Here is a 576,716-nt window from a genome sequence, read left to right as displayed (position 1 = left end):
TTTTAAAAAATAACCTGTTTCTGAAGCTGAATGCAACAGCACGTACCAAGGCAAAAACTTAAGTGTAATCTATTACCTAAATAAATAGAGATATGCTGCCTTTGCTCCTCAGCTGCCACGGTTTCAGGGATGTGGGATTTTAAACAGGTTACAAACCCAGAAAGCAGAATCCTTAACTTTAGAATATAGCTAACACTTTGGTTACTTAAGTGCATTGTGTCCCACACTAAAACATCATGTCAGTCTTGAGACTGGAACAAAGGACAAATTTATATACTTCAGTGTAAATATCTGCACATTTTGTCACACAGAAAGCTCATCTCCTAATGCTGCCCGTTTCCAGTCCAGCTACCAAGTGTAGGGCAAGGTGATCTTCACCCAGCATAGCTCAGAAGGAACTGGGAAACCAGGGAGTCTTCCCGTCCTTCCTTACCCAGCAAATTTAAGTCCACTGTGGAAGGATAAGAGCTACAAATTCTGGAATTTCAGAGGAAAAAAAAGCCACACAAGCCATTTCAAAAAGCTGTAGGTACTGAACCAGTAAATGTAAGCCCTTGGTCTCTCATAAGTGACTTTTGGAAATCCTCTCCATGGCTACAGAGACCCTGGACATCTGATGAAAGGCATCATCGTCCCGTTGTGACCAGAATCCATCACATTCATTACCTGTTACTGAATCACTTAGAAATGCAAAACATGGTTTGACAAGCTTCATTTCTGTATTTAACCAGTTTTCAAAGCATATTGTTTATTTTAATTGCATACCAGTCTTCATCCGAGTGCAGTTCAACAAAATTCAAGTTAAAAAACATCGAAAGGTTACATTCACTTTTTTAAAAGTGAAAAAGCTAAGGTTTTGAATGCAAAAAACGAACTATGTAATTGTTTAAATGAGCATTCCTTTACCATATCATCCTCCCTAGTATGAAGTAGTGCCATATTTAATGCAAGCAACTATATTTGGTTGCAAATCATGTTTTAGCAATTATACTACACAGCAAGAATGAAAAACTCTGTAGTTTTTAATAAAATACACATGAGAAACAGGATCTTCAATTTACATTTATTTTTATCTTGCTCGTTCATGAAAAAGTCATGTTCAAAACCTACTTTGTCTTGTCTTTTCATTAGAGCAAAGCGAGGGGTATGCTCGAGCCCAGCGTGGCTCCAGCATCAGGTGAGACGTGACTGCCCTGCCCAGCTCAGCAGCGAGCTGCATCAGGAGGTCTTAGCTCAGACGTTACACCTCCACGGTTTGCAAAGGGAAGAGAGCATCAATATTGCAAGCTGAGAAGCACTCTTGAAACGTAGGGCTGGAAGGTACTTACGTAAGGGCTGGGAAGTGGCACTACCACCTTCCTCGGAGGGCAGCACCCCGCTCTCAGCCACGCGTCGCATCTGTCGCCTCCAGCGGGTCCGGCACTTCTCAGCCTGACAGGTTCCTGCGCCTTCACACACCCGGGGCCTGGCACCTACCGAGGTGAGAGCTACACCTTACAGAGACCTTGCCGTCTTCCTTCTTGATGTGTCCCATGGACAAACCAAGTACTCCTGGTACTAAGAGGAGCCTGTAAAGCCAGAATTCCTCTCCTCGTTCTAAAGCCTACCAAAGGCTCCTGTTATTTCCCATTGGCAACAGACAGGCATCTTAAATCCACTGCGTTTCAGCCCTTAACAGACTGATCTGATCATTAATGCTAAGAGGAGGAGGAAGGGAGGGAGGAAGGCAGAGAAGGGCAGAAGAATGGAAAATAACAGGGCTACCTGGGAAACAAATGAACAAATTTCCATCAAAACACCCAAGTGATGGGTAGTAGCTCGCTACTGTCCAGAGCACCCTGCTCTCCCGCTGCCTCCACGGCTGGTCAGATGTTGGAAAGGATCCCCACGACAACACACTTAGCTCCCGCTCTAGGACAGGCAAGACTTCACCAACCCTGCTCCAGCTACCCCACACAGCAAGTGTGTTATTTTAACATTTTTTCATAAAGATGATAAACCAGGTCAATAACTTGTGGAGGGCAATGACTTTGATGGATTTGGGACCACGGAGCTGGCTACCAACAGCAAGGTCAGTATGCTCAGTATTTTCCCAATGGGCTCTTCGAAGTTTTCCAAGCCAAAGCCTTTCCTACACCCAGAACTTCAACAACTGGGATGAGGATGCTGCAGGTCTGTCAACCCAAGAAATCCCATCAGCAAAGCAGACGGAATAAAAAGGATACAAGGGCAAAGCTATCGCAGTGCAGTTCACTCTCCATCCACCGCCTGGATTAACATAATTAATGAAGTATTCAGAAGCTTTTAGACTAGGAAGCAATGCCACCTAGTGAACAGGACGGCATGTGACAGACAGGGGACACCTCTGAAGGCTGGTCCCAGGGTGAGGTGTTGATGCAGCAAGCTCCCACTGCTGCCGTGGGGCTCTGCAGCCAAGCCGAGCAGCGCACATACATGGCATCTGTGCAAGGACTAACCGGGTATCCCACCATCTGCCCCCCTAGTCTCACCAGCTACGCAAACACAAGTTCAAAGACATTTTAACCAATGAATAATTTAAAGAAAAATGCATTTTCAGTAGGCCTTGAATTTAAATTTTCCTTCAACAAGACCTTTTAAAGCTGGAAAATATACAGCTCGAAAATGACAGATGGCTTTAAAATTAGAGATCAGATTATATGGGAATTTATAAAGGTATTGCAGAGAAAAAGCAGCACTGAGTGTTACTAAATTTAGGATAAAGCCTGAGCAGGCACCAGCAATTAAATACAAATTCCAAAAAATTCATGGCCCAGAGGCTGTCACAGCGTTCGGCAGTGGCCGACAGCCACAGCACAGCCCCAACTGCCTAGCAGAGGGCAACCAGTTCCTGTTCCTGCTCTGAACTATTTTCCATTAAAAGATCCAAATTGTGAGCAAGTCAGACTCTCCACACAAGATATTTGATGCAGCAGTTTTTTGGAGTTTCGGGGTTTTTTTGCCCCTAAACGAATTCCTGGTTTTGTTTAGTTATTTGCAAAACCATGTCAAGTTATAAGCATGTGACCACAAATCAGACAGGAGTTGCTACTGATGTGGTTTCTCCCCCTCCCCCTGCAGCATTTGCCATGGTAATAGAGTGTTATAAAAATAACAGTCATGATCTATGGTAGGGCAGCAGTTTGATCAGACTAAAGACTTCTGGTATGCAAGACTTCTCTACCAAAAAACGTTTCGGCCAATTTGTAAAATTGATGGGACTCCGGAGTAATCGTGCCGGAGCCAAACACTTACATGTTTGATACAAAGGGATTTTCAGTGGATTTGATGGCGGGTGGAAGCGGGGAGGGGGGGCGTTTGGTTTAACATACACATTCTTTTTGCAAGTGCGGTGCAGACTTTGCTGAGGAACGTGTGAGAAGACAACAACCAACGTGGCAGGCAACACGCAACCAGAAGACATCATGGCTTGGTCAATCCATGAGCAGGGAGCTGGAGCGCGCAGCAGCACACGCTGTTCTGATGGTCCTTGCGTGACATCTGGTGGTCAAATAGTACCCCGGGAAGAACCATCTGACTCACTGCACCCGGGGTACCCCCACGGCCACAGGAAAGGCCACGAGCTACAGCCCTACCAAGAACTTCACCAGGACCTGTACACTCGGTTTCTAATGTATGTTGTGGTAAAACGATCAAACGGTGATTTTGGGAACTGAACCTGTAAGCTCCCTGTTTTCTAAATAGCACCGATCCTCTCGATGTATATCCCAGTCCCTTCCAAAGACTAGGGCATCCTGTCTGGGGACAGTCAAGTGTCTATAAGAATCCTAAGTGGACATAAATTTAAGGCATTGCATTTCATTAGCCTAAAGTTTTTCAGCATCTTTTAGCTATATTTATGTTCTAAAGGAAAAAAACCATTCATCTGAAGTGTGATCCACCAGAGGACAAAACAAAACTCTGCCAAAAATTAAGCCCTGAAGTCTCTTTCTGCCCATTAATAGCAGCATTTAAAGATTGCTGCCTTGTACTAATTGCGTGAGAAACAGAAGCATTTCAGTACGCAAAACTGAAAACAGATCTCCAAAGACAACCTTCCTGAATGAGAAGGGAAAGTACTTATTGAAGACACACCTTAAAACTTCTCTGTACCTCAGACTTCATTAAAAACAAAAAAAACCCTCAACCCTGAAACCCCAAAGAAGCCAGGAACTGACAGGTAAGCTGGAATCGACTTAATCTGTAAGAGCCTTCGGGCAGCCCTGGTGTTTGCAGTGGAGCAGAAGCACGCTTGTCTGCTTTTCAATAGGCTGGAGCTGTCAGAGATGCTGAGGATAAATTGTCAAGCCACAACTGTCCTAAACAAACGTGATGTTCAGCTGAATGCTGCGGAGGGAGTTTCTTCCTTTGCTGCAGTTGCTCCCTGCATTAAGTTGATCTAAAATGCACGGGCTTGAAGCGAGACATAGCATCCCTATGTGCACAGCAGAGCACCCATCCCTGCAGAAGGCATCTCTTCCCCACATTTCTCTCCCACTTGTCCCAAAGGTTTCCATAAACAAGATGGCTCCTTGTCTGTATCAAGCTCATGTACCACAAACATGACCTGACCCATATTGTCCAGTCAAATACATCTTATTTAAAGCTCAGTTTCTGCCCAGCCCTTCCTCCCATGACACATTTATCACAAGGCAGTGCGAACAGATTCCCCAGTGGATCCCCCCTCCTCTCAGCCACTTCCCAAAGTTGCCCCAGGTAACCTAAGCATTAGGTAAGGTCTACAACCTCAAGAAAGTGCCGTGTTAGGGGACATGAGTTACCAGCAAAGCTGAAATCAAACACAAGAATTAAGAATAAGAACTCATCAGAATTTCAGGCAGGAGCTTCTTAGCACATGTTCTGCTTACTTGTGTTGAAAGACAACAAACCAGTTGATTTCTCAAGATATTTGCAGTTTGCAACAGTTTTTAGCTCTATAGTTTGTAATATTACATGCTCTGAAAACAAAATTCAATCCCCAAATCCTTCTAGTTGGTTACTCATAAAATCCATTAAGTTCAGGCACAAGCAAACGAGACTCATCTCTTTCCCTCCCAGTGCCTATTACATATAAATAGTAATTATTGTTCCTGGCAAGGCTCTAGTGTCTCTTATGATTCTGTACTTTAACGATCTGATTTCTTAGTACTTTCCACTGAAGAATATATTTAACAAGCATCCATGTTTCCTCCTCCATGATAGGATTTTTAAATTATGAATGCAATAAAGACAATGATGTTGCCAGTCTCATGATTAATAGCTTAAAGAGACATTCGCTAAGCCTTCATTCCCCCCATTATCACAAATTCACAAGCTGTATAGCTTTGTAAAATTCAGCGAAGACAAGATTTAACTCTATAGTTACATAGCTAAATCAACAAGCAATACAAGAAGGGCATTAATTTAGTTTGATCTAGAAAAGCAATTCAAGTCCTACCTGTTCTGTTGACAGATCTGTGTTTTTTAAATGCCACCTTAGTAGAAGGTGTCTAACGCAAGATTTCCACCCTTATTTATGCAATATGTGACATCTCCAATCTTGTACGTTGTCACAGCTCAAACCACAGTAAGTTATATCACTGCGGTGCTATGGAACAGAGAGCATCATTAGCGTACAGTTCAGAGTTATTGAACTAATCAACTGGAGAGGCTTCTCCTAATAACATAGATCTCAAAACAAGCTGCTACAAACATTCCCTCAACCATCACTTCAGTTGCTTTTAAAATTAAAATTAAACCAAATCGCTGAAAGAAAATAGGGTTTATGGTAAAACTCAATTTTATTACTTCACAGGAACATGGGCTTCATTTGATGCAAGAACACACCCACAAAACACAGTTGTTGCTCGGTGGAGTTAAGTCTACGTCACTTCCCAAGGTTTAAATTTTCACATTGACTTGAATAAATGCTACAGTAGATAATGCCAATCAAAACTCCGAGAAAGTAAAGATAAGTTAAGCATTATGCTAGAGATTCAACACAAGCCAGCAACTCTTTGCAAGCCTGTCTGGCTTGGTAATCAGTGCAAGTGAAACATTCAAAATATCACCTTCACACTCAAGAGAGCCAGGTAAGAATGAAGCAACAGCACATTAGATAGCACAAAGGTCCAGCCTCCATTCTGCAAGTATCTACCAGCTCAGCAATAGGCATCTCTACTTACCTTGCAGAATCAAGGCCACATTTTGCATTTTTTGATTTATATCAGCTGCAGAGTAATTTTAAACTATAGATTAAAGCAAACAAAATGGAAACTAATAATTTATTTCCAATTGTGTTTAAGGTTTATTACAACTCAGGTAGCTTAAATTTGTCACGCATGAGATGGAGGCTTTACCAGTTCTGGGACTATTTGTATAAATCAGCACAGCGAGACAATCTCTTCGGAACAAGTCGTGAAATTTAAGCATCAGCCAAACCAGTTCAGAGTGATTTATGAAATTCTGAAGATCACATTAATGGAATTGCTAACAGCCATAACTACATCCACATAAATGTGCCTCTCATAATAAAAACATTCTACATAGTTCTGAATGTTTTAAGAACTGGTAAAATGACTACAGATTATGGAGTCCGTCTCCTTTAAGGCATCAAAGACATTCTCAAGGAGGAGTTAATTAGTCCAGTTTCACAGGATACACCATTACAGAGTCTGAGATTCTGACTGCCTGCGATTAATTTCAACCCTGCACCAACATAACTTTGCTTACATTAGCTCTGTTTTCAATTTCCCCTCCATTTTTTTCAGAGGCCTCTCACTGGTGTGTTCATAGCTGGAGACTCAAGTGCAACTCCTCTGTACTGCCCCATAACCAACTGGAACACTTGTCAGCAAACCTCTAGATGACAAGAAAGCACATAAGTAGTACTTTCCAACATGCATCTTTCCCCACCCTGTTCCCCAATTCACAAGGCAGCAGATTCAAATGCAAGTCCCCCTCCCCTCAAATGGTCTGGTACACATATGCACTCGCTTCAAAGCATCCATGTTCCTGTTAAACACAAAGTTCACAGAAATACCGTACTTTTACTGATGCCCCTGATAAAGGGATCACGATTGAAGACTCCTCCCAACCTCTCATACAGAGGAAGATGGATTCCACCAACCGGTAGTAGGTACCAAGTTTCAGGAAAGGACTACCTGTGGTCCAGTGCTCCAGCACATGCCCAAGCAATGAAAAATACCCATCAAAGAGGCAACTTCCACAAAAAATAAAGGTCTTCCTTGGAGGCAGTGAGTCTCCCAGGCTGGTACACTGCCACAGCACACCTTTCAAGCTTCCTCACCAAAGAGCTTAAATTCTGAGAAGAAAGGCAACTTGCTTATGCAGTTCCCTTTCTGCATTTCTCTCCCCTTCTGCAGGGAGTCTTGCTTAGGGATATAGCTTCACTCGCACACCTCCAAAGCTGGCACTGCTTTCGTATCTCCTCTTGGGCACCCAATTCTCCCTCTTCGTTCACACTGCTATACACATTCAGTGACAAGTCACACTGAGGTGAGAACTCCTCTGTCCCCTGAGTTAAGAGCAGCCTTTTCACTGAGTTAGTTTTAACCTGGATCAGTTCAGCTGGTCCCACCACATGGCAGCATTTGGACCATTCATGTGATAGCAGTGCAGAGACAAGACAAGAATGGCAGCACTGGCTTACATGTTCTACCCTAGCACATGAGAAACTACATCCCCATTTTCAATTTTCATGGACGTCACCCTCCACTGCTCACAGTCACTTGCCCCAGGAATGTGCTGCTGTTTGTATCAGTAACACATCAGGGAAACACAAAGAAACCATGTGCTGTGGGGTCCTCTGCACCATACAATGAGCAAATGTATGTTTAGCCAGACTGGGTCTTAAGGTTCTTTCTGATTCAGTAAGTTCCTTGTTTAAATTATCTATCCAAGTGCTTAAGGCCTTCCTTATCTTGCTAAATTAAGCCAGCCCTTGCCAGCTGCCAACAAGGGGAAGTGGGAACACACAAGGATACTGCAGGACCTCCTTCTCTAGCGCAGCACAGCGTGCACACACTTCCATCTCCCGGCCTGACTGCGTTTGGCACTCCCTCACTTCTCCCTGCTCCCTCCCATAATCTAGGAGGGATTTGCACCTGGCTTAGCTCAAGCCTGAATTAATTTGCAAGGCAGGGAAGTCGAAGTGGTTTTCCTCCACCAGAAGTCAGGGCTACGGACAGACACAAAGTGAAGCTGTGCAACAGATGATGTTTAGCATTGCAAATAGTTTTCCTCTGGGCTCACTCCTTTATCTGGCAGAAAAACACAGTGAAGACATTTGCTGTTGTAGCAGTCCCATACAACAGTCTCTTTAAACAAAAGTAGCTCTCTTCAGCAAGGAGCACATCATAGTTTACAGATCAAGGCGAAAAACCAAAAGTCTCAAGATCCACTGCTCTCACTTAACCCTGCCCAGTGCAGCAACACAGCAAAGATCAGTGATGGACTCACAGCCTCCCATTCCTCTGGAGAAGAATAACATAATCTTGTTGTGTTTGTACAGCACCCATCACAAGTGCTATTATTCCCAGCCAGACCCATTGGTGCTACTGCATGCAAACAAAACTAGGGATGTTTGAGACAATCAAACAGCAGATGCAGCAGAAATGAATTAATTTATATTTGAACAAAGGCAAAAGCCAATGGGAGGTTAAACATGACAAGCTTGACGGGAGTTCATTTGAAGACAGAGCTGAAGGGAGAGATGCCGAAATGGTACATTTCACTGCATACTGTGGAACTGAAAAATGAGCCAAAGCCATCTGAGATTTAAACAGTTACAGCCAAGGAGTTTATCTTAGTATCTAAGCTGTGACTCTTCAGGGCCAGCTTTATAATTCTCCTTAATACACACATCATGGAGACTTCTGCAGCATATAGGAACATACCATCAATCTGACTGAACACCTTTGTACTTTTTATTATACAGACAAGTGCTGAAGCTTTATTTGTGCAAAGGCTGCTTTTTATCTATAGGGACAGGCTGATAATGGATAAATGTTAACAGAACAAACTTTATTAGCAACTTGAAATATTTAAAAAAGGGGTCTCCACAAATTAAATCTCTAGATGAGTTTAGCCACCCTAAAAAGTGGTAATTCAGTATTATACAGCCACAACAGGGACAATGGAACTACCAAATAGGTTCTAGCTGTTCTTTTTATGGCATTGATTATTTTCTTTTTGATACATTCAAAGCATTATTGCATCAGAAAACATATCATGCATCTTTATGTTTCCAGACAAAGTCACCTGTATTTGTCATTTCTAGCTACATCTCAAAGGTGCACCAAATCTACAGTTTTATAGTTTTAGTTGCATGCTTTGCCTATATGCATGCTGAGATAATAAATATTAAATACAGGAAAGAACATAAGAGAACCAAACTGACATAAGGAATATTTTATGGCAGGTCTGTTATGTTCTGCCAGTTAAAGAGCTTGTCAAAAAATTGAGGTAACAACAGTGGCCACACCACTCAGCTGAGAAGCGCTCAAAATTCACGGAAGTTTTCAGAAATTCAAGTACACAAACACCAGCTGCAACTTGTCAGAAATGCCAGAGAAATTAGGTTGGCTGCATTTTATTAGTCTATTAGCTGGCGTTCACACAGCTCCTTGTAAATCCTTTTTCTCACTCGGGGCATATCTTCCTGGGAGAACTGAAAAGGCTGGTCTAAGGCGAGGCACTTGCAGTACTGAGGAAAAGGAAAAGGCTTGATTGAAAAAAGGGACGTTTACTATATGAACAATACAGGCCACCGATTTTTAAAAAGCAGTACTCTTACCTGGAGCACAAAAACCCCACAGTCACTGTCATTTTTCTGTTGTGGAATGCACTAAAAGGAAAAGAAACAAGAAGAGACACATTAGATCTTTTCTTATCCTTCTATTCTCTAAGTCCCGCTTAAAGTCCAAAAGGAGATTCGGCAAAACGATTGGGTATCTCGTTCTCAGAGCTAGCTCTTCTGCCACACTAGAAACTGGAGTTGTAATTACTTATTCTGATCCCAACTTTTGCAAGGTGACACTCAACACCTTGTTAGAATAACACCTAACATTTAGAAAAATATATAGTGTAGGACAGAAAACAAATTACAAATCTTTTTCAAGTTTATTTTCTTTTAGTGACCTACACAGAACAGCTTCTCAATTAGTTTAAATAAATGTTTGTACAGCATTATCTGCTTTACACAGGACCAAACTATATCAGCAGTCACACAGGCCTAGAGGAAGATTACTCCCAGCACCCATGCTACCAGCAGTGGCTTTCCTCCCCCAGCCACACCAAAGGGTCTCAAAGAACATGAAGAGTGGTACATCGTCAGGCGACAGGACTGAGCAAGGCAGTCTCAAACGATAACTTTCAACTTTCATTATTTCTTCAAACATGCTCAATTTTGATATGTGGAGCTAAGAAGTTCCACTCACTAGTGCTGCTATGTCTCTGGCACTTGAAGAGGAAAAGTAATTATCTTTCCTCAACTCCCAGATCTTCTACCTCACAGAATGCAGAAGGACAAACTCTGATTGCACAGGGTGTGCATGAGTGCAGAGAGGAATCATTTCATCATTGTATCAGCATCTAAAAATAATCCTGTGCAAGGAGGGAGCTGTTGGGAGTATGTCTAGTGTGCAATGACCTGTTTTATATCTTTGGAGCCATTATGGGATGGCTACGGAAATCACATATTCCCTCATTTACACTACACACGAGTTATTCCCTTTTATTGTTGCCAGACTTTGTTTACTTGTGATCAAATGTGATGTGCCACAAATAGCCCTGGGGACCAAAGCCCTCTATCCATAGCAAATATAAAATACAGGCAGTAGCAGCATTAGCCTGTTCCCTCCCTCACCAAATCCCATCCATTTGGCATAGTTCGGAACAGTCCTTTCGGGGGAAGTTGGGAAGCTGACTCTCCAGCTCATTCAGTCCCTGACCTTGTGCCAACATGGGCACCAGCTACAGGTTTTGCTGCAGGCTATTTAATTGTCCAGAGATCAGGCTCAGATCACCAAGTCACTTGCAGAAAGTATTAAAGACCTGGTGGGAGCTGAGCGAGCAACAGAGCTCTAATTCCCATGCGTAACCACTTGTGACGCTCCTAGCACCCTCCACATGGTCAACATAAAAAAATTTACTACTGGTACAAATATATGGGTTTAGAAGTGTCGTGGTATAACCCAGCAGGCAGCTAAACACCACACAGCCGTTCGCTCACTCCCTTCCACAGTGGGGTGGGGGAAAGAATTGGAAAAAAAAAAAAAAGTTAAATTCATGGCTTGAGATAAAGACAGTTCAATAGGACAGAAAAGAAAGGGTAAATAATGATGATGATGATAGTAGTAGTAGTAATAATAATAGTAATAATAATAAATTAGAATATATAAAACAGGTGATGCACAAGGCAATTGCTCACCACTCACCGACCAATGCCCAACCAGTTCCCAAGCAGTGGCCCCCGGCCACCTTTCTCGCTAGTTTATATACTGAGCATGATGTCATATGGTATGGAATATCCCTTTGGCCAGTTTGGGTCAGCCGTCCTGGCTGTGTCCCCTCCCAGCCTCTTGTGCCCCCGGCCTCCCCCCAGACTACTTGCTGGCAGGGCAGTATGAGAAGCTAAAATGTCCTTGACTTAGTGTAAACACTGCTTAGCAACAACTAAAACATCAGTGTGTTATCAACATTATTCTCATCCTAAATCCAAAACACAGCACTATACCAGCTACTAGGAAGAAAATTAACTCTATTTCAGCCGAAACCAGGGCAAGAAGCAGCCTCCTAAAATCTCCCAGAAAGTCAGACTCCAGGGCTCAAAGTGCTGCCATTTACCTTTGTCACAGCAGTCTGCCAACCCTGAAGAAACTCGGGGCGATTCTTCTCTTTTGCTTCAGTCAGCAAATACTTTCGAATGTTCTTTAAAAAGGAAAGGGAAAAAATCAACAATATTATTCACCAGCTAAAGAACAGGAGAGAGACATTGACATCTTTGCTGGTATCCTTTTGACAATGAGGACAAATTTCAGGTGAGCATTAAGCATTAGGAGCTGAGCTCAGATCTAGAGGTAAAGAAATGAACTCTGGTGGGTGCTGCGCCTTCCACCATCAAGGCTCATTTTGGTCTATCAAGGGGAGCTTTAACACCCCTCAGCCCCACTGTACACTGGTACACTTAATACTAGACTGGATGTGGCACTTAGGCACAGTCAGAGTGCTCTCAGCCATGCAGAGACACCCAGTGCAGTCTGGCATGTGTTCTCTCCTGGCTTACTTGGCTGACACCAAGACCCTTACATTCAATATGATAGCATTTTCCTGCTTGAGTTCTGCAGCTAACCAACAAAGCTCTAGGGAGAGTTTTAATGACATACAGGAAAAAATAATCTGACACAAGCGAAGAGAAGAAAGCAAGATAAATGAGCCTATGGTCTTGGGTTAAGCAAATCCTTCTACTTCTCTGTAAACAGGCTGGTGGTTTATAGCACAATTTAAACACACTCCAGCACACTAACATTCACCTTAGCGGGTAGATCACAGTGGAGTTTTGGGTATTGGCCCCCCTTTCTCTACAAAGGGCAGGAATAAAAGTATCTTGTGTTTGTGAAACATTTAAGTGCAAATGCCTTGCCTGGAGCAGGATGGGAGAGGCCACATTGCAAGACTGCAGGAGAGACTGTAGGGCTGCTCAGAGGGACCCCTGGTTTATGCAAGTGCAGAAGCTGGAGAGCATGAGGCCTCTCGCTCCCAGAACAAACATTAGCTTCATCCTCAGCAAATGCCAGTAGGAAACTAGTATCTTCATTCAGAAGTCCTAGCTGGGAACTCTCCTGGGTACAATAATTACTACTCTTCTGTAAGCCAACAACTGCACACAGTTAGAAGTAGAGGGCTGCTGCATCAAGCAAGCAATTAAGTTGACAAAATTAGCTCTTGTAAGAGGGTCATCACAATTTGCTAGTCCCAGCAAAAATTTTCTGGCTGCTTTTTACCAGGAAGACCGATAATTTAACTTCAGTGTTCAGGTTGCAGGTTTGAAAGGTTGCTGGGTTATAATCAGAGGTACACACCCCATACCAATGCAAGCAGAGGAAAAAGGCAACATGCTGTTAGTAACACAGTAACACGTAAACCCCACTGGGCAGCACTAGAGGATCTTCTGTCCTCTTCTCTCACCCAGGCAACCTCCCCCGAAAACGACGACAATTTATCATTTCCTAAACACAAGTCCCTCAGCAGTTGAAAGAACTGCCTTTACTCTCCTTCTGGCTAGCCTGCTTCCCTATGGCACTTGGCTTTGAGCCCCTGCTTTTTGTGGGAGTGACAAGACAGAGCCACAAAAGGTGTGCTGATTACACGGTCAGGCTAATTGGGGAATAGGCAATCCGACCTCAACTCCCAGCTCTGGTGTGACCCTCGAGGTCTGTACTTCAGACTCCTCAGCAGGACAAGCTGATTCTCATTTCATACATGGCAGGACAACAACACTGCATTTAAAGTTTAAGGCTGAACAGAAAAAAGGAGGGTTGTTTGTTTAAGAAAACAGTTCAAACTTTGCAGACACAGCTGTCACTCTTACCTCTACACAAAACTTAAAATGAATGCCTTGGGAATCATAAAATGAAATAATTCGACTGGGGATGTTCACAGTAATGAGGGACCAGTGGACTTCCAGGTGAATAGGAATTAACAAGAGAGTCTTTTTGAACAAGTCCACCTAGCAAGAAGAACAACATGCATTAGAGACAATTCCACAGGCAGAACAGAGCAAAGCAAGAGATTAATCGTGTCTAAGTCTCCTCTCCACCACCCCGTAACTGAAGTCTTTTTTTGCCCCCTCCACTCTTTCACCGCATTCCTCATGTTTATCTCATAGATAACTTACTAGCAGGCACAAAAATACAGTTACAGCCCAGAAAGTGGCTAAGGAGCATTGTACAGCACCAGAGTTAGTCACCACTGTATTTGTGGCAAAATTCCGCTCACATTGCACTTCAGTATCTGCGTCGAAGTGGGATTTCTTAATCAAGCCTCAATTTGGGTTAGCTACATATCTTCAGTAACGACTCTCCTGCAGTGTGAGCACCACTGATTTCTATCGGAGCTGCACCATGGATAGGTGACAGATGAAGCAGCTGTGATTACAAACACCCCACAAAACCAGCAAGCTGATGCAGTTTGACTCCCTCTGCCATAACACAGGCTCTGTGACCTGTCAGAGGAAGGCAGAGGAGTGCACGATGTTTTGGTGAGCAGAGAAAAGGAGGGGGTGAAGGCAGAGCAGATTCATCCCTTCTTGAACTCAACTTTGTAGCAGATGTACTGTGGTCACAGGCAAGAAAACAAGGGAGAAGGTCTTAAAGTACAGAACAAGTAGATCAGATACAACACCCCCGGTGTCTGTGTGGCAGATGAGCCCTTATGCTTTTGGAAGGCAGCCAAGCCAGGGCCTTTCATGATCTTCCTTCTCCCAGCTCCTCTTGAAACGGGTGTCTAATTGCTGGGTTTTTGGTGGTACAGTCCAGAAAATAAGCAAAAATAGAATACTGAACTAAATGAACTCATCCTGTGGGAAGATTTTCTATGCTGCCTTTTTTTTTTTCTAAGCACTGTGCAATTTGAACAGTACATAATTGCTGCACTACTGGTAAAGCCAGGTTGTTTGTAGAAAAGAAAAGTGTATTTTTTGAGTAACAGTGGGAAGCTGAAGACACAAAAAGGTCTGAGCGTTCACAGCAGCTATCAGCCAAGCCTTGCTCACAACAGTACTTTGATTGTCACAAGCATCGATGATCCCTGCTCCCACCTGCAACTCCCAACTGCTTCCTGACCAGATTACAGCACACTCGCTCCACAACGATCCATCATTCTTGGAGAGAAGCTAAGAGATGTTAGCCAGCAGCAAGCCGAGCCCACAAAGGAAAACTGGAATAAGATAAATGAACTACACTTTCTGTGATGTCCAGCAATAGCAGAGCCATGCTAAACTCAAGGGTCCTCATGTGAGCCCTAGTTGTGGGATTGCTGCAGGCGTGCAAACCTGTAGCAGAAGAGTGGAAAGAAGCAGCCAAAAGCTGGAAGGGTCTTTAGTGAAGACCTGATGTACAGAAAGAACACTGGCAACCTAGATTCGCTTCACCGAGAGTGCAGTCGGCTAGCTGACATGGCAGTGGACCAGAACAGGAGTGCCAACCTGATTGGTGGCCAGAAGGGACAGACATAAACAGGAGCTTTGAAACCACTGCGGCTAGAGGCAGAAGAGCATGTCCTTCTAGGCTCTGGCCTCACGCATCCCAGGAGAGCACACTTATAAAACCTGGTACAATACTCTGGTGTGTTTAAAAAGCAGAAACAAGTCCCCCTTAATTGCATGTTGTAGGACAAAGCAGTCTACTGAATCCTTCCAATAGAAACTGCTTAGTTCTCATTCTTGCTTTACAGATTCTTCAGAAATTTAAGTGTAAATGTCTAAACAACTGTCCTGCTCTCATCTGGTCCCTCCTCAGCAGCAACAGGAATACAGGTTCTGCTTTCAGCATCTACCTTCACTTTTGGGGTTTCTGCAAAACTTGGGTTGCTGGAGAAAAGGAACATTTAAAAAAAAAATCTGGGAATATTAAGCACCAATATTCAGTCTCTCTTTAAAGAGATTTTGATAAATTATATGAATAGATTTTATATTTGGATAATGAGTTCATCTCTAGCATTTCACAGATGCGTGCTATTTAAGTGCTTCTGCAGAAAGATCGTACATTCAAACATGGTCCTTGATTAGCCTTGCCTCATCTCCCATATTAGAAAGGACAAATATTCACAGAAAAAAAGAAAGCACTGCTCTTTGTATTAGCTACCTCAGAAAATATCACAACCCATGATCTGGTATGGGTTCTGGAAAGTAAGGTGAATTCTGTTCTTGTCATGTGAACAACAGTTAGGCTTATTAACTATGGGTTTCTAATTTCTGCTTTCTAGGACCTGTATGTGTTACTCAGGAGTAACAATTTGATTTTATCAAACAATCCCAGTTTGAGACTAAAGGAAGAAGCAGAATTAAGTCTGCTCTCCTGTAGATTAGTGTACCTGGCACTGTCAGGAGCAGTAAGAGACATTCCTTGCAGCTAAATTAACAGCTTGCATGAAAATACACAGAGAGATAACCTACCACTGAAGATGAAGCCATTCAAAGTACATTTTCACAACATAACCATACTAACTTGAATAGTGCTACCCTACTATTTTTATTAACCTCTCCCCACTTTGTATAGCTCCTTTGCAAACCCATCCTTTGCAGATAACACATTGTAACCCAGTTTCAAGTTAGTGATTCAACCCAGCCCAAAAGAACCAGAGCACTGACGACACAGAGTTGAAGGGTACCTTTTTAGTCCATCGTTTTACCCCATTATATCCTTTGGTTACGAGCTGTCTATGAAAAAAGCTGTTAAAGAAATGAACCTAAAAAAGAGAGAGAGGAGGAATGAGCACAGAAATCTTCATGCACAGTAATTCCCCTTCCCCCAAGATAATTTATACAAAACAACTTGTAATGAGGCAATATTTAATGCAGGTTTAGAAATAGAACCCCAGCAGGGACAAACAGAGGCTTTGCCAAGCCTAAACTATTGCTGTTCTTCAGCAAGCAAATAAAATAAGCCTTAGTTCCCTATAATATATGATGTGAGCCACTGCAGCATTTATATTTACACTTTTGTATCTTCAGGCATATCATGTTTAATTTTTTGTTGGGGACAGACTTGGGAGAAAAACAGCAGGATAAGGAGTTAGTTTTTATTGTTCTTTACAGGGATTAAGGAAGAGAACACTGGACTGGCAAAGCTGGGGTGGTGGAGAAGGAAGTAACTTCTGGTTTTAGTTGCTGGAAGCTCTGAGACTCAAAAAAAAAATTGATCAAAACAGTTATGAGATTTAATCCAACAACACGGGCATTTGTGCTGAACGACTATGACCAGCTCCAGACAAAAACAATATTCTGCTATTTAAAAGCATTTTTAAGTTATACCACATCCATTTTGTAACTAAAACCCTGCATTTATGGCAAAAAACATAGGCTTTTGTTAAAAAAATTTATTTACCTCCAGGTTAACACTATTACTCCCTGTGTTTAGCTTCTTGCAATTACAGGAACAGATTAATACAAATGGAAATCTGCAACATCTGTTTTTAATAATTCTGCTAGTGTAGAGGTGATAGAAGGCTTGAGTTATTACTTGAAAAAAAAAGTTAGAAAATTCAGCATCTGAAAACACAGTGTCTAACACCCATTAGCTATGCCAGCAGACTTCAAAACCACATTCTGAGGTACCAGCACAAAATCTCCCATGAGGATTTCAATTATGCACTATGAAGAAAAAGCAGACACAAGCAAACAGATACAATCTCCAATACCACAACCCTAGCACACACTCGGGAAGTACAGAGAATACTAATGAAGAATCACCATCACCACCAATCAAAGCAACAACGCTCTTTCTTCTGAGCTTGAAGATTTTAAAAGTTACGTTCTGCAGAGCTCATCTAAAAATGGCTTTGTTTGGGTCTTCCTTTGTGGTCTCACCTGAAAATTGCTCAGTGCTACTAGTAAACAGATGGCTTTTTATAATTGCCATTGCTGCAAATTTAGTCACAGAAGGGGGGGTGTTTTCTTGATTATTTTTTTTTTTTTTTTTTTTTTTTTTTTTCAACTGCCACCAACAGTTAGACACTGCAGTTGGAAAGCAGTAAGTATTCTGTTGAGGATGTACAAACCAAAGAAAGTATTGCACAGTCAATACTGCCAAGGAACCGAGCAGCTCTGCATCAATTCACATTCACCAGGCAGGCAGCTGACACAGTTTGAGCTGTTACAGCCCCCACAGCTGCGAGGTGGGCGGGTGGGTGAGTGCAAGCAGCACATGTGCATGGTTCAGATGCTACCATTCATGGTTTGTCATCTCAGCAGAAATCCATCTTCATCAGAAATTTCAGCTGAAACACCAGACTGGTGAGCAAGGGCACAGATAAAGCACTTCGGAAGCAGATAAGCTGGAGACAGAAACCTCTAGGGGAGAAAGGAGAGTGGGACGGGCAAAAACAGGGCACCTGTCTTCTACAGGTACATCAGTAACATCAGGCTACCATAAAGACCACCTGCAGAGCTAATTCAGTAAGTTCCTGAAACAAAAGCCACAGCACTGAAAACTATTTTAGCACAGGCAAGGAAGAAAATTTGAGCAGTAGGTAGCAACAAATTGTAATGGAAACACTCAGAACATCATTGAGCTAAATCTTGATTCTGTATCTGAAAAACTCAATGTTTCACCCTTCCCTCTCAACCTCTCATTAGGTACATTTGCATAATAACAAAAACCCTCACCTTTTCAGGGACTGCATCCATTACGAGTTCACCATACATGTTAATTATCTGTAAGAGTTAGTAAATATTTGAATATGTAGAGAATACTTTTGAAAAACTTTAATTCACAAGTTCCCATAAAATGTAGGACCCTTGACGCTTAAAACAGCAACAGGGAGGTGAGCAATTATAGTAACATTTTGCTGTAGTCTGAAGGACAAGCACTTGGGAACTAATAGTGGTCAGCCCAGAGAGAGACTGTAACTGGCTGCTTGAAGTCTGCCTCAATCTGAAACGCAGTTTAATTCAATTTAAGTCTATTGGTGCATGCCCTGGGCACTGCAGCCTTCTTGGTTTTTTGGCTGTGGGCCACAGTCTGCTGTTTCATTCTACTCTTCTTGTAATCTGCTCAAGCTTGGGGATGGGGGAAGATGCTAAAACCTGTATGGGTAGCCACTATTTTCTCAAAATACTGCAATATCATTTCTTCCGAAGGAAACAGTTTAGGTTTGACACCTCCCATCTTCCAGACTTGTAACCACTATTATTGCAACTTGTAACCACTATTATTGCACCTGCCATTGTAAGAGCTGCTCAACACTTCTTTTACTTCTGAAAAGTAAGGATAGTCCACCTATCACGTAGCAGAAGGTTAACAACTGATATCCTAATATAAATGCGCTAAAAAGGGGTAAGGAAGCACATAAACACCACGTATCTCTGACCTGGTCATTCAGCCAGTTCTGGCCTTCCAGTGTAGCTAAATCATCCATATCTAGCATGTGCTTATTATAGAAGACCCGGAAATTGCAAGTGGAGGTTTTTGGATGTTTTTCCCGATACTTCATGATTTCCCTGGTGATAAAAGGTTTTCTAAAACAGGATTGAAAAGGTAGAAAAAAAAAAAAGTCAAGGTCATGTCAAACGGACTTCTGTTCTGCTAGGCATTAGATGTGGAGCGTGCAGTAGCAATGCAAAGCAATTTGTCCTTTACAAAGTCTAGAATTTGATACTGCTACACACCTATGGGAGAAATCTTCATTAAAGACTTCTTTTAATCTTCCCATGACATCTTTTTCACAGAGTGGTACTAAACTGCCATATTTCTTCATAACTTCATCTAGGAATCCTTTAAATATATCAGAAAAATGAAAGTGCAAACATATAAAAAAAACCTTCCAAGTTCACTAGTCCAATAAAGCAGTCATTTCTTCCAAGTACAAGCAGCAATGATTCTGCGCCCAACCAACACACAGCACCACACATGGCAAGTATATATTTAAGAAAACTAAGTTCAAATTGGCAACATTAAATAAAAGCGGGGGTAGGGGAAGAAAGACAAAAATAAAAAAGCAGGAATCTGATCACTCAGCTTTACAGGAAGAGATCAGACCCCATTCTTGCCATATACACACATATCTACATCAAACTAATTATACCAGTGCTACGAGGAGAATCCATCCCCCAGCCTATTTCAATTCGCATCTTAAATAATTTTACTGCAATACAAAAAGCCATCAGTTTCTGCAACTGTTTTCATTGAAAACCCCGTATCTTGTCCTTACGGTACGCAGAATTACTCTCCTCAAATGTAAGCAGCCTTGGCTGCCAGAGTGTTTGCAGTCTGTTCAGTTCCTCTGCAGCCACCACAGTGAATGGAAAAGTCACCAGACAGACTCTGAGCAAGTTTAACTCATTTACCCTTGTATCCTAGGGATGGCATTTAAGGTGACACGGACAGCCATGTCAGCCTGCCATTGCCTAGGAAAGCACTGGGCAACCATAATAACAGAAGCAAAGGGTATTGACTAGGAAATAATGAAGATATGAATGCTGGAGGAATTAAAAAACCTACGAAATAATTTTTTTTTTTTTTTTCTCATACACAAGACTGGAACACTGGAGACATAAACCCCATTCAAGCATCCAAAACCACTCTGAGAATGAATGAGAATGGAAAACAGGATTTCAACACTTGCTAGTAAGAGAAAAAAGACCAAGTTGTCTAGCTTTCTGAAAATGAATTTTCAAATGCAGCAACAAACACATGTGCTGCATACAGAAAGCTGGATCTGAGATCAGAGTCCAGGGAAATTACACTAACCCAAACTCCAGGACTCTTCTCAGGCTGGGGTGTGATGGCAGAGAGCATCACTGGACAGTGCAGTGTATGTTCAGCTCTCTGCTTACTAAGGCTTTAACAATATTTCTTGAAAACTTTCAAAGATCAGGATGGGAAGAAGCAAGACAAGAGAAACATCTAACAGAAAAAAGTGTCAGAAGAACAGCAGTTAAGAAAAGCATAAAAAAAGAAAGGAGAGAGACCAAGGACAAAACAAAAGAGCCGAGAAAAGCAGTGAAGATACAGCAAGAAGTACACCTGGATGTGCGACAGAAGGAAGGGAGGATTGAAGAGCAAGATCAGACAACAAGGAAGCACTCTTCATGGGAAAGTAACCTCCCTTGCAATTCCACCACACACTTGCCTAACAACTTTTATCCCTTACATCTTTGTAGACTGTGACAGGGAGGATATTTCTCACTCTGGCTAGAAGTCTAGATAGACAATGCATGTGGCTTATAAGTGTATCTTATTCTCTTTTAATATATAAAATTTTTAAAAGCTTTTTATTCATACACACAGAGGAAGGATTGTTCTTGTAGTTACAACTAAGAGCAGCAGAGCTCCAGGAGACCTCTAGCTAGACTCTGACCTCACTTGGGCTGGTGTAGCTGAATAGCTCAAGGAGGAAAATACAAAGTTCAGACCAGGTGCAAGATCAGACACCCATCACGAACAGGATTTACCATGGAGCTCTGTCTGATACCTAATACCACATCAGAACGCACTAAATATTGCAGCCCATTAACATCTGAGTTCAGCTGCCACAGAGAAATTCAAAACCCAAGAGCATCCCTAACATCTCCTTCATGCATCTACCCTAAGAACTCTTGCCAGATTAGCAGTATCTTTTAGGGTGCAGTTAATGATTAACAACACTCCTAAACAGGCAAGAACTCCTGTACATAGTTATACCAAAATCAGAATTCTTTTTTACAGCTTTTCAACTGAGAAAACTCAGAAGTGCTATACTATCATGTATGAATGTGTATGTAGTGTAGATTTCAATCCTCAGAGAGGAACCCTGAACTCTGAAGGAAATGGAAACTGGTCTCACCTACTTCATGCAGAAGCCAGGAAAGAATTCTCTTAAAATTATCAAGGGTGGGAAAGTTTAGTGCATTTGCTGTCTGACTTTTTAATTTTATCTTTTTAAGTTATTCAGGCCTCCCATGAACAAGAACATGACTGCCTATCAGACCACAAAACTTTGACCTTTGCCACCCTGATACAGTCTTGGTTCTGGACTGTCACAGAAGGACTACATCCCTTTTTCTGCTGGACAAACGTAAAAATCCATTGCAGAAGTGGTCTGTTCACTGCAGTACCACAGTTTCTCTCAATTTCTCACATAGTGCCTGGTCTTTCCTGGATCACATAAAGCCAGCCACAGAGAAACACATTCCACGCTAACTTGTGGATATGGATGTGGAAAGCTAAATCATCTTTTGAGGTTCAATGTCTCCTTCTTCACGTTTTGCTTTAGAGAATCAATTGCAAAATTGAAGGACAAAAAGGCAGGCAAAAAAATCAGAGCATGTCAAACTTCAGACAATCCCTTTAACACTAGTCGACACCAGCTTCAGGTTTATGGGAATCTATGAAGCCAATTTCTCCAAAGGAAGACTTCAGTTACCAGAACACCGTTAAACTTGAACATCATGTTAATGGTACTAGGTGGCATAACGTGTTAGCTTACTGCTCCTTACTATGTGTATAGTACACTGCTATACATAAATAAGACACTGATTACTATTTTTACCATGTTCCTCTTTAGAGAGACTATCAAATACTGCATGCTCAGCATTGAGTAAAAAAATCCCAAAGCCTTTTTGCTGAACCTTTGCTAAGACTAGTCTTGCCTTTTTAAAAAATATTGTCTAATAAGATTCATTAAGCCTACTTTAGGAACAATCGTAGAGAAAACTAAGTGACAATGAACAATATTTGGCTATTAAAACCTGAGATTCATTAAGTGATTTAGTTTTGGTCTAAGACAGAGCAAAGGAAGAGAGGATAAGGCTGGAAGTAAGTATTAGAACACTAAGGATTTTCAAAAACCAAGTTAAGAGTAATAATTGTCAACCATTTAAAAAATTGGAAGCTTTAACCCCATATCATCTTCTGAAACCACATGACAGAAGACATTTAGAATGTCTATCAACAATTTTCCACAAAGATTCCAATTAAATTACATTGTATTCTCTAAACCAAAAGAAGCAGAGACACCATTCAACTATCCTTCAAAATAGCTTGTCAGGTAAGCATTGGTTTGTCCTTCCTTCATGCAGCTCTCCTCTTTGCAGCCTCATTTCATTAAATGTTATGCTAAGCACCCTTTACAATTCACAGTAAGAAACCATTTTAATAAAGGAATTAACAGAACATGTAAACTCCACGATACATCCAGCAGTTTTCAGGAACTCCTGGAAGCCCTAAGATATATAAAAGGTATACCACAAAGCCACGTTGCCAACTGCTCATCAGCCACCCGGGAAGATTTCTGACTGTTCCTTTTGCCTCCTTTCCGAGTTCCTGATTTTAGTCCTGTGCTTTCTGGTGAAGGCTCCTCAAGAGGACTTTTACAGTAAGGGTGATCTAGCAACTTTGCACTAAAAATGTCCAGGTTTAAGGAGCCCTCTACTTCCATCTGGCTAGAGCTGTCCTCATTTTGTGCCAGCTCCATGGATAAAGGTCCATTTGCAAAATTATCATTGACATCAGAATCCTGCAAAGAGGATTGCAACAGCATCATTCCATCTACACCCATAACCTCATTAGATTCTGCGTCATCTTGACCTGAACCAGCAATTTCTTTTCCTGCCATGGAGATGAAAATATCAGAGCAATGATCCTCTGCCAGAGCCCCATTGGTCTCCAGCTGGTGCAAGGTCTCTGCCTCCGGAGAAGCTCTAGCATGCAGTTCTGGCAGGACAGCATCCACACTGCCATCCTGCCCTCCGGATTCTGGCCCCTCAGAACACAGCTCAGCACGCGGTAACACATCCTGCGTACCGCAGATCTCAGGTGCACATATTTCATTCTCCTCACCTAAAGATTTGGTTGTATTATTGTTCATATCTGATAAGCTGTACCAGTTCCAAAGACGGTTACTTTTAGATTTCCAGTAGGAAAGCCAATTACACAATCCACTTTCAAAATCCCGCTGGAGCGTCTCTTGATGGTCCCTTGTAACTTTCTCCACCCACCTTGGTTTGATTTTTCTCAATTTGCAGGTTTTGCTTCTTGCTCGAAGTTCTGGGGATTTTATAATTCTATACCAAAACCTAACCATAGAAAGTTTCTTATGCATCATAAAGAAAGATCTCTTTTTTACAGTATGATGGTTAAATTTGGACCTCTTTATAGCTGTCAAGGGGCCACAAGTTCCATTCCACTCCCTTTGCAACAGCATTTCCTTTTATAGTTGTTTAAAACTATTAGGACTGTGTTGCCCTCACCATTATTGCTCTCCTCCCTGCTATATACAAAACCAGCTTTCTTTACAGGTAAGGCAGCACCATCCAGCGTACCACATGAGACATAATGGATATTGCCAGAGATGCTATTAAAAATAGCGACAGTTTCAAATTCTTCATTCAAGCGATCTTCACTCTGAAAGGATTCATTGTTGAGTTTTCTTACTGCTTCTTCAGATGGGCTTTGGGCTTCATGATAGGGACGGGATCTTTTTGCTCTCAATAGTTTTGTAAGGAAAGCTGTATAGTTCAACAGTAGGTTTTTGATCGGTTTCTGCATTTAGAGGCACATCAGGAGCCCACTTGCTTCGGAGCTCAAGTGCCTGCCTTCCGCACCACAGCCTTCTGTACAGTTTGTTGTGATTTAAGCTCACGACTAGCTGAGCACTCTGTCTTTTCTTCTTAGCTAGGAAAAATTGCTTTTGGAAGCAGTATTTCCCAAGCTTCCCAAATCCAGTGGTCCATCTTCTAGACTGGGCCAGCAACTGACTCCTTTTCCAAAGCAAATGTCTTCTATGGTTTTTCATTTTTCTGCTGCATTATGATCTTGAAAAACAGCTGAAAGAATAAGGGAAATTAATTCAGAGTTATCTGGACTGTAACATAATAGCAAAACACTAAGGCACATTCCTCAGGCAACACGCCTATCTAAAATTCCACCTGTCCTCCAAACACAATCCCACACTCCCTAGGACATTCTCACTTGCACCAAAAGGAAAAAGAAGCAAGAGCTGCAATGGCTTGGTGTGTAAACAGGGTCTTCTCATTTACCTTCCCTTGAGGTAAAGCAATAAACAGGCAATCCCCACCCAGCCCATGCTCCCTATATGTAATTTCTGACTCTCTAGCCTGAGGTTAAATCTCTCTCAATACTTCACGTTGTAGTGCAAGCACAGTTAACTAGCTTGCCTCAAAAGGCTTTTGAAAAACAAAACTTTGAAGTCCAAGTTAGTCAACATGTGTGTGCAGGTACCCAATTCCATCGGCATTGTACAAACTGAATGCTTATTCTTGTGCAATAAACGTTAGCAGGCACTCTGAAGACACTTCACACGCTCACACAGATTTTTCCCTTAAAGGAACAGCAATGTACATACTGCCACAGAAATTCTGATTCTCTGACTAGATAAAGAATGACAGGGCTTACTCTGTGAAGTGGTACCTCTATATTTACAGTAACAGCTCACTCCATAAGACACCACCACCATCAGCTTCTATAATCAGTGTTTATCTTTGCATTAACAAAGCAACATCAGTGCAGGACACAGTTAATCACCTTAAAAATCCCTTTCCCCACTAAAAACCTGCATCTCAAAGTGTGCAATAAAGATATATCTGAGACTACACAAGTGTGTAAAGCCTGCATAGTAACAACTATTCATCTTCACTACATAACTAAAAATACTAATTCAAAGGTAGAAGAATCCAGAAACACAAGGGGAAGGCATCAGCCACACAAACATAATATGTTTCATGCAAATTGTCCCAGCCTCACCAAGTACATCACATCCTGTATTTTACAACAGTTTATATTTTTCTGAAATTCAGAAATAGACTTTGCCCCCCTCCTCTATCCAACTGATTCTGACTTACAAACTATTATAACAAATTTTCCCTTAGCTACATCTGTCCCAAGCATTACATGTAGGCACCACCTAGCTGAAAATAAAGGAGCCTGTAAATGGAAATAAAACATTAACAATTGGGACTTTAAAGGCAAATACGAGTGCTAGACACCTGCAAAAACAGGTACTTAAAGTCTGACTTAAGAAGCTCTTCTGCATTTTTCACTCTACTCATCTTAGACATAAACAGCAGGTGGCTTTTTTTTTTTTTTTTGTGGAGGAGTGGGAGGGGAGCAGAAATGCAGAGTGGGTAAAGAATATCATTTAGCACTCAGGTAAGGTATTCCCACCACACAGAAAAGAGTCCAGAGTTCACTACCTACAACCTAGAAAGGAACCCGGTTACCTCCACTGACAGAGATGTGCAAGACGGTACAGCTTAAGAGTATAAGCACTGCAATAGGGTCTAGCTCTTTTGTAACCCTCTACTAGTCACCATGAAACTTAGTTATCATAAAAATCAGGGCATAACACCTCATCATGCCAATTTTCTCATACTTGCTCTTCTAGCACTTACATATTTCTCTACACTAGATCCAGTTTATGCCTGTTTTTACACTACAAACTCTACATGTCCGTGTATTGTGTATGGTACCTACAATACATTCCTTGAGTGGCCCCAGTAAACATCAGCCAAACCACAGTCTTGCTAGGACAGCTTATTCCAGCCACATTTCCATCCAGGTAAAACAAACCCACCCAGCAAAATCACAGCGTTCTCAACAGAGCCACGTATACAAGGGGCTTCTGCCAACACGGCGAGTCTCGAGTACTCTTGGAAGAGCGCAGCACACGAAGGCAATGGTTTCACTGCTTCTCAGTCTCAGCAATACATGCATTTGCCCAGTAACTGTGCAATATACCTGCTGGTCTTTAAGAACACTCCTGAACAATTTGGAGCCATTGCTTTTCTCCTTGCTCTCTCATAGCAAAGTCCAACAAGAAGCATTCCCTCCATGGGCACTGCCTCAGATGTAGAAGAAGGCTGAGCGACGGCTGGTTTTCTGAACAGCCAGGGATTACACAGGAGCTGAAATGCCCACAGTTGCCATTGTTTCACCCATAGTAGACTGAACTAATGATCACAGTGGGAAAAATACTGAACTAGATTCTAGCAAAGATAAGTCCTGACAACAAAAAGAACCTGAGGCAAACTTGAACTGAGAGCCAAGAGTGGTGCCACAGTTTCAAGGCAATCAACTGCAACAGCAATCAAAACAGCTCACTTGCACATTAGCATCATGAAATTCAGCTTCTTAAACTGCAACAAAGGAAGATCTCAGGACAGCTATTCTACCCACGTGTTCTTCTGCTTCATTTTTAACTTAGATACTTAAAAACGCTTCACATTATAACTTACAGGATTAAAAAATACTTCATGTTTGTCTGTGATGCACACACTGATTTCTTCACATTGAAAGTTTTTTTTATACACAAAAGTTTCTCCTTAAAATGGGAAAAAAGCCTAAGTAATTTAATCCAAGCAAACCTTTCCTGCCCTCCCCTCTCCCTTCTCAAACATAATCAGTTTTGAGTCTGGATCCCTTTAAAGCAAAGGCCTCCAAGGAGCAGTTAATCCCAGTCCTAGGAGCTGAAACAGTTCACTTTTCTAATAGCAGTATTACTTAGAGTGACAAAAGATAATCCATACGCAAATATTTAATTAGAGGTGCTGCCTGAAAAACTTACTTTCCATCAGTGCTACAAGAGTATTACTGGTTTTACTTGGCAACATAAATCAGCAAGGCAAAAGGACAGCTTAAAAGTGCACTGCTAGAAAAGGAACTGAAGTGAGCAACATAAGGCCAAAAACAAAGCAAGCACCACCCAAACTTTAAGAACCTGAAGAGAAAGTCACAGCTTCACCCCATACATTGACACAGATGAAAAACCTCTGAAGTCAAGGAACTTGCACCATTAAGAAACTCATTTGGCTAGTACAAGCCACACCACTGCATAGGGATGCTGCCAAATCTTAACACCAGCAAAATCTTAAACCCAGAAAAGCCCAAAATGTACACCTTCCAAAGACCATAAGTGAAAGAAATTTACTGTCATTAGTCCTCACTCCTTCAGCTGTTTGGCATACCATCTGCAAATGATTAAATATTAAAAAGCACAATCTCTAAAAGCACTGGACAAAGACAACCCTGAACTGTTACAGCTCTGTACTAATGGCAGATTCTGGTTATAAATTTGCTTTGTACTCCTAGCTTTTAAAAACATATTTGGGAGCCACTCAGTCTTCAGAACAGAGACTTATCCCAAGAGCTCTGGCAAGTTACAAGCAAGCATGACTTTGTATCAGCTCAACGTAAAGCTGGCCTAAAATTCACTGAACACCTACACAAGAGGAATGGAAGACTGCGAGGCCCTTGATCCTTACACTGAGTAACAAATTCAGCGCAGGTACATGCTATATTTTAGAGCAATTGCTAACTCCCAGGTTGCTATCTCCCCCCCCCCCCCGCCCCAGACTGCCCAGATTTTGATATTGCTATTATATAAGGGAAGCTTGTTTTGAAGAGCCTCAGTAACGTAAATAAAGCCAACAGCCTTGGGAGCGCGGGCCTTGTGCAGGCACCAGTAATTCCTGCATCACCTGCTCCAACAGGAGGCAGTGGTTTTTGCAACACCCAGCGAGTCCAGCGTTTCCCAATGGAGATCTGGGGCAGGCTCTTAAGGACAGAAGATAAGCAGGAAAGAGAAGGCAGGCCTGAGGTTAGAGAGCCGGGATATGCTATGCAAGAAGATGCCTGCCTTCCCTCCCCCAACTGGAATCCAAAATTGGAAAGAGAGAGAGGAAGCTGGGGAAGGGTGTCTCTCTGCAAACCACAGCCTGACCAGAAACTAAGCTGATAAGGTCAGGAAGTCTGAAATGATTCAATTAGCACATGCAGAAGTAACACAGGTTCACAGCGCTGGCAACTATCTGCTCTTCGCTTTCTTTTCTGACCTGCCCAGCACAGTTCTCTGAACTGTTAACCAAACATTTTGTCCCAGAGGTAAAACAAGCCCTAGGGAAACACACTTTGACAAAACATCATGTATTAACACGAGACCATAGAGAAATGGCCAAAGTTCAAAGCTACCAACTCATGGGAACGCAGCAGGGCACACAGCTGATGACCTCAGTTATCACACTGCAAGGCTTAAACTCTTACAGTTACTTTGGTCTCTTCCCTTCTCTCAACTAGTGCTTTCAAGAACTAACCCACAGCCTAACCCGGCTGGCTACACTTCTGCGAATTTTATTTCTGGCAAGATGATTATAATTTACTTACGGAAACATCCTCCTTTAGGCTAAACTAGATTAGTGGAGATATGTATGTCAGATAAAACAGCATTTAAGAGAAATACTGTCACAAACGAGCGTGATGAAAGAGAAAAATTTCTAGATTAAAGAACCCAAAGTTACTTTTGTACAAGTAAGGCATAAGGACATAAATAATTTTTAATCTTCAGGCTTTAGATTGATTTTAATGAACTATCACTCAAGCTTTGTCCCTTCCTTCCTGAATACCTCTGCAAAGCAGAAGCATGGAATTAGCTGAAACAAAGTCTACCAAACTTTGCTGTCCGAGACCTGTGAAGGGAACAGAAGCTGAAATTTCAGTTGAGGTCCTTGCACGTGTCTGGGATCAAGGGTCTCCCCTTGTTTTCTAAAGGCTATCCTTAAGAAACAGTATATTTTCACAAGTATTAAACACATATTCCTGCAGCTTTGAAAAAAGTTGACTTATCTACTTGCGTTAGCGACGCACATAAAGACAAGTAAAGGGGAGGCTATTACCAAAGGCAATCCCCTTCTCTTCTGAGCTACAAGTCTGGGCTAGAACAAGTTTAGTTTGGAGATGGCTGTGGGGAGAGCACGTTAGTTAAACCCAGTCCTCAGCCGAGGAACACAGCTCTGCCGTTCCTGCCCCTGGTTCAGCACCCTACCTGTGACAGCCACCCCTGCTGAGGTCCCCATCCCTGCCTGACCAGCGCAGCCCAGTTTGGAAGGGCTCAGGGAGAGGAGGGCAAGCGGCACTGGAGCAGATAAGCTCTCTGCTTACACAGCAAAGAGGCGAGCAAAAGACAACTTGGGGGCAGAGAAGTGGGGTCGAGAGCCCAATGATGGGGGGGGGGGGGGGGATATCTCTTTCAACAACTGAAAATCCCTTTCTGCCGCTGCCCAGCTCCATCACCGCCCTGACTCTCCCAGTCTCGTAGTTAGAGAGCCTACCCGTACTCCCCAGGAGAGACCGGCACTGAACGACTCCGCACCGCCCCGGGATTTCCCCCTATTCCCGCTAGCCCGGCCAAACCCCTGCGACAACGCCAGGAACCAACAACCACCGGCACCTGCCCCCGGCGCCCACAGAGCGGGCAGGAGAGGGGGCAGCAACGCAGGCAGGGCCGGGAGGCAGCACGGCGCCAAGCGGGGCCCCGCGGCCTCCGCCCGCCCGCCCGCCCGCGGCGACAGCGTCCGGGCGCCCGCTCTCCCGGCCCCGCCGCTCTCCAGCCACCGGGGACGGGCCGAACCCGGGCGGGAGAAGCCTGAGCGCCGCCGCAGCGAGCTGCGGGCGGGCACTGCCTCCCGCTCCCCCGGCCCGCGCGGCGAGACCAGCCGGAGCCGCCCGCCGAGCCGGGCCCGACCGCGGGGCGGGGCCGGGGCCGCCGCCAACCGCCGTACCGGCCCGCCGCCCCCCGCCTCACCTCCGCCCGCCGGCGCCGCCCGGCTCATCCCGGCCGCCGCCAGGGCCGCGCTCCGCCCCCCACCCCCCCCCCGCCGCCGCACGCCGGGCCGGAGCGCGCTGCGCCGGCGCCGCCGCGTCAGCCCTGCGACGGGGCGGGGGGGGGGGGACGGGCAGCGGCCGGCGGGGCAGCGCGCCTGCGCCCGGCCGGGGAGCCGGGGCCGTGTCGGCTCTGCCCGGCCCTCCCGGTTCTTCCCCCCCCCCCCCCGCTTTCTCTTCCGGGAAGCCCGAGCAAGGCTGGCCAGCCTGGGACGTGTGGGCCAGGGGTGCAGAAAGGCCACGCGGGCCTTTCCTGGTGCCGTTGTCACCCGGCGGCAGCAGCTCCCCCCCCCCGCCCGTCCCGGCTCCCCTTCCCCGGCTGAGGGCGACCGACCCTGCTCGGGATGGGGCCGGCGGGACCCTGCGGGCTGCGTCCGCCCCCTCCCCCGCTGCGCGCCAGCAACGGCCGCAAAATGAGGAGTTTAAAAAACAACCTGACTTCTTAAAATAAACCGTTAGTTAGTATCTCGATGCACGGGTGCGTTTCCAAAAAAAACCTCAAAAAAATACTGTTGTTGCTCCGGCCTCAGCAAACTGCTGCGCCTACAACGGGAGCTGCGGGCAGGGCTTGTTTCTCAGTGCGCTGCCTTTTGCGGGTCGTTTAACACCTCTGTACCACAGCTTCTCTGCCTGAAGCATGGGGAAGAAGATACCGGCCAGTTTAACTGCTGTGCTGTGTTGTACAGAGACATCATGAAGATGGGAAGTGCTCCAAAACCGTTGCATTTCTGTTGCTGGGTGGAGAAAGGTTACACTTCCTCTCCCTGGGTAGCCCCTGTGAGGAGAAGCTAAAGGAATTTCTCCAAATAAAAAAAAGTCAGCGAAGCAGGGAAGATTGGGAAACAGCCATGATGCATCATTTTTGCTACAGCTTTGCACGAGGTGAACTATTTTGTGATCGTGCAGTATCCATTATGCTGTGCATTCCTCCAGGAATGACAGTATCCAGGCCATGGGTTGTGAAATGCTATAACAAAGAAATAATAATAAAAAAAAGGGATAGAGAAGACAATGGGGTGATGCAACAAACAAACAGCAAAGTCTGTGCCAAACTGAGAGTTGCTGGCTTTTATTTGTTTGTTTGAAAAAAGTCCAGCCCAGCTCTCTCATTAAATACAGTGCTTTCCTAAGCAACCGTTTGTTCTTCCTGTACAGTAAATCCAGCCAAAGATGGGCTAAGCAGTTTCAGAGCAACAGGATGAGTCCTCTGGCCTTTATGAAACACACAGTAAACAGGGTGCACAAGGCAATGCTCAGGCTGTGAAGTTAAAACAGGAATATAATAAATGGAAAGAGGATTCCTCCCCCAATCCATCGGAGTGCTGCAGTGTTTTCTGGCGCTCTGTACGTAACAGCACCTCTGCACTCACACCATGGCCTGACCCAGGCGATCATTAGTACAGTCTACGCCAGGCACTTGAGACGCATAAATAGGAGCCCAAGTTCATGAGATCCTCTTAAAAAAAAAAAATCATGATCTGACTTTTTAAATGTGGGGTTTTATGAGCCTTCTGGTTTTGCCTGTGAGGATCAGCTGTATCACACATTCATGCTTCCTCTCTGTCCACGAGGGCTAGTAGCAGATCTTTAAAAACTGGAAGCTGAGATTCTCAGATGAGTAAGATGCCTGTAAACACTGAGGCTTTATGGAATGTGTGAAAGACATGAGACTTATGAAAATTAATAAATAAATAAATAAATAAAGGCCAGACTTGGCAACGCTGACAGAAAGGACTGAATACCGACTGCATTACCGTAACATTTTTGTGGCCAAACTTGCAGCCTCAATGTTTTAATGATGGCAGCCTTTACTGCATTTAACAGAAGCCTGGATTTGATTCTTTCCGAATAAAAGGGCTTTTGAATGCTCTGTAAAGGCAGTTTCCTGACTTCATTGATCGCTGACACAAACACCAGAACTAAATCTCCTACATCTTGAGCTAAAGCAACAATCCCATTAATTTGGACAGCAGTGAGCTTGTACAGGAAGCAGTTGCTGGAAGAGGACATGTAGCATGAGCCGAACCAGTTGGCTGTTCTGCGTCTCATGTCGCCAAGCAAGAACAGGGCCAAGGTAAATCTCCATATAACCATGTTTTATTTGGAGGCTGCTAACAGCCAGTCTGAATTCACAAAAGAATGCGAATAGCCACATCAGGAAACTCAGCAAAAGATTATTCAAACTGGCAGGGTTTAAGAAGGAAAATTAAATTTGTTCTTTGTTGTCCCTGCCTATTTTTCCACTTCTGAATAGGCATATAATTAAGGACTGCTCCAAAGAGCTTGCGCATTCCTTCATATAGCTTCAAGTTTTGATGTAAAGACTACACCGGCAGAAATATCTGTACGTCTCAGCACATACTTGTCAACAAATACATTGAAAGGATTGTTGTTAAATTGCAACGAAGTAAAAAAGGTTTAAAAAAGGTACATTCACAGCAGGTGAACTCTAATCTGAACGCAACTACAGACAATGGAGTGTGGCTACTCTTTGGCCCATGCTTCAGGAAGTTTGAAGTTTCTCCAGGCCGTAGGAAACTTCATGAGGTTAATCCTTCTATAGCACAGCAATACAGGGGGTGGGAAGGAAGCAAAAATGCAACAGAGGTACCCCAGACTCCCCTGTGAGGAACCATCCCCACTACATAATCTTGCCTCTGTACTTTCAGCACCCTGCCCAGTTACTGAAGAGAATCTCAATCAGTCGGAGCAGCTCTGCCCCTGCTGCCGACCTCCCTGTGGCCACCCCACAGGCTCACACTGTGCCCGTGATTCTGGTGCCTCCACCCCTACTTGCTCAGTTTGTCCTCCCAGGCAAGGACAAGTGCACAGGAGCTCCTGAAAAGAAGATCACTTCAGCATATCTCAGAGGTGAATCTTCTAAAATCTAAACGTTGGTTTCATTCTCACAGTTAACAAAAAGTGGCATTTCTTCTTCCCTCAAATTCAATGGACTTGGTAAAGATTAAGCCTTATATCACCACAGCCATGTAGATAGGCACAAACCTCATTTAAGAGGTTGCCAATTTTCCAGCTGCTCATCTCACTGCGTACCGGTTAGCCCAAAGCAAGGGCTGGCAGTATAATATATGCAGCAAACTCCAAATGGGTTCTGCAAAGTGACCTGATTTAAAAAAAAAAAAACAAAAAACAACGGTTTAAAAGCAGACTTCTCATAGCTTGTTTAGAGTGTGCTCCATGGCCTGCACAATTCATCCAAGGCAACTTCTGGCAGAGGTGGGGGTGAGGAGACCTCTGACATTTCCATCACTGCAGGGTGAGGTTTTCAGTTCCTCCTCTATGATTATAACCCAATTACATAAATCCAGGCAGAGCTTTTAAAGTACAAAACCACCACTACTTGAACATTTACTCAACTGCATTTAAAATATCTGTACTTTCATAATTACAACATTGACAAGGATTTCAGTGGGAAGGCTAATTTTCTTGAGGGAGAGAGGATGCTTAGTGATTGAGGATGATGTGTATTAACATCAACATTCTGTTTCGCTACAGACTCCTGGAGTGAACCTCCCGGTATCTGGCATTTCAGGACAGTGCTTCACCCCACAGTGGCCACCAGCACTTGCCGCTTGGAGGCTGTTACCTCTCTAGCCCAGGCTGCAGGGCAGAAAATACTTCCATTCCCTGTCCATTTTGCATGCGAGTCAGAATAACTTGGGCCACCCTCGCTGGTGGTTTAAGTGAAGATACCCAGCGTTGTGCTGAAGGATGAAGAGACACACAGTCCGTCAGCTCTGCTGTGGCACTGATGGCTGCCCTCAAACAGGTAGAAGCAGTAACGTCCCAAGCTATTCTTGCTGCTTGCAAAATAGACAAGTCTCTGAGTGCTTCTCAGAACTCACTCTACAGGACACCAACAGGACTGCTTCCCTGCCCTGCAGGCATGTTTTGAAAACAAACAGATTGAAGTCAACAGGCCCCAGATATAACTGTAAAAGGGACTGTGGAAGTGAAAGAAAGGCACCCCTAACATAGTGTTTAGCTTTGGACTTGGATAGTCCATAATTATATCTCGCTGTATGTCTGCACAGACCAGAGCTCACTGAGACCATGTATAGGCTATATTTAAACTAGCTATTCCAGGTACCACAAGCAGTGTTGTCATGGTACCAATACAGAGCAGGCTGCGGAGCACCACTTGTGAAACTGAGAAAATATGCGGGTGACTACACTCTGCTGCGCCGTGTAGCTCACCAGAGCTGCTACTCAGCTAGGTAATTTAAAGCTAGTTCTAGGTACAATTCCACACGTTTATTTAGTCAGTGAAACTGGCTGGGTAAGTTCCTTGACTCCAGTCACACTTTTTCACTGCCGTATTTCTGTTCCCTTCCACTGTCCCTCCAGGTGTGCCAATACTACTATCTGTGAAGCTCGCTGGAAACTGACTCCTTGAATTTATCCACGTGTTAAAAAAAAAAAAAAAAAAGACACAATACCCAACAGTTTTTCTCTGAAGTTGCACAGGGACCACTGGAGGCAGAGACAGGCTGAAGCAGTCAAGGCTGGAAGGGTAGGCAGAAATCTAGTTAGCCACCTGCAAAAACGTACATGGAACCACGGTCTCAGAATAGGTATGCCCAGTTGTCATGGTTTAACCCCAACTAGCAACTAAGCACCATGCAGCTGCTCACTCACTTCCCCCCCACCCAGTGGGATGGGGGAGAGAATTGGGAAAAAAAAGTAAAACTTGTGCTTTGAGATAAGAACGGTTTAATAGAACAGAAAAGAAGAAACTAATAATGATAATGATAACACTAATAAAATGACAACAGTAATAATAAAAGGGTTGGAATATACAAATGATGCACAGTGCAATTGCTCACCACCCCCCCCCGATCGACAACCAGTTAGTCCCCGAGCAGCGATCCCCCCCGCCCCCACTCCCCCCAGTTCCTATACTAGACGTGACTTCACATGGTATGGAATACCCTGGTGGCCACTTTGGGTCAGCTGCCCTGGCTGTGTCCCCTCCCAACTACTTGTGCCCCTCCAGCCTTCTTGCTGGCTGGGCATCAGAAGCTGAAAAATCCTTGACTTTAGACTAAACATTACTTAGCAACAACTGTAAACATCAGTGTGTTATCAACATTCTTCTCATACCTAACTCAAAAACATAGCACTGTACCAGCTACTAGGAAGACAATTAACTCTATCTCAGCTGAAACCAGGACACCAGTCACTGCTCTTGTAGTGAACAACCACCCCTAAACATGCATAAATGATGCTAGTCCAAATGGTGCTACAGAAAGGATAAATATGGTCTCTTCCAGCTGACTGCCAGTATTCTTCATTAAAACATGCTGGTTGTGTTCTCTCTAACAGTGACACACTGGGGACAAGATCTGGAAGAAGGCTGCCTCCTGGAAGCACTACTGATGCACAGCGTCCTACTGGTACATTTTGTCTTTTGCTTGGCAGCCAGACATGGGACTTTCTTTTGACACTGTGCTGCCTTTCACTCATATCAGATTGTGAGGGGTTGTTTCATCAGAAACAAAGGAGTGAAATGGAATAAGGGATAAATTAGAAGCAGGACCAAGCTGTCATTGCAATTCTTAGAACTTGAAAGAAAAAGAGGTAAAAACCTCCTACAGCAGAGAATTGATTATCAGCTTCCCCAAATGATACCATTATTGTAATTACCAAACTCCTTCTAAAGCAGTATATAGCTACAGTCATTGCAGCACCAGAATTGTACATAGAGAAGGATGTAGAATGTGCACTGTAGGACAGAAATGAGGATGTTACAGTCAGTGAAAATCTTCGTTATCAGGAGAGGCTGGAGAAGCTGAGACCATCTTCAGAGAGAGAGTGCTGAAGGGGCCTTCCTACATATTTTCAGATCAGTGAAAGGGAATTGTGTTTATCCATTTTTCTTAGCCTGGGAGAATCAACTAGGAGAAAGTAAGATCAAATGGGTAGTTCAAAATGAAGTAGGCAAGGATATCAGCCTTTCCCAGTGTCCTATCAAGATATACATGCAATATCATCTGAAGCTGGTCTGCTATAGCTAAGGCTTTTGAAATATAATGAACTTTGCTTTTTGAAACATAATGGACTTTGCTTTTCAAATTAGAACTGACAAATAAAATACCTTATTCATCTCTACTCAAAAATTACTCCCAGGAAAGAAAATCCAGGCAATTTAGTTGGAGACCTGCCATTTACAGAAAACATTTGTGATGACAAGTTTGTTATTCAGATATGTGCCTATTTTCTGAGTTGAAGTTACAAGCGAAAGGGTAATGCCCAAACCCAAACTAGGGGCCACTCCAGCTTGGGAACTATCATCTCATAAAGATGGGCATGGTTTGATTTAGGTATTTCAAGAGATGCAGCAGAAGACCAGTACTCACTCTCAGCCTCCGCTTCAGAAACATCAGTTCATTCCATGTCCTTGAAATTTTTAAAAGCTAAGCAGATAGCATCCTGACCACATGGAGGGATCCAAAAGTGTTCAGAAACAACCTCTGATTCCTTGCAGTCCCTGGAGGAACTACAGAAGAAGCCACATCCCACTGCCAGAAGAGCCAAACCTCTTAAACCTCTTCTGTATGAGTGTCTTTAAAACAAATGTAAACTCTCGCATAAGCAGTCAAATGAGAAATTCCTGTGCAGGGCTGAGCCCCAGGTGAATAACCAACCTTATTAGCTTGAAGCATCAGTTGCTTGCATTTGAAAGGTATCCAGTGTGGCTGGCCCATGACTAGTGACTGTAAGCACTTGAGCTTCAAACTGATAAATGTTGAAGGTTTAAGCACATCGATTACTGCCAATGGCTGAGACTAAAAAGGGAAAACAGGGTTCATTAAAGGATTCCATATTATCTTTCAGGATACAAAAAAAACCCACAAAAACTTAACCAAAGCAAAACCTCTACAATGTTACTGGAATCATGCCAGCACCAAGAAACATCAGGGATCCTACTGTGCTGAAATTTATTGTGGTATTAATCAAAATTGACTATGTAAAAAAAGAGACATTCGGTCTGACCTTGCTGCCAGGACTTCTTCTGAAATGAACAGCAAAGTACATGCTCCTCCAGTGGCAAGTCATCCCATCTAGATTAGAAGAGGAATCTCCAGGTGATGAAGCCATTCCTTCTCCATTCATTATGGACAGACACAGACAGCTCCTACAAGTTAAGGTTGAGGGAGATGAATCCTACCTTTAGTGAAGAACAGTTTCTTCCCTGACTAACTTATCATCAAAGACAATGGAGAGAGATCCCAATCCAAACTTGACAGCTCCCAGAGCAGGGATGTGATAGGACACTGCAGGTGGATGGATCCAGAAGATACCATCTAAGGCAGATGTTTACCCTCATGTACAGCGCAGTCCCTGGAAGAGCCCAGCCAAACCCCGTAGCCAGACAAACCCATTTTTAAAAACAGAAGTTCATCTCTGTCCTGTACAATGAATATTTTCTTGCATTATGAAAAAGTTATGCCTATTGTTTTGAACAAAATCCTGACACATTCTTATTTGACCTAGTTGAGATTTTTAGTAGTTTCTCACATTTCTGCATTGCAGTATTGTCAATGCATACCTTCAATAACGTTATAAAGATCAGGGCCTCAGCTTGCTTCAAGAAGGGTACCTGTAAATATTCCTGGAGACTTTTATGGAGAGTGATCCAAATTCTGCACTCACTACTTTTCTTTGGATAGGAGGGAAAGATGTTCATTTAAAGCATGTTAGATAATTATTTTAACTTACATTTCATGAACACTTCTTTGTGATTCACAAGATAATGCGATCTAGAATCTTATAAAATGTGTTAAATTGGCTTAAGAAGAGCCAAGCACTGAAGACAGCAAGCTAACATGTTAAATTGGAATAAAGTTGGATTAACTCACAAGAAGACAAAACCCAAACTACTCCAGATTCACCCCAGTGACCTGAAGGCTGAATATCTGCTCAATAAAGGTTTTTAAAATTACAAAAGTTCTGGCTGTTGAGCAATTATTCATCGGCGGTTCTAGAGGACATTCTTCACTTTCCCCAGATTCTACTAAAAGTAAGTATAAATAAATGAAAGAAATAAGCAAATGAAAGACTTGAGTTGAGCATCTTAGTGAAATACACTGATGGCTAATCATTGTGCAGTCCAAAAAGGTGCACTGCCACAGTGTATTCAATAATATATTAGAGAAGGCTCCCACTGCAGTCAAACAAAATTTATTGTAAAAGATTTCTAGATAGACTGCAATTAATATAACTTAAAGGAGGTCTTACTTGTCTCTGTGAGGCCAGACCAGCTGGGGCAGCCTGTTGATTGACTGCAGGGATTTTCATCCAGTTCATAGTCAATGAGTAGCTGCTGCTTTCGGTTACTGTCTAAGCCTCACCAGTGAAATTTTCCTTGGATGGAGGCCTTGGCCACCAGAAAGTGGCAGGCAGTTCTTTGGGCTTCTATGCTACTTTCTTGGCCAGGTGATGGCAGTCTGATTTAGAAGAACAGGTCAAATGGTGCAGACAACAGTGGAAACTGTGATATGTTTTTGCACAGGAGAACCACAGAGTAAAATAATGCCACCGCTACAAATTCTAACTCCAATCTTTGGTAATTCAGCTGGTCCTTAAGCATAGGTTGAACTATTTTGTAGCATTTGTAATATGAACAAAACACATTTGAATGCATTTTCACAATACAATGTCAGACTTCCTCTGCGAAAGAGGAAGGAATCTCGGAGTTTTTGGACTGGGACAGCCTCATTTGGCAACATACTGCGATTTAGTTCCCAGTTGGTGAAATTGGAATAATAATTCCCTAGCCAAGGGGGGATCCTGTAAAGACGAGCATGTTCTGTGCACTCAGCTAGCAGAGATATCATGAGTGAATACCCAGCTATCAGAAGAGCTGGAGAGGATCTTGCAATGTTACCTGGCCTGTGCCCTCATCCCAAGGTAGGATCAAGGTAGGTGATTTCTAACCCTATCCTAAAACATATTTACATGTGCCCTCCCCAGCCTGGTGCCATCTCTAGATTTAATATGGATAACCCCCTCCCAGGACTTACCTGCACAAACCAACCTTTGTTGTCACACTTTCCCTGTAGTTGTTTGAGATTCTTAAAGAGCAGGTTCCTCTCCCTTTTATCACAAGTCAGAAGTTCTCAAGCAATTCACTCCCATCAATCTGTCAAGGCAAGCATACTCAGATGAGATAGATACTTCAAGCAATATCTTCTTCCTTTGCCTCCCACCTATCCTCCCTGGTCAGATTGTACATATAGACAAGCTTTACCTAACTGATGCCTTCAAAATGCAAGTCCAAGTCTCTATTAAAACTTGTCCCCTTCACTCTGAAGCTGAATGAGTTGCAGAGCCTCTGGAAGCTTAAGGCCTTGACTGCTGGAGTTTTTCAAACCATGCATCCCTTTGATCCCTTTCCCAATATGCAAAAAATCCTAAAATTCTCTCCTGGATTTCATTACACATAAAAAGACATGAAAGTGTAATTATTCCTTACTCATCAACAACTACCCACCAACCCTAGCTCCAAGCTAGACCATTCTGGCTACTTCAAAAAATGGTTTTGAAATTTCCATTTCCAGATTGCCCTGGCAGGTATAACTGTGACTTTGCAAACAGCTACAGCTGTGTGTGCTAATTGCTTTCCTCTAAATTATTTATGAGACACTTTTGACTGATGAGATTTCTCACAACAGCATGTGCTAACCATTGGCAGTGGGCTCCTGAACTAGTGGGAACTCCATCACCTGCCAAGGTGCAGAAAAGCCAGCTGTTAGCAGGCACTGTGTCCCTGGCAGCATGGGCACTGAACTGCAAGGTCCAGCTCTACCTCCTTTCATCTCCTTTTCCAGTAACTGCTCAATAGGAAATGTATGTGTAAGCATTATATCTGCACATAACACACACCCTTTACTTTTGGGATTAGATCAGAGAGTACTGGGGACTGCCTAATTTAGATAAGGCAGAATATAGGGTGTCAATGACCTGTGGAAGACAATCCATTTCACTAAACAGGGCTTTTCAAGCTCTGGTCCCAGATGCAGTAGAGGGTCTGTAAAACACAATTAGGAAAGCTAGAAATCAAGAGGCTTAAATTCACCACAGAGGGGGGTAGCAGTTTTACCAGAAAATTTTTACAAGATACATAAACTGACAAAGAATAGAAAACATGACTATAGACAGTACAAAATATTTATCATGACCCACCACTTACCACTGCTTTTTCCTGGAGGGCTTATTGTTGCTATCCAGCTAAAATGTACTTAAAAAGCTGTGGCTAAAGGTAACCATAAGCCCTGTCAGTTAAATAAAAAAACCTGGTGTTCCAGGGGCCAGCAAAGTATGTCAGTATTTTTCTTTTCCTTTTCAGATATGAATAACTGATAGGGAGAAGCAGTTGGAACCAGGTTGGCTAGAAGAAAAACTTCATGTCTTGAGTTGCAGGAGCTCAACAAGGAGCAGCCAGAGATACGAAGCAAAGCAGCATGTTAGAATTACTGCTCACTATTGGTGGTTTTTTTACCTTCCCAGGAGGCTATAAAGGTTGCTGGGTGAGCAACCAATGCGATAACTTCATGAGTTTCACAGCTGTGTTTAAGAACGAAATTTAAACAGGATTCCCAGCCAAACTGTAGATGAAATTGTGCATTGGACCTTTTCCTAAGCAGTATTTTTACCCTGCCCATCCCACAAATTTTAAACAATTAGAATTAACCTTGTGCTCATTTATTCTACATATGCCAGAAGATTCACAGTGTTTTCTGTAGAGAAGTCTACTGACTCCAGATACAGGTGCTCAGACAGGAAAGACAGGGTGACAAAGAAAGGCCATGTTGCTCCTCAGAGGTGAGCTGGCATTTCAGAGACAGGTCAGATATTCCTGAGCCACTCTGCTCAGTGCAGCAAAGATATAACCTGAATTGCTGTGAGAGGTATCCAGAGGATGGCACACCATAACCCAGCTGTGCATAAGGTCAGGAGGAGGAAGGCAGGGCAGTTGTCCTAAGAGCACCCAGAAGTTTCATTTCTTGACTCCCTTTCTCCCTTGCAGTGGAGATGGCTCTCTGGCCGTGTCCTGTTCAGTGGGTGGCACTTGGGAGTTGAAACAAATGTCCCTTCTTTCAAGCCTGCCCCCTCAAAGATATGGGCCACACGGACTCCTTGTACTTCCATGAAAAAGCAGCCTGGTGATAAGGAAATGGGTCCCCTACAGAAGAAGAGGAGGAAGGGGGGAGGAAGCTGAAGTTCCCAGCCACCCATCACAGACGCAAAAGGAGACAGGACAGAAGGTATCTGTCTGGATCTGACACAGACTAACAGCATGGCACACGTAAGGCTAGGAAGTCATTCATGCTTCATTTCTCCCACCTGTAAATTATTCCTCCCCCTTCATCCCCACAGGCGCATCATTATGATTGCTCAATTAATTAACAGTTTAAAAGAGCTCTGAGACATTCAGATGGAAGAGAAGGATTTTTTTTTTGTATTTCTGCTTCTCCAAAGTTGCATGCATAAACACTGAACTATGTGAGTCCTTCCCTGATGATGAAGAATTACCTCCAGTTTATGGATGGGAAAGTTAAACCATGGAAAAGTTAAAGCACACATTTTGAGAAACAGCCGTAAGTTCTAAGATCCCACTTTCTGAGTGCCCAGCTACATACAAACACTGATTGACTTTCATTCCTGGTCCTGAATGTGAACAGCCACAAGTGAAGGCATTCACCCACTGAAGATCATGTGCTCAGAATCCCAAATCAAGTATCTCAAAGCCTAACCCACTCTAGAAAACCTAAATGGAAACTTACCCAAGAAAACCTGAATGGAAGCAGCACACTCGAGTGCTCTGTCCACCACATCACACACAGCACACTTGTATTTGGCTAGAGCTTCAGAAAAGCTTCATGCCATTCAGGGACCGGAACAGGTGATCAGACTTTCGGAAGCATCTATCACATGGCTCTCCAGCACAGCGAGTTGTAAATGAATGTATTATGGGAGTGAGAGTTTCCCTGATCAAAACAATTAAAACTGTCACATAAAAATAGAATCCTGAAAGGAAATCTGCCCATTCTGCACTATTATTATTTTTAACAGAATACCCAAGTTCCTGTCAAAAACAAGAGAATAGACAATCTCCAGCCAGCTTTAATGGCAAGATCTTTTGAAATACTCAGCCATCTGTCACAGCAGGAGTGCTTGTTGTTCAGTCCTTCTGAAAAATTTGGCCCTCCTTTGGGAACATAGTGCTTTTGAAACTCCGCTCAGGCTCCTCCTAGGAACCACTTCTTCCATGGAAGGTCCTGCTCTTTTTGTGTCTACCAGTACTGTTGCCAGTGCAGTGGAACCTGCCAGTAAAGCAGGTAGAGATGAGCTTGAAGTGCAAAACTGGAAAATTGCTCTGAGCTAGCCCTAAATCCAAGGACAAATGGGTAGGTTAAATCCAGAACTAACTGTACTTTCATTTAATGTTGCTTATAAAAAGCACTGCAAATATATTTTAGCAAATTTCCAAATGTGTGTATCTCATGAAAATTGCTCACTGAATACTCCATTTCCCTTAGAAAGATTTATTTTGCCCCTTCTCTGATTCTTCCAGTCCTTTTTCTTCTCTCTCTCACTATTGTTGACACCTTGTCCCAGGTAAAGAATAGGTAACAAAGGATTCCAGTCACCCAGCAATGGAATAAACTTCTCCTTGCTCATAAAAGATTGTTAATAGTGCGACCACAATTTGGGATGGAAAAACAGCTTCCAAATAAGCCTCTCTGGGCATTAATAAAATCTGCTATACAGACAGGAAAATTCTGCAGCAGGTGAATCATCTCATGCACTGGGACCAAGCAAACAGAGATGGTATGATGCACAGCACGACATTAAAACAGAAGTATGATCCCACTGTAAACACCTACATCTGGAAGCTGCAACAATTCCCCTTCACAGAACAAACAAACATTTTAAAGCAATGATCTGAAGACAGTCCAGCAAAGTAGAGCACTAACTCAACATTTGCCCTTTCTTCTGCTACTGGTGTGTTAAAAGAACATGTTACTGGTCTCCATTTTAACAAATATAGATTAAGCTCCTTGTGGCACTCTGGAATAGAGACAAAAACCATGTTACTTTCAATGGAGCAAGAACTCCAACAAATCAATGAGATATGTAAGAACACTTTTTATTTCTAAAGTGGGCCAAGGGGCTTTGAAGTTACGTTAATACCTCCAGATGAAGAGCCACACAATCAGTCCTGCTGCAAAGGAAACCTCAGTAAAATTCTGGCTACATGAAAGTCAACAGCAAAATTCCCACCAGTTTCACTGTGAACAAGACTTCAGGCCATAAATCTATTCTGTAGAGTGTTTCCTACCAAATGTTTGAAAATTCTTTTCTCCAAAGGAAAAAAAAAGTCAATTGTTTTATTGTATCTTCTTTAAAAAGCCACAACCAAACATTTCACTTTAGATTGGGGTCAATCCCAGTTAAAAAATTTCCAGTTCCCACACATGTCTTCATGAAGCAGTGGAACTGTATTGGCTGACATGTTCTGATGCTAAACTGAGCTGACACACAATAGCTTGATAATGCCAGGCAATATGTTTTGAACTTTCCATCCCCACAAAACAAAAAATTCAGCATATCAAGGTTCTTCTCCATCCCCCCCTCCCAAGTTTGAATAGAAATACATATAGTAATATTGCAATTTTTCAAAGATTTTTTTAAAACTACAATTTGGGCCAACAGTGGCTACCACCTGGCACAGCCCTACCAAAGTTAAGAAGTCACTCTGGAATAATAAAGCATAATTCGGAACAGAATTTGGCCTGAAGAGCTCCATGTCTCAAAGAGCCCAACAAAACCTTCCCCTTGGCTCTGCTCATTCCTTTTGAGGAAGAACCCAGCGGAAGGGAGGCAGTCAGTGCGACTGCCAGTTTTGCAGAGTCCATGAAACTCTTGGGAGACATGACCCCAGTTCTCTGGCTCTTGCATTTCCAACAGAGGACTCTATTGAAAATTATCATCTCCAGGGCCCCAAGATCTTCACCCTTAACCTTTCTGAGTCATTAAAGAATATTCAGCCCGTAATACAACAAATACAGCAAACTTCCATTTGCTACAACATAGCCATCTCAGAAGCTACTGAAACATTATAAACTAATGGCCAAGACCTTGTTCAGCAAGGCTGAAGCCCAAGGAATTGAAAAGAACTTCAGCACTTGCTTAAATTTAAGCACAAGCTGAAATGCATGGCTGAATAGGAATGGCCTGAGGAATTATGCAAATGCTTAGATGAATCCGGGTCCAAATATGAATTACTTTAGAAGATAGAGAAGCAAGCAGTGCAATTTAATCATTTTTATCTCCTTACCGAGAATGCACAAGTTCTTACAGCTAATATTACAGCATCTTCTGCTGCTGCCAGAAGCCAAATGACCTATTCTTTAACAGTCAAGCTCTCCTCATTTTCAAACTGAAGATTAGTCCATTTATGCTGAACAGTGGCACAGAATGACAATTTCATAATACACGGACTGAGTGCTGCTCCACTCACATGTTACATTACCTTGCCCTTTCTTCTGCTGCACTTCTACTTGCAATTGACTATCATGGTAATAAGGTGGTGCTGCTTCTAATCCCAAATTGTATACTTTCTGGGATGCTGGCAATTCATTAGATACTGCCACAGAGTGACCAACTGGATCTGACCTTGAATCTGAACACACAAAAAAATATGGAGATATAACTTATTCATATTAACAGTCTGCAATAAAGTTACAACGTGAGCTGGGCACTTCCTTTAAACACTGAATAAAATGAACCTTCAGCAATAGCATTGAAAAGGGCAGCCAGCACCTCCCAGCAGACTATCGGCACTGTCCACAAGTGATCCCATAAACATGAAGCCTGATTGTGAAAATGCTTCTACACATGACTAGTCCTTACTTCTGCAAATACTGTCACAGGCGTGAGCATTTTCAGGGTCAGATCCCACAGTTGTATTGCTAACAGACAGTGCAGTAAGTGTCAAACACAGATTCCACTTTGCCCTCCTTGCAGAAATATCAGTGCATCCATAATATAATCTCTGAGAATGTCATCATAGAAAAGTAATGCCTTACAGTAGGATTTCATGACCCCTCCACAAACTAAAGAAAGTCCTTATTTCACTGTGATCTGAGCAGAAATATGTAGGAGAAAGTGGAAAGCAATTAATAAATTCTACTACCAAAAAGAGGATTGTTGGTAATTACAGTACAATTGCCACAGGAAGCTATACAAAAGAGCTCGCTGAGAAAACATCCCAATTTAGACTGCACAACTCCAGGGACGGCTTGCTAACAAAATACAGAGTATTTTACTTCTAGGTCACTGATTTCAATCCGGCCTCAAAGGAGAAGATGACTGAAAGTTAATGCCAGCTGACAGTGGTGTGAAAGCAGTAGGGTGGATCTCAGCCCACTTCCTAGTAGATTGGAGAACACAACCCAAGTATTTGTGATTCGTGAAAGTAATAAAGCTAAAAATGCAGGCAGTGATTCAATGATACAGTAAATCCAGCTGTAGGACTCTTAGGACAAGGAGCTGATGTGACATACACAATTCTGCTGATTCCAGCTTGTCTGAAACCTTTTGACAAGTTAACTGTGTACAAACAGGTGCTAGAGCAGATCAGATATCGTTATGCTTTTGACAGCTGAAAGAAAAATCCAGGTTGCGTGTGCCAACCAGTTCAATAGAAATATAGGCATGTGCCCATAGCTCATTGAGATCCAAACTGCCTGGTATCAAGGGTCACCAAACCACGGCCTCCAAGCTTCATCCTTCAGTGACAGCAGGTGCAGGCTGTATAGGAGCAGGCACATCAGAACTATACTGTTTTATTGCTGCTGGTCACTCTCTGGACCGGAGACAAATGAAGGTGCTGTCTACACCTCCGTCTGTCCTATGAAAGGGTGGAGGGTGCCAGATGGCTAGCAAGTCACCCAGGACACATAAAGCCACACAGGCATTAAATAGCATAAATAGCGAGGCATTAAATGACACCATCCCTGCTGGCACCACATCCCTGCTCATCAGTGCTCCATTCATTTAAACACTTTAAAGAGAGCAGGGAAATAGAAGATTAGAGAGATGTGCTGCTGCCTTTGATAAGCCTGAAAATAGGAGCAATGTTTGTGTTAATCCTGTAGCAGTAATGTAGAAAAGGCGCGATTAACTGCAGTTGCAGGAACAGTCTAGTGCAATCTTTTTTCCCAGTGAATTCCTCCATGGAAAGATGGGTCGCAGGGCACACCTGCAAAATGCATCCAGGCATTTGTATCTGCACTGTGTCCACGGCCTGTGCTCCAACAGATGGTTGGCCAAAGGATTTCTTCTCCTTTTATTTTATTTCAGGTTTTTTTCTGAACACACAGGAGCAGAGCAAGCCCTCCTGCCAACAGCGTAGTGAATGCAGAGCATTGAGCAATGAAGGGGTGACCTTGATTAGTGTCTAATGAGTAGAAACCAGTTGCTTTTCAACACATAATGAAGTAGAAAAGTTCTGCTGTGGTCTGCCAGGGTTCTTGATGCTGCTCTGAGGAATGCTGTCAGAGGTGCCATCCATACAGTCTCTGCTTCAGGCACCCGCTAATCCTTGGTTCCTTCACACAAGTGGTATCTCCCGCTTCACTGCAAGATCACTCTTAGAGAAGACTATGTATCGCGCTTTATATAACATGCTATTCTTTAATCAGCAGCACAAGTGTCAGGGCAGCTCCACCCGATTTGTACCTTCAGATAGAATATGTAGACAGCTTTGGTTTAGATTCCTTATTTTCTTTCTTATTTCCCTTAAAAATCATTATATTCTGTAAGTAGTATCTGTCCCTCATTGCTGATAGCAATGGAGAGGAATAAGCAGCCCTGTCGATAAGAAAAGAAGAAATTCTGGATCCACTGATATCAAGGGAAATTATCCTTGCTGAGTGTTCCCTTTAGAACTCTACACCTTTGGGAAAGAAGCCAAAAGAGGTTGGATAAGCTGGTGTGAAGGCTTGCAAGATCAGCTGTGGCTTGGAAAGGCAATACCAGCATAAAGGTGCTACTGAGAATAAAGAGGGGTTAACATGGTCATTGAATGTATCCATCAAGTCTTGGGACAAGGAAACATGAACAGTATTGGCATCACTTGTTGGTAATAATAATAAAATCAGGCTGATGATAGAGAAGGGAAAAAAGGTGGTACCTCTTCTCTACTACATAACAAGAAACAGAGCTAGTGAGAAGGCTACAGTCCCTGTACACACAGCAAAGTTTCACTGGAACTGCAGAGAAAAACACCCTGTTTGGGCCACACTACGCAGTAGCAGAGGCCACAGAGGAACAGAAATCGTGAACTGGAGGTAGCCGTACAGAAACAGAATAAACCAAGGAGTTTCCACCTTATTTAAAAACCCAGGGCACTTGCAGGGCAAAAACTTTCCTGGGGGCATGGGAGGGGGGTAAAATCTGTGCTTTGAAAGGAAGAAAATTCACAGCTTATAAAAAGGAGGGTGGGAGTCACAGATCTGGAAGCCAAATGCATACAGGATTTGCACTCTGCATGCAAGGGGGAGGGGTGTTGCAAATGGGAGGAAAGATTTTGTGCTCTTTGGAGGTTTCTAAACCCAGAAAGCTACAGCCAGCACTTCTATAAGGTACTCCGTGTTAAGCCTGAGCTCCCTGTCTTCCATTTCAGATTTTACCCGGACAGGAAAATGTTAAGCTGTTAGCATTTAAAAAGAAGAAAAAAAAGTTAAAATGTTTTTAATTTTAAAAAGAAGAAACTTCTTTATAGCTGCATAATCAGTTAAAACTTGCCTGTGGTGTTATGTCCATGTGCTAGGTTTCCTTAGAGATCCATTTGCATCTGCATAATCATCTATTTTAATTATATGATGCCACAGGGTATATGATACTGTATGGACAAGTAAAAAGACAAGGAGATGAAGGTGGGGCAGAAAATAGAGCTACCACATTTCCATCAGCAAAAATGACTATTGCATGCAGTCATGTGCACGGGATGGGGGAAGGACAGTCATGTGAAATAAGTTACTTCAATCCTTCAAGTCCCCAAAATAAATTCTTTCGATCTCTTGTGAGGCAGATTCTCCCTCTTCTGTCCAACATCTCAAACCCAGTATGATTTCCTGCTCCAGACTGTGGCAATACCCTTCCATTTTCTCCAGACTATGATCCCAAGCCTCTGCCATTTCAGAAACCCCCACCTCACAGCAAACCTCTCCTATCCCAACCCAGGATCCCACCATTTCTCCAACCCCCCGTTATCATTTATACATATACAGACATTGACATTATCTATACAAAAGAGATCAGGAACTTTTGGCATCTGAAAAATCCCAGATCACTCTTTTCCCAACCCTGAAATGTTCCTGTTTCTAACCTAATTTGCAATCCAGTAGATCCCAGTTGCACGGAGCTGTTATAAAAAACCAGGCTTGTTCACATCAACCACAGCAGAAGGACCTCCAGGAGCAAGTTGGAGAGAGATCAGGGGAATATGGCCTGTCCACAACCAGATCTCTGAGCAGCATGTGCTGTTTATCATACCAAGCCAGAATCATGACTGCATCTCTTCCTGACAGATGCATCCTTTCTCTTCTCTTGCTTTTCTCCATCAGCAACTGCTGTACTCTCCCAGCACCTCTCCAGAGAGCAACAAAGACAGTGGCAGCATACATACATTAGCCATTTTCCAATGACCTTTCTTAGGTGCTCTGGCCCCCATAAACGTACGCAGATTTTGTAATGATGGATTCTTAGGTCTCCTTCTGGAGGTGAATCCCAGCAAATGACACCACCGATGGAGGCACAGGGTCCCGTGGTGAAGCTGTCCCACCTGAGACTCTTAGGGGCACCAGGAGGTGAAGGATCTACCTGAAAAACAGAGCAATGCACAGGGAGGAGTTTGCAAAAAAGAAAATTACTCTAGCAGAAAGACAGCCAGCCAGTGACATGAGTAGGCTAAAAGAACTGCCAAGAAGCTCATCTTTCCAAGGTTTGCTTCTGTCAGCAGAGCACATCCTACCACTGTAAGTCAGCTCGACAATATCTGGATTTGTAACTTTAGAGGTTCTGTTACAGCTTGAGACAGGCTTGGGTGGAAAGGAGTTTCTAATCCTGGAACAGCAAGGGCTCAAACTTGGGTACAGACTGGGACCATCTAAGCTTTGACTCCTGAGCACACTTGAACTTTGTCAGAACTATAAGACAGAAGATGCACAGGGCAGAACTAAGCAGCTCGAAAAAAAATAGGTTGTGGGTCACTTACAATTTCATAAAGAATGATTTAATACTACCAAGGTGAAAAGATGATCCTGCAAAAGGGTAAAATATATTAAACTGGGAAAACAGTGCTAACAGGCTCCATAAAGAAAATACTCTGCAATTACCAACAGACAGGATATGGTAAGCAGTTTTCAAGAGGAAAGCCCCTCTATCTCATTAAACAGCTGCTTCACTCCTGCTTTTTTTCCCTGTTCAACTCTTCACCTTTAATCTGCAATACTCAGCTATGCTGCACACACCAAGAATGCAAAGCTGACGAGCACAGGAGGGCCTCCCTTATCAGCTTAGGATAAAAGCAAGAGATCGAAAGGATGGATTGTCTGTGGTTTTTCATTGCAGACTGGTAGATACCTTATGCCCATTGCAGACAGGCTAACGATTTTGAGACCTGAAGATTCATTTATCCCTAAAGATTTGGAGGAATATTGGTAGAAAATAACAGGTGAACTTCCATATCGGAAAGAAAGAGGTGCCATGGTGTTCACACCACCAAGGCGTGCGATAGTGCAGGGCTGTTGCTGCTGTGTGGCAGGAGTTGGAGGCAGCCTGGCGATGCCGTTGTTCCTCCTCACAGAGGACAGAGCACTCCCAGTGCTGGCTGACGATAAGGGGAAGATACAAATCAATGAGTCCTCTCTCCCCACCAGCATGCCTAAAAAGGATGTCTGTATGTGTAAAGCCTGCAGTAACACACTACCAAGGGAAGTTTCCTCCTAATCTCAGTGACTGCCTTATGGCCTGTAGGAAGAGGATTTCAATTTTTCCCAAGGACAGCAGGTAACAGCAGAACACTGCTGAGCCGCTGCGGCAGGCTTATGCCTGCAAGAGGAGCACAGAGACTCCCAGGCATTCTCTCTTCCTTGCTGTCTGAATAAAGCTCCTGAGTACAGAAAAGACAGCTTGGTCAGGGCCTTCCTTATCCTCCCCTCCCTGCTGTGATCACAGGGAGCTCCCGCTCCAGCCCTCTGATGTGTTGGCAGCCTCTATAATTTAGAGTAGCTGTGATTCATGGCTTGGACAGAGCCCGTACTTAGCGAGTACAAAGGTAGGGCTGGCCTGACCAGTAGAGCTGTGTCGTTGCTGGCCCTTTGTATTGATCAAATGAGTGATGGAAGTGAAGAATTCAATTGCGTTTGCTGTCCGTAAGGATCAGCTAAGGGACAGAGGGTTGGGGAGGAGACAGGGATTTAACTACCCCTCACACCCAGCATCAGCCTCCAAAAGGGTGAAGATGACACTCTGTATATTGAAGGGGGGAATCCCCCTCGGCCACCTCCCTCTGCACCTCCTCTCTCAGTGAAGAAGGAAACAAAAAAAAGAATGAGGCAATTTTCTGAATGCTTCATCCTGCATTAATCACATACTATATCCTTCTCCTCATCTAGTCTCTAGGGGAATGTCACAGGCACTGGAACAAGAGAAATGAAGGCAAGTTTACAGTTGCCTAAATCTAAGAGAGAGAGGTGTTTGTGGCACGCAGCATGTTGCAGCTCCCACTATAAATTCATGGGCAGATTTCCAAGAAGTAACAGGGAGCTGAATCCAAACATACTACTCAGTGAAAGGCTTGAGCAACCTTTAATCAGACTCCTAATTGGTCTTTCCCTCTGTTTCAACATTTGTCATTTGAGGAAACCAACAGCAGTTCCCAAATGAGCTTTTTTGGACATAATCAGGTCTCTTTGAAAAGGGACAGTTCTAAATTCAGTCATAAATGTTTGATACTATTGTCTGCCAAATTTAGCAAATGGTTTTAGTGGAGACCTGTATTTATCAAATTACCACCTTCAAGACAAATGCTTATGGGGAATGCATTATGCTCAGACCTGCCTAGACCTTATTCTGCTAATGAGGGCATGCCCCATCTTTTCCAAAACACCACTTCTAAAACAATGGTCCAATTTTTACATTACAGCCACGGCTGCCTTGTACTGACTGAGTAGCTGTCATTTAGATTCCTCCTATCAACTCCGAATTCCCTTTCATCTAGGGTCTGTGTTATGTGATGGCAGCCCAGAGCAGTGACCTATGACTATGCTTGACTTCTTATCTCATGACATGTGGACTAACTTACAAATGCAGGTAATTAGTTAAAGATGTTTCATGACAAATTAGACTAATGGAATTGTAATGGTTAAATTAACATCCTGGGGTCAGTTTTAAGGTCCTTTGTTAGGGGTGATAGTTCAAAATGCAAGCTATCAGACTCTGGGAAGTATCTTGTTTCTTTTAATAAAGTGCTGCTTTTGCATGTGAAAAGCCAAGGACATAACTGCTGAGATAGGGCCTGATCCAAGGGAAACAATCTGGTTGGCAGTTTCTGGATAAGGCAGTCTCCCCAGTCCTGCCCCCAAACTTTGTCCTGTAGGCAAGATACACAGTGGAGCAGAGCAGCAAGCGTGAAGAAGGATCAAAGCGCACAGCTTTGCGCTGCTATGAACACTAATCTTTCACTCTCCCCTTGCACCTTTCAACTGAAAATTTCATCTGACATCTTTCTTCAGGGAGGAAGTTAATTTTGCAAAATCAAACAGTCCGACATAAATTAAACAGATAAATCATGTCCTGTTATCCACATCCTTCCTCCAGGAGGAGCCTGCGAGGCCTCTCCCCGTAGGCTCTTCTAACAATAGAGCTGCTTGTTAACTCTCACACGATGCTAAGGACAAATGGGAAAGGAAGAGACAACAAAATGGAAAACATCATTCTGCAATTTTGTCAGTCCCTGGTGTGCCTATGTCTCGAGCACTGCATGCAATTTTGGTCATGCCCTCTCAAAAAGGTATAGTAGAGTGAGAGAAGCAGCGAGAACGTCAGAGGTACCAAATGGCTTCTATAACTGAAGCCACTTCATAGACAAGGACTCATTTACTTATCAGACAGACAGCTGAACTTGGGTGTGATTGAGGTATTTAGCATGGAGTGGGATGGAGAAAGCAAACAGGGAATAATTACTCTTTGCTCCTTATAACAAAAAGGAAACACTTTTTATACAGTGGGTAGTTGAATGTGGAGGTCACTGATGTGGAGTCCAAAGGAATAAATGGGTTCAAAAAGTTAGATAAATTCAGAGGAATCCACCAACAGCCACTGCATACAGCAGTTCAGATACAGCCTGGAGCTCAGGAAGTGCCTCCATACAGAGCACCAGAAGCTGGAAAAGGACTCTTGTCTTGGTGCTCCCTTTTATGCTCTTTTCTTATGCTTCCAGTACTGCACTCTCTGAGACAGGACACCAGGCTGGACAGGGCTTTGCCCTGACTCAACAGAGTCACTATCATCACCTGATCTTGGGTCTCTCCTCATTGCAGACAACTAATTAGTCACAGATAAGGTTAAGTCCACTTCCCTTCAAAGGCAGCCCTGACCTCTGATGGCCATCTAAAGGAACAGCTTAATTTTCAGAGAACTGTCTCCTGTCCCAGGTTCCAGTGGTGATGAGGGGCAGGGTACGTACGTGTAAGTACATGTACCTACACATGTGGCTGGGAATGAGATGAGGTCCCTAATCACACAGCCTCCATTTTTAACTCCAAGCACATGCTTTGATCTTTCCTTTTCCAACATAAACACGGAGCAGAGTACACATTTAGACAGACATTCCCTGCTGAAACAAGCTGCACTACTCCCTGCCCAGGCAGAGAACAAGACAGCGAATGACACAAGACAGCTGTTAGCTGCGTTGCTGAATCCACAGTCTTTGGATGTAATGGCAAAAAGCACAGTGCAAGGACCCCTACAGAACAGAAAGAGTAATGTGGTTTTCTGTGTTCAGACATCATTCCAGAGCCAGTCCAGGTGGGTCCAGCAGGCACGGCACCCTCCACTGCTGTTTACCTCTTGAAACTGGGATCAGTCTATTGAATTCACCTTCCCTCCCCCAAAAAATCCCCAAACCATGGTAAAAGAATGGACCCTACTATGATTTGGTACTATCTGCTTGGTCTTCTGCCTTTTAGGCAAATAGTGTCCTCCCCAGTCCCACAATGACAGGTGGCTGTATGAGATGGAGACCATTGTGTCTCACAGTCCAGCCACGGCGTGCCCTCTTCCTCACTTGTGGCATTACCCACATGTGCCCTTGCACCTGGCTGAATCTCGGGTCAGCCCTGTAACAGACCTTTCTCACGGTTGTGTTTCCCTCCTGGGGAATCTACATATCCAGGAAAACCACTCTCCTTTAGATACTTCACCGGACAGTAGAGCATGCACCTTTCCCTGCATTTTGTATGTTCTAGTAGCTGAGGGAAAAGGAGGTGGCGGGGTCCCAAGGGCAGTGCATTACCAGCCTGAAGGACAGATGAAACGAATCAACTCCAGTTCCACTTGGGAGCCACGGTGCTGGAGCTCCTGCTGTGGCAGCTTACACAGTCAGCTCTGGAGCTCCCAGAATATCAGCCAAAATGGTGCTGTCTTTGCTTCTCTTCTCTCCCACCCTCTGGAGGCCACAACTCAGAGGGAAGACTGAAGGCACCCAGTCAGTACCCAGACGGGGATGGGGAGGTTCCTTCTGCTTTCTCCCAGCATACACACATGCAGAGTAACAAGCCAGACCTTTGTGCTTAAAAGGAACATTTAAATTATCATATAAACATCAAAGGAAAATAATTATTGTTCACTACACTTCTTACCTTTTTTTTTTTTTTTTAGGACAAAAACTGCAGGAATGGAGAATTTAGGTATTTAATATGGATGTAAGATAGCAGTTGTAAGATGACAGGAGGAATAAGCCAAGACAAACGCCCACTCAGTGCCTTGACTTTCTTTATCTTTCACTTCCCTAATTCCTGGCACGTATCATTCATACCTTTTTCATATATGCATCAGGACAAAATGACAGATGCAAATGCAACAATTTTCCTCCACAGACAAACCCAGGATTTAAAAGCCCATTAATAGAACCATGCAGAATTCATTACATTGTGCATCCTTCTAAATATGCATGCACACTCTTTTTATATCAGTTCATATACGTGAAATAGTAACAAGTAGTAAACATAAAAACATAAAATGAGAACCTCATGTTATTACTACAGCACAGTTCTTGTTCTTTATGTGAGAGCTTTCAGCTTTAATAGCTAGAAGAGCGTACACACAGGTTACTCTGTGTTTTGAGAGAACTAATTAAGTTCTGCTGGTTTCTATTACAGAGATAGGACTATTTGGACCTTGAACATAAGACAGAAAGAAGTGAATAATGATTTATCTTTAACATAAGAAAGAGAAAATACTTCCCATTAGTGGAATAGTAACAGCTGTTAACTCTGTAGAGCATATATGTATTAGTTTGAAAAGTCTGTAGGTAGGAAAGATATTTCAGCCTCAAGTATCCTCATAAGACACTGACATACTTAAGCTGTATTCTGCAATATGCTTGCAAAGTTAATGCTTGACAATTTTTTGTTTTAGTATTATTATACAGAAGTGATATAAGTATGGTGTTATCAAATAAATTATGTAATGCACACAACCAATGGATATAATATAAAAATTAATTTGAAAAGTGGATAGTATATCTACTCTAATCTAATATCTATCCTTAATCTTGCTTTGAGAGAGCCAGAAAGAAAGGCTATTCAAGAGTTTGCCTTTGTTAGAATACTTACTTAGTACTAGTAATAACGGATAATAAACGCTTATCTTGTTTGCTTCCACTGCACAAAGATACAGCTATTTCCTGAAATAACTTTGATATTTCCATGTAGGACAAAGCTAATTAGAATAATAGAATCACAGAAGTGCTGGTTGGAGGGGACCTCTGGAGATCCCCAGTTCAACCTCCCATTCAAAGCAGGACTACTGCCAACACCAGAGCGGGTCAACCATGGCTTGGCCTGAGAGTATCTTAAAATTGTACAAATATGGAGATTTCACAGCCACTTCGGGTGACCTTTTCCAGTGCTACACCACCCTCTTGATGAAGAAATCAAGCGTAACAAAGTTTACTGAGAGGTGCAGTATCTTTTAGAAGACTAATGAAGGTCAACTAAAGCTTGGTCTTATGAAAGAGACTGTCCCTCCCTGAAAGTCTTCTCTCACTGTTAACTCTCACAGATAGAGTAAAACCCAATTAAAGAATAGTATTTAACTGGCCTATCTCTATTTTACCTCTAAGCACCCAATAACATGGAATACTTCAGTCTCTCACCAGTGAATATATCCTCAAAATCACCTTCTGATGGTATGGAAATGTTCCTAGTTGTATTTGATGGAAGGAGAACTGAGGTGAACAGACACTGTGTATTCAGTTACACAGGACATCCAAAACAAACCCACGAACTGAATCCAGATTTCCTATGCACTGCTTAACTGAGTTAACCACAAGATCACTTTATTGTTACTTAGTCTTCCTTTCCCACAAGCTACTGCAAAGATAAGTTACAAACGGTTGAAACAACCCTCTGAGAGCAGCATCAGTGATGACAGCATTTGCCAGGACCTGAAATTTAGACTCTCTCTACTTTACTACCTAAGAAGGAGGCACACTTTATAATCACTACAAGTATGGAGCTTACCAGGATCTCAGTCTGCCACTCTGGCTTCATCTTCACTGAGATGAATCCTGCAGTTCCTCCTGGAGATTGTAAAACACAGTCACTGACTGACACACACACTGACTTTAGATTTCTGTAAGATTTCAAAGATGCCACTGGAGCTTTCAGGAAGGGTACAATCTTTAAGGAAACACCTAAAAATGACAAGTGGGTGATGGGAATGAAAATGCAGCGGTAGGGGTGGCAAAAGCAGGGTTCAGTGCATATATTTACACTCCTAATATGAATCAGTTGGAATGTCATTGAGCGTCTTACCTGAAGAGCGAAAGAACAGCCAGGTCTCTGTGACCACTCCTATCATTTAATTTCCTATCATTGCTGTGCCGCAGCGTCAGCTCGTCTAACAGTAGGAACTGACTTCATGGAACCAGGATTTACTCCTGAGAATGGGACCACTAAGCCCCCGCAGAGGTGCTATTCTGTACCTACAAACCTTCTTTGCGTTCATCTTGAGAGTGATAGCTGAAAGATGCTGGATCCCATTACTATCTCTAAACACACAGTCCCCTGTTAGCCAAGATCATGCAGTGCCCCCTTTTACTGCAGCAATGTAAACATTTACCAAGAGAAGACAGGGAAATATGATCTGACACAAGAAGATTAAGCTGTATGGGTTTTTCACAGGAAGCCAAGTTCTTTAGCTGTCAGATAGAAGCCACAGAGTGACGCCTATTGTTTCTTAAAGAGTAATTACTTCTGATTGCTTCCGAGTACACTAATTTGTCTTGATACATAATGACAGCATAACCCAGAGCAGTGGATAACTGCATTACTTTACCTGTGTACAGGTTTTCTGGGGCTGGCAAGTATACCCACACTGGTTTGAGCAGCACTTCTTTTTGCCAGGACATTGTACATCCACTTTGCAGCGCTGTACCCAGGCAGAAGCAAAACCTGCTGCCTCACCTCATGAGAGTAGTGCCCTGGCTTAGTGGTGAGAAGGGGTCTCAGAAACACATGGCTGGTCAGGGATGGGGCTGGCTCCGCAGACAGCAGTAGCATTACTGAAAGACAAGGCAGAGGAGACTAGAAACAGCCAGTTTCTAGAAAGGAACAACTAAACTGAATGAATGGATGAAGAATGATAGGACTGTAATTGCCAATCTTCTAATCTGCTCTTGTTCTCTTATATTCTTATATACATTATATATTCTACTACCTGAATCTATTCATGCACTTATGAAAAGCCTTTTGCTAATTTCATCCAAAGAAATTATTCCCAGCAGTTCAAGAGAGGCAGGAATAGAGAGATAAGGAAAAATTTGCTACTCCACAAAATTGTTGGAAATCTCAGAATACACACTGGACCCCAGTCTAAGTCCTATTCCTCAGGGATGACTTTGCTATGTCACAATTTCACATGCTTGTTGCAGGGCAGGAGGAACCTCTGCACTAATCAAAGAATCCTGCTTTGTCAATGCTTTGCACCTGTGGTGCAGTCAAATAAGGAAAACTTGGAAATTTTGCGAACTGAAAGCTGAACAAAATGTTCAGGTTAGGTCACTCATGGTGTTTTGTTGTCATTATTTTTAAACATTTTGTTTCTATTTTAATTTTTTTCATTTAAATTTTCTGATCTCCATTTACTTAAAACTTCAAAGTAAAAAGTGACTTCAATTGAAATAAAAATATGAAGATTTCAGGTTAAAAATGTCAAAACATCCTGTCATGCACATTCTGAAAAAGCAATTCCATGCTTTGGCTGAGTTAGAAGAAGAGTGGAAAAGGATCCTGGTTTATAAAACATTTAAATTTTGACAAATTAGGATTTTTCTGAGGGGAAAAACAGCAAAAGAGAAAAGCCCATCAGAGAATCCCTGATTGGTCCTAAACAAAAGTTCACCTAGGATATAATCTAGTGATACTGTCTATTTGCAGAAAAGAACATTTTTATAGTTACTGACTGTAGTTTATAGTAACTGACTCTAGTCAGTCGGAAGCTGCCTAGGACTTATAAATCAAAACCACAGAGCTGTAGTGAGGGGTCACAGAGCTGACCATCATGTTCCCAAATTTCAGCTGTCTTCCAGAAATCCAAAAGGCAGAGAGCAAGCATTGCACCAACTGATTTTCCACCCTCCTGGCATCCCTCAGATTCTCCTTATGCCACTTTATAAGCCATAACAGCTCCCTGCTGCTATTCACATTTTCTGACACTTTTCTAATAATTCTGATCTTAAAATCTCTTCTTTGCAGGGGGTACAGTAAAGGACCTTCAACACTTATTGCAGATTCACTGCAACCTAAGAAAAACAACGCTCACCCCACACTACCTCTGTGCTAAAATTATTGTTTGAGAGGTCTGGCTAAGAAGTTTATCCTAACTAAAAGAACATTCCCTTTGACTAAAAGCTAACAGCCTGTGATTGTTCCCAACTCCCCACTTTGGAGCTAAGAGAATACTGGGTGTACCACTCCTATAGGCTCCACCAAGAATCATCTCTCCATATGGGCACATTATTTACTGTTTGGTTCCTTCCTAGAATTGTGGCAGTTAGCAAGCTATTTAAGGAGTCCATCCCTCCCAGGGATGAATACCTGGCTTTGTTTGCATTGAAAAATTGTTTTCTTCACCTTTTTTTTTTTCCTGAAACAGTATATAGGCTGGGTCTCTGCAATCACTTGGCAGAGAATAGGGGAGCAGAGGGGGAGATGCTCTCCAAATGTTCTCTCACTATGATCATAGTTAATAAAGCTTCTGTCTGACCTGTCCTAAATTGTACTTGTGTTATTATGCTCTTGGAGTCCCCAGATTCTCCAACACCTCTTACATGGGAGCACACCCTGCTGTGCTCTACCTGGCCACAGACGCTGCAAAGGGAGACAAAAACTCATCAGAAAATGCAAGGGCCCAGCACCATACAAAGCTCTAGGCATCATCACGGTATACACCAAATCATCTGAGAACTGCATAGTTGGCTGGATGTCAGTATGTGAGGCAGTCAAGACCTTTCACTGGTGGTAAGTTCACTCCAGTAAATAACAAGGACTCAGAAAAACAAGGCCTGCAGAAGATTTACATAGCTGATGCACAAAATGAATGCCACAGAGATCAGGTAGTGGTCACAGCCACTTATTCCTTCCTCAAACATCCAGAGCTCCCACTGCCTGCAGCACAGCCCAACAGCCCGCTCTCTGAAGTCAGAGCAAACTTGGGCACCAGCTGTAACTGGAACAGGATCAGGCCTGATGCTTCAGCCCACACCTGGTCCTCCATCATCCATCAGCATGTCACAGTCATGCACCCCAGTCAGTACAGGCCCCAGCCGAGTAAAATGTCAGCTTCCTGCGCTCCCTTAGTGCCCAAAGTGCAGGAAAGCAGAGAAAAGAGCTGTATGACTTGTGCAGAGAGATTTTTGAGAAGTTATCTCCATGTATATGGACACTTCGAGTGTTATCAAACCTAATTCTAATTACAGTCAATACAAGCACCTGTCCGGTGTACAGCATCCATGGTATAGCACTCCAAAAGCAAATAATATTTCAGAGTGACTTCAGATATTCACTCTGAAAATTTTTCTAGAGTAGCAAAGAAGGTCAGCTCATGAAAGCATAAAAGGAATCTCATGTATAATTTTTAGTAAGAATCTATTGATCTAATTCTGTCTACAACTAGAACATGAGATTTAATTTTCCACTGGACATTAATTTAGAGAGCTTTCTGAATTGAAAAACAATAAAAATAAAGACCCAAATGTGACCAGTTCTTAAAATAACCTATAGAAAATAATGTTAGAGAAAAGTGTTAAAAATAAATGGGTATTTCTTCTGGAAAACAGTATTTCCAGATTTGAATTATGCATTGTGAAATAAAAAGAACATAATAAATGTCTCTTCTTATTTGTGTGGGCTTCATGATAAAAAGAACTGATAAATAGGCCAAGATAAAAAAACAAGTGGATGCTAGGGTTTGGAAGTCTTGTTTTGTGTTATGGAAGTGATAAAGTAATAAATCAGCATTAACATAAACACATTTACTCCTCCTCTCCAAAGGAGTTAATTGTTTCATGTTATCAATAAATATGCAACATTATTGATGGCATTTCCTTTTCTTAAATCAACCCTGAAGTCATTCTATCGATTTCAACTGAGTTCCAAAGAACAGCTTAGACCCACTATGTCCATTTAAATATATAACTCTGGAAAGCACCTCTCCATAAGATCTGTGACACTAGTTGCCATTATTCAGTGTTTCCAAATACAGTTCTACCATAAAAGTTATTTACCGGCTTCCTACACTGCAGTTTATCACAACCTTCATTATTCCCTATAGGAGTTGCACTAAATCACCCAGCTGACAGCTCAAGTGATCCAGTTCCCTGACTACTGGTGCTTCTGAAATAATCAAGGCCCAAACCGCCTTCTATAAAGCTTCCATTTAATCAGTGCTGACATGCACCTTAGATTGCACTTCAGAAGGTGCCAGGAGCGCCTCCAGGGTTTTGTGGCTTATCACCAAGAAGATGGACTGTTATTCTGCTGGCAGGTCACAGCAATGAACCTAGCCGTTCACATGAAAATCACAGACTAGTAGGGGAACTTGCTTTACCTACCAAATCTGCCTGCACCTTTGTAATTTTGGCCCAAGTATCTAGAGGGTGGGAAGTGGTGTTATCTGGTTTTACTACAAGGAGCAACAAGAGCAGAAAACGCTTTGCAGGGCTAGCCAGGTGGCAGTCAGGACCAGATACTGCATCTGAGCCCTTGTCTGCACGTAACGTGTCTGGTCATAGGACTGTCTCGGTTAGAGGCTGGATATTTTTCTTCTTCTGACAAAAGCAGTGTCAGCAGAAACTAGTTTTCTTCCAGACATATTTTATGCAGTATGGGAAACTAGTTTGAAGTATACTGGCAAAAGATTACTATTATTCTGCCAATATAAGCCATGTCTCCACTAGGGAGTTCTGCCCCCAGTGCTCAACCAGTCAAGAAGCCCTGTGGATAAACCGACATATATACAAAGAAACTGCCTTGCTTTCAGTGGCGCTAGCATGGATTTATCCTGATAAAACTGTGAAATAGATACTGGCCCTCTGTTCATTCTTTGGCACTTGAATGGTATTCTGAAGAACCACAAGAGTCAGTGCTATAAGAGTGAGCCATAAAAACAGACAGAAAATATAAACACATCTGTCCCTATCTCCCATAAAAATTAACAACATTGCACTAAAGAAATACTTTCTAAAAGTTTCAGGCAAAAAATATACTCTTCGAATGATTTTTAATAAAAAGAGTGAAATTTTCCCACCAAAGACAAAACTTTACGCAAAGTGATTTTGTCAAGAATCCAGTTTTCCACTGAAAAGCATGATAGACTATCCCTTAATAATAATAATAATGACAGTCACCACTGCCAGTGTGCTACAGATGAAGCAATGAAGCAAGAAAATAGCATGTTCTCTAACAGAACAAAAAGAATAGGCAGCATTGCCCCAGACACCATGCTAATATCAGTTTTTGATCTTGCTACAGCAGTGTTTCCTGCTAGAGAGCTACAGCTGACATGGAGCACTGCAGGCTGCTTTTCAACACCTTCACACTTGCTGCTCTCACTCAGAAAACTGTCGAGAGGGAAACCACCACATACTGCAGCAGGATGAATTTTAATTCCAGTTTTATGAATTTGCATCAGAAAACAGTGAAGGACTGATGGAAGGAGGCTTATCTGTTTCAGGAGTTACTGTCAGAAGAAGATAAGATGGAGCAGGAAAAGTCACTTCTTCCAGCTCTTGCGCAGAGGACTGCTGTTTGCAGCAGAGAAAATTATCAAAACCAAATACATAAATCAAGATATGTCAGACTTTGGGATATAGAAACACATGTGCAGCAAAATACACAAGGTTTGGAGCAGAAGATGGGGCAAAAGAAGGAAATGCTTTTTCAGCATGCATGTTCTGGTTTAGCTGAGGTACCAGCCAAAAGGCAGAGCTGAAAAAGACTGCAAGGCTCAAAAGTCCTAAGGTGAACTGCAAAGAAAAACTGATCAACTTACGGGACTCTGAGTAACACCCATGGTGCGAAAGAAACAGAGGCAGGAAATAGAGATATTTTGTTGGTGGTTTGGGTTTTTTTCTTTTTTGTAGATTTGTATATTTTTATGCTACTAAGTAAAAAGCAATTGTGCTTTAAAATCCTCTGCAAAGCTGGTGCATTCTGTGCAAGTGCGTATTCTTGCATGCATAAACTGCAAAGTTCTGAGTATCCACATTTCTGAGTCTGGGAATATCTGTGCTCAAGTGTGAACAGAGACCTCATACCAGAGCTGAGCACAGACTCTTCAGAGCACACGCTTGACACCCACAGTGGCTAAAAAGTCAAGCCTCTCCCAGAGCAGCCTAGGAGAGGTTTCAGGAAGGGGAGCTCTGCCAGTGCTTTGTGGGTGTGACAGAAGTCTTTGAATATTTTATGTGCATGAACATTTAAGCAGGCTTGACATGTAACAAAGCCTTCCAGATTATGCACTGGAAAGACTGCACAAGGATTCAGCAAGTACCATACAGCTGTGAATGAATGCGGCTGATGCTAGTGCGGTGGCTTAACTCATCATATGGACACGAATGACATGGATCACAAGGTAGCTGATGGGTTTTTCTCTCTGATTTGAAGACTGTAGCGGGAAGTGCTTCACACAACTGTCGGATCATTTTCAGGCTTTGCCCATTTTCTATGACATAACTGCTTGCTTTGTTGCTTCCTACAAAATTTAGATTTACACAGTCTTGTAACCTGTTTCACCTGTTGACAACATCAATAAATAGGTGACTGTCTTTTCAGAGTATCATGGATTTCAATCCAGCTCTATCTGAAAACAGTAGGTACTTCTCCAGTGATGCCGCGAGGAGCTGGGATGAGCTGAAAGGGGAGGAAAGAGGTAGATCACTTCGTGGATCTGCTTTTAAAAATGCCTTCTAATCAAGGGAGGGGCAAAGCTGTTACCTCAGCTTTACAGATGGAAACTACAGTATAATTTGGGAAGAGTCCTGCGGTTTGGTGTCTAAAGGTAGGTCTCTGCAGCAAATAGGCTTCTACAGAAAATCTACATACAATTAAAGACCTAAGCACTCAGAGGCAGATACTCAGAAGTGGCAAGCAGCCATAATTCCTCCTGAAACCAGTGGAGTTTTATGGATGGAACTGAGGAAGCACTCTTTCCACAAAAGAACTTGCTGACAATAAATCAGCAGCAAGTGTTGCAATTACTGCCCCACGCAGTGTGATGCCTTGCTTGATGCTCCCTCCACAGCAAAGAAATTCTATTGATGGTACTTCTCACAGTGGCACTGGAAAAAACCCAAACAAAACCAACTTCACAGCAGTTTTGGCACAAGGAAAGATCCAGACAACTGCCAGTCTGCACTTCAATACAAAATCCTGACCCGGAGGAAAATGACTCATGCAAAGTCTGGAGCAAGACATGGTATAATGCTTTCATATGGCCCCAGACACAATTATAATTCCTCCCATCAGCTCTTCCTGCTGACATCAGCTTTCACATTGGTTTGGCCTAATAATTAGAAAAGTTCTTAGAACTTAACCAGAACATCATTGTTCCCATGGAAAACACCCCACTGCTCCTGTGATGGGAAATAGCTTTTTTCCTCTTTCCTTTTGAAAATTTTATTGCTGATCTGGCTAGGCCAGGCTCCAAGTCTAAGCTAGGTTTCAGTGTGCTTTTACAACGCTGGCTTCACATCGGCATCTCCCACTGCTTCTGAAATCAGCCTGAGAAAATGAGCCTTTGTAGGGAGCAAGGAGGAATGTGTCAGAAAAACAGATGAGCAGCTTGGACTATACACTGGAACAGGAGTAGGAGGGGGAAAGCCTTCTCACACTGTCGTCCCTGCCCCAGGTCCTGTCCCCTGGCTCCATCCTGCTGTGGAAAGAGGAACCCTGGTGCCACAGCAAAGCCATGCAAAGGTGACAGTGGCCACAGAGAGCGCCATGGAGAGAGGAAGAAAGAGCAGTTAACTAATGTCACTTGAGATAGCATGAGATGCTCCTGGGGCTCACTGCGTGGCAAGCAGAGAAGCCATGAGAGGTAGCAGCAGCTAACAGATGTCTGGCAATACTGCTCCAAGGGAGCCCTGGCATGGTGGAGACGAGGAAGCGAGAGACGGCCTCCGAGGACCAGTGTGGATGGTCCCTATAGGCAGGCAGCTGCCAGGAGATATTCCTGCAATCCCAGCCCACCCTTGGGGGGAATGAATTGGGTCAGGCTTCTCTGGGAAATCCCATCTCCCACCCTCCCCCCACTATCTCCATATTTCCTCTTAAAGATTTCGATCATGAGAGGCGCTGTCGCACTGCGACTGCTCAGAGAGACACCAAGAGGGTAAGATGCCCTTTGGATACAGAGAAGGTAAGGGGTGGCCCTTAACTGTGTCTGGTGGTGTGGACGTAGCTCCACCCAAAGCTGCTGTGGTCAAACTGTGTTTGCCTCAGGTGACGACAGGATTTGGTTCTGTGCCTTCACAGGCAGGATTTTAGTGTCAGAAGCTTGCATGAGCTTCCAGCGGGTAAGTTATGACAGTGTCTGTCAGTTAACTGTCCCATTTACTTTTGCATGATGTTATAGGGATTTGGAGACTGGAGCTCCCAGCTTTAAGATGGTAATAACCCTTTTGCAGCTTAAAATAAAAAACAGTAAACCCAGTAGAGGATACAGTTAAGCAGTAAACCAGCTTAAACTCAGTATGTTTAATTTGCTTTTCTCACCATCCATCATATCATCTTGGGAGAGCTGAAAGCATCTTATAATAATTTGAAGAGTGAGAATTTTCTGGAAGGATACTTGCTTGAAAATAGATTTTTGACTCCTGGGCTATAGCAGTATTACAAAACCACTCACTCCGCACACTGACCCTCTGCTGTCACCACGGAATAGTTGTTAATTTTCATTTTAAGGGCTCAATTTTAGATTCTTCCAGCCACATAAGCAGCACCCCCCCACCCCAGCTATTCCACTGGAAGAGTTACTCAGACCATATTTCAGATTATATATATATACACATATATGCAATACTGCTCTACAAAGCCAGGGTGGCATAAGGAGGAACATCAGCCAAACTAGGGAGCAACCCAGCCATGCACCACCTTGGCAGACACTTTCAGGCGTAGTTACATACTCTGCTTTCTTCAAGAGTGAAATAACCCCTGACTGTTTATTACTACCTCTGCACTGTGGTTTGCTGCCAGCAGAGATTACCACTTGAGGGACCGTGCTCTGTCACTGGAGTGAGCCAGGGATGGGAACTCCTCAAGCTGACATTGCTGACAAGTATTTAATACTGCAGAGCTCTGTGACATTACAGGTGACATTACACAACATGGCTTTATGTGCCTGTCTTCATCTTCAGGAGGAGCAAAGGTGTTCCTAACTTGTGTTAACATTGGAAGGGGACTTTTACCTTCTGCTGTTCTCACTGACAGTTAGGATGTTCTATCAACAATTTGTCTTGCCTACACTAGAGTCTTAGCAACCCAGCTAGCATGTAACAACCACTTTTTTTCTGCATTGTAACAACTAAAATCACCCTATAGCCAAAAATAAAGTCAGACTAATTCCAGATAAGGAGCCAGGGCTGCTATTGCTTATTCCAGTGGTACTTGCATTGGTCTCTCTGAGAAGCTGATGTGAGTTTTAATGGAATACACATAAGAATGCACTCATGCTAACCTTACCCAGCAATACGAAGTCAAACTGAATTTCAGGGGTACGTGGACAGCAGATTTGAGCCCTCCGTGTGCATAGCTAAATAGCTTGACGCATTCTTCCTGGGAATTTTGTGCTTGTTCTGATGAGGGCTGAGAAGGAGGATTCCTTGCCGGGCCACTTAACATAACAATCCCGATAGTGAGTCATCAGAATAAACAACATTTTTCAAAATGAAGTATAGTTTCCCGTTGTGAACACAAATCTGGGTTTTCATTTACTCAAGATATCAGAAAGAAGAAAAAAAAAGTTAATTCTTATGAAGTGCAGAAGTAGCACCAGTAGCCTGTAACTCAGCACCGAGGGGATCAAATCACTTTACAATTAACTCTCACAGTCCTCCTGCTCTGAAGATGATTATGCCTTGATGCAGAAACTGAGGCATAGATGGCTCATGTGCTCAAGACTACGTAGTGAGCCAGCAGTTAAATCAGGAACAGAACCCAAGAGCTCCAGCCCACCATCAATGGTGTCAGTGACGCTGAGGAGTTACTCTGGGATGTTGGGCAGATGTGCTCTCTGCAGATTCATGAGTGGTTACTGTCTCCAGCTACCTGCCACTGCCCTGACACCAGATCAGCAGGCAGGCAGGACACATAGTCTCTTAAGGGCTGATCTTTTAAGCATTCCCAATCCCTATCAATCAAAACAAGACAGGTTTACTTAAGACGGCTTAAGTAATAGCTCTTTGCTAACCCAGAGGATTTTGTCAGAAGCAACTTAAGGACCCTCTTCTGAACATCTCTGCAAACAATCTGAGGATGTGATAACATCTGGCAGGGAGACACTGACAAACAACTGGGAGAGAAGGAAAGACTGGGAGACAATAACTCTTTTTTTTAAGCACAATTGGATTCAGAGATGGATATCTGATCCTGGTTTATCACAGTAGCTGACCTGAATCACCTGGCAAGAAAGGTCCCACAGAGGAAAAGAAAGCATTTTTGAGCACTTACCTAAGAACACCTCCTGTGGCCCACACACCAGCTCAAAATTTTGGCACACTAAACAGAGAAAACACAGTTAATTAAGTTAGTATTTTTTTTCAGGGTAGAAAAATACACAGAGATGATGTCTCTTTGAGCTTCATTTTAAGCTAAACTGAGACAAACGTCTCACACACCAGAAGAATGTCCACATAAATTTTCACCCAACCTTAAATTTATGCATCAGTTTAATCCTCTGTATTTTTCCCACATAGACAAAGCTTTAGTTATCCTGTAGATATCATATATTTTGCAACAAATGATACTGTCTTCCACTACAAAACCAACACTGATAAGTAGATGCAGACACAGTTCTAGCTTTGATTCTCACTGTGCCATGGAACAAGTATTGATCGATTAGTATCAATCAAAAAAAAAAAAAAAAAAAACCCAACACAAAAAAACCCCAACCCCAAAACCCCCAAATAATATACCATGTAAACATTTCAGAAATCTTTGCTGTGTTTTCCTAATGCTGGTGTTAGTCAAGAATAACTCAGTGGAAAACCACGTAATGGTGCACAGAATCAGGCCATTTATCAGTATTGAAAAAGGATGTTGTCCTGCTGAGAGAATCAGTGAGGCTTTATCCAAGGTCAGGAGTTTTAGTAAGTGTAACTGACCCCAGTCATGCTGCTAGATAAAGCTGATTAACCAAGATGAGGAATGAATCTGTGAGGTCTCCAGAGGCTGGTCACATTGGCACAAAGCAGAGAGGTTATGAAGCCCAGCTACTAAAGTGCTCCAAGTTTGGTTTGCCCCTTGGATGACCGTGGAGATTAACACATTGTTTTTTCTGGGTTGACAGTGCTCATTTTCAGGGCTACTTCTGAAAGACTAGAAGGTGAAAGTGTCACACAGGCATTGAAAAGATTTGGAAAGCTGCAGCAATTAGAGCTGCCTTTCCTCATGGGCAGGACAGCAAAGGGTTGTAATGGCTCCGCTAGCGCAACCCAGGGTAGCTCTGAGGTCCTGCTGTTCCCGGTCACTCCAAGGAGACTCACTGTGTCAAAGGAGCCAGTAAGCTGCACTATTCTGTACTCAAGGGAGCCAGTGTTTCACCGAATGGAGAACACAACTGTGCAAACAGGAAAGGCAGCACCTCCAGGTCCTTCTTGGGAGTTCAGTCCCAGTGGAACTTTGAGGGCCATGTTTATAGGATGAAAGGATTGATTTAGGTGTGAGTTGTCTATACATCAGAGTTCATATGATGACATCTAAAATCTCTAGTCTGCAGAAAATCTCCTTCTTAGGGGACAGCTCCTAACTCTACTGAAAGCATTTCAGTCACTGACTTCATCTCTCAGCTGTGTTAGCGCAGTCCAGGGCCCAGTCCCTCTGGTTGCTACTCAATCAATGCAGCTATTGATTTCATCAGGAGCACTGTCTGCATCAGATCAAATACTAAGGAGTTCACAAGTTGCCAGGCTGATAAAGAGTTTCTCCATGAATGAGTGGCTCTCTGTTGGAGAAGATGACTCACAGATATTAACTGTTAGTGAGCTAAACAAAGCAAAGATCCAGTTGGTGAATATGACGTAAAAAATTGATTTATTATACCTACAGACCAAAGGGGAAAACTCCAAGTGACATCAGGAGGGGGTAAGTAGGCAGCAACTAGTGTAGTTTTGCTACCCTCTACACACCTGGAGTTTGTCCACTTGTATCGGTTCCGAGCCTAATCTTACATTCTGTTCGGGCCCGAATCCTGCATATCCTGGCACCCAAGAGTACTCTCACTGAGCACTATGAGACATCACAGCATGCATACAGCTAATAAAGCAGAAAATGTTTCCAGCAGCAGACCTTGAACTAGAAAGTATCCATTCCACCATCCTTTCAGTATGATGCATGCATTTAAAATAACCACTATTACACTTATACAAGGAGAACTGAAAAGTCTGCCTCAAATTGTAGCTATCTACTTCTCAGGCTAAAAATGTGGCAGTGGGGAACTGGTTCCTCATCTCAGACTTTGTACGCTCGCAATCTCGTTTGTGTTGCAGTCTTCATTTTTAACAAAATCCTAAAGGATAACAGAGTCATTAGTAGACTGCCATCAACCTCGACCAATTCCAATCTCAGTATCTGAAAAACACTGAGAGGCTATTTTTTGGTTTCAGGGATTTCTCTCTCTCCGTCTTAGGCTTTGAATTCTTTGGGATAGGGACCAGTCCTCTGAAGAGTTTTGAGAGTACGTACTGATTTCAGACAGCAGTTGCAATGAGTATCATTGACTCAGGGATATTTCTGAACCTTGATTAATCTTTCCACTGAAATAATCTTTCCAAATTATTCATAAGACTAAAGTATATTTAATGCCATCAATATTTAACTGATTTGAAATGCATAGTTATGGTTTTTTTCCTTTTAAAAGTATTTTATGCCTAATAAATGGTTCTGCAGGGTTTATAAAAATCAAGGACAACTCACATTTTCACAATATAGAAGCCTTGATCTTGCACCGATTTACACGGGTTTAAGATTGACTGTGAAGTGAAATTCTGGCCCCACACAAGCCAATGGCAAAACTTTCATGAAGCTAAGACTTCACTCATACCACACAGAGCACATCTCTCTGTAATGTGAATGGTCTTTTAGATAGTACTGCATGAAGTAGGAGAATAGTATATTTAGAATAAATATGTATTGTTATTTAATACTAATACTAGCACTAATAATATTTTGTAGCTTAATTACATTCAGCACCCCGGGAGTTCAGAGCACCTTCTGCTCACATTTCTGAATTAAGCTGCACAGCATGCTTACAACATAGATATTCTCCCTCCTTTTCAGGTGAATAAACTGAAGCTACAGAGAGGTTAAGCAACTTGTCCAAGTCTACAAAGGAAATCTGGGATATGATCTTCAGCCATTTAAAAATATTGCCAGTGGCTTAAGGTGTCTAATTCCTGAGAGGGACCTAATTTTGGAGAGGCCCAAAAAACACCAACTGAGATCAGACTGGGGAGAATGTTCAAGAACATATCTCTAAAGCATGACGCAGAGAAGCATGGTGACTATAAATCCCTCAAACTGTGCAGACGACAGAGGTTCAGAGTCAGTGGATACCTTCTGAAAACTCTGGGGTAAGGCATTTAGAAAAATGAATGATTTGATGGAGTAAGAACAGCCTTTTGCATTATTTGTCATTCTAAAAATATCAAGCATATACATCACGTGCACTGTGAAAAAAGTTCCAGTGTGAGACAAAGTTCCTGAGAACACCTTGAAGAGACATAGAGCCTCATGCGTTTTATGCAATTGTCTCTTTCACACCTAAACCTGTTTAACAAAACACAAGTTCCACTTTAGGCACAACTCTACCTACATTCAAAACCTTAATGTAAAAGTGCTCACATACATTCTTTAATTCTTTACTGAACTGGGGCTGACAAGATTTCAGCTCACAACAATAGCCTCCACTGAAATCAGTTTATTTCTTGCATTCTGCAACAGAGAAACTGATGAGGACAAAGAGAGGCTCTTCCACAGGTTTTATAGGATGATTTTTTATGAATTTATTGGGATCCTTAAGCATGAATTCAATATATTAAAAAACCCAATATATTCTTTCTTTGAATTAGTTCCACTTCCTTTTGTAGAAAGGCCTGACTGAAAGATGCTCTCTAACATTAAAATAAACAACAGCTCCACCAGACTACCAAATCAAGTGAGTTTCACAGTGTAAATCTCTGAATACTCAGTTATAGCTGCATGCTGAATTTACACCCCCCATCTGAAGGCTCGCAGTCTGAGCCAGCAGTGTGCTGTATTCCACCCATAAATGGCTTTAAAAGCCAAAGCTCGCATCTTGAACAGCACCTGGCAAGGAGCTGTGAGATAATGTGGTCTACAGAGCTTCAGCACAATATCCCCCATGCAAGAAACTCAGAAAACCAAGTGAACACCTCATTCTGCTTATGCTGACATTTCCACACACAGCATTACATACTTTCTTGAGATGGCAGTTCCCAATGAGCATAACAACATCCACATCCAAAAGGCACAGGTTAAGTGTGTCCAAGAGCACTGTAAGCTGTGAGTCTTCATCAAAACAGCAGAAATCACCTTGTTCTTTTCCTCATTTTGCAGCGATTCTTCTCTGCATTAACAGGATTTTTTTTCTTTCTATTGATTTCCTTAGAGTGTCCTTACGGTTCCTTTAAACTTCAAAATTACTAGGGAAATTTGGGGTTGCTAACGTTACTCTGTAAGTTAGGAATCTGAGGGAGTTCGTTCTTTGTGCTGGCAAGCCTTCAAACTGTCTTGATTTTATCAGCTATAATTCATGTTTTGTTCACAGGACAAGCTTGTTTCTTTTGTATTATTTTGAGTCATCTCTGGAAAAAATCACCTCGCACTAAAATGTAATAAAATATGAGAAGAGATTATGACTTATTAAATTAAGCCAAAGCATACACTGTATTTTGGTATAGTACCATCCCTGGAGGGAAAGCGAATACATTTTCAAATGAGTTCTGCTTCCAATTAGGCAGGAAAACAAGTACCTAAATTTTCAAAGGAGCCCAGCACACAAGGTGCACAATGAGCACAGGATACCAAAAACCTCAGCCCATAAGCAGTACAACAGAAACTGCTGGGTGCTGACAGCTTCAGCCAAGACTGTGTGCTGCACAATATGTTATTTGTAATTTTTTGCTCCAATCCTCCCCCTATAAACTCTGCTTGCTCTGCATGTATTTTGCTACATGGGTGAATCTGGAAGAAATGGTAAAGCATTTTTCATAGGCATCTTAATTCACACCTATAAACAGCTTAAGAAGAAAATGACCTTCTGCCTGTTGGAGGTGTGCCTCGTATCACTATGGGTCACTTATTTCAATTATTTAAGTTTGCAACATTAAATCCTCCACCATTGGAACAAACAAGGACTTTAGTCATTGAATTTAACAGTAGCAGGATCAGACAGGTATTTACTTTCAGGCTCACAGGAAAATGAAGATAAAAAACCCCTATCTGTTAAGCATGCAGTACCCCAGTATTGCTAACCTTTAAAAATTATGTCAAATATACATGGCATGGGAGATGACTCAGCGGCTACTAGATTTTCAGAGCAGATGGAATGTTGATGTCCCCATATGAGAGATTTCTATACAACTGCTTCTTGCTGAAGACACTGGTTCCAGTCATGGAAGCAAAGATTTTTCTCTCCAAAGCTGGCTTTGCTAATAATAAGTGTGAAATAAGGATATTTCTCAAGGGGATTTTCTAAATTTCAAATGCATTCTGCTTCTTAACACCTCCTATCCTACTGAGTGCTTTAGCCTACCACAGTCTAAGTGCAGTAATTAAGTGTAAGCGTAATTGTTACAACTGTCTATGGCAGGACAAAAGTAACTGTCAGGGAACTGTCACGTCTCCATGCTGTCCTGCTTCCAGCCTGTAAGTCACGGTTGTGAGACCAAATTATACCTCCTGATTCCCCCCCAGTTCCACTCCAGCGTATTTAACTTGACTAGTGGTACCATGACAAACGTTAGTTACACTCCATCTGACTCTCAGTTCAAAAAAAGGAGGAATATGCCATATTTCTCATTACACAACCACAACAAAATCTCAACCAGCCCCACTGATATTTACCTTCCTTGATCCTTTTAGTTGTAATATTGATTAAGAGGAGACACAGAGTGATGTCCGAATGTGAAGCTGAACATTTGGTTTCCTTATGGATTTTGCATCCTCTGTCCACTCATATGCAAAGCAATGGCCACTTCTACCCTGAAAATAAAACCCTCATCCAGATTCTTTGACATTATTTATGCTGGTCTGCTTTGGCTCTGTAGCTTTATTTTCTGAATTTTTATATGGAGACAGTGACTGACTATATAGTACATAGCCAGGAGTGATTTTCAAGGAGTAAATAGTAGGGCTGGGAATTAATCACAGGGCATTTGAGATGGGCCAGTAAGCTTCTCTTCTCTGCCAGTGAATGCTAGCTCTGCAGGGCTGCCCCCTTACCACGCTGGCAGTGTCTCTCAGCCCCTTAGCTGCACTGCAGATGGGGCTTTGCCAGCCCAGCAAGGGGCAAGCACCACCTGAGAGCTTGCCGGTATCTGCAGATCACTGGGTTTAAGGAGGGGGATATGGGGCTTGTAACCCCAGCAAGAAGCGTGTGTAGGCTAGTCCCACCTCCACAGGGAGCAGCCAGTGTTTTGGGTAGCAGGCTGGTGGGCAACTGAAAGTTAGAGGTGGCCCAATGCTAGAGGGGCTGCAAGCAGCACTGAAGTCCAGAGCTGAAGAGGCAAGGAGGATGGCATGGCTGAGTGCAATTGGACCCTCCTCACATGTCTTCACCCTTAGCTGGGCAGGGTCCTCACTGCCTTCTCCTTCCCCCGTCTTCTAGACCCCATCTGCTTCCAGCACCTCCTGGATGCTCATACCTTGCAGGGTGCACCGAAAGAGCAGTGCGTAGGGCAGAGCCTGCTGGAGAAAGTGCTAAGCACTGCAAGAGGCAACAAGTCCTGGGAGCTGGGTGCCAAGGGGAGAGCTGGCTTCAATTGCTGCTAGACGCAAGATGCTTTGGTCCCTGCAGGGGACAAAGCCAGGGTCTGAGTTGCTTTCCTGACCCGGTCAAAGTTGGGCCATTAGCTTTCCTGTTCCCTGCCATGTCACAGGGGCTGGCAGAAGGACAGAGCTTTTCCCCTGTTCTGCAAAAACATCCATGCAGAAGGAACAAAGTAGGCTGTCCCATCTCAGTGCTCTCACAAGACCTTCTTTCCCCATGAGCACCTGGGGAAGCAGTGGTACTGGCAATAGTGGCATTTGTGCCCTCCACCTACTTTCAGGAATCCTGAAATGATCCTGCCTAATGAATCTCGTTGGTAGATCTAATAATCCATCCTTATTTCATTAGTTTTGCTGCTCTGAGAATGGCAGGCTAGTTTTTCCTGTAGCCCTTCTGAATTTCATACATTCCTTTAACTCTCAGCATTTATTTTCCCTCTGGAGTCTGAAGTAATCTGAGAGAGCAACAAGCCACTGCACCATTGTAAGTCCCAGTTTCTCTGTCAGCATAGTCCAAACATGCTTCTTACTGTTCTCGCTTCTGTAATAGAGACAGAGGTTTGTACAAGCTGCCTGGCAGAGATTGATGGTACACAAGATAAGTAATTTCTGCCCAGAAAACAAGAAACATTATTAGGCAGTGCACAGTTAAGAGCAAAACTTGCTAGGATTTGACTAAACTTTGTTAGCTTCCCCATTTAAGGTGACCAACAATGGCAAGGGAGACTTCTGTTGCATGTATAATTCACCACCAATGTGAAGGCAACTCTTGGGTGAGATGAGCTAGCACATTAGTGTGGATAAAGAAGTATTGGCCAAGGTTAATTGGGTACAAGTCCTTCTCTTATAAGTGCACTGAAATTTCTAATGTTCACACAGATTAAAGGGACATCACTTTAAGTCACATTTGGAAACTCTCTGCCTACCAAATTGCCTATCACTTTGTCATTAAAAGCAAAGTTCAAAAACATTTTCTGTAAGTCCAGTGAAATATTATTTCAGAGCTTTGGTGCTTTACTCAACAAAAACAATTTTCTCATTTTTAAATGCCATGCCAAGAGTTCTAACAACTGTAACTACAGATCATGTAACTGAAAACCTTCCTAATGTGAGCTTGAGAATTTTTACTAGCTCTAAAAACAGCTGGTCATGAACATACTAGTCAGAAAAGAATGCAAAACAAAACTAGTAAAAAAAAGTGTTGATTGGTAGCTCTCTCACGGGTATATTTAACCATTTCTTAAATATGTTTTGCCTGTCTGGAAGTGAGAATATTTACATTATTTATTTCACAGCTATCTGGGAAAAAAATCCCCTAAATTCCTAATGAAGTGCCTTTGTTTCTGACAGATACTTCTAAACTGAAACCTGGTGTATGTACTTGGACAAAAAGTTTATTAATTTTGACTGTTCTAGGATGAAGCAAAACTCCTTGAAGACGAGTCCTAACCTCAAAAATGTTTTTGAACAGATTTCAGGCATCTGTCTTCTGTAGTTCAATGTGTGCACACACATGCATGTGGGTGTAAAGGTGAGGGTGCATACGTACAGAGAGAAGACAGACCCTGACTCTGTTCATCCACTAAAGTGGATGCATCCTTGCACTATACCAACCTGTTTGCTCATCCAATCTACAGGAACACTTCACTGATTTCCTTGGGATCTGGATTGATTGCTAGCTTTGATTTTAATCACTAAACTTTTTAGCAACAGGTACCTGGATATAAGTAATGATGAGGAATCAATACTATGTGTGCTCAGTAATCTTAACTTCAAGGGCAATACAAAAACATGCTTAAAGCATGAGTCAATAGGCATTGGTAAACTGGCGTTTACCATATCTTTGCCAATTACAGTGCACATAAATCATGCACCTTTTCATCATGCAAAGCTGTATTAGACTACAGTGGCAGACAGATAAACAAAATATGCTTTCTGTTCCTATCTGCCACAATAAAGAAAAGTAGATTTTTAATTTCTGAGACATTTTAATTAATTGTTGAAGGTTACTATAAAACTTATAAAACAGGCTAGAAGTGTGAATCTGATAGAAGCCCATTCCCCAAAGGCTGGGACATTTACAGTCAAACTATTCCTGGTCAAAACAAAACCTGTTCTTTAAGATCTTCATCTCTTTCTATTTATACTGTACATGAACTGCACTAGCTGGTAGCAATGCAGCCTTCAAACCAAAACATAGTTCACCTTATCACTGAAGAAGCAGAGGAGTCTAGTGGTTCACACTGGTTAGCAAGAATTTGATTGACATTTCAGTGGTTGCTGAAAGGAATTGTCATATTGCGAATCTGATTGTCTCCCTTTAATCAGTCCTCACTGCAAATTTCAGAGGCTAGGGCTAAGAAGAATACCTGAATGCTTGAAATCCAATAAGGAAATTGATTAGCACTAGCGACCTCTACTAAAAAAGGTCAAAGGGAAAATTCTTTTCAACTCCTCATCAGCTCTTAGCAAATGAGTGCCAGATCCCACACTCCCAGCTTAACGGCACCATGGAAACCGGGCCAGGTGAACTGCTACCCATTACAAAAAACTGTGTTAATCACATGCATAAGGATGATAGAAATGCTCTCTGGGCTCCCCAGTGCAATGAAACAATGTGACTTAATGACATTTGCAGGATCCTATACGCAAAGGGAGGAAAGAGTAGGATTTCCTTCAGAGATAATTAAGATACGGAACAGAGACATCAGTAGGGTAAAAAAGGTTAAAATAAGGAGTAAAAATCTATGCTGCTGTATCTCAGAAGTTTTCCACCTTGGCCTTTCATATCTTTGCAATAATTTTTCAGAGTGCTTCCCCAGTGCAGGCCAGAGAGAATTTTTTATGAACTCCTGAAAATAGATTTAAAATTCACAAAGTCTCATAACAACCGCTATGCTTCCTGCCACTCTCCTATATGGTCGTTTTTCAGCTGAGAACCCAGCAAAGCTCAACAGACTGACATATGGCCGTGACTGGGCTGCTAAACACCCTCTGATGTTGAGGAGATGATATTCTACAGCCTTTGGCTTGTATGATTTTTAGCGGATTCAGATCTAAGCCTCTTTTGGCCTTTCAAATCCATCAGAAAGATGATGTTACTGGAGATGCATTAGTACCATCTACTGTTAGTAAGTCAGTATTGCACCTTAAGCCATTTGTATATCTCTGTGCTTTTTGTGCTTCTGCTTATTTACCTTTCAGATTATTTATTTATCTTGTAAGGTAAGATTAATAAAAACAGAGGCCACTTAGGCAGGGGTTGTGACATCAACACTCAGGAACCCACAGGTGGACACACATTGCTGCAGCCAAAACACAGTCTGATCTTAGAGAGCAGGCAAGATGGAACAAATACATCCCATGGCTTGGTAACAACTTTCGCACCTCCCCAGCAAGTACTTGCACAATAAATATGTTCCCAACTCATGAAATGAAGAAAGACTTGTATTTTATGACTAATTTAAGCTCACTGAAAAATCCAACTAGCTCTTTTACATAAGGAAATTGAGTGGCTAGGTCAGAACATTTTCTGGTAAAAATCAGCATAGCTCCAGGGACCTCCACTCGGGTGGATCTGAGCCAATTAACTCTGCTTGTGTACAGAGGTCTGATAAGTAAGCCTGTGCTGGGGATTAAGTCACCAAAAAGAGCACAGACAAGGCCAACTTTTATCTGCTGCTGTTTGCGAGCAAAGGTGAAAAGATAGTTGGTCAAGCGAACCAAACTGGGCTGAAAGCCAACTGGTATAACCTCATTGACTCCAGCAGAGTCACTCCAGATTCAGGTCTCCATAAGGGGGACTGCAATCCATCCTCTCCCCTGCTGCAGCTCCAAGCCATTTTACTTAGGTATGTACCCTTGCTGGCACACTCAAGTAAAACTGCCTTGCCATAGGATCTGTATACAGTATACATTCACATGATTTTACGTCTATTTGTTTTATCCATCTGTGATGGTAGATCTTGAACAAGCCTTTGCAGTAGATCTCAAGATTTAGCTATTTTATCAGCATCCTCCAACTCTCCTTTTTAAAGGATACATAGACAAATACCTAATAGTTCTGCAGTCAGTGCACACTGGCCTCCCACACAGGGGAGACGGAATTATCTCCACATTGCCGTTCCTCATCTCTGCAGTTTCTCCCCCCCTTTTTTTTAAGATGGGCCTGATTAGGGCTGTCTTTGCTCTAATGAGGGCCATTGCTGGGCCTGCAGGGACTGGCCCATGCCTAGGGCTTCCAGATCACTGCACAATGCAAATGCAGGCTGTGGAAGCACAGGTGAACTGCTGTTTCAGACAGACAGACTGTTCAATCTGTCCAGGTTTTAGTGACTGATAATGTCTGACAGGCTGTACTGTTTAAAAAAAGGCCTTCTTTGCTGTTTCCCACCCTTAGTCTTCATTTTCCAAGCATAAAAGAGCTGCTCTTCCCTAGTCAGCTCCTGTATAAGGGACTCTGCTCATCTTAGAAGCCTTTTCCTATACCCACCTCCACTGAAGCTCACTCCTGAGCAGGGCGACCAGACCAGGGTATGGCACTGTAGATGTCATACTCGTTCTCTGGACAAAGGCATTCACATTTCCCTGGCCTGCTGCTCCTCAAGACACCATCAGACACTGCATTTCTTTTCCAGATGCTTAATGCTAACAGTCCACTCATCCTAAAATCAGGCTAAATGCTCACATTTTCCTGTCCCCTCATTTATGCTACTGATGAGTTACAGCATTACGTTCCCAACAACATGGCTCTGCTTTTCTCTTCTTTCCTTTGTTAAATTTCATTCCACTTCCGTTACTCCACTTCTCAGGGTCACCTGGCCCTTTGTGTAGCGTATCCTGATCCTCCTTTAGTAATGGCCTTTAAATGCTACCAGCAACTTGCATAAATGTGTCCCTACCTGTGTGTTGAGGACATTAATGAATGTATTAAAGCAGGATCAGTTTTAAGACTAACCTAAGATATCTGGGAAACATCACTATCAGCTTTCCTCCAAGCTGATACTTTTCCTATTTATAGTACATATTTTTGTCTCCCCTTTAGCCAGCAGAATTGTAACATGCAAGTAACATCTTTAGTAATTCCCCATATGGCAGCTATCAGATACTTACTAAAGCCTAGGAGATCTACCACATTTTCCCTGGCTATGAAAATTTATTATCTTAAAAATAGTAGCGTGACATGACCCAACATTGGTAAAAGCTTGTTACATTTTATTCCACTTTCCTCTCTCTCTCCCTGCTATCCTCCCTCTCATATTATTCTTCCTTCCAAAAACTATTCATAAGCCTTACATGCTACTGTTACAAGTCTAGCAACCCTGTTGTTACTACTTGTAAATACAAGAAATTTTTTTATTTGCTGTTCTCCAATCACAGGCCTGATGTCCCATTTGCTCATTTGTTAGATATGCCTGGGATAAACAATTTCACGTGCCCAGTCTGACAGCGGTCTAGGACAAAAAGTGCCTTGTCTCTAGTGCCCACTTCCCTCCATGGAAGTGCACAGAACTCTCCAGATTTTGCTGTGACATTTTCACTCTTCCACCTCTGCCAATGGCTTTTATATTCTCCAGGGAAGGGGAATGCAGGTAGTTTGCTGCTGATTCCTGTTGCAGTCGAAGCAAAGCTACAGATTGTGATATAATGAAAAGATACAGCAAAAGGTTTATATACCATTCCTATGAGGCTTAAATGGACTGGGATGGTCCCTTGTATGGACTACAAACCCCTCATGCATGTCTACAATGATGTAGCTCTTTTCAAGATTCAGTCCTGTAGTTAACTCATACTCAGCCTCAGGTCTGCTCAGCTACTGAGGTGTCCTCACACCAGCCAGCAGTCTCCAGATCTGAGCCCAAATAGTGTGGGCTTGTTTTGGGGAGATCCTCATCCCCAGAAAGGAAACCAAGCTTTGTTTCTTCCCCAGCACAGGACTCTCAGGCAAGACCCCTGCCATGGGCCAAGGTCACTAACCTTGTGGTATTTCTTGCTTCCTCCACACTTTTCTGTTCTTTTGCCAGCCTGGCAGTCCTTTTTTTCAAGAACCCCACAGTTATCTGTCACCAGGCCCGCCCTTCCTCTAGAGAGGATTCTAAGGCTTTCTCCTCTCATTTTTATTTTTTTATAATATTTTAATATAATTCTCCCTCAGACCTCTCTAATAAGATCAGGCTCACCCTAAGGTGTATATATGCATTAATACACCCTGCCTGCAGTTAAGTCTTTCAAGGCCAGTGCAGGATTTTTGCATGAGGTCTCAAAAATATACTAAAGAGTGAGCTGAAAGAGACTGACCATGAACTTCTCCTTATTGCATCATAGCGTGGTGGTCTGGGTATTTACTAGAGAAAGCAAGCGCTTTGATGTTGACTTAAATGTTGTTCATTAACTTCTTTTCCATCTCCCATGTTTCAAATTATGCTGAAACACAGTATTTGTTCCTTTGGAGAACATGTTATGTAAACTTCTGATGAAAAGTAAATATTTTTTTTAAAGGAACTGGTTATAACTGATCCAGTCTGAAACAGCTACTATAAAGGAGCAAAGAAAGTCTCTCTTTTCTGACATCATTGTGTTTAGGTAGACAAATATGACAGCCATTATCGCATCAGGAATAGCTTCCAGGCAATCACTGGTTTTAAACCTACTGAGAAACAGATTAATATTTAGGGCTGTGTACCATCCCCTCTTCAATGGCATATGGTTGCATTTTTTCCATAGGCTGTGCTTAGAAGTCTTAATATTTGAACATATTCAGCCTTGCACCTAAAACATTAGTCCATATCACAACCTTATACAAAGGCCAGGAAAAACACAATTCCTATCCTTGGCACCCAGCAGCATTGCGTGGTCTTGTCAGTCCTTCGTGCTAAGGCAGTACTTGTCACCTACAGATCTCCAGACACATCACCAAACAGTTATTCAGCTTCACCAGTGTGGGGTTGCCCCTATTTTACATGCAAAGACACTGAAGCTGCAAAAGCCGGTTCTTCCAACCACCATTGTAATGCCGGTGATAGTCTTGCTTTGCATCGGTGGTTTGCCCAAATCATCTCTGGAGATCCCTTCCAAACGAATTTTTATGATTCAGTGACTCGACTGGTTAGATTATCCAGGTTCCCTGCTGGATGCTGTTGTTTCCCTTTTGCCAGCGCAGCCACTCATTGGATCTCTGTTAACCCAACTCATGGAGTTAATCTGCCAAAGGGCTAACCTTACCATAATGAATGATTCATTTTCTGCTGGCATAGCTCCCTGCATCACTTCACCGCATGGTCAGATGAACGACGGAGGAATGCCAGAGAAGGGTGAGAGCCTGTGGCTAGGAACAGGGGATGGGACCTCCCCTTTCAACGACAGCTAGCGGCTACATCAGCCGACTGGTAACGCCAACCCATGCCTTAGGGGCGGACATGGGAATTGAGCCTGCTCCATTCTCCATGCCTGCCCCGTTTCCTCGACCTGTCACAGCATCACAGATGTGGTTGAGTACCTCTGATGGACATCTGCCAGATTGTCCTGAGTCTGCTGCAGCTGGGAAGCGCTAGGCATGGATTCTGGCATTCAGTCTGCAGACAAGGAGCAGTGGCTGCAAAACACTTGGCAGTGGCAGTCCCCAAGCCCAGTCCTTAATACCTGTTACTAGCACCATCTCCTTAATTTTCTCCCAGCATGTTCACCATCTCACCGAAGGTACAAACCCCTGCATCCAGAATATGCCTCTCTGGGACATGTCACCAGTGCAGGTTTTCCACAGTTTTCTGAACACTAAAAATTATAAGTGATAAGAGAGTTTGACTGCAGGTAAAATGTACTTAACCCCCTACACAGTGCCTCCTCTAGTTCCTAGCTACTCTGAAGCATTTTTTGTTTGTAGGCTCAGGTTCTTCTGCCCTAATAGCTTCTCTCCAAAACCATGGACACCTTTCTGCTCTTATTTCAGGTCTGATTTCTTTGACCTTTGTTACACAGCAAACTTGAACTCCTGCTCTAGGAAAGCCTGTTCATCTGTCCCTCTCTCCTACCACAAGCTTCCCATAGTATTCTGCAAGTCTGTTTAACACTGTCTTGATATCTCTTTTGCTCTTGGTAATTTTCCATTCTGTAGTCCCTTCAAACTTGGCTAAACTGGTTTCCCAGCTCAAGCTTTCTGTTTAAATATCCATTGCCCAAAAGCCTGAGTACAATCTCTAGCATTAACCATCCCACATTGTCCCTAGTCTGAGGGTACAGGCTATAAACCCAGCCAGTAAGTGAGAAATGTTTTTTAAAATATCTACAAAACTTCCACACTGGCTCTTCCAACCTGATTAGTTTCAGTGGAATTTAATGAGCTTTCCTATTTTTCCCTCCCACAGTTCTTTTCACAGACTTCAGTTGCTGGGAAGTTTCAATTTGCGGCATCTGAGATAAATAAATATCAGAAGATCTCCAGTCCCCCTCTCTGCTCTACGCAAGGTACCAACCAGTCTGGCTCATTACTCCAACAGATTTCCACAGGCACTGTTGCACCGTCTCCAGGGTTTCTGGTAAAGATAAACTGGATGGAGACAGAGTGGGAACTGAATATGGAAATAGCTATTTCAGAAATAACCTAATGTGTGGGCACTCCTGCCCCAAAGTAAGATGTTTTGTGTTCAGCTCCAGCTGCAGAAAGGGCCTTTGGACTGGAATAGGGGAAGTTACTCTTGTATAAAGAATGGGCCTAATGTGTTGGAGCCACACGTATCCTCTCACAGAGACATCCTTCTTAAGGAATTATTACTTTTTCTAGATTTATTTGGGGGCAGCTTTGGGGGCAGTTACAGTTGATTTCAGAATGCAGAAGCAAAAGACCGTATAATCCTTGGAGAGCAAACTGTCTTTTTCTTACAAACACATATTGATCCTAACAATGGGACTCAATTGTGACCGAGATCTGTAGGTCCTAATAGTTTTTATTTAGCGATGGAAGAAAAAAGGGTTTCCCCCCCTCATTACTGTCATAATACAGAGCAGAAATTGTTCATTTCATACTGACTTAAATTTTACTTTCAGCAAAACTGAATAGAAATGATTTAATCATTCACCCTCTATTTACCTTTGATATCAAAGCAAAGTTAACATAGGCAGCTTCATGATGCATGTAAAACAAATCCCATCAGAGACCATTCCAGGATTTGAGGGGAAATTATTTGTATCATTATTATTCTACTGGGCTGCCTGCAATTTTCAGATCAAACTCAATACATTTTTCCCCCAGTATCTGCAATGACTTCCAAAATTATGCAGATGATTATTTTATTAGCATGTACCCAGATGGTAGACTGCCAGGCGCAGTTACTGTCATTGCATCTAGCTCTCTGTAATGCAAGAATTACTAAGAAAACAGTGCATTTGGCCACTGGTTATATAAATTAAGACCAAACCAACAGTTACAAACTCAATTCAAACAAAATCAATAAAAGGTATGTGAATCATCAGACTAGTAACATTAGACATAATGTTAACACTAATCTTTTAATTTAAGATGTCTCGCACAACACTGAGATGTGGGAAACAGCTGACAGGCTACTCCTACCCCATATAGTCATTTCTCATTGACTTTATTTAAAGTCAGTTCTATTTAAAGCAGTTCGTCACTGGTCTTGCAATTTACTCTACGGGCATATCTTAGACCACAGCTGAAAGGCAAGGACCTAACAGCAGAGCAAACTACAGTAGACAGGGAACAATGCATATTCACTTTAAAAGATCATTTTTGTACCATAGCAATCAGGTTCATTTGTGACATTTACCATACTAGAATGGCAGTGGTGTTTATTCCAAGATTGTATTTTGTATAAATGCAATGTTTGTCTCTTCCTACCTCCAAGGGATGATTACCCATGTAGTTTGTAAAACCATTTTGGATATGAAAAGCACTGAGTAGAATATCAGCTGTGAGGATAAAGTACTCAGTGTATTGTAAGATTACTTATTGAATCACAAAGCCACAGAACTACACGGCTGCAAAGAACCTCCAGAGATGATGCTGTACAATGAAGCTGGATCAACCGTCTGGTAGGCACAGGGGCTAATGAGCTGTTTGCAGCAGGCAGCTGTCAGAGTCCCAGTTATTTTAGCACCCATCCTCAACGTGGGATCTTTTCAGTTGCTGAATACTCCCCTCCTCCTCTCCTTGCTTTGATTTCTTCCTTTGGGTGTCCATGTCATCTCTGTCGTTTCTCTCAGCAGCTGTGGACTCCTCTTTTCTGGCATCAGCACCAGCCCTTCTTTGGTAGTCACAGTGGCCAACTAGCCTCAAATATATGTGCCTTTACTTGGGCCCTAGACTACACAGTAGTTTAACCTTGCCAGGCACAAGGACTGAATATGGTCTGGGGATTCCTTCCCCCACTAAACCTTGGGCCTCCCTCTCTTCTCTGCAGCACGTTGCCCAGTGCACTCTGTCTTCCTCCCTAGACAGATCCCTGGGGAGGAAGGTGATGGGAGCAGAAGTCACCTGGCTTTCTCTGTTGGACTGTGACATGTAGGCAGAGAACTGTGGCAGTGTTTGCTGCTTGGAAAACTGCTCTCTATCTTCTTCAGGAAGAGGCAGAAGGCCAGGTCTGGCCCACAGGCTACCAGCTTAACCACATGGGTTAAGGCATGCCCCTTAGCATGAAAAGTGAAAGCATAATCTACAAGAGCAGGAGTTAGCATATCAAGGAGACAGTAATCTAAATATACCTTACACTGTTTCAGAAATCTGTTCCCTATCTTTTCAGGCATGGGAGAGAAGATTGTACTATTGGATCTGGATGAGCTAGAAGCCAAGTGTTATATTAAAATCTGTAAGCCACAGGAGGCTTGTGAACACAGGTCTTTTGTTGAAATGTACTATATATACTATAGCTACAGATTGGGTTTAGCTTTACACCTTGATTCTTCTGGCACAGCTGTTCGCATTAGGAAAGTCAAACATGATGACAGATACGATAGCCGGCACTGTCTGATGCAAACATGGGAAGCAGGAAGCAAGAGAAATCAAAGAAGAAAAATGTGTCTCTCCATTAATGCACAACAGCAAACAGTCCAGCCATATTCTTGCTGAAAGGAATTTGATGTCTCGGTCAGTGCTTTGCCTAATGAGCTACCAACATCAATCTGTCATCATCTGTATTATTTGAAATGGCCTCTGCTGACACAAGGTATATTCATGTACTGGCCCTCCTGGGCACTTGAGAGTTCAAGTCCTGGCCAGTTTATACCACACTGAATGATAATGAAGGGTAACAGAATAATCATTGGCTTCCTTCTCTCAAGGGGAGGCAAGAATGTTGTTGTAGGGATCTCCCCCAGCCAAGAATGGCTTTTGATTACAGAGCAGGGAATATGAATTATTTGGTTCTCTGTGTACAAACAGTCTCTAGCAGTTCTTTGCAACAGTGCTTTAGCTCTCCAAAGCACATGTAGTGCATCTGTCCATCTGTACTGGCATTTCCATGAGCCTGCCCCAAGTATCTGACTCTCAAGAACTTGCAGGGCTACATCAAAAGCCAAGAAAGAGATGAATTCTGACAATAGTTGGGAATTTCAAGCAAAGAAATCCCCTTTTAGTGCTCTGTCTCCATCTGTTCCTACGATACACACATAACATTACACAATAATCTTTAACAGTACTTCAGCTGCACTCAGAAAATTACTTCCTCTGGAAATACCTACTGAGTGAGATTTCAGATTGCAAGATTTCTAAGCAACACCCAGTAGTTCTCTCAAAAACTGAATCCTCAACTTGCATCATTATACAACAGCATAACGGAAACTTCATACAATGAAGCAAATAATTTGTCATTAAACTTAAGGCAAATGGCATCTACTATATTATTATTGGTGCAAGGTTAACAAAAGATCTTGTTTCCTTTCAGAAAGTATCTGGGAGTTGCCACACCATAATCCTAGTCAAGCCTGATGCTCCAGTGTTAATGCATACTTACAACTGCAGCCGAGTTCCAGATGAGTTATATAGCAAGATAAAGAGCGATGTTTGACACCAGTATTAATAACTTTTCTGTTAGGAACTCACAGGTTTCAAAATTTATGAACTAGACCTCACTTCCTCTACTATAGCAAGTAAATATTATGTGTTCCATTTTGTCAGTGAAAGGCTTTCCTCCAGCTACCCCAAGGACACACTCATTTTTGAGACTTGTGTGTGGACTACAGGATGGTTTCCTCCGTCCTCACATATACCAACATGCAGGCAAGAGTTAGGAAGAGGCCAGCTAATACATCCATTTTCAAAGGAACATTTCATACCAAACTGCTCTTGGGAAGCGAAGAAGATAAGGCTATCCCTAGAGTGGCATTGCTATGGGTGCTCTTAAAGGCAGATTAGGCAAATACCTGACAAAACAGAAATGCAGCAGGCAAACTCACCATTTCAGGTGGTTTTCAAACATTTTGCCTTGCGGAGTCCTAAAAACTTTTCAGTGTAAGTAAGTGCAGCCCTCTGTATAGTAAACACAGGTTTAAAAGTCATGTAACACATTACTATAGATAATGTGACAAGGGGCAGCTCTTCAGGCCCTGTGAGAATTCAGAGAGGTGATAGCCTAAAGGACAAGCTCAGAAATGGGATTCTTTCTGAAGAGAGTGAAAGAGACGTATCTGTCACTGACATGGCTGAATGGCTCAAAGAGATCATGATGGCAGAGGGGACGAGGTGAGATCCAGGTGAACAGCTGAATGAGAAGGTCTGGTCTTGGCCAGGGCCTTGCAGATGACAGAAGAAAATTGATCTTGATGTTCTTATGAATGGGGAACCACTTGGAGAAACGATGCCATACTCAGCAGACTAGCATAGGGAGTAGGATTGGTGGCTGTGCTGTAGAGGAGGTCATCATATGGAAATCAGCATATATGAACATTTTGAGCTACAGTGACAGATAAAATAGGGATTTCAGATATATTTGGCAGGAAGAAGATTATGGTGTAGACCCAGACTTATTGTGTTAAGCAAGAGGACTCAAAAAGACCCAAGATCTCCTTCAAGAGACAGACCTGGGTGTCAGGGAAAGGGTGCTGCCACCAGCAATGACAGCGGCAAGTAACGAATGGAAAAATTAGAAACCCATTGAGACCAAAGATGATGGACAGAACAGCAGAGGGGATGTGCCAGAGGCAAAGGCTGAAATGCCTACTACAAAATCTTGTAGCCTCACCAAAGCAGTTCTGTGAGTTATATTTACCTGTTTTATTCATAAATCCCTAAGTACAAAAGCAGTATTCTGCACTAGCCAGTTATACGTACACTTTCTAACTGGCAGAATTTAACATCACTGTTAGGTTCAGAATTTCTGGGCTGAATGCAAACAAAGATACGGCTCTCTTTCCTTTGGCATTACAAAACTTAACAAATTCACAAACATATCAGGAAAAGGTGTTGATGTGCACCTCCTTATATAAATGTGACACCGGATGTTGTTTTTAATCAGCCCATGATGCTTACATCCACATCTCCCTTTCTTTTAGACAGTAAGGAGAAGGTCACCTGGGCACCTGTGTCTGTTCAGAGTGCATCATGTTTATTGCTCTTGACAGCCTGGAGTCCCTGTCTGCTGTGAATCTGATGTTGTGTAAATTAAGCAAGGAAAGCTGTAAGTTTAGCTACTTTGTTGTCATAAAAGTCAGCTGTACTTTATGTCTAACATGCAAAATTTCAACTCCTTAAGCAGGAATGTCTATATAATTTCTTTCAAATTGCCCTAACTTGGAAAGACCCACTTCCCCTATTGCAAATGTGTTATTAATATATTGCCTCCATACTATTAAATTAAAATGTCCCCCTCATGTTTCCTATCCTAGTTCCAGTTTTTTAGCCATGTGGCTGGAAAGCAGCAGAAAGAGTTGAACAAATGGATGATTCAGGGACATGTAGCAGTAAAAAAGCCTTCTTGATCATCTTCGTCACTAAAAATAAATAACTTTAATTTTTTAAAAACCCTCTTGCTTGTCAGAATTATGTAAATCTCACTGGGATATTGATTGAGTTTGTCATGCCCCTGAAGGCGTGCTCCAAGGTGAGAAAGCATATCAGTTTGCCACCCTCCCACCTGCCATTCTCTAGCCCTGCCTGTAACAGCATGGACCCTCCTGTCACTCATGCCAATGAGCCTCCACATGGAAACACACGCACCGTTTTCAAAACAGTAGCCCAGTGTGAGTAGGTAACAATTTAATGTTCTTAGACTGCCACAGCATAAGAATGAATGTGCAGCTTTTTCTACCAAACTCAGTGGAAAAAACACTTACTTACAGTGCCAAGAGTGAACTTTGTTTCTCACATCAAAAATATGTCATTGCAGCTGAGCATGTGGGAATCCAGAGAGCACAGCAGGTTTCCCTAACACTTGCTACTAAATTTCAGGATTTAACTCAGCAAGGGAAGATAACATGTGGAGTTATCATGTGGAGTTCTCCATCAAAGAGACTAACAGCATCATAGGACATGACAGCATCCAGACCAATTGTGCATTTACATCTTCAAACGTTCCTGTAAGTAGAAGGAATTAATGTGGCATGTTTCAATTTGCCTTTTTAAACTGGAGTCGTGTCTGTGAATACCCTGGTAATGCCAGGACAGTCATTGGTTCTCATAGTGAGTGGAGTTTAAACTCACTTCCGTTGACATGCTGTTCACTGAGACAAGGAGAGGTCAGTTTGACTGCAGGCTGTCTGTTTACTCAGTGCGAAATACTGCTGTCTGATCCACTGTTTGCTCCTGCTGTTCAGCTCTGCAGTCTCTTCCCAGGTATCTTGCTTTATTTGTTCTAGGTTCTGATATGAAGCAATGATCATGGGGAACACCCATATAAGCTGGAAGCCCAAACTATAGCGGAAGGACATAAAGCCAAAAGAAAAACTTCAGTAGCTGCTAATCTGTGATTTCACAGTTGCCACCTATCCATCTCCAACACAGCTTTCCCACACCCATCAAATTGCACAGGCACGATACTGAGAGAACCATGACATCCCTGCAGGGCTGAAGCAAAAATATCCCACTGTTAAGAGTTGCATGGCAACATAAATAACTTTGACCTTGATAAAAGGGTGAAAAAGTATAAAAATTTAGGAAAGGGGGGGTCTTACATACCAGGACAGCATAACACAGGGTAAGTCATACAGGGGCTTGAAAACCCTCAACTCAGAAAACTGCTCTTGGTAGTGATTGCAACATCAAAACACATAGCGATGAAAATGTGGAAATGGGGAGGAAAATTCAAATCAATCAAAAACTTCACTAAGACAAAACATCTTATATAATCTTCCTACTGGGAAGAGAAGGAGAATAGACTTTCATGTAACAAATGCTAGTTATGTCACTTGATGTACTTCTGGAAGGCACTCAAGTATTTCAGTGGCATAGACAATAGAAGAGCAAAATAGAACAAGAGAGAAAGAACAGAAATAGACTTGGTTGGCTTTGTCTGGGAGAGCTGGTCAAAAATCAGAATTTCCATTCCAGTAAAAATTTCAGAATTCTTGACAACTTTTCATGCTCTTAAAAAAAAAAAAAAAAAAAAAAAGGCAGTACAGTTTTTGCAAAGAAACTCCAGCAAATAAAATTTCTCCGAAATAATCAATACTAAATCTGGTATCCCAAATTTCAACCCTCTCAACCCTGCTACATCTCCAGTAAGTCCAGGAATCCCTAATTTTTTACTGACTAGCATCTGGTCTGCTTGACTCTTAGATTCCTCTAATGTTTTGAATAGATCCTTTTACCCAGTGATATCAAAACTTTTTACAAAATTCAGTGAGTTATTTCAGATCACAGAAGTAAAATGGAAAATAGTTATTTCCATTTTACAGTTAAAAGGAAATAGAGATTAACAGATGGACATCAGCAAAGTTGAGTGAAAAGGAATCTCTAGCTGGGCACCCAAAACTAGAGGTTCCCAAATTAGATGCCATGTCTGCACATTTTATTTCTCACAGTAAGAAATCTCTCAGCTGCAAATACTGCAGCAAACTATGGCACATGATCAGCCTTCCTTCTCTTAAAGACTCTCATATTTTAAAAAAATATAATAATTAACATATAATGTTGTACTATTACAGTCTGGTAAAACTGTTCAGACCTCACAGGCTTTTCTGCAGCCTGAAATTTCTGGTATAGGGACACTGGGGGACTTGGACTGTAGTGAATCTAAGCCAACTTACATCTGCTGAAGATTTGCCCATGTACTGGAAAGAGGCCAATAAGACTAGGCAAATCAATTAGTCTAATTTGTCTTGAGGTTTTTCTCAGACCTCTACGGGTTTTCGTACACTTTATTTTTAAATGCTGATTATACTGTCATTTAAGGAAGCAATATGCTGCCTTGACAAGACTGGTCACTTTAACTATCTGACATTTTCCCTGCAGACATTTTCTTGCCTTAGTGTGCAGGTTTCTGTGTAGGTGATGGCTATATAGAAGACAGCCCTGATGTTCCAATACCTTGTGAGCTCTATGATCCAAAAGTAATGTACTTAATCAAGTGTAAAGCAAGAGGTGATTAAGTTTTGCGGTGCTGTACAATGCCTGACTGCTCAGAAATGCATCTTTTGATGTGGTGCAGAGAATTGGACCAGTTCTGTCTGCTTTACCAAAAAATGACGTCTTAGTAATCTGAAAAGAGAGCCTCAGAAATCCCCACAAGTGTTTAACTTTGATCTGAAGCTTTAAAAAGATGATATTTATCTGTTTGTTTGTTTAATTTGCGTGAATTCTAAGCTCAGGAAGGTGTCAACTTGACATCTTGCAGAAGCAATTCTTTGCTTTTTTTCCAGATGAGGTTGAGCAGGGGCAGCAAGTTTCCAATCATCACTAGTTGTTCTAAGCATCCAACCAAAAAAAAAAAAAAGAGAAAGCAAAAAAGTAAACCATCAACTCACCTTTCCATTGTGGTTTATATGAATTATTAAGAACTGAGATTCAGTGGAGCCTCAATTCTTGAGCATAGAATCAATACTATATTTTATATAACAAGGTCAGCAAACCCAGCTTGTTCTACTTCCATCACAGTGAAGCCTTGTCAAGTCTCTCAGGCAACCTAATTCACTAGGGACAAAGTCTAACACTACTGACATGAGAGGTGGGTTGAGGTGGATTGAAAACTGGCTGAATGGTTGGGCCTGCGGGATGGTGATCAGTGGCACAAAATCTAGTTGGAGGACAGTAACTAGCAGTGTAACCCAGGGGTCAATACTGGGGTCCAGTCCTGTTTAACATCTTCATTAATTATGTGGATGACGAGGCAGACTGTACCCTCATCAAGTTTGTAGATGGCACAAAACTGGGAGGAGTGGATGATATGCTAGAGGATTGTGCTGCCATCCAGAGGGACAATGACGGGCTGGAGAAATGGACTGACAGGAACCTCATGAAATTCCACAAGAAGTTTGAAATCCTGCACCTAGGGAAGAACAATCCCATGCAGGGATATATGCTGAGGCCCACCTAGCTGGAAAGCAGCTTGGCAGAAAAGGACTTGGGGGTCCCGGCGGGCACCAAGTTGAACATGAGCCATCAATGTGCCCTTGCCGCAAAGGAGGCTAATGGTAACCTGGGCTGCACTAGGCAAAGTATTGCCAGCAGCTTTAGGGAGGCGGTCCTTCCCCTTCATTCAGCACTGGTGAGGCCACACCTGGAGTGCTGTGCCCAGTTCTGGGCTCCTCAGTACAGGAGGACATGGACATACTGGAGACAGTGCAGCAAAGGGCCACAAAGATGATTAAGGTACTGGAGCATCTCTTCTATGAAGAAAGGGTGAGAGAGCTGGGACTACTTATCATAGAGAAGAGAAGGCTTGGGGGGATCTTAATGTATATAAATACCTGAAGGGAGGGCGCAAAGAGGATGGTGCCAGGCTCTTTTCAGTGGTACCCAGTGACAGGACCAGACACAATGAGCACGAACTGAAATAGGACGTTCTGTCTGAACATCAGAAAACACTTCTTTACTGTGAGGGTGATCGAGCATGGGCACAGGTTGCCCAGAGAGGTTGTGGAGTCTCCCTCCCTGGCGATATTCAAAAGCAATCTGGACATGGTTCTGGGCAACTGTCTCTAGGTGACCCTGCTTCTGCAATGGGATTGGACAAGATGACCTCTAGATGTCCCTTCCAATGTCAACCATTCTGCGATGCTGTGATTCTGTGAAAGACTTGTTCACTTCAGTGGGGTTGAGATGTGACCTGTCCAGGAGCCCATGGAATTCAGCTCACTTTCTTGTGCTGTAAGAACTATTTGCAGCCATTACTGAAGGACAACTTTTTTCTATGTCCCAGACATGAAAGGGAGAGAATAGACCTGCACTGAGTTCAATGAGAAGTTATTTCTGCAATTATTGCCTCTTGAGTGAGGGTGCCAAAAAAGGGCCAGTCATGATGGGACACAGGCCTGCGGGGAACTGACATCAGCAATCTCATTTCCAGAAGAGAATAATTAGGCAGATCTGTGTCAGTCAGTATCCAAAAGGTTAAAGGCTCCTTTGTCGTGTCACCTGTAGCAGAACTACCTGATTGCACTTTCAAACTCCATTCCCAAACATAAAAAAGAAACACAAATTTCCTCACATGTATCACAAGTAACCCCAAAAGTGCTAGCTACAAACATTCTACATTTCACTGAGCATTAATAATCATGTGGGCACATTTCTGATCCTCTGTATGCCAGCAAAGAAAGTTTATACAGTCGCCAAGAGGGGAATGTCTTTAGTAAGCCTATAGAGAAACTGAGAAGAGGTACAGCCGACTCCAAAGTATTTCCTTTTCATCCTGCTTGGTAAATGGAATACTGTATGTATAGAGTGACAATGGAGAGGGAAGAAAGAAGATAATAAATCCTGTTTGCCATTTGAGGTTTTAAGTTGTTCTTTGAAAATGGAACCTGAAGTTGACTGAACTGGGTTATATATTATATTTAGGAATACCTACAGCTTGACTGCAGAAATGTTATACATCCTACAGTATTTGGAACTCTGACGTGGAGAAGATGTAACCTAAGAAACTGGGTAATGACCACACTAAACTTATAAATAACGGTCTAAGTCCTTCGCTGGGGTAATTATAGTTCACTTAGGTGAAAACCAATTTCAGTCTGCACCTGTTGGAAGTTTACCTCAATGTTTCATACCAGAAAAGGAAAAAGGGAAATGAAAGATTCACAGGTTAGAAACTGAACTGTGGGTTAAAAGTAAAGAGTAAAATACTATCTTTCTAAATAAATTTGCCATGACTCAAAAGATACCCACAAGGAACACTCAGAGTGTGTTTTGGGGACACCAAACCTTCAGCCTTTAAGTGTTCCAGGCCAAAGTCAAGAAGACAGATGACTATCCACACAACAGAACAAATGCCAAACAACACCTGCTTCAAGTAAGGGGAAGAAATGAATCATGCTCAGAGCAATTTTTTACTGCAAGAGAGAGGAAGAGCCTTTCTTTTCCCCAGGAATCTCTTCAATATGCAAATCCTAGCATCCCAAACTCACCTCATCCCACACAGCTGAAGGAAATCATTCCATCTTTTAAGTCTCTTCCCATTCTCCTTCTTCATCACTTAATCTGTTCAACTGAACTATTTCTATTTACGATGTTTTCTGTATTTCCAGATTCTGGAAGGGAAAGTCATGACTCAAGACTGCTTTTTTTACAAATCTTTTAGCCTCACTCACGTTATTGTGCAAGCTGAGAAATACTTATCTAAAGTGAAAACTTCTAAATATGCTGAAGTCCTCCTATTCATCTCAAATCTGCAGCTAATTTCTGAACTCCTTGAAAATGACAACAGAGATTTCACCACCATAAAATGGATCATAGCAACCTACTCTGAAATCCCTGCAGGAAAAACTTTGGTACTGGTTGAGCTAGAATCTATCTAGCTAAAGTCATCTCAGTTTAAATTAAAGATCTTAAATGCTGGACACATCATAAAAGCTATATTCTGCTCCACAGAACATTTTTGTTATCCAGTTACTGTTTTGTAAACACGTATACTGTGAATGTAAATAGAAGCTGGGGCTGAGCACTCCTGAGCATTTAAGCAGCTAGTTTTCATTTACATTCTGCTTAAAACACTTTTGTGCCCTCTAGGATCTTCTGCCAAATCCTTAAATCTGTACAATATATTCCAGAAAAATTTCTACAAGATGCCTGCTTTGCAAAATAAAATTCCAGGAACTATTGGAAGTATTCAGATTATTCAGAGAAAGAGCTGATGTAAAAGATTTAGAAACTATGTCTCATTTCCTATTCCAAATGAATTCAGTAGCAAAAGTTGCTATACAATTACATTTACTGTTGAATGTGATCCTTAGAACTGTTTCAAATTCCATTTTCTAATTTATCGTGTTACTGATCTCATAATTTAGACTGATGTCTGGTGAGATTTGGGCCCTAACAGAATGTGTCCTGTTTACAAGAAAGCTTAATTAGCACTAGCATCCCTACACATTTAACAGGAGGGATCATATTCCTCTTGCATGTACTGTATTTGGTTGGTAGAAGAGTGTCTAAAAATTATGTTTTATTTTTGCTGACACTTTCTTCTTTAGCCACTTTAGCAGACTTTGTAATATCCTACCTGATAAAATTTACTTTGGCCAATATTAATCAGTCAGCTTGATGTCCTAACATTTACTTTTCTCTTTTGTTGTTTGCAATGCCTCTTGGAATTGGGACAAATATCAGACATGCGCTCATGCGAAGTCTGTGGTATGTACTATATAAGTGAGACCCCAGTTCTAGCTACCACCTGAACAGTATTCTTAGATCTTTATTTCTGAAAGGGATTGGTTTTCCTCAGGTGCCATGAAGGCACTAGTAGCTTTAATATTGCTTGTTCAGCTTCCAATTCACAAAGCTGTACCAGCAGCTCCCCCTGCTCCCTTGGGCTGTGATGACCCAGAATCTGAAGCAGCAGCTGAAGTAGCTGTGAGTTATATTAATGGCCGCAGTCATCACGGATACAAGTTTGCCTTAAACAGAATCGAGAATATCCGCGTGCTACCCCAGGTAAGTGAGGAGCTTGCAGGCAGAGCATTGTGTTAACCTGGAGATGCTTGGAAATGACCAACAAGCCCTGCCAAGGGCTGTATCCTCACATGGGGTAAATCAGCATGGCTCTGTTGATTTAAATGGGGCAATGCCACCTGGTAACAGTTGAGAATCCAGATCACTGGAACGTATCTCTCAAAGAGCAGAACATAGGGGGCGAGAGGAATGTTCAGATATTTTTGTACAATGCTAGAAAGGGGTCAGTTTACAAATGCAGCATGCTTGCTGGGGCAGATCATTCAAAGGGCTGATTCATGAGCCCAGTAGCTAATCTGGAGAAAAACTGTGAGGATAATCTTTGTGATGCAGGTAATTATTTATTGGCTAAATGCATACCTATCGTAACTCCATGCTATTAGTGATTTTGTAGTAGGCATTAATTTTACCTAATATCCCATTGAGCTGACAAGGAAGCTGAATGGAAGTAACTGTGGCTTGTACTCTCATTTTCACTGAGATCTATTGCCATCGTTGCAGGCATCTAGAAAGGCTGTAGAAGTGGTCATGAATACAATGTATACACCCATTCAGAACCTTTGATTCTCTCAAAACATTGAAAACAGTCCCAAATATTAACAAGAATGAAACTTTATGGCTGTTTTCTACTTGTTATGAGACAGAGGATACCAAAGTCATTCACAAGATACTAAAACAGACATTAATGAGATTAGAAGTGTGCCCAGAGTTACCCCCCCAAAAACACTGGTGACACTGCTTTGCTCATATTTAATACTTTTATAGTAAAATATCTTCATTGGTTTAAATGGACTCACTCATGACTCAAACCTCAGAGTCAGTCTTGGATCTAGGGAACTCAATTCTGCCCTTCCACTCACATGTCTTATGTTATAGTTGCAAAGGTTCAGGAACAACCATAAAAGATCCTGCAGTCCATAAACAACATGAGTATTGGGGCTAGAACTTAGCTGGTGCAATTCAGTGTAATTCCAATGGACTAAATGGGACAGGCCAATGTGCACCTGTGTTTATTTGGTATCTGGTTATAGAAACATGAAGGTTTTTCATCAACAAAGATGGCTGTTGGTTTTTTAAAACTACCCAACAAAATAAAATCAAGTTAACTTAAGAGAACTGACCCACTACATACAGGCTGGACTTTCCAAAATTTATGGGCCAGTTCCTTAGCTGGAAAAAATCAGTGTGACTGTTTTGACTTACTCCAGCTAAAAAACTGGGTCCCATTTTTTATGACGTTAAATAGTAAGGACTTATTCAGTTACTCTAGTGTATACCTGAAGCTACCCAATGACACTCAGCAACAGAGACCACAGCGCAGCCCCAGAGAAGAAATCTAGTGATGTTCTGTGAAGTAATTACTACAATTCTTGTTGGTTTTTTTCCTTCCAGGGGCCGAATAATGACATAATGTTTCTTGAACTTGACTTATTAGAGACCACATGCCACATTCTCAGCCCTACGCCTCTTGCAAATTGCACAGTAAGGAGCTTCACACAACATGTGAGTATCTAAAACACTACTAGCTTGGTCCAAAGGTGCATGTTCAGTATGTTGATGTTAGAGGCCAGGCTATCATCAGTCAGACTTCCAAGCAAATGTTATATCACTGTAACAGCCTATAACCACCCAATGACTTGTAACCTCCTTGTTGATTTAGTTGCCTTCATGTCATGAAGGATTTCACTCCTGGATTTCTTTCATGTTATGAGGACAGGTCACTGTCAGCATAACATCCCACATACAGTTCATGAATGCCATGGGGCCTTGTTTAGGGGCTCCAGATTCAGCCCTCAGTGGTCTGCCCAGATGTCACTGCCTTGTTGCAAACTGCAGACAGGGCAGGTTGTTAATCCGTGCAAGCACAACCTTCCCTTGGCTACCTGTGGTGTGTTACCTAGTGAAACTCCATCAAGTCTAGCCACCTAGTCCTAGCCAAGACTGCAGAAGAGCTACTTCCTTCAGATAGGGCTCTTCAAAGTAATGCTCAGCTGGAGTTTACTGGCCTCAAATATTTTGTTCTTATGCAAGTGTGATCCAACTGTGAAAAGCTTTCCCTAACTCAAGCAGTGGAAGTGTTGTCTGAGTACAGGCAGCTCTGGTTTCTAAGCAGAAAGCAGAGTGAGCAATTGACAATTTAAGCCTGCTGTTTCTAGAATGGGGCCCAATTCACAGAGCTCATGACTAAATTTGAATCATGATCCAGCCCTGTATTCACCAGGGCTCAGATCCCATTTTCCATCTGGGAGGAGGTAACTCTAACTGTTCCCTCTTCCCAGTGACTCCAGCTTTGCCTTTGACATCTCCTCCCCTGCTGGATCATGTTGCTTGTGAGCCAGCTCACACAAGGCAGCACACTCTGCTGTTACCATGGCCACTGACCAGCTGAGATTAGCGAGAATGTTATCAAACAGCTCTGCAGAAGGTCTTAATTCATAAGTATTCATATTCTTTGCTCTTTACGAGAGAGGAACCTCAACCAAATGTCCATAATATGGCTACTCTGGCACTTCTGATACTTTTGAGATCCAGATTTGGTTCCAAATTTTGCAGCTCTGGTCTGCCTTTTACAAAATCACAGACTCCAGGACACACCTAGCAGGGCCTTTGCAATCAGACTAATTTTGCCAGGATCACTCAGGCAGGATCTGTTCTTTTGAATTTAGTAATAGTTGCTCTTTTCAGAAATTCCTATTTATCTGACTGATGTAACCCTTTGATTTTTGTCTCTCTCTAGGCAGTTGAGGGTGACTGTGATGTCAAACTGCAGAAGTTGGATGGAAAGTTATCTGTACTTGCTAGTAAATGCCACTCGCATGCAGGTAAAGACTTTGTTCTTTAAAAGGTTTTGAATCTAGAGGCTGGAGTATCATTATGGAAGTGGTTACAGGTCACTAGCTTTTCTGATTCTAAAACACTGTATAAATATGGCATAAAGGGTTTCAAAAGTGATTTTTTTCCCCCTTTCTGATTTCATTCACCTACAAAGCCATCCCTCTCTCTTTTCTCTTCTTTACCATGACAATTAAGATACTATAAGACTATCTCGGGACCAAGTCCCAGGTTTGACCTAGAGATTGCTGGTAGTAAGGCTTTTCACTCAGAAGTTTAGCCTCAAGAATTTGATTCTTTGTTGGTCTAAATTTACTAGAGCTTGTTGATCTTCAGAGCCCCTTTGCCAGATGCAGCTTATTTACTAAACCCAGCATTTTCAATATTGCCATGGGAAAGTGGAATCTCTATTCTGCATATTTTCTAAACCAGCAAGTGAATGAAACAACACACTCACACAAACACAATTCCAATAAATTAAAATATCTTCACTTTTGCACCATTCCTTGTGTGAGCTGAGACATCTTTTCATTGGTGTCATAGATAGTTTGCCAGAAAGAGAGTTGATTAAAACCTGAGTAAGAACATTCAAAATGTGCTATTGAAGTCCACAGTGCTTTTGCTTGCAGAAAGACTTGAATCGCAAAAGTCATGTGAAATACTGCCATCTATGGCCTGTACTGCAAAAATTCCTTTCACTATAATTTGGGACAGACCAAGAAACTGTGTTTTGTGTGACTGAATAGGTCTATTATAATGCCTTTCAAAACAACCTACAATCTGATCGAAACATAATCTGTTTGGTTCCTCCTGCAGACTCAAGTGAAGATGTTCTCCAACTCTGCCCTGACTGTCCACTGCTGGCAAGTTTGAATAACACTGACGTATTAACAACTGTTACTGCTGCACTCAATGACCACAACAGCAAAACTGCTGATGCTTACCTCAAACTCCTTGAGATCGGAAGAGCCAAAATACAGGTAATTGCTACAACTATGTCTAGGCTTCCATGTAAATAGAATATTTCTTCTGTGGTAATTGTGCAGTGGTAACTAGTTATGTTTGCAAACAGATTTAGCTTGCTCTCATTTGCCCTACAGAATTGCCCTTGATTTCCCAAGCATTTTGTGTCATGTTAGCCACAGGATTCCCTTTCACTTCAGTGGGAGATGCCGAGCTAGAAGCCACAACATTTGCCTTTTATCTTTTCTCAGCAGCTCTGCAGTTTCAATGTGCAAAGTCAGTTAAATAATTTTCCTGTTTTATCAGTATCACCCAGTGCATATTGTCTCTGTTGAGTTTGCTGTGGCTGCCACGAACTGCTCAGCAGAAGAAGCTAAAGCTAATGTGGAGGCTTGTCAACTGCTGCCTGACGATCAGTCTGTAAGTATGCCAGCACATCAGTCCTGATCTTACCAGCTCAGAGGTAGAAAAGCAGCATGCTGTGATGTGGTCGCACTTGTGTGGGAATAGACCTTTGTGAGGATGAAAGTGCAAAAGTTGTATACTATCATGATATGCTTTTCAATATATAATTCCTAAAGCTGTATCACACCTTTCTCTTCTCTCTGAGGCATCTGGACTGAATCCTGATGCATTTGAATATATTTCAAAAAGGCTTGAGGTCCAAAGTGTCCTTAGCACAAAATATTTTTCATCCACAGAATATATATTATTGTTTACTCTTCTTAACATGAGCACCTGATAAAATCAGGCTCTTTGTATTGGACAGAACACAAACACATAACAAAAGGGCAGACTGTTTCACCTTCCTACAACTTAAGTACTGACAGTGTGCTTTGTTCTGATATATAGGCTCTTGAGAGAATTATACTGTATACTTTATCATGCTAAAATTCTTCTTTTGTTTCTGATGAAATTGAGTCCTAGGCAGTTTTAGTGGGTGGGAATCTTTTACCTAGATTCCTATATATTCTTTCCCTCCCTCATATCCATCCATACAAAGGATCTTACTCTAGAAGAATACAGGAGTTTCCCTTATTTGCTGCTTATGCATTTAAACAGCTTGGCTTTTGAGTCCAAAAGACTAAAAAGCAAGCACTTTACTGCTCAGATAAAACATGAGACGAGGTAGCTATTTCTAAATGTACTGAAATTAAAAACTGTAATGCAGGTCTCCTCTATTTTATAACTATTTTCTCTTGACTATGTTCTGCTTTGCCAGAATTTTGGTTTCTGCACAGCAACAATGGTAACACAACCCTCACAGGACCTCAGAGTGGACTGCCAGCTCTATGGACATCAGGTACCAACTCCAGATATTCCCTTTCCTTCCAGAGTATTCTAGCCTACTGGTACTGTTAGAAACAATCACTCTGAGTTTACCTCTTTTTGCTGTAGACTACATTAGCTATCTGTGATAACTTGAGTTTAACTTTGTATCCTAAAAAACAAGGTAAGGTAGCTCCTGATTATCCTCTGGATTTCTGTGCCAGGAATTATGTCACCTCTGCCATCCATGCTTGGCAAAGTTTGTCCTCCTAACCATCTGGGAGCTTCTCATGTCTGGTAGGGCAAAGGGAACCAAACTCTGCTCAGCTAGGGGGATGCAGGAGATGATAGGTAGATATAAAACATAAATGAGCCATTGTGGTAGATGAAATCAGCTGGGGCTTTTTGCTAGTAGTCCTTAGACATGACTGAATTCAGGGAGCCTGACCTGCACTGCTATAGCAAGAGGAGGGAAACATGTATGTACTGGACCTGAGTGTTCCAGGTATTTTAGCCTCCATTTGGTCTGAGAAGGGGTAGGTGGTGGTTGAATACTTCCTATGGACCAGAGCTCTTGGTAACACAATAGTAATTAGCTGTCTAGGAGATCTATGAAAGAAAGAATAAGACAGCTGGTCTTGAATGTTTCACCAGCTGCACAGGTGGCCCTGAAAGTTCACATAGCACAGAATTTGGTGTTAATGATCCACCAGATATTAAAAATGTGTTCCTGGGCTCCTGTGTATGAGTTCAAATGTAAATCAAACTTCTGTGATGATCAGAAATGTTTTGTACCTGGGTTGGAGGCCTATATCTTGTTAGGAGCAGGGTACCTAGTAAGGTATCAACAACCTGTATGTTATAAGCCCCAAGTCACTGAACACAAACACAAACTGTTTTTCTTTTCCAGCCTGGAGTTACCTACTCTCAACCAGGTCAAGACACATCAGCAGGACTGGTGCCCAGTGTTGCACAAGGCTTCACAAACCATAATCTCAGGCTTTCCCACAATAACCCTGTTGCATCTGAATCTAGCTCTTCAGAATTTCCTACTTCCATGCTCTCAGCAAAATCTGTAGCAAAGAGAGCAGTTGCAAATGTTGCTCAGCATGACAAAGTACCTCGCCCAGTTGGCTTTGTGCCTCCTCCTCCTCCATGCCCTGGGAAGATTCGCCATTTCAAGATATAGGCTGTGTTACAGACATGGCAATACAGCTAACTGAAGGATCAGTGTGCAGCAGCAGCATCAACACACAGACCACAACATCAAGCGCAAATAGGTGAGAACGCTTGACTCTGAGCCCTAATGAGTTTTACCCTCCAGAGAGCAGAGACATGGCCAAGAACTTGCAAAATATAGGTGATTACAACATATAGCGGTTGTTTTCTCTACATACAGGGATGCTCAGTTAAAATACAGAAAATACTGTTTCAATGAAACTGTTGTAAGAACTATACAACAGTTGTAGCTTTGTGATAGAAACACCACCCAAAAGGTTACTTCACAATAAAACGTTCAACAGAAATGCTTTGGTACCTTCTATGTGTATATATTTTCATTTAGTTGTCAAGTAGCTCCTTCACAGCATTATGAGTCATATTCTGGGCTTGATTTCAAAAACAGTAAGCTCCTGCACTTCTCATCAGCTTCACTGGGATGTGTGGGTGCTGAACACTGCGGAAAATCAGGTCAGTCCTTTCTTTTGATCACACACCAATGACACTGAAGAAGTGGCAGGAAAAAATGTATTTTTCCCTCCACCTGTAGTGTTTCCTAGCCTGTACCTACTTTTAATATCCACTAGAAGTACCTCAATACTTTTGGACGTGGCATAAGAGCATCCAAGTCTATGAAAAGAACAAAGAATCAGGACACATTCATTGCTGCATAGGCTGAAAGCATCAATCCTTCCAGCCAAACACATGTGTATTCTCTGTCTTCCAGCAGATACACAGGTGCAATATGATAATGGGGTACTGTATGGCCTGTGTGCATGTGAGGGAATACCAGTTCAAGGGAATAAAAATATACTACAGACATGTATTTCGTATAATAGGACCCAGACAGTAATGGCAATTTACCATTGTCCTAGCAGTCAAATCTTCCCCGAATTTCTGACATGCTAGAGGCAAAATCTATTCTAGGTAGAGAAGTGGTAAGGGACAGGGGCCAGAAGAATCTTTACTGCCAGCCAGACTGGAATTCTGCAGGCCCGGGGGAGCAGTCTCAAAGACAGTCATGAATCTTTAACCAGGAACAGTACTTGCTACAAGATAATTATCATGCAGGCAGCAAAAGCTGCAGAACACATGTCATTTCTGAACTGTTTCAAATAACCTATCCTGTTCTCCTAGTTACAACCTTCCAGTATTCAGTAAGCAACACAACTAACATTTGTTCTTGGTGAGAGCGCAACAGGTTGCTATACAGAAAAGTTCTGCTCTGCTGTGTCAATGGGGACAGGAAAAGCCGTATGTAGGCACTTGCACCAGTGCTTCAACTGGGTGTGTGGAGGAGAAAGAAAAGGGGAAATCAGCCCAGACTCTATAAGCCTTACTCTAACGTGATGGCAACATACTGCTGGCAAGCTCTCCCCATGAAGGCAGCAGCTCTCACGTTTCAAGGGTATGCTGAGTTCTTGCAGGAAGTGTGTTGCAGACAATTGCACCAGCTACTGCCAGTCAATTGCTCAGTGATTTTTTGCTTCTTTGTAAAGCAGTGACTCCAGTATGTTCTGCATGCAGCCATTCATTCAAAAAGTACTAGTACTAAGCTGTAGAAATTTCTTGAAGAGGTAAGGTAGGACGGTACAGGATTCAACAAAATGGCTACTATTATGATCTGCATTACTATTAAAACAAATACATGAGACCGAGTTTTTAACTCGCCTGGAGCAATTAGTTTTCCTAGCTTTTGTATTTTTAGAACTAGGAATTGCCTTAACTAAACCATACAAATTGTCTTGTGTATCATGAGGTGGGCACTAAGGTATAGAAGAGACAGTGTTTTCCAGGCTTAGAAAATTCTCTATCTGATGGCAGAAACAGTAAGTTTGTAAAAGGTGTCCCTGCCCATGGGGATCTTTGAACTCCAGAAATGCTGCATTTTCTTGTTGCCTTTTCCAACCACACAAAACAAGGATGTGTAGCAGAACATCTGCAGCCTCCACACTTCAGAGATGTTCTCCTACAACTGGTGTAACTACTCCATTGTTTCCTAAAACAGGGAGGAAAAAAAAAAAAAGCAGAATTGCTCTGTGCATTCCAGTTAGTAGCTGTACTTCATCTTCTTCCTCCTTAACACTTGCCCTCTTAAGGACAAAATTTGCCCTCTTAAGGGTACATTTTCCATGACTGCTTTGAAGCAGTCACTTTGTCTCGCCCCAGTACGGCCCCATATTCATGCACTTGGACCTTAGTAACAGATGCAGTATTTAGTAGTAGATTCTCTAGGCAGTAAGTGCAATGAAATGACAATATGTAAAATACAAATGCCTTCTTCCCTGAAATGCATCATGAATAGTTTTGTCAGGTCTGCATCACTGGCTGACAATGTTTTTCAGCTTTTTCAAACCCTGTTTTGCTAAAGCATATGTACTTCATGTGCTACTTTGGCTGGACATGCTCAGATTTCCCAGCTGTGTCCATGTTTTGAGGTCAGCTACTTCAACAGAGAAATTTTTTCCTTTCCAGTGGGAGGAAGAGTACAAAGAACAGAGTCAGGGATATAACAATTCCCCATTATAAGAGGCACCGACACAGCCAGTACTAACTGGCACCCATCTCCATAGAAATGCCATGTACTGTGAGGATAAAGAAAATGAGTTATTATCCTTTAGCCACAGGGGAAGCATTCCCAGGCACGAGGAACAATGTGAGCAAGTCTGCATTGCTGCTTCTGCTGTTCCTGTACTATGGCTACAGCAGCGTTTCTCAACATTCATCCTTGTATCCCTTCCCTACAGGATACAGTCCGTACATTATCCCTCACCCTCAGTTTGCAAAGCAACTGGCAACACATGAGGTGGCTCAGTCTAGCAGCCATGTGCCCCTTCTGTCCTGCTATCTGAGTTTTCCACCTCTGCCACCAATCAAAGTCTTCTTAGAAGAGTTTCAGACCCAGTGCTGTTGCAGGTCTTCCTGGCTGTATGTATAATCCCACCCAGCTTTCTACAATCATTCCCTAGGACGGGTTCTGCTGTCCCCCAGAGGAACATGCCCTGAGCACTGCTGGGCTAAAGAGCTGAGATTCTTTATACCACCAGTAAAAAAAGTGACAATATATAAAATTTTAAACCCCCCAAACTTTACAGTGGTACTAAACAGGGACAATTACATCCTTCACTTGCACTTTTCCTTCCTCAGTCAACACAGAGACAACCCTCAAACCTAAAGGTACTCGGTGTCATCCAGCAGATAGCTGTGATCACAGAGACTCCCATGACAGAAAATGAGGGCCAGGGAAATGGTTACCCAGTTTCTGGTATCCTTCAAGGTGAAATACTGCAGAATTCCCCCTTAGTAGAAAACCAATGACTTTCACTGGGATCCTCTCCAAGTAATGGTAGTTGTCACTTCTCCAGATCTTCAAGATAACAACTATTTGTACAGCTATTCCCCCGTCTCCAGCATGGAGTTCCTGACAGGTTAGCCACAAGGCACACCACTGTCATTTCAAACTAAAGTTTCTCCAGGCAGAATTTTCCATGACTCTTTTTCATCTCTACTCAGCAAATCACTCAAGAATCAATAGTGACCACAGTGCAGTCTCTTAGCTGGCAAATCAACCTCCAAATTCAGCAGTGAGCGGATAAGTCAAAGGTACAAATACACATTCACAACTTCGCATGTGCTCTGTGGTACTATGGGGAGAGCAGCTGAGACAGTGAATGGCTCCCTCCCATAGTCACAGCCTCCAGTCATATCAGGATTGTATTATTTATTGATGCTGAAAAGGAATGAAAGCAGAGCACTGAGTAGTGCTAAAATAATTAAAATAGTGACATTGCTGGACCAATTTCCTTTGTTCCTTGGGCCTATAGTCACAGGCTTATGATTCTCCTGCAGCTTCCTACAATCTAAACTGGGGTAGGCTCTGGCAGTGGTTAGAGAAGCCAAGGGACTAAAGATTAAGCAGGTGAGACTCTTCCTTGAGCCAATTCTGGCCATACAATATCAGGGAGACAATAACACTGAACAAAATAGAAAACTAAGGTCCTAAATCATCTGTCCAAGAGACAGTTACGGGATAAGTAGCTGCAGTTCACAGAGAAGTCTGGACTAAATCTGGGACAGCTATGCAAGGTGATGTGAACTGGCAAAGAAACAACTGGATGTACATTTTCCTCAACCCAAAGTACAAAAAGAATAATTTACAGGCAAAAAAGAGCAAGAGGTGACACAAGAAGGAAGGCACTGGGTACAAGAAATCAAATGAAAGCAGTTCACCCTCCAGTTTATGTTACGTGCTCTCTCTTCTTTAGAAGTTCTTTCTGCTAGATTCTCCCCTTCAGACCTTTGGCACCGAGATGACCGTAATCAGCCCCAGGTCTGTAACTTTCCTACAGGCTGCCTTCCTCTCCCTTTCCCTCTCACTATATAATTTCAGATGGTTCTTACTTCATCACTAAGTTTGGTTCTCAGGCAATAAAAATGCAGCAGCATGTTACAATTAGCAGTGGAGTTCATATGCAACTGTACCTGCCTCTAAACCCACAGGAATATAAAGCTAGGCTTTGCCAGGCAGAGGCTGAAACAAGGTACAGCCAAAAAGTTGAGATGGGAGGAAATAAAAGGAAACAAGACTTGTTCTTTGGCATCAGAAGCAACATATAATGATGGCAAGTTCACAGAGTACTTTGCATAACGTGGCAGTAAGAACAAAGTCAGAAGTTGGGGGAAGATGGGATGAAATAGGAAATGTTCAGGGCTCAGGGAAATCAGAGCGGGGCATCAAATACATGGTAGGTGTCAATAAATAAAGAGTTTTAGGCAACAAAAGACGAGTGGGCTGGAGTCAAGGCATTGAGAAGGAACAAATCCTGAAATGGAGCCTTCAATAGCCTAAGACTGTTTTGATAGCCCCGGTTGACTTATTGTCTATTTCCTCCAATCTCTTACAGCAGCTCATTTTGCACCATCCCACCAACAGAAGTAAAGTCTTTGGGGCAAGAACAAAACTTACCACTTCTATGTCACTATATTCAATTACAGAGAATGTTAAGTCCCAAATAAACACAATGGAAACTTCTGCTTAAAAGCAGACACCATGATGAAATCGTTAATTCTTTACATTGCCTGTTATCATGTTATCTAAGAGTATTTAATGGCTTGAGCAGGCCATTTATCCACAGGCTTCTTGTCTAGACGTGGACTACATTCTCCTGGCTTGGTCTGGGCTAAGGGTTAACATTCATCTGTAGGTATCCAACTGACTAGAAATACTCAAAGAATGAAGCCAAACTGAGCTTTCTATCTCAACCAAACTGACCGCATGTAACACAGAGTCAGTATATTTGTTTGCTGTTTGCATTTAACAAATACAAAGTGTAAAATCAGTCAACCTTGTGGCCCTTATCCAATTCCCATTCAAATTACTGAGACCTTTGTCATTGTCTTATTTTGGAGAAGAACTGGCTCACTGACAGAACAGAGCTGGAGCCAGACCTGTACTGCATGTAGGTTTATTTAAGCAATTCTGGTTTCTTAAGAAAGCAGCTTTCTGTGTATATTCTTGTCCCTTGCAATGAAGTCAAAGTTACACGATCTGCCCAGTGAAATCTGAATTGGAGATGTAAAGCCAGAAGGAGAAAGTGCTCTCTAGTCTCAGAGGGAGTGACAACACTTTCGTAAAACCTTGTAATCATTGACTTAGTGTTTCCTGTTGCAGCTGTAGATTTAAAGGTCATGGTCAGTACATAATAAAAAGGGGACACAAGTTTATAAAGAGACACAGCTCCATTACAAAAGTCTGCTACTTCATGCAGGTCAGCCCCTCCATACGGACTTGCCATTCTGATCTGCTGCACTGGTTTTCTAAGCAGAATGGTTTTACTTGTTTCAATGCTCTTTGGCATACAGGCGCTTTGCTCCTGGGCTGCCTCTCCTCCTGCCAGAGAAGCACCGACTGCATTGCTTTCCCCCACCTGTGATGACACTGCAGTAAAGGAGGCTGCAGATCTGGCTCTTCGCCAGATCAATGCTGACCGAACAGAGGGCTACATACTCAGTCTCTCCCGAATTTTCAGTGTCCGAGAACATCCTCAGGTAAGTTACCTGCTTGTCCTGTATTTGTTTCTCCCATGAAGAGCCCTGTGTCTATCACTATTCCTTAGCAATACCTATTTGAACTAAGAAATATTTCAAAACGCAAATGTAAAGTTATATTCACAGGACTCCAGAGGCCATGTCAACTTTACGCACAGATGACTAGAAACAGTTTCATCACCACTATGGGCAATTAGAGAGCAAATCTCAGTCACAATTCTCTGCTGCCTGCCCCTGGAATAGCTCCAGGCATCAGTTCAAATTTGGTATGAAACACCACTACTCTGATTTAATTTCATTTTACACCTTCCTCCCACTGCCTTGAGCAGTTGGAGTGCAAAGGCTATTAAATCATCATGCATTTTGCACAAAAGATGTAAGCACTAACAGGTGTAAATACGTCCCGCTTGGGACCAGGGAATTCCTTTGCAGACCTCTAAATGATGACTCATTCTCCAGAAGAAATCTGAAACCAGTTCAAGTGCAAAAATTACACTGGAAATACCTATGGAATGTCACTCTCATATCCTCAAGTATCTTATTTCTCTATGTGTGCTTAATTTATTACTATTTTGTGTTACAATAGCTGAATCTACTGGCATTTGCCAGGGACAACCTGAAATGAGTGCACAAGGCCCACAACACATAAGGCACTGTGGAAGCATGCTACTAACATTCACTGCCATGCTTGCTTTCTTCCCATAATCTTACCTGAAAGGCTGATTTCTGAACCCTTAAAGTAAATCAGGCTCATTGCCAGATGTTTAAAGATCGGTACTGGCAAGGATATGACACTACTTCTTGCTGCTCTCACAAGGACATAGTTTCTGCAGACATGCTGTGGCCACCAGCAATCTGAGATCTCCTAACTAAAGATGCACACTTTGCTGTGCTTCGCACTGTGTTCTCTGTATTGCTTTGCTCAAGTGACAGAATGTGCCCACTAAGAAACTGCATCAGGTCTCTTGAGAATTTTTTCCAACATGTCATGCCTCTGAGCTGGCCCAGAACCCACATCACCAGTCATGGAGTTAGGTACTTAGTCCCCCATCCTGGGGCTATTCCCTACTGACAATAATTAGAGCACACCTATGACCACCCTACAGTGCAGCATAGTGGATGCAGACATGCTGTAAACCACTTCATTTATCTCCCTGCCTCTCCCTTCACCTGTGCCAAGTATATCTCAGCACAGGAGAATTTTGGTCCTTGTTAGTGATTTGGTCTGTCACTTAATTCCCTAGAGACTTAACTTATTACCTTAGGGCATACTTTGCTTTTTGTTCATTTGGGAGTTTAATTTATTTTTATTTTTATTTTTTGCATCTAATAAGCTTACCCTGTAAATAAGGTGTTTCAAGACACTGCAATAACAAAATAGACAATCTAAGCCCTTTGTCACATTTTTGCTGCTGCTGGGACTGAGTATATAAGAAACAGCCAGCTATGTTAGGGATGTTCATGGACGGTAACAACCTTATGCAACCTTCTATTCCCCTCAAAAAAATAAAGAAACCTTTTTTTTTATCAGTCAGTGATCCTTCCTTCCATTTTTTAAACCAGTACTCAGGATAAAAACATTTTCAAAGTTACTTCAAATTCAAATCTGCCCTTAAGCAACCTGTGGTTCGGTTTTGCTCTAATTGAAACTAATGAGCCATCTGCTGTTAACTTACATGCAAGTAGGACAGAGCCTTTCTTTCATACAAGACTCTCATGATTAACTTCACTGACAGGCACTTAACCAAAATTAAAAAGCATGCCAAAATATTTCATTTCTTTCCCTTGCACCAGGTCACCCTGGTGATGACCAGGCCAGGTGATGGTACGCTGCTGCCGCATCTCCTGTGGCTCCCAGGCTCCCCAGCAAGCATTGCTGTGGCAATCCTAGCATCAGCAGTGCTGAGGAAGGGATCTTTTTGGCAATGCAGGAAAGACAGAAGTTTTTATTCAATACTAAGCAGATATCAAAAGGCCTTTGCATAACGGTCTTTTAATGAAAATTAAAATAAGGATGATGAAACCTTCAGAGATCTGCTGAGCTCTGAATAAACCCCAAATTATCCTTTCCCCACTGGAGGATGCATAATAACGTACAGAAGCAGGTAGACAAAAAGATGTGTAGATTTTATAATAACCTCATCTGCGTATTAGAGCTGATACTATACAAGAGAGCTACAGGCAACAGGAAATACAATTTGGTCCACCCTGGTTGCATTTAGTATTTCCAAGATCACCAAGCTTTACAATCAGTCTTCATGATTCAGCTGATTACCCATCTGACTATAAGAACATTTCTTTAATGAGGTATGTGTGTTCTTTTGCCTCCAGAATACCTGAACAACCAACTTGAAAGCTCAAGTCACCAGTCCCAACTTCAGAACTCCTTAAAGATACACTTGTCTTTGCTGAAGAGGGAGAAAAACCAAAATTGGATGAGAGCAGTATTCATTCATTCCTAGTTGATTTCATACTTTATGGGGCAAGAGTCTTGTAGAAGTCTGGGGCCAGTATCTGTACAACTTTTGGCTTCAGTTTTGATTTCTGTTTAATAGCGACTAAAGACCAGACCATTTTTCTTGGCTATTACTTCTTCATGCAGGAAAGTGTTAGTGATATTTTTGCTCATAAAGGATATATTTGAAGGTACAAGCTTGTACCAAATGTTGCACTACTCAAAACCCACATTTTCATCAAATGGCAATTACTCCTTGACCAGTCTTAATTTCTGTTTACTGATTTAACCTATATTAGCTACCATATTAAGGAGACATATCATCATGGTATTTAGGTACCATACATTTGTATGTAAACAGAAAATTATGATTAGTTCCTTCCATAGAAGGATCTACGCAGCCAGGTGTGGGGATACTGCCATCCACTGCACGCAGTGCTGCAGCACCTCAGCTTCACTCTTTGTTAAAATAGCTTTTGATCTTTTCACGACCTTCAAAACGACAGTTATAATTAAACCTCAGGATTAGTGTAGGCAAACCCTGAGAGCTCACTGCAAGGCATTACCAGATTACTTCATAGAACACTTAAGGAAAAAGAGAATATGAAAATACAAAAAATGGTATAAAGCATGATAAGTTGCATTTGTAAGAATATAACTTAAAGACAGAGCTAACAAAACAATTTACTCACTTTATATTTATTTTCTATTTATTTTGCTCTTTTATATTTCAAGGGTTTAGTATTACATTTACAAGTATATATGGTAGAGCTCACATAAAATCACCATCCCAGCCTCTTTCCAGAGATCTCTATACTATGTGACCAGAATAGTTTGTATCACTCAGACTCCTCAGAACTCAAGAACAGATACCCCTTAGTGTTTTCTCCCAGCAGTATAAAAACCAAAAAGCCAGCCGTACTCCAGCCTTTAGATGCCGCATTGACTGGTCTTTAGTCGCTATTAAACAGAAATCAAAACTGAAGCCAAAAGTTGTACAGATACTGGCCCCAGACTTCTGCAAGACTCTTGCCCCTTAAAGTGTGAAATCAACTAGGAAGGAATGAATACTGCTCTCATTCAATTTTGGTTTTTCTCACTATTCAGCAAAGACAAAATCTCCGTCTAAACATGCAGCTAACACTCTCAACTAAGTTCTTTAGGATGTATAAATGACAGCTGCTCTCTTTCCAGCTTTCCACTACAGAAAATAAAACACGATCCTACTAACCTGTATCCTTGATAAACATCCTGGAAAGGTGCTTACTTGTATCTGCAGTGGAAGCAAAACCAGGAGCTGCACCATGCAGCATCTCATCTTTCTGTACCACATGATGTAATCACTAGATATATGGAGCTGTACTTTTAGTCTTTCCCTGTTCCTCTTGCATGGAAACATGTTTGCCCAAACGTTGAGCCCTAACTGCTTTGTGCACCGGTGCCACAGTGAACTGAATAAAGGTGTCTGGACTTAAACACAGGCTCAGAGCACTGGACTGAATCTTTAAGTGAGTCAGAGACATCCATGTAGATATGCAAGGTCTCTCATAGCACTTTCTGATATCTGAGAGAATATTTAAGTTGTCTGCATCAACTCAGTCATTGCCTCTTTATGGCAAGTGCAAAGCATCCATACTTGAAGACGACACTACTCTAAGAAATAAGACATTTCTGTTTCTAATGCCTACTGGGAAGGTTCCATGTTAGCAGGTTTTTATTATTTGTGGTATTTATCATCTCATTCTTATTGAAAGCAAAATAACCTACCTTTCAAATCTAACTACAAAATGCAGTTGATGATGAAAACTTTACCGTGTTTAGTCCTTATTCTCGGGTTCTGGTTGGTACCAGAACCAGAAGGATAAAACTGATGCTAAAAGGCTGGGTTTGAATTAAAGCTGACTAGACGCATGACCAAGCCTTTCTAACAGGGCCTGAATCTCACCTGATTTGCCACCATTGAGAATTTGTCCCACAGAATGTTCAGTTTTCAGGATAGCTGTGTGTCCCACCTGTGTGTTTTGTGTTTCTCCATGTCTCCATTTTATGTGGCCTACTTTGTTCTATACAAAACTACGATATGACCCTTTCATTTCTTGTTTTCAGGAGATTACTGGTTCTGTCTTCTATCTCATCTTGGATGTAGTAGATACTGAATGCCATGTACTCAGCAAAAAGTTGTGGAAGAACTGTACTGCCAGACCTGCTCATGCAACTGTAAGGATTTTATTTTCTTATTTAATCTCAGGTATGAGATGAAATCTCAGGTATGAATAGTACTCAGGTATTACTGAAGACAGCAAAATCCCTACACATGCATTTCTAGTAGGCAGCAGAGCTTAGAAGAAATCAAAACTCATTTTTTAAGGTCCACAGCTTTCCTCTGTACTTTCTAGTAAGTTTATAGACTGGTAAGATTTATTTTTAAAAATGAAATTAAAAGAAAGTTTTTGACCAGAGCTAATAAGCAGACATAACTAAATAGCCATGCTAGAACACTATATAGAATAAATGGTTTACTTTTTATAGTAACCCTGTAAGAGTTTATTTTAAAGACAGCCTGTCAAGAAGGGAATAAAAGAAACTCACTTTTATATAACATGCAATTTTTGGTTTAGTTTAATTCCACTTTTACTCTGACAACTTTGCAAAAAATTGCATTGAAAGAGGACAAGAAAGAAAGCTCAGCAAGATAAGCTGCAAAGACAGAAAGCGATCTAAGACTGTTGCTACAGGTGACCAAAATGATTCTGAACAAGTGAAAAAAAAACTTATAAAATGAAGAATGACAAGAAAGAAGCTTCATGTGAAAAAAAGAAAAGTTCTGATTAAACTGTCCTGGGCTGCTGCTTAGGTCAATCAGTTTTCATTTTTAAATAAAAAACTGGAAAAAAATAAAAAGAATTCTGCTCGCTTCTGCTTACAGTGCTTCCAGCAGGAAAAAGGTGCAAAGCATACATGGTCAATATGGCTTCTGCGAAGTCTAGAAATCTATGTCCTAGAGGCCTTGATCATACATGTGGCAATATTTAAGAAGCACTCAGAGAATATACATTCAACTCTTAAACATAAAGGCATGATGGATATTAACAGGCCGGTATTTTTTTCTGCCATAAAGTCACGAGTTCTTTGTGTGCAAGGGTGATCTTACTGTGCCACAAAACTGATTTAGGGTCTTCCCTACCACTCTCCTTCCTTACTATGGACATAGGGAGAAGGGGGAAGGTGGCAGACAGGTGACTGGATACAGATACTCTGAGCTGATATTCAGGTTTAAGCTTTCTGTGTTCTAGACATAGATCCAGCTCCTGGTGCTGGGGCCTGGCCAGGGAAAGCATTCTGTGACACTTGGGCACTTAGCTGCCAGAACTGTGGCCCTGTGCAGGCCATCCTGCCGACAAGCACTGCACATGTATAGCTCAGAATTACACCAGGGGAAGATCTGGCCTTCTATTTCTAAAGGAGATGGATACTTAGAAATGTGCTTCATTGCAATTTGAGTATTAACACAACTTTTTTCTTGAAAAGAATTTCATAACCACAAGGAGAAAATGAACCACCCACTGTCTAGGTACTAGATGATCAGTGCAAAGTTTGCAATATTAATTATTTCTAAATGTTTATATTGTTTTAGGTTTATGGTCAGTGCAAAGCAATTATCTACATTAATCAGGCAAGAAATATTGCTCATCTGAGTACTTATGAGTGCATTTTACAACCAGGTATGTCTTTATTTAACATACTCACTTTAAAAGAGGACTGGAAAAACACTCTTTGCCATACAGCATTACTTTAAATTTTAATTGTAATTATGGCACCACAGCGTCTCCATTAGCTTTCAGCTGCCCTAATTTTCTCAAGTCAGTGATCATAAGGCCAGTATGGTCCTGCAGCTTAAAGCAGTGCAGTAATAACTGTTTTCATCTCTGGGAAACCCAGCAGAGCCTCTATATGGGCTTTTACCCTCTGGTCCAAAAAGCATTTTTATAGGTTTGTGAAAGGCAAGTAAAACCAGCAAGCCCACTGTCAGTAGGCTGAGCTTTTTTCTGCAGTGTCTCTGCCTCCACTGCAACATTTTTATGGGTCTGCAAATTCATAAAGATTCAAAATTGTTAAGTGAATCAAACCACATATTGTTACTCCAGGAGACTGGAGGACAAGTTTGGGGGTTGGGGACATAGATGCATTTACAGTGACTTACACTATCAACATACTCTTATGGTTATGCTTTCTCTAATGACCTTGTTTTGTTTGGATAAAAAGTTCCACCCAGATATATTTGGACAGTATGTCCTGACTGCCCAGTTGATGACAGTCCAACTGAGCCCAGATATTTGGAGGCTGCTGCTCAAAGCCTTGCCAAGTTCAATGAAGAGAGTGAACAAACTCATTATTTCTCTGTCCTCAATGTCACAAGAGCTTCAATGCAGGTAAGCCAAGGCTCATCTGACTTGCTTTAGCCCTCAAGAAGTATGGATCCACCTGTTATACTTTATATGATTTGTTATGTCTTACAGATTGTTTAGAATTTGTACCTGTATAGTACAGAGAATATTTCTATGCAGAATTCTCCTGCGAAATGAGATCTGTAATGATCCAAGACTTTGGCTCCATTTATTGCAAAAAGAAGGGCTTTATGCAAAACTCAACACACAGATTTGCATTCCAAAGTTTAGGAAATCTTCATTGTGAGCTCTTCTACTACCACCACGAACTAGTGACTCCCTAATAGAAAGAATTTAATAAAGCACAGTCATCCCTTCCAACTCATACCTGTAATTCACTGAATGAGTTTAAACATGGTTTAAAACTAATTTTAGACTAACAGAGAGTTAATGATCCCCTGGCTAAATCCTGTTTGTTTACCGCAGTAATATGCAGTCTCTCTAAAATTCATTATTGATAGATAACAAGGCAGTTTTCACTCTTTGTCTCAAATGGTTACATATTACTACAATACAGTATTTAATCGCTCCCATTTTCCAACCCTGAGGTACTTACATTTCAGAAATAGAAAAAGTGATCCTGTTCATTAAAGCAGCCTGAAATGACCAACAAGGCACTGAAGAGGTTCTTTGGATATGTAGTTCTATGTGGATGCTAACTTACTACAAAACCCAAACTAATTTCAACTATAGCTAATCCATGAGTTACTAAGGTTGTGCATATATAAGAAGTAAAAAATAACCAGGCAATTAAGCAGCACTGGCAAAAAATCATTCTCCTGTAATACAACAGTAATGCCCCAAGTATAACCAGCTCCTTCCACACTTAGCAGGAGTTTTACATCTATTTCAAGGTCTGTACAATTCCTCCTTCTTCCTGACACATGCACAAGGTCTAATTGCCACTGGTCTCTCATTAACAGTGGGTCGTTGGTCCTGCATATTTTGTAGAGTTTTTGATTCAGGAGACGTCCTGCTCCAAAAATGACACGATTGCTGACATCTCCCAGTGCAAGCCACTTTCATCGGAACTAGCTGTAAGTACTTTTCCTTGTATAAACACCTGTTTTTCAGATATTATGATTCCTCAGTGAGTACTTAGGCTATCCCTTTGGTTCTTTGCAGACAAGAATCGAAGCCCACAGGTGCCTTTTTATGGGTTGTAGCTCTATACTCTCTTGCAACTGTACAGACTGCTTTAGAATAGAGAAAACATTTCAGTAAAAGTTCGGACTTCTTACCTAAGAGTTCATGAACAAAGAAAACAAAAAAAAATACCATCCAGGAAAACATGGGGTAGCCATTGCCTCACAAAACTGAATCATTCTTAAGGATTTCTTCTAAGTAAACAGACATAGACAATAAATGCCAAGCAATGCATGAAGAGTATATTCACACTACAATGAGGTCAGCTAAGGAAAACGCTTAGGAACTATGGAAAAAGTTATTAGAGAAACAGAAAGACTAAATGAGCATGTTGCCAAGAGATAACATTTCAAGCCCCAAGCCATGTTACCTACAGTCCAGTAAAAACACAACCATTAGAAACAACATTTTTTCATGGTTTCTTTCACTACTATGGTGTGAAATTGTTTTTGCCTGAAAAAGTGATATTATGTTCTATTACACAACTTGCCTGCATGGGGATAATCTGCTGCAGCAGAACTTAAGTGTGCTGTTGTAGTTGGGCCTTAAGTGGCCAGCTTATTTTTCTTATCATGTTACCTAACCCTCCTTTGCAAACATAAAGCCTTTTTCAAAATGCTGCCTCCTTTGTAAGCTTGCCAATCCCAAAATAAAAGTTTGCCCAAGCTGCTTATCCCTACAAATACATGTAGAAGCTATAACTATTCAGCCTTTCATAATCACTTATTTTACAAGATAGGAGCTAGGCATCAGTGCTACAATGTGAAAAAATACTTGCATTTTCCTCTTCCAGCAAATAGGTTTCTGCAAAGGCTCTGTAGTGAACAGTCACTTGGAACACGAACAGTTTGTCACAACATCCTGTGAAATCTACAGTCTGCAGGTATTTCTTAATCTAATCTTAATATTGCAAGAGTAATACTCCTTTACAAAACAAGAATTGAACTCTTGAAAGCCCAGCCATTTTTAAGTTTTCTTATTCACAAAGATATGGGCTTCAAGAAAGTGATAAGGCCAAATCAGGAAGAAATCTCTCGTGTGATAAAACATACTGTTGCTAGGTGGATAAAAAGGCAATAGAGTAAGTATAGAGTCAATCATACAGAATGTGTTCAGAATGCTCTACAAAGAAATTGTAAATAACAAAGGGAATGCAAAGAGCAATAACTGTGTAGTTACCCAAGTTTCATGCACCCATCTCCACTAGCATATGAAGTAGTTCTATCTGTCTATCCTTTGAGCTTCTGTTCTGCAGCTGGTCTTTGCAGACTGGAATTGCAGCAGATCCTTAGTGTGAAGGGTGACCATCTTCGTATCTGAAAGATTTTGGAATAGCTTCAATATAGGTAATGCTTATTGCCTGTTATTTAGGATCCTGCCACTGAAGAGGGGAAACAGCAAGCTACTCAGACACCTGGAAAATCCAGCCAGAATCATCAACAAGCTTTCCCTTCAGAAACCAATCCTTTCTCCCCACACCCAGAAAAAACAGTGGGCTGGGTTAAAATTCTACCCCCTTCAACTGAGGAAATCTCTTTCCAAAACCTACCACAAAGTCCAAATGAACATAAAGATGGAAAGCCAGTTCCACCTGAGGCTGTAGGTTCTACGCCCAGTCTTGATGGAGAAAAGACTCAAGCAGACAAACCAGCCTTGACCAACCCAGTCACTGGACCAGTTATTCTCCCTTTTCCTGAAGAACTTTCTCTATCAGACTCATGCCCAGGGGAAGCAAAGGAGATAAACTCCATCCTCCGGCCTTTGCTGCCTAAAAAGCCTACCAAAGTCTAGCCAGCATCCAATCACCTCAACTACCTGCAACAAAATAATGGCCACAATGGCAACCTGGTTTTTCAATCTGTGTCACATCTTTAAATAAATAAGTTTCTTATCACAGTCTTCATCTCTGGAGATGTCAGTTTTAAGAAAGCACAAGAAGAGATTAGAAAAAGAAATTTAACTGGGCATTTTCCAACAAAAGAATTTGGCTTTTAATTCTCAAATTACTCCCAGCAGTAAGAGCATGAAGGAAAGGTAACTGTGGAGGGTAAAAGAATTTGCAGGGCTGAGACAGCCCAGCAGCATCAGCAAATAACAGCCTCAGTAGCAAAAGTCTGTCAGGGCACAGTGCGGGACGGCTGCTCCCCGAGGGATGGTGAGATGGAGCCGAGCGTGATGATAGCCAGGCTGGCAGGGCAGGGGCCTGTCCCATGGTACCTGAGCGAGGCGAGCAGGGCAGACTCGGGGATGGTAGCCAGGTTACAGGAAAAGGACACATCACCACCCAAGTTCACGGGCGATGAGGCAGGTCTGAGGTCAAGCCAAGAACATGAATTAGCAAGTCAGGGTCAGGATCTGGTCTGGTTACAGTAACCGGAGTCAGACACAGCCCAGCGATCGCCACGCAAGTCCGCAGTGACGAGGCAGGTCCGAGGTCAGGCTGGGAAGCCAGGCGGCAGGTCTGAACCTGGGTCTGGATCAACAGGGCCCGTGGCCAGGCACAGGCACAGCTGTGATGCCGCAGGAGCTGCGTCTCGGGCAGGGGCCAAAATGCTACAGCCTCAGCTTAAAGCAGCTCCGGTAGGAAGCGGGGCTGGGTCGGCCCTGGCCGTGGCCTCCCCGCAGCGCTGGCTGGGAGCCTGTCCGCGGGGTCGCCCAGGGGAAGGGGAACAGCCCCCGCCGTGCCGCCGCTGAGCTGGCCCTGAGCCCTTGCAGCCAAGCCTCCAGGAGGAGCGATGCTCTCAGGGCCCTTACAGAGTCACACCCGCTGCGATGGTGTGTAAACGGGGAAGAGGGCTTCAACACTGTTTATCATTAAAAGCTAGTGGGTTTTTATTATTTTATGGGTTAACTTCTTAATTATAATGTGATGAGCTTAGCCTATTTTTCTATTTCCCGTGGAAGATCTCAAGAAAGATTATTTTTTTCCTAATGCTTTATACCCTCACTTAAAGAAAGTGGAAAAGGCTACCCACACGTGAAACCCTTACACATAATTCTGGCTGGTGGACAATCAAGCTCAGGCTATTCAGATTCTTATGCTTCTCCTGACCCTGCTGTGCAGGAAAAATGATGATTTACAAAATCAGCCTAATTCTTTCTTGAGATAGGTCATATTAACTGCCTTATAATAAAAACCACAGGGAGCCTGTAGCTAAGAAAAATCAATTTCACTAAAGCCAGACATAGCAACTGTACTGACAATAACAAATATAAATAAATGAGAAGACAAGAAGAAGAAAAAGAGTGAACATGGGAAAGAAATGTCATTTGTGGCCAGGAGTACACTGATATTTGCAATAATTATGGGGCTCGTATAAGACCACAGAGACCTTCTCTAGTTGCCACCAGATCTGTAAAATTGTTCAAAACAAAATCAATAAAATATAATTGTTTCTGAAGCCTTTATGCTGCTGAATCATCCCTAGAGATGCTAGATCATTTCTCCATTTAAAGAGGCTTTCAACAAAAAATTATGGTTTTGTTAAAGTATTCTGACATTATGCAATTTGATTAAAATGTATTATTTTATTATTACAAATAAAATATAAATAAAAGTATTATTTTATTCTGAGTGGAGACAAAATAATATTGAAATATCATATGGAGTTATGTTCCCAACAAATATGTTTGTTTTTTCAGTTTGCAAAACTCTTAAAAACATAAATTTTATATAAAGGAGTAATTTAATTGCTTCAAAGATTAAAATAAGCCAAAAAGTGATATGTGAAAGACATCAACTGAGCCAAAAATAATTCCATTTCAATTCCCCATCATGAGAAATTTCAACATATTTTGGTTTCATTCATTTCTGAGTAGAAAACAATTCAAAATTAAGTAGTTCTCTAAAAATCATAAAATTCAAATTCTATTCAATTCTTATCGTAGTATGAGCTGATGAGCTGTAGGCCGTGTCAGCATTCCCCTTTTTATCAGGTCATCAAATCACAGCATCTTGTTTTTCCCTTGAGAAGTTTCACCTTTGCCAGCTCAGGTTTCCCTAACACGACCAGTGTGTTCTACCTCCCTGCACAGGAACTGCTGATCTGCCATATGCCAAAATCAGGGATACTGATGGAGCGTCACTCCATGCCCTCACAGAGAGCACTGTTGGCTTCAGTGAGTCAGAGAGCAAGAGCATTGGGGCAACAGCCTGTCACACTTCAGTGGTTTTCAAAATGCTCTTTTTGCCCCTCTTTTCAGTTAATCCCCATACTTCTCACTTCTGCTATTTTATAACGCGGTCTATTTTATTAACTGCATGTTGATTCTAATCTCACTGTGGCTCCATCAGTTTAATGATACTCCTGACATTTATATCAACATATGTAACCAGATTCTACCCCAAAAGGAGTACTGGGGAAGAAATAATCAACATTAACCGCTAGCCACAGCCAAGAATACCCCATTTCAGTTAGTTCTCTGTCTTGACTACAGTTGCTTACAATAGTAAATTGGACAGCAACAGCACAACAGCAGCAAGTGAAGATAAATAAAGTGGAGTTGGTGTGAACATGAATAAGGGGAGTTAAAGAGAACATCTGGAATTCTGGATCCACAGTTTTGAGCATTCGGTTTGGATATTGTTTAGCCTGTTCTGCAGACAAGGCTCAGAAATGACATTTGAATCAATACTTTCTCTAGTTTGGATCTGATATTTGTGTTCAAAGACTTCTATGATTTAAAAATAAATACCAGAAGGGGTCTTTATCCAAGCAGTAACTGTATCTACAGTGCAGATCAGCAAGCATCAGTGGTCAGTGCAGATTCATGGGCATTTCCTTTATCTGCTGTGGCCACTCCAGCACAGTGATTCCTGTACCCAGCTTTCAGTTGTCACCTAGGCCACCACCAGTGTTTACCATAATTGAAGCCTGGTACTAATATCCAAGACTAATTTCTTGAACTACAAGTAGGAGACTGAAGATGTATAGTTTCTGTGTTTCCTTTGTCCTCAGAACATACCTGGACACTGCTGCATTCCCAGATGGCATTGATACGGTTAACAGCTGATAACGTTTAGTCATCACTACTTCAAATCCTGCTGCTGATTCAGCAGATTTATGTGAATCTGAGTGGGCCAGCGCTGCGGCTTTCTTCCTCCAACATGCCCACATGGACAGATAAGGGCATAAGATGCAAGGCATCTGGTCTCCGCACATTTACTCTATGTGACAGCATGATCAGACAGGACCGCACCAAATCATCTAAAAAACATGTCCAGATAGTGCCGAACTCCTCCATCTTCTGGCCTGGTCTCTCACCTTCTAGCCAAACTGAGCACAACAGCTGGCAGTAACACACCTGATGTACCTTCAGTCACACCCCAAATGCCCTTTTCTTCTCCCAGGACTGGGAACTGTTAAGCGCTGCTTCTCCTTGCCCAGCAGGGAACAGGCCAGTAACACACAGAAGCCCCCCATCTAGTCACTGGAGAAGAGAAATACGTGGGTTTTGGCAGACAATTCCAATTCACTTTTCAATTTCATTTCACAGGTTTTCAACACTTATTGATGTTATGATATCATATCATCCATTATTAACTTGCTATCTGGGCAATGTCCAGCTAAAATCTGGTCTGATGTTTATTTGAGCAAACATTCCAGTTTCACATGGACAATGTCTTTATTCAGGCACAGATAACCAATGGTCAGTGACCTCCAGGACTGTTGACGTTTTTACCAGATATTATCAAGCCTCTATCTCTGCATATAGATGAGTCACCATGAATGCAAAAAAAGGGGCAGTAACATTCAAAGGGTACAGAATAAGATATGCTGCCTTATTTATGCATACATTGGCTATGCATTTGTTTAGATTTTTTAGCTACCCTTCTCCTACACTCATCCTTGGCCAATCAAAAAGATTTAAAAAAGCAAGACCCAGACATCAAAGTTCTCAAGATGGGTTTAAAAATCAAGGTTTTTATAAAATAAGCTAATTATAAATTCTATTTGTCTGACTTCAGAACCTGCCCATTGTACACACTTCATGGTTAAACATTTTCTTCTGCATCTCTGAGACTATACATGTTAAGCAGCTGTATTCAGAATATACATATATATTATTTTGATTTCAAAGGCAGATTTTAAAGACATCCCACTAGATATAATTGTAAATACTATACAACACAGCTACTAATACTTCCCTTATGTTAACCTAGTACAACTTATAAGCATGAGTTAAAGCTTAAATTTTAAGAACAGTATAATGACAAAAGCCCTGAAAAACTCAAATAGCTTGGAACTTCCTCTGACCCCATTCTTAACATCAAATTCTTCACCCCACTTTTGCCCCAGCCTCTCAAGCCCCTCAGCAAACAGGTCAGTCTTGCAACACATCCTTAAGGTCATCAACTTACAATTAGGCTGGTTTTTTTTCTAGAAAGCAATTTGCAGCCAAAGACAATGAGGACAAGAAAGGGAATACTGACACTGGTTTTATTCCCTGTATTAGTTCTTGAGGCCTCCCAAGCAACAAGACAACTACATTGTCAACCTGCTCACTTGACAGTTGGTCTCCTCCAAACAGCTTTTGAACTTAAGGTCTGTTTGAACAAAACTTGATAGACAAGGTGATGAAGCTTCTAAACGTTTGATAAAAAAATGGTGACTGGTAAAGAAAAATGAGCTGCAGGCATGGAGGGGAAGCTATAGCTGCAGCTGCTGCTTTGAAGACCACAACCGAAGAAAAGCTGTATAACATTGTATTTGCATCAGGGACACACTGTTTACACCCAGCAGATAAAAATCAGACATGAAGACATAACACATTTACGTATTTTTCCATAATTTCTGTTAAATGTGGAGCTGCCCCCAAAAACTGCAAAACTTTTTTTTTTTTTGCTAAGGTGTAAAATCAGGCCACCCTGGTCTGAAGCTATGAGGCATCATGGACTAAAAAAAAAGTAAAGAGAAGCTAGCCAAGAGTTCACCTATAAGCAGCTGGAGCCACATGTGTCTCTGTTAGCTGTATTCTTGCTTAGGAGCAGAAACAACAGCAGCTGCAGAGCAGCACAGACTACAAGATGGATAAGGTCTTTCTACCTGCACAATTGACTGAGCTGTGCAATTTGATAACCCCAGCCTGTGAGTGAAGTGCTACTGCAGAAGGCAGAGAACAGTCAGCTAGCATAGCAGTTGTCCTCCCAAGAAATCAGAGATACCTCTAAATAGTTTAGGAAAGGAGTCATTGGTTATTGCATATCATCTCCTTTATTTGTCAGCTCTCTTTTTTCTTTTCCCCCTAGAATAAAGTTCTATTTATTAAGCATTTGATACCCTGTTTTTCAAGTGAGGAAGATATGCCTCTTCTTGGTGTGTTCTCCCCGATTCCTGGAGAGAAGTTTAGGATGGATGTTTACTACCAACTCCTTAAAGTCTGAATGTGGATCACCTCTTACCGTTGCAAGTCAAGCCTTGGGAAAAGTCATAGAGATAAACAAGCTTTTGATAAGCTAGTCAAGAAAAATGCCATGTTTGGATAAATATTCCTATTCCTGCCAGCAATCTGTCTATAGAAATAGCTTCATGAAAATAACACACAAAGCTTAGAAGCAATAAATATAAAAACAACATAAGTATTAAAAAAGATACCAAACTGGATGAGAAATGATAAAAATACATTATACTGACTCAAGTACAACCAATATTTAATTAACTGCTCTGACTGTGCCTGGAGTGCTTGTCCACGCTGTACTATAATAATAGAGTCCAATCTTTCTTTTCCAAAGAAATCAAGGACAAAACTGTCTACAGTGGGAACAGACTCTTACTTTTACTTCTGCAGTCAATTTTGCAGGAATTGTACATTTTCTACTGTTTACTCATAGTGTTTCTATTTCATACATAAAAAATACATAAGCCACTGACAAGAAAATGATCGGTGTCACAATGAACAGCACAGAACAAAAGGAGAAAAAAAGAACAAACTGCAAACAATAGACAACTAAGGGAATTATGTTATAAATTACCTAATCTGATGCCTTTCTTCAATATGACTGCCCATTTGAAAAATTAAACAGTATTGTAAGTAATGAATGGGGGTGCAATTTGGAACACAGCAATGATGTGAATATTATTTTTAACTGATGAAATGTATTTCAAATGTCTTTGATTATTCACACAACGTTTATTTTACCACTTTTTTTCAATCTTCCAGAAGAAATTCTGAATTACTATAATGAAACATTATAAAAACATAAAAGAAATGCCCTACTGCATCAGAACAGTGGTTCATCCAGCCTAATATTAATCTCTCACAATGGCAAAAGACAGTTGTGGTTAGGAGAAACATAGGACCTACCCCACTTTCTGCAAACGATTCCCCTTGTACTTTTACAGTACCCAGAATCATTGTACTAGGGATTTTAAAGAGTACGTATCTGCTTAGTCCTTCCAGCATCCACTCAAGGACCTGCTGTCCATGAACTTTTCTAAGCCATTTCTGACCCTGCTTATACTGTCTGCCTTCACATCTATCTGCAGCAACAAGTTCCAGAAGTTCACTACCCATTGCACAGGGACTATTTTTATCTATTTTAAACTGATTCACACTAGTTTTGAGTGCCCCCAGATCTAACATTGTAAGATTCTCCATTTACCTTATCTACTACCAGAGAACTGTTAAGTGTGTCCTGAACTAACTATAAAAGAAAGCCACTGCTTCAGCTCTTTGCATTTTAAAATACAATTTCTTAGACACCAGAATGTTTAAGAAGGATTAATGAAATGAGGCAAGCGTTAAGGATGATTACCCATTATATTTCCCAATGTTTCTCACAAAAATGAGTCAAAGAAAACCTTCTAGTCAAACATGTAAACCCAAGTCAATTATATACCTAGCACCTTTTTCTATGAGAAGCTAATCCAGCCCTTCACACCAACCAGGACTGGGAAAATTTCTCATCTGAATCTCACCTTGTCATTTTGGACTTACATTGAATTTTTGTATTTTCTTATTCAGAGTTTGAATTTGGTATTCAAACTTCAGCCACTCCCTGACAAGCCATTACTGCTTTTTAAGAATGTCTTAAACTATCCTGAATAAAAGATTTTGAATACAATGAGACAACATCTTCTTTCTGCTTAGCAGAGGATATCAGCATATCCTGTGAAAGGTATGAATCTTAGTATGTACTGAATTATTTTAATAAATACAAAAAATTATCAGCAATTGTCTAAAGAAGTCTATGAAGGCTGCTACTACAGCCAAAGAGCACATAAAAGTGCTCAGACTGAGAATGCAAACACAGCTTTATGTCACTTCATGCCATGCCTAGATTACATCAGTATTAAGCCAAGCAGTCCCATTCTGTGTACCAGTCTGAAATTATGTAAAGCCGATAGAAGTTTGCTCTAAATTTTCTCGAGCTGGAAGAGTAGCAGGTACTCACATAGAAGCTACGAACCACCAGCTTGCAAGTGTACCTTGAGCTACATCCCTTTTCCAAATCTGAGTGATCTCCTTGTTTCCTGTTCACTACTTCTCTGCTAGGTAAGGAGCTGTTAAAACAGGGATATGAATACAGCCATCATTTGACCACAAATATTTCAGCATATTTTCAGTTCAACTGTTTTACAGTAAACAGAAAACCAAGATTGCATAATACCTGCATACATAAACTGGACCTTCTTAATGCCAGGCTCAGCAGCACACTCTTAGAAGCTAAGTATTTTTCATAGTAAAACACTATTGCACAATGCCTGCTTAAAGAATCACAAACATAGTCTGTTTGATGGGTAGTCCAGAGAGTATTACAAGGCCTACTTTCCTCAAAATCTGCTCAATCACTATATAATCATTTACTCGGTGTTTGCAAATGTTAATCAAGGGTCAAGGTAATGGTCTTCTGACACAACACTTAAATTTATATAAAACCATGTCCTTTTAGCATTCATTTATAACTTCATTGGGCTACTCTGATTTAAAAGCAGACTACTGGCTTTATCAAAGCATGGGCAGAAATGACCTAACACCGCAAACAAAATGCTGCTTCTAGCTTCAGCTTTTTTCCTAACACTACTGCAGTGCTCTAATGCCCCCCAAAACCAAGCATTACACCTGCAGACTGTAACACCATTGAAACAGATGCAGGAGTGGCCCTGGATTCAGTCAACAGACATCGCAGAGATGGCTATGGGTTTGGTTTATTCCGTGTTGCTGATGCACACAAACTACATAGAGTAAGTATCAATTTAAAGGCTGATTTACACAAGTCTGTGATATTAAAATAATGAGCCAGATCATTAAAAGGTTATGTTTATTGCTTTTAACAGAGCAATGTTGACATAATTCAATGAATCAGCTCTGATTTACACTATCTCAGTATTCATTTGTGCATGATTTATTGTACCTAAGCTTGATTTTGAATGATGCTGAATGCCCTCTATTCTCTTGGCCGACAGGATGTTGGTGTAAGAGATGTTCTGAACAGCTTTGTACAACACTGGAAATTAATCTGTCCTGTCTGTTGTCAGATCTCAGATGTTGTGTTCAAAATTTATATTCGGAGGGTTTCTTTAATCTGCGATGTTTAACATTAATTAGATCAATGTTTCCTGCAAGACCAATATTTTGTTATTATCTTAATTTTAGAGATAGCTGAATAACTGGAGGGAAGGGAAAAAGGCAGAGGAAGCCAAAGGAGATGAAAATACCACTCTGGAAAACAGAGGAAGGGCTGGATAGAGAATCCATTATCAGTCATTTCCTATTTCTCCTTCCTAGAGAGGATACATAAGCCTTTCTCAATGACTGCCTAAGTGCCAAAGCAAATCAATAGCAGAAAAAACAATAGGATACAAAATTTCTTTAACTAGTAGATAAAAAAGACCAGGATATGCAGATTTAGCACCTGGCTACCTTTTAGCTTCTTGGCTATGAAAGTAGAATCCAGGCACACATGCACTGTTTAAGAAGTATATTACACATCTCAGTATGGCAACTGAAAAAACAGGCTAGTTTTTGATGGAGCTACTGAAGACTGCCTGTTAGGACAAGCAAAAGCTCAGAAAGTGACTCAAAGCCCAGAATCCTGCAGGTCTTCAGCTATACCTTCAAAAAACCTGATGGATTATTTTGCTTTTCAAAGACAAGGATGTGGCAAGTGATACTATTGGGTTTTACACAATAGCCAGGTAGTTAATGAGCTCATCTAGGAAGCAATCAGTCTTCTTCAGCATTAAGAGATTTAAACCCTCAAGTCTCCTGTCCTTGTAGAATGCTTCTGCCATGCAGCTATGTGTGTGCCACCCTTGTGAAGTGGAGCCACTGGGCAGTAAGACATGCAAAATTCATTGCATGAATGGGAAAAACCATAGTTCTTTCTAAAGAGAAAAATCTCAGTGTTTCTGCATCTTAACCAATTATTGACTATATAAACTATAGAACCATAACTTGGAATAGGGACCAGAGCTAAGGATTCACACTTCCAGATGAATGCTATAACCACTAGACTACCATGCTTATGGTTTTTTTGTACCCTTAAGGAGTTTTGCTGTCTTTGCAGTCCAGGGCCACAGCTTCAGCTATCACACAGAGTCTACAACAGCAGAAAAGACCCTTCTATCTATCTTACTGCTAAAGAATTCTCCCTGTAAGGTCTCTGTACCTTCTCAGACCCAAAGCCATCAGGTGTGGTCTCCTGCATACTGATCATGTACACTACTGTGCAAGAAGTTATGTTGGCTCTCCATGCAACAGTGTGCATCAAGTCTATCACATCAGCCCCCTTAGAAACTTAAGCAGAGCAGTTCCTAGCAGCCAGATCTCTACTGGATTTACGTGGGAGTTCTAGAAGCATGAGATACTCAAGTATTCACAGAACAGTTCTGAGCTTGTGCAGTGCAGAACTCTGGTGCCCAAGATGCTTTTAAAACAACCAAGAAGGCACCATATAAGATAATTATTTTTTTTTCCAAGAGCTATCCAGCAGATGAACAGAGGAATTTTCTACTGCATATTTAGATGTAGACACTTAATTTCACCCAAGCTCTGCTTTAGCCATTATTGAATCCAAATGCATCCTGCTGAAGAAAATAAATATTTGCCAGGGATGAATTGGCTTCTTTAGCATTTCATAAGTTTGGATGACAAAGTGAATGTATTCAGTAATTTCAGTTTTAGAGGGCTCCTAGTGAATAGCACATTTTACAAAAGCCTATCTTACCTATCTTACCTTTCCATTCAGTGCAATTCCATAAATACAAATCAGAAAAAAATAGTCTTTCTCACTGTCTCTGTTCTCTTCTCTGTCTGCATTTTACTAATATGTTGACTAGCAGCTTGAAATCATTGGGTTTTATAAAATAAAATAGAAATACTAACTACCCCCAAGCAGAGAATAATCATGTGGCTAGTGGGCAGGACAGGTATCCCCAAGAACTATATTCTTTTCTTGATTCTGCCATTGAATAACATGTGTCTGTGTAAATCACCTAGCCCCTATTTCAAAAATAGAGACAATGCTAAGACACATGCATACTGCAAAACTAGTGTTTAACATGACACTGGTGGACTCTCACTAATAAAAATATCACACTAGACTGCAGTAATTCTTTCTCAAGGTCTTGTCTGTACAGGAACACTCTGAAAAAGGCATCTGAATGGATGAAATTTCATAAAACCTGAGGACACTTATTCACAGTGAAAGGCTTTGTATCATTTTATCTAAATGACAAAATAAAATACATCTGTGTTCATTCTGAGGGTTGCATGAAGTTTAAATAATCCATTCCAAGTGTGAATTGAGATTCATTTTCCTGCAGAAAAATACAAAATTGTTTCTGTGGGCCACAGATAATTCTTAACACCACATCCCATGACACTGGCAGCCAAATTCAAATTCTGATTCTCCATCCTATTTGCTCAGGAGACAGAACATACTAGAAGAATTTCAGAGTTAAGGCTCCTGACTTTGTACGGATTATTACAGCTTTGTGGCATCACCCCCTGAATAAACTGAGCAGGAAGCAAAATTCTGAAAGTGTATCTGGTCACTAAGGTCATTTGAAATGGATGTTGCTATATAATTGGCTGCCCAGACAACTGATTTCCTAATAGACCAATATGTTCTATGTGAAAATCAGAAAGATGGAATGGCAGATTTTTAACACTGGCATTTTCCCTACTTGATGGGTGCCAGGTCAACAACAGACTCTTCTCACAGGTTCTCAGCAAAATGATAAGAGGCAACAGCTGTAAGTTGCAGGAAGGGAGACTCTGACTTCGTGTAAGGCCAAAAAAACCATCACAGAGAAAGTGGTTAAGTACCAGAATGGCCCAGAGAGGTTGTGGAACATCTGTCTTGGTGATATACAGAACTCAGCTGAATCTAACTTTGAAGTTAGCTTTGCCTTGAGCAAGTGGCTTGACAAGATGACCTCCAAAGGTCCCTTCAACCCTTTCTATATTTGTCAGCTCAGAAAAACCTTAACAGGGAACTGGGGAAGCTACATTATAGATTAAACATACCTACTTAAACAAAAATTCTTTCAGATCAAACTTCTTGTATACAAACTCTTTTTGACCTGCACTTCTCTTCCAGGGAAATTCATCAGTTCTCTATTTAACTTTGGATGTGCTGCACACTGAATGCTCTGTATTATCCAGAAGACACTGGGAGTCTCGTGAATACAGTGACACCTATTGCATGGCAAGTAATGCACCCACACAGAGTCCTATGTCAATAATGCAGTAACTTGATCTTCATCTGAACTGCCCAGAAATTTCTGTGTCATAGAATCTCTAAGTGAAGACTAGGCTTTAATATGGCTCACTATACAATAAACTCTATTGAATTCTAGAGTTGTTAAACATAAGCTAAAGGTTTGGAAACTGGTTGACTCCTCAAATAAGTGCAGCTTTATTTAACTAGTTGTCTCAAAGGAGCTATACTCCACATTCCACTGCTGGTAGCAGTACTGATGTTTTAAGAATAATTTGCTGACAACTAAAGGGCCCTCAAAATTATTTTTTAAACCATGTTCCTAGTATATTAGCCAGAAATACCAGTGGTATATTCTGTCAGTTTTCTGTTGTAGTGTTTGTGGTATGACAATGTGAAATATTGGTAGTGTCAGTACACATATGATATGTAGTAATACTTGTCCTTTATTGTTGTAGTCCAGTGATGCAGCCTGGGATGAGAAGTACCAATCCAAAACTTTATGTAAATAGGAGAGTGGTGATACTACCACACAGGACAAAGGAGGAAGGCCATGAGGAGAGGAGAGGAGAGGAGAAGAGAGGAGAAGAGAAGAGAAGAGAAGAGAAGAGAAGAGAAGAGAAGAGAAGAGAAGAGAAGGCATTTACTCTTTGTGTTAAGATGGGAAAAAGGAATGGAAGAAAAGGTCCATCCACTTTTTGATAAAGATTTATGTAACCGTGAGTATCTCTGGCATCCTCACTTCCCCTGCTAGCTAGTAGTATCTTACTGTAAATAAGTTTTAGAATGACTGAGAAGGTTGGTTTAGTTTTCCATTGTCTACTCAGTTGTGCAAACTGAGAATTAAAATAAAGGCTCTTGTAGAGGGAGATCCCATTTTATCTGAACACAAATTCTGAGTGGTACAGGATCAAACATTCCATTGATGACCACATCTGTTACTCTTGGAAGTACTGTACATTAAAAGGAGGTATAATTTCTATGATCACCTACATCCAATTAAATCCCATGAAAATAACATCATAATCATGTATTCTTTTTTCCTCTCAGGACTTTGGGCAATGTAAGATTATCACATATACAAGCCAGCTGCTGAAGAAATCTCAGCTATATGGACTTAATTGTACATTAAGTCCAGGTAAAATAATCACTGTTGTAAACCAATGCATACCTCAAACCAGCCCTAGTACCAAATTACAAGTCTGTGCACTACTAGTGTATGGTAACCGTAACAGATTCATTCATCTGCTTGCAATTCATATTTTAGATAATTCAAATGGAATGTTAAGAAGCAGTAATAGAATTAAGGTTACCCTACTCTTCTAAAGCACACTTTATTAATGTCAGATGATATCACCATTCCAGTCCACCAAAACATGATAATGAATATCAGAAAAAAAGTAAACTTGGAAAGAATGTCCGTTTGGGTGGTAAGATTCTAAGGTGGAGCTAAAAGATTTATAAGAATATTAATTTTCACAGGTTTGGGTTTTTTTCATGTTACAGGACAAACCCATATTTGTGCAGTGAGGGATAGGTATTTCACTTCCAAGGAAACACTTGCATTTCAGTTTCTCATTATGAGTTCACATTAAAGGCACATGCACACTCCCAAGAGTATTAATATCCATTGCAATATTAGTAAATTCTCTGTTTTTCACAGTTCCTCCTGGTTTATTAGAGTGCAAAGATTGTCCTGTGAAAGTTGAAGTCTTAGACATCACCGAGCAACATAAAAATATTGCTGAAAAGGCCCTGGAGAAATTCAATGGTGAGGGTAACACACAAACTACTTCAAAGTGGACAAAGTTGAAAAGATTTTAGAGATGGTAAGTGGCATTTTGTCCTAGAATTACTTATAAACAACAAAATTTTGTGAGCAGCTCCAAAACCATGGGACAAGAACTCAAACCCTTCTAGGATCAGAACTATTGCTTGTCACCTCTCAGCATAAATAATTTGCTTAAAATTGAAGGTTCTACTTCTGCAAAGACTTGTTATCAACTTTAATTTAGGCACGTGAAAGCAAAAGGATTTCTCATCTGCTAAAAACTATGGCAGTGTGATGGCATCCAAAATGTCAGAGCCTTCTTTGTGTGTATATTTTTATTTTGAATGCCTATTTACCTATCATATCATAACATACAAGAGTTTATTTACTACTGACCAGAGTTCTTCAAGATGTAGTCGTGTATTATCACAGTCATACATTCTGTCAGCTGAAGTCAGATAATTTTTTACTCTTAGAATATTTAGCACATGGGTACAACACAAAGTGGAACACACTCAGAATCATTTTGACTTTCTGCTGCAGAGCAAAGCAGGACTCTGAGAGCACTGAAGGACAGGAGGTAAATTTGTATCTGTGCTGTACCTCTTGTAGAACTACTGGCTCTGGTAAATAATTCCTCCACCTTTGAGTGACGTCAACATGAAGACTTATCCTTTAGGTGATTTAAAGTATAACACTCACATCATCACAATTTCTTGTTGGTAGATACTGGAGATCTTCACTTAAACAACACAGGATCATTCTGCCAACACATGTGTCATTTCAGGACACCTCTGTAATGAGGTTCCATGGTCCCTACCATAATACACGTTGATCTTGGAAACTGCTTAAATTATAGTATGCCAACCCCACCTCCCTGCAGCTTTTAATATTGCTCAGAAACTTGACAGTCTTCTACACTGTAGTGCTATGCAGTATGTATCCCTACTCCCATTTAGCAAGAGGCTGTTTTCAGATTGCCTGGATTTGTGGATTTCTTCCTAAATGCTTTGTCTTCACACTTTGCCATCTTTAGCTACATTGACAATTTAGATTGTACCACTGGATTTCAACAGACTGTATAACACTTAGAAACTATGAATTACAATAAAAAATATATATCACAAAGTATGTGCATCCATTTTTAACTAGTTTAGTTAAACTAGTGAAACTTGTGTGCACATACATACTACTACAGTTGGAAATTAAAGTGAAACACCTCTTTATGGATGTTAATAGGATCACAAAGGCCTTCTCCTATGTTGTTATGGAGTAATGCCTTCTCTATGAATAATGCCACTGACAACAGAGAAAGCAACAATCTCACAGTAACTGTCAGAATTTCATTCCAATATTAACATTTGCACTATAGTACTATGCACTCCCATCACTGGAAAAGGGTGGTTGCCATCCAGTAGATCTCTACATTTTCACGGGAGGAGCAGTTCAATTTAGGAAGAAGACTAACGATGCTACTTCCTGAAAACACAGGCTGTGAAAGTAACAGGTTTTATAACATACACAGACTAGACAAAGAAATAAAGTAACCGTTCCTGGAACTCACATAGGTGTGAGGCAAGTAAGATATAAATTATCTAATCTATCTTCCTTACCAAATACATGTATATGTATGAACATTTGAACACCACAGATAATGAAACCATGAGGTAGACAGGATTTTGACAACAATATGAAGTATGATTGCTTTTAAAATTACAGGACTTTAAATACACCTAGTTACCACTTCTTGTTTGACCTCTTGGTTTCAGACTGCCTCCTGTGAAGGTCACATTTTAGGATTCTCTATAAAAGAGACCAACTGTTCCAAATCCACACAACAAGCAAATCAGACATTGGAATATGATTTTCTGGATGACTGGCATGCTGTAAATAAATCTTAGAATAAGAACTGATACAATGGGTGGCACCGGGAAGATCTTCCCACAATATTTCCAAGTGTCTCTTATAAGCATGCACCCCAACTCAAAATTAAAAATCCAGCATGTCCAAGTCCAGATCCTAATTTTACAGCTGCTGCTTTTTATTCTATAAGGAGCCAGTCTGAACTCTCAAATCTAAATGTAATGGGAGACTGGCATATTACAGACCTAGATCTGAGCTTTTCAGTCTGGATCTGGCTTTCATATTCAAATTGTGGCCATTCCTTGGTAAATCATTCATGCTATTTTCATTAAAACTTTTACACTAACATGAGTCATAGGTCTTGAAAATAATACATGTATTATGTCATCCCAGTGAGCCCAGGGTTACCTTTTTTTTCCTCTGCCACAGGGGAATGGAGAGTGGAATAATTCAGGCTTATCTGCAGATTACTATCAAAGTACTCGCTTCACCCCACCTTCCCATTACAATAATATTCTACACCAAAGAAACAACTAGGCAAGATCATTATTTCAGAATAAATTATTCCCCAGAAATGAAATTGAAGGAATGAAATAAAAATATGGAAAAAATAAAACATGTGGAACTTTTGTTTTATCTACATCCATTTTCTTCTCCAGTTCTTTATACTCCAGAAGACTGGAAAAGGTTGTGAATGAACTGGTAGCTGAGCCAAAAGTTCACTAGAATGAAGCACAAGCCAGATAGCTAGAGGTTTTGAATTCTGTTCTCAATGCTGCCACCACTGGTGTGTGTGTGTAAAATGCTGCTAACATTTGTAATCATTGATCATAATAGCCTACTAATGGCCCAAACATATATCAAAGATAAAGCTTCCACTACAGAGATTATACACAGAACCTCTTACCCAAGTTCTGTGCTCTTTCACATGAGCAATTCCACACACAACGACTGGACAGCAGGTGAAAGTCACAGCAAACAGGATGCTAAGGGAAGTAATGCTAAAAGATTACAACAAATTACTTTTCAAAAAAAAAATATGGAAGAAAGCTCTACCTTGAGCTTTGTCTGAAACAGCATAGCTACACAGTGTCTGTTTTTGAGGACTTTGAGCAAAATTTCAGAATAGCCCATTCTGAACAGATGTTTGACAAGCAAAGACAGAAAAAAAGGAGTAAAGATCAGTCACGGACAGAGTACTCAATTTGGAGACATGAGTAGCTGGCCAATTTCTTAGACATCAAAAGAGAAGTAGGGTGGAGAGTAATAGCCCTCTAGATGCACATGACAAAGTGGTCTTCACAGTCAAGAACACTCAAAAATGGCATATATTTTAATCATTATTAATCACTGGCAAGTATCACTGGTCAAAAAGCTCAGGATCTAGCTAAGTTATATAAACATACTTAGATATCAAAGGAACTAGCCTAACTTTTAAAATGTTGAACTTTCAGTAGCTTCTATTAACTCCACCACAAGAACCCAGATGTGCATTGGCTTTTTTTTTTTTTTTCCTTTTCTTTTGCTTAGCATGTGCGATTCTGCAAGGCAAGAATTATCAGTGATCCAGATGAACCTGATGGAACAGATACAAGCTGTGAAATCTACCATCCCCGGGTATGTACTTACTGAAATGTCTCTGGCTATATCCTCATGCAGGCTACAGCAACCTCACTTAGTCCAGACTGACAGATGATTGCAACGGTTGTTTATGTCCCTTTATTAGTGCCTGGGTGTGATGCAGCATGTCAGGACAGACTGGCTTTTGACTGCTAGGTCAATCAGAGGATGAATTGGAATTGAGCTGTCCCTACTACTCCCTCCAAGGGTGTCTTCTCTCAGTCCAATCATACTCCTCGTTAAAGTGAGTAGAGATTGGCAAACAAGTTCAAAGGAATTTTAGAAAGCAAGAGGAGGGGAGATGATCTTTATCATAATTGGTATTCCAGTTTACATTACAACGGCTACTGCAGTGTGGGTTTTATTTTGTTTTGATCCATCATAAATTTTGCTCAGTTGGTTATAGCGTTTCATTTTGTTATGGTGTAGTATTTTCAGATGATTTTCAGTAATTTGGCATTTTATCACTTACTCCTTCTCTTCTATCTTGAAAAAAACACAGGATTTTTTTTCCTTACAGATCACCAGAACTGTAACTGCAAACCTACTAACTCACACCTCTCTCCCTTTCTCACCACTTTCTTCTGCCCTATTAACATCTCACTTAATACTTCCTCCCCTGGTGTTTTTATAAACAGCAGCATGACTATGGGCAAAGATGCAGATATTCAACTCTGGGACAGACACACAGACATCCCCATCCCCATCAACATTTTGGTCATGGACTTCGTCACAGACATCATCACAGGCACAGATGTCCACCCTCTTCTCAATCCAGACATAAAGACCCTGAGCATAACCATAGTTTCAATGAAGAACATCAAGACAGACATGAAGGACCTGCTCCTCCTCCTCCTCACCATGGTGGACCACATCACCACCTTCCTCCTCCTCCCCATGATGGACCACATCGTCTTCCCCAAGCAGAACCACAACATCTCCCTTCTGCTCCTCCTTCCCATGATGCACCACATCATCCTTCTCCTTCCCAAGAGGAATTACATTGTCTTCCTTCTCCTCCCTCCCATGATGAATGATATAATCCTCCTTGTGGTCCCCATCATGGACTACACTGTCCTCCCCCTCCTCATGGACCACATCACCCCCACCCTCTTCCCCATCATAGACCACACTGGCCTTCTCCCCCTCTTCACAGATGACATCGCCACCATCCTCCTCCCCACTGTGGGTGACATCATGCTCCTCCTCCAGGACACCCTCCTCATCTCTATCATCACTATTACAGACATCACTGCAACAAGACAAGCATATCTGGAAAGTACTTTCCATCCCAAATAACAGGAGCTGTCTATCGCATTCCAACTCTAAATCAGCCAGATTCTCTCACACCTCCCACTGCAAATTTTCCTAAGCTATTCCAGAACAACCCTCACTCTTCCTGCCTGAGCTATTCCAGAGCAACCCTCACTCCTCCAGCACTGGTGAAGGTATTCCTTTCACTGGCTCAAGTCTAAAGCAGATGCCAGAAGCTCCTGGTTTTCCAGATCACACTAAATAATCAAAGGCATGCCCAGGAAACCCCATACTTGTTCTTCCAAAAAGTTTGCCTTTATTTCCACATAGCTCCATGGCAGAAAATCCTCCTACATGACCTCAGAGAAAGATGTTCCTGGCTTGAGAGTTGCAGGGCCAATGACAGTTGTACAATGAATGAGAACAGCATGTGGAGAAGGGGAAAAAGCATATTTCTAGGGAGGAGAAGCACTGAAAATAATGATTAAGACAAGTATTCCAACCTGCCTCCTGATCCCAGCTATCTCTAACTCCAGTGTAACTGAAAGGCTGAAAATTCTGAGTCCCTCAGATAATGTGAATGGGTACAAATCTCCCCAGCAAACAATGCTCCTTTAGTTCTGACAAAAAGGAAAATTCCCTAACAGTGAAAACTACCATCTAAAATCTTTCATTTTCTCATCACTCATAATTATAATGTACTTCTCTGAGAAAATCTGACCTAGAGGAAATTTGACCACCTTCCATAAAAAATGATCCATGGCACCACATTCATGCTTTATAAAGATTCAAAGAAAATAAAAATATGTAAGCTTTTTTTTTTTCTTGACACAGTTGCCAAAGTTTTTTCTTTTTTGTTATTACCGATGTTTAGCTGCACAGTAAACATCCATGAGGCATACTCTAGCATAAGTTGACTAATGGTGGTTGGGTTACCACCATTATCTAGAAAAAGTCTGAGAATAGTTAATGACTTGTAGTGTAACACTGCAGGGTGGCCTGCACAGGTACTTCCATTGCTAGAGTTGCTGGTGGTGATATAACAGAAATACTGCATTCAAGGACAGACCTTTTCAAATAGTTCATAATTTCTCTCAGCAGAGGAGAAAAGCAGATGTATGTAATAACTCTTTCATGTAAATATTTTCTTTATCACTGAACCTTCCTCGCTGGAAACTGAGTTGGGAGGAGCAGGAAGAAAGAATACTGGTGTCTCTTTATACTCTAGCCCCCATCAAGGTTAAATCCATTCAGACAGACCTAGGACCCCAATGAGTTAGTTCAGAACAGTTATCTCATAAGCAAGAACATGGGATTAATCTCTAAAAATTAGTAATTTGATCCTCAAAATAACTTTTTAATGGCATAAAATAAAATACAGTGTGAGGGCTACATTGAAGAAAAAGAAACAAAATGGGGACAGCATTTTCTGTAACTGAGTGAAGGTTGTCTAATTTTTAAAAATGCATTATCATGTATGAACAACCTTATTTCTGGCATAGTTTATTGTTTATCCACAAAGTCTCTAAAGTGCATTTTCTTTAACCAGAACTTGTAGCTAGTGTGCTGGGCTGACCCTGTCTGGACACCAGGTTCCCACCAAAGCCACTCTATCAATCATTCTCCCTTCTCAACTGGACAGGGGAGAGAAAACATAATGAAAGGCTCATGGGTCGAGATAAGGACAGGGAGAGATCACTTACCAATTACCATCATGGGCAAAAAAGACTCAACTTTGGGAAATTAGTTTAATTTATTACCAGTCAAATCAGAGTAGTATAATGAGAAATAAAACCAAATCCTAAAAACACCTTCCCCCCACCCCTCACTTCTTCCTGGGCACAACTTCACTCTCGATTTTCTCTATCTCCTCCCCACCAGTGGTGCAGGGGGATGGGGAATGGGGTCTGTGGTCAGTTCATCATATGTTGTCTCTGCTGCTCCTTCCTCCTCAGGGGGAGGACTCCTCACGCTCTTCCCTGGCTCCAGCATGGTGTCCTCCTCACGAGAGACAGTTCTTCATAAACTGGTCCAGAGTGAGTCCCCCACAGGGTCACAAGTCCTGCCAGCAAACCTGCTCCAGCATGGGCTCCTCTCTGCATGGGTCCACAGGTCCTGCCAGGAGCCTGCTCCAGCGTGGGGTTCCCACGGGGTCACAGCCTCCTCCAGGCATCCACCTGCTCCGGCATGGGGTCCTCCACGGGCTGCAGGTGGATATCTGCTCCACCATGGGCCTCCATGGGCTGCAGGGGGACAGCCTGCCTCACCATGGTCTTCCCCACGCGCTGCAGGGGAATCTCTGCTCTAGCGCCTGGAACACCTCCTACACCTCCTTCTTCACTGACCTTGGTGTCTGCAGGATTGTTTCTCTTACATGTTCTCACTCCTCTCTCACAGCTGCAATCGCTGCTGCACAGCTATTTTTTTTTCCCCCTCCTTAAATACGTTATCCCAGAGGTGCTACCACCATCGCCGATGTGCTCGGTCTTGGCTGGCGGCGGGTCCGTCTTGGAGCCGGCTGGCATTGGCTCTGTCGGACATGGGGGAAGCTTCTAGCAGCTTCTCACAGAAGCCACCCCTCTAGCCCCTCTGCTACCAAAACCTTGTCACCCAAACCCAATACAGCAAGACACAGCTGGAACACTTGAGTTGAGGCAATCCCAAGGTGTCCACAGATTCAGAGCAAAGCTATTTGGTGCTCAGCACTGGAGATAAGCACCAGATGTTCCCAGCCAGCTCTAATTCTGGCTTTGCCAGACACAGGCAACATTACTTAATCCCTTGTTCTTAGGCATCACTTTCCCTATCTGTAATGATAACAAAGCATTATGAAGACCGACTAATCCATGGTCCAAAGGCAGTCTCCACATGGCAGCAAAGATGGACATTTCCAATAGTAGCGTGAAGGACAAGTGTTATTTATCAAGTGTTATTGAAGAGTTATGTGACATTCAATGATATGCATCTGTCCAAAGACTTTTTTCAAACATGTTCTGACTTCTCAGAACTATTGCAGTCTGAACACTGAACAGATCTATAAAATTTACAGGGTTGTTGTCCAGAACCAGAACTTCATTGCCACTGTGACCTTCTTGGGTGTTTTATTTAAGCCTTCTAAAATCTATTCTCAGTAGCAGTTTAGATGTTAAGAAAAGAAGCCAGAAAGCTACGAACATTCTGCTCTCCCTTTTGGTCAGGGGCCATCCTTCTTAGTCTAAACCTGTCCCCAGCTGCAGCCATTTAGCCTGTTATCTTGATGACAGGTGGATAACCTTAGTGTCATTCTGGTGACCACACAAAGTTTATTTACATGAACTCAGATGTTTATTTGCAGTATAAACAGGGTATGATGAGAACCAACCAACCCCAGCAACCCACTCATTCTGTTTGCTTAGCTATTGCTCCTGAAAAACAGCTAAAACCCTGTCAGACATTCCTTTTCCATTTGGTTTTTAAAGAGCCTTCTAATTCAGGGGGCCTTTTTTTGTCCAATTATGAAACCTTTCATTGTACTAGCACTCTGCTGTAGTTTTTTCTCTAGCAGAGCCACCCCTCTTCCATTTGAGTTTTTGGACTGTGATGACCCTGATGTCTTTAAAGCTGTCGACACAGCACTGAAGAAATACAATGGAGACAGAGCAACTGGTAATCAATTTGCTCTATACATGGTGATGGAAGCCAAGAGAACTGTAAGTAGACTTTGCAAAAAAAAAAAAAAAAAAAAAAAAAAAAAAAAAAAAGTTGGAATTGCTTATGCACTCTGAATCAGATTATCTTCATCCTGTTCATAAGAAAGCAAGTATGACAGCAAAGTGTCTTCCAAAAATCTTAAAAAATCCAAGAAATGACTTGCACAGTAAGATACTTGTTACCATGACAAGCAGGGATGTATATTATGTTCTTATCAACGGAACTGTGTGTGCTGGTGAATTACTTATTAATGCAAGGACTAAAGAATAGAAAATTTCTATCACTAATACAACTTGTCTTACTAGTCCATTCTGTTTTCTCCTTTCTCTGTTGGGAATTCTACCCTTTTCCATCATCAGTAAGGTTTTCAGATCAATGACAAAACCACACTTACTAAAAAACCTGAATATTATCTTGACTTGGGAAGAGCTGGTATCACACATAAAAAAGAATGACCTGATAAAATTTGGCAATACTCTGAATAAATTGTTTGTGAATATTATTTGATTGACACTAGTCCTGAGTCACAGATCTATCTAAAAGCACTAGGTGGTATTTTAGTCAAATAGGGTGACAGCTAAAATTACAGAAAAAAAGAATGAAACATGATCCTTTGCCTGGAGTCCTTCTGTATAGCATTAATCTAACAAAAGAGTATTTACCTCTGAGAGGCATACAAAGATGATATTACCATAATAATGACAACCATTACTTTACTTGAAAACAACATTAGCATTTTTTTCTACTGGATTGGATTTTCAGATGTAAAACACAAGAAACCCAGTGTCAGAGAGAATATTTTGCACTCCAAAATAACAAGACACTTTTACCCAGATAGAAATTGACCACAGAAAGGAGATACGAGTTGCTAAAAGCCTTACAGTAAACTACGCACATCTCCTGGCACCTACCCTCTGGGCTTCCTGTTTTCAAACTGGGGAGATTTCAGCATGTAGTGACAAAGACTAAAATCTGGCAAACTCTTTATACAATTAATATTAAACAAATGAATAGTCCCACTGTCTTCACTGAACTATACACATCCTTAACAATAGCCAAATGCAAACATCTTTATATCAGAGCTGTAACACCACTTTCCTTTTGCTGATGTTACCAAAGGACAGGTACTAGTTTCAGTATTTTATCTTAAACAATGTTCTATTTTTACAAATACATATTTATTGCAATTTTTATTCATCTTTCCTTCCCTAGATATCCATCTTTCCTTTTCTTAAAAGATGTGAGGTGGGAATCAATTATCACTTTGAATCATTGATCTGACTATAGTGTTAAGTAAAAAACAGAGAAAAGGAATCTGCAATAGAGATTTCCTCATATTCGATATTCTTTTTCTAAAAAGCGTATAGATTTTACTCATCACTAGTCTCACAATGTTGAATGCATTAATTAAATAGCTGGTTATTACATATTCATGTACATTCATTATTGATAAGGTAATAAAACATAAAAGCTGGCTGCTGAAAGACTGAACCTGCCCCAGTTAAAGGCATAGCTGTTCATAATAATAATGAAATAAACCAACAACAAATAATATACAGAAACAATGTCTTTTCTCACTTATTTTGTTTACTCACTGAGCTGATTTATTGCAGATTTAAAACACTGTAACAGAGAACAGAATTTGGCTCCTTTTAAGTCCATATCACAGATAGTATAATCTGATGCAGCTCCATAAATGTCAATTTATACCTGCTGAGGATTAAGTCCATTATATTTTTTGAGACCCTTTCATCCCATTTTATAACCTGCAACCATTATATTGGGTACCTCTACACCTCTTTGTAGTTGTAGCAGTACACAAGAATTGAGACAACACAGAATATAATTCTGTGCCTACACCAGTGTAAACCCAGTATATTCCACCCACATCAGCTCAGCTTCTCTTTCTTGATACCACTAAGGCAAGAATTATCATTTAATTCTCCCAGCAGTATTATTTGAGGATAACCAGTGTTAAAGTACAGCAACTGCCTGTGTTTGTATTTGAAAAGGCACATTGGCTGAGCATTTTTAGTGGCTGTAAAAGCTTAGTAACTTCTGGCTTTATATCTCCTATAAAGGATGAACCACAAACCTTGCAGTGTGCTAATGTTACCTGTAGGCACAGGCTTACTACTCAGTTTATGGCAAGGAGAAAATGACCCCTTCTGATTTACCAGCATCAGAAACACTTTCACTAGCCAGGCCAAACTTTGCTTAATACTTTGTCTGTATTTCATCTTACGGGATTCCTGAAACTACCCTCATGAGCAGTTCTGCCTTTAATGCCTGTAGGAAAACTGCAGGCGCCACCAAAGGCTGTCTCCAGAGCATATGCCTTCCTTGCCCCTTTCTTCCAAGTAGGCAGGGCAGCTTAAGTACCCTGTTACCCCAGAGTAAAGGCAGTTTGGGCGCTGCCAGGCTGCCTGAGGGTTGCTGGCTGCTGTTTCTGGGCTGCCTGTAGAGTTGTACAGAAGGGAAGTAGACAGATCTGGGAGGAGGCCAAGAGTGAGAGTGAGGGAGTCAGACAGGAGCACAGTCCAAGCTGGTAATTATGCTAACCATTGAAGCAGCAACCCAAATTTGCTTATTTGGAGTACATTTGAATATGAGTATAAAACCTAACCACTTCTTTCTGGTTTTAAAACCCTTGGTACTACCAGTTAAAATGAAGGTAGTTGAGCATACCATATCCATTTATCAACTTACTGTAATTGTAGGTAAGGGCTCAGTAATATAATTAGATAATTATTGAACTACCAAGATTTGGGAGACCTTGCATGGAAGCCAGCAGCTAATGTGAAACCATACTATAAAATATAAGGTAACCAACGGAGAGTATTTACCTTTTGAAGCTCTTATCTTTTCATTTGATTTATTACTATGCAAATGTTGACATGCATATTGTTTTTATGCAGGCAGGTCCTGACACACAATTCTATATGAAATATCGAATACATGAAACCACTTGTGCCGCTGAAGAAAATAAACTGTGGCAAGATTGTGATTACAAAGTACCTGCAGAAGCTGTAAGTATCTGTCCTCTTTAAAAGCTCTCTGTACAGAAACATCAGCATAATGACCAGGACTGCATTCGCCTGGGGAAAAATATAGTAGAGAATTTAACTGTTTTAGCTGTGTTGCTTTTGAGAGCTTATAGGCTAAAGTACAGTACAGAAATGTTTACAACTCTAAAGTTAACCATTATAATCATGAGTTTACCATTATAATCCTGAATATGTGCAGAAGGGAACATTTCAGCACTTCAGTATAAAGGTTCTCAATAAAGTCAACATAAGATACATGCACTGTGAGAGTGTGAGGGCTACAAAACTTTGTTAATTATGTATAATGGAAACTTGCACAACCAAATTGACTTCAGATCTGCACCAACAAAAATACTGACATGGAAGCCACTATGGCAGAAAGTTTACTATAGGGCTTTTAGCAGTGCAAACATGTCTGGCTCATGCTACTAGAGAGCACCTAGAGGAGGTACAATCGGGGCATACATAGGATGCAGGAACACTGCACATTTCCAGTGGAAGTCACTGTTATTTCACCCAGTACACAATGCAAAGAAAGGGTTGATGGTGATAATATCATTTGAATTGATGTGAAATGCCATGGTCATTGCTGCATATCTTGTACTAGCAGAGAGGCAATTAGGTAAATACACAATTTATACAGACGATTTATGCAGATGTATTCATTTCCATTTTTCTGACTGTAAATTCTTTAGTTAATTAATATGCATCAATCATGATACAAAGCAATCTTTCAAATTATCTGCTCAGTTCATCCCCTACTCTCCTCACAATCAACAAAACCATTCCTTTTCCAGTAATAAAACAGCAAATTAGACATTACTACAAATGTACGTATGAACTTGTTCCCCAAACTCAACTTGCAACTGTCAACTTTGTTCAATAGCTAGAAGAATATATAGCACTGTATTTTTCTTCAGCAAGTTTAAGACAAATGTTGTCATGTATTTTTGCAGAAAACGGGAGAATGCACAGCTCAAGTTCACATGAATAATGCTGAAAAAACAAGTAATGTTTCGCAAGATTGCAAAATTTTTCCAGGTATGTAACTGTTTGGGGCAGCATTCAACAAGTACATTGACATATAAGAATGGGAAAAATATAATACTGAGACTTTGAGGTAATTTTAAAGGTAGGAGCTCCTCATCATTCTATTCAGACATTTACAGATAATCTTCCATAAGCAACTACATGTTAAAGATAAAATTTCACTTCACTGTTATACACATATAGGCTAAGTCAGTGAAATACTGGCAGTTTCTACCTAGGGTAATAAAAACCAACACATGCGTGTGTAGTAAGTTTCTTCAAACACTGGAATTATACCAAGTTAAAATGAATTTGCTTAAGACCAAAAGCATATCAGTAACTTAGAAACTAGATACAACTTGTCATGCTTTTATTTTCTGTCCTTACTTATTCAAGTATAAAATTGTGCGAGAAGTTATTAGAAAAAACCTTTATATGACAAAATTGTACCTTAATTTTCTCGAAACTAAAAATGACTAAATGATTTCTGTTAAAGTTTACCAAAACAAATATTTATTCCCAACCAAAAAAAGGACCAAAAAAAATTTCATTTACAAAATAAAAATCTAGCAGTGATATAATTATGTAAGAGACACTATGATATCTTTTAGACCTTAACAATAAGCAGTACTACATTTCTTTCCTGTAAGACATTCATGTATGACTATTATGTTCAAATAATAATTTCCTTTATTAGAAAGAGATCACATTGTTTTAAAGCTTTGCAACTGAGATCTCTATGTGGCTATGCCTAGTCTTCATGTAAGACATAGCCAAGCTAGTTTTAAAATACCCATCTAACTGGTAGCAGGGAGCTAAGTGCATATTAACTACAGAAATATTTACCATGATTTCTAAGATGTTTGGGAGCTTAGCTTTGGGTTTTGTTCCTAGTTATCTTGTTTAAAGCTTAAATGGCTATACCTCCAGCCAGTGTCCTTCTAGGAACTGCAGTACATACAAACTCCGTGTTCTGCTACCGAATAAACGCTGCTTGGTTTAGATGCATTTGTAGGGCAATGGTGACATCTAGTTGCCAGTAAAAGGTGTGTGAAACCCACAGAGAATGCATGGGAAATTTGCATTTGAATCTTTGCTTAGAAAGCTAAAAAAAATACATAAATTAAATGAATCATGTATTCAGCCTAAGCAGCTCATCTTCTCCTACCAAGTTATAGCAACTCTGAAAAAAGAATACACATTTGTTCAGCACTTATGAAAATGCTGAGACCATAGTCGGTTTAGAACTGGGTATACTGTTGTTTTATTATCTCCTTTGTGATTACTCCCTGAAAACATGGTCACATTTTTCTGTAACATGTATATATTTGTCATTAGTGAGTCAAAATAAGTGATGCTAGAAATACAAAGGGCCAGACTTTGTTCAAGTACCCCTGGGAGAGCTAAGACTAAACAGTATTGCTTACACTGAGATATTCCAAATGTACAAAGGAGCCAAATCAAATCCAAAGGATTCAAACAGAAAGAGTGAAACAATAGACCTTAACCAGTGAGGGATTTCCCCACCATGTTAGATACCATACTTTTCAGCCTTCTTGGAGGAACAGTTTGATCATACTGACCCTGGACTGGTTTCCTGGCTGGTTCAAGTTGGCATAACTCCATTTAAGCCAGTTTATGCCAGCTGAGGATCAGGCACACAAATTTTACTTCAATTCCATAGAGACCACATACTGTCCCACTTTCATTCTCAAGCTCACTGAATCATGAAATTAATTTATGTACTGAACTATAAAATTAATTTATGAAAATCCAATCCATGATTCCTAGAAAGGAAAGAGAGTTAATAGGATTAGTAGTAGGAAACAGAAGTTTGAGCATCCCCATCAAGCTTGTCTATCCACAGCCAATCCAGTTGGTTAAGCCTGAAGGTACCACCAAGTGGTAACTGGCAGCCACAGTGACTAGCAGAGGGAGTTCAAACAACACAGCGGCAGAATAGTTCAGCTACAGTCCCTGAGGAGCTCAGAGTCAGAGCAGTTCACATGGGTAATCCAAAACACTCCTGTCAAAGTCCCCATCCTGAAACATGGTGAGGACAGCAAGCAGCTGCACACAGTGGGTGAGCTTTGAAAAATTTGAATAACATCTCCTTAGTTGTAGCCTCCACTGGTTCTTCCCTGACTGAATGACAGGTGACCCTTCCTTAGTGGTGTCAAAACTACATGCAAGTTTTTTCAGAGATTGTATGACTCCCGAACTCACTCTGAATGAAGTTTGCTGCTGAAACCATGCCTGGATCCAAATGTCATGGATGGCCCTCACCACCACAAACCAAAGCATGTTTCTAAATACAATTAATGGCTTTGCAGGCCCTGAAACTGAAATTGGGATTTTGCTGATCACTCCAATTAAAAGCTCATTGAACCTTTTCTCTCATTGCCAGACAGGAAAAATTAAAACCTGAGACTGTTTTACATGAAGCCCTATGTTTTTTGGTTTGTTTCTTTTCCAGCTACACCAAAGATAACACTTACTGAGGCTACCTGTCTTGGATGCTTCCATCCTATACCAAGCGACAGTTCAGAAGTGTCAGAAATTCTGAAACAAGCCATTCAAAAGTTTAATAGGCACAGTGCTGAACCCGCCTTTTTTAAGCTGGTGGAAATAAAAGAAGCTAAAAGACAGGTTTGTCTATGATTTTTCTCTAAACTTTACCAACCCCCCCCCCCCCCCCCCAAACCAGGTACCTTAGTTGTTTTATGTACATACTTCTGATTTTAAGGTGGCTTATATTTCATAATAAAAGCATACGAAATGCACACAGAGTATAGACCCTGTAAATAATTCTCTTCATTTATAAGGAATCATAAATGGTTACCTGCTGGATTTTCAGAGCTGTCAACTTCACAAACTGATAGTAAACATATTTTTTTTTCTTTATCTGCAGTTGCATCTAACCAGTGTTTAGCACCAGTTTATTTGCATTCAGTGCTGACACAGGCATCTTATGTCATCTCAGATGCTCTCGGGTATTCCACTTGGCCTCTCCCTGAAGCTCCAGCAGGAGCAGATCTCTCCTAGGTTCTGTGCCAAAACTGCCAGCCTGCACAGATGTCTCATATACTCTACAGCCTCTCAAACAGCAGCCGGCATCTATGTTTTTGCAATGCAATAGGACCCATATGTCAGCAGCTGCTATATGCTATAGAACGGGTAAACCCCATATAGGAAAAATGGGTAAGAAAAACAAAAAGCCAGCATGTCACTTGCTGAAAGATTTCTGCATACAGGAATATCTGCTTTGCAAGAAATGACTGCTCAGGTCACAGAAATTCTGTGTCATCTGGTATTTCATGCAACAACTATTTCCCTGGGAAAGGACTGGTGTGATGTTGCTAGAAAGCAAAGTTTCTTATTTGGTTTTTAACTGGTATATAAGCTGACACCAAATACAGGCCCTTTTCTTTGAATGTGTATGTATTTACTTAGCCAAAAAGCGTCTTCTGATCTCGTGTCAATTTGACCCATGATTTAATTCAGACTGTCCTCTTTTTATTTACTGGTGGCAACGATCCTCTTAGCTGAAAGACAAGCTTACACAACATTTAAGCCACATGACAAAATGTCACAGACAGACTGTAGTCCAGCAGCTAGGAAGAGAACCATCATGTCACTTCTGGCAAACAAAGCCTAGTCAGACCCCTCCACTTTAACTGATCTGACATGGAAGGTTCCTATATTTGATTCTTGTTTCCCCTTTTTAATCCAACACTACCTGACCCAACACTGTGACATGGAGAGATTTCATGGGTGAGAAGCAGTAGCCGCAGTGAGGAAAACTGAACTGCTTCCTGGAGAGAAAATGAAAAAAAGGGTCACAAATCTGGACAAAACAGTGGGTGGGAGAAGGTAAAGCCCAAGGCAGACACAATTATAGGTAGATGATAAATGCAGGACACTCAATAACAAATGATGCCAGCACTATAAAGTTACATTATTCAGGTACTGTTTTACTATGTCCCCTGCTCAGGAACACAGGACTTGCCCAGCTGTATTAGTGTAGTCATCTATCTAGACCAGCTTCCTGTCACTGGGAGTAATAAGTAACAGATACTTTGGAGGAAAGTGCAAGAAACCAAGCATTATGAGGCTGCAGGCTTGCCAGGAGAAGTGGAATCCAAACACAAAGTGCACTTCTAATATATGCATGACTGACTTTGTTTACTTTTTGTATCACAAGGACAAGATTTTTTTTTGCTGTCCATGAACACTCTATGGCTCAATGACTGCAAAGTGATTTAATGGATGGAAGGCACTAGAAGAGTAGTTTTGCTTTCTTTGCTAATCACATTTAACAGTCTAACTTCCAAGTTTGTATTGGTTTACACAATGCATCTCCTAAATATCTGTTCCAGGTGGTAGCTGGATGGAATTACATAATTAAATATGAAATCGAGGAGACTAATTGCTCCAAAGACCAATTTCAAGATTTAACTCCAGAGTGCAAAACTACTTCTAGAGGTGTAAGTAATCTTCAAAATCTGTTTATCAAGAAAATATCACATTAACAAATAATCATTGACATCTGACTCAAGAAAATACTTATAGTCTTGCTTCACTTTGTGAATGAAGTTTAAATCCAGGCTTATAGATAACTGTCTATTCACGCAATTAGAACAACATCCATGTCTTCTCCTGAATCAGCGACTAAGATGACCACTGAAATGTTTACAGATTACTCTATAGAATCTAAACAGTCTCACCCAAACAATAAATCCCTTGAGAAGTTCCTATCCAGATATTTAAGGAGTCACTCAGGTACAACCCAAAAACCAATAATTAAAATTAGCACCATTTTTACAGCTTAAGATATATTTTCCAAGAAAAGTAAGTAGCTGAATTATTACTTAACCTCTACCACAGTCCAAAAAAGAGAGCTTCAAAAGAAATTTATTAACAAACATACATACTCTAGCTAAACTGCTGCAAAACCAGGTACTTCCTTGGCTTCTTTGACCTGGAACAGAATTAACTGCACCAAAAATAGAGGGTTGCTCTCTCAACCAACCTCCCTGAACCAGCTCACCATGGGATCAGACAAATGCTTCTGCAAATACAAGGTAGAGGGCAGGAACGCAGAGTCATAATGAACAGTGGTGGTAAATGGGAGGGAAGGAACCACAGGAGTCCTGACCCGCATCTGTTTCAGCTGTTGTGAAGTGCACTGTTGAGTGTTGCGTTCAAGAGCCTCTCCTGTTCAAAAATTACTCCTTGGATGTCTCAAGACTGTTTCAGAATGTTTCAGAAGCATTGATCAAAAAAGCAAAGAATGACAACACTCTGGTAAATAATAGGAGAGTGAGAATCAGACTAGCTAAAGCAAATCTATTACCTACACTTGCCCTTAAATCTTAAGCCTTAAGCTCATTCATGTACTGCTTTGATCATGCAGGGTTTGTGGGATTGGATCTTTATCACTTATCCCCTGAACTGTTAAGCAGCCTTGTTAATAGATCATCGACAGATATTATTAGAATATGATATTCCAAGAATATTCTATACCTTGGAATGACCAAATTCCATGGAAAATGTTTCATAACTTTATTCAGCTCTGTACTATTAATTTTGAAATGGGAAGACCAGAATTGCACCCTGTATTCAACATGCATGTGAACCACAGAGCTATAGTGGGGCATAATGTCATCCTCTCTAACCTGGATAATAAGCCCTGGTGTTAATTTTTTATTATTTTTCTAAACTACTACTACGCAGATTTTTTATGGATGACATTTTCAAGTATCTGTCATAACCCTAAGATCTTGATCTTGAATTGTAACAGTCTTCCTTCTTATTCTACAGTTGATTAGTTTCCTTTAGAGTCTTTGATAAGGGACAATGAAACCTTTTTGAAAATCTACCTATACTTTATCAACAGGTCTCTTTACCCACTTTTATTGATGGTTTTGAAGAACTTTTACAAGTCTGCAAAATACAACTTCTGTTTACAGCAAAACCCCTGGTCTCTTCTTGGTGTATTCATGCCCCCTAGTTCTTTCCTTATTACCATTTCTAATTACTTGAATGGTAGAGACATCAGTTTTATGGGTCTATAACCTTTTTAAAACAGAACAGGATCAACATCTGCTTTCTTCCAGCCCTAAAATATGAAGGCAATTTTAAGCAAGTCATCTACCACAGTTCCTTTAGAACACCTGAGTAAATACAAGAAACTTGGTAATGTTTGATTTGTTAATTGCATAATCTTCTTTTTGGTCTTTACAGTTTGAGACAGAAATTCTGGTGAGTTCTCCATAAAACAGGATTCTAGATTGTAAACCTCCCCATTTCTTTCTGTAATGAACACATACAAATAGTTCATTTAGCTTCTGTTCTACGGTTTTATTTTCTCTGAGTGGTCCTTTTGAACCCTCATCCTTTATTGGCTCTGCAGACTGTCTGGCAGGCTTCTTGCTCCGAGTATATTGAAGGAAGGAAGGAATTGTTAGTAGTATGCTTGCCTTATTCTGTTAGCAGGAAGGTACTAGGATGTGAGCTTGTTCATTATTTCTAAATAATAAGGAGCTGGTTTGGTTTTTTTACTCCAGCGTGTAGGTAAATGTGATGCCAAAGCATATCAAAATCTTCACGCAGAGATCATAGACATTGCAAGCCAATGCAAGCTTCCAGGTATGTCATAGGCACTATCAATTTTAAAAGTTCTGCAATTTTCAATGTTCTTTACAATTGTAAAAAAAGACAAAATAAAAATGCAAGAGATGAAAACAGATAATAACAAGAGACAGTAATTCTTCTGGGACCAAAAAAGCACTGCCTCTTAATGAAATATTAACACAGATTTTTTTCACTTCCTACAAGTATTTCATATGCAGCTGAAAGTTACATTTTATCATTTGTATACTGCCCTATTTCTATGACATGGAGCTGGTTGCTGACTCTCATTTGGAGATTAACAGATACAAACTTGAAGGGTATAACTGTCCTAAAAAAATTAATTCCTTTTCCACCACAATGACAAGCAAGTTAATATCACATTGTTTAAATAAGTAACTTCTAACTTTTCAAAGAGCTCCCATGTATTCTTTTGAAAAGCAAAGGAGATGAGGACTTTAAGATTTTGTCCAAAATTGATAATTCACGTATTGATACTATCATTGTTTATTTCATATTGCATGGCTAGACTTATATTTGATACTTTAGAGGCTTTTTTTTCCCTAGTAAATAAATTACTTTGACTGTAATGAACTTATAAATTCTAACTCCCAAATCATATTCTTATTATTACTTTTTCCTCCAGCCATCTATTTGGACACAGATTATCACAGCTCCAGAGCTTTAGAACAGGGAGTACAGTACCACTCCATGTAGTAAGTGCTGCATTCTCACCCATTCAGACTTGTTTTTCTTCCAGAAATGATGATATTCTTCAATACACTCATTCATTGCCAATAACATGCACCTCTTGTTTCACCTGATTCAGGTCCTTCCATATTTGTAGATGTTCCCCTTCTTTATTTGCTAGCTATCTGCATTCGGTATACATAATTCTTGTTTCTGTGAGAAAACTGTTGTTAAGTGTCCAGTGTGACACTAGGTGCTGATGCAGTGCTCTTTTAGATAACCAAGATATGATAATGGTGATCATATAAAACTCAAAGATATTTTGGTTTCATTTGATGGACCCAAGTTTGAAGCATTGCAGAAAGCAGGGGTTTATAACTGGTTTTCCCAGTCTTTATCTCCATTGAATCTTTTGTTCCTTAGATCTGAAATCTGTTGGTTTCTTTCAGCTGAGGACACGGTAATTCCTGCCACTCGCAGTGGTTGTCCGAAGACTATCCCAAAAGACAGTCCAGAACTGAAGGAACTACTGAAGGTTTCTATGGAGAAGTATAATTCGGAGAGCAATGATGATTTCTACTATAAAGGTGGAGAAATAGAAGCAGCAACAGTTCAGGTTGGGATATACCACAGAGATAAGGAACAGACATGGCAGTGTTATTGGTCTGAGCTGAATGTTAGCTAAAGTTTGTATTTAGATTTGAAATAATGTTTTTCTTTAAGTGTTGATACATGTGGTAACTGAAATATCCATGCAATTTTTCTTTCAAAACTGTAACCATCTTGGCTTGCATTCAGAAATTATTTAAAAATCTCCCATCTGTTGATTTTTTTATCTTTCTTAAAACATGATTGTAAAAGCATGGGAAAAAGGTTGACTTAGGGTATCTGATTTCTGTATATCTACCCCACTCTTTACCAGCCTTTGTAACATAGCTTAGACTTTTAAAGTAGAAAAGTAGAAAGTACCCACTTGATCCACCACACCAATACTCTGCATGTTGTTTTAGGCACTGTCCACCCTACAGTAGCTGTAAGCTCCAAGAAATGGGGCTTCCCAATTTCACTTAGAAATTTGTTAATTTATATACTGATTCTGCTGCTAATAATAATCCAGCTAGATTCACAAGAGAACATCTGTGCATAACTTAAGATATACAGATAAATAAAACAGAATAAAGAAGAACAAGGAATCAAGAGGATAATATTGGTCAGCATTTGCATTTGCCTTGTTTACTGTTCCAACATATCAAAACAGAGGTTTAGGACAGAATTGAAAATAAGACAGTGGAGGAGTTCAGAAAATACTTTGTCAACAACTTCTCCTGAGCATGAGGGGTACCACTGGAGAAGGCACTAAAAGCATATCAGAGTTTTTCTGAATAACTCACGTTAGCTTGCTAGTAGTATCTGTGCTTTTTCTTCTTTTAAACCTTTTTTCTTCTTTCAGACTTTTTTCTTCTTTCTCACTTTTCATATCATGATTGATATTAGCATGCATACATTTTAAAAATAGACTTAAAAGAGACAGAATTTCATGTTTTGTCTGCTGTCTCTGAAGCAGGATATATTATCTTGGGCTCTGTAAAAAATACCAAGAGAACTCGTACCAGGCACATTCTTGAACCCATGCAGTTTCTCTCCTTAATGCATTTGGCAAATATGTTCATTTTCAACTGAGCCTGTTCATCACACACTTCATTTTACTCACATTCCACTTTTCTTACATCATATTTGGCTCTCTACAGTGGTATCTCTAATGATTTCATTTGTTATTAATGAAATTACTACAGGCATCCAATAAAACAAAGCCAAAACTGTGGGCCTGATATTATTCTGACCTTTCTGTTTCCTTCAGTTTCAATGCTGGAATTTTTGAGAATGGAAACTGGAGTAAATAAGTAAGTTGATTAGAAGCAGATAGGTTTGCTGCCAAATATTTTCATATTGTTCTTAACATATGTTGTCCCAGTGGTCAGGACTTGTAGAATATAAGTAGTATAAGCCTGTAGAAAAACAGCTTTCCTATGAACCCTTTTCAATAAAATGCCTTTACCAAAGAAAGCCTTCTTGCTAATTTTTCAGGTGGTTGCAGGACAAAACTACCATTTAGTATTTGCAATCCGGAAGACAAACTGCTCAAAGACAGAGTTCGAAAAATTTAATGAAGACTGTGAAGCCACATCAGACAGTGTAAGTAATGATGATGTTGCCAACTGTAATGTTCCTAATGGACAAATTCATTTGCACCAGAAGTTATAAACACTTAAGTAAAATCACATCCTGAGTTCTGCTACCTCTTTCAGTGAACTTTTGTTTCAACAAGAAGGACACATTTCACTGTTTGTAACCCAGACCAGTGACAATGTTAGTAAAACATGAAGCTTAAACTGAGTCACTCCAACTGCAGAATCAGTGGTCACTGCAAAGTGAAAGGAACTGATAATAATGAATCAAAGAAAGGAGGGGAGGACGCTGCTGCGAAATGAAATGGCTGCAATACTCTTGTCTCTGTGGACTTGCAGCTAAGGAAAACATGAGATTGGAGTGTTACTGGTGTGCAAAGGAATGATGTTTCTGAAGCACATGCTGATGATACTGGGAAAACATGCTCCAGACACTGGAAAGTAATGCTGATAGGGCCAGGAAGCATTGGCAGGGGAGTTGGTGAGAAAGACAGGCTTTATTTCCCTTCTCTTTTCCCACCACATGAACAGGGCTTACCTGTGAGATTTTAAAATCTGTTAGTGCAGCAGGCACAAAATAAAAAAAAATTAAAAAGCCTTTCTCTCTATCTCAATTTCCCACGTTTTAGTAGGAGAAATACCATCAACAAACAATATTTCTTAGGAATATCATGAAGATTAAACAGTTACGGCTCCAAAAGTGCTAGAGATGAAAAATCCAATTTTTCAAGGTCTGCTCTCCAATCCAAAGTTGAATTAAAGTGTTTACACAGGCATACTATAACCACAAAAAGCTAAGCAGTGATGTTTCCCAATACAGAAGTCTTCATCACTAAGATGGATTTTATAGATATTCAGGTAAAGTTCCAAGTATATTTGTATTTTAAAGTATTACTAAAAATAATTTTTTTCATGCACAACTCTCTTCCTTTGTGTCTGATGTCTTGTTGCCTTAACGTGTTGATTTTTGTTTTGTCAACAGGCACCATTGCCATGTGAAGCACAAATTCACGTGATCCCATGGGAGAATAAAATCTTTCCCCAGGTTAACTGCTCTAAAGAACGCTCAATGGTATGATTCCTTTTCATTATTCATCATCATAAATAGAGCACAGAACAAAGGCTGTCATTAAATTCTTTATCCATTCCAAATTATCTCATATTTTGTACCAAAAATAAAGGAACACATAGTTCTTTTAACAACCTTAATAATGCCACACTCCTCCCTCTCACCCTCTAACCTCAGCAACTTGTTACATCAAGGTCAGTTTCATTACAAGGTGAGACAGTGGACAACACAGTGATTACAGAAATACAAAGGCAATAGGACAGAGAGAACATTCTGCCTGTTGACTGCTCCTTTGCATTATCAGTTAAGCTGTAAAGTATCGAGCCCCATCAGTTCCTTTGAATTACTATTCATACTAGGTTTAAAAATTGAGAAAAAAAAATGTATTTGGCAACACAATAATTATACCCCACAGATTTCAAAAGCATCTGCGAATCTTTTCATATTAGTAGAGTAGCAGATCTCCTGCCACAAGTTGTCAATCTCTGCAGGAAGATCTTTCAGTTTCCTTCCTGCCCAGCTCCACGATTAACTAGCCCTGAACATGGGTCAGTTTGAAAATTTCAGAATGGAATATAAATCTTTTTTTATTATCAGAACTTTTTTAGTTCAGATGGTTGCAGGTTTTTTAATAAATGCAGGGACTCCCATGTTCCCCAGTGAAGAAGAGAAAATACACTGAATAAAGTGAGATTGATTAACTTGCATTCCTAATCAACAACTTCACTGTGCTCAGCACCTTCATAACTACCTATTTATTCATTATGTAACAACTAATAAATGTCTCTCCTCTTTGTTTTCACTACAATATTGTATTCACATCAACTTTCAAATTTAGCTCCATCCCAAGCAACCCTGATTTACAGGTAGATAATGATCAGACACTTTGGTGGACAGAAATTAAACCCATGTTGGATAGTAACTGTACACCATGCATTCAGTCTTTGTCTCCAGTTGAACGGCGATGGGGAAATAGAGATTACTCAGTAAGAACTGAATGTTTCATATTATCAGCTTTAACCTATATTTGTTATTTCTAACCAGTCTTATGAAATGCATGTGACAAATCTAGAAAAAAAATTTAGTAGTTACATTTCATATAACAAAATGACCCAGATCTTTTGTATATTCTGGTATTGAGACTACTCAGAGATGTGTTAGCCTTTAGCATAAATTGGTTTTATACATTAGACTGTTATACTCTAACAGGCACAGGGACATTTAGTCCTAGAAATCAACTAACTGTATTGTTCATAAATTAAAACCAGTACACATATTTTCCTCTCTATAGTATCATTCCCATATTAAACTGACAGAATGTCAGTGATATATCAATTGTTCTTCTAACATATAACTGCTAAAATACTCTGGAATTATTTGGGAGGATGTTTATGCTTCCATATTTATCACAGATAGAAAAGATAAATACTTAGTTTACTTTAAAAATCTGATATTTTTGCTAAATTACTCATACTGCAATGAACCAACTTCTGTATTTCCCAAATCTGGAGCTATTTTTTCTTGTTCATGTAACAAATATGGCTATTATTGCAATGTTTTTTAGACTGTACTTCTAAGAAGGCCTCCTGGATTCACACCTTTCCGAAGCTTTGCTACGCTAGACCAGCCAAATGAAATTTCATGCTCTGATAAAAATGAAGAAGAAAGGCAAAGACCTGGCAAAGAAATGAGAAAAGATGGTGGACAGGAACCAGAAGGTGAAGGTGAACATGAGCATAAACACAGGCATGAACATGAGCATAAACATGAGCATAAACACAGGCATAAACATGGGCATAAACACAGGCATGGATATAAAAAGGATCACGAGTCTGACAAAAGGCATAGGCATGAAATTGGTTGTGGGCACAGAACTGGCCATGGGTGTGGGCATAAAAAACACAGTAAAAATGGTAAACATAAACACCCAACCCCCAAATCTTCTCAGGAGTCCAATGAAAGGGTTTTTAATCAAAACGAAACCCTCCCATCATACAGTGCTGAAACAGCATCAGAGCTAGTTAATCCAGGGGTTGCAAGAAAGGAAACCAGTACACCTGCAGAACCACTAACTCTTCCTGATGCATCTTTATTTAATGGGTTGCCAGATCGCCCAGAACCTCTTCTCCCCAGATGTCCTGGAAAGCCATGGAAACAAATCATGGACCTTCCAGCTCCTTCTGGTTTTCCCAGAGAATTCACAAATGAGGATCTCTTGCCTTCTGCAGTAGAAAACATCGATCCAGCAACAGAAAGCTCAACACCTCCCCAAAACAAAGACTTTGATATCTCAGATGCTTTACTATAATTCAAATATCATAGGATCCTTTTCAGAAATTATACATAGAAAAATAAGAAAAATACTGCCTTTTGAAATGTATAAAATATGAAGAGGCAACAGCTCCTATTCTGTTAGCTAAGATACTCAGGTAGGTCAGCAGCACTTCAGGGGACCTAAGACCATATGGCAATGCTCTGTATTTGCATATATTTGCAAAGATGTAAATCAGGCAATGGCACCAATGATTCAGAACCAGGCTAGTAAAGGGACCAGGCAAGTCAACAGCCTTCTGCTGCAGAAGTTAAAATTGTATCTCATCTGCCTCAAGTTGCTATAAGCACAAAGTGAATCACTGCATCAAATCTCACTGTGTTATGTTTAAAATAATGGCACAAAAAATTTTGCAGATTACATGAAGAATCTCAACCAAATTTGTGTAAGACAAAAGCAGGCCAATATAGAGCAAGGATGCCTTTCTTAGATATCTGAAACAATATTCCTCTAATTTACTGGAGTGAATCTTTTAAAGAACAAAATAAAATAAAGGAACCAGTTTTACCTCCCAATTTCTTTAAACAAGTTAATATTACCACCAGCCTATCACTAGCAGGTTGTTCTGTTGAACGAGATAACAGGGACAGCTGAGAGAATTCTAAATAAAGCAGGTTTATTATTCCCTATGCATATTATGTTAACTACATAGTAGAGGCACTATGACTGAGAGATTTTTCATGTGGCAGAGGTGCACAAATATTACAGATCAGATGACAAAATTGCAAACACTTGAGTTACCTAAAATTTGTCTGCCTTCTTCCATTATTAGCTTGTGCATAATTTAGAGACTGGACTGAATTTTCTATTCTGGGTAACTTCCAAATGTTAAGGTTTTGGTGGGATACATTAGCTAAAAAGCACCAGATATTTCTGGCAAATTAAAATGTTTTCCTTCTGTGTGGATCCAATAATTTATTCAGCTGAAAAAACACCCAGCGATAAATAAATACTTTAATGCCAGATCAGTTCACCAGTTTGAACCACTACTTGGTCCCTTAAAAGGTTACTGAAAGGGTAAGGTGCTACAAATGGGAACACTTCACCAATTTTGTTGTAAGAGACCACACTGCTTGAAACCACAGTATAAGTATCCTCCAACACATCTGTAGAGACAAAAAGGATATTCTCTGAAATTGTTCATCCCAGCTGCTGGGATTGCTGTGGCATCAAGACTATATACTCAACAGATGGGAATGTGTTCTTCTTTTGTGTACTATGCTCCTATTGCCATCAACTCACAGGTGAGGAAGAACTAGATAGATGAAGACTACTTAGAGAACGCAAAACAGATGGATCAACAGGATCAGGAGGTCTTGGCACAAAAGGTCCAGGAGGATTGAAGGAGAAGATAGCTACAAGGAAAGGTCAGAAGACATAGAAGTGGAAAGGACAGAAGCAGGGTGGAACAATATGGACGGGGTGAAAGGAACGAAAGAGAACAGCAACTTAGTGGCAAAAATGGAAAGAGAGTGAATGGGATGGAGAAGTGACATGGTAGAGGTAGCATGGCCAAGAAGCATAAAAGGACAGGAATTGGAGAGGGGGCATAAGAGCAAAAATAAAAAGCAAAAGACCTATGCAGGAGGGTCTCTCCAATCATGACAAGAAAGTCCCCTAGACATCACAGAACTGAACTCATACTTCCCGAATCTAAACGTTGCCTGACAGCATAGGCACGTTTCCCCTCTCCAGTACCTGGTTCCTACAGAGGTAAACAACCTTGTGTTCAGTTACTTCCTCAGCTCATGTGGTAGATAACCACACTGTGAGTGAAAGAACGCAGCCCTGCTGATAATCCATGTTGAGGGAGAATCACTATGATTTTGCACGTGCAATTTCTTTTTCTTCATTTTTTCTAATTGCATTAAAAGCTGCATTAAAAGCTACATTAAAATTATATTTTAAAAGCCATAAAGTCCAAAATTAGAAACTGTCCCTGTGAGTATAAATTCAGCCTGGTTATGTGCATCTAAACATTTTTTTAACACAGTGTAACTGGCTGCCATATAGGCATATATTAGATAGATAGATAGATAGATAATTGTCTCTCATGACTGGTGATATATAATCAGAACCACTGTACTTCCTTTCTTTTTGAAAACAAAGTTACCAATCTTTAAGAAGTCATACAACTTAGCTGGAGCCCCATTTTAAGGAAAGATAAAATAGTAGTAACTCCTGGATCTACCACTAATCAAATCCTTCATTTTTTTCTTTCATTCCTTTCCTTGCAGGATGAAATGCAAAGTCTATCTTTTCTTTTTAGCACATGACAAGTGCTAAAGCAAAGTCTTGAGAGTTATCTTTAGTTGTTTGCTGCTTTTCTTTTTTTCTGAATATTGACTGGTATGATTTTGGCTATTACTGGGAACTCTTTGTGTATGCTCTATTATTAAAAGGAGTATAAGCTCAAAACAGATTTTCTTTAAATTACTGTAGAATTCAAGTAATTCATGGAAAATTACAATAAAAGAAATAAAGATGCAAAGACGAGAAAAACAAAGTTTTCTTCCCATCTCCGATTTCCCTCATCTGAATGAAAAGATAGTCACACTCTAGGCATATTTTCCCCTACACAGCACACGTACATAACCACAAGTAGTGAGACATAGACTGAGTGGTCAGAGCAGGGTAATAAAAGCCAAAACTCCTAGATTCTTGACTGCCTTGAAGTTACCACATGCTATAGCGATGATATGAGGTTTCATTAATGTTTAATACAAAGGCAACAATTTCAATTTTGGCTTCTTGTTTTTATAATGTACAAAAATAATTACTTTAAAAAAAATCATTCTGGAATAAAAATCAAAGTGTTCCAGTCTAAAAGTTTTGAAACAGAATGTTCTGATATTTTTAGAACGGAACATTTCAATTTCTCATTGACATGTTCTCACAGAAAGTTTTAATTATAACAAAACAGCACTTTCTGATGGAAAAAATATGCTGTCAGAAAACTACTGACCAGGCCTGCTTCAAGTCTGCTGCTGAAGAGCTCTGCAAAACTACCAGTTTCTCCTATTGCTGGACTCATGCTGGAGCGCTCTATCCAGTGCAGGGCAGTGCTTAACAAGTACTTTTTTCCTTGGCCAGCAGATGGCAGATTTTTTGCCAAAGGGTTTTTATGATCTCCAAATTAGGGTTTGGTGATTGCCAGGAAAGGTTTAGTAGGCTTAACATTCAGCGTTTTTCTGGGTTAGTAACACTGTAGATAAAAACATCACATCTGTGCAATCTGTTTTAAATATTAAGCTCTATCAATAGAGCATAAAAAATTTGCCAGTTACTTCTTATGAGCAAAGTGTATAAATAATGCTCTAAGTGCAATTTCATGAACATAAAAAATAATAGCTAGTCCTGCACCAGAAAAATTGCATTCTTACTGATACAGATAATCTGAACTAGGAGTCTGCGGTATGAAAATTTGTCTGAATTAAAACTCTGTTCATGATACTGCTGAGATCCAGAGCCACCTGATGGCCATTCTGCAGATGTCTGGGTTTAATGAGCTCTCTCTTGTTCATTCCATCTGTGACAATGAGACAAAATATGTATTTTAACTGACATATGAAAAATTCCTCAGCTTTACTATGGATGGCCTATTGGATTTTTGCTGTAATTCAGACATGACCTTTTAATCACACTCGGCAATTCCAATCATCCTCTAATGCTACATTCACATAGTGTAACTAGCCATCAGAGAGAGATGTGCAGGCACCTGACAACAGAAAATGGGGAGAATTAACGATGAACACTGGCATTTGATAAGACATAAGAACCCATTTCTTTCCTTGTTTTCTCAGGTCTCTCAGCCAGCAAGATAATTGCTCCCAATTTAGGGAGGATTTATCTGAGGATAAGTGGGTCTAAGTGGCTACAGAATTAGAAATTACAACACTGTACGGCCATTGTCATATAGACAGAGCTGTACCAAATCCAATGTACAAATTCCTCCAATATTCTCTGAAAACAATGGGGATAGATATTCTGTGGTCAATTCTGTGACCAGCTACTCACACAACTCCTAATTCTGCTGTGTTTACAAGACTACATCAGTACAATTCAGTTTTAATTAAGCTTTAAGTGAAGTTCATTTGGTAAAATGTAATTAATAACACAATGTTTCTACTGCATTCTAAAATAAGAGAAAGGCTGCTTTAAGGAGGAAAGAGAGAAGGTTTTCCTAATTGGGTAAGGCATCTTGCTACAATGAATACTAGTATTACTGCTGTTCCTGAACTGGTTTCAATCTGCTGCTCAGTGAAAACCAAGCATAAGCTCCAAAGGAGTAACTCCTATCAGTATGGAGTAACAGGGATTATAAACCTAATAGTGATTCTTTTCTCTTCTGCCATGAATACTGACAGTACTGGTCTGTGAGTTGAAGATCAGGCATTAAACTACTGGCTTCACACAGCAAACTATTTACCTTGCTGTTTCAGTTCAAAGTGAGTCACAGAGAATCAGAATTCCCCACAGAATACAGAGTTATGCCAAAGAAGTATATTTGTTTTAAAACTGAAGAGAAGTCACTGTATAAATTCAGTGGATGACACCTCATCTTCCACTGGATGTACGTATTACAGGAGCCCTAACAGACCTCTTGGCTTGGAACAAAAAAATAATTGTGTGAGCAAAAAACAAGGGAGTGAACAAACAAAACTGATTAAGGCAGGGAATGAATGAGGATGTACCTTTTATCCAGGGAGGACATATTTTTAACTGAAACTTAGATTACTATAAAAAACTCAGACAGTTGGCGTAGACAAGAATGGAGGATTATTGATTTCAAGGGGGGAACATAATGATCATTGACAGAACAGGAGGAGCTATAGCGTATTTAAAGAAAGACTTTGAACTACATGCCCAAAACATGATACTTCAGTACCTTGAAAAATCCACCAGATACATACAAGGAAGTTTAAACAATAAAGGAACATTTGTTTATTTCTTATTCTAACCCTTAAGCATGTCAGCAGAAGTTAATTCCTTGCCATTCAATCCAACAAAAAAAAGATTAATGCCATAAAACATCATGGAGAAATAAATCTATTATAGCTGAATTTTATTAATTCATATGTGCCAGCTGTTCTACTAGCTGTATATGCTCACAAAATTAATAAAAATCAAGATATACAATGGGACATACCTCAACTTCCCAGGAATCAATCAAGTATTGGCAATATGCTTTGTAAAAAACAAAAAAACCCAAAAACCCCATGAACAAACAAACAAAAAAACCAAACAAAAAAACCACACCATAAAAAACCAACAGTTCCAGAAGGTATCTAGAATTCAGACTGATCACTTAAGCAGTCTTGTGACTGCTAAACTCAGATCTCTTGTTTCAGCACAGAGGCCTGGTTTTAAATTGTGCTGAGAAGCCTGTGCTCCCATTAACTTTAAATAGCATTGTGGGTACTCAGCTAAAAATCAGGCCTTAGAGCACTCAGCCAAAGCCTATGGTGTAGAAAACCGATATTACTTGGAAGAGGCTAAGATGGACATTGAGCAGTGCAACACCTCCTTGCAAGCAGAAAAATGTAATTATGGGCAGCATTAACCCACAAAATAGCTCTTACATTTTGGGATGTTTTGGGAATTGGTGCAGGTGCTGGCATTAACCACAGTAACACTAGTGGCTTAATAGCTTCTTTCCTGGCCCAATACAGAGATTAGAGTGTTCTGGGCAACAATTTGACATACATCCTTATTTTCTTGACCACTCCCACAATACAAGCCAGATGGAAGAAGCAGGAAAAACAAGTATAAAGTACAAGACTGCCTCTTTCTTCAGAGTTCTGTATAAATGTATGAACAGATTACCAGATTTACAAACACCTCTTCTTCGTTTAGCTTCAGATTAAGCTACTTTTCTACCATAAGACAACCAAAACGCCTCTGAAACCTTCACTAAAGTTGATAGATCTGTTCGTTGTAGCTGACCATCTAGTATAGGAATAGCGTCAATATGAAGGTTATAATGCATCTGCACTCACTCCACACACTGGACACCGTTAATCAGCCAAGACATTTCTCTACTAGTGCTACTGTAGCTCTTCTCTTTTTCACTGTAAAAACATACTAGCCACCACCAATTGGAACCAACGAATATACATACTATCTGCAAACTTGTGAGAATAACCTGTCGGTCAGCAACATTGTGCTTCTGGCTGCCCATTTTTGTCAATGAAGAACTACATTAAATTGATCTAAGACGCAACCCTAACCTTCCACTAAATATTTATCTAAGGCAACTAAATTTTAGTCTGCATAGGGACCATCCATTCCTTTTTGAAGAGTTAATCTGCATAGAGGCGTTTATTATACAGTCATGCTTGTTTGAATAATCACCTCAGATTTCTAAAGAACCCAAACAGGTTTGAGCCACAAGTTGAGTGAAGTCTTCTGAAATGCAGCATCTAATGCTCTGTGGACCTCAGTCCTAACACAATTATTCACTCCAGCAAGATACTAACAATTGTTCAGAGCACAGAATGACTAAACCACTTACTGACATTGAACTAAATCACAATCACTTGTATTGCCAGGGGTTGCCTCAATCATGGATTAAGACTTGATCTTCATGTGTGCTGGTTCAAGGGACCCATGCAAATCTTAACAGAATGTCATCAACCACTAACTGCATTGGGGACTATAGTAAATAAAAAGAACAGTTCTGAAGACTGCAGAAAAACTGTCTGCAGCTAATGAGTCTGACATAATTAGTCTGAATCACAAAGTGAGTCTGACTAGTAAAAATACACTTACGCATCCAATTCCTCATGACATACGTTTGAAATGGCAACTGATGTATTCATGATCAATATATCTCTCCCAGTGCCATTCATGACTGGAAAATGGCATGTATGAGCTAAGCGCTATAATCTCAAAGAATAACAATTTCACAATAAGAGACTGTAATGCCAGAAATATTCTGAACCCCTAGCATACTTTTATTTATTTACGGCCTGAGTTGCTGATTCTCGATCAAGCTAACAGACTGCTATAGGAGAAATTCACTCTGACCCAATCTTCAAACAGACTCCAGGAGAAATAGTCAAACACCATTTGATAAATGGTGATAAAGTGCAAAACAAGAAATTGCGAGGAAGGGCTGTTCTATCCAAGCACAATCACTAATACAGCAATCAGATGGTTAAGCAGTATCAACATACTGGTATCAACATAGCCAAGACAGTGTTACCACTGCCTCTAAAGGTTGTTTCAGTCTCTTCAAGGCCCCACTATGCAAGAAGGGCAGGCGTGCTGGGTTTGCTGTGCAGGGCATGTGGGTTCCGTTGCCTCAGAAAGAGCCAAAAGACTGAGAAAAGGAGCAGGTGAAGGATAGTAAAAAGCTGCAATATGTAACATGCTAGACAGATGTAGAAACAGCAGCAGAAGCTTTTGAATGAGTGTTTTGCAGATTATTCTGCAATGATCATGAAGAGTCTTAATCTACAAAGCTCATCCCATTAGAGATTCCACAGAAAGCATGTGAAGGACCTCTCGACCGCGACAAAAGCATGTCTGATGTCAGTCCTGTAGTCAGTATTAAGTATCTAATGTTTAATTTTCTGTTATTTATTATACATTTTCACTCAAAAGACATCTTAGATAAAAGATGAAAGATCACTGATAAAAAGGTTGATAACAGATCAATTTATCATAACAATCTTACCACAAAAAATATAATTTCACTTGCATTGTGAAAGGTTTCACAGCACTGCATAGCTGAGTGTAACAACTGACACATTTTAATGCATACAGACAGAATTCATCAGCTCAAGATGAGGCTGAATTTTTTTACCACCACTTTTTCTTCTTGCTTATCTACCTACTGAGTTTTTTCACAGCTGTCTTTACCCAGGGGAATAATATTAATGCCAAAGTAGTATCAAAAAGCAGCTATCTTGAAGCAGCAATATTTTCTAAATGATAAAGTCACTCTTCTTCTCCCTCCTTTCTTTGCAGTATTTCCTCCTGAAAGCATGGGAGTGCGCTTGCTTGCTCATCACTCTTGCTACCCTAAACAACTGAGATAGCTTTGTTCTTCTGCACCAGCAGTTCTGCTCATGAACACTGACACTGAATTTCCTTTTTTAGACAGCAAGGACGCAGACTTTCTTCCTCTTCTCCCTCCCTCTGCCTCCCCTCCCCCTCCTACAGTCTTTACTGTGCCCTCATCTTACCTTCAACAGCAGAAGAAATCCATGCTGCAGTTTTTTCCTCGTTAGCAGCTCTATGGCAACAGCAGCTCTGAGGCAGCAGTCCTTTACGGTTCTCACTTTTCTCTCCTTCCTTCTGCATAAATATACACAGTTTGCTTTCCCAATAAATTAGCAAAGAAAATTCTGATGTGATGTAAATTAACAAACACAATTCCAATGTGATTTCAGAAAAAAAGTGTGCTCCTGGGGGTACAAAGTTGTATTCTCAGAAGAGCTGAATGTTAGCAATGCAAATAAATAATAGTAAAGGAAATCAGAGAAGTCCTTTTGGGTAATAAACTGTAAAATCTTTGTTGTGATAAGTCAGCTTTCCTGGACAGAAATGTGAAAAAAACAAAAATTCTGAGCTTAAGATACACAAAATATCACATCCAAATGAAGTCCTGAAACTCTAAGTATTTGTTATTAACACATAAATTAAACCAGTGGTTTGTTTGTTAAATTGCTGGTAAAATAAAAGGAATAATATCATACAAGATCTTGTAGTCTTGTAATCCATGGAAAAGTGTATATCATAATATATTTAGAAATGGTAACAAGCTACAGAGGACAAAAGAGCAAGCAAAGAAAAATACCAGTAACTGGGTGGTTACTGAGTATTACAGTATCTGCCTGCTTAGAAATTAGGATTTTCCTGACTTTGCTACTTTTAAATTGACCAGAAGAATGAGCTACAAATAAATGTTGAATATGATAGCAAATAAACAACTGCTTAAGGTTCAGAAACAATTATTACAAGAAACTCTTAAATTAAATTAAAGTACCTAGCACAAGAAAAAACTACTTTGAATAGAGGGACATATATTTTCTTTATTTATTGCAAAAAAATTGCCAGTAAATTATAATCCAATCACTTTCAATACATGCATGAAATAAATGAATCAATGTGTTTCTGTAATTCCGCGTGAACTCTCATTTCTGTCTCCTGCTGCATAAGAACAAAGGTTTCTGGCCACTGCCAATTGCTGTGACATGACGCATTAAAGTGCATGTCCTGGATTAGAACAAGCAATGCCACAGTTACTCCTGGCTAAGATAATGCGCTCACCTGCATCCTGTCTGTGCTTGCATCAGTGGATGTCCATGCTTGCTTGTGTTAGTGGACCCCAGGAAAACGTGGGCAGCTGTTCCTGGGTGCAACCTGAGAGGAAAAGAACGAATTACCTACTATCCTGCACCTCATATGTTTGTTTTCGTCTCATCTAGCAGTATTCAATTAGTATACAAAATAATATATAATAGCATTCTGGGGTGGGCTAAAGCACAAACAACTGGGACTAAGTACTGGCCTACAGAGTCTCCATAACACTAAAAAGAAACCCCCAAAACAGAGCATAACAGTTACAAGACAGTTTCTTAGCAGCCCACTTGGCAGCTTCAGCTTCACGGGCACACATTTCAGACCCAGTCATGACAACAGCATGTATCCGTAACACTGTTAAAGATAAAAGCCTTGTAATATTTATATTTCATCCAATAAATCTCAGAAGGATTAACAAAACAAACAAACAAAATGATTAAACAAGTCACAATGTTTATCTTCATTAATTTTTTAAACTTTTACCTAGGTAGAACCTCAGCTTCTCACCCAGAACCAACAGCTTTCTAGGCTGAAGCATAGCACATAAAGCAGTCAGTCCCAGCCTTAAACAGTTTACGCTCTAAGAGATCCTTCAGACAGGAGATTATGATTTCCATTTTACAGGCAGGTGAAACAAGAGCACAAAGCTGAAACTACTCATCTATAATTTCATATTGAGCCAGTATCAGTGACAGAAACAAAACTCAGGGAATTTGAGCTCTAGTTACCTGCAGAAATGAGGAGTCTCAATTTTCTTACAAAAAGTAAAGCTCAGTAGAAAACTTCCAGTTTGTACAAATTAAGATTTACCTTAAGGCAATAATTCTGACTACATAGCTCATTTTATTAATGACAAAGTATTTATCTTTATTGTTAACATGTACGTGTTGTAACAAGCTCTATAAACTGCAAAATACTGTTCTGGAGGTTCAAATGCTCTACTAGAGAAGGAGGAAGAGACTTCAGTTAACACACAAGGCTGGATATGGGCAGAAAGAGCTTCTGTTAAAGGACAATTAAATAATTTCTATGGTATCTTACTCTTGCTGTTTAGGGACGTACACGTTTTAAATATTCTGACAATATAGGCCTGTAAAACACTAATGCCAAAGCATTCTGTGCAATGCTGTATCAGTTGATAAAACCTAGCCATTTTGTTGTCACTAATCCAAGACGGGCCCTCATAACTCACAGCACTGTACATAAACTCTGAAAAGCACAGTGTGTTTGCTCTGATGTCTAAAACTGCAATTTGGATGGGGAAGGACAGAGTTGTATGACTTGGTCTCATCAGTCAGGACATAAAGCATCTATCAAGGTAAGCGTATCTACAATACATATTAGAGATTATTAATTTTTTATCACAAACTCTGGTCCTTTGAATATACCCCTGTAAAATCAAAGAACTGCTTAGCCTTTTTAGTGTTTTTGTCTTGGGCTTGGTTCACATGCATTATTTCTTCCTACTAAGAACATATCAGCCAACTTTTTTATCAATGAAGAAAGGTACTCAAAACTAAATACAGAGTATAGGTCTCCCTGTAGTGGCTGTTCCAAAAATTAAACAACTGAAATCAGCTCAGCAATTCAAAACCTCAAGCTTTGTCAGTGGATTCCAAATTGAATAACTATGAGAATAAATAACTTGCATAGTTAACCAATATCAGAAGGAAAAATGTTTTCTTCAAAAGAATGCATAGGCTCATATTTACCTCTCTCTCAGAATTGGAAAATGTTCTTTGCAGTCTGTCTCACAGAAATATACGACATGCACTATTTCATGGTAGTGCAGAAGGCTTCCAATTGACTTAAAAAAATAAACGTAACCACAGTACTCTGTCAGGATGTTATCAGCAGCTGCCACCTGCTTAATCTCTCTAGCTTTCTTTACTTTTGTAATAGAAAGAACAAACTCTACCCTGAAAGTATGCATGTAACTTCTATCAGAGATTTCTAAGCCTCCTACCATTACTGATCTCCACATTTTTCAAACATTTGCCCACATGTAACCTCTGAGGCAAATACTATCACCCCCACTTTACAGAGGAGAAAACTGAAGTGCAGAAAGAGCTCTCATTCCAATAAAAGTCAATGACAAGTCTCTAATAAATATTATCTGTTCAATTTTAGTGCTAAAATTACATGGCTGTGGTCACACTGGGAGTCTTTAACACAACAGAGAACAGAGCTAAGCTGGCACCATGTCCTGGGCCTGACTACAAGCCTTAAAGACTGCAAGAAAGAATCTAATTGCTCAATCAAGGAGAATGTTCAAGACCTAAAACTATAACTATTGAGTTTTATAGCATGCGGAAGACTGAATGACTAAGAAAATCATAGAAAGAAAAATATATTTCTGTTTCAAGTATTTGGGTTGGGATTTTATTGTGCCAACATTCTTCTTATTACCAGAATAGTTACTAAAATCACAAGACCACCATAAGTGATCCCATATGATAGTCTTCTTACTTTGTACTCATTTAAAGAATTAACATACTTCTTCTAAGAAAGGAAATACACATTTTCTAAAATTAACACTAGTTTTTTATAAGAAGCCCAACGTAATTCTAACTGAAGTAAATGGGAAAATTTTCACAAGTTCAAAGGCCACTGGATGAAATTATATGCATCTACTATAAAAATAAGAAGTATTTAACTTCCCTTAGTTCTTTAGATTTTTGACCCTCTGAGACAGGGCTGAGAATCCCAGGTTCCTCTGAGGCACCAGAACATTTCTGCCACTTCCTTTCAGCAGCAGGTTACAAGAACTTTCCCACTGTATAAAGGAGAAACCATCTTTCTTAAAGATTCATAGAGCACTTAATTATTCCAGAATAAGAAATACATAACAGATACCTTCAGACATCTGAAGGCACCAAGGTCACTACAAGTCTGAATTTAAGCTCCAAACTCTAGGAGAAGATGAATTAATGGATGAATAATCTGAAATATGGAATTCAAACAACTTTGCCTTTTCTTTAAAAAACAAGTAGATTAGTCTTAAACAGTTTAACAAATGAACATAAAGATAAAAAAAATCTTACTGGGAATGAGAGACCTTAGGCTAAGAAACAAAACTATGCAAAACTGAAGCAGGAACACTTCTTGGAGACTTGTGCTCAAAGCAATTAGGGAGCACAAGCCACAAACCACTGTGCATACATTTCAGACAAGTGAGTCAGCTGGTCAGCAAAAGGTCCTATCCACCCTATATCCTCTGCACAAGTCTGAATATCTTGAATAGACTGAGCATGTGGAACAATTAAATTAACTAAAGCAGCTTAAATCCCACTGGCCTTCTATAGTGCTTGCCTTCTAAATCATTTAAGCATTTTTGAAAATGTTCCTTATTGGCCTAGCACACAACTATTCAGTGAGACAAAACTTCGACTGGGAGAGAAAATTCTGTGTCTGGATGTACTTTCAATTCACTGAACAAGGACATCATTGAGATTTCACAACACAAGTTTGATTACAGTTACAAAGAGTAGAAATATCTGTCAAAGCACAACAAAGTTGTAAAATAACTTTAAAAAAGAATGACAAAGCAAGCCTAACAGTCTAATGTACTAAAGTCATCATAATATGGATTTCAAATCACACAGAGATACTAAAGAATGCAAAGCAAGCTTTCTCAGTGCATTAAAAACACTGCATCTTATAAATTCTTATTTAGTTTGTTTAGATTATAATTTCAGTGGAATGACAAAAAAAGCATAAGTTAGCATTAATGAAACCCAGTGACTGTATTTAAATTAGCATGGGACTCCTGGAATTTGGACTTTCTCTCTCCCCTGGAGATTTTCCAGAATCTTTCCTGTTCACTCCTACATCTGAGGAAGGAAGCTTTTGTTTAGGCAGGATCCTTTGGGAATCATGAACTGAAAAACATTACTTCTTGCTAACAACACCCTAGCAAATCATCTTGATCCTTAATGTGACCTACTGTGAATAAACTCTGTCTGTTTACAATTACTTTCTTTGCCCTGCTAGTTGTGGCAATCAAATAATATACAGTACGTACTCTAGCATCAGACTTGCAAATGCAGGAGAGGAACTCGGGATTTTCCAGGTTTCCCGTGAAGTACATGGCAGTTTCATGGTAAATTCAAATCATGGTATGAGATTTCTAAAAGGAGTTTTCTGAAATTTCCTAATGCAAACTGTGACATCGCCTTTGCCAGAATATTGATGAGCAGGGATTGCTCAACTAGAGCTCAGTTTCAAGAGGTGTCAGCTCCTACTGCTTTCTTTAGATACATCATTCTTTACTTCAATCTGCATGAATAATGACTGGAAACCCAGCTGCTAAACCAGCTAGTCCATCTGTTACCCCCTGTTAATAAATGTATAATTATGTTCACTCTCACTAAAGAGCTCATGATTCACTAGGATTGTCTTTTGGGGAGACATCTACTGAAGTATATTATGTGCACACATAAATGTGGCCGTGGATCCTACCTTTAGTAGCACAGACATATTATTTAGCATCTTTTTGGTATCTCTTCTGCCTGATGATAACATGAACCTGGTCCTTGAGGAGCAAGTTTTCAGTTGAGACTGCTCTAGAAAGCTTAAGAAAATTAAAAGGCAGGGGGCCATAACAAATCCCACTGTCAGTCCAAGATTTTTGCCAGTGACAAAATCTGACCTTTCAATACCTGTCGCTATGATGCTTCATGTTCAGAACACAAATAATCCCAGGCAAAGCATGGCTATCACCAGTCTAAAAATACACAAATTAGATACGATATCACAAATGAATTGGCTGTTTGCCTTACTATAACTGAAAAGATATTTCTCAAATACTATTCAGGTACACAGGTTTTAGAGAGTAAAAAATGTTTTCTCTAGTGCAGTTAGGGTCATTGCTAGGACAACAATCCTGGATTTCTGCTATCTTGTTTCACAAAAAGAGAGGACTGATTCAGTGTTTCCAACCCTTTGCTTATCCCAAGTTAATGAAGCAAAACTTCTTTCCTCTTTTCATTTGGTGAAACAAGTCAGTGATTTTCACTGGAAGAAACACTGGATTCCTTTCCTCATATGCCTTGATGTGGAACATCCCTGAGTCTCTTTAACATGGGAATTGATGATTTGTTTCTTAAAACGCAATTTCATAGTTCCAGTCATACAACACTTAAGGCAAATAGAGAGCATCTGACGAGAGGCCATATGACTGGGGACTATCTGATTCTATAAAAGTGGATTAAAATAACGATGAACCAGAGCAAATAAAACAGCCAACTAATCAGATTTGTCAGACTCTGCCACGACCACATGACAGGAGATACTAATACACCCACAGACTTTTCTTTATATTCAAGCATCAGGTAAATCACAGTTGAACAAAATCCTCAGAGACATGGAGGTTTCAAGCTGCTCTATAAAGGCCAGTGGTCAGGAGCTCTGGGTGGGGTGCAGGTAGCACTGTTTGGCTCCATAGTTGTCTGCATAAAGAAATCTTGGCATCTGACTCCCAGATGCCATTATCGCAGACAGTAAATAACAAAATAAATTTAAAAAATTGTCCCTTGATTGAAGTTAATAGTCAAAAAACATTTTCTGAGTTTTGGGGTTTTGGGGTTTTTTTTTTGAATGGGATGAAGTTTGGTCAAGTTGAGTGAAACAAGACTTGCAGCAAGTTAGAGCAATGGGAACAGTTTTTCCTATAACTATCCTTAAAGAAAGCTGGGAAAGCCTTGTTAGTTAAAAACTACTTTTGTCAAAACCGAACTTTCAAAGTGGTTTGAATACACAGGTAATCTGCAATGACAAATTTCTTTACAGAAAAAGATAAACTAGATACTTGTTTCTGAGATGACAAATGGTTTTTTAAAAGACATTTAGAGTCTGTGGAAAATGATGGCTTACCTTCTTGAAATTCCCATATGTCAAGAAATCTTTTCCACTCAGGTTTGCAAATATACTAAGACCTAATTGCAATACTTAAATAAAAAGTATTTACGCTCTACAGCTTTCTTAATAAATGTTCAAGATAATAACAACAAATATTCAGTAGTATTATTTCTTCCATTTAGACCCAAAGTAATTTTTAATGGGCAGTCTAATTGTGCCAGCCTGAACCTGTGTTCACGCTCTTTCTTCAGTCCATCCTGTTTCTTTTACAACCAGAGGCTTACGGGTCCACGCAAACTGCTATCATTCATTTAAAAAGGCCTCCGGTTACTATTGTGTGGCTGTCTAAATTGCAAATACAAGAAGCATCCTCAATATTTTCTACTCAGCATGGGTGGACAAAACCTGAGAGCATTAGGGTGGGTCGACAGATGAGCTGCATTTATAGTTTAGCTGGGATATTGGTATATTATTTCTACAGATAATATTGCCCCAGCAGATGCTACCATAGGAAGAACTAATGTACACTTAGTCTTTCAGAGATGCCCTTTACAGATATTCTAGATGGTTCTAGACAATTTACAATATTCTAGACAAGTGAAGGGTTGAGTTTTTCAACCACTGCCTCCATTTGTTCCTATATAATCACTATGGAAACAAGTTTGAGAAGTGGCACACATAAACCCATTAAAGTTGGCACAAATTATTGCTTATAATTTTTATTATTTGCCTACATGAGAAATATTGATGAACAGATTATTGTAAATCCTGAGAAGAGCATTAAAATGATCGATATTTTTTTCTACAGCAGTATGAAAGCAACGGGCGTGATCACCGATCATTTCATTGAGTCGGTTTGCACAGTAACATCTTCCTTACTGCTTTATTTTGGACTGCACTAACCTTTAAATCAGCCGTGACAGATTTTTTCGCAGACATCGCTGGCTGTACTATGAACCGCAGCACTGCGTTTTCAGTAGCGCCCCGAGGACCACCCCGCCTATCTCCCTCAAATACTCTCCAAATACGCCTTCATCCCCTTTAGAAATTATCCACCTTTATCAGCCCGTGACAAATTTGCATGATTCAGCTAAGCTGCTGTCCTAAACCCGGGCAGACGGAGCGCCCCCCGCCCTCCCCGGGCCCGGCCGGCCTCCTCACCGCGACGCCGGTTTCCACACAAACCCACCCCGTGCTTCAGCGGGGGCCGGGGCTGAGGGGGTGCGCGGGGCTGAGGAGGGGGCCGGGGCCGAGGCGGGGCTCTCAGGCGCCCCTCACCTCACGGCCCCTCCGGCCGAAGCCCTCGCTAACCGACCCGGGCTTAGCCCCTTCCTGCCCCTCACCAGGAGGTGAGGAGGGAGAATTCAGGGGGTGTTTTAGCCTAGCAGGGAGGAGGAGGGAGCCATTTCTGTGTGGAGGACGGAGGGGGCCGAGCCCCGCGGCCCAGCAGCCGTCTTCCCCGCCCGAGGAAGCCGCTCTCTTCTTGTCATCCCCTGACTTCCAGGCACCGGGGCTTTAAAAATAACCGACATGGCGGGGGAAACGCAGCCATGACAGGCAGCCGCTCTGCCCCCCTCAGCTGCTGCCGCATGGCCTGCTCCCTGCCCCTCTCAGCCCGACTGCCTGCTCCGCCGGGCCCGGGTCGTGTCGGCCCCGGCCGCCCTCGCCCCTTCCCGCCGCCGCCTCCCCCCTCCTTCGCTACCCCCGCCGCCCCCGCCACGCTCCCCCTCCCCCGCGCTGCAGCAGGGGCCGGAGCGGGAAACCCCGTGCGCAGGAACGATGCGGGGGGGGGGGGGGGGGGAGGAGAGCGGGAGGAAGGAGCGAGGCGCTGTCACGCCGTCAATGGTGCAATATCCTTCCGCGCTCTGAGGGGAAAAAAGTAGTTCCACGTTCCTCTGACCTCGTAGCCCCGAGTGGCTCAGGCACCCCCTCCAGAGTACTTCAAGGAGTGGAGTGAGGGGAATCCCTTGGGAAGAGGGCTCAATCCCGGGGGATTAGTGCCTTTTTCGCTGTGGCGTGAGGCGTATATCCATGCGCAGAGCAGAGCGAAACGAGTCCGGCAGCGGGGCGGATATATAAAGCGGGCGCCGCGGAGGGCTTGCCTTTTCAGTTGAGGACAGAGCTGGTGATCGGAACATGTCAGGCGGCTCCGCGGATTATAGCAGGTATGGCGCGGCATGGGGAGGCCTCGGGCCCTTTCCTTGTAAGGGGGCTCGATGGGATGGGCGGAGGCGGCCAGGGAGAGGGAAAGAAGCGAGATTGTGGGGGCGGGGGGGGGGGGGGGGGTGCCTGCGCGCTCGAGGCAGCTCTCTGAGGGCGGCTTGGCGCTGCGGTTAGACAGTGCTTGGTGCCCCGGCCCCTCCCGGTTCTAGACGTTTCGGTCCCGTCTCGCCCCTTAGTCGCGGTTCAGCGGGGATTTAGTTCTATTCCTCGGGATTCGCTTTTTCGTTGTTGGTTTAATTAGCATCCCCCACCCCTGAAAAAGGGCCATTTTTAATATAATCGCACCCACTGAGCTAAATTGTAATTAAAATGTATTGAGTGCCTTGTTCAGGATTATTTTTTTTCTTACAATTCTCTTTGCCCCACCCCCCCCCCCCCCCAGCAGCCCCCGCTTTCCGCCGTTGGTTCGCCCCGGGTTTGCGGGCCCGGCTGTAAGGGCGAGACCATTTTTTTCGGGGGGGGGGGGGGGGCGCGGCCCCCCTGGGCGATCGCCCGGCGCCTTCCTCCGCCTGCGCGCAGTGTCCGATTTGCGCAATCCCAGGGGTGGAGCTCTCGCGAGAGTTGCCCGGCGCTGAGGCGGGGCGGGGTGGGGTGGCGGGCGGAGGAGGGGGGGGGGGGGGGGACCGCAGCGGAGCCGGGAGTCCGCCTCCCCCACCGCCCCCCCCCCTCCGCTCCACGCCAGGCGCTGCAGCTGAGCCAGCTTAGAGTGCGCAGCGGCGGCCATTGCCCCGCTCCCTCCCCACAACTGCGGGGCTCGGGGTGCGGAGCCCCGCCTTCAACGGCTGCCTTCCGTGAGGGGGGCGCTGTACGCTGGGACGTGCCGTCCTTGTCTTGCCGGCTAGGTTTTTGGGTTTTGAAATGGGTAAGGGGTTTTTTTATCGGGGATTGAGCCGTGTTTGTCTTTTTGTTTTCTGGTGGGTTTTTCTACAGTCTGAAAGTCCCCGTGAGCCTCGCTGTGGCTCGAAGGCTTGGATGATCTTTTGTCACATTGAGAGCTGAGGGACTTGGGTTAGTGGCACCCAAGCCGGTGGGGAGAGGGTAGGGGTCCCTCCGTTGGCAAAACATCAACGCACCTACTAGAATGATCTATCATGGGTTCCGGATATGGCTTTTGGCAGCCAAGGTGTCAACTCGCTTCTGCATGTTAGTTGCTACTGTGTTAACAGCTTGTTCTGTTTGGTGACAGAGACCATGGCGGCCCAGAGGGAATGGACCCCGATGGTGTCATTGAGGTGAGCACGTGACATGACTTTTGAGAATTTAATCACTGATGGAGGTGGGTGTTGGATTTAATTTTTTTTATTTTTCTTCTTCATTACAGAGCAATTGGAATGAGATTGTTGACAACTTTGATGATATGAATTTAAAGGAATCCCTTCTAAGGGGCATTTATGCTTATGGTTTTGAGAAGCCTTCAGCTATTCAGCAGAGAGCTATTATTCCATGCATCAAAGGTATGCAGGTGATTCATTTGTTGATACCAACATCGGATAATTAAGAAAGTGTTGCAAAATGCGTATGCTGTTTTATTAGTGTGCGATGATACCTATTTTTAGTAATTACTGAACAAGTGATATGATGGTACACCATCTTTCGGGACTGACCTGAAATGGAGAGAACTCTTAATACTGATCACTTATTTCAAAGGGAATAAAATAAAACTAAAAACATGAATGACCTGTGTGGGAGCAGTAAATGTGTATCCTACTTTTTTTAGGGTATGATGTGATTGCTCAAGCTCAGTCAGGTACTGGCAAGACAGCCACATTTGCTATTTCCATCCTGCAGCAGTTGGAGATTGATCTCAAGGAGACCCAAGCACTAGTATTGGCCCCTACCAGAGAACTGGCTCAACAGGTATTGATAGTGTAGTTAAAAAAAAAAAAAAAGCTGCTTGTGTGTTGCATAGGTTTCAGGTTTCACAACTGTGAGACAATAAACAGACTACTTAAGGGGCTGTAACTAATCCATTCAGAACCCTTTTTGTGTTGAGTAATGGGGGATATAAACTGGCTTCTGTCCCACAAGTTCTCTGCTTGCTTGAAAAGTTGAGTTGATGCACGTGGAGGGTATGCTGGGGCAGGGATGCAGGAGCCAGCTGCTATGCTGTGTATAGTTCTGAGGGAGCATCTTCAGCAGAAAAAATACAAGATATATTATTAAAGCACAGCGTTCTGAGTGGAAACAAAACATACTTTTTGGAAGCTATTTGAACTTGCGTGCAGTTGTGCAACATGAAAACTGCAGTGCGCATGTGGTCACTTCGTTGTTTTTGTATTTTTGTGATGTTTTCTTGACTGTTAATGCATGTCTACTTCACCTTCAAGGCTTGGTATTCTGTTTTAAGAGTGGGAGTGATTAACAAAACTACAGGATACATAATTTTTAGGATGAATGTATATCAATGTGGGGTCTTAAGATGAAATATTGAACAGAACTCAAAATAGACTAAAAACTATCATATACAACTTCCTGTCTTTTTCAACTAGAATATACTGAGATGCCAGTGCTATAGTGGAGATTGTTCTTGAAGGTAAAGCTAAACATACTAAATCAGACAGGAAAAATCTAAAAAGAAAAACCAGCCCAAACAGATTAATGGAGCAAGGACCTCTGATCAGAACGTTTAGCCTTTCTTCTACTCTGGAGACACTAGTGAGGTGAGGCTTGTTTTGAAGCCTGGCATAGCAGTGTACTTGTATGCTCTTTCATGAACTTTCTGCAAGTGCTTAACATGCAGGCCTTAACAGTTGAAAACTTGTTCACTTCTGGAGGCCCTGCTTTTAACAATAATAGCAGGTGCATGGTAGTCACTTCTTTAGCTAGTTCAACTAGTAATGACAAAAATTTTTAACTAAGTGCCCCTCTGACTTGAGCTTTCTAGTGAACAACTTGAATAACAAGCAGTTGGGCAAAATCATTGGCAACTGTCAATTCTAACCATAAGAGCTGCATAGTCCTAGTTTGCTCTCTTAGCTTCCAAAGTCCATAAGCACCAATGATAACAGGGCTTAATCTTTAATGTACCAGGAGCTACTTCTAATGGAAGGGTTTTATTTTAGATTCAGAAGGTAATTCTGGCCCTTGGAGACTACATGGGAGCAACATGCCATGCTTGTATTGGTGGTACAAATGTTCGCAATGAAATGCAAAAACTTCAGGCCGAGGCTCCGCACATTGTGGTTGGAACTCCGGGGCGTGTGTTTGATATGTTAAACAGACGCTACCTTTGTAAGTATGACTTAATTTTGCTCTTGATAATTTTCCAGTATGAATTTCACATGCAGGAAGAGCTTAAGTAATGCATTTGCTGTCAGTGTAGAGAGTTGTACTGCAAAGCTTAGTCCTAAAGGAGAGTGACATTAATAAAAGTATTCAGTGTGTTTCTGAAACTTGATGACATACTCCTTTTTTTTTTTTTTTTAATAGCACCTAAATGGATCAAAATGTTTGTTCTGGATGAAGCTGATGAAATGTTGAGCCGTGGATTTAAGGATCAAATTTATGAGATCTTTCAAAAATTAAGCACAAACATCCAGGTAAAAAAACCTTTCACGTGGTTAAATTTGATGTAGATTTGGTTACTGTGTAGCTGAGAACTGGTGGTGTGGGTGCATGCTAACACCCAGTAATACATTTTAGGTTGTGTTGCTGTCAGCTACGATGCCAATGGATGTGTTGGAAGTGACCAAAAAGTTCATGAGAGATCCCATACGTATTTTGGTGAAGAAGGAAGAACTGACTCTGGAGGGTATCAAGCAATTCTACATTAATGTTGAAAGAGAGGTTGGTGTCAGTTGTACTTGCTCTGGCTGGAAGAGTTAAGCTAAAGTTCTCTTACCTTCTTGTTAAAGCACTGTGCTAAAATTACAGAAACCAAGGTTGAGCTTTGGTTTCTGTAGTAATGCTAGTAGAGTACACGCAAGAAGAAGAAAAACTATGCACTGGATCAGAAATGACTAGGGTGGACCTCTTTCTTAATGTCCGGTGTCCTGTGTCTTAAGATTTGGTGCAACAGTTGATGCAGAAACTTTGCTTAGTGTCTTGTTCCCACTTCTCGGGTCATACTGAATATAACTGCACACTAGAGCATGCTTAATTGGTTGTTGGTTTCAAGTGTTACTCCTTGTTTGAGATTTGTGTTATGTATTGAACTGTCAGTGGCGTGATGCATTTCCTGATCTTCTGTTCTGTTCAGGAGTGGAAGCTGGACACTCTCTGTGATTTGTATGAGACACTGACCATTACACAGGCTGTTATTTTCCTGAATACAAGGAGAAAAGTAGACTGGCTTACAGAGAAGATGCATGCCAGGGACTTCACAGTCTCAGCTCTGGTAAGAATTGATACTTCCACATAACTTCTGAAATGCCATGTACATACTGAAAAACAAATAATGAGCTATATTTGAGTGAAAAGCAGGAAAGTTATAATATAGCTGTGTGGTGCTGTATTATCGTTCCCCCTGCTTAAAGAAAAATGTTCCTTCTATCCGTACCTGCTTTGTTCCATGGCAGGTAGGGACGCTGGGCTTCATACATCACTTTTGTTTTTTAAAGGATATTCCAGTCTGTTGGAACTGTAGTAATTACAACTTTTTTAACTCCACAGCATGGTGACATGGACCAGAAGGAACGGGATGTTATCATGAGAGAGTTCAGATCAGGATCAAGCCGTGTCCTGATCACCACTGACTTGCTGGTGAGTATGATCTTAACACTGAACACCTTTCTGTTCAAATCTGCCAAAAGCTTCATAATTCAGTGAAGGTTCTTGTAGCCTGAACTATTTGGAGCTTCTTGGAAGAGTAAAGACTATGCTCCACTATGGACTACACAGTTGTAGTTCATCACTAACCATGTGGTCGACAAAAGCACAGGATAAATAACATAACCTGAAGCCTGTGACTTGCATTAAAGACTCTATTGCTTTTCAGGCTCGTGGCATTGATGTGCAGCAAGTGTCATTGGTTATAAATTACGACCTGCCGACCAATCGTGAAAACTACATTCACAGGTTAGTTGGCTCTAAACTCTAGTTGGTGTGCTACACTGAATGTCGTGTCCTACAGAAATCAGCACAGATCCTCACCTGTTTTTCCCTTTAGTCCTTGCCAGTAACAGGAGGTGTTATGCATCTATTCATACAGTAGTAACTGCTAAAAAGCTAGCAGGAAATAAAACTAGTTGTGTTTTTTGCTTTATAAAAAAAAAAAAAAAAAGCCCTGACTTGCACAGCTATGGTTCTGAAACGAGGGAGGAGCAGAGCTTTTGGACAATAAAACAAAGCAGTGGGAAAACTTAGATGTGTGGTGAGTTCAGTGATGGCTGATCCTTCTTTGCTGAGATCTGGTGAAACTGCCATCTACTGAACTACCTTTTTTGTCATGTAGATTGTGGAGTGTGATTATAAAAGCCATTAGTGGTATAGCATCTTGAGAGCAATGTTGGCTTGATCTGTAGGTTCTAGCTAATCATCAGTTGCTGCTGCTGCTCAGTGACTAGACCTTAATAGTCTTAGCAAACTAGTTGTATAGGACTGCCTTCGCTTCTGGAGGCACAACTGTGGTTTTGTGTGCCTTGTTTGCTCTTGGTGGCTTGTCTTACGGTGGGATTCTGTTGTCTGTGGTGTGTGTCTTCTGGTAGCAATTTGAGTTTTGTTTCCCTAGGTTTAGTTAACTGCTTCTAGTGACTGTCCCTAAATTAAGTAAACTGTGCTTTGTTACTTGGTGTAAAAAAATACAGGAGTCGATAGCAGCAGTTGATGACACGAGATGGTGCTCAGAAACGGCGTTGACGTAATTTAGGACGTGGATTCATAAGCGGCACAGTTTGCGTAAAGAGCGAGTCGGTATTTATATATTTCTTTTGTCATGATTATTCACTTAAGTTTTGTGAGCCTTTTTTGTGTATTTAGCTCTTGCTGACTAGGTGCTTTATTGTGCAGTCTGCAGGAAGGTAGAATTGGTGGGTGTAACGGAACTGTTCTGTGATGTGTTAGTGGCTGATTTAGGCTTACACAAAAACGTTAAGCTTGGATTTTTCTGTTTAAAAAAACCCAAACCCTAAGTTTTCCCACTGGAAACAGTTATGTTGAATTAAAATTTTCAAGTTGAGCATGCTGTTCCATGTTAGTGGATGTAATTGGATTAACTTAGGAACAGTCTGAATTTTGAACAATAGCTTATCTTTTGGATGCCATGTGCTTGGGATTGGATGCATGTGGTATGGGTGTGTTAGTTGAATGGCGGGGAGGGAGACTGAGCTAGGACTGCATACATACCACAGTACTCGGCCATTAAATAAAGATCTTACTTTGCAGCCAAAAGAGTAACCTTTTCTGTTCTGCTACTCTCTATAGGATGGACACTTCTGTACTCTGGGCACTAACTGCTAGTTTTTCCTGACCAGATGTGACTTTGTAGCAGCTAGTCCTGTAAATACAGCCTAACCTGGCCAGTGGCAGATAAAAGAGCAGCAGTTAATGAATGGATCTTGCAAACATTTAAAGCAGATTAGTTAACTTGTGTGTAAATGTGTTTTCTTTTTGTGCAGAATTGGCCGGGGTGGTCGTTTTGGCAGAAAAGGTGTGGCTATAAATTTTGTCACTGAAGAGGACAAGAGGATCCTGCGAGACATTGAGACTTTCTACAATACTACAGTGGAGGAGATGCCAATGAATGTGGCTGATCTCATTTAATCCCTGGGATGAGGTGGTTTGAATGCAGTGCTCGCTGTTGCTGAATAGGCGATTCACAACGTGCATTGTGCTTCTTTCTTTGGGGATATATTGAATCTTGTCTCAATGCTCATAACGGATCAGAAATACAGATTTTTGATAAGCGAAGCGACTTTTTGTCGTGAGCTCTTGTGGGGAAAGCCATTGGCTTTATCCACTTTAGGGTTAGACTGTTGGGGTTGGGTGGAAAGTCATGGGGTCTGTAAATTTTTTCTTTATTAGAAATTTATTTCCTAGTTCCATAGAAGTGGTTGTATTAGATGTTCTTTATCATTTAATAATTTACTTATGGACTAAAAGATATAAGTGCTGTATAAAGTCAGCCAATTATGTTAAACTAGCCTACCTTCCTTTATTGTATGTACTTACACTTCAGATTGAATTGGAAAGGCCTTTCAAAATCTCTAAACTTTTATAAGAGCATTAAAATGCATTTTTGTTTCATATGTATTTATTCAATAAAGTATTTAATTAGTGGTAAGTGTGATCTGGACCCTGTTGCTAAGCCCCAGCAAGCAAGCAATCATACTATTGTCTTAGTTAGGGTTAAACCCAGTAAAATTTGCCATATTGCACATGTCTTAATGAAGTTTGAATGTTCAATAAAATACTTCTATATTCACTTAAATTGTAAATAGTTGCTTCTTGGTTGGAGGGGTGTCTTGCTTCTAGGGGAGGGTGATGGCAGCTGTCTGACTTCACTACAGTGTGGAAGGTGTCAGCTGCTGCCAGGGTTCCCTCAGCAGGTGTGTTTGTGCTCAGTGGCCAGAGCTCCTGGGCTTCATCAGTTTGTGGCTTCAGCTGGTTCTCAGCTTTGTCAGAAGGTGCAGGGGCTGGTTTTGGAGTAGTAAAGGGTGAGCTTGAAGTGTCCGAGGCTGTCCCTGTGTGGCACAGCTCATGGGTGATGGATGTGTCCATAACACTTGAAATACCCTTTTGTCAGAGTAGAAAATGGCTGCTTAATAATCAGTACTGACTTGATTAAAAAGTCCCCTGCCTGCATTGTCTATGCTTACTACCAGCCCAAGGCTTTTTTTTGTTTGTTTTTAACTGCCTTCAGGAGGGTGGAGCAGTACAGGAAATGCAAGGTTAAAGTAAGCAGAATCCAACAGCTGTTCAAAGTAGCATCTGAAGGGACCAGACCCAGGGGTCCAAGACTACCCCAAAGATGCTCAGCCACCCCAGAAAACTGTTCTTTATACAGCTAACAAACAGCTTTAAAAACTGCTTTTGTGAGCAAGAGTGGAAAATGGGGAAAATCTAAGCACCTTCTTTAGAACATCAGATGCCCTTCACCCTGCATTTTTTCTTACTTAGCATAGCCTGGGTGAAATAAGTGTGTTGCAACACATTTAGTGATTTTTTTTTGCAGCATTTAATGCTAAAGGGTCTGATACAAGATGGAGGTGGCCTGGGACATGCTCCCTCAGGAGCTGGGTTCAGCCTGAAGCCTTGTGTTCAGTAAGGATGGGATCGTTTTGCTAAGTCAATACTTGGAAAACAGAGCAACATGGGCTGGAAGGAACCACTTGCCCTTTCTCTGCTTTCAGCTGCTGATGACTAAGTATACACTCATTTTTGATGCATTTACCTTTCTGTGTTGTAGGCTTACATAAAGAACCCCAAAGCAGGAGCATTACTGGCCCCTCAGCAGCTAGAGATCTCTTTAACCTAGTGTAAAAAAAAAAAAAAAAAAATCAAATATTCCAGCATGAGCTTTTCCAACTGCTAAGCAGTCCTTTTATTGCAAAAACCAGTACAAAAGTACAGAGGTCCCTGGCTCTCAGAACCTCGGCCACCCATGAAACAAAAAGCTGCTCTACTCTGCTGCCAGCCACTGCTAGTGGAGCTGTTATGTGTTCTGTGTGAGCTGCTGCATCACAAGGGCACAGAGACTCATCAGCTGCAAGTATTCATCAGCACCATCTGCCAAGCATTTGTCTACTTCCTGCAAAGAGAAGAGGAGAGAAGGTAAAACTTGCTTAAAATGGTGGTGCTGAAGGCAGCTGTCTCTTAGGTTACAATGGTGAACACCAAGATGAAGTTCACCAACTGTTTACTTAATTGCAACGACTTCAGCAGTCACACATCACGTACCCACATCATACCAAACCAGGAAAAACAGCCTCCATCTTCTTGAGGAGGCCAAGGCGTGATAGTTTACGTACAGGAAGGGATGCACCATTTGCTCTGCAACCAACTGCTGGGAGCATCACTCTGCAGGTCATCAACACTATCTGCCTTTCTTCAGTGAATTTAGCAAAACCTCCATCACAGCTGTCTTGTCTTCCTGGTCAAAGTTTAGCAAGTTCATTAACTCTTTTTTTGGAAAGGCGTATTTTACACACCAGAACAAAACCTTGCATTTTGCACCTCCTAGGGTTTTTTAGGTGCTGACTTAATCTTGTCTTACTAAATAAAAAAACCAAAAAAACCCAAACCACAAACATCTTGCTTGAGTCCCATTAGAACAATATAATATGCCTAATAATTCACTTAACTGTATTTCAAATCTTTCTCATGAAATTTCTCAGGACAAAAATTTAGGTTCTACCAAGAAACACTCAGAACTAAAAATAAATCATGTATACTTCTTGGGAGACAGTGCGTAAACAAAAATTAATCAGTGGAGATGATGAATTTTTTTTTTTTTTAACTCAAGCTACAGACTTACCGCAAGTTTCTCAACAATGACAGATTTCTGCTTGTCACTGTAATCTTCGCTCTCAACAACAGTATCATGCAGCTGGTTTACAAGCTGAGCAACAGCATACCCTTCATTAATGAGATTCTGTGTCCGGGAAAGAGGAAAATGGAAATGATTTAGCAGCAGAAACACCACAAACTGGAAAACCAATCTGAAAAATTAGGTCCGAGCTGAAAGACTATACTGAAATTTATTATGGAACTTTTAAATTTTATAGGACAAGACAGTAGTCCATATACAGTCCAGCATCCTACCTGACAGGGATCTGAAGTGAGCACCTAGGAAAGACTGCAAGAACACAGCAGGCATATAGCAATTACTTTGCCCAAATATTCCTCCAGCTTCTGACAATTTACACCTCGGGGATTTTGTGAGCTAGAGACATTTTAAGCATTTAACAGCCTCCACTGAACCTGTCCAATTGTATTCTAAAATTAGGAAAGCTTAGCATCCACCGCATCATGTGGCAGTTTCAACAGCCTTCACATTTTAAAGTGCCACCTACTTTGATTTATTTTCTTCATCTGGTAGTTGCTAGCCTCAGGCATACAGAGATCTGTAAGGCCAAAACTTTTTTAGTAAAATATAAGCCATGGCAACTAAAGATAGCTTGCTTTTTTTTTTTAAAATCAGTAATGCCCAGTTACAAAACCAGTAAACATTAAGAAGAGTAGTCCATGAAGACATTTAGGCAGGGAGAAATTTATGAAAAAAGAGTTGGTGCAACCTTATTTTTCTCTACAGCAAAATATACACCTGTGCTTTACAGAAGTATGCATTTCAATTGTGTCAACTGCATATTAAGCACTAGTATTTGAAACAAAACCCCACCATAAAATGCCTACCCTAGAAACTGGAGAACAGTTCCAAACTACTACATTAGATTAGATCATGGTTTGAAGAAAGACTATACCAGCTCTAAGGATTTAGAAGATCACCTCTTAAGATCAACACATTTTCAGACATCACAGTAAGTAAATGTGAAAGTGTAAGGTAGTGGCATCCTCACAAATCCTCGCATAACAATTCTAAGATCTGCTGCAAGTTTACAGGAGAATAAATCCAGACTCAAACCCAGAGGTCCTGCCCAAACTATCCAGCGAGGCTCAGCCAAGTAAAAAGCAGGAGGCTGACCAATACTGGCTTTTTTCATACAGGCATGGAACATTTCACCGGAAGGGAGAATGGTACTGTGGCATCCTCCCCTCTGTCAGGGACAACTCCTTGATTTGAAATCCAGTTCAAGACTGTCTGAGCCTCCTTTAAACTCATGAGATTAGGAATTCCCCGTTCTTCAAGAGAGTAAGAACCTTTTCTGTATTAAAGAAAATAAATCCACTTCTATACCAGTAGCTTGTGCCTTCTCCGGCAAGATCTATTTTAAGTCACTGCAGTTTGTAAGACAATCACTAGTTTACTGCAAGATTCACATGAAATACTTTAAAACTGAAGACTTACTACAGCTTTATTAAGATACTTCTGATCTAACACAGCTTCTGTGTAATGAAGAAAGTGACTAGTCCAGAGACTAGTCCAGTCCACTGAAGACACAGTCCTAAAGGCCTGAGCCAAGTGTCTCACTAGAAATTCCTACTCCGCCTAATTCAGCCTAACAGCTCCACGTGTCAGCAGTTTAACTCAGGAGAAAGCCAGAGTCACAGTGGTAGGGAATCTTATTTGCAGCTTTGACAGCTCTTCCTCAGCAAGGAAAGATCAGAGTACTAACTGTTAAAAGACATGCGTTCTGAACCGTGCATCCTAACTGACCTGAGGCCAAACGTTCTTCAGCTGCAGCCCAGCAACAAAGGATTCACAGGGCAGTGACCTAGAAAAATATCCAGGCTAGAGCACTAAAAGGACTCTACCTTTGCCAGTGTTTCCAGTTTCTCAAATGAACCACTCTGGCAGACAGATAGCAGTTCATCAGTTGTTTCTTTAGGGATGACCTGTAACAAGAAGTTACATTTCTTAACTTCAACTCTGTAAACTTCAATTTTAAGTTGATGCTTACGGTAATAGATACAAACTGCTTATGAAGGAAGCCATTTTAGTATTTCATTCCTCTACACACCCAACCACTTTCAAGCCAGTATATAAGACAGACTAGCTAAATTTTAGGAGTGAGAGCAAGGCTGTAATATTTGTCCTATATTGGTGAGACTAAAATAAAAACTATATAATGATAGTGAATTGTCAAAGTCACCTTCATAAATCCAACACACAATCATTTATTCAGGACACTAAGTAGAGGACCTACTTCAACAATTAGATCAGCCAATGCCTTCTGTACCATTCTACACCTAAGCAAAACAGCAAATCAGTTTTCTCTCCAGTGATGCACCAGGGACACACAAAAAAAGCCCAATGCAACAAGATCAGACAATACATCAGAAGAAAAAGTTGACATGCGATTATTTAGCTCTGAGCAGAAAAGCACTGCCCATCTTTTCTCCCCTCTACTCACTCCTGTCAGTTGAGGGCCTGGACAGTTCGGTTTCAAAGCTTCTTTATTAATCTTTTGTACTAAGGTCACTCCAGGGTCACAAAAGTTATGTACAACCAAGAACTTGAAGTCTTTATGAAGACGTAAAGTTGGGTTCCTTTGGTTTAAACAAGCATTATTCAATAATGGAATTTCATGCTTCTCTTTCCTATCATTACAGTCAACTTCTGTCAGGCTTCTTAGAAACTGAGATTTACAGATACCTGTAAGTGAAATCTAGCCCTTTTCTACAGCTAGATATACAAAACTGAACAATTAGTTCACTGAGAAAATTGTTTAAAACTATTCTGTAAAACATGCACAGTAGCAATTGCCTCTGGTTCCATCAGAGTGAAAAACTCACAACCCTTACAATTAGCTATGGTAGTAGCACCTTCAAGGGAAGTGTGTCCATCATTAAAGCCCATTTAATTTTAAGCTCCTCAACTCCTAATCTCACATTTCTTTGTTTATGGGGTAAGTATTTTGCTGCTATAGGAGCACCTTCACACAAGTTTTACTAAATGCATTTCCTCTCAGGTTTCTCCTGTCCTTGTCAGTATTACCTATGTCATTCTAGAAGAAATCACTGCTATTTTGTTAAAAAGCAAAATCTACACAGATCCTTGAAGAGACACTGTCACTGTGAACGTTAAGTTGAAAATGAGCTGCTACTGGAAGTCATCCCCCTGTGGTGTTTCCAAACCATATATTGCAATGATCTATACTTATGTACACACACATATATAAAAGCACCAAAAACATGTTCTAGTCTACTCTCCCACAAAAGGCAATACATTTTGCATTCGTGGGCAGAATATTTCAACTTCAGTTTGAATTATAAGACTATTTTACAATTTTCCTTGACTTACAGAATAAGTTGCTAGAAACTTGCTATGTAGTACGTGTACAGAATCAGGCAGTCTTTAAAATTCTGGTGGACAGTGTATTGGTACCATACTGCAATACTAATGGGTATAAAACAATTTTTTAATCAAACTTAGAGCAAAGGTAGATACAGGTAGCAAGTAGACTTACTACAAAAATGCTTTTCAGACTAATTACAGAAGAAACTGTAAAGCATAGCTTACCCCAGCAATTTCAGTGACTATCTTCTCTGTGATCTCTTTCCCACCCATTAGGCGAGTGGCACTTTGAAGAAAAGTAATTGCTTTTCTTAAGTCCCCTTCTGACACTTTAACAAGGTACGATACTGCCTGAAAGATGATGTCAGAAAATGCCAAGTTATATGTTCACTGTTAATTAAAATCCAGTACAATTTCTCAGCACATTGATTTTAAAACATCAAGTAGTGCCTAAAGCAGATTATCACAGACAGGCACAATACACAAGGTACAAAGCAACCTCTCAGTAATATAAATGTGTGCTGGCAATTTTGGAATGAAGCATGGTTTAATGCAAGTATACTCAGCACAGAACAAAAAGCCCTATAGTTTTGCTTCAGTTTTCTCTAGTGGATATTTCCCTGGTTTTAGGAAGACTCTTAAAATTCATCCCATCTATGGAAGGAAGATAATACCTAAATGAGTTTTTATATTGTATTTAATAAAATTGAGCAGTCTGGAAAAGTATCTTGACTTAGCCCCTTTCACTGCAATGCAATTATGCACTGGATTAAGGAATAAAGTTACATGGCAACCATGAAGTTACCTCACTGCTGATTTTCACTTGTTCCTTCTCAGAAACGTCCAATAGCCTCTGCTGTTGGATTTTGTCTGACAAAGGCTTGAAGCGGAATTTGGAGCATCGAGATGTTAAAGGTTCAATTATTCTGAAAGAAAGGAAGGTAAGTGTTTGGTAAATGAATGCATGGGTGAAGTTCATACAGATAAAGCTATCAAGGCAGAAAACGGCAACATAACTGTAAAACTGCAACACTGTAAAAAATTAGTTGAAACCTAAACATTGTCTTCAGTCTTGTATTCACATAGCTCGATCTCTATTAACTGAAAACTATGAAAACTAGGTATCAACCTCTCAGTGCGGTGCGGGGGGACCAAAAAAGAATAGAGTACAGGAGGGGCAACAAGTCCAAATAAGCAACAAATTTGACATATACCTGCTGATGTAGTTACAAATAAGGCAGAAACGTGTTGTTTTAGATTCTTTTTCCATTGTGCGTCTTAAGGCTGCCTGGGCTGCTGAAGTCATTGAGTCTGCTTCATCCAGAATTACAATTTTAAAAGGAGGACAAACTTTACCACTGAAAGATAAGAAATCTGTTAACCAGGAGATATGCAATGTATAGACAAAGTAAAAAAAAAAAAAAAAAACAAAAAAAAAAAAAAAAAAAAACAACCCCACTGCAAATAGCAAGTTATATTTTATTTAAGTATTTATACCCGATAAATAGAACGTATTCAGAGGTTAAATCTTTTTTTTATTATTTTTAGATAAAGGACTAATATTTGTAATATTTGTAATAAAGGGGGGGACGACTGGGTTCCCACAGAAAGACCGGCACTTGAATACTGCAAAAGTCCTCTAAAATACGTACTCTTGCTTTAAGTTTCTTCTTTGAACAACTAATGCAGCTCTTCTTTTTACAGGCTTCCTGATTCCCTGAACTTCAAAGAACACTGCAACAGACTAATTTCAGTACACAAGACCATTTCTTGCCAGACAGACCTGGCATGCAGTTTCTTCCTGCTATTTCCACAATCTGTTTCTTCCACATATACGGCTTCACCTGCACAGGGCTTCTCACCACCTAACACCAGAGTCTTGTTAGCATCTTATAAACTAGCACCCATCTTGTATGAGATGCTGCAGATTAGAAGTACTAGACAAGTAACTTCCACCACAATTTACCCAAAGAAGCTTTCCTATGGTAGTCAGACAACATTTGCAAAGGCAAGAACGTTATCACCACATCTAGAAGGCTTGATCTTTTGGGGTTTTCCCTGTCTGCCTCTCTCTAACAGCACTAGTAAAAGTTCCCCCCTGGTATTCAAACTCTCAACATGAAATTACATGAAGTCAAAGCTTAGCCAAAGCACTGTGTGTTTTGCAAACTTCTGGGCAGTGCTGATCCATCATTTATATTAGAGTGATAAAGTTAACCTAAACAAAACCAACCATCTGCTTTGTCCTAAACAAGAAGGGTTTGATCCAGCACTTACTCTGAACGGCTTCCAGATGCAGTTAGCTGAGCAAAAGCCTTCACTTTTTCCCTAATCACTTGTATTCCACGCTCGTCAGAAGCATTTAACTCAAGAACTCTTTGCCGGAATAATTCAGGCCTGCAAAATTTTTATTACAACATGTTAGCTGCTAACTCTTGTGATGATACATTATAAAGTATATCAACAACCCTTCTAGCCTTTTTGAATGGCAAGTATTATCTTTGCCAGCATTACTAAATAACATACTTTGTTAAAAGACAGTTAAGCTGAGATCATTAAATGTCAGGTATTAATTTCCATTAGCTATTTTTACAATTGCCTCCCAGACTGCAGAAAACAATGAAGTGTAAAATTACATCAGTTATCCAGGAAAAAAAGTAGGAAGTTGGCTTCATAAGTTCAGAGCGCTATATTATATGCCTTTCTACTTATATGCTGTAAGCAATGTGGAAGAACCAGTAAAATGCCCAGATAGAGTCACTGGCAGTGTTCTGCCATTGCAATACTACCAGAAAGAAATACCTAGAAAGTATAATACAGACAGTATTTAGCAGCAGTACTATACAGCAGCACCTCTGATTAAAAAAAAAATAAAAAAAATACAGTGGATTTAAGTTCTGGGAATTCAAATGGACACACAATGTGGAGTTGTCTTCCTACTGTTAAACTAGAAGTGGTTCTCTCCAAAAAGCAACATGAGCCAAAAATTAAAAGGTGACAATGGAAGGCCAGGGGGAGGTACTAAAGTCAACATTAGATTTGATCATAATATCAAACCACCTCCTCATCCATTTTTGGCTCATGGGTCACTGAATTCACTACTCAAAAACTCCCAAGTGTTACAAGTGAGTTGATGAATGTACACAGGCTGAATTTTAGTCTAACTCCCAATATTACTTCCAGACGCAATTCAATGGTGCATAATGGAAAGATTACAATTCAGACATTTTATGAAGTACTTTGAGATCTGTGTGTAGCTAACAACTTACTGAATATACCATTAAAATTGGAATTCCTTCACAAAGGTCAGTAAGCCATTTCTTTTCATACTCTTTGCTATAGGGTTACATGGCTGCTAGTCTCAAGTGTATTAAGTCTATATTGGTAACAGAAATCAATGACTTGTGACAGGACAAATAAGAAAGAAATCTCATGTTAGTGCCAAATTAGAATGTAAAGATATTCCTGAAAAAGACCTAGAAGCTACATCAGAACAGGCAATGCCAAAAGGCACTCCATCACATGATTAGAGACATGTGATCATTGATTACACCAAAGCAACTTGATTCCAGCTTACCCATAGAGTTCTCTAGCAGCTGCTAAAATAGTGGAAGTCTTTCCAGTTCCAGGTGGGCCATAGAACAACAGATTGGGAAGCTGAAACAGCAAGGCACCATTTTTAAGGAAAGCAAATAAACAAAACAAACCACAAACAAGAAAACCTACTGAAAATCTGAGCACCTAATAGAACAGAAACTATCTACTCCTCCTGGTAAATAATACCAAGTCTCTCACTTCTAGGTCATTGCACATAGTGCTCTAAAAGGAGGACAAACAGTTGCTGTTTATAACGCTGCATGAACAAGCTGTTATTTGGTGGCACCATCACATGGTCTATCAAAATTGATACTTCAATTTAATATCTTATTTTGATATATTCCCTCCAGGTCACGTCTGAGATCACTAAAGCTTACAGAACTTACTGTTATGACTGCAGTGACATGCAAATGTATCCAAGGATGCCCTTCAAACAGTCTGGATAATACTAGCAGTGAGCTGTGACAAAAATCTGTCACAGGTTAACTATCCCTTACTTTCTCAGCTCCCCAGACTGCCTTTTCAAGCCCTGCTGTGAATTCTGTGCTGCCACTAACTCCACTGCAGTAAGGTAGCTTGTGAATGCCTGCACTATACTGCAGTGAGTGCAATGCAGACATAACCTAACACTAATCACAGAGATGCTTGCAACAACTGACTGGAAAGCATAGCGCTGGCGAATTTCTACATACATCCAAGGTTTTTTCAAAGGAAGAGACCAGTGGAATTTCTTAAAGAGAACAGGTTAACTGCTCCTTCAAATAATTTAATTAATAATCTCAGCATGAAAAATAGGAATGCATTAAAGAAATATGCTGACACAGGAAGATCAAAGCAGCACAGCAAAGACTGCAGTAATATTTATAGGATGACATTTAACAGCACAAAGCATAAAATCTCACAATTTGAGAATATAATTAAATATCTGCTAGACATCTGGAATTCATCAGCTGGAATAAAATAAAATCTGACTGTTTTGTCTGTCAGTCAGAGGAACAGTGTAAGCCTGTGTAACACTGTGGCCCTAGAATGTGCACTTTCAATGCAGATGAAAAATTATTAATGCTAACGGGGGCTAATAAGACTTCCTCTGGAAAGCTACACACAGTTCAGGTCACCCTTAGTCAAGGATGAAGAATCCAAACTGGGAAAGGTGATTAAACGAGTGAAGAGCCTATCTTATGAGAACTGACTTTCATTTTAAAGGGTTTGATTTAGTTAGCTCAGCAAAACAAAGCTGAGAGGGAATATGACTGATGTCCCTATCAGAGCAATGCAGGGACACAGAACAAAGTTGGCATAAACCAAACTTCTGTAAGTTCACCATGCTAAATTTTGGCTGAAATTAAGCTTTCTAATTAGCATAGGAGTGATAGCTTTCTATACTATTATTTCAAGTAATCCCTCTTACAAATTATCAGGTTGTGCTTTAAAACTGCTGCTTTTGACAGCAGGGGATGTTCCAGTTCTACATTCTCAGAACAAGACTCCAAGAGTTCCCTCCGATCAATAGCAAAAAGACAAACCTCTCAGTCTGACTTGATTTCCAGCCCTTAATAAATGTTCTGTTTTTAAAAAGAGTCAACTAAAATTAGATTAGAGAATTTTATGCTGAACATAGCAGGCAATGCAGACAGAATGGGAACAGCAAAACCAAAGACATCCAAAAGCAGACAAAAATGCAGGAGTACACAATCCATAATCAGAAAATGAAATAGAGACAGAGCAGTTTGGTAACAAGCATCCCACTTTAACAACTAAGATAAGACACAGAGAACAGATTCAACTGTGTACATACTGTAAAAGTACAGATAGAAGAATTTCAATCTTTAATCAATTTATAGTAAATAAATCCATTTCAAGTCTTGCCTGCTCTTTCTGCCAATCATTCGTTGCTTATTTCCCTAGTTACTAAAAAGTAAACAGCATCCAGTACTAACAAATGTTTTTTCACATTTAATTAGCTGCCACAACATTATTATCCCCCTATATCTTTTAGGAAAGCTCCAGGGAGAGGAAGTGTTTACTGAATGACAGCTGAAAATTCACCAAAAACCGTGTTAGGTTAGCACCCTGCAAGGGTAGACATTTTTGTGGAGATTTATAATTTCATGCCTCTGCTAATTCACACTCTACTAGTTCTCAAAACAAGCATTAGCAGGTAAAAAGTTTTAATAAGAATCTGTTTCCTAATTCCATTAAACCCATACTTTACTACTGTTTCTGTTTCAGCATCCTTTCCGCTTGTTTCTCCCTGAAGTTATAACCAGTATTTACACTACTTTTCAGCAAGGACAGCCTAGTCCTTTATGTAACTGTGGCAGTATTTTTAAACAGACTGCAACCTGATCTGGTTATCCATTTTTCCATGCTTGCCAGGGGTAAGCAGGATACCTGCAGGCATCACCCTGCTTATGGGAAAGTTACCGCATATAGTGCAAACCCCAACTCCTTTTCTAGAAGTTTCAGTACAAGTGAAGATGTAAATCGCAATGATAATCCTACACCTAACTCCCTTTTCAGTCATTAGGATATGAAATGAAGTAAATGAAAATGAAAGAATACTATTACACTTGTCGGTTTCTTTGCAAAAAGCAACAACAAATCAACAGTCCTGGCAGACAGAAATAAACTCCTCCAGTTCAAAACCACTTGGACTCTGGACTCCCCAGTTTATAACAAGACAGATGCTTGCTATTACAGATGAAGATATATCAAGGACTTAAAAGTCCTGCTCCATTTAGCAGCTCCCAAACCAAGGCCCACAAATACAGGCCAATCAACAAAGGACTGGCTCTCCATTTTCAACACTAAGGTTTAAATAAAGCACATTACACAAACCTACAGTGTTGTCACAGCTGTTTCTTTGATCTCACTAGATCTCCAAATTCAGTAAGAACTTCTGAAATAAGTACCAGTCACCTCAGAGTTTAAATTACACTTTTGCCTTTTTGACACAATAAGCCTATTCAAGGATTAACAAAAATGTCCAAATTTTAAAAGTGTCAAATATTTTAAAGTACTTGCGTGATTTTGTTCTCAAATGCCTTGCTGAGTTTGGGTAGCTATAGCAAAATACAAAGCCTGTAACCATAAGCAGAAGTTATAATTTGCCTTTCAACTCAGAAGGCAAAAAGTCAACACAAGTGTACTAGGCTCATAACCTGAGAAACATTGCTGATCCAGAAGCTGTAAGGTTTTAAATAGCTGTTGCTCAAAATAGAACTTCACAACCCATCACCTAAGCAAAGTTACATGACCGATATGTCCAAACAGAATAGGTGGCAGCACCTCATTTCTCCTTAGCTATTAATAGTTCCTCACTAATTACCTCAACTGTACAAATACTATAATATAGCAGCATTGCTGTTGAAACCCAGATTTCTCTGGGTACAACATTTCATGACAAGGTCACATTACAACAGCATTCTCAAAGTAAATTGAATCCGGAGACATGAACTAAAGAAAGAAATTATACAAGTCTTTCCCAGTTCTGTCATACCAGCTTCATTTTGGCTCCCTACACTAAAACACATAAGGTACTTCTGCTTTTGCAAGTTCTGATTAAATAAATATTTTCAGATAGAAATGGGCTCATACTAGTCAAAACCAGAACTGCAGAGCAAATTGTCTTAAGATAAAATTTTCAAATCCCAAAGACTACCTGTGCATATTGCGCATCAGAGCACACTACAAGTGAAAGGCTTCTTGCATAAAACTCTGGAAGGTCCAAATTGTTTGTTTTAGCTCTTGGTGAGCAGAGAGCCGCAACACAAATGTCATTTTCAGAACATCCTTACCAACCACTTCAGCTGGCATTAGCAGTCCACGAAAACAGAAACAGCTTTTGGAGCACAAGAATGACCCTTCTAGGTGGAAACATGGAGCAAAAAGTCTCAGCATGTACAAAGGAAGGAATTGACCAGATTTGCAAAAAAGCACAGCCATTTCTTGGCTACCTACTTTATTTCTCCCTTCAGTCCCTCCACCTCCCCATCATCTGGTTTGGAGGAAATAACCATCATTCATACTGAATATATTTACTAAATTTTTATCCAAAAGCACATGCAAGTGTAAACAAAAGCAACTAAAAATGCTCTGCTCACCCTCTTTATATTCCTAGGTCACAGATGCCAACACAGGAGTGACGTTAGTGCAATTGTCATACTTAGCTTTTTAAAGCCAAAAGAGATTTACCTCAAAACTTTAATGCAAAAAATTGGGGGATTGCTATCTAAGTAGTAGACCCGGCACTTGCAACTTAAACTTCCCTCATTAGCAAACAGTATATTTGTTTTAACGTTTAGCGGTTTCACAGAAGCACTAATAGATCACTAGAACTGTTAGGAATGACTGGCAATCCAGACTTTTCTATGAAAGAAAGATTTCCCCTCTCCTCTTAAACACAAATGTCAAAAGTACTAGCTGAATAGTAGTGCAGAGACAACAAAAGCCTTTCCATATTTGAAACTCTTAACAAGAAGTTTACCAACTGAGCTCTTCCAGAAAAATTCCAAACTGTAATACAGAGCTGACAATTTTACAACGTCCAGAGGGCTGGAAGCATCACAAATTTCACACATACATCACAACATACTACGAGGAAGCCACTTAGCTTGTTAGTAAAGTACCACTGTAAAAATTATCATTGCTGAGTTAGAAAAGAGAAGTTTTTGTTACCACTGGCTAAAGTTTCTGCCTAAACATACTGACTGGGTAGATGTTATCATTACACTCACATCAGCACCTTCCAAGGACTTTTTCAGCACAGCAACAACTTCATCCTGGAAGGCAACTTCATCCACATTTTTGGGGCGACTAAATGAAAAGATATTAAATGCAATTTATTAACTAACACAGTTTCAGAAGAAGCTTGAAATTGAGAAAAAAAAACATTTCCCTTTCTGATCACATCAGGTACTGAAGAATTACAGCAAGTTTTGTAGTTGAGGTCAAAAACGTAATGGGAAACCCGTCTAATGCCTCTGGTCTGTATTACTGAAGTGATCTAATTTCTCAGGAAGCTGTTTGTCTATTTCTATTGTAAACATCTGCCCGAGCTGTCTTTAGAAACAGAACTATATTGCAGACTGCAATATTTTACCAATTTTTGAGCTGACAAAAGCTTCTCAAAACCAAAGCATTTAAGGCACTTCTGCACCAAGCCACAGCAATGAAACGGCACTGCTTGACATGAGCGATGCAAGCATTTTCTGCTCAGTTAACACCAATAAAGAGCTCTTACAGTAGTTCACAGTGCTGGTTTTCCCCCATAACAGAAAAAGTTAAAGCTGTTCTCCCAGGTGGGAGACACCTACAGCTGCAACCCCCTTTGCTGTGCACCCACCCCCTCTTCCACACATCCCCTCCAGATCCAACCCCCACACACACCCGACCAGCCACTGCCACCCCTGCCTGCGACCCCACTGCCCCAGAAAAGCCCTTACTATTTCTCCACCCAGGGGATGGGTTTGAGCTTCTTGCCCTCCCCGCTGCTCCCCGCTGCGCCGGCTGCGCCCTTCTCCTTCGCAGCAGGGGGCTTGGTGCTGATGGAAGACGGGCCTTTGAGGAAGGCCTGCATGGTTCCGACTGGACTGGACTGGGCCGGGCCGGACCCGGCCCGGCCGCCGCCTGCACCTCACAGCCTCACACCCCTCAGCCCAGCCGTTAGACCGAGCACGGCCCGCACACAGCCCGCAGCGAGCGAGCGAGCCCGCGAGCCCACCGCACCACAGGCCCCACAGGCCCTTCCCGCCAACCCGCCACCGGCCGGGGGCGGGGCCGCTTCCGCCTGCCGAGAGCCAACCACAGAGCTCGGCCCCGCCGCGGAGACGGGCGCTGACGTAACGCCTAGGAGCTCAAGGGCCGCGCGGCGCCCGCCGGCAGCTCTGCGCACGCTCCGGTTTCTGAAGCGGGGAGGGTGGGGTGGCGGGGGGGGGGTGCGCGCGCGCAGGGCGGGGAGCGGGCGGTCCCGGGCGGTGGCGTTACCTCAGGCCGCCATGGCCGCGCTTCTCTCTCAGGGCCGCTCCGGCGGAGTGCCGGGCGGTTGCCGCCCTCTCCTCGCCGTCCCTCGCAACTGCCCCTTCCCCAACAAGTGAAGGGAGGAAAAAAAAAAAAAAAAAAAAGCCCCGTACCAAAGCAGCGCCGAAAGCAAGCGGAGGAGGGGCCTCTCCTGTCAGGAGGTGGGAGCCATTGCGGCCCTGGGGCGGGGGCTGCTCGCCTCGCCTGGCGGCTGCGGTGCGTCTTGTGGGTCACTGGAAGTGAAACCCACGAAAGCCGGAGTCTGTCCCAGGCCTGTCCTGCCCCAGCTGCCCCTGGCGATTTGCGGTTGTATGGCCGTCGCTGCTCAAACCTCCTCCGGCCCTTGCTGTTGCCATGCGAGCAGCTCCCCCAGGTGTGCAGGCGCGGGGGTTATTTGTGCAAAAGCTACCAGTGAAGTGGAAGTGAATCCTTTCTGTTGCCCCATTAATTCTAATCTCCGTTACAGCAAAGCCAGGAAAAAAATGAGGGGGCTGATTGATGTGACAGTTCCCTTTAAATGACAAAAAAGCATCCTGGCAGATTCGGCTGTCGTGATGCATGCCCACATTTTCATGCGCTGGGTAGCTACAGCTTATCCTCCCAATTATGTACCAGCTTTGTGGATAAAAAACAAAAGCAATTCTGCTACCGGCAGCTGTATATTGTGTGGTTGCAGATCTTCTGCTTTACTATTTCCCCTTGGCTACTCCTGGGCACGAGGCACAGCCAGAGTGGCCTGGGCAGCCACAGTAGTGATCACCCAGAATAGAACCTGTGCAAGGGAAAAGAGTAGGTTGGAAATGGTCTCTATGGCAACAGATGAATAGTCTTTGGAAAAGGAGATGCAGGAAAGAATTTAGGCTGAAAATACCTCATTCTATCAGTGAGACAAGCCTGTAATCCTTGTCTGGGCAATTTTAAATAAGCTGTTTCCTCTCATCTGGCATTCTGCTATTGAAGCATGAAATCCAGATTGTAGCCTTAGCAGCAAGAAATGCCCACACATATAATTACTGAAGTTGTCTTGTTCTAGATGAAAATGCAATGCTATTTTTTTTCCCCCACTGTGATTATATTTGGTACTTCCAAGTCACAGTAACTTGGAAATGGTAAGGATGTATAAGCAGCTAGAACAGATTAGCTTTCTTTCTGAAACTGTATAAAGCTTTGTTGTATTTTTGAAGCTTCATTCTATTTGGTGGTCTCTATTCGATCCACTCTCCTTAATGGGGCCGCTTCAAATATACTTAGCATTTGAGCATTTTATCAAATATGTATGAGCCTCAGGTTCAGTTCAGCAATGGAACTTCCTGTCTGCTACATTAACTTAACTTTGTAACACAATTTTTGTTTCATTACCTTAACAAAAGTTAAAATTTCCAGAAAGGAATAAGGAAACCCAAGCTCCTGTCTCTTGCTGCCTGATTTTCTCCCCCTCCCCCTCAGATATACAAGGACTGAAAGTTATGCTTGCTCTGTTCTGTTGAATTGCATTCACTCACCACCTAAAGGTCCAACAGATCAAGCTCAGATAGTTATGATGTCCTCTCATTTGCTTGACTCCAGCGTTTCCCATGGCAGAGACTGTTTTTCACTAGCCTCACCAGTGCTTCTCAAATGTGGCCCATAGAAACTGTTAGTCTAATAGAAACTGGCATAGAAAGACCAGTTTAGCTTTAAAATGCTAATCATTTGGTGCATGCTGGATTTATTATTATGTAAGACTATTTAAGACTATTTATTTTAATTTATAAAGCTATACAACCCATGATGTGTTGGTATTTGAAAGAAGTAGTACACCATCGGCAGATGCCTCATTACTGATACTGGTTGAAGGCAACCTTCTTTATTCTCATCATAGCTAGGTCTTCCAGCCACACTTGAACCCTAGTGTCTTCCAAGTACCTCAGGTCTAGTTTCATAACTAGTACAAATAGATCCAGCTGCTCAGTGAAATGATCCCATTCATTGCACTACTACTACAGCAGACAGGAGGCAGAAGCAGGAGCATGTCGTGGGATGGGTAGGGAGGTGAAGACTGCATCTTTTGGTGGCAGGGCAGTTTTTCATCAGCTTGAGCTGACCTAAATGGGGAGCCTGGTCTCCTTCGTTCCTAGTCTCCTTATGCCAGCATTTGCAGGGGTACAACCATGGAATGAGGGTTCAAGAGCTCATCTGGCAGAAAACCAACGTGTCAGGTGTTAGGGACAGTAGCAGGGCAGGAGAATTGATTAGGGGGAGGACATCTATCTTTATAAATTGCTCTGCCTGCTGCCCTGGAGACCTGCCCATGCTTGCATCAATCTGGACCTTCAGCCAGTTGACATTAATGCTTCCTGAGAGATGAGCTTGTTTTTTTTTATGACACTGAAAGTGGACAAGTAGCTTCCTTAAAATAAACTACATAGAGTTTAGGAAGTAAGCTGACCCTAAAAATTACAGGATCACTGTCCAACAGCTCTGTCCAAAATTTGGGCTTTGTTTTAAAAGAGGAAAGATGGTAGAAACTGTTGAAAGAAGTGAATGCAGTAGAAATAGGTATATACATATTTTCTTAAGTTTAAGAGCAAACATTTATCTAATAACTTTCAGCATTGGAAGACTTCTGTCAGAATTATGTAAGCAACACAGACCAGACTGAAACCAGCAGTTTTCACTGTCCAAGCTGCGTAAACAAGAGAAGGTTCAATGCAAGACGGCAGGAATGTTGAAAGGTATGAACTGGCTTTTTTTTATGAAGAGATAGTAACTAGGACAGCATTCAGCTCAGCTCAGGAAAGAGTGACTGAGGGATATGATCACTGTATGGAAAGTCATGGCTAAGATGGATACTGCAAATAGGGAATTATTCATTCCTTCTCAAGATGCAGGAACCAGAGGCCTGACATTGAACTATATCAGGCTTCAGATTTAAAACCAAAAGAAGTATTTTTTTTTCACACAATGCATATTTAAATTGCAAATCTTGTTGCTACCAAACTTTGTGGCTGTCAAAATTATAAATAGATTCATAAAACAACTAGACAGATTCATGAAGAAATGGAGTATTAAATATGATCAGGCAAATGCAAACTTATGCTCAGAAAGTCCGTGAACCGCAGATCACTGCAATCTGAAAGGGGAATACAGGAGAGGGACTCTCTCTTTAAGTGGCCTGTTTCATACACTCTTTCCTAAGGGTATATTAGTGGTCCTACTCACAGATGGGCTATTGCCCCAGTCTGTGTCAGGAGAGTTGTTCTGGAGCACAGACAGTGAATGATTGATGTAAATGATGGTGATAAAAAGGTTTGTGATGGGGAAGGAAGAAAGGGAGAGGAGCAGAGAGCTTTGCTAAAACTAGTGTCTTCAGTGGCCTCTTTTCCTTCAGAATGGATGTTAGAAGCAGCTGTGCTCCTTTTCAAGTAAAGTAGCTGAAACAGCATCTGAAGCAAAGCAGGTCAGGCTTTGCAAAGCTTAGGCAAGAGGCTAAGCATGAAGGCAGAGACCTTGGCATTGCTGGGGGACGCGTGTGCGGGAGAAAAAGTGTACATGCAAGTTTTAGCAGAGAAGCCCAGATTTGTCACAGGAACTGACTGAGAGGACAGTGGAAAGCCAAGAACAGCCAGAGAAACAGTAGCACTGTGACCCTCTTAAAAGCTAAGAAAGAGCACTGTTGACTGAACTGTTTTAAAAACAGCAAAAGTAAGAAAACTTGGAATTTGGAGTGGTATTTTCCTTTACTACATGATTGATGTTAGAGAAAGGAAACAGCACTCTGTGTGCCTTCTTTGTAGGTATGCATCAAAGAAGTATCTGACTCATTTACCAGTTTCTTCTAATGGAAATGCACTGCAGATCTGAAGTCCTGCCATAACCAGTCAGAAGTGGTGACAGTGTAATTACCTTTCCTGATTGTGCCAACAATGTTAGAGTTCTTCCCAGTGAGTAATAAAGCCCCAGCCTTTGATATGGGGATCAGACAGTCTGTAGACAAAAGTTAAGGGAGGAAGAGGTATGATACCAAAGTAGTTTGTTTGCAAAAGAAGAGAATTGGGACAGGGATTCTAAACTTTTCTGTTATTCCATCAGTGTCCCTTTTTTCTGGTATAAAAGTGTCTTCAGATGCACTCTGTACACCAGAAGGTTGTGAACTTGTTCTGGAAAGAGATTTTCCTGAAAAACTGAGTGGGTAAGCCTATAAAGGTTGTGTAGGACTGGGAAAATGGAGATAATCAATACAGTGAAGAAGATAGGCTAGTTTCATGGATGGATCTCATTTTGATCTTTAACAGCCCTTCAGTCTCCATTGGCTGAAAGTTTTTCAGTGACACAAGAAAGAGATATATGGCTACATAAGATGAAAAAGAAGGAAAGATTACATTATTCTCTCTATATTTTTTGCTGCAAGAGTTTCCCCTTCCATCTGGCCAGGCCATAGGATCTTGTAAACATTTTTTGTTTGCAGTGTGCAATTTACTGTTGATTAAAATTGCTTACAATGTGTTGGCCTCAGCTGTTTGATTCAGGATCTAATAAATGGCTGGTGATTTGTCAGGCTGTCACTCTATGGAGAAATCAAATTCTTTTGCCTGTTGGCCATCATTTTAATAGTGGAATCATGGTGTTCGTACAGCCCCCAGCCCTGCTTTCTGGTGAGAACCTGGCTCATGCCTGAAATGCAAGTCACCATCCTCTGTACCTCTAACACATGTATATCAGCAAGGGCTTTTGTCCTTCAGAGGGGAGTTCTGTATTTGTCGTAAAAGTGCTGGTTCAATTTCACAAATATTTACAGCACTGGAAATTGTTACCATCACAGCAATGGACTAAGTTGCTTCAGCATCTCTGAGCCATTCCTCGAGTGACAGGCACAGGGCTTTCATTTCTCTCTGTCTCCAAGAGATCCCTATAGTCCAGGTTCCTGTTTTTCCCCTCTCAACTTGGGTCTGGAACTGTGGATCATCAGAACTTTTGCAGTATTTCTGACTTGGTTGAGTCCCTGTGGCTCTTCCATTTGGGAATTTGTAATGGCAATACACACTATGAACAGCAGCCTTTTTTAATGCAGGCACCACTGAATCTTGGCAGTGTAAAGAAATCATCCTGTGACTGGTAAGACTAGTGAAGTTTGCTATCCCATGGCTGTGTTCTGCAGCCCAAACCTTCACACCAAAACAACCCAAATTTCCCCCTTTTGTTCGTTATAACTCACATTGTAGGACAGCACCCTCAACTCTGACTGAATCCTATGCAACCCACCCCACAGTATAAGCTGGGCAGGGAGCAGCCACAAAACATAATTATTCAGTCCCTATTGCATCCTTTGTGCCTTCAGGCTTTGTACACCTTGCTAATTTTCAGTGAACCTGTAAGAACTAATTTCCGTCTCCTGGATTGGATTGCAATTGACCAAAGCTTCAAAAGTTATTGAAGGTATAGTGGAAAACTGGAAAGCAGACTAACATAGCAAGAACAAATAATAAGAGAAAAATTATCTTAAAGTAGCAAATGTACATGTGCCTGCAGTTACTGATGCTGAATAACAATGTTGGTATAGGAGCATATGGTCTTAAAATAACTGAGAATGAATTTAGCTAGAAATAAGACAAAGGCTCTTAGCTATCCTTGATGTGTGTGAACAGCCTTGCTGTAGGAGTAGTGAGAGCAAACCATCTACTCTGCTTTTCAGTGGAGTTTAATTCGTTTATGAATGGGATTATACAGTGTCTCTGCCTGCAGAAAAAAATAAAAAATCTGTTAAGTGCCTGGAAATACGATGCCTTTTCTAGTCCCATGTTCCTACCTGCAATCTGTGACCCTCCAAGAGCAAAATAAAGCATCCCAGATCTTTCAGACCCCTCCAAAGGTTATGTCTGGGTGTCAGTCTGCTTCCCATATGCTTTTTTTTCCTGATGATGACATCTCTTCCCTGGTTGAGGGAATCCTTTTAACATTAGTAAAGGTCTTTACAGCTTGAACTTTACTGCCCAGATGGGCAGTAAAAAGGATCTCAGAAAAAAATGGCTTTTGCTTTAATCCCAAAATGTTGGCAGGTGGGTGGCTCTGAAGTCATCCTCCTCACTTGTTTTCAGGCAGACTTGCTGTTAAACTAACTCAACAGAAGTATGCAAGAAACCTCTCAGCACAGTTGGTCAATCGTCCAAAAATGAGGACAACAGTACAGATACTCAGACTGGCTTGTAGGTCAGCCAGCTGATTATAGGATTTTCCCATCACGGAGGTAGATAAAGCCTTTTGCAACACCAGGACTGATGCACTAATTGTGCTGTAAGATCCAATGAGCCCATGGGGGTATTTTACAGCTCCAGCTTTGTGTACACGTTATCATGTTCTTTGGCATGTCTGGAAAGGTGAACCCAAGCAAAATCCTATGGATGCGTAGGGAAATCTGGAATCAGAGCTGAATCCATTCTGCGGGAATAGAGCAGATCTTGCAGGCAGTGCGCCCTTCTCTATTTCTTCATTTTTAGATGTGTAATAAATTTTCCCTGTTTCCAGAAGTATCTTGGGTGGAGCTTCAGGTAGGCTTTAAAGGAGGAGGTGCAAAGAGGGAATGGAGACATACAAGTCTCTGGCATGCCCTGCCTTTTCGCACTTTCTTGCCTGCCTCACTTTTCCTGTTCTTAGATCCCAGCTGGGGTCTGTAGCCGGGAGGGTTGATGAAGCTTTCCTGTAGCTCAGCAGCCAGTTGCCCTGTGGCAGCTACACATCTGTGCAAGGCTCAGCTGTGTCCCTGACACCCAGGGGCAGCTGCTCCCCACAAACCTGCTCTGGCCCACTGATGTCCACCAGTGCCTGTCCACGGGCACAGCTGATCTCTGTGGCCATGATCACAGGTGAGTCCTGCCCAGCACCCAGGGCTAATTAATTCACCTTTCTTGTACAAGTGCAGCTGGAGAGGGTCCTGTGGGCTCAGCCACACCAGGATCCCAGGGATTCTGTCCATGCAGGAGGGCAACAAAGCCTCTGGCCACAACACCCCTAAAAAGCCTACTGACCCCCTCCATGTATGCAGCAGCCCTGTTTGTCAGGCAAGGCCTAATAGAGGGGGTGGGAGGAAGGTCTCTGGGGACATTGGGGGTTCCGCTTAGGGACAGCCTGCATCTGGGTCCCAGAGGCCAAGGGGGAGCACTGGAGGCTGTGGGTGGGTTGTTCTCAACTCCCAGGCACGCTGGTGAAGAGAGCGTTGCAGAGCAGCTGCTGCTGTTACAGCTCTCCTGCCAGCTCCACTCCTCCCGATGCCATTCCTACCTCCAGGATTTTTCCCTGACTCACAGCATCACTATCCAAAAGTCTCCCTGGAGGAAGGTATCTGCCTGCTGGTTTGTCTCTTTATCCTTTGCCTCATCCGCGGGAGAAGGGAGAAAAAAAGCCATAAACAATCAACTCGCCTGCTGCTTTTTCCTTTTTTATTTCCCCCCTCCTGCTCCCTTCCTGTTGTCAAGGGGGGTAAAATCCTCTTTCGGAAGGAGCTTTTCTAGCTCCATGCATGGACGGCAGCAAATTGGAAGAGGTGAGCAGCCGGCAGAAGATGTGAGAGCTGGAAGGGCCGTGCCGTGGGAGTGGTCCTCGCTTTGTGTGCAAGCGAGGCAGTGAGTGTGCAGCCTCCCACTCTGAGTGCATCTTTTTTTGGATGCTGTGCAGTTCCCTGTGTGAAATGCTTTTTTGGTTAAAAGAGGAAGAGATGTCACATCAGGAGCTCACTCAGCGACTGACTACAGTTATCACCCATGTGGGTAAGACATCTTTATTTTTCTTCTCACTACATTTGTGTAGATTTGGGGGCCCTATTCCCCCAGGAGGTGCTGATGCTCTGCACAGGCAGGAAGCCTTTGTGTGACAATATCACACCTGTGCATGAAATAGGACCCATCAGCAGATTGCAAACGCATGGCTTTCGGCAATTAGACAGCCTTTTACTGATGGTTTGGTTTGTTTTTCAAGCATGCAGTTCTTCGAAAAGCAGAAAAAATAAGAGCAGAGAGTGTCCTACCTGTGAACTGATCTGTGTAAAATACCCAAGCGCAGTCCTCCTTGCAGGGAGCTGGTATAGAAAAGGGCATGATGGAAGGATGCTAGAGCAACAGCAGTGCTAATGTGCTTTGCATTTGTTTGTGATACTAGAATAGCAGCCCATTCTCAGAGAGTCTTTTTTATTGCTATTGCTGTTTCAAGGTTTCTGGAAGGTGCTAGGACAGGATCCCAAAAGCTCTTCTCCATGCCAGGCTTGGTTTTACTGTTTGCTAACCTTCAAATGCTAATGAATACAGGTAAGGCCCTATACTCTGCACTGGCATCCTTGTAAGTCTAAGCTGGCTACCCACTTGCTGGCATTGGTGACCAAACTACAAGGAACCAAATAACCTGAAACTAGCAAGACAGTAGGAGATGCTGGTCATTAAAATATCAGCTGAGAAAAGCTTTTAGGACCCTCTTTTGTTACATACAATTGAGTTAAAGCAGATTGTGGCTGTGTTGCATCATGTAAAAAGAATATTTTTAATTGAATTGCATGGGAGCAAATTTTATAGCTGTCAGTGTTTGTAATGGATTGTGTGTTGTGAATGCCAAAGATGTTGCACAGCTTCCTGAAATGCCTTTGCCATTGACTTTGCTCAGTCTATATATGAAACAGTGTGATCAAAAGGTGGCTTTTGGACAATATACAATTAAGATTTTAGACCAAAATTCTTCTTGGGTTTGATATTAGCTGTAGCAGCTGAACTAAGTTTAAGAAAGCAAATGCAGTTGGTAGCTTGCCTAAAGAAATAGCACAAAAGCAGATTTAAACTGAATAAAATACTTAAGACCAGGTCCCATCTCTCCAAGCTCTTCTCCAGGGGTCAGTCTTGGTGCTGCTGGTAACCTCAGCAGGGGCTTGGTATGGGAGAGAGAGTATGATTGCCAGGAGAGCTTGGAGCATCAGCCTCTTTGACCCAGTGATGCCAACATGAGTTGCTTTGCAATTGTACAAATTCAGATTGACACAAAGTCACGTGAATTCACATTTTTATTATGAAGATTTGGGATTCAATATGAGGCACATTTAATTCTTTTAGGAAGAGTATTTCAGTGGAGCCGAAGAGATTTGTGCATCTCCTGGTTTTCCTGTTAGACTCAATACAGGTCCCTATCATCCATATTGAGGACCCCCCTTGATGTCAGGAGGGATTTGTTAGAGGTAACATAGCATTATGTTAGCATTTAGCAATGTAAGAAATCATCCTAGACTCTAGAAGGATGTTGATAAACCTTTCCCCTGTTCCCTGACAAATAGGTTTCTGGGTCATGTGGCTGAGGCTAGAGAGTCTCATTGGTTTCCTGGAGGTCAACCAGCAGGTCAGTCCTAGGGAGAGGAATGAAGCTCACAGATCTTGGGCTTTTTCCATTTCACACTGAAGCAAGAGCCTAGTTCACCAGCTTCCAACAGGGAAGGATAATCCCACCATTTTCCCAGCCATTCAAGACCTAGAAATCAGACCCTACTTGTGGAGTCTGCCTGCGTTTTTGTAGACAGTGCACATGTTTTTATCAAATCATGGAACTAGAAAAAGCAGCTGTGCAAAAATGGAAGCAAGTAATGTTAAAAAAAATTGTTAGTGGCTGAAGGAAGAACATTTTTTCCAAACCCACTGGTGATGTGCCATGTTTATGAATCACACCTTGTAACATGAGTTGCCTTAGCTGAATCAGCAGTAGGTTATTGAAACAGTAATTCCTGGGCGACTGCAGGGGTCTCTTTAAAGTTCATTGGGAATATTTACAGCTCAAACAAGTGAAAGGGCTCTGATCCTTAGCAAACTGAGGGGATCCCTTGCCATGAACATGCTTTATAGTGTTTACTATTTTTACAACATCTATCACCCTCATATTACCACTTGGACTGATAGCATTCAACCTGTCTAGAATGTAGCCAGCTCTTGGGACCACAGCAATCCAGCAATCAGCTCACCCAATATCAGGAGGGAAGAAACTTATTCACAAAATTTGCAAAAAGCCAAACAAGAACTTTATGAGAGCATTGAAAAGAAAGACCTTTATATTTCCAATAAAACCTTTATGGGATCATTTCAGTCTGTGTGAAGTAGATGACACACCATTTTATTTTTAATGTGTCAATAAGAGTGTCACAAACATAGTTAATTGCCTGGAGCTGAACTTATCTGTCCTGGGCAGAAGCTTTGACCCCTCATTAGCTGACTCATGTTGTGTTAGACAGTTCTTGTGCTTGTAAAAAAAGCCTCTTATCCTGCTACAGACTTCATACATATAGCTATCTGCTTCATCCAGGTTAAAATCAAAGCATTGAAGTTACTTACCTACTCCACAGTAGCTATCTTAACTTGGTACTTTTCTAGTACCATGCATCCTGCCCTGTAGCACATCTTTACACAGCATCAGACAATAGAGGACCAAATTAGATCTCTTAAATAGCCCTGTGCTCCCTCAGCCTCTCTGGGATTATTCCTGATTGCCCTGGTGTGGGTGAGGTAATGGGGCCACCACAGGTGTCTAGGACAGGAGTAGTTTGTGAATGCTAGCAGGCTTTCTGCTTGCTATCCAAGATTTAGCATAAAATGTTACCCAATCTTGTTACCAAAACTGCGTCAAGATTCTTTTTTTAATTTAACCTACTTTCATTAAACTTGATTGTTGGGAGGTGTTGGGGAAACACTCATCTCTTTTGAAATAAGTGTGTCCTTTGGGTAGGTGGGCAAGTGGCAGCTCTTCTGTGATGGGGAGGAAAGAAGCTTTTCTGGGTGACATGCCTGGTGCTGACAGCAGGATTGTTTGCATGTGGGAATGGTACAGCTCTTCCAGCTTGTGAAACCCACCAGAACATGCTTTTGTGCACTCACTACCCACCCACACTTGGCAGTTGGTTCCCAGAAGTCCGATGCTAGCTTTGCTGTGTGTGGGCAATCTTCTGTGCACAGTTACGCACAGAAGCACCTCCACCCAGTGCCCCATTTTCCACAGATTTTTATTCTTAAAATGATTTTATAATAAGATGGAGCTGCCAGAACCAATGTCAGCTGTCTCAAAAGGAAACAACAGAGCTTGGCTCCTCTCTGTTACCAGTAAAGAATTCCACAGCACATTAGAGGCAGGGTTTTCTTAGAGGCTCCCCTTAACTTCCAGTTAAGTTGTAAGAGCTTCTCACATCTTCAGATGACAACTGGATCCAGATGAGCTGTCTGTCAGTGTCCCTGGTAGGGGAGGCACTGATGTGAAATTGCAGAAAGCAGTACATTGCACAAATTATGTATACAAGAAAACATACATTAATGTCAGCTTTCCTCTGGTTTTACACACCATATTCATTTTTATGAATAGAAAAAAGAGCTTAAGCAACTTGATGGAGATCAAAAGGAAAGTCAGTGGTATGACTTGATTTAGGATGGACATCTCAGGACTTACACAATCTCTTAAAATTCCTATTAACCATGGTGGGTCAATTCCTACCACTCTTGGCTTAAGCGCCAGCTCTGAGGAGTGGTGTAAAATATCTGTGTGTGTGAAGAGAAGCTGTGCTACAATCTGGGGCAGGAAGTGAGGGATGATACTGCATCCACTTGACTGTTTGAGAGGAATTTAGGTCAGCAGAATGGAATAACCCGAGCTGGCTCTTGTCCGAGGCCAATGGCTTAGCATCACAAGTCACAGAATCTGTTTTATGCTGCAAAGCCACAAATAATCTAATATGTCACAGCTGGATAGATGATTGCAATGTTTCAGATCTGTGTCTGTGTACAGCAAGGACACTCAAAAGAGATTTTTTTTAAGAAATTAGCTTCCAAGGTACCATATCAAATAGGCCTTCTGCTACTTCTATGCAAAGGCTTATATCAAGGCAATGGAAATTCCCCTGCCTGCAACAGAAAATTCTGCCCTTTGTTTTAGAGCATTCATGCATTTCAGAAACTCTTTTTGAACCACTGATTCTTTGGCTCTGTCCTACTTTCAGTTTTCTGGTGATCAGCAAGGGGCGACTGGTCTTTTCTACCAATGACAGTGCACCCGGTCTCCTTACCCCAAAGTAAGATACAGGCATGGGATGTACATCTATCACTGCATTCCCAATGAAACAGGACAATAGAAAACTGCAGAAATGTGTTTGCTAAATTTGCTTGGGATCTCATGTTAATGAGAAGTGGTAGTTTGGAGCTCCTTTCCCCATTAACCTACTTCTATTAAAAAATTGACTTTCTGTGATCACGTTATCTGCATCTTTCTCTCTGTATCCCAATAAAGCTTTTGAACTGTTGGCCAATTTCTACCAAATTTGGTGAAGTGACAAAGGTCGTAAAATATTAAGTTCATGCAAAATATGAGAATAGTGACTGAAGAGAAAAGAAAGATGCAATTGGTGAAGAAAACGCTAATAAGCTCATTCTATTAGACCTCAGAGAATCCACATGGGAAAGTGGAACGGGGGAAAGGAGAGGTAATAACAATTTATCTTTTTTAATTTCTCAGCTTAAAAAACCTACTTGTTTACATTTTTGTTCCTAGATTGTGGTTATTAATTTTACCCCATTCTATATGGCTTATTCTGTGCAGCTGTTTCACTTCAAACTGTTTAATAAGGAACTGTTTAAAAGTGTTTTGCTAATCCTGCAAAGTTTGTGCCTATAAAAAGTAGAAATCAAGCTTTCACAGAAATCTATGAAAAATGTGCAGATGTGCCTAGTGCACTCTCCAAAATGTAGAATATTACAAGTAACACATGGTATTTGTATAAAGCCCACATTCTAACCTGGTTTGTCAAGGCATGATCAGAAATAAAGACCATTAAGACACTGTTATGAGTTGGGGATCCAGAACACTAGTTTGTCTTTGTCTCAAGGCAAAGTATTTATGTGATAGTTTGGCCATGTGTTTAGGGAGACAAAGGTGACTAGAGAGCTTCCCACAACCAGTAGAAATGGTGGTCTGCACTAAGGCTGCTTCTGTTTCAGGAAAGAACAGCTTGGAGGTATTTCTCTTCTACATTCCATCTTTTATTTTAGCTGAATACTGTTTCATATGGGATGTGACTCTAACTCTACCATCCTTAACAGAATTGAAGAGAAAGTTAGAAAAATCCTGCAATATCCAGGTGTGTTACCAATAAACATTTCTCTTACAGCAACATGCAGTAAGCAAAGCCATGCAGAGCCCCACAGAACTGAAAGGCTGCTTACAGCCCTAGCTGTTTTCTCATTTATTGATAACCTTTCCAAAACTGGCTTTTAAACCCTGAGCTTTCATTCTCAAGCTAGTAAGAGACCAGAATGTTGGGGAGAAAAGGGAATAGGAGTAGCTACAATCCACCATCTGCTTGCTGCAGGGTTTTCACACTTTCTACTTATGCATTTTGTGATGGCAACTGTTGGAGACAGGGTACTAGGCTGGATGCAACTGAGGTGTGATCCAATCTGTCAATCTGTAGGCCACTGTCTGTTTCGAAAGCCTCCACATTGCTGCTGTTAAATCTAAAGCTACAGCAGTCTCTGTCTGTCCTTTATTTTCCAGCCTACCTCAGTAATGGCTTGTAGGTGTTTGTTTCTTGGAGGGAATGGAGTTTTTAACATGGGAGTAAATTGTTGAAAGAAAGTCAGGTAGCAGAATCTGAGTTTTGCTGTTAGTACTGGTAGTGCCCATGGTCCCTTCCACATCTATGCATGCCGGGCACTGGGTCCTGTGCATCCTTAGAGAGCTCTGCTGGGCTCTGTAGTTTGTCTGTTGGTGCCTGGAAAGTAGTTGGAACTCAAACAAATTATTCTAAGATGCATGTTTCAGTTGCAAGCAAGTCTATATGTCTGATGTTTGGGTCAGCTCTTCTCATCACTTTCCTGAACCCACCTCTGTCTCAGGACTGTTATTTCAGAGTGTTAGCCCTCTATGGCAGTTTTAATACAGCAGAAAGCAGGAATTTCTGACTTCCAGAGCAGGCATTTACAAACACTATGTGGTGGTTTTCTGTTGGGTTTAGGTTTTTTGCTTTGTTCGGGTTTTGTCGGTTTTTGGGTTTTGAGTTTTTTTGGGGGGTGGGGGGCAGGTTGGTTATTACATAATAATTAAAAAAAAGAAGAATGGGCTAGCTTAGGTCACAAACAAGTGAAAAACGACTTCTTGCAGCATCATTCAATGAGCTATTCAGACTGTGGCACTTCCCCTTCTCATCTTAAACACTCCAGAGCAAGCCCAGGGTACCTGGAAGGAGGAGGCGAGGGGACTCTCCAGGGGAAAGCAAGTATAGGAGGTTTCCTCCTGTGTGAGGTCTCTGGATCAGGCACAATGAAAGGTGCTGGTGCTGACAGAAGTCATTGCTTGCTAACAGTTCTGACCATTCTACACTGCTAAGTCCCAAGATTAAGAAGAAAATGGGGCCAAAAGGAGGTGGAGAGGATCCCCTGTCTGTTCCCATCTCTGTGGCAGAGGAAGCTCAGATGGTCTCACTGGTAATTAAACTGAGCTGACATCTATCACAATTCCTGGCAGCTCATTAAATACAAGGGCCTTTTTCCACCTCTTGCCTCATCTTTTATTTAATTCCTTTTCTCGCCTTCCATATGTGCCTGAATCCCAGAGATCCCCTGAGAGGACATCTCCCTGGGGGAAACAGGTTCAGCACTTGGGAAGATACTTGCAGCACCAGACCATCTCAGTGAATAGAGAATAAGCTAAACAATTTCGTTGCTGTTACTCCTTTCCCCCTTCTTCCGCACCATGTTTGAGGCCTCTCTTAGCCCCTGAGGAATGACTCAGCATTCAATCTAGGATGAACTTTTCTGGGTGAGGCTTGGATGACTGCTAAAATCATTTTGACAGCACAGTGTCTGGTACATGATACTAGCCCTGTTTGTATATTTTCTCCTGGTTTTCAGTGCTGGGCTTGTGTTCAAGCATTTGGGAGAACATAAACCATAAATGTTTTGTGTTAATGCTGATGTGTTTTAGCCCACTGACTGAGCCTCTTGTACCTCACTTTAGAGTTCAGCACAGTTACATGTGGATTTCCCCAGGTGGTCAGTGGGTCAGTGACTGGGAGAAATCCGAGTTCTGTACAAAGCTGCCTGCTCCTGCTCACATGAGAAAATGCTGGAGAATGATGTGAAAGGGATAACATGGCACATGGATCATTATTAGTTAGTCAGCTTTGGTGACTCACACTAACCAGTGCAGCAGGCACGGCCCAGAATTGAAAGCGAGGAGCAAGAGGGAGACTGGGTGAACAAACAGCCAACTCTTACATGCATAGATGAAAAAACATCACTTATAAATACCTTAAGTGATCTGTAAATCATGGCATGGAGGGAAGTACTGCTCTGAGAGCAGAAACTGTAAATAAAAGCTTGTGAGTTTAGTGGAGGAAAGGACAGCAGTGTCCACTTTGGCATAGGGACAGATGTTTAGGGGACAATTGGGTTGAGATCACAGTATCTTCAAGATCCACTGTCATGTAAGTACAACATAGATAACGTCTGTGAGTCCAAAGACATAACTGCCTCTGAGGAATGATTGAGCTCATGTACTGCAAGAGAGCCATGTCCAGCATGTGAACTCAGGCTGGTATAAGTCTGAAGCAATAGCATTTATTCAAGGGTAAAATACATTTGTATGCACCCCCTTCTTGTCATTTGCAGTGCAGCATTACAGAAGGCTGATGCCTTTTCAGCAGAGGCCTGCAAATAATTCAGGATTAATGAATAGTCCTTTATCCTGTTTTCTATTAGAATATTCCTTGCAGTGTAGTAGGGAAGCACTGAACTGAGACAGACAATCCCAAACTGTAGTGGACCCTAGCATTTAGTTTACAAAGCTGCTGTGTTCTGTCTTCATCTTTTCCAGGCATTGAAGGGACCTGACAGTACAGAACAATATCCCAGACAATATGGCCAAAGGAAGGACAGGCTACCAGGATCAAATATCCATGCTGTCATGAAATGATTGTCTATTTTGTTTACATGCGCACAATAGCTCAAAAACAGCTTTGCACCTGCTGTGCGTTGTATTTGGAGTATTCTTGAAAATGCATTGTTCCAAAATCACTGCTGTCATGAAATTTGAGTCCTGAATCCTTTAGGCAGTCAAGAGCTAAACAAGCACGGCCAAAGCACTGATTCTCCATGCCTTCATAGAGATGCACTACCACTTATTTCAATATCATACCCTGCCTGCCTCAAAGTTGGATTGTGCCCATGGTTTGGCTCTGGTATAAGGTACTGCTCTCTAGTGCCTTCCTGATTTGAGGACACAGGGGCTTGTTTGGCACCTCAAGTCAGCCAGCCCAGCCCTCCCTTGCACTGGCAGAGCTTCCTTGATTCCAGAGCTACATGAATGCAACAGAGATGAAGTTCCCTGAGGACTCCATCGCAGTAAGTGCAGGAGTATTACAGGGAATGCAAGGCTGACTCTCTGGAAGCTTAAACAGAGATACAAAGGTCCTTTTTGGGATGTTAGTCCAGCTTTTGATTTTAAAAGTCACTGATTCCTTACTTGGATTACTCAAACATGGGAGTAAATGTTAAATTGCTACAGAAGCCAAAATCCTTTGAAACGTTGCAAAAAGGTGATGGGGAATGATCTCTCATCAACATTACAACAGAGTGGCTCTGATCCAGAAAGGTGCAAAGAGCTCTTTATTTCTCTGTGAATAAATGGGGAACTGCTGGCACTCAGCACTCTGCAGGACCAGATGTGTTTGTGTGAGTGTACTCAGCTGTAGCTGACCCAGCTATAGCCCCTGCTGCAAACAGGTTTAAGAGGCAGCACAGTGCAGGCACTGCCTTGGGAGATGAGACTTATGACCTACTGTCAGAATTTTCCTGAGTTCATTTGGGGATCTTGGGTCAGTTCCTGTAAGAGCTCAAGGAAAGCCAAGCTGAGAGGATCTAGAGTCAGATGCCCCATATCCGTGAGTACAGGCTATAATCTCTGTGCTTCCAGTTACCTCCATCTGTGTCTCAAAGATCTTGGATGGAAACCAGCAGCTCTTATCCTGAGACTGTTTATGCACCCACCCTTATCACCTAATATGTGAGCACCCCAATGGTACTACAGTAGGGCTTTCATAGTATCAATCCATATATTAACACCATATGTTACAGACTTCATATGAGAAAGGCTGGATCTGCCACTTCCGCAGTGCAGGCTGTTGCCTAGGGCAACGAGATATGAGGGGCTGCAAACCATTTAGCTATTGCTTTCTCTGCATGACTGTGAGCTGTATGATTTCCAGTTTCCCTTGGGCAATGAATTCTCTACAGCTGGCCCTGGATACAAGAGCAGTTATCTGCAGTTCCAAGACATAAATACAAGCCAAACAATGCTAATGTACAGCATTTTGGTCTGCCTGGCAACAGCTGCTGATGGGATCTGCCTCTCCTCATTCAATATGTGCCTCTATCTCCAGAGATTTTATAAGAGTTACTCCCACTTAACACCGGAGAACCACTTCAAGGTTACTGGAACATGGAGAGGTGAAGAAAATCTAAACCCAGAGATGATATCCTTCAGTATTCCAGGAGAGTGATTGTTGCCTTTAAATTCTGAGACCTTTAAGGTTGCAGCCATATTTTAATTATACATAGGTAGAGAATTAGCCCACAGTTACTACATCTCCAATTACTAATATGGCAACATCTATAGTTTAGTTAGGACTTTCCAAGGATGTGCAAGTGCTGACAGGTACTGGGGGAAACAACTGCAGCAAACACATACAGCTCGAGGAACAATGATAAGTAGAAATGAGATGATTTGGATGTGTGAAGTTTGGATAAGCTGTCTGTTAATTATATATGTTACAACCTTAACACTTCAAATGCTTTTTTTTCTGGTATGGAGTTCATATTCTAATAGAATTGCTGTGGCTAGAATTACTATCAGGACAGTTTGCCTCTTGTTATCAATCAATAATCCTTCACATAACAAAGGATGACTATAAATATTTCCCCCTTTTGAGTCTGAAGTTCACTGTTACCCGTTACACTTTGGTTCAGAGGTCTCTGTAGCCAAGGCTTAATTTCTGAAGTGATCAATATTGGTGTTTGCAGCATAAAAGCCAAAGCTGATGACATACATAGGAGCCATACTATTGATCTTGCAATATTCAGAGAAAAGGTTATTTCAGACAGAAATAGCTACAGCCTTAGTATGACCCTGAGCTGTAATCAGGTACATAACTAATCAGAAAGCTCCCAGCAATTACATGCCAGTAGTTGGTGCAGGAAGGTTGCTGGGAAAATCTGATTAATCCTTGTTATGGTGAAAACAAAATTCCTAATTTCTTTAAAGAGATTCAAAGCTATTCTCACCATTTCATCTGTCTCAGATATTTGCACTGTTATCAGTGTCTAGCATGTTTTCCCTTTCCACGCTGCAGAAGCCAGGAGGGGCTTCACAGCAGTCTTTGAAGTCACAGTTCAGTTTGAGGTAAACTTTTCATCCTTTTTTTTGTAGCTCATAAAAATCCTACTTTCTGGCTTTGTTTTCAATTTGGGGAGAATGCAGTTTCAGCGATGTGCAATTGTCATTTTGGATCATGCTGAATTACACTCTGACTATACAGCAAAGCCTGTGCATAGTTATATCTTGAATGGGAAAAGAGAGCTAGCAGCCAAGTGCACTTCAAGGAGCAGTATTGGTTAGACAGAAGCAAAGAGAAGTTTGTCAGTGATATTCTGTGCCCATTCTGCCCCAGTATCTGCAATAGCAGCTCTGTACAGGCCACATTCTGCCTGTCCCACTCTCCCCTTCTGGGGAGCTGGGGTGCCACCACCATGCAAGGTTTCCTCAGCCCATCCATGGGAAGGAGGAGAGATGAAACACGAGCAGTCATCCCCTGCATCCTCCTATGTCCAGCAGAATACCGGAGCAGCGCTGCTGCCTGGGGAAGGGGGGGGGTGTCTGTCGGTCTCAGGAAGGCAGCTGTGCTGGAGCAGCCTTGTCCACCGCAGGGCAGAGGGCAGCAGAGAGCACCTTTTGTATTTGTCAGTGCCATTTTGCACTGCCATTTCTACTGTGAAAGTCCCTCAAGGGTAGGGTCAATTCATTTTATCTTCCTTTATGAGATCAGCTGAAAGGCAGGGTGTTACAGAGTTGGGCAGAGGAGCCTTACTCTCTCAAGCCCCTTCTCCAAGGGATTTTATGGCACTGCAGGGTTTGGTACACAGGAGTTACCTTCTGTTGATACAGAGCCCTGTCCAGCAAGATTCAGACGGTCCCCATCACCGCCTCTTTTGCTGAGAAGCCGCTAGAGAGTGTAACCGTTTCTCTGCACAAACCGTACAGGAGCAAGGCCATCTCCCTGTTCATGCTACAATAACATCAAAGTGCAAAATACCCAGAAAGCACAAATTCAAAGAAAGGCGTGGTCTCCAGAGGTAAATAGCCCATGAGGTGGGTGAACCTTTGAAAATTGGGGTAGGCAAGTTCTCCATTTAAGCTTTTCTTCCAAATTGGAGTATACTCTAGAAGGACATCACTTGACTACATGTGTGTAATTCTTGATCTCTTTAAGAACCATAGTCTTAAGTTTTACATAAAAGCCATTTTCATATTTAGGTGTAAGCACAACCCTTCATAAGAGTGAGCCTACTCTTATGGCAGCTTCTCTTTTAGCAAACATGAGAATCTGTTGTGATTTTGATAACTTAATTGAACATTACAAAAGCTATTAAAAGTCTTAAACATCTGCCAGGAAATACAAAGACTAGGAATATACCTTACAGGAAAGTAAGGCTGGCATTAGTGTGACCATCCCCACCCCAAAGAGATCAGTTCCACAATACCTGAGCAGAGATCATGACAGATTCAAATGACATATCAGGTCTAAGTTAGTCTAGCATGTCTAAGCTGCAGGTCAGGAACAGCAGAGAAAACAGCTGAAAACAGCATTACTCAGAGCATAAGGGAAAGAGGGACTGGGGGCCCTCTTAAGTGGAGTAGCTGGAGCATTGGGTGGAGGGTGTGTTGGTGGGAGCCTCAGATGAGAATGCTCTGGCAGTTGAGGCTGATTAGTGCACTTAGGACCCTGGCTACATGCTGCTGCTAAATGCAAAATATTTTCTCAGTACAGCCCACATGCTCTAAAATACCTGCCATGTCCACTACCAGTGCTGATATTTAGGATCAGTCATTGAGCCTGATTTTAAAACTCCTTGTTAGTGTTTTGTTTTTATTTCAACCAGTTAGCTCATTCTTAGCAGTTTCAGTTCAGCAGCCTTCACTACCAGATCTGCTGCCTCTGAAAGTGTACATAGTAGTAATTAGCCTGACACAAACAACAACTGCAAAACCTTAATGAGCAAGATGCTGTTTTAAAATATGGTGTTGAAAAAGACAGGGATATCTACAAATGATATAAAATAAAGTTGAGAAACATGTTCAAGGCTGCAACCAAGAAAGGGACATTTCTGGGTATGTCCCTATTTATCTTCCAGCTTTACTGCAGTAATTGCAATTGATCTTAGACAAATTGTATGAATACCTGGAGATTCAGTTCCCAGCTGAAGATTTTTTTCCTTATGCTTCATTATTTGTATTGAGGTTTTAAAATTCATTAGTGGGTTCTTATAATGCTTCTGACATAATGAAAAATATTGCTTTATTTTTTGTACAGTTGATTGCTATTCTTGAGGCAAGTATATTTAAAAAAAGAGGCAGACAGGAAAATACTGTATAGAATTATGTGAATTTATGCTACAAATGAGCAGCAAAGAAAGGGTTAAAGAGGGAGTGAAACTTATTTCCCCACCTGAAAGCAGGTTCCAATTAGAAGCAGGTGTTGTCACTAATAGTGGCATGGAGAATGGCTACAGGGCTTGCTCCAAAGGAGTTGTGAAAGAGATACTAGCTGAAAGAAATGAAACAAGAAGGTAGAATTTTAGGTGTAGAAGGAAATATAAAAGAGAGGCTGGAAGGCTGTATGGTGTGGGGGAGGTAAGGTTGGAAAGCTGTATGGGTGACCCAAGGGCTGTGTGGCAGGCTGGTCTGAGGACTGATGCTTGTATGCTGTGTGGGAAGCTGCAAGGGTGTATGGGAGGACTGAATGCTGTTAGGAAGGATGAGTAGGATGCTGGAAGACTACATGGGAGACCTGGAGGCCAAGTAGGTGGCTGGAAATTCATGTGTTGCATGGACAGGCTGGAAGCCTGATCTGAGTCCAGTGTTACCAGCTCATGTGGCTCAGAGACTTAAGAAAGAAAGAAATACAATTACTTATAAGAGATCCTGTGGATATTCCAGATCCCAGGGGGGCAAGCAACAATTATGGTTTATTTACCAGCACATGAAACGATTAGATTCTCTTCCAGTCGGGGTGACTGTAGATAGTAATTTTGTGCAGTCAGTTGTTAACCTAGAGCTCTCAGAACCTTCAGGACTACAGGAAGTGGAAGAAAAGGTAGAGACTGTTCAGATGTTATAGCATCTTAAGAAGAAGCAGCATTTGAGAAGGAAGAGAAGAGGCTGTTTACTCTGAATGTTATATCACTTAAGAATTAATTTGAGTGATAGGCTAGATGGAGGCAGGCTCTAATATGTTCTCCTGGGTGCTACAGCTGGTTTTCAATGCTATCTAGAAGCGCTGGCTAGGTGAGCAGGGTGGTACTTGAAGTCTGCCTATGGTATTGCTCTCTGTCGGGGTATGGGGTCCTCACAATAAGAGAGATCTCTGCCACCTGTCTGCACTGGTGCAGCAGCAGATGTACTGGGAGCTGGAATCCCTCTTAAATCAATGCAGACTCCAGAAGATGTGCCACCTACTCAAATAGACTTCTTTTAGTGGTGCAAATGTACTGATAATACATAGTTCAACCTTCTTTGCTGCCCATATGCAGCATGCCTCTCTCAGTATCTTTGGAGCCATGCTCTAAGTACAGCTGACTGAAAAGGGTGCTCAGCTACTGAGGCAGTGCTGGCAGATATTTCTAGTTTGCAGGTCCAGGAGAGATCATGCTGATCTATATCACTGTTGCTATAGATCTTTGAAACAAGGACTGAACACCTCTAACTCCAGGTGGTAGCAATGCAAGCATGGGTCTTTGGTACCTCAGAGAATCAAAAGTCCAGTTTAGACAGACCTATATTTGGGAGCAATTAGGAGGATGGCATGCCACTTGATCCATATGATGCTGTCCACTTTGAGGTCATGTCAACAGTCTCTTATGTTAAGTGTAACGTGGTTTCATTCTTGACAACAGAATAGTCCTAACTGTGAACTTACTGCTTTTAGCTGCTTTCAAACAATTTTGCTGTTGCTTCTTTAAGCAGAACATCTTTGCATTTAAAGATTCCCCTCAGTATAAACCAATCTGAAGGGCTCTCGAGCCAGTGGGAGATGTATGGATATCTGCTTTTAGCACATTCCTCCCCAGATTTTGGCTTTTGTGGGTAAAAACTTTAGGTGAAATTATTTCTGCTCCCCCCAGCCCCTGCAAGCCTTCAAATGGTTCTCAGATGCATACTCAAATAAAACAAAACAAAAATATTATTCTTAAACTGTATCCTTTTATTGGCAATTAAATGGGAAATTGTCTATTTTATGGGAGTAACAATGTCTCTGTGGTGCCAAAGTGCTCAGCTGAGAATCCCTGGAGAAGTACAAAACATTATTTAATGCTATATTCCATGAAGTGGACTTATGCCTGTTAGGACTAAGGTCCATAAACAGATGTGGGATTTAGATACATTTTATTGAGTTAATCTGTGCTGGTCAGCAGAAAGCATTTGTAGTGGGGTTTCCTGGCAGACTGAAGAGCAATTTCTTATCTCATCAGAACACTGCACCACTCAGCTTTAGGCAATTTAAGTCCATAGTACTGTTGAAGTCAAAGCACTGTCCTTATTTTATGTTGGCTGAAGGTCTAGCCTTGTGCAGACAGTGTTTAGCACATCCCAACGTGTGAACGCTGCATGTCCTGATAGTGGGACACTTGTATTGACAGGGAAGGTCTTTGTGCATTAGTGTAATGTTGCAGAGAAACCCTTGTGCTGCCTCTTGTAGGACAAGTTATCTCAGATGCAGCTGTATACTGTTTCTGCACCTGAAGCTGACTTACAAACATCTTGTTTTACTATGTGGACATACTTGCCTATTAGTATATATGGTCCCTGGATAATTTTAGGCTTGCTATGAAAGGAAATGAGGCTTTTATGCTCATGCTTTGTCTGTTTGTCCCAGCTGGCCCTTTTCCATATAATTTTAGCAGCTCTTGCCTAGTTTTGACAAAGGATTGAAACTTCGTTTCCTGTAAATCTTGTGAAAAAAGTTGTGAGAGAGCTGATCATTAATTTACCCTACTATTAGACATTACAGAATCAGGATAGAGTAGGGTGATGAAAATCATTAATTGTGCTGGTTGGGGAGGAGAAGGCGGCAGCTGCGAGTGTGGTTGTGTGTGGTGAGACATCTTTGCCTTGCTGTGCCCTGGTGCATGAGGCAGTGCTCTAGGTGGGGAGAAGTAAATGAAGTGTACACATGATATACACTGATGCACAAGCTAGCAGGTTATCCATCCCTTTATTTTTCTGCTGCACACCAGGCTTTGGTGTAACTTGGAAAATCACCCTGTAGATTGTGTCTTTCTAGAACCTTAAATCCATTACAGCTGATGGCTTAGAGACAAAGCTGGGGAGAATAAACTGGGAACAGCTCAGGGGTTCATGCTGCGGGTGGATGTGAGGAAGGAACAGCACTGCAGCATCAAGCATTGAGCAGGAAAAATTCCTACTGCTGCAGTATAGGTGTGTGCAAGTGTCCAGCTGCCCTGTGTGATTGCACAGATGAGAGTGCTGCAACATCTCATTTGCAGGTGCCCAGCATTGAGAAACTACCATGTGGGCAGGTCTTTCAGGACAGACCTCTGGTTTCTGACAGCAGCCCTGTCCTGGGAAAAGATAAGAATGTGTACATCACAGTTGCCAGGCCAGAGGGAGTAACTCCTCTTTGACTGATTTTATCCTCAGTTCCCTAGAAGAATGCAAGCCTTGTCCTAGGGAATGTGAAAGGAGTGTGTTTGATGTGTATCTGCCAGCTGACACAGCCCAATCAGTCATAGCCTTGGTGTTTAGGAAAGTCTAGATAGGGGCTGCTTTTTCTTTGTGGACTGCTCAGAGTAACTGGGTGAACCTCAGTGCACAGACATGCAAACAGGAAAAAATCAACAATCCCTAAAGCCCAATATCCCACCTTACATAGTAACTGATGTTGAGTGTTTGAGAGATGGCAATAAAACTTTGGAAATATCATTACTGTACTCTGTAATGTGAGGAGCTGTTTCTTCCCGTTTGGCTAACATTTGGCATGTGTCCGAAAGCCTTGAGTATCAACAGCCCTTGTGATTCTTACAGATCCTATTTTTATCCCTGTGTCTTTCTGGTTCTCCTTTATCTGCTTTAAGTTATGAATTGCCACAACAAAAAAAATGCTACTTCTGTCAGGGAACGTGCACAGCTGCTCCTCGGGAAAGAAGCTGTCCTGGTGGTCTTGGCTGCATGGATCCAGCAGCTGTTCTGCACTGTGAGTGCTCCAGTGGTGCATTGCAGGAAGAACGAGAAGGGGGAGAGAAAGAGAAACAGCGCAGTGCTCTGGACACTATCAAGAATCAGGGTTACCATCACACTGGAGGTGACTCAGTGTGTCAGTAGCAGAGTACAGAGAGGAGAAAAACATGTTCCCTTCTTAAAGTCCAGAGACATTCTTTTCCAGCACTCATGCTGCTGCTGGAGGGCAATAGCACAAAGACTGTGCCTGTGTATCCACCTCTCACAGTGCATGCTGCGTGGGTGGTAAGGTGATCATGGTGTTCAGGAGTCTGGGAGAACGGTGGCCTGACATGCCCAGTTTTATGGATCAAGCTTTTCTGGGTTACCCAGTATTCTCTCTCACCTGTTTCTTTTGCATTTACTTGTCTTTCATTTTGTTTCCCTGACATAGCCAAGACCTATGCTTTGGGTATGCATTGCACAGAAAGGCTCTTAACCTCACTTAGGTCCTTAGGCATTTTCATGATCAAGACTGGAATAACTTTGCATCCAAGCCTAAACCCTGGATCTAGCTGGTCTTTACCCTTGTGCCAGTTACAGATGGGTAACTTTGGGAATCTGTTTGTTTATCTTGCCAAGCAGATGCCTAGCAGGACAGAAATGCCTTCTGTTCTTGCTGATGTGCACTTAGCTGCAGAGGTCAAGAAAACTAGATAAAATAAAACCTGCAGGTGCAGCAGCAAGTCCTGCCCACTACTTGGCCCATGAAGATTCCACTCATCTGATCTCCTGGGCAGCTTCTCTAATCCAGTAATGAGGGCACTGGCTTCTTTGTTTGTTTGTTTGTGTTTGGTTTTTTGTTTGTTTTGTTTGGTTGGGTTTTTTGGGTTTTTTTTAATAATGGTGGTAATGGTCCTTGATTAGCCCTGGATGTCTATACAGCTTTGAGATGGCAACAAAAGTTCTTTGGCTAGGTTGTCTTCTGATCTTTGCTATACTCACTCCTGCTTTTGGCAGCTTGCGTGGGAGTAAATGTGCACCAACAGTGGCAGACTTCTTGTTTCCCACTGCTGAAGGTGACCAACAGTGTTTTGCTTGTCAGTTAGGAAATCACTTTAAGCAGATCAGTGTAATGAGATTCTGAAGCCATATGGCACTAGAATTAGTGCCTTCTAGTGCAGTGACTGCACGCTGTAATTGCAACAGTGCTGTATGCTAAAACTAATTTCAAGAGCAGAGATACTTTTTCCTCTGCTCATTCCTTTTAACTCCTTGGGGCTTAAAACAATGCCTGGGATGTAGCCCTTTATTAAAAAAGGAGGGGGAGGGAATCCCGGTCTGCTTCTTATTAGTTGGAAGAAAATAAATGGAAGTTAATAGAAAAGACAAGTTTCAGTTTCCTAGCTGAACAGTGGAATGGATGTTACCTGTAACAGCACAAAGTGCAGTCTGAAAATAAACCTTCATGTCAAGCTGCTGAAATGCCTTGTGGCTTATCAGATTCATGATCCGGATGGTGGGGAAGGCAGAAAGAAGGTCACAGAGGTATATGCAAAAGGAATGGTGTGTTTCAGCATAGCTATCAAAGAACAGTTCAAACTTCAGATAAAACATCACATAAAACATAGGAAAATGTGAAGCTGGGCGTTCAGGAAAGTAATACAGATTTTTTTTTTTTTCTTTGCTTCTATGTCTATCAATCTTATAGCAGCATTGGATTTAGATTACTTATTTCTCAGTCTTGTAGAATACTATACATCCATAAATAGGTGGGGGAGCTGCCGATCTTCATGAATAAATAAGGTATCTCTTGCTGATCTCACTGTTTTGGGTTGTTTTTTTTTTTTAAATCATTGGTGGATAGGAAAGGCAATTTTTGAGTCTTATCTAGTAAACTTTCTTGATGGTTCTTACAAGGGTCTGTTGGAAAAGGGATGTCTGTTTCCCCTCAATTGTTTTAATGACTGTGTGGGGTAAGTTGCAAACAGGGAGTGTTATACAGTATTTTTTTATCTGCCTCATTTACACCTGCAGCAGAAGCAGACTTCTCCCCTTCCTTCCTCTGGCACATAAATGCTGTTCCCAAACTCAGTTCCTGACTCTTCACAAGAAATTACGTCCATTGTGTCCAGCACTGAGATCCAATGTGTTTGTTGCATGTTTCATGCTTAACAGTGATACCAACCTTGGAGCACTGCTTTTGGGGGCAGAAGCATATTATTTTAGGAGAAGAGATACGTGGCTTAAACTGATTTAACTGAGTTGACTTTAAATTTGTGGTAATCCTCTGGCCATACAGTAATGACAGCAAGCTCCTTCCAGCAAGCTCCAATTCCAAGGTGAGCCGATATTTCTAACGAAACTAGGAACTAGTGCAGTTCCTCAGGCTGTTTTGGTTAATGGCATCTGAGGATATCTGGGTGGATTGTTGGTTTTTGTGGTTTTTTTTGTTTGTTTGGGGTTTTTTTTTGTTGTTGTTGTTGGGGGTTTTTTTGGTTGGTTGGTTGCTTGATTTTTAAATTTCTGATGACACTTTCTTACATTTATTTACTGGCTTATTCATTGACAGACCAACCAAGATGATGTTGCTAGGCAATGCTGGCAATTCATGAGCAGAAAATGTCCTCTTCCTTAGCTTTTCCAAACATTTTGTTATGCTTGTCTGGAGCAGCAGGAAAGTAACTCCCTTCCATTCTGTGTTATCTATGGAGAAGACCCAAGAAAGTGTGCTTGCCATTTTCTCCACCTGATCCCTCCACTATACTGTTCTGCATGCAAAGAACAGTAACTTGCTTTCAGTCAGACTGACACATTTTAGCTAACAGAGGAAAATTGTGAAGAATCAATTATCCACGCTGAGTGCATGTTTGGTAACATGTTACATAAAAGCATTCCTGCAAGCCAGCCCCTGCAGCGGCTCCTGTGCAGATATGTCCAGTGCAGTACAGAAGAGGTAATTTGTGTGGTAGGAAACAGTCCAGGTCTCTTAGTGCTCCTGTGTCAGAGGTTTCCGATACATGTCAGGAGAAGCAAGCTCAGCTGCTTGTGAAATGTGAATGAAATGAAATTTACAGGAGAATAAACAGATCCTTCTGTCCATCCACCCTAGCCCTTGCAGTGCAACACTCAGTCCCGGAGGTAAACCTTATGTGCCCTGTTGCTAAATGTGTAGCAGCTACAGTCAGCTTATTTTATGTCTAGAGCTGGGTGATCCAGTGGTACCCCAGGCAGCAGAGATGTGTATTTAGCATTGTAATGGATCAGGGTTTCCAAGGGAAAGACTGAGACTTAGATGATTTTAGATAGTTTTCCTGGTGTGTGCTGTGGCTACCTGTGCTTCAGAAGCTCAGACCTAGGGCAGATTTCTTCTTGCATCCCACTTCCAGCATCAAGTTTCCCCCTTGGAACAGGGTGTCTCACAGATCCTCCTGTTGCTAAGCCACATGGATACTGGTGGGAACAGCGTATGCAAGGGAGGATGGCAGACAGAAGTGTATTGTCACAAATGCTGGATTCTCCCCCATTGTATATCTATATATGTGTGAGGTTGAAGTGCAATTATTCTGCGTATGTCAGACATACACATGAACATATTGTCAGAAAAGCTTATTTTCCAAGGTATATCATGTTTGCTTGTGTATGGAAGGACATCTTGAGGCCCTGTAACAAAAGAAAAGAGGATGGAAGAAAGGCTTTAAGATAAAACTGCTGGGTTATGTTTCTAGTTTTCTTATCTCATGATGACAGTTTTCTACAAATTAATTCTGCCTTCTGTGCCACTGCTCTCCCTATCCGCAAAATATTGCAGTGCCTTGGGGATTTCTCTATAGAAGCTCTAATAAATATTTTACAAATGCTAATGAATCAGGTCACCCAACAGCTCAGTACGTCATTGTCCTCACTTTGTAGGCAGGGTTTTGGCAAAGAGCAGGAGGGTGACCAGCTTCATGCCATGCAGCAAATTTGGGGAGGAAGGGAGCACAAGTATTTTACTTTAAGAATGGAAGTCCCCTTTATGGCTTCCTTTCATCAAATGGAGAGGTCCTGAGACTCACTGCTTCCCAAGTCTTGTAGCTGTTTTACTGCACGGTCAGTTTGTGTGTGCTGGGTTAGGGAGCTGAAACAGCTTACTGCGTGGCTGGGGAGCCATAGAGCTGGCAGGGGAGAAGCTGCAGAAGTTTGTGGAATGGGGAGGAAGTAGGGCTGAGTAGACTTCTGTATGCTTCACTTACAGCCATTCATGCCTGTCCATCTAGTTATTCACCATTTTAGTAATGGCATCATGCAATGCTTTTTTCTCCTGGGCATCTTTGTCCCCTCTAGTTCTTTCTCTGATTTGTGTTAATTAGGCTTCTCCTTTCCCACTCCAAGTCTAGGGATCATCTGTGATCTGAGAGGGCCATGAGCTGAACAGTACTGGATGCAGCTATGTAAAGTGCCAACAGGTGGTAGTGCTTGAGGCAGAGGAAGGCAAAGACTCTCCTGGCCTGTGTATGAAATCCTTGCAGGAAGCTTGTTCTGTGTTCAGGTCCCTGCAGTTGAGCTCTGGGTTGCAGCTCAGCCCTGATTCATTAGGTTCTCATTGTATTCTTTGCACTGTCACCAGTGCTGCCTCGTGCCTGTTCATGCATCTCCTGTGCAGTCCCCCCCAACCCCAAGGAAGGCTCCTTTTTATTTCACTGCATCAGTATAGAGTGCTCTCTGCACTCAGTTCCCCAAGTACTAGTTTCTTCACAAGGCTCTCTGATCAGTGATTTGTATTACAGTAATTGATAAAAGGGAAAAAAGTCAAATATCCAGCACCTTCAAAGGGATTTCTAAATGTGTATTTCAGATCTCTCATTTTGGTATCAGACTGATGGATCCAACTTCTTTTTTAAAATATTTGGGTTGGGGATTGCACAGCTAGCAGAGCCTGTCTGCCAGCAATATTTCCCTTTTGTCCTCCATTTGCTACTCTGTTCATTTAGATTATCAGATCTTATGAGCAGGGACCGTGCATAGCAGCAGAGGGCTTTTCTGTACAGTTGCAGTCTCCCAGTACCACTGCCAGACATATGAGTAATTGGTTGAGCAGCTCTGCAGAGCAGTCTCCTTGCACCATCCAAGCTGAAATGCAGAAGTAAAAAAATCCATTGTCAGTGATGAAGAATCATAAAATCATAAGCCTGAAAGGGACCAAAAATCATGAAGAAAAACCTTTTCTTAAAGAAAAATTCTCTGTGAACATATCTGGCATGCTCTTTAAGAGACATTCTGTGATCTTGCAACGTGCTTCTGGGATCTTCTCTCTTCATTGTCGCTTATAAGGTAGCTTTAAATTAATGATAAGGAAGCCATTCAGGGCATGGGCTGTGCTGAGGTTCACAGCTTTCATTCTGAATGAGAGAGCAAAGTAAACTGATATTGAAAGCAAGGAGGGAGAAACAAACACAGTCAGTAAGCCTATAAAAGTCTTAGCCAATTGCAATGGCGAACATCCTGCTGGTGAGGGTGACCTTGAATGAACTAAGTGGGATAAAGTCACCAGCCTGGACTGACGGCTGAAGAATCAGGCTGGATTCCAGCAAACTGAGAGAGAGCAGATTCCTGACAAGAGTCTCCTGAGCTGTGGCAATGGCTTCTCGGTGTCGGAAATGTGGACAACAGGTGCCCAGGAATCCACCTTTCACTGCTGTCCGGATAACAGAAGGAGAAATGAAATCTTACCATGATTTTATAGGAGGATGCATTAGATTGGAGCGCATGGCAAAGAAAGGTATGTGCAGCATCTTTAAAAGAAATAGCATCTTCTCTTAGTGGTACCTGCATTGCATTCCTAGGAGATTTGCAAAGAGAGATTATTTTTCTAATGCTTTCTCTGAGGATTCAGTGGTAAATAAAGACAACTGGTTGGATTTGGATATTAACTCAGGTACGAGTGCATCATTTGACTTGGCTGTATATTTCTGGGATATTTGCAGTGATTTGACCTAGAGGAGGTTAAAAAGAATGCTAGACTCATTCTGAATAAATGTTTATTTCACTTGGGTGTTAGACACCGAGGTTTCTGTATATGTCTGGAGCAGGTATTTACTGCGCATGTAAAATGCCTTTTTGAAATGAATGTAAGGACATGGGGCAGTGGGTATCATGACCCAGTTGACCCTGTCACCCTGTGCTCCTAAAGTACTATGTAGAAGGTCAATATCTTTCTCACTGTAAAGATTCTGGTTTCACTGTACTCAGAAACTTTGACTATTGAGTTTTTTGTGCTCTGTGTGAGTATGGCTACAGGGCAGTATTCCACTCTGAGTGGGTTGCTAATATAAGATGCTGGTGTCCTGACAATTCATGCTAATTGCATGTTAACTCTGAAGTGGAGTGATGATAGTTGAAACCTAGGCTGTTGACTGTTTAGTCACATATCAAGATTGCTGAATCATAGAACACTTTTTCTGTAAGTGCCATTTGAGAGAAAGATTAACCAAGGAGCCCCTTGGTTTCATTTGTTGTGTTAACTTGAATAAATACTTACCAAATCTCAAATCCAGAAATTTATAACATGTTCACTAGCACATGACAAAAAGATCCCCAAAAGCATGCAATATGATTGTACTTTCAAGGTGAATTGTTTATTATGATTTAATTAGCTCTTCAGCAGAGAGAGTTACATTCAGTCTGGTAAATCGAGAATATTCTGCAGAGAAAGAGGAGGACCAGAAGCAGGTCATCTGCTGGCAGCTACTGCTTACAAATTGGGGTTTGCAGATACTTTCTTTAATAGGGCTCTAATGCACAATGCCAGGGTTTGAAAACTGTAAAGCCAGTCCATTGTACCTCTGCTTCTGTTGGCCATCTATCCGTGCTGATTTTTGGGCTCAGTGCCTACCTATGCGTTGTTGTATTTGGCTGACCTTTTGGTAACACTGATGTTTCCAGTTGCACTCTTTGTAATGAGGCATTCTGAGTTCAGTGTAGCATGACAGAAATGTCTGGTATCTAAGTAAAAGACAGAACAGAATTAATTGAAGTTCCTTCCTGAATCTTTGATCAGGTGCTTCCAGGTTGCTTATGGCTCTGGGGGCCTGTGGGCCTGCTGGAGGCAGAGCTCAGGCATCTGCTGTTCATTTTCTTCCTGTAGGTAGAGAGGGGAAGACACTGGTAAGAGCTTTGCCATGGTTACTGTTCCCAGGGAAACACCTTCCCTGCCTCTCATGTTGAGAGATGACCTGGCACAGTATTATGGGCGGAAATCCCTTGGAAAAACATTTTCTGCTAGAGAACAGATAGTGTGTCAGCTCAGTCTGAGCCTGTTGCCATTTTGTGAGGCAGAAAGCATCTTTGCTGCTTCTGTTTTAAATTCTGCCAATGAGGCCAAAGGAGGAGCAGAAGTTAGGTTATTGCTAGGCACAAGGTGCCTTCAGCCACGTGCATTAGAGCTGTGTGAGCTGTGAGAATACACCACTGACAATTCTGCATGCGGTGATGATGTTGGAAGGGCTCTAAGGAGCTGGCAATGTGGCACAGTAATTCATAACAGCAGCACTGCCCGGGTTCTTTTCTCCTGCTCTGAACTGACTCTGACCTTGTACTCATCTCCTGTCTTGTTTTGGCCTTAGTTTTCTTATCTGTAAAGTAGAAGCACTGGGAATTACCTGCCTCCATAATTAGTGAATCCTGATGATGTAGCTATGATTATCCTTTGATTTGACCAGTTTCCCTTTGCAGTAGGTGCTGCATAAACACTGTCCCAGAGAACTTGGGCTCTGCCTGCCCCGTCTTGCTAGTCCTTTGCTACTAGCAAAGACTCGTTGACAAACTCTAGGGATAGATATGTGCCTTTTTCTCAGGCTGGCTCTGTCTGAACATAGTGGCAATGCAGGTTCATGGATCTCTGCGTCGAGTTCTGACTTGACTCTCACTTAGGGGTACCCTTCTGCAATGTAAAGATCCAGCTGGAGTGTTGTTGAGGACTAATTGGCTAATGCTTACTCAATACTTCAGGCACTCCAAAGTATGAAGCATTTTTCACATACCATGTCTGTGGGGCCCTGTGAATATTCTGTGGCAATTTTATCTCTTGTACTAAATATCATAACAAGAAGAGATGGAAGGCACACAGGTAACTACAGCAGAAATAGAGGCCATGTGGTTGCAGTCAGGCCTGAAGTGGCCTACAGGTAACCTACCTGTAGGTAAACCTTTCATCTGCAGTACCCCATAGCAAGCAGCGTGCTACCAAGCTAATCCAGTTCCTGGATCATGCAAGTTCAAGGCTTCCTTTGAATCAATGTGATCTGTTTTGACCAGTGGTTAAAAGTGTGTTTGTAGCCTCCTGTTCATGTAAGGAGATGAAAATAGTGAATGATTACAAAAAGAAAGTGCCGCTATGAGGGACCAGTTTCCCTATAGCCACATGATGACTGCTCAGAGCTCCACAGCCCTGGCGCCCTGCGACAGGCAGAAGGACCTTGCTGTATGAGCTGGCCTATGGGTGCTGAAGTCCCCTCTGGGGTCTGATGTACAAATGGTGCTATTTTGAGGACCAGTATGTAACCTTGAAACTCTCTGGGAGCTGCAGAACCAAGGTGCTATAACTGACAACAAAGAAGAAGGAGCCCCCAGAAAGCCAGGCAAGAAATGTGATAGTTACTCCAGTCCAGAGTTGATCCTCCTTGTAGCGCTTTCAGTTTCTCACAAAAGAGATACTGAAGCTGAAACCAAAGCATAGCCTCTTGTCATGAAATACATCATTATTGGACAGTGGCTCATGTGCCTTTTCAGCACTGACATGACTATTCATGTCACCCAGCTGCTGGCTAACATCTTTTATGCTTGAGGACACCTCCTGCCAAAATGGGCCCCTCTGTCCCCAGATGCTCTTAATTAGCCTGCCTTGTTGTGATGCTCAAGTCCTCCAATGGGACCACACTACTGGGGCTTAACATGGATGGATGAGCATTGGCTGGTTAGACTGTTTCTGCATGCTGTGGAGCTTGAGGCTGCATGCAGATTATATATTTTTAAGTGAATAAATGTGCCTTTTTCATCTGTGCTCTAGGCTGGTGACTGCATAAAACAGCATAATGAATCTGCAGACACTAAGGAGTACGCAGTTCATTACTGAGGCTATTCAGGATTTTGCTGTTGCTGCAAAACCAGGCAAGATCCTCCTTGCCAGTAGGATGGGGACCTGTGTCTTGTGCTAAGAAAGTAATTCTGATTTTGTCCTTCTGTAGGACAGAGGAATGCCACAGTTCTGTCTGTCCAGCAATCATGGGCACTTGTTCTCAGTCCTACTGCTGTGTCTCTCTTACTGCTGGAAATGAAAAGCAGTTCTTCAGATCTATCTGTTCAGGGAGGAGAAGAGACTGAAGTATTGGAAATGTTTTTAGAGCAGTTAAGGATTTAAAGATAGCAAACTCTTTTTATGGTGCTATCTCCATAAGGAAATCCCATCTGAATGAGTTCAGGCTGAAATTTCTTGGACTTTTTGGATCTTCTCCACCTTCAACAGTGAAATAAATGAGAAATGCTTTCCTCTCCCACATGGCTGACCTTTCCACAAAGGTGCTGGTTACTGGAGAAAGTGACTGTTTCATGTGAAGACTGAAATCTGCAGTGTAAGTGGAAGGTATTTCTAACCCCCTTGAGACTCAGTCACAGTGCCTCCTTGTGCATTGCTCAGATTTTTTTCTTGTTTTATTTGCATTCAGTATCTATTCTCCTCCTTAATATAAAGTGCTACCTAGGGAACCTGGGATAAATTTTTTCAGCTGGCTCTCACTGCGAAGAAAATAGCTAAAATAAAATATTCTGTTTTCCATAGAGGTTTTTCTAAGAAAAGATCCTTATCTTCGATGCTTGTGTCTCTTTTCACCTGTTCCCATTGATATGCAGCCTGCTCTGCTGCTATTGAGCAATACTAAACCCTGTTTACCTAATCAGAAAAGTTCAGAGAATGATGATGAAAATAGGGTCGGCATAGCTTGATTTCCATTTTAAAAGAGTTTTGAGAGATAAGTAGTACTGAGAAGATCAAGAGAACAAATTCTCAGAGGGCAAATTATAGCAGAGGCCTTCTGGGTATTTATGTTTTTCCCTTCCTCCCACGATACCAGAAAAAGAAACAACCCAGTGAAATGGAAAAGCATTAAACACGGATAGACAGATAGCTCTAATTGGTAATGTTTTGTTAACTTGTGGGACTTATTACCACAAGATAATAGCTCAGTTTCCTTTTTTTGTATTGCCTAAGTTGTAGTGTAAACTGTCTGGGGAGAAGATTTTGGGGGAAAATGGTGCTGGATGTACTGGGAGGTTGGAGAGCATCTGTGCAGAGCTCTCACCCTGGTTATGCCCATGGAGCTTATTCTCTAATTTCAGCCAGTTCTGCTGCTTCAAGCCCCACTTAAAAACCCAATTCTGCTGTGCTAATATGTTGATCTCATGTACAAATTGTGCTGCTGCTTTATTACTTGAATCTTGCTGTGGATTAGCATGCCCAGTGAGGTTTCTAAGTCATGGACTTTCCTCCTTCACCACCTGGACATTATCTAGTAGAATTACTGGTGCTCAAGTATAAAGGAATGATAAGTAAAGCTTGGCTGTAGCAGCCCAGCTTCCTATATATAACTATTTGGACTATGCCAGGTGCCTTGTTGCACAAATTCATTCCATTTCTCCAGGGGAAAAAAAAAAAATCCTCCAGGCTTTTACAACAGAAAGGAATTATTGACCAAACATTTCTTTTTTTCACCTTTTTCTAAGCCAGGATGTCTCAGCAACTTTATTCTGCACAGAGACAGCACTTTATTCATATGCAGAACCTGTTCCTGTGAGTCATTAAATTGGGGATTGCTGAGTTCAGGCTATTTGTCTAAACTCTTAAGTCACCACCTTGATACAGTATGCTGCTGTGGGGGCCTCTGAGGAGCAAGGGTCTACAGGACTGAAGATCTGATTATGAAATTGGGATACTGTTAATTAGTAAGGTCATCCTCTGCTAGCATTGGGAAAACCTGAGATGAGATGGGAAGAGGTAAAGGAATGGGATACTCTGTTCCAGTTTCCCTTGACTTTACCACTAGACTCAGGAAAGGACATCTGCCAGAGAAGGGATGAAATTGGGGGCAACTGTCAAATTTTTAAGTCAAAACCACAATAAGAATCAATACGCTGGAAATTAAAGTGAGAGCTTTGAAACACAAGCCAATTTCTTTGTGTTAGGGCAGCTCTAGGGGAAGCAGTGAATTTGCAGTTGCCTGGAGTATTTAACATAAGATTAAAGAGCTTTCTAAAATGCTGGTTTAATCCAATTTCTGTGAACTTCTTGTGTGTTCAACAAGTCAAACACAATGAACCTAGTGGTCCCCTCCCTGGTCCTGCAGTGAAAGAATCTGGAAGGTGATCTCTTGGGTTAGGGGTACTCGGGTATGAGCCATTCCTTGTCGTGCTTTTGGACACCCATACCCACAGGTGTGAACACATGAAAATGTGTGGTCAGATGCTTGGATGGTGCAAGTTATTTCAATGAAACTGGGGTGCATTATAGCAACTGAGTATCAGGTCACTGAAATTTTTTTTTAAAGAGCAAACTTCCATATGTACTGCAGATTCTTACCAGTAACAAAACCCGAAACATCAATATTACTCTATTCCATATGCTGTATGCTGGTGGGACAATATTTGGATAGTACAAAATATTTTTCTACTGGGAGGCACAACTAAGCCTTTTGAGCTTGGCAAAGACATTTTACAGATGCATACTGAAATTACCTTTACTAATTATGAAAATGAAAAAATGTCTGACACTTGTAAATCTAGTTTATGAAACTGAAAGTGCTGCCTTATGAGCTTTCTTTTGAGCATGCAGTGGATTGAGGAATTTCTTGGTGCCTCTTCAATGGTGAGTTCATTCCTCTCCTTATCTCAGGAATCCAGCATAAGGTTAGTCGTTTACGTTCACTTGCAGAGCATCATTTAGTCTTCTACCTCCACAGCTGGATCTGCTACTTCCGCAGCATCTCTACACACAGGGTTAAAATGATTTTTAGAGTGTAATCATCTGGCACATTTATCAGGCACTTACATCGATGTGACACTTGCCCATAACGCTTTGGATCTTCTCCCACCTCTGCTGCTGGAGAGGACGAGTCTCCGCAGGAAGGGTACGAGCGCTGCCCGGGAGAGGGCAGTGCACTACCGCAGACCTTGCCCGGGGCACTGCTGCGCGCTCGCTCTGCTCCCTCTTGGGGGGCTCCCACCGAGGATGAGCTGGGTCTCGGTGCGTAACGGGGCTGTGGGCTGTTCACTGTGCGCAAGCAGAGCTGGAGGTGAATCTCCCACCCGTAGCCTCCCCTCCTGAGAGCAAAACGTGTCCGGAACGGGAGGCAGATTTTGACTGTAAATCGGTTACATGTGGGCATTTATGTCAGTACAGGCAGCAGAGAGTAACATTACACACTTAGTACAGGTGGTAAATTCGTTTGTTTAGCATGCAGTTTAGGAAAGGCTGGGGGGGGGGAATGCAATGTAAAAACATACTATGCATTTTGCTGCTCTCCTAGTCTACCTTTATGCACCAAGTAGTGCCTGTCTAACACTACAGGTATCTTAAGCTCTCATACATATCTCGTACCTAGCATGGTGATGCTCTACATTCTTTTGGCATTTATCTGTAACTACATATAAAATCCTGTTAGTTTTCTCATGCTATACTATAAACGTTGTGATAATTTGTGTTGGTTGGCTGGTGGGGGAAGGATGGAAACACTGTGTGTATTGTCCATATAGACAGGCTACTGGAGTGGATCTGTCTTAAGGATAACTTTGGTCTGCTCCTCATTTTACAGGTGGGGGAAACAGGTTGGCTGGTGACCTAGATTCCTCTCCCCATGCCTCATTTTCCCTATCTATAAAATGAATGACACTTGTCTTTTTTTGAGCCTGACTGATGGCAGGCCATGCAGAAGAAACAAGATGATTGCTACTATATCATGCATCCTAGGGGACAGCTGCTTTGCTGTACCCTAGGTAAAGAGTGACTTGTATCTAAAGTTACTGAGCTGCTGGGGTTTGTGGTAGTAAAGGGACAATTTTATCAGTAAACCTAATGCTAAAGTGATGACCCAGTCTTGCTTCAGAGAGCTATAGATGCCATGTTACCATTGGCATGCCAACATGAAAGCGCATGTGTTTTCTCGCCGTGCACTGTGTGAACTTGTGTCCTGAAGTATTTGTTGAACTAGATACGTAGAACAGATTGCTCCCCTATTCAGTAACTGTCATCATGTTTCCAACCAAATTCATAGGTCTTGTGCAGTCTTCTCCTTTGTCTTTAAATAACAGTACTATGCTTTGGTGTGTGGGTGTGCCTTTGGGATAGTACTTCAAGACAGCTATTCACAGCAGCGCTGTTGGTTTCCCTTGGCCCTGAATACTCTACTATTTAAAGTTATTTTCATGAGAGCACTTTCCATGCCTTAGTCTGAGCAAGTCAATCTCTTTCGTCTCTTGTCGGGATGTACCTCCGTTTGTGCTAAGCTGTGAATGCCTCCAAAGTCTACAGGTCTGAGTGGAGAGCTGCCTGGGAGGGAAGAAGCCAGCTGTACCTTGGGGAGGGTTAAAGCCTGGGTATGGTGCATGTCAGAGGTCTCTGCTGTGGTTTGTGTTGAAGCAGTTACTAAGCAATTTGTGCAGTCTGCTCCAGGAGAGCGTCAGCTCTTTGGTGCACTGTTGGTTAGATCCAGGACTGCTTCCACAGAAGGCTGCCTCTCTCCATCCCCTCCCCTCTGCCTTGTGTGAACTCATTACCACAGCGAGACTGCAGAGAAGCCAGCCTGCGACACAAGGGAGGGCACATGCTTGTGAGTGTGTGTGGGTCTAAAGGGGAGGCATCACTATTTGCAGTGTGTTTCTGTTGCTTTTTCTAATGGGCATCTGAACTGAGATGGTGGTGACAGCTTGGAGAAAGCTCCTGGAGGGGTTGCTGGGTCTCCGAGGGCAGAGAGGTTGGCTGTGAGCAGTATTTGTCCTGTTATTGAGATCTATATTCAGAGTGCTGCTGGCAGCAGTGATGGCTGCTATGGCTCACTGTCTCAAGTGGCAGTAACCAGGGAAATATTTTTGAGCTAACTGGCCTCTGTTCAGGAGCAAGCAAGAAAACAGTCCTTCAGCTCCCGAGCCGAGTGGTCCCTCAAAAATTATGTGAATAGGCTCTGAAATGCTTTTGGTGGATGTAATAGTTCAGAGCAGAGCCAGTGGCTGGAATTTTTCTAAGATACTGTTTCAGCTGTGAAACTGTCTTCTGGCAAGCTCTGAGGAAGAAGGAATGAAGTCTGCCATACCTTGATTAGCTTAGTGTCCAAGTATTGTAGTGAATGTATTTTAGTTTTGCAGTTTGCCACATGTGTTTTTTGTTATTCATGATGGATTTTAACATGACAGTGTGGAAATGTGAAACCTTCTTTTGTTGCATTCTGTACTCTGAGCAGGAATTTGTGTTCTAGCAATCCAGCATTGTTGGGAATCACAGGTTTGGGGAAGAAGATGAATTAACTTTTCTCTGGCAAAAATTAGAAACCACCAGGAAGTTTTTACTACTGAGGGACTAAGCAAGGGGCTGTGCCATGCTGCTGTAAATCTGGATTAATTTCTTGAAGCTGATGCTGAGATTAGACCTTGGCCTTTAATGCCTTTTATTAAGTAATTTTCTGTTTTGTGGAGAGTAGGATGCAACATCCCCCCTATAATATCCCAGCATATGCTCTGTGAATCAAGCAACGTCTGTCTCAAAAAAAAAAAAAAAAAAAAAATTGCTGAGCAAATTATGTGGAATGGTGTGTTTCTTTAGCTCTTTGCTGATTATGGGTAGTTCATAATGTACAGTGAAGATTTGTTAATAATTTCTTATCTAACTCTTATGATTTTACAGAAATATTATAAGAAGTGTCTTCATAACAGGATGGGATATAAAGTCACCTAAACTGAACAGTGAGAGTATATGCTTTAAGAATTTTATATTAGTTTGTACAATTTAGCTTTTATGGGGATTATTAATCAAGGATTCTTAGATGTGTGCATAAATGCATGGTGCATTCTGACACTAAATAGTTGTCAAAATCCTTGAAGTGTGACTAGATATAAATTTGTACACACCAATGTATTTTTGTAGAATGTACCAATAGTAAATCAAAACACTGGCTTATTTTCACTTTCTTTCCGGTTTACTTATGTAGGAGAAAGCTTTTGATTTTTTGATTCACCAACTGATTTTAAGACATTTTCTTTAAAGACAAACAAAAAAAAATCGCAGCCAAACAAGAACATCAAAAGACTGTTTTTCAAGAAGTGGTTAAATGGAAAAAGTGGCAAACCCAAGGAAGTCTATACCAAAATCCTTTGAAGTTGGCTTAGAAAGCTGAAATAAACCCTAGAGGGTACACGTTAGCAGTAGCAGCATTGTATATAATAGTAGCAGGACCCATCCTGCCTGGGTTGGTAACAGCCTGCTCACCAATTTGGCACAGAAGTGAATAATTGATTTTTAAACTATAGATAAGCCTGATTGAGAATTGTCAATTTCAGTACTTCTGAGTCTTGGAGTCCCCCGGGCTCAGATTTTAATTCTGTATCTGAACTTCCTGGCCATCCACTGCCATTTTAGATGAATACATATTTAAATGTTTAACAAAACTCCAAGCATGTGTACATTTCCTCTAGTTTCAGTGTGACTGCACATGGACTTAACTTTGCGCTATGTACATGCCTGAGGGGTCTGCTGAAATAGCAACCACCTGAAAGCCTAGATCTAAGCTTGGGGGAAGTTCAGGTTTGGATCCAAAATAGCTGTGGTTCACTTGCATTTCCTATGTGAAGAAGGAGCATGCTAGACTCTTTGTGACTTTAAAGTTACTGCAAGCAAGTCCTTGAAAAGTCCTTGCAGTTTGCTAATGGCTGGTGTGATCTTGAGGGTAACCTAGAAATTTCCCTTTTATGTAGTGGCAATGTTAGCCTGCAAATAACTGGATGTTATAATTCTCCCCAGTGTCCCTGCCACCTTGATGTCTGCCTGTCTGTAGTCCTTACCTTCTACTTGGACAGCACTCAAATGTCTCTTTTGGAGATTGCCACTAATGACTGCTTTGAGCCTGTCTTGAATCTTTCATTCAGTAAACTTCAAGCACAGGTGTATGTTAATGGGTTTGCATCTTTAGGGTGGTAAGATTTTCCATATACTGCAGTGGCCCAACATACCCACTTAGGAAACTGAAAGTGAGGGGATTTCCAGTTGAGAGGACATGATTTCAGTTCTTTGATATAAACAGCTCTCTTTTCAGCCCCTTCCAAGTCAGCCACAGTAGACTCCTAATGCCTGCCTGTAAAAACAACTTGTTTAACTTAGTCTGTAACCACTCCTGGAGCATGGGAACACACAGCCAGTAAACAGGTCTTTTCTATCTGTGACCTCTCCATTTCTGTAATTTTATGTTAAAAGTGAACATCAAATTTAGTCAATGAGATGAACGGAAAAATGTAGTGATCCAAAGTAATCTGAGCAATATTTGCTGAAAGACTTAGAAGAAATGTTTAATATTCCTGCAGAGCAAAGCTCAGGTAAAGCTGTACGTCCTTCATTAGGCTGCACAGAATGCTTTGGAAATACTGATTGTGACGCAGCATAATGAAGAGCAGATCTGCTGTGCAATAGAAGATCACATCAGGCAACAGTTCAGCTTCTGCCCAGATAGACACTGAGGGTCATAGGTTTTTGAGCTCTTCAGAGAAACATGTGCATTTCTAACCTTTCCCTCTTTCATGGACCTTGTTTGGGAACACTTGCAAGGCATTTCCATCCACACCATGGCCTAGATCTGTCCCTTCTCAAGGGATCAGAGCATATCAGCAGTGCATCACTCAAGACAGTTGGAATCTTGCTCCTAACGCTGCTTGTCCAGATTTCTACATTTGTGTACACAAAGTTGGGTTTGCTGTTACACTTAAAAAAAAACCCCACAACTTTAAGGGATGCCTCCTAACATGAACCAGAGTTACTTAAATATTATAGAAGAATCTTCTCTCTTATGAAAGTTAGTTAGCAAACTTTGCTATGAAACTTGGTTTTAATGAGAATAGAAATTGCATTTAAACAAATACACTTTGTAAGTTTTACAGTTGTACTTGGTTAGCAAATGATCTGAGAGAAAATATGACACCAGTCACCTACCTGTGCTGCATTTTGTATTTTGCTCTAAGCTGATCCAAGTGTGATTCTCTGCTGGAAGAGGTAGTCCTGGCCTTGTCATTTCCCACCCCATGCCTTACTAGTGCTTGTACCCTTCAAGCTCCTTTGCAGAGAACTAACCCAGATAAGAAACAATCCACTAAGAAAAAGATTGCTTCACTTTATTTACAATAACTTTTTTCCTGGCTTAGTTTTCAGTTGACTCAACATGGGTTAGCAAAAAAAGAGGTGGTGGGAATGCGTAGAAGAATAAGGGAAAGGATGGGATTTCCTTTCTGTTTATAGCTGGATTTTTATTTCCTCTTTAAAGCCAACAATCTGTAGCATAGCCAGCTTGTATCAGTAACTGATCTTGCTGTTTCTCTGTCTGGGCTGAAAGAATAAACAACCATTTTCAAAAAGTAAACAAAGGGCACAAATGGTGAGAAAGAGGAATAAATAGAATTTAAAAAATCAAACCCAAACCAAGAGCTTCTTTTGCTGATGTAATAACTTTGAAGTTCTTTTTGGCCTTCAGGAAGGGAAATGTTTTGCTTAAAGGGTTGCATTGGGAATTCTGGTGGGACAGAATATTTTCAAATCCTTTGGCCTGCTTAAACCTTATCAGTGAAGACATGCAAATTTGTCTCCTTAGTGTGTGTAATTCTTGAAATCGAATTTAGCTCTGCTAGACTCTTAGCTAACTGTTGTTGTTCATGGCAAGGAGACACAGGACTTGGAAGAACATCTGAACTGTAGGTACTTTGCAACTTTCAAACTCTGGATTTGTGTGTTGCCTTTTGGTACTTTTTAAGAAGAGTAAGAACACATAACATTAGGTGTCCTTTCATGCTCTTAAAATGAAATCTCTGACCTTATGCTTAACCCTATCTGACTCTTTTCCATCACATCAGCAATCTGATTTTTCCCCAAATCCACAATTTTGATTTGAATGCTCTGAGGGTAATTTTTGACTGAGCTTGCACAGAGTAGAAGTAGGCCAATGTACTCTACTTTTTAGCAAAAATTTTATTTCACTCCCAGCTGTCTTCCCTGTGAATTACATATTAGGCTGTCATTAAGAAGAGATGAACTTTGCTCTGGAAATTTGTAACCCATTATTCCAAGATAAGTGACTTCAGATGGGGGATTGAAGCAACCCCCTCCTCTAGACAACAGAAGGCCAGGCAGTTGTAGCATTCAGTCACTAAAAAATAAACTCTAGTGTCCTGTTATGGCTGGTTGCCTTTGGTTGTCTTTCATGGAGCAACAGGCACTGCTGTGTCAATCTGCTTGGTGCAGACCAATCTTTCACTCCAGCAGGTCATCTTTCCAACACTGTTGGAAACTATTAGTTGTCCTTAACATGTAAACTAGTTTCTGTCTGCTCAAAGAGAGGAATGAACAAGATTGTGTTCATTGTTGCTTTTAAGCAGCTGCTGTTGGTGGAGCTCTGAAGGTGGCAGTCTATGGACTGTGCTCCAGAGCTGCTGCAGGAATACATACAGCTGTGGTGAGAAATAAAACAGGCAAGTGGGGGCGGGGGGGGGAAGCCCAAGCATGTTTCATTTTTGAGTGAGGAATTATGAAGCGTAACTGAATGGCTTTCCCCTTAAAGATTAGATAGCACAGTTGCAGCTACCCTCCCTAGAGATCTGGGAGGGAGGAGAAGCTGTGTCAGACAGATGGCTATAGTAATTGCTTTTCTTTTTCTCCCCCTTGGTAGAAAACCTTGCGAAGCAAAACTGTAAGGCCTAATTCTTCTGCAGTGAAACTGGTCTCTGCTAGGATTTGAACTTATAGCAGTTTAAGAGGAGACCCAAGAGTTGACGAACTGACTTGTTTCATTTTTTTTCCTCTAGTTTCACATCCTTCTTCAGATTTTAATTGTCCTGGCAAATTCAATTAGCTCAAGTAATGAAGAACTGCATGGTATGTGTAAAGATTCAACTTTGGTGACCTATGTAGGGGATTGGCATTGTTTCACATAATACTGTTTGATCAATTAAGCTTTTTTCTTTTTTAAATTTGAGAACCTATGTGTAACTTCCTCTTCAATTAAAAAAAGTTAAAACCACAAGAATAATCACACAGAAGCTAGGAAATGCCTGAGTTAAGGTTGCCAAGATAACCATGTTCCACCCACTTGGCTGGTGTATGTTGTGATAAGATCTTTAGTTGCACGGCTATACAGACTTTTTATCGGAGGACAGGATTGCTCTGAAGTGACCAGGGGTTGTCCAATCTCTTCTGCAGATATTAGCAAGGTGCAATGAAGCAAGACAGTTGTCAAGCTCCTGCGGCTTGTCAGCTTCCTAAAACCTTCCCATTGACTTTTGGGTCCCCGTGTAGTGAATTAAAACATGCCTATCATCAATAAATTTTTCTGAAGTAGTCTATGAACCTGCAGCTGTTAGCTCAGTATCAGTTCATGTCAGCCTAAAGCAGGGTTTTCTCAGCTGTGGCATCTGTCCCACAGGAAAATGATACATCACTTCTGCCCAAGAGGCTGAACACCACTTCCTGCAGGCTTGTGGCTTGCAATACACGGACCAACAAGGCTACAGAGCCTCCTGGGATAAAGTTAGTGGAAGATATGAACAGATTAATGCTCACTGCTCACTAATGCTAGGCAAAATGTCATGGCTCTAAAACAAACCCAGACCTGTGTCTTTTGGTTTGCTTTTAAGAATTTTTTCAAGCTTTTCTTTTAGTCAAAGATTAATTCAGCAGCCCCAGGTAATCATATATTTCCAAGGACTGGGACTTTGACTGTAAGCTCTGTGCTGTGATGGTGTTACAAATTCATCAGTATTGGAGAGTAACTACCTCTAAGCACTATCCTAGAGGAAGGTGCAAGAGGGCAAATGTGACTTTGTGTGCTGTTGGCTACAGCTACTGATGTTTTGTAGCCACGTGATCTGATTTGCCATTTCGGCTCACGAGGCACCTTCCCTTGTTTCCTCAGATTTTCTCAGTCTCCTCCTAATTTCTTCTGCTACAATTTCTTTTCCCAGCATGTCAGTGTGTGAGCTGCACTCACTTACTCAAATGTGTGATTCCTAGTCACCAAATGTATTTTATACCACCTTTCTCGTCATCTGAATGTCTCCTGCTGAGTGTGGGTTTTACAGCAAATCCCACACGGCTCTTCTTGCACAGGCAGGGGATTTGATGAGAATTAACTGGCACTCTGCAGCTCTTGTTTCTATTACTTCATCTTATCCTTACACCACAAAATACTTCTGGTAGAAAAAGGATATTTAGAAACCAGAAACCACGCTATTTTTAGAGCAAGTTAATAAAGCAGCTATATTAAGGGGTGTGTGTGTGGAATTTCTGTTTTGCTCAAGACTAGTTGATATTAATGATGCCTTCATATTGGCGAACATCAAAAGCAAGCTATTGTATGGGCAGGTTTGTTACCCTGGAGGGATGAGCAAGTCTCTCAGAGGCTAGAGATGGTGGCACATTTTCTAGTTCATGTTCCATTTCTTTTGAGCCTCCTTGTGATTGTTTCATCCATTGTAGAAACCTCTGCTCCATTTTTGAAACTGTTTGGCATAAGCTCAGTCCTGGTCACCCAAACCTGAGTGCACCTGTCTACCTGTGGAACTGCACAGTTGTCACAATATCTTTGCATCTTCTGGATGCTGGAATCAACAGTATTTTCTTCAATGGATGCTCCAATGTTTCTCGATTCTGAGAGTCCAAGCTCTGTTTTAATTACTATTTTGATTTTTTTTTTTTTCCTTACTTGTGGGTTGGGGTTTTTTTTGCTGTTTTTTGATTCAGCTATAGTCACCTCTAACCAGCCATTTTTCTTTCTTCTGCCTCCATCTTGCTGCCAAACTGTGGTTTGAAAAGGGCTTATCTATCACTATTATAGTGATTCAGAAACACTTCAAGTAGACTGTCTGAAGGATGCTAGAAGTCTGTGACCCACGATTTGGAGACACTTGTCAGTACCTGTTGAGAGTTATATTCATAGATTACAGGACCTTTTTGTTGCTTGTTCATTGGGTGTAGTATTTATCTGACTCTAAACAGGGCTATCAACATGCTGTTCTTAAGCAGGTAGCAGTGAAATCAGGCTTATGGTGTTCTCTGCTTTCTAATAAATAACCTTCTATATTCAAAATGATTTTGTTTTGCCTTTCCTTTTTTACTCTGCAGTTTCCCCCACAGATCCCATTATGGACATGCATGGGGGAAAGTGCAAAGTAAAAAAGGAAAAACTTAATGGGTTACTGTTATTTTGTTTGCTTTGGGAATGCATACCTGCCTCTTTCAGTTTACTCAAAACCTGGAGTACCGTGTGGCTGTTGGCTGGGATCTCTGTGCTGCCACAATATAGATAATGAATTGGCATAAAACTCACTTTAGGTGGGCTGGGGGAATAGGTAGACACAGCAACTCAGGGTGGCAGGCTATAAACCACCTCCAACTGGGTGGGTCCTCCGACTCCCCTGCTTTGCCTGTGACAGATGCACAAGACAGGTGATGCTGTGCCAGTCCACATGTCCCTCCTATGCACAAAAATGTTGTCAGAAGGGGATAAAACAGACTCTGGCAATCCCGATGTCTAAGGATTAAGGATTTATGGATGTTTGATATAGAGACAAGAAAAAGCTGTGGGAGGAGGGATGGGATTACTGCTGCAGCATGGTACTCAGCTGTGCTGAATAATGTCAGCTGGGGTCAGTAGGATACCTGTGGGGGGATCAGGAGGCTGTTCGGTCCTTCAGTCTCTAAGTGACCATGTGCTGTATTGAAAGCAGAGCCCAGCGAATAGGATTGCTAGTTGTATTTGTAAAGGCATAGAATGGAAATCAGTTCTCTGACCCTAGCTGTTCAGTGGGCTTTCCTTTGAGAAACTGAACATAACTTGCTGAATATGATGTACTGAGTTTAGCTTTACTATCCATTTCAATGGATTCCCACAGACCATAACACTGAGTTATCTCAGGTCTGGGGTGTCTACAGACAGAGAGACTCAGAACAATGTTACTGTTTTAGCCTTTCTGTTGCTCTGTGTAGAAATTTCCAGGCTTTTGTCCTACTTTAAAATCAATTGCAAGGGAGTGCCCTGCTGATGAAAAGGTCCTAATGGCTGTTCCAGTCCTGGAGAATGACTCTCTTTCAGCACCTGCAGAGCAAATATAGTACAGAGAAGAGCATATGCTTGTTGAGTGGAACAGACCAGCCCTGTTCTGGCCTTGTGCAGTCTTTGGTCCCTTTGGCCTGTTTGATAAAGAAGCCTTGTGAAATATAGTCATGAGGGTCATGTTGAGAGAAAGGACATGAGTCTATTTTCTCCAAGCAGATTTCAGAACAATGTCAGCGATACCCTGGAAGATCATCCACCAGCGGCACCCTGTGTAGCACAGGGCACTTTTACAGGTAGTTGTGCATTGATTTTAGCAGTTTTGCTGTAGTGATCAAGGCTGGAGGAAAGAGGGTGTGATGGGGTGGTCCAGACAACCACTGCACTGTGGCTGCTAGGAAGTAGCGTAATGCATCAGAGCACAAGATTAAGTTGCCCTGATGTCAAGGCAGAGATAAGGCAGATCCCACTCTTAATTCCTGCTCTGTGAAGTCTGGAGAGAAAAGCAAACCTTGAGCTGGTGTCAGAATGTATTTGTACCTGGCAGAATGACCACGATCCCTTATCTTACAAGCAACGTCAGTCAGCTGAGAGCAATAGGGCTTTGTAAGGTTTCTTGCCATCCCAAGCAAAGGCAAACTCTCTTGGTTTTGACAGGGTCATATTTGGAGGTTAAGTCATGAGTCTGTGTGTAAGATGCTGTTGCAAAGCTGTGTTGGGATGTAATTTTCATTGTTGCAGTTCTGGTGCCTTGGGGTGGGGAGAAGATATGGTGGTTTTCCTACAAAGGCTGTATCTACCTTCTGATGTGTTGTGATCTCTCCTGCATATTCAGGTTTTGACTGAGAGAATAAGCCACAAATCTAAGTTGTCCCACTATGCTTTTTGAAACAAATTGTTCTCTTCCCTACCTGCAGCCCCCACAAGTTCAGGAGATCTTGAGTCTCACTGGTCTCTTATATATATATACACTGTACCTGACACAGTCAGACTCAGATATTGGACAACTCTTGGGCTCCATTCAGGTGATGAGGAAAGGTAGTATAAAATACATTTAGTGACTAGTAATCACACATTCTAATAAGTGAGGATAGCTCACACACTGACATGCAGGGCTCTTGGGCTATAACTGCGTGGCTCAGCGCTCTGCAGACACCCAGCTGTATTACTTGGAGCAGTATATCTCTGCTCAGAGTGAAAATAAACTAGTCTGTTTCCAAAGCTAAGCCTTAGCTCTGCTATCTCTGTGCAACAGTGTAAATACATGACCATAGCAGCAGATTGAAATTACAGTAAATTCTATGAACATCACTGAAATCACTTTAGCTGTGATTCATTAGTCTGCTCTTCTGGTTGGTCTGAGCCACCTGCAGTGTCAAGAATCAGAGAAGCTGATAGTGGGCTGCATAAACAGGATGGAAATGAAGGTCCAACGTCAAAAACATCACTCATCCGAGTTTGACTTTTCCCTTTTTTAATTCAAAGGGAGGATTTGCGGAATCAGCCCCTTTAAGACTTATTTTTTTTTCAATTGCTTGGAATTATTGCCTTTTGTGCAGCAGCCAAAATCTATGCAACTTCTTTCCATATTATGTGTCACCTTCTGTCTAGGAGAGGACAATGACACAACCTCTTCGGTTACTTTGTCTCAAGGTATTAGTGAAGTGTTTGAAAATGAACAGAAAAGTTCCCAAGTGACATTGTGTCATTTAGAAACCCTAGCTCTGGAAAGGATCAGAGTGGCTGTCTGAAAGCAAGACAGAGATGGTATTTTGGGCAGCAGACTAGGATGCAGGAGAAAGAAGCTAATTTCTGACCTCTCTGACCTCCCTCTCTATTTCTGGACAGCTTGTTTAAAACCAGGTGCACCAAAGTATTTTAGCCAGTTTGAACTGGCAGATATTCCCCAGTAAATGTCGCTGGTCTAGACTGGGGTGAAGAGCGGGGAGAACAATTGGGTGCTTATGTTGCAGAAAAAGATCAAATTAGCAAAATGTGAGATTATAGTTGCTGGTCACTGAATAGATCACACAAAAATTGTGGTGATTTTTCCCCAGCTGCTTGCCAAGTTATTTTTTAACTTTTCAGTGTTTACTTCAAAAGAACAGGCTTTGTTTTCATGAGAAGAAAGCCTCACAGCCCCTTATTTCCTCCTTTTACTATGTATTTGCTTGTAGCGGAAAAAGCACCAGCAAAGGAAACTGTTCTGGATTGGTTGGTTACACAAAGTCCTCAAGCAGAGACCAAGGAGGTCAGGGTGGAACATGGCACTGTATCTGAAATAGACTTTACTGTTTCAAAGCCTGAAAAGCTGCTTTATGTGGGAGGCCAAATGCAGTGGCTTAATATGGAACATGAAGTAGTAAGGAGCAGGCTGTCAGCTTGAGCAAACCTGTGACAAGCTCTGGCAAATCTACTGGAGCTGGTTTATGAAAAGCTGTCTCTGAAATCACAAGGCGATAGATAAAGTAAGTAGGCTGAAGATGAGACTCTGTAAGTATCATAAACTTCTCCATGATAGTCATATAACACCTGAATGAATAGTCAAGCCAGCCTCTTTTCCTTTGAGTGTCATCTTTGTTTTGCTGGGTTCTTAAAGGATGGAAAAATTGTCATTAAGGTTTTATTAACTCATTGAAGATTTCTGTTTTCACTTGCACAGATGAAATCATGCAGCAGGAGATACGGCCGCTGGTTGCAGTGGATATAATAGAGCAGCTCCACAGGCAATTTGCTATCTTGTCAGGTAAGAAGTTGCTGGTAATCACTCTCCCGGATTCTCTTGGAAACGTATGGGAATCTGTCATGCTGACTGTCACCCTTCAGCTCTGTACAGCAGTTGCAGTAGTGTTTTTATATTGTTAATGAAAAGTGCTGTTACAATCAGACATTCACAGTGTATGGAACTGATAAATGCCAATTTGCTGTGCTTGTTTTTCTTAAAGCAAGTTAAATTTCCATGCTCTCCACAATGCGTGTGTGTGTGTGTGTGAACAGATTTAGATGGTAAGAAATTAAACAAATCTTTCTGTACATATCTTGGCACAATGTCCAAGCATCTTGTTTGTGGGAAAAGATTTTTGGTCTATCAGGGAGTTATTCATTACCTTCCTTCTCTTCCTCATTTCCCTTTGTTTTAGAAGTGATTCATTTCTAAAGTGTAAGGTTCTAATCTTTTAAAGATTTGGTTATTACATATTCCTTTGTTTGCCTGAAGTTTGCAATCACACAAAGTGATGTAGTTCCTGCCCCGAATAAATAGCTGATATTGAAATATTTGCCAAATTATTTAATACACTTATTTCAGATACTGTAGAAGAGAAATCCTTATCTAGGTCCTAAAATGGCCTCTGCTGCTGACTGTATGGCCTCTGGCAACTCCTTTTGTCTGTTTCTGCCTGTTCTGCAAATAAGGGAATTAAGAATTTGCTTTCCATCTTCCCCATAGACACAAAGTGAAGTATCATAAATATGCAAAAAATACTGAGATAGTCATAATAAGGTACTCTTGGACAGCCTGTTCCTCTCTGCTTCTTGGAGAGGAACACTGGGTACACAGTGCAGAGAGTACACAGACCCAGCTCTGCAAATGATCAACTCAGCCGGCCCAATCCTTGCTGCATCTTCACATTTTTAAGTACACTCCAAGCTGCCAAATGAAATCCAAATCTTAAGTTACTCAGAATTCTTTATGGAGCTCTGAGTATTAAAACTTGATTTTGGAGGTTTCTAGGTAGCATCTTGTGGCAGTTTCATAAGCTCAATAACTACTGTTTTGCATTTGTCAGACGGTATTGACTGAGCAGAGGTGGAACCAGCTGCCTTCTCATCTGCAGCAAACCATCTCCGGGTCACATCTTCCTAGAATTCCTAATAAACACAAACGTCCATGCAGAACAGTGTCAGCAACTGCATAAAATCGCTCAAACCTTTTGCATCCCACCGTTGTGCTCAGTGCAGGGTAACTAGGCAATGCTAGTATAGCATCTGTCCTAAGACAATTTTTGTGGGGTAATGTTGCAACATTCTCCTTTGGCTGTCCAGGCATTTGCCTGCATACCATGTGCTTACTCTCTGCTGTGCCAAACTGGAGAAGATAGTGAGTAACTTGGTAATATTGTTAAGTGCTCCACACCTGACTGCCAGATATTTCAATGCACAGATGCCACAACAAGGTCTCAGAAGCATTAGGTGGTCAGGGAGAGCTGGGCACCCCTTTCTCGTAAGGTGCTAGCTGCCTAACAGAAAAAATAATGACTGATGGGTGGGAGTTGACAGTCTTGTAATCTGTGGGCTGTTGTGAAGTTTGAAACCAATCCTCACTTAAAGAACTGCTTCAGGAATGCTACTTAGATCCCTTTTATTAGTGCTAAAATGGCTTTAAAATATTCTTAAATACAAGGAAGGGAACAGGGAATCTAATCACTGTTCAGCTTTTGGGTCTAGATGTTAACTTCAGTCAGATCATAATTGGGATAGTTGTCTGCTCTTTGTAAGCAAGAAAACACTTATCAGCCAGTCTCTCCAGAATGCCCCACTTGCTTTTTCCTTTCACCAGGTAGGCAGAGCTGCTGAAACTAGTATTGTTTTCAAGGCCTTTGGTTTAACTGATACACGAATGCCTGAAAACACATCAGTGTAAAGAGCATCATGCATGTTGAGAATTCAGTGCCTCATGTGCAATGCCTATGCGGTAAAATGTGGAGGACTGCTTTTCTTAAACCCCATTACCTTGCAACATTTGAGACCATTAATAAAAGCTATATATGGCATGTAATGAGCAACTTGTAGAAAGTGGTTTACTAAACAGGAAGAAAAACCTATTCCAGTTCCAGCTAGAACATTAAACATGGCACGGAAATGTGAAGGGTAAATATTAAAAAGCATTTTCATATTTCTTTATGGACTCATCATTTCAGCAGTGTCTGTATTCTCACCTGCTATTTTAGCAAATTCAACTCTTCACATTTGATCTAATTCTTTTATTCTTGGAAGCAATGAGAAAGATGTTTAAATAAGACTATTTAAACCTAAGATGCTTAAAGACTTTGGAAATAACTCTTCATAGAAGGCAGGGCTGAGGGGTTTCTTTGTTAGGGATTGGCAAATAACTGGTTCATCAGCATACAAGTACTAATGACAGATACCAAAAGTAAGTAAAAAAGGTGTCTTTTAAATAACAAATGCCATTTGAAGAATTTTCAGGCTTATCTAAAATCTTCTTGGTACAGTCCAGAAATAATATCCTAATAAGAAACAGGGCAGTATAGTTCATAGTTTCTAAGTTGATTTCAGTCTGAAGTTTGCAGCTAAGTTTGGAAACCTGGGTGCCTCTGCTCTGAAATCCCCATGGCAGCCTGCGAAGAAGATCATGAACATAAAATCATCTACTCAGAGGTCCCTTTAGCCCAGTATCTTATTCTGTTGGTGACCACTGGTAGGTCATAGGTAAAATATAAAAAGAGGAATCTCCCTTACTGTTCCTTTATTGCCTTCTGCAAACTGAGGTTTAGGTATAAGCCAGAAATTACTATACTTTTCAAAAATGCATTTCTCTAAATAAGTGTAACTTTCTTTTTCCTCTAGCAAAAGATTGTTTTCTTCATCCAGTGAAAACAGATCTGGGCGCTCTCCTGCCTCATGTCACTTATTAAAGTAATTCACACATAAATGACTTTGATTTTTTTTTTTTTTTTTTTTTTTTTTTTTTTTGCCAGGCGGCTCTGCAGCTTTTCCTTAAAGCATGCTGCTTTTCATTAGGCACATGCAACCACAATTATTTTGGTGCTTCAGTGCTTGCCTACATGGAGGCTGGAAATCTCCTGATACTTAGCCTATTTCCTGGTTTTCCATGCTGACGCATTCCAGCTCAGTAACCACTATCTGAAAAAAACCCCTCTTGTTCTTTGGCCCCATCACTGTGGGCAGTAAAAGACATTCCCAACTTACTTGTAGAGTGTTTCGGGCATATAATATGTTTTTCTGAACAACATAATAAAAATTATATATGCTGATTTATACTCATTGGAGTTATTTTTTTCACTCTGTAGGCTGCGGCCTCCAGAGGGCAGCTAGCCACCTCCTCCATCCATGCACACACAGAGTTCACAGGATGTTAGCAGTAAGCCTGGTTTGTGCTACTCCACAGCCTCTAGCTTTGTCGAGTTCTCCTGTTGAGTCCTGTGTACCCCAAATCCATTTGTCCAATGGTAATGCAAGTAACTGGTTGACTGTTGCAGAGTTTGTTATAAATGAATATTTATTTGGTTAATATCAGCTTTTTATTAACAGCTGGCAGCTGAGGCAGATGTAGTGAAACCATAATATTCCCTTGCAGTAAAGTAGAAAAGAAAGAGCAGAATGATTGACGTCAAAGACTCTTTGTTTTCTCTGGACATGACTCATTAGAAACACTTTCCTCTACTATTGCTGTGTACGAACTTCTTAGAAGAGGATCTGACTGTCTTGCAGTCTCTGAGCAGATGGTAGGAATTATGTAACAAGCCTAATGAGTTTGGTGTTTAATTGTGTCAGGGTCTAGTTACAATGAATGTTTTAGATACTAATAGGCTCCTGTTTGTCCTGGCCCTCTAGCTACCAGACTAACCAAGACTGTACTGTCCATGCCAAGAACAGGGAAACTCTCCAGAGCCTTCCCTGGTCTGCTGTGGTTATGGAAAAGGCTGCGGTGTAATGTGACAATGTCCTTAATTATATAGTTCTACTTTGGTCATCTCTTTTTCCATGCGCTGATGTAGCGCTGCTTAGCTTGTGAGATCTGCTGGGAGTACTGGTTCTTGTGGTTAAGTTCTGGTTTTGAAACCACTACTGCCTCTTTCCTTTCCCTGAAACCGAACTTCCAACTATGGGACTACAGCTGTGACAACACAGGAGTGCACAGCTATGTGTGTTTCCTGTAGCTGTTAAGGGAACTAGACAACAAAGTTGGGTAGTACTGCAAACCTAGCTATTCTAACATATGCCAGTTCCTACTGAAGAATGGAAAACCACTGGTAAAATACTGATCCTGTCCTGCTGACAGACTAATAACCTGCTGTACCAACCTGCTCTTGGAACTACTACTACCCCCTCCCTTTTTATCTGCAACTTCACAACCTGTTCTTATCTGTAATTAACTCTGTCAAAGAGCCCAATCTGCCATTTGCAGCAATAATGGATCCCCTTACTAAATCACGAATTTATTAGACAAACTGTCACGAAGCGTATTACCAGAGATTCATTTTCTTTGTGTTCTGCTCCTGTTAAGTCAATGGACTTCGGTGGATGGGAGACTAGATCTGAAAATGGTAACTGACTGCAAAGCCAGTTTATTTAATTTCCAAAGCCTGGAGGGTATTTGGCCATCTGCTTCCTGTTTAAACTGAGCCTTTTGGAAAACCTGGCCTGACTTTGCCAAAAGGCCAGTTTGGAGCTCATGTAAAAATCTAGACCCAGGAAGCATGATTCAACTTTAATGAGAAATTCAGCATTCACAACTCTTAATCAACATGGAAAACTGAAACAACAGAGCATGGAAAAAGCAAAACCTGACCAAGGCAGTGACTTCAGCTAAGATATCGCTGAATTCTTCAGCTGTCTGACCCAGGAGATAGATTGTACTCAGGTCTGCTCTGACTAAGGGAGCTCTCTGCATGTGGGCAGACCCAAGCAGCTAGCCTGCACGTGTCAGCAAAATTTGAAAGAAAACTTTCCAATACTAACTGATGAGTTGGTGTCTGTGGCAGGCTGGGGAGGTATGCACTGTAAAGTTGCAGACAAAGGTTTGGAATGTCTCCTGCCCATACCCTATTTGTTGGTTGTTTTGTTGGTTGGGGTTTTTTTGGGTTTTTTTTTTTTTCCCCCCCAAGGGATTCAGCATATTTGGTAAGCTCTAATTAGATGTTACTTTATGAATCCTGCTATTGGTGTTACAAGAAAAGCTGCTGGCTATGGTATAGGACTTCAGTGCAGCCCCTGATTTTGTCTAAACCATGAATATTTTTGGTCCCTGGACAGGAGGCATAGGTGGGCTAGAACTGGGGAGCGGGAGATTTCCCGGGATCCCCATCGTGTCCAGGAAGTTGGCCTGCAGTTGTGATTGCTTGCTGCTTTTACATCAGTCATACCAACATGCAACTTCAGCTGTGTGAGCTCTCAGAATTCAGGACTCACACCTCATTTGTCAATCACACCCTTTACACTGCAAAGCAAAATTAAATTTTCTCTGCTGCCATATCCCGTTCTCCCCCATGCATATTCCTTCCCTGAAAACTTCAGTTGTTTTGTTTCCACAGCTGAATTCTGGCCCCATCTTCACTGCAACAGCTAGCCAGGCTGCATTGGCAGCTGGAAAGCCTATCTAATAGGAGCAACTATGAATACTGCTTAGTGTCCTGGTACTTGGAGAATTGGTGCGCATAAGAGTGAGCGATGGTCCCATTACCATGCCTTATACTACTACCCTGATGCAGCTTGTGCTACACCTCTTCTACTTTTCTTTCCCTTGCACTTCACTCTGCAGTTCTGTCCTGTCACCCACATTCTTCCTGTCCCTTTGTTCTTGGGCCACAAGACAGGAGGAAAAGTTGAGGAAGAAGCTAGGGTGGAAAATAAGGAAAGTGCCCAGGAAGAGGAGGAAAGGGATGCTGTCATTCCAAGTGGCAAAGCAGGCAGAAGGTCAAGGTGACTGTAATCTTTTCCTCTTAAGTCTTGCCTTTTTTCAGGCAGTCCAGCCTTCTGCTCCTCCAACTCTGATGTTGTCTGTCTTGTTTGTGCTCCAAGTTGTTGAGTTTGATGCACCTGTGTGTGACTCTGAATGCAAATGATTTAACTGCTTGCTGATAATTTACCTCTGATCACACATCAAGATCTTTAGTCAGAATGCCCTTCCCCAAGCAGCAGTGGGTCCATACCTTTGACACAATGAGTTTGGGTTGGATGCAAGGCAGGTTGCTATCTGCAGAGGTAGAGAGCAGAAAGGAGATGGACCTCTTGAAGGAAATGGATGGAGCTGATTCAGGCTGGCAGCATGTGTTGTGTTTGTGGGATGCTGTCTGGGATGGGAGCTCAGGTCTGCATCAGGAGATGGTAGAGAGAATCTGGTTGAGTTTCCTCTGCAGGCAAAACGCTAGGGCTAGCTGTGACAGAGCAGCCTGGGGTCTGACTGAGGAGCAGTGACCCATGGGAGAATGCCAGTGGGATGGCCTGGCTCCCCTAAGGCAGGGTCAGGAGTGAGCCTCATGTTAGTTCAGCCAGAGGATAGCCCTGAACCTCCAACTCTAGTGGTTGCTGCTTGCAACAGTCCCTGCAACCAGCTGCTCTTTCCCTGGCCTGGCAGCAGCGTTTGGAGCTGCCAGAAGGTGTTGGAGGTAGCTGGGTTGGTTGAAGGGTGCTGCAGAGTGGCATCTAATGGCGCCTGGAGGAGCTGCAAGTCAGCGAGACCGAGACCTGTGCATTGCGTGAAGACAGCTGCCAGGCATGGCCATGCTCCTGATACCTATTTTTCAGTGTATCTTTGTCCTTCTGACTGCACTAAACTCAAGTTATTGCTCACTTCTCCCATGGGGCTCTTTAGCTCAGCTCATGCCTCATGTTGCTCTGGCTTTTCGTCAAGCTCCTTTGCTCCTGGCGGTCCTTGGGCCCCCTTACCTTGCTGCACAGACACTGCTGAAGAAAGCAGACGTGTTTCATGTAGCTGTATGTAATCCTCTTAGTTTTGTGCTGTGTTCATGTGGCTTGCTCTTTTCTGTCTCCTTCTTCCTGCTCTCACTTTCTACTTAAAAACGTCTTTTTTTTTTCTTTTTTTTTTTTTTTTTCCCCCCTTTGAGGACTGTTTCTTTTTTTTTTTTTGGCCTTCTGTAGAGCTGCTGGAGGTTGTTCTGACCCTGTTTGCCTTACCTGTGATGGATTGTAAAATCTTCTGTTCAGCAATTGGACTCTTTTCACAAGTGATGCCCAGGAGTGTGGGGCTTATGCACAGTCCCAATGAGTGCAAGGATTGTATACAGAGAGTCCTTGGGGCCAAATTCCATGCAGTTAGTCCTTATGGCTGTGGAACTGACTGAAGACTGTCCCTGTTGGTTTTTAATTTGTGCTTTCTGCCCTTCCAAGACATTGAGTAACCAGTTAAAGTATTTCAAGGACTGGAAGAAATCTAGTGGCAACTCCCTAGAAACCAAGGTTGAAGGCCCAGAAAAAAAGGGTTGCAGCTTGTCAATTCACATTCTGCAGAAATTTGCATACTGCAGCAAATCTTGGCTTAGTGTCAGGAAAAAAAATGGCATTAACGTTTAGATGTATAGAACTGCTCTCTCATCCAGAGGAGAGGGTTTTCCAGACACCCTTAATATGTAAGGAGCTTCCCTTATATCCCTTAACATCCACTCATTTTACCTTGCTAGATATACAGATAAATGGATATGGATTGTTTTCCCTTGTAACTCAACTACTGCTCAAGTTTCAGATATGGGCAGGAACAGCCCATTCCTAACATATTTGTGTTATTACTTGTCACCTAACACTTCAGATATTCCTGCTCTCTCTTTGTCATAGTACTGAACAATTTCTGATCACAAAACTCCCTCAAGCTTCACGCTAATTTCATGGTATGGCAGGAACTGAGGGTTTCCTCATTTATTTCCCTGTCTGAAATATAGCTGTATTCAAGAACCTTCTGAGCGTTCTTTTGTTTTGGTTGCAGCAGGAAGTGCTACCTTCACCTTGGAGAATGAGATGGAGCCTAAGAGCTGCTAAGGGTGTGTGGCCTAGTCAAAGGCAAGCAGCTCCTGGCTCTTAGCTGAATGCTCAGTCTGAGGCTGCTCCTAAGTGTCCTTCTAGATTTGTTGCCAGTGGTGAAGGGAAGAAGTCAGTGTTCAGTCTGTTTACATTCATTCCTTGGATGGCTTTTTATAGGAGAAGATCCTGTGACAAAAATACACACCCACATACATACAGTGAGTGTGTCATCAGCCTGCCTCATCTAGCTTGGGGAAAAGAGGCCAGAGGAAGAGGAGCACATGTATGAATGTGGGTGCAAGAGAAAGTGAAGATAAAAGGGACACAAAGAGACCCTGGTCAGCAGGAGCATTAGAAGTGGCATGTGAAACTTGTAGTTTAAACAAATCTGGAGTATAACTACAGGTAAACTATCAGGTGTTGAAAGAGGGGATCCAGGGGAATCTTTATCTTATCCTCCAGGGGAAAATATTGCTGCTTTAAACCAAAATATTCCAGGTTACTACACCTCCCCCATTTAGAGTATCTTCACATATCTGAAATACATGAGTGGGAAAGCGTCGTGTCCAGGAACCACGTAAATGCCTACAAGACACCATCTATGAAATACCTTGGCATACATGGAACTCTGAAAGAAGAGACCGAGCAGACAAGCCATTTCATTTTCCTGGCCATTACAGTTTGTGTCCAGAAGATGTCACTAAGAATCTGTAACAAACCACCCTAACTGGGTACCTGCTCGTTTGGAGTTCTTGGTCTCTAGAGTGCAGCAAACAGTCTGGGGAAAGCCTGACTAAATTTGCATGACAACATATTCTGTGTCACTGCTGACTGCAGATAGTGCAGCTAGAGTGCCCTGAGATCAAGCTGCCATGCATCAGCATTTGGCCTTATCCCAAGGCCGATGTGGAGGTCAATGTGGAGGCTGTGGCTCTGCTCAGCATTTGAAATCCAGTTCAGTGCAGTGTGAATGATAGTATTCCTTCTTTGCATTTTGGCTGAAAGCCTTTTGAATTGCTGTAGGCCAAATCTCTGTATTCACTCTGTAGGGTGAGTTTAGTGGATGATCTAACACAGCTGAGTCATTTTCAGATGTAATTAAAGCAATAATCAACCTTCAGAAAGGAAAATAGAGGCTAAGGGTAGTGTCCTGACAAAGCCAGCACATCGCCAGATGTCAAGAAGGAAAAGGGTTTCCTTGTTCAAAATTCTTGTTTTCTAGAGCTCTGACATTTACTTTATGCAAACATTGTGTTCCTCAATGTCCCAACTTTCCACGGCTGGACAGCACAGAAGGGACCTTAAATAATCTAACTGAGTCTGGGAGGGTTGGGCAGAGGCAGGATCAGGACTAGCAAGGCACTGACCACTCTACACAGAAATAGCTAGGAATTACTGGAGCACCTCTTTGCAATGACCACCAAAACAGGAGCAGGAGCAACTGGTTTGTGGTATCAGCTGTGGTCATCAGCAGGGAAAGGTAATGGTCTATTGGAGCAGCCTGGAAACAAGGTTTATTTATGGGGATTTAGCGGGTACTTTCAAGGAATGGGAACTCATAATTTTTCCCTGAGTCTCCGTTTCCTCCAATGCTCCTAATGGGGTAATTTATTGGATATTTTCCTTGAGGAAAGTAATTTTCTGTCTCCCTCTTACAGCTTCCCTTTCACTAAGGGGAATCCCAGACCATGGCTATTCCTTGGACAAGAATCTTCTGTGGGTGATAAATGACTAGGAAAACTCTGCGTGCTGCAGGACTAGGCATTGTATTGATAGAGAATTCCTCAGCCTGGTGCAAAAAATAGGCTTACATAGAGATTGCAGAGGAAGGAGAAAGACTCAGGGAAAAGCATGTCCTTAATGCCCTATCTAAGCAGCACTTAAGCAATAAAGTACCTGTAACAAAAGCTTTATTTCATCATGTTCCTTTATGTGTTACTGCCTCATTAGTCTTCTCTTGGCTCTGAGTCCAAATTGGTGAGAAAACTCCTGTTAACTTTTGTGTGTTTGAGCGATGGCCAGATTTATTAGCAGAACCAAGTTACAATTAGTTCTGCAAGTAAACAGGGTTTGTGCTGTGTACTACAACATCTCATAGAGCTGAGCATTGTGTCAGGAGACCTGTAAAGGCTGCTCGGTTATGAGGGACGAGGCTCCATGCTTCCTATTGCTCCACCAGAGTTTGAATACTGCTGTTTGGATCAGGGAGTCCCTCAGGTAGGCACTCTTCTTGACCTTGCTGCTTATGAGCTTCCTGTCCTATTTAATGGAAGTTTGATGCAAATAAACAAGACAAGAGCAAAACTCATTGATTAAGTACTCCATGGACTTTGAGCGGTTTTTTTGTTAAAGAAAGACCTAAGACTGGATTGGACCTAGGCCTGTGTCATGGGTTATATGTGTGTATTCAAAGCTTGTATGCTCTGTTACTTCATTTCCTTTAACATCTAGAAGGAATTAGAGAGTGCTGTACCTATACATAGGGAAATGTTGTAATATTGTCACAAGAAATTACTTGGAAATGGGAAACAAAGAACCAAAGAAAGGGCTTAATCAGAACTATGCAGAAGGCTCATGAAAAAACTAAGAATAAACAACAGAGGCTAGAATCTCAGCTGGAGTAAACTGAGGTAATGAAACTACAGTGAGTTATAATATCAAATGGGAAGCTAATCACATGTGCACTGGATCTGGGTGCTTTTCAATGAGGGATATGCCAGTGTTTCCCGTTTGAGTACTGACCACTCTGTTCAAAGGCATAAAATCACCCTCTAATCTTTACAACCTTTCTTTTGCAGGAGGAAGAGGGAAGGATGGGGCACCCATTATAACTTTTCCAGAATTTGCAGGATTCAGTGACATACCTGATGAAGATTTTCTGAATGTGGTCACATATCTAACCAGCATTCCCAGGTGAGGCTAAGAACAAATGTCTGGTGATTTCCTAGAGAGCTTTGCTTCCTCAGTGGTTCACTGCTTTTAGTGATGCTACCAGGATGTACCAGTGACTCTGCATCCAGTATGAAACTTTCCCAGGTACAGAAGGCTCTAGGAGCCACTTTCCTCATTTGCATGGGAAAGGAAGCTTCACCTAGGTCAGGTTTTCTGTTCAGGGCTTGAACTGGGTGAGAGGGGGTGTAGATCTGAAGAGCAGTAGTAAAGATAGCAGATCTAAAAGGAGCTAAGAGGGCCCATTTGTGAAAACTCTCAGGGACACTGGATGTAACAAGGTAAGGGTTGCATCTGGAAGGAGCCAAACTTACATAGGTCCTGTTACTGCTTATTCTCTGAGTGCATCTTTCTGTGCAAGCTTTCTCTTTTCTGAGAAAGCAAGCTAGGTGCCCTGTTGACAGAATTCTGGCAAGCACCACGTGCTTGCTGATGCTTCGTTCATTAGGAGATTGCTCCACAGCTAGGATGTTTTTCTTGCTGTTTGCCTGCAGCTGTGTGAGGGTAGTGAAACAAACTCACTTCCACTGCTCTGAGGAAGTGTGCTAAGGCATGGCTGCTGAATTACTTTTTGTTTATCCAAAAAGAGAGCTTAATATTTTTTCAGTCCCCCGATTCTGTCTCTGGACCATGGTTGTTTGTGCTAGTTAGAAGCACAGCAGGGATTTATTATTTCCTGTGGTCTTGGGTATAAAGGTGCTTAGAGGATGATGAGGGGAAAACGTGCCTCCTTCAAGTTTGAGTAAGAAGTTTTCCAGCTCCACCTACATGTATTCCCCATACTGAGTTGCCAAAGCAAGCTGAGAGAAACCACACACTGTGAACTTAACGGCTTCATTGTTTCACTCTGCTCTGTAGGGCTTTTGTTCTGCCAGGAGAAACTCTGTCTTATGAATTTCTTCACTAGCTTCAGGACTGGGAGGATGACGAGCTTCAGGGTTAATAAAACAGCAATAGTAGCTGAGAAAAACACAAAACTAGTTTTCCAGTTCTTTGTATTTGGTATACTGGTGGGTGATTCCCAGTAATGTTGTCACATGTTGGGGAACTAGCATGTTACATTGTCAACATGATAGACAGAAATGCCTTATGCTTCTTCAGCCTGTGTGAAAGCCATAAGTACAGATGGGTTCAAAAGAAATTAGCCAAATTCATGAAGGATAGCTCTGTCAATAGCAGCTGAACACTGGCTCAGATGAAAACTCTGGCTGAAGAAATCCATATATTCCTTAATACTGGGACTTGGGAGAACACCAAGAGAAAGATTGTCCTTCTCACTTTCCTTCTGCTTTTGCCTCAGTATCCAATACCTACCAACACTGGAGACAGGGTATTGGGCTAGATGGACCTGTGCTCTGATTCAGTTTATCAGTTTTGTGTTTTCTCTTCCCCCAAGGAATCACAGAACAATGTGCAAAGAATGATGAATTAAGTTTCAAAACTTTGTAAGTCAGGAGAGCTGCAATATGCCTATTTTACAGATGATGAGATACGTGTAAGTAACATCTTACACTACAGACAGGCTCACCAAAACTTGTGTTGAGTAAGTGACTATTAAGTTTGATTTAAATGATCTGTTCAAGGTCAGTGACAGGCTGGGGTTTGAACCTATATTTTCTGCATACCAGCACATTGGTTTGACTCTTACGTTCAATCATAGATCGCGCTGTAGGGATGTCAGTTTTCCAGGGAGTTTGCTAGTCTTTATTGCAGTGCTTTTAGAAAGATTGACCACATTTCTTGAGTCGCTGTTTGAAACTTGTCACCCTTTAGGTAGGTGGTGAGGGACAAAGGTATTAGTTTAGAAGAGGAAGAACCTGAGCAGCAAGCTTTGGTTGTGTGATTTATGACATAATTATATGAAGTACAATCTTAATGTGACATAAGTAGTGGACCTGTTTGGGTGCAGCAGAGTCTTGTTAATCTGCAGTTGGCTGGTCCATGCACAGAGAGTCTCTGTCATACCTCTCAGCAAGCAGTAAAGGGACTGCATTTGTTACTTTCATTAGCACTACTGTACTGCATACGACTGTGTGTATTATGACAGTGTTCCTGTACATGTTGTTTCACTGCTAGTAGTTCACCTTTAATTCCCAAGGAAGCTGTGCAGGTATCAAACAAAGTGACTAAGAGAAGAGAACAGTCTCTAACTCTTGTGGAGTTACAAAGGGTATGGCCATGAATCAGGCAAGATGAAGTATAGTTTGAAAACCAGTTCACCCTGTTTATCATAGAAAGCACTTCTGTACAATAAGGTTCATGCTAGTTGTGGAGATGAGATCTGTGATCACAGATTATATCATTCAGTGAGTTAGTAACTTTCTAAGTCCCTCTGGAATGATTGATCTTATGTGCCCATGTGACAAAATATTGAAAAGATAGACAGCAAATGTTGTTATTCAGATCCATAGGCATGCACTTTTCTTTGCTGTTGCTGAACAAATTTGCTTTACCATCTGTGGCATACCACAGTATTTTGGGGTGGGCTGTAAGTAAACCTTGCACTTCTGGGCTTTAATACATTAACTACTCTCCAGGATGGAAGATCAGCCCAGTCAGAGTTTTGTAATCTGATTAATTTTCCCTCTGGCTCAACACCTGCTTGTGAGAGTGCTCCACCAAAGGTTCTACGTACATACATGTCCACAAACATTGAGTAACATGGTGTATGCACATGCATACCTCTGTGCATGCACACTTACAATAGATAGCTCCAGAAAGCCCTTTTTTACTTGCTTTATTCCATGGCCAGAATTCCCTTCTCTTCCAATGGACATGGATCAACTACTTTGATAAACAGGTGCCCTTCTCTCCTTCCAAAAGAAGTGAGAAAATCCAACATCTGGCCTCCTCAAATCAGTGTTCAAGGGCTAACCTGAATTCAGAGCTGGGGGTGGAACAGCTCTGCTGATTGCACACATTTCATTCAGGGAAAGGGAACCTCTCTGCCAGACATCTGTAGATCTAGGCAAATATGCCAGAATTTAATTTGGAGGTTAGCTTGATGTTTGTCTGCTGTGCAGGATTGTCTTCAAATCCCCCTTTTCAGAGAACTGGAGAAACCCCAATGCATTTCCATAATGAGGGTAGAGGTATTACAGTACTGACACTGAGAAAACATTGATAGAGTGTATGTGTTTGCTTTCAAAGTCCCTTCCTCTGGATACACACACCTGAGTGGGGTTTCTCAGCTGTACATCCACTTGCGCTGATGCTGCCATCTTGGCTGGGCTTCTTCCTATGGCTCTTTGCCTGCATGCATCCCTTAGCGCCAAATAACATTCAGACCTTGGTATGGCCTTTCCTTTCACCATGCTGACTGAAGTAGGATCACTTGCTGACACTCCCTCTGTTTCTCTGGCTAAATTTAGGTCTTAAATCAGAAAAAAAAAAACAAAACAAAACCAAAAACCATAAAAACAAAAGTTAAACAAAAACCTAAACATACAAATACCGTTGGCTTATCTCAGCAAAGACAATTGATACCATCCTGAACATCAAAGTGAAAAGCAGGGAATAACATTGCAGAAGGCTGAGGTCTAGCTTTGTATCAGGGTTACAGGCCCATTTTGAGTTTTCTGTTGTCCAAAGGTACCTCTCTTGCCTAGACCCTTGTTGTGTTGCATCCATCAACCTGTGGCAGCCAAGATTTACAGAGGTCTATCTCTGAATGGTTTCTTTGCCTTTGCATAGTCTGTCAGAGTAATTTGATGTAGATATTCTCCCACATTTTCTTCTGTGCTCTACTCAGGTGGTTTGTTTTTTAGCAGCATGTGGTTTTCTCATCTTCTCTCCCCAGTCTTTTTCTCCTTCTTCAAATCATGTAATTTTTAAGTCTATTCTCCATTTTTTTACCCATTTCATCTCAGACAACATCATAGGTTCAATGTTGTAAATGATATATACTGCAATAGGTACCTGAATTGTTTGTGTAATGGCCTGATACTCATTTTACCCTGACAAATCTCTCTCAGATCTCATGCCTTGGCTTGTTCTTCGTACTTGTCCACAGCTAGAATTGTACCTACACTGTTTGTGTAATAAAGTGTTCTGGCCTGTGCCTTCCCCTGCAGCCCCATGTGCCAGGCATGACTGGTTGGTAGGTTTTGTCTTTGCCAGCCAGCTGCCGTTACGACACTTGGTCTTGGAGGGAGAGAGCTGTGAGTAGTGCCCCACCATAGCTAGACTGTACACTCAGTGGTATTTTGCTCTCCTTTGCTCTTTTCTCATATTTAAATCCAAGTCATTATGTAAGTATCTATTTAATCTTTCATTTCCTCAGTCTCTTTAACTGGCCTGGAACACTGTGATTTGCGGTGGCAACTGATAAGCAATGTTTCTATTCCGATATGTTTACTATTCCCAGCTCTCCCCACCCTCATGACCACTCATGCCAAGCCTAATTTCATGAGAAAATTCCTTTGCTGCTTCTCTCTTGCATTTTCTTGTCTCTATCTGAATTTCATAAGCTCTTGTTGCTATTATCTATGAATTTAATTTTTCTTGTTGCATCTGATGCCTGGATGCTTTTGTGCTGTTACAAATCCCCGTGCAGAAGAACATCTGAAAAAATGAACTGCTTGATCATGGACATGTACTTGAAAAATACAGCAAAGGTGCCTTTCAAGTGACTTCTGATCTACATGTTTGAGGGACTTTAAAAATAGGACTTAAGAGTTAGTTCTGAGGCACTGAGGCAAGTTTTACTTGGCACAAATACTTTTGTGTTTGTTTAAATCACAGTTGTACTTGTTGCTTTTGGCAGGTGTTCTCCTGTCGGTTACTTCTATTGCAGTTTGCTCACCAAGGTGTGATTATAAGGGTCTGATTCTGAATTCTTTTAGGCCCCCAAGCCTCCATGTACACTCCTATTAGAAAGCCTTTAGTCAGTCTTTCAAACCAAGTAGATAGGCAAGACAAGGCAATTTCGATGTGTAGTCAGCTTGTGTGAATATGGTGCTTATGGATATAGTTACTTGTGGTTTAGCTACATCATAAATTTTGTGAAGAACAGATTTTTCTCATTTTTATTAACCTGATATTAGTTGAATTAGACCAACATCAGTATTTTGTTAACTTCTGCTAACACACTTTGTTGATCATTTTGTTATAAATTACTGGTTTTAATGGAACTGTGTCAGATTTGAACCTGATTCTATGTGTCCAATTATGGTCTGAGAGATATTCAGCAGCTACAGACTGGTTGTGTTAGTCTGAGCTGAAAACATAATTAGATACTGATTCCAATATATAGTCTCTGTTTTTCTGGAGTAGAGACCATGTTTTGGTGATGTGTTTGATTCAAATTTTGTCCTCGTACATTCCCATTTTCCTGCTGCTTTAACATGGTTCTCAAAAATTAACATGGCTGTCAAAAATATATAAAGCATATTAAAAAGACAGCCTTTTCCAAAGTCTTCTAAACATGTAACTGTTGAAAGGAGAATTGCATTGGCTTAATTGCCCCTTCATATCTTGCTATTTTACTAATAATTTTGTTCTAAACAATAGACCAGTTTCAATAATACACTGTAAGCAACGTGGATATTGAATTGTAACATTGTTCTCTTCAAATAATAAGTCACAACAAGCATTTTTTTGTATTTGTTCTGGTTAACCAGACATTTGGATCAAATCCCATTTCCTGCAAAAGCAAAGAAACCTAAATGGGACATGTATCTTGTGATTACTCATTTCTCTGGTCATTTGAAGAACTGTGAATAGAAGAGCTAACCTCCACCTGTATGGGGCTAGAGCATGCTTGAGTTTGTGCTTTAACAAGAGGCCAGCAAGTGTGCTGGGATTGGTTTTTGGGAGCACTGGATTATGACAACTGTTAATATTATCAGTATCAAATGTTTACAAACTTTATTCTGAATTAGTCTGAATTGGTGGATAGTATGTAGGAGAGTTTTCAAGTATTTGTTAATGAGTATGATCCTGTCTTTAATCTTTCTGTGGATTGGATGGTCAGACAGCAGTCAGTGTTGACTGGATAGTCTCCTGTTCCTTAGGCCAGGGAACTCAGTGCAACCCACATCAGTTTGGTTTTTAGAGTGTGTTTCTATTTGACAGCTTCTCAATGGCTTTTTTGCCTTTTGGAGTGGTGGTTGTATTAGCTGGAAGATTGGGGGGCTTGTAGCTTCCAAGTTCACCTACAGTCGATGGAGTAGCTGGGGCAGTTGTTGGCACAGGGACTGGCAGACCAGTGTGCCCAGGGTGGATGCAGCTCTGATGCTGTGGAGTGGGGATTCACACCACTGCAGCCTTTTGCCTGGAGTGAGATGCTGTGCCAGGGGTATTAAATGGGAACAGAGAAGCAAAAAACCACCCTTTCTTTCCTTTCCCTTGTGAATCCTAAATGCATTTGTGCCCTACAGTTTCTAGCAGTTGTTTTCTTTCTGTAGTGACCTAAATGTTTCTTGGCAAATTACTAAACAAAAAAGAATTTTTTGGATGTGGATCACACAAGCAAAGGAGGAAAATGACATGTGGCTTTGTGCTTGTTTTGATTTCCCAAACTATCAGCAATTTTATCCCAACCTTCTCTGTTTAAGATGTAACCAGAATTCCTGGCACCCCATCTATGATGCAGCAACATCAGTTGTCAAGGCAGAAAGAAAAAGCCTGACCTGATCCTATGTGTCTCCTTTAGGCAGGACAGGCACCCTGTACACAGAGATGCTGCCTGGTGGTCTGCAGGCTGAGGCTGATTTGCCCAGGTCTTTCATGCCTATCAGACTTCCAAAGCAATTTTTGGTTCCAATCAGCAGAAGCAGTTTGATAAAACCAATGCACATTTTTGGGTAGGTTAGGAAGTCCCCAGGGTGAGACTTTGTGTTTAGTTTCTCACACCCTTTCTGTAACAATCTGCAATACACACAATTTCTTTGTTGCCTTCATCTGAACATTTTTTTCCTAACTTCTAGAGCAAACACATAGATACCATGCTGGCCATTTTTTTCCTTGAAACATTTGTCGGGCTATTGAAGGATATGCATATATTTGTATATATATAAAAGGAGAAACTGATAAATTATCTTCCCTGTGCTTGTGAGGCACTGCTGCAAACACGTTTTTTGTCTTTTGCATAAAGAGCTGCGTATTGCACTATTTAAGAGGAAAGGTCATCTATTGTCATTGAATTTTGTAATTCTCAGAGGACTGCTGTAAAAATATTGAAGTGGGAAATCCAATGAGATTTCCTATTACCAGTATGAACTATTAGGAACACTTGCATGGCATCCCAGATTTGCACAACACTTCAGCTTTCAGGTTGCTGTTCTTGATCCTGCAGAGCTGCAGCAGAAGCTCAGAGTTGCTAACATTGGTGCTCTTTGGTGGATTATTGACATGAGTTTGCACAAAATGACCCGTGAAAATGATGTTCCTGGGTTGCTTCTTGGAAAAGCAAGGTTGGAAAAGGAATGGAAAAAGGATTAAGGAAATGTTTTATACAATCTCTTTTGACCTTAATTTGTGATTAGATGTTTGATTGCAATATGTCCTTTGATTATGACATTTATGCTTTTTCTGTCTGCCTCTGGTTTGTCCAGAGATGACTGAGCCATCCTGCTCTAGTGAAGTTTCTGGAGATTTTTCTCAGTGGGTGCTTATTAGCTTCCAAGGACTTCTCTCCAACTCTGACCACTCTTGGAAGGCAGAGAGTAGAGCAGTCCCACTGAAGCCCTGCACACCAAAGTGGGATTTTTGAGAGGGATAGAGAGAGAGAGAAAGAATGGGATAGTTATGAGGTCTACATAGATGGGATGGAGCATCAAAGCAGTGCCTCATAGATTCTCCTTGAAAAGTACTGAGAAGGAAGAGTAACTGTTATTCTAGCCAATATGTTAAAAGGATACTTTTGAATGACTCGCAACCCTAGAACCAGCTTGTGGTTGGCACAGTGCAACTCTTCAATTCCTGCTTTGCCTACTAAAATTCCTGGGGCATCGTGTACACAGGCAAGGTGGTGACAGTAGGGGGATACTGACTCCCTGGAGCTAAGCGCCCCTGTCAGATGTCAGCATAGTTGGAGAATGAAGACTGAAGTGGGGTGTCTAGTAATCTGAATTATTTTGCAGAGAAAACAAGATCTGAGGCTTTTTGTCTTCAGTACGGCACAGTGTAATTCGTGATCCTGAACTATTCATATCACCTAGATTTGGCAGCAGGGCAGCATAGCAGCTGAGAGATTTAACAGATAAAATATTCATGTTTTGTGTAATCTGCTAGCCTTATACTGGAAAGAGAAAATTTGCCGGCTTTCGTTTTCGTGTGAATTTCTGCCAAATATTCATTCTTTCCACCGTACATTGCATTTTCATAATGGGCTTAGAGGGTGATCTGATGGAGCCTGTGTTTTGCTGCAGTACACTTCCTTGGAACAGGAGTATCTCTATGTAACCCAGCACAATTATTTCATCTGTTTTGCAGTCTGGAGGCTGCCAGCATCGGGTTCATCATCATCATAGACAGACGACGGGACAAATGGAGCGCAGTCAAGGCATCCCTGACACGGATAGCAGTAAGTGCTTTCTTTTGTTATTTATCTTATAGAAATTAAAAGTATCTGCTGAATCTTCAGCACAGGATACAGTCTCGTGTGCTCATTTCTAGCTCCCTTAATCTCGCTATAGATGCAGATTCTCCCCTGCCCTGAAGCTCATGAGTGTTAAATAAGAGACGGAGGAAGCTGCAGTAACAAATTGCACAGCCTTGTTTACTGCTGAATTAGGACAAATTCCTTATTTGCTGGGTTGACTGCAATGTAAATTCTAGTAATTTGAAGTTGGTTCCTAGAAGAATATAACAGAGGTGCCCTTCTGTGCACTGAGGAGTGATGATGTGGCCTGCTTATGAAAGAAACAGATCCCAAGGGACTTGTTTGCGTGGTAGTAAGTGATCTCTGTCAGAAACTCTTAATAGCTTATTATATCTCATTTGCAAAAGTCAGAGCTAGAGCACTGATTTTCAGTGCTAATAAAAGCAGCTGGTTTTATATATCTATTACCAGGAGCATGTGCTGTGTGAGGAGCAAGCACTTATATACAGAGATGTAGGATGGAGGCATGACCAAGGTGACTAAGTTCTTTTAAGGAATTTAGACAGATTGCTTTTCATTCTCAGTTCTTTTTAGCTGCTCTCTTCTATAATTGTTCTTTTTTATGCTTGATGAGCTCAGAGGAGTGCGTGAGAGATGTAGGCTGGGTGTTGCAGACAGGGCCATGTCTGATGAATGTGTTGAGTGCCTCTGTGTGTGGAAAAATATGTGAGGTTAAAAAGATTTAAAAGCCTTTCCAGAGTGAGAAGGTAGGTCAGCCTGGGGAATTAATCTGTGCCACCAGCTTCTTTCACCAAATCCAACGTGGGTAGCCAGTTTTGCCCTCTAGTGGCTGCAACCTAAAAAAATGGGCAAAAGGGGGCTTGGTGTGGTTCAGATCTGGGGGAGGAAGGCACGACTGCAGAAAGTTTAGAGCTCTGTGCTAAATCCATATCAGAAAAACAAAGTATGGCTGGGCAGTAAAATCCATGGGCCAGCCTTTCTATTGGCTTTGGAGATTGTGACGATGGGTATGTGCTGAATGGACCAGCTGGTATTATTAGCAGCTGGACTGGGCAAAGTTCAGTAAGTCCTACCTGCTTTGCCCTCTTTAGGAAACACTGGGCTGAAAATTCCCTTGGCCTTCCTGTAAGGCAGAGTTGTGCCTGCTGATAGTTCTATATTTCTTGCAGGGAGCATTTCCAGGAAACCTGCAGCTGGTGTTTGTCCTGCGACCCTCCCGCTTTATCCAAAGGACAATCGCTGACATTGGCATTAAACTCTATCGAGATGACTTTAAAATGAAGGTACCGGTAAGCATGCATTTTTTTTGTCCATGTGTTTTCTTTATCTCCATGTCTGCAGTTCTTAGGTGTCAGCAATTTCTCATAACCCAGTAACTGAAAATTGATTGCAAGTGGCAACTGGGGACTTTTATCTGGGTCTGTGTGGTGTATATAATAGTAATGGCAGAGAGTTAATTACCAGTGGATGCTTCACAGTATTTAATGGACATGTTCCCATGTGGAAGGGCAGTCTAGCTATAAAATGTGACTCATTTTTTTAAGTATTGACATCTTAACTCAGTGGAGCCATTCCCCTGATATAGGCAGAGGTAGATCTTCTCACTCCAGTGGCAAACAAGTATTTAGGAGTACAGAGCAGTGAAAGGCTAGGGCCGAATTCTGCACTGTTTTATGTATTATCCATGGGGCCTGCTGACAGTGGTCCTGTTAAGTGCTTGCATAGCACTGCCTATTCTTAATGCCTTTTATGATCCCCATGCCCTCAGAGTTCACAGTTTGGTTTTTACTACTTTTTATATGCACTTGGCATATGCTGTGGGTTGATGAGAATGTGATTTGAAGCAGGTTATCAATCCTGAAAGAGTTTAAGTTTTAGATTATTCTGAGAGCTCTTTTGGGAGTTGTTCCTAGCTGCATGTTTGCATGTGGTTTCAAAGTGTTTTATAAATAAACTTGAATTATGATTATTGATGGTATTTTGTCCTGGACCAGACTCATACTGTGTTCCACAATGACTTTACTGGAGTGATTTCATATGATTGTTTTGGATTTTGCTTGTGGTTTTATATTGTTTTGCAAAAGACCCATGGCTCTCCTCCAACAAATTCTAGTTCTGTCAACACCTAAGTTTGAAGTTCAGGTGTTTAAGATACTCTATGCTTCTTCTGAAGTAAGAGACAGCATCCCATTTATTACAGTGCATACAAAAAAGGAATCATGAATACTCATTTGGTTATTGTGGATTAAATTGTAACATTGACTGTAGTTTGGCAAGGGTGGTTTTTTGGCAATTAAAATGCAAAATTGATGTAAAAATGTATGTTTGATTACAAACCAAAATCTTTTAATTTTACAGCACCTTAAAAAATGGATGTTCCTGTATTTAATAAGCCACAGTCTGTTACCATAGCAACTATTGTACCAGCGACTGCAGCCTGGAAAGGGACAACTTCATCAAGGACTAGCATTTTCCAACAATTCAGCATCTTCTATACTTTTAGCAATTTATTTGATGACAGTATTGCATTTCAAATCCAACTTGAAACTATCAAAGTTGGAAGGGAGATTAATTCTAGGCAGGAGTCAAGCTCTGCATTAAGTATTAAGTAATAACATCTTTCTTACAGGCAGGAAAAATCAAGATATGAGTTTAGTTTGGGGTCATCTTGAACATTCAGATTTTGAGCCATCTTGAGTATGTCCACAGAGCTCTTAGAAAGCAGTCTTACAAAAACTAAGAGCATGATGTGTTTGCTGCTAGATCTGCCTGCCTCCTGCCAAGATGTCTGTAGACAGCCTGTCAGGTTTATATACAGGCTGTGCACATATGTCTGATGCTATTATAAGTTGCTTAGGGTCGTGCTAAAGGTGTCCTAAGTTTCTGGGGTCTGCCATACTCTCTGGAGGGGCCTTTCACTTGTGTTTGTAGCCCATCCTAAAAAGACCATCTGGGTATGTCCCAATTTCAGAATGGGTAGGTTACTGAGAGCAACATCTGTTTGTCCCCCTTGAAAATAGCATCCTACATGCCAAGCATGACAACAGGGCCAGAGAGTTCTTCTCCCATGGGAGACATCCTTACTCAAGGAATTAGGTATCAATACCTATCTTTAATACCGCCATCATCTTTTAAATTGTTTGCAGGTTGTTTGTTCATGTTGTGCATTTGGCACTATGACAACACTAATGTCACAACTGGGCCGTGGATGGGCTGCATTTCCTATCACAACGATAAGCAAGTCAGGGCCAGGACATAAGTATTCAAAAGGGGCTTCGAGAATATGGTGTGCATTTGTTAAGGAAACATTTGTTAAAGAGTTTATCTGAGCTATCAAACTGCAAATATATTCAGTAAAATAGATTTGCTGTGTTAAATCAACATTGGATTGAGTAGAAGCCAGAAGGTCAAACAGGAGCAGGAAATAAAGGCTGAAATAATAAACAAGACACAATGAGGAAATGCAGGATTTATACGATTTATTGACATACAAATATGGTTAATAAAACCTCCTGAGGTAAATCTCTATTGGGATAGTGATTTGATTAAATATCATTAACCAGGAGCACGAGACAGTTCATCTGAGATAAAATCTGGAAATTCAAAAGGAACACCCAGACATTTACCTGAGGAACCTGCCATCATGGGAAGTGAATTAAAGCATCTTCATAGCGTACACAAAAGGCTGAATAATCTGTCCATAGCAGACACTTCTTTGACCTTTGTAGAATGTGACTTCTTTAATCATGAAGCAACCCCACTACAGCTCTGTGTTCCATGCTGACCTGCTTATGCAGACCCTCCTCTTCCAAACTGCTACTGTCTTGTATTCTTCAGCTTACTGAATGTGGCTGTCTTCAGTCTGGGAGATGCTAATGCTCGGTAAGATTGGTTTCTTAGCTGGATGTTGGATTGCTCCTAGGCTTTCTCCTGCAGAGATGCCTGCAGGGTGAAGACTTGTGCCCTGTTGGGTAGCACCATAGCAAGCAATACTAATAGATTTGCTTTGTGGCTCATGCTGAGCACATCAGGTTAAAGCAAACATCTTCCTAAAAGAAAAGTGCATGACAGTGTTCCTCTGTAGTTTTAGTGAAGTTTGGAGTATCAAAAGATTTCCAACTTGTCAGCAACACCTCTGATGGAGAAGAGCTACAAAGCAGTTAAGACTTAATTTCTCAAAGGTGATTTGCAGTTCAGAAGTAGTACATAGCCTTCACATTCCAGTCTGAGGCTACTCCAAGATGATGTAGTGTTTTGAGTTTTCTGGCTTTGGTCATAACAAAACTGTTTGGTAACACATTCAGAGAATAGTTTTCCTTTTAGCTTTGACTGAGGTACGCTGTGCTTTCTTTGCCTCCATTTCTTCACCAACAAGGTCTCCTCCTGGCCTCTGTGTTTAGAAGCAGGGTTGAAGGAGAAGATGAACTGCTGGAAGTGAAAAAGAATTGAGTCAAGGACTACTTGACAATATTCAATCCATACAGGTCCACGGGACCAGATGCATCTCCCACAATATTCTTGTATCCAGGTTAGGATGTTAAAGTCTGGATGGGTGGACAACTAAATGGATTTAAAAACTAGTTGCATGATTGGTCTCAGAGGGTAGTGGTCAATGGGTCACACTCTACCTGGAAGTGGGCAACAAGTGGAGTGATGTAGTGATACCTGCTGGTACCTGCCCTGTTTAACATCTTTATCAATGATCTGGAAGAGGCAACAGGGTGCACTGTCAACAAGTTTGCACATGACACTAAACTGGGAGGAGCAGCTGGTACACTCAGAGACAGGGCCACTGGAACATAAACTCCAGGAATGAGGTGACCAGCATATTAAATACAAAAGGGACAAATGCAAAGTCCTGCAACTGGGAAGGACTTCCTTCCAGAAGGACTTCCTTCCTCAAGAAGGAAGAAACCACGTTCTTCCCTCCCAACAGCACAGCAGTGTTGTATAGCTGACAACAATACAGGCTGTAGCCTGACTGGCTGCGGACTAACTCTGCTGAAAAGGACCTGGGAACTTGGTAGACAGCAAGCTGTATACAAGCCAGCAGTGTGCACTGGCAGCAAAGGAAGCTATCAGCATCCTGCATTAATAGCAACAGTATTAACAGAGGCAGAGCCAGCAGATTGAGACAAGTGATTATCCCTCTTTACTTGGCTCTCATTAGATTGCACTAAGAATAAATGCCCTGTCCAGTTTTGGTTCCCCCAGTAGAAGAAAAATATTAATCTGGTGTGAGGTCAACAGAGAGCCATCAAGAAGGTCAGCACTTGGAGCATGTGCTCTATAAGGAGGTGCTGAGGGAACTGGACTTGCCTAGCCTGGAGAAGGGAAGGCTTGGGATGGTTAATATGACATAACAGCAGCTTTCCAGTCCCTCCAGGCAGGTTACTGAGAGCATGCAGCCAGGTGGTGCATGACAGTAGGACAAGAGATAGCTGACATAAAGTCAAACAAGGGCAGTTCTGACTTGATATAAGGAAAAACTTTTTCACCACAAAGATAATCAGGCAGTGGACCAGACTGCCCCAAAACGTTGTAGAGTCTCAATCCTTGGGGGTTTTCAAGACCCAGGTGGATGAAGCCCTGAGCAACCTGCTTTGATCTCACAGCTGACCCAGCTTTGAGAAAGAAGTTGGACTAGAGACCTGAGGTTCCTGCCAACCTGAATTATTGTAGAATGATTCTGTAACAAAGATCAGGTAAAAACCTGTTCAGGTTTGTTCTCAAGGCTTTTCTTAGAGCACTGTCAGCCTAGAACATACATCCTCTTGCCTCCATACATCTATGCTCATGTCATTGTCCACAGTGCTTGCAAGTGTACTTACCATGCTCCCTTGGAGCCTGCTAACAGGCATAGCCAGTTATCCTTTCTTTAAACAGCAGTGTGAAATAATACAATTTGATATATATTAAAGTCTAAGGCTTAAAATTTCTAGTCAATTGTGCTCAACATCTTGTTTTTCTGTTGCTGAAATAATGGTGTATTTTCTAGCTGTTAGAACAACAAGGCATAATTAAATACATGTATGTTATTTGTTTAACCACGTGTTGCCAGATTTACAGTGGTCGCCAAAAGGTAATATTGCTTACCTGAAGCCGCATGCAAATCTGCTTTTGCTTTCATTAAGCAGGTCTAGTGGTAAGGAGACTCTTTAAAATAAGAAAATTGATTTAGGTTTGTCTGTCCTTTCTCTTTCATCATGGTTTAAAATAGAATAATCCCAGTGAACTCAGTGGACATAGAGTGCCATAAAATGATACAACTGAAAGGACAATCCTATTCTCGATAGCCTCATTTCAGCACTTCCCTGGATCAAGCGGTTGGTGTTGAGGAAGCTGTTTAACCTGCCTACTCCTCCATTTCTCTGTAAATAACAGTTATCTAGAAAATACAGAAATTATTTGATGGAAGTTTGTGTGGACTTAGAAATACCATACTTTTTCTCTTGATGCACATGCAAGCTGACTGCATCCTCAACCTAGCAAGGAGCAAGATGATGTCAAGTTGTGGTTAGTTCAAGAATTGCCATGTACATGTTGAGAAGGCAAAATCTAGTGGAAATAAACTGTGGCCATTGCATGAACAAATACATAATAAGAACTTACTGCCTGTGGTGGAACTGCACTTTGGTCATACATGTTTAAGGCAAACCCAGATCCTAGGAACAATGATTGAAAGGGCTCATTATTTCTCTCAGTCCATTGTGTTTGGATTAATTTACAGATCATCATGTTAAATTCTGTCTCTGATCTGCATGGCTATATTGACAAAAGTCAGCTGACCCGAGAGCTGGGAGGAACCCTGGAGTATGGCCACAGTCAGTGGATACATCACCGAACTGTGAGTGTTGGTTTTGTTCTTACCCATGTGTACACCCAGCATTGTCCAGATGACAAATGTAGAGTAACCATTAAGTAGTAACTCTTCAGCTGCATTTCAGCCTGCAGATTCTGCTAGGGACTCATGGAAAGAGGAAATCCATGACTCAAATAGAGAAAGGTAAATTCCCCAAAAGCTTGTAATAGAAGTAGTAATCTGTATCTCACTGTTGACCTGGCCTAGGGCCTAGCAGTGTCATAGTATTCTTATTCAGCAAGGCCCTTTGGCACATTCTTAGCTTTTGAATAATTGTTGACATTCATAGACCTTCATTCAGCTCATGGCTGAAGTTGAATATATGCTTTATTTAGCACTTTACTGAATCAAATGTCAAAATTCTCACTTTAATGATTAATTATGTCCATGTTCTTAAAAGAAGAAAAATACTCAAGACACTAGATTTTATTTTCCTTTGTTTTCATTTCTGTGCTACGTAAATATGCACTCCAGCTGGGTCTTATTTTGAGTAACCAAAGAACAGTTAATAATTGTAGGAAGGCAGAAAGACTTTTTGTTCCATTACCTTTGAGGACACTTGTAACAGGTTGGTTTGTTGCTTTTTTGGGTTGGTTAATGCATTTCAGTGGCTGCTTCAGAACAATGTAAATAATTCATTATGGTGCCCAGAAAAGGTGACAGTTTACAAAAAACAGACCCCAAATTCTGGCACATTAGCAGCCGAAATATTGTCTCATCCTATCTAAGCAAAAACAGGCAAAGCTGGGTCCTGATCCTGGAAAATGAATTAATTTCCTGGAGACTGTATGCAATGTTTCCATCTGTCTTTGTGGCTTTACTTGCAAGACTGGTATGTTAGAGCTCATATCTATGTAGTCCCGATATTTTGCAGTGTTCTGAGCAGCCTTCAATTTGAGTCTGTTGTTGCTGATGTGCAGGTTACATGTAACACTTGGAAAAAGAGCTTTTCTGAGGTATCTTTGTTAACTCAAATCACTTTTGTCACTTTCCTGCTATAATTTTCTGTGTTTTACTGTCCTTATAAAATCAAATTTTACTCTCCTTGAGAACCACCAAATATTTCAGGCTTCTAAATATGCAAACACAGAATCTGAATTTCCTCTAACACTGGTTTGTTACATTTATAGCTGTGTTGACTACAGTGAGGTTAGGATTGAGACAGGTGAACAGGCTTACATGTTAAAAGTATCAAAAATTTGAAACTGTCCTTGCAGGAGGGGTGAGTCTGAAGGAATCATCTGTATGAGCTTTCAAACAACTAAAGGCTTGAAAAAATGAGGAAGGGGAGTAAAAAGAGGCACAACAAAGGCTGTATTGTTTGTTAATGACAGGAGTTTACATAAAGCATGACTATATAGTTTGGTAAAATATGTAAATAAAAGTGAGCCAAGATTTGAGGTGAGTGTGGCTATGTAATCCCCAGTTCTTTTGGTTAAATTTGTTTGAAAAACTTTTACCAGTCACAGAGACATGAAAAAAACCCACAGACGTAACTTAGGTATATGAAACAATTTACTACTCATACGAACAGGAGAGTGTGGGGGCAAGAAACTATTAAGTGAAACACTGATAAGCTCATTGTGCATGGTGCAGTCAGTCAAGGAATCTCTGCTGGATAAGAGGTTGGCATCAGGGAAGTGTCAGCCTTCGTGGCACCTTGAAACAACCTTTCAGTCTTGCTGAGCTACAGTCTTTATCCCCTTTGCTGCTTCTCTTAGTGTTCTCATATCTTGTCCTGCCAGTGCTTTTTTCCTGAAACAGCTTTAAACTGTTGCTAAATGGTAGTGACACAGCAATCTCATTACATAGTTCTTTGTTTCTGCTTTCGTATCTTGAATAGCTAGGAGCCTATGAGCTTTCTTGCCCACCGAGTACATTTTTGGCTTTTAGTAAGTGGCCTTTGGTCGTCGATGGCTCTATCTGTGTTGCAGTCAGAAGTGTGACATTTCAGCCAACTTTATTCCAGTAGTTTCAGTGCTGAGAACAGCAGGCTACAGCTGCTAAGCAATAAGCCAGAGCATATGTGGGTCTGTACTGCTTATGTTGAAAGCAGGCATGAATTTATGGGAAAAAAGGGAAGAAGGCTATGAACTGTGCTAGCATTGCCTCATCTGGGGCATGTTTCAGATCATATATGTGGAATGTAATTTCCCTCTGCACTTTTTGAATTATCTACCTCCAGTTTGTTTTTCACTGAGCACGCAGCATAATTTTAACTGTCATGGCTGCAGATGGGGAATTCCCATCATTGCTGGAGAAGGGAATGTAACATGCAACAACTACGTGGCGTTTGACTGGGTGTAAGAGCATCCCTAGTGCTGCTGACTGACTCAAACCATTGGGTGGGTTAGATCAAAAAGTGTAAAGAATAAAGAGCTATAAAGGACAATACAGTCCTAAAGAAATTGGAGCATTATCATGAAAAAACATCCCATGCCGTTACTTGCTACTAGATATAAAGGTTTTAATCACATCTCACAAATCTGATTCTACTCTGAAAAGGCAGCATTGTTTTTAAGCCTTCCTCACTTCCCCTTTCTTCAGTAAACCCACAGATTTCTGACAAGTCTTGTGTTGGTGCACCCAGGTGATAAAGAAACAGCAATGCTCCAATGGATTTATGCATTTTAACTGTATTTGCACTAAGTTGTTCTTGTATTTGTGTACTAATATGAACAGATGGGAGGGAGTAACTGGAATGCATCTAGTACAGATAGGCAGGATGGGGATGCACATTTTCAGAAGTCAGGGGAAGACAGATTGCTGCTGAGTGAACAATGGCTGTATAAATATAAATGTAAAAAGGCTTTGCCCTATATACTTTCAGAGTCTCCTCAACTTAAATAAAGCCTTAATTAAAATCTTAAACACAGCAGAATTTCCCAGCAAGCATGGGCAGAGGATCTGAAGTTCCAGTCCTGGCTTTGAAGCTGATGTCCTCTGTGGTTTCATTATGTCTTTTAAGCTCTGGGAGTTCCACAGCTGGTTCATGGAGATGACAATACTTGTAGGCCTGTGAAAAGATAATTTGTGACACAGGATTTAATTTGCAACTTCCAGCATATTCACCCAAAAAAGGCCAATATGGCCAGCTTTACAGGCATGTAATACTTGCAGCACAGTGTGCCTGAAGGACTAAGCATTGTTAAAGGGCTAAGGGTAAATAACCAGTCTGTGACTTTATGCTCTTGCTTTTCCAGGCTATTGAAAACTTTGCAATGACGGTAAAAACAACAGCACAGATGCTACAGACCTTTGGAACAGACCTAGCAGAGACTGAACTTCCCAACGATGTGCAGTGCACAGAGGAGCTCCTCTCTGCACACACTGACCACCATAGCAAGCTGAAGGTGAATGTTGTCTCATGACAGCTCCATCAGCATAATATATGATTTTTGATTTAACAAAATTTTGTGCCATCATTTGGGAGTCCATTGTCTGGAAACTACTGAAGAGGAGAGAAACCGGGGTTCAGGAGGACAATTTGATTCAACTATGAAAAGGGACTTCTTACAGCTTCAAGAATGATAGAACAGGGAAATGTCACTTCTAGTGTATGAGGGTGTGATGGAATCACATCTGGAATAGCATGGGCTCCTGATGAAGAGTTCATCAGAAAGGATGAAGTCACACTGGAGCAGATGTAGAGAACATCCGTGAGGAAAATCCAGATATAGACAGAATGATCTAACTAAACAATGACTGTCGTATTGTTTTTTTAAAAAAAGCTGGAGCAAGTTTAGCTTTGCAGAGTAGGGCTCAGAAGAAAACATTACTGCTGTCAACAAACACCTTAGGTTAAACACAAGAGAAAAAATACTGTTTAAGCTATATTAGCACAAGAACACATTTTATGCAACAAGTGTGCAGTGATGTGGGGACTCCTCAGCTGACATGTTAATGTTTGAGCCTCATTGTCCTTTTCATTGCTCATCTTTCATGCTGGGAAGACACATTCTTCTGTGGATGACTCCTTGATAGCTGATGTATTGTGGCTCAGCATTTCACAATGTTGTTTAAGGAAATTCCACTAAGCAGCACAATGTCTCAGCACAGTCTCTCAGCTCAGTGAACAATCTGTGGCACACATTCAATTTGTGGTATAATAATTTATTCTGCAACCTGCCTGGTCAGAAATGCAATCTGCTCATAAGTTATATACTATTCCTTTCCTCAGAAATATATTTACTATTCAGAGTGAATAGATTTAGACTCTGCATTTCTAGAAAAACTTATAAACTTTGGTAAGCATTTCTATTTTGTTCCAACTATTTAATACCTATGAAAGAATCCTCCTTTAGCATTACTATGTTGTCCATCTAAGAGATGTGAGTTTTGTCAGAATAAGTATATACAATTTGTTTGGCTTGGGTCTTTTTCCCTCAGGATGAGCTGAAACTAGCTGTGAAGCAGGGGGCCACCCTACTGACATGCATTAGGGAGCCAGTCACCCGAAGCGCCAACAGCAAACTCAGTCCAGACGAACTGGAAAATGTGGCAACAGTAGAAAGGTCAGTGAAGCTAGATTACCTTGTGCAAGTTGCTAATTTATTCCTAAGAAATGCAAGTGTAATTTAAATGATTTAAATATGCAGGTTATAAATTCCCGCTGGTTCAGCTATTCAGCGTTTATTGGACAGGTAACTCAGAGAAGGGAGTAGCTTTGAGAAAGCTACTTGATTAAACTGTCAAGGCAAGTGCAAACAAGTCCTGAATTTCTTGGTAGTTTTTGGTTGGACCACTAACCACCTGGCTGAAGATGTAATGTGGGATTTACCCCACAACACATACATCCTCCAAACTTCCATGTCTGGCTAGAAAGTGGCATCTGAATCCATGTGAGATGAGAGGGTATGTGCTTGTGCATGTCTGTGGAAACACTGGGTGAGCAACAGATAAAGATGGTACTCTGAAACATACCCCTTCACAGCTGCATGGAGAGGGAGAGAGAAACCCCTATTCCTTCCTACAATGGTAGTTATTACCATAAAGCTTTTAGTCACTGTGTAGAAGTTTCTGCTGTGCCATGTGATGCAGTGGAAAGAGAAATGCCATGCTAGTAGTTCAGTGTGTCTGCATTCACTGAGAACAAAGCTGCCAAAAGTAAAGCTGAGCTGATATTTTTCACTGAATACTTTAAAAGCCTTTAAACAGTCATCCCAAAGGAATTTGCTAATTCATCTTGAATTCGACAGCTAGCTTTGATTAAAAACACGTTTTTCAGGGATAGACTGAAAACAGAACTTTGTTTTTGAGAGGAATAGGAGGGAGCTATTGGTGATTGCCTGAATAACTTGATGATTCCAGCACTCACTGGGCTTGTAGGCAATCAGGCCTGGTCCCCTGCCTGCCCAGACAGTGCCCATCTATTGAAATATAGGATATTCAGAAAAGAATTTATTTTAACTTTTTTTCTGCTTAAACTGTTCTACTTTGTAATATAATTAATAGATCATTGAGAGACTGTGAGAGTGACTCACTAGTCTGGTGTCAGACATTTTACTCAAGATGTATGACACCTTGATACTAATTTATTTGTGAATAAATGTTTCATCATTTACACAAAGTGAAAGAAACAATGTACATGGGAGGCATTATGAGCTTCTAATCTATTGTTTTTAATGGACTGGGAAAAATTATTCAGTCCTTGCCTATTTCTGATGGGCGAAGAAAATGAACAAGTGGTAGAGGTCTGCTTTAAACATTCCTTAAAATAATAATTGCATCATATTCAATCTGTATTAGCCTGGGGTGAATTATATTTGAAGAATTGGGTGGAAGCTAGGGAGAGACAGCTGCCTTTGGCTGCCAGCGCATGTAACAGCTCTGTGTTCCTGTTGCAGGCCAGGAGGCAGGACTGCAAATGCCACAGCGGATCCATGTAGTTGTCACTCAGTCACACTCCTGCCTGTCCCACTGCAAATTTCATTTTCTTTTGCTTAAGGGAAAGTTGACATAGAGCCTTCTTACATAGATGTAGGCTCCCCACCATCTCCCTACCCTGCTTTCTGCCATCAATTGGTGTGACTTAAAATAATGAACTATAGGAAATAAGTAGGTTCTTTTCATTCTAATTTCTTAACAGGTTGTTGGCTCAGTTGGATGAAACAGAAAAGGCTTTTGATCAGTTTTGGACCAAGCATCACCTAAAACTAGAACAATGCCTGCAGCTTCGACACTTTGAACATGATTTTAGAGAGGTATTTCATTTGTTCATTCTGTCTAGCCTTCTCTGGTAAATAAGGTCAAATTTTACCCATACTTAGAGTATACTGGCAATCCAAAAAGGAGGTTGGGAGAGAAGCCCTTCGTTATGAAATCGGAAATGGATATTCAAAATTTAAATTCTTGACAGCTTTCAGATATCTTACAACATTTGAATAAGTCACAGTGAGGAAAGTGCCAGCCTGTTAGGCCAAAATGTGAAACACTGACTTCTTGATAAATCATTTTGCATTTATGTGTGATGTTATCAAATATCACTTCTTCTGTGATGGTAAGTTGCCAATCCCACCAAAGTCCATGGAATACAGTTCAGAAAGCCCAACTGTCAGGCCAGAGGCTGGAGTAACATAGACTCTGGAGTTACAGGTCTTCAAAACTGTGTGGGCCTAAATAGTGAGAAGCAGGGCAACTTTTTGAAGAATAGTTGATTGTTGCTTTATTCCTTGGCTTTCCCATTTTGGAACAAGCTGAAAGACTAACCTTGAGATGCAGACTCTTCTAAAAGATGTAGGTGAATGTTTAAAAGCCATAGGTTTGTTAGAATTTTATGAATATCTTGTGATGGGGTTTTGGGTGGGGGTTTTGGGGGGACGGGTGTTGTTTGTTTGTTTCTTTTATGGTTTTTTTTTGTTGTTATTGGTTTTTAGGTAAAACTGGCATTGGATAATCTCATGGAAGCACAAGCAGGTTTTGCTGACATTGGAGACAGTGTGACTCGAGTGGAGCACCTCCTAAGGGAACAGAAACAACTGGAAGAGAAAGGACAGGTTTGCACTCAATACAGTGTTCTAGCTGCTATAGACGTGATCTTCTAGACACTTCTCTGTCACTGTCCTTACATCACACTTACTCTCGTCTCACAAGTCATTATTTTAAATTGCAAAACTCAGATCCTAATTTCCAGAAGCCAGCGTTGTTCAGACAGAGTAGTTCCAGTTCAATACTTGGAAAGCTAGAATCCAGTTCAAAAATCTAGCCTAACCGGGAAAGGTTAGGTCAATCTTTGGAATCTGAAAAGCTCAGAATACTTAACAGGTTACCTTGGCCAGGTAACTTAAGACCATTCTATTCAGACTCATAGCAGTTTGAGGAACACCCATGCCTTCCAATAAACACCTTTCTTTTCCAGATATTTGGACTTTGTAATTCCATCAGCTGGTCAGCTGTGATATACATCACATTTAGTATTATTAGAAAGCATTGAACAAACGAGTAAATTGAATCAGAGGAGGATGCACATGAACAAATGTAAAAGCTGATGATCATCTTTTTTAAGAATAGGATTAAGAATTAGAAATATTGTGATCTTTGCACAGCTCTTCTGCAGAAGCCTAAAGGAATAAAAGTTATAGTAACATGCATTTTCCTTCCATTGTCCACATCACATAACATATTGATGTGTGCTCTATTCCTGTTAGCCACCTCTGATTTCATTCTATTGTGACTAAGCTTATGAATTGTATGCAGTCAGTAGGATCTGAAGAGTTTTCCAAAATATCTCTTGGAATCAAAAATAAACTAAAGCATTACAAACCTGGCAATTAGTGAGTGAAAAAAATATAGATTTTTTGATTATTGGGAACTTTGCAGGGAAAAAAACTTGTATAATGAATGTCCCCGGTATGTGAGAAAGAAGGCGGCATACACTCACAGAATCATAGTTATCACAGAATGATTAAGGATGGAATAGACCTCTGGAGGTCATCTTGTTCAAGCAGGGCCACCTAGAGCAGGTTGCCCAGGAGGGCAGGTGGTCTAGATGGCATCTTCAAGGAGGGAGACTCCACAACCCCTCTGGGCAACCTGTTCCAATGCTTGGTCACCCTCACAGTAAAAAAGTGTTTTCTGATCTTCAGATGGTACCTCTTGTGTTTCCATATACTCACTGACAACGAAGTTGGTCTTCAATGTAAATATAAAGTAAGACATGTCAGCTAGATTAATATCTCAATCCTTTACCTGCAGGCTACAGCAGGGATTACAGAGATGGTTTGTCTTTATTACACATGTCATTTTAAGATCTAACTTTGGATTTTTTCTCATTAATTTCACAGGAACCTTTGGAGAAGGCCCAGTCTCTAGCTCTCCATGGAGAACAGCTCATCCAAAACAACCATTATGCAGTTGACTCCATTAGACCAAAGTGTGTTGAACTCAGGCGTATTTGTGATGACTTTACCAATGAGACCAAGAAAAAGTATGATATTTTGGGAAAGTCTCTTGAGCTGCATAAGCAGTTAGATAAGGTGAGTGAACCTTCTCAGACAACAGCCCTGGTAAGGTTCTACTGATAATGAATGTTTTTATAAGCTCAGGTAATTTGGATGAAGAGAAAAAGTATTTATTCTTTTTTTTCTCCATTTAATTCAGAAACAGTTACTATAAAAATTGGAGCAGTAGCTTCCCATAATTGTGGTTTTAAAATGATGAAAAGTAGGAAATAAAACTAAGAAAAAATTGAGCTAGACCTAAATTTGAAATGAGAACTGAATGTATTCCGGTGCTTAAAGATGAACAGTATACTGCTTGTTCAGCTGTTTTCACTTTCTGTGATCTAGCTAGAATAGCAAACTAAATGCTTTGCGAATGTGTGCGTGCTATTCCAGCCTTATCTGAAACAGAAATTATCAAAACCCACTTTGGAGTATTTTTAACTGAGTTTTATAGGCCTGAGAAATTTGGGGGAGTTTTGATAAGGTTCAAATACTCATTTCGGTTTTTGGATAATTGTGTGACCGAACACCGAAATGAGGTAGTACAGCTGACAGATTCAATTTGCAGCAACCACAGTAACACTTCCCCTCTTTGCTCAGAATACTATTATTTTACATGTTACTGGACCATCTAAACCATGAGAGCTAAACAGAACTTTCTATTGTTCTATGTATCTAGGTGGGGTGACTTGTGGCCAGGAACTGTTGGGTGCTACTAAGTAACATTCATTCCCTTTAGTGACATGTTAAGGCAAATCCATATTTCATGGAGTAGAAGCAACACTTCAGAACATGGACTGTCAGTAATGATGGAGTCCTTCTTGCCCCATTTTTCTTTAAAGGCAAGCCAATGGTGTGAAGCTGGAATCTACCTCTTAGCTTCCCAAGCTGTGGACAAGTGCCAGTCACAAGAGGGAGCTGAAACTGCACTCGTTGAAATTGAGAAGTTCCTGGTAACAGCTAAGGAACACCAGCTCTCTAACCCGAAGGAGTTCTACAATCAGTTTGACATGATCCTCACCCCCGAAATAAAGGTAAAACCCCTCCGATGTACATGCACTCACTTAGAATTTCAAAATTACCTATTGCCTTGTACATGAGAGTGTACTGGGCTATATATTTTGAGTCTGCTCAGATCTGCCTCTTTCCCTACACCAGAAGGGCACAGAGGTGAGCACTTGGGGCAGTAAGTTTTACTCAGATGAGTAGTCATGGAATACATGTGTAGTTTTCTTCAGAGGAGTGCTAGAAACACTGCGTTAGTCACCTACTCAGTGAAACTGAGATCTGTTTGGAGTGCATGGGCTGGGTTGCATTAAACTGCAGCATGGTATGATCTTCAGCTCTAGTCTGAGTCTGGGTAAGGGAAGTCCTTTCTTAACTTGCTCAGTCCAGCACTGACTACCATCTGTTTCTTCTCTTTTCTTTGCCTAGGCCAATGCCCAAAGAATTCTACAAAAACTAGAAGATGTACAAGAAATGTTTGACAAGAGGCAAGTAAGTCTGAAGAAGCTGGCAGCCAAACAGACCCGGCCAGTACAACCTGTTGCCCCACATCCTGAATCTTCCCCAAAGCGAGCATCACCAAAGATTACCAGACCAGCAGGAGTAGGTAGGCCTTGAACAGCTGCTTTCAGATACACACCAATGTTTTGTCCACATGGTCATGTTTAGTTGTTGTTATCAGAATGGAGACTTGCATTTGATGTTCAATGTCATGTCAGCCTTGTAGGCCCAGCTGCTAAAAATGAATTTGAAATATCTGTCACTCCAAACATATAAACAAGGGTGAATAAAAAGATTCAGGCTTCTCTTCCTAGGTCTAATCTACAGAGTACATTTCTATACTGTTTCTCAGTATGTCTTATATTGCTAATTCTTGAAAACCCAAACCAGGCTAGTCACTGCAAGTATGCAAAGTAAACATGAAAACCTCTTTTACGTTGCATATACTGTAATGTGAATATTTGGCTTTAAAGGGTCGCAATCCCTCAAGATTCAATCAGATACTTGCAAAGGCTAAGGGTTCATTAGTGACACTGACTCGTTTGTGCGATTTTTGCCTTTTCCCTCTACATAACTGTTTATTCACTTTCTAGTGTTGTCCTCTACCAACTGTAAAAGTTGAACATTCCTTCTCTTTGGAATTTACTGAAAGTTCCTGAGTTGAGGTTAGCATGTGCCTTTAACCAAGATAGCTATTTTCTGCAAAAAGAACGTGGGTGAAGCTAATTTGAAACAGTGCATCTTGGAGACCAGCTACCCTATACTTGGTGGCAGGAAGGGGTTGTCCCTCTTCAGCAGAGAGGCTTATAAGAAATTAAAAAATGGAACCTTAGGGTTTTTTAAAAGGGAAACCTTTAGCAAAAAGCCTTGAAAAAAACCTAATTTGCATGAAGAGCATGCAATAAACTTTGCTTTCTCAACAGGAAGATTAGGATGGCCAGTACCCTAACCATTTTGCTTTCTAGGCATATTATCACAAGGTCACACAAATGTCGCTGTTGTTCTCCTCTGCTCCCCAACACTCATCCGTTCTTACCAAGGAGGATCATCATCTTCTTCGAGTTACCATGCTGGTTTGACATCTGTACTTTCCCCCTGCCAGCCATGCTGGCTGTGTTCTTAACATACAGTTGCTACCTGAAGTTTCAGCTTCACTATTGGCTTAAGGCAAGCTGAGACCACAATGCCTTTGAAGAGGTCCTGCTCTGCTACCCACACATTCTCCAGCAATGTGTCCCCCTCTTGTACTGTGGTTGGCAGTCAGTTAGCTGTATGAGTTGTGATTTACCTTGGAAACTCAATGAACTGACTGCAAAAATGTAGTAGTTACTTTTCCATTGCATGAGTAACAAAAATGCGGGGAGGTCTGGAGATCACATAGCCCAATCACCTGCTCAAAGCAGCGCTAACTTCAAAGTTGATCAGATTGTTCACTGCATGCCCACTAGTGCTGAAGCAAAGGAAGTTGCAGAAAAATGGGGTTATGGGGTCAGTAGGTCAGAGCTAGTTAGTCCCTGTTAGTGGTAGTACAGTTTTAGAATGGCTTTCACCTATTGTGAAACTGTGTCTTCAGGCTAAAAGCTAGTCTTGCATTTCTTTTTATACATGCAGTCTCTGATTGTGTTTCATGAACTTTTTTCTTGTTATTTTAGAGCACTTGTAGGTTTTTTTAATTAAACTTTTGATGTAGATAGAACCTTAAAGAATAGTCACTACTATATAAATGGCAATGCTTTAAGTTTTGATTCTTGTTCATACAGCCAATCCAATACTATTAGCTCTTTCACAGAGAATCACGAGATACTCCCTTGCTCTGACCCTTGTATTGCAGTTCAGTGTTATACAACACAATACAGGATAACTGTGTGACAAGGATTAGACTCTGATGTCCCATTGCAACTTAATAGGTAGATGAAATTTATTTTAAAGTGTTACTCCAGTTGTTCTCTGAGGCAATGCAAAGTGCAACCCAGTCCTGTTCAGACATTGATAAGTAGACTGTAGTATCTCATTCAAATTCTTTGTGCCTGAAGATGATTGACTTAGTGTACCTCTGTACAAAGAAACAGAAGTCCCTGACTATCTACAGCTTATCCTGCGGCTCAAAAACAGTTACTTTAACTGCTGTGAATAGTACATGTATATTTACATATATTGTGTAATGGCAACCTTTGGGTATTACCCAATTGTCCACTACAAAGAGTTATACTTTGAATTTCCTGAGTGCCCTTTCCCTCAGAATGCCAAAGCACTTGGCAACTATTGGTAAGTATTTTAACCTCTTTTTTTCAGAAAGAAAACTGAAGCACAGATAAACTGAGTGATTCAGCAAGGGGTTTCACAGTCTGAGTCTGAAATGTGGCTGAGAATAGAAACAGGAACACTAAGTCCTATTCCAACCCATGAAAATGAGGCTGTGAAATTCTGCTCTTCTTGAAGCTACTCTCTTTTGGACTTTCCTCTGTGCCCTTTCTTCACATTTACAGGATCAATACAGTATCAGCATTTATTTATGGGGAGAATTTATTGAGCACCATCTTGGAAAAATGAGAGGCTAAGAGCACCTTCTTGAAACAGATATTGTAACTTGTTGTTATTTGTTACCCAGGACATACGTGAATATTTCTAAAAGTTGCAAAATAGAATATGGCAACAGGAAAATACCATATTCCTAGGCTGTGTAAATACAAAGGCAGGCAAAGGCAATAAAATGTGGTAAACAGAAATAGAAGACCAGAAAGAAAGGCTTTTGTCCCCAGGCAGCAGATGTAACAATACCATGGCAGCATTGCAATGGTTGTGAAAGGAAAAAAAGTTACGTTCGTTCCAGAATAGATTTTGTTTTGTTTTGTTTTCACTTGCTGACTATCCATTTCCCTAACAAGGAGTGGTAGGGAAAATTCAATGCGATTCAGGGTGCTAATGGAAAAATCTTAACAGATGTGAAGGCTCAGGCATGAAATACTCCATTATTGTAACTGTGAGACTCTTCATTTTACATGGATATATACATAGGTACATACAGGCAGAGCTGATACCATGTATGAGAGAAGGGGCAGATTTCTGTCAGGGAAACGACTGTGACAGTTTCTAATGTCTATGTCCTTATGGTCTCTGGTGACTCTTGGCAATGTCTTAGCTTACTGAAGATCCAGAAAGGCAGTTCAGAGCTGCACTGTTAACTTTCCCTCACTCAATGCTTTTCTGTGGGTCTGGAAATTCTGAAACAAAATTTTAAATTCATCCCATTTTTGCTTGAAGCTTTCGGTTTCACAAATGAGCTTGTAAATTTCGCAAGGACAGGCCTGTTCAATGTTGAAAAACTAGTACTGGAATTATCAAAAGTCTATGCCAGCTGGACTTGGTGCACATTTTAGCTGTGGGAATCTGCTTAAATACTATTCACAGATTAACCCAGAAAAGGCAGAAAACCCTCTGCTGACCCTTTTATAATAAATGCCTTGAAAATATTTTAGTAGTATATATGACATCTTATTTCACGGAGAATTCTGTTTACTCCCAGTGGAAACTGCTTGAATACTGCTAATGGCTAAGCTTGTGCCTCTATGTGTTGGGAGGAGAAAAGTGGCATTTGATGGGGAAATTCCTTTGCTCTAGTTCACTTCTGAGGGCATCATTTTTGATGATTTGACTACATATTTGTGGTCTGTGTTTCTGTAAGAAACTCCTTAGCTGGAAAGAATAGGGATAGGTCCACAAAGTCAAACCATGCAGGCTCGTATTGCCCATAGGCTGTCAGGCACAGTGGGATAAGCCACAGAACTGTAAAGGATAATATAAACTATTAGGAATGACTGTAGTTATCATTTCTCTATTTAAATTTGCTTGTAATTCTCCCAAACTCTAACTCTCTGAAATGAAAGTTTCCCAAAGGCTATCTTCTTCAGTCTGACACTTTTTTGGAAAACCTCAGTAAAAAAATGATTTGGCCATCTCAGTGAATAAGGCTAGGGAAATTGTCTTGCTTTAGTTACCTTTGTGGCAAGAGCTGGAACATGGCAGTACAAAATAGTTTTGTCCCTTCCTAGAGTGTCCAGATTTAGCAGAATTATAAGCACTTGGGAAAAAAAAAAATCTCAGTTCATACATGTTTGTTGTGCATGAACTTGCTACAGTTTGGCTCCTATAGTCTCATTTCCTTTGTTGTCAGCAAAAATCTTTGGAACCCAGAAACAATATATGTTTCTTATCCCCTGCATTGCTTGTTTCCTTACAGTATGATCTTGCAGCAGCTTAAGCCTTTCTTAATGCAGAGCTGTCACAGTCTCCCTTTCTCCTCTCCTCTTTGCCCAGCACAGCAGTCTGTTTGTGACTCTGCTTTCCCTCAGTAGTTATAGTCACATAACTAATGGGAACCAAGGAGGGAACTGAAAACTGTCACTGGGGGGGGGGGGGGGCTTGTTTTGTTTTGGCTGGTTCAGCTCCTCATCATCCAGTTCCATGAACAGCAGTACTGACAAAAAAGCAGACGGAAGTGTGTGGCCAAAGGTTGGGAGGAAAGGGAGAACTGTACCAGACTCAGTTCAGATGGGTTTCAACTGTTCTGGAGTTACCTCTGAAACTGTAACTATTACTGCTGCTTTTATTCCTGCTGACGTTGGAAAGAGAAGCTGGTGCTGTAGGTGTAAACATTTCAACCCTGTTAAAAACCCATGTGGGTGTTACTGTGATTCAACTTAGTGCAATTTGGGGGGTTTTGTTTTTAATAACTTGTGCAACTACATAAAGAAATCTACATTGAAAGAGCAGTGAAAGACTGATATCAGAATTACTGGGCAGGGCATGTGCTCTTGAACATGTGAAGTGGCACATAATATTCAGTAATCTGAAAATTCAGTTCTAAAAATGTCAAGTTGGTCTCCCAAAGTAGTGTATTCTCTTTTGCTCTTTATCTATGAAACTCAGAGACCTCAGTGTGGTTGATAACAGCCTGTTACCTGTGAGAAGTGTTGTGAAAACAGCTCAGTAAATATTTATGAAGCACTTGAATTGTAAAAAATGACTATTAGAAAAAAGAGTTATATTCAGAGCAGGGATTGAAATAGCATATGGGTAGTAAGGCTCTGGGCCTCCACTGAGACATACAGATAAATCAAAATAGTGAATAGCTGCTGATGATTTAAGTGGTTTTGATTCCATGCACCGAATGAGGCAAGGATTCTTAGAGGAGGGTGGACCAAGATGCCTTAGCAGCAAAGGGACAAAATTAGGGTTGCACATGTAGCTTTGCTTCTGGCATCTCCTGTCTTCTAAATGCTATAAAATATTCACCTAGGGATTTCTCTATGTGCAACATAAATGTGAAATACAGGAGCAGAGATGTCAAAATTTCCGTGAGCTCATTAAGCAAATAACATGTTTAACAGCACATTGCACAGACAAAATCCACAACTCGCCCTACAAGCGTCTTAGAACGCCAACTTGGAACATGAAATTCATATGGGAGAACACAGCTGGAGCTTTTTCAGTTCTTTAAATAATAAAATTTAAACTGTTTCCTTCTCAGTTAAATGTGTATGACTGCTCATTGGATCCATTCCAGCGTTCCTCAGTCACTAATGCATAACACTTACTAACTAATAACATCTGGATAGCCAACAGAAGAAGAATGTCTTGTAAGAGTCTGGGGATGTGTGCAGGAGAAGTGAGGCTGCAGAGAGATTAGCTGACTCAGAAAAGACAGTGCATGTGATTTTCATTAATGGTTTTGGGAAACCACCAGTTTCTATAGTTCAAGATATTTCTATAAACTATGTAGAGAAAAGGAGAAGATGCTTTCAATTTTGCAGCTGTAGGGCTGCTATCACACTTGGGCAAGTGAGGAAACCAAGTAGTGTGTCTCCTTGTAGAATAATATTCCACATACAGGGGCCTTGCTCTATGCTTCTTATACAGACAGATTTTCAGGGGGCTTGACAGCAATTTCGCTGGAGCAAAGAAGTATAGATTATATTGCCTAAGAATGGCTTTCTTTATTAGGCCATTAAATGATAAACCTTAGATGCTCTGGTTTTTCTTTAGCTGCCTAAGCAAGCTGTTTTTTCATCACCAGCATTCAAAACAACTAAGTCATTAAATTATCTTCAAAGCCCCAATAAACAGTTTAGCAGACTAGTTGTTTCCATGCCTGTTCTTGCCAAAGGACTTTGATTCTGCTGTAGGTGATTAGTGAGAACACACAAACTCTCCCACAGAAAACAGATGGGGAAGCATGTGGTTGGGAAATTCACACAAGACCTGAACGTAAAGCATGGTACTTATTTGAGGGGAGCTTTGAATGTCTTAAAAATACTGGGTGTGTGTCATAACCCTTGACTACAGAGTCTGTGTCTCTTCCTAGCTAAAGAGCAAATTTGAGGCCAGTTACCCAGATGGACTCATCTAGTTGTCTCTGAGTACCTGGGAGCTGCACACAGTTCTGTTTGTGCCTCACTGTGTGATGCAGCCCCCCACAGTGAGAGATGAATGCCTGAGAGATGGTGCCTGTACCCTGCCATGCAGGAGCAGTGTGGGGAAATGGGTGAAACCGCAGCCTTTCGTGACAAGCAGCACAGCAAGTTGTTCTCACTGAATTTATTTCTGTCCTGGAGTGGTGGAGAGACTGCAAAGCAACACTGAGCACACGAGTCTATGTCCTTTCCTAGCAGCTTTAGGGATGGTACAGCCCATATTACCATTTGCTATAGGCTAGGTAATAAAACAGTAATCCCATATTTATCACACAACTTGCTCATAAAATTAAGTAGTACTGAAGCCCCATAGAAGAACAGTGGTGCTCCAGGTGAATGCAAGTGATAGACCCAAACCTTGCTTTACTGTAAATATCATTGCAATAAAAAGTTTACCTCTGCATACAATGCCCTTTAACAATACTTGCTTTAAAAGCAGAATCAAGCAATTTAAAATATTAATGAGTTCAAAATGAAATCTTCATTACTCGTTGTCCAGGGAAGTACAGTGAAACAATAGGATGAAAACAACCTTGAAACCATGCAGACCTTAGACTGTTTATAGTTATAGTTTTCCTTTGTTCCTGTGCCTTTGTTCTTTCAGTAGGCAGTCAAACACTGTAACTTTCAGCTTCCTCAGCAGTACAGTACAGTAATGACCTTGAAACAGCCAACTATACTGAATTTTATAAGGGACTTCCTCTTATAAAATATTTCCATTTCTACAGTAATTAGTGCAGTAATAATTGGCAGGTATTTGGGCTGTTTCTTTCTAAATTGCTCCAGAAACTACTTATATGTAGTAACATGCAGCCTCTGAATACGGGCCAGTCAGTAACTCAAAAGTACTCTGGAGCATAACTGAAAACAGATTGCTTCCTGTTTTCAATTCATTTCTGGGTCAAATTTGAAGGGGAAAGTTTGCTGTGTCAATCTGAATCAAATTCACCCCTGAAATACAAGCAGCTGGATTTGACTGCTTTCTTATCTTGTATCTGCCTCCTTCTTTCTGAAATACATCATACTGATGAAGCCAAGACTAAGCTAGTAAACTGACCTGAGTAATTTGCTGCTGGATCAAGGATCATCTGTACTTGGGCTTTTTGTGAATGTGTAATTTTTTACTTAAACTCTCCAGTGCTGTCTTTCCTGGATCATCCTGAGCTGTCTGAGTTTGTAAGTTGTGATCCAGACATCAAAGTCATAACTGATTTCCACGTTTTCTGCCAACTGCTTTCAGCCAGGATTTTCATACCAGTATCAACCATCCCTTCAAGATAGAAAGTTTTCTGATTAATGAATAGGTTGAACAACTTGGTATTGCTGACTATGCTGTTTTAAGCAAAAGTTCTCATGTTTCCTGAAGTTATTTCCTTTGCTTCCATTCCTTTTAATAACACATCCAGTATATATAAAACTTGGGAATTAACTTTGTAGAGCAATCCAATGGACTGAACTCAGATTTAGATAGGGTAACTGGACATTGGCAGCATATCTAGGGTATTCAGGAGTGGCTGGTAAGCATGTGGGGAAATGTATGAAACAATGTCTTGGTTTTCTTTAATTGAATCAGGATTTTTGTGATCAAGTCCTAGATTTTTTTTTTTTTTTTTAAATGCTGATTTCTCAAGGTATAAATAGGATGTAGTTGGGAGAGGCTCCAGGAGAGAATATTGTTCAGAGTGATAGGTATGAGCACAGCCCATGTCTTGTCAAGATGGTGGTAGATGAGAATTTAAAGCTAAATAGAATCTTCAGGATGCATTACTATGGAAAAGAATGAATTTGCTGTTGCTTATAACCAGTTTGCTCAGGGATTCATGGGGAAAAACATAAAAGGGCCTATTTGAAAATTTGTCAAATAGTTGATGAATGTTGGTATTCTGGTTTTGCCAACAGTAGAAATCATCCTCCCTACAGATTAGAAAGGTATGAAGAACGTTGACAATAAGGACAAATAGCTTATATTTGCTGCGTGTTGCCTTTTTTTTTTTTTTCCCCTCTTGGCTTCAAAATGTCAGTACACCATTTTTGGGGTGAAATAAAAATACCTTTGAGAGAACCATTACTATTTCATTGAAACCTTTCTTGGGGATGGGAAAAAGTCATCTGATGAAAGTAGTGCTCAAAATCAAAACAAATCCCCTGCTGTATATTCTGAAAGAGAGTGATGGAAGAACCAAATAGAGTCGACATTTGCATTTCAGCTCAGTCCTGGGAACCATAAGAATCTTCTACTGGTCAATTATTGCTGCTGGTGGCTGCCAGACTTCACTGTTCCATTGAAGAAACTTTCTAATATGGAGTCATTGTGAGGAAGTAATAGGCATGAAATGGACATTGCCAAGTCCTCATGTCATTCAGCATGGGATAAAACCAGGAAGATTTAGGAAAGAGCTGGAGAGAAGCTGCTTTAATTAATTCTCTTCCCAGCTGCATGATAAGGCAGTTGAAAAGACACAGTGTAGAAGAAATGTCAGCTTTTGTTATTATTGTCTATGAAACTGCTATGTTGTCTTTTTAACTGCATATAATTTGGGATATTTCTATGCTTTTTTTTTTTTGCCCTTTTTTTTGCTACATTAAAAGAAGAATTTAATGACAAGGGCATTTGAAAATTTGTTAGTGTGTTCTTTTAAAAAAAGTGTTCTGTCCTCTTTGTCCTGGTTTTAGCAGGATAGAGTTAATTTTCTCCTTACAGTACACTGTGGTTTGGATTTAGCGTGAGAATAATGTTGATAACGCACAGATGTTTTAGTTGTTGCTAAGTAGCACTTACCCCAAGTTAAGGATTTTTCAGTTTCCCATGCTCTGCCAATGAGCAGGTACACAACAAGCTGGGAGAGAATGGGGCCAGGACAGCTGACCCTAACTAGCCAAAGGGATATTCCATACCATAGGACATCATGCTCAGTATATAAACTGGGGGGAGTTGGCTGGGAGGGGCTGATCACTGCTTGGGCATGGGTCAGTGGGTGGTGAGCAATTGCATTGTGCATCACTTTGTGGGGGAGGGGTTATTTTTTTCTTTTTTTAAATATTCCTTTTAATTATTATATTTTTTATTATTATTGTTAGTATTACATTTTATTTTACTATAGTTATTAAATTGTTCTTAACTCAATCCATGAGTTTTAATTTTTTTTTTTTCCTGATTCTCCTCCCCATCCCACTGCAGGGGTGGGAGGAACGAGCAAGCGGCTGTGTGGTGTCTAGTTGCTGGCTGAGCTTAAACCATGCCACTCTCCTACATAAAGCTTTTGATACTATATACTCCTCATTCAAAGAAGTCTGCATCTTTTTTTATTGCATCCCTCAGCTTCTCCCAGAGAAGTTCTTTGTGACCACCAAGACTCTCAGTGCCTCAAAACGTTAAACTTGATGAAACCATCTTAAACAGAATGTTATCAGATGCATTTGAAAACACCAGCTTTTATTTTTAGAGAAGTTCTTGTTTAATTAGAAAGTTTTCCCACAATAAAACTGAAAAGGACTTAATCTCAGAATTGCAACAATTTTGTTCATTGTTGCCTGACCCAGATTCTCTCATCATTTTGTCTGGTATTCATATTTGTTTTTACCATGACATGCATGGTTGCCTGTATCAATTCAGCAACTAAGGAGAGCACTGTTTGCCTTGTACTTCTATAGCAGGCACTGTGAATTCATTATCAATTTAAAACAAAGATACAAACTGTAACAGAGAGATTCCTTTCTCCTCAAGTGAAATGTATGATTCCCCTTCTCATAGTTTGTTCTAAACCTTTTCCTTGGACAGCAGTCTCAAGGTAAGTGGTTATGTTGTTAAGAATGATTTTCTAGTAGCATTAGACAACTGTCAACTGTGGTTTACAGAGCCTGCAAGGCCCAACAAACCTGACACAACAGAGCATATTCTGAAACATTTTCCTCAGATTCACTGTCATTACATACATGGTCACAGTGACTCGTTGAACACCTTCTCTTTTGAGACTTGTTCATGTAATGAAACCTTACAGGGAAGAATTCTTTCTAATCTGATACTAGAAAACCATTACCAGAACCAAAATTTCCTTTCTTTGGGAACCCACACAAGTAACAACACCTGAGCTGAAAAACTATGCAAGTGAAAATTACCCAACTGTTGATACAGCTGGCTAACATTTACCTGTGCTACCCTGAAGATGGTTGCCAGGGAGGAAGCCAAATCAAAGCAGTCATTACAGCGTGGAGCTGTAGGTGCCAATTTGAGACACAGCAGAGCACCAAACAATGCAGCCCATCCCTTGTGCCAGCTGGTCCTTCACCACTCCAGCCACAATTCATTCTCTAAGCCAGGTCTCAGTTACCACTGATGTGACAGGATCTTTGCTCATTGCTTTTCTGAGGATGTAGGATTTCAACTTTTAGCACACATTTTCTAATGTTACTTTCTTTTTGACTCCTTCAGCTACCAACAGGAGGTCCACAGAAATTTCCTGCCCTCCAAAGACCATTTCTGAAGTAGAGTTATCAAAAAAGAAAAACATTAAGAAGACTAAAGGTGGAATTAAGGTAGGCATATCTGTGTTTTAGGGACATCCCATATTGTGAGAGAACTCAAACCAATATATACGTTTACATACTTGGAATTAAAAAATTGAACATTTAGAAGTTAATTCTCTGCTAAGCTTTTTTTTTTTTTTTTTTTACAGTTCATGTTGCAGTTTGACAGTTACTCAGATGACAGTGTTAAAGATTTATGCTCATGCACATGGAAAAACAAGTTACACTGAAGTAGAAATCACTTTCAATGAATGAAAGGGGAAATGTGAAGGGAATGTCCAACAATAATACATTAAAGTGCATCCAAAGTTTCTGTCTTTCCTTATAGCATAAGAACTATTTTGTTTCTAAAACTGGAATCTTATTCCAGCTCCTCTGAAGTTGTGTTACGTTCAGGGTTTTACAAAGTTATATATTTTTTCCTCATTTAAGTATTTTCTAAGGGTAGTTTCTACACAAAGGAGGAAAGACTAGACATTTAATACTTAGAAATAAACCAACCAACAACCAAAGAAAAATTCCACTGTTACCTGTTGCTGCATGGGCAAGTAAGGTTCAGGGAAATGTATTTTGCTTTTGTGTCTCTATGATGAAATTTGTTGCATTATTTTTTCTGCAGCAAGATTCTGTTTAGGACTCTTTGGACATCCTTATCCTTTCCACCCTATTCCTAAGCCTGACAGCATTTAAGAATCCCGCCCTGACAGTAGGGAGTCTTTTGTTTGAGCTGTAGAGACTGACTGGGATAACAAGCTATCAAGACAGTGTTTGGCCGTCCTTGAGTATTTTAAGACTGAAAGCAGTAGGATCCAGAAACTTCATTCATCTGCAACTCTTGTAACTAAGATGAACAGCAGCTGCATCCTGAAACTTCTCATTTGCCCAAGCTAGCTGAAAAATGGCCACTTTTAGAGACCAGACTTCTTTTCTTCCTCATTTGTCTTATTTAAAATGTTTGGGTTTAGATGAGGTAAATATACCTGTAAGAGAGAGGAAGAGTACCACTGAAGTTGTGCACAGACCATTCGGAATACAAGTGCTATGTAACTTTGCCAATATCCTCTTTAAAGTTTACCAAAAATAAGACAAATCAAATCATATGCAGTGCCATTCACTCACAACCTTTTAAATAATAACATCCCTTTGCCATAACTTTCCTGCATCTTCCTTGCATTAAGATTCACATTATTAGCTCTTTAGGGCAGCATATCATTAGAATGGTAAAAATGCAATTTAAGGTATGCTTTGAGAAAGAAAAAAAATAAGAGCAGGCCCTGAATGTGTTGAGGGAAATAATACAACTAATAGCCAAAACGAATAGCAGAAGAAGTTGGGTAATGTGGGAGAGAGGTATGATCTTGATTTGGTTGCCCCATGAAAGTGTGATAAAACCAGCAAGTAGCCTTTTTCACACTGTTCAGCAGTTTGGGGGCAGAAGAGGAAGGGAATAAGCTTTGACAGTACATCTCTGGGGAAAAGAAATACCCCAACCTAAAATGGGTTATATACCAGGGAAAGGACATGACACACTAGCCCCTGCAGTTGCAGCTGTTAAGTTTTTCATAGTTCATTAGTTATTTTAAAGGCGATTTTTACAGGTGAACTCTATATAAGAGCATATCCAATAACAGAGATCACATTTTATGATAAAAGTTCTCTGGGTGTTTTCCAGCTTAATCCACTACTATCGAAGGTATTCTTAAAATAAGCATTTTGGATTTTCTGATTTTTAATGAGTAATTCACAGGACAAAATTCATACATCAGTACTTCTTACACCAGTAACAGCCACACACGGATGTGCTACTTTGGCATAAATATCCAAAAAACAGTTTAATCTTGTTAGTGCAGAAACTCCACACCAATCAGAACTACTTGTTTTGGGGTTTTGTTAATTTGGTTTTTTTCAGGGGGGATAGGAATATTTAGAGGGGGGAAGGGGAAGAATAGTGTTACCCCGAGGCATGAAAAGCTAAAAATATATCAAGTGTCTACCTGGCACAATTCTATTATTTAACTTTTGATATAATGCAAGCTACTTCAACCCAACTCTTCGGTTATCTGTATCCCTGACTTACTCATACATTTGACCTTTATTTCCCTAAAGCTGAAAAGCAAAAATTAAAGTGCAGTCCATTTTCTGAAATGGCCAAAACAGCCTACAACTTCAGTAATAAGCACAGAATAAAATCTAGTTATCAGCAGAAATATACAGCTGGTCTCACCTTTGTCTAAACTCACAAAGTAACTTTGGAATTAGTCTTATGCTAATCAGTCTTACTCTCTACAGTAAGGCAGGTAATCAGTTGCATTCCTCCCACATAGTCAGGTATATGCAACAACATGGTACAGGCTTTATAAAGACAACCATTCATTTTTAAATGTACTTTCCAAGACTACAGTGCAAGTTATGCCCCCCTCCTTCCCTCCCATTGTTGCTATAAAATGTTTGTATTTTATTTGTTCTGATAATACTTCAGGTGAGGACAGTTTATTAATGGATTCTATCATCATCACCAACCAGCTAAATAATTTAGCTATACAGAATATAAGACAAGCCACTGCTTTTTTCCTCAGAATCAGTCCTTAAAAACAGAAGTACTCAGGAACTTAAAGACTCTACTGGAGTTTGGATTAACTGCAAACTCAGCAGCTGAGTTTTGCTGAATTCGAAGAGATTGCCTTTCAGTAAGCCCAAGTAATGCTTGGTACTTTTAAAGCTGCAGGCAAAAAGGGGAACAAGCCTGCTTAAAACTTGCCTGGAGCCCACTTGAAATGATCCAACTCTGCAAGACTGGACAAGGAATTAGGTTAATGTTTATCAAACTATTATGTAAAAAGCCTCAGTCTGTTTCAACCTGGGGACAGCCCTTGCACATGTATACTGTGCTCAGTATTTGAGGGTGTATGTTGTCTTACATAATGCTGCTACAAGTACTAGTACTTCTCAGAGGCACAGGAAAGATTCCCTAGACTTCTCCAAATGGCGCTGAACAAAGAACTCTGAAAACATGAAGTCTTTGGGTTGGCTTCAGGCAGGAAACAAAGAAATAGTATTTCAGAGTCTAAGGAACACACTGCTATGCCTGTAATTATCTAAATAAAGAGATCATTCACCTTCTACGGTGGAATATATAAAGACTGCCTGCAGTCAAGAATGCCGTCCATGCCAATACTGAGTAAGGAAATAGAAAAATAGAGAGAGGAGGTATTCTTGATTTACAACTTGTACATCTAGAATTCAATTATTTTAACTTGTCCAGTTACTTACTAGACTAGGTAGGATCTGGTTTTTATACTTTTAAAGAGTTAAAGTTCTCTAAATAAAAGCATCAGCAATTAAGTATTTTCACTTTTAATGTGTCCTTCTTACTCAGATTGAAGTGATGCATGAAGCTAGTCAAGGAGGATCTAGCAGAGTCCTGGTGATGAGTGAAAGTGATGAGAACTTGTCAACAAGGAGGAGGTAAGGCTACACACATGAGACAGGATCATTTTTTTGTTCTTAGAATGCAAATAACTGCATTTATGGTACATTCACTACAACTTTTTTGAAGTTCAAGATTAATAATTAGATATAATCAAGTCACTGAAATGTTTATAGCCATGGATTTATACACAGTCTATCAGCTGGAAAAGCAAGCAAGATTTATCTTTTGGTTTTGGTTGGGGGCTTGGGCTATTTTTTGCAATTTTTTTTCTTAGAAGCATTAGTTACATGATATGAGAAAATAAGTCATTAGAATAACCCTTGCATGTATTTACAACAAAGCAGTATTAAAGATCATCTCATCATGTTCAGCATATTCATATTTGACTATATGCCTCTGAGAAGCTTCTGGTTTTTTAAATGCAAGCAATAATCTTTTCTCCCTTTCTGCAAAGTCTTGAGAAAGAGATTAGCGATGTATTTTAAAACACCAAATACTTGAATCATTCAGTTTAACAAAAAGTACCAAGCAAACCCAGTTTAATTTGGTTGAACTGCACTGTTTCTAGGCCAAAGGCAGCAACTGAAAAAAAAAAACCAGACAAAACCAAAACAAACAAAAAACCCCAACAAAACCCACCCTGCAACAAGCCAAACCCCACAATCCTCACCAACTTAATTTCCTTTGTTCCCTTCTTCAGTATGGTTTAGAGGCATAACATTAAGTATAAGTTATCCGTCTCATGCAGGTATACACTTAACTCGATGCAAAAGACTACATTTCTAAAAACGCTAGCTTGATACATTATGCCAGACAAATCAGAGACACATACAAAAATGCAACTTACCATTATCTGAATTTAATTATACCCTATGAAAATACTATGAGTGGTCTCCAAACCGTCAGCTAGTTTTCAGAAAGTGCAAAGTGTGATCTGAAAGAGAACTTTAGATAGATATGCATCTCTTGAAGAATGATTGCCTAAAGAGAACATACAAATTTGGAGTTAATACGAACAACAGGTTAAGCTTTTAATATCTGTCTGTTTTATACAACTTTAGACCTAGAAGCTTGGTAAACAAATTTTTGAGCTGTCTCCTTTCTTGGGAACACCAATTTTGACTTTTGTTCCACAAAAGGTTTGGTTCAAGGTAGAACAGAAAGGAAGGAGGGGAAGGTAGGGGGGAGGGAGAAGCAGTTCCAAGGCCTTTCCTAAGAGGGCAGTCAGAATAGCATTTAAAAGCATGAGAGTTACAAAGAAAGCAACAAGAGATGTTTACCTTTGTTGTGTTATTGTTTTTTTAAAAGAAATAAGTCTGTTTATTCAAAACAAATTTTACAAAACAATTGTCTTTTTGTGGTACAGAGCAAAGTTTAAGAATAAATATTGAATACTTTGTATAAAAATTAGTAATATCAAAGGGAAACTGATGCAAACCAAACAAACAGGTAAAAACAATTTTAGCATTAAATATGCTGTGCAACAATGTCAAACTCTTAATGAGGAGTGACCATTCAGGCTGATACAGTTTTATTTGTAGAAGTAAAACCTGACAGCCCTGCATTGGAGCACCGAGACTATTGTTAAAAAAAGGTTCCAGATAAAGGTGTACAAATCTTAAGTCAGTGTTTAGAACCAGAAAATAAGAAGTTTTCTAGCATCTCCATTTTTCTGAAAGGAGTGCATTCATGCTTTCCTTTTTATTCAACAAGCAACTTCTTTTCACTGCAGCAAAAGAAAATGCATACTACAAACATCAAGGCCCTTTTAAGCTTAAGAAACAATCCAAACAAAACTCAAACCAGCTGTAAAACAAAGTATTTCAACGGTCAAAAGTGACTTTCAGATAACGGCAAACTACATTTAAACAGTGTTTTAGATGTTAGCTAGGTCATTACCATATAGAAGTTTAAGCTACTTACTTTACCTTTGCTTGTATGAGTGAAAACAATAAATCCCAATACATAGTTATGCTGGAAAAAATCGTAGTCTTAATAGTACCTTTTGATTGCATACTGCATATGAAGACCCTCCTTCCCTACAGTGAACAGGGTGGCTTTTTCTAGTAGTGCAGTTTTGCTGTGCAGCTTGTTGATTTAAACGGCTCACAACAGGTCAGAGATCTGATGAAGCAGCTTTCCTTCAGTACAGAATACTACTTTCTCTATATGTGCATTTATTTCTCTATAAGTCAATAGGTTATATAGATCTAGGGTTGTCTTGTGTTTTGTTTTTTTTCTTTTAAAAACCACACATCCTCAGTACTGTAATCAATCTGTATCGGCAATAACAAAACCAGGATTTGTTCTTTTGAAAGTATAGCTGTTATATTCTTCAATCATTCTGACACTGGTAAATGATATATTTGTGGGCTCTTTATATACTCAACATTTGGGTCCAGTTAGGATTCTTATTATTTTCCTTCTGGAAAACAATTATAGACAGTTACATATTTCACTTAATTCCAGTGGCTACCTACCATCCATCTGAAATGGCAGCTTAGAGGACAGTCAGCAAGCTCACTCCTGGATTCTGTCTATGCTAACATATACCATTAGCCATCCAAACCATTAAAGCCTGCAGCACAGCTCCAAGAGCAGTAGCAATTATTTAAACAAAAGTTTACTACTTACTTGTAGCTTAAAACTGCCAAGTCCTGTATAGCTGTTCTACAGTAAAGTCCAAAGACACAGATCAAGTGAGACACTGCTCCACAGAGCAAGAAACTTCAGGCAGAAAAAAAAAGGCTAGTCTTAGACAGGAAAAGCAAGTAGTATTGCTCCTGTAATTAGCACATTTCCAACAGATGCTTGATAACTTGTGAGCTTTTGCATTGTTATTGCTCTACTGATAAGCATGACTCATTCAAGCTTTCAGAAGTAGTTTTCTGACACTGTCCACACTAGAACTTGTTCCAGCATCACATCAGTTCACAAGCAATATCTGACCATACCTTGTGTGGGCTGTGTGTCCACTCCAGGAAGAACTACCACAGGTTTGGCAACTAGCAACTAAAATAGCTGTCCTGAGAGTTTGTGAAAACACTGTTAGTGAGCTATACAAGAAAAGACTGCAGACATCCTAGAACTTTGGTTCTCTATGATATTTATATGGCACCACAGTACAACTCATAATGGCTGGAGTTTGAGCATCACTTAGTTCTATCCTCATTTACAATGCACAGGTGTATTGTTCCTCCTGCAGGTGATATTAACATTGAAATACATTTTAAAGATAAAGGGCTTTGTGGACACAAACTACCCTGAAATTTTAAAGACAACCTTGTGCTTAAGACTTCAGGAGAAATATTTCAGTGATTTTCATTTGTTTACTGAGTTTCTGTGGCTCAACATCTCCCTCGCCCTTCACTGTGAAGTCAAACTTTGTGCAGAAAACACCCTCCCTCTTTGTTAGTACAAGCATGAAATTTTGCTTTTTTGAAGTCTTTAACAGCTTCAAATGAACTATAAGTAACATTCTCAGGGACTTTTGCTTGGTTTTCACCTTTAGAACCATGAATGTTGGAAAGCAGAAGCATTGTTAAAAGAAAACTCATTTAGCTTATTTGCTTATTAAAGATTGGACTGTTTAAATATACCGCTTCAGTTTTCAGAAGGCAGAGAAAGGTTAGCAAAACCATTACATGAGTAATATTTGATTTTTATCCTTTCAAGTTCAGTCCTGACCTAAAGATAGCTCCCTTTTTGTTACTTAACCAAGTCAAAGGGCACTCAAACACTGTTTCTCTATTTCAAAGATTCAGGCAGCTCTGAGAAAAAGATTGTAGCAGGTCTTCACTTCTAGCACTGTGTCAATTGTGCAGGTCCAGACCTTCAGTGAAGCATTGAGAAATGGCAAATATTTGTAACCGATTTACATTGCCTTAAACTACTGCAATAGTCTCAGTCATGAAGTCAGAAGTTCTATTTTCCTCATATTTTGAAAGGTCTACTCCATTTTGATATAGCAGATTTTCTTTTTACCATCACGTGCCTTAGTTCACATTAAGTTTTTTTTTAAAAAAGCTAAGACTTACTGACAAGTTCAAAGTAACAGACATTTTCACCAAGCATTTCAAAGTCTAGAAGTCAAGTCCATTATAGTTCATTTAATCCAGACTTGCATCCCTTGAAGAGTGTAAAAAAAAAAAAAAAAAAAAAAAAAACAGGCTACAATGTAAAAAGTTGCAGTACAGTAGGAGAGCTATTCCAATAGGAGTTTCTGAACAGAATTTGGGACCATCTCCCTCCCCCTCCCCCCTGCTCTCCCAAAACTATTCACATTTAAGTTTTACATCTTTCCATGTTTACATATATTTTGAATAAACAGCTAAAAAGTTGTTGCTCTGTTTTGGCTCAGTGGATCTTCAACGCAGATATTCAAGTATTACGAAAATGCAGCTGAACAAGGATACGTGTCCTCATAATACAGTTTACAGAGAAGCACAATATTGACTAGTCTGCAGTATATTCTACCCCAAATCCCTGAAGAAAACTTTTTAACTTTGGGATCTGTAGCCTGCTTCCAGAGCTGGTGAAGATCATCTACATGCCCATGAGATGTCATCATCTTGTTATAAATGCAGGGATGATATGGAGCCTTTCCTTCCCCAGAAAAAAATACATGATATTGTGGTACAATTCCCATTTTATTGGCACAGAGACCCATGAAAACATCATCTATATAAAGACTCGTATTGAGAGTCAATGAAGCCTCGTATACTTTAGCTGCTACATCATTTGATATTACATATGCAGCTCCTGCTGTATAGTCGGGATAAGAGGGCCACTGGTACATTTCATATGGAACATAGTATTTGCTACTCTTGTCTCTTACGGGAGGGGATCCACGATGGACACGACCAATCCAGAGATCTTGAACACCCATTTGTGCTAGACTTTGGAGATAAGCAACAAGATTTGGCATATGGATAAATATATCATCATCTGCAGACATAATGAACCTGGCATGAGGACAGTAGGCATTCACCCAGCTAAACTGCAAAAGCAATTTAAGAGTAAGATTGTGAAAAGTATCCAAGAAGTCTTGCTGAATCAAATCATTGTATTTCTGGTCTTCCAGCTGAAGTTCTCTTTGCAGCTGTGCTTGCTGCAGATGATCTGTTGGTTGTCCTAAAGCAAAAAGAGTTTTAATGTTGGCATTAAGTTGAGAACGAACATACTTCTCATTACCCCAAGTTTGTCTAATTGCATCCCTCCGATGACGGTTTTCGGGAGAAGTCTTCACAAACAACAGGAGAAGGACATCCTGCTGCTGACATTTCTCTCTGTGGTTGATCAAGTACTGGTAGCTTGATACTCTGTCCAAGTTATCCCTGTTGATAGACAGGCTGTCATTCACAAAATGGTAGCTATTTATGAGGTATCTGTACGAATAGGACTTCATATGGCTCACAATGTGATTATCAAACGGTCCCCAAAAAATCATGAGACACAGTATGAAGCAAGTGGCAAATATCTGCAAAAAATGGCATTTTCTGACTCTTCTGGGACTAACAAACATTCTGATGCAGTTTCTATAATCCTTATTCTTGTTCAGGATCAGTGTTTTCACAGTGCCTGTGTTTTAGTTTAAGAGCACAGTGTCACCCCTTCAAGATAAGTGTCCATTGTAAGGCATGTTGTCTGTCATTCAGTATCCTTTCATTCAGCTTTGTTCACAGATTTCACAAGTCATCTTTCTCAAAAAACATTTTTCTTTGATTGAAAGAATGCAGACACTGTTGAAAGATGAGACTTGCAGATGAGTATTTTCCTTTTGGGGCATCTTGAATTGAACACTATAGTTCTAATTGGATCTTCTCATGTGTTTCTTTCCTTCATGAAGATGAATACCTACCAATTGTAAGGGCGGGGGGAGAGGAGAAAAGTTTTAGTGAGCTGATATTAACACATCTGGGTTTAAGTTTGGTCACAAACATGAGCTGACTACTCAGACACTCCCCATCACCACCCACCTACCACCCCCCCCCACCCCCCCAAAAAAACTGGCAGCAAGTTAGCAGTTGTCAGTGGCCCAGAGCAAACACGAAGGAGAAGGGGAACTTGACACAGAGGCTTCAGTTCTGACACAAGAAACTCTTTCTTAGACAAGCCCACTGCCGTTAACCAACGGATGACAACATTCTGTTTAAATTCTTTAAGCCAGGAGGGAACCCACGCCCTACAAATGACCGAATTTACAAGTTGCCTTCGGACAGCCTATTAAAAACCGAGACCCACGCAGAGACCTGCGACTGCTCCCGCATGTGGGAGCACCGGGCCACCGCAACGGCCAGAGCCTGCCCCGACAGGCCTCGCCTCCCTCACAGCCACCGCCCGTCCGCTCAGCCAGGCTCCCTGCGAGAAGGGGCCGGAGCCGACTGGAAAGGAGGCGAGCAAGGCAGCCCTCGCTCCAGTCTGGCTGAAGGCAGGTTAGGCAGGGCCGCCCGTGCCTCAGCGCAGCCCCGGCTCCTCAGGGGGCCGCAGCCTCTGCCCTGAGGGAAGGTGCCACCTCCGTGGCTCCCCTTGCCCGTACCGGGCCTTCCTCCCCCACAGCCCTGGTAGGGCCGCAACGGCCTCATCGCCCAGCACCTTCCCCGCCCCGGGCCACGGAGCCCCAGGGCGGCACGGCTCTCCTCCCTCGGCCCCACGGGCAGGCTTGCTGAAGGGAAGCTGCTGCCTGAGGCAGGCTGAAAAGCACCACTACTACAACTGTGCTCCGGCGGCACCCGTTACCACATATCCCACCTATCAGGTTAGGACATCTTCTTCTTAGCCGATGGCGCAGATGGAAGTTGTTTGTACCCGAGCTATGGTTAAGATGTAGGCTATGCAGCAAGCCACACCACACAGGACTGCAGACTCTCCAGTTAGGCACCCCTCAGTCACCGATACACCTACCTATTAAGGCCAGACAGCTAACACTGCAGCGCCACCATCTCTGCTACCAACTAGGGTTTTAGTGAAGAAAAGAATCCAAAGCACAAAAAGCCATGCAAGCCCAGCCTTCTCACCCTGCAGTTTGTAAAATTCAGTTCTTGTAGCCAGAGTTGTCTCCCCTACCTAATAAACAAGAACGGCTGAAGTAGCAGCCATTTGTTCATCCCATAAAAACACGAGAACAGAGCGAGCTCTCTGTCAAGCAACAAGTGTAGGACTAGCACCATAAGGAATGCACCCCACAAGCTAAGCACTTCTTGCACAGAAACACAACCCCTGGAGCAAGAGAACACAAGCTATCACTATTACGTTAGAAGAAACATGCAACATGTGTTTTGAGGTTGTTGTACCCATCTAAGGTCTTGCAGCTAGATAGGATGACGACAAGGCAACAGACTATACAGAGCTAAGGAAACTTAGAGCAATTTTGTGGTGTAGTTATCTACCACAGGAAGGGGACTGGCTGCTCAAAATGGAAATGGTGATGGAAACTGTGCATTGGTGCAGTTGAGGCTCACAGATCGTAGTGCATAACAGAAAAGCTGTATGGGCAGTTTGGTGAATAAAAGTCAGTCAGCTCTTTTTATAGTATCAGTTTAAACCCTTTTTATTTTGGAAACATGAAGTTAAACAATGCACGTCAGAGTTATAAACTCAGCAACTTTACAATAGAACGCTCTTGCAAAGCTTACTCTTGTTTCAGATGAAGCAGAGATGCAGACAAGCTGGAGTGTTACAGAAACCCAGACATTTGATAGCTCCTTTTGGAGAAGTGGGTCTGAAAATACCTGCTACTTCCTGAGAGTAAGGATAAGTTCTGGTTTTCCCCTCTGACCTAGATGCTTATTTGTGCTCTTTTCCAAAAATCTGTACTCTGCGTGAAGTTGGCCAGTTAGCACAAATGCTGCAGCATCATCTCTCCCAATTAAGTTTACAAAGTCTGGAGAAACAAAAAAAAAAAAAAACACAAAACAAAAAAAAAACCCACGCTCAGCCTAGGTGGTTGGGTTGCCCACTGCCATCATGATAGCTTAAAAGCAGCTGACTGACTTTTCTGACAGTAAAGGGAGCACAAGGCAATCTGTTTAACCACTTGAAACAGTTTAACTTGGTAAGCACAGGAATCCTAGTCACCAAATAAAACTTTTTTAGATTACACTTGGATAAGATGTTTTGCCAGGTCTACAATTGCCCACATCATCTGGTAAGAGGGGACAACAGTCAACATCACAAATACAAAGTGACAGAGATCATTGAAGACTAGCAGTGAAACTAAACTGCATGGCATTTATTGCCACTAGGGAAGAATAGAAGACCCCCCCCCCCCCCCCCCGCAAAAAAAAAAAAAAGAAAAAACCCCAAACCACAGAAGTCACCATGGAAACAGCTTTAATTATGGAGCAGACAGCAGGGGACAAGAGATGCACATAGACTAAGTTTTCTGCTCCCTAGCACCCCCCTCCTGGAAGTCAGAGATGCTGGAAAGAAAACCTAAGCTTTTCTTTGAAGAAAAAAAAAAACAAGCCATAAGATCAACTGACTACAGGCTAGAACAGTCTGGTCTGTCATTTCCTTGATCTAGTTCAGGGGAATTAGATCAGTCTTTAGTAGACAGAAGTTGCTCAGAATCCTCCTCAGAACATACCCCCCAAGTAAAAATTTAAAATGCAATTATTGATGAGCAATACTGATGAAATTTAAGGAGGCCTATACCTACACCACCACCACCCCATCTCCCTCCAAAAAAAGCCTGGAGATTTGCACTGAAGGTGCCAATGCACAAGTAGAGTCTCCTTCATTGTCAGAACTTTTTATAGCGCCTTTGCAACACCCATCGTTTGGGCTTAGTCATGCTCTCCTTCCCTTAACAGGAGAGCAGGTTGAGTCACCACAGGAGCTATTAAAAGCCAACTGATTCTCATAATTCTGAGAAAAGAAAAAAACAAAACCACACAACACACCAATGCATTCTCCCTAGCATAAGGAAACATCATGGAACAGAGATAAAACCATGTTTGACAGTCATTTTTCTGACCATAATTAAGGTGTTTTGCCTCTTGGTGTGCATTTTCTTACTTGTGGCTCAGAAGCTTTTAGATCCACCCAGAGATTGGAGAGAGACTGGGAGAACCAAGCACATACACGGTTCCTGTAGCTGCCTCCCTTTCTGGTAGACTGAGGATTCACAACTGTATGTGGTCTTCCCCATTTGCAAGTACTGCAAGCTTTTTTCATCCTGCAGCAGCCCTACCCTTCCTAAAGGGGTTTGTTATTTAACCTTTCAGTATTGCAACAAGCATGACTACCATTTGAATGTAGTAACTGTTTACAATTCTGCATTTTGCATTCAGTATACATTGTGGGATGAAAGTGGAGCTAGTAGAGTTTGTTATGCAAACTCAATAGTTTGTAGAGTGACCACTGTAGAAAAGCAGATCCTCAGAGAGCTACTTAGATGTCCACAGAAGTCAATAGTTGAAAAAAGTCAGTATGAAGTTAATTTCAGGATAGAATTAGAACAGTTTTGGAAAGTCCACTGAGGAGAGGCAGACAAGAAAGACCCTAAAGAAACACAGAAACACCTCAGACATGAAACACCAGAGAGACAGACCCTCACCGGAAGAGCCATGAAGAGGCAACATTCACACAAAAGACACTCCAACATCGAGATTTTTTTTTCCCCAACTACCACCACTCTGATAAAAACCTAAACCCAAGAGAGACCAACTAAGACTGCCCAGAGAGAACACCCCACAACTCCCAGCTACAAATTCTGTCATGGAGTACAATACACAGGCTGGGCTTCAATTAATCTGTAATAGATCTGATATACCACATCCCTGCATCATGTGTATTTTAGGACAAAGATCATAATGTATAGTTATTTTTCACTCCTTCTTCCTAGGACAGAAGGTAAGTTTAGGTCACAAGTAGGTTTCCCAGGCAATGCAGGATATTCCACGAAACACTATTATAAACAGAACTTTTTTTTTTTTTTACTATCTGCTTGTAGCAACTGTCCCTTTCATATCAACAACTCTTGAATAAAGAAAGTTCAGAAGATGTACAAGAAAGAACACCTCAAACATTACCTAGTTTCAAAGAGAAGTCATCTGAAGAGCTGCTGATGTCTATGTCCACATCTTGTCCTTGGCTGTGCCAAGAGCCACTTAGTTTACAGGTGCAGTTCCATGTGATGGTTGAGCTCAATCAAAAGCTTACTGCTGCCAGTTGGGGACAGCCTTGCACTCGCTTTTCCCCCAACCCTGCCCTCTTGTCCTCGCTACATGGACCTTCCACAGATTGCAACAGCACTGGAGCTTATATAGCTGCTCAACAAGCCAAATTCATCTCCTCCCAACCTCTTCCCCTCAAAAGGCAATCTGCTGAAACCCCAAAGGAAGTATCAGAAGCGGTTAATTCAGGTCAAGCTGTATCTAGAGCCTAACCTAAGTGCACAACAGGACTCAAAGGTTTCCTTTGTAGAATCAGATGTAACACACATTGTTTCTAAAGCTTTCAGTCTTTTCAATGCTAGGTCTACTACCAGGCTCTGTGTTACTACAGAAAACTTGAAGCCCTAAGACAGGCTTTTGGTCTAAAGTCAGGATAGTCCTGTCACATGAGCTGTTCCAGATCAGCTTGTTTGATTAGTGGATTAGGATGTCCAGGTTCAAAGGCACATTGCAAGGATGCTCCCTCCTGCTGGAAGACTTCAGATGTCACATGGACCTAAGCTGCAACACCACTTCTACAGTACTAAAGGAATGTGACCAACCATAGAGGTGACAGAAGCAGACATGCTGCAGTTAAAGCTACAGGGACTAAGATTAGTACTGCCTGGATTTGAATTCAGACAGATTTGTCAAGCCCAGCATAACAATGCAACAATCCTGAAAAGAGTGGTTTGGATTTTCTTGAAGCGTTCAAAATCCATTTAGAAAGGAGCTACAGGGTTCAAAGAACACGTTTTGTCATGTTTGAGAGTTTTGTTTAAGCAGAATTTAAAACTTTTTTGCAACGTTTGGTTTCTGAGCAATTTAAACAGTTATAATTCCTATGAAATTGAACTCTTCCATCTCCAGCAGTACTGATTTATGTACTGCTTACACCAAAAGACTGAAGGAAATCTAGTCAATTTAGCACATCAAATAAGCCATCAAAATACAAAATTACATGTTTATCAACATTTTCCCTTCTGATTGACTGACTAAAGGTTAAGAAAGTATGTGCCTAAATTAATGGGAGCAAAGCCTGAATGGACATTACTGCTTACAGCTTTAGCTACAAGATTATGTAACCCAGGTTCCTCTTACCATTTTTCTGTTGCTGACACATCTTCACAAGTCATGCTGTCTGTCATCTCTACCAGGGCCTATGTCCTCCTTCTTCACTTCCCAGTATTTGAAGAACTTCTTATACGTTAAGAAGTTGCTTTGAAACTAATCTTCAAGTTCCTCATATATGAGCTGTATCACAAAAGAAAACTGAACAGAAACACTGATCAAGTTACACCCCTGACACTTCCAGGATTTCCTGCCATAGTGACATTTTAGGTTGTTTTAGAGTCAAAAAGGTCATTTTAAGGAAAAAAGATACAGTAAGGTACTTAGCTAAGCCTTCCTTCCTACATAGTTCACAAGCACCAAGGTGGTAAGAAAGCACATGCACACAGCCTGCAAAGAAAATAATTTCAAGGAATGTGAAAACTTCTACTGTTATACCTTGTTCTGTACAACACTGGTGAGAAATGGAAGTCAATTTGGACAGGTATCCTGTAGGAAAATACGGTCACAATGACAATGGGATTAACAAAAAGAAAGTCTAGTGCTGTAAGGATCTATGAAAAGTTTGGAGTCAGGTCATGGATGTTGCATCAATAAGGAACATTAATGCAGGGATGACTGACAGTAGCTTTGAAAATTGTTTCAAGAACATTTAACCCATTTTCTGCAATCTCATATGCAGGCTTTGCCTGCAAGTATTTTTAGTTTGCCTGCAACTTGCAGTCAGGGTACAGTTTCCTGAGATGGTAGAATCAACATTCTTAGATGCTTTTTGTGCATGTGTTGAGAACTTCTCAGATTGAACAGACACCTGATTTTCAGAAGTTGCACATCCAACACCTTCCAGAACATGAACTCCTTAAATGATTCTGAAGTTGCTTAGTCAAGAGCAGCCCCCTTATTAAAAAAAGCAGGCATTGAAGTACAGCAATTTCTCCAGGAGAGCTTTGTATCAGAAATAACTAACAGCAGCATGTAGAAAAACGAGACATTGAAAGCTGTGACCACTTGCTGCTTCCCATTGATGTGTAACACTTGTAAGTGCTGGGGCAATCTCTGAAGTGTTCATTGGCAGAGAAATTCAAAGGATGGCAACACATCAGATGGCAGTGGAGTAAAGCTTTTCAACTCCTTCAGGGCTGGAAGCAGAAACAGGTTGTAAATGCTTAACACTGCCAGGAAACAGCTAACTACCAGTGGAGATTTAGTTTCTACAGAGGTTTTGCACTTGGTGTAACTCTGGGTGGAAAGGAAGAGGGTGATTTCTTCAGCTTCCCCCAAAATGAGCAGCAAGCTTCCCAGCTGCTACAAGCAAGTCTAAATGGAAGCATCTGCCAGAATGGACAGACTTGCCTTCTTAAGTTGCTTTCATCAGGATCAGTTTCCTGAAACAGTTCCTGTGCAGGCAGCAGGAGAGGAGCAGGACCACATCTTTCAAGCACCAGCCTACATTTAGACTGCAATTTTCAGTTGCTTTAACCTGCTATATCCACTGCAAACTCTTCCCCATACAAGCTAGAAGGGAAGACTGCATTTTCCAGAATGAAAGCCTCCAAAATATGAGTCAGTTCAAGGGATTTTGCACAAAACACACAAGCACCACCATGAAATTCTTTGCTTTGTGTGCAGCAGATTGAGTGAAAAGAGCCAGTTCTTTGTACTGACAGTGAAGATAACTTTCTGAAGTTTGAGAGTCTAACAGGATTGAGGCCGCATGCCCTCAGTTTCTGAGAAGAGTGACTAAGTTAAGCACTTAACTTCCATGCAGGCAAGTCAGAGCTCTAAGACATAGCTACAAAGGCCGTAATGGTACCTATTGTACAACCCATCGCATCTGTTCTGGCAGATGCCAGTGATGAGCTCTAAGGCTATACTGAACAGCAGTCTGCATTTATGTAAGTTGCCTTTTACAGTGCCAGTATTTAAAGACGTGCCAGATTGGTACACATTCCTTTCAACTCTCATGTACTAAGGCAAAAATATGCAGCAAAGGGGCAGAGCACATTAACTGCAGCTGTTAATGTTACCCCATCAGGTGTGGATGGCAGAGCTTAAGAATCAAACCCATTTGCACAGCACTAGTCTTTCTGCTTCAGAGTGAGACTTCAGTCAGCTCTTCTTACAGCCTCTAGAAAGCTTCCCCACCCCTACCAGTTTTGTAGATCATTTCTGTTCATATCTGGAAGCCTCTGTACAAGTGGTGTAAAGAATTTGCTACTGACTATGTAGCACTTAACCTCAGAATATTATAAAATAGACCTTGCGCAGAAGTGGGTGAGGACCACAAAAGGCAATAAAAAAAAAAAAGAGGGCTAGCTTGCCACTGCTTTCTATCCCACATTAGTGTATTCACCTCTTTACAAAAGTGTATTTCAGACAACCTTGCAAGAATGACATCCCATTACACATGGCAAGCTTTGAGCTGAAGGTTGAAGAAAACTGTTTTCCCCATACCAGAGAAAGCAATTGTGAAGTATCAAGCAGTTAAGGATCCAGTCCAAAGCTCAACACTGAAGACAAGAGAATGCAAATTCTCTAATTACACACTAATGCTGAATCTGTTTCATAGCATGTTGAAGAGCTACAACATCACAGCCCCAGCTAATCAGTAATTCTTTCTGCTGCCTGTTTTAACTAAGCCCATTCAGATATTTATTTGCAGCTAGATCTAGAGATGTTATTTCCTGCCTATTTTCCCCACAAACCTAAGGTGATTTCCGTTCCAGTCTACAGGCCATACCTGAAGATCAAGCTGAACAACTATCTGAAGCAGGTTTTTTTCCAAGCTAGCTGCCAAACTAAAAGTCATCAAATTTAAGACTGACACAACTAATTGCAAGAAGACTAGTTTAAGCTGCCTTTCTATGGGGCCTTACTTTGAAACTTTTTTTTTTTTTTGCCTAGTAAAGGCCTCATGTAAACAGAAGGCTAACAGTGTTGTACCATGGCCATTTTAAACCATGCTAGACTTTGCTATCCTAGTTCCATGTTTTAAGTTTTCCATTCCAGAGTAAATATTCTCTCATCTGTTCTCCAATCTATCCCTCTTCCTCAGACAATACTTTAGCCTATGATCGCAATTCAGCATCAAACTCCAGATGGATCTCCCTCCCATATTGCAGCAAGAGTTTACAGTCAAAATTGGGATGTTACATGTGTCACTAGCACATGAGCACTAAGGCAGGAAGACAGACAAATGGGAAGTTCAATTTGTAGATCAGAATGCAGGGGTTTCTTGTGCCAAAGCACTGTGGTTTTTTTCCTTCAGTTAGACCAATGATGATAAAACATGCTAGAATTAAAAAAAGTCAAGTCAAATACTGGTTAACTGACAGGGTACAGGAACTGGTGGGGTTTTTTTAGTGTTCTATTAGACTAGTGCTTTCCAGATTTAAATTAGTACAGATCATACATATGTGAACTCATGAGTCCACATAGCAGAGTATCATCCCATCTAGACTTCCCAAATCAGTTCAGCTGCAAAAACCTGCCTCTCTCTTAAGCATGGCTTATTAACCTTAGCCAAGTATCATGCTGACTTACCATCCAGATACCATTTATACTCTATACACAACCAAGCACGACAGAAGTCCTGGATCACCCCTTTCCGCATCAAATATTTTCTTCCAGTAGTTTCTGTTCCCAAACCTACAAGTAGAGCCCTCTGAGACAATCTGCAGGTTTACTTGTCTACCTGCAAACCACATACACAACAGTTCAAGGAAACTGGGCTGCAGAACACTAGTGCTGGTTCCCATCCTAATAGTACCTGGTCAGTAAGAACCAACATCACTTTTGTTAAAAACTCTTCCACTTGTATGACCTAAGTCATGTAGTCAGGAACATAGCCTGTTTTTCAGTTTTTTGTACACATTGTAGAAATAAAGGAGCAAATCAGGTCCCAATCCTATGCATAGGGATACTAGACAGTACAGACTAATTTTCTCCATTGCTATGGAAGTATGCAGGTCTTCAGTTTCAAGGCCATGCTTTCCCCACCACATATACACACCCAGCAAGCACAAGATCTAATGCTAGACTGAATCCACCATGCAGAGATGTACCTCAAGCAAAGCACACACCTACACACAAAGGTGTCCTAGTAATTTAAGATAGTACTCTTAAAGCAACTATAGAATCAGCCTAGAAAACAAGCAGCTCTATGGAGAAAAACAATACTTCTATCAATATCTAAGAAAGCATCTGCATATATAATTAAATTTAAAAGATGAGCTTTCTGATGAGTGAAAAATCATGAGGAAGAGAACCTCTTTAAGATAACCCCCAATGGCTCATCACCCCCACAAACATAGCAGAGCTGCCTTTGCCACAATACTTCAAAGCCCTCCTCTCGAGATCACCAAGAGCAAATACTGTTTAAGCCAATTCATCTTTCCTTACAGCCACCAATCTACAAGCACATAAGAACAGATAGTCATTGCACACTCAGTTCCCTTGGCCCTTAACAGAATCATGCCTTGTTCATTCTCACCCCCTCCTGTTCACTGCTGTGCATAGCTGCCAACAACTCTTAAGCTGAAAGAGAGAAATGTTGTATTCTACTCGAAGCTGAGGGAGGAGGAGAGTTATTAGTGACCCTGTCTGCTTCTTGGATAATCTCATCTAGTGGGTTGTCTTCTTTTATCAACAGGAAATTAATCTATTTGAATCAAGCAAGCAGCCTATCTGACCATATATTTGCTCTTGTTTAGCACTTGTAATTCAGTTATTTTCTTAAGAGATTAATTCCCATTTGGGGTAGTTCAGCACTAATTTGCTAAAACTGTTTCAACACATGCAAATGCAGTATAAAAGTGAAGTCTATATATACAGTATATATACACATTTTCTATAGAAGCATGAAGTACTAGTCATTCAAGATACACCAACAGAAGAACTTACATTTTTAATGAATTTAAAATTAAAGTTACATAAACAGCACCTTGAATTCAATTAAAGAGTCACCCTAACTTTAGGCAAATCATTATCTAGAAATAGCAAACACATCAGACTGTCCTTTTCTCCCAAGTCCTAACCTCCAGACTGCAATTCTGAAAGCATTTGCACAGTCTTCACCGGCATAAGAAAGCCCCAAATAGTTTTAAGGTTGAAACTGAAAAAACATGCTAGAAGCATTATATTAAGAGGTACATGTAGTTTGACTAAAGTCAAACTCCTATCAAACAAACAGATACCATCCAAACCTGTTAGGTTTGTGCTCTCCAATCTCTATCAAAAGATACCACTTCTCAGGGAGCGATTGTCAGTTTGGGGAGAGGGTTAAAGGAAACAGCAAAGAAAGTTTTGCTAAAGCTAAGCATACTGCAAGAGCTGGCTACCAAAAAGGACTAAAGAGGAGAATGTTTTCTGCATTTGCAACAGCTGCTGACAGAAGGCACCACTGTCTTAGTACTTCCACAAGATCTGGATTCATATGGCTAGCTAACCTTTTCCTTTAGTTCAGTAGTGAAGTGTTAAGCTAAGGTCTATTTAAATTACTTTATAAGACTGCATAAGTTTCAAGGCTTTAATGTAGTTTTCACATTTTAAATAGTTTTCAAGACAGTAAAATATTTCACATCAAAAGCTTAGTTCTTTGTAAATTTAAAAACAGATTCAATACAGAAGGCTCCTTCACACATGTTGGGGGTCTCCATGTTTGTTTCAAACAAGCCAGAAAGACACCAACATCTCAGATTTTATCATAAAATGGATCAAGAACCACTTCAGCATATACAAAGGAACTGAAGATTGGCTGGAATAATAGCGGTGCAAGGCTTTGTTTAAGCCTGTCTGCAAACTGGGTGGGATGAATTCCATTAATCCCCTCCTACTTCTGTGGGAACCAAGGAGAATTTTGGCCTTTTATACAGCCTTTTCTGCAACACAACAAGGCTAGGGATTGAACAGGAGACACTCATCTGCTTTTTGTTATGAAATATGGGGAATAGGAATAGCACAGGCTCATGGCAGAAAAGCGAAAAGAATCATCACCCCCCACATGCACTTCAGAGAAACATGACAATACAGTAAGCTGTAGCAACGCCAGAACAGCATCCTGCTGTTTCTACCTTACCACAGTTGAAGTACCCTCACTGAGAGCTGCTAACAAGTCACTGGCCTTAACAAGAACAGAGGACTAAAAAAAATTCTTCAGGCCTAGCTTCAAGATTCAAATCAGATAAGAAAAGTCAAACAGAGGAGCTGCAAAACACTGCCAACACGTTTAAAAAGCAGTGAGATTTCCTTAAGACTAGTCTTTGTAAATTAAATGAAGGAACTTGTGCATTTGCATTTAACTGGAAGTACTTGTCTCTGCTTAGGAGAAATGGATAGTAGGTCACATGATTTAGTAACATGAAGAGCCAATAAAAATAATATTTTGATATATATAAAAATACATCTGTTGTATATAGGTGTGTATGTATACACACACACACTTCTATGCAAGACTAATGTAAGGCCAAGAATATAACTGAACTACATACAGCACTAGTATACACACAGCACCAGATTAAGAACTCCTGTGAGGACAGTTTAGTGAAACATTTAAGTAAAAACTACAAATGGAATTCATTGGGAGACAGACCACAAGACACCAGTCTGTCGACTCTAGAAGGAAGCTACAAAGATGTAAGCTTCTGCTCCCAAGACAGGGATGACTTAAGGCAGAAGGAAAAACAAAGACATCCATTAAAGGAGTCTGATCATTCTAGAAAGCTGAGCTTTGAGAAAAATGCAATAGAAAAATCAGTAGCTGTAATTACCACAGGACTTTACTCGGGTCTTGCGGACAAAGCAGCCAGAATCTCAGAAAAGAATTAGTTGTAAGTATAGTACCTTTGCCACCCCTATTACCCACTATAAGGGTTTCCTACTAAAAATGTAGTGAATAAGTATTTTACTGAGAAGTCAGGAAAGTTACAAGGAAGAGTTGCAAAAGCACTTTGTCTAGCCTTAACAATAAAACACATGTATTACACACCCCAGTATACCGTGCAAAGTGAAAGCCTAATCTTCCTTTAGTTAACCAACTCGAGTAAAAAAATCCACCCATCCTCAGTCTGTGTCATATTCCATGGCAAAACACAACTAAGTGGGGGGAGGCTACGGTGATGTATGATGAGTAACAGTTTAAAGAACAAGAAAAACTGTAAGTTTCCTGCCCTAAGACAAAAGGCCAGTTTAAGTCAATCAGCACAAGCCTCTTCAGGTCTTAGCAGAAGTGAAACTGGAAGAAAGTTGCAAGATGCAGCAGAAGAAATGTGAACAGAAAGTGACTTACTGGGCCAACAGTAAGTTCAATTTGAAGCAACCTTCTCCAGCTCTAAATGCAGAGGACTAGCTAAAATCCCTTTCTTTGCCAATATGTCCCAAAGCACCTCCAACAATATGATCTGTGTTGATAAAAGGAGTTCTTTATTTCAAAGTTGCTGCACCTGAAAGGTGACAGTGTACCTTCAGAGCATGGCAGCACTCCTGGGAGTTTTGAATAAAAATGTGTGGTCGCTCAAGTTTAAGACTCCAGCAATCTGGAAATGGTACCAGAGAGTCAAGCCTGACCTCATGAAACTAGTTTGCAGCAAGCAAACTTGCTCTGCACTGCAAGGCAGGAACTCCTACAGTCTGTGGTCTTGGCAATATGTAGATATATGTCCCTCTTCAACAGTCCTTCAAACTAAGTTGCTTTTGTTTACAACATTCCCTTCTTTCAAGGTCATCTGTCCACAGGTTAAGCCATCTTGGGATCTGTTAGATTTTCTGAGTTATTTGGGCATGTAGCAGCAGCATCTCCAAGCCACAATTCCATTTAAGTTGAAGATCAGACTATGCAGCCACCCAAGCAACACAAACTTTAGGACTGGTACGGGTTCATTCTAAAAAGCTGCAATTCCAAAGCAAAGGGGTTGTTTCATCGTCCTGTTTCCATATGTTGCGGTGTTTCTCTCATTGACTATAGAATTCAAGTGCCACCTTTCAAAGATCCTTCCATAGCATTCCCCCCCTTGCTGCCCAGGGCAAACACCCTATTCACAAAACTTTTATAAAAGAGGTGAAACCACCTCTCAAGTGTCCATGACTATTATTTCAGTCTTTGAAGACTCAGGAATGCACAGACCTCAGTTCAGGATCTGGACCACAATTTCCCTACTGTTGCAAAGATTCCAAATACGCAATGTCTCCTGTATCAGTGGAAAATCCTGCTGTCACTTATGGCCAACCTGACAGAGGTAGAGCATGCTGCTTTCCACTGGAATTTCAAGATTAGTTATTACTGAGGTCTGCTGAATAATCAGATAGCCTCAGTCAAGATGTGCACATCCTAGGAACCTGAGGAAGGTAATTTACTAAACTGCAAGCGCCATATGGAAAGAAGAGCTAGTAATGCAATGCTAATCCATCATTTTCTGGTTCCCTCCATGCCCTCTGCCAGTTCTAAGGCCCAGCAGACGTACTACAGTAACAGCAAAACCACAGTAAGTTTTCCCAACAACAAAAACCTCTCAGTCCTCCTGTACTTTTAGTCAGCGACATCTTCAAGTTAAAGAATTACCCAGACAATTCCTCAGGCATAGACTGATAACCATGGGAGATGAGGCAATGCTTTGTACATCCTAGATGCCATAACACTGTAGGTGCAGAATAACACCAAACACATAAGCCACTGGCATTTCAAACGATAAGCAATGACTTGCAGGGTTTTCCACATGCTTCTCTCTAATCTGGAGGTGAATTACCATTCCTAGCTTCAGTACTCACTACTCCAGTTTGGCCAGATGTCAGAGAGACTGTCCCAACTAGTGCTTCAGACAGCATGAGCAACCAGTTTCCTTCTCAATAATTTAGGATCTTAGAGAAAGAAGCAAGTGATACAGTTTTGATTCACTTAGTGGAAGAAAACTAGTAAGCAGATACTGCTATTGCATTTCTACACAGACACCCCACCCCAACCCCTCACCTCTTACCAGTGAAAAAGCCCGCAGTTTTACTGAGATACTACATTTCTGTATATAACAGATGGTGGGCTTCTATGAAACCAGTTCTGTGCAGAACAACCAGTAACTCCCACAATACCAGAGCAACACCCAGCTCTATGTGACAGTCGAGTCTTCTGGAATACTGCTAGAATATTCCACGGCTGTTGTTACCAACAGTGATTTAATGTCTCCTACCCTGCTCAACAAGGGAGAAAGGAAAAAAAACAAAGCTGGCATTTATCCTCTCTTCGATTACAACTATTTCCCCTTTTTAAAAACAATCTACCCCTTTGCTAACCCCATCCTTTTCCCTTTCCAACTGCTAGGAGAAACGCAAGAACTGGGGAGGAGAAGTGAGAACAAGACGGCATCATACAAACTAGATTTCAACACTTGCACTAGTAGTTTCAACAATACCACTAAGAGATCCTCAGGCATAAATCTCGGCAGTCCCTAGACGAGGATGCTGCAGCACACGCAAGCAGCACGTACTCCACTGCTTTGCGTAGCCAGCATAGAATTATAGGCTTTTTATCATTGCCTTACACTGGAGTAAAGCCAGTCTCCCGTCTCTAGATCCATCTCGGAAGCAGTTAACAAAGCTACTTCTCCTAAAAAGCTGAGGTGTTTCCTATGCTCCCTGCCAGTGAGGGTGAGCCAATGCGACTCACCCCTTTCCTCGGGCCCCCGCCGTCCCGTTCTCCAGCCGGAGCTCCGGGCTGCCGCCCCCGCCGCCCGGCCGAGCCCGGGGCTCTGCCCCGCGCCCCCCACACCCGCCTCCCGGCTCGGCGCCAAGAGCACCCCAAGCTCTCCCCAAAACCTTTGAAGCCCGGGAGGCTCGAAAATACTCCAAGCTCGCACTGGTGTGGGCTAGAGGTCCCCCGTCGTCGTCCCGCCCCCCACCGCCGCCTGTTGTTACAGCCGCCGCGCCTCACCCGGCGGCTGCGCAGCGGCCGCCCGGCACCCCCGCGAATCCCGAAATTAGCGCAAATCGATCGTTAGCTTTCACGCCACCCCGCCCTCCCCCATCCCCGTCCCCCGGGGCATCCGCGGAGCCCCGGGAGCAGCATGGGAAGGGGCGAAGGGGCAGAGATGGAGGGGGAGAGAGGGGAGCTTTCGGCCATGCGGCTGGCGGGCGCCCCTTCGGGGAAACAAAAGAGGGAACCGGCCCGGCCCTTCCCCTCGCACACCTCCCGGCCGCCGCCCCCAGCCGACGGTTTGAAAGTCCTCAGCCGGGCCAAGAGAACAGACCAAAACAAAACAAAGAAAAAGAGAGGCTTTTTTTTTTTTTAAAGTTTTGCTTAGCGCAAACGCGCTTTTGGAAAGCATTCAGTGTCTCCCCCTTCCGCCTAATGCGTCCTCTCAAGCCGGTTTTTCCTACGGAGTCCCCCAAACTAGTACTGGGGAGGGCTGCTCCCGCCGAGCGGCAGGGCGGCCGGCAGCCTCCGTGCCTGCTTCCAGCGGGGAGAGGAACTCCCGGCACGAATTAGGGCGCTAATGAGGCCAGGGCGGGAGGGTTGCCCCAACGCTTTCGGGGGTGCGTCCCCGTGTCGCAACCCAGGGCCGAGCGGAGAAACTCCAAGCCGGATTTGCGAGTTTGTTGGGTGGGAACAGTTGAGGAAAAAAAACAAGACAAAAAAAACACAATACGGTTTTCCTGTAGCAAAAAAAAATATTTTTTTTTTGCGGGGAGGAATAGGAACCCGGGAGACGCTGGCAGAACAAGAGGCGGGAGGAAACAGCACTGCTTTGAATGAGTTATTTCATTGCAGTGCTCGAGTGGCTGCAAGTTTTCCCTTCACGGCTCAGAGGATGAGAAAGACCCTGAGAGAGCCACAAAAAATTTCTGAGGTCTTTCTGCTTTTTTTTTTTTTTTTAAGAATATAATCAACTGCCAGACAACGATCAGAGATTTGGGGGGAAATCTGCTAGAAGGCTACACAAAACAGACGCTAAAACCGCACTGAAGTTTGGGTCTCGTTTATTACAGAAATTTGAGATCCCAAACCCCGACAAAACCCTTCTTTAAGTCAGGAGCAAGGCAATCGCGTACGGAGTTAATGGATGCGCTCTGTAGCAGAAACCTTTGAAACAAAAGAGTTGGAAAACTTGTTTGCCCAAAGCACGGAACCGCAATTCCAGAAACGCAGAAAAGTGAGACACCCTCCTCCCCTGAATAGGCCAGCTCTTAGAGTCCCTGAAGGCAGACAGAGACGAGGAAAAAAAAAAAAAAAAGCATCTCTGCAAACAGAACACCTTCGCTAATTTAATTACCCAGCTACTCGCTTTACACATAAATGAGGAACGAACAACCCGGCCGCTCTTCGCGAGCGAACAAACTTAGAAAGCGGGGGGGGGGGGGGGGGGGGGGGAAAGGGAGGGGACGACACCCAGCACGGATTCTCGTATCTCACCAACACAACCGGAGAGCAAGCCTCCCTTCTCCTCCGCTTGCTTGGCTTCCTTCCTTCCTTCCTCGCTTGCTTGCTTAGGAAAGAGGACTGGCCCCGGCGCGGCCGCCCTCCCAGCCCGCGCTCGGAGCTGCCTCATTGACTCGCTGCCCCATATGTGATGCCTGAGCCGGGAGAGCCAATCACCGGCGCCGCCTCTCCTCCCCCGTCCGCCCAGCACGGCCGGGCCGGGCCGGCGCTGCGGGCTCGGGCCGGCGCTGGGGGCTCGGGCCGGCCGCTCGGCCCCGCACGCCCGCCCGCCCGCCTCTCCCGTGGCCCGCTGTTTATAGACACCCTGCCCGCTTGCGGCACTGTGCGCCTTGGGGATGATCCATGCTCCCGGTCTGGTGCAATTTTTATATTTTTACTTTGTTTTCTCTTCCTCTTGCCCGGGGACGGGGTGAGGGTGGGACTGCAGCGTGTTGTGTGGGGAGAGGGTGTCTTGCAGTGGCACTCGAAAGTGCCACAAGTAATGTTTCTTAAAGTTCAAAGTTACTTATATCTTAAAAATATCTTAGGGGACACGGTGAAAGTTTAGCTAATTGTTGGTCTAAGTCTCCGAGGTGCTAAATCACATCTCACTGTAGGGTGGGTAGTTTGTAGGTCACGGTGAGACTTGTTTATTTCACTTTCTCGATGGAAATCTTCAGAGGAGGAAGGAAAAGTGGGTTCTAGGGTTTTTTTTTTTTTCTCATCTACCCTCCCCACAAACCTTGGTGACTTATTTGCATCATCTTGAGGGGAATGCCTGATTCACTGAAGTACATCAATAATAAGTCAATCTCTGTGATCAGTAGCCTGAGATGGAAGTATTTAAAGAACCAAACTTAAGCACTATGAACGTGCCTTCTTTAAATACACTTCTGCAAAACTTTTGTAAAGGGAAAAACTAGGTTAAAAAAAAAGCTCATTCCAATTAAGTTGAAATCCACTATAACACTGCACCTTGTACGGTTTATTGGAAATCTGAGATTTCTCGCTGAACATAAATATCAAACACAAGCCTGTTGTGAATCTTCCATTCTTTCTCATGACTGTGATTGACCTGAATCATTCCTGACCTCATAATTGACTTCACAGAAATTTAACTACTGCATATCATGACAATTAGTGTCTGTCACTTTACAACCGTAAATCTGACAACATCTTTGTGAGGTGAGGAATTATTTTCTTTTTACACACAAGGGAGAAAATCGGAGATAGGAATACTATTGTCAAGGGCACCCAGCAAAAGTAGAGCAAGGGTAAAACCTGAGCAGTTAACGACCTCACGGAAGGAAGGATGTGTTGCTTTGTAATACAGGTTTTGTCTGGGGAAACTTCAAGGCCTAAGGAGTTTTTTACTTGATCTCTCCTTTCTCCTGTTGTATGCCTTAATATGACTAAACACTTTATAGCAGCGTGCCCAGATTTCTCTTCGTCAGTCTGATTCTGCAGTAAGACAAAATACAATTCTTTACAACTGGCAGTTCATCCTAGCAGGAAAAGTTTGTAGATCATTGTGTAAATTTGGCATGCTATCTAAGCAGTGTTTAAATAGCAGTAGAAATAACCTTATATACAAAGCATCATTCATTTTTCATACCAAAATGATAATTGCTGATTCCTTCCCCAGTTCAGAGATGGTTTTTTTCATAGCTTTATTCTTCATTCTTTCTTTTAGGTGTCATCCCATTTGAGCATTTTACCAGTGATAAAACGGTCCCTTTCAGAATGACAAATTCTCAATGATAGATATTTTAAAAACTCTAGAGCATCAATTTCTTGGCTGGTGATACCAGTTTTTCCTGTTTTAATTTTCAGCTGAAATTGGTAAACCGGAGAGAAAAAAAAATAGGGGGATTCTTCCTTCCACAACTATCTGTAAAAAAAACCTAAACCATGATACGTTTATGCTTCAACCAAATCTGACTATAAGCATGCAATTTTAACTTAATATTTTTAATGTGTAGGAGGCCAGCTGGCCAAACAGAAGCATGAAAAAGTCTGAACTTGGAGCCTTCCAAAGTCAAATGTTCCAAAGACATTTAAAAATTAAACCCCATATATTTCTGTGTTATCTGTGTCTTGATAACTGTTTCCAGAAAATACAGCTTCAAGGAGTCACATTTTCAAAACAAGGAGATACCTTTAAAATTTAAGGTGTGTGTATAGGGAAGCACAATTCAGACATAATTACAATATTCTAAGAACTAGGTTCATAGAAAGCAAAGTCAGAGGTATTTAAATTGTTGAACAAAAGTGACTGCTTCTAATCAGCACTACAAATAGACTTAGTTTGGTGTGACTGAGTTTGTCTTACAGTTGTGTCCACTTTTCTCCTAAAAAGTGCCATCTGCTCAAAGGATAAACAACCTTTCATTTGTGCTCACTAATTTCCTGTCTTGGTTGATCTGAATTCTCCCCAATTTAAAAAAGGCATCTCTGTCAGTGAAGTAAGCAGACTTCATCCTGCTTCTGACCAGAAATTACAGTGGGAAAGTTTCTAACTGTATCACTTCAGGGATTTTCTTTTCCAGTAATAAAAAAAAATGGACTTGTCTCTCTTTCTTTCCTTTTTTTTTTTTTAAACTGAAATCCTGTTAGGGTCAGATCCTCTGTTTAGATAAAAACTTACTTAGAAATAAAGCTCCACCTCTTCCTTTTCCCCAGTAACATTGTTAGGGAGGGTTTTTTTAGGACATCACCCTTATTTGTTTATAAATTAAATCTTTAACACTCCATTCCAGCCATATCTTGCCCACTTTGGCCTCAGCCCTGACAAAGGTGCATAGCAGGTTGCATATCTAAACCAATAAAAAAGGAAACAGCACTTATAAAGCCTGCTATTCTAAAGAGCACCTCACACATGTTTTTTTCCAGGAAATACCCACTCTATGTGTGAATCACACCCTGTCATGCACTACTACAGTGCACCCAGGCTTTGGTCTTCGGAGGTGTTTAGAGACCAAAGTGGTTTATTGGCATACGGACTGATGCTTGAGAACTGATGCAGGAGCGTACAGTCTCATGCTTGTAGGAACGGGATTTTAGACAGCCTGATTCCTTGTATGCATACAGCCATCTGGCACAGTTGGCCTCACCTCTGGCTGGAGACTTCAGGCCCTATTTCAGCATAAATAATGAGTTGATAAGATTCAACAGAACAGGGAGAAATACCTAGATGTCACAATTTTGTAGAATGAATTCCAGTTCCTGCAGATTTGTGTTAAGCTGCTCTGCTGCTACTGTTTTCTGCTCCTGGTATGAGCAACGTCCTTTTAGCTATTCTTGCCCAGTGGAAGAGGAAGGTAGGAGAGAATTTCCCTAAAGCCATTCCTTTCTAGAAAAGAAAAAGTAACACAGAAGGCTGCTTACCCATGAAGTAATTTTACAAGGAGGTTAGGATCAGAGATCTGTCATTTAATGCTTCTGAGCTTTTGAGTCTACGTGGAGCCCTGACGAAGTCGCACAGTGCTCTCAGAGGGGTTGTGATAGGTGCCTGTGGCCCAATTTGCTGCGTTCTTGATCAAGTAGACCCATTCCAACAGGATGGACTAGCATGATCAAACAGCCATCTGTGTGCCCTAACTGTTGCGTTGTCCAGTGCAGCCCAGTATACAGAGTCTGGGCCTAAGATTCATGGGAGGACGTATTTAGTCAATAGAAAGACGATTTTTAAATCCAGAAGCGCAGTTCTGTTTGATAAGCCAAACCAGCACCCTCCATTCAAAAATCATAATGTTGGACTCATTGCCTTTACTTTCAGGTGGCCATCGTAGTTCTCTTGTTATATCATATTCTGAGAGACTTTTAATTTGCATTTTCAAATCTTTCTGTGTATCCATGAGATGTGTCTTGTATGAGAAATCTGATGATCTTTCATAATCACATGACTCTGAGCTTAGACTGTAAATATGAAATAGTTGGGCATTTTTGATAAAATCACAAGGAGGGCAACCCTTTCTAGTTCATTTACACAAATGGCTGTAGGCAGCCTGTATAGATCTTATTGTAGCAAACTGACCAAAGCTCCTGGAGTCCTAACTACTGCACTCCTTAGTATCTTATATGCATTAACTACATTACTGCGATATTTTGCAATTTATGTTCAACCATTATTATGGGGAGCTGATTTGGTCAGCTATTCTGTGGTATCATTTTATGAAAGGAAATCTGATTCATAGGTCTATTCTGATGATGGTTTCACAATCAGTCTAAGCTCATTTAGGGCTGCTGCTGCTGTCCTTTCCTCTTTCTGTCCCCACTCCCACCCCCTGTAGTCCCTTTGTATCCTTTGTCCAGGGCTAGCAACTGTGCAACTAGTATGACTTTTTTTCTTTTTGTGAAGTTAGTTTTGAGCTGGGTCAACTTGTCTTGCTCACCAGTTTATCTGAGTGTCCATGCTGGTGTACAATCACTGTCAAATGCAAGGGAGCGGGCAGGATGGAGTGACTGGGAGCATGCAGAGGTGCATATTTATTCCTTCATAGTAATGGAGTGGATAAACTGATCAAGAAACTGCATCCAAACAGTTGATATTGATCCCCATCAGATATGAAACTGAATTTCCTGCAAGTTTGGAGTATTTTCTGGTTGATTGGCTTTGGATCTGATTCACCCATTATTTTTCTAGTCCACCTTGCAACAAGGGCTGGGAGACCTTGCTAGTCAGTGTTAGTGCTTCACTTTGAAAACACAAAAGTATGACATATTTTTCTGGACTTTCTGACCACAGCTTAACTCTTTTCATGAGATGACCCCCCAGATCTTGCACATGGTGTTGATGTTATCAACGGGTTGTCAATATGGCCTTGACAGTGATCAATTATAAGCACAGCAGCATGTATATTGAAGCAATAGGTGTGGAGTGGCAGGAGTTACAGTAGTGTTACTTGTGTCTAATTTTCATTCATGTCTATCACTACTGAATAATAAGATGGAAAATTGCAAGGCATTGGTGGTTTTGTACTCAGATGTGGCATGTCACGTAAGCAGCATAATCCCTGCTTTCTGAATTAAATTCTCATGAGACTGTAAGCTCTCCTAGAGCTTATATTCAGATAGAATTAACTTCATGAATGACCAGCTCTAGGGTTTGGAGTCTGAGGTATCATTTATGGGACTTAAATGAAAGAGAGTCAAGTTTATGAATATGGGATGGCCCTGGCTATTGCATATGCATGGAGCACTTCTGTATACATGCAATATAGTCTCCAAACATGTACACAGTCCAAAGTCATTGCTTATCTTCTGAACATGCACATAAAGTTTGCTTTACATGCTGAGGAAATCCGTGGAGCATCTGGCATCACTTCTTCCGCACAGCAGCAGCCAGCTGTCACTTTGCAAACTCATCCTGGAGTGTGCAACCTGCAGGTCTATGCCTGAAGGTGTTTGCACCCTTAAATGACAGGTTCCAACTGCAGATTTGGGTATGATTTAAATTTAAGAATCCTTTAAATTCCGTGTATCTTAATATCTGGGTCAGGCCTACCCTCAGTCTTAATGATCTGACAAGGACTGGGGAGCTTCATAAATACGTGCATCACCCTGAACATGGGAATAACTAAGTATATCACTGAATCGTCAGGTTGTGTGGGTAGAACAGGATAGCACTTCTGCCCTGGGTGAAGAATTAGAAACTATTTTCAGAATGAGAATATTGAGCCAGAGCCCTATTCTAAATCAGCAATAGCAAAGTTGCACTGACATTAGGTCTGGGAATTGCTAAATTTAGGTGTGGACTGGTGTCAAAAATACTAGTAGCTCAGGGAGTGCTGCTAAAAGCTTTGGTGTCCAAGTGCTTGTTGTAATCATCAGAGCTGCGTATGGTAGGAGAGAGGAGCTAAGATCCCTGATTTTATTAGCTATTGGCCAAAGATGCAGAGTTTCTACAGGAGGCAGAGATAAATCATAGAATCATAAAATGGTTTGGGTTGGAAAGGAACCAAAGATCACCTAGTCCAACCCCCCCTGCCATGGGCAGGGACATCTTTCACTAGATCAGGTTGCTCAAAGGCCCATCCAACCTGGCCTTGAATAGTTCCAGGGACGGGACATCCGCAACTTCTCTGGGCAACCTGTTCCAGTGCCTCACCACCCTCATCATAAAAGATTTCTTCCTTATGTCCAATCTAAATCTACCCTCTTTCAGTTTAAAACCATTGCCCCTTGTCCTGTCACTACAGGCCTTGGTAAAGAGGCCAGGTCTCTTTCTTATAAGCCCCCTTTATATTTTGAAAGGCCATAAGAAGGTCTCCCTGGAGCCTTCTCTTTTCCAGACTGAACAACCCCAAAAGGGGGAATGAGTTTCTGCTTTTATACAGTATAAGTAAGATCCGTTGCAAACGTTTCCCTACAGTGTGTAAATGCAAGATGTAATAAATTTCACAATGTAATGTAATGTAATGTAATGTAATGTAATATAATATAATATAAACTTCTATTACAATTGAGATAAGGTGATTTTAGTGAGTGGTTGAGACATAAGTTCATAAGAACTCCAACAGTGTGTCTTTCCAGTCTAGTTTCTAGACTCATGAAAACTTTCAGCTGGTAGAGGGGAAGAACTTGGAGCCTACATTTTAAAAGAGAAACTGTGTTCTTGACTTTATTGTTAGGCACAGAGAATTGTTTTCTTTCACCAGACTTAATGAAAGAGCAGTCAGCAGGAGAAATTTCAAGAAGCCACTAGCCATTTCTTGTTTGCCATCGTCTCTTTCAACCTTTACAAAATCTTTGTCTTCAGAGAAGTTTCCCTCTTGGGCAGATTGGCTCCAGCACTTACAAGTCTAATTACAGCCTAAAGGGTTGGGTAGATCTTTGAAGTGAAGTGTATGCTGCCATGTAGGGAGATCTTGCTGCTGATAGAAATGCATGTAGAGTAGCAAGAGGAGACATATTCCTACTATAGATCCAAATAGTTCTGGGAACTGGGAAAATTATTATGAACAGGAGATAAAAAATCTTGTTGTTACAATACAGTGGTTTATTTAGTGTTCTGGAGGCTTCCTGAAGTCCTTGTGTCCTTGCTCCCAAAGAATCTGGGAGGTAGAGAAAAGCTGAAATAAATACTCTCAACATTCACATGCTTTCTTACAAAATTTGCACTTAATCAAGTACCAAAGAGGGATAAGCAGCCACTTCTGCTATTATCTCTCATACCTGCTTGCTATTGGATACTAAGGTTATTTTAATACTCTTCAGAAATTCTAGGAATTCCTCAACTTGTTTTCTACGCAGTTGTTCTGCTGCCTGCTGGCTCTGGGCAGGCTCCTGGAATGCAGCTGGCCACATGCACATACTGGATGGTTGGTTTGTTTTAGGCACATGGGGAGATTAGGATCAGAGGTATCTTCTGTCTTGCCCTGTGTCACAGGAATATGTGTGCCCCACTTGAAAAGCATTGGAAACTTAGCAAGTACATAGTCGATGGCGGGCAATCTGCATCCTCTATTGGATGGCTACTTCCTATGCCTATCCAGGACTTTACTAATCTTCTGCTCTCTCCCACGCCCTGATCCATCTCAGGGTTTATAGAGCATATGCAAATAAAGGCTGCTTTGTGTTGGCCTGGGATGGGATGCATCTTGTCTGAGGAAGCACATGTGGGCCTGCAGGCTCCTATGTTTGTTTCTCCCCTAACTGTAGCTATATCACCTCTCCATAAAAACTTGCTTTGCTATGACATAGCAGGTTGACAGTCCTTCGCCTTTGTGCTTGCATGAAGGACACCTAGAAATCCCAGGTAACATAGGCACAAACCAAGGAGCAGAGGATGTTACTCAGCCCTGTTATCACTGCCAAGCTGATGGATGGGAAAAGAGAAGGAGAGGCACTGGTATGATTTTATACCACCTCAGATGGTGCTGCTTTCTCTTTAAAGGGCAGGACACTTACAGTCTCCAGGCTAAGAAACCACTGAAACAAACTAGGAGCAATCACACCTCTCAGGGTATAAAGTTCTCCAGACAGCTGCCAAAGCATACCTGTCTTCCCCACACACGTTCACACCAGTTCCAATGAAATCTGTTTTTAAACTGATCTGAAGTTAAAAACATGCAGCTTCTGTATGTCAGTTAGCTCATGAAGGAGTGCTGAGCACTTCACATCATTGTCATTTACAGCAGCACAAAGAGCACACCATGTTGCCTGATCAGGATGTCAGTGATTTGCACCCACACTGGGCTGACCTAAATAATTGCATGGTTTGCAGGACAGTAGCAGACAGGACATAGCAGATGGGAAATCACTCAGTCCTGTGTAGCTAGTGATGCAACGGAGCAGTGATTTATCAATTGCACTCTTCAGTAAATCACCACTGGCTTGACTTCCTGCATTTAACAAGCTGCTCATTAACTGGGAATATAATAACAGGTTTGGAAGATTTGTGACATATTCATGTTTAGAATGCTGTATTTACTTCTGAAAATTCACTTACATTTTTTCATCTGGCAGGAACATTCTTTCCTCACAAGGGTCTAAACAGGAATGCTGTTCTATATAGTATCCCTTGTCTGTCAAGCAGATCCACTGCAGACTCTGCAAAGTTCCAGTTCCTATCCAGATTATTCAATACACTGTTGCCGATCTTTCTCTGTAGCCTCTAGTTGGAAGTGGTGAGCAATTGCATTGTGCATCACTTGTTTTTTATATTCTTCTTCTTATTATTTTCCCTTCCTTTTCTGTCCTATTAAATTGTGTTTAGCTCAACCCACAAATTTTACTTTTTTTTCCCCCCAGTTCTCTCCCCCATCCCACTGCAGGGGTGAGGAGTGAGTGCGTGGCTGCGTGGTGTTCAGCAGCCTGCCGGATTAAACCACAACATGCTTTATTTGCATTTCTAGTTACTGCAAACCTGCCTTCAAATGCTGTTGCCTGGTTAACAGCCAGGTTGGACAAATTAGTATGGACGGTCTTGCCCTTATGGCATCTGACCTGAATTAGAGCTAAATACCGTGGCAGTGAGCGTGCTCTTCTTGGTAAAAATGTATAGGTTCTGTTTGTCTGTGCTGATTCCCCCACTAGTACTCTCAGGCCAGACTTACTGCGTGGGCAGAGGACACCAAGAGCTCCAACCTCTGTAATAGCTCTGCCTGGTGTGGCGTGCTCTTACCTCTTCCAGTCACCATTGCAACTGCACCCAGCCCCAATTCTAACTACAAACACTGAAGTGGCAAACTAGACATTTCCCATGTGGGCAAGGCTTGTGTAAGACCTGTAACAGCCACTGAGACTGATAAACCAAGCTTCCTATTCTTCAGGGAAAAAAAGCAGAGGAATGGCAGTCCTGGATGAGCCCAGAAATCTATCTGTCCCATTGTATTATCTTGGACATTGGCCATTAGCAGCTGCTTAGACAAAAAAGTAGGAAACAGGGGTAATACTGTTACTCAAATACTGGGTAATATCCTTCCAGTTTCTTGCAATCTGCAATTACGAGAGTCTTCTGTAAAGTGGCCCTTTGAACACATTCTCCAGCTGGAATATATCCTACAGTTCTCTAAAGCTGCTTTCTAAGTTTGGAATTTCTTCCAGCAGAGAGTGTCTCTCCTTCCTTCTCTAAGTTTATGACTAAATTCTGCAAGCTGCATTCCAGAGGTGTGGTAGAGAGAGTTGTCCAAAGTATAGCTTAGTAAATGGATATGGATGTTGCCAAGAGCTGTGATTCCCAGCCACTGCTGGCTGGAGTGTGGTAGCTGCAGATGGTATGGATGTATGATCCTTGCCTGCCCCTCTGCCCCAGATTACTGCTGTGGAGAAAGCATGACACACACACAAAAAGCATGTGTTTGCTCCTCAGCCATGGCAGTTCACAACTAACTTACAGATATAAATTTGCCAAGAAGAGGTTAACTAAAGCAGAATATGTGTTCCAGCTGCTCCCATAAATTCCATTTTAGCTTGTCAGGATTTTCTTTCCCTGTTCCATTCACATTGTCATGTAACTAACACCTGGTTTATTTCCCCCAAGCCCCACAGAATACTGATTCTTGAGGACATTTAGAAGCAGGGTATATCCAAGAGATCTACCAAAGCTCGGGCAGGAGGACCGTAGATTTTAAGTCTGGGACAATGCTGTGTCCTGTTACAGGGAGAAGCAGATTTTGCAGGATGGAGTTTCCTTAGGGTCGCATCTCAGACTGAAATACAAACCCACACAGGAACTAGGAATCTTCACCAAATCCATCCCCTCCCTTCCAAGTGCAACATGCACTTCTCTGGTCTGTCCTCTCCAACATAAACTCAGGGCTGTCTGTAAAATCAATTATGATTAATTTTAATAATAAAACTAATTCCTCCTTCTACCTAAACAGCCTTCCAAAATCTCGGAGAACAAAGCTGTCAAGAGCAGTTCTGCTATGAGAATCAAAACCACTGGAGCTGTCCTCTTCCTCCAGCAGTGAGCCCTTCAGGATAGTATTTGTGTTGCCAATTGCATGAAGTGAACAATAGTTTCATGTTCAGCTTCTCTATCCCAATCCAAAATGACTCTGCACGGCACAAAAGGTCCTTGCAGGGACAGGATGAGTGAGTACCACAGGCATGAGAGATGTTAGTCGCATCACCTAACACAGGTGCTCTGGAGTAAGAGATTAGGGTGGTGTAGGAATCTGTATGGAGTAGAGTCACATGTGCCTAGATCCTTCTCTGTCACACCAGCTCAGCAAGGATACCCACCTGAGATTACAGAGAATTTTGGAGAGAGGCTGTGGGCATGTTTTAGGTTTACTTAGAGCCTGAGCTCTAGTAGTCAACATGAATTCTCAGTATAAATAGTTCCCATTAAGCTTCCTTTAACCTACTTTTGTTTTTATTTTTTTGGACTTGTCTGTTTGAAAGTTTTGTGGTTTTACCATTGTAACTTTTGCTTTTATTAAAAAAGCCCTTTTTCAAATATCATGCTTTACCACTCCGTGTGGGAAAATCCACAGCACTGTCAGCCTTTATCAGATTTCTTGCTCAGTGAGGTCAACTGGTATTTGGATATTATGTCTACAAAGGAATGGAAAAAATATACTGCATGTAAACTGAAAGTAGTTTCTGTTTTAAAAGTCAGGCTGAGCATGGAAAAAAGCTGTTAAATAGTTTTTGCAAAAGCCAGAAACTATTACATATCTAGAGATCTTTCACTTGCTCTATTTCCAACTTTTAAGAAAAAAGCATCCATGAAGGAAATGGCTTCCGGAACACAGGAACTGTGTGAATTTCCCACAACTCTAGGACATGCAAAATCTGGAGTGCTTTATTTTAGAGGTCTTACCTTTTGAATATAATCTGTGACTGTATGTTCTAGTCCTTATTAGCTAGAAGCAAGTAAGAGGGTAAATCTCAACATAAGTATATTAATAACATTAATTTAATTTTTATACATATATGTATGAATTTATATTTTTATATTTTAAAAAGCAGTGAGCTTCCTTTGTTGGCTGGTAAACTTGAGTACCCATAATGACTTCAGTTTAGCAGATCAAATCCATTCTTAGGCAAGTGTAGTGAAGAATTATTTCTTTCTCCCCTGTCTTCACTTTAAGTACTTTATGCAGTATACTTTCCTGTAGTAAATGAAAGATCCAGCTGTACTAGATCTGCCTGGCCCTAAGAAATCAGAATGTTTGCTTTTGGTTGGATAATATTTCTAAGGAAGAATAGTGAAATTTGAGTAATAATCAAGTTAATTCTGTGGCCTGTATGTAAATACTCATAATCTCAAGCAAACAAACAATGCTAAGAAATTCCATGGAAGTCTCCACAGCATGGGAGCAGCCTGTTAACCTGCAGTGTCTCAGTTACATGCGGATATTTTACAAGCATGTATGTGCGTAGTAGATTGTATGGATAACAATCTACCAACAACCTACTACAATCTACTAAAATATGGCCTAATACCACTTAGCAGTTACATTAGTAGCAAATTTGATCTATAGATTATTCACCTGCTTTTAGCTAATTGATTACTCAATGCTGAAATATCACAGAGCTAAATATATCTTTATCATCAAATAGAAATGGTGCAGCTGCAAGGTTAAAAGACCAAAATCACAAGGTGGGCCTGATGGGTAGTTCACAAATATGGATAGTTGACAAATATTTACTCAGCTACTTGGCATGTTATTTTGGCCTACAGTAAGGACCAGTCTGCAGCATCTACATTGTCTAAAGCTAGCTCAAATTTATGTACAGAGCTGCATCATTTCAGTGTACATGCACAGCTGAGATGAGAAACAACTCTTGCTTGACTTTTAGTCCTCTATTCATATTATTCCTCTCTGTAGGTGACTTAATTAATTTGCCTCTCCATTAACAACTATGTTCTGGTTCCTATAATGTAGGTCAACTAATTAAGATATATAAAAATATTTCCCCAAGGTCATTTGTTTTGGGAACAATGAATGTGGGACAATTCCTTATATATGAAGAGAACAGATCATTTCAGAAGAAGCAAAATATTATATATGGTGACTTAGGTGGTGAAATATATTTCTAACAAAGATACAGTCCTTCTGCTCAGAAGAACTTCCATAATAATTTGAGCAAATCCATTTGACACTGCAGCAGAATAGGATCACCTAGGCAGGCAATTACAATATCTTCACTAAGGGACACTAATTTCCGGATGAGATGGAGCGTACAACCTAAATCCCTTATGCTTCTCAAAGTTAGTTAGTTGGGGTTCATTTGCAACCATGAAATGTACTTTAAGAACAATCATTGTTCTTTCAAGGCATTGCTCTCTTTAATTAAAAAAAAAAAAAAAAAAAAAAGGAATATGTGTCAGAGAATTCAGAAATGTTTTCTGTATCAACTAACAAATATAAAGTTCCATTCAAACAAATGTTCTTATGTCCAGAATGATCTTTCATTCCACTTTAGGAAATAAAGTACACCAACTGACTCATTACTTAAATTTCACTTGAGCTGTTGCACAAGCTCAGCTGAGAATACTTCTCAAGTAGAAAAGGCACTTTTAGCCCTGTGAGAAATGAAAAAAAATTCCTCTTAAAAGCAATTATGTAGGTGGAATGGAAGTTTCCTCTATGCAGCAGCTGACATGCTGTCATTTCTTTTGATTCCATAGCACAGAGATCATTTTGAGATTTTAAGATTAGACCAGTCTTAGAATTTCTTGTAGCAATTTCTAATTCAAAACTGGATGTGCTATTTATTGCGGATTCTATTTACACCAGGACAGTGAGATTTTCACCATTTACTACCTACAAAGGAGATACCATTGCAAAAAATGTAATTTTGTTATATTTTATTTACATTCAGAAATAGAAATTTGACAACACTTAGGACTAGCCAGAGTGCTGGGCCAAGAAGGTCTTTACCACTGTGCTCATTTTTGCAGGCCAGTAAATTTTTCACTCTCACATCTCTTGTGTCCAACTCTATCCAATGTTGATGTTTATTCTAAGTATATGTATCTGTTGCACTGCACACAGTTCTGTTCAGTCCTTTCTCTTGTTTTTGAAGCCTCACGTATTAAAAGAGCCAGTATTTTCAATTTAAGTAGATCTCTATCTAAATTAGATATATTTATAAAAGTGATGTTTATTTTATTTTTATTAATTCAATAAATTCAGCTAAGCATTTTGCTCTTGCACACTGGTATTCTGCTGTTTCAGCTGTTGAAAATATTAAATTTTCATCTTCTAGGCACCATGCATTTTTGCAAGACAGATATGTAGTACCCATGTGCGAGTGCCACTTTTGCTGGCTCCACATCAGTCATGCAGACAGGTTTTCTGTAGCGTAATAATTTTGGAGCACCAGTTATGATTTATGGGTAGGTGGTTTTTTGTTTTTTTGTTTTTTTGTTTTTTTTTTTTTTTCAGAAAAGCTCACTGGTTTAATTCTATTTGGTGGCTCCAATTCCTCTTTTGGGAAAAGACTTCTTATAAGGACAGGCACCTGTGATAGCAAATCCTGGCATGGAAAGAAGATCTGTGAATGGGAGTGAGCCAATGAGTTTGTTAGAAAAGAAGCACAGTACAGAAACAAAAATCCTGAATTATTTCTATGTTGCCATCTGAGCAGGATGCACAAATAGTAACTGTATGAGCAAAAAGCCATTGAGATTTAGCCAGAGGAGATATTAATAGGTTGTGGTAGTCTCTAGATATTATTTCTGCTTAGTGTTTCATTATATTTGATAGGGTTTTTTAAGGTAGCACATATCACAGCAGAGAAACCATCTGACACTGCTCCTGCCAGAATTATCGTGATACAGACCTGCATAACCATAGAATAGAATCATAGAATCATTTAGGTTGGAAAAGACCTTTAAGATCATCGAGTCCAACCGTTACCCTAGCACTGCCAAGTCCACCACTAAACCATGTCCCTAAGTGCCACATCAACACGTCTTCTACATACCTCCAGGGACGGTGACTCAACCACTTCCCCGGGGCAGCCTGTTCCAATGCTTGGCAACCCTTTCAATGAAGAAATTTTTCCTAATATCCAATCTAAACCTCCCCTGGTGCAACTTGAGGCCATTTCCTCTTGTTACTTGATAGAAGAGCCCGACACCCACCTCACTACAACCTCCTTTCTGGTAGTTGTAGAGAGCGATAAGGTCTCCCCTCACCCTTCTTTTCTCCAGGCTAAACAACCCCAGTTCCCTCAGCCGCTCCTCATAAGACTTGTGCTCCAGACCCTTCACCAGCCTCGTTGCCCTTCTTTGGATGCGCTCCAGCACCTCAACATCTTTCTTGTAGCGGGGGGCCCAAAACTGAACACAGCACTCGAGGTGTGACCTCACCAGTGCTGAGTACAGGGGAACAATCACCTCCCTGCTCCTGCTGGCCACACGATTTCTGATACAAGCCAGGATGCTCTTGGCCTTTTTGGCCACCTGGGCACACTGCTGGCTGATATTCAGCTGGCTGTTGACCAACACCCCCAGGTCCTTTTCCACCGGGCAGCTTTCCAGCCACTCTTCCGCAAATCTGTAGCATTGCATGGGGTTGCATGACCTGACTCACCTGGGGAGCTTGGCCAGCCATTCAATTATGTTTCCTTTTTTTCTCTTATTAAGGAAGAAGGAAGGAGGAAGAGTTATTAATATATGATGGGCTGGTACAAGTCTTCTTGATGGTCACTATGGTAAGGACCTTCCTAGTAGTGTGCTCTCAGTTACCAGAAGAAGCCAGCTCATACAAATACCTATTGACAAAGTTTTGTTGCAATAAGGCAATGCAGAGCAGGATTAGTTTATACTTGGTTAGCAACATTGCTAGCTGCTATTTGTACAATCCAAAGTAATATAAATAGCTACATTTGGTCTAAATGTCAGCACAGGCAGTGACAGATAGAGAAATGCACCACTACAAGCGAAGGATGCTAATTAATACCAGCATTTACCTCAGTTTCAAGGTTTCACTTACAACCTTGGCTAAAACCAAGTGTTTTCCTGACGCTTTGCTGTCCTTTGCAGCTCCTACATTCTCACCCCTGTTGGAGAGAATCCTTTATGCAGTCATTTTTTTTTCTTTGCTTCAGCATGGCATGACTAACCTGCCAGTTGTCAGAGACAGCACTAATGGCAAAGTAGAAATAGTTTTCCTATTACTTTCTCCTTTCTTATCACCCTTATTGTGCTGGCACTGCAATGCCTCTCAAAGCCGGGAGTGGCAGAAACTCACTCAATGTGCGATAATCTCAGTAGAGCTGCAGGGCCACAGGATGCCATGGTTGCCAAAGCAAGAATAATCTGCCCAAAGCAAACTGATGTGAAATCACACCTGTGGGAAATGTGGTCTTAGTAGTAACAAAGGCCACGATGTTTCATTAGAAACCCAGATCAATAATTCAAAGAATTGTGAGCTAGTTCATGCATTTTAACTGTTTCCCATAACAAGAAGTTTCCTTTGCTGGAGGAACATCTGACAACATCACATCAGTGGGCCTGTGTGTGATCTCTTCCTGCCACAGCCACATCCTAATTCTGCCAAGTTACGGTAGCAGCAAAGTCTCTGCCATACAGAGTGCTTTGCCAGGTTAGTGGTGGCTGAGCCCTCTCTGCTAGGACACATAATAAACTCCCTCCACAGAGGGAAAGCTGGCCTTGCTTTCCTGAGCAGTGTTTCACGTCACTGTTTCCACACCAGGAAAGCTAGTGGGTCAGGTATTATTGGGACCAGAATATTCCACCTTTGGAACTCTTCTGATTTGGTGAGTCTCTGTTTCTTTGGGGAAGGAGCAAGTATACTCCAGTGGAATTAAGGTTTACTGGCAACAAGGATGCCTACAGGTAGGATCTTACAGATTTCTCAGACTCCATGGAAACCTTAGACCTTCAGGTCAGATGCCTAACCCTTCACTGTCTGTGCTGAGATGACCTGCTTACTTGGCAATGATCTTGGTGAGGAACTATCCTTGTGAGAGCTGCCCATAAACTTCAGCCAACTCAGTTTTGTTGTCTTTGGAGTGCTGCCATCCAAACCACATACTCTTGTAAAATGTCTCTGAAATGAAAGAACAATGGAGTGTGGAAGATCTCCCCTCTTCTTTACCTCACACAACCCAGTTACACCTGCTTTTTCCTCCAGTTTCCAGTCACCAAGGGGAGTGTTTGGGTCTTTCCTGTAATCACAATGCTGAGTCCAAAGTCAAGGCTGCAAGCTGCTTCTATTCGGAAATTACCTCCGAATGCTCTCACACACAGCCAACTGCAACAAGCGTGTTTATAGGATGCAAGTTCTCATACTTACTGGCCAAACCATGAACAGTCCCTTAGCACCAAGGGCAAGATTTCAAGTGGTCCCTCCTGGCTCCATCTCCTTTCTTCATGTTTCTCTGTGAAGGGGAAAGCAAATACAAAAGCAGGTGGGGTGGCAGATACATCAGTGCTGCATCTGCTGCTACTTCCAAGAGACCAGTCCCTGATTTAGGCTAGTGAGCAATGTGTGTGGCAGCACTGGAGGCTGCAGAAAAGCCCTCTGAAGCTGATAGGAATCTGCATGAAACTTTGCTATGTAGTTTGGACATGGACACAGAAAAAAGAGAGACACTGAATGAACTGTGAGCTAAGTTTAAAACTCTAACTACAGTAAGGGCCTGTATCTCTGCTCTGCCATTGATTAGCTTATGTTCTTCATTTTTCTGATATGCTTTTTCATTCCTTCACTGTTTCACCTTTTGTTTTATTTCGGATATTATTGACAGAAACATTAGGGTGAACCCTGGTGCCTGTACTTTCTTCTTAGCAGTTAGAAAGACAATGGATTATTTGCATTTGTCTTAATTTCTTATCTACAGTCCAATGTCCTTTCACTTTTAGAAACAATGTATGTTTGCATATGTAGTATTAGCTTTGTCCAAATGTTGGACAATGTAAAGAGGATTTATGATGTAGCTGGTCACCAGAAATGAATTCTAACCTAGTCATCCTTGCTGAGACCATACAAGGGAAAAAGGGAGTTGGAAGAACTGCCTGTGATAATAGTCCTGTCAATTGCTGCATCATATTTTCCTTAAACATGATACTCGCAGCAGGTGCATGCTGAGTTACCCTTGCTGCCCCATGACATCCTGGTAGAGATGACCATTTCACATTTCACCCCTCATGGCTTGATGTGAATCAGATGATGTCACTACCGGTTTTCTAGGCCATTAGACTATCTCAAATGCCATTAAATCCCTTGTGCCATATAGTGAGCTCCCTACTTCATCATTTACCAACCTAGCACGCTCACACAGTGAGCATAAAAGTATCATCTCCTTTATACTCTCTTAATGCTTTCCTCCACAGCAACAAGACACACTTGTGTAGCTTTTTAAATTACTGTTCTTAAATTGCATCTTTGTCAGGGCAATTCTAAGGTCTGTGGAAGGTCCTTGACCAAGTGCACAGCTTTATATTGTTAACAGTTTGACAAGAGAGTGATTCATGTACAACAACCTTTAATGTTTGAGATTTTGCTGCTATGGTTATTATTTGGAGAGCAATTCAGGTAAGTTACTCTGGGAGCGCCGGAGCTAAGGAAGGCTCTTTTCTGATGGGTTTGTGCTGAGTGTTCCTGGTGGCTGCTGTAGCACCAACCCTGTTAGAGAAAGAAATACAGAATAACACTTTCAGAAGAATAGTGTTGTAATGATATAAAATAACATCTGGAGACTGTGGGATGGTTACAGATAGAGATGGATGGATTATATCATGCAACACTTCCAACCAGTGGCAGCCTTGGGAATAGAATTTGCACCCACCAGCTCTTTGTAGAAGCATGAGAGGTATTCTGCTTTGGGGACATTGGGATGCTTAAGCATACAGCTCCTGTGTTCCAAGTAGGAAATCCCAGAGATGTACTTGGCCATGGGTACTAAGAGGCAAGTGTAAAAACAGCTCTAAAGCATGTGTGCTGAGTCTGACAGAATGCTGGATGTTTGATCAAATTCCTCTTTTTTCATGTGGACACAATTTGTGGGTGGTAAAAGACTAAAGTTAAAAACAAAAAAACAACACCCCCCCTCCCCGCCCCAAACCCCTGAGCAGTGAAAGTCTTATTTAGGCAGCAAATCCTGCTCTCTCACTGTGGAGAAGTATTGGAAAATGATTACCCCTTATGTACAGACTCATGGTTTAGAGATATGAAGCTCTTGAACTCTAACCAGGAGCTGAAGGAATACCATCACAGTTTTGTCTCCGTTTCATTGTCATTGAAACTGAGATGATAAAATGGCTAGCACCACCTTTACAAGCACTGAAAGGATTAGTTAAACAAGTTTTTCATAACACTTAAAAAGCTAAAGCATTTGCTCTTAATATAAATCTACATACAGAATTAAGTTAAATAATAAAATCAAATCTTTTTAAAGAATTGTGTTAGATTTTATGATAACTCCATAACTACAATAGTGGTATCTTGGGAGTCCCACAGAACTTCCTCTAATAAAACATTCTTCATACATGATTTTTTTTTTTTTTTAATGCTCTGAATGGACAATGTTTCCAAACAAAATTAGGTTTAGTAAATCAATTAAAAAACAGATTTCTTAAAATGGGGATTCAAGAGCTGGTACTCTATGTTAAACCAGGATTCAGAAAAGATTAAAAGAATTCATTTTTGCTTCATCTCTCATAGAAAGCTGGATAGTAAAATATCCTAAAGGCCTCTGTTCTACTTATTGGATTACATTCAGTTACGCTTTTGACAGGCACCACACTGTTGTTTGTTTATGACAGTTACTAGGAAACCTATGGACTAATAATTTGCTTTTCAGGTATAATTGTTAGCTAAGGGTTGGGTTTGCTTCAGAGTCAGTCCTGATGTAATCTGTTAGGTAACAGACTAAATAACATCTGGAAGATCTATGTCTTATTTGCAGGTAAATAAGCATCTTTCAACAGTAAGATGAACTTAAAATCAAAGATTAATTTAAAACTTAAAAACATTAAGTTTCTGTGGTGACTTTGTCACGCCTGCTCTGTTGTGGTTTTCTAAACAATGCAGCAGCTCTTTGGAAATGTGAATTGTGAGCATTAAATAAACCTCATGAAGTTCCAGTTGCTGCAACATGAAATTTTAGGTCTTCTGGATCTGGAGAACAGAAATAATAAACAGAATTTGAGGTTTCCTTAAGACAAATTTAGGTTAGAGCTGAAGTTAAAGATGATATTTCAAAACTTATAACTGATGGAACAACCTTTTCAAACAGTGTCAAACCTGTTCTCCAATTCATGAAGTAAGTGTGGAGCAGTAGTTCTTAGGTCTACCAAGGGAACCAAGATTGTAACATGCTCTGGCTCTGAAGAGTGCTAAAAGTTAAAATAGTTCTGTGTGTCATTGCAAACACCATAGCTGTGTACACAGGTAGGATGTATGCACAGTTTCTATGGCCACACTCTCGTGCCAATGCAAATACAAAGTTTGCAGAGGAAGTTATACTTGCATGTGTCTGTTTTATTTTATCTGCTATTAGCTGCCTACCTGGACAACTGAATCTCCAATTTTCTCTACTGAAGCTGATAGCCAGAGTGACAAATAAAATTTGAACTGCTTAGTTTGAAGTAGATAGTGACCACCAAACACCTGTCTGATTCAACAAGTTTCTGCCGCTAGAGTTTGTGTTGTAGCTCGATAACCATTAGTGGCTTGAGCTTGATGAGGTATGTTAGTTCAGTTTATAGCCAGCCTATGTTTTTCACTCCAGAAACAAGTTGTGCATTGTCCTCATGATTTCTTTGCAGCACTGCACGTGATAGTGATGCTAGAACAGTAGCAATCTGCTTGTCCCCCTTTGCATCTGGTCTGTGCAGTAACTTCAATAGCTGTTAAAAGGAAAGGCATATTTAACCATCAAAGTTTTATTTGTTTCAGTCAGCTGTAAAAGCAAGTGCTAATGTTTGTAAAATAATGTTTTGGACAATTTTGCCATTGACTGTGCAATTCTCATGAAGGTGCATCAAAGTAGCATATATCTCTATCTTGTGAGGAGTAATCTAGTACTCTGAGCATATCCCAAACATATTTTCCAGCTCAAAGGTGTGCAAATTCAGGGAAACGTGGACGGAGCTTTTACATGGGTTAGAGTCCAACACGGCTTGGCTTTATGAGATCATGCATAGTACTGCAGAATCCCTTTGCACCCGTGTTTGCTCAACAGTATTGCTCAGTCATGAAGGCTGAGATCATTTTTTCCCTATTGCTAGATGCGGCTTTCCTGTGCATAAATATTTCAATTCGAGATCAATGTGGAGTTAACTAATTGGAGTCAGGACTCCTGGAGCATACAGGGTACAGCTCTGACCCATTTCCCTACCTTGTGATAGACACTCTGCAATTTTATCTTTACTTAAGGCATTAAGGCAAGATACCTATGAAATCCTAGTTATTTTATAACAAAATTTGAAATATTATGGGTCAGTTGAAGGTAAGGTCTAGTCTTCTCAGTATTTATAATGTTTCTCAAGCAGTGGTCCATAAAGCAGTAATAGCGTACAAGACCAGAGTAAGTGGTCCCCACCTAGCCTGCAAAAACATATTGCCTTCAAAAAGACTAGGTAAATCTGAAGCAAATCAATGAATCTATTTTAGTAACCGAGTAAGTTTTCAGTCAGTGCTTTTGCATTTCAAGCTGCCTGAAATGTGAGTATTTTACTTTCAAAAGCCTGGCCATACCATTTAAAGGAGGCTTTATCAGAAGTGCATTTGATTTATTAATCTCAAAAAGGACATCCTAAAAAGCGCAGAGGATGACAAAATCCCCTTACAGTGGATGCAACAGTGTAAATGTGGTTCATGATATAAAGGGCTAACGGGGTCTGGCTGATTATGTGACTGTTGTATGATATATAAAAACCAGGTAGCCAGACATAGAGCAAACTTCCCAGCAGGAGTGATAGAAGACACTTTCCTGTCTCTATATTTTCCTGTAGAAAGCAGCCTTGAGAGGCTTCAAGCTTCTGGCGCTAGGCAGCAGAGGAGCAGACTTCTATCTCCTCCAGTCTCTTGGAGAGCTTTTTACCAAAATAGCAGAAATTTGTATTTTTGCACAAACCCCCCATGGTTCCTGTAGCATCTACTCTGGAGGATACCCTCCAGACACACCATCATGTCTTTGGCTGGTCAGTGGCATGCTGGACAAGTACATTTCCAGGGGAAAACCTGGGATTAATGCTACTGATTGTATGTGTAAAGTGGCAGGTAGCTCCTGAGGTAGAAGGGTCTCCAAGCATAAGATATTTTTCTTCTTTCTAGCCACCACCAATTTCATCCTTACCCTAACATATGTACAGGGAGATATTGGACAAATGCATGTGCCAGTATTGATGCCAATAGTTGCCTACACTTTTACTAGCCTCAGGTTGTATGCTGCTTATGACTGGCCATACTCCAGTTCCTCTAGACGTTACTCCCTAGTGTCCTTCTGTTGATGTATTTTTGCTTGATGTAGCTGTGTGGTTACAGACTCTTGTGAAGCATGGACCAGGAAAGGAATAATAGGCATTAGTCCTTTTCTACTTGGACAAACTGCTCAAAGCTCTGGAAGAGCTATCCTGAAAACTTAGTTCATAAGAATATTAAAGAGAACATCTTCTTGAGAATATGGGACAACTCATGCATGAAAAAAGTTGAGGAATTTAATGCAATTTTATTTTAAAATCTAATCATTTATTTGTCCAAAAGTGAATTGGTTACATTCATATTTCTGTGAAATAAATCAGGCATCTTCAAGACATATGTCTCCAAGTTACCTAGAAGCATTGAACTAGTATTAGAAATGAAAAGTCCAAAATATTGTATAAATATTTTACTCTAATTTACTTCCATGTTTTCAGACTTCTGACATCATCCTGTTGCCCGTTTTCACAATGCATTAAAGAAAGGAAGCCTGATCACCAATTTTGTTTACTTCATAAAAGAAAGTAAAACAGAAATGTAACATAGCCTTGGGAAATATAATCCCCTTTTATTGAGTATTGTTAGTTATGATTAGAAGAGGAAACATTTTTTGTTTGCCTTCTGGGGCATTTTAAATCTTTTTATTCAAATTCGTAGGTATAAAAATAATGGAAGCAACCAAAATGAAGTTTAAAACGAGCTGAAGAAAAATAGTTCAAGGGATGTTCAGGACTTTTAAGCTTATCAACAAGGCACAATATTGAAGTATGGAGAAATGACCTTCAGAGATGTCACAGGAGGGGGTTTTTTATGTAGTTGGAGGCATAAAGAGGAATATACAAGGAAACCCATTTTTTCTTTCATGTGTGCTTTGTTGAACTGTTGGTAAACACTGTAACTTTCCACCTTTCTTCTTTTTTAGCCACATAATCAATGAGCTGATAGAAACAGAACGGGTTTATGTAGAAGAACTTCAAAGTATAATAGAGGTAAGAAATTCTTCTGTAGTGACTTCTGGTGCTTAACCTCTAAGTCATCACTGCAGGTGCACATCCTTCATGGGCTGAGCACTCTCACCTCCCACTTAGTGTTTAGAATACACAGGCTCTGTTAGCAAGGTAGCTCAGCCTTGGAGATGGAAAACGGGAAGGATGTTTTGAACATCTTTCCTCAGGGCTTAAAGGAAGAGGCACATTTTCTGATCCCAGCCCACAGAATGATAAAAGTTGCATGGTTCTCAAAGTTAGGGACAGAGGAATAGTTAATAGTGTGCCTTTTCAAAGTATCATCAATAGGCTTCAGAAACAGCACCCTTGATTTCCATGAGAACAGACACTAAATTTCTGTGAATGTAAGTTTGGAAAATGATTGAGAAAAAAGAAGGCCCTCTTCCTCCTCTTGTTTATAGTCCCATGCAGTGTCTGAACACAGAAAAGAGCTGCTTACACCACAAATATAACTCTTGAGCTTTTGAAACTCATAGGATACCAGCATACTCTCTGTGTGTGGAGTCTGGGGTCTCTAGTCTGTGGGAGGATGGAGGCTGAGTAGGGCTCAATCGTGCTTGTATTTGGGTGGGACTTGAAGGACTGGGTAGTTTCTTTTTACAACCATGTCGTTGCTTCTTTATTGGATTTGATCTGTGGGAGCTGACAGCTCTGATAATTGATATATTACTTTTGTGTTTAAATTCTGCACTCAGAATGTTCTTCTCTCAAAGTTTTTATTGAAGAAACACAATCCAGTTTCTACAAGAAACAACCGAATAATCAAGCCAAATACCACAGTCCAACAAATAAATCCAAACTAACCCTTTTGCAGTGAAGCAGTGTAGCAGAAAGATATGTGTCTATCAAACTTAGCAGTTTCCATCCCTACACGACCAAAATGGCTTTTGAATCCTAGGGACATCATTTCATCTTTTTTGTTAATCCAGTAATCTGTCCATTTGTGGTTAAAAATGTGTTTGCACAGCTATCAGGGGTAAAAGCTCTGGGGAAAATTAGAAGCATCAGAAATTCATGGGAGCAACAATGAAGCCGGCATAGGAGAAGCCTTTATAAGCTCTGTTGAGAACAAAAAGCACATAGACTTTGGGGCTTTTCAGTGTCTCAGACACAGTACTTCTTCCCTGGTAAAAACAGGCTGGTTTTATTTTCCACTCTTCTCTGCAGGGATATGCTTCAGAAATGGACAATCCCAATTTAGTACATCTGATTCCATCTGCACTCCAGAACAAGAAGGAAATTCTTTTTGGGAACCTCCCAGAAATCTACGAATTCCACAACAGGCACGTGGGAACTGGTGATTGTCCTGCGCCCTCGGGTGCTACTGTCATTTCTACTCCTTTTATGTGGGGTGCTTTGTCATGCTCACGCATACGCAGGCAGGAAAAGTCATCCTCACTTTGCCTCTGTGTGTTCTATAAAACCCATGTGTGGAGAAGACTTCTGAGATCATCTATTTAATCTTTTTTGTGAAAGATTATACCCTTTTGTGCATTTACTTGAGATTTCCCCTGGCGTTATCCATTTTGAATGTCCCTAATGGTGAGTATTTTACCAGCTCTCTTGGTACACTGGTATATGTCACAGGACTAAATCCCGATATTCTCTCTCTGGCAAAACTCCTCTGTGAGGAAGTTTTCTTAGTGTTCAGCTTATTTGTCCTATATTTCTGTTATCACATCAGAAGACATGATATATTTGATAGCACTTTTCTTAAGGAATTTCATCCTTCACATGACCATAAACCTTTCCAGAAGCCTTGTCCACACTGTTGACAAGGTGATCTAGTGCCCATAACTACAGAATACCAATTATGAATAAGATTAACCTCTTTTTGATCATATTTCAAAACAAAGCTTAGGGCTACTTCAGCAAATTTCCTGCTTTTCCTAGCCTCAATTAAGTAAAACTGGCTGTAGCCGAAGTGAGAATTTAGGAATTCTTTTGGATAATAATGGCCCGTAAGATGTAACAAACAGTTGAACAAAATAAATGAGTCCCTCTTTTGCAAGTTTAAATATTATGCCAGAGTAGTTGATACACAGTAGAAAAATTCTTTTCAGTTTATGTATTATTTTGAAAGAATGTGTCTTCCATTTGGAGAATGACATTCCCCTCCCTTTGCAAGCCTGGTCTTTCTTTCCCTAAAGGCTTAGTGCATTGACTGCCACTGCAGAAGCCTTTGGACTATATCCCATATTTTCACTGCTTGCTGATCAAGCAACTGCATCTGACAGAGCTTTTCTGTCTTTTCTAGCTGTTCTGAAAAATCCTCATAACCAAATGGGAAGCAGGTGTTTGGGCTTCATATTGGAAACAAATCTCAACAGCCAGAGGAACCAGATGTATCAGATGCTTGTGAGCAGATGAAAACATAATATTGGTGATTCAGGCAATCATCTGTGAACCACGTCCCATTTTTCTAAAATATATATGTAATGTTTTTCTTTGTGTGTCAGAATTGTTACCTTCCCCATGGAATCCTCTTACTACAAAAATGTAGGCTTTCAGCTGGATTTACACAGAAACTAGCACACAGTGCGAGTAGGATGTTACATTACTGTTTGCTTTCCTTTCTCCCCCTCAGGATTTTCCTTAAGGAGATAGAAAATTGCATTGAAAACCCTGAGCTTCTTGCCCGATGCTTTTTGAAAAGAGTAAGTGAATCCTTTTGCAGGTTTGTATGAATATCTATGGTCTTATTCTGCAGTACTTACAGATTTACTGCTATCCTTTCACTCTGATTGCTTTTGTGAATGACGGAAACTTACATAAGCAGATATTCCCAAATTAAGCCACAATTAACAAGTGTGGATTCTGAAATCTGAACCTTTACGTGGTTTACTGACAGGAAGAGATCTGTTACCAGTTTTTTACCAATGTTTTTTAAGCCCTGGTTAAAAAAAACAAACAAACCAAAAAACACAACAGTCATCCAAATGTTTAACATGCTTTTCATATCAGACAAATCTATACCAGCAGTCTGATGTGTGCCAGACACAACCCTACTGTACGTAAGCAGAGAACGGTATCACAGCAGATTGCGCTGAGAGCAGACAGTACATCCTGTTCCTGGTTGATCCTCTGTCCCTTTTCTCTGCACCATTCAGGAGACTTACTCCCCTAGAACTAGTCCAGCAGAGTCTATCACCTTCCTTGCGTGGTGAAACCCCACCAACTCCATAACTCCATGAGGTCGATTCCTTTACTTGTTCACATAAGTCAACAACCAAGTGGGATTCTCCCCACTTGTATGAAGTGGTGAGGGTTAGCTGTTTGTTTAAAAGTGGAGTGAGCTCAGTTTATGAGAAAGCCCAAAGCCAAAAGGCAGTGGTGGTTCTGGTCAGATGCAGGTGTTTTCACTTGCTGTGACTTTCAGTGCCTAAGTTCTGCAACTCTCTCCAAGAGCTCCCAGTCATTCCCCCCCGCCTCCTCCAGTTATCGTGACTTAGTTCTAGTTCCTGTAACATAAGAAAAGGTGCTTGTTTATATAGCACTCATGCAGAGGCCCTACTAGTAAGAAAAAAACTGTTTCGGTGAGTTCCTACCGTTTTCATAGTCTGACAAAACTGCTTGAATAAGACTGTGTTTTGCATGGGAAATGGAAAAGGCATGAGAAACGGGAATGTGTCCTCTTCACTGTAGTCAAAGGTACCTCCTGCTTCTACTGTATACTGCATCTAGCATTTTCTGCTTTTCCAGGGTACATGTTAAATCTTTTTTTAACAAGGTGCTGTATGAAATACAGACAGATTTGGATGAAACATACATACCCCAATTGTCAGAGGTGTTGAGCACTGCCAACTAAGATTTCAGTGGGAATTATGAACATATGATACTTCCAAAGGGTATGCCCCCAATTTACAAACAGGTCAGGCTGAAGAGCATCATACAAGTGTAAATGTGAATATAAGTCCACTGAATTATCTTCTGTTTAACAGCGAAGCATTTAGAACTTGAGTAAATGGCACTACTAAGGAATATGTTGTTATCCTAAGATTCAGATGCTGAGCAGGAAAATATTGTGGTGAAATCATTATGCAAAATAGGACAAACAGTCTTTGAAGAATGCAGACCTTTGAAATCCAAGAAGCATAAAATAGTCTATATGTTGCAAACATCCCTGGATTTGGAGCTAAAGAGAAATTTTTTATGCAGAATTGATCCTGTAATCCTGCAGAAAGTTCAGATTCCTTGTTTAAATATTGTAGCTTATGTCTCTCTCTGTAAAAACAGCTGTTGAGCCCAATTCTCCTTACTATTCTACCAATATGAAATCAGCAGCAATAAAGCTATGGTTCAGGTGTGAAGTGAAAGAAAAACAGTCCCTCTGTCACATTTGCTTACCAGTTTCTATGGCCTAGCCAAACAACACTAAATCTATCGAATAAGAGGTTACATCATGCATTTGCTTTCTCCCTATTTCAAATTTCGCGCTAAGAAAGCAAAAGCCTCTCTCTTGAGATGTCTCTGCTCACACAGTAGCACCTTTGATTCAAGAGCTTGCCCTTATGTTCTGTTTTTAGAAGAAGCCACATAAAGTCCAGAAATTTGTTGTTTCTGTTGGACTGCCTTTAGGAGGCACAAACAAAAGCCTGGTTGTGTGTTTGTGTTCGCCATGATTTGGCAGTTTTTTGCGTCTTCCTGCTGAGCAGAGGCTTCTGGCTTGCCCTGTGACTTACGACCATGCTTGCTTTGGCACGGGGGAAACTGAAACGGCTGCTGTTCAAGGTGATGCCAAGTTCTGGGGGGAAACTCGCATTGTTGCAGATTCACTTCCCATTTCTCCTTCTTTGTATGGCTGTAACCATCCTGCCACAACATTGTGGTGGGCCTGTGATTAGAAACAGATTGATCTTTAGATTCATACTTGAAGAATATTACCCTGTCTTATGACACTGGGACTTTTCAGTCCTGATTCCAGAGCTGCTTGAAAGTGTCCTGAGAGCTGCAGCGGGACACCCTGGTGCCTGAATCCCTCCATCCCCTGCCACTCATTCCCCTGCCATGTCCCCACACACTCTCCCACCTCCACCAGTGCCACCTGGTCAGCTGTCACCATGGATGTGAACTCTTCTTCTCAGGTGATGGCAGAAACAGCCTGTGGAGTCCCAGCCTATTTCTCCTCTCTGGCTTCTCTCCTGGAACACAGTAGCAGAATCAGGTGGAAGATGAGCCATAAATGTCCCTCTTGTCCTCCCTCCCACTTTGCCTGACCTTGTTAGGGCATGATCTTCATATGAACTAAATTACAAGTAAGCCAGCTCAACTTTGCCCACATGGCAGCTATTATACTGTCACCAAGATGCTTGACCTTGCTTAAAGCTCTGTGTGGCAAGGACACAGATGCTGAAAGAGAGGATGTGTGCTGAACGCCTTGCAGGATGGGTCTTCTAGTGCTTTATCAGCAACAAGAGGGACACTCTGGGCTGATCTGCTAAACACAAGGCTGGGAAGAAGGAAAGCTTACCAAACCAAGGTAAGAATGCTCAGGAAGAAACAAAAGGTGTGTCAGACTGCTTACCGACATGTGCCAGGTGAGGTGCGTGGCAGGAGTGACTCACTCACTGTGAATTACTGCTGTTTTCTTAGTCATACTGCTAACCTTGGAAAAAGAGAATATTTTAATAGGAGTCAGCAGTTGGAGCATTTGGTCATTCAGGGAGAAAGAAACATTTAGAAAAGGAACCTACCATGAAAGGACTGTAGCACCTGACCAGAAACCTGTGAGTTGGATTCAAATGGCTAAATTCTAGTCTGAAGCAAAATTTATTCATATACCAGCAGTCAACAAAGATAATTGGAACTGTGCATATACGCCTGTGGTGGGTTGACCCTGGGTGGATGCCAGGTGCCCACCAAAGCCACCCTATCACTCCCCCTCCTCAACTGGACAGGGGAGAGAAAACATAATGAAAGGCTCGTGGGTTGAGATAAGGACACGGAGATGACTCAGCGATTACTGTCACATGCAAAACAAACTCATCTTGGCAAAATTGGTTTAATTTATTACCAGTCAAATCAGAGTAGGATAATGAGAAATAAAAACTAAATCTTAAAACACCTTCCGCCCCCGCCCCTCCCTTCTTCCTGGCCACAACTTCACTCCTGATTTTCACTACCTCCTCCCTGCCAGCAGCGCAGGGGGACGGGGAATGGGGGTTGTGGCCAGTTCATCACATCTGGTGTCTGCTGCTCCTTCCTCCTCAGGGGCAGGACTCCTCACACTCTTCCCCTGCTCTAGTGTGGGGTCCCTCCCACGGGAGACAGTCCTTCACGAACTGCTCCAGCGTGGGTCCTTCCCACGGGCTGCAGTCCTTCAGGCACAGACTGCTCCAGAGTGGGTCCCCCATGGGGTCACAAGTCCTGCCAGCAAACCTGCTCCAGCATGGGCTCCTCTCTCCACGGGTCCACAGGTCCTGCCAGGAGCCTGCTCCAGCGCGGGCTTCCCACGGGGTCACAGCCTCCTCCAGGCATCCCTCTGCTCCGGCGTGGGGTCCTCCACGGGCTGCAGGTGGATATCTGCTCCACCATGGGCCTCCATGGGCTGCAGGGGGACAGCCTGCCTCACCATGGTCTCCACCAGATGTTGCAGGGGAATCTCTGCTCCGGCGCCTGGAGCACCTCCTCCCCCTCCTTCTGCACTGACCTGGGGGTCTGCAGGATTGTTTCTCTCACATGTTCTTACTCCTCTCTCACAGCTGCAGTTTCTGTTGCACAGCAACTTTTCCCCCTCCTTAAATACATTATCCCAGAGGCACTACCACCATCGCTGATGGGCTCGGCCTTGGCCAGCGGCGGGTCCGTCTTGGAGCCAGCTGGCATTGGCTCTGTCGGACATGGGGGGAAGCTTCTAGCAGCTTCTCACAGAAGCCACCCCCTGTAGCCCCTCTGCTACCAAAACCTTGCCACGCAAACCCAATACAGCCATGTGCGTGAAAGCTTACAAAGATCTCAGCATGCAAATCACCATGGAAAGGAAAAGCATTACAGGAGAGACGAGCACGGTGTAAAAGTACCAGCAAGAAGTCAGAACCTCTGCATATGAAGAGAGAGATGTGTGGAACATTTCAGACTGAGATTTGAGTAACTAGGCAATTAATTATTTCTTGGCATTTTAGAGTCTGATCCTAGTAATTTCACCAGAAATTTCCTATTCCTTACCTTATTAAGAAACTTAAAGCTGTATTTGAAGATGTAAGTATCTGCCTGAGCAGGTGTCACTGATTTAGGCAGCAGTAGATTGCATTGGCATAGGGTGGTTCCACTATGACAAATTACCAGTAAACTGTTGATTATTGTACCTTCTCTTTAAATTTAAATTGGTACTTTTCTCTTCCCCCGATAGTGCTCTTGACTGTTGCTGTCTCTGTTCTTGCCCAGTCCAATTAGGTTTCTGTGGGCCAGGAACAAATTGTAATGCTTGATTACACTTTGTTATTAGTTCTAGTTTTGTGGGTTTTACCTCCTGCTAACTTCCATCCAAGGCAACATGTACAAACAATTCTATTTGTGTGAAGAAAACACTGCACTTACTTTTGAAACAGCACCATTAATACTCTATTGAGTTGTAACGGAGCTTTTTGTATTGCATAATCCTTAATGCAGAAATGTGTTACATGGCATAGCTCTGCTTTCATATCTGATTCATCAGGGTGACAGCAGTATAGGTCTATAGAGGAAAACAGCAGCAAGACTGGTTTCTTCTAGTAGCTCCATACAAAAGAAAATGCTTTCCCTGCACCAAGAGTGTATAGGAACTGTCTAGTGGGCTGACAGCACAGTGGCAAGAGCCAGGAATTCCTGAGATTTACTTTTGGCGCTGTCTTTGGTTCGCTAAGGTCACCATAGGTGCAGACAAAGATGGGAAGCTCCCAGCGGGTCAGACACAGCCAGCCCTGCTCAGGTGTCTGTGCGGCACTGCTCCACACGGTCGCGTGGCTGCAGGGCTTCTGTGCTGACCAGGTGCGCAGTTAGTGAGCCGAGAACCTGGCAGAGGAACGCCTGTCTATCTGTATCCACCCATATAACCTAGGGAGCTCAAAATACACCTCTCTGGGCTTTTATAGAGATTGCCTTTGTTTTCACTGAAGTCAGTGAGATTTTTGCCATGGACTTCAGTGAGAGCACCTGGAGTGTAGTCAAAGGTAAATAGAGGTCAAGTGAATCCACCCACTTCTAATTTGGATAGGACAGAGTTGAAATATTTCCCCCACCTGGCCTGGGATATCAACAAGACAAACTTGCTGCTTTTTAATTCATCATTGTACTGTTGAGAGACAACACTATTTTCAAAGTGTTTTGGACACGTAAACCTTAGCTAAGTGGTGAGCATTGTTAGTAATTACCAGTCTATACCAGTATTGCTATCAAAATTTACATTTCTAATTTTTTTGGTTTTAAACCATCTATTCCTCTTCCCTGGAAAATAACAGTTTTGCAATTAGGTTATGCATCTTCCAGTCTGAAGTCTCCTTGCTTTGTGCAAAAAGTGAGAAAAAAAAAAATAATCTCACTTTCAGGTGTATTTAACTTTCCAGGAGTAAAAAGCAAGTTTGGTAGCTTCAGTATATTTTTACATACAGAGTCATGCCAATGTATTAATAACTTCACGTGTTAGGATGGAAGGTAAGAAAAAGTGTGACTCAAGGCAGATGCTCTGTGGATTCTTTTTTTCTTACCTTAAACTCTCCTTTTCTTGCAGAAAGAGGACCTCCAAATATATGAAAAATACTGTCAGAACAAGCCAAGGTCTGAAGCTCTTTGGAGACAGTGTGGAGACAGCATCTTTTTTCAGGTGGAATTTCATTGCAGACTAGCAGTGCAAGACCATGAAAGCTTGTTTTCCTTCTGTATCTCTTCTTTCTTTAGAAAACTTAGAGAAATATACAGACTTTTCTGCATGCTTCTTATACTGATGGCAGGTGCTCAGTATGTCAAGGAGCTTTCTACAAAAGACTAGGTAGGTAGAGTAACAGGTAGATTTCCTGGACAGGAGCCTGACTCTTCAGGCTATGCCCAAGTGCTGGCTTCTTTGCAAACCCCAGATGATCGCAATCTCATAAGCAGGGCATGCCAGATTTCGACACTAAGTTGAACCTAAACATTAGGTCTTGTTTAGATATATTTTCACTGTGGCAAAAGTAACCCGGAAACTCCTATGCAGATGGAACAAATTTCTCTCTCAATTAATTCACAGACATATAATCTTCAGATTACCAGATGATAATGAACTTGGTGCTTGCCTGTGTTTCAAGAAACAATTGTATTTTTCTTCCCTGTTGTCTCTTACAGGAATGTCAGCGTAAATTGGATCATAAGCTCTCGCTAGATGCTTATCTCTTAAAGCCAGTCCAGAGAATCACCAAGTACCAGTTGCTGTTAAAGGTAAGATCTCCATGACAATGCAAAGAATTCCAATGCATAGCTTGTTTTACTCACAGAATTGCATATCAGCATTGTTTTCTGAAGGACTATCTGGAAATAAATTCTCTCTCACTTCTTCAACAAATACTTTGTAATGCTAAGTTGTAAAATGGTAACAGTCAAAGAAAGGACTTCTATTTCAGAATATCTTCTATAACTTATATATTAAGCAATAGCAGTATATTAGTTTATATATACTGCTGTATATATAAAGTAAGATATTTTGCATAGTAAGTTTTTTATTGTCTCTTTTTAAATTATTTTTAAACAGAAATTGAATTTGGCTTTACTGGATCAGTATATGGTATTACAGTTTGAAAACAGGAACTGATGCTTTAAATACTGTCTCTGACATCTGTGCCTGTTTAATAAAACTCTCAGCTCTCTCAACCTCATATTTTCCCATGGTTGTGACTCAAACCTTTCAGAAGGAGCCACTCCCTTTCAGCGCTTCCGTTTTAAAGACCCAGCTAGGAACGCATTCTCTGTAACTTTTCAATGGAATGAATAGGTGAAGTTCCCTCTTGATTTAGCTGGAACTGTAAGTGGTCCATGCTTGAAATTCTGGTCTGAACTGGGCAACAGGAAATATGTGCTTTTAAACCAATGACATTTTTTGAAGATGGTCGTTTAAACTTCTGTATTAATTTCCCCAGTTCTTCAAAATAACATTTACTGACTTCCTCATGGGAAGGTCATGAAGGTGAATTACATGTTGTTCTCAAGCCTCTGCACTTAATGTAGTGTTGTGTAATGTCATGAAATTTAGTGTGAAATTTGCAATGAAGATTTTAGGCTGCAGTTTTATTTGTTAATAGCTACCATGGCACTGGTCAAGTTGTGCCAGTTTAAGCCATGTGAGGATCTGGCTGGCCGTTCACTTGTGCAGTACTTCTGTGACCTGTTTATTGACTTTATGCAAAACTATAGAATCTAAATATTAAAGGGTGATATGTGCAACTTCACTGGTTCCAATAGATCTACATCAATGTAATCCAGAAGTAAATTTGGCTCTATTTCTTGAAACTATTCTGTCACGAGGGAGAAAATATCAAGGTCCTCAGAAGAGCAAGAGTAAACCAGATTCTACTTTTAATTTGAAATATGACTATAAATAAAACAAAGATTAGATCAAGGAGTAAAATTCTCAGGCAAACCAGGTTGCAGCCATTGGGGTTGAAGCTGGTCAGACCAGTTTTGTACTTAGCAAAAACACATTGGCACAGACATTTACTTTGTCAGGGATTATGAGATCTGTGAAGATGGTGCACTCTTTCCCTGGCAGCAGGAGCATTTAAAAGTGTAGGAAAATGGCAGTCAGTAAAAAATTAGTAACAAACAAGTGCCTAAGCAGCTGTGTGCCTTGAGTGATGGGCAGACTAGTTTTAAATCCTGGGTCACAATTATTGCAACTCTCTGGTTTCAGTCAGTTTAGCTAATATTATAAAGCAGCATGCCCACTATACAGAGAGCAGGGATCCATCCTCATCCTAGAAATTGTGCAACAGGTACTATAGGAATGCATCCTGCTTTTAGCTTCTAAGCCCTGGTCACCCAAGCACTTGAGGAGAGACTGCTGCTGTTTGGGGTTTGCAAGAGCTACCTTTTTGCAGCCCTGTTTTACAGGAACACAAGTGCCTCAGCTTTTGGATTAAATTATTTCCAAACTCAAAATGTGGCTGAAAATGGTATACCTGAATGAAAATCATGTCAATGGCCACACCTGCTGAAGGGGTCTAATTCTTACTATAATAAAGATTACTAAAGTTAGTAGTCTTGATTCATTCCTAGGTGTATTTCTGGAGCATAGTTTCTGCTGACATTGTAGTCAGCATAAGGAAACAGAGCTAAACTCACTTACTGTACAGTTCTTAGTGAGGTGCTATTATTACAAGAATTTATTTCTTAGTTTCTTCACAGCTTGCATTTCTGAAGTGAAAATTGCATCCAGCCAAACACTTCTTTCATTCCTCTGGTAGATATATAGGGCAGGGACAAGTCAATAATGATGAATAAAATAGTTATTTGGTTATGAATTCTGTCACTGGAACTATTGTCTTATGAACAACCAATAAACTTATTCTTTAGCTGAATAATGGATGTGGATTCCAAGCATCAAAATCACAGGTCACTATATGTGATCAGTTACCTTACTACTTTTGGTTAGAGCCATCTTACCTGTTTTGTTTAATGGTAGGAGAATCCTGTTTGGCTTTGGTTTCAAATTCTATGGTGTAGTCTTGGCATCTTCCAGCTGCCTTGAGATTCATGTCTTCTCAAGACTGTACCAACCATATGTGTGTTTGTATCTGTTAACCTTTTCTTCCCTAGATGCTTTTAGCAAAGATACAGAGTCTGATTCTGATCTCAGGGGGACACTCATTGGCAGTAACTGTTTTCTATACAATACAGTGGGGAAAAAACAATCTGTGCATCTGAATTGGGTTCAGGGCTCCTCTGTAGGCAGAAGAGCAAGAGGCAAGGCAGTTAATTTCATTTAAAATGAAGATTTTGGTGTCTTTCAGGATTTGCATAGGTTATAACTGTTGGTTACAAGAAGAGAATTAAGTCCTGAGCTATGACTAAAACTTTTCAAGCAAAAGACACATATAGAAATAAGAAAAGTAATTCTTATAAGGAACTGTACTGGGCTATGTAAGTAGTTGGCCCTAAATCTTTGGAGCTCTAAATAGGATTTCTGCATGTGAAATAATTACAGAAATTGAGCCCTCAAAAGGTTTTGTTTCTTTCTTTGCTTTGGGCACATGTTTCTTAACTTGTCCAGAACTTTGTCTCTTGTTCGTTTTGCAAGGGTTGGAGGATGGAATAATTTCCCCTATTTCAAGCAGAATATAATGTTTGATGAATTTTTCCTAGAGGTCAGCATTGTTCATCAAAATTACTATCTCTTAAAAAAAGTTTTCAAGTTTGCAGATCTGTAGATTGTAGTGCAGAGGTAGAGAATAAGGGGTGGGGAAGATTTATAGTAATATCTGGCGTATTCCCCCCCCCCCCCCCCGAAAAAAAAAAATTAACAGCTGAACAAGCTGTTATAGATTAAATAAGTCTCACTTAATTTAAGGAAGAGAGATTTGTGAGGTGATTTGACATCTACATAGGAAGTGACTTCTTCCCATGCAGAAATTCTTTATCTGACAAGAGCTTGCTAAGACCTGATGAGTGGAAAGTCAAACCTGCCAAATTCAGACTAGAAATTAATTTGTATTTTTAACAGTGGTAATAAGTACCTTGTGGAACAAACTGCAAAAGGAAATGGTGAATTCTCTAACACCTAAAATCATTGTATTAAGTTTGAGTTTCTTTTCTAGCAGATATGGAGTAAAAAAACCCTGGATGTAATTCTGTGACATGCAGAACGTTCATTCTAAATATGTCAGAATGGTCCTGTCTCATCTTAAATGAACCCATAAAACTTGAAAATGTCCAAAGGGTCAAAATGTATGTACTCAATAACAATCCTGGTGAATGTCCTGTTTGGTTTTGTTTGTTTGTTTGTTTGTTTTTTTCCTGTAGTTCTGCTACTTTGTCTATGCAGCACAAATTTCAGGGAGGATTGTCTTATGGTGCCTTCTGGTATAAGAAGTTTTCAAGTGGTTTTTGCACCTTTTTTTAATCAGGAAATGCTGAAGTGCAGCAAGAATTCAGAGGGTACGGCTGAATTGGAAGAAGCCCTGGCCACGATGCTTGATATCATCAAATCAGTAAATGACTCAATGCACCAGATAGCAATCACAGGATATGAGGTATTATTTGCTGTTGCTTTTACTCTGGTCTTGACCCATCCAGTGTTCCTCTCATCATTGATCCTGCTGTGCCCATGGCTGGGTACTCTTTGCAGGAGCTTGTGCCACATTCTTGAAGGATGCCACTCAGTGGCGTGTTGTGGTGACTGAAAATACATGTCAACATACCTGTCGTGAAGTTGGGGATGTGAATGTGGGGAAGAAGTGTGATGAATGCAGTCCTTCTGAGTCATCACACCCAAAACTCATTTGTAGATGAAAGGTAGCAAGTGTGACAGACATAACTTAAGAAATTTGCTGAAACTTTGTGATCACAGTGAAACTCAAGTGTTTCCAAATCTCTTGCACTTAGGGAGGAAAATCTGGCTTTCATTTAAAGTGGGTAATAGAATCCATCCCAATGACTGGCAAACTCATTATCTGAAACATGAAATAATAACCGATGTACAAATCAGAGGCCACAAATGTATATACCTCTCCACTGAAGCACCACTGAAGTCATACGACTTTCAAGAACTAGTGTTGCCTACATAAAATGGGCCCTTAAGTGAGAAGTGGAAGTGATTGACACATAAAGGAGAAGCACGCCTGTTGAAATGAGGCCTGAGGGTGATGTGGTAAAAAATAGCTGCAGGGTAAAAATGTCAAGAAAAAACAATGGACTGAGAAGCTGGGTTCAAAGAATTATTAGATCAGAGTAACAGAGTTTAGTCTGGATACCAGAAAACCAGTATTTTGTGCAGAATGTGACTTCCCGAGAAAGTGCTGGGGTCTATACTGACTATGTCTGGGTGGGAAGAGTTATTCTGTGTTTTGCAGGATGGAGTGGCTTCAGGAGTTTTAATTTTTATAGTTCTCTCTTTTGTGCAAGTGCATCTGCATATGGTAGCTGAGGAAACCATGCCCTCTGTCAGCATTATTTTATAAAGAAATTTAACTGCTTGCTCGGCTATATGTCATAGATCCACTGCTGTACACAGCTGGAGATGCTCCTGTGGATTGTGCATTACATTTGAAATGAGAATATGAATTCTTATCCTGCAGTAGCTGTACAGGGTTGAATGGGAAGCAGTGGCCACCTTGTTACATTAGTAAACACATAGACTAGCTGTAGTGCCTGTGGAACAGAGAAACACCACAGGTCCTAAGCATAACTTAGGTCTGCCAAACCTGACAAACTTAAGTAAAGCATATACTTTACCTCAGCCTTCTGCACAGCTATGAGCTACACCCATTATGAATTGATCAGTGGGGTCTTGTGCTGTAGGTCTTTGCACCAAGAGCTGGGTTTAAATTAAGAATATAGCATGAAGTTTTCCTGCTTAGTTTAGATTAGCAGTATCTTTTTCATATGATTTCCATCTAACTTTCAGTTTTTCCAAGTTTTCTCAAGGTAGGAGAGTCCTACTATATTCAGATTTGTTGGCTGAACAGGAATAGTTCATTAGATTTTTAATTCAAAACCAAACCTGATTCACTTTAGTAGTCAGTTTTCCTTTTGGTTTTTCTACTCTTGGGAAACTGTTTTGTTTTATTTAAAGCCAGCGGCAAAGCTTGTGTTCACTTTTCCATGACAGTAGACAAACTTTCCCTTCTAGCAGTTTTGTTTTGTGAAAAGTTTTTCCTGGAGCAGTATAAATGAACACTGAGACACATCTCTGCTGCTTTCAGGTTTGTCCAGACTTTTACGGACTTTTTAGGGACAGGTATCTTTGTCCTGGTGCCACTGTTCTCAGCACTCAGGGTGGTTTTGCTTGATGTGACTTTTTGAATCACTGGTTGCAGTGACAGCCTGCTGGCTCCTCCTGGGGTTTCTAGCAACTGCTGCACAAACCGGTAACTTGCACATTGCTGAACATGTTACCTTGTTCAACAGTTTCTCTTTTGAAACAATCAAGTCTTCATTTGTATTTGCAGAAAAGACAAACCTGTGTGGTTTTTTTTGTTCAAGTCCATTTGGTTTCCATAGTGAGTCTTTTACAGCCTTCTGGGTGTCAGGACAAATAGCTTGTGAAGGATCTTCTAAACGATTCTGGTTATGGCTAATTTTGAGTGTCTCAGAGATTCATTTTAGAAAGACTCTTTAAAGGCTGGATATTATTATTGCAGACTTGGACCAGTCAACATGGGGATGGGAAGCTCGTGGATACAGCATGTCTTTTACTTCCCCAGTTTCCACTGTTTCTGATTCATTCCCAAAGAGAAAGGTAGCTTTCCTCCTGTGTTTCCCAGTTTAAATGTATTTTGTTACAGCAATTTTACAAAAATTTGTTTTTAAACAGTTCTGCAAGGGATGGGTAGAAAAGCTTCTCCAAGAAAGGTAACATATCCTGAGCAGAGGGGATCTACTCAGATTCCTATTCATATAATTGTTGAGGTCATCCTCTTGCCTATCCCTTACTTTCAAATTTCAGAATAGTTTTGTACTCAGGAGTTCAACAGAGCATTCCTGTTCCTTTGCAACTTCTACTTTTGAATTTGCCAGTCTTCCATGAAATGCCAGATAGTAGCTCCAAGGACAAGATTTTTGCCTTCGTTTATTAGCTGAACTGAAAGACACGACAAAGCAGAACATGGCTGCTGTGTAGCCCGATGCTGACAGCATTCCTGAGATGGTTTGTAACATGATTATCAAATGGGGTGAAAGTGTGAAAGAGGATGAACCCAATAATTTCTTCTCCTTGTTCCACCTGTCCCAGGTGCTCGGCTGTGATGCCAAGTAAACACCTCCCATAGCTCATGAAACTGTGCCCCATCTTGTGGAGTCTTTCCCACACAGGCATGATAGAAATACTTGCCTAGAACACCTTTCAGAGAAGGATATTATGCCAGCAGAAAAGCCGGTTTTGTGGCAGCTGATGAATGCTCCTAATTGCATAGGATATTCTGGTTCTTGGACCTGTGCACATGCAGACTTGAGGAGCTGAACTCTTGTGTAAGAAATTGCTAACATGTAAGTTTGGGGTTGGTTTTAGGGTTTTTATTATTTTTAGGCAAAGCCAGAAGTAAAGTAGAGTAAAGCTTGGAGAGCAGAAGTTTCAGAGATGTTCCCTACTATCATCCTAACATTTGTATACAATCTGTCCTGGGTAGTTTGTCCATGAGTTATGCAGCACTTAAGCAATTCATACGTATCTCTCATCTTCCATAAACATGAGATACAGTGTATTGTTCTAACAGGGAATAATTATATTTGAGACAGTGATCAAATCCTCCATTTTAAATAAACTTCCTTTAGGACAAAATATTGCTGTCCACTAGCACAGGTTACCAGAAGCAGTGTCCTCCTCTCTATTTGCTGCCCACACTGAAGAGAGAGTCCAGGGTTTATGGACTGATATTCAAATTCTTTTGTGGGATTGCTGCAGACTTCCATCCCTGTCCATCCTCTTTCTCTCTGTAGTGGTAGCCCCCCACTTCACTTGCTATAATCCTGATCCAAGTTTGAAGAGACGGACCTATCTCAAGAGTTGAACTGAGCTTCTGGATCTCAGTGCTGTATTGAACAGTGCCTGGAGTGACAGGAGCCTCTCACCATTGTGAGCACTATGTAGAAAATATGTTTGTTTGGTTTTTTAATTTAGCTTTACATCTCATCAATAGGCTTTTCACAGGCTTTCAGTTTACACCCACATGCATATATAAATACAAACACACACGGTCCTGTATGCACAAATAAAAAAAATCCAACTCTATATAAGAAGAGATGAGAGACTGTTACAGAAATTACTGATGTTTTCTGAATGCTTTGGAGAGTCTAATAATAGCCTGATATGGAATGGAAAAGTGCCTAATCAAACCCTGGTTTTACAGTTGGATCTAGGGTAGAGGATGGGGAATGAGAGGGAGAACAGGTTGCAATCCGTAGTTTAAGAAATCAGACATTCCCACTTGGAGCCAACATCTTCAGCTAATAATCAACAGAACATACAGATGTTGAAAAAAAGTACTTTATTAATGCACTGAGCTTATTCCCTCAACTTATTATACAAAGCATTCCTAGAAAAACTTGCTGCTAGGATAATTATGTTTATCATTATTTGTTGAAGCCCATTACCATATAGATGTTGCCATGTCCTCTATCCACACATTACTACACTCTTTAGTACTGAACTGTGCTATTAATGATTGTGCTGGTGGCATCTGAGCCAAATATTTATATCAGTTGAAGTATTCACCCATCAGTGGTCCTCAGACAAGGTCTTTAACTTAGAAAGGTCTGGTTCCTGCCTAGTTTCACTCTCCCTCAGGTACTTTTATGGCTCCCTCTTTGCCCAAGGCTGTGCAGCATTGCACAGTTTGCAGAAACTATTGACAAAGCTTTAAAAGCTGTTTTGCAGTGGGAGGGAATTACACACCTACATACCTCTAGGCACCAATCTGTGTCTTCAGACATCTAAGCATCTTTCAAGGTTTTGCCCAGGGATAGAAGAAGTTCGTAGCAGAGCAGAAACTGAACCTAGATCTTTCAGAGCCAAGGCCATTGCTTGGATATCTGAACTGCACTGGGCCTTCATACTGCCTTGGAGACAGGAGTTGTGAAACCCAGTTCTTGTCAGAAGTTGCTTCCTCTGAGGTCGTCAGAGGGGACAGCCTGTGTGTCAGATCCAAAGAGGTCCTGAGACAGACCTTAGACACTAACTATGAAAGGGGAGACAAACTGGGAATCATGAACGTGGAAAATGATGGGTTAATGGTTATATGAGGAAACCACACAGGTTTAGCAAGGACACATGTGCAGATGGGGTTCCAGCTGTAACATGTCCACTCTCCAACACGAGGAATGCCTAGGGACATGCCTCTGCCTGGAAGCTTAAACACCACTAGGGGAAAGAACTGTGCCTGGGATTACCCGAGTTTGAATGTGATATAGGCTCTCTTTTTTCCTTGCTTGCTAGGGGGATGTCAGTGAGCTTGGCAAACTGTTGATGCAAGGTTCCTTCAATGTGTGGACTGACCACAAGAAGGGGCACAACAAGGTGAAGGACTTGGCTAGATTCAAACCGATGCAGAGACACCTCTTCCTCTACACAAAGATGCTACTTTTCTGCAAGAAACGGGAAGAGAACACAGATGGCCATGAGAAGACGGCTTCATACAGCTTTAAAAATTCATTAAAGGTAATAAATGTGGTAATGGTGGGGGAGAGAAATAAATCTGGTGTTCTCACAACACAGGGATGATTCCATGTGGACACTTGAAGAAAGTACACATATCTGGAGCTGTCTTGCACCCCTGAGTAAATGAAAGCTCCCATTTAGTTTGATCTGGAGACAGACCCAGCCATATGTCCTGCAACTCCAGACGTGAACCTTGGTTTTGCAACTCAATACAAACAGGCACCTTGTGTGTTCTTGCCCAGCATCTCATAAAGAGAAGCAAGACTGAATGGACCTGCATCTCTCATTGTTCTGCCTCTAAGCATTCTCCAAGTTCAGTTCTATTGTGAGTTTTACTATTGACATCAGTTGAGCAGATATATTCTGTGACAGTAACAGCTACAGGTGAATCACAGTGCAGAAGTGCCCTTTTATTTGCAAAAGTAACATTTCCAGATATGAGTCAGGATATTTTCTGTTAAGATGAGATTCATAAGTAGGCCAAATTTTCCCTTTAAGCAGATTGGTGTGACACTTGTGTCTTCAGTCAACTAACACGGGTCATCAAGTGTAATGCTGCAAACTTATTATAGGGTAACCAGACAGGAATTGTAATAGAACCTGGTTCAAGGACTGAACCAATTCATATGAATGTTTGAAGTTTCTTTCTGTGGAGATAGCAGGAATGATGACATAACCAAAGCTGTTTAAATCTTCAAACCTAACGCTGAGGCAAATCAGAACAAAGGGGATGAACAAATACAGGAAGAAGATGGGAAGCTGGTAAGTATAGTAGCAGGTGGACTTCAAAATTGTGGTTAAGAATCTATCATTTAAGAAATCAAGAATTATTTTCTTCAGTTCCTTGTTCGTCTTGCCTAGTTAGGCACTTAGCTCCTTGCTCACCTCTTTTTTTCATTTTCCTGAAACCATATAGAATATTTTATGTTGTCTGGATTTGCAGATGAGTTGTTAAATCTCACAAAGCCCTGTTCCATCCCTCTTCCTCTCCCGCCTCAATAGGTCAGTGATGGCAAGTTGAAAATACCACCTTCCTCAAACTGAAAATTTTTTTAGGTGGACAAGAGCCAGGATAGGGTTGAAAACTGACCCACAGTTCAAGCAAAAAAAGGAAAGAGGATAAACTCATGATCAGACATTAACTTGTGTTACTTTTGAGTGCTTAATTTTTTTTTTCCTCTAACAATCAAAAAGATAAATGATAAATTAGATGTTGAGAAATAACATGTTCTGAATTTTACTTTTAATGACTTCCTAAGGTGCAGAAGTGAATGCAGCCTTTTAAAAATGCTTCTCAGAGGATAAAGAGTTTAAAGACTGTTGACATTTTCCAGATTCCAGGTTCTTCTTTTCTATTTTGAAACAGATGAGCACTGTGGGCATTACAGAAAATGTAAAAGGGGATAACAAGAAGTTTGAGATCTGGTATAATGGCAGAGAAGAGGTCTATATCATTCAGGTAACAACAATCTTTTTTTTTCCAAGGACTATGCTTCCTTTCAATTGAATTGGTTTTTAAGAAAGTTTTCAGTTTTGTGACTTTCATTGTCCTGTACGCTCAAGAAACAATAGCCTTTGGAAGCTTCATTATTGTGTTGGCACTGAAATTACCAATTTATCATTGTGAAAATGGTCATGATTTTGGGTAAAAAAGGAAACAAAGTAGTGGAAAATTACTTGGAACGCTGGACAGAAAAGCAAGGACAGGACCTCAGATTCATGGTAACTTTTCCATCTTGAAGAGTGGCCTTTGCTTTGCTCAAAGCTGGCCACAGCGTTCCGTTCCTTGGGAAAATCAAGAGCAAATGTAGGTCAGGGCAGCCAAGTGACTGGCAGCATGCTTTAACTAGATCTGCTTTGTCTTTTCCTCTTGTGTTCTCAGGCATCTTCTGTTGAGTTGAAAAACACCTGGATTTCAGAGATTCGCAAAGTCCTGACAGGACAACTGGAAGCATGTAGAGGTAGGACACACAGAGTGAGATCTGGTCATGTTGCCTGCCTTCTGTAGCTGGGATGAGTTACAGTGCCATCCACTACCATCAGTGAAATCAGCAAGAACAGATCTTTTATGTGAGGGTCAGTTGGGTGCTGGCAGCATTGCTGGGACTTAAACCCTTGTCCTGATCAAAGAAAATTTCTTAGAACTTTAGAAATGGCATGAATAATTATTCCATTCACAGTTAGTCTGAGCAACATGATTTTCCTGTGTTCTCCCTCTCAAGCCACCACCCTAGAAACATCCATTTACATCAGCATGTGAGGAGATGGGGTCCCAGTCTTCACTCTGTGCCTTCTCACAAGACCTGACACAAAGATCTCCTTCTACATACATGAGCAGACAGCAACTGTTCCTGTCTGTCCTATTGTTTGTTTTGCTTTGTGGGGTTTTTGAGGGGTTTATTTCAAATCTAGTCGCCTGCCTTATGTTTTAAATGTCAGTCAGTTATCCCATCTTTTTATCTGAGTGACCTCCCTGTAAAACATGATTAATGACATTTCCCTCTCTCGCAGAGATGTCACTATGAAGGTGATTTGTGACGTGCTCAACACATGAATGATTGAAGCCTCATAAGTACCTAAAATAGAATCATAGAATGGTTTAGGTTGGGACCTTACAATGGAAAGGGCCTTAAAGATCATCTAGTTGCAACCCCCCTGCCATGCGCAGGGACACCTTCCACTAGACCAGGGTGCTCAAAGCCCCATCCAACCTGGCCTTGAACACTTCCAGGGATGGGACATCCACAACTTCTCTGGGCAATCTGTTCCAGTGCCTCACCACCCTCACAGTGAAGAATTTTTTCCTAATATCTAATCTAAATCTAGCCTCTTTCAGTTTAAAGCCATTACCCCTTGTCCTATCACTACACTACTTGTTAAAGAGTCCCTCCCCATCTTTCTTGTAGGCCCTCTTTAAGTTCTGGAAGGCCGCTATAAGGTCTCCCTGGTGCCTTCTCTTCTCCAGGCTAAACAACCTCAAATCTCTCAGCCTCATAGGGGAGATGCTCCAGCCCCCTGATCATTTTCGTGGCCCTCCTCTGGACCCACTTGAGCAGGTCCATGTCTTTCTTATGTTGGGGGCCCCAGAGATGAACACAGTACTCCTGGTGGAGTCTCATGAGAGTGGAGTAGAGGGGCAGAATCACCTCCCTCGACCTCCTGGTCACACTTCTTTTGATACAGCCCAGAATGCGATTGGCTTTCTGGGCTGCAAGCACACTTTGCTGGCTCATATTCAGTTTTTCATCCACTAATACGCCCAAGTCCTTCTCCTCAGGGCTGCTCTCAATCCATTCCCTGCCAAGCCTGTATTTGTGCTTGGGATTGCCCCAACCCATGTGCAGGACCTTGCACTTGGCCTTGTTGAACATCATGAGGCTCACACGGGCCCACCTCTCAAGCCTGTCAAGGTCCCTCTGGATGGCATCCCTTCCCTTCAGTATGTCGACTGCACCACACAGCTTGGTGTTGTCAGCAAACTTGCTGAGGGTGCACTCAATTCCACTGTCCGTGTTGCCAACAAAGATGTTAAACAGGGCCGGTCCCAATACTGACCCCTGAGAAACGCCACTCGTCACTGGTCTCCACTTGGACATTGAGCTGTTGACCGCAACTCTTTGAGTGCGACCGTCCAGCCAGTTCCTTATTCACTGAGTGGTCCATCCATCAAATCCATGTCTCTCCAATTTAGAGAGCGTGTCGCATGGGACAGTGTCAAATGCTTGGACAAGTCCAGGTAGAAGTGGCTTAGCCACTTCATCTGCCAGTTCCCTCAGGACCTGCAGATAATGACATCCTTTTTTATGTAAGATATTGAACCCAAGACAGACAAAATTCAGTTGGGTTATTCCAGATACTAAGAGAACATAGTGATGAAAGCTATCTGAGATACTATTCTATTTACAAACAAGAACATAGAGTCCTAAAAGCCATTTTTCAGGCTCTCTTAGGACAAAAAAACATAGCTGTGTCCAATACAGACTTTTCCTGGGCCCTGGCATTGCTTCTCACCTTTACCTGTTATTTTCTGCTTCTCTCATACACACACACCTCTCTTTAAAGCAATGCCAGCAAAGCCTCTCCACCCACATCCTTCAGATTCCTAAGCAGACTTTGTCCTAGGTGGAAACCTGTGCCTGTGCTTTAACTTCAGAGGCCATCTTTATTTTAATTGTCTGTTTCACAAAGGCAATGAGTTCTTACAACCTCATTAAGTGGAGGGAAACAACTATGCATATTAGCCTCAGCAATTTAATCCAACCCATAACAATATACTTATTTACAATGCTTACTACTCAGGTCTTCTGTTACTCTTCTTGTCTTCATCCTTTCTCCTTTTTATTCTGAATTTCACTGTGGTCAGTTCAGCAAGAACTGCTGAGGAAAGAACTCAAGATTCTTATGACTGCAGTTTCAGAACTTGAACTGGGGACTCTCTGATACAGTTTGTAATATTTACTTCTGCAGTATAAAAGCTGGCTTTACTTAGGCTACCACAGAAGAGAAGAGTAGCTTATGGAGAAAATGTATGTGTTTAATACCACAGAGTGCTAATCCTCCATGTGTGTTTCCAGGCAAAGAAAATGAAGCTTGTATGTCACTCAGATGAGCATTTGTGAACTCTTTGTAGCATACAAGACCTATATGCTAGAGTTACTATGCATTTTCCAGAGAAAACTATGCAGGAATCAGGACTGAAAGTTTTTGAAAATGTTTATATTTTGATATTCTTTATTGTTTTGTCTTAAGATCATAGGATCCTAGAATATTTCAGGTTTCAAGGGACCTCAGGATATCATAGTCGAACATCCTGCTCAAAGCAGACTCAGTTATTGGTCAAACCAGGTTACCCAAGACTTTAGCCAGTCTGGTCTTAAGAACATCCAAGAACGACTTTCATCCTACTCTATGAGCAAAGTCAAGTTTTCCTTCATTGTGAATCCAGCAGAACAGCAGTCAGAGGGCAGAAATTGTCTTATATGCTGTTGAACTCTTCCCATTGCCTTATCCCAAATGATCACGTGAATTAAAGCACTTATTACAATATTGATTACAGGAAGCAAATGCTTTGTCCTGTAGTTTTAAACAGGCATTTCTATTTGTAATGACTCGTGAAAGCAGAGGCCTTAATTCACACTTAATCCAAGACTGGATATTTCTCCAACTGTGTGTTGTAATGAGAGAAGGAAGAGGGATATGTTTGTTTGTCGGGGCTGTTTTTAATGACTGTTGTTAGGAGTTGCACAGGGAGTTGGAATGTTGGAAGGAACCAGCTGAGATGAATGAGTGAGTAAAGGGCAAAGAAGGTGGCCAAAGGTATGTGATAAATAATTTAACATATGGGTCATTAGTGTCCAAACACTTAGTGTATATACGCCTCCTATTGTATACTGCAGTGAGCATGGAATGCTAACAAGGCTTTGGGTAACTCCTTGATCCATTGATCCCAAAGAGCATAATTGTCTCTTGCTGGCAAAGGAATTATGGATGCAGCTTAAGGGATTTGTGCAAGGCTGTGAATCAGTTGCCAAAACCAGGAATGGAGCTACTTCTGACTCCCCACCCAGGGTGCTCCTTTCTCCCAACATTCCCACCCACAAAAGACTTTAAGTTTAATCTTTCAGTGCTGTCCCTGTCCCTTTGTCTGTTCTCCTTTCATTGACAGGAGGTTCGTCTTCTTCCAGAGTGAAATAGCCATAGGATCTCAGCAATCTGAGTTTGAAAGCAGCTCCTTCCATTGCTTCCTCACTTCTCAGTGTCTGACTCTCCTGGCCTTGAAAACCAGGTTGTCAGCATCTTTCCTATCTTTCTCCACTCAGCAGTTACTAGACATAGGTACAAAGTAGTCTGTTGCTACCTTGCAGCTATGCAAAAAGAGTGAACAAGTGGCATCTGAACAACATTTTATTATTGCTGTTTTTCCAGGATGCTGAGCAAAAGCAGTCTTCAGAGGGATGGGGATATATTCTACTAGATGGCTGCATGTGCAGAAGAACTGTTGTACATGTGTTGCTAAATCCAGAAAAAGCTGTGAGCCACAAAACTTGTATTGTATTCTGGGAAAAATGCCAATATGTGCATTCTCTAAATCCATATTGTGCAGTGAGCTAGGAAGAGGTACAGAGGAAAGAGAAGGTGGTAGGGGAAGAAATCTCTTCTGCAGTGAAATAATATGGGTAGAAGAGCTGTTCGGGTAAGCTAAGTTTTCAAACTTTAAGATCACCATATGCCTTTTCTCTTCAAGTATGAGTATTCAATTTTGATTGCAGCAGGTCAAAATCGCTCCCTCTCCCTCTCCCACATTCCATGCAAACAAGGAAGCAATTTATACAATCTGGAGCAATTCCTTTTTACTTTTTCTTTAACAGAAGCAAGTCAACTGCACCAAAGAATCACCGAGAGTGTATACCATGCACCAATGGATTCCTCCAATGCAAGCAGGTGACCACAGCGATCACGGCATATGAGGGCCATGTTTTGTCTTGCCTTTGTGCTTTTGCAGTACATAAATTCTTAGTTTTCTGTATTTAGCTTCCTGGGTATGAACTTACTTGATTGTCTTCAAATTCTTTAAAGACATGTAAATTCAGATAAAGGTTTCGCTCATGGTGAAACTAAAATCACAATGCAGAATTCATTTCAAAGATGATCATTTGGTTTTGCAAAAGAACCATATGCTCTTGATTAGCTTAAGTTTAGACAAAGTGTATTGGAACATTTCCAGGATGTTAAATGGAGCTGTCAGCAAATTTTTGTAATGGTCCAATTGCTGGGCAAGTTTAATGTAAGTTGGCATGGGATATCACTGCAAAATTTTAGCAGGATCAACCAAACGAGGAGATCCCAGGTAACACAGCCAGCCTTTGAGAGTTGTACAACTCAATGCAAGAAATTTTAAACAGATGCAGTGCTGTTAATCCTGCACCGTATTTTCTCTAGGCTTGGTTACATTTGCTTTGTTTAAGGTTTAAGCTGAGAAGGTTTAAGGGTGAAAATATTTCAGCAAAACTGCCTTGGGGATAGGAGAAAATTATTCCAGTAAAATATGAACTGCAGTCACAAAAATGTCTCAAATCAATCCAGATGTCTGTCCCTCTTATAAGGCTCTTAAAGTGAGAATTTTCAAAGCAGAAATCATAGACAAAATATGTCAACAGAAAATTAATTAACTCCAGGAAGAAAGGCCATGTGATTAGCTATTTCTCCTAGAGTGGATTAAACCAAAGGAGAAATGAAGTGCTGCTTGTCCTCACTCTGCTGACTGTAGCAGAGGAGAGCTTAGATGCTTCTGCTCCAAATGCTGGGTTATTATAGGGACAGGAAGAATATGGTAAGTCTTCATGAAAGAACAATGCTCTGAGCTTTCATGAATGGAATAAAGTTGAGTGTCCTATTGGCTATTGTAAGCAGAGGCCACCTTGATCCTCTGTAATATGTGTCTCAGAGAGAAGCAAGGACAGGCGAGTTGCAGCACAAGGTGGCTGTGCACTAGTTGATGTGAAATAGTAGATCCAGACTTCCTTGGACAGTGGAGTCCCTTCTGCAGCCTGTTTTGAGATGCTGGGTGGAGGCAAGGAAAAGAAGGAAGAAGCTAGACTGTGATAGCCACCCACATGGGCATAGTCTGTTTATGACTGGTATGACTAAGCAGCCCCAGTTGTGAAAGGTGCTTTAAGTAAGCCAGTGGTAGACTGTTATTAGCTAAAGAGCAACTAGCATCATCAGTGCTCTGCCAGTGGTTGGAGGCTAATTAATTATTGAGGATTTTATCTAACCAATAGACACCCTCTCCTGGGTTGCCCATGTGTAACAGTGATTCTACTGTTTATTGGGAATTGTCAAATCTGTGCTGTGACATTGGGGAAATCTGTTTGCAGGACGCTCTCCCCTCCCTGAGCCATGTCATTGTTCAATGACAAAGACTATCCCTTTTACTTGTTTATATGCCACTGCAGCAGTGGGGCTGCAATTCCATGAGATAAGACAGGGCTGGGCTGACTCAGTATTGGAGCTGAGGTGTTGGCAAAAGGGACACTTAATACCAGTGCCCTTAATACAGGCGGTTATTGAATGTGCCTAAGTCCTCTTCAATCTATTTAAATTCTCTCTCTGTAAATTTTTCCCCAAAGTTTCACTGTTTAATCCTAAAATGAGATGCCCCATGATATCTATTGCTGCTGTATCTCTCTCAAGGGATGGCTGCTGCATTTCAGTGATAATGAAATGATCCCTTTCTGTTTTCTAATCTATTTCAACATATGAAACTTAAATAGACTATTGTTCTAACTGCTTAACTATCTGCTTTATTGGAAATGACTGATTCAGTCATACATCCATGTAAAAATATCCTGTGCACATAGATACACAGAAGCACTAGGAGTTTTACTGCAGATGCTGTTTCAGAGAAGCTTATGTGTTTTCTTGGTGTCTTTCTCACAGCTGTAAATTTTTAACTCTGTCAGGTATATGTTTCACAGTTATCTCAGCCTAGCTGGGAAGGAACAGAGAAAGAAGAATAAGGAAATGTCAGTGTGCTTTGGATTTGTTCCCATATTTATTTTGAGCCCCATTTTGTACCTGACATCAGGCTGCAAAATCACATTTTGATTTAGTACAGGAGGTAACAGAGACCTCTGTTAAAGTTCCATCAGAAACAGGTCAGAGGTTCAAATACAAAGCAATGAGTCCCAGGCTGCCTTGTAGTTAAAAACAGTATTCACAGATCTCTAGTATTCCAAATGTTCTTAAGTTTTTAATGATATCTTGGACCTTCCCTTACAGCAAGACAAACCTATGAATGTTAAGTATAACAGTTCATGTGTTAATTGTAAACAGCAAGAGTATTTCAAGTGTGTAGATACGGTGAAATGTATGGAGCAGTCTGCCAAAGATAACAGTCAAACATCCAAACTAAACCACCAGACATTTGCAAAACAATGAGGATAAGAACCATGGGAAAACCTTGCAGCTCGAATGCCCTACAAACCTGGGGCAGGGGGGTTGTTCCCATTACAGACCACAAGGCCAGTACCTGTGCAAATCTGGCAAGATGGATCCCCTCGTCCGTGGTTCAGCTGTAAACAGGGATATCCTGCATGGATTCGTGTTTTCAAAGAGCAGAAGAAACAGAAATTGGGGGATCCTGGAACCAGTGGAATCCATATGTTCCTCTACACATGGTATGACCTCTGTGTGACCATCCGGTACCCATTTCTCTCCTGGAGTCAAATATACTTATGCTGCAAAGGATGGAAAACTGGGGTCCTCTTTTCTAACCTGCTTTCCCACTCCTTCCTTCCAAATCTGTTGGACTTGCAAAAAGAGCTTGTGCAGACAACCAACTTGTTCCTCCATTTTTCCCTTCTCAGCTCTCGCTAGGTACATCTCTTACTGTGTGGTGTGGAAAGGAGGCAGGGGCTAGAATGGCTTTTCCCACCATAGACGCCTGAACAGATGCAGACTTTTACAGCACACAGAATTTTAAAACCTGCCCTTTATTCCTTAGGCTTCCATATCTGAGGGTAAAAAAGAATGCTTAGTGCTCAGTGCTCCATTAGGTATTAAGCAGGAATGTAACTATTTTTGCATTTCTTTTGTCCAAAGGTATAGCAGGAAGTCATCAAGTATATACGAAAACAAATCTGAGACATCAAACGTGGAAGCATCTAACAATAAGAACAGGAATTCCAGTCCCAGTGCCAGACAAAAGAGAGGTAGGAGTTCTGAGACAGAGCTTTTTGCTTCTAAAGGGTAATATCTTTATTTTTACACACTCATTTCTGGAGTTTGATGAGGATATTTTGAATGTATGTTGTTTAAACCCAATGTCAAAATAAACAGTGCTACAAAGCTGAGTAACTGTACCATGAAACTTCCTGAACACCAAAAAGCGTTACCAGTTTAGGTTTTTTTAAGTCTGAGTTTTGATGCATTACAGTCCTCTTTAAACAACTTGTTTTTTAAAAATAGAATTGGGGGGGGCTATAGTATGCGTATTTTAATCTTCTCTATCCTGGCTAAGTTGGTTTCTACCCATATTTAATTTTAAGATTGTCTATGGAATTTGCTAACCAATTTCCTTGCTTTACGTCAATGAGATTTTTTTGCCTCCTCTGTGTATAGGTTCCCCTCTAGTGTATAGTAAATAAAGGCACATACGGTCACAGAAAGTCCCTCCATTATTTGAGGGCATAAATACAATAAATATATTCTATACAATGTATGTTAAAATGAACACTAAAAAGAAACTGAGTCTCATCTGGCAGTAGCAGGAACAGAAAATCTTTCAACAGCGGTTTTCTCTTTTTAGGTAGTATTTTGAAATGTTAGAGCAAAGACTTTTCTAATAATACAAAAAAGAAAATTGCGAGGTCTTAAGAGATTAATGTCCAAATCAGGCTTAAAGTAACAGCAGGCCCTTTTATAAATAGAGATGGTTAAAAAAAAAAAAGTGGAATATTTTTTCTTTGAAATATAGGCTATTCACCAAAAGATTTTTCATTGCACTAAGTTTTTATTCTGGGGAGAAAGTTATGGTTTCTTCATTAAAAAAATCCAATGTTAAAAACGTGTTTCAGTAAAAATTTCTTTTTTTAAAAGGATGAACTTTTTAAAATAAAAACAAAATTTGAAAAGCAGCCTTTCATTTGAAAGTCATAAACTCCCTTTTTAAAAAATTTCCAGGAAAATTATTGATGCTTCTTAACTGGTCCAGCTTATGCAAGAGTGTGGGAACTGGGATCACCCTATATGCTGGTTTTCGTTCTTCTGCCTTCTGATTTCCCATGACCAGTTCCTCAGGGCTCTCGCTGTAATTCCTGCTACCTCAGCCGAGAGCCTCCTCATCCTCCGCCGTGCGGCTGCTCCCGCAGAGCTGAGCAGTGAGTCACCGCTCTTTGTGGGATTCAGGGTGTGCCTGGGCATCCTGGGCTGCAAAACACGCTGTGCAGAGAGCCAGAGGAAGGGCTATCCGGCTCCGGATATCCCACCGAAACTTTAATTTGTGTCCCTGTGAGGCACCTCTAGCTGGGACTCTGCAGGGGCTGAACTTGCCTTCAAAATGTACAGTTAGGTCCTGCTTTCAAAGGTGCAAAGGAGTCGTGCTGCGGCCTTCTGGAGACTGGTGCTCTGCCAAAACTGTCTCTTTTGTGCCACCTACTGACTGTAACGCTCCCAATATCTATGGAGTTAATGTGAACACAGATTATTTTAAAATATTATTTTCTTTCTATAGTACAGAGGGAGGGGGCACTACTGGCAAGCTATTTCCGTTTCATTATTCTTATGGATAAGTGCCTGTGATTGAGTTATCTACATATAAACCAGTGTTTTGTGTGGACCTGATTGGTAGATTTACTGACTTGAAGCTATATGGGAGCCGAGCCCTGCAGGAACCTCTGGAGACCACCCAGTCTAACTGCCCTGCTCAAAGCAGGGTCAGCTGGAGCAAGTTGCTCAGGGCCGTGTCCAGTTGGGTTGTGAATAGCTCCAAGGATGGTGACTCCACAACTGCCTTGGGGACGCTGTCCCAGGCTTTAACCACCTTCACAGTAAAAAAGTTTTTTTCATATTTTTAAATGGACTTTCCCGTATTTCAATTTGTGCCTATTGCCTCTCTCATCCTGTCATTGGCCTCCACTTCTTTACTGGATAAGATCGCCCCGAGCCTTTTCGTCTCCAGGCTGAACAATCCCAGCTCTCCCTCTTTCTCCTCATGTCAGCTACTGCAATCCCTTAATCATCTTCACGGCCTTTCACTGGATTCACTCCAGTATGTGCATGTCTCTTGTACTGGGGAGCCCAGGACAGGACACAGCACTCCAGGTGTGTCTCACTTGTGCTGAGCAGCGGGGAAGCATCGCCTCCCTGGAGCTGCTGGCAAGGCTCTGCCTAATGCAGCCCAGGATCCTGTTGGCCGCCTTTGCCACAAGTACTTATTATGTTTGGAAATGGTTTCCAGCATTATTTGGTATACCTGCAGAATGAAGGAAAAGGTTTGAAGTAACTCAGGTAGAGACAACATGTCTGTGGGGACTTGTGAAATCCTAAGGGGTCCCTCAGTGAAGTGATATAATTGCATAGCTGATGAACTACCATATAAAGCCACCCCCTCCACATGCGCTGTTGTACTTGCCTCGTGACTCTGTGATAATGAAATACTATGGATTTTCTTGCTCTGTGCAAACAGAAAGTAAATATATTTTATGTACCAGTTTCTGGATTCTTCATAGGCTACAGTATCTATACAAAGATTGCCTCGCAGTGGGAGCAGCAATGGCAGGGAATGGCTCTTAGGCCAACACAGGCAGTCTGAAAGCCAAACACTTCCCAGTACACCTGTGGGCAGCCCCACAGCTGAAACGGCCGCTCGGTAGCAGTTCCTCACCAGGTGCACCTGCCTGGCCCAAAGCCGGCATCAGGCCACTGGCTAGAAGGAGCTGAACCACACCAACATAATACTTCTGTATTGTTAAAATCTGTTCATCTCACACCCACCTATGCATGCAGGCACCTCGGAACCTGGATTATCTTGGCTGCAAATCAGGAAGTGATGGGATGCGCTTTTCTTGGGAAGCACAGCTTGTCTGTCTGTTGCTTGTCTGTCTGTGGATTCACTGTTTCTTCACGTTCCCTTTGTACTTCTGGTCTTCATTTGTCCCTCTAATGATTTTCACTTGGCAGCGTATAAAATAAAGAGGAGGAAAAAGCTATTGGTTAAATCCTAAGGCACAGAACCAGGCAGCCAACACATGGCTTTTCTCCTGTTCCCTTGCCATAAACATTGTGTATTACCTGCCCACACAAAGAAGGGGGCAGATGCAGAATTCGGCAGGAATGCATGGATCTGGGGGTTTGATCTAGGTCCACCTGCTTCCTGCAATGTGAGTAACTGAGTATCTTTCAAACCCAGAGTCTCAGGACCTAAAGCCATCTGTGACTTATCTCTGTAAAGGCGACTGTGAGGCGGCATGGCTGGCTTACTCATGTGGGAGCCTGGCATGTAAGCTTTGCTGGCATGGCACTCCTTACATCCCAGCAAATCATGAGATCAAATGCATGACTATATGCCAGCTTCAGAGGCTGCTAGAAAGGCTTCAGCAGGTAAGGCTGAGTGTGTATCAGCTGATGATGACAGGCTCTTCAGTGCTAGTACTACGTAGCAGAAGTGGGACTGCTCGCAACAATTGCTCTCTGTACGTGCCCTGCGCTGCAAGGCTTCTTCTCTTATTTCTCCCTGCAAGCTTGCTGTTCCAACAATAATGATGTGTTTTCATAGTAAAAGGCACTAGATCCTTATTAATGAGCTTGCTGCTAAACTGTATTTTCCTTTGATGAGAGCTACATCCCTTCACCTGTTTTTCTTTGGTTTTGTTTTGTTGTTGTTGTTCTCCATTAAAACTCAGTGAGCCAAACTCAACCCAGGGGCTCTGTTTGGCTCAGCTGGTTTAATCACCCTGACCTCATGTCACCTTTCTAATTGATTAGGTCTTGCTCAGGCTTGAACTGAATCAAAATTTATTTATTTATTTATTTTTAGTTGTCATCCAGTGCTAACCTTTCCTTTCCCATAAGCTGAACAGCTGACCCTTCCTTCCTTATTTCTCTTCCCTCTCCCTCTCTCTCCTAGTTGATGCTTCCACCAGCCTTAACCTTGAGCGCACAGCGCTTGCTAGAAAGCGATTCACATTGCAAGGTCTTTCCAACCGCAGAGCTCCACCCAAAGGTAAAATCACCCCACGCAGCATTTGGTCTCTGGCCATCTGTCTCCTGCACTCCCACAATGTTCTCTCCATCCCATAGCGCCATCCATCACCATTTCCTAAAGTGCTGCTGCATGTCACCAAAATGCTCCTGTCTGTTGCACACATGTGGCTCCTCTTCTCAAAGATGCTGTTACCAAAAATTGCTCCCACGGCAGTGTTGGCAAGGCAAACTTTGAGTTGACTTGTTGGGTCTTTTACTGGTGCACAGTGCAAATAATGTTTATTTCCAGTTTCTCTCAAGGGCCAACTTGTTTTAAACCACCAGCCTAACTTCTTTCAGCAATTTGCTGGCTTGAAGGGAAGAATATCATCTCTGTGTTGTGCTACGTGAGGTTTTCATGTGTTAAATTGTTCATTGGTTGGACCTTTTTTTTTTTTTTTTTTTTTTTTAATGTTGCTCAGCCATGGCCTAATGGCTACACTGGGGAACTGGAATTCAGAAGATCTGGGGTTTATTGCCATTTCTACTTAATTATATTATATGACACTGTAAAATGGTGTGTTCTGAGTCTTTGTGCATAAATATTTAGAAGACACTTAATATCCATGAGTAGAGAGCATTGCATGTTCCTCTGATGGCTGTACAAGGAAGAGACTTTAGAGGAAAGAAAGAAATGTGAATAGAAATTAAATTAAATAACTATTTACAATCACTTCCTGAAAAGATAGTGTAATTACTCTTTTTATTGTTATTATGTGGCTTTCTCCTGTTCTGATAAATGACATTTCTTCTGTGAGACAAAGGGTTAGTGTGCAGTGATGGAGAGGGCGAGCATCAAAGGAAGAAGAAGCAAGACGAAAGAATAAAAAGAGAAATACAGAAGTATTAAATTACAATGTTATAGAGTAGATAAGAATACACCAAGAGCTAGTGCAGCCGTAAGATTCTAGCTGCAAGGTTAAGGCTGCACTTGGTAGTAAGATCCAAGGCGTCCAAACCAGTTCAATGTTCTGAATACAAAACAGGAAGTGGTTTTCAGATCCTGTGACTTGGGGAAATCAATTACAAAATACAGGTTTCAGAAATGCTAGATAATGCTGTAAGTTGGGCGAGTTTGGATCTGCAATTTTGTTTTGGGCCTCTTTTGCTCTTTTATCTGAATTTTCTTGTCATGTGAAATGTCTTGCATTGTATTCAGTGTTCCAGACAGCAAAGCACAGTTCAGAAGAGTTCATACCCCCTAAGCTGTAGGCGCTCTCAGCTCAAAGACTTGCTGGGTCTGGTTACCTGAGATTCCCGTGAAACACCTCCGTTACACAATGTCCCATTGCACTTTGTTGTGCTGTTCAGTTACTAATCTGGTCCTGGCCTGGAGGAAACCTGTTGGCAAATAAGCTAGATAATTTGCAGAGTGTGGTCATCTCTGCAGGCAGTGACAACGCAAAGCCCTGTTAGCACTATATGGACTGGCTGTTAGGGCAGATCGGAAGCTGTGAGAAGGTAACAGGGAAGTTACTGCAATAAGCTTGTCCTGCTCTTGACCCCTTTATCTAAGGATTTGTTACTGGCCGTGGCAGGAGATGCCATATTGAGCTGAGTGTGCTTTGCTTCAGACCCACTGTGTCTGTTCATGTCCAGAACACATAAAAGGGAAGGTTTAAACAACAAAATAACACGACCAACTAGGGGGGAAAACAAGATTGCCTGATGGATAGCAACTGTCAGCGGAGCATGGATGCTGAAAGCATTGCAGAACTGTCTGCCCAGGCTGGATATGTTGGGGTAGAAAATGTTGTATATAAACACCTTGGTGTTTTGGCCAAAGAAATGCTGATGTCTGGAGGGGAAACTTTACCATCCTGCACTCCATCAGTGCAGAGACCCCCAAGGCAGCCATACCAGCCCTGGAACCAACGCGCGTGAAAGCTCACACTCATAGCACTCTGCATCTCCCCCAGCCTTGGGTCAGCATTAGCTGTCCCGGTTTGCAGAGCCAAGCTCATATTCCTTGGAATTGGTGCAAGGTCTCTAAGACCTGTATGATGTAGTGTAAATGTAGCCCAACACCATAATTATAAAGTGAATTTTTCTTTGTATTTTAGTAACGGGCAGTTACAGCAGCCTAAATGTGGAGTCATCCCATTGTAATTATCACTGAGAGCAAGTTTAACCTCTCATTTTTCTTCAGCCTTTTAGGAGGTGTGAATAAGGATGTACTTGAATATATGTGCTTTTATGAGTAAAGTGGTAAGGAAGTGCATTGGCAGATACAGAATTTACAGTCTTTTTACAGTAGCTAATCTACCGTTAAAATTGCACTGAGATTTTAAGGAGCTAATATGGTTTCCTGATGTTTTGGCATAATAAAACATTATACGAATTGCAGTTCAACCAGTCACGCTAATTTCTGCTCCACTGGAAACATATAGTGAAAGTGACATTTACTAGGCAGAAATACGGAAAAAACAAAGTAAAGAGAAATGTTGTATGACTGAACATTAAAATAAGGAAATGTGAAGATGAGGAATGGGAAAGAGAATTTTAAGATCCCTGGCAAGGAAATCTTCACAGTAGTATTTCTGCACAGGATATTTAAACCTGAAATATAAAATCACCTGAAACTTATTTTAGTCCAGTGCTGTATGCCAGTTAACCATGGGGGAAAAAAAAAAAAAGAAAAAGAGAGGGAAAAGAAGATAGACATGATAAGAGAAAGGACACAACTGGAATGGAAAAGTCCCTCTGAACCACAGGCACCATCTAGGAACATCTGGGCTAAGATTCAGCGCATGTAAGCATGTGCTACAAAGAGTTTCATGTGAAATATCTCTTCACCTATCCCAGGACATTTTTTGGTAAAAATAGAAACAACTACTTAATTTTTACATAAGTGTTTTTCTGATATTTTTAAAAATCAAAACATGAAAATCACAAATAGTTTTTGACAAATCTGAAAACCTTCAACAGAATGTTTAAAGCCATTTCTAATACCATTTTCAGCTGAGATTGTGTCCTGGTAGAGTTAAGTGTTGGAGTATCTTACTGAAAATGAGGTATGAAGCATATGAATAGCTTTACTCATGTCTCAATGGAAATACTGACTTGACTAATGCAGCACATGTGCTTAGAATGTTTTAAACAGAAGAGACTAAAAAGTTAATCCTGAAATGTTTGTAAGCAAGCACCCTTCTCTCCTAAGTGCTGCTGCTGTAGCTGGTAGGTGCAAGAAATGTACTGATGTGCCTGTAGAAGTGTAGACACAATCTCTTAAGAGCTGCACAATGACCTCAATGTGTTTTGAAACATCATGTGCTCTCTGGAGCTAGCTGACAGTCAGTCTATTTATACCTCTGATCTGTTTATGAAATATTTTGAGTAAAAAATGCTACTCACATCTCATAGTGAAATCTGGGGAATTTGTGTCTTCACTCCTAAGCGGACTTTGAGAAAAGGCAGGATCCTAATTGGAGTAAACAAAAAAAGCTCTGTTGCCCTCACTTTCTCCAAGCTGATTTGCACCGCTAAGGATGGAGGCTCAGAGGAAGTTTTCAGGCAGTCACACAGTTAACTTCTAGAAACGACAAATGCGAGCTCCAAACCATTCATGTTTGTTTTTCAGTGTATTTCAGGTCAGTCATCACAGGACGAGCAGTTCGGTGTCTAAAATAATCCAAACCTCATCTGTAGACACACACACCATTCTAACCATCATGCTCATCTCTCTGTGTTTTGTAGCTATACTTAGACACTAGTTGGTTGCTAAAATATTAATTGGCATAAGTCTCCTTTCTGAAGTATTAAAATTGGAGCAACTGGACTTGCTTCAAAAATATGTTCATATAAACTCTTTTCTGTGCTTTTCAATTTGTTGAGGGTATTTTTCCTGGCTGTTTTAGAGGAGCAACCTACCTTTTGTTTACCCTTTTCCCGCTGCTGCTTTGCTTTGGACATCTTTTACCCTCAGTGCTTATTAACCTCTAATCCTGCCCTGCATTGCATCTGTCTATTCTCCCAGATCCAGAATCTAAGGAAAGAGAAGTTACCCGTCGCTTTTCCCTAGCCTCCTCCATCAGCACCACAGTTAATGCTTCTGCTGTGACCAAAGGTACTGTCATGCTGCTTGCTTAGCTACCCTTCTCCCTTCCTGCTGACTGATACATTTACTGCCAAATGCTGTTCACAGAGTGAGTACATCAGGCTCAATTTTTACAAATGCAGGAGGTTCCAGTAGAAGAAAAGTCAGGACCAGTATAACACTTGCAGGAAGGCAGGCCAAGACATTTTGAATGTATATCAAGGTGTGCTGCCAGCATATATAGTGACTTTTCTCAGTTTGTCCATAATAGGCTTTGAAGAGTAGTGCTGGTTTCCATGGAAACTGGATTAATGTTTGACTGATGTGGCGTTAGGTTTCCAACTTCTCCTTAGTTTGGATTAACTGAAATTCAATAGAAATTATTTCTCCATTTCCTTAAAGCTGTTTAGGATTTTTGCTTTCACGAAGGAGAGAATCTCCTCATTGCATAGCAGATATCAGATGGCAAGAAAGGCTGAAATCAAGCCAAAAATGGAGTAGCAATAGATGCCAGTTTTAAGCATATTTAGCATAATCACAGTTATGATTAGAAATTATGCTTGCCAGGAAATTTTCAGACACGTAAGGGAGCTAGGTGCCCAGAATGTACTGAACTCTACACAGTTTGTGTGGGAACTTATGAAAGTTTTATTTTTGAGCTGTTATTATTTTCAGAAAAGGCACTTTTACAGAATTTACTTTTAAGTTACTGCACTAGTGCCTACATTTAAACTCAAAATCAAACCATGCATTTGGGCAAGCTGGTTGTATTGAAAATCAGTAGGATTGTAGGCACCTATGCCTACATGTCAGAGTTGCTTTTGAGAACAGAACTTACAGTCTTACATTGGATTCTGAATATACCATCTTTTGGCAGTTCCCGGAATGAAGTGGAGGAACTGATTTGCAAGTTTAAGATTTGCGGGGCAATTCACAAACCAAAATAGAAGGAAAAAATGGCCAAATTAATTTGTATAAAAATCTTTGCTATATATTTGTTAGGAAGAAGGTTGCACAGTATTTATGAGCCATATCCTTGACTGTGCAATGAGGCTGTCATGAAATGAGAGTGTGGTGGGGTTTATTGACAGAGGAAGGATGTGATATTACTGCTACATACAAATGTTTCTTTGCCAACCTCTTTAGACCGTAACACTAAAACATCACTACATGGAAATGATGGTCATAGCACAGGAGAAGAGGTTCTTACAGCTTCCTGTCCTCAGCAGCAACTTCAGAAATACATGATCAGTTACTAAGTTATGGGAAGACTGAATTATTTCTTAATATCTATTTCCAAAGCTGGGGAACAGAAAGAAGCACATATGTACAAAGAGAATGGGCAATCAAAGGTTGTTCTTTAGTGTAATTTATCAAAGAGAGCATGTGTGAATTACAATGAAATTCAAATTTTGTTACAGTTTCATGTAAAAAAAGCCTGCCCTAGGTTCCTGTCCACCACAAGACTACTGGCAATTTCTTGGAATGCTGAGAAAACTACATTTGTAATGATTTTAAAAGCTAGAAAACAAAATAGTGCTTTTCAATTAAGTGTTTTATTTACAGCATCTGCTTTAAGAAAATGTTTCAGATGACTAAAGAACTGAAGCCTGAGTCTTGTCTCAGCAACAGCCGAATGCAGGTCTAGCTAGTGTGTTGGGGCCATCACATTCAAGGCTACTGCATGCTGCTGGGTGCTGATCCTAACTGCTAACAGTTCAGCTCCGTCACATCACCAGTCCTCCACATGTGGAGTCAGGACACAGGAGAAGCACTGTACATGGACCTGTGACGGATGCTCTCCACCTCTGTGGGGTATAAGCGTTGGCTTTTGTGATCTCTTCGCTGCCAGCCTCATGGGTAGAAAGCTGAGATTGTGAGTCTGGCTGTGTTAGTGCCATCTCCTGGACAAGAGGGAGAGAAAACATCTGTGAAATCTGATAGGAAGCAGATACATTTACTATGTATTAATGTCTTTTGCAAAAAGGGGTCTGTTTCCTATCCACATCAGAGAAGTGTTTAGCCCCTAGAGTGTAGGGGCTGGTCATTTTTCTGAGTGAAATGGAAAGTATTAGGCAGGTAGTGTTTCCAGGTAATGGGAAAGCAAGTTTCTCCGTTAACAATATTTACAGCCTTGTGACTCTGCAAACTTCACACAGGTCCCCTTGTTCCTGCAGTTAAAGTCAAGAGACATGAAATAAAGAGTGACCCAACTCCCCTGGGGTTTGAAGGTATGAGTATTTCCATCCTGCATGAAAACCTGTTTGGCGATCTTTTGATATTATTCACTGAATTCACATCTCATCACTGCTGGCAGACGACACTGGAGTCCGTTAGGGGTTTGGTGTCAGGTTATCTGTTTAACTGTGACAAACACAGCTTTGTCACCCCCTTGCCTGTCCCCTGCACTCATGTTATATTTACCAACTTTCACCTAGGGATGGGCCTAAGTTAAAACTCCCATTCTCTGCCTGTTTTGGGAAGTTATGCTCTAGACTGTCATCTGGATCTGGATTTTCTGCCTGGCTTCTACCTCACTCTGTAGAGTGCAGCAGCAGGGAGCCAAGGGGCTACTTTTCACCTTCACCTGCAGTCTGGCCGCTTGCATCCCTCTTCCCTTGCTAGTGTCTATACCTAATAAGAGGAGCTGGAGCCATGCGCATGAAGACTAGAGAAGAGGCTAGACTGTGCATTAATATCCATTTAAGGTGCAGTGTTTCATTTCAGCCAAGCAGAATTTCCACCTATTTGTTGCAGCAGATTAATCAATTACTGTTTAATAAACAATATCAAAGAGTTAAACTAGGAAGTTACTCCCCAGCCACTGGAAGATCACCAGCTTCCATTGTCAGCTTTCTCCTTTACATGAGCATTTGCCAGAGCACGTTGCCTTGTGGGGGCACAAGCAGTCAGGTACCCCTGCTGCAGGACAGGGAGGAGAGACGTGTAGGCTGAGGAATCCTTTCTTAGGGTTGTGTTGTTCTGCACAAAACCTTGGTAGAAAGGGCAGGTGGCCAGGTCAGTGATGGAATCAGTGACATATCAGAGCTATCTCCTATGTCACTCCCAGCAGAAGAGGAAACTGGAACAGAAAGGTTGGAAGAAACAATTCAGAGACAGCAGAGAAAATAGTAGTTTTGCTGTTTGCAGAATATTTCCTTTTGCCAGTCACCCCTGGCACTACATTTGGAATCATTCTGGAATCCAGCACCAGTTTCCCAAACTGGTGTTTATACCTCACTTCCCTCACTGACAGATACCATGTGGCCACAGAGGTAGCGGGTATTTCAAGGTGCAAGTACTATCCGTAGGATAGAGCTAAGTTGATCCTCACTGGTTAAAAACATGGTCTTACTGCACAACATGTCTCACCAGACTGAGTTTCTTTAAGTAGGAAACAATGAATATTATCATCCCTTTACCAGAAGATATTGCTGCTATTATAAGGTCTCTGACAGAGTTAATAACGCAAAGGATTTGATGTACTTAGATAAAAACTTCCCCCACAAAATTGTGTTGCATTCATCAAGAGTGAAATCATTCATTTCTGGCTGGGAAGAAGAGGCTCCCTGGTCCCCTTTCATTGCTGTATGGATGGGTATCAAAACCATATACCATCACCTACAGAATGATTTGAAATGCTGCAAGGAAAATATGTTAAAAATGCATAAGAAGCTGTAGTGAAATAGAACACTGCACTGTTCACCTAGCAATCATTTTCCTTAATTAACATCAACATTTCTGTTTGATTCATTTGGCTGTTCTCTGTCCTTCTCAGACTTACGGTTTTTCTGTGGAATGCTACTGTCTTTTCACTCATTTGTGCTGGTCATGTGTCTCCTCTTATAACTGTTGGACCCCAGTCCACCTGTTTGTTAAAGAGACTACCAGTTGCAAAGGTGATACAAGAATTCACTTTGTACTGGTTGTCTGGTCACTATTTCACCTCGAAGACACAAATTGTACTTCCTGTCACAGATGCTTTTGAGAACACCATATTGGCCCAGACTAAATGTAATACCGGTTCTGCCACGAGACCTGTACCTAGATCTGCTTCACAGACAGGTAAACAAAATTAAAACATTTATCATCTCAATTTGAGAGTGTAATATAAATTATGATAATATTTACTCTCTTTAAATTAAAGAGATTTTTCTCTTTTAATGAACATTATTTCCTCTGAAAGCAATGAAAGAACAAGCTTAGATCACTAGCAGGTATAGAAACAATGTCCCAGATTCTGGTTTTCTGTAGGTCAGGCACAGCTGAAAATAATTCTTTTAATTGATGTTGGAGAGCTCAGAATTTGATCTGTGTTATTTTATAACTTGAATTAATTACATAAAAGTTAGGCTATTTCTTAGTCTCTGAAATTAGAATAGCAATTTGTATGGAAGAGGAAGGCCGATGCATGTATTTGTAAGGAATCCTTGCTGTTTAGGTTTCTGCCTTGGATGCTTTCTACAAATTACAGTGGCAAAAGATTACTGAAGCTTTGTCTAAGGGGGAAGGGGGATGTCTTTTTCTTTTGGTGTTTGTAGCCCAACATGTGAATTTGAACTGAAATTGCTGTAGCAGTTTAAAGCTAATTAGCATCAATATATTCTTGTACATTTAGACAGTTGCTAGTATTTTGCTGGTGTGATTCAACTGATACGGAATATGGGGTCCAGTTCTTTATGCTGCATGGTCTGTAATTGAAATTGTCTCTTCTGCCTCAAAACTCTGTTGGTATAGACGTTGGCAGGGATACTCACAACCCAGCACATGAATGCCACGTCAGATGCTAGGTTACACCTTGAAAAGTATGGATGACCTAACCGTACCTGTAGGGTTATAACTGGGGATGCTGCTCTGGTGGAAGAAGGTCACTGTCTCTCTTGTAACTGAATTGCAGTGGTCAGGGCAGTCACAGCCCCTGTGTACCAGGAGGGAGGAGAAGGGGCTGCAGAGCTGCATGACCCCATGTTGCACCAACCAGTGCCTGCAGTAGGGAGGATGTGCATGGGGAGGGATTAAATAAATCAATTAATCTATTTCTCCCAGATCAGGTTGCTTTTCTGTTTACTGTCTGAACTGCCTGGCTTGGGTTTTGTATTTTCTCAGGCCAGGTTTCGCTGTGGGTTTTGAGTGCTAGGTTATGCATAATCCCACTGCATGAACTTCTGTCTCCGTGCCTTATTGTCAGAGCCCTGCTTTGCCTTATCGAGAGCAATGGCCCACAGGCTGTAAAGAACTTGATTCAGCATCTGCTCAGCCCAGGTCCCTGTGAATCAGCTGATGCACAGCAGGTACATTAAGTAAGAAGGCACGTAGTGATTTGATGGACTCCATTCTGCTTGTATATGTCAGGGCTGCAGAATCCCTTGGTAGATGCAAGGTCTGATTCCTTCTAGCTGGACTGTAGTCATCCCCATCAGAAAAGGGACAGGCATCAAGTGTGAAGGAAAGTGTAGATCGTGACTGCCATCTGTACAGAAGAGGCTGAGTTACTTTTCCATCATGGGAGCTTCAGGCAGGCAGGTCTTAATAAGGCTCAGCCTGAATTTCCTTCAGGACACATCCTCTGGGCACGCCTTTGTAGGTGTAGAGACTGGCTGTTGTGCTTGGGCTGGAAATCTCTCATTAAGTCCCTTCCACTGGGCTGAGGTGGTTTTGGGTACTAATAATGCAATAAGACTGCTAACAGCAGAAATATTAATGAGAACTTCTTTACCTACCACTAAGGTCTTATTGTCTTTGTGCCTTGTTTACTCTGTCCCTTCCCTGCACCTCCAGCCTGCTCCAGGCTATAGTATTGTAAGTTGCTCAGGTGGTAATATCACCTTGGGGTGAGATAGAGTTAAGAAGTCAACTAAAATTCAATGGCTTCTGACTTCAATTTATAGATAAACGTGTGGAGGTAAGCTGGAAACTGAATGAGCATGGCCTTCCCAAAATCACGTCAGCAAAAGTTATCATTTGCTACAGCACTCGCTCCGCAGAAATATTCCTTGGTCCTTGCTTTTTGTACCTCCTGAACTGAAGAGATTTAGCAATGCTAAACACTCAAGGTATTGATGGGCATCAATGTGGCCACACAATCTGCCCTCCCACAAATGACAGCAAGTGCCACAGGCTTTTAGAGACAGCATAATGGCTGCAATGTAATTTTTATGGCAAAATGAGGGAACAAGCTGTAAAAAGGTACAAGCAATTCAGTAAGTGGAATAGTGGGAAGTGAACCTGTGACAATTATTTTTAAAAGACTGAGTCTGAAAGAAGCTAATGACTGATAGCTAACTCTTTTTGTTTTATTTCCTTTGAAAAGGTTGGCCCAGCAGGCAAATGCCATCTCTAGACACATTTGAAGATTTCGAAGCCATCCCCTCCAGCACAGATGAACTCTCCAACTCTTCCGACCTGGAGGAAGAGACCAACCCTAACAATGTAATTCCTTTTTCAAATTACGCTGCCCTGTCCCAGTGCAACCTCCTTTTCTCTAAAGATCACAATTTAACCTGCAAAGTTTGGGTTCATATCAGCCTTAAATTAATGGATGTGTTGGAATACAGAAGATGGGTGTTGGGAGATTATTCCGAGACTATTTTGTTGATAAGGATCAGGACCATAAAAAGTCACCCTTACTTGTAAGCTGTAGCTTTACCTGTTACAAAAGTGAGGGAAAACTCTGAGCCTTTAAAAAAGTAATTTCAGACTTTTCCAGATAACTTAACCTGGTGTCACAAACCCAATTTCTGTATCAGAATAATGGCTGTCCGGTTAATTCTAAAGCCTGAATGCACAGCACAGTTCGGTCCTAAGTTTGAATAATATTTAACTTGGGCAGGATAAAAGGAATAAAAAGTGACACAATTCCCTACAGAAGAAATCTCTGCCAACTTGAAATGCCTAGTTCAGTATTTAACTAAACTTGCTCTCTCTTGCACGGTGTTCTTTCATCCATAGTGACTGTATTACTGGTGCATTGTTTCATCATTTTTTTAGGGGACCAATCTTTTTCGGGTAGAAGGCAGTTTTGACAGCTGTTTCCCGGATTCTCTTACACTCGAGGATGGGGATTTAGTGCAGTTTGTGCAGGAAGGAGAGAACGGTCAATGGTAAGTCAGCAGAGAGACAGAATTTGACAGGTAGAACTGCCATAACCTCCTGGAAAAGATGGAAAATATTCAGAAGAATGTCAAAGCCTCTTCAAAATCAATCCAAATCCACTCACCCCATTGACCACAATGTGAAAGAGGCAGTGGGAGGCATGAACATACAACAAGCTTTGGTTAATTCCACCTGGTTGGCTTTCATCCCAAATGCTTGTGACATGAGGCTTAAGAGGGCAGAAGTTTGCATAAAGGAAATGGAGGGGAATATTTGGGCTTTTGACACCTTCTAGCCAGAAGGACAGCTGTCAAAGGCAGCACGCTCCCATAGGAGACATCAATAAAATTCCCATGCCTTCCACCAAGGTACAGCAGTGAACCAGAGAGCATTTTTACCCCCAAAGGCTTAAATATAAGTGGAATGACTCTGGCCACCTTGAGCTCACGTACATTTTGGTGTATTTATTCTCTCTTGCTGACAAGTGAGTGTTAGGAACAGACCTGGCTGGATATCTGAATTCTCCTTCTGTGGGTAATTTGGAGGAAGAAGATCTGATCTCCTTGAAGTAGCTATGCAGTCAGACCTTCACTCAGAACTGACATGCAGCTGAGATGGGAGCAAGTCCCATACGGTGAAGTGAAATAAATCCATCCACCCGGCATGGTATTTACAGCAAGGGGGATGGACAATATGAAAGATTAATTTTCTTCAGCTCTGAATTTGGCCCATGGTCTCAAACACAGGCCAAGGCCACTGCTTCCTTGTCGCACAGTCTGCTTGCAAGTGAGCTTCATCTGGGATTCTGGGTCACCATCTGAGACTGCTGAAACTTAGTCACCAGTTACCTGTAGGACTGACTGCCCTGAGTCCTCTGTCTTCTTCCTTAGTTTAGGAAATAGCAGCCCAACATGCACCTCTAAGAAACAAAACCCAGGGAAAGGAAATGTAGGGAAATTCACTGACTCTTCTCTGAATTTCAGGTTAGTGAAGAAACTGGTCTCTGAGAAAAGTGAGTGGGTTCCTTCCAGTATATTGCAGCCAGCAGAGGGGGACAGTAACAACATAATTAAGAACAGCAATGCAGGTAATAGAGAACATGTGTTACTGGCATTTAAACTTTTTTTTTTCATACTAAAAAAGGATATGATGAAAAAGGATGTGATAAAGAGTGCACTTTCTGTATTGAAGTACTCGGCCTGAGTGTCTGTTTGTGCTGCAGTCGCTGGTGACACAGCTGAGTTAGCCTGAAATTTGGTGCCGTGGATGTCGGAGCTAGTTAGGCACAGCAGCTTACGTTGGCATGGTTTAATTGTTTTCCCCTTCCTAGGCAGAACTTGAATCCCCCACCAAACTCCTGTGGCTGCCAGTACACAGGCTGGCTACTTTACAGCTAGCCCAAGTGTGTCATATGACAGGGTGTGTTATAACTGCAGGATAGCTTTCATCCAGACACAGGTAGCGTTTGGATTTAGGTCAACATCAGGGATGTGGTTCTGGTCTAGATTTGAAAACATTAAAGTCTCATGAACCATTGGTGCTTTCATCATATTTCACTGCTGGCTCCAAAGGCTGGAGGAAGGGCTGCTCTGGTGAGATTTCAGCCAAATCAGCACTAAAAGTCATCCTTTCTTCAGCTTTGGTTCTGACCTAACACCCAAACAGGTTGCACTGGAAAAGCTGAATCTCAGCAACTCTGCAGATCAAAGGTTTACAATTTTAGATTAATTTTTGCCCATCCTTAAATATAATTTACCAAAATGTGTCCTGCTTTTATTCTGGTAACAGAAGAAAGCAAAATCTGGCACAGCCATTCCCTGGGGACCTGCGATAGAGAGCTACCAGCATTTTATTCTGAGTTACTGGTTTCTTTCGATTTTTTTTTTTTTTTTTTTTTTTGGTCAGTTTGTTAAAGTGGAGAAAGATCTTTATGAAAGTTAACCAGGATTCTTTGCTGTGGTTTAAAGGGAGTTTGGTAACTGCTGCTCCTTCTCCTCCACAGCAGGTCAGTTCTGTCTTCACCCTCAGTGCCTAACTATGGCTCTCATTTCTTTGGCATGTCTACTGCTTCAAAAGAAAAATAAAGCCACACACACGTTACAGTTAGTTACATGCCAAAAGAGCCTCCCTTGCCTTTAATGAAGGAATTAGGTGAGCAGTCGAATTGTGATTATTTATTTTTTACTTTATTTCAGGCTTTTAACAATGAACGTCAAGACTGTAGATGGGAAATCCTTTAGACGTGTTGTATGACAATGCCCGTGTCCTCCTTTTCAGACATGTACAACGATTCCTGCAGTACAGCCTCAGTAGAGTCAGACACCAAGGAGAGCGAGGTGGCCAAAACCTTCCCAGCAGAACAGAGGGCTGGCAGCTGAACAGCAGGACCAGCCTTCCTCAGGACCCCATCCATCTCTATTTATTTTGGGTGGACACTGGATCAAAGTTGCCTTTTTCACAAGCTCTGAGGTTCATAATTCACTAAAACTTTATCAGCATGAACAGATGAGAACTGTGCTGTCCACCTGGCAAGCTGGGAAAAACAAACTTGAAAGGAACATTAAACATCCAGAAAGCATCAAAACCCACCTTCAGTATGAGAGGAGAAAAATGCTTCTCGCATTGATTATCAAAGTGGTTCAGAAGATGTGGCCTAAATTAGGTCGACAGCAGAGCTGAAGAGTTACTATGCACGCACCTTTTGGCAACTTTGCTTGAACACCGAGTCACTGCAGAGGGACACATGCATGGTTATGAGTTCTTGCTCTACCATGGGGGTCGCCTGGAGGTTTTTCCATTTGCTTGCCTCTGGCTGTGCCTTCGCCGTCCTCCTTAATTCCAGCTGATACATCAGAAATGTGCCCTTTTTGCTGATGGTCAACACCAAAACCATCCCATTTTAGGGTGGTTGTGGAAAGGAAACTTCTGACTTGGACCGTCAGAGAGGCTTCACGCAGCAATGATGTAACTACTTTTGTCATGGCACAGTGAACGACCTGCTGCATACAGCATTACGTTGGAATGATGCAGATGGCAACTCCTGGCTATGAGGTGGAGGTGCAGGGCTTAGCAGGGAAGCAAAGATGTGTGACAGCTACTGTGACAAAGAACATTTTGAACTCTTTTTACAATACAAGTCATTCCTCTGCTCCCCCTGCAGTCTGTGGTTGCTGGATCACAATCCTTTGCATTTGGTGCCGAGAATTCAATTGAATGCCATTTAATGTCATATGTTTGAGTAGACTGCATGCTTTCTTTGTGTGCTGGGCTATGGAGTAGATACATTTCATCCCCCATTTGGAATATACTTAAGCATTGCAAATAGGCAGTGAGCATTAGATGCTCCAATGAGTGGATAAAGTGTTGTTGTTAAATACTTCTTTCCAGGACATTTGATTAAAGGACTGTACCAAATCTCTGCCACATAAGGATGTAATATATAATATAAAGTGATTACAGATGTTATTATTCCTATACAAGCCATTAGCTCATTTAGAGCAGCTGTTAAGGCATGAAGGCATTTTCATGGTAATTGGGTCTTAGGTCCCACAAAAGCTGCTAATACTATAGTAAAGATAAGTATTAACTAAGGGTTGCAAACAGGCAAAGATCAGCCTGGTGAAAATGACCCTAGAAGCTCAAGAGTGAGTGACTGGCTTTCACTATTAGGGATTTTTTGTTTAACCCTGAGACTAGTGGTGCTCTATGCAAATAACAAAGGGCATGAAAGCACTAAAAATGGCAATGAAGCAAAACCAAAACCCACCCTTTAGTAACTGAGCCTCTGAGCAAAATAGTAGGAGTCTGTATCATTTCTGCTATCATCTTTGCAGGGACCCAAGTGTTTTTCTTTGTGTCTCAGTGGAGGCTGGCATTGCAAATATCTTAGTGTGTGAGTCAGGATAGCTGTGAAGCAGGTAGATAGTCCCATTCAAGAAAAAGCCTTGGAGAAGGTAAAGGCTTATTCAGATTTTGTTTGCCTGTGAAGGCTTGTTGGTTAATTATGAGTTGCACTGTGGTGGTTAATTCCCATGTTTCTTCTAACCTTCAATATCTAAACTCTGTGATGTCTGACGTTTTCCGTTCATGACTAAAGGACCTGAGAGTTCTGTACCTTTTTGGAAGCTAATTTTGTCCTACAGAGATAAAAGCTTGTCTCTTCTGTGCTGGTCATTTACCTTAAAAATGACACGTAGGCTCTCAGGAACATGAATCCTCTTTGTCTACTGTAGTTATGAGCATCTTGAAGGAAGAATCGGTTCTTTTCAGTCCCCTAAGGAAATATGCAGTGATGTTTTCTTGTAGTGCAATTATTTTATCCTCTCCCTAAAATGAGTTAATTTTGGTTTCTGTATTACTTTCAGTAATTTTTGCACTGCCTGATAAAAGTGCTTCTGTCTACCCCTGCCCTAAGCATAGGAGAGGAAAGGGGGAGGGAGCTCTGATTGCACATAAATAAATATAGTAAGCTTTTGTGTGTGTGTGTGAGATTGAGAGAGATGGAGACGGGTTACCCTGGGTATATGAAACGGCCAAAACTAGGATTTGTGACATGGCAGGCAGATGGAAAGATGCAAACCTGCACTTTGGAGTTTCTTTGGAGGAATCTCATTCTAACGGTGAAATGGCAGTGGGAAGTATCTGTTTATACTGAAGATGGAAAATCAGGTATTGTCAGTCCATTTCCTATCTCTGCTGGGTGCAGGGTGACAGTGTGCTAGTCCTATATCCCCCGGTGCCTCGATACCTTCCTGTAAAATGGGAGCTATTGGATTTTCCACGTGTCGAATTCCGATGCTAAATTTTAGAATGTATGCAAAAATTGGGGACCCTCCAGAGGAGAGCAAAACATTCAACTCCGTATGTCCTGCTGTGCCCTCCATGAGTGTCAGTGGTGGCATCCTGTGGGGCAGTCTAGAGCTGGAGCAGGGAAGAGGATTGCTGCAGAAGTGTCTCCTCTCTCCCAGCTCACCATCTTGTCATGACAACTGCAAAGGCATGGGCTGGATTATAACAATTCTCCTCCCTGCTTTGCTTTTGAAAACAATAATTTTTATTTTTTTTTCCAAAATCTCATGTTTTATCCTGTTGGACCAAAGTTTGAGTCACTCCTGCACCATGCATGTCCTGAGGAGGAGAAGTAACTCACTGCCCCGTGGCTGCATGCAGTGGCACAGCACTTCGGTCTCAGCGGTCTTTGGGAGCTGATTGTATCACAGCCACCCTCGGACACTACTGAACCTGAGCAGGGAGCCCACAACCATTAATTGTGTCTTTAACTTTCCTGCAGTGCTGGTGAGCCAAAGGCAGCTGCCTGTTTCTCTCTCCATGTTCCAAACTCGACCCTCCTGCAACATTTGCAGCTGCTGCTGGGGAGTGACCTGGGCCCTTTGCCTGCTTGGTGCCTGCAGTGCAAATGTCAGTGAGACGGTGCCACACCGCTGGGTTGGCTTTTCTAAAGAATGAGGGTCAATGACAGATCAGGCTGCTGACAAGTCTGAGAGCAGCCAACAAGAAGTAACCTTCTGGCTTTGCTGACAGGACAAAATGAGGTTTGATGACTTTCTTTTTTTTTTTAATAGTAGACAGGGTAGTCTTTTAATTAGTGTGTTTCTGTCAAGCAAGGTGATAATTAAGGGAATGACTCTTCATGTACAGTCTAGAATATGATTTGGTAATGTCCAGCAAGACTAATGTGTACGTTAAGTATACTTACTCTGTACGTAGGTCTTTGACACCATCATTTTCAGGTAGATGGACCTAAAATCATAGTTTTCAAATATGGGTTTCATTTCAGTGTTGTTTGGAGATTATATAGTGACCAGAAAGTCATTTAAAAGTAATGGTTGCCACTAAGGTTCAGTTGTAGAAGATACAAGGTCCAAGGTAAATCTATGCTGTGACCAGCAAGTCTGTGCCAGCTGCCTGGCTGTTCTCTCTGGGTCCGGACTAGTGAGACCTGCCCTCCAGGCTGAGCTTTTGACTTGGATCTCCTCCCTCTGCTCTGCTGCTGTCTTCTGTGAAACTTGCAGAAACTTCACATCCTCAAAACTCTGCCCTCTGCTCAGTCAGGTGTAGTTGGGCAACAGACTCCTTCCTTACTGGCGGTAATGACAAACAGATAGAGAGGCAGTTGCCATGATATGCAAGTTTTGCTTTTAGTAAACCAGGCTAAAATGTAATCAGGCCTGATCCTCTCCTCTCACGTCTAACCCCACTGGGTGGAGAATTAGACCAATGGTCGTTGTCTTGATCATAAACGGCCGCGGCCAAACCACGTCTGAACACTGGCTTTTCTTGCCAGTGACCACAAAGCTGTGCGTGTATCTTATATTCTGGTTGTGTATGTGATGAAAAGCCATTTTATTATCCATAAGTTTCTTAGACTCTTGAGATTTGAAACAGGATTGGGTATGAGAATGGCCATGTGCTTCCTTTCCAAAAATACTCAAAGCCTGACTTCAAATATATATATATGATTAGAAATATATAAGAATAATAAGAAAAAAGAGCCAAATTGTGTATTTCTTCTTGCAGCTGGAGCTGAAATAGCTGCTAAGATTTCCTCTTCCCCAGCTGAGAATTGGTACAGTTTGTTTTTCTTACATATTTTCCATGGTGTTGATAATGATGTATTTGTATATTGTGACTGATGAGAGATAATCAGACAGGGAAAGAGCACAGAATTACCTGTCCTTTTTTTCCAGTCAAGACAGAATGTATGAATTTATTACAAGAAAAAAGTGTGCAAATGAACTTCCTGTAATTAGGCCATCCTGACCTGTGTAGAACCACACTTTGTTTGAAATTTATAAAAATTATAACTAGTACAAAACGTTGTGGTTGATGTCTCTATATGAAGTAACAAGTCAAATGAGCTTTCTTTCTATTCAAAATAAATGAGTATCAGTAAAGGCACATCATGACAGCTGAAAAAAAATCCACACATCTGTCCAATGTAACTTTATTTGTCCAACACCTGTGTCACAAAAGGCACAGTGTTTTTCTCCTTTACCTATCTCCCTTAGTGATGTTCCTGAATCCCTGGGACTCTGAAGAGTTCAAAGATTCACACAGACAGTTGAGAGTTGAGTATGCTAATGCTGCAGCCATAAGGCAAGGAAGTTGTAGGATAACTTTATTATAGTTAATCCCAAGATATCTGCATACCTTTGGCTACCAGTGGTTTATTAGGGAGCGTTAATTGACCCAAATGCATGTTGTGGATCAAGGGCAAGCAGGTAAAAATGAGAATGTAGAAACACAATGCAAATAGAGAGAGCAAAATCAATTGGAACTAATTTCAGCCGGTATCCAGATTTCTGGGGGCAAACTTCACCTCATTTGAGTTTTCAAGTCATTGGCCTTATCATGTTACTGCAGTGCAATACCGGTATGAGAAAATGAAGAATTAGGACCACACCAGATCCCAGGTGTGGGGCTTCCTTTGTTCCCCCCACACCGAGCAGGCCCCATGGCAAAGGCCCAGGGCTGGAAATCCAGCCACACACGTGAGCAGGTGTAACGCTCTCCTCTTGCAGATCTCTGGTGTGCAGCTACGCGTGCCGGGACCTGCCCGTGCAGCTCCCGTCCCAGCTTGGCGTGGTTTGCAGGAGGCACTTCACGGGACACAGGTAGGGCGTTGCTATTTGCTGAGGAGTGTGTTTGGGTGCAGCACTAATGGTGAGCCATCCCGGCTGATCCACCTTCAACAAGCGCAGTCCTTGGAGCAGGACCGAACCAGCCAGCAAAGGCTGCTTGTCAAAGAATTCTCAGTCATGGGTTTCTCTAGGTTTGCTTTGTTAACAACTCAGAGTTGGGCCACCACCACGGTGAATGGCAACCCTCCAAAAGTTTCTCAGTCTTATATACCTTTTTACCACCCATTATCTCAGTCCAAAATCTTTGAAAGTTTTCAGTCGAATCTCGGTTCCCAGGTCTTATCGTTCATCAAAGTCCTTTAATTAGTTCTTGTCTCAGTTCTCTCATCTTGTCTGGTCCCAGTTCTCATCTTTGAGATTTCAAGGTCTGCCTCGGGTCAGTCGTCTCTTGTTCAGTTTACCTTGAAGTCCCATATTTACACAATTCTGAGAAAACCCTCAAGTTTTTCCATTAAGTATTACACATCTGTCTCTATAAGCTCTGCACGGTTTAATCTTTTGCCAGCAAAGCACCTGCTTCTTGCTGATTTTTCATCTTTTGTTCAACTTGTCTCTACTGATTAGCTTGACTGGGTTTTAAACCAATCCTGGGTTGGAGCTATACAGGGGGGAAAGCTGGAAACACTGTTCATGGCCTGTTGAGCAGCTCTGTTGCACCTCATATTTTCAGGTAACTCATTCCATTATTAAATCTATTGACTTATTCTACACTTTACATGGCCTTGCAGAGCCCCAGGTCTCAGCTGCAGAGTGAGAGTCTGTCCTGCCCCCAGTTAGCCCAGCAGTCCTTTCTGTTTTCACTTTCTTTCCTAACCATAATTTATTTCCTTCTGCGGTAGTTTACAGACAAGAAGCATCGCTCTCCCCCTCTCTCTCCACCTCCTTTCCAGCCATGTGACTGAGCACTCCCTGCATCAAGTGAAACTTTTCAGTCCCCAGGAAACCTTGATCTCCCTTCCACCCACTCCACAGTGAGAAGCAGCGTCTCTCCAACCTGCAGCTGTGCTGGCCATGGGGAGGAGCGCATGGCAGTTCATCTTGCTAATCTTTGCCTGTGGTGAGTAACATCCTCCATCATTTATATCAGAAAAATGAAATAGACTATGCTAGTTTTGTTTCCTTGTAGTCAGGACAGCACCTAAAACAGACTCAAAACTTTAAATAGTTTTGTTGCTAGCACTAAGGGTGCTTTTAGTAAAGTCCTACTCCTAGGAAATAACTATAACTACGTTTAATTGCAGCTGGTATAGACTTAGTCTGATGTTTTCCTGTGTATTTTCCCTGGTGACATAAACTCTGACTCTGTGATGGAGTCAGCTCAAAATAGTATTAGAAGCAGACTTTTGGGGGCTTGCTTTTCTTAATTAAAAATAATTTCCAGACCAGCAGAACTGACTGAAAGTCTTGAGTGAGACAAGCAGTAGAAAAACTAAGGAAGCATTGCTCAAGTCATTCGTCTGTCTGCATTGCAAGATGAACAGGAAAGCAAGAGTGAGGCGCGGGGCTTGGAGAAGGCAGGCTGGGGCTTATCTCAGCGACAAACCACATCAAAGTCACAGTTCAATCCTTAATGCTGCTCCGTGAAAATCTGTGGAGCCAGCCTGGTCAGGGATATGTCCCAGCATGTTAAGTCATCCCTCAACGCCCACAGCAGTACAAAATCTGCCAGCTGAAAAAGGAAAGAGCGTGGTTTAATCTCTGTATTCTGCAGCGCGTTTTGCCATCGGCACACAGGGATCACAGAAGTATCAACCCCGTCCCTCTGCCAGCACAGTGAGCAGGGAAACAGCCCAGGGACTTGACCACAAGCAGCTCTCGCTGTATCTATCGTCTTTGCTTTCCCGCACCTGCTTCATAGTCAGAGCCTGCTGAAGTAGCCCCAAAACATATACACGAAAGGAGAGCAAAATCAGACTGAGAGAAGTAACACTAATAACTCAGTGGTCAGTAAGGATCTTTTTGACCAGAAAGAACCTGTTTCCTCAGCTCCTTATCCATTTTTGATCATTCTTTTAATAATTTGTTGTGATCTTTTAATAATGCCACAAAGTCAAGTCTTTCTGTGCAGATAGGGAATTAAACATAATTAGAGTTTAAGGATAAAGGTCTGATGGGTTGGAGGTTTAAGAAACTGCTCCTATATTGGAGGGAAACTATGACAGTACCGAAACCTCTCAGAAAATCTCAGTGTTTTTCCAGTTCCTGAAGGACTCAAACCAAAGCAGCTGGAGCCAGCGAGAGGGTTTTCAGTGATTGTAGGAGCTGGGTCAGGTTTTTGTGTCCACACAAGATCAGTCAGCTAAACACAAGCATTTCTTCTGAGCAGCATAAAGCAGAACAAATCTGCTGGGCGGCTGAGCAGCATGAGTGTGCGGTTAGACAAGAAGAGGAAAAAATCCTCAGCAAGTGTTTTTTTCACCCACCCCATTACAGGACAGCAGGCTGAGAAATGTCACAGCCAGATCGTGGCACTGAGTGCTCCACTCCCCACCGTAATGCCTGGGAGCAAAGCAGTGACGTTCCTTTGCTGGCATTGACTGAAACTTGTCACCAAAGCATGAAAATGGGGGCTCCAGGCCCAGACTGGGAACAGCGAATTTCTGAGAGCTGCCCTGATCCTTTTCTGAGAGTTTTGTTCTGGAGCATTGCATGCATGGAGGCTTGCTGGGCAGAAACACAGCCCTCGGCATTTGTAATGCACAACTTTGAAGCCAAGGTGAGACAAGGGCGTTGCAGCCGCTTGCTCCGGGAAGATACGCCGCAGGGAGCACGCATCTCTCGAGTAAAATATTGGTTGTATGTTTTGAGCTGGCTTCATAGAAAAAATAAAGAGGAATATCAGGGGGATGCAGAGCTGCAATTCTTCATTGGTCTGCAGCCCCTTTTGCTGGCAGAGCTGTGAAAAGGGCTGGCGGGGGGGGAGCCGCGCAGGCGGCTTCTTTGCCGAGCTGTGCCAGGCTCCCCGAGAGGCAACGCTGCAATTCTGAGGGAGCCGTGGTGATTTAGTTGGAGGGAAGGTCAGGCACCCCACGGGCCCACCTGCCCCTTCGCACAGCAGAGTTACCGAACTACTTCCAACAGCCACCCAAGAAGAGCCAAGACCATTCGGTGCAACCAGAGAGCAATCCTTACCCATCCCTGGCAGCTCATGTGGCCAAATGCTTTTTGAGAAGACAACCCAAGCCAACAGGTTTAGCAGCGTGGCCGTGCCCTGAAAGAAGCTCCAAAATGCTTGGGAGAGCTGTGGGAGGCTGGAAGAGCAGTTTGGCAGGTCAGCTGGTGAGCATGAGCCATGAGCCTCCACAAAGACATTTCTGACTTTACCCCTCAGTGACCCTGTCAGGCTGACTGTTTCTGTAATGAAAAACAGTTAGGTTGAAATGACCTTTTGGGGAAAATGAAGTGTCATTTAAAGCTATGGGTAGCATCCAAATGTCAGTAAAACAATGTTTCTCTCCACGCCTGTAAGGTAGGTATTATCTGGTCAGTAATCCAAACCAATCTGTTAACTAAAAACTAAGAAGTACTGACTATTTAAGACTTGTGTAAATTTAAATACGGGTTGTTTTGCAGTCTTGTGGGGGAAAAAAGAGTGAAAATTGCAACTTCTCTTTTGTTTTTATTGTGCTGATACAATTAGATGCAACTACCTATAGCTGGTATATGGCAACTGCTCTGATTTTCCACTGGCAAACAGAGAAGGAGATAAGTTATCTGCTTTTCAGCTCTGACAGCAGGTGTGGTAAAGTCTAGGGGAAAGTGAGAAAATGAACTAAAGTATCATATTAATTATGGCATTTTTAGGTTCCTTCTGATAAAATTCACAATCAGACAGCTCTGTCCTGTCATTTTTGTGGCTTTTCAACTGTATCAAGTTGCCCTTCTTTGATGATAACAGCTACACTGGCAGTCAAGTATATTCTGTACAGCACAGAGGTGAAACCTAGGCAATTTTAGGAACATGGAGTATACATCTACACTTCTTCTCTTCTCTAGTGTAGCCATTTTTAAGGGAAAATTGTGGTATGGGTTCAGATATATACATCTGTTCTCACTTCTTTGGTTTTGATCTTGAATTTGATTCAAAACCCAGTAGGTTTTATTATTCTTATTTAGTTCATATGTATCCTAAAATGGTGAGATTTTGTGAATTCAGCAATTGTTGCAGGTCTCTCTTCATGCTGAGTGAAAATAAATAAATAAAACGAAGAGGAGCTTGTGAAATTTCAGCTATTTCCATTCTGAATGTGCCTCTGACCTTAATCGATCCTAAAATCTGAATCTCAGCAACCTGCCTGCCACAAACCTTGGACACCAATTCATGAGAAATTTCTTTGGAAGAACCAGTCTACAATAAACTTCTCAGACAACATGTTGTGGCATCCTCTGGGGAGCCATACTGCTAGGAATATGAGCTGTCTTGGACTTTTGGGTCCCTTCAGTCTCCAAACTGGAGAATTCATCTCTGTCCTCCAGCTAATTTAGGCAGTAAAGCATTTAACTACACCTGAAGCTTCATGCACATGAAGGAATTCATATATGTCAGTGATTTATGATTTCTTTTATCTTGACCTTTTCTTTACAGAGTCTTGTTGCATACTCACAATCAAAGACTCAAGCAGAAGAGTTGTGACCTTCATCTATTCTATAATGTACTTTTCCCACTTTTTCTTCACTTCCTTATTTACATTTAGGAGCCAGATATTTTCTTTTCAGTTCTGCAAGGGAGAAGTTTCCGTAAATGTTATAAGATGGAAGCGTAATTTCGGTGCTGTGACTATTTTCAGATGTGGTCCAAAATGCCCCTGGATGCTGTACCCTGAAATTTGTTTCTCATCGCTGAAAGCCCATCCCTGAGAGGGCTGGTCTTTCCTTGTTTGGAGCATCCCCTTGGGTACCTCCCAGGAGGAAGAACTTCAGGGTTCAAGCTGGCATGGCTACAACAAAACCAAAAATAAATATCTGGAATTTCCCTGTCTCCCAGACTGGTCTCCCAGACTATTGTGAATCACTGTAAGACCATTATGCTGCCTCACTTCCTCCACACACACAACATGTTCCCCTTCCCCATGCATTGTGGGTAAGTAACCAACCACCCCTTCACCTGTTACACCCACTTTATCTTCCTTAGATCTTGATAATTTGCTTCTAGCAAATCTTGCTGTACTACTGCCTGCAAGGGAATTCTTGTGCTGCCTGGGGTTGTGCAAGGTCTGCTCACACCTCCAGCAACCTCTGGCTTCTTCAGCACGTGAGGAGCTGGGAGCCAACTTGATTCCACTGCAATGGGTATATTCAGAGGTGTGAAGATTGGGAGGAGGGTGAAAAGTTATGGATAGTCCTACAGCATGTCTGCCTTCACTCTCCTATCATGACTGGAGCCAAATGAAGAATAAAATCATATCACCCACTTGATAACAAAATCAGTGCAGTTATGTTGTGGGTATCAACAGAAATGTTAAAGGTAAAAGTTTCTAGACTGCTACTTATTTGTTTCTTTGCAGCATTTTCCTCCTGCTCTGCTGAAGTGGCTCTGGGGGTCGAACTGTCTCCAGAAACCATATCCTTCCATCAGACGGCTACTTCTGCTCAGCCACTTTCCCTCTATCATTCTTCACCCCATCAAGGCACCACAGGTCATTTTAACAGCACAGACTCTCTTAAAACAACACACATAAGCCATAGAACAACTGTGCAGACAACAGACCAGCACCAGGTAACAACAGCACCAGACCATCACACGACAGCCCAGGCAGGAGCAACCACCATACAAGTGACCGGCCAGAAATCTCCCATGGTGGTATCCACAACATCAGCAGACAACACAACTGCAGCTGGTCAGGCTACAACCCAGGCAATCGAAACAGCTACTCCTGCAGTGAAGAACACAACCATACACCCTATGTCCTCAACCAAGCAAGCCAGAACACATGTGAGCACAGAAATGACAGTGGCAGCCACAAACGCAACCATAAACCATACAACAGCAAACACACAAATGACAGCTGCTGCCCTAACTACTGTAGCCACCACCAGGCCAACTGTAAAGCCCACCACAGGGTCAGGAAATCAGACAACAGCGCCTAAAAGTCCAACAGCCACAGCCATGATCAACACAACAACCATTCGTCCAGGGACTCAAACGACCATCCCATCTACTATGATGACGGTGAGACCCACTCTTGCACCGCAGCCTTCTCCCATTCCCACTGGCACATACACCGTTTCCAATGGGAACAGGACCTGCATCAAAGCAGTCATGGGTTTGCAGCTGATGGCTCAATATACACAGAAGGTGAGGTGGAAAGACTACAAGGCTGAGCTTTGTAATGACTGTTTCTTCATTAGCTGGAATTTATTATTCTTCTTTCAAAGCAATTTTCAGACATTAGCTTGTATGATAAAAATAAGTGGTTTGCTACCAGTCTGAGGGCTTTTCTGTGGCACAGCATCTCAGCTGCTGTACTTTGGCTTGTGTGATGATGTCAATGGGACGTGCAGGAGCTTTCTTATTTCAGTGATGTAGGTGTGGTAGCAATACTGAAGGGGTAGATCAGCCTTCAGCATTATTCATGTTTCCCAGAACGGGAATCTGAATTGACTTCAGTGAAAGGCTTGACATTGCGAGTTGCAATGAAAGCAAGAAATTGTCAATTCACAGACTTGGCTTCAGAGGTGAGTTGTCTTGATGCAGATGCCTGGAGATTTTAGGATCACAGGAACTGCCAGGCTGGATCAGAGCAGGGGTCCTGGGGAGCTAGTACCCCCTCCTAGCAGTGATCCACAGTGAATGATTCAGCAAAAGATGTCATAAAACCCGAAATGGTGATTATATCCCTCATACTTATGGTCTTGTAACCTCCATTAGTACCATATGTGGGGTTACATCCTCAGGCTCTGGAGTTCATATGCCTCAAGACATCCCCATTACAAATCCAAATATTCTTGTTTGGGGTCTGAATATTTCTAACATGGGAGGAGTATCTAACATTGGTAAAAGTAATTTTCATCCCTTGTCCTGCCGGAAGCCAGGCAGGGAGCATGGTTCCCAACCTTATCAGACCACAGTGAGATGTTTGTTACAAAAGTAAGGTGTGTTTGAGATAAGACTGAAGGAGCCAAACTGTATTCAGAGCTGCAGAGCTCTCCTTTCAGACTACAACGTGGGTTGGCAGATGCTAGAGGTGAACTGTGAAGGACATAATGAGGAGGCAGGGGTGATACGAGGAGCAACATACGTTGAAGCCAATCTAACCCCTGCCTGCCTTCGTCTTGATCTTTCTTCTGCCTTCAGGCGCAAGTTGCCACTGCTCCCTCTTTTTAAATTACCGCTGGTGCTCATCTGACCCTGCTCTGAATCATATCAGTTCACCAAATGAGCAGAAAACTATTATTTTCTGCCAGCTTAATGCACTGGAACAGCTCGGTGATGTGTCAGACAAGCACTAGGGCTAGTTTACGTTTATGAGTGGGGAATGACCCTAGCAGACAGCAATTAGGCTGCCGCCACTACCAGCCTGTTCCTTCAGCCACACAGAACTTGTCTGGAAAAAAAAAAAAAAAAAAAAAGGCAGCTATAAATCTCTGTGTGTTTCTTATTAAGTTTCTCTCCTCCTCTTCATAAGCAGCCCTGCAACGTCTCTTCTCTCCACAGAAGGGGATGGAGTACCTGGCTGTCAACCCCAATGCGACACAGACATCTGGAAGCTGTGGGACGGTGCAGGCTGAACTGAACATAACTTTCAGTGGAGGGTTTATAAACTTCACCTTTGTAAAGGTAACTGTTGCATTTAGAGGGAAGGAGTGTTTAGAATTGGGGAGCTGGAACTTACGCTGCCTTTGATCCAGATTGTGCTGTGGGAAGAGGCATTTCATTCATCTCTATGCTAGTTTTCCACCTGCATATAAGGCGTTATTACTCCTGTCCTTCCCAAGAGGCTAGAATCATAGAACCACAGATTAATTCAGGTTGAAAAAGACCTTTAGAGGCCACCTGGTCCAACACCCTGCTCAGAGCAGGGCTAACTTCAACGTTAAATCAGGTCTTGTCTATTTGAACTTTCAATTTGGAAAGGTTCGTATGTGCTGTGAAGGGTAGGTACAGTGCCTTGCCATCCTTTGACAGAAAGTGCTAGAGATGGGTAGCAGTGTTAAAGCTACCCATCTAGCAACACAAAGTCTAGAAACAGCCTCAAGCAAAATCTGAATCTCATTTTCACATAGGCAAAAGTCTAGTGAGAGGGAAGGCCAGGTCTGTTGTTTGCATTGGTGCAGGACAGAGGGAATGGCTTCGGGACTGGAGTCCCTGCGCAGGAACAAAGTGTGTGTGCCAGGAGTTCTGACTCACGCTCTCACATTGCTCTTACGAAATGGTGTCTCAGGGACCACCTGAATGCAGGTGAGGTTAGTCATTTGCTTCCCATAAATGCCAAGTATCACAACTGTCCGGCCAAAAGCCAGCTGTGGCTGTTAAATCTAAAGGACAGCCTGTACAGTTTTAAGTGCCCAGGAGCCGCGGCCCATCCACAGCTGAAGGGGCCTGATTTCATCTCCCTTCTGAGTGGAAAATTCCAAACAAGTGAACTACAACAACAAAATTGTAGATAAGTGCCCCTAAAATGCACCACACCAGGGAGACTTATAAGTACACACAGAACCTTGGGCAAGAGAGAAGCCCTGCTAACAGTGGGAAAATAAGCTTCTTTTTTTGACATTGTGTCTACTGATACCACGTTCCCCACTGGGACTGCATCCTATGTAGATGAGGCTTTAACATAAGCTACCAAGAGTGCTGCTGCTATTCTAACCACAGGAGAAAATTGCCGAGTGCAGCCATCCTCTTGCTTCCTCAGACATTTGCATGGTTTACACATTCTGGGAGGCAGCACGCAGTATTATTTATATGAAAGCTAATAAGGGCTGGGTGGTGATGCCAGCAGGGCTAAAGACAGAAGTTAATACTGTGTATAAAGTCATTAATGGGCAGGGAGGAATATGGCATGGGTTGGATCCCATCAAACTCTGACTGAGTGTAACATGCATGTCCTGGAGCTCCATAGCAGTTCAGAGCTGCATAGAATCATAGACTGGTTTGGGTTGGAAAGGACCTTAAAGATCATCTAGTTTCAACCTCCCCTGCCATGGGCAGGGACACCTTGTACTAGACCAGGCTGCTGGGGCTGTCACTGCTGATCTGTGTCCTTCAATTAATCAAGCCAAAATGTCAACCTTACATCCTGGTTCTGAGCTCAAATTAGTGATGATTAAGAAAAGTACAAATGGTTAATCAGTCACTTCCATAGAAAGTCCAAGGGGCAACAGCAAACTATGCCACACCTGAGTCATTAATGCTTGAGCAGAGAAAAGATATCAATTAATAATCATCTTGATTTTAGTTTATGGCAGAAAGTTTTCTAAAAGCTACAGAGGAAAAGTGAGGTAAAAAATCAAGGAGCTGTTTTAAAACAAAGCATCAGTTCAGACCATGAGTGTTTGCTCTAAATGCGTGCTTCCTGCAACAAGGGGAGCATTCTCTGTGTTACAAGGATCCTTAGAAAAAGTCTGGTGATTCAAGTACCCATGAAAGCCCCAGCTTGTAGCAGTGCTAAGGAGAGTGATGTGAACCTTTAGGAGGTACTTGACCTGTCTTGCCCTGAAAAAGGTGGTTATTGGCACAGCATTAGACAATCCACCCTTCACTTAAAGATAAGCCTCAAGAGCACAGCAGGGCTCGGCTTAGACTGCTTTGAAATTCAAGTTAATAAGAAATAATTTTGCTGCTGTTTTTTATGTGTTTGGCCCCCACAGCCTCTCTTAACTGCTTTGAACCAGGAGTGCTCCGGTGGTGGCACTTCTGATTTTCACCGGTGAAAGAGGAGCTGGATCAGGCCCCGGGGCTGCAGTGCTGGTGCGGGGTAGCAGGAGGTGAGCGGCTGGCTCAGTACTCACGACTGCCAGCTGCCTTTTGCAAAGAACTTGAAAAAAGGAAGTTTTGTAACCAACCCACAAGATGTGAAGTAGGAGCAGGTGTTTTCCCCAAGCAAAGTTATTAACCGTGGCCAAACAGAACATAGCGCTGCTGCCAAAAAAATGGTAATATTTGACCTATTTATGTCTTTAAGTAGGAATAATGCTGAGCACCTCTTCTCTGGTTTATTTCTTTCTTAAACTTTCCCAATCCATCCTACCAGCTTTTAAACTGCATAACATTAAAACTGGGTGCACAGGAGACATTCTTGTCTGCTGTGATTTATCCACCAGCTGCACTCACCAGTCCCTGTGTGCTCACAGCTGGAATTAAAATTACTAGTAGGGCTGCTACATAAAGACTTATATTATACTCCAACACTGCTACCAGGGAAAAGCTCTTAGGGCTGGCTCTCACTTTGTGACAGTCCAGGGGAGGACAGCATTCAGGTTGCACCAGGGTTTTAGGGCACTTGCAGGCAGGACACTTAGCTGGAAATTTTGCTCTGTGCTGTTGTACCAGGTGCTTTCCATGGCAGCAGTCTGTGTGCATATGAAAAAAAAGCCAGCCAGAACCAACAGTGTCAGCAGGGTGAAAAGAACAGTTATTTCTCCCCTACACATCCAGGTTGCTGTTTTGTCATTGGTAGTGACTGCTGTTGGCAGACAAAATAGGAAATGAGTGGTACTAGCATGAGCAGGTACTCCTGGCTCTCAGCTTGTTGCTGACCTCTCCCAGTTCAAAACAATGATGAACATAGAAGCACTGCTGCTTTCTGCAGTTTGCTCACACAAAGAGCATCTATTCTTAAAGTGCACTGCAGCACCGAGAGTCCCAAGTACTTCTAAAGGTGTGGGCTTAGGTCCTGCAAGCAGGCAGACTGCAGGTCAGCATGGATTAATTCAGTGCAGGATTACTCAGGAGAGCGCTGTAGGGACTCTCAATAAAAGCAGAACAAGTGAATAAAAATAAAATGGCCTTATCACATGCCAGTTAATTTGTGCAATGTATACTGTTTGTTTAACTCCCTCCTACTTTTGGTTACCACGAGTATCACACAAATGTCTAGTTTGAGCAGTGTGTGATAAAATGTGTTTCTTTGGGAAATTCTTTGTGAACATTTTGCTGTGGTGAACTGTATTTTTTTCACAAATATGAGGCTGTATTACGAATAAAGATATATCTTCTTTTGCAGCAAGCTCCAACGTACTATGTCAGTAAAATTGAGGCCAGATTACAGTTATCTTCTGAAGGTCAGTGATTTTACACTGTCTTAATTTCATATCAAACTGTTCTGGGTGTGGAGCAGGCTTTCATATCTTTAAAACACTGGATTTTGCAAATTATGTGTTTATCAGGCTTTCAACATGTCATTCACCTAAATCTTATGGTATGAAAATGGAAGAGAAGGGACTGGGCTGCATTTTCATCAGAATTGGTCAATTTTCCTTTTGTCCTCAAAAACTTTCCCTGCCCCACCTCTTTCAAAATAGAGAGTACTTCAAACCTAAATTTAAGATACAAAACAGTCCTCAAAGTTTTTATCTGCAAACACACAAAAATGCTGTGACTCCAGTTCAGTTGCATGCATCTTTCCAATCTAATAAGCAAACTAACTGAATGCAGTATCTGGATCACAGAAATGCAGAGGTGGATCCAGATTTCAAATACACCAATATGAAGAGGAGGCATGTCTGACATTCTGGTTTGGCAAAAATAAGAACTGGACTCAGGGTGAGGTTCTTCAAACCATTCTGAAATCCTAGACCTTGTCTGTGCTTTTGTCAGGTGATCAGATTTTCTTTTTCTTATATAGCCCTGATTCTTGCCACTTGAACAGGCAGGAGCTGCCCCAGAAGTTACAGCCCAAAAAATGCTAAGAGAACATCATTTAGGTCAGAGAGAAAAATTCTGAGCCACCACTTCAGATTTTCTCTGACATTAATTTTGCACAAATTTGTCCAAATATATCAAATCTGTGACAGGTTAAACAACCATATTATGTCACCTCTTCATTTGTTGCTCAAGTCTTTGAATTGACTTTTGTCCCTGAAAGAAAAACAAATCAGGAGCTTGACCAGGTGTGTCCTAATAGCACTGAGCTTTTTGGAAGCTCAGTGCCTATTTTTCTTCTCACTGATGAGCACTTTTATTAACTCAAGTGGCACCTATTCTGAACTACAGCAATTAAAGTAAAAGAAAAGCTGATCCAGAGGACATGTCTCCTACAGATGTTCTCAGTCTAAATAATCAGAGTTTTCTTGTGCATTGCTAAATGCAAATTGCAGCAAATACAAACTAATCGGCTTAATCATAAGTTTTAAAATCCTCAAATATACTTAGAGTCCTCCACACTGGTGCTGGCAAGAGACATTGCTATGCATGGCTATTTGTTACGGCCTCTCTGCCAGATGTTGCCATTTTACAGTCACCCAGCAGGGTTTTTTTTTTGCAGTGAGCAAGCCCGTATCTTTTCTAAGATAAAAATTACTGAATTAACTGTATCAGTACACACTGGTGTACTGACTTTGACTGAAGAGGACCAGGAGTATGCTGCACACTGTTGTGCTGGCAGATGTGGTGGAGGTACAATGATACAGAGTTGGTGATGTGGATGATTTTGTCTTAAACTGTTATATCTGCTTTCAAAGGAAGATATGCATAAAGGATATGCCCAGGTTACATGATCTTTTCATGCTTTGAACTTGAGCCATATTTTCCGTAAAGTACTGTGACACTGAAATATGTTTAAGAACATATTTAATACATAAAGCAATACAGACTAGATATGTCAAATTCCCATGCTAGAGATGGTATCTCTGTCTTGTCTGGAAATAGCCATGCTGGAGACCTAAGATAGTTGTCTGCTCCTGTGAGAATCCTAACCCCCTCTTGCAGGCTCAGGTTGTTAAAATATTTTGAAGAAGCATCTGAAATTTTAGCCACTTTTTCAGACCCAAGCTCAGCTGAGTTGCCCATTGATAATTAAAGCACTCATTTAAACATGGAAGAAATGTAACTGATACATTATGGGGAAAACGTCCATCCTTTAGACACATATGTGACTGCTGCTCTGCCAAAGCACTGGGGATCCTCCATTTTATCTCAGAAAAATGTTGGTTCCAACAGAGTTCGTGTGGATTCTCATTTGTCTTTCTCATTACGGCTTCCAGGTATGCTTTACTATGCAGCCATACATGAGAAGATGTTTACAACAAAGCTGGGGAATTCCTTTAAGTGTGCTAGCAAGCAAACCTTCACCTTGGAGAAGAACTTCCAGCTACTCTTTGTTAATATGCAGCTGCAGGCGTTTGATATTGTCGGTAACCAGTTTGGAAAAGGTAAGTAGAAGGTTGCCTTTTCCACCCTTTTGAGATCTACATGTCAGCACTCTGGTAGCCTGATAGATATAATCTGCTAGCTTATAACCATACGTGTGCGGTGATCCTGTTACACCTATAGCACAATCACAGCTTTGTAATAGTTGCCAAATAATGTAACCTGCCCACTGCTGTATTCTCACCCTTTTCTGAGTAATTTTCAACACAGTGGTAATACCTATGGAAGATGGAAAAGTATCTTTCCCTCCTGCATTCAGTACCTTCTGTTTCACCTTCTCATTAAAAATGTTCAGTTCTACAGCCACAATTTTATTCTTCACTCATCTTCTCCCAGAGCAAGCGGAGGTGTGTTCACCACCATTGCATTGCCCAAACCCCTAATATGTACAGTTAAGTTCAAGGTTACTGTTCTCGATATAGTCAGATTTTAGCTATTTTGAAAGGCTCTTGACACTCATGATGTCCCACAGCTGCAGCAGCAAAACTGCCAACTAATAAGGGATATTTGTGAATGCAGGATGATACTTTCAGAGCAGCTGTGTCTAGACATGATGAAATGTGCTCCTGAGGAGGAACATGACTGGCATGCTCCCAGTTTCAGAATTATATGTGATGCTCATCTCTGCAATTTGTCTTTTCTTGAGTACAGCCACAAAGAGACAACTATGTAGCTTAGTAAAAGACAGAGACAGAACAGTACTGACTCCCCTGGTCTCTGGATTGCCCACACTGGGAGAACGTATAGGGGCTTATCACAACTTCTTCCTTATACCCACACCTGGGGTTCCTTCCACAGGGAAATGAGATGTTGCCATCCTTGTTTCTTGTCCAGTGATGCAGCCAGGACCTGGCTGGGCTGTGGGGTCCAGGACTGCTGGGTGCACCAGGAAACTCCCATGTCCCACAGTATGGACACTCTCACGGCCTACTGCCTTACTTCTTATGAGATGCATGAAAGATCCTACAAAAAGCAGAGAGGTAGACTAGATTGGACCCTGTGGTCTCTTTCAAATTGTACATCTTCACATTTCTGTGACTTCCTCTCAGGGTGTTTCCATACAAGAACTCAGGTGGAAAGATAGGCTTATCAGTTCTCCAGCCCTTCAGATGCACTAATAAAACATTCCCTTCTTCTGAGATTTGACTTTCTGCATGCTTACAAAATGTTGCCCCTGTATTCTTCTTTTTATTTTAGATCTGTCTTTTGACTCAGTTTGGCTCTGTTTGACTGATTCTTCTTCTGTTACTTCAGCATTTTGGCTGCCTTTCTTATTCTAAAAGGAATATAATGGGAAACAACATTTGGGGCTTTTTAAAGACATGGATCTTTTTCTTTGCATACTTTTCTTTAAGTTCTTAAAAGCTGCACTGAGAATCCAATCCATGTTCTCATTCTCATGAAGATTTTTTTCATGGGATAACACTGAGCTGGAACAACGCATCTGGTCCCCACATTCCCATTTGAATTTGTACAATGAATGAGTTCAGTTATGGCTTTTGGTATGGCCTCACCTCTAGCAGAGACAGAGCTTAGAAAGACTCTCTCTCTCTCCCCCCCCAGCCCCCACCCCCCCAGGTCAGGCTAATCTCTGCTAATCAATACCATATACAAAATTAAATTAGTTTTGCTCTTAATCAAAGGCTGAGAAAGCAGCTACCACCTCTGAAAAAATTCCCCAGTGGCCATGAAATAGTTATGAAACTGTTACGTACCTCTGCTGTGTATGCAGATTTTGAAAGACAAAATCCCCAGTGAAGGAATGACTCTATACACATCACGAGCCTCCTGCCCTCAGGTGTCTCGAGACTGGTAGTTTCACTTCTGTTGCTCCTGATTTGCTTATCTTTAAAAGAGGAAGAAAAAGAAAACAATAATGATCATTGGTTTCAAGTTCCTTACAATTTTGTACAGACTGCAGCAGCATTACATCGATAGCTTGGCCTGTTTGAGTCTGGAAATCTGTAAAAGTGTCTTCTGAACTGCATTTCGGTATAGCAGAAACAATTCCTAGTTCATAGCCCAAGGTTTCGTGAAAGCAAAATGGCCAATTCAAACATCTCTGGCTTTTGCAGTACTCAAATGCAAATACTTTTCAGCTTACTTCCTTAGCAGCAGGTTACATTAACCAGACAAAGCTTTTAAAAGGCAGCATCTAGTAGAATGCCGATGCCTTTGGCTTTGTGGCATTGCATCACATGAAATCACCATCTGGATCAGAGAAGAGGAGGATCAGATTTTGGGGAAAGCTGTGTGGAGGCTCTGGAGCTGTGATGTGATGTCATGCACTCCACATGCTCCCTGGGCTAACTGCCTGCTGTCGGTGTAAAGATTCTGCCTGGGGAAAAGCCCAAGCTAAGCTACAATCTGTGCCAGCATGGTCATCAGAATTAGACAATAACAACAGAGGCTTTTGTCTTAGAGCACTGTCAAAATCTGCTTTGGAATAGTCACAGAAATGAAAGGGGTGGAGGGCGTTGGATCTCCCTCATACCTGGGTATAAACTGGATTCACTGCTGAGCTGGGATATGCTCTGGGGTTTAGCTGATCAAGCCACCCTACTTAGAGAATAGTTTGCTACTCAGGTGCCACTCAAAGCATCGTGCTAGAGGTCTTTCTTTCCTTGGAGCCCAAGGAAGGACCATTCCTATAGATCAGATGGAAGATGTAGGTCTGATCCAGTTCTGGGGTAGCACATTAGTGATCATTCCCAGACCTTGCCTTCACTCCCAGGGCTACACTTGTTGTATTGTGAATTTGAGACTGATACTGCCATTGTTACTTGGGTGGATATTCCATTTATGTCAGTGACCCAGATGGTGCAGTCTCTGCATAGGAAAGCCACCAATTTACCCCAGTCTGGAAGTTCATTTTTAAGTAGTGAGTTTCCATTTAATCAGAGGATGACTTGACTATTCATTTTGGTAGGAACTGGCTGAAGAAGTCAGGATTTGCCCCTTCTGTCGCTAAGAGGTGTGTTTGGAGTGAATATATCTTTGGATGGTTCTTAAAAGATATTATTTGTGTCAAAACCTTTTCTGATATCATCATATGTACAATAAAATTACAATGGTACTGCTAAAGCAACCCCCTGGACTAAGTCTAAAGCTTCTGCCTTCCTAATCTCTTGATGTTCTGAGTTAGCCACAATTATCCAGAAATATTCTGAATTAATCACAGAGAACAATTAGAATTTGATTTTTCTTAGGAAACACTGACTTAACTAGGATCCTTGCTGCTCTAATGATGTGCTGGACTATGGGCTCCCTTCTCTGGCCCGATCCTTTTTACCGGGCAGAAGCAATTAGATGCCACATAGGAGCAGTTTTTGTCCATGCAGGATGTGTCTTGCTCTTTATTTTTAGACTTGCACTTTGTAGCGTGATGCTCCACATCTGCTGTCAGCAAGAAAGCCTCCTACTGTGTATGCACTGATCTTGAGGGTAAAACAATTACTGTAGACATGAAAGAGCAGAGTCATTCTCCAGTGAAGCATGTAGCAATTTCAAAAGGGGCAAGTATTGTTTTCTTGAGATAAGGTTCATCACAGACAAAAATGTGATAAGTATAGCTCAGGAAAAAGAAAGGAAAAAAAAAGAAAACAAGGTTTTGTGAACTTCTGGCTTGTATTTGCTAACTTTTCTGGAATATAGATGTATAGTCTAGGAGTACAGTGTTCTGCTGTAACACATTCTCTGATCTCCTTTTACTTTCAGAAGAAGAATGTTTTCCTGATAAAAACAGCAAAGCAGCTCCCATTGCGGTGGGCCTGAGTATCCTGGGATTGTTTGTCATTGTGTTTGCCACTTTCCTGATTTCCAGAAGAAAGCCGCATAGAGGATATGAACGTATCTGAGGTGCCCTTGTACTTCCAGATGTGTGTAGCAAGTAGAGAAGTCACAGGACTTCTAGCTTCTACCTGGCATTCTCACTTCCCTGAAGCCACATTTTCAAGTGGGATGACACCATGTGTTTAAAGCTAATGAATATTTCTGGAAGCGATTTCTTTAAGGTGGGAAGGAGAGAACTCATACCATCTACTTTAGGCTATTCTTAGCATCTGATTTAGGTGTAGTCTAGAGGACCAAAGTGAGGAGCCTAAATTCTTTGTATTATCAACAAAGGAGGCAATTCAGACCACCTAAGTAAGTCAGATGCCTAAAAATAGCTTAAAGCAAGCAGTATCATTATCCCCCAGAAAATCCATTAGGTTTGTTGAAGATAGTGTTTAGATTTATTAAAATAGATGAGTCCAGTAATATGACCATCAAGTGAATAAACCAGAGGTCCACAGCTACAGACAACCCTGTTAAACCACAGCTCAGTGAAAGCCTTGTGGGAACACTGCGTACGCTGGCGTCTTAGGGCAAGGCTAAGTGAGACTTTCATTCACAAGCAAATTCTCACCAGTCCTATAACAGGGTTACACTTCGTAAGTTCTTGGTTTTTTTCCTGCTAAGCCCTTTGCAAGGACACAGTGGTAATATGTGACTTACTCTGGAGGCAGTATTTTTAGAAAATTTTCTAGTTACCAGTGACTGTGTATGCAAATAAGAGATTACACAACTGAGGTCACACAGGGTCTGCCTGACCAGTATGTGCCAAAATTGCTTGTCTCAGCCCTGCTGCAGAGATGTCTGAACTTCCTGGCAATAGTTCTTGAACTGCAGCATCATAAAGCACAGCACATTAGAGCAATCTGATGCTGGTTAAGTTTATCGTGAAGTGTTACGCTGCAAACCGCACGATTCAGAGGCTGATTGACAGGCAGCTGAGATGCCCGTGCAGAAGAACTGGGCAGGCATTTGGAGGCAGTAACTCCATCCACCTGCCACGCCAGGCCAAGCCACCCCACTTGTCAATCGGTGCTCAAGGCACAGCATCCCTTTGCCACAGTTTTGCAACACGATATGTGGAGAAAGCTGACATGAGGGTCTGAAAGCACTGTGGTACGTGGGCCAGTGCTAAGCATGCCAGTGCAATTGATGGGGACTGGTGTGAATTTGCTTAATAAATTCAAGCAGCTTAATACTTCATGGTCTTGTGAGAGCTCATGAATCACCCACTTCTTATTCAGACATGGACTTGTTACAGTGACTGCCACTGAACTCACTAACTGTCCCTCTACTGAGATGGCAGCACTGTGATCTCTCTTAATCTGGGAAGATATCACACCCACCGAAAATGCCAGGGATTAAGTGGCCACAATTGTTGCAGACCTGCACAAGGTCCACGAACAAATAGAAATCCACTGACATTGTATGTTCAAGGCTTCTGGGAGAAATAAAAGCTTATACAGGCCTAGGACAAACTCTGCCCAAAAGTGAATGCTATCCAGTGTGCTTACAGCTGAGCAGCTGGATTTTCACAGGGAAATAATTTGGAGTTGCTTTAAAGCACACTAATTCATACACTCTACAGTCTATTTCCTGCTAAGCCAATGATGAAGGCATGGAAGGAGTAATTGCTTTTGAGATTAAGTTCAGATAATGTTCTTTGTTGTAACAAGGAAAATCTCTTTGTCACAAAAGATTTACAAAGCTAAACATATGCACAAATGTACACATACACACGTGTACACATGTGTTTTGTAAAAGGCTCTAGCACTGTTAATAGTGCTTAGTGAACTTTTATCTATTTTCACCCTTCTTCCTCCCCCCCCCCCCCCCCGGTTAGTGGACAAGCAACCCACTGAACTCAGTGGCATTGTTCAGGCCCTTGGCTTAATAAGATCCCTCTAGTTCTCAGGGTTAGTTAATACTATTAATCTGTTGTTTAGAAAGCAGATTTTTATACTCGATTAAAGCATTCACTTTTTTTAAAACAAGAGAATTGATGAGATGTCCAGCAGGAGAGGTAAATATATGGAAGAGCTTTCATTCAAAAATGAGCCTAGGTATGCAATAGTGATGTCACTGTCCCAAACTGTTACGTGTGGACATTTTTACAACACTGCCTAAAAAGCTCAGCACTGCACATGATCTGACCCTAAGCCGTTTTGACTAGTGATCAGTAGACATCTTTCCCATTCAAAGCTAAGTCCTATTTCACATGTTCTTTGGATTGTTGGGTTGCATGATCTGTACAGTTTGTTACTTCTACTGATAGGGATATAGCATGTTCTTGTTATGTTCTGTACTGAAAAATCTCTTTATGTTAATATTCAGTCTTTTAATGTTTCATATCAACATGAGGAGAGAAAACTGTTCTTAATGACTGATAATTCTGTGTTTAATTTTGTGACACCCTCTGGCATTTTTACCAATGATGCAAGGTTAATGTTTTTTTTTCCCCCCACACTTTTTTCTTTCTACAGTGAATCAAACTGTTGGTATTGAACAATGTGCAGATTCAGGTTTACCTGATTTGTTCTTATGCTTTTTGTTGCTATTATTTGTTTGCTATTTTTATGAAGCTGCATACTGCCCTTTCTAGATGAATAATATTCTGGGCTTGCTCTAAATGGCACAGGTGAAGTGCACGTGGTATAAACCAATGAAACAATTGGAGGCTCGCATGAAATGCTGCCAACACATAGCAAAATTTATCCAGTGGAGTTAGGGCTTTACAGTAGTAGAGAATCCATTGGAGAATTCCTTACTGCATCAGGAGATCCCAGCCCCTAAGTGCAACTTTTGTCCCACCTGAAGCCCAGCCTGCATGCTATCACCTCCTTCCCTCACCACAGAACACACAAACAGCCTGCAGCAGGGATGCGTGTTAGCGTGCCGGCATAGCAGCGTGTGTTGCCTCTCTGAATTTAACATTGAATTAGAATTAGACAGCCCAGCTGCTCCCTCAGTTGCCGTGTGCTGCTTTTAAAGCTGATGCCTGTATTTATTTTCTGCCAGAATTTAGGTAGATATTTGGCTGGCACTTTTTTATCTAATGGAGTTGATTTGAGGTCCTCCTCCCAGTGGGAAGACTCTATAGGTGTAATTGGTCTTGGCTGCCAGACTTTCTCTTTTAAACATCTTGTCTGAGGAAACATTTTGAGCAAAAAGTCCCTAAAAGAGCACCATATAAAGAAGACGCTCTTATGATAAACTAGCTGTACACTAGGTGGGCCATAACAGTTATACCATGGGCAGCAGCGCACAGTTTCTTTGCTTCCTGTCAATGTGGATGTAAATGAAAACAGTATTTTCTAAACCTGGCAGTTTGCTTCCCTTCCAGGACTGCTCTTTGCCATAATCAGACCCTTGTTCAGCAACCTGCTCACTGCTTGGGACAGGGGTTTACCAACCAACCTGCCCTAAAAATCTGCACGCCAAAAACCTTCATATAGTCAGCATGAGCCCATGTACCCAGAGAGCTGACAGAAGAGCACGGTCTGCTGTGGGAGGGGACAAGGTTGCAGCTGGGTCCCAGAGTGACCAGCAATGTTGGTCTCAGCAGCCCCAGCTCATTTATTCCCTCAGCTGTGGCCTCAGATGAACCCACCCCTGACCCAGAAGATATTGATCATGGTGACATGATGCATCCCATCAGGGAAGCTATGCTTAACTTGCTTGCAAGCATGCACTGGTCAGGATACAGTGGGGCCGCTCATAGAAATTAGGAGGTGAGCACATCCCTATAGCTCCCTGATGCTCTGCTGCAGCTCTCACCCCAGACCATTCACTATGGTCTCTTGCACACCCAAGGTAGACACAAGAGCATCCCGTGAGCATGATGATGTCATACGTAGCCAAATCACCAAGGAGTTTATAAAGCAAGATTTAATTTCTTTCAGTCCTTTTTGCTCTTGGATGGACAAAGTCCAAATTAAAAAAACAGCTGTTAATTCTGGTTGAAGGAGGAAGGGAGATGTAGATTAGCATCTTGGGTGTATGAAGATGGTTTGGTTGATCACTTCTAGCTTGCTATAATGTATGGTTGCTAAAAAATTATTTGCTATGAGAAGTAAGATATGGTCTTTATTTTTCTATTATTGATGTTTCTATAATAAAGGTTGTATTTAGTCATTAAAGTGTGCGTTGCTGTGCAATTATTTTCTCTCTCAAGTGCTGTTTCACCTAAACTGTTTAAAGTACAAGTACAGTCTAACAAACAGGCGAGGTCCTATGGGCTCTGGACACAAGCCACAAGCACAGATACACTTATATCCTAAGCATAACTTTGATGATTATTTCTTCTGTGGCTTGGGCAGCTCATCTGACATTTCTATCTTTGTTTCATCAGCATTACAAAAAAAAAAAAGGTTACTGAAAATATTATGTGGTTTTCTGTGAATCTCCCCACAACTTGCAGTGTATCTGAATTCACTATGTTTCTTTATACAACTAGATCTCATTTTGTTTCCTATTGGCCAAATAAACACAGACCATAACTCACAGCAGATGCGATGGGTGCTTGTTACTTCATGTTTAAACTGCTTTCACAGATAATAATCTTAGGAATCACAATAAGAGTCTTTTAAGGAGAATGCATCCTTTCAGTGTGCGGTTATGGAAACTTGAGGAAATAAACAGCTTGGAAAATACCACACATAAACTTGAGAATTCAACAGCTTCTATGTTGGTCAAATGAATTTCCCAAAGGGTGGGGGCTGGACTAGATGATCTTTAAAGGTCCTTTCCAACCCAAACCAGTCTATGATTCTATGTGACTTTGCTGTGATTTTGCTGTTTGTCACATCAATAGCCAGCTTAAACATAACAGTGGGACAGCTGCATGAGGTAAACTTCTCAATAAAAGGAGGCACACAAAAGTTCTTCAGCTTCATCTTTGCAGGTTTGCCAGAGAAACTTGAAACCAAATCTGTCTAGATCTATGGCTACTAACTGCAGCCAGACCCCGTTTTGGGTGCAGGCTCCTGTAAAGCCTCTAAGGCCATTGTTGGGAGGTTGCATGATAGAGCTGGACTGCCTAGGAAAGAGAGGTGTGGGCAGACAGATGGGGGAACAGGATACTACCTTCTCCATGGTGAGCAATATAAGGGTCTGAAATGGCTGCATGAGTCTAACATGTCATGCTCTTCACGGCTAAGGAAGCAAAGGTTGTTAGATGGATTGCAGGAAAGCAGAAGATGTGGTAAAGATGGGGGAGAAAAACCTATCTCTCTGCTGCCAGCAGTCGATTCAGGAGCCTATCTGTTAGTGAAGTGCCAGGGAGGGCAGCAGAAAGAAAGTAACTTCCCTCAGAGATAAAAAAAACAGAATTATGCTTCAGTTGCTATTACCATTTCTAGTGTCAGTGCACATCCCTCCATGATGGATGATTTAATGGCTATAGGTCACAAGCTGAAAACGTCACAAGCTCCTCGATTTGCCCTTCAGTAGAAAAGCAGGGCTGCCAGGAGAGCAGGGTCAGTTTGCTGTGCTCTTTTGCACTTGCTTGGCCTGGTACAATATTAAATTTGGTGCCAGGTTCGCCTAAGTGATACATCTATTTAGTAGACAAGGTTCCTGGCTTGTTCATGTTAGTTTTAGAAGCTGGTCTGGTAAATACACACCTGGGAGATGCATTTCAATTGATAAGCTAGGATTTAGATGGGGCCTTCTGCATGATCATTGCCTTGGGGGTGGGGTGTCTGAAGTGGACCCTGTGAGGGATTGAAAGAGTTAATGTCTCAAACATTGTGGTGGGGCAAGTTCTGCTTCACGACGAACTCTGCATAACAAGGAACTCTGCCTAGCAAGGAACCACAGGTGAAAAGAAGCCGGTCAGCACAGCTCAGCACCAGGAGGGGGAGGCTGTGCTGGAGGGTGCAGAGCTCCCTGTTCTGATGGGCTGAACACGGCAACTCACCGTCCAGGGAAGGGAAAGTTACTCCCCAAACGACCCCCAAGCCCAGAGGCTCACAAACCGCTCATGACACCTAAGTAGCCTAATAAGTGCGAGTGCCCGCCCGAAGGAGGGGCAGGGATGATAAAAGGGCACAAACCGAAGCCCCAGGGGCATAAGCCCACCGGACCCGGACCCCTCGGCTGACGGGACCAACACTGGACCCAAGACCGGTGAAATCTTTCTCTTTCTCTCTGCCTTGCTTCCTCTTTCTCTCTCCTTTTCCACAATCCCTACACCTCATCCCTTTAGACATAAACCGTTGACCGAGTCTGGGACTCGGAGCGGATCCAGCCGCCCCCGGGCTCCTCTCTGAGAAGGAGTCTAGAAAGCAAGGGGGTCTGCTCCCAACCTCCTGACCCAACAGGAGGGGTCTCCTTATTGTCTTCCCTGAACTGACTCCCAAATAAGCAAGGTCTGTAGTATATGTTTGGTGATATAGGGCTAGCACGATACACAGTTTACTGACATAATTTCATGCCAATTCTTGTTGTGAGCATGCCAATTCTTGCTGTGAGTAAATAAAAGTTTAGTTTTGTGAGTTAAAAGATCCCTGGTGTCGTTTCACCTTAATCCTGACCTGGGAATCGGCAAACCTGAGTCATTGTCCTGAGAAATTGGGATGTGACAGACCCTCAAAGGCTGCTGGATGTCTCAAATTCTCTTTCTTTGCAAGGTTTAATGGCAGATGGAGGAACAGTCAGTCATTTTTCCTTTTAAGGCAAAACCCCTCCATGTGTAAGTCACACCACAGGCTGTCCCACAAAGGTTTTGAATCTAGCGGAGAAACGTTTTTGCATCAGAGTGTCTAGAAGAAAAAAGAAGTATTTTTTTTAAAGCACCCATTTGAGGAAGATAACACGGGTGAAGAGAGAAAGATTTCCATGAAGTTAACTCTCACTAGTAAGGTGACAAGACACTTGGAGACTACACTTTCTTTCGTACATCCATGGCTGTGGCCATTGCATGCCAAAAATGCAGGGGTATGCAGGGCTGAAGTTTATCAGCCACAGCAACACTCACACTCCTGGGCTTTCCCAGCTAGCCACAAAATGTCACAAAACCTGCATTTCCCCTTTTCTGCAAGTCCTATTGCCCAAGAAGTTGGTAGATCCCAAGTATTTTATTAAATTATAATTTAATTGGCTCAGTTTCCTATTTAACTCTTTCTTCAAAATTTTAAAAAGGAGTAGGTTGCACTTACCACACGCAGAAACAAAATAAATGGCTGTTGGGAAAAAGGAAGGTGGTCAATCTGAGTCAGAAAATCTGTGCAGATAGAGACATAGATCTTGGTTTTGAACCTCAGCTTTCCTGGGGCTTCCCTATACCCCAGAAAATTGTGAAGAATATGATTCATGAGTCCAGCCAATGTTTAACCTCATTCATTTTGCCATGGATGACATTTTTTCATCTCCTCAAGGAAAATGAATTCGTATTTCAAACAAATTATCATGTTCACAATCTGCTCATGGAAAAAATAATAATGAGAAAAGTACTGAAATTATTAATCTAAAGCAGCTTTCAAAATATGCCAAGCTTCCACAACAAAATTTAAAATGTTGCTAGTCCAACCTATCCAATATATCACTAGGTTCATCACAGTGCCTCTATCTGTGTACATGCACATTAAGCATATTACTGGTGTCAGTGAGAAAATGATTATTTTCTGCATTTCAGTTTTATTACTTTGCTCTTTCAGACAGCTGCGTATGCAATCTGGTGATCCTGCTTGACTTTGCAAGCCCCAAAAGCCGTGCTTGCAGGGTGCCTTCACCAAGATCAGATTTGCAATATAAATGTTTGCAACTTCCATTAGTTCTACTGTTCAAAGGGTAAACTCCTCCACCACCTCTGTAGCTCTTCCCAATGTTCAATGGTAAACTACATAAAATGCTGCCATCTTGTGTTTAGAGACAAATTAAACAAGCTGAAATTTTTTAAAATCTGGATTTCAGAAGACAAAAGTAGGATCTATGCTGTCAGCATGTTATGTTGAGGAAGAATGAAGTGAATGAGATATGGAAAAGTTGTAGCTTCACTTAATAATTTAGTTTCTAAATCTCATCCGTTGAAGAATAACTCGGAGATTTAGAATGGTCTGACTATTTTGTGCAAGATGTGTTTTGTATATATCAAATTAACAAGTAAGGCTGTAATCAGAATGGCACACAGTTGGCATTCATAGAGTAAGGACACCCTGGAACAATTAGGCCTTGATGTTTTGAGGATGCTTTGCGTGCATTGCCAACTTGGCAAGAATACTCAAGGTCCATCGGAGAGAAAAAGAACGTTCTTGAGATAACAAGCAGGATAATTGGACCTAAGAAATGTAGGATGTGACTGATAAAAAGAAACATCCTGTTCCAGAAGGCGTCAAAGGCCGGATGATTGCCAAAGCAGCATGAACTGGGGGAAAGGTAAAGGTGGCAGGCGGAGATCGCGACCTCCGACTCCATTCCAGGCTGGAAGAACTTGCCACCCTGCAAGGAGCATATGTGCTAATCTACATAGCAAGTGAGGCTAATTTGAATAGGACTGGCCAATAGTAGATAAGATGGTGACTACTAACCAATGAATGTAAATTTAGGTGGGTTTTTACTAATCATGTAACAGAATAAATACATTGTTTTTCTTTGGTGTGCTGTGCTAGCTTTGTGGAATTACCACCTAGCACCCACCTTTGCACAAATATGAAATAAATAATGTCTCTGCTGGGTGTGAGATTATAGGCTCGTTGCACACCAGGAAATGAATCCGCTTCTCAGACAACAATCTTTAGAGCAAGTGCTGAACACACCACCTCTTGCAGTCAGGTTCGAGGGACCATGCTTTTTCCCCAAGCTGATCTGGCATCCGTGTAACCTACTGCAACCACTCAGTCCTTGGTGTGAGAGGTCACCATGCCAAATTAAAAAAAGCAACAGCGGAACAAGCAGAGATTACCTGCATACCAAGAATGCTCTTTATGTAAGAAACTGTGTTAACGCTTCAAAATTCAGAGAACACGTAAGACATGTTAAAAACTACCACTATTACAACTGAAAGCTTGTGTATTCCCGTTGTGAAAAAGCACGGTTGCTTTGCTATTTGTAAACAGCAACTAGAAATACTTATTTTGACTAAGTGCTACTGTTTGGGGTTTTTTTAATTTCTCTATGTAAGTAATATTAAAATCACAGTCATGTGAAATACTATTTTGGAAATGCTTTATTGTATTCTATCAGTATCACAGTTTATCTGAACATTATTGTTAACCTAGGTTTAGTACATCAGTGTGACTGAGGCAAACAAGGTGACCTTGGGGATTCACTCTCCGTTTCTTTCTGCGTTATGAGATCCAGCTCAATACGGAAAATAAGAATGGCCAGATGAGGCCTGACCAAAGGCCCAGCTCCCCTTGTGCCCTGTCCCCTCAGGAGCACGGGCGCTGAGCTGGAGCCGCACAGGGAGGTTTAGCAAGGCCCCGCACAGGGGTGACCTGCAAACCTGCGAAGTCTGAGGGAGCGGGACCGATCGTGCCTGCTTTCTGTTCACGAGAGGGTGAAATGTGCTGGTCCCACAACAATCTGAACCTCTTCCATGTACACAATACAGTTTTGAGCTGGGGAGCTGGGCCTGGGCACAGGGATGTTACGATATCTGAGGATCCCTGTGCCGTTCCCAACCACCCTCACGTTTCGTGTCACCGCTCTATTACAACCCCGGCTGTCATTCCCGAAGGAACATGGTCGGCTCAGAGCCCACGCTTCCACAAATGTAGCCAGGAGTCCTTCGGCAGCGTGCATCCCTTCACGTCTATACGAATTGTATTCGATCTGCTGCTTTATTGACCGGTTTCTCGGTGTCATCCGACCCCTGCCGCCTTGTCCCGCCTCTGCCCCCACCAGTCCGCCATTTCACCCCCTCTCCCAGACCGCTCGGGAGTAACAACACGACCTCCTCCTCCTCCCCCGTGACCTCCCTCCACCCTAAGCGCTTTCTCTCCCCGCTCCCCGCCCGGTGGCTCCTCCTCGCCGCGGCCCGCCTCAGCACGCCCCTGCCGCCGCAGCCAGTGGCGGCCGGCCTGGCGCGCACACCCTCCGTCCCGCCGGCCCCCGCGCTCACCAACATGGCGCTGGCGCTGGCGGCCGAGCGGGGCCGCTGCTGCCTCTGGGCGCTGCGGCATCAGTGAGTGCGGGGCGGGGGGAGGTGGCAGACGGCGCGCCGGGCCCCGCGGCCCTTCGGGGGCGGCGGGCGCTGCCTCTGCGGCCCCCTCGCTTTGCCCCGGGGTTGGCCGACTCGCCCCTCGCTTCTTTCCTTCCCCTCTCGCCGCTGGGGCGGCGGGCTGCGTGGCGGCCGTCAACGGGGGCTGACAGGGGCGGCGGAGGCAGGGATCGCGCCCGGGAGGGAGCCGGCGGCGGCTGTCGGGCCTGGCGCGGGGTGTGTGTGGGGGAAAGGCTTCCTAAAGCCGAACCTGGAGCCGGGCTGCCCGAGGGAGGACGGGGGGAAGGGGCTCTGCGCCTCGGGAGGAGCGAGGGAGCTGGGCCGCCGCCCGGCCCCGCTCCTCGGTGCCGAGGATGGCGCCTGTGTGTGGGGGATGCAGGTACCCCGAGCTCCTCTGTGGAAAGAAAGAGCAAAAAGACCCACCCGGGGTTTCAAGTATAGTTATAGCGGTTGGTACAGGTTCCACGAACGTAAACTTGTTATCTTCATATGTTCATATATCCCGGGTGCTCGGGGTTTGATAAGCGTCGCTGACTAGGCACAGTAGCCACCCCTCCGCTGCCTTGTAATCCTGTGCAGAAGCAGTTAGTGACCATGACAGCTGCTTATTAGAAGTTTAGGAAATGCACTAATTTCCTCAGTAGTTATTGAAACCGAGCATTTGGTTGTCTGGTGTCAAGGATGTCTCGTGTCTCTTTGATATTGTTTATGAATTGCTGGACTTGATCCAAGATTCCAAAGTTGATTTATATGTTAATTAAAACACTTCTAAGAGTTTACTTTTACAGTTTCTTAGAGCCACTTAGCCTTCACTATCTGATTTCTTCAGCATTAGTCATCTGAGGTTTAACTTTTCATTTCTGAAATTCTTCATAGGGCTTCTTTCTTGCTATCTTTCACATTTTTCTCTCTTGCACCTTTTCTCTATACAAACAACTCCCATTTCCTTTTTAAACTTTTCTGTTTTATGGTTGTTTAAGGCTTCTTTCCCAAATACTTCAAGTTGTAATAAATGCCAAATGTTGGCTGTTCTGTCCACTAAAAGAGTTGTTTGGGTTTTTTTTAAACAAATATCTTGACTGTTTTGATTTGAATGCTGGTAAAAAAGCAAGGGGATGATTTCTGTTGTGTTTAAATGAAAACACTTAAGGAGAGATCTGGTGAAGTTTGTACAACCTTCCTTGTTGTACTTGAATGTGTTCTGTGTAAATAGCTGTATCAAAAGCTTCAGACCTGTTCTAGTGCTGTCCTTCTCTCACCTGAAAATAAAAGTAGCTTGGTTGCCACTTTTGCATATACTTTTGTAACACTTCTGTGTGTTTATAATTGTACAGGCGATGGAATCAAGTACAAAGATTTGTGAAATGGGCCTCAACGATAGGTATGAAATTTAACTTCTTTAGCTACTAGGTTTAATTGCTTGTGTAATGGGGATGGTTTTACAATTAGTTTTAGACCATTAGTTGCTCAAAACCTGGAGGTTTTTTTTAATAAATATTGCATATTTGTGTAGTTTTTGAAAACAGTAGTTTGTAGCTGACCTAACAGAAATCATCTTTAATGTGTAAACAACATTTTGAATAATTTTATCTGTCATATTTAGGTATACTCAACTTAATGAAAACTATTTATTTTTGTGACGTTTTCCTCTGAGTCCTTTTCTGATACAAATGTTGGAAAGTCTGTGAGAATTGTTTTTGGGCATAATGGTATTTAAAAAATATATGAAGGAAAGTGAAAAGTATTTAGCAAGATGGTTTAAACTGACCCTATTGTCATGTTGTCTAAAAAGATATGTTTTAGAATTCAGAGATATATTTTCATTTTATTAGTTAGTTTTAAGCTATTTAGTTCTGCCTGTGAGGTCTCTGGCTGTGCTGGCCTTGTATTTTCTGTCATGTTTTAACTGCTGTCATGAGGCATAATAGAAGCTTGTATGTCACTGTTTAAAAAAAAAAAAAAAAAAAACCCAACAAAAAACTTCATACCTTGTTATTTCTTTGAGACTGTGTATCACTGGGGAATAGTGCTCTTCAAACAAATGTGAATCACTTCTGGGGCGGGTGGCACAGGTGTTAATTGTTTACTAGCTGGTCCAGAAAGTACACAGTAAAAATATAAGCATCAACTTTTACGTTCAAGTGTTGTTTTAGGGTTAGAATATATTTCTTGGATACGAAAAAGAAAAAAAAAGACCTAAATTAAACATACTTCTGCATAGGGACTCTAAGGAAAAAATTCCAAGACTAGCATGGAAATGCTTTTGGATGAAGCATGTGTTTTTTCATTATTGGAAGAAATGCATAAACACTATAAATGATGAAAAAGAAATCTGAATTTAAAATTGCTTTATTTCCAGGAATGTTTTTGAGCATATATTTCTTTTAGAAATTGCTTACTGTGCTTCATGCTTTTAAACAGGTGGTCACAACATAACGAAGATTCTTATTGCAAACCGAGGAGAAATTGCATGCAGAGTGATGCGAACAGCAAAGAAAATGGGTGTGAAGTCTGTAGCAGTTTATAGTGAAGCAGACAGAAATTCCATGCATGTAGCAATGGTGAAGTATATTCATTAAGTTTGTGATTAATGTTCATTCACAACAGTATTTCTCATTAATTAGTTCAATGTGAAAGTAGATCTGTGTGCTAATGCAGTTGATTTTCACCTCTGTAGAGTTACTTCCAAGTTTTCCTTGAATCAATGAAAAGTTTGCCTAGTCTCTGTCTCAGCACCCGACAACTTTGCAGGAAGTGCCTTAAAGTTTGGTGCTCTAACTCCAGAGTAGCCGCTGAGAGTTAGAGAATGGACTCTGATTTTGGGAAGAAAGTCAGAATTTGTTTCAGCCACTTGAGTCTCTCCATGAAGAGAGGCAGTGATTTAAACTGTTGCATGCTAGCAGTCTGATAAACAATACAATTAGCTCAGAAATTCAGTTAAAATTGCTTTTTATTATCTAATAAACAGTATCTGTTATATGTAATTTTTCCATAATAGGCAGATGAAGCATATTGCATTGGTCCAGCACCCTCACAGCAGAGTTACTTGGCCATGGAAAAAATAATGCAGGTGGCCAAGGTCTCAGCAGCACAGGTAAGTAGATCATGACCTTAAATCTTGTGTTACTTCCATGTTCTTTAGTTCTTTATTTTTACCCGTGGTGTTTCCATCTTGTGTTTCCTTAGCACTCTACTGAAGTTCAGGGTTTTCTAAGCTAAACTGATATAAAAATAGGCTGGTAACATTATTCTGTTTTAGGCTATTCATCCAGGTTATGGTTTCCTCTCAGAAAACACAGAGTTTGCAGAATTGTGCAAGCAAGAGGGAATCATCTTCATAGGTCCGCCTTCATCTGCTATCAGAGATATGGGTATTAAGAGGTATCTATTTCTGATTTGTTCCTTGGTTATGCAGTTTACAGTTTGGCAAAGCTAATTTTGTTAACAAATGACCAGTTGCTCCATAATTATTTTATTCTGTCAGTTTTCATTGTCTTATATTTTTATGGCTTTCTTCAAAGGAATAAGCTCCAGGTTTATAGATGTGGGATTCCTATAGATGTAGAAACAATCAAGATTGTTCAGTTATTAGGATTTTGGTAATTAAATACCTAATTGGTTCTAGTTTTCCAGAATTGGGGCATTGCAGTGTTATATAGGTATGGGTTCAGCAGTCAGATTGGATGTCTTGTATATTGGTCAAAAGAACAGTGGAAAAGAAACACCATATAATCAGGGATTATTGTGGCTCGTGTAGAATGGGGTGTTAGGTTTTGCTCATCACAGAGGATCTTATTCTTAGTTACTTAGATCAAAGAAATGTTTCCAGGGTATGAAGTGTAAATCAAGAATATGGAAATAAGGTTATTACTAACACATGAACTGTGTAAGATTAATTTCAGATAATTAATTTTTTATCACTTCCTAATGTGAGAGTAAATTACCTCTGTAATTTAACTAGTTTTGCATGCATGTTTGAAGTTAACAGTTGTTACGCTTGAGTGTTTTATGTGTGGTGTGAATCCAGCCTCTAGTTTTGGCAGGATACAGTGTTGTAATTTCAAAATGTTAGGTTTTGATCTCTGTAATGTGGGTCAAAAGATAGGAAAGAACAGTAAGCCTGAAACTGACTACTGCTTTTATGTGAAGGGCTTGGAGGAAAAAATCCCTATTTGAAGCATTTGAATAATTACAATCCAGTCGTATGTAACCCACTTAAGTAAGTAGTCCTCTTCAGGTCAGTGGAACTACTTTTGTGAGGAGAGTTAACATTGGGAACATATACACATTTGGAGCTTAAAGTAAGAAAAACTATTATTATCATTCTAAACATAAAACTGTTCTGTCAAAGTACTTCCAAAGCTATAATGTCGGCTGCTGGCGTTCCTGTTGTTGAAGGTTATCACGGAGAAGATCAATCAGATGAGTGTCTAAAGGAACATGCCAAGAGAATAGGATATCCAGTAATGATTAAAGCTGTTCGTGGAGGTGGAGGAAAGGTAAGGGAACTAATCTGTTCATCACATGGTATAAAGTTGTCATGTCTCGGTATCTGTAACTGACTATTCTAAAATAAATCTGAAAACAAAACTGGAAAACTACTTTTTGCTAGAATTTACTATTAATGTCCAATCTAGCACTGTGAAATCTCATTTCCTTTTGTTGTGCAGTCAGGCACAAGATAAGTAGCTGCTATATATTGGAAGAGTTTTGTTTATGTCAGTGGATGTCCAGTTATTCATATAAGCAGAAATGTTGTCGTGTGGATTTGTTTGTGTGAAATTAGGTGACTTTGAATTGTTACTGTGTGGTGGCCTGTGTGACTTGTTTTTGCTAGCAGTTTTAAATGTTGCATAAGAAGTGATTAGAAATACCATTTAAGTATTTGGTGTCTAGACAGTTTTTAATGTATGGTGAATTCCCTCTCTAAATCTGATTTTACTCTGAAATAAATTTCTATAAAAATGACATGATTGAGAATTCTTAATTATTTCCAAAATAGCTATATTTGTTTTGTAATGAAAACAATTTTTCTCTGCCATCCTTCGAAAATTTCTGTGATATTTAAGAGTAAAATTCAATTCTCTACTGATCCATATCAGTGGAATGATAATATCTGTTGTTTACACTTCTTATGGCACTTTCAGTGGGACTTAGTAGGATTATATTCCTGGAAGTTGATACACAATTTTGCTAAAGTTTAAGAAAGAAGGGAAAAGTGTTATCGTTAAGCTCATTTCTTGCTGTTTGTGTGCAACAAGGATTTTTATTGTGTACCATATATTTAGACATTTAGATATGCTTCTTTCCTGTATTTTAGGGCATGAGAATTGCTCACTCAGAAAAGGAGTTTCTGGACCAACTAGAATCAGCTAGGAGAGAAGCAAAGAAGTCTTTCAATGATGATGCAATGCTGATTGAGAAATTCGTAGATAATCCAAGGTGAGAAATAGATGTTTTAATATAAACACTTTAATGTTTATTCTACTGTTAAATAAACATAACTGTTTTAGTAGTAGGATGAAAATTGGTCTTGTATGTTTTATTTGCACTATGGCAGGTTTTAATTTAGTAAAAGTTGTTTATAATGTATTGATTTCTTGCAGTGACTTTGTTTTGAATGATAAGAGTTAAAATACCTCTGTTAGGGAGACATGGCAGTGACATTTAATGACATTGATATTCCTCTTTGAGTGAGGTTTCTAAACTTGATTTACATCTAGAAAAAAAATAAATCACTTTATAATACTTAAACTACAGACATGAGTCAAGCTGTCATGGTGTTTCTGCTGCCCTCAGGTGTCCTAAACTAGTTATTTAATCTTTCTCTATTTTGATATTTAAAACAGAAGTGATAGTCTTTAGCTCATGCCTGACCTGTGAAACTGAGCTAATATATTTTTTATAAAGAACTTCTCACAGAGGTCTATTTGATACTCTTGTTCTTTACATCTGTTTTTCTTCAAGCATCACTGTAAAGCAAGCATTTATTCTAAAGAAACCAAGGGCCTGCTTATGCTGCTAGATGGGCATGAGAAAAATCTCATTAAATTCCTGGGGAATTTCTTTTGCCAGCATCAGAGAATTATCAGAATGGTGACAGATTTTTGTTAGTTTTATACATGGAATGTCTGCCACCTTGTACTTGTCCTCTGAAATGGTGTGTTGAAATAAACAATGTTATTCCTGAGCCAGGGCTGCTGCCTCTTGTGAATTGCTACACAGTAAATTATGAGGGAAATCATCATTATCAAATAATAGTGAAGTGTTTTTATTTTTGTTATAATAAAATAACTAATAAAGAGGTAGCATCTTTTAGATACATGTCTTGTTTATCCTATGACCTATAAGGTTTCACTGCAATAGCTGGCATTTAGTATCCTGTTTCATTTAGGAGATTGAGGAAGTCTAAAACAGTTGAAATCCTGCATAATAGCAGCCTCATTTCTACATTTTTGGCTATTTGAGGGCAGACACTTAAACCTGTACACTTCAGTAAGACTTATTACAGGACTGTGTACAAGTTCAAAGTCTGTTTGGGTGAAGTCAAGTTGCAGGATTGGGGCTTTATTGAAATATGTGAAAACATTTATTGTTATGGAACAGGCATGTTGAAGTCCAAGTATTTGGTGACCAGCATGGCAATGCAGTGTATTTGTTTGAAAGAGACTGCAGTGTGCAAAGAAGACATCAGAAGATAATTGAAGAGGCACCAGGAGTAAGCAGAAAGTTCTTATAATTTTTTTTATGAACTGACATATTTTTGAAGTTATTGCTAACCCCCATTGAATTTGTTTAGTGGGCAGTAATTTATTTGTAATTCTCAGTACCTGTTTTAATTTTGCTGCAGAAAATGTTCTAATTGAAAAAATTACTTTCTTTAGGAAAATGATTCTCAGGGAAAAATTACGTAGATTTCAGGTATAATATTTGTAAGGATTTCACTACAGTTGCTAAATACCGCAAGATATTCATGCGTAGCAGGTATAATATCACCAAAGTTCACAATAATTTATAATCTTTTGTGTTGTTATTATTTACAGCCAGGAATTAATCCAGAAGTTCGAAGGAGACTTGGAGAAGCTGCTGTCAAAGCAGCTAAAGCAGTGAATTATGTGGGAGCAGGTAAGTCTGTGGAGGTATGACTGCTCCAGAGGTATGCTTTTAACTTAATAAGAGTTTAAGCCACAAGGCAAATGGCATCTGATTGTTTTAGAGTATGACACATAAACCCCAGTTTTTTTGAGGTTTAAGCAAGTAATCGCATGGTTAATTCTGTTGTAATTACAAATTTAAATTGGCATACCTGGTCTGAGCTCAAGACCAGTGGGAGCTGAAGAATAGAAAGAAAAAATTTCAGAGCAGATATTCAATCAACTAGATTGTTGTTGGAAAGTGAGTATTATGAATGAAAGTTTGAGCAGAGCAAGGGAAAAATAATTTCTCTTTCAGCATACAAAGAATACTTTATATTCAAACAGTAAAGCCTTTAAAAGAAAAACATAACTCACTGTCTGTAAAGTCCACACTATTTGCCAGATGAAAAATAACCTGCTAAAATTATTTGTGACTTTCTTTTCTCACTGCTTTCTTTGGATACTTATTTGTAAAAAATAATTACACACCCTATACATATACACAATGCTTTAAGGAGTCCTGATGCACTTTTTACAGCTCTAAGGAAATGCAGCTCTTGCTGTAGAGGAGAATGGCTGCTAAACAGCACAAGATATGTAAATGTGCAAGAAAACAACCCTTCTGTTTACAGACCACAATTGTGTGACCCTTTAAGATAATTTGTGTAGAATTTAATGAAATTCAGTGTATCTGATTTAGAAATAATAGTCTTGTCCTGGCATAAATGAATTAAGTGTCTTAGGTGTCCATTCTGAAAAAGTCTTGTTTTGGTGAAGTGCCCTTTTACTAAATACTTCAGGAACAGTGGAATTTATTATGGACTCCAAACATAATTTTTACTTCATGGAGATGAATACCAGACTGCAAGTAGAGCATCCAGTTACAGAGATGATCACTGGAACAGACTTGGTGGAATGGCAACTTAGGGTAAGTGTTAATTGATTTTACATGTAGAGTTCCTCTTGTCTGGTGAATAGTGCTTTTCGATATTGCCTATGAGAGACCAGATAGGTTTTCAGATCCTCATCTCCTATTCAGCTAATACAGTAGAGTTTCCTTTGCTCCAAAGGAACGTCTTGTATTACTGTATTTGATTGTAGAGCATTGTGTAGGTGCTCTGAATTCCAACAAAATCGTCTTCTAGTTGTGTAGAGAAAAAAAACATTTTGTAAAGTATATTTAGAGAGGTTATAGAGAATGTGGAAAGTAGGAGGAGTAGGGTCCTGATCTTTCCCTTGCCATGCTGAAAATTTTTTAACACTCTAGTTCAGATGTATCTCTGGCCCAAAAATCATTCTTGGATCAGGCTGTAGGAGGAAAGCTTCATAAAAAACATGTGTCTGGTGTTATACCAGTGTAGTCACATTCTAAAATAAATGTATAGTTGTGTGGACTGGAAATAGGCTATTTCCTCACACACCCAATTTGCAGAGATTACTCACATGTTTGAATGATAACAGGAAGTTTTGGACCTTAGGGAACTGGAAATGAAAAACAATTCTCGTTAGTTAAATCCAGAAGTGAGGACAGCAGCACACATTAAGCTTAAGTAGATAGGGTGGGGGGGCATGTTTAGTGTAACCAGAAAAAAACCTAAAATGGCAAATGCTGATACAAAAAGGAGAAACTTGGCTTTCTGATCTGGGAATGGAAATTGAGCATTGAGTGCTGAGTTGGAGCAGAGATCAAACAATACTGGAAGAAAGATAAGATGGAAAGGTTCAGTGACCTTGGCATGTGGCTTAATGAGTCAATAGATAAAAATGTCATACCAGTTCTTGGAGAGATTATTTTTGTGAATCTGTATAGTACCATTCTTTCTTTGAAGACTAAGTTATATTCTGCTGTCTCTGCTGAAATCCGTAGTTTGGTGGCAGAAAGCAGAGTATGGAAAACCCCTGACACTTCGGAAGAAGATGAAATGTTGCTGCAGATTTTTTTAATAGGAACTTGTATTTTCCCGTGTAGATGGAAATTGTGTAGCTTCCTGGTAAAGGGTCTCCTCTGCGCTTAACTGCAGCAGGCTTCTTATTATTTTATCCCCAAAAGCCCCGTTTTTTCAGTCTCAAACTGGTGTGTTGCTGGTGTTTTTTGGTATTCCTGTATTTGTAATGTGAATTCCTTTGAGTAATAAAATGATGTTTCCTTCCCTGTTAAAGTTTCTTAAATTGTTAGAAATCCCCTTAGAGAAACATTCCCTTAAATGTACAGGTCCCACAGTACACAGAAGAATCAACAGCATATGTCAGTAGTGCTGGCTGCCAGTAATCCATTTTATCATCTGCTTTTGGAGCAGTTTTTCTCTAATAAAATCACGTTAGTGTCGTGGTTTAACCCCAACCAGCAACTAAGCACCACGCAGCCGCTCACTCACTTCCCCCCCACCCAGTGGGATGGGGGAGAAAATTGGGGAAAAAAAGTAAAACTTGTGGGTTGAGATAAGAACGGTTTAATAGAACAGAAAAGAAGAAACTAATAATGATAATACTAATAAAATGACAATAGTCATAATAAAAGGGTTGGAATATGCAAGTGATGCACAATGCAATTGCTCAGCACCCACCGGTCGACGCCCAATTAGTCCCCGAGCGGCGATCCCCCCACCCCCACTCCCCCCAGTTTATATACTAGACATGACATCACATGGTATGGAATACCCCTTTGGCCACTTCGGGTCAGCTGCCCTGGCTGTGTCCCCTCCCAACTTCTTGTGCCCCTCCAGCCTTCTTGTTGGCTGGGTGTCAGAAGCTGAAAAATCCTTGACTTTAGACTAAACGCTATTAGCAACAACTGAAAACATCAGTGTTATCAACATTCTTCTCATACCTAACTCAAAAAACATAGCACTATAGCAACTGCTAGGAAGACAATTAACTCTATCCCAGCTGAAACCAGGACAGTTAGTTGACCAGGCTTTAACTTAATAATTTAATTATTTTTTGACATAACCAGTAGAAAAAAAATTAGACTGTTTTTCCATTATGTTTTAGCTGTGTGAAATATTAGGAGGTCAAATTACACAATAATAATTCAAAATCCTTTGGTGACTCCCAGAGAAAAGGAAGGAGTAACTTTGGAATTAGCCTTTTATGACCTACCATGTGTTTTCTGCTTGTGCTTTTTTAATGTGCTTTCTAGTTGTTCATGCTTAGAAGAAAGATATTAAATATTTCATACATTGGCACTCTAGAACATTGATCCCACATTAAAGAAAAAAACTATTGTTTTCAGGTTGCAGCAGGAGAGAAGATTCCCCTAATGCAGGAAGACATTGTGCTCCAGGGCCATGCATTTGAAGCTAGAATATATGCTGAAGACCCTAATAATAACTTTATGCCAGGGGCTGGGCCATTGCTGCACTTAACCACCCCACCACCTGATAGTTTCACCAGAATAGAAACTGGAGTCAGACAAGGTAAAACTGAAGGCAGTGGTGTAGCCAGAAATATTTAACATCAAAAGCTTTTCTTTGTAAGCATTTCCCTCTTGGCTTAAATAAGTTTGTTTGACGGTGTTGTTATAAAAACAGATCTTTACAGAATTGTTCTTCCTTGTGATTGTCCTGTACTTTTGGTCAATCACCGAATATTTTATTTACCTCTTTATTTACCTGTGTCCAAATTATTGTCCATTGGATCATGCTGATTATATTCTCATCACAATTTATCAATCCTGCATTCTGATTGCAACAAAGAGAACTGAATTTGAGTAATGTTACCTCTACAAAAGTCTGTACTGAACTTGTCCTTGGAATTGAAATGCCAGGTCACATCATTAAAGATTCATGCTCTTTAAGAACAGAGAGAAATGTGGCCATCAATTGTGTAAGAGTTTAATGCGATGTGGTGTGCAGTACTATGCATTACCAACTTTGAGAAATACTGGCTTAGTGTTACAGCATTTTTTTAATATATTTTAGGTGATGAGGTTTCTGTTCATTATGATCCAATGATTGCAAAGCTAGTTGTTTGGGCTGAGGATCGTCAAGCAGCACTGAGAAAGTTGCGATACAGTTTGCATCAATATAATGTAAGTAGAAGGAACGCAGTATGTTTTCAGATCTTGAGCTGACTTTGTGAACATCTTGAGCTAACAAAATATGGATAAAATACTACAGTAAAACAAAAGTGGTTTCTAAGAGGGAGCCGGCATTGCCACTACCATTTCAGATTCATTATTTGTTTGTAGAAGCTTTATTTTTTCCTAATTTGCATACTTTTTCCATTGGTGGAGTGAGTAGAGATAAGTGTAAAGTCCAGTTTTACACAGAGATTTTTCTTAAGTTTGCGATATCTTCAGTTGGATGATGCAGCTAGGACTTTGTAGAAGACTAAGGCTAAACAACACCATTTTCAGTTGTATGAGTGAGCGTTCTCAAACTTAAAGGAATTTGTAGGTGGAATTTGTGTCGGACAACGTTTGCTTGTAATTTCTAATTTATAAAAACAATTAAATTTTTAGACTATACATGTGGTAAAGAAATATGGAGAATTTTTAATGCGCTCAGTTCTTTTTAAGAAACGGTCCCTTTTTCCCCTATGAAAAACTACAGGGGTTGTTCTGTTTTCAAAAGTGGAACTTGGAAGGTTTGACTTGAGGTGAGACTGAATATTATATTTGCAGAATTAATTTACACTTTTAAATCAACAACATAAACATGATTGAGGTACTGAAAATGTTTGGCCCACTATTATTTTAGCTAAAAATGAAGATTACGGCAAGTGAAAGAGATAAAAATTCCCTGGAGTTTTTTCAGAATTTTCTTAGTAGTTCTGTCAATAAATGTTGACAGTACAATATAGTTACCAGTTTCACTGTTTCTCTAAAATAGTTATTTCTATTTTCATGTTGTTTGCTTAGGTATTTCGCAGTACAGGAAATGGGTAGTATCTAGTAAATTTATAAAAGTCACTCTTCCCATTTGTTACTATTAAAAGATGAAATATGGAATATGTGAAACTATTGTAACTCATTTTTAATGAGGCACTTTTCATATTAGGAATGTTCTTTTAAATACTCAGAGCATGATTTTCTGAAACAGTAAGGTTTTTTTCCTGAATTACCCCCCATTACTATTGCTGGGAAACTTTCTTTGATTCCACAGTGGACAAATGTAATGTTCTGAAAACAGAGTGCTTTTGAGAAAGTTACTCTTGGTTTTTTGTTGGTTTTGTTTTTTTTTTTTCTCTTATTAAAAGCAATGATTTCATTGGTAATAAATCAGACCAGTTGAATTAATTACATTTTATTGATAACCTTTGTGTTTTGATGGTGCTTTCTGAAGAAAGATTCATCTATCATCTATGCATAAGTTGAGCAGAAAGCTGTATGTTCATTCCTAACTTCATTTCAATTTGGCAATATGCTTCTTTTTCTTTACAGATTGTAGGATTAAGCACCAACATTGATTTCTTACTGAGCCTGTCGGGACACCCACAGTTTGAGGCTGGAAATGTGCACACTAATTTCATTCCTCAACACCATGATGAACTATTTCCAACCAAAAAAGCAACCCCACATGAAGTTATGTGTCAGGCAGCTCTAGGACTCATACTGAAAGAGAAAATGCTAACAGATGCTTTTAGAGATCAGTCAGATGGTAAGGATCATTCTTCTTTTGTTTTGTTTTATTTTACTTGTGACTGGATGAGACAGTGCTGTGAGCTCATGTGCAATTATTTAATTTGCACGCTCTCTTTTTGCCTTACTTTGTGCCTGCTCACGGTTCTGCATTCTGGCATCTGTCAGATAATTACACACAGAGTAGACTATAACTTTTGTTAAGGGACAGGTATTGAATGTATCACCACTGTAATGTACAGACTGCTTCCCACAGCACTTCAGATAGGCACTAGCTGAAAGACCTTGGGATTCATAATCAGTGTCACTGTGTACTCTTTGCTCTATACAAGCATAAACAGTGAGTAACTGTCACTATTATTCCTACAGTTGGCCCAAGGTCTTCAGAGATAAAATTGACTCTGCTAGGATTGGGAGAGGCAGTAGAGTTTAATGGAATGAACAGGCCTCCAGGAGCTGAACATTCTTGAGTTCCAACGCTGTTAATGGCTATACCAGTGGGGCACGTGATTGCTGTTAACAAAAACTTCATATAAATCCAATATATGCTGCCAACAACCTCATTAATTTTCTTTCCTCCTTCACTTTAACTCTTCTGGAAACATGGGAGAGAGGCATTGGAAAGATTCCCATACACTATTGCCTTGCTTCAAGAGATGATAAACTAATCAGGCAATATCCGATAGCTGTATATCTGATCCATTCTCAGAAACATCAAGTAATAGAAAACCCCTCAATCTTCCCAGGCAATTTGCTGCCATGTTTGACTACTCTTACACTTGGAACCTTCACCTAAAGGTTAATTTGAATCTGCTATGTTGCAGCTGAATTCCCATACTTTCTTGTCTGTTCAAGGATGTGTTCATGGAGAACAGTCCATATCCTTCTTAGTAAGCACTGTTGTTAGTGTCATGTCTTCTGTAGGTTACACAGCATCAGTTTATTCAGTGTTGAAGCTTGAGTGAGGGATTGTCACTATCTATTAAGTGGTTCCCCAATCTTCTATGTTCAATATAAATATATGATGGTAGTAATAGTAGGACAGTGATTTTATGGTGTAAGTTCTCGGTATTGTGTGTTGCCGAAGTAGAATGAAAGTAATGTATTTGTATATTTTGTGTTTTAGATAAATTCTCACCATTTGCATCCAGCACTGGTAGAAGAATAAATATATGTTATACTAGAAAACTGTCTCTGCTGGATGGGGAAAACAGTAAGTTAAAAAAGTGTGTGGAGGGAGAGGAGGTACTTACTGGATAAAATTATTTCAACGGGTGCTTGAAAATTCAGGCTAAGAAAGAGCGAATAGAAGCAGTATGTTTTATCCAGTTTAAGCTGGGAATTCACAGAATTGCATGCTTAATCCACAATGTTAGATCTTGAGGAGATATGAACCAAATTCAAACGACACTACTAATGTTCATCATTCAAATCAATAAGGTTGAGATTTTTAAAAGAGCTGAGTGCCATTGACTTTTTTTTTTCCTTCACTTTGGTGTGAAAGTGCTGAGTGCTTTTTCCCATCAAAAACCTGGTTTCTGTCCAGCTACAGCTAACTTAATACAGATTTCAGAGCATAACTTCAGGTGTTCATCTGTGAAAAACAAATTGTCTAGAATTCTGCAGAATTCTATTTCTAGAATAATGAAGTCTGCAGTGTGTACTAAGCTAATCTGAAAATACTTGTTCTTTTCTTAGTATTGGTGGGTCCCTTTTTTTTAATCAAGAAAGATAGACTAAACGTTGTTTATATGTCATTATTTTCTAGATCCTATAATTAAATCTACTCACATATACTTATTTTGTTTTATTGAACAGTTGTGGATGTAGCTGTAAGTTACAATCAAGAAGGGTCATACAAAATGCAGGTACAAGTCCAATTTTTTCAGATATTTCGTTAGATAAAAGAAGAATCAGTTTCTTGTAGACTTCTCTTGGTATTAACTGTTCCTGAAGTTGCTTGGTAATTACTGATACAGGATTCTATTTTTGGTTTGTTTGCAGCTGTTGTTGTAGACTATTATTTTGGCCTGAAATTATCTTTGGTAGACGCTGGATTAGCATAGAAGAGCTACTAAAATGATTCTGAAAATAAGGCTAAGAAAAGTATTTGTTTTTCCAGTATTTAAAGATCTTGCTCTTTATCTTTCTCTTCCTTAAATTTGTCTTTCTAAAACATTGGAAGTTACAATTAAATCTGCATTTAAAAAGACTTTTTTTCCACAGGACTTCTGCTTTTTCTGTGCATGAGATGGATCTCCTGTGGGATAAATAAAAGCTTTCTAGAGCACTATCTGTAAGATAACACTTTTTGTATTTTGAAGATGGAAATTGGAAAGTGATTACCAAATGAGATGAGGAATGATGAGAGTAGTAAATTTTCTGGTTAAATAATTGAATGATACCCCATAGAATTGGCTTCTTTCTCTGTCTATGCTACAGAAATCCTATAGGATACAACTCAAGATGCTTTAAACATAGATATTTTTGTGTGTGCATGTGTGATAGTCTCCAATTGTGTTGCTTATGGGCGTTGTGTTTTGCTGAGTGTTGAACATCCTTCTTGCATAACCTGGAGTCAAATGGGTTTTGTCTCTGATTTGGCACCCAGAATGATTGCATGCTTGAGAATGCGGTCTTTCTGTAGTTCAGCTTCTTGTTTCCAATATTCAGAAAAGGGGAATTAATGAGAATAAGTCAGTATTTATGAACTGCTTAGACTGTATAGAGATGAGCATACTAGAAAAATGGTGAGAAAATTATTGTGCTTTCATGTGTATGACCACATGTTGGGCAACTTAAACCCTTATTTCTACTATACGAATATTGAGATAACCCACATCCCTCAGGTAATACCCAGGTTATTTTGAGTGTATTGATTACATACATAATGCAGGAAAGCTTTTACACTTTAGGCTTATCTCATATAAGTAATGTCAGCAAAAAATAAAAAGAGGCTGGAAGGAATGTAGAGTGTGGCCTTTTGGGGATGGGAAGTGCAACTGGGGAGAATGTAGAGTCCCAGGGAAGAAGGAAGAATGGGGGTTGAGATGGAAATGGAGAGAAGCTGGAGATAAGGGATGGAGAAATAGAGTCGGGAGCTGATTATGCAGAGGACAGTGCCTCTGGAGTGCTACAAAACCTGTCCTGAGGCCAATCTGCTAGAGCAGGTTGCTGGGCCATGGAACTGGCAAGCACTCACAGCGCTGCCCAGGGTATTGCCCTAATTTGTGCCCCTGCTCAGGATACTGATCAAGCAAATTATTTTTTTCTCAGGGATAAGTATCAGATCAACAGTGTCCTTTCAATACATGTTATAAGGTCTTCAGTGGAAAAGTAGTATGCAACTATATAAATGAAGACTGAATTTTATCTCTAGTCGTAACATCCTGAAAGACCAGCAAGTCTCTGATTCTTTGCTCAGTGATGTTAGACTTAGAACTAAAAATATCAGTTAAATATAATGCTCTTATGTTCATATTCTTACTGTCTTTGTATTCTGAAGTTGTGGCAGAGATGCAGTTTCCGTTGATGTAGATGCAAGGGTTACCTACAAATAAATGACCTTTCCATTTGATCTTTCTTTTGCAGCTTTGGTGTCTAATTGACGCTGTTCCCATTACTGCTCTCCTCTACTCCTTTGTAGGTTTACTGAATATAATGTAGTTTTTATATTATAAGCTGCCAAGACTGAGGAAGTTACCTGTCTTTTGGATAGCATTGTGGAATCTTATGACGTCAGCTGAATAGTATGGATTTTTCAGTTTGAAGAAAGTCAAGATGCTAGGACAAATTAAAAATACTGGATTATAGTAGCATGACTAAACTGAATATTCTGGATTTTTTTAGTTTTTCCTGAGAAATAGTATACCTTTGTGTTTTTCTGAGTGCTATTGCATAGCTGATGATAAAAATTGTCCTGGGAGAGCATATTAGCTAATCTTCTGAGCTGATTGCACTGGATACAGAATACAGTCTGTTAACTGAAAAATAAAGGATACATAAGATTTTAAAAGATTTTTTTTTTTTTAATTCCACAATTATCTATGAAGAATCGCAGGTTATGAGTGTATACTACAAATACTAACTTTTGGTTTATTGTTCATGAAGGGTTAGCCTTTGTCCTTATAAAAGCATTTAACTTTCAGATTCAAGATGAAACGTTCCTGATATCTGGAGAGATCTTCAATGAAGGTGATTCAGTTTACTTGAGGTCTTCAGTAAATGGAACCGTGTGTAAGTCCAAATTGGTCATTTTGGACAACACCATTTATCTCTTCTTTCCGGTAAAGTTCCTTTCTTTATTATCCTTTCTTTATTATCCTATCTTTATTATATTTCAGAGTTTTATCCATGTAAATGAACAATATAAATTGCAAGAGAATGTGAAAGAGAATCATGATTTCAAGTCCTAATGTTGGCCCATAATGTTTTGATACTTTTTGATTTATAGGTATAATTGCAAGTTAGTTGCTTATGGTCAGTGAGTGAGAAAATGAATTCCTTTTAGAAAGATAAAATACAATCAGGTGAATCAGAGTTGCAAATGATGGTTTGGGAGGGGGGAACACAAAATATTAAAATGGTCAATGTTCTAAGTTTGTCATAGAACAATAGCAATTACTTCAAACTGACAATTATATGAAAGTGCTTGTAACTGATATTTTTATTTCAGTTACATTTATTAAATTAAATTATAAGAAAGAAATCAATATTGGTCTGGGGAAGGGTAACTTCAGCTAATATTAAAAAATTGGAATTAGGAGTTACCATGGCATTGTCTGCATTGCATGAGTAATGGCATTTGAAAGAAGAGGTACCCTCATTTGCATTATTAGGCTGGTAATTTTTTATTTGCAGTTGAAAAGATTACAGGGCCTTAGAGTAACTCAATAAAAATGTAATCTAGATAAGTGAATTATTATGTATTGGTTTCAATAATTAACCTCTAGCTCTGAGCCCCTTAAGACTTTTAGCAGAATGCAGTGAAAACTTTGCTGGCAAAGCCCAGTTTTCTTGTGGTATCAGAGTGGAGTCTGCAGTGGGGGATCTAGAAGAAATCACAGGAGTTTTAGGATGTGGGTGGTAGGATGTGGGGGAGAACAAGTCTTTGGGAAACTCTGGGTAGCAAGTCTGAGAGGAATTAGAGGATTTTGAATAACAGTGAGAATTTTTCACTAAACTTAGCACTGAATCCATTTTATTGTAAATTGTGAAACACTCATATTGACAATGCTTGACAATGAAGATGCCAACGTCTTTCTTACTTGTCGCAGCAGCCTGCCTACCTCTTCTGCAAACAGCCTTTACGTGTTTTCTAAAACCTTCTGTGCTGTTGCTGCGTGAATAGGGAAGGTGTGGGGTTGGTACAAAGGTCCATACGGAGTCTCTTTTTCACAGAGGTAGTTCCTTCCTTGCTGATCCTTAGCAGCAGCAGGTGCGGCTTTTAAGGACTTAGACATCAGCAAAGTAGTAAGCATGCCGTAACCAAGTCCTTTTGCTGCCCTGACCTCAGTAGTCTGCCACCCTAAACAGTTGACTGGTTTGCCTAAAGCTGGATCTGTTCTTTCCCTGTATGTCAGCATGTGTACTAGTGGTATTATTTTATGTTGTTAGCTCATATGTCATTGATTTTATTTCTGTAGGATGGTAGCGCTCAGATTGGCCTTCCTGTACCCAAGTACTTATCTGCAGTGAGTTCAGTGGGAATGCAAAGTGGTGCTGTAGCGCCCATGACAGGCACAGTTGAAAAGGTAATTATAATAATATGGGTGGGAAATTGATTCTCCAATATATATCCGAGTTCACTCTTCCAGAAATGATGCTTGCTTCTGTGCTGCCAGGAAAGAATCGGGGCCAGAAATGTCAGTGCTGTGTGACTTCTCCCAGTTGGAAAAAGCCCTGTTTACTGTGAGTTTTCAGGAGCCACCCAGGAGTTTTTCAGGCTTCTAGTCTTCTTTTTCTAGAGCTCTGAAAGACGGAATATTTAACTAATTCTACTGCTTAAATAATTTTTTCTTCATCTTAATTACTTTCTAAGTCGAAGTTCCCTGAAGTGTTACAGGCTGTTTGATCCATTTCATCTAACCAAAAGAGTGAGATGCTAGATGCACTTGCAAAAAAAGAAATACTCAGAAGTGCCTTTTTTGTTAAGCTGTTTCGCTGCTTCTGTTTCTGGTTTTGTTTCTTTTTTGTTAGCTCACCAAGTCTTATGTATTTCTCTGTACAGTGACAAAGTTTCAACAGAAAAGAGATTTCCAGGAGAGTTTAGTAGTTAAAGGATTCTGCTAGCAATAAAAAGGCGTGAACCCTTTCAGAGGGTGGAGTACATTGAACGTGGATCTCTTACATACTGAATGAATGCTCTAAATCAGAATTACGGTAGAACAACTAGGTGGCTCCTGCAATCTTCTTTCTGGATTTTGCTTTAAAAACAACTTTAGGGACTGACTCCAGGAAGAGGTTCTGTACTTTCTCTCTCAAAATACAAGCTCTTAAGCCCAGAAAGGGTAGAATATACATTGTCTCTTCTAGTGTTTCTTTGATACATAAATGGCTTCCTGGTCATCCTTTTAGCTGTTACTGAACCTCTTTCTATAGCCTCGGACTTCTTCCCTTGAGTATTATCTAGAGAACTCAGATACCCAATTCAACAATAATAAAGATATTATGAGGCTGTTTTACAAAACCACACTCACTCAGTGGATTGTGCTAGCCAAGATCCAGCTGATGATTTTTAGTGGTACAGACATGCATGATTTTTCCCAATTTTCTCTTGAATTGTAGGTGTTTGTGAAAGCAGGGGATAAGGTTAAGATTGGAGACCCTCTAATGGTTATGATAGCTATGAAAATGGAGGTAAGTGACATACAAAAGGTTTTAATTACTGAGAAAATAAAAACCTGGTCAGAATGTAATAATTTTTATTGAAGCATGGTGCAGAGTGTAGCTTGCAGATGTCAGTATCCCTTCATATGCTGTGAAACAAGTGTTGTGTGTGACTAGATTTTAGACGATTATATTTGCTGTTATTTTATTAACAAATGATGATTATATAATCTATGGTATTCTGCAGATGTTTTAACATTCATTTGGTTAGCTTTGCCAATCCTTCTCTCCCTTCCCCTCCTTTCACTTTTCTAGCAGAAAATTGTCTAGGTGTATCTTCTGCTCACTGTTTCTGATACAAGGATATGTAATGTCTGCAGTTACTTAATGCAGAAATTTAGCTAATGGTGACTTTGTAAATATGCCCACGATTTTTTTTTGTTTATAATATTTTTGTTATTATTTACATAAAGTTTTACCAAGAGTACACTAAAAATTCTTTGTAATTGTCCACGTGGCATTCAGTGGACTAGCATTTTGGCCATTGTATCTTGTCACATGGCTTGACCATGGCTCAGTTTGTTTGAACTATAGTTTTTGTAGCCTGAACTGGTTTGGTTTGGCTATTAGTTTATTTTAAATACCAGTTTGTGGTAGCAGAATTAACATTGTTGGAGAAAATTTACCTTTCTTTTATCATGCCCTTTTCTAAACTACACTAAAATTACATGAAATGCAACTGCGCACTAAAAAAAATTACACCCAAAATTATTTGCAATTGGATGCTAAATGCTTGTGGCTCTCCAGCTGATACCTCAGACTGATATCATCTGATTTGTTCTCTTTTTTTTTTTTTTTTCAGTGCTATTGAAATATAAAATGTAAGATGTAAAAAGCAAACTATTATTTAAATGAATCCTTGCTTAGATGTAAGGATTTAATATCTGGTATTAAGTGTTTTGATATTAGACTAACCCTATGTAGAAAACTACCAAGAAACAAAACTTCAGTGGAAAACTAACCTGATACAATAACAAGTAGACCAATTTGGGGACTGGTATGTAAACATGCTATTCCTTTACTGCCACTAGTAGCTGTATTTGTATTTCATCTGCATTTTGCCAAATACCTGTTCAATAAAGACCCCTCCTAGCCAGCGAACAAAAATATCTTTAGTAAATCTGCACATTCCTCTTAAAGGAATAAATCTGCTATATGATTAACATTTTGGACTAAAACTGTATTATTTCTGCCTGGTATTTATAATAATAACAAAAAGTCGTGGTGAAGTAAAATAATATTCAGTTGTTCATACTTCAAAATATAACATTATACAGGATTTTTGTCCCCAGTATACTTAAAAATACTAAATAAATATTGATAAGAAAGTAAAACTTGAAAAAGGACTAGGATAACATTTTAAAAGGAGGTTTAAAATAAATATACATGTGTCAGAGGAAGTAATTAAGTGTGTTCTGTTCTAATTGCACCAAAGAGTAATATTAGCATTTGCTGGGGGGGGGGGGGGGGGAGGGTGGCACCTGAGAGAGGGAGAGAGCAGGAAAAATAAGTACTCTGCTGCTTCACTATTGATCTGTTTCTATGCAGCATACCATAAGGGCTCCAAAGGCAGGAATGATTAAAAAGGTTAATTTCCAAGAAGGTGCCCAGGCCAATAGACACGCTCCGCTAGTTGAATTTGTGGATGAAGAGGCCGAGTCAAAATAAAATTCAAGGAGGGTGCATTTTATTTTTTCTACTTTGCTGATTTTCTCTCAGGAGAAGATTTCTTCATATTTTCAGCAAACTGTTTTGTATAATAGAGTGGGGAATTGGTTTCCTCTGCACTTTCTGCATAGTTTGACTGTAAATTATGCTGACTTTACTGAAATCTGGATATCACTATACTGTAATCGTATATATAACTCGTGGACCTACGTGATTGTTGTTCAGTGGTTATGTTTGCCTGTGAAAAGGCATTAGACTGGAAAAAGATGCGGAACTCTTAAAGTATGGGAGAGGTTAGTAAGGACTGTAAGTTACAGACTGCTAGGGTTCTTCTGCCTACTTTTTCATTCACAGCTGCCTTTTTTCTGTGAGATGCGAGAGCTTTGATTTGAAGGAAATCTGAAAAGTGACAATTGTTTTATGAATTCATTTCTTTGGCAAAATTCCTGCTTGTGGTTATGTTTTTGCCTGAATAGGGAATTCAGGATTGTTCCTTAGCCCAGGATCCCTCTCAGTCATTTTTGGTGCATCTTTTTTCCCATTTACCTCAATGAGTAGTAAAAATTTGCATTTCAAAAATTATTTTAATATACCTTGAAATATCCGATACAAAGCATTTTTCAAATACATATTAGCATTTGCTATGCTAATCAAAGTTGGAACATAACTGCTTTCCAAAAATATAATTTGATCTTTAAACATGAAGTAGTAGCTGAGAAAGATGATAAGCTTATTTAATACTTTTAAAAGTGTGCCAAAATAAAATACTGACTTCAAAATCCTCATTACTTTTCTCATATTGTTCATGTTCTAGTATATCACTTATTGGCTGGAATGAAGTATACCAAAGTCTTTATGACAACATGAAATATTACTAAGAATAATAGATTTTTTTTTTTTTTTTTTTTGTATCTGCAGTATTGCAGAAGGGAAAATTGGTAGGTTTTTTGATGGGCAAAGAAAATATTTCTTAAACGCAGCATACTGATCGTTTGCCATAAATTTATTTTAACTTGTTTAAAAAGCACCTCAGAGAAACAGGAAAAGGAAAAGAAAAAATACGTTTTAATTGTTGCAAACTTGCAAAATCTTTTCGCCTTTTAGTTAAGGTGAAGTTCTGCTTGTCATATGAACTTTTTATATACTAATTTAAGATGATAGTATTGTTTATACTGCAGAAAGGAATAAACACAGATGCTGCAGTGATCCCAAACTTGTAGTTACATCTGTGCAAATGGATCCTTATACTTACCTGAAATCTCATTTCTGAATCAATATACAATGTCATGGGGAATTCTCTGATCTGATTCTTGTAACTGTGCAGCCTTGCCTGCAATGCAGACAAAAATTGTAAAAAAGTAATGGCTCTGGATGGTCTGTATATTAAAAGCATACAGTAACACTTTTAAATTTTCCTTGTAATCCAATAGCCACCTAACAAAAAAACTACACTTCACTGATCGTCTTGTAGAATATTGCCACAGTGATTTTTATTTACTGCAAAATAAAAATTAAGCTTAATTTTGAAAATTTGTTTTAATTTTTCTCAATTTTGTTCTTTCCTTGGTTGCTTATGTTTATGCATTAGAGGGTTTTAAGCAGCTGTTTATGTATCATCAGCTGATACTTGACAGACCACAATCTGCAGATCGCATTTAGGAGGCAGTAATCCAGACAGTGGTAGTGGGTTTCACTGCAGGTAAGTAACTCACAGCATGAGGTTCTCTGTCCACTAAGCCTGCACTGCTTGCTTCAGCCAGCTAGTAAAACAAGAACATGTTCCTTGGAAGCTGACAAAATGTCCTCCCTTAGGAATGAAGGGAGACAAATAATTTTACCAGTTTTAATTTCCCCTGACTTCTGAAAATTAGCTGTTAGGTTTTTTTTCTCTGTAGGTTTCCACTGAGATTGATTTTTCAAATAGTGATGGTTTTGTTTATTTCAGAATAAAATTTCTTGCAGAATTCACTGTCAGAATTTGCACAATTGGAAGTGTTTTGCTGCAATGTGATTTAACTGAACTTAGAGATGCACAAAGAATTATTAGAGGTAGGGTGTTCCTGTAACCCAGAATTTTAATTTGCAAAATATTCAGAAATTTTCTGTTTATTACAAATAAATCCTTGTGTTATTAATGTGAATTGATAAGAGCCATATGATAGCAACATAGCTGTAACTAAACTGTTGTCTGTAGAACACTTAATGGTAGAGTAAAAAAGAAAAAAATTGGTAATTGTTTAAAATGCAATATTTTAGTATTTGAGCTAAAAGGATAATCTCTGCCAGTTATTCATTATCAATATACCTTTTCAAATAGTGCTGTAGTTCTGATACAAGAGTCATAGATATTATAGAAACAATGAATCTGAACTGATTCTAATTGTAATGATCTACTCTTGCTGCCAGAGGAGAGAGGGGACCGGGTCACAGGATATGTAGTTCAGCCACAGTTGATAGTCTACAGGAAAGAATGAGGGTGTTAGTGTTCCAGACTGGCTTCTGGGAGACGGAAGACAGGATCAGAGAGTAACACCCTCATTGAGCTTACTGGTCAGCTTGTTATATCAGGTATGTAACATCCTGCTTGGTAGTGTGCATGTTACCATACCAAAATGACAGTCCATTATAAATGTTAGTTATCTACCCGTGGGGATCTCTGTCTCTCTTGCACTCTTCAGCTGCTGTCAATTGCTATAGCTTATACCCAGGGAAGATCTGTGGCATTGAGCCTGAATTCATGCTCAATCAGTGATTAGGACACAGGGAGTGGAAAGCAGGAGAGCAGGACTGTGTTTTTATTTCAGCCACTGACTCACTGTGACTTCAGGCAAGTCACTCAGTAGATACTTGCTGTGTTTCCTCCTATTTAATGAGGTTGATGGTAATCAAAACACTGCAAAATTTGTGGACACAGTGATTTATAAATAATTATTTTCCATGCTTGATGGTAAAATTGTAATTTCAGATGTAAACTATTTTTACTTGTAAGGTTATTTTTTTACCTTTTATACAGTAAATATCTATACCAGTGAATTGTAAAAAATAGTTTCCAATGTGTATTGAATCCTTTGTTGCAATGGTTGTACTACCTAGTTACCAGAAAATCCTAGCTTCTGTCTTCATGATAATTAAAAAATGAATACTCAAGTGTTTTGGCAGGACCTTTAAAACTTAGTCAATGGTAGGAGGAAAAAAAAAAAGTTGATCTGAGGACACTATTCTTTTATTAAAACAACTTGTACCTATTACAAAGGGCATATCAACTGGTGCACTTATCACAGGTATATTAATTTCTGTTGATTATTCATCTGTTCAGTCAGATCAGGAATTATTTGACTGTGTTCTATCTGTTCTGTTTGTAAAAAGCTCAACAATGCTGTGTAGAATGCATTTACTGAACAGTCAATGGCAATGGATTAAGGTCTGAACTTACAGCTTTTACACAAGGTATGTTCTCAACAGATACTTTAACTGCTTGTACAGTTATGTTCAAAATGATAGATCTTTACACATGAATGCTTCACAGGTAAATATCACTTAGTATCTTTATGATACTGGGGCATAGCTGTCTGCATAAAGATTTCATTTGGAAAGTAATATACACTACTGAATGTCGTATTAAAAAAATCAATATTGCAGAAATTTGTAATTGAAACCTTGGCATTTATTTTTATGTAGACTGATTGCATTTCTTGAAAGAAGAGAGCGTGGGTTCTAAAAGCAATGCAATATATTTTATGAGACATTTGATGTTAGCTTAAAACCTCTTGATTATATGATGAATCCGTGTTAAAATAAACGTGGATGTTCTGGTTGAATACCCCATATTTCTTATTATAGCAGTAATAAGCAAGTAAAATGCATGTCTAGAGTCCTACTGGGTTTTGAAATTATAATGGTAGCTGGATTTTAGCTTTAATCTGTTTTCCATATAAACAGTTCTGGTGCCAAAAAGTTGCTCTTGAAATGGTAATTTGTGTCTGTGAATGGTAGCCAATCTACTCACTTAAAAAGTAGGGAAAGTGGGAGATGTTAACGTACTAAAGTCAGCAAAGCTCCAAAGAGTGTCTGGTCAAAAACACTGCTGCTGAGAGCTGAATCCCTCTTTTGCCTCTCTGAAAAGGAAAGAGGCATCTTACTCTGGGCTCTACTGTTTTGCTCACTCATCAGTGTGCACTGGTGCACACAGAAACACTCAGTGATAAATACTGGTATGGTAACTGCAGCCAAAGACCCCACACATGTTCAGTGTCCTGTGCTAAGCATCCCAGAAACGTAAAACATAGCTCCTGCTCTATAGAGTTGTAAAATGAGATAAAATATGAACTAGACTAAACAAATTTAAAAATGGAACTGTTACATACAGATGTGGTTAATGCATGTTTTCCTTGAAGTTTGCCCCACTGTACTGTTGTTGATAGCTAGTCACGGGCATGGAGGTTACAGTTTGCCACTTAGATATCAGAAAACTTACATTAGCTGGATTGTGTAGACAAGTTCCCAAAAACCAGTTTGCTGTTATGACAGTGTGAGGAGTGGAGAAGTCTAAATGTGTGTGACATGTATGACAGGAGGCAAGAGTCACCTTATTACCCTTGCTTTGTATGTCTGCTTACCTCAAGGCAAAAGGCTCTGCCTCCCATACATGTAACTTAAATTACTGTTTCATGTATTAATAGCAAAATATGTGCTCTGAATTGGGGTGGCTTATTTTTATTAAGCTGAACAATTAAAGATGGCACATACAGAAAATCACTGTGATAGGAAAATAGTGTGTTTCAGTATCCTAGATTCTTGAAATCACCCATAATTCTTTGTAATGAGAATGGAAAGCTGCTTACAGTTCAAAGGTGTAGGTTTTAATCATGAAGTCATAGCTATGATGGCACTGTCTGGTTTATAGCTTGGGAAATTTCAAATCATTCTGTTCACAAAGATCATACCTTGTTTACAGAAGTTCTGAACTAAAGAAATGTCCATATCATAAAAATCAACTAGCTATCTCAATTCTTATTACCCGCTCATTTCTTAATTCGTATTACTTAAAATGCCTTGATTGTAGTGTATGTATCTCAGTACTTCTAATGAGTTGTGAAAAAAATACAGAAGTCTTGCCGTCTGTTGCCCGTTAGATGTCCTGGAAAGTCTTAGTTTATTGAGGCCAGGGTATAGTTAGGTATATAAGAAATTTTCAGACTTTCTTAGGCTCACTGAGGTGACTTTTCTTCTTTGTCACATAAACCTGTCCCGCTCCCTCCCGGGGATACTGTCATGTCGAACCCGGTAACTTGTTAACTTCTTGTGTAATGCAGGAAGGATGAAAAACTTAATAGAAGGTGAACACCCTTCCCTGCAACCTATTAACAACAATCTTCAGATACTGGCAATGTGCCAGTTTACAGGTTAAATTCTTTGGACACCTACAGGAGGACTCAGACTGTTTACTTCCTCTCTGCTTCTTTCAATGCATTAGAAATTATTATGGGCCAGTACAGACATTCCAACCGGTATCATTTGAACAGCGGGGTAGGAGCAGACCATTGGGTCCGTACCTATGGATGCTAAGGAACTTCCAAGCCTTTATAGAGTGGCATTAAATCTCCATGTGCAGGATAGTTCATGGGACTTTGTTCTCTTAGTTAAACATGAGGTCAGTGTTTGCATGCAAAGGGCCATAGTTGTAACCACTTTATGGCTATTCCGTCAGTGTAAGGTGAATTGGTAGTTTCACTTTCTAGAGCAGAAAGTAGCTGACAAAAAGATGTGGGGGTTAGAAAGACATTTCTAGGCCAAGCTGTTCCAGGTGATTGTTATCCTTCATAAAGCTTTGGGCCTCTTCCTCAGAAAGTGCTCCAAGTGGAAGTTCTCAGCAAGGGGATTACACTAAATGGATTCTGCATTGACTTAATGTGAGACTTGCTTCTCTATCTGCTCAAGAAGAGAGCTCAAGTCAGTGTAAAACAGATTAATGTTATATTCAGAACTATGCATTTGGCACACTTGGATTTAAAAAAATTACTGACTGGTTCTCCTAGGGTTCACATGAGAGGATAAAACATCATTAGATCACACAACAAAACAAGGCAAGTGTGTCAGCCTTACCATAAATTAAACAAGTCATCATGTTACTGCAGTCACAGTGATTATGCCGCATGTGGATTGCACAATGAGTGATATTTCCTTCTAGTCTGTATCACTGAATGCATGCATCATGTTTACAAATAGCAGAGCTGTTTATCACTGGTCTGACTTGGTGTGTCATCCTGGATGGAGTTGGACAAAAGTTAACAAGTTAACAAGCCCAATTTAGACAAATTACTCTGAATATGTACAAATATGCTTTTTGGCAGCCTCATGGTGCCTCTTGCTTTACAAAGCATCTGTTCCTGCTCAGAAAGGGTAAGGGTGAGATTCAGACAGCACACACGTCACTAAAGTGCAGATCTACATCTGCAGATGTACAGCCAGCCAGTAGGCAGATGGACATGAATGGAACTGGGCAATCTGACCGTGTCCTGCAGTGTGTGCTGTGCAGGATATGCCTACTGCAGTGTGCCACGTATGAAGATAACTCGGACAGTCTAATCAAACTGGCTCAGGCTGAGGCAGCAGGTAGCCTGGCCATGTTAGCCAAGAGCTCTGGGTAGGGTAACTTACCTTAAATTTGGCAATTCAGACATACCCATGGAAGCATACTGGAAATCAAGACAGAAGAGCATATTGTAGCTCCCACTAAAATCAGTAACATTAGACTTACAATTTAAATGGCAGTAGGAAGCCACTCCTATTTTTTTTCATCAAGTACAGTTTCACCTTATAACTGAACTTAAACTGGAAAAAAAAAAATCAAAAAACCCAACCACAAAACAGTAGCATGCACCCTGGGAATAGCATTAGTCTGCATTTCACATTTTTTTTTTTTTATATTTCACTTGCATTTCATTAAATCATCCATTTTTATCTGCCCCACTAAGAAGACCCTGCAAAGCAGTTAAGTATGATTTTCCATACCTTATACAATGGGAGTTCATAATGTAGAGGAATTTAGTAAGTTACAGAGCTCAATCTACAAGTCAAAGTTGGAAGCAGAACCCAAATGTCCCAACTCCCAGAAAAAAAAGATGGTACAGCAGGAACAATTTCTGAACATTAAAGTACCAAGAACAACTTCCACCAGACCTGAAGCTAATTCAGAAATCGCTAATTTATAACCCAGGCAGAACATGAAAATAATGGATTGAACTAAAAGTTGTAGCAATGGTGAATTTTTCAAGAAATGTTTTAAAAGTAAACATAATTCGAATGCATAAAATCAGGTCTAGATAATACCTGCGAGTCTACTGATGTCAGTAGCACCTTATTAAAGCTTATGAACACTCTTGGATGTGAAGTTCCTTGTGCTCTTAAATATTTGTAACATCAGGCCTTAATTTATTATGTTTAATCAAAAACTCATTTGAAAACAAAGTGAAGGACCATGCTGATTTCAGTACCTTTTTAATTAGGACCTAAACAAGAAAAAGTTAAAACTAATGTATGTTTAGCACTTCATTCAGTGAACAAAAGCAGCAAAATGAAAAAGAGAAATATTTTTTCAATGTTCAAGTTAAAAGAATCTTACGAACAACTTGTTAAAGAATAGGTAAAACTAAAGACAAACACAGTATGCCCCCAAACACACACTCAAAAAACCCCCTAACAGACCCCGCACTACAGAAAACCACAAAGATCCACAGACATTAGGGAAAAACAAGCCACTTAAAAATCCTGTCTCTGTCTTGAGGAATCCACTGCGATTACAGTTCATCTCAGATTATTGTTGCACGTCGCAATAATTTTCAAGAAGGTCTAAATTTTGTCTTCAGATTGCTGGAGGGCTGTCACAGCACATTATAGTGATGGCAGTTAGCTAACTCGATGAAAAAGATTTTCAGGTTTGGCTTTGACTCCGTGCCGTGGTTCACATGGACTGGGCTGGTGTGCAGTGTTCACGGTTGTTTACACTGGGCACTTTGCAGCCATCCTCCATTTCAAAACCATGCTTTTCAGCAGGATTCAAGGTATCCAGGCAACTAGTGTCTCTCAGGATAGCTGAATTCACACGTATTTCCATATACTTAAGACAACTCTTAATTTTACTGTTTCAGAACAGCAGGACAATTGGACACCTCTCAGGACAGGCCTGATTCTCCTCTCTAAATATGTAACTCCTCACACTCCGTCTAAGCTTAGCTCTGATTTTCAGCAAAATAAGTGAGAAGCGATTCAGACCCTCTTCTATAAAAAACATATATATAAACCCCAGACATCCATCATGAAGAATGGCTTTCTGAAGTTTTCTTTGTGGTGTGTGCAATCATACCAGTCATGTAATATAAATACAGAAGCTTACTTTAATAGCTCCCAGCTCAGCAGGTGATGAGAGAACAAGAATCAGATCTTGAAACCTTTGTCCTTCACAACTAGCAGTTTGCCACCACTGTGCATTTTATCAGCAAATATTCTGCTTCCCCAAACTTCCTCAGCTGCCAGAAGTCTGCAGCAGGTAGCATAAGCTTTCCTAGGAAAAAACAACTGTCTGGGATACTGGTACAAACTGTGACTTAACCCTTATAACCTCTTTTGCTAGTACATCTATGCTACTGCAGAAAAGGCTATATCTGTCCACAGCCACTTGGCAGCAAGAGTTCCCCGAGGGGGATCGCAGCCTCTAGCAGGAAAATCTTACAAGTGCGGAGGTGGTCCCGTAAGAAAATGCCTGTAAAGCTGCTGCCCTGGGACTTCACCTTCCCCAGGTCTCGGTGGCTGCTCAGCACACGTCTTCTGCCTCCTTTGCAGATCCATCCTGAAAAGCCCAGGGGCTTTTTCCATCTCACCTCTTTTTAAGTTCATGCGTTGGGGCTGTGCACCTGCCTGCCCTCGACAAGGACCGCGAAACACCTCTGCGAGCACGGCGTGGCAGGAACAGGCTGTTACAGCACCCGCGTTCACACCGAGCCCTCGCGAAATGTTTAAATTTTTGGTACTTAAGAAATAAGAACCCAAGTTTTCCCGACAGAAAAGTGGACGCGGGGTGACCGCGGGCCCCGGGGTAAGGAGACGCGGGGGGTGTGTGAAGGAGCCGGGCGGGACGCCGGGCGGCCCGCGGCCCCTCAGAGGGCGGCGGGGCCCCACCGCGCCTGGCTGTCACCACAGCAGTCCCCTCCCGCCCCGCGACCTCTCCTCGCCACAACCCCGCCGCGGTGCCGGGAGCCCACCCCCGCTCCCGACCCCGCAGTAACACCGAGGAGAGCGGGGGTTGGGGGGGCCTTCCCCTCCCCTCCCCTCCCCTCCCTTCCCTTCCCTTCCTCGGCCGAGGCGCCCCCCCCACCTCAGCTGCCTGCGACGACCAACCGCCATTCGCGCCGCAGACCCCAACCGCCGCGCTGCGGGCGCCGGCCGCTCCCCGCCGCTCCCGGAGAAACCCGGACGGGGCCGGGAGCGGGACGGGGCCGCGCCCCCCCGCGGGCAAGGGAGGCTGCCGGGCCGGGCCGCTCCCACCCCCCCCCGGTGACGACTCCCGCCCGTTGCGCCGCGGCCGCGCCGCTCCGGTTGCCGGCGCGGGCGATGCGCCGCACTGCGCATGAGCGGGAGGCGGCGGAAGGGCCCGTGAGGAGCCGGGAGCTGCCGCCGCCGGAGGAAGCCGTTGCCGCCGCCGCCCTCAGTCTCCGCCTGAGCCGGGAGGGAAGAGGCCTGCACAGCCCTCAACATGGTGAGCGTTCTCCCGGGTCGCCTCTCGGCCCGGCCCGGCGCCTCGGGGCCGGCCCGCCGCGGCGGCGCCAGCTGGGGCCTAGTCGCGGCGGGCTAGGGTGTCCGGGAGCGGCGAAAGGGCCGGTCCCGGGGGCCCCGCAGCCGGGGCGTGATGTCCTGGGGCTGCGGACAACTCGGTCCTCCTACCAAGCGGGGCGGAGAGGGCGTGTGGGGCCCGGGAAGGGCGGTGCGGCGTGGCCGGGGCCGCTGGCCGCGGGGCGGGCGGGCAGGAGGCTGCTCCTGGGCAGGGGCGAGCGCCGGGGCCTAGGTGGGGGGCGCCGGGATCCCGCGGAGGCCTTCGGCCCGCGGGGCTCTGTCAGGCCTCCTCACGGCGAGGAGGTGCTCGCTCGCACTTCGGATGAGGGTTCAGGCACCTCTGTACGGGACAGGGGCAACGGAGGTGTTTTGCGGGCAGCTTGGTCCGTGCTCTGTGTGGGGTGGTAAGCGGCAGCGGCTGGAGAGAGTGCAGGGGGCTGCCAGAAACCAGGGGCTACTTGGAGTTTTTCGCAGGATTTCAGGCGGCTCGGCGCCCATTAAGCGCTGTCAGTTCACTGGGAAACTTGGATGTGTTGATCCTTCTTGAACTGGGATTATGTTGGAGAATTTCTGGATAATTGTTTTGCGGTTTTGGTAAGGCTCCTATTCATATAAGTGTTGTAAAGGAGGACCTGTCTATCTTGCTTTTTCTCCACAATATCTCTTTCTTTACAGCTGAGGATTTGCTGTGGACTCTCAAATCGACTGACTTTCTCCCTTCCCTCTTCTAGAGGGAAACCGCAGCGGTTGAACAAAATTTGCTATTTTTCTTCACCTAAACAAAAGAAAAAGACATTCTGTAGCTTTAAATAAGGGGGGGTCTTTATTGGTCTCTTGCACAGTCTCTTATTCACCCGAGGGAACGTGTTTCTAGTCATACTTCTAGGCCTTCTCTGTATACAAAACTTGTACAGCTTTAGCTACATCTGTGCAGTTTAAAGTAGTACTTTTCTATAGCAGCTGTATTTCTTAGGAAGCGTATAGGAGTGAGTCTAAAATCTACTCGTGCACACTTACTGGTATAAAGATATCTTATACCTGCAATTAATATTATTCTGGCAAGCAGTGTTAAAAGCATATTAAAAACCTAAAAATGTTACCTTTAACCGATGGAGTTATGTTGGCATAAAAATTTAGTTAGCCAGGATTTAAATTAGTGGTGCAGTACGTAGACTTCTAATAAACTTTTCACTATGTTACTAGTATAAGTTTTAATTGAATAGTTTGATGTAGATCTTCACTTGAGTTTTTTATGGGAGCTTAAAACTAAAGTTTGGGTAAAGTTCAGACTGTAGAGGTGTCTTCTTATAATTCTGCAGTTCTGGGACTGTCTCAGATGGTACTTATGCAGTAATGTTACACGACTTTTTATCAAGACTTTTTTCCTTAAAAATTACTTAGGGCTGTCTCGCAGTATATCCAGTGTAGGTATGCAGAATAAATACACAGTTGATGTCTTGTACGTATATATACTGTTGGCTGGCTACGTGGTTAGAAATTTAAATTGAACAATGCTGTAGAAAGTGGCAATATAACAGAAATAGTGAGGCATGTTATTCTGAGAATAGCTTTTTGTGAGAAACAGCAGAATCCTAGCTGCTTAGGTTTCTTGGAAGTACTTAACTGAAGAACTAGCATATATATTCTGTGGAACAATACTATACTGATAGATTGGTATTTATCAGATTGGAGGGAGTATCTGAATACTCTAGTCATGGCCCCGAGCATAATTGTTAGGCCCTATGCAAACAACTATTTTCCAGGTTGTGCTTGTTGTCTCCAACACCCAGGTGAAAGGATGACATGCACACTGAAGTGGGACTAAATGACAGGCTGCAGCTTTTATAAGTAGTAAATGCAGGTATGAATTGTTTCTAGTGTCCAAGTATAGGATTCTGTACCTATACTTGTGGTATATCAAAATCCTCTATTTAGTTAGGGGAAAGAGTAGGGAGACTTCTTCACAGAGATCTGAAGCTGTCCATCCAGGAACATGAGATTCAATGTCCCATTTTTCTGCTCGTATGCACTGCTGCTCTGGCTAGTTCTTCCAGTGGCTATGGCAGGTTCCTGGGGCTGGGTTGCTTGTCCAGCACAGCAAATGCTACAGTAGAGGCTCCTGCAGCTGGGGCCTGGCTCCTACTTGCCCATGCAGCACTGCCAGTTAGAGCACTTCTGGCTCTGACTTAGTCTCACCAGTGTTTGTATGGCCAGTGCTTTCAGGACAAAGGTTTCCTGGCTTTGAACTGTCTTTGTCCAATATCTGGAAGGGACACCATTACAGCAGCCTGTTAGGCTCACTCTGGCCATTTAGGTAACTTGAAAAGTGTTTTCTGTCTAGTGCTCAGGTACACCACCCTGGCAATGTTCCTTGGATTGCTGTTGGCAATCTGCCTCTTAGCCACATTTTCATTTGAGCTGAGCAGCATCTGTAGAAGTGGTCTCCTTCACCTTAACTGTTAGTATGTTTTTGCTTCATCTCATCATGAGGACAAGTAATGTGCCTGCGAATCAAGACAGAGCAGCAGGCTGGTCCATTATACTCTAAGCCATCTTCTCTGAGAAGAGCTACTACCTGTACTATTCTGAATGATTTAATGAATTTAGGACTATGTGTGATAATCAAGGCAAGTGTGTGAGTATCTATATCTTTATCCAGAGCCAAATGCTAACCTTATCTCTATTTACATTATCTATTATATTGTCCAGTTTGTGTTCTCTGAAGAATATTTCTGTGCTGATAAATACATAATTTCTTACTGCAAACCTCAGGTGACAGGAAGTTGTAAAAATTTAGTATTACAAGAATTTCATGTCTGACGCTGTCTTCTGTAATGTTATTGTACTTCATGACATTGTTATGTAGTGTTTAACTCAACAAGCTACTCTGCAAGGCTGTTTTGTATGGTGCGTAGTCAAGTCTGTAGCAGTTTGTTGATATTAAATGGTTTTGGTTTTCATTCTCCCATAGTAAAACTTGTAGATCCTTGGCATTAGGCTTAGGATGGAGTAGCCAGAGTGCTAGACAAGATGGTGCATGATCTTGTTTCCTCTCCCAGGTTACCAGAGAACTCTTTGAACTTACACTGTAAAATCACTTTCAACTAGAGCCATGAAAAAATTATTCAGAAATATGAACTACTCTGTGAACAAGGTGTGAAATTTATTATGTAGTGCTTGATATTTTACTCATGTTTTATGGTGCCAATGCAAATACAAGGTATGAATGCAGCTTCTGCCCTGGACCAAAGCTAAGAATGCTAAACAACTGAGAGCTTTATTTTGTCCATTTTTAATTGAAAAAGCCCCGATTTTTGGTGTTTCCTTCACTTCTCAGGTTAACACGAATTACCTTAAAACACTATTACAACTACTGCATTCTTTTGCTATATATTGATCTTTTATGAAAGACTTTCTCCACATATGCAAGTACTGAAATGATTTTATCCACTAAGAGAACATTAGAGGGTGTAAAAAGCAACTTTGATTTTATGTTGCTTGTGATTTTTTTTCCCTTGGATTTTATATGTCAATGGACCTTGTAAATTTTTAAGTTTTGTTCTGTTCAACTGCAGACAAGTAGATTTCACATCAGTTTGAAAGAGAAGCTTAAAAATGTTCTGGCGATCTTACTTTGTGTGCTGTCTTTTTGAGAAACTTAGTTGGAGGGCATGTTTGGTTACATTATATGGAAACGATGGCTATGTACTTTAATTGTTTTTGTCTTTAACTTGGATTTTATGGGTTTTTTGGTAATTACATGTATGCTATCACAGTTGATGGATTAAAATGTGATTCAGTGTATTCATAGACTTCTGTTGTTGTGATTATCTTTTTGTTTTTTTATCAAACAAAAATACTCATGATTTTGCCTTTTAAGCTTTAGCCATGTATTTGTTGAATACAAGCAGTAAATGAGATTATTTGCAGGTGTCTTGTATGTTCCTTTAATGGATACGGCCCAAAGTGGAGTGATTCAGATGCTGTAAGGGAGCAATATTCTCTTGACCATTAGTGTCGCATAAAGATGTGACAAAACTGGCAGTCATGATCTGTAAGGTTATTACATGCACAAGTCCCTTCTTCTGTGCGCGGGCTGAAGTTATTCTGTGTTTGAACTGTTGTCACTGGGGTGCTTTGAAAGTGCAAGGATGCTTCCAGCAGCCAGATCTAGAGTTTAAATGCAGTTAGTATAAAAGCCTAGACTTTGTGGAGGTTGATACTGTTTTAGAAAAGGCTTTTACCTGTCACATGCATGAGAACTTAACAGGCTTTTCTTTGAGTCCTGACTGAAACAAAAGCACAGATGTCACATCATTCAAATTCCTTTCGTTAGCAGTGAAACTAGCAGGAATCAGATCATCTGTAAGCAGTGGCTGGGAAGGGAAAGGTGAAAAGCAGTTACTCGTTAAGGAGTAACTGTGTGAATGCCTTCTTTGGGGGCCATAAGGAATTTTGGGCAGTGATACTTCAAACTGATCGTGCACTGCTTGTCTAGCTGGCAGCCGCATATAACCTTTGAGCAAAGTCCAAGAACAGGGTTTTGGTAGGAACCCTCAGTTATCCAGTCCAGGCAGTGTGGGACGAAGGTTGTTACTGTTTCCCATGGACTTTATCCCGGAGAGTGGAGCCCTGGTATGGCTGTTAGCTATCCGGAAAGTGTTGATGACCAGTGTGCAGAGCTGATCTTTGAATCTGAGGTGACTAAAAATTGAGTGTAGAAGATAAGGAAAAACAACTATGTAGTCAGAGTTGGCAGGTCAGTTTGAGCATTATTTTTTTTTTTTTTTTCCCCTAGGCTGGGAAAGCTTACTCCCCTAGACGGGGGAAGTTTCAGTGTGAGGCCAGAAGAAAAAATACTTGGGGGGAAAAAAAGCCCAAGTATTTTTTTTATTTTTAATCTTTCACTGAAGTATCTAGTGAAGGATGGGTTATTGAATTAGAATTATCAAATTTAGTACTTCATGGGGAGAGGCAAATTTTTATTTTAAAATCAATGTTATAGCATCAGACATTCATTAGAATGATGTAATTATTGTAGTTTTATGAATCTACATAATGTAGCTTTTCATTTGGAGAAATTGTTTTGTGTTTTAAAAGTAAGTTCACCTTCTGTCTCTTATGACATCGTTATTATGAAAAGTAGCTTGGATACCACACAAACTTGATAAAAGGCTTGCAGATCTGAATTTTTCCTTTTCCCCTTACCCTAAGGGGTAAGACTTACTAGAAAAATTGTTGCATTTGTTTTCCAGTGGTTTTCACTTGTGTATTTTAGCAAGACAGAAATCTGTTAAATAAAATTCTGTCTTCATTTTTAACTAGTATTAAAGTTGAGATATTTTAAATGGATTGCATTGCATTACAGTACATACACTTGCAGTGTAAGGTATTTGTTGCCTGATGACTACAGGATTAAAGGTTATAGGGTGCTCTGGCTTCTGTATTGCACACTTAAAACAATAATAGACTAGGTTAGAGCTCAGCTTCTAGAAATAGCCCTCAAAAGTGCAGAAGGCTTGGAACCTGTTCCTGCTTGAAGTGTGGTTTTTTTAATGTGATGAAAGAATAGCTATAATAGGATAATAAAAACTCAGCAGTAATTTCATCTCTTGCTGCCCTGTACTAGGCCTTCAAAGAGTTGTCCAGTCACTAAGGATGTGGAGTCTCTCGTCCATGTTGGCAAGCTTCTGAGGAAACATTCATCAAATACAAAGAAAGGGCTTTGGCACTTCTTCACTAAAAATAAGCTTGTATTTGACCAGTAAAAATACAGTTATTCCAGAAAAAGGTTATGGCTGAGCAGTGTGATTTATTGCATCTTAATGTATTACTGAATGCTATACTGATAAGTATCATTAGCTGCTTGACTCTTGGCAAATTCAATGTTCTTTTTAAAAAGGTTTTATATTGTCACTATGACTGAAGGAGCCCTAAGCACAGGAAAAAAATTTAAATCATATAGGATTTAAATTTTATCATAAGAGTGATTTACTCTGCAATTTTTGTATCTAATAAATTGCATTCTCCTTTTGTATGACAACACACAAAACACACTACTTTTTGTGGTCTTGGGCATGCATGGTGAAGCCCTTTTAAACCTGTTCCTTGACTTTTTTTGTATGTCATTGCTTTTAGAGTTTACCCTTGCAGGAGTAGGGCAGAACAAAGCCTCTTGGGGTTTTACAGAATACTCACTATTAAAAGGGCTATGCATACTTATATGTACATGTTTAAAAAAAACCAAACAAAAACCTAATGATTAAAGGCACCAGCTTTGTCAAAAAAAAAAAAAAAAAAAAAAAGTGCTAAGGTCATAAGTGTGACTCTGCCCTATAGTGCAGCTAGGTCTGTGGTGATGCAGCAGTCTCTGGCTGTGTGGAAATGATTTGAGGAAGCTGGTAATGATACAGAACATTAGCCTTGGGATTGTTTCATCTTCATTTGGGATTTCATTCAATAGTTTGTTTTAATATATCTGTTTACAATATATTTTTAAAACCTGCAACTAAAAATCAATTAGTCATTTCTGGAAGTCATTCCACATGGCTTTGTCAGCGTAAGTGATTTTTGTGGAAGTTTGAGCTCAATATTGTAAGGTGCTGAATGTCTGCTGTGAAACTTGAAGCGTGCACAAATTGTCAGCAGTGGGTCTTTGCAGGACCTGCTCTGATGGCTTGACCTTAACCTGGAACCACTTCTGGAAATCTGACTTTCAGAAACATGCTTGTAGCAAAAAGTCCAATGTGAGAAACTTATTCAAGAGACTGAGACTGAAATAAAGCAGCAACACATTGTAACTTCAAAGGTAGTATAGCCTAACTAGTATCACTGTGTTTAAGTCTGCAGCGTGTAATAAAATTTTGGCTTCAGCTAAGTGTTGTAGATATAGGATTGGTGGGTTTTTTTGGGGTTTGTTTTTTGTTTTGTTTTGGTTTTTGTTTTTTTTTTTTAAGGGATCTTAAAGGGTATTGGTCTGTTTATTATGTGAGTATCAGTTTAAGCCACATGTGATGGTCTTGTATTTTTTTTAAAGGCATAACTCTGAAGCTGGTAACTTAACTACTGTTACGAATAATAGTGTTCACATTCACTGTCATCAAGCAGCAGAAAACTGATTTTGACTTTTAGGGCAGATGAATTTGTGTTCTGAAGCTTTAGTTGTTTTTTCTAATGATAATGTGATTGGACACTAATTATCCTTTGGAATGAAGAGCTTGAGCTCATACTGCTCCTAAACTATCCTCAGCCAAAGAACAAATGTTTTATCTCATCTAGAGATTTTTTTGGCCTTTTTCCCCCATACTCCCTGAGAAGGAGCCATGCAGTTGGAAATTACGATAATGAACAGAATATACAAGTTTTGGTTAGAATGCAAGGTAAACTACAAATGAAATATTTGTGCCATGTAAGAAATCCAATCCTGACTTAAAAGTCAGAACTTTTATTTACCAAGTTGTAATGTTAGGAGTATTTTTGTTTTGAATATATTGAATGAACTTTAGAACTGAATTTGGATTTTAGTGCAAGAGCTGTATGATTCCTTTCTCCTGATCAGCAGTTAGTTTTGTGTAACTAATACCCTTGAAATACTGAGTGTGCTGCTTCTCATCAAAAGTATCCTTGGGAATCCCTCTAGCATAGAATCTTAGAATGGTTTGGATTGGAAACGGCCTTAAAGATCATCTAGTTCCAACCCCCCTGCCATGGGCAGGGACACCTTCCACTAGACCAGGCTGCTCAAAGCCCCATCCAACCTGGCCTTGCTGATAAATTACTGGCAGTAAGTTCTCCATTCAGTTTTGTGCTAGAGCAGAGAGGGATGTCTCTTGGTCTGGGCAGGAGGTGTGAAATTCCCTAGCTCTCACCTTGGCTACTCACTGCGCTGCCTGCCTCCGGCAAAATTACTTACCCTTTTTTTTTTTTTAGCTTCAGTTGCTGCACCTGTGAAATGGAGACAATGCCGCCTCACAGGAATGTTTTGCAAATTATGTAGGTGGAGTTGAGCACCTTCAAAGTGAAAAATCTCAAAAAAAAAAAAAAAAAAAAAAAAAAGGTCTTTGAAGGTATTTCAGTGTGTAGTGCTCTGAAATGGATGACTCAACCTAGTGCCTTGCTGCCATCAAGAGGCACATCAAGAGATCCTTACCCTGGCAACATGGTCTTGCCCCTCGTCCAGCACTAACTAGCACCAACTGGTGTTTCTGTTAGTCTGGTCGTCTGGGACTAAATGAATGCCAGCCTCTCGTTCAGTGATGGTAAGCTATTAAATGGCCTGTTCTGCCGCATCTGTACAGGCAGTTAATCTATCAAATATTTTCATAGCGATGGGCTTTATTTAGGCAGCTCAAGTGCACTTTTTTGGTAGGTGTAGCATTCTTCTATTAAGAGGAGAATGTTTTTTTCTTTTCAAACAAATGAAAATTCGTTTACATAGAAAGATGTCCCAGCTTACAGCTGTACATGAATTTGCTATGCCCTTCAGCTCTCTCTCCAAGTATGCAATAAGATTACCCATTTTTTATTTCTGTTGATTGGTTTGCCAGCATGATTTTTGTGACGATTTAACTCAGTTTTGTTACAATGTAAAGTACCTAGAATGAAGGTAAGTTTAAATTAAAAAAAAATAAAATTAAAAAAAGATAAAATAAGTGTTGGTTTGAGTGTCTAACTGCCCCATCACTTAAAGGAAAATTATGAAAGGTACTGATTTAAAAAAAAAAAAAAAAATTAACAGTACCGATTTTTTTTTTTTTTGTCCACTAAAGTATTTCTAGTTACAGTATTGTCTGTTTTTACTAGAACAAGTTGAAATCATCACAGAAGGATAAAGTGCGTCAGTTTATGGTCTTCACACAATCTAGTGAAAAGACAGCAGTGAGTTGTCTGTCTCAAAATGACTGGAAGTTAGATGTTGCAACAGACAACTTTTTCCAAAATCCTGAACTTTATATACGAGAGAGTGTTAAAGGATCGTTGGACAGAAAGAAGTTAGAACAGCTATATAACAGATACAAAGGTGAGTACCCTGGATTTAAGGCTTATTTCTTAGTTGTACGTATGTATTCTTAATTACAGTGTATCATTGCAGCTGTGCTCTTGTGCTTGGAAATATTAACCGACTCTTTCAGCTTTGTTTTTCTATTACTAATAATACAAGTTAGAAGGAGAATATATGTAGGCTTGTGCTTCACAAGGATTACATACGGTTGCTTCAAGTGCTCTAAATATATGTGCCTTTATACAAGATTAGGGTCTGGAACTGGAATTGTGTGTACAGTAAGTAACTGTAATGGTTAACGTGGATTTTAGGTGATTCTTCTGGGGAAAGCACATCACTCAGGACTCGCTCCTGACAAAGTGAAGGTTGGTTGCATACCAAGGATGGGTTCTACCTTTATTTTTATTCACCTTGTGCTTATTGTCAGATAGTTACAGAGCAGAAAAGAAAAATAAATCTCTTTTATCTGTTTTATAGCCAGTGTTCAACTGATGATAACCTACCACAAGTAATAAAGTGGATTCAGTACAGTAGAACAAATTCTGTGTTTTAGCACTTCAAAAAAATCAAAGTGCTACATTTCCTGTCAGTTTTCATGCGTGTGCATAATCCAGATACCATTTTCCTGAAGTCTTTGTTGGCTTATGTTAGTAGATCTTTTGTTAGTGCACTTGAAATGTGAGCATCTCACTTCCAGACCAGATGTTGATTCCTTCGTGGAAAGAGGAGTGTGCCTGGCTGACTTGGAATCGGTAATGGGGCAACGTAACTTTCTTCTTGGAGGTTACCATGTCCAATCTCATGCATGCTGGTGATGCCAGAAAATGCATAAAACTAATGTTGACTTAGTAGTTTATGGGCAGATTTGATGATTGTATTGGTACAGCTTGCAAATGGACACTGCATAATTGTTTGTAATGGTACACAGATCAGCAGTCTTGCCAAAGGTGCCAATAATTAAGTGTGCTGGTGGGAAAGGACCACTGTTCTCTGTATGGAATGAGTTGGAATATCATGCATATTATTAGGCAGAAAACAAATGTTTGTGGTGCTTTTGTGTCTCAATGAAAATAACATAAGCTTCATTGTATGGGAGGCTTTATTGTAGTAACTGCCTCAATTGTTAAAGCTTAACCATTGAAAATAGTAATGTAACTTTGTTTTTAAAATATTCACTTATAAGTGAATATAAGCCTTATAAGGGCAGATCCCAAAAATGGCTTCTTGAAAATGTTTGCTTATCTTAAATACACTTGTGGAATAAATCAGCTTTTTCAAAAATATGTTTTTCTTGATACTTACTTTTATATCCCAAAGATCCTCAAGATGAAAATAAAATTGGTATAGATGGTATACAGCAGTTTTGTGATGATCTAGCTCTTGACCCAGCCAGCATTACTGTACTCATCATTGCATGGAAATTCCGAGCTGCAACGCAGTGTGAATTTTCAAAGCTGGAATTCATGGATGGAATGACTGAGCTAGGGTAAGTGTGCAGTAAGTATTAGATACTGACAGTGTAATCCAGTGTCAGAAACTGGAATGTATGGTGAAACAGCCTTGTTTTGGGGAATTCACAATCACAACGTCCTTTCAGACTTCAGAGACTTTTTGGAGTCTAGCATCACTTGTCTGCCTCTGTAAAAATGCATCTGCTGTCTATGTGCTAGATGATTAGTGACCAAAAAAAGGGAGGCAATTTTGAGTGCTACTTTCCTTGGTTGTGTGAGTATTTCAGTTAGTTGCTATAGAGTTACTCAGGTAGGTAAAGCAAGGGTGTCGGTCTGCAATCTAGCATACTTGGGTTTTCTCTGCCTTACGAGAATGTAGGAGTCTTTACCACATTTTTCTAAATATCTTTTGGATTATAGAATCTGATGTATCAGCTAGTATGTGCAAATGGCAATGTGAAGAAATAACAACAAAGAAATGAAATTGTTGTATAGGTGCCGACTAATTAAAGGCTTCCTGAACTTTGTTTTGATAATTGTATTGTATTCCACAAAAAAATTATAATTTTTTATTTAATTTATAACTCGTATTTTATGGCAAAATGAATAATACACAAATAAACATACTTTTTAAAATGCAGATGTGACAGCATAGAAAAACTGAAGGCCCAGATTCCTAAAATGGAACAAGAATTAAAAGAGCCAGGAAGATTTAAGGATTTTTATCAATTTACTTTCAACTTTGCAAAGAACCCGGGACAGAAAGGTTTAGGTATGTATTCTTAATCATAAACATTTGTTCGTAATTATGGGAAATGACTGATTAAAGCAGTAAGTGAAAGTATTATTGTGATCCAATGAGTCTGAAAGATAACCACCTTTGGGATAAAATACATCTCTTTGTTGTGAAAGGTAGATGTCAATTTAAGGTGTTCAAATTGATAGAAATATCTGCATCATTAATATAGACTACAAAATTTTATGAGAGAAGGTTTATTCTTTCACTCAGAGTGTGTGCAATTCTCAGTAAACACAATGGATTATGGTCTTATGTTAAAGGCATAATTATACCACTTAGAATTTACAGCATTGAACAGATTAATTGAATTTTCACTTTTAGTATAAATTTAAGCTGTAAAACTGATTTCCATATAAGTACACTTGAACCGTCTCTTGTAACATGAAAAATGCTTGCAAATGTCTTGGCAAAATAGAATTGGAATAGTACAAATAGATCTCTCTATCCAGGGCTTGATGCCTGTTGTTGTTGTGCCATTGGTAATAGGTGCTTATCTACAGCCTTTCCTGCCCCCCCCCTGAATGTTTGGGGTTTTTCTCATTATTTCACAGATCTTCTGCTCATTGTGCATTTGATTAGTGTAACAGGTTAAGTGGAAGAATCACTTACTAAAAATATTAGCACACCACCACAGTCCTGATGGAACTAAATGAACAAACTGTAGATCTGTCTAGTCAAAACAGCAAAAATGAGGGAACAAAAATTTCTTTCAAGCAGTAATGTTAACCAACCAGAATGCATATTCATTTATATACAGTGTAGTTGAGATATGACACCTAACTAGTATTTCATGACTCTGTAACTGTTAACTTCTTAAGTTAACTGTTCTACTTTTGAGAAGAAATAAAATACTGGAAGGCGAGTAGGTTCTTCCTTGGCAGCTTGTGAATTTATTTTTCTCAGTAATGAAAATGCCTTAAACTGACTGCCACTGACCAGCTTTGCATTCATGCGCTGTGAAAAGATGAGGATTCTGTTTTGGTTTTATTGTCTTGTGTATGTGGACCAACTTTTGGCTTAAATGGAATATTGGAAAATAAGTAACTAAGCAAAACTTCCATGTCTTCGTTTTGACTCTGTGTCATTCTTTAACATCTTTCTGTATGCTGTTTTTTGTTTCAAATTGGATTGTGAGTTTCATTGTCTTTGAAAAAGCTAAAAGAGCACTGCTGAACTGTTTGAAAATACTTGTGCATGCATATAGTCAGATCTGAATCCTGCAAATAAATGAATGGACTGATTCTTATTTCTTGTAGAAAGTCATATTAATTTTTTCAGGCTGCTACAACAAAGAAAATGTGGACAGTAGCTGAATTGTGAGAAGATAGAAGTTAGGTTATGGAGAGTGTCAATGTTGAATCAGTTCTGCAGTGTGAATGGTTGCAGGGTTGTTTGTGGGTTGTTGGGTTTTTTTTATGGTTACCACTGTAACATTTGTATGTTGTTTTAAATCTTTAAACAGCTTTATACAACAAGGAGTATTTTGCAGAATCCCTGTAAGGTGGTAAAAGTGAAATGACAAATTAAAATGATATCATACTTACATGATCATTTTTAATTAATTTTCTCAAAGCTTCAGAATAACAGAACTGTTTGATGTAGTACTTGCCTCTTACGTTCTTCTCTGTATTTCTAAGGTACAAGGAAGACTTGCATTCTTCTTCTGAACACCACCCCACCCCCCCGCCAAGTCCTATATAGAAATGAATCTTTTAAGTATTCCAGATGGAACAGACTTCAGTAAAAATTATTTACCAGGAAAACTAAGTCCCTTGCTTTATTCCTCATTCATCTTAAAGCTTCTTCATGCCAGTTAAGCTCTAACAGTGACAAAGACAAGTATAGTTTTCTCAGATCCATATAGCGTATACATAGTATAAGGGTTTTGTTTTTCATTTGGTTGGTTTTTTTTAAGTCTGGGTCTGGAAGTGATGTAGAACTGAGCTTAAAATCTGGATGCTTACCAGCCTTTTTGATGCCAATAAATACACAGTTCTAGGCATGAATTTACTATAGGGCAGAATAATTCTAGAAACCCTGAAGCAAAAGAATATTGGGAGAAGTACAGTGCTGAAAAGCAAGTGCTCCTAGTTATGCAATTAATTTTGGAGTGTCTAAATAACTGCTTGTAGGAACTTGCAAATTGGTTTTAATGTATATTGGTCTCTAATCTTCCAAACATTGTGCAGTAGTTAAGGCACAGTTCTGGAAATGTATTTCCTTTGCATAATTCCTTACTACTGTGTAACTGTGTAAGGACTGTGGATGTCTTTTCTTGTGATATTTGCATACCATTTGAGAATACCTTTTAGCTGGTGTTTGTCTCAAACATTGTTTGCTTCTCTTGCATCCCTCTCGATAAAACTCAAAATGGAGCATGTATGTTGAGACTTTTGTATTGATCCACAAGGACTTCCTGAACATTCTTTTACTTTCTTATTAAAACCTGAAATTATTCTTTCCTTTCCAATTTTGTGATTTCATAAAATTTCTTTTAAAGCATGTAGTTTGTCCTAGGGCATTATGTCTTCGTGCTTTACATGTTTGGACTCACATAGTAAGTTTAAGGTTGCAGCATCCTGAGATTTGTTTTTTAAAGGCCTTGGCTTACCCACAAGAATAATCTCAAAATTGTATAAGCATGTCGAAATGCACAGTTTGTTTATAGTGTTTGTTTATAAACCACTGTAAATATGCAGTGATTTGATGATGTTGCATTTTTTTGTATGCCTGCTATTAATGCATCACAAGTAAATAAAACTTAAGTTTTCTAATTTGGTTCCTTGAGGAACTAACAGCTTAATCTAAAGTTTGTATCTATTAATTTTTAGAAAGACAGTAGTTCTAGTTGAAAGCTGAAGTGCCTATTTTTCTATCTGAATCTTCTGTTAGAGATACCTAGCCTTTATATTAATTTTAGTAAGTTGTCCTTTTCACATATAGCTTATTTACTGAGGAGTAGTGACTTCTGTTTAATTTGTCTCTGCTTCTTGAAACTCAAACTTACACTTTTGTCTGAAATCACACCCCTTTGCAGCTGCTGGAAAATTCTCCACAAATTTTATTCTTTACTTTGGTCAGGAAGCATTATAGTGTGCATATGCTGTTTGAGAAGAACTTTTAATATCAAAGATACTAAGCAATTCAGAAACTTACCGACCCTCCCCCACCCCTCATCACCATCTATTTTCCCTCCAGCAATGCAGAGTTCATGCTTTCTTGTGTTTGATATTGATTTCACCTCCAAGATCCACCTCCCTGGTTTTTTAAATAGTTTGGGCATCTGGGAGAAGGGAGTGGTTTTCTTGCGTTGCCAGGTTTTTTCTTTTTTGTTTTAGGTGGGTTTTTTTTTTTGTTTTGTTTTTGCTGAGGTGCTACTGATCATATGCCTCTTCTCTCTGCTCTCACAAAATGATTGTTTATGGAAGAAATTTGCTAGGCTGCAAAATATATAAGAGCTTTTGTTAAAACAGAGGTCACTTAACTAGGTAGCCTTTTGGGGTTACTGTATGTACCTGGTGATGGATACTGAATTCAGTAAGATCACAGTTAGTAGCATTTTGTTATACAGTACAGAGGTCCTTGTTAACTCCTGGTAATGGAGACCATGCTAGGTAGAGATTTAGAACTCAGATACATAACTTTCTTTTATCAGCCAACACGTTACTGTATGCCACTAATAAACAGTAAATGCATGTCAGTTTAGCCTTTGGCAAATACCAGGGAGGTGCGTTAGGGTTTTTTGGGTGTGTGTTTGTTTGTTTGTTTGGTTGGTTTTTTTTTTCTCCTTACATGCTAGACTAACCAGTCTCTTTCTAACAGCTACACTGTAATAGCACCCACTGCTGACAGTAGCACACAGTTGCCTGACAGGCAGTAGGTTGTTCTTGTTCCTGAACTGTGTCAGTTCAGGTTTCTCAGTTGTCCTGAGAAACAGATTCAAAACAAGCAAGAACTTAACAGGAGTCTTTGGGAAAAAAACAAAAAAACAACACCCCCCCCCCTCAACCAACCACACCCCCCCCCCCCCCCCAAATCCCAACCCAACCAAAAAAAGACCAACAACTAACAAACAACTATCAACTGTCTGCTTGTACCGTACTGAAAGATTTTTTTCAAAAGGAAACCTGATTGCAGAAATGAACACTTGACAAAAGCCATGTTACAAAGCCAGCACCTCTAACAAGGTTGCTCTAAAATTGAAATAATAAAAAGCTTGTTTTACGTAAATTTTATTTTATATATGAAAAAAAATTACAGCTCATACTACAAAATACTACAGATTTTCTTTTCAAGTCAATAGCATTTCTAAGAAAAATATTTCACTGAATTTTAACTAAAGTATTGTTAGTTAGCAAAAGACATATGAAATATCCTTGTGTGTTTTGGATATTTTAGCTATTAATGTGGGCAATTTTCAGTTCTTCTGTAGTCAAGTGATAGTATCAAAATCTGTAAAATAATTGTGTAACATTTTATTTATGGTTGCCTTTTTGTAAAGGATCCACGAGTATATTTGCATTAGATTAATCTTTTCACCTTTATGAATATATGGTTCATCTTAGTGTTAGATACCTGTGGAGATTATATATTTGAAATGCATATCTTTAAAACTAATATATTTTAATATTACAGATTTAGAAATGGCCATTGCCTACTGGAATTTAGTACTTAATGGAAGATTTAAATTTCTAGACTTGTGGAACAAATTTTTGTTGGTAAGTTTAAATCTTTACATAAACTAGACTGCAGTATTTTCAAAACTTGGAAGATAAATATGTTTAAATTAATGAGTAGATGAAATAGACTATTTTCACCCAGATCCCAGATACTGCACTTCATAGTGTGTGTAAGAGAAGTATGTTTTGGGGATATGGATGTGTCCAAGACAGTAAAAATGAATGTGTATAAGGTTTTTTTTTAATTTACTTTTTTTTAAACATAAGTTTTCCACCCCTCCAAACAGGAACATCATAAAAGATCAATTCCTAAGGATACCTGGAACCTTCTTCTAGACTTTAGTACAATGATAGCAGATGATATGTCTAACTATGATGAGGAAGGTAAACATTTCCATTTCCTTTCATTAACTTCTGACTGTGTTTGATGCTACGTTTATTACTGTGTATCTGCTTTGGCACAGCTGTCTAATAACAGCATAATTAGAATATCACTGGTGATCTAAAGTTCAGTTAGAGCTACTTTAATGCATGTTATCATCTGTTACTGCAGGTTTAAAAAAAGAAATGCTCTAACTTTCTTAACTCCGTTTTCTGTTTTTCTTCTGTCTGAGCTCAAATACTAATTCTCTCTTATTGAGACAAACCCTGATATTTGTCCATTTAAAACCCACAAATTCTCTGTCAGTGCAGTTCTTGGCATCTTCAACTAAGTAACTGATTCATGGCCTGTGCATTTCTTCATAGGGTCCTCTGGTTATTGCATTTCTTAGCTGAGAATATTTTTTTAAGTTTGGTTGCTTCAGTTTACGTGAAGATTGGACGTGTAGTAATATGAAAGTGAAGCCGGCAGCATACAGGGATTGCTAAACATAAGTTATATCCTACCAAATGTGTTTCTTGTAAACTTTTGTATTGATCTTTCCTTTTCCAGTCCATCTGTAGTCAAGAACAGCTAATTACCTTCAGTCGTTGGTGGCAGATCAGTTCAGTGAGTGGAGGAAACTGTAAACTTCTGATACTTCCAGAGCAGAGGGGAGCAAACTTCTACAACTTTATTTAATAGTTATGGACAGTTCTCATTCTCTTATCATTGAGCAAATGGGCTGCTGCCCACAATAAACCAATGTAGTTTAGAAAGATTAAAGGCAGAAAACATGTTTTGAATAAAAATATTTTAAGGGGGGGGGGGGACAGGGACGGACCAGCCCACAATTATTTTTAACCTTCACATGATCATTATGCACGACTGGGGACCTCTTTGGATATGGGTGTCCATAATATGTAAAATATTGATATGCATATTAACTACCTCTTGATAAGGAATATGGAAGAGTATAGTATAATACCAGCCTCCTAGGACATTACACTATATTGCTGGCTATCGGAGTGCATTTTGCCGTTTTCAGGTACGGCTAAGTATGCTGATTCTAACAGATGAGCATTGCATTCATGCAAAATCAAATTGTGAGCAGTAAATGCTGTAGTATGTTAAGATATGCTGCTGCTTAACAGTATAGACTGCTTCATCCAATGTTCAACGTTTTTAAGCAGCTGTTGCCATCCTGGAGATCAAGTTCTGGCACCAAAACCAGGACAGTTAAGCTAGAATTTTTGTCAGCTTTTTTTTTTTTTGTTCTTCTTTTTTTGGTCAGGAAGATGAAGTAAGTATGACTCTTGAAAGGGATGTGTATTAACTGGGTTTAAAGGAAGTAGAAATCTTTAACGAGCTCTTAGATTTCGAGCAAGAAAATAAAATTACAATTTTTTGCTTGAAACTATGCCTAGTTAAGACTGGAAAGTAAACAACTTGTTTAGATCTGAAGCTTTTAAAAGAATGCCTTGTTGAACTGAGTTCTTATGTTCTGGTCTTTTTTTTTCTTTTAGGAGCATGGCCAGTTCTTATTGATGACTTTGTGGAATTTGCACGCCCTCAAATTGCTGGGACAAAAAGTACGACAGTGTAGCACTAAAGGACCCTTCTAGAGTGTACATAGTCTGTACAAATACCTGAAATGGAAAATTGCACAGTCAATTTCTGCTGGCTGGACTGAACTGAAGATCAATCCTCACAATATGGTTGAGGGTTGAGACAAACCTTTAAGGATACATCTTGGACCATATCATATTTCATTCTTCTACTGGTGGTTTGGGCTTTTCTTCTAGTCTGGACCACTCCTGCCCGTTAAAATTCCAACATTGTGGATTCCATCATGGATTTTTTTTTTTTCTTTTTTTTTGGTGGACCACCCTAGTTTCATCTCCCATAAGTCCTAGAAGCTTTATAATGATTTTGAGGTTTCTGGTTTCACATAAAGCACAATGCTGGTCATCATCAGACAACTGTTGTATGGCATCTGAATTATACAGCTCAACATCAAAACAATTTTTAAAAGAATCCTTAAATATACACTTGGGGCTAGTTGCAAAGACTGTATTGATAGCACTTCCTGTAAGAGTGATATATTTAAGTGTACTGGGTCCGATTTTTTTTTTTTTTTTTTTTTTTTTTTTTTCTGGAAAAGTACAGGTATCGTCTAAGTGAGTTTGAGTATATGGTAAAAACAGTTGCAGAAATAACCAAGAAAACCCAAGGTTGTTGATGCTGGGGTATCTAGGTGCCTATCTGAATGGTTTGATTGTACATCAACTGACTGAGAACAGTTGAAGTACGACACAACTACTGTGCACTTACAGCACCCGTGTTTAATGTTATAGTCAGCCTTCAGTGAGCGTCATTGAGATAAGCTGTGTGCGTCATGATAGAATCTAATATTCTCTAGGTTATTATCGAAGAAATCAGATTTCATTACAGTTTTGAAATGCTTATCTGTCTAAGAAAGGTTTTTCATTTCTGTGGAAATCTAAAACTTGAATATACTGAATTTGTGTCTTAAATGTTTGCTACACAATGCAGTATTTTAAATCAAGACATGTAATTTTTATGGTTGAGGTATGATGAAACAAATGGCCCTGTTGTACAAGAAGCTGGTGAGTTTGATGTGAATCCAGGTTTTGAAACCATTATCCTGAGAAGTTAAATCTTTGTAACATAGAGGTACTGCCATTATGGATGACACCCATTTTTTAATTATTTTGTTGAGTTTTCCTTAAATTGACATATCACTGTGGTTGCCAAATATAGAAATTAAGAGTAAAGCTTTCCCAAACAAGCACAGATCAGATAGAAAATACTACACTGGCTTTGTTTGCTTAAATTATTTTGTTGCTCATCACTACTTCTTACTGTCTTACTGCATTTAACTACATCAAGTTCATTTTGTCCAAAACAGGTTTTATCAGATGCAATTCTTCCCTATTTTTAATATTACAAAAGCTCTTGAGCTGCTTTTGTGCTAAACATGGTCTTCTACTCCTCACTTGGTTACTTGTGAAGACATTTGATAACTACTACTCTGTAAAATAAGCTGGAAAATACCAAGCTCCAGGAGAAAAGAAAGGCTATAGTTAGAAGTAAGGATAGAGGTTTAAGTCCATGCTCTAAGTAGTCCCATGATAAGGCCAGAATTATTTTTGAAATGAGTAATTGGTACTTGCACTAAACAGCAGAACACTTTTATGCAGGTGCTAAAAGTATTTTAGGAAAAAATTGACTATTAAACTGCTAAAAAAATTTTATTTATACTCTTTGAAGTTGACCATAAGGCTAGCTCCCCTCATAGCAGTGCCCTTTTAAGAAAATCCAGTTGTGCGTTTACTTCAAGAATACAGTTCCAGAAAAAGATTGCAAACTTCTTCCAGCTACTGGAATTGGCTATGCCAAAAAACGTGTGTTTTGCTGCTTTCAGTATTTCCTTTCTCAATTTTGTGTAAATATAAATGGGGACTTGAAATTACGGGGGTGGGGGGTGGAAAAAAAGCTCTACAAGGTATCTATGCGTGCTGTTTTCTGTCTTGAGGGTTTTGGTACAGTTTCAGATTGATTAGTTCAAGTATGCTGTGTTTGGAGAGGAGAACTGACTTGCTTTTTATCCCAATACAGACTTGTCCCTCAAAAAAGTCTGAGATTGGGTAGTGGCGTAATGCCGTGGTGTTTTAAAGAATATTCCTTTTGAATGCAAGATCTTTTCAACAAAATAGTGTTGTCATCAGTTTGGTACTACACGCTTATAATTACTGTGTAATTATAAAGAAATACATAAAACTTTGACTAATTATGTTGCAGAAAAGGGTTATTTGTGCTATGATGGCATCTTAAAAGTTTTTCAAAATGAGTGACTGAAGTTGAAAGAAACATTGATTTAACAGGGTGTTGTTCTAAGGACAAAATGCCTGATTACAGGGAATATTTTGTATTGAAACGTGCTCAGATGTGGCCATGTGTTTTTTCCTTTATATATTTGTGTGGTTTTTCCTTTTTTTTTAAGAATGCAGACAGTGGATTGCTTTAATTCGTAAGTGCTTATGTCTTCAATTTGATGATCTCCCCTTAAATGGATCAATTTAATTTTGCCAAATGTCAAGGAAAAAAAAAAAGGCAAACATCAAGTTTGTAACCTGTTTTTATACATTAAATATGTACAAAATTAGAAGTGCCCTGATATAAAACACTTAATCTCGAGATTATATTTAGTAAAAAACCATCATTTACATATCTCTGTAAGTTCAAATGTAACTTCTTACAATCCCTCTCATTACCAACAGAGGCAATAAAGCTCCAGTGAAATTGCCATGACTAAGTCTTCTCATGCATTGTTTCAGTGTATTATTTGCAAGACTTATTTCTAGAATGTGCTTTTAAGCAGGGGGAAAAAAGACGTATGGAATACTTGTCTTCTGCATAAAATACACTTAAGTGGTAAGTCTTTTTGGGGGTGGGGGGGGAATTTAAGAACTGCTGCAACACCTTGCCTACTGCTTGTTCTAAATGTTTGTTTACAAGTGCAAAATGGAGCTGATCTTGTCCAGCTATGCTGCATTGACATTACTTAGCATGTGAAGGAAGACACCACACACAGTGCATTTGTTTAAATATGGCTGAAGACTACAGTACCTAAGTGACTTTTTTTTATTGATCAATCTGTTAATAAGTAACTTATGACTTGCTTCAAAACTGTTTTACAATGAAATCCATACTGAGAAATCCTTATTTAAGAAAGATATAATTTTTTAAGAATGCATTTAATAAACTTTTGTCATTCATGCTTTATTTAAGTAATGTTGCCAGAAGTCTCTGTAGATTTTATTTGAGTATGGTACACTGATGATGTTTGGTTTTTAAACCTATGGTGCCATTCAATCCTCTGGACTCTCAAAGAGTAGACCACACCATTAAATATGTGATGAAATTATAATCATCTTGTCTGTCAATCAGAAATAGGCCTTAGCTTTGTAATACTTAGCTGACTTGTTTTAGTACCAGCATGTAGAAGTAGCTGCATAAGTAAACACGAAAAGTTTTGCTCCTGACAGTTTAAACAGACACTCGTAACTCAAACCTAAGTCTGAACATTTAAACTGGTACAAAAATCAACACCCTGCTTCTGGAAGTTCTTCCACTAACTTCTCTTCAAGTTCTTTATTTAACAAAAGCTGCCTAACTGAAATTTTAATGAGGTTTTACATGAAATTACAACTGTTTGTTTCCTTGATAAACTCAATTCTGTGTCTTCAGAGTATAAAATTTCAAGCCCTCCTCCCTTGAAGAGTTCAAAGGACAACTGGCAGGAGTCAAAACATAACCCTGTAAATCAAATTAGGAACAGGAAGCTGCCTGGGAAGCCTGTGAGGGGGAGAGATGATGGAGCCTGTGGCCAGGCAGCCGAGTCAACACCCAGTTACATTTGCTGTTGAAGAAATGGGAACAAAGCCCATGCTGGAATTCATCGCTAAGCAAACCTCATGGTAGGCTCCATGGTGAGCTGGAGCTACTGGGCCCACTGCCTGACCGAGCTCAGCTGCTGGAGAACCCCCCCCTTATATGTGTGTCTGTATCTATGTGTTTGGGTATAAAGGGTTTTTTTTTTTTTTCTTTCCCTTACTGATGGACTTCTCTCCAGCCAGAGAAGGCAGCAAGGTGAGGCCTTAGGTGCTCTCCACACTTACGTCAGTGCTTTTGAGCATCTGTGATCTGTGGAGGTGGCCATGCACATATGTATATAGGCGCTGTATGGGTGTGCCTACTAGGAATAGGAACATACCTTCAACCTTGCTACTGAATGATCCAGGGCACGGGGGGCAGCAAGCCTTGCTTTACTCTGGCATATTTTCCTCTAACACTTAAATAATTAAAACAATGACTCAGCTATAAGTTAAATTTTTATTCAATAAATATAATTTTCATAAACCATTTTTAAAACAACTTCTACTGACCAAGCTGTACAATGAGCAAGCACACAGACTCGCTGTCAGAGAATCAAAAATAACGAGGCAGCCACAGTGTCAGAGGTCCAAAATTCTTTGTACTAATTATTGCTACAGTTTCCAGTTGTCAATGCCCCTTATTTGCCTAAAATTAAGGATCAACATTTTTAAAAAGGTACGTCTTGCAGAGACGATATCATTCAAGCTTTTTTCTTCAAAAAAGAAGCAGCACTTGATCACACGTCAGTGAAAAAAGCAGGATCTAGATGATTTGTTATTTTTGTGTGCATAGGACCTGAAATACCTCATGGGAACATAACTAGGAATTGTAAAAATATATTCTTTGCTGCAGTAATGATATCTTTCTTACACCTGGAAGTGAGTTTTGTTTTTAACCATTTTCCCCTTTCTAAACTATATGCCCCATGGATTATCTTTTATCCCATTTCCAAAATGTAAAAAGGTTAAGAACCTGCTGGTGTATGAAATAATTTCCTTTAAAACTGCCAAGGAAAAATTAATATACACCACAGGCCATTTAGGTGCACTTCAGGGTTTCTTTCAGACAAGTCAAGTCACACTCTGTGTCATAAACATCAGTATATTTCGCTTCTTTCCACTTCATGTTACTTACTTATATAGAGGGCTTTAGCCCATAGCCCCTCAGGTTTTATTCACATCTATGCATTTATACAAACTGGAAACAACAAAAAATCGTACCTACAGCGATGACAATTGTATGTACTTATTGTAATACAACATCATAGCATGGCAACAGCTAGAGCAAGGCGAATACTTCAAAGTGATGAGAACATTCCTTTTAACGAAAGCCACAGAAGCTTGGGCAACACACAAGATCTCTCTACCGAGTTATTTCTGACGCCTCTACGAGCAGTATTTAGCTGAAGGAAAAAATCTATGGAAAGCAGAAGCCTTGCAAATACCGATGCGAATGTGCTGCTAAGACGATTGACAGCAAGAGTTGATACAGCCATGAGCATCCAATCTTTCCTCCTCCTGTTATAAATTGAGTCATTCCAATAGAGAGCAGAAACCAGACAAATCATGCCACTGGAAGCAAACGACAGAAGCAAAGAACATACATACAGAACAACCAACAATAAAAACATTCACAGAAAAAAACCCAGATCTGCAAAGAAGAAAGTCTAACTGGGAAATAATTTAGGAACAGAAATAAGGCTAAAAATTAGTCCATAATGAACAGTTGGTTCGCCCAGCTCTAGGAATAACTAACTCTTTTAAAACAATGATGTTTGTGTAACAAGGCAGTGGTGATGGTGCGAGAGTTACTAGGTATTCTACACCAAGAAAATAAGAATCTCAAAATAAATGGTTCAGAAAAGGTTCATTATGATTGAGCACTTTTGAACACTGAATTTCACCAAAATCACTAATATTTAGCAGTACAGAAGTATCAGATAAAACTATTAAAAATAACATAGACTACAGCTTTGAGACATTTCTAACACTAGAAAATGAGATCTTTTTTCCAATATAGAAGTTATACTGTCATAAAAAACATGTGTTTGAAAGTATTACCAAAGGTTTCCAGTTAGAAATTATAGTTGCCTAAGATGCATTCTAAATTGCATAATCTTTTCTCAAATCATCTTTTGCACTAAAAAACAAGAAATCATTCTGAAATTGTAAAGCCAAAGTTTTCAGCATTCCTTCTTTTGCGTCTTTTTGTGGTCCCCCCCCAACCTTAAAAAATATACAGAATATTTTAAGCAGAATATTTACATTTTAGTCTGTGAAACAATTCAGAGCATCTTCCCACTTAATCTTTTCCACTGCACCCTTTAAAAAGCTTAAGTTTGGCAACTAAAACTATGTTTTTCTAAGTAACAAACCCCCTATTTTTCACAGAACAAGAACTAAAACCTGCTGAGAACTCAACCTCATTCCGAAGGTGGCTATGGAGAAGGTGCTTCTTCAGGGACACTGCATAGTAAAGGGACTATACACCACTCTTGCTTTTAATTACAAACATCTGCTATAGCCTTTTTTTGCCATACCTTACAGATTTCAAGGCTAAGAGGTAATTCTAAAACATTGCCTCCCTATGGCAAATTCTCCCTCACCCATTCACACTCTAAATCAGAGAGATGAATGCTAGCGTTACACTGACTTAGCTGTATTTTGTTCAGTCTTCTTCATGAAGAATTCTACACTGTACCCAATGCACAGTGAATGGTTTCATACATTTCAGCTCTCACAGATATACACAAAATCTTTCTTCCTTGAATAGAAGCAATTTTAAAAGATTTGTGACATCAGTACAAAAAGAGTCACTTCTTCCATCCAGAATATTTGTCAGACCAAAAAATCTGGTCTTATGCAAACCAATTCTACATTCTTACTAAATGAGAAATTACTGATTTAGATTTACTGCAAATAGAAAAATATACCTTGGCAGACAGATGGGATTCTTAAGTTCTTCCTGAATTGTTTAAATGCATGTTTCTTCGGTAACCTTACAAACACTGGGAAAAGGGAAAGTAGGGGGGAAGGGAGAAGAGGAGATGGAAGGTTTTAAAGAAACACATAATGAATGTAAATTATTCTTCAAATATAGGACTGTGCTGCTTTTGTGCAAATATAATTAACATATTTGTGTGGTAAAAGCCAAAATACATGTATGTACACAGCTGAGCCAATCTAAATGCTTGGAGCGGGGTTGTATATCAAAGCCTCTGCCTTCTACTGTACAAAAAATTAACCACAGTTTATATTTCAAAACATGATACACTAACCACACAGACTAATGAGGTTACATGGTCACACAAACTAACTGGATGATTAGAATGCTATGGTTGACATGGACAAACAAGTACTTCCGAGAAGTGAAGCACTGTGATTTAGACATAAAAGATACAGCTAAACAGCAGATGTCTGATTAGAGCATTGAAAAAAAATTCTCTATTTCCTAGGTATCCATGGCAGTATGGACTCTCAGAATGAGAAACTACTAAGAAGGAAATCATTATTTTAAAAACAGATTTAATATTATATATATGATATATAAAGAAAGTTACAGGAATAGCTAAAATCCAAGTGTATTTTGTTACTACTGCATATCTGGATAGAAGTTTTCTTGGGGACTGAAGAGATGACAATCAGTTTATTGCATCTCCACATAGGAACCAGGTTTCAAACTATGCAGTCAGATCGGTCACATGTTAATACCTATTACATGGAGCATGCAAGACTCAATTTTCAGTAATTCTTAATCATCTGGACACTTGATGTGGGGATCTAAAGTACAACTGAGATTTTCAAGCTTAAGCTTCACTGCACTTATGCACTTGAAGGCATGACACAGACATGAACTATGAATTAAACACTTGTTTAAAGGGAAAATCTACATTTTGATTTTGTTTCTTCTGTTTCATAATTCATTTTTTAGAGCTTCTTAATCAATTTGTGAACTGGTCTTCATCTATACCAGTGGGACAAAAACCCTCATGTACTGCATGTTCAAGTCACTGTGAGTTTGAAAACAAAGTTGCAATGACAATTTTTTTACTACACAAAGGTTGCCTTGAACAACGAGATCTTGAAAATCCAGCAGTATCTGCAGCCTTCAGTTCACAGTGAAGCTTTCAGTCATTAATGCAAAAATAAACTTCCAAGAGGAGAACTAATACCAGTTAAAGTCATGAACAAGAATAATGAACAGCAGAGCTGTGTATAGGCAAGGAACATCCGGAGCATTTGATACAAGGAAAGTCAGACCTCTTGAACACTGCAGCCCACTGAACTCGGGAGAATTTGGGATGACCGTAACAAGAGGGATACACCCCTGTGGCAGAAGCCCAGGCCCCGCTAAGATGTCATACCAGGAAGGGAAGATGTGTCTGCCTGAATTATGAAATAAAAACTATTTGCCATGTAATTTGCTTAGGAGACACCACTTAAGCCAACAGTGGAAATGTGCGCAGCCAGGGTGCAAGCAGCTAATACTGGTTTTCTCCAAATCCTACACTTAACCACATCTTTATTAAAGAAGTTCTTGTAGGTGTTGTTTACAGTCTGAGTTTCATTTACAGTTTATTCCACCCAGAGATAATTTTAGTATGCAGCTTTACATCTTTTACTGACAGGAAGATTCTTCCAATTATTGATAGGACTTCAGTGTCAGAGACTGACTTAAAATTGGATATCCAAATAAGGGTCCAGAAGCAGCAGCATTTTTACCAGCCTCCCAGCCGTAAAAACTGCCCTACCTAAGGCAATGCTCTACAGATGTCCCTGGTGGCAGCACCTCCATTTTACCTCCCACATCTAAGGACAACCAACAGGTTTAGCCATCCTAGCTGAATGAACAGGCAAATGTTGCTACCCAGCCCCAAACATGCAGACACATTTATACTGGGACAATAGATGGACCTGCAAGATGTACCATTCAAAGCTCCATCTGTGCAATTTGTTTTTATTGGCATACTTAGGTATCAAAACATTGCCATCAATGTCTCAGATCCTTCAGATATATGAAGATAATTAAGCACTAATTGTATCTTCAAAGTACAACATGACCAAATATAAATACATGAAAAAGAATAAAACATGCAAAAATTCCCCAACTTTAAAAGGATTAATAATTCAAAAAATTTATGCTAGTGAGATTTCTGTACAATCCACCAATTCTTACACATTTTTCCATGCCAGGATCAAGAATTGTTAAAAAAAAAACCCCCAAAACCACACAGGGCATAATAAAAGATGACTAGCTTCTGAATTATACTTTAAGAGAACTGTGAACTGCTATATCCCTTGTTATTCCAAATCACTGATTTGTCAAAGTTAACAATGTTTTTCAAAGCAATGACTAATATTTTGCCATTCATACACCAGCATAAATATTTGAATTGTATTTAACTCTCAAAAATTACTAAACTGATTGCTTACAGAATACAATAACCGTCCATGGAAATAACAAAATTGATTCGCAAACTGCTAAGAAAGCATCTGTAAGAGACAGCTCAAAATTAATGTGTGTGTTTAAAGTGAAGGGTCATCAAGAAAAATGCAACTTTTTAAAGTTTCATTGTGCAAATTCAGTTCAATTGGATCACTCAAATTTGGGAGGAGAAAGATTTTGTCACTGCGCTACAGTGACGTCTCACGTATCAAATGCAGGATTCCAATCTGCCCATATGGTAACAAAAAAGATTAAACGGTCAGAGGTAAAAGCATTTCTTTCAAAAAAAAATATTATTTAGCTATTTGTGGATATAATTAGAAAAAAAAAATACTGGAAGCAATCACTGTCCAGATGACTTATGCTAGGTCACAAGACAAGCCACCGTTTGTATTTAGAAGTCATGCTAGTCTTTCCTAGGGCAGGGATGTAGCACTGAACTCGCTTCAGAACCTACTATAGGTGTGCGAGCACCACATGGCTTCCACAAGGCATTTACAAATGTCCCTGTTAACAAGTGGGTGAGTCCATTGTGGAGAGAGTCAAGATGCTTCTGTCGTTGGCATAGAAGGGATCCGATGAACTCCATGATCTAAAGTGACAATAAAAGAAAAGTTTGGCTGACTGGGAACTTACAATCTAGAGGTAAGGAGAAAAGTCTATGAAAGCAAAAGGTAAGTGTTACGAGATTAGGCAAATGTAACTCTTTGAAAGACTTATCTATTAGTTTCACATAGGTGCCTGCAATTAATTCAAACCTTAGAAAATAGACTGCAATCAATCATGCCAACTATGTAATTAACAATTCTATGTTTACCTTTCTGGCAAAGTTTACTCACAGCCACAGATACTTTCATCACTATGAACTAAAATGACCAGAGGTTTATATGCCAGTTTTACAACTGAAGTTTTAATACTGTGCCTCAAAGAAAATCTGAACATTGCATGTGTAAACTGAGGCACTATGAATGCTACGATCTGATACAGCTTAAGGTTATTCTAGTAAAGCCTTGTGGTACGCACAGCTAACCGTGGTAACCCAGTATAGTGGTGTTCTCATGTTAAACATCCATGCTGTCTGAAGTTGTGGGTAGGCAAAACTTATCTACAGCCATGAATCTACTTCATTCCTTGCTGTTAAATTTAAGTTAAAATTTAAGGCATCAGACAAAGTACCTAACATGTCACACCTTTTGATTCAGATGGGATCTTGTAATGTCTTTCTCTTAAGGACAAATTACTACTTAGGAAGAAATACTGTTCTTGATTGAACAATATTATAGGACTGCATGTGAAAAGCTGAAAATAGAAAATTGGAAGGCAGGAAATCAAAATATAATGAACTTATACTCCAAATATCCCTCTGTCAGAAATCTGCTGTTTCTTTAGAACTTTTACATGCGGTGCCTTGACACGAGTACCACTAATAGGAGATCCGAACAATTCAGTAATGAATCCTACTGTACAAGAAATGTATGTGATCCAGCATTCTTAATATTTTTGACTGACAAGTTGACAGACAATTTAATGGAACAGACAGACAAAAATGCGTTTTATCATACCACACAGCACACAAATTCTAACTGGTGAATGAAGCTACAGAAAATATTTCTCAAATACATTTTACAAGCAGTAAATTAAGTACGAGAGACTATATTCCTGTGGCCCGCTACTCCAAGCATTTGTACAACTTTGATTCATCAAAGTTTCTATCAAAATTTGATACCATGTTTGATTTCATGTTCAGTTATTGTATTTGACAGAATATCATATTTGACAGAATATCAGGAACACAGAATACAACACAAACTAGCTACAGACAGACAACGTATTCATCAGCATAACTTCATTCAACAAAAAATAATTTGCAGCTACCTCCTGGTTGAATAAGAAGCTCTGTTTTATAAAGCACAAGACAAGACACTCAAAAGACCATCCTGTTTGGGACCATACAATCTTCTGAAGATACCAGCTTTAGGTAAAAAAAAAAAAAAAAACAAACCACAAAAAAATCCCAAAGCAGCTCAAGCTCGTGAACAAAGGCTGAACAACTTTACAAGCATTTTTTAAATCACCAAATACATTTCTTAACCGTACCTTCAGCACTTCACAACTTATAACTGCCTCATGTGATTTAAGCAATTAGTACATTAAAAAAATAAACAAAGACTTTCACATATTACCAGGAAAGTGCAGGGAAAAAAAAAAATAGTCTCAGTACCTTGACTTTTAGACTAGGTTTTAAGTTTCAATGCTGAGTGGAAGGAACTGAAGTCATTGAAGAAAGCAAATAAGACTGACATTAAAAAAAAAAAAAAAAAAAAGTCTTTTCTAGTTCTACTGTACATAAATTTAAGTGAAACTAGAAGATGGTTCAGAGTAATTTCAACCAGAGGCAGAAGCAAAAACTACAGAACTTCAAGCCCTTAGTGTAGCACCGACAGTTCTGCATGTTCATTAAGCATAACACTAACTTCTGTGTTCTAACAACTCTAACATTATTCAGCTAGATGCAACTTCATCTGAAAATTACATGAGGTAAGCAGACAAGAAACCTGAGAAAAAGCAGTCTTCAAAAAGCGTTCAATATTCTGTCAAATATGAGTTATCTTCAAGACATATTTGTAAGTTCTTTAAGAAATTAAAATTGAGTGGGGAAAAAGAGGAAATTGTAAAAATGTAAATGCATTGCAGAAAATAAAACACAGAATACCTACCTTATAAGACTACACCGTTACTAAGGCAAATGTTAAGTAAAAATCTGCTCTAATTAGATAATAATAAATGAAAAAAAAGTAACATGAGAAGTTCCTCATTTGGAAAGCACAGTTTTACAGAGAAGTGGAAAAAAAACAAACCCAAAAACTTAGAGCAACTGCTACCAAAATGTTGATTTTTAGACCAATCAAATGCTCACCTTGTAGATTAAAAATTCTATTAAATTTTTTATTTTATACATCATGCCCGCTTTCTATACAGCAAGAGTTTGAATTAAAAATGTACTTAATCATAACAGTTCATTTTTCATATGGAATGAAACATTTTGCATAATCATACCCTAGATTTGTAGAAATGTTGAATAAATTTCATAAGCAAGCCAGAAGAGAGAAACTGACTGAAACCATAGACACTGTGTTCAACACAAGAGTTCAAAACAGATGTAATACGTACCAAGTCAATACCTAAAGGCAGAATCTGAACTGACAAAGCTTGCCAGTGAAAATTACCCACACAATATTTTATACTGAATGAATGATATCACAACCTTTAACCAAAAGAGACAAAGATGTTCAAATACAAAATGAGTGTCCTTGAAAATGTGTGGAGTGCAACTTTTTCAGGTTTGCCTTTTGACCAATGAAAGATCGTGATATCATTCAGGGACTGAGAAATTACGATGTACAAAAGACTGTTTTTACTTCTACCCCCAAATATTTCCATGTTTGTTAGCTATCCCTCTTTATTTGGAAATGAGGAGATGGCACATTAGCAGATTTAGTAAGAGCTTTTCTCACAGTCATGCTGACTGCAAGAGCAGTATTGCTCTGTAGACGTATTCGATTACTCTAACGTGCTTTTATCCCATCGAGGTTTGTTTCACACGTGGTTTGTGAAGGAAAAAGATTTCTTTAGCACACACTTTGGAATGGCACACATGGTCTGGACAATATACCTTCTAGAACTGAAAAAACATTTAAAATTCTTAGAACCTGAAGGCTCTGTTCTGTCAATTACTCTGATTTTAGAAATAGATTATAAAAGTTATACTACAAAAATATTTCATCTTCGTATCAATCAATGGCTGAAAGATTTAAAGACTCCTTCTAACAATGAAGTTATATTTAAGGGGGGGAGTGTGAGCCTTTTGTATATCTTCAGGAGTAATGCAAGCTCCAAGGTAAATATTTGGAGGTTGTACATCAAGAATCAAAGGGAAAAGTCTTTTGACTTTACAAACAACTCCTGATTTGTGAAGGAAAAAAAAATTTAAAAAAAAATCATATAAAGGAGAACAAAAACAGCAGCAAGGCTTGGATTTTCTAAAGAGAAGAATGTACAAATCAAGAGAAATTATGATAGATACAACACAAGAACTTGTAGTAAGCCAACTAAACTTTTTAACAGAAGTCTTTTGAAAACTGTTTTTCCCCCTCCCCATCCCAAAAGAAAGTACTCAAAAAGAAACAAGAAACTAATCTGTTAGGATGAAAAAAAGTACAATAAAGAGTTGCTTCTCCTACTTAAATAAGCAAAACCTGCAGCTGGTTTTCTAGACATCTATTGCTGCAGGCTCATCAGGTTCCAGTTTATAGGAGAATCGTCTGCAGCAAAGGCTATTGAGAGAAATGCCACACCTGTTGACCCGGGTTGGACTACATCTGCCCATTAGTCGTTCCAGCATTCTTCTAACAGATGTGCATGCTGTTTCCCCATCTGAGAAGCAGCACATGGAGTCCAAGCAGTTGATACCTGAACCTGCCTCAGTAAGCTGGAAGGAGGAAATAAAATAAATAAATAAATAAATAAAATAAAATAATCAGTACTCAGAGATTCTAATACTGAAGATGTTATCAGAAAACACTTAGGAAAAGCAGGTTTTCTTAAAGTTAGAGTGTTGAATATTTTTCAATTTTATAGAACTACAACGATGAATAACATTACCATTTCCCTTCCTAACGTCTATACACGCTAAAATTTGACCTTCCGAAGGCTTGAATGCAGCCTTGGTGAGCTTGTGGAAATTGTTTAGCACCATCTCTGCTTAATGTTGGAAATAAACTGGTTAGCAATTCTCTACATTACAACTATAATAAATCTCTGGAGCAGAGTGTCATGCAGTTTAAGCTGTGATGCTTTGATTAACCTCAGTGGAGGTACAACAATTTATACAAGCTGCATGTCTGCCTTATTTTAAGGAAATCTATCAAGAGAAAGCTTCAGACCAAGGCTGCAGAATACAATGCAGCAACCTGATTTTAAGTAGTAATTTTTCCTCAAGAAGCGTAGAATGCAACTTCCTACAATAATTTGCATTGTATCACTACCATAGATACCCTTGGCTTGGTAAGGAACAAAAGCACATTCCTGATTTTGTGAATATCTCTTATCTAAATGCAAACAAGGCTGAAGTTAGAAAGGATCAATCATGTTCATGCTAGCACAAAGAATAATTCAACATTAGCATAATAAACTTTCTATTGTTCATTCTTTGTAGGTGAGAAAAAGACCCAAACCAAAAGAAAGCAGCAATACAGAGATGTATGGGTTTAAAGTGAAGTGCCATCTATCAGTGTGCTCCTCTACATTATTTTTTGCACACTAGTGAACCTCAGCATAACTAAGATCTAACTGAAATCTAGTACTGCTGGAGAGAGAATATCCAGAACTGACTTGAGTATCCTCTCCAAAAGGAAATAAAAATGTGGAGTGTGGAGATATTTTTTAATTTAATTTGAGGCTCTGCACAAAAGCATCCTGTCAAACAAATGCCGAACACACAGGCTAAATTTAAGCATCCATCATCCTCACCTCACTCTCAGACACCAGTGAATGAAGAAATCTGGGAGGAGGCATCTTAGTCTACGATAGGACAGAGCTCACTTAAGAGCTTTCCCCAAATTTTAACTGTGTAACCAAAGGTCACTGACTGTTGTCTAAAGACTGGTTTCCAACCCCAATTTCTTTCATGCCACCCACACTTGCCCAACACTGCAAGGAAAGCAAACAACCTCAGTTTCCTATGAGAATGGTTTACTACGAGTAGACATGTTCCTTCCTAATCCCCCAAAACAGGCAACTGAACAGATTACAGCTTCGTAACAGAACAATTCCTATACTACAAAGGAGAGGCAACTAACAGAAACAAGAGGCATTTGGGAATCCCCACTGGTAGGACAAGGAGGGAGCACTCAGGCAGAACTAGTGTTTCCATGCATCCCCTCCTATGCCTGCCCCTTCCTCAGGTCTATTCCACAGTCCCCATGGTCCCTCCAGATCTTCCTGTCACACTGCTTAATGTGATGCTTACAGGATTGTCGGTTAACAATTGTATAAACTTACAGAAAGCATTATAAACTGAAACCCTTGATTCAGTTGCTGCATCTCGGAGGCCATGAATGAGTGCAGGCAGAACACCCAATTCTGACTAACTTGCGCTCATTTGGGAGGTCTTCTGGACACAAAATGAACATTTACTATGACAATGAACTTCTGTAAATACCTGAGAGACAGGAGCAGAAGCATTGCAACTGACAGGTCTAGAAAGGGTTTTGGTTAAACCAAAACCAAAACACACCTCAACAGAGCTTGAGTCCCCAATTGCCTTTATTTGATGACCATCACATCTGGTTACAACTATACAGTCACAGAAGATACCATAATTAGGAACAGCTCAATTTGCAGCACTGCAGTACTAGCAAATACGACCTTCACAGCCACTTCATACTGTGCTCACAGCATATCAGACAAGAAATTACACAGAGCAGAAGGAATTCCTATTAGGAGGTCAGAAAGCAAGCTCCCTGCTGCACATGCAGTGATCTTCACGGTTGTGTTCACAGCAATACAAAACAAACTCTCAGCACTCCTACACTTAGGATTTCAAAAAGAATATTTAGTCTACCCATTATCTTGAAGCAGACCAAATAAAACCTTTAAAGCTACTGTACATATTACAGTGGTTGTATGTAGGATCAGATGGACCATTTTTTTCCCTAGAATCTGCTGACCTGAGAGCAAGCAGTCCTAGACATTATTCAAAGACTGGTAGAAAGAGGAACCAGGAGTAACCCAGAGTAGCTTCCAAGGAGTGAACCCTCAGCTGTGGGTTTTGCAGGGCTGGTGTCTCTTCTTCACTAGAATCTCCTTTGTTCTTCTCAAGTTAGATACTCACAAAAAGCTAGGATCATGCTTGAACCACTATTTATGAAAAAGTGAGTATTACCCTTTTTTAAAAAACAGCAAACATGGCCTTACATAAGCCTAGAAGCAACATTTATGTTTTATCAAACTCACAGTTAAGTGTAAAGTAATACTGGGAGAGCAGTAAGGACAACATAAAAATAAATTCAATTTTATGTGTAGATATATTGTGTATCACTGCCTGGTGACCATGGATTTTTATATTTATATCCACTACCTGGAAGGAAGATACTTGTACTATGCTAGAGTCCCTTTTCTCACTTTTGTCTCTGTGGTGGATAGTTATCTTCATCATTTTATATCAAAGTAAAACCTGGCATGGTAAGGCAGTAGAGCATAATGGTCTCTGAAGACCTGAAACAAACCCTCAGGCAACAAAAGGCAGGAGAGACAATGCTTTAAAAAAAATTAGTAAGTCTAGAGAAACATCTGATATTCATATTTGGGCTGCAAATAAAGTATTTTTCCTAAGGTAAGATCCTGGACCACAATAAACATAATACTTTATATGACAATGGCCCATTTCATGTATTAAATAAAAGCAACTGAAGTGCAGAATTAAAGAATGATTCAGCTTGATAAGGAAAAAAAAAAAAATCAAACCCACATACTACGATGCAAATTTTCTTGTAGATACCAAAAATACGGGTATTTTGGAGATGGCTCCATGACTGTCTATATGATATAGATAAAAAAAAAAAAATACACACACACATTAGGGTAGAGTGGGAGTACTACCTAGTGAACGTAAGAACTGTCGGGTAGGCTAGATGGATCTAGCAGTTGCCTATTGTCCTCCCCTCTGTGCCTGCTTTCAGCAAAGTCACATGCTGAGCTGACTGAACCCTTATCTTCTTCCATCTAGAAGGACAGAAAAGCAACAAATCTTATAAAGCACCATGCTTGCATTGCTTTACAACAGTTACCATTTTTACATGAACTTTAATTTTACAGATATGTTCGTGAGAGAACAAGGCATATTTACAAGGTAAAGAGGCAATTTTTTCATGTTAATTGGTGGATCAAACATGGTTTATCAGTGCACGAGTATTAGAAGTGTTTGGTCTTTTTGCACACCAAAGGGGAAAAAACAACAAATTCGAAATCTATTTCAAATTCTCAGATTTTGGAGTTTTATTTGTTTTCCCCCTTCTAATAGAAAGGGCCATTTCAGTTTGTTTGTCTTATTACAGGGTATTCTATATGCCGCAAGACAGACATTTCAACTAAACATTTAATCACACTGAAATACACAGTTGGGACTTTGTTGAACAGGAAATGTATTTAATTCTGTACATCAACTTAAGAGCACTGCAGTATATCTTCCTGAGCCCAGGTCCTAGCTGCCAACATGCCTGATGCCACAAGGACGTTTCAGAAAATATATATGAGATGGTTATTACTATTCCACAATTAAGTTAAAACTTGCTCCCTCCTATAAAGCTCACTTTCTTTAACCCTTAATATACTGTATACCAAAATCCAAAACAATTAGATTTAAAATTTTAGAAGAAAATATAAGAGTGTTGACATCTAACAACTTCACTAGCACTTACGTTTTCAACATTTTTTAGTTTTTCTACCCTTGATCTCTTTGAATCAAGTAAACCTACAAATGCAAAATTATTTTGTTATTTTGAAGTCATTAGACATAACTATCTTCAGGTAAGTATGTGCACTTTTGTGACTGAAGATAAATATGAAGTAGTCTATTCTTCTCTCATTTATTCCCTCTTCCTGCGATAGATTCTATGGATTAGCTAACAGATTAGCACCACGCTATGCTAACACAATATACAAACCTGTAAAGGAAGAGATTACCCTTGTTCAAAGTTCAGCATATTAAGATGTTCTGGTATACTTCACTAGTGCGAATGCATGTTTGCACTTGAATAGTCTTCTTGGAAATTCTACGTTCCCTACCGTAAAAGGAACAGAAACCTGTCTGTTCTCGACTTCTACACAGCTGGGCTGGATCAGATATGAAAGCTATTAGGAGGGGAATCCTATGAAACAGTAACTAGAGGAAAGAATACAGACAAGTAACAAAGGCCGTAAAGCCAGGGCCAGGAGTCTGGAGATCTGGAGACAGCTAAAGAAAGCAGATCTGTACAGAGATGGAGGGAAAACAAGGCAACAGTAGACTCATGGGTCTGTAGACAGGGAAAGAACAGGGTCTTGGCTGTGCTAAGGCAAATGCTACAGTCTGCGTCCCAGATACAATGTTATGCACTGACAGCCTTCCCAGTAAATAAAAACTTTGTGTTTTACGTTTCCCTAGTACAATCATAACACACTGTCCAAAGGTAAAAACTCTGTAGATATAGTTAATCCCATCAGTAAGTAGAATTAAAACATCTGTCCGAGCAGCACTTCTTACATGTGGCTTAAGATTTCTGACAGTTCTTATAAAGCACAGAGACATGTATACATACATGCACGCACAAAATTTTGTTTACAAAGAAAAAACTGAAATGAGATACAATGGGGCCCAGTTATCACCCTAAGATATGTATTTCACATATTCCAAGAACAGGAGAGACAGCTACAGAGGAAAGAAGTAGTACTCAGTCACTCTCCAGTTAAGCATAAAGCCTGCACCTGACCTGTGCTGCCTGATTTCCTCTTCATCCCAAGTTACAAAAGCGACAGTAAAATTCAGAGGCAAGAGCTTAACAGGCACACACAAAACTGCATTTCTGACTTAAAGGAATCACATGGACACTTAAAAGACCCCCCCCCCAAAGCTCTTAACTGTGCATCACAAATGTACTTAATATAAACTTGAACATTTTTTGCATACTCTGAAGCCTATAGACATAAAAATTGATTGTAACATCATACTTGTCTTTTAATTTGCATTCATAAAGGTTCTCCTCTTGTGTATCAACAGAACAGTAAGCAAATTACCAGAATAAGGCATAACTCGGTTTAATCTGGTACTATACTCCTTTTGAGATTTTTAATACGTATTTAACAAACAACAAAACTGCCAAAATCTGTTCGGCAATCTACATGCATTCTGCAGTCACAAAGGATGCAATTACTCGGGGGAGCATGTACTAATGAGTTGTGACAGAATTAGCTGCTTACAGCTACCTTCACCAAGTGACTGTTTTTGGTTTTGTTTTGTTTTGGTTTTTTTTTTTTTCCCATCTTCCTACTGTTTTCCTTGCTTTTTCTGCTCTACTGCTTTTGGAAAACAGCTGCCCTGGACACCACAGAAACTAACCCATGGTCTTGACTCCAAATTAGTTTTTATTTAGTATAGTGAAGTGAGTAGTTTCCATCTATTAACTGATTTTCCTTTTCACTGTTTTAGGTAAGGATCCACAGGATAGCTTCCAAACTTCATCTGAAGACTACAAATAAAGAAATAGAGAAACCCAAATCCTTGTTTCTTTCCTGTTGCACTTTACAACTTCAACTGCATAGTATAAGGCACTCGGTGCTTGTGTTTCAGGTACCTTACTATCAGCTACTCAAGTGTAAAAATTCTGACATACAAGAGAATTGGATTTGCATAATCATTTGTTACTCATGGACAAAACAGATTTCTCATTTTTTTCAACCCCTTCCCTAAGTGTAATATGAAGAAAGTCCCCTCAAGTTAGCAAGCATTCTCTTGTTTTTAGTATTTTAATAACTACAGTGCTGCATTCCTAGACAGCTTTATTCTTCTCTCACCATCCAGTTGCATAACCTTTAAAATGTGTTTAGTTTTGGAAAATTTAACAGAATCTTTTGTTATAAAACCTTTGGTGTAGATACGATGCACCGCGTAATTCACTTTAATAATTCAGTGAGAAAACAGAGGTTTACCAGTAGAATAGTTATCCAAAGTTTTAAAAAGGTAACTCATTTACATGACACTGATACACAAAGAATTTTAAAAGCTAACTTGTAAAAGCTTTATGAAGGAATCTCTACAATATGTTGCTAAGTTTACTAAAATTCAAAAGGTATACTGCAGTTTGCCTGTTTTAAAGCTAGTAAGTCCTGAATTTAAAACAAAACAAAAAAACCCCACCACTACCTCCCTGAGGTGTTCGGAAATCTAAGCTTCTGTGTTTCACAGTGGGACAACTAACAACTAAACACAATAGCCATTTCAAGCGTTGCCTTGCAAAGGTGTAGCACATTCTCAGAGGAAATACAATGCTTTTCTCTTACCCTGACCCTGTCGTCGTCCCCCCTTTAAAAGGACTTGTATCATCTGTTTCAACTAACCAGCAAAAACTCTCTGCTAATCGTTTACAATGTCAGCTTCCTATCTCCTACTTTCCCTCAGTTAAATAAACAACAATTAAATCCCAAAAATATGTAGGTTGGTTGGTTCTCCTAGCACCTATTTGCATGTTTTTAAACACAGTCACCTTAAAAAAAAGTATTTAAAAGATTATCAGTTCTTTGCGTTAATTCTTGCTATAGAAGTAGATAAGGGTAGGATAAAACATCAAACAGGTTGAGACGTTATTGATACATATGAATATTTTAGTCTTACAAAAGAGAATCAGCATCTGGTAGCATTTCATGTACTGAACTCAGTGCATTTGAAGAGTTTCAGAATCATAATGGTTCACCTACACAGACACATGTACACTTGGATTTTTTTTGATTAATTTTGTAGGACTTTGTAGCCAAATGCCTTTAAGAATATGTCTCTATACACATTGAAAACAAACAACACTCACTTTATAGATGCACAAAAAACAAACACAAAAAGCCTTAGCCGCACAAGTGTATGTACGCACCCAAACTTAAAACATTTTCTGCTCTTTCAACACAAGTAAAAGCAAATTAAAATGGGCAAACAACTTGCAAGAAATTGCTGCCTGAAATACATGGACCTTCCTGTCATGGCCTTATGAAGCTGAAATTATCCAACATGCAAAAAGCACTGTTAATTTTGATCATAAAGAAATTAAAAGCATTATAACCATGCTAGAAACTGTGATTATTTAAAAATGGATGCAAGAAGAGCTAGATCTGTATTCTGAAAGTTGAGCATCATGCTAGGGATGTTTTTTCCTAAAAAAAGCACGTCCAACACATGCTACTTAGGAGAAGCATTTGGCTCAAAAACACAGAGCAAAGCCAAGAAATAACCAAACTGAATGTATCTGCACTACAGGTATTGCCCTCTCAACCCACTAATATTCATGCCTCTTCCCATCTCTCTCAGCACTGGTTAGTTCACCTTCAGCATGCATAAGAGTTGATGAGGAACTGCCCTCCTACTCTACCTAATTTTGCTCAGCTGATTCCTTGCCCTGGACAATGGCTGCAGTGCGATGAACTCGTCACTTAAAGCAACTCTGTTGGAGTACATCTACAATTGGACAGAGAAGGGATGGAACATATATGTCAGTAAGTAGTAGCAGTAATTTTCTAAGAGAAAGACACAGGACACAACATTGTTATTTAAGTGGAATACACACCATATACAGAACACAAGCCTGGTACCTTCAGGACAGCTCCTGGGATCATCACAGCCAGTTACTGTTTGGTAGGACCATTCTTAAATGTACCTCAGCTTTCATACTGAGAAAAAAGGCCTATACACTTTTACATCTATACTTTACCAGACATCTTTATTCAGTATTACCTTCTCCCCCCAAGAGCGCTGTGATTTATATTTACCTGAAGATTTATATTTTGATTCAGATTTACCTTACTGTTCACCTCCTCCTATACGATTCTGTAACACACCTATAGTCAGAAATTACCCAGAAGCTACTTCAGGGCAACAGACTTAAGTCAAACAGAGTAAGATGGATTTTCTTTAAGGCCAGCAAAAAAAAACCCCTGGATCACAGCAAAAAAAAGAAACAAAACTACACACATGCACCATAAGTGCATCAAGGCAGGTAAAGGTAACCAAATTCACCCCTCTACAAAAGTCAACTCATGCTTGCCTGTCAAATTTTTAATATACTGACTTCCCAAAACAGAACAGATTTATTTTTTTTAAGTTGCTGTGACAGAAAAATATTTACATTTAAAAGTTTATCTTTAGCAGAATTTCTCAAGTGTTTCTCATACCAGTTAAATTTCTTCGCGCTCTTATGAATAACTTAGCTACATGTAACATCTAACTGATGAGAGACAGACTGACTGTTGATGCTACGTCCTTATACTAATAAAAGATATAAAATCAAGTTTTTTATATACTAAGTAGAGTAAGACAGATGCCTACAGATACAGTGAATTCAGAGCACTAAGTTGGGTAACTCGCACAACTAGCATGCTCTTAAGTTTCTGAAAAATTAAAACAATAGGGGCAAGCATTTTCAGTTGAGAAACCTGTGTTTTGCTCACTGCTCCTGGAGATATTTTAGAATTTAAATGACAGTGGACAGAAACAACTAACTTATATAGCTGTGATTTAAAAATCAGTGACTAATTCATGTAACAATTTATCTTGCCCTGATAAAAACATAGTAACTGTAAACTAAACTTTTTCTCTCCCCCAATATGCAAACATACTAATTTAGTCCTACAACTAAAAATGAGTGATTAAAAATATTCAGTTATACAGAGGGTGCACCAACACTACGAAAAACGCATTTAAAAGGGCAATATACAAAAGTTCTATATTCACTCTTCCAATGACTTCCACAGAAAATTACTTAGTGGTTAGGACAAAGACATTCTCCAGACTCATTCCATCTGAAAGTCAGAGTCCTTTCCTCTGCTTTGAAACTGAAAGAAAAATATTTACTAGAAATTTTAAACAAATATGAGGCATAATCATGAAAGAAGCATTCTGTCACTTCTTGACAATAAATGTGCAAAGGTGGTCACCTGTTCATCTTCACTTATGTCTACTTCCTCACTACAGGAATAGCCGATGAATTCAGTGGGGCTGACTGTCCCCTTAAAAGTAAGAGTGTGAAAATCTCAACAGATTAAACGTCAAGAAAGGAACAAACAGGTGCCTTCTTTTAGCAAATACATTTTTAGCTATTATTTCACTATCAGACACACACAGAGAAACCACTGAATGGCTACTGAAGCATTTCTGGTCAAATCAAGTTTTAGATTCCTGATATTGCAAAGTCAAGGTATTAAGCATTTTCAGAAGAGACAGTATTTTGGTAAACCTAGACCCTAATGCTGACACTGTCAAATAACAAAGTAGAACGGGAATAAGGGGGGAAAAAAAGGAAAAAAAAAAAAAAAAAAAAAGAGATGACTAATAGAGATGCACAAAGCAAAATTCCCATGGCTATGAATCAAGCTATAGCCACAGGAAAGATGTTAAGACATTCATCAAGATTCCTTCTTAAAAATAAGAAGTCCGACTGTGTCCTTGACGACACAACTGTAATGGAAGCAAACTGAACACGGAAATTCTTCAGAATTGATTCAGAAAGCAAGAGAATGCAACAAGAAGTATACGGATAAAGCTAGGGAAAAATCAATGCAGGCTTTTTGGTTTTTAATTCAAACACTTTAGGAACTTGAGAAACCTCAACAACCATACCGATACACTGCCAATAGAAACAGCTGATGTACAGGAAGGAAGGAAAGGGAAGTGTTTGATAAATACTGCCACTAATTTTTGAAGGGGAAAAAAAAAAAGATATGTAAGTATTATTACCTATAGAATTTTTCCTATATCAAGACACTCTAATCCCAAAAGTGCAATAACATGCAATCTAGAGTCTTACCAGGTCTAGTTGAACAGTTTTCTGAAAGCTAGTGGTTATTTACTTTGGCTTTTAGCTATTAAATTCCAAGACTGGAAAAAGCAGCTAATATTCCAGTTTTGAAAAGGGACTAATGGGATATTTTGGCTTAGCAATAGGTTTGTCAGCATGATGTTGATTCTAGGCAAATTAAGAGAATGTCTCACATGGATTTTTTTTTTTTTTTAACGCACAAATTAGAAGGGTAATGTAATTTAAGTAAATCAACATGCACATACACCCAGGTAATTACAAGGTTAGATGCTAATTGTAACAGTATTGATGTAATGCAGTTAGGAGTTCTGTATGGCACATAGCTCGGTGTAATTTGGATTAAGCAACTAGGACACCACAAAATCAATATGGCACACAAACAGACTAAAAACTGCTAACAGGTTTCAGATCATAACTGTATATGGGATATCTTTGTCATCTGGATTCTTCATTCACTTTCACTTTTTTTTGGCCCTATGCTTTTTGACCTCTCATCAATGACCTGGAAGAAACCAATGTAATATAATCACTTGCAGATAAGAAAAAGATGTAGAAGATAACAGGTTATTGATCTATATTATTTTGTAAACTGAATACAGCTGGGGGATTCATTATTTCCATACTCGGCACTGATGTATGCTGTGCTGGAATATTGTGTCCACTGGTGAAATCCAAAATTCAACATGAGGTTGAGGAATGGTGAAGATTAGAGGAGAAACACAAGAATGATTAAAAGACTGGAAAGTAACTTTTTTGACAAAAGATCCAAGTCCAATCTACTTATCAGTGAGAAAATCAACTTGATCACAAACCTGACCGTGAATAAAACAAAAAACTGTTAATAGAAGGCTTTTCACTTTAGCAGAAAAAGTATAAAAAGATAAAATGCTGAAAACTGAAACCAGAGAGTAACTATTAGAACAATGGGTCAGGATGACTTCTCCATAACTGTCACTAAAAAGAAGAAAACACTCAAACACAGATATTTACCTAAAAGACAGACTAATTTCAACAGAATGATTTAATCTTTGTAGCCTGTGTCAGGCAAAAGGGAGATTGTATTATCACAGCATATCTTTAGACCTCTTCTATGAATTTATGAAAATGCCACACAGGTAATTATCTTCAATTACATAATCAACAATCAAATACATGGCATATGATATGATCAAGAGTTAAGAAATACTAATTAAAACAAATCCTACAAAAGTAATTTTTAAAATTATTGTTTTCATCACATTTTAAGAACTATTCAGTGCCAATTACAGTTGAAGAGAGAGCTTCTAATACCTAGACAAAAATGAGAATAAGTTACCATCTTCAAAGCAGTGCAAAAACGCATATGATCCTCTCATGCAGTTGCAAGCCGAGATGCAAAAGACTGGGGGACCCCTTTATAAATAATTCTACTATTGTTAGTATCGATTACTTAAACATAAATGTTATTACCTTGCAAAATGGTGTCCTCACTTTTGTAATTTTAAATTAACAACTATCTTTTGAAATGAGAACACTTTTATGCATTAAACATGACAGCAATGTAAGAGAATAATTAAATATCACAGGAAAGTAATTAGTTTACAAGACAGATTTTAACAAATGTGTTCTTTTAACTACCCATCAAGTTGGATACAAAAGCATAACATTACCTGAGCTTTTTCAGTACTTGTTGGTTGTAGATGTCTGTACAGCACTTTCTTCAGAACATCAATAAACAAACAAGCAACTACTATGAGGATTATGGCAAACCAAGCAGAACCACTTGACAACAGTTGAACAAATACAAAGTACATGTCCTGGGTATGTAAAAATGGCCTGAAAAGTTAAAAGAAGTGGCAATTACTAAAAAGAACTTCTAGAAACAAAAGTACAGCACAGGCAGGCTCAAGCGTAAGCGTATCTTATTTTACATCAAGCAGCAAGTCTCTCAGGATGCAGTTACAACTGCATGGTGTCCATGAAGAAGGCTAGCAATTTGTTGGATCTGACCTGCAAAGAAACTCTGGAGAAGGAGGGTACCAAATTTGGGAGGAAAATGTTCTGGTTTAGTTTTAAGTTGTGTTGCAGGAAATCAATCACCTTCCTCTCTCCGTGCCCCGCCCCCCGCCAAGACCCCAAAATACAAGCAAAAAATACATCATGCTACTGATTCAAACCCCAGTGTTTAATTTCTGTTGCAAATTACCTATTACATAGCACCTCTGGGAACCTATCTACTTTTTAAAAACAAAAATGCCTTTAAAGTCACAGGCTGTCAGAGACAAGTAATGCCTGTCCTTTAGCACAGGACAGCTTAGCAGCATTGCTCAAATTTCTAAAAGAATCACCAAAAGCAAGTGGCCACTCTAGGTTTAAAAATTTATTTTCTGACACCTGTCACAAAATTTAGAGCGAGATGTTAGAACATAATATTTCAGTGTTTTTTCATAGCTTCATCTATCATATGTGCTATAGAAAGGAGAAGAAATAAAAAAGAATCACTCACCAGATAATTCCCCCATAAAATAAGGAGAATATGAAATAAAATACAATGGATCCCCAAGTAACAAAATGGTTTATCCATGTCCAGAAGTGAGTTTCTAGTGCCATCTAAAACAAAAAAAACTTCAATAAACTTCCTTTTTCCTCCCACTTCACAGAAAATTATAAATACTGGCCTGAACGTACTTATGAACTTCCAGCTCAAACACTAAATATTGCTGCAACATGCAAAAACTACAAAGAAGAATTTTAACCACCATTGAAAACAGACACAAAAACCACTTATCTGGAATCCTCAAGAATCAATTACTTCTGTACAACTTTTGAATCAATTTTAAATTATTGCTCTATTACATATTTGCCTACATATCCAAACACAGAGAGTAATTATTGTGTCATACCTTCATCGTAACAGTTATAACCATAACGGTGAAGACCAAAGTACCAAATGTCCAGTTCCCAAACATCTAAGAAAACATCAAGGCAAAAATCATGGAAGGAAAAAAAAAAAAAAAAAAAATCAGTTAAGAGCATTCACGGTAAGTTAGATTCTTCTCAAGTCAGCTACACTAATGTCTACTACCACCAAGTCTGTGGTCATAAGCTTGTGACAACTAAACATCATGAAAAAGCAAGAAGGATACAACACAAACTACTAGAAAAAAAACCAGCTTATGATAAGAGCAAAATTAACAACCCACAAGTCATCTTTCTTCTTGGTTCAAAACAAATCACGACAAAGGCTACATGAAATATGAAGAAAGTCCAAAACAGTACCATGAAATGATAGGAAAATTAATCGATTAAGTATAAGCATCCAATAGAAAGTAAATACTGGGTGGAAGGTAGTCACTTTAATGTAAGTGCAAAACACTTTGAGTTTAAACACTTCCAGATCATTTTCAACATGCAGCATCACCTGAAAGTTCACTTTTTACCCCAAGCACAATTTTACAATTCAAAAATAATGGTGCCATTGTATTTTTCACAGAAAATTCTAAGGAAAAGACACTTTGTTTCAAGGCTAATAAACACAAAATTAAGCTTCAATTCTAAAATGCTCTGTCACTTTTGTATTCTCTTGCCCATGTAAATTAAACTATCAAAACTCTGAACAAGTTCTACAACAATAAAATCTCAGCTCTGACAACCAAGCAGGGATGCCGAGTTTGTAATCTATCTACACACATGCTACTCAGACACACACTGCCATTCTACAACAGGTCCAACTGCTCTGCTCTTGTGTGCAGTCTGGGTGCTGAAACTGAAGACGTTGGTGTTTGGTAGCTATTTTTGCCACTGACATACTGAACAATGACCGAACCCTGAACTCTGTATTTACCAGTAACAAACTAAGCAAGCAAGGAGAAAGGTACCACATGCAGACAGGCAATGAAAGTCATCCTAGAGTTGATTTGTTAGTACAGCACAGAGGCACGGAACTGGGATTCGCACAGTTGTAGTCCTTGTTACAGAGCTCTGACAAAAAAAACCCCAACAGCCTGATGATAGATCTCACAACTGTTTTTCTCATCTTTACACAAGGTACAAAATTGAGGCAGCCACGAGTCTGGATTTACTGATAATTTGAAAGATCTTTGTTATAACATGTCTTCTGGAGCCTTCTATTTACTTTTCACACCAATAGTAATGTTTAACAAGCAACATGCTTGCTGTTAACTGCTGCAATAATAATCTTAAAGTAAAATTAGACTACTGCTCCCGAGTGACCTGTGAAAGAAAGTGTCTTTGCTAACACTGCTCTCAATGGTCACAGAGTTAGAATGCAAAATATGAACAGGTTCTTGCCACCATTTTATTTTTGAACATATTTACACTGTGGATGCTGCATCCTTTAATCCTGTGAAGTAACAGATACAGTATGTTGTATCTCCTCCTCTTCTAAACTCTTACCATTTGCCTGTTAGGTTTCAATATCTGACGACATGCACAGCATGAAAAAGGGGGGAGAAAAAAGAACTAAAAGATCAAGTTGTTGCACAATGCATTGAGGTAAGCCTAACAAACCACCAGCATTACCAAATTATTTACAATCTCTTCTATTCTGCTTTGCTCCAAACTGAGAACCTGGAATGAAAACATGAGGCCTTGCACTAACACTACCCTGTATCACACATTTGCACAAAGTGATCACTTCTTGAGGACTTCTTACAAGAAAGCACTTCAGCAGTACACAAGTTTCTCTTGCCCTTAACTTTGGCTTTTTCAGGCACACATTAAATTTGCAACATACTTTATGCACTGCAGATATTTTACTGCAACACACGGTTCTATCAGTTCCAATAACTATCTTTTAGCAAACACAGAGAGGTAGAGAGTAACTCCAAATAAATTCTAAGACTTTTTTTTAAGTCACATCACAGAAAACACGAGAAGCCAAAGGGCATCTGAAAGCTTTATTTCCAGTATGCTCATTCACTAAGTATATTCAAAAAAATCTTGAGCTTAATTTAAACAAGAAACCATTAAAAGAACCTTCTCCATTAACACAGACATTAACACACTGGTCTAGACTTACAGAAGATGATCTGTTCCCCAAACTAAACATTTGTTATTAAATACAATGAAAAATGTCTGTTCCTGACATGTGGATGTTTACCAAGCAATTTTGGAAGTGCTTTGACAACTAAGACAGATGCACAGAAACGCACTGATTCATAGTGTAAAATTACTTCATTAGAAGAGTACTGAAGGTCCTTTACCAGTTCACAAGAACTTCAAAGCCACACAGCTTGTAACAAATGACAGGAGAGGACACACTCATACCTCAGTTGCACAAGACATTTTAGTCTCAAGCACAACTATTTCCATGTTTTTATCAAACATCTCATGATGAAATAGGTACTCCAACTAGCTGCACCACTCTCCCTTTATCACTCCTTTCTTTGCAGGGATGCAAACCACCAGTTCACATGCTCACTGCTTTCAGTCCCTCAAGACAATTCTGGCCATTGTTTGTGCATCATTATATGGAAATCCTTTTTCTGGCTAAACTTCCTGAGCTCATGCCCACTCCCTATCACCAGGCGACCACTGTGAATACAGCATGATGCTATTTTTGTACCTTGTGCCATAACCTGCAACTCTACCAAGCACTACACAAGAATCAGCAAGCACTTCATGTCAGTAGTAAGAATGGCATAATGAGAAAAGCAAATATATTTTTGCATCGCTAGCCATAACAGTTTTATGAGGGAAAAAATAATTATCTAATTGTTCTAAATTGGGTTAGCTAACTCAGAACCGGGGAAAATGAGGAAGCAGACTTGTAATGGTTTCACCCAAACTAGAGGGTTTTTTATATGACTTTTCCTGTGAACTTTAACATCTTTAAAATAGAAAGTGTCAAATTAGTATTTTATGATTTCAAGTTATTGTCTTAAAAAAACTTATTGAATAAAACGTATCATTTAAAAGCAGCTTGCACCACTTATTTTAAAAATTCTGAGTAATCAAAATAAATACATTTTCAGGAAAAGCTTTAAGACTTTTGGCAACTTTCAGATTTAAGCCTGATTTTATAACAGATCCTAAAGAGAAGCTATTGTTTGACACTGCAATTAAGTCCAACTCAAAATGAGTTTTGAATGAATGAAAATAAATTCTCATTTACTCAAGTTATACGATTTTGACAAAAACAGTATACAAAATAAAAGTTTAAGACAACCATAGTACAGTCATTATCTTGAAAGATATGTTCTTCATGGTCATACACTTTCTGACATGTCTTCCAGTTTCCACACTAAGAAATGTTACTCTTGAGAGCAGACACATATTGGCAAAGCATCTTTGTAATTATGTAGTTCATAAAAACAACAACAAAAAATCTTAGATTTTTCTGACACAAGAGGATTTTTCAAAAAAGCATTAAGAAATATTACCAAAAATACAGTGGTAGAATAATTCTTATGGTATTGTACCTGGCCATTTCCCAGCAGAGAAGTGTCTTCTCCCATTAGAAGATATGAGCCATAAAAGAAAACAAATGCATGAAAGAAGCCCAAGATGGTCCAGTAGAGAAATGGTTTAAACCCAAGATGGGCGTTTTTACTGATGTCTCTGCAGAAATAAAACAGATTTTGGATTTCAGAATGTCTTTATATAACCCATCAGCTATTCGCATTGCATGACTGCTACTGCTTTGAATAAATGTAACTTTCAAATGTACCAAGACACATTTAACGAACGCTGACATATGAAAAAATACATAAATCACGGGCAATAAAAGAACTCTCAGCTCTCATGATCTGCCTCTGCTTTACGCTGGGATCACCAATGGCAAGGGTCTCTAATGGGTGAAATTCAGAATAGCACAAACTAGAAATCTCCCTGAGGTGGAATTGCAAGAGGAAGAAAAAGCCAGACCTCTCGATACTTGCCCCTTGCTCTGCTTAAAAGACCTTTAGGAAAAGAGAAACATCTAAGAGACATCTCTTTTTTACAAGAATACGTACTTTCTTCTCCAAAAAGCAGTATGCAGTGCAACATGCTACCACTGGGAGGACATCTAATTCTACAGGAAATCACTTCCCCTCTTAGTAAAGCATTTTTTGTGGTGATTCCCCTAACCACTGTTTTTCATTTTTTTCATTTGTGTGTCTGAGTGATTTTCACCTCCTACATGTAATGGAGGAGAAGGCTGCCAGTCATCTAAGCTGACCGAGTCCTCAATTCTCTTCCAATCTTAACATGACTGACATAACAAGATGCTTCTCTTAAAATACTCATGTTAATTAACTTTTAGGATGAAAACTATGTAGCTGCAGTTCTTCCTTGTCAAGATAGTTACTAAAAATTGCATAAATCGCAGCTAAAAATACTGCAGGAATGCATAATAGCAAGTTCAGACTTTTGCAGATGCCACTGTTGTTATAAACAATGTGCTACTGTGACAATATATGCAAGATATACGTACCGATAGAGCACAGGTTTACTCTGTAATACATGCGGATGCACATGCTGTTCAAAAAGACTGTATATGAGGACAGGCAGGGAAGTGAAACAAATATTGTACAAAGTCAGGTAGACACTGTCATAGAGCGTCTGAAAATGGAAACAAAAAGTATTCTGAGCCTTTTAAAGAAAAAAGTTGTTTATATTTATTAAAATTCATTAGCACACTAATAGCAGCAACAAATCATTAAGTACATGCATTTGCTAGTTAGAAAAAAGCTATACTCACATAACCATCTAGTAACATCAAGCTATCAAATATAGAAAATTAAGCTGGATATTTGTTAAGTCTATAATCTGCGCTGCACCTGTGTAGTTCTTTCCCATTTTTTTAGTTATTTACCCTAAGTGTTTCATACACATTTACCAAGATGCAAGGCATCCAATACTTACTTGTTGTGAAAACAAACAGAAGAACTGATATAAAAATTGTGGTGTAATAAAGCACACATTCTGAAAAAAGAAGAGTGAAGAAAATAGTTAATCCTCAGTATCTGCCTCACAACCCTAAAAGAAACTGCTAACTCTTACAAGCTGGTAAAAATACACAGTAAGAGCATAAAGCATTTTAGCATTTTACTTGGCAAAGTGAAGCAATATGCTTTGCTCAAGAGCGTATTTTGTTTGTCCTTTGGGAAAATGAAGCTGAAAAATAAAAACTTAATTATATGTGCTTGCTGAACACATCCCCTTATGGGAGTACAAGTAGTATTGAAGGAGGAGAAAGCCATCCATTTTCCCCTCAGTTTCTTTTTAAGAATTTCTTTGCAAAACAGTTTCCACACTTCATTCAAGAAAGCCTGTGCCCTGCTCACTTGAGCTTTTTGCATGAGGGTAGACAAAACAGAAACCAAAACATAACACCATGCTGTTACCTTTAAATGAAAGCAAACAATAGAAGATAAAGGTGGCTTGGTGGCCAATGCTAGAATCTCAGATAGATGTCAAGTAAGATAGTAAATGTTCACGTATCAAAACCGATGATCAATGGAAAAAAAAGGAAACAAAACAAAACCAAACCCCATCGACAATGTTATTAGCACTTCAAACACCCCGGCCCAGCACTGAGCTCCCAGGCTCGTCCCCCCACTCCTCCCTCTAGCATTTTGCTTAAGCTCACCCTGCTGCTCTACGCCCATAGCTGCCTGAGAGGTACCCAGAGATAACTCTGTCCCTGGTGCTTACTTCCCTTGCAGTGTTTCACCACAGGATTTCTTAAGTCAAGGCTGGGACTGTTAAGCTTTCTTAAGGTGAGCCTGCTGGCAAAGAGCATGCTTTCTCCCCACACACTTTCTGCCAGCCCTTCCCTCCCTCAACTACTTCCTGTGCTCCTTTTTCGTTTTAAGGAAGATGAATGGATTTGGCTCATATTAAATCAATAAACAAAAAGATTATACTTTTACATCTTGCTAAAGAATGCATTTAATTTCAAGCTAGTAATACTGCTTTCAGAGAGCAAACATGTCTGCCTCAGCCTAGGCAAACTCATTGTGGCATTTAAAACCTATTTCTAGGCAGAAGTACTAAAAAATCTCACAGTTAAACTACTGCATTTGGTTGTAAAATATAAAAAAAAAAGCCCAGAAAACATGTTTGAACAGAGATATTTAACCTGTTTCCAACAAAAATCTTAGATCTGAAATAAATTTCTTGCTGGGAGAAAGTTAACACTTTTTTTGTGAACTTCACTGGCACTCTTTGAAGACTTACCTTATAAAAAAAGTACTGTACAAGGGTTGCTATTCTAATATAGTAAAAGTGCCCATGAACAAAAAGCAACTTGGAGAGGAATTTAAACCGCGCTATTGCATAGTCACTGTTTCTTACAGCTTGTCTTCCTTCCTTGCCCATGATTCCTGTAATATTTGGGAAACAAAACAGAAAAAAGGTTAAACATTATAAAAATTAGAGTTTAAAAAAACTCAAACAACGACATACATTGGAAGCGACAGTTCTATTTTCCTGCACTTCAACATTATAAAGACTTCAGCAACTTTCAGTTCCAAAAGAAGACATTATTCCAGACACTTACAACTAAGGGAAACTGCTCATTTGATGCAGATTCAATTTAAAAAAAGAAAAAAAAAGAAGAAAAAAGAAAAAAAAGACTATTTACATAAGCTATGCTTAAGAAAAGATTTATGGGAAGACACAGAATTAATAACACTAATACAAAACAAAAATTCCCAAATCAAGCAAACCATTCTCAATCCATCATCAATTATCAATTTACTTAGCGTCTTTTACTTCAGAGCGTTTTTTCTTACAGTACTTTCTAGGAATAATATATGACCTATATTCAATAGCAGAGTAATAGAAATGCTGTTCTTACAATAGCAGTTTACTTAACTGATGTGCTGACAATGCTTGTCACTTGTCACAGCTGAACATAAATTCATTTCTAAAAACTATTATTAAGATTAGGATAAGCATACACAGAGAACAAAATGCTCTTTTGTAAAAGAAAAGTGGCCCAGGATTCCTGAACACCAGACACTTAAAAGTGCTGGTTGCCCTTGAAAAAAATAGTCTAGAGGTCCCATCACTCTTGATGGCAAAGACTTGCTAGTTCTGACCAGCGTACATGTAATATCTAATATGCTAAAAATTAATAAAAACTTGGATAATTTTATTTTTCATAAGCTTCAGTTATTTGACAAACTAGCTGTAGAATAAAGCTTAATTTGCTATTGGCTTGCAACCTTCTCAAGCAGGCTATACCCACGGTCTTAAAACACACGGCCACATGATTTACATGATAAACATTACATATACCTTTTTAATCACAAAGGGTGACAGATTGAATATCCTGACGTACCAATACCTTACATTAGAACCTTCAGCATTTACTACTGTAACAAACACCATCCCACAAAATCAGTAAAGGACATACCAAAATACTATGTGATGGGTACCAATTCAGTTATACGTATGTTTTGGTTTGTACTCAGTTATATAACACAGCAGCAAAAAAAGTTTAAAGGTGGCCCTGGCCAAATAACAGAAAACCATATAAACAGAGAAAACTACCAAGCCCAGCTGAGAATCAGTAACAGTCTCTCAAATACAAACTTCTCCTCAAAGACAAACTAGACACAAATGGCATTTCTACAGTGATACAGATGTGGTGCAAACAGTGGCAGTTTAGCACAAAGGAACGTTTAAAGGTAAAGTTTACACAGGAACTTAGAACCTGACAATGTCTGAAGTTAGAGATATCCACTTCCAATATCTGAAACAGAGTACTTCTGAGATTCTAGTTAGAGAGAATCTTTGCTGTATTTAAGGCAACATTAAGCAGGACCTCTGATAAATGGTAGACTACACAATAAACCTAAGACTTCTGAAAGCAAACAGCCTTAAATTTTAAATTTCACTAAAATTCTGCTACAACAGATGACTCAGATTAACACCCTGTCATTCACGGGTGCAAAAATGTTATAAGTTTAGCTGTTTATAAACACTAGTCATGATCTAATATTCTACTAAAATTTGCATTTTATTTGCCTTTATCTCTTCTGACAAAAGAAAGTTACCTATGCCAACATGTGCTTCTTGTATCATGCTCACATCATTAGCACCATCACCAATTGCTAATGTTATAGGTTTCTCTGGAGACGTTTTTAACAGTCGCACTACCTGGAAAAAAAAAAAAAAAAAAAAGGGCAGAAATTTTTCAAATTAGACACATAGTCTACTTACAAACCCACTAATGTCACTAATTCCCAAGTATCTTAATTACCTACCTGTAAATATAATTAATATGTTTTATGAATGTGCACGCTTGGGTAAAAAACATCTTTGGCATATCACATGCTCCAATTCATTGCTCCTTTAGGAAAGCTGCTTGCTTTGGGGCACAAGCCTTATTTAAATACTATGCCTGCCTTGCACTTATTTTGCTGTTCTTATTTAGCTGTTCCTTTACAACTCTTAATTCGGTGCTTTATTGTATGATAAAACAGTCAAGTAGAAGTTGGAACTGAAAATTTACTTAAGGAGTAATCCAGTTTCAGTGCCCTTTACTAGACTTGCCCAGATTCTTCACATTTTCAATTAATGGAAGTGATCAGCATAAATGAAGAATCTGAAAAAACAATATATTAGCTCAAAGATCGCTACATGCTGTTATTAAGGAAAATAGTTTCTTTTTAAAGCAACTTCATTATCACCAATGGGTATTCTCAGTTGGAAAAGTCACAGAAGAAGAAATGACAGAAAGAGGAAAAAAATTGTTTACATACAGTGCTCTAAAATCCTCAAAAGAAGAGCAGCGATATCCCGCTCTTCACAGAAAGGAAACACATCTTTAATGTAAGTGCCAACAATATTCTAAATAGAGAGGAGTTAGTCAGATGAGGCTTTTGGTTAAGGAGAATTAGTAATTCATTAACCTCCCAGAGAGCTCTAACTAAAGGTAGAAGCTTCACTAATCACCCGTAAACGAGCTGCAGAGGTAAAGGTGGGAATGCAGATCCAGAAGGCTTTCTAAAAACAAAAGATATCTACGAAAAAATACTGCATTTTCCCCCCCAGAAGTTCCAGAAAACCCAAAGTGGAAGTAACAGAGCAACAATCGCAGAAGGTAAATAGACACAAACAACTGTATTCAAATAATTGAGTTCTAGGTGGCAGTCAGTGCATTGATTCATAGGAGCAGTAACTCACTTCACACAAGGAACACAACAGTGATTAAATACAGTCCACAGTTCAGAGAAAACCACCTGATTGTGGGAATACATTCCCTAATTGCCAGTATTAATATTCAAGTTTAAAGGTTCCCCATTCCTAGGGGGTAATTATTTAAAGTACATTTAGCATTAGATCTTAGTAAGCAGCATTAAAGAGGTAGCAAGGCTGCAGTATGTCACCCAGATCAGTCCTCATGACATACCAAAGACTGTGGTAATTTAGACAGACAAACATCTACACGAAAAGGTCAAGACAAATCCTCTGGCAAATTTTAACAGCTGCAATCAGTAGCAGCTCTGAATTACTGACATGAAAGATGTTCAAAAAGGTTTCCGAGCCATAAAATATACAAAAGTAAGTGGTAAGACCACTAGCCATATATTAACAAGCATTAAAATTAAAGACGTGGGAAATATTAAGCCGAGTTCCAGCTTAACCTTGGAATAAACCTCAAAAAAAGGGTGCCTACAGCAGAAAATCAAATGCAAGGCTAGACTACTTGGCCATACACTTCTTTCCCCACCCTTACTTCCCATGTTGTATGCCATTTGTCTCAGTGATTTATATACTTCAGTGTTTAAAATTTAAGTCACTGCCATCAAAATTAGGTTTTACTATACTTCATGACAAAACACAGGAAATAATGGAGATTATCTGCTGGACAGGATAAGAATTAAGGAAAGCATTATTGGCTGCTATCTGCCAGATTTGGCAGTACAAAATGCATGATAAATCAAGTTAAGTGACAAAATAAGAACAAGGACACAACATAGGCAAAAAGCTACACCTTAAAGAGAGGGGATGGCAAAAATTTCAGCTGGAAGTGTACATAAAGTAGATACACCCAACAAATTGTTTTTCTCATAGTAGTTACAAACAACTTCCTTTTAACATTTTATTGAAACTCATATTATACCTTTTTTTTTTTTTTTTTTTTTTTTAACACGGCTGAACAGTTTTATAATGAAGTGATTCTAAAGGCTGCATTAGAAGTCTGGCTAAACGTTGGAAGCAGGAAGAGTGACCTCAAAACAGGTCACTTATGCTATAGTGAAATAGCCTGCTCTCTTTTGCACATTTACTACCTCACATAAGTGTTTCCTAGTGCTTTAAGTTAAAAAGATGTCTTTTTTCCTTTTCTTTTTGACAAGGCGCAAAAATAAGAGTGGGCAACAGTGTCCCTTCAGAGGTTTAGTGTTACTAGAAATACATACAAAAAGCCTTTAAAGCATACAGATAAGCTAAAAGTATAAGAAATTTAAAAATACTCCAGTAGAGGTATACAATTGAATATTAGTCAAAAAAAGAAGAGAAGCATAAAATAATGAGAGAAAATTTCAAAAGGAAAGAATAGATATTATAGCTCTTCAGAGCTTCACTTTCTAGAGAAAAAAAAAAAAAAATCACAAAAGCTGAATTTTAATTTTATCTGACCTGTACTTGAGTAAAATTAAGTACACGTGAAGGAAAAATGGCCTTAGAAGAGAGCATTAAGGCAAACTTCCCACAGAGACTAGCCTCAGGTACCCTTCCCTCCTACTTCTTCCTCAAACTTGGGTATTTTTTAAATCTTTAGAAAAGCATATTTTTTCCCTACAGCTTCATGAATTTTCAATTTAGCTTTTTTTTAAGCTCTCTTAGCTTTAGCTTTTGGAAAAGTGATGGAACAGGCAATGCAAAGGCATGAGGTGATCAGGACCTCCTACTGTCTTACAGAACACTCAAGAGGCTGATTAAAGATTAGCTGCCTTCTTACATGGTGGCAGTATTTTGACACTCTCCATCCACTTGCAAATTTTCACAAACGCATGTATAAACTTATGAGCAAACTACTCCAGATCAGTTGAATTTAACAAGGATTCAAAAGTCACACAAAAGGTCACGCAAACAAACAGAGCAGTTCCAGAAATCCTTGCCTCCTCAATCCATGATAAAAATACTTACAAGACAATCTGATTACATTCTCACTTACCTTTGCTTTCTGAAGGGGTGCCATGCGACAGCACAACACTGCAGAACAGTTTTTGCAAACTTCCATGAACAGTTTTTCATGTTCCCTGAGTGCAAGAGAGAGGCTGGTCCCATCCACAACCAGTCCATGCTGGATAACATGGTCTTCCTTTATTCTATTCAGGGACAAAAAAGCTGGCTTTGTATTGGTGTGAGGGAAAAATTTTAATTTCGTTATGAACTATGCAGTTGCCCATACAATAAACAAAAGAAGTTAGCATGTTAGACACACTGGTTCTTCAAGTCTGTTGTTATATCACTAAATAAATTTTTTAAAAAGGCAACTTCATGTGTTTGGCACATACATCAAAGTGATTGTCATAAAATTTGAAAATAAAAGAAAACCAAGCTAAGATGATCACTTAGATAACAACAACTCAGATATTTTACCTCTTGGCTAGCTGCCTCAGTTGTTCTGCGCATGTACTGTCTGACTTGTGTTGCACAAGCTCAAGGATGTTCATGGTTCTATGAAAGTGTCCACATGATAAACTGACACTAACAGCCGTTTCATGCTTATCTCCAGTGAGTACCCACACTTTGATACCAGCCAACCTGAGCGCTTCTATAGTTTCTTGGACCTTCTCCTGCAGTCTAGAAACAAGAAAAATCTTAAATAACCAATTTACAACACTTAACAAAAAAAGAGCTCACACTGTGACTCCATGTTACTCCTGTAACCTCACTGTCATGATGATTTAAGACTGCATTTCCAATTTTACTTACATTTCTGGAGAATCATAGTCTGGCAGATGACATTCTGTTACCAGTAATAAAATGAAGGCCTTGATAAAACAAAACCTGAACTTCAAACCTGCTAAGTGATCAAATACTTCTAATAAGCATATTTTAATTTAAATTAGGCACCACTGCTGCATTTGAGAAGCTTTAAAACAGTCCACAATTACTATCTACTGTGGTGCATGAAATGCTTCTAAGTGCTCCATCTGTACACTCCAGTGTACAATACACTCTGACTTACAAAATACCCACTACGCAAGCAGAATGCTTTGCAAAGTAGCTATGTATAGGAGTTTTCCCAAAGAATTAGCTGTTACCCTAAATATTTACTGTAATTATTCCATTTCACATACATTAAATCTTTCCTAATGAAGCACACTGTATGTCATACTTATTAAGCCAAAATCAGTTGGTACAACGTGTTTTGAATGCTCCTCAATCCAGAGAGGTAAACATACTAAACAAGAATAGCACAGAACTTTTGGTTGTGGTGGAAGAATTTTTCATGGCACACATCATATTTCAGTTATAAATCCTAAACTTGCTATGTTTTTCAGTGTAGTTAGCAGAAACTCCATTGCATACTTGTCTTCTACTCCTGTAGCCCCAAGTAATTCAAGATCCCTTTCTATGAAGTTGAATACATCTGCTAATCTTTCTTCCCGTTGTTGTAAGGCAGTCCTGGCCTCATGAAGGCGTTTGCCAATTTCTTGATACTCCTCAGGTGTGAATCTTCTGTAGGCTATGCACAAAGTTCTTAGTCCTTTCTGCGAGAAAATAAAAGACTATATTCAGAGTAGGCAAGATTCTGATCTAACAAGAAGGCGTCACCTGCAATTTGTTCACTTCAAGTCACAGAATTCGTACTGGAAGAATTTTCATCCAATCAGCTGGGCAAGCATATACACTTACCAAAGCAAATTCATCCACATGTATCCTTGTTTTGTCTATTTCTCCACTCTTACTACGAGGAAGAATGGAAGATTCTGCTCCCTTTGTGAATAAAAGCTTCTCCCCTAAAAAGTAAAATAGAAAGGAAATTAAGAATACATACTATTTAAGAAGTTCTCAACTGCAGCTTGTGCAACTTCTGATCACTTACCTGAGGGACTCTCTACAATGACACTCATTCGTCTGCGATTTGGATCAAACTCCAAAACATGAAGCAATTTATACCTGTATTTTGTGTTTTAATAGAAGAGGGAAAGGGAAGAAAACATTTTTAGAAATAGATTTCCAAAGACAATGACTTATAAATAGAGTCTTACCCCACAGAGCTTTCCCCAAAGTGTCATTTTTATATAGAAATGCTAAAAGTAATGCTACCACTGTTGAGCAACAATGTTATCTGTGTTTCTGAAATTGATTGCTTTTCATCACTTTATATATATTTAATTCCATTCTATAAGAATAAAAGGTTCTTCTACCAATAGGAATAGTTTCCTGAACACTAGCTTTCCATCTGGAGATTACAATCAGCTCCTACCTATTCCTTTATCCTTCTATCATTACTTCAGGTGTAACTTTGAAAACTACATTTTGTTTCTAGCACTTGTAAACAATCTACACAGTCAAAGAGGAGCGTATGTTCCCTGATAACTGGACTATTTTTTTTATTATGTTACCACTAGTTTAGAAACTTAATTTTAGACATTTAAGTTTAAAGTACTGCCAACTAACTGACACAGATCAAATGGATAAAAGGTGTTATGACATATGACAGATACACAGTTATCAATAATATTTCTACTCATTTTGGGAAAGTTTAAAATAATTAGATTACGCAGACACGAGACTGATTCTGGGAACTTCTAGAGCTGAAAGCACAAACTGTAAGACTTGAATAAGCAATCCAGTTTTCCAACTCTACTACAGTCTCAATGTTCGAGGAATGGGCAAAGATACAAACTGTTATAGTACACACCTACACAGAGTAACTCACACACAATTCTTGCATCTCAGTTTCAATTGGTGAGGAATAAGATGCAAGCTGTCTTGAAGACATCAAGGGAAAAGCATTAAAAAGAGCACGCTGTGGAAAGGCAAGGTTTTCTTATGAAGAGAGAGGATTAAGAGGAGAACATTATATTAATCTTCACTACTGTTCTGTCCTTCAAAAGAAACAAGGAATAAAAATGAATACCTTTCTGGTTTTCCGAGACTTTTTACTTCCATACTGTCCCCACTAGTTCCAGTAAATACAACGCCAACCCTAAAAGGTAAAGAAAAATAATACATTAATTTTAACCATCACTTTAGACATAATGCCTATTGACAGAGGGGGCCAGGGGAGAGAGAGGGGGGCCAGCGCTCTTATACCCCATTACTGCTCTCTATTTCTAGAGAAGACGAAGAATGCCCACTTTCTACAACATTTAATAGCAACATACTCTGTCCACTGTAATTTCTCAAGGATTTCCATAAATATTTTAAATAATCACTTTATAACATGCCTAGGTTTTTGTGTATTTTATTTTCGTATGTTTTCATAGTAAACTGACAGTGCCAGGCCCTGGGCTTTACAGTCTTTCTGAGCAACTTTTAAGGTTGCTTTTACTATGAATTGCCCGCCCTAGTAGGCAATTTCTACATTAGATAGTTTTGGCAGTACAACTCACCGGCTTGCAGCTTCAACTAAAGCTTTCTCATCTGGTGAAGAAGCATAATACTCCAATGGGGATGCTATTCCATTGGCATGCCAGGGACCATCAGCACCATCTGTTTGATCTGCGTTGATCTGCACTGTATGACAAAGGCAAACTGCTTTCAAGAAGAGTTCTTCCTCTCTCATCTGTAAGAAAGAAAAAACCTCATCTGTAACATTTCCATATGAACCCAGTTTTGAACATACTTAATAAAAGAATATGTTTTTACTTAAAAATCTGCCAAATATTCCATGTTAAATAATCATATCTCAACATGTTTAATAAATATTATTTGTTCAGTAACACTTAATAGCTTCACACTTTTCAGAAATTGTGATTTTTTAAAAAAAAATGCTACTGCTAGAAGAGTATTTCTCTGAAATGAAACACTTTCTACCTAGGATGCCTAAGGGGGGGATGGGGGGGGTGGGGGGGTGGGGTCTTACCAAACTATGCCTATTTCCATCTGGAGAATCTTCAGAAAACCCCTCTGGAGTTAGTTTACCATTGACCTCTTGGTACTTTATGCCATTAATGGAGCACTCCCGAAACTGCATCTCATTTTCAGTTAATGTACCGGTTTTATCTGTAAACACATACTCTACCTTTTGTAAAATAAAACAAAAAGAGACTTGGAGTTGCATATATTTGTTAGAATTAAAAAAAAAAAAAAAAAAAAAAAAAAAACTCACACTGTCCACTACACACCTTTTTTTGATCATGTAAAAGTTTTAATTACTGCCATCAGATATTTACACCTTAATTTTAAATTAATCAGAAATCAAAGCACAATCAATAAAAAGTCTGCAGTAATGAATTTTAATATTAAAAAAGAAGTAGAAAACAGGAGGAGGAAAAAAAAAAAAAAGAAACAACGTAGTTTTTTACTCTACCTGTCCCAATTCCTCATTGAGGTCTGAAGTATTTACTTGTGCTCTCTGGTTTGTTTCCTTGTGATAGAGGTCGAGATCCCAGCCAATAAAAAAAGATCCAAGAAATTTCTGCATCTCAACAGTCACATAAAGTGAAATAGGTATGATAAAATTGTAAAGTACCAGAAAAGCAAGAAAATCTGAAATAAATCTCAGAATCTACAAGAGAAAAAGAGAAAATGTAAAGATTACTGCAGTGATTAAGTGAAACATGGTTACTTAGTTATGTTTCAATATGCATGAAAAATGACAAATTGACAGAGCCGGAGGAGACCAAGTCCCACATACACAGGAGAGAACACACACAGTGACAATGCCGGCATTTCCAGGTTGCCCCAGTAACGCGCCTTCAGACTGATGCAAAAAGACTGCCTTAAGCTATGACTGGATGTTTCAATCCTCAAGTTCATTAACTTTTGTCCTTTCTACTGAATCTGTCAGGAGGGCTGCCAATTAATATTAACTGTCATGGTGATTCTGTTTTCAAACAGGTCTCTTGAAAGGGTTGGGTCTGAAAAAACCAACACATTCCCCGTTCCATCAAACAGCATAACTCATAGGCTTTTCTAAGGAACCATTAAATGGTGAAGGCAAACAACTGATATTCCATGTTGTCAGAGGAATCTGCAAGTATTCTGTATTGGTTTAGGACAGCAGAGTGACAAGAGGGTTCCTGTCTACTGGCATTCCCCAGTGACATGGGTGATCCAGGCTACATGACAAGAAAGAGACTGTGGATTTCAATGGCACAGACTTCTTTTATGCCTCTTGAAATCATTGTGTTTGACACATACATTTCAGGTAAACAGCTATGGAATAGGATAGAAATTTCTCTTTATTAGGTATAACAATTTTAACAAACTCTGAAATGCAACATTACAGTCTCTTTGCAGCCTCTTTTTCATTTGCACAACAAACTCAGTATCTAAACTGGACTTTGGGAAGACTCTTGCCAACACTTGAATATCGAGCAAGGCAGGTTAGAGATGAGAAAAACTGGAACATCTCCTCCAACTCTACCAGATATTGGTATAGGAGAGCATTTTGAAGAAAGGAAGTAAAAAGTAGTCAACAGTTTGCAAAGCTAAATAATGTCTGTTCTCGCTAATTAGGGAGCGTTGCTACAACTACTTAATGAAAGTCAGTACCAATAATTAAGGGGTCTGACAAAAACCTCAGGAAGTTCTGTGCCTCAAGAGATCTTCCAGACTACACCAGAAACGATAAATAAACACTGAGAGCAGTAATTCATGTAAAAGAAGATATACTGAGAAGAACTGACAATTACTAAGGTTAGTGAGTTTCTTCAAGCACTGTCTATTAAATAACAATGTGCACAATACAGGACAGATGAACAGAGAAAGCATTTGAGGTAAGCACGTCAGCATATTGAGAAATGCAAAGCAGATTGTGGAAGTAAACAAGGGAGAGAGAAAAACAAAGACATGATAGAAAGAGAAACACAGATGGCTCTGTACGCTCCTGAAGGCAAAGGTAAAGGAATGGAAAGACTGAGTAACTACTCATCCTGATTCTATTCAGAATTGAAAAGGCTCCACAGGCTAGTCTAACTTACACAGCAACTACTTCAAATTAAGAGAAGCCACGAATTTACTCAACTGACTGCTTCAAACAGTTGAAACTGTGTTAAGTGGGTGCAGGTACTAAGAGCAAAAGTCATTAAACAATTTGAAAACTTTAAAATTCATTTAGTACTTTTCAACAGTGACACTTTCAGATAAGTTTATTTTAGAATACATTGAAAAGGTTTTGATAACTGTAGTGATAACCTGAATTAGTAATTTAAAAAAAACACGGCATTGAGATAAACATATTTTTTCCAGTTAAACCCCAAAAACACTTCGCATGACAAGCTTCTGAGAAAGTTGCATGTTCTACTGAAATGCCAGTAAACTCTTCATTCTCCTTGAATCAAAGACATTCTCAAATTACTTCTTTTTCCTTCCTGAACCACTATGTACTAATCGTAAATTTTGCTCTACTTGTGAAGCAGAACAGAACTCTCCTGACTTGGAATTTGGACCTTTTTGCATTTAGTGAGCACATTCGATTCTCAGCTCTCTGGGAGGTGAGGAAGGTGAGAGGGGGGTGTGGGTGTTAAACATCTGACACCACATCACATGTGGAAACTGGATTTCTAATTTTTCTGTGCTTTGAAAATCCCCTCTACTTCTTAGAATCAGCTTTAGCCAGCTCCTGAACTGCTTTGGAAGAAGGCGGACTTGTACAGAAATCAAGAATTAAACAGAACACAGAAAAATACAGAATGCTGTGAACTGCAGACTTAAGGAACACTTCAAAGTATCCCTCCAATCTCTACAGAAGAGTGAGAAGGCAAGCAGGAGCTTGAGCAAAATTACAGCCTTACAAAATTGTCTGAACAATCTCAACATCACAGAATGTCTAAAATGCCTGAACTGTGAAATCACTGCAATGGAAGGTGCACAAGAACAGCTATCCTCCTCCTCTTTTCATTTAAGGAATGACAAAAGACCCCCAAAAGAACAGTAACTATAGTAAGATCACAGAACATCAGAAATATGTCCTAACAAACCCCAAAATTTTCAAAAGGCTTGGTCTTTTCATAAAGGAAGAAAAAGTCCAACCAGTAACAGAGGTAAGATATTTCTACACAAGGGTGAAACTACATAGGACTATCTCAAAAATACTGAAACAACAGCACACAGACTTGCAAGTGGATCATGTGGTAGTTACACCTATATCCAAGAATAGAGACATAATAAATATCATATTCAGTATACAGTGGTTGAAGGTTCCTCAGATATGCAACTGGGTAGAACTACATTACCTTACTGCTGTTTCTTTCATGCTCTGTTTTTCCATTATACCAAGGCTCATCCCATTTTTCTTCAGCTTGCCATGCATACTTTAAAATAGTGCTCAGAATGGCTTCAAAGAGGAGGATTATTAGATAAATAATCAAAAAGGAATTCATGGACCTACAAAGAGGCAAAAAAAAAAAAAAGCAACTTCAGTTCATTTTACTTCATCTGTTGACACACTGATTACATGAATTGATTAAAAACTTATTGTACAATATTTTTAAAAATGTATCCTGTGTTTGGTATGTATATAAAGCTTCTATGTGACAAGCAAGCAACAGAAGTGAAAAGAAATACTACATCTAAGATATACTCTACAAACAGCAATATGAAGACTAGATTAAGGTGCAAGAATACCCCAGCAGCTGACTTGTGTCACACCTGTTGTCCAAGATTTTGGGGACTGACTTATCCTTCTCTTCTTCCCTGAGTATCTAGCAAGGGTGTGAAGGCAATACAACCAACCACAGTGGAAATCCAAGGCTGCACCTTTTTCTTCAGTTAGAAGAGCACTACCACCTGCATCTGAATTTAACCCAGGCCATGCTATACCAGGATATAGTCAAACTTGCCTCTATATTCCATAATGCTAGCCAGATCACCCCTCCACCCTTTGCTTTGATGACTGAACTTTTCCTGTGTGCTCCACAGTTCTTTTTGTATCTGGCTATAGGAGAATAATGAATCCCATGTTGCAAAAGAATGCCAGGAGGCTATCTCAGATTTTTAGGAACTGGAATAAATGCAACATATCAGAACTCCTTTTCCTTTTAAAATAATTCAGGAGGTTCAACACATAAATCTCTATTATTATAACACCTATCCCATAACTACGAGCAAAGATTTTTAAAACTGAGCCTGCAACTTGTGCTAAAAGCAAGATACATTGAAAAACACATCTGGATAGGCTATATCCTTTCGACTAGGTGAAACAAAGCTATTTTCCATTATATTAAATACTATGATTCAGGACAAAGATTTCTAAGTGATTAAGACTTCATTTCAATCCATCCTCTTTAAAGGCATGATGCAGTTTTACAGTAAAGGGTGCACAGAACAGCAGAGGCTGGGACTGTTGTGAAAACTATCTCTGAGCATCTGGTTCAAGCAGCATTTCACTTATCATTAAATGATCTCCACATCTAAAAAAACCAAACCTCCCGAACTAACTTTTCTGCTTTAGTCCATTTTAAGCTTGGGTATTTCAACTTTGTACACTACTGAAAGAATCAATAAAGGATGAAATACCAAGAAACAGATTTTGTATTTATAGCTTCCCACTGAAGGCAAAGCAATTACACTCTCTTCCATTGCCTTCCATTGCCCAATGACAAGATCATCAGGGTTTTAAAGTTACCGAGGAAAAACTAAGTTAAAACTCTACAAATAAGAAAGATATTAGAAAATAAACATACTTTTCTACTGCTGACCGTTTCTGAGATTTACTCTTGTAATTTAATGCCATCTTTGTCTCCATACCTGTATACACTGCAACACCTGGGAAGGAAGGGGAGGGGAAAGAGTTATACTTTATTTTCTGCATATATAAAATTTGCAGAATTTTTCGTTTTAAAGAGACATAGGATAAAATCAAGAGGTGATAGTACTTTTGTGTTTACTTCAGTACAGTGGTGAGACAGTATTTTGTAAGTATTTGCAACATTCTGCTATAGTAAAACAGTACTACTGAAGTAATTTTAACACCTACTAAAACGTTGTTCATTATTATGACTGTACTGCTCTTCAATATGGAAGTATTTTATGGAAATCAGAATGGTAAATCTCAGGAGAAATTCTTGAACAATGGGTAACAGTAACAACAGTAATTTATCCATTAAAGTTAAGTTATTCCTTTATCAAACCACTTCAAATATTTTCACAGATCAGAGCTGGAACTTTATATCCTTATAGATTCTTCAGCATAATATCATTACTTTCATCTATAATCATATGCCCTCAGGTGACAGTCAGCAAGATTATTACAATTTTTCAGTGCAAGTAGAATTAAACCACAGTTCATCAACATGTTTTAAGAAGAGAATACTCTTTAAATATTTAGATGTCTACAAACCAAATATTTCTTTAGTGTTTTTTAATCTTGCTCCACGAAGTAAGAGACTTTCAGGCCCAAGAGGTCTAAAAAGAAACAGATATATCAGCATTTTAAAATTAGTTGTTCTGTATTCTGTAGGACTGGTGAAATCCAGTTTCCTATGCAAAGTTGTCCTATATCCCCTATGAATTCCCACTGCAACAACTCCAACCCCACCCTCATTTAGGTCCATCTTCAATCCTCTTTCCCTTTTACCATACCTCACCCACACATCTCCAGAGAGCTCTCAGTTTCCTTTCATGTCTCCTTTGGTCACTGCCATACTCTCCCACCACTGTTCGATAACCCATAATTAGTGACTGAGCTAAATATACCAAATGGCTGGTTCAGAGAGACCAGCAAGTTACTTGAGAAGCCAGCAGGCAGAAAACGTGTTGAGCTCACAGTGCAAGAGGAATGGTATTTCAGGTTTGGGTATTTTACCTATCTTAACTTCTACCACTCTGTCAAACTGAAATGATCTAGCAAGTTCAAAAGCTATTCATAGCAGAGAAACAAAGACAAACAACTAGATGGACACAACACCACCACAACAGTGAAAGTTCTGCTGCCTAACACAAGAGTAAAATTTCATGAATGTTTTTTCCTCACATCTATCACAACACAATAATACATTCATTTCATTGGCCAAGTTAACTGTAAACAGCACTGTGAAAATAAAGCTCCAGTTAAAATCAAAGTTCATATAAAGTTAGTGCCATATGTTCTACTTCAGTGGCTGTATCTTCTTTAGAAACTGCCAGCAGGGTTGGTTTGAAATAAAAAAAATAATAAAAAGGTGCAATATTTTTGCTGGTGTTTCAAATGAAAGCAGAAATTGAGCAACTGCAGTGGCCAGGTTGACATACTGGGTATAAGGAAAAGAATTAAAGATTATACACCAAGTGCTATGGCATACAAGCCCTTGAGTTTGTCTTACTTTTCCATTAGCTATACCACAAGTAGCCCATGATCACTATTATATAAACAAAGCTCTTATACTTGAAGTTCCTTTGAAAGCATAACCTGGAGTTACTAAAAAAAACCCACCACAACCACAAAACAACCCCCAAACCCACACCCCACCTCCCACAGTTAAACATTTAACTTAAATGTTACTGCAAATGTGACTGCGAATGTGACAGTTACCATTACAAATACAGCGTGCACCAATTATACACACAGATTATGACAGGTTCTTTAAATTACACATATATATATGATAATATTTTAGGCTAGACTCAAACTTTAACTGAAAAATTGAACTGAAAGGGACTAAATGGTCAAGCATTTAACCTTTTCTTATAAGAAACCTACTGTATATTTCTGGATTCAAGTGGTTTTTGCAGTTTGTAAAACCAGTCTGACAAACCCAAAATACAAAACCTGAATCAGTGTAACACAGACTAGACAAGTTTATCTTTCACAGTCAGAAGATACAGCTCCACCAGTAGTCAGAACTTGCAATTATTTTTTACACTCCCTTTAAACTGTCTCTGTTATAAGTTGTCAACTAAATTATTTTGATAGATTATCCCAAAGCTGAACCTGCCAAGCTTGGCAGTAATGAATTCTGAAAAGCTCTAAGTGAAGTAGCACATAAAGCAACCTTAGAAAACTGCTGAATGGGTTTGGGGAGGGGGGGGTTGGGTGGGGTTTTTTTTGTGGGGGTGGCTAAGGCATTGGACTTGGGACCAAGTGATCTGCCTTCTACATTCCTGTATTTCTTGCAAAACCATTGACAAATCATTGATTCACTCTGAACTCCCTGCTACTCCTACTTAAAATTGACAGATGTTTGCCAGCCTTATAGGAGGCTCTCAGATTGAAAGACCTTCAGTTCTTCAGACTGAAAGCACACATTGAGGTGGAACTTGGACGGAAAATAATACTGCTTTAATATTTGATTCAGGTAGAAATTTCACGAAAAAAATGCGTAAAGGATAACATTTTGGACATCAGAAGAGTGAAAGAATTGTAACAGATCTACCTGCTTCTGTGACACATTTATACAACATAACACAGTGCTTCACATTTTGAGAAGAGGTGACCAAGTTTTTTGAAAGCTTGATTATCAACAACTCTCAAGAGAAAACAATTAAATAACTTGCATGCTAAATATTCCTGAAGATCTGACCGTTTCCTGTGAGTGATTTTCCTGTCTATTTCAAACCATGACCTCTCTCACTCCTGTTCTTCCTATTTACCCTCCTGTCCTGTTGCGGTGTGGGGAAGTGAAGGAGCAGCTGTGCGGATGCTTGGCTGCTAGCTGAGGCCAACCCGCTGCAATTAGCAATCTTTTGAGGAAGTCCACATGTAGGTCTGTAAGTGGCTTCACATCTTTATTATTATATTTTCACATGTTTAGGTGTATGCTACTTGCTATGACTGCATAGGGAAAGGGTGTGAGCACATGGTTTTATGTGCACACAATTATGTGTTCACTATTACAGATGTAAGCACTTATCTTTACAGTCCAGGTAGTACAGTAGTTTGAAATATATACTAAAAGCTACAAATTAGTAGCAGAGGCTTTGTTAAAACAGACCAATAATTTCTAGGAATTTGAACTGCAGAAACACCCGTTCAGTGCCTCCAATAAACAGATGACAGGGGAAACTGTTGTAGTCTACACTATATGCCTCTGGAAAATGTTTAAGATCAATAAATGTTTTAAAGTAACAAAGAGCAACAAAGTTACCAGCTTATTAACAGTGCCTAAAAATTACCCCCTTCAGAACCGCCAAGCTTTCCAGAACTGTCCAATTAAATCTGAAAAACTGGATAGTGATAAACTTTTCACTAATTTTTTTCTCATCTTCATCTGAAGTATGTAGCTATAATTGATACTTTCAGTAAAAATACCCCTTTCATATTTTAACAGTAACTATTTTTTGTGATTTTAACCACCTCCATCAGTTCTAAACATTAATCTTATAAAATTTTACTTACCGTACAATTTCTTCAGTTTGTTGACTTACAGTTATTCTTCCAACAAATCTATGAAAGATGGCCATGTGTTAGAAAAATCTACATAAAGACTAAAAAATGTAAAAAACTCCTCCATATTTACAGAAAAGTCATTAATGGCTCACAAGTACAAAATAATCAACTTTTATTAACAATCAAACTAAAACAATATGGCAACACTGGCAATAATTTTACAAGCGATATTTAACAACAGAAACATTTATCCTTCAAAAGAACAGTCATTTGAGAAAGCCTATTAGATTTCACTAATAAAACCACAAAAGTAAGAAATAAATCCTCAACAAACGTAAGTTAGCATATTAGCCACCAGAAATAGTAATTTTTCATTTAACGAAGCCAATCTTCTGTGCTTTTAAAATCTGACACTTGTATATTTAGCAAGACCCCAGCTACAAATAGGGACATAAACTTCTATAGTAATTGTACCTTAACTTGATGTTCTCTATAAACTGAGCTAAAGATCAAATATTTGAACAGCTGTTCAAACTAAGCATCTTAGTTTTTAAGAATTTAATATTTCTCAAAGATCCCACAGCTTACTTAAGAATAGCTTCTGCGATACACTTGGATTTTGAAAACTACTAGTTGATAGCTACCATTTTCCATTACACAATTAAGGAGGAACTTGAATGGGAATATAACTTTTGTTACCTATGATGCTGTTTTACAGAGCCTAGGGCATTGCTTGCTGATGTTAAAAGCTGAAATGAAGTACAGTCAGATACAATGGTTTTAATGTAAATTTCTGCTGCTGAAGAATGGAGTTCAAATCTTCTCTTAAGCACAAGCAAAATAAACATGACCAACACATATCCTTAGAATTAACATAAGCTTACAACAATTTTCTATGGTTTGAGTTAATTCCATTAAAAAATATACTATATAGTACTGAAATCTCCTAGCAGAATCTTACACACTCCTTCTCCAACCTGCTCACACTCATACGCCATTTAATTCTTTAAAAACTGGAAATGAGTTTACTGGTTAGAACAGAAATGTACATAAGTGTCATGATTAAAATACAAAAGGTAAATATTATCCTATAACTTCTGATTTACTACTGAAATAATCAAACTTAACTTGTCACTTGCAACTTTCAGTAAGTACGTATGTATAAACACACTGATTATTATAACCTAAAATTTAAGCAGATATCTGAAGCTATTTTAATCCCAGCAAGACCGATAACATTCCTAATATTAAACACTTCATTTTGATTTAATTTCAAAATATCTATTAGTAAAAGTGATACCTGTATAGATCCGCTTCTGGCTGCTGACATTCTATAACAGCTACAAGTTTGTCCAGGTTGGCAACAGACTGTAACACTGCTGTTTCTGGGACTGCAACGTGTGTCTGTAAAACAGTGTCCATTAAGTTAATCATACAGAACTACCAGGTTGGGGCAGGGGGTGGGGTGGTATTTCAACAGGCGGAAATAAAAATAGTATCACAAATTAACTACATTCTATTTCATAGCAGTAACCCAGACCTTAAGATTTGTCTCTCCATCCAAACTTGCAGTAGTAACATGGCATGAACCGTCAACTCGATCAGATGACAGAAGCACCAGATCTGCAGGAAAAGTCTCATCTTTGGCTACTCTGACAATGTCCCCCACCTAATGAAGTGAACACAAATGAGAAGTGTACAAACAGAGTTTTAAAAGAGAAGAATTCATTTCAGCATTGTTAACGAATCATGATGAAACAGGCCACAATGATTACTAATGAAACAAGAGCTTTAGCTATGCGATAGAAACCCAATTTTCAATTTGTCCTTAGGCACATACCCGAATGTTTTTAGATCTAGTTTTTACAAGGCCACCACTTCGAACAACATAAACTGGAGCACCATTTACTTCATTGTCTGCTTTATGTCGTAGCCAGTCTTCATAACCCTATGGAAAACATATGAATTTATTTTTTAAGCAAGAAACCTATGAAGCGTTAACAAGTATCTTCTAAGCAAACATGCCTGCTGCATAGCCTGAATACAGTTACTAACTTCTCTTGAGTTTCTACTACAGCTGTTACTCAAGAACCTGGGAAACCTCTTAATTTTCACTTACCTTACACAAATAAGTAAAGGCAAATAAAGTAGCAGAAGTGGTGAAGAAACTTAACAGTCCCATGTTCTGTTAAAACAAACAGGCAGTGACATTTTCTGCTGACGAGATGAACAAGTACTCATTCAATCTTTTATCTATGTGGATTAATATATCACAAAACTGGGAACAGCCACTCCCAGTCTCTCTTATGGATTTTTTTTTTTTTTTTTTTTTTTTTTAAGAGAAGTAACAGACTGAAATTACTTCCTCACGTCACACCATATAGCACTTCTTAGAGTCACGGCCATCGCCTATGCACAAAATCTTAAGAGTTCTTAATTTTGTATGACATGCTGTTCACACATCAGCTCTGTATAGCAAGAGAAAAGGACTGAGAAGGTCTTAGTTCTTAGTCCTAATGCAACAGTTCACAGCAACTGAGTTTTTAATGGATAAATTAAGCAGTTTTCCTTTACCGGGTATTTGGCACTTCTTTAAGCACCCTTTATCCCATGCACACACACAGGCAAACATCCATGAGAGTGAATCCAGGTGTATTATTCCCCTCCTTTTTTCCTAAACTATCAATACATTGCTTATTTAATCTAACTGCGTGATTGTCAATAGCATGATCTCTGATTCCCAAGTCTAGGTACTGTCTGGAAAGGCCCATGAGCAAGCACAAGAAATGGATCAGCCTATGCAGGAAGTTCAACTGCCTCTTACATCCTGGCAAGACTCCTACAACTAATTTGCAGTAAGAGAGACATTTCCTAAAATGCTTTTCTGAAGGTATAAAAAACGTGAAAGAGTTAAAATCACTTCCTTGGAAGTTTTTAGACAGACCAAGGGGGCCCTCCGAAACAGCACTCATAATCCCAACTCATCCCAGAACGTTACAAATATTATATATGAATGTCGTAACACAAAGAGTACTAATGCAGATGCAGTTTGGAGAATTCTGCAGTTGACTGCAGTTTGGAGGAAAGTTATATGATGAATTCAGCATGTTAAAAGTATAGTTCTGCAGTTCTACCTTCATGCACCTCCACTGTTACTAGCACAAATGAGTAGGGGCAGCACAACTGCATGGGAGGGAGAGGGGGAAGTTTTATACGCCAACTGCTTAAAAATAGATAATTAAGAAGTGTGTAGTAATAGCAGCCACACAGACAGATACTGGGAAATCAGAATCCTAAACCCCCTAAGTAAGACTCTTTAGGAGTCCTTCCTAACCAGTATGAAAAAGCAAGAGTGAGTACCTACAGCTCCTTGTTAAAGGTGACTGACAGAAGAAAACAAGAACTAACATCCAGTAACCTTGGGGCATTTGTCTCATAAATCTGAACAGCTGAGCAATATGGGCATTTGGCAAAGAACTGAAATTTACCTTCTTTAGAAAGTACAGATTTCAGCGCTTTCTCCATCTGACACCTATTGCCAGCAACACAAGGGTGACACCTCACACCAGGGAATTCTTAAGAGCCAACTTACTGTGGTCAGTTTAAATTCCCCCAAAATTTATCTACTGCGGTATTTTTTGAAAGAGTTCCTTATCCTCACTTGCAAATATCGCAGAAATACTGTTAAAAAGAAAGATGCAATAGGAACACAGGGAATGTTGCTTAATTGCATGAACAGAAACTAAAGATTAAAATCCCTCAATTAAATTATATTCTTAAGTCCTCCTTAAATAACTGCAGCAACATACTTGAGAAAAGGACAAAATTAAAACAGGCCTGCATATTATATTACCAGGTTTTTCATTCTTGGTTTAGGTCTGTATTTAATCAAAATCTGCAAACGAGTTGTTTCCAATTTGCCTGACTGTCATGCAAACATCTGTGTCCAATGAGCTTGTTTTCTAAATACCTATGAACTTACTGAAACGAACTAAGTTCCCTAAAGTTCCTTAGGAAATACCTTTATTTTGTTGTATTTTGTTTTGGGTTTTTATAACTTTTATTTTTGTTTTATTTTTATTTATTTTATTTTCTAATTCTGGACTCCTCTGAGGACTGCATACACATCTTCACAAGGCATAAGGAGGAAAGTGCTCTGGCTAACGAGATAGACAAAATGACACAGCATAAGTTGCATCACTTTGCAGTCCTGTATGTCCTTCTTCTGACCTAGGTGTAATTACATTTCTAGGAAGAAAAAGTTCTATCTCCCTGGCTGAGATTAAAATAAGGCTGAGTTTTGAGGTTGCTAGAGGTGTCACATTAACTGGCCTTCTGGAAGCAGGGGAGAGTTTTTCCACCCAGTGCTAAGCTTCTCAAACCCACATATGGTTAATGCTTCTATTTTTCCCCTTCACCTTTTGAAAGACTACTAAGTTACAGTTTAACATTTATCCTGATGTAACTTTGTACAGAACCAGTGCCCTGCAGCTTTCAAAACGGGTTTCTTCCCCTAAAATCTACTCCCTATTCCACTTCAGGTTCGAAAGATAATGGGAGCTGGTTTTGAGACCCTACTGGGTATCTTCCCCTCTGCGTTCCAACAAAAGATTTATCTTTCTTCCTTGTCTAGGGGCAGCCTGTTGGAAATAGCACACTGAATTGTCTTTACAAGATAACAGCTTGTGAATAGTGTTTGCCTACTTTGCAGCAGGTAGGATAAACATGAGAGTCCATTAGATCAGTTTAGGTAGTTCCAATAGTCCTTGCAGAGACACCGAGACAATCAGAAAAACTCTTGACGCTTGGCAAGTCATGAATGATTTGAAACTACTAGAAGGAATGACAGAATGTCTATTCTTTGCAATTAATGGTAAGATACTTATATTTCCCAATATAAGATTGGACAACTGGAAACTGGGTGGTAGTAGACTATTTTGGACAATTTTAGACTTCTACAAGTCCAACTTCCTTCCGGAAAAAAAATTCTAATATTTCTAACCAAGCTGCACAATCTCTTTCAGTTCACACAGCTTTAAGGGATGTTTTCCATTGCCTACTTAAGACTGTAGCTCTTGAACATGTGATTTTTTTTGGGGGTGATGATAACAACTGCAATTGAATAGGATTAGGGCACTCTACATATACAAATTGCACAGCAACAAGATGAAATGTTAGTTCAAATATTATTCCAGCATTAAGATCCCCTCTGCCCCAAACACTATTCTATCCCTTGAAAGCTAGAGCTGTTTTTATTTTGCCCTATTTCAGCATGGCTTTGGGTCTTACAGGCACAGAAGACAAATTGAAATGCCAGTTGTAGCTCTGTAACAGTCTCCTGCTTACTTTTCAGTGGCTATGACTGCATCTCTTCCCCAGACAGCACTGTCAAACCCTTTGAAGGGGACAGTTCCTGAAAATTACATCCCTGCAGAAGAGATTGTAGTTTCTATCCACACACCTCTTTATTTATGTGCTTGTTTCTTTCTCCTCTTGCTTTAAGGGTTTAAAGAAAACAGAAGATTTTTTTTTTTTCCCTCCTTTCTCTCCGCCCCCCCCCCCCCCCCCCCGCCTTTTTTTTTTTTTAACCTTCTCCTTCCAGGGGCTCTAGGTCTTAGTAGGATGTAGTATGGTGCTTGAACAACCTTTCTATTAAACTTCTATTAAACATACTTAGAAGATTTTTCTTACTTCAAGTCCTATAAAGTACTCCAAAATGTTTTATGCAATCAAAAAAAAGGAAAACAAAACTAGAAGCTTTCTAAACTGGACCTTTTACGTGATACAGGATTACAGTTAATTTTATGCCATGAAACATACACCTCAGGGCAAAATTTACTTCTTAACTACTGACAAACATGGATTGCACCACTGCTTCACCTATCCAAGCTCCTTTCTCAGTGTGTCATATGGGAGGATTGGTTTTAATATGCAGCGAGGTGTGCCAAAGGAATAAGTGAGGAGCTTTCAGAAAAGGTCTTATAAAAAGTGACATGTAATGTTTAGACAAAAATGCTGTCTGACAGTCATTCACTGTCCATTTAAGAGTACCACAGCGAGTCACTAAGGGCTTGACAACTAACCAAAATGCTCAAGTTCAAGCGTCTAACAAGAAACAAGAAAATCCCTTCTGAAAATGACACCTTTTTAATTTATTTTTAGTATCTAAACATTATCTTCGTCAGACTTTGTTAAGTAACTTTACCTTAGAAAGACTTCATGCTACAAGATTTTTCCCATTTACCTGTTTTATGGCTGTCACAGTTATGACAAAGAATAATGGCAATCCACTGGTAATAGGACTGGTAGGGGTATCTATCATGAGCTGGAAGAGAAGAAAATATGAAAGTTAGCCCAAATTATACTTGTACCTTCCAAAAAACCCAATGAAGCAAGATGACAACTAGTTTCCAAACTCCTCATTATAACCTGTGAGTATTTTTACTGCACTTTCTGCAGTATTTCTGGAGCAAAACTCCATTCCTGACACCTAAATAATACATGTCAATAATGATGCAAACAAAGGTTCTAGGGCATAGAACAGACTTAATCACAATTGTAATGCATGTGCCAATTTTAAGAGTCCTTAGTAAAAGGAAGCTATGTTTTCATCCTACAAAGATGAATTCAAAAGTATATTACAAAGGAAAGAAATCTGCATTTTGTGAAGCTCTTTCAATACTCTGTACAATCTACTGCTTAACAGCAATGTAGAGTATAATAACCTCCACTTCAGAAGTAAAAATAAAGTTAAAAATAGTAATTTCCAACAGTTTATATATTAAAGAACACTCTTTCTTAGACTGTTCCTTTCTGGTTCCCCCAAGTTAACATGCAGTTTTTACAATTTGTGCTATTACTGCTGGCATGCCAAAAGTGCAGTGTATACACTAAAATTCTGTATGTGAGGGGGATATTAGTGGTTCTCCTCTGCTGCAGGAAAAAACCAACATGGTCAAGTGCTGTAAAGAAAATATGCACAAGAACCATTCAAAACCACAGACACTGATTTGATCCACTTTACCTGAGACTTATGGCATTGCTTTGGGAACCATTAAAGAAGAAAAAAAAAAAAAATATATAATCATACATGAAGTTTACTCCGTTAAGAGCCAAGAACCTCATAGAGAAAACAGATTATGCCACCTTACAACACATGCATGAGGCCCCCCCCCCCCAAAACACAGACAATTTTTAGAATACAACAAAAATTAGATCTAGCCTGCAATACTGTCTGCTCTTCAACTAGCATTGCAATTTCAGCTTGGCAGCATGTTGTCCAAGAAAACCCATGCCAAAAGCATCTGATTTTTGGCTGGATAGGGTTAATCATGACATTTCTGCCACCTACACTCTCTCCTTCCTTCTCGAGAGAGGCTCACATGCGAAAAAGGAGCAAGTTTTGTGCTGGTGGAATTGTCGTGGCAGCCTGCTCCTTTTGCCTCTTTCACCAGAGCACCATGGCCCTTTGCCTGCTACGCAGCTGGACACGCATTCATCACACAACTGGCATGAAGCCTCATGCGAACAAAATGCAGTCTGTCACCATGTTTCTGACATGCATATGTGTGGTGAACAATGTGGACTGGATTGTGCTGCATGTTTAAATCACACAATGAGAACTTGCCCCAGCTCTGTCATCCCCAGTGGAATAGGGTGGTAATGACAGACACTGCATCTTGGTCAAATGAGATTCATATGACAGAGAAGATACCATGGTGATCAACTTTTAAAGGCACCTTTGCCTTATAAAGAGAAAAAAATATTAGATATTAATGAACTCCCAAATGGGATTTGAATAAAACCAGAATTCCGTTCTAACAAATGAACAAAAATGACTGCAGCTTTTCTCTTGTTTGGTTTCCAAGAATACAGACATATAGACATTTCCCATACAAATTAGGGCATCCACTTGAGTCACGAACTGGGAGAACAACAGGATTACATTCTGAATAGAAGTTCTGCCTTTAGATCCATATTTGTTCATGGACACCACATTTAGATATTGCTGAACTCTAACAGTTTGAAAGGAATGTGACTCAAAATTGAACTAAAAAGGTAAATTTGCATTAAAAAGAAAGAAAAGCTTTAAAAATGCAACACTGTCTGTGGTTACTTTAAGAAACGTTTATGTTCCATCTCCAGCATGCCCCCATCTTCCTTATGATACAATATGTTAAACAGCATGAAACATCATAACAGGAATGACAAAGACAATATTATTAACTAGGAAGATGGGATGGGCAACGCATTCTGTTAGACTATGTTAGAACCATATGACTTTAGTAACTCCCAACACAGGAATTTTCAGCCTATTAGAAAGCTCATTCTTTCTAAATGTGAAAGAACAAGAGTAAGGGACACAGGAGGCAATGGATTAAAAATTGTGGAACTGGCCCTGCTACTGACATTTTGCATAATCACAGACAAATCTTATGAACTCTTCAGTATTCCTGATTTTTGTCCAATGAGGCACCATCTTTTTCAGATGCATACCGCAAATGTTGGTTAATCACTGTGGAGGGCTGTACATGCTCAACGCATGCTATTTTGTAACGAAAGAAAAGTTTGTGTACCCCCAAAATCTTGTCTCTTAGATATCGATTGGTCTTTCAAAAGTTATTCTCTCTCCTTACAACTTTTCTCCCACTTATTCTTCATCTACTAAGTCTGCAATGGCTCAACAGAATTCAAGTACTACTACAGAGTTGGAGGTGCAAACATCACAGAAAATTTACAGACTGTTATAATGTACTTGTGGATGTTCTTAATTAGAAGAAATATACTCTGCTACAAAAGCCACAGTAATATTTCTGACCTATACTGTATCAACAGCACTAACTGATGTCTTCAAAACTCACAAACTGTCAATCCTAGCTGTAAATCTTCATGTGTTCATTTTATCTGAACAAATTGAATTTGAGGATCTTAGAACCGTGTGACAATAGCGTGTTGATTTACAAAAGCAAGATTCCACCTACAATGAGTATATACACTAATCTATGCTCAGCTCAAGAGCAAGCATACTGCCCAATTTGATGCAAGTGAACTTGAACCTCTGCATTTCTGCACACTAGTGTCCAAGAAGCATTTAAAAATGCACAGCGTAAAACTCCTGGTTTATTCAAACACCACCAACATCCACAAAAATCAAAAAAGCGCATCTGAACAGATTTAAGATTGTATTTTGAGGCAGACAATTGAGTCTCTGTGCTGAAAGTGCAATGGACTTTGAAGCTGCACGCTTAAATATATTAGCATTCATGAAGATAAAACTTAAAGACAGTACTTAAATTTGGATATAATTTTTTTAAAGTTTTTTTCCTAGAGAATCTGGAAATGTGTTGTTTTTATAGACAGAATATGCAAGTAGAGAAGTCAAATTCAGAATGAAAACCAGTGGCAGAATTTACAACATAAATTGCCATTCCCTGAGTAGTTTTCAACTTACCTGAACCAAAAATATAATCAGAAAATAAAAGTTGGCTACTCTTCTGAACTGCTCAAATAAGTTTTTTGGAACAAAATTCCACACTGTATACTGAAGGGAAAAAAGGGAGAGAGAGAATAACAGTTTCGACATACTGAACAACTTTTCAGTGAAACTCTCTTAACCTACATCTTTTCATTTTCCATCTCCCCACCCCTAAACCTTCTTGCCCTACTCCCACACAGAACTGCTGTATCCAATTTCCACTCCCCCCCCCGCACCCTCCCAAGTACAGCTAGCAGGGAAGCAGGAGTAGCAAATGCATTGCCTTTACAGTCAAAGTTTTAAATGTTCTCGTAGCAACTGGGATAGGAGCAGCTGGAGTCACTTGGCTGCTTGTATCCTGGGTAGCAGAGAAGAAATTAGTTCTTGCAGCTGTAACTTTCTCTCTTACACTAGAGCAACAAGACACATCCCCACCATCAGTTCTATTGATTCCAATCCAAGGTCACACTAGGAGGGAATCTGCAATTGCAGTCCATTGCTGATATATTTTATGCAGAGTACTATCTTACACTTTGGCTATTTTATAAATCCTCACAACCAGCTTCATCCTTCCTTTTAAGCAGTTCTGTGCATCACATCCAGACACGGGCAACACTGCTGTAACATCTACTTTTCTTCAGAAATTCTGACCAACATGCTTACTTGTTCTGCACTTAGTCAGGTTCTGAGGAAAGAGGGATGAGAGCAGGAGAAAAACTACATAGGAAGCAACCTATCTTTTTCCTCAAAAAAGTTTAAAGCTTCCTTCATTTTGAATATTGTATATGCACCACTAGACACAATACACACATGCACATTTGCTACAGAACTTCTTAAGTAACATATCAAGTGGTTTTCCCATGACAAATTGATTCCTTACCTTGGATGATATGATTCTGTTGTCCGCAAACTTCTGAGGAACATAATGGCCATGCTGGGGAAAACGATTTGCTATATAAATAGTTCTTGTATCGCTTTGATGCGGTGGGTCAAAACCCTAAAACACAAAATCAAAAAAAAAGATGATCAAGAAAGACTATTTTATTAACTGTAGTTCTGTAAAATTGTTATCTCTGTGCTGAAAAATGATATCCAGGTATCAAGTAGCAGTTTTAGAATAGCGGCTTTTGAATGGGAAACAAAATTAACGTGTAAATTAGTCTGCTGTGTCCAGAGAATTTTCAAAAATTGGGAAAAAAATAATAATCTCAATTTTGAGGTTGTGTACTCATTCTGGAAAATGAACGAAAAAATCCTAAGTCTCAAAAAGGATAGAGAATACTTGCTATCAATGCAGACTTGAAGCCCTGTGAAACTTAAAAAAGAAGAAACAGAAATGGAGATGAAACATACATATATTACAGAACCTCACAGTCGAGCTCATGATAACTCTAATAAAACAGATTATGAGAAAAGGTCAAAACAAACAAGTCACAATAGTGTGCTATGATAACTGGATTTTGAAAAGATTGTCACCAGCTTAAAAACAAAAGTATATGCATCTGACTAGACAACAGTATTTTTCCAAACGAGTTCTATCCCCGAGAACTAACATTTTGTCTAACGTCAAATGCGATTTCCTGACATTACCACCAATTCACACATGAGGGGTAGCAACACTAAAAGCAATCTCATTAAAAAAAAAAAGATACTCAGAAATACTTATCAACAGTTCCCTGCCAAAACAGATCTGAGTGAGGGCCCTTGGAACCAAAGCCCTGTTTCAGGTCTAATGGTCAGTATTTTCATCAACTGCCTCTGCAAGGGGAAGGGGAACACAGACGTTAAATTTGCAGATGACACCACCTCAGGACTGCAAGAACACCAAATGACAAGAAAAGATTCAAAATCATCTTGACCAACCAGATGCATGGAAGCCTGAAAGATACAGCTCTTAGACACAATTAACTGCATCTACAAAAAGAGAACAAAAGCCCATACAGGAGTTCTGTAGAAAAAGATCAAAAGGCTATAGCTGATCACAGGCTGAATGTGAGTCAGTAATGCCATGCCACCGAGGAAAAGGAGTGGGAGACACAGTTGAAGCACTGTGAACCAACTGGACAGCATCCAGAGGAGTGGAACATGAGTGTCATGCTTTAGGCCCAGCCAGCAATGAAGCACCATGAGGCCGCTCACTCACTCCTCACCCACCGTGCGATGGGGAGGAGAAAATATAATGAAAAGTTCGTGGGTCAAGACAAGGGCAGGGAGGGATCATTCACCAATTATGGTCACGGGCAAAAAAAGACAGACTCAACTTGGGGAAAAAAACACAACCAATTTAATTTGTTACCAATCAAATCAAAACAGGATAACGAGAAGTAACACCAAATCTTAAAAACACCTTCCCTGCACCCCTCCCTTCTTCCTGGGCTCAACTTCACTCCCGATTTTCTCTACCTCCTCCCCGCCAGCAGCACATGGGGACAGAGAATGGGGGTTGCAGTCAGTTCATCTACACATTGTCTCTGCTGCTCTTTCCTCCTCACAGGGAGGACTCCTCACACTCTTCCCCTGCTCCAGCGTAGGGTCCCTCCCACAGGAGACAGTCCTCTACGAACTTCTCCGGTGTAGGTCCTTCCCACAGGCTGCAGTTCTTCACGAACTGCTCCAGCGTGGGTCCTTTCTGCAGGCTGCAGTCCTTCAGGAGCAGACCGCTCCAGCACAGGCTTTCCCATGGAGTCACAGCCTTCTTCGGGGGCATCCGACTGCTCTGGCGTGGGCTCCTCCCCGGGCTGCAGGTGGGCATCTGCTAGCCCGCTCCCCTCCATGGGCTGCGGGAGGACAGCCTGCCGTCTCACCAGGGACTGCAGTGGCATCCCCTCCTCCGGCACACCTCCTCCCCTCCTTCCTCACTGACCTTGGCTTCTGTGTAGGGGTTTCTCTCACATTCCGATCCCGCTACCCGCTGCAGGTTCCCCTTCTTAAACATGTTATCCCAGAGGCGCTACCACTGTCGGTGATTGGATCAGCCTTGGCCAGCAGCGGGTCCAACTTGGAGCCAGGGAAGCTTCTAGCAGCTTCTCACAGGAGCCAGCCCTGTAGCCCCCTCCCCCACTACCAAAACCCTGCCACACAAACCCAATACAATTAGCCACAAGAGATCCTGAAAACATGACATACAACACAAGGCTGAACAATATAAAAAGCAAAGAGCAAAGAAATTAGAGTAATTTAGCCTAGGGGAGAGGAAACTTGGGATATACTAGCACATCTTCTGACATGTAAGACTGTTCCACCAAGAAAAGGGGTAATCTGAAGGACTATGAACAACAGAAGTCCGCTTAAGTTGCAGCTAGGAAAACTTAGTTTGGATAGTGGAAAAACAAACAAAAATTCCTTTCTTATGGAAAGGAATAATTAAAAACCAAAATAAGTCACATGGGAAGGTTGCAATGTCTCTGTAACACAAGGGCTTATATCTAGGTCATTCAAGTCTATCTTTAATTGAGCCTTTCCTGGGGCTACATGACTCACCAGAACCCTTCCTAGCTGTAATGTTCTGACCTGGAGAAGCAGGTGATGGCAAAACAAAACATGCAAGACAGTAAAACAGTAATAAGTCAGATAACAGGCCAAGAAAATTACTAAAATAAAAACGAAAAAGCTTTAAGACATGGAACAAACTGATGAAATTAAATTTGGAACTGTTAAGTTGTTCGACAGGGAATCAATTATTGTCCAGCAAGTCGCGAATTTCAGCATGAGCATCAGACATTCCTAATCTTGGAACCAACTTTGCACTGTATACATGGTCTCCTTGTTCTTTGATGCCCAGTGGAAGGACAACTGGTGAAACAGCTACAAAGGGCATTACCAATTCCACTACTGGAGGTGAGTAAACTACCTTTGCAGTTGGGTTGCTCCACCAGTGAAACCAGGCTCAGACCTTGATTCTCGTCAAATAGAAACTGACATTTCACAGACCTCCAACAGCAGATACCTCTGTACCAGTTAACTGCAGAGGATGATGAACAGTGAGCACAATGAGCTACATAAAAAATGGTTGGTATAACCAATTGAGAATTTTCTTTAACCCATGAATATCTCTAACACAGGGCATTAGGTATGTTCACATTCAGGATGGCATCATTTTAAAGTAAAGGAATAATTAAAAAAATCCTCTCAAACATACAAATTTTTGCATTTGCCATCATTACTACAGACGCATTATGCTTCAGAAAGAAAGAGGTCCAGAAGAAAGAAGGGAGAAAGAAAGGAAGGGGGATTTTTCAAAGAGATTTGAAGGAGAGTAAACTTTAGATGACAAGCAGTGGAAAGCTGCTCTAGTCACATGCTCCAGTGTGAAAGCTTGTTTAAAGATAAGAGTGGAGCAGGGAGACAAAAAGTAGATAGGGGAAACGATGGGAAAAAATACATAGGATGCCAAAAGCAAAAAGAAAGGAATTTTACAACTTCAAGAAAAGAAATACAAGCATAAAAGTAAGATTAAAAAAAATGTACCTGTTAAACAGTGACAGAAAATTTAAAAAGAGAACGACGTCTGTAGCAGAAGCATTTTGGATATCTGACATTAGTGACACATAATTTCTAAATCAATCCAGAAGATGCCACAATAAAAGTGTTTTGCAAGCAAAAAAAAAAATAAGTGCTTAATTAGTAAGACTAGGTACACACCTCTTCCATCTCAGAAAATGTCTGGCACTCACAAAATGCCAGACATCCTCACTTTGGAAAGTCATATTCTACAGCCTGAAAAAATTCCACTCTAAACCAAACAGATGTAAAGCAAGGAAAAAACAGAGAAAGCAAAGAAAGCAACTGGCAGTCTTCTGATGGTGATAAATGCTAATCTCCAAACCACTCGCTGAAAGTTATTACAAGGTAAATGAAAAATTTCAGGGTGACTAGGGTATTACTGCATTTTTTCCGAAGTACTTATATGCCCTTTTTAGGCCACTCTCTGAGCACCTGAAAGTTGATGAACTTAATGACATTTTTATTATGAAGAGCAAAGGCCTCCATGCAACTCAAGACTAACTGCACAAGCACTTCTATCAGAGAAGAGTACCTCCGCTGAAGAAGACTCAACCAATTAAAAGTGAGGAATCTGTTTTCCAAATCAGAATCTCAGACCATACAAGTTTACAGGTGCAGTTGTGCAGCTAAAACAGGTTAAAATTGCAGTCTATACAAATTTAACTCTGTTTTGTCGAAATTTACCACAGAGAAAGTGCAGAAGCTGTGCAGTCAGCAGATCCATGGAGATGGCAATGAACAAGCAAGGCAGGCTGGGGACAAGAAGCCCTTCAGTTGTCAGAGCTATGGTTGGAAAAGGACACATCCTTGACAACCTTAGTGACTTGACTGTAGTCACAGCAGGAAATAAGTGTCACAGATGGGAACAGAACCCAGATTTCCTAAGTTTCATATCTGTAACTATGAAAGATCATTTGGAATTACCCAACAACCCCATCATCACAGAATTAGCTAGTGAGAGTGCAACCAAGCAGATCTCCAGAGAAATTTTAATTACATATCTCTCCAAGGAAAATTCTGCACAGACGTTGAACTTAATTGTTCAAGAACTGAAATGCCTTTAACTTTTCTGTAACTATGGGGCTGGTCACAGATCCTGCTCGTGACACAAAACTGATTTGTAGTCTAAATTTCTGCACAGCAAAGGGACTTTGCATAGCATCTACACACAAGCCAGCAAAGAGGTGCAGAAAGCACACAGTTTCCTAATTTAACTTATTAGACAGTTCTTTCTCTTTCTAATGTCATTATCAAACTCAGCTGCAAAACTAGGGTAACATGCCCTTGTCAAAAGATTTCTGCAGCTAAATAGCATGAGCAGAGTATCCCTAAATTAAATTTTGAGTCTTGCAAAAAGATTCAGTTATCACCAATACCTTTCAACATAAGTTAGTTTTCCTGCAGTTATCTAGTGCAGTGATTTCTACCTAAGTGCATAGATCATTGACTTCGTAACAAATAAAGCCGAGTTTATTACAAAATCTGATATTTAAGGCTTCTTAATCAGGTGTATTACACGAATCAGCTGTAAATAAAATAAAATTTGACCATAAGATAAAGTGACTAAAAAAAAAAAACCCCACTCTGATCTTTTCCCCCCTTCATGCTGCAAATTAAATCTAAATTTATTGGCTAAAGTTCAGCCATTCAGCTGATTTATCAACATAACCCAGGAATTATCTACCCCTGGAATACAGCTCTCATATTTAATCTTTGATACATATCTCCCCAATATAAATTTTGCACACAGAAAAACTTGATGTTTTTGAAAATAGTCTAAACGAATGCCATTTACATACAACACACAGATACTTGAGTCAAGCTGATTTATAAAGCACAAACCAAAATAACTTTCTGGGGGGCAAAAAAAAAAAAAAAAAAAAGTGATTTGTAGTTTTACTTTTTTATAAATTTGTAATGACTCTAACCAAAGTCATTTTTACTAAACGGCTTCTGCAGTGATTTTGTTAGTGTTCTGAAAGTTAGACAAAGACATCCTCTGTGTAATAATTAGGCTCCTTTAAAAGAGCATAAAAAAAACATATCCTGGGGAACTGGGGAGAAATTTTTGACTGCGATTTTATGCTATTCCTTTCATGAAAGAAACGGGCTTCAACAGCAACCTCTCCTCCAAATAACTCCCTGAAACAATTGCATGGTCATGCCAATAGCCTGGTGATATAACAAAAGGGTTCACTGTGGAAGAAGTGTTTTATATTGCTGTTGAGGAAGCATTATTAGAATAAACAACAAATTAGGCAACTGGAGAAACAGGCAGAGTAATCAAATGAGAAGCAGCACTATGAAAAAGAACTGTGCAAAGGATGAGACTGCCCTCCCAACAGCTGCAAGCGTAAACAAAGAAAAGAAAAAATGCCTTCTCAGTCAACTTGTTGATATAATATACCCTATCTACTGCAGACTCTTATTTCTTGACTACCACTATCAACTTATGGCAGCACACATGTACGCCCTCCCCATGCACACGCTCTACAGCAGTGTCAAGTGAGACAGCAGAAATCCGCAAATCTTTCAGCTAGGATTAGTGACATGAGACCAGCACACAACAAATCAATTGCTGTTTCAAGCTTTGCAATACATGCATCAATAATTACAAATCACGTGACAAACACTTTTTGCTTATGATTTGCATAAAGCTAGTATCCTTTAACATGATCTACTAGTGTTTCTTATTCATCACCCACAGCTTTTACAGGAAAAAAAAAAGAATTATATTTGCTAAAAGAATTTCTGCTATGTGACCAGTTTTCAGTGAAAGGGGTTTGAAAGAAGGAAGTCTCAATTAAAGCCTCTTCTTCCTTTCAAAAACCGTGCTGAACACTGCTAGGGAAAGTAGTAGTTCCCCAAAAAGCCCTCTGGACACCACATTCTAATAAAAAAACCCTAATAAACAGAAGAAAACTCGATCTCAGGAAGCCTTTTTCCTAGGGAGGCGACTGACTGACTGTGGCCACAGAAACAGAATACCACACTTCCTGGCAGATAGCCCAAAAGCCTGCTATTACACTGCTGCCAAGATGTATTTTGAGGAAATGGATTTTCTTGCTTTGGATTTTTTTCTGAATATACATGGAATACTTTTCCCCTTGTCAGATAAGATGATCTATTCACACTCCATGCACATTTTCAGAAGTCTGTGTAAATTTGTACTCAAAACAGTCAGCCAGTAATTCTTTCAGTCACATAACTGGGCAGTAGTCAAACTGAATTTGTCGTATCAAAGGTTAGTGTGAAGGAAGAAACAGCCTTTCACAGCAATTTTAAACACTGCTCTAACAACTAAAGTACTGAATCAACTGAAGCACCCTGAGGTTTACATAGTGCCATGCAGTTTGTTCCTCCTCCTTTGAATATCACTGCAGTAAAGAAATAAAACAGTATTACAAGTCATGCACTATTCATGCAACTTCCTCTTCCTGCTTACTGTACCCAGTCATTTAAAGTATCTGATAACAAATCACGTTGTAACCTCCTAAAAGACCTATAAGCAGACTACATTATTTTGTGAAAATAAACACTCTAGGAAACAAGGCCGGAGAATTCATGAAGCAATAATCCTTCCTTTCACAAAGTTAAAAAAATGCCGAGTACTGTATTTAGAAAAGTCATACTGGTGCTTGGAACAAAGCCGTGGTTACATACAGCTCAAGTTGTTCTTATTTCACCTTATTTTGTCAAAATGCCCACAAAAATAACTTGGAAAAATCCCTACTTAAAATTTTAAAAACTACATATCTTCTCTTTATTTATCTACAAAAGTAACAAGCAAGCTAAACTGGCCTCATTCACTGCTAACATACTTCCCCATGCCAATTTCTCTACCCAGGTGACTGATGCCAAACATACTGGTCTTGTAACATCAATAAAAACAGAAAAGGAAAACTGAGCTGAGCAGGCAAGTTAGGCTTTCTAATACACGACTCTCAAAGACTTATGACATGTCCAGTTTCCACTACTAGCGAAGAATTTTAACAGAGATTTAGGTACACTGCTTAATTTAGAAATAGCCCAACTTTGCATCAGTTAAGGAACCGGCTTTCTTATCCTCTCCTACAATCCAAATCACAGTATTTACAAAGCATAATCCATTTTGGACTTCATATGATAAAACAAACCTAATGCTTTATAACAGCTACTCTTTTGTGACTGTCTTCAACTGAATTTTTTCTACAGGATTATTAGAATTCTTATCCTCTTCATTCAATGTATTTAATTAACCAAATGCCTATAATACATTCCTCATTAGTTGCTTTATTTTAGGATGCTCTCTTTCATACTCAGACACACAGATTATGAAAATTATCAATAATGAACAGATCCAGTGATATTTTTGCTCAGATGCTTTTTGACAGAAAACAGACTTTACAATAAATGTGTCTTCGACTCTAATAAAGCAAGCAATTTAGTTAACATTCACATTCTAAGAAGCAAGCCTCAATCTCAGAGAAATGGCTAGTGGCTCCCAAACTACTCTGCGAGGCCATTGTCCTGGTTAAACCACGACAGCCATTCAGTGCTCTCTAAATTTTTTCCTTAAAAAAAATGCATTATGATAAAAGTCCAAGAGGTCTAAGAGAAGTTTAGACTTGACAGTATTTGTGGTCCAAAATGTTTGGTCTTCTGCCATGATTCCCAAGGCAGCCCATCACTTTAAACAAGTGGGAACGAAGATGCCTTTGAAGTTCCAACTACACAGTTTTAATTTCAGAACTAACAGTTTTCCTCTGTGGGCTCCCGCAATTAGTTACCCTTATCTGCAGTATCATCTTCCTCCCAGAGAGTAGGCAAGATTTTCAAAGCTGAAGGATGACTTTAGACACCCATTAGGAGCCAACTATAGGGCATCGTATTTTATGAAATAAGAATTGAGATTCCAAAAATCAATAACCACTTTTAAGAATGCTGCTCAAAGTATATAAAGTACTTCAAACATGGAAAGTGCTACAATTCTTCAATAATCACACAAAAATAGCAGTTACTAAACAAAGTCACTCTAAGAAATGCATAATCGGTACCGCAAATGAAACATTCAACACACAAATCCTTCATATACCTTGAATAACCATAGTATCTAAAAAAAAATTTTTTTAAAATCTAATTGTATCCTTTCTGCACAGTCCCTGGACTCATTTACGTCATTTTATAGCAGAAATATTTTTCTTTGATTTTCAATATTAAATAAGGCATTCAAACCTGTGACAGGTTATGAACTATCACTTAAAATTAGAAAGCAGTTCCAATTTTGTAGCTAGCAATTTCACCATATACAAAAATTACATTTGTCAAGTCCATGACAGGACATGAGATACGTAAGAATCATACATTCCTTCACATGCTTGCATACTATGTGCACTATTATCTTCAAATGAAATGCTCTTTACCTGCTGATTTGAAGAGTCATTTATAAAACTATTTTACACAAGCATGAAGGGCTCCTGTTCTGGGCTACTCATTTGACCATTATCCCATATGAATAATGAAACCCACCATTTTCAATACTGAGATTGGTTCTAGTAGGCAATAGCTACTTATGCCAATCAGCTCCTGCACTGCAAGTCTAATTCACATTTTCCTTCAGTATGAAAAAAAACCCAAAAAACTTTTCAAAAAATTCTTCCCCCAAAACCACCCCTAAATAATAAATGTTAGAGCTTTTTCAAAATGTGTGCCAAAATTATACTGACAATTGCTCTAACAGTTGTTGCTCAACAAATTTCACAGGAAGAGAGTTTAGTTCATAGCTAGAACTGTCTAGCTCTTCCTTTTAATGTGCTTCGGTAAAGCCTGCTCTGTAAAAATTAACGTCACAGTTTTGAGTCTATTCCATTCACCAAATACCACTTTAAGTTTTAATTCCACTTCAAACATGATTTATGACCTAAGTAACAGTTTAATGTCCTGCTTTCAGACATGTCTACAAACTAGTTTATCCTTAAAGCTTGCTAAATCTTAAGCTTCCTTTCTATTTTGTTGCAATTCTTTTTCCAAACAGATATGTAAACATCCACAAAAATTAGCACAGCCACCCATAAAACTAGCACAAAAATATGCAAAGAGGATAATAAAGGGTAACAACATGTAACAAAATATACTTTTTGGTATAAACCATATAAAAGTTCTTTCCCTTGTAAAACATTTCAGGATGAAAACAAACAGCTTGCCTTTTGTCCACATCATTATCTCTCCTTCCCATTTACAGGAAAGTTCTCCTTTCCCATGCTTATTTTTACTCAAAGTAAACAAGGAGAAAAAAATCCTCTTAAGTCACCGCATGTCGGAGGTCAAGGAATTGTAGGGTTTTGTTTTTTAAATCACAGTGTAGCTGTCAGTCCTACTTTCTATCTTTTCTACCACGGTCTGTACTATTGCTCAGTGTTTGTTCTCAACAGCAGTTGAAGAGGTTTGTATTAAAAAAAAAAAAACAAACCAAAAAAACCCCCCAAAACCCCCACACAACTCTAGCTGCAAATATGTCACCTGTGTTTTGCTGGAAGATATGACCTTGCATTTACAGAGGCACTTTGTCAGATCTATTTTGCTGCAGTTCTTACTTGCTGGCTTACAAACAGATTTGGTGCTAAAAATTAAAGGAATTTCTTTTTAGAGGTATACTGTAGATACTTTTTTCCCGGTGAAATACTTACAAAACCAGACATAACTACTGAGGACACCACAATACAATGAAGAAAAACAGATGGCAGGTCACTACTGAAAGGCAGAAGTCATGATGCTTTTAATGAAATTTGAACACATTATTATATTTTTCTTTTATAACTCCTATATCTCCACCCCAGAAGAAACCAAACAAAAGTTTTAATTAATTCAGCCAACCCATCCGAAACTAGAAAAAGCAATACCAACAATATCCAAACCACATGTTGAATGTTATTTAATTCAGCACATAATTACTCGCCTTAGATTATGAATTTTATCTTCTGATGAGGGTTCAGAGGCAATCTCTTGGCAATAAACAGAGGCATCTACCCTGACCATCCCCCCATTATCACCTACTGACCAGAACACAAAAAGCTTTTGCTCTTTGTCAACAAAATAATACTTTTCTCCCTCAGTCACATATAAACAGACAGTAGCTATTAAGGGAGCAGGATCCTGTTAGTGCGGGAATATCGTAACAGTCAATTAAATGGTCATATTATTGTGTGACAAGTGGAAGTTTGGCACAATAAAAATTTGCTGCTTAAAAGGCTCATGGCTAGGGGGAAAAAAAAAAAAAAGGATGGGACAAGATACAGGTCAAACATCCAAGTCTCATAGCAAGACAGCACATCAGACAACCCTGATCTTCCCATTTTTAAAATGGTCTTTGAAAGAAACAGTGTCAAGACTGGTTTGATTAGGTTTTGGTAGGCAATTTTTAAATTTAGAGTTTAATTTTTATGAGATGAGATTTAAAAATTACACACAGGACACAACGGATGTCTCCGTTTGGAACAGACAGCTGGCTGAAGACAGGGCCAGGTTCTGCACACTTTGGAACACACTGTGCTGCAAATATATTAGCCTTCAGCAGTTGCAGAATATAAAAAGAAAATAAGGTTAAAAGAGCCGAACACAATGGGAGGACCAGTCCAGCAGATCACAGAATACCTCTAGCAAAAGAAAAGGGCCACATTTTCTCCTGTGTGAAGTTACATGAGGGGAGTCATTAACCCCCAGTTCTCAAACTACTCTAACCAAAGCAGTGCAACCTCTGGGCTGTTCTAATATGCATCTCAGTGACAGTACAGAAGGTATTAGCTGGGCAGTCTGAACCAGAGGAACTCTTTTGAGCAAATATGCATTTGCTAGTGTGCAATAACAAACACCCACTTAATTTTAGCCAAATAGGGGAACAAGCGCCAATGACAAGTAAGAGAAAAGGGGGAAATTGTACTCCAGAAAAGCAATATGATTTCAGAAGCTAGGATTCTCAGTCATTGGATTAGTTCAAAGTACTTTCAGCATTCAAAAAATACAGGGAATTCTTTGGCCAAAAAAAGAACCGCAGTCAGTGGTTCAATTCTATAAAATGATTAAGCGAAAATAATACACACATGTCAGTGCAAACAACGAGATCAAATGCTGTCCACCTTGTTCAGAATGCCAATAACTGCAAGTTATCACAGAATACCATCTGTCCTCTCAGAACATCTTAACAGATACCAACACCTGGAAGGAAAGGGAAGAACATCCCAAACACACAGTCCTCTAGTGCTAATCTATTCAAAGACATTTCCCTTAGTAGAAGCAGCTTTTCATTAGAATGCATCCAAAAGATGAACAAGAACACCCCTATAGATATTGTCCTGGGGGAGCATGGGGTGTGACGGGGACAACCAACACAGAACAGTCAAAAACATTCCCTGTGATCACCTCTCAATGCAGGCTAGGTAGAACTTTTGGACTAGATGAACTCCTGATGTCCCTCCCAATCTGAACCTTCCTACAACCACAAAATAAAATAGTCTGGTAACTAAGTTTTCCAGTTAAAAGACACCAACCCAAACTAATTAATCTATACATTTTGTCTTTGACTTCCAGATAAATAGCAAAGCTGCATTTGCCTGCATACCTTGCTCTGCATAGCCTAAGAGTTGTTGTCAGTGCACAACAGCACTCAAGTTCTTAAACTGTAGGAGGAAGATGCTCTGCCAAATACAGCACAATTCTGCTTCTCTTGAACTGTCCTTTATGAAAGAGGGACCAGGCAGGTAGCTCTTAGGTTTTCTCCATGCAGTATCTTTTGTATATCATTGAACTGTTAGATAACAGATCAAAAGGCTCAAACTCCAGATAATAGCAACTAGAAGGGAAATCCAGAGACCCTTCTTCACTTGACTAGTAGTTCTAATAGGACTAATAGTTCAAAATTATGCAGCTAAGTTCATACCTACAAGGGTATTCTATCACAATTTTTGGAGACCTCCTTGCCAGACAACTGAAATTATCATTACTTTCTGTCAATACCACTGCAACAGCTCCTACACTCCAGGTACACCATCAGGATATTAACACAGTCCAAACACTGTCATAAATCTATCAAACTCTAAGTGGTACAGAAAGTCACTGAGCATTACAAACGTGACTTTGTACTCTTGTTTTGCGTTGGTACTGTACAACTTGACCAGGAGAGCCACAATAGCGCTCTGCTGTAGAGAGATTTGTGATGTAGTCTAATCCATCATATTTGGAAATGCAAATAAAGTGTACTGTACTATTCCTAAATATTAATGATGCTTCCTATCAACTGTTGTTTGCCCAGTTGCTTTTTTCAAGCAGAGCTGGCTGTGCCTGTGGTGTTATGCAACCCTCAGCACATCCACATGCCTACTGTCTTTCTGAGATCTCAAGGTAACAAAGCTGGAACTCAGGTATCTTTCCTGCTCAAAGCTTGTATTTGAAATACATCAAGCCATTTTATTCAAGGCCGATGAACTGTAACTCCATTTGTCTCTCCATTTTTTTATTACTAAAACTTAGATACTTCCAACTATTAATTAGATAATGATATTGTAATGTAACAATATTAACTAGAAAGGCGCACATGGTTAATGACTTACTATGCAGTTTATTTAGTATGGGCCAGCATTAGAGGAAGAAAAACTGATAAACTGTCTGCGTAGGGTGGTGTTTATTGTTTCTGAGCAAATAAAGCAGATGGAAGGCCAAGATACCAAAACAAAATGATGATTTGTAAGAGGGTCCCACATAGGCACTGAAGACTGAGCAACAGTATTACTGTCACCAATTACTGTTATACAACAAATCACTGAAAAGACAAATAACACCTCAGTTAGAAAACCATTTTGGACCTGTAAGACCATAATAAAGATGAAGAAAGTCTTATATTCTTAGCATGTCTCCTGTTCTCAGAGGACTAGTCATCCCTTTATGTAGCTATACAGGCATGGACAGATCTTCACAGACTCAAGCACTGCAAAGTCACCACTTAAAGAACCTTAACTGAAAGAATCTGAATTCCATACCAGGTCCTCTCATTACTTACTTCTAAGACCACTGCTTCATTTTCCCTGCCTCTTTTACAACTCTAAAGAACACGAGCTCTCAAGACCATATACACTCAGGACAATCGCATTAATTAGTATATGAAATACTGTCCGCTTAAACAAACGAGAAGTTGCAAAACATTCTTTGGTTTCATACAGAGAGTACTTAATAACTACCTAAAAGCACCTTCAACAAAGTACCAGCCCTCCCCCTTTCCCCAATCCCTTACTACTTTCCAACACGGCACACCAATGTTCTTCTTTTGTATTACTACAACATCCCACTTAAATCACACCCACATATTTCCCCAGTTCCAACCCGCCTGTATAGAAGAGAACACTTTTTTCAAAACCTGTTGCCACGTCAAGCACAGGTACAAATACATGCTCTAAAGGCATCCAAACCCACAGATTCTTCTCTTCGACTATCAGAAATAAATCAGACACAGATTTTGCCACCCTTTGATTCAAATATTTCTGCCACCCCACTTTTCCCACTCGCTCCGATTATTTTCTCAGCATCTTTCCCCAGGTTCTCAGTCCTTTGACATTCTTTCAGAACCTAAACATCACGGACATATGAAGAAGCAAATGCATGGTGGGATGTATGTTAAACCAATGATTACACACAGGGGTGAGTTCTCTGAGTGTCCCTCGGAAGAAACATGCAGTGTGATACCTATCTCAGGCCATTTTTCACCTTTATGAGCTGTGAAACAACAAAGCCATCAAGGTCTAACAGTGAGGTTTATAGAAAACACAAAACATGTATCGTTGCAATAATTTTTTTCCTTAGTACCATATTTAAAGTCTATTCAAGTATCTTGATTTTTTATTATCCCGTTCTACTACACTAATCCTTCCCTGTCAAAACTAGTGCAAGTTTTATTTTCCCATCAAATAGTTTCCTTTAGAAGAACAAAAACTTCTTAGCGCTAGGTTTATTGTTGATCTTGTTACACTAAGCTTTTACTTCCTATTAAGGGCAAACATATTTCTGGAAAGCTGGTCAGTGTATTCACAGGGAGAAAAGCAACCATGTTTGATACATGAATTCCTAGCACTGGCACAGTCCTAATCCAAACTATACAGAAAACATAATGCTGCTTTAAAAACCACACACACAAAACAAGCCAGCTTCAAGTGGAAAAAATGATAGCTACGTTATGCCAAACAGGCTTTATTCTAAAAAACATGTGCATGACTGTAACAGAACAGAAGAGTGCAGTCAGAGCTCTGACAGAGCAATCAATTTCCAGGTCAATAACTCTTGGTGTCAGACCAAACGAGTGAGCACTGTCAAGCTGGCATTGAGACAGTCACCACAAACTCTGTGCTTCAGACACAGATCTGGGAAAAATCTATGGGCCATGGGAAAGGAGGTAGGGAAAGAAGAGGAAAAAAAAAAAATTATCTTTTTTTGTAAAAAGTGATGTAACAAATTAAACAAATCATTAGTGAGACACAAGCTTTGACCACTAAAATATAAAAACCTAACTAATATAAATTCTTGTACTAACCTGGGCAACATCTGTGATGCAAAGTAACTCCAGTGAATGGGAAAAGTAACTTTGTAAATACATCATATAGAAGGAATTTCTCCCTTTGAGAAAATGCAAGAGAAATAATGCTGGAGGGGGCAGGAAGCCAGCCAACGCTTCAAATCAAAATCAAGTAACTCAGTGTACTTCCCTGCTACAGCACGACAGACATTACAGTCACGGCCGCCTTATTTCCTTTGCACACTATTTAATACAAGCGTAGCAAGTAGCGCCTATTTAGATAGACACCCCCCCTAACTGCACCCTTTTTCAAGTGGTTTCCCCCGCGAAAAGCATTTCACGGATGTTTTTCTTCATTCCTCGTCACTTTCAAAGCCTTAACACACACACAGAGGCAAGGGCTGCAAAGCTCTCAGGTACAGGGAAATAAATGAGACAGACACACATCGGGTGAAAAAGCCTTGGAAGATTTCGCAACGTGAAGGAGGAAGAGAGGCCAGCAAATCTCTGGAGTGTTGGTCCACAGAAAAAGGCACCGTCATTCCTCCATGAAAAGAAGTTTGGGGAGCCCTTCCCAAAGGGGGTCACAGGTAAGAGAACGTGCTTTCCTCTGTGTCAAGGCGGTTTCAAGAAAAAGAAAAAGCAACACACAAAAAAACCCCCAAACCCGAAACACCCCAAGCCCTCCGATACATCTTAAAAATAAATTTTAAAAAACATGACGATAACGATCCAAGTGAAGCCTGCGCGTCTCCCCAGCCCCTACACCTCCCCGCTCCCGGCGGCGGGAAGGGCTCCCTTCCCTCACACACTCCTGCCCTGCTCCCCCTCAGCCAGCCCGCCCGCCCGCACCCCCGCGTCCTCCGGGGCCCCCGCGGCGGCAGCGGCCCGGGCAGAGCCGTCGGGACGGGGCCGCCCTGCAGGACCGGGCCGAGGCGAGGGGCCGCCCGGCCCGGGGGTGCGTGGGGTGCCCGGGAAGCCCCCGGCCGCGGCCCGGCGCCGCGCCTTTCCCACCCCCGCGGCGGCGGGAGGCACCTACCAGCTGCTGCCGGACCCACCGCAACATCCCCGGCGGCGCGGGTCGCGGCCCCCGGCGGGGCTCCCTCGGCAGCGCCGCGCCCTCCGCTGTCGTCGCCGCCGCCGCCTCAGGCCAGCCGCCCGCCGCGGCTCCTCCCCATGGCGCAGGGGCCCGACGCCGAGTTAGGAGCGACGCAGCCCCCCCGGCGCCCCCGGCCACCGCGACTGCCGGCGCCCCGCCGCCGCCATCACAGGGCCGCCGCTGACACCCCGCGGCTCGCGGCGCTGCGGCCCGCCCCCAGGAAGTGACGTCGGCGGCGGAGGCAGGCGGGAAGAAGAGTTGGGTGAGGAGGGAGGGAGGGAAGGAAGGGGTGAAGCGCCTCAGCTTGTCGGCGAGGGGTGTATCGCTGCTCCTGATTTCTTCGCTGCCCCGAGGTGCCGGTTCTGGATCACAAGGGCCATACGCGGGCCCGAGTGACCGGAGTCCAGGCAGCTTCCTACGGGGACTTGGGCAGGGATGGCCTGGAAAAAAAGACCCCCCTCCCCATACAGGGGCTCCAGGCGCAGCCTGTCAGGTCTCTGGGCCCGTCAGCCAGGGCCTCGGCGTCTCTGAGACTCCCCTTTTCTAGTGAGTGAAGATAGTTCACACCTTCGTTGGTTTTATCTTTGTTTTCTTGTAAAAAAAAAAAAAAAAAAAAGCAAAGCATGCACACGTTGGAATAAAGACTTTGAAAAGAGGCCTGATAACCACTGATGTAAACTTAAAAAGCAAGTGTAGACTGTGTATGTATCCCAAAGCAAGGTACATGTGCTGGAGGATCTGGCACCTTTCCCTTTACCTGCTCCTGGCAGTTTTGTGCTAAACTGCTGTTTGGTTAAAATTGGGTGTTGAAATGTGTTGATGTCAGGCAGTGATCTCTTTGAAATCTTCCATTTTGGTCTGAAAAGAGCTACTGCTTGGGAAAACAAAACAGTACAGTGTTCAGCTTCAAATACTTGGGCACACCGATAGAAGTCTGCGGCTTAGAATCATAGAATCATTTCGGTTGGAAAAGAGCTTCAAGATCATCGAGTCCAACCATCAGTCATGCCCACTAAACTAAACAAGCTTCTGGGCCTGTGTGGCTAAGAACTAAAGGAGGATATTTTAAGCAGTAAAGACTTGGTTGTTTGTGACCAAATACTGGTGTCAGTGAAGTCAATGACAGCTTTAGAAGTCTTTTTTGCATGTGAAGATCGGAGTAGTATTCCTGCCATTCCCATTTGGTCCCAGGTAATTGTGATACATAGCAACGAATTATAATTGTATCATCTGCCATAGAGCTAATGTAGTTTTTAGTGTTGAGTTAGAAATATGGAACATAATTCAGGATTTAAGATAGATGATATAATGTCTGAACAACTGAATCTTGCAGTGAATGCTGATGGTTTAAGCATCTGCATTTAATTAGAAAAATAACCTTAAAACAGTGGGAAATAAGACTATTTTTATCAGGCACTTAGGAAAGCTAATGTTAGCAAAACTGTATTAAATGCTAGGCATTATTTCAAAACCTTTAAATACATCAAAGATGAGTTTCAAACAGCTTGCACTACCCTATTCATCTAATGTGAAATCTAAAATAACGGAGTGATTTCATAGCTATGGCACATTGCCTGGAGAGTGGCCTTAAGCCAGAAGCTTAACTGATACACTTAATATTCATGCACTCCTCCTTTATCATCAGATGTAGAACAGAGTACTGACCACTACACACTAAAAACCGTATGACATTTTTCTGAAGTGCAAGTATATTTGTCGCTGTGTCCCTGCCAAGTTTGAGTTGCACTTTCTGCAAGCCTCTTTTTCCATGGCTTGCAGTTGTGTTACATAAAGCTACTTTGCGCTTCCTGTTCCACATTACTGTAATGATAGTACTTCACCAGACAAAACCTGGAAGCAATTTACAAGTGATTTGCACCCTGCAGTTTATATTTTTCACTTTAAAAAGTATATATTTTAGTGGAAGAAAGTATATTGATAGGGTGAAGTCATTTTGCCCTGTGCGGCAGAAGGCTCTGACTGCATTCCTTTTCCAATATACAGCAAAATTCTACCAGAATAACATCCTTGCCCAGCGTCCTGGCTAGTAAAACTTTGCACCTTTTAAATTGTTCTAAAGCCCGCACTAGACATTTGTGAAGTTTCATCTCACCCTTGAGAGGTAAATAGTTTTCAGAAGAGAAAAACTGAAGCAGAGCAGCCAAGCCAGATATTGATTAGCCAATAACACTCCAGCACTTCTGAAATCAAAGGTCAACTGTCTTAAGAGTGAAGATTCCTATATCAGAGATCCCACTTTAAAATATTGCGCTGAAGCCTCACTTGAATTTGCGCAGCTGGCTTATACGGAAAAAAAAGCAACTGCTGCAGAAAAAAGTCACCTTACGATACAAAGATTAGGTTTAACCCATCGTCTAGTTTTTTTTGATGAGACTCCAAGCTTTCCAGTTAAGTATCTATGAGAGCAATGATTTCAGATGTTTGTTTAGCAAGATGAGGACACAAATGTTGTCTAATATAGAAAAGTGTACACAAATATAAAAGCACACACTTAAATGTTAGGTCCAGCCAGCTAATAATATATACATGAGTAATTCTTACATAATCAATGGTACTACTTTTAGGTTTATAAAACTAAACATTGGTAACCACAGAATCATGGCCTGAACATGCAACCATCAAATTGACGGTGGGGCTGCTGATGTTACTCCCTGAGCTTTTTCTTGTGCAAGACATTCATGCATTTCTGTTATTCTTCAATGGTGTTTTGGGGCCATTCTTCAGCGGGAGCTGGTGAAGTGTTGGCATGCTGTATGGCTGTATGGCCACATCTAGCGTAAGATGAGATGAGATGGAAGTGCGGCGCTGATGCCAGAGAGTGAGCTGCCTACAGCATTCCTGCCTTTGAAAACCGTGAAACGCATGGTAGCTGAACCCTTTAACTTGCCACATCCCTGGGTGCACCAGCCATATCCCAGGTTGCTGCTGCAGTGCAAACGAGGCACTTGATAGCAAAGGAGCTGGTGCTTTCCGGTGCACTGGCAGTGAGGCAGCCCAGGTCTTGCATTGCAGCTAGTGAGCACCTCTGTCCCTTGGGGCCAAACAGAAAAACAGCAAAGCCTAAGAGGAGTGGAGCAGGGATGTAGGTTTGTGTAGCAAAGGACTAGTAATAGCTACTTACGGTACACCATTTTCCTGGTGGAGAATTCCTCTCACTCATTATTTTGTTTTTAATTAAATGTTTTATCATTTCTTTAAATGACTACTTTAATCTATGCATTATTTACTTAGGTAATTAAAAATGTACACTAACTATAAAAATGCCCGTTTTTTGTTTCTAATCCATAGAGAGAAATTGCTGCCTGAGAGACACAGGGTTTCTTCAAGGCATCTTTATTCCACAGGCATTCAATTACTGGCTGAAGCACCAATTATGTATAGGTAATCAGTGGCTGATTTTCAGTCACAAGGCCCTTCATCTAAACACACATGTGGATTCTTGCCTAGAGCAACCAGTCTTCAGGGAAAAAAGTAAAAGAGAAAATGAACTGAGCTTTTTAAAGGAAAACCTTGTGTGTAGTTTGTTATTCCTCTTTTGTTCCCTGCAAGAAATAATATCCGATTAAATTACAGGATGCACAAGGTGCCATTTCCAAGACACTTACTGTATCTACACAATAGTGCGTTATTTTGTATTTCTTCTTACCCATTCTCTCAATTGCTAAAACCTGGATCCTGACGTAAAACCTCACCTTTCTATTATTGGTTTTTTCCTTTTCCCTTGAAAGCTTTGTTTGCAGTGTAGAGCTTCAACTTCTGCCCAACACATTAAGCTCAGCAGAGCTGGATCCCAGAGCGCCAGATTAGGGGCTCCATGCAGCATGCAGAAGGTCAAACCCATCAGGACCCCTGCACGCACACAGAGGACTTTGCACTGCACCACGCTCCAGAAAAAGACGGTCTGCACTTACATGATCTCCTGGCTGTGTGGAATAGCCTGGCCTGCTAAATGCAAGTCAGAGAGTTTAGGGTCAGTACTACCCAGTTTGCAAGGCCCCAGAATAACAGCAAGCTGTGGAAAATGTTATAGTTCACCCCCCTTTCAGCCTCATGTTAACTTTTTAATTATGTGTTGCCTGTAAGCCATCATGTTTGGCTTGTGGCTTTCTCTAGAACTGCCTTCCCCTCCCCCCCCCCCCCCCCAGGGAAGCAGTCCAAGATTAGAGGAAATAGGAAATATTTAAAAGCCATCCCTTATCTTCGTGAAGCTGAGTATGACCAGGATGAAGAATAAAACTCCAGTTGTTCATGCCCTTTTTTTCTTTTCTTTTTTTTAAAGGAAGAGCTAAATTTTGAACCCACGGCTCACAAGGTTTAAAACATCTCCAATGGCCCTGTCTTGATGGAAACTGGAGGACTCATAGTCTTGCAAAACAGGGTTTTGTGAGGAAATGTGTTAAGATTAGTCAGTTAATTGCTATTATATCCTGGACAGTGACATCATTTTGCTATTCTGTATTATAAACATGGATATCCTTAGAAAATGTGAACTTTTCTCAAGACTCTTTATTTAATGATTTATAAAAATACACTTTTCCAACTATTTCATTCTTACAGTAGCCCTGTTATAACAATTTACTTTTCTAATTTATATGCTCAAGTGATTATTGGACACATTTGTACATCACCTCATGATTGGCCCTCGTAAAAAATTGCCAGGCAGAAAAGGATGGATCTCAATGTTGGGTTTTCTTAATAAACACTCATCTTATAATATATTCCACAGGGAAGTTTTTTTTCTGCTTTGTGGCATCTCAGTTAAGACCACTGAGTGGACAATGAAAGACTGGATTCTGGAGAATAAACACAGGGACTAGTATCTAGGTCTCTCAACACTAGTCTCCTAGGACACTACCGTGACAACTGTAATACAAACACTTACACACCTAGGTGTGTTACTTTGGAAAGAAGTTTGAGATCTTTGTGGGAAAGGAACATAGGAATTCTGTTCATGGCTGTACACACTCTCTCTTGGATTAATAGCTTATTTCAAAATAGTGTAATATCTGCTATATGGGACATTCTCCAGGTAGTGGGAGGTAGGATTTCAAACACCCTCATGTAGAACCTCCATGTCCCATGTCTTGGAGGACAAACTACTGAATTTGATAGAGATTTTCTGGGAGCACCTGCTGGTTCAGACTTTACAAGTCACGTAAGTGGGAAAAAGCTTTGTTACTAAATCTCAATGGGCTCTAGATATGAAGTAAGCTTGTCATAACTAAGGGTATATCTATATTACATATTTTTAATGTTTCCAGGGCTCAGCTTTTCTTTTTGAAAGCTCTATTTGAGCTAGCTCATATAAAGCTAGCTTAGATGTCCCTATACTACACTCAAATTACGAAGTAGATATTCCTCAAGGTGCTCCTTGCTGTGCTGTTGGCTGGGTTGTAGCCAGCTTGACAGTGAAAACCTAACTTGGGTGCCTATAGATCTTACCACTTCCAGCAGCAATGAGCTCCTCATCAAGGTTCTTCTATTCTCTCAACTCATCCAAAGGTAAAGGCAAAACAACTTAGAAGTGCCTTAATTCAGCACTCTCCATCAACTCCCCACTATTTAAGCATGTGCATCGATGTAAGTGACAGGATATTACCCAGTATCTGTGAGTTTGTCCCTTTCTCAAGAGTGTGAGAGATTAAACTGGTGGACGGTGACTCTAACTCTGTACCTGTTTTGTACAGGTGTCTTAAAGAGTAGTGGTTACTCCCTCACTCAGGCATGTCCATGACAAAGCACAGGGCTCCAGTGTGTCTGGGTTACGCAAATGCCTCAGCAAACAAGGCAGAGACAGCTTGGAGGAGCGAGACAGACACCTTGGAGAGGTAAAGAAAATTTCAGTGCCTCATCTAAAACTGATACAGCCACCTTGGGCTGTAAAGGACAAAACAAAAGAGCTTTGCCAACGTTGGCCATGAACACAGGTTTCAGATATATCAGCAAGTATTTGAAGGTCTCACAGATCAAGGCAAAATCACTGGCTTGCACTTACTCAACGCTGTTGAGGCTGTTCATTAGTACAGCTGTAAAAGCAATTTTTTTTTAACAGGGATGCATTTTATACAGCAAAAAGGGTTTAGCAAAAGCATTTGCCAAACGGGGTAAGCTGACAAAAACGCTTCTTCCTTCCAATACAGTGTTTGCAGTAGAATTTTTGTCACTTCAGAAATAGTAAATTAATCACTTCTCCAGCTGATATTTGCTATGGGACCTATCTACATCTCAGAATGAGTATCTTCAGTCTGTTAAGCACCACCACCCTTCCTACCTAAACCAAGTGCTAACATGTGTGCTAATAACACACTCCATATCTGCAGGCAGATATCCCAAGACCTGTAGGTGTGTCCACCAGCAATGCCATGCTCTTTCCAAACAGCTGCTCACCTCCCTCACCCCGTCAGGGCCCTAAGGGTGCTAACGGACCTTTGTGGACCTCAGCAGCCTCACCTGGACCATCCCCACATCCTGCCCATGGTCCTGGGGTCTCCATTTCAGCAGCCTGGGGCTGCCTATCCTGCCCAAGCGACACCATGGGATGCCAATCTCCAGCCCTGCCCAGCCGTCAACTTGTTGATCCAGACCCTGACCTTATTTCAGCTCCATCACCGTAAACTGATGATCTCGCCTCTTGATTGAATGTGGCCACCATCTCCACATGCCCTGCTGGAGCTGGCCCAGTTCCCTCGCTAGGGTGGTAGGATAGATCCTGGCCTGCCAGTCTGGGGATCCCCCACCGCTCCCTGATCCCGTGGGAGCCGCTGTCCCGTGCTGTGCCCTGTGCTGGTTTGTGCACATCAGTCATGCTTTCCTCACCCCCAGATGCAGCACATTGTAATTTAGTTTAGGTTAGCACTGGTGCACATTGACAGTTTTGAATAGCAATCATAAAAAGGGTTTTGGTTGCCATTTTTCCCCTCTTTATTTTTGGGTAAACATAGTAAAGCGGGGTTATATGTACTACTCTTGGGAAATGAGACTTTACTGGCCTTTAGGACGGAGTCCCATAACTAAAATTATTTTTAGCACAAGTTGTATATCATATAGCAAGAGTATATGTATAGTCTAATGACAGATGATGGTACTACTGATACCACAACACATCCGTATTTCACTTCTGGCTAAGCTTCAAGAAAAGTCATGTAGACTCAGAGTTTCAAAAACCTGTCAATAATTTCAGAGTCAGACTTCATAACTAACTACAGTAATGAATAAAATCACAGGAAGTGTTCAGCACTTCTTAAATTCAAGCTTTATAAATCTGAAACTGGATACTCAAAATTTGAGTGTGTGTGTGTATACATATATATGTATTTATTTATTTTATTTTAAAAATCCATTTGTGGCCTAGTATTCTAGAAGTAGGGTGCAATAATCTACCATGCAGGGATGTCTGCAGTCTCTGCAGACAAAAAAAACTAGCTGTGAACATGACAGATGATGTTCCTGCAGCCATATGAGACAAAGAAACATATGGCTGCTCCATCTGAAGTTCCTACAATGCTTTATGTCTTCCAAGTGTAGCAAAACATTGGCTGATTAACATAATCAAACCATTTTACAAATGATTCCTAATTATATTTGCAAATGTAATGTAAATGATGATGCTGACGTGAAGTTTTTTGCTGTGCGTGATGAATACTGAGTTCTCATTTTACTGAGTACTGTAATCAAATTTAGAACAAATGTTATATAAGTGCATAAGCAATCCTAATCCTAATCCTTTTTCTGCTGTCTCACTTTCTCCATCTAGGTCTGCTGCAGCTGTAAATCTATAAATCTCCCATATTTCGTGATTTCCCTGCATATTTTTATTTTTGTTTCCCGATCTGTCTTTTTCTGAAAGCATATATTTTTAGTTGATAATGATTCTAATGGAATGAGAGGTCTGGTTTTTAGCCTTCTGCCCGCTTCCTTACTGTACTGTATGTTTGATCACAGCAGAAGTACTTCACTGATGCTATTGCTATACTGGTGCCCAGTCCTATAAGATGTTAAGCCTCACTCTGTTGAAGCATCTATTGGAACAAATCTAGAGGTCTTTAAACATATTTTACTCTGTCCTTAGTTGAATATCTATTGTTTTCAATGTTTTATTAATATCAGTAGAGGTTGACTGAGGGTATGTCAACAATGCATAATTCAAAGTAGCCAGAAGATATCAAAGATAGCTATAAACAAACTAGTTTGTAATAAATCAGTTCTAGCTCTGGAGCATTAAATTCTCTGTGGGCAGCCTGACCCTGTTTCTGATTTTATCCTAGGATTTTTGCCATGGGTATAAGAAATTATTTCACTGGCTCAGTGAAAAATGGCCAGGAGGGACAGGATCCTGTACAGATTTAAATGCTGGACTCAGAAAAACAAGGGAGAAAGTGCTAGTGATTGTGTTTTGTGATATATTTCCAGGAATTGTTTTGGAATTTACCAGCTTCATAAAATTCACCAAAACCTTTATAAAATAACCCACATATCAATTAAATCAACTTATGACAATTATTATGCTTAATTTTTATGAAAAAGTCTCTTTTATTGAACTGTATCTCTTATTTGGAATATTTCTAAGGGTGCACAATAGCAAAAGATAAGTATTACAGCTGAGTGGTTCACAGCTTATAATTCATCCAGATAATTTAATTCCTTTGTATTTGTCTACCAATTGCTTATAATTTTATGTAATTAATTCATTACATGAACCTAATTGCTAAAATAGCTGTGAGATCGTCCAGCTGAAATAAATAGCAGACTTTTCATTGACTTGAGTGGGAATAGTGCTAGGCTACTGGAGGTTTATCCCTATCCTGTAAATGCTACTGAAGTTATTTTTTGAAAGTTCTGAAAGAATGAGCTGTTTCCCATTTGACATATTATTCCTTCTATTTCTTGCTTGCTAAAACAGAAATCATTCTTAAGCAGAGGATATTCACATTTATAAATTGATGATTGATCCTGTAAATATTCTCCAATTTTATTTTATTTTTTTTACTATCATGCCAGCCCATGAATCTGTTTGTTAAAATATATGTGGAAGAAACCCAATGCAATCACGGTAAATGTATTTACAAATTGAAACTTATATTTATAGTAATTCTTTCTGTGGAATCCATAGATTGACTAAGTTTTGCCTTGCATAACTAACCTTTGGTGATGTGATATATAATAGTATCTGGTCAGAGGCTAAAAGAACATATGCAGTCAAAAACTTAGTGCCTGTCAATGGAAATAAGAGCTCAGGCATCTGTCTTCTTTTCCAGTTATATCAATTGGTTTAATTACTGCTATTGCACTTTCACATGAAACATGCTTCTTTCACAACTAGGACTACAGCATCACAATGATAATGATGGTGGCATGATTGCTTGTATTAATTATATGAAGACTTCAAACCTAATATGAGATTAAAGTTAACAGTAAAGCTTCCTGAACGATGAATTTACTAGCCACTTGATAATTTACAGACTTCATGGCAGGTGCTACAATCCCATGCTAAAATGTAAGGCAACAGCTCAGCATATAGTATTCAAGCATATGTTATTAGATGACGAGCAGTAGCAAGCAAAACAATAGGATTTCATATTTTTTAAGTAACTGTATTTCCTTTTGTTTTGCTCATCCCCAGTTTTGCTCATTCCACAAAAAATATATCCAGATACTTCAATATCACTGACATCAGTTGTGAGTTAAGCAACTGTTTTCTAGAAAATAAAATGGGCAGTGGTCTTCCAGCCCCACACTCCTGCCCAAGGCAAGACCTGCTGCACCAGCCAATCCTGGTCATCCAGTTGCTCCTAAAAATCGGTTACAAAGGCTCAACATCCCCCAAAGGAGTAAGTTTTTCTGTACTTCTAACCTAGACCTTCTTCACCAGAAGGTAAATTTTTTGCTTCTTATCCTGGCCCAAATATGAGGAACAATAGTGAGCAATAGCTTTCAGTACTGTCTGAAAGTAGTCTTTCTTCCTTAACCTGAAGAACATCCAGTGTACTCAAGTTTTGCTCATAAAATCTGTGGTTATTTTTGTTCCTCTCATCTGGACTCCTACCAGTTGGCCACCTCCTTTCCATATTGCCAAGTACCAAACAGGGCTGGTACTTTAACTGAGGCTTTATCTGTGCTGCACAGTAGAAAAATCATTTCACTTATCTTATGTACGTTTGTATAACCCATGTTTTTTTTTTCCCCCATAAATATTACACTGTTGACTACTGGTCAATGTATGCACCGCTACGACATTTTAAGCTTTTTTTCCTGCAGGCCAAATCAGTCACTTTATCTCTAATATTCATGCAATTTATTATTCTTAAGTAATTCCTATTTTTTCATTGAACATTTTTTTTAGCACCACCCAGACTATTTATCTAGTTTACCAAGATTATTTTGAATTTGGGTCCTCTCCTTCAAAGCGCCTCCCAGCTTGGTATTGTCTGCAAATAACACAGTATTCCCTAACCTGAATAATTAATGAAAATACTGATTAGTATTGGACCCAGAACAGATTCCCACAAGAACCATCCTTCCATTTACACAATGAAAATGGATTTGACCAGCACTAGCTCTTATTACTAACCTGGATTTGAGTTATCCTTAGAAAACAGACAGTTTCCAGTACACCTGACTTGCATGGCTACCCTGGAGCCTTTTTTCAGATAAACAGGATTCTGGGTTAGTCAAATTCATTACAGAGCACACAGATGGCTAAAACAATTGTTATTGAACTGTGTTAGCCCTTTGGAGAAATGCCACCTGAAAGTACATGAAAGTGATATGGACAAAGCGCGTTGTCCAGCTCGTACATTTTTAATGATATTCTGCAAGGTAAATGCATGTGGTGCCAGCTGAGTTAGCCCTTCTGCATATTGCCAAAAAGATAACTGCAGGTGACCCAGAAAGTAAAGCAGTTAACAGCTGAGGTTAGATCATCTACACAATTGCTAAGCTTCCTTATGTTCCTTTTTCACTTCTCATTTTATTGCATTTTCAGCTCTGGTGTTGGATTGATGCTACCCTCAGGAACACAAATCTTGGCTGTAAAACCGCCATGAAAGCCACCCCAGAGAGACATGTTCTTGTCTGTCTGTCATACGTGGTCAGGCCAGCAGGCATTTCTTACTATGTTTTGGGAGAAAGACCAGAGAAATTGAGGGTCTTACAGACATGTACAAAATTTATCAAAACCAATCCAGATAGGGTTTAATTATTCTTAATAGATTTTTCTTTCTTGAGCTTACCTGTCTTCCTATTTGAATGCATTTATCTGTGAGCTGAATAAGGAACTGGGGATTTGCCTGTGTAAAGGCACACAAAACTTAAAAGAAAAAAATCCTTCTTTTGATAGAAAAGGCTGTTGCTCAGTAAAGAATCTGTAAGGAAAGGTTATTAATTCTTTTATTTCAGATTTGAGAATCTGATTTTCATTCTGAGATTGAAGCACACTGTTAACAGTATAATTTAGATATCAGATTTACCTGTTCTCTTCTGCTGCCAGCCTGTATTTGGTTTCAGGGTTCTAATGTTGACTATTAACCTATTTAAATATTCACCAACAGCCTTCTGCCAAGGTAGATTAATTCACTATCTCGTGTCCCTGTCAAGTTGTCAATTTGTCAGATATTTTTCAGTTGCCAGTGCCCTTTATAGTGACAATGATGGCATACAGCTGAGCAACAGTTTTTCTGTTGGTATCTCCTGTTACAGAAAAGCTCTCCAGTATTTGAGTAGCTAAAGCATTCTGTCTTGGCAGGTCTGAAAAATAGTCTTTTAACCAAAAAGCAAGAAGTGTATACAGAAATGAACGGATGTACCATCTTATTTGATTTATGATGGTGAGGGCCTGTAACACCGATACGGAAGTTACCTCTAAAGCTAAAGAAACACTGTCAGTTTTTATACCCACTTTATTTTTCATGCAGAACTGTGAAGAAAAGACATTAGTATTAATCATGGAAGGATTCTGGTTCTCCCTCCAGTGATGGTCAGAATTAACACCATGTCAGTCTTTGATAGTATATGGAATCATTAATTTATTTACGGAATCAATAATTAATCATTAATTAATGATCATTAGTATTATATTTATTTAATATAACATTATTTATCTTATAATTCATACCAGTGCCTTAAAAAAAAAATCAGATTTCTTTTGGTTACCTCAACTTTTAGAACATCTTTCTGGGGGACACTTTAATCAGAAACATTCAAGACATACTCCTGCAACTGATGATTAATATATTTTTCATGATGGAAATCAAGTCAGCTGCATCAAGTACACAAAGCTCCTTTTATAGCTCAAGTACTTCCAGCTTCCAAGTGAGTATTAAATACAGAAATTAAATAAAACAGTTTTCCAAAGCAAGGAAAGTCCATTGAAGTTTATAGAGAAAAATGTTTATGTATGTATTTTGAAGGTATTTAGGAGAGGTAGTCATCCAGGAAGAAGCCTAGGTAAACCAGTGGAGTTACAACAGGGATGTAAATGGGATGAGAATGAGGCCCTTTTGTTCCCAGACATGCTTCCCTCCCCAGAGGCTGTTGTAGGTCAATGTACCACCGAGGAAAGGGATTTTCCCTCTCTTACGCCTGTGCCCAAAGGCATATCTGATGGGGAGGGCGAGCAGAACGCACCCCAGTCTGACAGCAGGTCAGAGCCCACAATAATTCATTGCAGCCACCAGCATCCCAGAAAGGCATCGCCAGAAAGTGGTAACCCCAACACGGCCTTTTCAAGCTCAAACCTCTCTAAATCCATCTTCAAGGATGTGCACACAAAGACTTAGAAAAAACTAACTTTAGCTCTAGCTAGAAACTGAATTTTCTCCCTATTTATGTAGGGGCCCTGACACCTGACACCCACTGACTGCTCAGCAGTTTGGTTCCAAGTCTAGAGAGGGCACCAAGTTTTCATTTAGTTAAACAGTAGAAACCGAAAAACATTTAATATGTGTCCAAAAAGTCTTACAGTCAAGACTATTAGCTATGTTAAAAGATGACTAAACACACACAGATATGCATAGTTAAAACTATACTCAACTGTCCGACTAGAAATAAGCTGGGCAGATATCCTATCCCATTTCTAGAACCAGTTTGCATACGGTGATTGATTTCAATGTAGTCTGCAATTCTGTTTAGCAGGTGCTGTATTAGCAAATCTATCATTAAATAAATATGACACAAATGTAATTCTACACATGGGGATGCTTTCACAAGGCTTTGGACATGTTACAAATTGGTACACGGATAGACTGTACTATATAAGATCAGATAGCTAAGGCTGCAGCCTGTACTGTATACATTTCCACTCTGGTAACAATGTAATGATGCTGCTAGGTTAAAAGTAATGTGTGTGTATATATCTATCTATCTATATATATAAAGTCCCACAAGAGATCCCTATTTCCTGTATTTCCTGGAGAATAATTCATCTTTTTTTTCAGTTTTAATAAAGGCTGAAAAACAGTGTTTGAATTGGAGAGAGAAAAGGAAGGAAATGATGCATGGATAGAGAGGGTCAATCTCCTGGGAGATCAGTTCTAACAGGTCCATGGAAATGAACCTCTTTCCATCATCCTTGGGCTCCAGTGATGCTCCTGCAGGCACTTGGCTATACAAGCAAAGACTGGGCAACCAGGAGCATTCAGGACCAAAGTTAATGGGGTGCACATTATTTTAGCACCCAAACCTGGTTCCAGAAGGAAGCTAGTATGGTCAAACAATTAATTGTATTTGTTTGCATTTTTTGTTCATATTTAGTCCGTAGAGCTGTGAGCTGGCTGCACCAACAGTATGTTTCCTGAGGGACAACTAGTTCCCATCGTTCCAATATTGTGATTAAAGGAAAGGCAAGATGTTCCTATAAATGTCATAAACTGGCTTCAAAACATTCTGTTATTTTATTGTCACTTGTTTGCTTACGGCTTTCCATATTGTCCAAATAGCAGGTGAAATTTAACTGCTCTGGCTCTGATGACAATTAACAACACTTGACGTAGACCATACAGAATAAATTTTTAAATCATTGGTGCTTTATTTGCCCCAGTGAGCAGATCTGCTACAGAGGTGCTCTTGTGAGGTACTTCTCACGTACTAAAAAGTGACTGATCATTTTGCAGGCTGTAGGAAAATTATCTGTTCCAGTCTTCTCCTTGAGGTCCTCAACGGCCTGGTGAGTTGGGAGATTAGGGCTTTGGGTCTTGTCATAGCGTTGCTTTCATTACATTTCCACAGTTCACTTTTCAATGCTCTGTTCAAGAGCTGCTGGGGAATTGCTAAGTTAATTTTAAAGCATTTATTTTACTAGTTAATGATAGTGTAGATTCACAGGCCAAACAGACCTTTTAGTCTAAACTTTCCCCTCCCACAGGCCAGGCAGTTTCACTCCGTACCTCCCATACACAGACCCTACTTTTTGGTGAAACTAGGTATTTTTAGTCCTTAAAAAAAAAAAGAACCAATTATTTACTTAATGACTTCAAATGAGGAGGACCCCAGCCCTCCTTTACGAAGCCGTTGCAGTGTCCAATCACCTATTTGTTAAAAACAGGCAAGACTTTACCCTGAAACTGATTTAAGGCATCCACTGGATTTTAGGAGTCCCTTGTACTTCAAAGTCTAGGGTGTCCAATACTATCAGATATCTTATTTAGGTAAATATTTACAAACTACTGTCTAGTCACCAGTTCACCTTTGCGTTAATCCACTAAACGGATTAAGGTTTCCTTGATTTTCACTGGGAGCTTTTCTTATTTCCCAGAGCTCGGTTTACTCCTCCAGCTTGGTTTGCAGACAGGCAGTGCTTTGTGGGGAATCAGATGGCCAGAAGCAGAATGAATAAAATATTACAGATCAAAATCAGAAAGAAAGAAGCACTTGCGAAGGCAAAACAACACTTGAGCATAATTACTTGGTGTGGGAAAACGGTAATGCTACCTGGCATGTCCCAGCAAAACCAGGGATTTCATGCCGCCGAGCCCCAGCTCCTGTGCGGCGCACGCTGCTGAGAGCTTTTTGCAGAGATCTCATGCCACGGCACTTCCGAGTTGAAATACTCTTCAGGGTGCTGCATGGTATAGGGATAGAGAGAGGCTCTTCCCAAAACGCCCGGTCGAGGTGCTGTGAGCTGAACCCCTGGGGATGAGTGCAACGCGGTGGTTTTGCACCTGGGTTAAGATGGCAGGAGCTGCCCCGACCCACTGCTGCTCTGCTCTCACCTTACATGGGGGGTGGAAGAGGACTCGGACACCCATCAGGCTCACACCTGACTTTATTTATTTATTTTTTGCTGCCCAGACCAGCTTCCCCATTGAGTTTGCCATTAGCTGGGCCAGTATGGAGAACGTAGAGCGGGCCCAGAACTTCACTTTTTTCAGAGGCGCAGCCTGCCATTGCAGCTGTGGTGCGACCTAGGGCGAAGCCTCACCCCCTGCGGCTTCCTCAAGCCTCCACGCAGGAAGCAGAAAAAGCATGTCACACCCTTAAAACCTACCCTCTCCAACAGTCTCCTGACACGGGCATAAATGCAACCTCTGCCGAGGAGGACGACAGGTTGCTCCCACCCCTCGGCAGCCCTGGACGCACCTTGGGGAATCCAGCTTCTCCTCCCACTCCCTGTGAGCTCGTTAGAAAAATATTGCTGCTGGGAAGCAGCAGTTTGCAGTGGAGGGGTTTGCAGGCACGACTGCGGCTCTGGACCTGCCCCGTCGTGTTCAGGCTGGAGGGGGGGCTCGCCCTCCCAGGCTCACTCCAGTGCAACCCTGAGTTTTGAAAGGGAATGGAGAAGCAACGCAATTTTTAAGGGGCAGAGAAGGAATCGGGTAATTGCCTTCACGGTTACATGCTCAGCTTTCCACCGTTTGCACAAATGAATCACAAACAGGAAGACTGATACCACTGGAAACCTTGGGCTACCTCTTGAGGCAGAGATAATCGTTCATCACACGCTTAGGCAGTCAGTAAACAAACAATAGCATTTTACACTTCATTTGTCAGCCTGCAAGGCATGGGTTGTGTTCATGTTTTATCTCTACACCCATCTTACACAGTGCTGTCATGCAATTTGCGCTGAATTTTTTTGAATTAGCAATAATTATAAGTAGAAGTACACTACTGAGTAAATTATATAGTCACTTGCCATTTCCCCAAGAAGCACACTGCTGCTCTCTGTTTCAGTTCTCATACTCATCTGCACCTGCTACAGGGAAAAATTCAATGTGGCTGGAAAATATAATCAAAAACAAGGTGAACCATTCCAGAGAAGAATGGTCAGTATTTGTAAAGCACAGATATTCCTGTACTATAAGCTGGACTAATCAGCATTATTGGCGTTTCTCAAGCTACATTTTCAGCCACTTGCTACAAATATCTGAAGGATATTACTAGAAGGAGATCTTTTTTTCAGTTTAAAGCACAGTGAAGAATCAGGCAAAAAAAAAAGCCAGTTGTATGTATTTTTGTAAAAGTATTGACGTCTATTTGTGTGCCCCGACAAGGTCTCCAGAGCTCTCTAGTCATTTCTGAGAACGCATAAGCGTCGTGGGAGGACAGACCACTTCCTGCATGCAGCGGAGACCGTTGCTTGGTGGCATTCAGCATCTAAATGGAAGAGGATGACACAATATTCAGCTTTGGGGGAAAGCAAAACCCAAAGAGACATTGGCTCTAAGTTTGATATTCGCTGGTCCTTCTCTGTGGACCATTCTCGCTAGCACTGCATGATTCATGGCACTCAGTGGCACACAGAAAAGCTACTATGAATCTTAATGGTATCAACCTGCTCAAGGACACCTCAGGAATGAGGTGATGAATCTCTATTCTTATCATGTCATCGCCTGTACAAATGGAGCACGATCATTTACTCTGCAATGCCTGAAATCATTCAGGAGACTCTTCCAGTCATTTTTAAATGGCTTTAAACTTCCAGCCATTATGCTCACAAGAAACTGCTTTTACTCTGCCTGTTCGTTGTTTCTGGTCCCTAAGCACCATTTCCACTCACATACAATCTCAGTTTCAAACCTATGGAGCACAGAGTTCCTCAAAAATGTCCACAAAGCATCTGTAAGCCATACAATATCTATAAATCTCAGTGATGTCATGTAGCTTGGAAGCCAAACACAGGTGATGGAAACAAGGACACTTTTATAGGCATGAGCTTATAATAATTTAAAACCTGAATACAGAACTGAACCACAGAACAGCTAAAACTCTCTGATTTACACCATCTTCTTTCAATACAGACACAAGTAAGCACAGTCAAAAATCATCGTCAGGGAATTATGAGACAGGAGTGAAAAGTAGTTATAGTATCCTGCACCACTTGTTGGCAGCCAATACACTAGGAAAAATGTTTAACATTGGCTAAGGAAGAGCTCATGCGGGGACAGCAGGGACTACTCTTTATCACCACAACTTCGGCTCAGCCTGTTTATTATATATAAATAGAAATCCTGGATATATCCACACCTTGGCAGAATTTTCTTTTCCTGGTCTGGTCCTGTGTCTCACACCACGTCACACTATTCTGCAAAGAAGACACTGTCTTAAAGATATCCATAAACCAATTCTAGCTGTCTGTTATGAAAGCCGATGTAATAGAAACATTTCTCTGTCTGGGAATATGTTTGTAAAGGGCTTGGCGCTGTGGAATGAGATCCACTAATTTCTTCAAATAATAGATGATAATCCCTAAAATGTGCTGCTCATCTGCTAATACACTGTAAGTGTCATTTCCAGTGCCTATGCCCATTTATTTCCTATACTCTGATGCTCCAAAATCTATTAGCAAGCTCTGTAAAACTGATGTATATACACATACCATAAATGCATCATATTGCATCATCTCAGAGGCAAGGCAGTGTAATACGGTCTTTCCACCAAGCTTCCCACTTCACGTCACACCTTGCCACTCCCCTGATTCCTGTATTACCCTCTCCCACGCAAGTGGTGCTTGTGTCCCGCTGTGCAGCTTCAAGCCGGGGGGCCCTTTCCCATGTCACCTCCCCTGCCAGGGCCATGTCTGAGCCGGGTAACTTACGTAAATGGTTTTTTCATATGAATTCCGGCCTGGTTTTGCACTCCAGGTAGAAAGGCACCACCGATGAGCAACGTCAGCCATGAGACCGGATTCCCCTCTGGTTCTACTGGAACTCAAGGGAACCAGATCCCACTAAGACTTAGAGGGTTGTCCTGTTATGACCAATACAGAGGTACAAGCAGGCTCAAGCCTAGGACCTTTGCTTATAAGGCTCTTCATAAAACAGTCACTCTGCTGAAAGGCTTCAGTAAAGTCAGTCTCTTATTTCAATGGACTCTCTTACAGCCTCCTTCGCTTTCTGGCCATTCCTTATTTATACCACTGAAATTACTTGGCTCTGCCAAGTATATACTGCCATTATAATAGAAGTCCAGTTGAGTTTAGTTTATTTACTGTTTAGTAATAACTTTTGCTTTAACAAAGTGACATACGTTTGTCTGCATTTGCAGAAATCTGGAATGTAGTGGGAGCGAGGGAGCAAAAAAATCCATCAGGGCTTTTAAAGACTTTAATCATTCACATGATCAGCCAGATGACTGCCATCTTTCAGAATAAAAATAAAATCAAAACACACAGACTTCCCTAGGCAAGTGGATAGCTCTTAAAATGACTAACCAGATAAAGTAACAAGCTAGTTGAAAGAATATTGACTGAACCATATTAGAAACTGATAATGAGAGAGAGAACAGAATAAAATAGGTTTTCCAAGTATTCTGGCTGCACTGAAACAAAACAAAGCAGATTGCATCCACTAAGGAGGCTTCAGCTCTTACTGCTCTCCTTAAACGGGTTGTGTCACCAGGATTTATTATTAATGTGGACATAAGCTTGCCAAGGCACTGAGCTTTATGTTAAGAGGCCTCGGTGCAGATTTAAGGTGCCAATTTGGTATCATGCATAACTTCGAGTAGATGCTTAACTCCAAGCTCTGCTATTGCCACTGCTGATCCAACAGAAATCATCAATTTAGATTGCCTACGTTGGTACTGGAGCCCCTGAATTAGGGGCTTGTGCCGTCCTTGACGTGTGTGGTATCTGCTGTCAGAAAGGCCACAGCAACATGTGGGCAATTGCTTCTTAAATCCTTTCAGATGGATTCAAAGGACGTATGTTGGAGAGCTACGTCTAAGGCGTCTGATTTGAAAATTGTGGCCTAAACAAATTGTTAAAAGGAGTAAGGCCCAATTTTCCACCTTAAACTTGCACAGAGACTTTCTGTATTAGGATCAGCAACAGACCATGTTCTGTGGAAAAAAAAAAAAAAGAGCTATCTCTAAACAACTGCAGCCAGTTCCATGAATGGAGCTGAAAAAAGAAAAGGCTCTTTGCCACACGGTCAGGCAGCCACTGCTTTGCAGACCTCCTGGTGCAGAGGCTTGGAAAATGGAATGGGGTTCTCCAAGATACAGATGTCCCCTTACACCAGAGACATCTAAAAGCAAGAATTAAGGTTTATCATCCTTGGTGAGTGTTTAGTTTCACATTGATGGATTGTTTCAACTCGTAAAACATGATCGTTTACTGTTACCCAGAATCTCATACGACAAGCTGAATACCGCAGACGGAAACACTAGCTTCTACCTGATAACTCTTGTTACATCTGTCTTGTTACACAAGATGTTGCTTTATGGATCCTGCTGTGTAGTAGTACATCCGATTGTATTACTTTATCAAAGTGCTCTTAACAAAATGACAATGCAGCTAGGTCAGGATAAACTAAAAATAACTTCTAGAATAAGCTATTGGAAAATTAATTAGTTTTGGTTCTAATCCAGTACTCCCTGCACTCCATGGAAAACCATCACTGGTAAGCACAAGGAATGGCAGACCAAGCCTTCGCTTGATTCTTTAACCCTGGCCAAATTATTACATAAATGCAAATCCAGGATAGCACCGCTAAGTAAAGAACTGAGGATCAGAAACTGGCTCTATCTCTAGCAGCCCATGTCAGACATTTGTTCATTGGTCCTGCTTCTCAACTGAAACAAAGTTATTTATTTCAGTTATTTTACACTTGTGCCGTACATTGCCAGAGGCGAAAAGTGAGTTAGGTTTGCTGCGATCTCCTTAGAGTACTCTGCTGTGTCATGAAGGCACCTTTCCAGCTCAGGGCAAGTTAAGGACAATGTCACTGTTAACTATGAACTTTCTTGCTTTTGCTACTTCGGTTCATGACCCCAGTGTTACTTAAACTAGAAAGAACAGAGTATTAAAATACATGTCCAAGTAATCCAAGGAAAGAGTGTGAATGACTTCCTAAGCTTTAATAAACTCTCAATCCTTTTATATTCTTCCTGCAATATTCTCCTTCTACGCTTGTGTGAAGTAGCCCTAGACCTCACAGCTGTGGAGTACTTGCCTCCATTTTTATGCATTTAGATGTCAATTATGGTACTGAATTCAATAACTGAATTGAATGCTTTACTTTTGTATAACTCTACTGGGGAAGACCCACAGTTACCATGAACCACTGTTATAAATCAGTATTGCTGTGCTGATCTACATCCACGCAGGATCTGCTCTCACCAAACTCAGCTACCCCAGTGCAAGTGAAAGGAGAACTAAGGTGTAAATAGCAACTACTAATGATGACTAACATGCACAGAAGTTTGTAAACTTCTAAGGCAACAGTTTTAGTAATATGAAGAATACATAAAAATAATGCAGTTGCATTCCTTGGGAACGAATATAAGTAGGAATTAGCAGCTCAGTACCTCACAGAAGGATGCAGAGTTACTCTAGAGTTACCTGACATACTCCAATTTCTTTCTTACTCATTTCTGTGCCTCAATCCAAGGTCTCTCTTCTAAGCATATTAAGCACTTCACAGGGGATATTCTTAGAAACCATGCGAAGAGAGCAGCCTGAGCCAGGAGTGAAATGCAGACCCGAATCTGCATCACTTCAGTTCCAGGAGAAAGCTCTGACTATCAAGCAACAGTGGCCTGTGGAATGCAGCCAGCCTACTGAACCAGTTTGTCAGTGAATGGAAAAAAATAGTCAGTGGGACAGAAAGAGAGGCTGGTTTACATCACATGGTGGTTAGGACACTCACTTGAGATGTGTGTTCAGGTCCTTGTTCCATAAAAGTGTTGGACCATCTCTGCATTGCATAAACAAAGGAGAGATTCCGAAAGATTCTCTCTCAATAGCCCAGTGACTACATGCTTCTAAGTACTTCCACAATATAAATCAATAGTTGTGGTTACAATAACAATATTACGGCAATTAAGACTTTTACATGGATGCTCCAATACTTCTAATACTTCTTATAAGCAATACAATTCAGATGATGTATCACTGAATACATTTAGTTTTCTGTCCTTTCATCTGCTTGAGTGTTTGTGCAAATGGGACTGGTGACTGACTTCCTAATAATCAAAATGCAATTATTCCCCTACTTCAGATTGTAGAACTGTAACTTTTTGTTTCATCAATATAAATGATTAAGTGGTAACATCAATGAGGAGCAGCTACGTATCAGCTGAGCTGTAAGTGACCTACATCAGTGGTTGATCTTGCTTCTTGATTAGTGTAAGCTTTAAAGCTCATAAGCTGTATTCTGCACTAAGACAGACATTTAAATGAGTGATAATTAGCCAATAGCTTGCAGTTTTCTAGTACTAAAGTCTACCTAAGGACATCACAAATCTTTACTTCTCTCTATACATGCTATTAACCACAGATTTTGAGCTACTCTGAAATCACGTGTCTTCATACATGAATCTTGGGTACAATTCTCTCCTCATCAATATATACTATTAACAACAATCATGTTATCTGAACAAAATTGCTAATTTAAAAGCTTCAATAAGCCTTGTCTAAGGTTGATGGCTTTCTTGAATTGCCATAAAGCGATGACATATGAAAATATTTATGTATATAAATACATACATATGAACAGCTGGCCTGAATCAGTCTTCCAAAATAGTCAGCAGCAGATTAGGGAAGGAGACTAAGAACAGGGGACGCACTGAGGGAGCCCTCCTTGTAATCTGATGGTGGGTTTAGGCAGTATATATGGACATTGTAGTCATTGTCAGTCATGGATATCCTGCAGGGCAGTAGTTTTGAAACTGATCTTGGCTAGGTGGGGGTAAAAGGAACCTCAGGGCTTTCTATTTCCTGACCATCCCCCTTCCAGTACAGATATACTCCTTGTGTTACTGCCACGTATTTCCCTCGCTCATGGCTCGAGCCAGTCTGTCTGCAATGGGAAGAATGAGGACGCAGTGGCTGCAGATGACTTGGGAGGAGGAAGAAACACCATGGCTGCAGGACAAATTCTGATTTCTTAAAGGCAGAGTCCCCTGCACCATGTTACTCACTTGTCTTTGCACCCAGAATACTGGCTGGGTGCCCAAGTGGAAGGAAGTTGCTCTATGAAACAGGGTCAAGTTCTGAGGGGATAGATTTTTAAACTATTTAAATGGCTAATGGTGCAAACAGGCAATTAGTGGGACTTTCAAATTGCATTTCCTAATTGCATAGTTAAATACCTGAACACACTTCATAAAATTTAGCCTTTATTCCTTCTAAGATCAAAGTGAAGGGAGAACACGACAAATTACAAGCCAGCATGTAATCAGACAGCCTAATTTTGTGTGCCTAAATAAGATGCCCATGTGAGAAGTGCAGTTTCTCACATCTGCCCCAGTATTACCAGTTCTACCTGGCTTTGCAGTGCTGAGCTGGAGGCTGCAGCTGGGCTGGAGCTCACCCACAACCCATCCCAGCTTCCAAGCAGCACGGGCAGGTGGACAGCCAGCAGTGGTAACCCCACCAGCCGTCCTGGACTAAGCCAGCCCCACCTCAAAATCAGATCCTTAACCCCATCTCTGGGTGTGAATTGGAGCCACTAAGCAGGGCTATGGGTAGTGAGCAGGGGGACGCTTGTTCTGAGACAGCTGTCATTATTTCTTCACCATCTTTCACAGATTCAATTAATATTCCAGGTTGGACACAGCGGCAATGCAAAGGCTGCCTCCAAACTGGGGGGGGTAAGAGTGGGACCTTGAGGGTGAGACAAGACAGTGAGGTAACACCCAGATCTATGATACATTCAAAAATCAAAGCCTTTCTGTGGTTCAGAGCAGTTTTTTTGGCTAGTTTAAATATCCGTGGCAGACACTGGAAGTTACATGATGTGAATACCCCGTCAGAGACAATTATTTTGCCGATTTGTTCTTGTGACAGCTCAGTTACACACCAGCACTTACAGAGAATAACAGAACAAAAAAAACAACTTTCAGCATAGCCTGTAGTGAAGTGACAAGAGAGATTCATCTCTGGGGAAAATAATAAGGAAATACATTTGAAAACAGGAGCATCAGAGGGTTCAGAAAGTCACTGCTGAGCGTGGAAGGGCAGGGTGTGAAGGCAGCTGACAAACTAATGCACGGATTGCGAGATCAAGCACTCCCCTCTGGAGGAGAGGGCAGTCTTTGAAGAAACACAGCCCAGTGCCCAAGAACCTGCTACATGGCTTTGGCTGCAAGTTTTGCACTGACTCTCTCTGACTTCCACATTCATCCTTAGCACTGCTGTTGCCCCATAGCTGGACTCTTATCCCCAAGGGTGAATTGCTCCCCACCTCCTAACTCTTCAAATCAACATCTCTGATCTGTGCTGCCCTGAGCCTGGCAGTTATATTTATGGTATTTTCTGAAACTGTGTGCCTCCCTCTCCTCCCCATGCTTGGAGGACTTCCCCTGCTCCAGCTGAGAGGTGCAAATCCCTGTGGGTATTGTCATTACTGCAGGCAGGCGGATGGAAAGATGGAATCTAAAAAGGGGTTGGGAGCACTAGGCATGCTCCTCTACTCTCTTGCTGCAGCCTCATTTGAAAAAAGAAGCACCCTTCTCTGTCCCTCTCTGTGCATACAAATAGCAAAAGAGAATGCTTTAAATAGTCAGATCGGAGATGTCTGTCTGACAGCTCCTGGCTCCATGGGGAGGATGTGTTCTGGACATGTGATAGACTTCTTACCTCCCTTTGAACAAATCTTGGACTTTTTCTGAATTCAGTCCTAAATGCACTTGCCTCCCCAACTTTCAGACAGGACTTACAGATGCTTAACTCATATGGCCAGCCTCAGTCTTGTTAATCTGGCATCTAACCCACTGAGTTGCCTTTGGAAACACCAAAGTTGAGCAATATCATCCAAGTACTTTTCCCTTCAGAACTGAGTCCTGGGAATGCGAAGCAACGCCGGGGGCATGACCCTGAAATGATGATATATTTGTTTCCGAGCATTCGCAGGATAACTTTTCCCTCGCTTTTTCAGTGCAATAGTTGACTCTTCAGGTGCCCTTGACAAACCAGGTATAACAGCATACATCAGGTGGATCATTACGTTACCTGCTGCCAGTCAACCTTTTTTTTCTGCTGCAGCCAGAGACCATTTTGAAAGCAGCCCTCCTGCAATACAGAGTGGCATTTCTCACTGCCGCTATCTGTTCGAGTCCAGTTGTAAAGTTGTATTTTTTCCAGAACAGTTAAAGAGCATTAGTTTAAATCCCTCCGATTTAAAAGAACAATGGCCAATCAGCTGACTGGCAAGCAAACAATGTCGCCATTAGCTTTGGAAACCAAACACACTTTCAAAATAACCAGAGAACAAGAGGAGAAAAAAGGCAATGCCTTTTGTGACTGAAGCCTGCAACACAGGCAGGCTCTAAAAAGCTCACCCATCACTTTGGGTAGTTCCCAGCATACATTATTTATCCCTGTAAGCAGTATATTGGGGGAGCTAATGTAACAGGAGCCATTCAGGAGGACACCTTTGCTGGGGAGGACGGTGCACAATAGGTTGATCATTTTGGGCTCAATCACAATTAAGCACTTTGCAAGTGGAGTCAGAAAACTGACACCCACGTCGAGCTACGCCGGTACCTGCGCAAGGCTCAGGGGTGAGCAGCTTGTCAAGCTCGCAGGCGTGCCTGGGCTTTCAAGGATGTCTGATGCACTTTTGGCAGAAATCTTCACTTGCAGCAGAATGACTGCTATGTCAACAGCAAGCTTCCACATCTCCTCTTTAGGAGAAGGGAAAACAGCTCTTCTACAGAGTTTAATGCTGATCAGTGAAATGCAGCTTGAGGAGCATCTTGGATTTTTAAGCTGATAAATTGCCTGGCAGCTAAAGCTTCAATTTCGAACAAAATAGCTTGGAAATAATATTTAATAGCTGATGTTTCCGTAAGGAATTATGCTTGCTCAGTGCACCTTGCAGTTATGCACACTTCTGATTGGTATTACTGTGATTTATAAGACATTTCAGTCTATTCAGGCTGAGCTAGATGATGCTGTACAGACTCACAGGAACCAGCCAGGTGGGCTCGGTCCTGCTGTAGGTCTTCAGTCCTATAGTCAGAATTGCTGAAAATTACATAAGCATCATTTCCCCTTAGTATTATGTCACAGATTTGATACAGATACAGATTAATAACACAGTTTTTCCTAACTATATAGGGGAAACTATGCTTGGGAGAAGACCACTTCAGTTAAATAAACAAGTTCTTAGCTTTTATCTATATAGGAAGGAAGCAGTCACATTTTTTCACCTGTGTGAACTTGTTTAAAAGATTGATTTATTATTCCCTCAGCAATGTAGAGAGGCCCACGTCTGGGAAAATCAGCAGCTTCACTTTAAGCTTTACTTCCCTGAGCACTGCATTCCTTCTGCAGCTGGTAATTCCCTCCTCCCTCGCTAACAGAAACTTCTTTCCCTTTCAGAGAGCTTTAATATTTCACTCATGGAAGTCCAAATATACAATATAAAAGCAGTTGAAATTAACATATGCTAAGGTTGAGAAGGGCACACACACAGTTTTAGAAAAATACCCTGTTGGCTTATTGCTGGTTTTCAGAAGATACGAGGAAAGGGATGTTATTTTAATTTTTCTTTGTGGACAGTGAAATCAGATTTTTTTTTTTTTTTTTTTTTCAGGAAATTCAGTTAAACTTCTCATTCCCATCAGGCTCCAGCAAAATATCAATTACTATCTGTTTGGTCTTCACAGAGCCCCTCACGGAGCAGTTTTCCTATCTGTCTAGAAGCATTTGCAGTTAATTTTAGTACTGACATGAACCGTACTGTAACTGAGCTTCAGAGCTGACATGCACCACAGCCTGACTAGCAGGCGTTGCTCCTTCTCCCAACCCTATCATCGCTAGAGGTCTGTGGATTCAGACAATCTGCCATCAAATGGCATTGTACCAGAACGGAGTCCAGCCATATTTTGGAAGCTCCCAAACCATACAGCCCAAAGCTTATGCTGGAACACAGCTCCACAGCAGACTTCCAAAATAAAAACACTGGAAGACATGCAAATTGCCTCATTTTATATATATATATATATATATATATGACATGATCGTGCTCTGCAAACAAGCGTGTGACTTCAGGAATCCTCTCGCAAGGAATTAGCTCGCGGGGTCTCTGGCTTTCCACTACTAATTTGTTGCCGCTGTTGTTTTCAGCGGAAGAAAAAGAAATGTATTATTAATGATATGGCGTGGCAAGCACGATGCCAACGGTGCAGGCCAAGAGCCAAACCTGCACTGCTGGATGCTTCTGCTTCCCAACCCCTGAGCTGAGCTCCCTGGACAGAAGAGCTGCAGCTGCGGGGCAATGCGGTGAGGAGATGTTCAAGCACCATCTAGTGGGAAAAAAACCCCCTCTGTGTAAGGTCAGGCTTGCACAGACACACGGATCGTTGGGAGCGATAGGCGCTAAGGAAAAAGAAACGAACGCGTGTATGGGCTTGGTGCCCCGGGAGTACACGTTCTCTTTTCTCTTTGGGAGGGAGCCGGGGTATAATCATAACTGAGGAAACAAGTTGGGGCTAGGAAAAAAGGGAAAAAGTGGCAACCTACTGGGATTTAAGGATTTAGGCTCCCCGCGTATGTATTTTACTCTCCATTGCTCCTGCCATATCCACCTGGAGCTTCTCATGTGCTCTCACTGCTGGTTACAGTCCTCCCCTGTCAGAGGCCCTGTGCCGGCTGCCACGGGCTGGCCATGCAAGCAGGACCAAGGGGGTTTAAGGAAAAGCTTTTGTTCATTTGGCTCCATGCCACCATAGCAGAACGGGGTGGTAAACCACCCTTCCACATGCAGCGGCGCAGTCTCTGCAGGTCTTGTTCTCCCAGCACACGCAGGGTCTGACAGCACAGGGGCCCTGCTGGCTCTTTGAATGTATTTGTTTATAGCCAGGGCTCTCCCGTCAAGGACAGCACAAACCGAGCAGTCCTTCTCCTGTGAGGGTGGTACAAAGAACCCTGAAGAGTTATGGAAGGGAAACACAGTCACGCACTGCAAGTGCCACAGCTAAGGTGATAGCTTGCGACAAAGATGTTTTCTTCTGGATCCCATACTGATGTCAGGCTGTTTCTTTCCAATTTTGGCCTTGCAGCAGCAAAAGAAGAGTAAACAGTGTCTACTTTTCTATGTTCTACTTGGTCCAAAGGGAGAAATGCGTGTGCTGGACTCGCACAGATCCAGCCTACCTTGACATTTGAAGGTTGGGAGCCAAATCGGAACAGTGACTCCTAACAGGGCCATGGCCCAGCCTGCACCCTGGACTTGTATGATGAGAAGAACGACTGAGTTTGGGCCTGGCTTGTCTCAAGATGCCCGGAGTTTCTGCTTGGCTTCCAGATTCCATTAATAGATGATGCGTGTGTGTAAATCCTCCCTATGGCTCCAAAAAGCCTTGATGCAGAGCTTTAGAAAAATGGAGATAAAAACTTAATACCTTAGGTTATTAAAATCTCAGCACTTCTTTTACTGCAGCGGCTTTTTGCAATATCTACTAATCCTTTTCCTCCATAAAACCCCATATCCTATCTCACAATATACTTTGCTGTGTTATTGCTAATCTTTAAATTTGTGCATGTTCTTCAGGTGGACATTAACACATGCACTGTGAGAGCATTGAACTTAGAATATGCTGGATGTGTTGGCTTCAGCAGCAAAGTCAGGGTAAGACATGTCTCCTCCACCCATGCCTACCCCGCCAGCACTGTCGGCACGGTGGGGCTGGGGTAGGAACTGCAGCAGGGGAGTGAGAAGACGTGGCAGGTTGTATAGGGGAGCGGAATTTTTAGCAGGGCTTTTCTGCCAAAGCCAGGGTGTTACGGATGCAGAGACCAGCATCTCTTAGAAGCCAGCTCATTCTGCAAATGGTGGGATGTTCTTTGCATATTGAAACTGCTCCTTCGTCTCTGCTTTGCAAGAATGAAACAGGCAAAGAGAGAACTACAAAGGCTGGTGCTACAAAGCTGCAGTTCGTGTTTACAACACTCACAGGTTCAGCAGCGTCAGCCTGAGTTTTGTTCACATCTCTACCACCAAAGATAAAGAGAAACATGCAATTCTCCTCCTGAAAAAAAACCCATACTGTTTTTCCCTTCAAGGAATTTTTTAGAGAGGGAAAAATGATATTTTGAATTAAACTGTATTTGCCTATGGAAATAATTTTTCGATAAGCTTTGTGGTTGGCCACATACAAAACAGAAGTTCATGCTAAGTAAGGTACATGTCCCTGTAGAAACAGAACGTTGTTCTGCTAATTCACATAGAAAACCTGTCTCTGATGCAATTTCCTGTACTTTTATTTTACAATAAAAGTAAAATGCTTGTAGTAGGAAAAATGCAGTGGTTGATCATATTCTAAACTCAAAGAACTGCTTCTAGAGATGAGACTTTTCAGAAAAGGAACACATCAAACCACAATTTACGTATTAAAAAAAGCACTTAAGTATAAAGAATACAGGAGAAAGTAGAAAAAAATATAGAACTTGGGTGGGATAAGAAATGAAACCACAAAAAGTCATAATACACCAGTGCATGCAAAGAGACATAGGCTGTGGCATGGCCAGACCTATATAGGATGGAGCAGAAGTTAACTGTGAAGTTTAGGTCTGATCCTATTTTTAAATCTTTCCCCTTCTCTGCCTGTGCCCATTCAGTCTCCCGCTGAAATCAAAAGCGAAGGAGATGCTGGTACAGCCAGAACAGTGTCCGTCAGTGTTTAGGTTCTGCTATTTTCTGCGTCAAATGCAGCTGCAATCTCCTCTGCCTTTGTTTCACTTTATCAGTAGTTCAGGAGCTCACATCCTCCAACCGACTCGGTAACGTGAGAGCTTGTCCCCCCTTTTCGGGCCGCCGCTGTATTATCAGAACCGTGAGAGAAGGCCTTCAAAACGCTTGTCCAGCACTTTCATTTGTTGTGCTCTAATGTGGCTGCTGTAGTCGCTGAATATGTAGATTTAGAAGGAAGTTTTTTAAAGCAGCGCTCGGGAGGTATGCGTGTTAATCCCATTATCTGATAAACGGATTTGTGAACACACCTCCCACCATCCTGCATTAATAACGTATCCCTCAGTGTCACTAGGAAATGTAATTTAAATGCTTGTGAAGAGTCGATAGACCATATGTTCAAAACCATGGAATTAAACAAAACAAGTTTATGGAAAGTTGCAACGTTGTCAAGATCTTATCCCCTGCTCTCTCCTGCCGGCTCCCCCATCCTTCAAAGTCACCAATTAGGCTTGCTACTGATTTTTTGCACATTTGTTGAATGTGCTACCACACACAACTAGTCTTCCCCAAAGGAAGCTGGAAGCCAAGAGCTCTGACACAAGACCTGACCGCTCCTGGGACCTAGGAAATTTAGATTCTCCTCCAAAGCCAGACACTGGCTCCTGCTCCCAAGGAAGCCATTCATTCTTTATCTTCTTCTAAAATGCAACACATTCTATAATATGGGGAGTTCGAATTCACATGTTTACTCTAATATGCCTGCATGTTATCAGTATTTTTCCATCACATCACAGTGACGGATGGCAAAGAAAAACTTTTGGGGACCAGACAGCAGAAGCAGTTGATAGTGAAATCAAACGTTTTGCCTATAGGCCATGAGTCCAAGCTCAGTATAGGCTGCCAGCAACTCAGACCATTGGTTTTCGTTTATCTGTACTGAATGGATATGGAGACTAAACTTACATTCTCCTTATCAAGACATACTTTCAGGGAAGAGACACTTATCAGTGCCCTTTGAATATTTATTATCAGTGGTATAGATTACTTCCTTAAAAAAATCTGTGATGCCATACATTGCAATGTGACTTTTAGTGATTAATGGGAAATCTGAACTTCAGCAAGGCAAGCACTTTTGGCAATCTAGACTCAAGGTAAGGGATTGGAAAGGGGTGTGTAAAAATAAGAATAAACTATTTGTCAAAGAAACAAATGCAAGAAAGACGTCTAAGTAATACTCATCACCTGGCAGTTCAGACCAACTACTGTCTCTTATATAAAGATGACTTCACTCACGTAGCAAAACCCAATAAAAATAAAACAGTTCCCATGAACAATGGATGCAAATCTAAAATTTGCATGGGATCTATGGGGGAAGAGAAATCTTAGAACGACATTTTTTGGCATAACCTGAAAAAGTCCACACAAGATTTTGAAATTCAAGCTTTTTATCTGCAGAAACATAACTCGATCAGGTTTTCATTGTCAATATTTCTGTTCACAGCTTCTCTGGTCATTCACATAGCTCTTAATGAGCACTTTTAATACCAGAATTGTATCATGGTTTGTAAGTTGTATGTCAAGACTTTAGAGCAGCAGGTAAGTCCTTGGGAGCTTCTAAGTCCCCTAAATAGGCAGGGTAAGTTACAAAGGATCAGGCTTGTAAAATTTGTCCCCCAATATTCAGAGGTATAAACAAAAGGACTCTACATCATCAGCTGAAGGACTTGATGACAATGCACACAAGTTGCTGGGAATAGGCTGGAGCATAAACTTGCTATATCTGCCCCACCTCGCCACACAGGCAGCCATGGTGTGCAGGAGAGGCTTGAGTAGCATCCTCTCCCAAAGCATGGGCTCAGGTAAGCAGAGGTCACACGCCGGAGATGGCCCATCTATTTCCAAGGACTCACCATTGACATTACTGTCTTACACCCTGTCCTACTTTTCCAGAGAACTCAGCACAGTCTGCCCATGGGGTCAAGAAGCGGGAGAGAGACCATATGATAGAGTGCTCCAAATGCCCAAGATGCAGCCACCGCAGTGAGCGGCGAAAGGGAAGGTGAAACGAGCAAGTCACGCGCTCGGCACTTGAGCTGTAAGAGGCCTACGCTGTGTCCTTGTAGTGACAAGGTAATTCACACCCAGTGGAGAGAGGAGACAGTTCCTTCCCTTCCACCCGTCACCTCCTCCGGTGGCCTTTTTTACTCTCTGTAGATAAATACTTGGGTCTCGAGGTTTCCGTTAGCCTGGGCTGGAGG

At 40.6% G+C, this 576,716-nt stretch overlaps 14 protein-coding genes, 2 long non-coding RNA genes and 3 other non-coding genes across 64 annotated transcripts; 12 read left to right on the top strand and 7 right to left on the bottom strand.

The window, feature by feature from the left end:
* Nucleotides 1–8,623: 8,623 nt before the first annotated feature.
* Nucleotides 8,624–30,439, bottom strand: SENP5 (SUMO specific peptidase 5). The gene is made up of 10 exons (XM_030026954.2): nucleotides 30,310–30,439; nucleotides 22,962–24,541; nucleotides 19,406–19,511; nucleotides 19,108–19,255; nucleotides 18,404–18,451; nucleotides 16,408–16,485; nucleotides 13,610–13,747; nucleotides 11,866–11,949; nucleotides 9,815–9,865; nucleotides 8,624–9,724 (listed from the first exon to the last, which is right to left on the bottom strand). The coding sequence occupies exons 2-10, from the start codon at nucleotides 23,917–23,919 to the stop codon at nucleotides 9,614–9,616; spliced, it is 1,722 nt and encodes a 573-aa protein (XP_029882814.1). The 5' UTR covers nucleotides 23,920–24,541; nucleotides 30,310–30,439; the 3' UTR covers nucleotides 8,624–9,613.
* Nucleotides 30,440–94,243: 63,804 nt separating this feature from the next.
* On the top strand, nucleotides 94,244–101,128 carry AHSG (alpha 2-HS glycoprotein). The gene is made up of 7 exons (XM_030026957.2): nucleotides 94,244–94,520; nucleotides 95,931–96,041; nucleotides 97,276–97,360; nucleotides 98,187–98,350; nucleotides 98,640–98,753; nucleotides 99,556–99,636; nucleotides 100,513–101,128. The coding sequence occupies exons 1-7, from the start codon at nucleotides 94,317–94,319 to the stop codon at nucleotides 100,789–100,791; spliced, it is 1,038 nt and encodes a 345-aa protein (XP_029882817.1). The 5' UTR covers nucleotides 94,244–94,316; the 3' UTR covers nucleotides 100,792–101,128.
* Nucleotides 101,129–106,546: 5,418 nt separating this feature from the next.
* Nucleotides 106,547–116,810, top strand: FETUB (fetuin B). Its single transcript, XM_030026956.2, has 7 exons — nucleotides 106,547–106,868; nucleotides 111,430–111,540; nucleotides 112,958–113,045; nucleotides 113,587–113,753; nucleotides 114,692–114,805; nucleotides 115,708–115,797; nucleotides 116,286–116,810. Exons 1-7 carry the CDS (start codon nucleotides 106,647–106,649, stop codon nucleotides 116,703–116,705), a joined length of 1,212 nt encoding a protein of 403 aa, XP_029882816.1. The 5' UTR covers nucleotides 106,547–106,646; the 3' UTR covers nucleotides 116,706–116,810.
* On the bottom strand, nucleotides 114,055–131,458 carry LOC121233587. Its single transcript, XR_005933340.1, has 3 exons — nucleotides 131,448–131,458; nucleotides 122,606–122,611; nucleotides 114,055–114,089 (listed from the first exon to the last, which is right to left on the bottom strand). It is a non-coding gene; the product is annotated as an uncharacterized LOC121233587 (long non-coding RNA).
* HRG (histidine rich glycoprotein) lies at nucleotides 124,821–135,917 on the top strand. The gene is given in 10 exon segments (XM_030026958.2): nucleotides 124,821–124,964; nucleotides 124,967–125,098; nucleotides 128,461–128,568; nucleotides 129,631–129,718; nucleotides 130,244–130,357; nucleotides 130,360–130,409; nucleotides 132,121–132,237; nucleotides 133,745–133,831; nucleotides 134,473–135,229; nucleotides 135,286–135,917. Coding segments are annotated over 10 exon segments (1,677 nt in total). The 5' UTR covers nucleotides 124,821–124,901; the 3' UTR covers nucleotides 135,447–135,917.
* Nucleotides 135,918–138,453: 2,536 nt separating this feature from the next.
* On the top strand, nucleotides 138,454–158,255 carry KNG1 (kininogen 1). Of its 6 annotated transcripts, none has more exons than XM_030026951.2 (11): nucleotides 138,466–138,777; nucleotides 141,697–141,807; nucleotides 142,782–142,866; nucleotides 145,331–145,503; nucleotides 147,222–147,341; nucleotides 149,424–149,505; nucleotides 150,627–150,793; nucleotides 152,263–152,370; nucleotides 153,346–153,435; nucleotides 154,997–155,150; nucleotides 155,541–158,255. In XM_030026951.2, exons 1-11 carry the CDS (start codon nucleotides 138,583–138,585, stop codon nucleotides 155,738–155,740), a joined length of 1,485 nt encoding a protein of 494 aa, XP_029882811.1. In that variant the 5' UTR covers nucleotides 138,466–138,582; the 3' UTR covers nucleotides 155,741–158,255. The 6 variants fall into 6 exon arrangements, with proteins under 6 accessions (XP_029882809.1, XP_029882807.1, XP_029882808.1 ...); XM_030026950.2 differs by having other exon boundaries at nucleotides 138,469–138,777; nucleotides 154,997–155,156; XM_030026952.2 differs by having other exon boundaries at nucleotides 138,473–138,777; nucleotides 147,234–147,341; nucleotides 154,997–155,156.
* A 14,586-nt stretch (nucleotides 158,256–172,841) lies between these two features.
* On the top strand, nucleotides 172,842–180,518 carry EIF4A2 (eukaryotic translation initiation factor 4A2). The gene is made up of 11 exons (XM_030026955.2): nucleotides 172,842–173,100; nucleotides 174,345–174,390; nucleotides 174,480–174,612; nucleotides 174,876–175,015; nucleotides 176,221–176,389; nucleotides 176,588–176,697; nucleotides 176,801–176,944; nucleotides 177,357–177,494; nucleotides 177,770–177,859; nucleotides 178,095–178,174; nucleotides 179,713–180,518. Exons 1-11 carry the CDS (start codon nucleotides 173,072–173,074, stop codon nucleotides 179,855–179,857), a joined length of 1,224 nt encoding a protein of 407 aa, XP_029882815.1. The 5' UTR covers nucleotides 172,842–173,071; the 3' UTR covers nucleotides 179,858–180,518.
* LOC115347833 lies at nucleotides 174,727–174,796 on the top strand. The gene has a single exon (XR_003925643.1). It is a non-coding gene; the product is annotated as a small nucleolar RNA SNORD2 (small nucleolar RNA).
* LOC115347831 lies at nucleotides 176,998–177,178 on the top strand. The gene has a single exon (XR_003925641.1). It is a non-coding gene; the product is annotated as a small nucleolar RNA SNORA81 (small nucleolar RNA).
* Nucleotides 177,575–177,699, top strand: LOC115347813. The gene has a single exon (XR_003925624.1). It is a non-coding gene; the product is annotated as a small nucleolar RNA SNORA63 (small nucleolar RNA).
* A 1,090-nt stretch (nucleotides 180,519–181,608) lies between the features above and the next one.
* On the bottom strand, nucleotides 181,609–195,342 carry RFC4 (replication factor C subunit 4). 3 transcript variants are annotated; one of them, XR_003925542.2, is made up of 11 exons: nucleotides 194,996–195,342; nucleotides 194,288–194,366; nucleotides 189,529–189,608; nucleotides 188,229–188,348; nucleotides 187,166–187,309; nucleotides 186,757–186,877; nucleotides 186,177–186,302; nucleotides 184,469–184,549; nucleotides 182,571–182,687; nucleotides 182,065–182,186; nucleotides 181,755–181,844 (listed from the first exon to the last, which is right to left on the bottom strand). XR_003925542.2 is itself a non-coding variant. In XM_030029120.2 (10 exons), exons 1-10 carry the CDS (start codon nucleotides 195,127–195,129, stop codon nucleotides 181,749–181,751), a joined length of 1,098 nt encoding a protein of 365 aa, XP_029884980.1. In that variant the 5' UTR covers nucleotides 195,130–195,341; the 3' UTR covers nucleotides 181,609–181,748. The 3 variants fall into 3 exon arrangements, 2 of the variants coding, with proteins under 2 accessions (XP_029884980.1, XP_029884981.1); XM_030029120.2 differs by lacking the exon at nucleotides 182,065–182,186 and having other exon boundaries at nucleotides 181,609–181,844; nucleotides 194,996–195,341; XM_030029121.2 differs by lacking the exon at nucleotides 181,755–181,844 and having other exon boundaries at nucleotides 182,068–182,182.
* A 7,480-nt stretch (nucleotides 195,343–202,822) lies between these two features.
* On the top strand, nucleotides 202,823–391,459 carry MCF2L2 (MCF.2 cell line derived transforming sequence-like 2). 16 transcript variants are annotated; one of them, XM_030027096.1, is made up of 34 exons: nucleotides 202,823–203,308; nucleotides 245,022–245,105; nucleotides 255,892–256,006; nucleotides 264,479–264,569; nucleotides 265,778–265,897; nucleotides 271,339–271,455; nucleotides 274,674–274,823; nucleotides 275,860–275,984; nucleotides 277,559–277,673; nucleotides 278,346–278,465; nucleotides 279,753–279,944; nucleotides 280,754–280,945; nucleotides 281,346–281,523; nucleotides 292,317–292,420; nucleotides 295,788–295,876; nucleotides 341,250–341,316; nucleotides 342,502–342,617; nucleotides 343,922–343,991; nucleotides 350,039–350,131; nucleotides 350,629–350,721; nucleotides 354,399–354,524; nucleotides 359,423–359,644; nucleotides 361,011–361,103; nucleotides 361,527–361,605; nucleotides 366,013–366,085; nucleotides 369,248–369,357; nucleotides 373,272–373,367; nucleotides 377,364–377,453; nucleotides 379,583–379,654; nucleotides 381,402–381,488; nucleotides 383,734–383,852; nucleotides 384,411–384,523; nucleotides 385,499–385,602; nucleotides 386,793–391,459. In XM_030027096.1, exons 1-34 carry the CDS (start codon nucleotides 203,206–203,208, stop codon nucleotides 386,891–386,893), a joined length of 3,819 nt encoding a protein of 1,272 aa, XP_029882956.1. In that variant the 5' UTR covers nucleotides 202,823–203,205; the 3' UTR covers nucleotides 386,894–391,459. The 16 variants fall into 16 exon arrangements, with proteins under 16 accessions (XP_029882956.1, XP_029882969.1, XP_029882965.1 ...); XM_030027098.1 differs by lacking the exon at nucleotides 202,823–203,308 and adding an exon at nucleotides 225,406–225,804 and having other exon boundaries at nucleotides 386,711–386,819; XM_030027094.1 differs by lacking the exon at nucleotides 202,823–203,308 and adding an exon at nucleotides 225,409–225,804 and having other exon boundaries at nucleotides 265,778–265,891.
* B3GNT5 (UDP-GlcNAc:betaGal beta-1,3-N-acetylglucosaminyltransferase 5) lies at nucleotides 297,356–318,611 on the bottom strand. 8 transcript variants are annotated; one of them, XM_030027117.2, is made up of 3 exons: nucleotides 318,462–318,611; nucleotides 307,100–307,270; nucleotides 297,356–301,697 (listed from the first exon to the last, which is right to left on the bottom strand). In XM_030027117.2, the coding sequence occupies exon 3, from the start codon at nucleotides 301,363–301,365 to the stop codon at nucleotides 300,229–300,231; it is 1,137 nt and encodes a 378-aa protein (XP_029882977.1). In that variant the 5' UTR covers nucleotides 301,366–301,697; nucleotides 307,100–307,270; nucleotides 318,462–318,611; the 3' UTR covers nucleotides 297,356–300,228. The 8 variants fall into 8 exon arrangements, with proteins under 8 accessions (XP_029882977.1, XP_029882975.1, XP_029882973.1 ...); XM_030027115.2 differs by lacking the exons at nucleotides 307,100–307,270; nucleotides 318,462–318,611 and adding exons at nucleotides 303,572–303,723; nucleotides 305,876–306,531; XM_030027113.2 differs by lacking the exon at nucleotides 307,100–307,270.
* Nucleotides 391,460–392,184: 725 nt separating the features above from the next.
* On the top strand, nucleotides 392,185–413,455 carry LAMP3 (lysosomal associated membrane protein 3). 2 transcript variants are annotated; one of them, XM_030027110.1, is made up of 7 exons: nucleotides 392,185–392,846; nucleotides 393,016–393,233; nucleotides 397,681–398,471; nucleotides 399,831–399,953; nucleotides 403,339–403,396; nucleotides 405,317–405,484; nucleotides 409,200–413,455. In XM_030027110.1, exons 2-7 carry the CDS (start codon nucleotides 393,188–393,190, stop codon nucleotides 409,337–409,339), a joined length of 1,326 nt encoding a protein of 441 aa, XP_029882970.1. In that variant the 5' UTR covers nucleotides 392,185–392,846; nucleotides 393,016–393,187; the 3' UTR covers nucleotides 409,340–413,455. The 2 variants fall into 2 exon arrangements, with proteins under 2 accessions (XP_029882970.1, XP_029882971.1); XM_030027111.1 differs by lacking the exon at nucleotides 392,185–392,846 and having other exon boundaries at nucleotides 392,865–393,233.
* A 5,901-nt stretch (nucleotides 413,456–419,356) lies between these two features.
* On the top strand, nucleotides 419,357–444,569 carry MCCC1 (methylcrotonyl-CoA carboxylase subunit 1). 2 transcript variants are annotated; one of them, XM_030027232.2, is made up of 20 exons: nucleotides 419,357–419,442; nucleotides 420,813–420,859; nucleotides 421,900–422,039; nucleotides 422,477–422,572; nucleotides 422,738–422,859; nucleotides 423,830–423,977; nucleotides 424,799–424,920; nucleotides 426,085–426,196; nucleotides 426,522–426,603; nucleotides 427,415–427,542; nucleotides 429,847–430,030; nucleotides 430,535–430,644; nucleotides 431,998–432,214; nucleotides 433,020–433,085; nucleotides 433,322–433,408; nucleotides 434,014–434,063; nucleotides 436,344–436,481; nucleotides 437,841–437,948; nucleotides 438,982–439,053; nucleotides 440,632–444,569. In XM_030027232.2, the coding sequence occupies exons 1-20, from the start codon at nucleotides 419,384–419,386 to the stop codon at nucleotides 440,749–440,751; spliced, it is 2,208 nt and encodes a 735-aa protein (XP_029883092.1). In that variant the 5' UTR covers nucleotides 419,357–419,383; the 3' UTR covers nucleotides 440,752–444,569. The 2 variants fall into 2 exon arrangements, with proteins under 2 accessions (XP_029883092.1, XP_029883093.1); XM_030027233.2 differs by lacking the exon at nucleotides 433,020–433,085.
* On the bottom strand, nucleotides 436,228–458,031 carry LOC121233582. The gene is made up of 3 exons (XR_005933329.1): nucleotides 458,019–458,031; nucleotides 447,565–447,571; nucleotides 436,228–436,269 (listed from the first exon to the last, which is right to left on the bottom strand). It is a non-coding gene; the product is annotated as an uncharacterized LOC121233582 (long non-coding RNA).
* Nucleotides 448,233–450,501, bottom strand: LOC115347241 (putative hydro-lyase KRH_21160). Of its 2 annotated transcripts, none has more exons than XM_041126574.1 (2): nucleotides 450,122–450,501; nucleotides 448,233–449,750 (listed from the first exon to the last, which is right to left on the bottom strand). In XM_041126574.1, exons 1-2 carry the CDS (start codon nucleotides 450,499–450,501, stop codon nucleotides 449,624–449,626), a joined length of 507 nt encoding a protein of 168 aa, XP_040982508.1. In that variant the 3' UTR covers nucleotides 448,233–449,623. The 2 variants fall into 2 exon arrangements, with proteins under 2 accessions (XP_040982508.1, XP_029884245.1); XM_030028385.1 differs by having other exon boundaries at nucleotides 448,233–449,311.
* Nucleotides 450,375–471,202, top strand: DCUN1D1 (defective in cullin neddylation 1 domain containing 1). 3 transcript variants are annotated; one of them, XM_030027236.2, is made up of 8 exons: nucleotides 450,386–450,502; nucleotides 451,051–451,170; nucleotides 459,379–459,595; nucleotides 460,895–461,063; nucleotides 461,670–461,800; nucleotides 466,463–466,545; nucleotides 466,794–466,890; nucleotides 468,394–471,202. In XM_030027236.2, the coding sequence occupies exons 3-8, from the start codon at nucleotides 459,421–459,423 to the stop codon at nucleotides 468,471–468,473; spliced, it is 735 nt and encodes a 244-aa protein (XP_029883096.1). In that variant the 5' UTR covers nucleotides 450,386–450,502; nucleotides 451,051–451,170; nucleotides 459,379–459,420; the 3' UTR covers nucleotides 468,474–471,202. The 3 variants fall into 3 exon arrangements, with proteins under 3 accessions (XP_029883095.1, XP_029883096.1, XP_029883094.1); XM_030027235.2 differs by lacking the exon at nucleotides 451,051–451,170 and having other exon boundaries at nucleotides 450,375–450,502; XM_030027234.2 differs by lacking the exons at nucleotides 450,386–450,502; nucleotides 451,051–451,170 and adding an exon at nucleotides 458,611–458,834.
* A 1,570-nt stretch (nucleotides 471,203–472,772) lies between these two features.
* Nucleotides 472,773–545,580, bottom strand: ATP11B (ATPase phospholipid transporting 11B (putative)). 12 transcript variants are annotated; one of them, XR_003925309.1, is made up of 33 exons: nucleotides 545,306–545,580; nucleotides 529,114–529,230; nucleotides 528,210–528,299; nucleotides 525,003–525,083; nucleotides 520,599–520,706; nucleotides 520,299–520,427; nucleotides 520,059–520,162; nucleotides 518,768–518,815; nucleotides 515,795–515,859; nucleotides 515,139–515,220; nucleotides 513,690–513,840; nucleotides 510,821–511,018; nucleotides 510,374–510,532; nucleotides 509,901–510,073; nucleotides 509,426–509,494; nucleotides 508,385–508,458; nucleotides 508,195–508,298; nucleotides 507,868–508,049; nucleotides 506,932–507,135; nucleotides 506,504–506,657; nucleotides 503,376–503,478; nucleotides 501,550–501,695; nucleotides 500,233–500,292; nucleotides 499,802–499,929; nucleotides 498,807–498,945; nucleotides 496,780–496,803; nucleotides 495,267–495,332; nucleotides 494,870–494,973; nucleotides 494,034–494,199; nucleotides 489,943–490,028; nucleotides 482,131–482,264; nucleotides 475,263–475,337; nucleotides 472,773–473,901 (listed from the first exon to the last, which is right to left on the bottom strand). XR_003925309.1 is itself a non-coding variant. In XM_030027540.1 (32 exons), exons 1-31 carry the CDS (start codon nucleotides 545,330–545,332, stop codon nucleotides 482,162–482,164), a joined length of 3,444 nt encoding a protein of 1,147 aa, XP_029883400.1. In that variant the 5' UTR covers nucleotides 545,333–545,580; the 3' UTR covers nucleotides 472,773–478,367; nucleotides 482,131–482,161. The 12 variants fall into 12 exon arrangements, 10 of the variants coding, with proteins under 10 accessions (XP_029883400.1, XP_029883401.1, XP_029883403.1 ...); XM_030027540.1 differs by having other exon boundaries at nucleotides 472,773–478,367; XM_030027541.1 differs by having other exon boundaries at nucleotides 472,773–475,337.
* Between the last annotated feature and the right edge of the window lie 31,136 nt (nucleotides 545,581–576,716).

Source organism: Aquila chrysaetos, chromosome 10 (assembly GCF_900496995.4).
Source record: "Aquila chrysaetos chrysaetos chromosome 10, bAquChr1.4, whole genome shotgun sequence".
Taxonomy (NCBI): Eukaryota; Metazoa; Chordata; class Aves; order Accipitriformes; family Accipitridae; genus Aquila; species Aquila chrysaetos.
This window is presented reverse-complemented; position numbering and strand designations above follow the sequence as displayed.

Excerpts from the sequence above, each read along its gene's own strand:
- SENP5 (XM_030026954.2), bottom strand. The coding sequence starts at position 23,919 with ATGCTGTTGCAAAGGGAGTGGAATGGAACTTGTGGCCCCTTGACAGCT. Across the intron at positions 18,452-19,107 it reads AGAACTGGCTGAATGACCAG|ATAATTAACATGTATGGTGA; the intron begins GTCAGAGATACG and ends TAACTCTTACAG. Across the intron at positions 11,950-13,609 it reads ATTTTAAGTTTTGTGTAGAG|AACATTCGAAAGTATTTGCT; the intron begins GTAAGAGTGACA and ends TCCTTTTTAAAG.
- AHSG (XM_030026957.2), top strand. The coding sequence starts at position 94,317 with ATGAAGGCACTAGTAGCTTTAATATTGCTTGTTCAGCTTCCAATTCAC. Across the intron at positions 96,042-97,275 it reads TAAGGAGCTTCACACAACAT|GCAGTTGAGGGTGACTGTGA; the intron begins GTGAGTATCTAA and ends GTCTCTCTCTAG. Across the intron at positions 99,637-100,512 it reads GCCAGCTCTATGGACATCAG|CCTGGAGTTACCTACTCTCA; the intron begins GTACCAACTCCA and ends TTTCTTTTCCAG.
- FETUB (XM_030026956.2), top strand. The coding sequence starts at position 106,647 with ATGGTTTTACTTGTTTCAATGCTCTTTGGCATACAGGCGCTTTGCTCC. Across the intron at positions 106,869-111,429 it reads GTGTCCGAGAACATCCTCAG|GAGATTACTGGTTCTGTCTT; the intron begins GTAAGTTACCTG and ends TCTTGTTTTCAG. Across the intron at positions 113,754-114,691 it reads TCACAAGAGCTTCAATGCAG|TGGGTCGTTGGTCCTGCATA; the intron begins GTAAGCCAAGGC and ends TCTCATTAACAG.
- KNG1 (XM_030026947.2), top strand. The coding sequence starts at position 138,583 with ATGAAACCTTTCATTGTACTAGCACTCTGCTGTAGTTTTTTCTCTAGC. Across the intron at positions 138,778-141,696 it reads TGATGGAAGCCAAGAGAACT|GCAGGTCCTGACACACAATT; the intron begins GTAAGTAGACTT and ends GTTTTTATGCAG. Across the intron at positions 149,506-150,626 it reads AAGCCAATGCAAGCTTCCAG|CTGAGGACACGGTAATTCCT; the intron begins GTATGTCATAGG and ends GGTTTCTTTCAG.
- EIF4A2 (XM_030026955.2), top strand. The coding sequence starts at position 173,072 with ATGTCAGGCGGCTCCGCGGATTATAGCAG. Across the intron at positions 173,101-174,344 it reads GGCTCCGCGGATTATAGCAG|AGACCATGGCGGCCCAGAGG; the intron begins GTATGGCGCGGC and ends GTTTGGTGACAG. Across the intron at positions 176,945-177,356 it reads ACATTAATGTTGAAAGAGAG|GAGTGGAAGCTGGACACTCT; the intron begins GTTGGTGTCAGT and ends TGTTCTGTTCAG.
- RFC4 (XM_030029120.2), bottom strand. The coding sequence starts at position 195,129 with ATGCAGGCCTTCCTCAAAGGCCCGTCTTCCATCAGCACCAAGCCCCCT. Across the intron at positions 194,367-194,995 it reads ATCCCCTGGGTGGAGAAATA|TCGCCCCAAAAATGTGGATG; the intron begins GTAAGGGCTTTT and ends CTTTTCATTTAG. Across the intron at positions 189,609-194,287 it reads AGTCCTTGGAAGGTGCTGAT|CTTCCCAATCTGTTGTTCTA; the intron begins GTGAGTGTAATG and ends TTGCTGTTTCAG.
- MCF2L2 (XM_030027093.1), top strand. The coding sequence starts at position 225,663 with ATGGCTTCTCGGTGTCGGAAATGTGGACAACAGGTGCCCAGGAATCCA. Across the intron at positions 265,898-271,338 it reads ACTTTAAAATGAAGGTACCG|ATCATCATGTTAAATTCTGT; the intron begins GTAAGCATGCAT and ends ATTAATTTACAG. Across the intron at positions 280,946-281,345 it reads TCCTCACCCCCGAAATAAAG|GCCAATGCCCAAAGAATTCT; the intron begins GTAAAACCCCTC and ends TTCTTTGCCTAG.
- B3GNT5 (XM_030027117.2), bottom strand. The coding sequence starts at position 301,365 with ATGTTTGTTAGTCCCAGAAGAGTCAGAAAATGCCATTTTTTGCAGATA.
- LAMP3 (XM_030027110.1), top strand. The coding sequence starts at position 393,188 with ATGGGGAGGAGCGCATGGCAGTTCATCTTGCTAATCTTTGCCTGTG. Across the intron at positions 399,954-403,338 it reads TAAACTTCACCTTTGTAAAG|CAAGCTCCAACGTACTATGT; the intron begins GTAACTGTTGCA and ends CTTCTTTTGCAG. Across the intron at positions 403,397-405,316 it reads ATTACAGTTATCTTCTGAAG|GTATGCTTTACTATGCAGCC; the intron begins GTCAGTGATTTT and ends TACGGCTTCCAG.
- MCCC1 (XM_030027232.2), top strand. The coding sequence starts at position 419,384 with ATGGCGCTGGCGCTGGCGGCCGAGCGGGGCCGCTGCTGCCTCTGGGCG. Across the intron at positions 422,573-422,737 it reads CCAAGGTCTCAGCAGCACAG|GCTATTCATCCAGGTTATGG; the intron begins GTAAGTAGATCA and ends ATTCTGTTTTAG. Across the intron at positions 423,978-424,798 it reads TTCGTGGAGGTGGAGGAAAG|GGCATGAGAATTGCTCACTC; the intron begins GTAAGGGAACTA and ends CCTGTATTTTAG.
- LOC115347241 (XM_041126574.1), bottom strand. The coding sequence starts at position 450,501 with ATGTTGAGGGCTGTGCAGGCCTCTTCCCTCCCGGCTCAGGCGGAGACT. Across the intron at positions 449,751-450,121 it reads GGTCGTCGCAGGCAGCTGAG|GGCTCGGTGTGAACGCGGGT; the intron begins GTGGGGGGGGCG and ends ACATTTCGCGAG.
- DCUN1D1 (XM_030027234.2), top strand. The coding sequence starts at position 458,811 with ATGCCAGCCTCTCGTTCAGTGATG. Across the intron at positions 458,835-459,378 it reads CAGCCTCTCGTTCAGTGATG|AACAAGTTGAAATCATCACA; the intron begins GTAAGCTATTAA and ends TGTTTTTACTAG. Across the intron at positions 466,546-466,793 it reads TGTGGAACAAATTTTTGTTG|GAACATCATAAAAGATCAAT; the intron begins GTAAGTTTAAAT and ends CCCTCCAAACAG.
- ATP11B (XM_030027536.1), bottom strand. The coding sequence starts at position 545,332 with ATGTTGCGGTGGGTCCGGCAGCAGCTG. Across the intron at positions 500,293-501,549 it reads TACAGTACTTTTTTTATAAG|AATGTGTGCTTTATTACACC; the intron begins GTAAGTCTTCAA and ends TTCTTTTTTCAG. Across the intron at positions 494,974-495,266 it reads TTATAACTGTTACGATGAAG|ATGGCACTAGAAACTCACTT; the intron begins GTATGACACAAT and ends TTTTTGTTTTAG.